Source organism: Tenrec ecaudatus, chromosome 11 (assembly GCF_050624435.1).
Source record: "Tenrec ecaudatus isolate mTenEca1 chromosome 11, mTenEca1.hap1, whole genome shotgun sequence".
Classification (NCBI taxonomy): Eukaryota; Metazoa; Chordata; class Mammalia; order Afrosoricida; family Tenrecidae; genus Tenrec; species Tenrec ecaudatus.
This window is the reverse complement of record NC_134540.1, coordinates 46,893,077-47,424,716: the sequence shown is the minus strand read 5'-3', so window position 1 is coordinate 47,424,716 and position 531,640 is coordinate 46,893,077. Positions and strand designations below refer to the sequence as shown.

The window sequence follows — 531,640 nt, the reverse complement described above, 5'->3', positions numbered from 1 at the left end:
CACCGGGCGGCCGCGGGGAGAGGAGCCGCCGCGCGGGGCGCAGCACCTACGGCCCCGCCGGCCGGACTGGCGTGGGGGTGGCGGCCGCGGCGAGGTCCGGAGCCACCTCCCTGCGCCCCTCGCCCCTTCGCCCTCCGCCCCCTTGTCCGCCGCGCGCCGGGAGCCTCGGCTCCCTCGGGGCGCAGAGTCGGCCGAAGTCGCACTTGACCGCGAGCGACTTCAGTGGGGCGGGCGGAGCAGCTCGCCCGGAGCTCCCAGGGATGGTGTAGTTGCCGGGACCTTAGGAAGCTTGCTGACGGGTCAGCGTGTGCACGAGGGGTTAATCTTGAGGGCGTGAGGAATTGTTCTTTCCTTCTCCTTTTTAAATTAACGCTTTCCAAGAAAGACGGTGAGCTAAGGAGGGGACCTGTGCCTTCGAATCCCAGCATCACACGCACTAAACGGGAAGAGGGTGGCTCACAGGGAGTGCTCGACCAATGACAAACCACCTCCTCCTCCCTTTGGCAAAAATAAAATAAAACGTTACAAATTGCGTTTGGATTCCACTTAGCATCAAAGAGGGTCTCTAACCACTTTCGATCCAAGATATTTCATCACAGGCCATCCCCTCTCCTGCACTTTCACACACTCTACCGGCCTCTTTTGAGATCTTTGATATGTTAAACTCATTCACGTGTTTAAGACTAAGAGGGGAAGAAAGAAAGAGAAAAAATAAAACAACCACTTCACTCCATCCGGTCTGTTCCCATCTCCCACCACACACCTCGTCAAAGCCAAGTTCCAGAGAAGATGTTCGCAGTTATTATCGAATCTACTTGTTAATTTACCACTCCCCCCCCCCCCAGCGTCCTGTACTATGGATGCTCTTCTGTGTGCACCACACTGTGTGCCAGAGTCTCTCTTACAAAGGTCATTTGTGGCTTTGAAAATTCCCGAGAACTTTGGGTTTTTTGGTTTTAGGGGTTTTTCCTGACGCTCATCACGTGGCATATCTTCGGCATTCGTCATTGTTGACTAGACTTGTATTCAAGACATCATCTCTTCCATCGGCTTTTGGGACACGAATGTCTCCAAAGTCTCAGCCCATTGACTGTTCAGCCCTCTGCTGAGATGTCAGGATCTTCTTCCCTGGGTGGGTGTCTCATGCACTGAGGGCACTTGGAGTGGTTAATCCGCACCCACCCTCGACTTCAACCACCAGCCATAGACTGAAACTCAGAAATCACATTCTCTGTTCCAGATCTCCATTTCTGTAAAGGCAACTCATTATCAGAAAGATCTGCCCAGTTGCTCCATGGGCCTTAAACTCACCTTGCTTAAAACTGTATTATCTAACTTCTCATTATATGCCTCTAGTCTAGAATCTACTTGAGAAACATCCAGAAACTTAAGCAGCCCTCCTTGCTTAGCCCTCCACCCCCACCCCCACCCCCAACACCACTGCCTTTGCTAGCAGTCAGTGAGTTTCCCTCCATTTCACCGCTCTTGCTTGGTTTCAGGCCCATGTTTCACACCACTGAAACACTAGATGATAACTAGTGTCTGATTTACTACAGAAATCCATTCCCCTGAATCCTTTGTAAACTGGTTCCGATGTAAGTCTAACACATAATTTTTGGAGTGTTGGTGTAAGGGGGTTCATGATGGGCTGCTAACATAATGTCAGTAATTTGCACTCATTAGCTGTTCCATGGGAGAAAGATAAGATTTTCTATTCCAGTAAAGATTTACAGTCTCTGAAACCCATGGGGGGCAGGTCGACCTTGTCCTACAGGGGGCACTATGAGTCAGAATTTGCTCCATGGGAGTGGGTTTGGTTTTGGTTTGTATCTTTATAAACCTGATCTTTATTTGCCTTTAGGCGCTGCATTATATAAACATTATATATAAACTTAGATAACATGTATATAATAAACATACATTCAAGGTGCATAAATCATTAAAATTTACTCTAGAAATGAAGAAACGTTGGGCAACATGGGCATTTTGTCCATTCCAATAATAATTCCCCTTGTGGATGATTCTGGATCATCTAGATTATTAACACTGCGGATGAGGACAGCATTTTACAACCTTTGTGAGTGTTGTCTTTATGGTCCTTTGCTCTTTATCTACGTGTGTTGTTGGGTGTCACTGAGTTGGTGCTGAGTACAGCAACCTTACGTACAACAGAATGAAACACTGGCCAGTCCTGCACCACCTTCACCATTGCTGGTTGTGTGTGGATTCCGTTGTGGCAGCCGTTGCGTCCATCCATTTCATTGAATGTCTTCCTCTTTTTCACTGACCTGCTTTACTAAGCCTGAAGTGTACCATGTTAGTCTGGGTAGACTAGAGGAACAAATTCATAGAGACTCATGTATAAGAAAGACGTTTATATACAAGAGCAATTGAATATTGAGAAAACATCTCAACCCAGTCCAGATCAATTCCTAAGTCCGATATTAGCCTATATGTCCAGTACCAATCTATAAAGTCCTCTTCAGACTCGCAAAACACACTATAATGCTGAATGCAGGAAGATCACAGACCAGTGGGTGGAAGGAGGTCTTGTGGATCCATTGACGATATAAGCATCTCATCGCTAGCAGGGGCCTCCATATGACTCTTCCCACTCCAGCGCTCTAGCATAGCTCTGTGTGTCTTGTCAACGGAAATGTTTCACAGGGAGTAAGCATGTGTCCTGCCTCCAGCAATCTATTTATCTCCTTAGCCCTCCAAATGAGGTCATCAAGCCACAACCTGATTGACAGGCTAAACTCCACCCTTTCACTTTTAAGACTCTCAAATTGACAACAGATTATGTAACTACCACATGTACTTCTCCAGGGACTGGTCTCTCCTCCAGGGACTGGTCTCTCCTAATAACTTGTCCGAAGTACGTGAGACAAAGTCTAAGGAGCTTTCTGGCTGTACTTCTTCCAAGACAATGTTTGCTCTTTTGGCAGTCCGTGGTAGATGCAATCTTCTTGCCGGCACCATAATTCACATACATCAGTTCTTCGGTTTTCAGTCTTTCTTTCACGTGCAAATGAGGGGATAGACAATCCCTCTGGCTGGATCAGGAGCACCTTGCTCTTCAACACTTTCAAGAGGTCTTGTGCAGCAGACTTTTCCAATGCAAATACATCATTTGATTTCCTGACTGCTGCTTCCTTGAGAGGAGCTCTGGACTGCTAAGAGCAAGGACCACCAGCCACTTCTCGGGAGAAAGAGAGGGCTTTCTACTCCCATGAAGAGTTACAGTCTTGGAAACCCACCGGGGCAGTTCTATCCTGTCCTACAGGGTCACTATGAGTTGGCATTGACTTGATGGCAGTGAATGAGTTTTTGAGTTAGCTTCCTTGAGCATAGACTGTGGATCCAAGCAGAAGGAAATCCTGAAAGATTCCATCTTTTCTCCATTTAGCATGATGTTGAATTTGGGTCCAGCTGTGAAGATTTGGGATTTTTTTTACATTGGGTTAAAATTCATACTGAAAGCTGCAGTCCTTGGTCCTCATCAATAAGTGCGTCAAGTCCTCCTCACTCACAGGAAGCAAGGCTGTGTCATCTGCATATTGCAGGTTGTTGAGAAGCCATCTTCTAATCCTAATGTCAAGTTCTTCTTCATATAGCATTCATATCTTCTAGGAAATGCTACATTTAGGCAATTTACAACTATATTCATTGCATGTTATGCCAGCATTAAAATTGATTATAGATATCACTGAGAGCTCTGTGTGGTCTGGTATGGGGGAGGAGGGTGTCACCTCCTCTGACTGCCACCCTGACTGCCACCAACCCCAGGAATGCCAGTCCAACTATTTGCAGTATTTGCTCGGCATAGATACTTGGGCCATGTTTTCATGCTTGGTAAAATAGAAGGGTAGTAAAAAGAGAGGAATCTACTGAGATGGGTTGACTGGTGGCTGCAACACTGGACTCAAACATGGAAATTCTGAGGATGACACAGAAGCAGGCAGCGTTTTGTTCTGTCGTCCACAGGGCTGCTAGGATTTGGAGTGGTTTCGATCATGGGTCTTGCTTCGAAACGCTGAAAGAACCCACGCAGCAGAAGCACTTTTGAAAAACCAGGTGACTTTTATGAGGAAAGGGGAAGTTTCTGGTGTTCAGAGGAAACCCGAGGGGCCAAGAGCAGGAAACCCCAAAAGCCTGGGGAGAGAGGTCTGAGAGGGAGCTCAGGCCTGGGCAGCCGTGTGGGCCCCGCCCTCTGACCTGCAAGAGTGCACATGAACAAGAGAGGCGTCAAAGAGAAGAGTAAAAAGAGACTTGGGCTTCCTGTGGCAGGCTCTAACCTTCTCCAGCTGGGGAGGCGTAATAAAGTATTGGCTGAACACATTGGCTGAGTTTAAGAGAACCTGGGTGGTGTCATGTGGCTGGGCCTAGTCTGTGCACACAGGTGCACCTCCCACCTGGGTCTAGGGAGGCTTGTATCTGAGCATGCTCAATTTGGATCTTTCCATAGGTTTCTAATGGTGCCTGATTTCTTTCCAACCCCTTTGTTGTGGCCTTAGGCAGGCACCTGGGAAGGTAATCCTCCTTAGTCCCCATTCTGGCTTCCCAACAGGGGCCCTATGAATCTTAACAGACCCAACAACACCTAATAATAATAACAAGATAATAGGCAGATTGAATAAGTATTGTTGTAGGATACAACCCTGACTCACACTTTTCCTGATTTAAACCATGTAATGTTCCAGTGTTCTGTTCTTGTTCCATGTACACAATCCACACGAGTCCAATAGAATCCCCATACTTCTCAATGCTATCCACCGTTTGTTATTACCCACTCACTAAAACGCCTTTGCATAGTCAAGAGAACGTAAGTAAAGCTCTTCCTGGTATTCTCTGCTCGGAGCCATCATCCATCTAACACCTGCAAGGATATCCCTGGTCCCAAGCCTTCTTCTGAATCCAGCTTGACTTTCTGCTGATGTGCATACTCAGTTTTCGAGAGGAAGTTTCAGTCTCCGCTAACATCGGTGTCGGTCTTTTCCTTCTTGTCGTTTCAGTGACGCACGTCATAACCCACTATGTCACCAGGCTCTTTGCCTTCTCACAGATACCGTCCATTTGATTCCTCTCTGTGCCAGTTGGTGCGTTCCATGTACAGAGTTCCTATTTGTGTTGTTGGAAAAGGGTTTTTTGCAAGGAAGACGTTGCTGCCTCAAAATTCTATCGTGCCATCTCCAGCTTTGTTTCTATCACCGCCCGATTTCCCAATTACCATTCCTTCCTCTTTGCTTCCAACTTTTGAGTTCCAATCACCAATAAATATCAATAGATCTTGAGCTCACCTTGGATCAATTTCAGACTGAAGAGATTGGTAGCATTCTTCAATCTCTTCAAACTAGCTTTAGCGGTTGGTGCATAAATTGAAGTAATCCTCATAATAACCGGTCTTCATTGTACGTGTATAGATATTGTCCTATCACCAACAGTATTGTATTCAGAGAGATCCTGAAATTTTCTTTCTGATAATGAATATGATGCCGTTCCACTTGAATTTGTCGTTCCCAGCAGAGGAAACCATGTGACTGATTCAAAATCTCAAAACCAGTCCCTTTCCGTTCAGTAGAGCGTCTGAGATAGAACCAATAGTGCTGGAGGAAGATCAAGCCACAGTGTCTTGGAAGTCCAGTCAGAATGCTCCTTAGAGGCAAGGATGGGAAGACTTCATCTCATGTGCTTTGGACACGTTATCAGGGCAGACCAGTCCCTGGAGAAGGACATCATGCTTGGTAAAACAGAGGAGCAGAGAAAAATGAGGATGCTCTGGGACAAGATGAATTGACACGGTGGCTGTAACCATGAGGTCAAATATCAGAGTACCAGTAACTGTGAAGGCGGCCCAGGACCAGGCGGTGTTCCATTCTGTTGTAATAGGGTCACTATGAGAAGGAACTGACCGGGCGGCACCTATCAACAACAGAGCCTAGGATATCAGTCTTTGTGTCTCATTCCATGTTGGATGACTCTCAGTTGTGCTGGGAGCTCTGATGGCCGGATGGTGACACATTGGGCTGCTAACTGCAAGGTCGGCAATTTGAAACCTCCAGCCCTCTTCCAGGAGCAAGACCAGGCTCTCACCAGGCTCTCTGCTCCAGTGAGAAGTCGCAGTCTGGGAAACTTGCAGAGCAGTACGGCTACGTCCTATCAGCTTGCTATGAGTTGGCATGGATTCCATGGCAGTGAATTGGTTGTGGGTCTGGGTTCAGTTTTCCTAACTTCTTTCCTAACTTTGTGCATCCCATGTTCGAATTATTAATGGGCATTTGCAGCTGTTTCATCTCATTTTGATTCATACCCCACTGGCAAATGCAGGTCCTGGAAGCTTTCTTCCATCTACACCCTACAGCCCACTCTAATTCCCCAATCACACTTTGAATGCCTTCCAATCAGAGGGGCTCATCTTCTGGAACTACATCTGACATATTTCTGTGACTTTCAGTGGCTAATCCTTTAGAAGTGAATGACCCATTAATTCTTTGTGTTCTGTTCTTAGTCTGGAAGCTCAACGGAAACCTGTTCACCTGGGGTGACCCTACTGGTATTAACAATACCAGCAACATAGCATCAGCATCGTAGCAACAGGCAACCCCCCCACTGCAAGACAAACTCACAGACAAATGGTAGTTTCATCTCTCTCACACACACAATACATCTAGATATATATTTCTATATTTCATCAATAATATCTCACTGCTTCCCAAATCTTCCTATTAACTTTCTTTCTTTTTGAAAATGGAGGCACACTTTTAATGTGTTAACAGGAAACATTAAAATAAAAACTCTTTTGGTTGGTTTGTTTTTGTTTTTTAATCATTTTATTGGGGCTCATGCAACTCTTATTACAATCCATACATGTCAATTGTGTAAAGTACCTTATACATTATTTTATCATATCTTACACTGCCCAGCATCTCCTTTCACCCACTTTTCTGTTGTCCATCCCCCAGGGGGGAGGTTATATGTAGATCCTTGTAATAGGTTCCCCCTTTCTACCTTCCCTTCCCTCCACCCTCCCGGTATTGCCACTCTCACCATTGGTTCTGAGGGGTTCATCTGTCCTGGATTCCATGTTCCCAGTTCTTTCTGCACCACTGTGCATCCTCTGGTCTAACCAGGTTTGTAAGGTAGAATTGGGATCACGATAGTGGTGGTGGTAGAGGAAAATTGTGTGTTTCATTGAAGTTACACTGCACCCTGAGTGACTCATCTCCTCCCCACTATCCCTCTGCAAGGGATGTCCAGTTGTCTACAGATGGCCATTGGGTCCCCATCCCACACTCCCCCTCTTTCATGATGATATGGTTTTTTGTTCTTTGGTACTTGATACCTGATCCCTTCAACACCTCGTGATCACACAGGCTGGTGTGCGGCTTCCATGTGGGCTCTTTTACTTCTGGACTGGATGGCCACTTGTTTACCTTCAAGCCTTTAAGATACCAGATGCTATATCTCTAGATAGCCAGGCACCATCAGCCTTCTTCACCACACTTACTTATGCACACATTTGTCTTCAGCGTTTATATATAAGTCTCTATTTTACTTATAAACAGAGTATTGTTACCTTAGAAAATATTTGTTGGTATAAAAAAATTATAAAATAATTCAAATGAATTAAATAAAATATACAATTAAAAATGCAAACTGTTATAACCTAAGTGATCAATATTTAAGTAAGAACATGCTAAAAAGAGAGAGGAAAAAATAAAACAAAATATTTGCACCAGGAGTGGTGCTATTGTAGATTACTTTTTTACAATCTGATTTAGCCCTTTCATATATTCCATTACAAGTTTGTTTCTTTTATAATTGAAAGTGGTGACTTTACTCCTACTCCTGTGCACAGTCTGAGGCTGGAGAATGACTTCTCAGGGATGGCGTTGGGGAATTTTGAGGGGTCCGGTTAGCTTTCCGTCCATATTTCCAAGCAAGCGACGCCCTGATTTAGTTCAGAAAAAAGCCTTCAGCTAATAATTCCCTGTAAAAAATGTCAGACCTTCTCTTGCTCCCTTTCCATGTTCTTTCTTTCTTCTTCGGCATTTCTTTCCTATTTAGAATCCGTAGAATCTTGATCTACCAACTCTCCCTCATTGCGATCTTTCAGCTTTTTGTACTGGCTAAACCAACTTCTAAATCCAGTGTTATTGACAAGTGGGTGATCTCCCCCACGGATCTCCTCCACCATATCATCTCTATCAAGTTCTTGCGATGTGTTCATAGAACTCAGCAAGTTTGGGCTTACATTCTCCTTTCACTTCCTCCCAGGAAGGTACAAGGTTCCAGACACACTGAAGAACACATGTAATTCTTACAGAACTCGTGCAGTGTTCCTGGACCTTTTCAGCGATTGCCCGAGCTAATGATGTATTAGCCGTGATCCGTTAGTAATGTATCACCGTTGTACATTATGTATGTGATATGCGCACACATCACGTGTGTGTATGTGCTGTATGTGATATGCCAAGGCATCAATTGCATCTTCATCCATTGGCTGAATCATCACATTCACGTCTTGATTTACATCATCTACTGTGAAGAGGAGGATGTCCTGGGGCAATTATTTTGTAACGGCTGCAGGGTATGTGGGCCATTCAATGCTGTTGGAGTTTGAACGTTGCCTGACTTGCTCTCATTGTACACCAGGCCATGGCCTGCAACATGGCAGTGTTTTCAACAGTAAAACCTAACATTGAATATCTTCAGGTGAACATCTCAGAATGAGAAGGGCAAAGTAGGAGCTGCAACATCACAAACCAACCCAACTAACCCACCGCCATGGAGTCAATTCCAACTCAGAGCAGCCTTGTCTGGTTTTCAAAGGCTGTGCGTATTTGTGGGAGCACATAGCCTCACCTTTCACCCCCTGCCTCCCCGGCAGTTGATACATTTGGCTCACTTGGTGGCTAGCAGTCCAACACAGCCCATTAGGACTCTTCCCAACATTATATGTAGCACATATTACCAACAATAAAATGTACCAAGAAAAACAAAACAAGATCATTTCAAGTGCAGTTGTTGTGACTGGAATACGTTATAAGTCGGGGTCTGCTTGCACTTTCCTTACTAAATGCCCCTGCTTCTAAACTAGTGGGAGCCTTGGTGACTAGGTGCTCAAGAGCTGGCCTGCTAAAGCCACCAGCCACTCTCTTGGAGAAATCCATGGCAGCCAGCTTCTGTAAAGATGTATAACCTTGGGAAACCTACAGGGCGGGTCTACTTTGTCCTCTAGGGTCTCGATGAATTTGAATTGCCTCAATTAGAGTAGGCTTTCTGCTTTCGTTAGTTGTCACTGTGCACTACTGCAAAGTCAGCAGTTCAAATCCACCAGTCACTCCTCAGGAGAAAGACGGGGTTTCTACTCCCATAAAGACATACAGTCTTAGAAACTCACTTGGACAGTTCTACCCTGCCCTACAGTGTCGCTATGAGTCAGTGGCAACTCAGTGGCAATGACTTTGGTTTGATGGTTTGCTTTGAATTAGCCTGGTGTGTGTATTGATACATGTAAGGTGGACTTAGGAAAAGTCATTTTGCTATCATTAACTACAGGTATGTATTTATAGTAAATAATAAATTTACACTGAAATACTGTACAATAATTTCATAGAAAGGCATTTTTATTAATCATTTTATTAGGGGGCTCTTACAGACTTTATAACAATTCATATTTCAATTGTATTAAGCACATTTATATATGTTGCCATCATCATTTCCAAAATATTTTCTTTCCACTTGAGCACTTGGTATCAGCTCCTCTTTTTCCCCCTCCCTCTCCCACCCTCCCACCTTTGTAAATCCTTGGTTAATTATATAGTATTATTGTTCTTTTATATCTTACACCATCCATTGTCTCCCTTCACCCACATTTCTATTATTCATCCTGTGTGCGTTTGTGTTATAGGCAACCTTGTGATCAGTTCTCCCTTTCTCCCCTTTCCTAACCCCTACCTTCATGGCATTGCTACTCCCACTACTGTTCCTGCGGGATTTATCTGTCCTGGTTTCCAGCTTTCAACTGTACCAATGTACATACTCCAGTCTAGCCAGATTTTTAAGGTAGAACTGGATCATGATAATGGGCCAGGGGGCAGCGGGGGAGAGGGAGGAAGCATTCAGGAGCTACAGGAATGTCGTGTGTTTTATCAGTGCTATACTGCACCCTGGTTGAATCCCTCCTTCCTTGTGACCCTTCTGTGAGGGGATGTCTAATTGTCTACAGATGGGTTTCAGGTCTCTACTCCAATACGCCTCGTTTGGATCAATATAATTGTTTGTTTTTAATTTTTTATTTAGATACCTGATACCTGATCCCATTGACACCTCATGATCACACAGGCTGGTGTGCTTCTGCCATGTGGGCTTTGTTGTTTCCCTGCTAGATGGTCACTTGTTTAACTTCAAGCTTTTAAGACCCCAGACACTATATCTTTTGATATCCAGGCACCATCAGATTTCCCATTTTGTCTTCAGTGATCACGTCAGCAAGGTGAATATCACAGAGTGTCAAGCTATTAGAACAAAGTGTTTTTGTATTTAAGGAGGCCTTGAGTAGAGCCCCAAAGGCCATCTGCCATCTTAATACTTGACATATAAATATATGTAGATTGACTTATATCCCTATCATTATGAATTAGTATATTGACATATATACATGCCTATACCTATGCCTCTTATATGTCTATCTTATATAGATAGGATTAGGGCGAAAGAAAAAAAATACCGTAATGAAAGAAAAAAAGAAGCAAAACCAAAGCCTATCAATCGTTCCAGATTTCTCTGCTGACCCTTATGAATCTTTTCCTACTGGGTCTGATGAGGTGCCAATCCCTGTCCCCAAGTCAGAAGTCTATTTTCAGGATTCCTCAGAAACTTCGTCACTTTGCTCCCCTTGCTGCCCTGTTGAGCTCCCTTCGTGTTGAGCTCCCTGCTGTGTGGGGGCAGAGCGGGCACACTTTCCATTGTGTGTCTCCAATGCTGACCCCGTAGCATTGTAGGTCAGGGAGGGGGGTGTCGTGTCTCATGGGGGGGGGGGCGGCCCTACGTTTCTCTCTCTGCCCCTCTTAGTTTGGGCCCATGTGGTATGAAGAGAGCCCCTCTCTCCCTGGACTACAGCCTTCAGTGCGGTCCTCCTAGAAAGTCATTTTGACAACCTCCCTTCTGACAGCGTTACCTGGTCCAGTCTGAGCCACTGCACCTCACTAGCGACGTGCCTAGACCCTCTGACCCCCCACCCCACACACACATGCGCACGCGCGCGCACATACACACACATGCACACCTTTATTTCTCTCTCCAGTTAGTCTCAGGGTAAGTGATCCTCATTGCTGGGGAGGCTCTTATGCTCAGCATTGTCATCCCTCTGGAGTTGCCCACGTCTGTCTGGAATTCAGGAATTCCAGCTCCTGGAGGGAAGAAGAACTGAAGGAGCGTGAGCCCAGTGTCTTGAGGCCGGGCTCCGAGACGCCATGCTTCTTATCTGCTCCCAGCCTATTGGTCGGAAGTGACCACAGCTGACAACCAAGGAGCATAGGAAATGAGGCCACTGGCTGAGCAGCCATGTCTCCACCATAACTTTTACTCCCAAAGGGGGAGAGAACCATTTTTGCATAAAACTAGCACCTCTACCAACTGAATCTCACCATAGCTGGGTGGATTACTACGCTCTTGTTTTGCTTTCATTTAACCTCCATTTCCGTTGCTTCCTTTTTCTCCTTCCCGCCTTCTACTGGATTGGCTGAATTCCAGCCCCCACCCCCACCCCTAGTTTATCCCCTTTCTCTCAACCCTTCCCCTCATTTAGACTTGTGATGTTAACTTGTACTGATGGTTTCATGGCCTTCCGCAGCATGCAGGTCCGACGTTCCTTACCCCTGCTTTATACGATGCTCCCCAAATAGTCATTATCCAAATGGTCCTGGGCCAAAAAAGAAGGCTCCCCACCCCTGTTATAGAGCACAGACCCCACCAGTCAATAGAGGAGCACCAGACAAGTCCCAGGAAGAATCCATGTGACATGAGAGAGACACAGACACACTAGGAGCACACAGCCTGTCACAGCGGTATGACTAGTGCGCTTCACACTGCTCATGCTTCTGGATAAGCAGAGGTCCCTTTGCATCTTAGATCCGATGCCTCGCAGTGTATTCTGGCCTCTGACATTGCACCTGGAGAACATGGCTGACCACACACAGCCAATCAAAGTGCAGGCCTGGTGGCTCACAACAGACTAGCCAAGAGACACAGCGTTTCTCAGTGACAGCAGTGTTTATGGAGCATATTGGAGACTAGAAAACCTTCCAACAGCAATAATCTGATAAAGACTTTATGCATCAGGATTATCCTGGAAATAAATGAACAGATTAAAGTTGAATAACAATGCATCTGACGCAAGAAATAGAGATTCCAGCCTCTATTCCACTTTATAAAAGTAATGTGGAACACGCAAAAGAGGATCCGCAGCAAACAAAACGTCCTTCAGTCGCGTTAGCTAGCGTGACCCCTCTGTCTCAGTGAGAAGGTTCTCATGATGCCCGGGTTAGTTGGGTGCTGGTGATGTCCCCTTCCAATCTTATTTGGTTCGTTTGCCTTTATCTCATGCAAGATCAATAGAAAGAAACTTCTGAATCATCAAAAATGGGCTGAGGGGGGATGGCGGGGAATGGAGGGGGCCAAGGGGAGAAGATAGCGAGGAGTTGAAGCAGAAAGAAGATGTCTGGAAGCTGACTGGGGTAACAATTGTACAGCACTGCTTGATGTGATTGAACCACGGGATGTTCTCATACCTGTAAGAGCTCTCAATAAAATGATTGAAAAATAGATAAATAAATAGGGTTGATGGTGATTCTTCACTTGTAAAGACATTAAAAATAGAATATGCAAAAATAGAGTACTGTTAGAGTGTCTAAACAATGTCACTATCACACGATACAGAGAAAGACTTTTGGCAAGATGTTCCCCAAAGTAATGAGAGAATTTTGAAGGGCAGTTATGACTAGTCACCGTTAGCACCCACGCTTGGAGATGCCGGGTATAACCAGACCAAAGTTCGCCAACTTCAAGACTTTTGACATTCTCTGGTCCCTTGCTGGGATCACTATGTATTTGGAATGCCTTCCATCTCTCAACACTGTATCTTACTGCGTACTGTTGTGATCCATTGGGCATTCGTTGACTTATTTTATGGAAGGAGATTGCCAAGCCTGTGTCCCTACCCTGTCTTAGTTTGGGAACTCTACTGAGAGTCCACCGTGGGTGATCCTGCTGGGATCTGAAATACCAGTGACACAGCTTCCCGTGTTGGTGCGGCAGCACAAGCCTCCACAGGACAAACACAGATGGGCAGGATTCCATTATTTTTTTGAGTCGGTCCTTTCTTGTTTGTGTTTGATGAGTTGCAGGATTATAAATTTTTTTACTAATTTATTGTTTTCTCACAATAAGCCTTTATAATTAGGTTGGCAACAAAAGACCAGCCAAGGGCAAAGTCGTGGAGATATAAACCCCTGACTGTGGAGAAAGGAAGTACTGAGAGTGGAGAGTGACGCAGAGGCGAGGCAGAGGAGGAAGGGGAACCAGAGTGGTGGTGGGGAGCGGGTCTGTCTCTAGGCCAGATGAGGCCAAAGAGGTGGATGCAGAGCTCAGGTGCAATGTGGCACGTTGTATTGTGGTCCAAGCAATGGGGAAGTTGCAGGGTTCCTGGCAAGTGAGCAGCACAGAGGATGGGAATATTGCTTTTCTGAGCCCGAGAACACCTTCAGCAGTCATGCTCATCTGAGAGGTGGCCAGGGCCCAGCCACTTAGGGTTCAAGGCCAGAGTTCTAGTCCCCAAGGAAAAAGCTTCTCCAGAACTGGGGAGCAGGAAATCAAGCAAAAGCCGAGACCTAGAATCTGAGTAGGAGGGAACTCTGAGCCAGGTGGCCCAGTGTCAAACTCAGTGTGCCTGAGAAATCAAGGAGCCTGGTGAACAAAGTGAGGGCCCTGGAAATCTGGGGGCGGGGGCAGAGGACCCCACTCAAACCACACTCCTTGTGTGGGAAATGGGTCCTGGAGGCGCGATGATGAAACACTTGGTTCTTCTTGATAGGTTGGAGGTTTGAGCCCACCAGGTACTCCTCAGAACAAGGATGAGGCCCTTTGCTCCCATCTGGATCTGCAGCCGCGGAAACCCCCTCTGAGGCCTGTCTGTTCTGCTCACAGTGTCCCCCTGCAGCAGCTCTGACTTGGCGCACAGCACAGCAGCGTGAGGGACTGATGCGCGTGCAGTGTTGTCTGCGAGAGGGTTAGGGGCACTGTCCTTTAGAAAACATGAAGGCAAGACCAGCGAGGTTGGGCATTTAAGGTCAGCTGACTTGACGTGAAAGAGCAGGGGTGGGCGCTCTCGCAAACCACAGCTCCTGCCTGTATTAGACGTACGACCATGGGCACCTTCTGTTACAAAATGGCCCAAGAAAACCAGCGTCTCGGCACTGTTTGAGGGCTAACATGGAGCACTGGGCTGTAGATGCCTGCCATAATGTAGACGTGCCTTGCCGACGGAAAAGCCCCAGCGGAAAGAGAAAACAAATGGGGAGGAGGAGGCTGAGGAGAGAGATTACTGCGAGGTGACACAAATTAAGTGGGGAAGAGTCCCCCTCGTTGAAGAGGGGGATCACATCACTTTTGAAATTAGTACCTTCTGGAAAGCCATACGTGTTATAAAAGTTTTGTATGTAATTTTGTATGCAAGATTATTTTTAAATATGTGAAGCTTTGAGCATGTTGTTTAGTGGGTGGTGGTGGTTTTTCCTTCCACACTTTCTGTGTTTTTTCAGATAAAGGGCACGTTCCTTGGCAGTTTCATATTGTCGAGGGTTGGGAACTGCGCTGGTGTTCTTTGTCACTATCTTTACTGTTGTCTTTAAAATTGAGAGCTCTAACTATATATTTATGTAATGTGTGTTGCTATCTCGGTGTGTCAATAAAGATATATTTATATGTAAATATTTTCCATTTCAACACTTTTGATATGCACACCTTAGTGACATAATTACATTCGTGATGCACAGCCATCAAATTTGAGTGCTGATGCTAACTGGGTGAGGTAACGTCTGTTATACGCACTTCACAGATGAGGAAACTTGGGCTCAGGGAGGCAACACTTTGCCCACAGCCACGGAACTCAGAAGAAGTCGAGCCAGTTGGCCTTTCGGACACAAATGCTGCTCTGTGTCATCATCCCTGTTAGGCTGGTAATCTCTGTATGTTGTTGTTTTCATCCTTTGCTTTTATTACCATTCTAATTTGTGTGTATGTTTATCTATCCAAGATATGCAGAATAGGTAATCTTATGGAGACAGTGGCCAGACCAGCAGTTCCTGGGGGGCAGGGGAAGGGAGTGGGGATGCCACGATGATGGAATAGTAAGTGTTCTAAAATGGACCACGAGGGGTCTATAGCTTTTCTGGTCATGTTTGATCAATCAAATTGTACCTGAGAGGAAGTACTGAGAGGTGAATGATAGACAAACTCTAAAGAGGGGGAGGAGAATAAAACACCCAATATATATACATATATGGATATATGTATATTTGTTCATATATGTATGTAAACACAACAAGGAAACAGATGGACTTTGGACCTCTACTTAAATCTTACCTCAGTACAAGAACAGTTGGTTCTACTCATGTGACACTGTATGATGCCCACCTTCCCTACACGATCGCTGAAGTCAAAGTGGGTGCATAAGCAAATGTGGTGAAGAAAGCTAATGGTGCCTGGCTATCAAAAGATATAGCATCTGGGATCTTAAAGACTTGTAGTTAAACAAGAGGCCATCTAGCAGGGAAACAGCAAAGTCCACATGGAAGAAGCACCCCAGCCTGATATGTTCATGAGATGTTGACAAGAGAGGTATCAGAAATTCAAAAAAACACACAACCAAATTGATATGAAGGGGAGTGGATGTAGTGGAAACCCAAACTCCACCAGCATGACAATTGGACAGCCGCTCTCAAAGGGCCACACAGAATGCAGGATAAATCCAGGGTGCGGTGTGGCACTGATGAACCACATAATTATCCTCCAGTTCTTTACGATGCCCTCCCCTTACTATTAAGGTCTTCATGTGATATACTTCAATAATCATGTAGGATTTGCATATGTTCATTTGTATATTAAAGATCCCTAGGCACATGGTAGTCAAGATATATGACCCCCTCAGAGACAGTGACAGGAGTAATGGTTCCCTGAAGTTATGGGAAGTGAGTGGGTCAGGGGAAAAGGGGGAGAGGGGAGGTGATAGCATTGATGTTTGTATAACCCCACCAGATGGGACTGAACAACAGAACTGTATGGGAAGGGAAGGGGTCTATTGGAATGGGTAAGATATGCAACCAAAATGGTATGAAAAAAAGAAGTAGAGATAGTCTAAGATATACAGGAAGTCATTTGGCTTTTACCCTTGGTTTCTGAGAGATAACTGCAAACCTTGGAATTGAAGGGTGCTCTCTAAGGACTGCAGACTGTAATAAGTTAGGTGGGTGGCCAGCCAGGTCAGAGACACCCATCAGGTAGCACTGTGAACACCTCATGACCTTATCGGACCTCAGGAAAGATGGGTTGGCCTTTGCCTTGCCTACCGGGACTTCTAATAAAATCTCTGAACGTGGCTTCCCCGTGGGCTTCCTGGTAGGTGACAAGCATCCATACACACCAGAGCCTAGCCCATCCCCATCCCTCTGGAAGCTTCACACTAGGACTCCATGGGGCTCTTTGTTTGTATCCTTCCCCCACCACCCACCCCTATAACAAAACTGTAACTAAGAATAGTGCTTTTCATGAGGTCTGTGAGTCGTTCCAGAAAATTATTAAAACAGAGGAAGCAGTGGGAGTTAGCAGGTCAGACGGAAGTGCAGGAGCTGGGGATGGACTCCCAAGCTTGTCACTGGTATTCTGAGAGACACCTGTCAATCCAAATTATAACGACCCCGTGCACATCAGAGCAGAGATACTTGTAGTCAGCAGGTCAGAAGTGCCTGGGGTTTCCTAGGAGACCCCCGCTTGCAGTGGCATCTAATGATTGGGCAGCCTGAAAGATGGTGCTCTTTGAACGTGTGAGAGCTGACCTAGCGGTGGGTGGCCAGGGTCAGATAAAGAAGCATTGCAGCTTGCAGCTGGAATCTGAGAAGTGAAAAGGGGTGGGTGGGGGCCCGTGTTCCGATCCGTTGCTGTTGATTATCCATGCAGCTGAGCGGTGGCGTTCCCAGGACACAGAGGAAGAATTAGAACGTGCAGGTGCAAAGGAAGGAAGGAGAGGAGCATCTATACGAAGACTCAGGGTGATGAAATAGTTGGCACAAGGTTATTGTGGTTTCGTAGCACAGGAAAACCAGCGTGCTTTCAGGCAAACGGGAAGGGGAGCATATTTATTTTAAGTATTAGTGATTCCTGGCTAGTGGGTGGGAAAAGACTCAAATGTGGAAGAGAGAGGCGATGGGGTGAGGGGAAAGATCTGGTGCCCCGGTAGGGAAAGCAGGCTTCCAGAAGTGTTTCTTCTGAGCCAGGAGGAAGAAAGCAAGACAGAGAAATGTGTGAGTTGTTGTCATGACCCGGACTGGAATCTAGGTTTGAGAGTGTTTTCTTTCCCGTTGTCCCGGGAGACAGCAGCTGCCCTCAGTACAAAGGTCTGAGACAAGCTGGGTTCAGCATGTCCCTCCCTCCACCAACCTTGACTCCTCGCCTTGACTCTCTCAGGCATTTGCTCTCCTTTCACCTCATTTCCTGCACTGCTGCCTGCTCCTCTTGGGCACTCACCTGCTAGCCCACGGGCCTGGCCAGTGGGACTAAGGTTCCAACTTCCTGGGGAAGATGTGGACGGCACACTCCAGAGGGTGTGGCCTGGTTGCCAACCTGGGCATGAGAAACGTTTGATTGCACTTTCACTTTGGGTGTCTCCAAAGAGTACCCCAGCATCTTAAATCTCTTAGTTCTTCACCACCGTGACATTATTCCACTCGACCACCTACTTGGCACAAATCACTGACTTTGGCTTGTCCAGAAGAGACCCCCTGTTTCCGGTCATCATGTGGGAAACACTACGTCACAAATCACCAAACCGAGGGTAAGGCAGTGTTTTGTTTCAGGTTTTTGTTGTTGTTGGGGTTGCCAAGTTTTATTTGCAGACTCCGAACACAACATTGCAGAGAAGCGAGTTTCAAGTCTCCTCTTCTTCCTCGTCTTTGTCCAGGTTAACCTGGAAATAAAGTAATTCGGAACTCGCTTTGCTGTCGGTGACCTTGTGCCATCAGTCATGGTGACAATTCTTCTACAAATACTTTCCAGTGAGACATTTCAAATGGGAAAAAGGTACCTTGGAGGTGACTAGAGAGCTTGTTCTTGCTTCTTCCGATGGTTCTGAGATGGCCAGCTTCCCCCCTCACCTGAATTCTTTCCTGAAGAAACTGCCCAAGATGGGCAGTAGCCATGACTCTGTCTTCTACACAGTGGGTGTAGTCAAGGTGACCTTCAGAACCCTCTTCTGGTTTTGGCCCTTTCTCCACAGGCTTTCTCACGCGTGCCACGGCGACAGTGGAGGCAGAAAGGGCCTTTGTGTGCTTACACTTATCAACAGAATTTTTTAAAGCCCATGCAATAAGGCTGGTTTTCATGATGCATTCATTCTGTGGAGGGCTTGTTAGGCCTAGCACTTAGTACTGTGGAGCTCATTTAAGAAGATAATTAGTCCAGAGTCTTCTTGTCCTTTTAACCTGGTAGTGTTATAGCTGCACCAAGCAACAGATCCATTAAAGGAGGTTATGGGAAGTACTACAGTACACGGAGTCCCTCATTGGTGTAAATACTGCCTTTGACTATCAACTCAAAGGGTGAAGGTTCAAGTCCACCCAGAGGAAGAAAGGCCCGGAAATCTACTTCTTAAAGACCAGCCATTGCAATCCCTGGGGCATGCAGCTCGACTTGTGCACACCTGGGTCAGCGGAAGAAAGGCCTGGAAATCTACTTCTTAAAGACCAGCCATTGCAAACCCTATGGCGTGCAGCTCAACTTGTGCACACCTGAGTCAGAGGAAGAAAGGCCTGGAAATCTACTTCTTAAAGACCAGCCATTGCAAACCCTGGGGTGTGCAGCTCGACTTGTGCACACCTGGGTTACCGTGAGTTGGTGTCAACTCCATGGAAACTAGTTGGGGTTGTTTTTGTTTGTCAGGGATGACTGAGTGCATAGAAAAACTCCCTAATCCAATCTCGCTCCACTAGGGAAGACTTACCGAAGGAAGCAGCACCTACAACGAGACCTCTTGTACACACTCTCATTCCTCAGCTAGCCCGAGAGGAATAGGGAGGAGAGGCGAGGAGGAAAAGGAACATGAAACGCAAAAAGCAAAACAAAATAAAACAGCACAACCTCGCCGTCTTTGAGTCAATTCCTAGCAACCCTACAGGACAGAGTAGAATTGCCCTTTTGAGTTTCCAAGCCGGCAACTCTTTACAGGAATAGAAAGCCTCGTCTTGCAAGTTAGTGGTTTCAAACTGCTGATCTTGGGTAGCGGCCCAAAGCATAACCACTAGGCCACGGGGCTCCTGAGAAAGAACATCTCCCCGCCACGGAGCCCGTGCAGACTCAGAGCAAGCCAATGAGCAGAAGCGAAGACTATTAATTCTGAATCAAGAGTTCTTTCAAAGTCTGAAAAGAGCGATGGTATGAATCAATTGCTAGCTGCCACAAGAGGGGGAGAATACAGGGTGAGACTTGATGGAATCAACCGAGAAGGGATCACAGATGGTCTAATACAGCAGCCACAGACTTTCTGACTGCCCATTATTTTAAACATGATAATAGCAAGCAGTAAGTACAGGCATTTGATTGATTAACTAATCCTTACAACTCCAAGAAGGAGAGTTAGGTTTGATTATAACAACTTATTATCTTCCATATTTAATACCCTGATATTATGTCTTCAAAATAAGAGCACACAGATACTGGTTGTTGTTGTTTTTTTTCCCCACATAGACTTGTCTTTTCTGCTTGTTTTTGTTGTTGTTCAGGAGGCCTGAAAGGCGGGTAAATCCCAGGAGGATGATTGAAGGTAGTGGTGGGGTGGAGCGGGGGAGAGGGAAGGAGAACATTTTTAACAAGCTGTAGAAACCCTCTGACTAATCAGCTTGGCATCTGGAAAGATCTAGAAATTAACAGTTTCCTCCAGGGTGAGTCAAGGATGCAAGCTGGAGCAGGCTTCGTACCCCGTGGGGGAGGGGAGGAAAGCCTGTGGCAGAGGCAGGTTCTTACAGTTCCGTTGTACTGCACCACTCTGAAAAAAAAAAACGAAATCAAATCAATAAACAATCGCAGGCTATTCTTAGAACGTGAGAGGCTTCCCTGGCTGTATAAAAAGGGCCTTATCTCTAAGCAGACATCGGATAAACGCACCTACAGAGTGAGCATTCCTAAAGAGACATTTCCTGCATTCCTCACTTGGTTAGCTTGTTTAAGCATATAATTAGCGAGATCAAAAGCTCTCCAAAGGCCATTCTGGAAGGTAAAAGGTCACTGGCTTTAGACACCTACACCCCCACCACGTAATCATAGTGGTGCTTTATAAAGTTAATATTCTAATTGCTTCTTGCCAGTATTCAAAACAGCCATAAGTTGGGTCACTCAAGGAATAGACCAGCAATAGGACTGACGAGAGCCGAGGCACGGAGGCCCCATAGTTGGCGTTCAGCTGCGGAGCCTGCCATTTGAACGCACCCAGAGGCTCTGCCAGAGAAGACTCTGCCACTGATGGAGGCCGACTCGTAGCGATGCGATAGGACAAGGTCAAAATGCCCCAGTGGGTTTCCGCGAGGGTAACTTTTTGGGTGTGGAAAGCCTGGTCTTTTCCCCCGTGGAGGGACTAGTGGTTCCGAACCACTATGTCAAGCTCGGGCAGTTGGCTTCTGTAAAGATTATAGTCACCAAACCCCTTTGGGGCATTTCTACTCTGTCCATTGGAGTTGCTGTGGGTAAGAAAAGAAAAACGAAACAAAAAAAACCCCCAAATCATCTAAGAAAGCCGTGTCTCCTTTCCATTCAGTATGTTCACCCCTGAGCAACTGCCCCCACCATGAAGCTGAAAGCACCCCTCCCCAGCCACTCTCCATCACCTCACCCCGTTTGATCGTCTTCGACACACTTGTCACTGGCATTCTCTTCTCTTTCTGTTTGTTCACCGCTTGCCAATTGCCCCCCCTTTAAAATGCGCACATCATATGAGGAGGGACGTGGGTTTATTGACTGCTTTATTCCTTGCAATCTGAGTAAATTATTGTCAAATGAATAGTTGGTCCCTGTGCTCAAAGGCTGACATTTGTACAAAACTTGCTCCAATCCAGAGACAGATACCAACGTTTTACACATATCCCTTCATTTAAACCCCGAGGCCATGCTAGAGCGACCCATGGCATTGCTCTCCAGAGACCGATGAATAGGTCCCCGTGAGCCAGGATCGACTCGATGGCAGTGCTTGTTTTCCATGGGGTTTCAAGGCTGCGGGGGCTCTGAGAGCCAAGGGCCACATCCTTCTCTTAGGGAGCAAGCTGGGAGTTTTCCACCTGGTGGGCAGTGAAGCAAGGACTACCTACAGCCCCCGCCTAGGGCTCCCCAACCAGAGACGTGAGGACGATTATTTCCCCCACTTTACAGATGAGGAAGGCCACACAGCTGGTAACAGCAGGGCTAGGACTGCACCCAGACAGCCTCACTCTCCGAAGTCCATGGTCTTCCTCACAGCAGTACACACACTCTTGGTGTAGGCTGCCCACCCTAGACATTCCCAGATCAAGCATGTTCCATCAGGCCTATCAGCCCCAATGCTGAAAAAACAGCACTCACTGCCATCGAGTCAATTTTGACTCACGGTGACCCTAAAGGACAGGGCAGAAGTGCCCTGTCAGTTTCCGGACTGAACTTTTCTGTTTTAACCATTTTATTGGCATATCATTCAAAAATCATACAATTCAATAGTTCAGCCATATGAAGAGTTGTACAGTCCTCACCTCCATCAGTTCTAGAACATCTTCTTGTTTCACCTGTCATACCCTTAAGGGACTCCGGTAACTGTCTCTATGCATTTATCTGTCTTGGATTTCAAATACAGGAAAACATTGAAACAAAACAAAACAAACAACGGAGGAAAACTGTACTAGACAAGAAAGCAGAAAATATGAAAAACTATAATAAATTTAAGTGGCTCAAAAGGGAGATCAAATAATGAAGTGTTACATTTTAACCTAACTGCATTACAGGAGTAGAAAACCCCCCCATCTTTTTCACTCAGACCGACTGGTAGTTTCAAACTGATGACCTTGTAGTTAGCAGCACAACCAGTAACCACTGGTCCATCAGGGCTCCTCCAGAGGCCAAACCCTAAGAAGAAAGTGGAGACTAGCTATTAAACATGCTGTGCACTAGTTTGTGTTGAGCAAATTATACTTGGGATTAATTGAGTTTACTGACTGTTACTCTGGGTTGAGAAACAAATTCATAGACACTCATATGTGTAAGAGAGAACTTAATATACAAGAGCAATTGAATACTGAGAAAACATCCCAGCCCAGTCCAGATCAAGTCCATAAAGTCCGATATTACCACATAAATTCTTCTTTAGACTCACACAGCCATGCAATGACACCGAGCAGGGAGATCACAGGCCAGTGGGTGGGAAGTCTTGTGGATCCAGTGGCGGTGTGAGCCTCTCAGCACTGTCAGCGGTCCCCAGGTGGCCCCTTTTGCTCCTTTGGCTCCAGGGCCCTCATGTAGCTCCACGTGTCTTGTCAACAGAAATGTCTTGCAGGGAATGTGTGTGAGTCCTGCCTCCAGTGAGCTATTTATCGCCTTAGCACCCCCAAATGAGGTCATCAAGCTGTGACCTGATTGACAGGCTAGACTCCACCCCTTCACAAGGTGACACCGATTATGTAACTACCACACTGCCTCCTATGTGGGGTCAGCAATTTCACTTCGTTTGTCCCAAAATTGGTGGGAAGGCACAACTGGACCATGCATACCTTGCTTGTTGGGGAATGAGACCTTGCTAGGGAGCAGCAGAAAGAGCCCGAGACTGTGTTAGAGAAAGTGGCCCCCTGGGAACCTTGTGGACCAGCCACCACTTGTGCTCTAATAAAATATGTGCCCCCTGCCCCGCTCATCAGCCCAGTGAGAAGAGGGAACAAAGAGGAACACAGGGGCCAACAGTCCACAGATTTCTGTTCAGACACAACAACGGTCCCTGGGAAGGGGGGGAAACAATGCGGCATCAGAAGACACCCCCCCCCTTGACTAAGCTCTACCTTCACTAAGGGACATCTCCAGGACCACTGCCATGGGTGTCCTGCTCCTACCCCACCCCCTCACCTTTTTTAAAGAGAACTTTAAAACAAATTGGGGCAAAAATCCACATAACATAAACACATAAGATTTACCAATTATCCACTTCAAAATGTAAGGTGAAATGACATTCGTTACATTCACAGTGTTGGGCTAAGTTTACCACTATTTATGTCCCAAACTTCTCGTTACCACAAACAGAAACTGTGGGTTCATGAAGCAATAGCTCCTCATTTCCGTCTTCCTCCTTGCTTTGGTAGCCTGTCCTCGACTCTCCGTCTCCCTGAATCTGCCAGTTGGAGATGGCACGGAGTGGCTGTGCAGTGGACTGCCAGCTGCAAGGTCAGCAGATCCAACTCCCAGCTGCTCGATGGGATAAAGACTGGGCTTTCCATTCCCGTGAAGAGTTATTACAGTCTCAGAAACCCGCAGGGGCAGGTCTACCCTGCCCTCTAGAGTCATTCAGAGTCAGCACTGCCTCAGTGGCAGTGAGTCTGGTGTTTGGTTTGCGTACCCTGCGCCGTTGTGCCTGAGAACCCAACAATTTCCACTCTTTCTGCATCAGCCTGACTTCCAAAGTCAAGGTCTTCACATGAGCGAGTTATTTTGTTTGCAGCAAAGAGCTCCATCCAGGAGCCTGGCCTAATGGTTTACTTTGACAATTGAAAGCATTTAGAAACAAACCGATTTCCTCTCTAAATTGATTGGCAGGCAACGTGCTAGCCTAAGATAATGCTCTTTTATTTACTAAGCACCAAATGGGAATTTTCATTCAGAAATCTAGATGCTGATGTGAGGTGAGATTCCCCCATCAGCCCAGGGAGGCCCCACTTGGCAGGCACAACAGGGCATTGCAGGTTCTCCCCACACAGGCTGGCTGCCAGTCAGCCAGGCCTCTTACTTCCTCTGCCCTGCCCTGTGGCTGGCCTCTGCATCTCACCCATCCCAACTCCGTGGCCTTGTCCCCGGAGAAAGGGCCTTGGTGATGAGCAAGAGTTGCCCTGCTCACTGTTTACATAGTCTGCTCTGGGGCAACAGGAGTGAATCAGCATCAACAGGCTCAACACTCATTAGCCCCGACTGAAAATGCCTTTTTCATTCCTGTTTCCTTCTCTGAGATCACTGTCCTAGGCATGAGAGAAAGTGCGGGGAGAGAACCTAGGGAGATCGTAAAAAGACAGAACTAGGGAAGGAAGCAAAGAAAAACATGGAGAAAAAGAAGGAAGAGGTGAATCAGAAACCTGGGGTGGGGAGTCTCTCAGCCTAAATTTCCACTTTCTCTTTGAATTAAAAAGAAACACTCCACTTTTCAGTGGAATCGATTCTGGCTCACGGTGACTCCACCTGTGTCAGATTAGAACTGGGCTCAGGAGGATTTCCAGGGGCAGGTCTCCCCCGAGGAGATGCCCAGGCATTTCCTTACATGTGCCTGTGCGTGGACTTGAACCTTTAGCTTAGAAGTGCACTATATTAATCATTTGCATCACCTAGTGACTCTTTTCTCTGAAATAAAAACATAAGTCCCTTGACTCAATTCTGATTCCTAGTGACTCTACAGAACCAAGTAGGGTTTCCGAAAGAGTATCTCTCCTTACGGGAGCAGGCAGCCTCATCTTTCTCCAGCAGAGTAGCTGGTGAATCCCAACCACCAACCACTAGGTTAGCAACCTAATGCTTAGTCCACTGTGCAGCGGGGGTCCCTCTCTTTGATTAAAAAGCAAAATCCCACTGCCCTCGAGCCAATCCCGATGCAGAGTGGCCTTGATGCATAGTGTTTCTGAGCTAGTAAATCTTGATGGCAGCCCACAGACTCACCTCTCTTTCTCCTAGTGCCTAGCTCAGCTTGGCCTCCAGGGTTTCATGAATAGACGTGCTGGCACTGAGTGGCTTTCAACTCACAGCAAGCTTATGGGGCAGAGCAGAACTGCACGGGCTTCCTGGGCTGTGTCTGGACGGGAGCAGATGCCCAGGTCCTTTCCATGCAGAGGCAAGCACTGAACCGCTGCACTCCCAGGCAGGGGTCTCCTTAGAAAGGACAATTAGCAGCAGGAAGTGCAGTGTGTATGGGGGGCAGGGGGAGGGGGAGGGAACTGAGCTGAAAGGGTTGCCTTGTCATTCCAATCATCATTCTTTGGGTTGGGAAGCAGGCTCTCACTCCACCAATCCTACCTGAAAGGAAGCCCGAGGCTTGGCCAGGTCCTCCAGGAAGCCCCCTTAGCTCCCAGGTCACAAGTAGGCCCCTCTTCAAAAGCTCACCGAGCACCTGGATGTTTCCTTACCATACCGACCCTTTCTGTCAATAAATAGCTAACGATTGGGCCGCAAGTCACTCCCCTGTCCCATCACCCGCCTTTCAGGACGTCAAAACATGTTAGACGCAGCAGCTTTCTTTGTTTCTTTTGACTTTTCATTGTGGACTAGGCGGAGGTTTACAGAGCAGATCACCAGCCTCCCCCGCCCATGGTTGACATGCGTTTTCTGTCACATGTCCATTTAACGGCTCATGTGCACCCACTTCCCAGCGCTGGTTCCATCCCTGCTTAGTTGTCCCAGCTCTCTGTCCTTGTGCTGCCCTTTGTTAGCTGCTCTGGGAAGAGAGCACTTCCCGATCTGAAGGGTGACAAGGGCGGCAGTTTTAAGGTTCCCACCAGTCTCTATCTTATCCTAAGCCTTGAGCTTGGCTCCACATTCCGCCCCCTCTATCCAGGACTTCTAATGGGATCCTTTTCAGAGCAGTTGGCCATGGTAGCCCGGCACTTCCAGCCCTTCAGGCCTCAGGTCATGAGGCTCAGGTTTGAGTGCTCCACTATCACACTGGACGACCTGTTTCCAGGTCTTTCGATTTTCATCGCTCCTCTCTCCTCTGGAGGAGAGAAACCAGTAGCTGCGTATTAGAGGGTGTTCAAGAGCTTAAGATGCCAGTCACTGTTTAACATGTAGACCATCGGGGGACGAACAACAGAAAAGCGGAGGAAGGGAGATAGCGGTCAGTGTAAGACATGAAAATAATAATTGATAAATTATCAAGGGATCACGAGGGAGGGAGAGAAGGAGGAGAAAGGGGAAAATGAGCTAATCCAAAGGGCACAAGTAGAAAGAAAATATTTTGAAAATGATGATGGCCACATATGTATAAATGTGCTTGACGCAATAGATGTATTTATGGATTGTGATAAAAATTGTAAGAGCCCCAATAAAATGATAATAATAATACAAAAAAAGATGTAGAACATTGTCTTCATGGGATCCGTGTTGCACCACGGATCTCGGTCTCCCTCAAGACGGGTCTGGAACCCCTAGGCCCAGAGCCTCATTCCCTCAAGGAGTTTGCTTCTCTCTGAGGCATTTTCCTCTCCTTGCCTCCTGTAGCTCCTCCATATTCACAGACCTATTTGCTGCGAAGACAAATACACATCTACAAACATTCTCTGTCAAATCTATACATATTCATGAGTATGCGCCACCCTCCCACCCACACTTGTTCAGGCCCTGTGTCTATTCAAACAGCTCAGAGATCACTGCGATTGCAGGATTGTGTGTTTAACAGTATTTGCCCCTGTTGCCTTTGTCCCTTGCAAGCCCCTCAGTGTCTTCCCCTGCCTCCACCACTTTTTGTCAGTCCCTCTTACTGTGTATGAGGAAGCTTTATTTTGAGATATTATAGCATATTTTAAGATATAACAAGATTATGCCATATTTTTAAGTGCCACTTTATGTCATTGATCTTTTTTTTAATTTATTTCAGTTTCTGGAAAGACTTTATTTTGGGGGTGGGGAGAGGGGGGCAGGGCACTCAGTCCTTCTTGGCAGCGGCCTTCCTCATGGCAGCCAGCACGTTGCTCAGCTCCTCTCTCTTCCTCTTGGCTCGGATATGTGTGCCCACCCGCTTCTTGATGAACTTCAGTGCCCGCTTGTCCTTGCAGAACCTTGAGCAGCTCCATGGCCCTCCGCTCTTAGGGTGCGAAGCCGCACACCTCCCGGATCATGTCCCGCAGGAACTTGGTGTGCTTGGTGAGGCGCCCGCCGCGGCAGCGGCTGTGCCTAGGCTTGCTCACATTCTCGGTCACCTTGTGGCCCTTGTGGAGGCCCACGGCCATAGGGGAGCGCACAGCCATGGCTGCGACTCTTCGATGGGTGCCGCGGCGGAAGGCGATCTTTTTATTTTATTGAGATAAAAGATGCCTGACGAAACTTAGCCAACAATTTTCAGCATCGATACGTGTACAGTTGAGCGAATTCAGTGACCTTGATTACATCCACCTTGCTGTGCAGCCTCATGACTTCTACTTTTGCGAGCTTTTCAGTTGCTCCCAATAGAAACTTGGCGTCCCTGAACCAGTAACTCCCCGTTCCTCCATCCAGCCTCACGCATTTTCCATGCAACAATGCACGCACATTTTGTTTGAACTCATGCATTGCGATCCCCTCAAAAGGCATGTTTTCTATTATTTAAAGATCGTCTTATTGGGGGCTCTGACAGTTCTTATAACATTCCATACATCAATTGTATCAAACATATCTGTACATATGTTGCCATCACTATTTTCTAGACATTTACTTTCTACTGACATTAAAGACAATGTCATGCATTATCGTTTTGGTATCAGCTCCTCTTTTTCCCCTCCCTCCCTACTTCCACCCTCCTGACCCCTTGATAATTTATAAATTATTACAACTTTCGTATCTTACACTGATCGCTGTCTCCCTCCTCCTGTGGTTTCTGTTGTTTGTCCCCATGGAAGGGTATGTGTGGGGGGATATGTGTTGACCATTGTGATTGGTTTCCCCCTCCACCCCTCCTCTCCCCATCTTCCCCCTACCATTCTGGTATCACTACTCCTGTTCCTGGATTCCGTGGGTGGTGGGCTCTTATCTCTTAGCTGTACCTATGCACATGCTCTGGTCTATCCCACAGTGAAAAGCACGACTGGGGTCATGATAGTGGGGGGATGAGGAAGCCTCAAGGAACCAGACGATTATTGTGTTTCATCAGTGCTTTACTGCACCCTGATTGACTCATCCCTTCCCTGTGACCCCTCTGTGGGGGGATGTCCCATTGTTAACAGATGGGCTTTGGGTCTCTGTCTTGCTCCCCTTCTTTCGCAACAATATGTTTTGGGGTTTTTAAAATCATTTTATTGGAGGCTTGTACAACTCTTATCACAATCCATACATCCATCCATTGGGGCAAGCACATTTGTATATTTGCTGCCATCATCATTCTCAAAACATTTGCTTTCTACTTGAGCCCTTGATATCAGCTCCTCATTTCCCCCCTCCTTCCCCACTCCCCACCCTCTTGAACAATATGTTTTTTGTTTGTTTATTTATTTGTTGGTTTTGAGTCTTCTGGTGTCTTTTACCTGGTCCCATCAACACCTCATGATCACACAGGCTGGTGCGTGTCTTCCATGTGGGCTTGTTGCTTCTCTGCTAGGCCATCTGTAGGCAACTGGATATCCCCTTACAGAGGGTCATAAGGAAGAGATGAGCCAGTCAGGGTACGGTATAGCACCGAGAAAACATACAACTTTCCTCTAGTTCTTTAATGCTTCCTCCCCTCCACTATCATGACCCCAATTCTACCTTACAAATCCGACTAGATCAGAGAATATACATGGGTAAAGATAAGAGCTGGAAACACAGAGAATCCAGGCCAAATAATCCTCTTAGGACTGTGGTTCTCAACCTTACTGATGCCACGACCCTTTAATACAGTTCCTCATGTTGTGGTGACCCCCCAACCATAACATTCTTTTTTTTTTAAGTCTTCTCCATCCTTCTTTATTCTGTAAACACCTAGTTACAAGTTGCACAAATCAAAAATAAAGGCAGAGGAGGGTGTAGGGAAGACTTTTGACCATAACATTCTTTTTGTTGCTACTTCATAACTGTAGTTTTGCTACTGTTATGAATCGGGCGACTCCTGTGAAAGGGTTGTTCAGTCCCCAAAGGGGTCACGACTCACAGGTTGAGAACCACTGCCTTAGGATCAATGATGACAGTATTGATAGCAGGAGGGGAAGGGGAAAGGGGGAATGGATCACAATGATCTACATATAAGCCCCTCCCAGGGGGATGGACAACAGAAAAAGTGGATGAAGGGAGACATCAGTCAGCGTAAGACATGGAAAAATAATAATTAAAAATTACCAAGAATTTCATGAAGGAGGAAAGGTGAAGGAGGGGAAAAATGAGGAGTTGATATCAAGAGCTCAAGTAGAAAGAAAATGATTTGAAAATGATGATGACAACGAATGTACAAATGTGCTTGACATAATGGTTGTATGTATGGATTGTGATAAGAGCTGCACAAGCCCCCAATAAAATGATTTTAAAAAAACCCTCATTGAGTTCACAGAGAGTCCCTGCTTGGTGCTAATGCTTAATGGCTTGACTGCTTAACCAAAAAGTTGGAAGCCCAAGTCTACCCATAGGTACCTCAGAAGAAAGTAACCTACTCCCAAAAATTCCATCTTGGAGAGCCTTGTGGAGCACAGTGCTACTGTGAACACATGGGGTCCCCAGCCGCTGAAATTGACTGGATGGTGACTTTGTCTTTGTCTTGATTCACACATGACTCGTTTAACTCAAGCCTGAAGTGTCTGGTGTGGTTGAGACTTGTTCACGCTGTGGCTACTATAATGTGGCTACAGCCTGAACTCTCTTTGACAGTCTCTCTGCCTCGTTTCACCCAACTCCATTCTTCAGAGAAGATTCCCCACGAGAGAGTTCGTATTCCTCTAATAACTTATCAACAGTCACCATGGCCCCCACAGGATGCCCACATGTCACTTCACCAGACGTGCCTATATTTGTCTAAAACTCTGAGAAGCCAGGTTCTCAGAAGCCTCCTCCCGGAGGCTCATCATTCCCATGCCAATCAGTGATGCAGAAAGGGGTGTGCAGAAAAAATAAGGGCTCCCCTACTTCACCTGTTCACTTACAACATAATCTCTTGCATCAATCTTGAATCTACCGTAGCCTGCCAGAGAGTGAAGAAATGCACCTTGGGAAAAGTGCAGCCAGAAAGTTCCCTAGAAGTGAGACTGGAGAGACGGTGTCACACTTTACAGTGGACATGCGCTAGAGTACATGAAGGAGTCTCAGCCACACCAGACAACGGAGGCTGTGAGTAAAGAAGGGCATCTCCAGAGGGTAAACTGGAGGGTCAGCAAACAAACAAACAAACAGGGATGGTTTGACACAGCGGCTGCTGCGATGGACTCAAACATACCTATGACCCGCGGGGTCGACCTCTTGTTACACATGGGAGTGCTAGAGCAGACTGGAGCGGAAGCGACACAACTCCATCCACTTCCTGGATTGAAATTTCAGCCATGACCTAGCTCAAAACGAGGGCACCATTTACGAAACAAGAAGCCACTCTAGGTATTTCAACAGAGGGAACGTAATATAAGGGTACGAAGCCTGTCCGAGTGCCTTTTAAATTGCAAAATACCACACACCACAGAAACCTTTCCTAATAAAGTTACCAATGAATTCCTAATTGGCAAATCATGGAGACTTTACAGTATTGGCATACTTAACCAAAAGTCAAAAAAATCCAACTACTGCCATTGAGTTGACTCAGACTCAGAGGGAGCCTATAGGACACGGTAGGGCTGCCCGTGGGGGTTTCTGAGACTGTAGCTCTTCACAGTAGTAGAAAGCCTGTCTTTCTCCCACGGAACAGCTGGTGGGCTCATCACACGGTGGACCCTTCAGATCGCAGCCCAACACAGAACCACGGTGCCTCCAGGGATCGTCCTCACCCGAGACCAGGGTGCAATATTCCAAGCTGCAGGATAGTTCCTTCCTCCTGACGCCCTTTCCTTCTTCTGCTCCAGAGACCTGGTATTGTTCCCTGATCGCGCTCAGCTCAAAGACGCTTCACAAATTCTTTACTTCCACCTGCTTTTTACTGCACAAATATTTTCCTAATAACTCAAATAAACATTGATGCTCAGGAGGGGGTTCATTTTTTATCCCTTCTTCTGTAGGCACATTGGTAGTTCTGGGGTAGAAGTCTTGCCTTCCATGTGGGAAACCTGAGTTCGATTGGACAAAGTCATGCTCCCGTCAGTGGAGGCCTGCATGTCGCTTCAAAGTTGACTATGTTTCAGTCGACTTTCCAGATGGAACAAGAGGGACTAAGAAGTGAGGCCTAGGGATCTGCTTCTAAAAAATCAGTCCATGGATGACAATGGTCCATCGCCACGCAGCCATTGAGATGGGGCAGGTCTGGGCAATGTTTGGCTCTATTGTGTGTGGAGTCTTCATGAGTCAGGGCTGACCAACAGCTGCTAATAATAAACAACTGCCCTTTTACATTGTTTTTCAAGTCACACACACACACACACACACACACACACACAACCCACCCTCTCTCACAAAAAGGTTTCAGAGAGTTAACTCAATATTCCTACTCTCTTTTTTTTTTTTTTTTTGCTGAATTGGAAACCCAGGTCTGAAAGTCAGGCTTAAAGGTACCCAGCGAGTTAAAATCAAAGATCCAGTGGCATTTATAGAAGCCTGAGTCCTGGTTCTGAGCTGTGGTCGGAGACAATAGAGCCTCTTCAAATAATAAGCAAACCGAAATTCCCAAGGAAGTGACAAAATGACAGCGGGCATTGTTCCTTGTTATTTCCTTGTTTCTTTTTAATTTGTTTGCTTATTTGTTTCATGAGAACCCTGTCAGGAGGGAAAAAGCCATATACAACGTATGCATTTCTATCTTGCCTGTATTCTTCTCTCTCATGATAATACTTTTACAGCTTTGAAACATAGTTTTCATTTAAATCTGTTTAACTTCATAAAATGATAAACCGACTCATTTTAATTTTGTCTAATTGGATTATATTCACTTGAATGATAAATTTATGGTATAACAAATGTACCCATCTGAATATGTTTAGCTTATTTAATTTGTGAAATGTGACACTGAATTATTTAGTTGGGGGGGGCAGGAATTCATTTTATTGTAAAAACTTAAAAAAATTATTGTGGTAAAAAAAATTATAATGCAATATTTGTACACACTTTTGATGCCTACAATTCAGTGGTGCTGGTTTCATTAAGCATGTCCTGTACCTCTCACCAATGCTGGTTGCCAAATTACCCATTACTAAAAGAGGTCTGGAGTGGCGTGTGTTACCCATTGGCTGCCAACTTCAAGGTCAACAGTTTAAAACCACCAACCACTGCACAGGAGCAAGATGAGGCTCTCTACTTCTGTAAAGGTTTACAGTCTCAGAAACTCAACGAGCCAGTTAGTTCTACCCAGGTCTATAAGGTCGCTATGAGACAGAAACGACTCAATGGTGGTGAGTGGAAAACATCAACTGTCAGTTTGGTTGACTTTCCATAAGTTCCTTAAATGAATGATTTAATGACATACAGAATGAGTCTTAGTATTTTGTGATGTGCACCATGAAGACAGTATCTGTCATTTCAAAGTAGGCCTTCGAGACGCTACACAACCTGCTCCCTGGCTCCACGCTGGTTCCTTCTCATTCCCCTTCCCCCACTCACGTGTCCAGCCTTGTGGTCCTCCGAGCTGGACTTGACTAGACAAGGGCCTTTACCTGGACCAATGTCTCTGCCAGAAATATTCCTTGCTGAAAAAATCCCGTGACTCACTCCCTTACCTTGATCAACTCCTAGCAAAAAGCTATAACTTTTTCAATAAAGTCTGTGTTAACAGCTTTATTTCAAATTGCAGCCTGCCACATACACAGTACCTCAGAGTGGATTTTGACCCAGAGAGACCCTGTCAGACAGAGTAGAACTTCCCCTGTAGGTTTCTGAGCCTTGAACTCAATGGGCACTCTGCCATGGGGTTGTTGCTGTTGCCAGGTGTCAGAATCAAATTCGTTCGGACTCACTGCAAGCCCATGGCCAACAGAACTCAAACTGAAGGGTCCTGCACCATCCTCACAATTGTTCTTGGGTTTGAGCCCACCCTGCCCCCATGGGAGACCCCATCTTTTTTCCTTTCTTTCTCTTTCTTAATAGTACTTCTCACCTTCAAACATTTTGTATGTGAGTATGTTTTTCATGTTTATTGTGGGGGGGGGGAGGCTGTCCGGTCCTGTAAAGATTGACTCCCGTGGAAGCCCTATCTAGGCTTGCTATGAGTTGGGATCCACTTGATGGCCGTAGGTTTGGTTTACGTATTGGGAGGAGAGGCATTGAGTTGAAATGCAGGTTCACTTTTACTCTTGAGAAATGGCCACAGAAACATCATCACCAGGGCCAGGGAGCACTAGAACTGACTGTGAAAATGTAAACACAACTCATCGTAAGAGCGATTTGACATGGAAGTGTATGTGAATACTATGTCAAGGAAACTACAGAAAGAAATAAAAGAAGAAACCAAACTGGACCAGCGGTTGCCACGGGTGAAGGGGAAGAGTTGGTGCTTAGGGGGATGGCGTCTATGTTAATGGTGGTGGAATGATTTGGAAAGGGATATCAGTAATGGTTGTACATCATGAAGAGTATGATCAATGACACTGAATTATACAAGTAGCAGTTGTGGAGATGGAGAATGTTCATTTGGATATATTTCTGCCACAATTAGAAATATATAAAATCATGTGAATAACAATGAGTACAAGGAAGACGAAAATGTTCTAGAATTGAATATGGTAATGATTGTACAACACTTCTTGATATGATCGAATTATTGAATCGTATGATGTGTGAGTGAAGTGCTACTAAAACTGTTTGTTTATTTTTTAAAAAAGGGTATACATATGGCAGCCAACTAAAAAGGAGGGGAAGAGAAAGAAAGAAAAAAAGACATGGTCCCACCACACTGAGACAAAACACTAAGGGTATGCAACAGAACAGCAAGGGCAACGGAGCAACTAAGTCCCCAGGGAATACCAAAAATAGACTTTGGGGCCAGGGCTTGGCGCTCCATCAGACTCAACCGGAAAACACCCCTAAAGGCCAACAAACAGTCCTTGAACTAACTACACGCTTTTCTATTTTGTTGGTGTTTTTTTTAATGGCTTTTTGCCATTGTTGTTGTTTTGTTTCTTTTGTTGCTTTGTTTTGCTCTGTCTTGTTTTTGTGCATGTTATTATCTCTGCAGGTCTGTCTAAGTAAGATAGGCTGGATGAACAATCTGGAGGAGAAAACAACGGGACTGACGGTTCAGGGGTCATGGGAGACGGAGAGGTGAGGGGAAAGGAAGTGGTGTTAACAAACCCAAGGACAAGGGAAAAACAAGTGATCCAAATTGGTGGTGAGGAGAGTGTAGGAAGCCTGGTGGGGCTTGATCAAGGGCAATGTAACTGAGAGGAATTACTGAAACCCGAATGAAGGCTGAACATGATAGTGAGACAAGAGGAAATTAAAAGGAAATAGAAGAAAGAAGTAGGCGGCAAAGGACATTTATACAGGTCTAAATACAAGCATGTACATACATAAATTTATTTATATATAACAAAGGGGAAATAGATCTATATACATATATTTATAGGTTTAGTATTAAAGTAGCAGATGGACATTGGGCCTCCACTCAAGTACTCCCTCAATGCTAGAATACTTGATTCTATTAAACTGGCATTCCATGATGCTCACCTTACCAACACCATAGCTGAAGACAAACGGGTGCATAAGCAAATGTGGTGAAGAAAGCTGATAGTGCCCAGCTATCAAAAGATATAGCATCTGGGGGCTTAAAGGCTTGAAGGTAAACAAGTGGCCATCTAGCTCAGAAGTAACAAAGCCCACATGGAAGAAGCACACCAGCCTGTGTGATCATGAGGTGCCTAAGGGATCAGACATCAAAGAACAAAGGATCAAATCATTTGTGAATAAGGGGAGTGCAGATTGGGGACCCCAAGACCCATCTGTAGGCAACTGGACATCCCTTACAGAAGGGTCACAGGGAGGAGACAAGCCAGCCAGGGTGCAGTGTAGCAACGATGAAACATACAACTTTCCTCTAGTTCCTAAATGCTTCCTTACCCCCACTATCATGACTCCAATTCTACCTTACAAATTGGGCTAGACCAGAGCATGTACACTGATACAGATAAGAGCTGGAAACACAGGGAATCCCGGACAGATAAGTCCTCTGGACCAATAGTGAGAGCAGAGTTATCAGGAGGGTCAGGAGAAGGTGCGAGAAGAAAGGGGGAAATGATCACAATGATCTACATATAACCCCCTCCCAGTGGGACAGCAACAGAAAAGTGGGTGAAGGGAGACAGCAGTTGTAAAACATGATATATATAAATTATCCATGTTTCATGAGGATGGAGGGTGGGAGAGACGGGGAAATGAGCTGATGCCAAGGGCTCAAGTAGAAAGAAAATACTTTGAAAATGATGATGACATATGTACAAATGTGCTTGACACAGGGGATGAACGTATGGATTGTGTGAAGAGCTGTAGAACTCCCAATAGAATGATTTAAAAAAGAAAGAAAGAAACATCAGCCCCAAAATGCTCAGCTCAAACTGTTCAGGAGGGGGAAGGGGTGCGCACTCAGCTCCTCCTGAAGGGGAAAGTATTCTGCATTTTCCCAGCAGGCATTAGGGCGGAGACTGGCTCAGCATTAGCACACCACGGAAGTCAATCACCTTCTTTTTTTTTTTTAAACAGTTTATTAGGGGCTCATACAACTCTTATCACAATCCATACATACATCAATTGTATAAAGCACGTCTGCACATTCTTCGCCCTCATCATTTTCAAAGTATTTGCTCTCCACTTAAGCCCTTTGCATCAAGATCAATCACCTTCTATTAGCATGGGTGGCCGAGTCACCGCTAGCACCAAGACCTACGTTTAGAAGAAGCCCACGCTGCTGATAGAAATGGCACCCCTTCAACAAGTTGGAAGGAACAATGCTTTCTGCTCCTTTAAAGAATTAGAGTCTCAGAGACCCAATGGGACAGCTCCACTCTGTATTATAGGGTTGCCACATGTGGTAGTTACAAATCTGCTGTCAATTTGAAACTTGAGAGTGAAGGGGTGGAGTTTAGCCTGTCAATCAGGTCACAGCTTGATGACCTCATTTGGAGGGGCTAAGGAGATAAATAGCTCTCTAGAGGCGGGACACATGTTCACTTCCTGTGAGACATTACTGATGACGAGACTGATAGAGCTATGCTGATGCAGCCAGAACTCCTGAGCTGAAGAAGTCATGTGGAGACCCCCGCCAGCACTGAGATGCTTCGACCACCACTGGATCCACAGACTTTCCACCCACTGGCCTGTGCTCTACCTGCACTCGGGATCATTGCAAGTGTTGTGTGAGTCTGAAGAGGGCTTTATAGATTGGTATCAGACATATGGGTTAATGTCGGACTTATGGACTTGATCTAGACTGGGCTGGGATGTTTTCTCAATATTCAATTACTCTTGCATATAAAGATCTTTCTTATACATATATGAGTGTCTATTAATTTGTTTCTCTTGCCTCACACCACAAGTCATAATTTATTTATAGCAATGAGTTTGGTTTTTTTGTGGTTTTTAACAAGCAATATCTGAGAACATCCATTCATGTCCAATCACCAGCGCTCCCGTCCTTCAGGAGGGTGGGGTGGTAACAGGGGCCCTTTGCTTTCGTTTCCTCTCTTCACCACATCCACCTATGGATAAACAGGTAGTTCTGTCTACTTCCTGAAGGAAACGAAGAGAAGCCTTTGTCTAGATAATCAAAATCATTAAGACTGGATGTTATAGCTAAATCTAGTCTTTTGGCTAACAAGGCCAGTGGTTCAAACACACTAGATATCTCATAGGGAGAAAGAGGACGCTGTCTGCTCCCATAGAGACTTACAGCCTCAGAAACCCTATGCAGAGGTGGGGTTTTTTTTCTGCCAAGTGCCATTTGGATATTTATAACATCATTCAAAGGCCACACAAAACTATCAACATAAAAGTTAGTTGAACCATTAGCATTTATCAAGAAGTCACAAGGGTGGGAGGGAGGGAAAAAAGAAGAGCTGATACCAAGGGCTCCAATAGAAAGTAAATGTTTAGAAAACGATGATGGAAACATGTACAAATATGCTTGATATAACTGATGTATGGGGTGTTGTAAGAGCTGTAGGAATCGCCAATAAAATTATTTAAAAAAATAATTAGCTTGAGCTCAAACCAAATCCACTGCAGGCAAGTAGATTTCAACGGAAAGCAATCCTATGCAGCCAGCCTCATCCACCTCAAAAACTCTAAGCCCACGTGATTAGCAAGACCACACATGCATATGGAATGACCACGAGCAAGTCATCGGAGAAGCTGGGCTGTGTGAAGAAGAAAGCACCATTCGGATTGGAGGCAGGCTTCTTAACAACCTGTAGTGTGCAGATGACAGGTGCAACACTGTTTGCTGATAGCGAGGAGGATTTGAAGCACTTGCTGATGCAGATCAACAATTGCAGTGTTCAGTCTGTAAAGGAAACAAAAAGCTGTCAGAATTGTCTCAATAGCCATGGGTTCAGTTTGAGTTATTGTTGGAAAAGTCTGGAAGTATCCAGATTCCCCCCGACAGCAGACTGGTTAAATAAACAGTATGAGGTATGCCAAAATCCCCAAACCCATTGTCATCAAGTTCATCCTGACTCATAGCAACCCAGTGTGTGGTGCCCTGAGGCTGTCGGCCTCAGAATGGGACCAGTTGGCCTCATCTTTCTCCCTTGGAGCTCCTGCCTGGTGGGTTTGAACTTTCAACCTTGGGGTTAGCAGTTCCCCAGTGCTACCAGACAGTGACATTGTATGCAGCTGTGAAAATGCTTGAGGTAAATTTATAAATTTTTGTTGTTTGGTGCCATGGGATTAACTTCTACTCATAACCAAGAGGAACTGCCCCTTAGGGTTTTAATGGCCCAGACTCTTTCTGGGAGGAGATCTACTTGTCTTCCTCCTGCAGGCTTGAAATGCCACCCTTTGGTTAACAGCTAGGCTAACCAGTGGCTTTGTGCCACTACATAAGATAAAATAAACTCAAATAAAAACAAAACAAAGCTAAACCCACTGCTATTGAGTGCATTCTGACCCTCCATGGTCCTGTCTGCCGAGCAGAACTGCTCCGTGGGACTTCTGAGACGGACATTTATTGAGCAGAAAGCCGTGGAGTCCTCACACAGAGCAGCTTGTGAGTTTGAATCGAAGACCTTGCAGTTAGCAGTTCAGTGTTTAACCACCGTGCCACCAACTGAAACCAAAAACAAACCACTACCGTCATAGAAAGCAAATGTTTTGAGAATGATGATGGCAACAAATGTATAAATGTGCTTGACACAATGGATGTATGTATGGATTGTGATAAGAATTGTATGAACCCCCAATAAAATGATTTTTTTTAAAGAAAACATCTTAGTAGGTATAGAATAATTGTGGGCAAAATAAGAATATTTCTTATATATATATACACACACACATACATGAGATATTTATTTATTTATATTTATACCATATATACTCGAGTGTAAGCCTACCCAAATATCAGCCCAGGCACCTAATTTTACCGGAAAAACTGCATAAAACATGTGCCGCAAAACTCAGCTTATACATAAATAGACACGATATATATGTATACATGAAGGCTATTTCTAAATAGGGCAGGATATTACTTTGAAATGTTTATGTGGGGGGGGGCTTCCACTCCCTGCTGCCATTGCTCTATGTGCCCCTCCCACCCTCTGCTGTCCCAGGGCAGCCCAGACCTCCGGGGAGCAGGGCCACAATTGAACAGAACAAAAGCGTTCTTAACTCTTGGCAGAGAAAGCAGGTTAAAAAATAGTGTTGGGAAGAATGAATGCTGATGCAAAAGCCAGTTTTCCTACTTGAGAAGAGAAAGAGAGAGAGAAGCCAGTGTTGAGGGAGGTGGTTTGTTGGGAAGGGTGTGTGTGTGTGTGTGTGTGTGTGTGTGTGTGTGTGTGTGTGTGTGTGTGTGTGTGTGTGTGTGCGCGCGCACACGCGCGCGCGCACGCCAGGGGATATCACTCCACTGCCCATGTAGGACTGAGCCCAGGTAGTGTGGGGATCCAAGAGGAGAGGGATCTGTGCCCAGTTTCTTGTCTGGGGCCCCCATAGAGTTCTGACCGTTGACCACGGCCCCAGAGAATGAAGGAGACAGAAGTGCACGGTATGCGAGGCTGAGAGTTCCTGGGGCAGCTTCCCTGGCTAGGGCTCAGGGGGAACCTCAGGTTTCATGTGAAGATTGGGCAGCCACGTGAGGCCCTTTGGCCACTAGGAGACAATACTATCAGCAGGTTATGGCAATACCCATGGGTGCCAACATGGAGTGCTGATGGGACGGCCCCTATAAAGGGTGGGTGTCTCTCAGAATCAACCTGATGATGGAGTTCTCCTGTCAGTGGAGGCTGGCGTTTTGCTGCAATGCTGAACAGAGGGGCAGTAGGCATGATGGTGGGTACTGACAGGTTCAGGGCTGACCGATGGCTGGCACAATGGTGGATACTGGCATACTCAGAGCTAACCAATGGCTGGCCATATCCTCCACCAGGATGCCATGCCAGCTCCCTGCAATGCAGAACAACCTCAGGGACACAAGATCTGGCGGGGAGCCTCCTCTGAATTGACTAACCCAGATAGTCTCCCCTTGACAGGACTGGTGTGCTCAAAATAGAGATAAAGATGTTATTTCTAAAAGCTACAGTTTTGCACTCTTGAAGGTGGGATCCTGAAATTAATCATCCCTGCTATGTATAGATACGTGCTTGTTTATAAATCAAGGGATTCAGGAAGGCATTTCAGAACTGTAACAGAGGGATGGTAGCATAGTGTTGGGCTGCTAACCCCAAGGTCAGCAGTTCAAAACCTCCAGCCACTTTGAGGGAGAAAGATGAGACTTTCTACTCCCGTAAAGAGTTAACAGTTTTGGTTAACAAATTAACAGTTTTGGAAACCCACGGGGGCAGTTTTACCCTGTCAAATAGGGTCAATATGAATCAATTGACTCAATGGCAGTGAAGGTTTTGGTTTAACCTCTGGGGGAAAGAAATGAAGGGACAGGGGTTTAGGGATTTTTCATTTCAGTACTGCTTGAATTGTTTCACAAATTTACTTGGGGTTAAGTCATCAGGCTGCTAACCAACAGGTCAGAGGTTCAAACCCCTCAGCTGCTCTGAGGGAGAAGGGTGAGGTTGTCTGCTCCTGTAAAGATTTACAGATGGCAGTGGGTTCTAAAGAGCTGTCTGTAAAGAACTCTGAGTCTATAACATAAGTCAAAGAGCATGCGGGAGCGCATGACTTCACGCTCCAATTAAACATCGGAAGACATCCACATAGAGAAGGGGCACAGGTTCCTTAGAAACAATCCTATAGGGTTCCCCGGAACCTTCGAGGACCCCAAAGAGCAGGTGCAGCGCTGGAAGAGAGCTTCATCCAATCGGATGATTTCAGATGTCCCGAAGGACCTGCTGAATCACACTCCACATGGCTGTTTTCAGGAAGAAAGCAGAAAGCTAAGAACTACATTTTTGACCTAAATACAGAAAGAGCAGAAATGGACATGTAAGTAATCTGATTGTATCAGTCCACTCACTCCTTTATAGGAATCCATGCTAAAGCCTACAAATATAACAACAAAACTCTCTTTTTGGAGCCAGCTTTGCAAATTAATGCCAAGAAATTGATGAGTAATCAACTGAAATCTTTTTTCTGTGTGTGAGATTTCCCAGACCGATAATATGAATGAATGAAAGAAATCCGTGTCCTCAGCTACTGTACTTACATGTTTATATGGAAGAACTATGTCTTTATCAGTATTCCCATTACTGTGACTGGGTCACCATGGCTCTTGTTGGTCCTTACTCCTGGCAATCCCTCCTGTGCACAGTGGAGCGGGACCATTTGTAATCCTCAAGGTCTTCGTGGGCTGATTCTTGATAGTAGGGAGCCAGGCCTTTCTTCCTCCTCTGCCTCAATCTGTATACTCTGCTAAAACCAGTTCAGCCTCATAACAAGGCACAACCCTCAACCAATGAGTGATGGCTGTCCATGAGGTCCATTGGCCCACAACCAAACCTGGGTCTTCTTCACAGAGGATCAGAATTCTGCTGAATCGCTATCAAAGCTTGTATTGTTATTGGTAGAGTTGAGGAGAGGTGAAGAAGAAGTCACTTGGGCAAAGTTCGTGCAGGTCTTAGGGAGCAAGGAATGCCAGGCAGAGGGAATAACAGGAAGCCACAATGTGGGCATTCAAGGCATCTGAGGGAAAGTAGGGGGACCCCCGAGGCAAGAGCCAGGAGGGTCGCGAGCTCACAGGGCAGTTGGTAAGAACTAAGTGTTGACCTTGAGTGAGATGGGAAACTAAGGGAGCATTTGCAGCACCTATGATGGAGCCTGTAAAAGTGCCAACTGACTGCAGATGGCAGGGGTTCCTGAGGGAGCGAACTGTGAGTGGGCTCTGCTACTCACTGAAAGGGTATAGGTTCAAGACCACCCAGAGGCACTTTGGTAGGAAGGCTGGGTGATCTACTTCCAAAAACTCATCCACTGAAAACCTGGTGAAGCACAGTTCTACCTCGACACACATGGGGCCGCCCTGAGCCCATGGGGCCTGGATGGTAACTGGTTAGGAATAGGGAGTAAAAGAGAGTCAACGTGGAGGCTAGTACTCACCCCCGTCTTCCCCCGCCCCCGACACACACACATACACACACACACACACACACACACATCACAGGCAAAGCAAGGGCATGGTCTTCCTCCGAGGCTGCACCTTGCACTGGCCTGGGGAGACTCATTTCTTTCTTTGTTATTAGGGACCATTTGGTCATTTTCAACTCCTTGTAACTCCGTGGCACAGAGCAGAGCTGCCCGCAGGGTGTCCAAGGTTATAATCTGGACCGAGATGATTCCCTGGGCATTTTGCCCCGAGGCACCGGGCAGCTTTCTAGGCGCCGCTTGGCTCTCTTGAAGGGAGGCTTTATGGCTACTTCTACGTTCTCACCAAATACAAATGGCCAGGTGGCAGTCAGTAGCTGGTGAGTCCACTCAAACCAAAAGCAAACTCACTAACCTTGGAGTTGCTGTCAAACCAGCGTATGTTATCCCTCCACTGTTCTTAACCTAACATACTTTTGGTAGAAATTACAGAAAGCGATAGGCAGCCATGCCAGCAGGGCGGTAGCTAAGGCAGCAGAGCCTGAGCTAATCAAGAAGGGGACAGACAGGCTTGAATGACATGCTGGTGACCGCAGAGTCTGGAGTTAGTAACTGAGTATGGATATGGATGCCCGGAAATTCTATAACTTAAACCCTCTTTGAACCAGTTATTGCTGTTGTATTCGGAGAACACTTGTATTCGTTTCCTTGGGCGGCTGTAACAGGAAAAATACGCTAAAGTGGTGGGTTAAAAACACAGGCATGGACTCTTGCTCTGTTCTGGGACTGGGGTTGTCAGCCTCTATGAGAGGACCACACAGGCCCCCCCCCCTGTTACAGAGAAGAGAGTTCCCCACTGCCCACCAGGACGTTCCTGACCACCATCAATTTTTTTCTTCTTTTTTTCCCATTTTATTGAGGGCTCATAGAGCTCTTATCACAATCCCTCCATCCATCTATTGCTGACCACCATCTTCATGGAAACAGCTCTTCGGGGTTCTTCTAGAAGCCCTGGGTGGAATCAAACCCCATCCTTGGCCTTAGAAGCTGCTGGCAAACTGCGTGTATCACCCAGGCCCCGGCTTCAGGCTGTGGGAAGGGCCAGCTCCCCCTTCAGGCTCTTATCTTTCTTGCCTCCTGGGAGCCCCGGGAATTCCTTGGCTTGAAACTGAAGCATCACTTTCTCCACATGTGGCCGACTTCCCTTTATCTGTCTCTCAGTCTCCTTTCTTTTATAGGACACTCATGACTCTTATCAGATGAAGAGCCACTTTACTGCAGCTGAATGTTAAACTGTGAGCCTGCACCCCATTCACAATGAAATGCTTCAAAGCAAAACCTGATAACCTCTCCCAACACCCTATATCCAAACAAGGTCATATTTGCGGGTATCAGGGGCTATGACTTCAACAATCCAATGGAGTCCTGATGTCGTAGTAGGGTACCACTAACTACAACTTGAAGCCACCAGTCACTCTGCGGGAGAAAGAGGCGGCTTCCTCCTCCCTAAAGCAGGGCTGGGGAGCCTGCTTTCTGCCAAGGGCATGTGGATCTTTATAGCATCATTTGTGGGCCCTATGAAACCACCAACATAAAAATTGCCTGCTGCTGTATTTGGTGAAACATTTCATTAGCTCGCTCCTAAGGTGATGACTAACGGGCTCTGGGGGTGTAGTGATACAGGGATAGGCTGCTCACCTCATGGTCAGCAGCTCGAAACCACCAACCACTGCACAGGAGAAAGATGAGGCTGTCCACTCCCTTGAAGAATTAGTCTCAGAAACCCACAGAGGCAACTGGACTCTGCCCCACAGGTTCGCGGTGAGTCAGAATCGACTCATGGCAGAGAGGGTGGGTAATGTCAGGGGGGGAATGGCTGCTCTTCGGCAAGGCGGGTGATGTCGGCTGGGGTGGATGATGTCAGGGGCCTTCTGCTCTAAGAAAAGAGATGCTTTTGAACTACAGTGCTGGCGAAGAATACGGAAAGTAACATGGACTTTCAAAGGAAGGAATAAATCTGTCTTGGAAGAAGTACAGCCGGAATGCTTCTTAGAGGCACGCAAACTTGGACATGTTGTTGGGAGAGACCAGTCCCTGGAAAAAAGACACCGTGCTTGGTAGAGAGGCCATGAAAAAGAGGAAGGCCATTAACAAGATGGCTGGACACAGTGGCTTCACCACAGGCTCAGCGTAACAATTGTGAGGCTGGCGCGGGACGGAGTAGTTCTTACGTCTGTCGGGCATGGGTGGCTATGAGTCGGAACCAAGTTGATGGCACAGAACCACCCCCACACTCCTAAAGAGTTCCAGCCTCAGAAACCCACAGCTGCAGTTCTGCTGCCCCTCTAGGGCGGCTGTGTGTCTCCCCCACCCCAAGGCAGTGGGTTGGGTTTTGCTTGATCCAGAGCAGCAGTGGACAGCTGTCGAGATTGGGGGTAGTCCTGGGTGCATCCTGGGGTAGCTTCCAGTAGGGCAGCGGTTCTCAACCTGTGGGGGTTGAAGGGGGGTTTAATGACCCTTTCACAGGGGTCGCCTAAGACCATCAGAAAACACATATTTCCGATGGTCTTAGGAACTGAGACACCGCTCCTCTATCCGTCTCCAGGCGTGTCTGCCCACAGGCAGATACACCCACAGACAAGTACCCTGCGTAAATTCTGTTACCCATGCTACACCATGCTTCAAGACAACATTTCATTTATTTGTCATTAGAAATAAATATTTCACAGTACATGACATCGTGTTTATGTGATTCATCACGATGCTTTAAATATGTTCAATTTGTAACAATGAAAATACATCCTGCGTATGAGATATTGACATGATGATTTATAACAGTAGCAAAATGACAGTTATGAAGTAGCAATGAAAATAATTTTACGGTTGGGGGTCACCACCACATGAAGAACTATATTAAAGGGTCGCGGCGTTAGGAAGGGTAAGAACCACAGAAGTAGGGGAACGACCACAGGGAATCCTAGTGAGCAGAACAAAGGGAGAAACTTTCCCCGGGGACCACCCCATGGGCAATGGGTGGTGGGAAGCTGTACATTCCCGACACTGATGAGCTTCAAAGACAGGTTGGAATGCCCACGTTCAAGTTAGAGAAAGACCTGATCCTGTTTATTAAGAACCACAAGCAGGCAGACGCACACATGACTTAGTCATCCAAAGGATCATTGTAAAAGGAGATTAAAGATGACATTGTAGTGTGCTCAAATACATCGAAAGGAAGAAAAGGTATTAATTTTTTTTCTCTTAGTAGAAAGCTAGCAGAAAGCAATTCCCCAAAGAGCTAAATCATTGTCAAATCATTTGCAGCCAGTGGTAAGCTGGGTATGTGTCAAATCCTTCAGCAAGATCCAGTGAGGGAGTTAACAGCCTTTATTAGCTCCAAAGAACACATTGCTCTGAACGCTATTACGTTTTAAAAGTGCATTAGAGGTTTCCAAGGAGAGTCCCTTTTGTGTAATGAGGCGAGTTAAACTGAATGGCATGCATCATCTCCAGGGTGACATTGGAGGAAAGTCAGAGGAAGGCGGTGTCCTCCGCTGAGGTCAATGGGTTTCCACGAGATGACCCGCGAGAGCCTCTTAAGATGGAGCAGCTCATCCCTGGGAAACGGCACGTTCTCCGGTCTCGAAAGGTTTCCTGCTGTTTATAGTGCGCCGGCCCAAATATAGCTGCCTTTGAAGTCTATAAAGCGTTCGTCCTGCAGGAAAATCTTTTTCTCCAAAAAAGTCTGTGGTTCAGTGAAATGGACTGGGTAAAGGGCACACATCAACTTCACAGATCTCTTTATTTTCATTTGTCTATGTTTTCTAAGTAAGGAGAGATTTAATCAAGGGGATTAGATGCTGATGAAATATCTCGAGGGCCAGAGGAATGAGTTAAGGCTTGTGACAAGGAAGCGGGGCCACGAAAGCACAATGCTACTCAAGCTGCTGCAACGTTTATCAAACTGTTCTTGACGGAGAGACACGTGGACCCTCAGTCTGTCTGCGGCCACCACACGAACCACTGTCGTCTCGATTGCCTTGCTCACCAGCAAGATGGTCGCCAGCTCACTCTTCCGCCCCAGACTCTCAAGAGTATATCTTATTTGGATTCAGAGGTACAAAGGTATGTGGGCTATGATGTTTTCCTTGTTTCTGTTTTTAATGACAACTCACTACCATCGAGTCGATTCTAACTCACAGTGACCCAACAGGTCAGAGACCTGTCCCTGCAGGTGTCCAAGATTATAAGTCTTCAGGGAAGTAGAGAGTCTCCTTCTTTCCCCTGAAGCGGCTGCTGGTTTCAAACTGTTGACTTCAAGGTTAGCAGCCTCACAGAAAACCACTCTGCAGCCAGGGCTCCTTTAAAATAAAACGGTTGGCATGAAAGATTCTTGGCTATTGGGATTTTTCTGACTATAAACAGAAGAGTGTCTGGGGCGGGGGTGGGGTGAGGAACTAGCAGAATTAAAAAAAAAATTTTTTTTAAGGAATGAAATGAAAGGAAAAAAAAGAAAGAAAGAAAATAGATCCAAAAAGAGATGTCAAGGTGCACCGGGGCGATTCTTCCTTCCCCTATGTTACCATTTCATTTCCTGGTAGGAATGCCCTTGAGCCCAGGAACTTCCAATGCACTTAGGCATGCTCTATTAGGAGCCTCTCTCCCCGGCTTGGCACGCAGGTAGCGTGAAACAATCGAACGTTTGCAAGTGCCTTGGCAGAGAGTGTGCTGTTTTGTTTTATTTTAATGTGAATCCATTAGCCTTCTGCCTTGATTGCATGTATAAAGGCGCTCTGTGTCTAACGAGGCTCTGGGTGCTTCTGGGCTGGCATCAGCTGTCCCTGAAGTGTTCGGTGCCCCTGCGATGAGAACGATGTCATAAATCATTACGTGCTAGCGCCTCCCATTATGCGAGCGCTGTTTGGGAGAAATCATCTGTGAAATTCCCTTAAAGGAGTCGTCGCTTTTTTTAAAAACAAACAACACTCCCCTGAGCTCCTCTTGGTTGGACTTCCATCCCTGATACTCCCACAAGCTTCCTGTGGGCATGAAAGCAGTCAGGGGAGCCACTGCCTCCGTCCCAGGCACTGCTTCCTAATGGACCCCTGCAAAGAACCACTGCTCGGTTGACTCACCTGTCACCCGGTCACCTCAAGGCCGAGCTAATGCATCACAGTTCCAGGGAGGGGCATGAGCAGAGTGCCTGGGTGGCGAAAACAGCTAACAGGCTCACCCGCTCTCTGCTAGGTTGGTGGTCTGAGTCTGCTTGGGGCACCTAAATAGAAAGACTGGAGATGGACTCACAATGGCACCGCTGCTGGTGGACTGAAAACCCTATGGAGACACACACGGGAAAATAGACGTGCTTCCTGAAAATCGATCCCTTTGGTGCTTATGGCTGCCTGGTTTTGAGAACAATTGGGTAGCTGTAGCCAAATACCACCAAAGGGTGGCTTAGAAAACCCCAAATGCAGTGTGACTCCGTGCATTTGAGTTTGCCACAGCCAGCTCCCCGGGGCTTTCCTGGCCACCCTCTCCATGAAAACAGCTCTCAGGGTTCTTCCACGGAGACCCCAGGAGGTGCAAACCCCAGCCTTTGGATGAGCCGCTGATGACACACTGACACACACAACGTTGACTCACAGCAACTCTCCCTGGGTCCCGAGTGAAAGAAGGAGAAGCCTGCCTGGCGGCGCCTGCCCTTACTCTTCACCCGCTGCTGGACCAGTGGTCGCATTGGCAGTGCGTGGCCGAAGGAGAAAAGCGAATGGCTTAGCAGGAAGAGGCGCGGTGGAGGAGTCAGCTAAAGCACTGAGGAGCGTGAGCTGATGAGCGCGCGTGCACATTTGGTTGGGGTCAAGGGTTTAGTTTGGCAGGGGTTTTGGAGTAATGAGAAAGGATAGAGAGGGAGGACCCCTAAGAGGCTTAGGACGCAGCCTGATGGAGAGGATAAGGATGTCACCGTGTTAGATGCCACTGAATCGGTTGGACTCACAACAGAAGGAAACGCTGCCAGTCGTACCTCCTCCTCAGAATTGTTCCTATGCTTGAGCCTCTTGTCGTAGCCCCTAAGAGATGTTTTCATGGGAGGGAGGGAGAAAGGAGCTTCCGGTTTGGGTGACATACTAGATAGATAAAAGAGGAGGGATAGAGAACCCATCTAGTCTCTGCCTTTAAGTCAATTCTGACTCATGTGACCACATAGGACAGAGTAGAACTTCTCCTTTGGGGTTTCAAGACTGTAAGTCTTTACAGGAGTAGAAAGTCTCATCTTTCTCCTGAACAATGACTGGTGGCCTTGAACTGCCCACCTTCTGGTTAACAGCCCAATTCATAACCCACTACACTACCAGAGTTCCTTCAGAGAAACCACGTATGGAGTAAGAGATAGGATGAGTTCTGCTCGGGTGAAAAATGACCACAGAATAGATGGGGAGAACAATTACATAGTTGGATTTTTAATACACGAATCCACTAGACATCTGCCTTTATTGCATTTATAAAAATACCTTGAATCCATTTAAATGTGGCATCTGCAGAAAAATGGTTGGCACAGGAGGAGATGAAATATGAGAGGCCAGTGATAAATCTGAAGTGGTGCCCAAGAAACATGTAATAGAGAGAACGCTGTGAAATGTACTCAACTGATCACTGTAAAGAAGTAATATATTGCCTCCTAAAAAGCACATGAATTATCTCTATGTAGACAATAAATCTTAAAAAGCTCAACACATTCCTCATGCAGTTTTAAATAGACTCCTTGTTTCAGATAGGTTATAATCGATATAAATTATTTGGAAACATTTATAAATTATTATTGTAAATTATCTTGACTTTAATACATTAATGTCTTTCATAATACATAAGGTTGCTCCCTGTTCTTCCATCCCCACTGCCCTAACTAACTAAGCAAAAACCAGGTCCTTCTCCTCACCACTCAACATTCATCATCTAAGAGGAGCATTATCTGGGGAAGGGGGGCCAGTGGGGAAGAGTGATAGAAAATCCATCCCTACACACAGCTTAATAACTCCATAACATGTCAGATGACATAGCCAGCAGACTGCTATTTCAGCATCCCTCTCAGACTAATGAAAAAACAAAATAAACTCACCCCCATTGAGTCAATACTGACTCATAGCAACCCTATAGGACAGGGTAGAACTGCCCTTGTGAGTGAGTGAGACTGTTTCCGGGAGTAGAAAGTCCCATCTTTGGTCCATGGAGCTGCTGATGGTTTCGAACTGCTGAACTTTTAGTGTGAGCCCCAATGAGTAGCCACTATACCTACCCTAGGGAAAGTCCCCATACAAGCCCACACAGGTCATGTGATGGTTGGAATGGAATGGAGTATTCAGGTTTATCCTGCCAGGTTTAGAATACAGTCATTGTTGCTGTCGTTGTTGCTTGCTGCTATCGAGTCGGTTCCAACTCATAGCAACCCTGTGCACAACAGAACGAAGTACAGCCCAGGCCTGTGCCACCCCCACAACTGTTATTATGCTCAAGTTCATTGTTGTTCTTAGAATACATTACAGTCTCTGGGTTCAGTCTGAACCGCGACCATGAAAATGGGCCACGGCCAGGTAACGGTTCAGCCTGTAGCGTTTTTCTCTGTTCTACGTAAAGTTGCTTTGAGCGGGAACAGATGGCACGACACCGAGCACCAGGGTTCGTACTGGACAGATCCCACTCTTCGTCTGCTTTACCTTACTGCTGCTTGCTCTGGATGCAGGCCCCCACTTTCTCACTGCGCTTCTTCCAGAGTCAGTATCTCAGTGGGTACGTGGTTCTTCCTAGTTCCACTCCACTGCAGTCTCTTACTTTTTGATTTATCTATTTATTCTGACTTGTGGATAGGAGCCTGTGTTAGAAAGGGTTCTCTAGAGAAACAAAGCCAGAATGGTAATAATTATATATATACACAGATAGATATATAACATAAGAAATAAACAGTTAATTTAATTATAAAGCAATACAAATGGCTCAGTGCAACTCACTCCTGTGAGACACTGGCAGACCTTCAGGTCTTGAGGGCCGCCGGGTAGTCCTCTGAAGAGCAATTCAGGCTATCTGGGCACAGGCAGCAAACAGCAAGGCAGGTCACCAACAGTCAGCCAGATGACAGGGTCTGACAGTCCCCAGCTCAAGAGATGTAAATTCCAATGGTGTCGTGAAGCAGGTCTTGAAGGAACCTCAAATTACAGTGTCACAGTCCATGGGTTCGGTGTCCCACAGGTAGTGTTGCTTGAAAATTGAGGCACAGAACAAGCAAGGAATCCAAACACTGGTCTGATCATTAAAGAGCAAGAGACAAGAAAGGCGAGGCTCGCCAAGCCATTTATCTCTCTGCCCTTCAATTAAGCCCACATGTGTTTATCGGCCAGGTTGGCACAATAAACTAACTACCTCAATCCACCCCTTGCCAACTTGGCACCTGTACACAGTTCTTTAGCCATATATAATTTCTGGACATTAAGGAAATCAAACTTATACTTATCAAACATTTATCATACATATAAATGAAAACACACTGAGTCCAATTGTATCTGATATATCACACATGAACAAAGGAAATATATTCAATAAGCACATACAAAGAAAATACACTGACAATTACAAACCTTATATTTGCAATTGATCATGTGGTAATAACTGATAGGTAGAACTACCTTCTTCTACTACCCATTCTGTATTACCTTTGCCCTCGGCAAGCACCTCAGCTGGCTGTGGTTTTTTTGCCTGGTGGGGTGACCCAGACCTTCAATCCTGAGGTGTCTGGGTTATTGTACTTCCTGTCAGGATTGGGTTGCTGTAGTTTACCATTTATTTTAATCACAGGGCATGGTAGTACTAAGAGTGAGCCTATGGGATACCTGGATTCCAGACATATTCTTTACCTCCATTATGTAGCACCAGTCCAATTTCTCCTTGGTAACCAGGATCAAGCACACCACTCAGTACAGTGACACCCTTCCTGACCTGTTGATCCAAAGGCACGAGAAGCCCAAAGTGGCGAGGGGGTATTCTTAGCTTCCAGTTCAGTGGAATCCGTGCTGTATTTCTGGGTGGGAGAGTTCCTTCCTTGGGGACCAGGACCTCCAGGCCTGAGGAAGACAGGGTTGCTGGGACAGGCAGCAAAAATGCTGCAAGTGGATCACTAGGAGTGATAGTGAGTGGTGCCACACCAGCTTCCACCCCTTGGTTCCTGGACCCATAAATTCTGGCTATTGGAGACACAGCACCATATATTGGCCGCTGGTTTAGAGCTTCCTGGAGAAGCACTATATATTGGCCGCTCGTTACAGCTTCCTGGAGACATTGCCCCAGCCCCGCAGGTTGTTGCCACCTCGTTGGCGCCGTAATTGTGTCTTTAGGAGCCCATTCCATCGTTCTATCAAGCCGGCAGCTTCAGGATGATGAGGAACATGATAGAACCAGTGGATTCCATGGGAAGGGGCCCATTGCCGCACTGTATTTGCTGTAAAGTGAGTTCCTTGATCTGAAGCAATGCTATGTGGGATGCCATGCCGGTGGATGAGGCATTCTGTAAGTCCACGAATAGTAGTTTTGACAGAAGCATCACATGCAAGGAAGGCAAATCCATATCAAGAGTAGGTGTCTATTCCAGTGACAAAACGCTGTTCCCTCAATGATGGAAGTGGTCCTATGTAATCAACCTGGCACCAAGTTGCTGGTTGATCTCCCCGAGGAATGGTCCCATATCTTGGACTTAATGTTGGTTTCTGCTGCTGGCAAATGGGGCACTCAGCTGTGGCGGTGGCCAAGTCAGCCTTGGTGAGTGGAAGTCCATGTTGCTGCGCCCATGCATAACCTCCATCCCTACCACCATGCCCACTTTGTTCATGTGCCCATTGGGTGATAACAGGAGTGGCAGAGGAAAGAGGAGGACCAGTTTCCACAGTGCGTGTCATCTTATCCACTTGATTGTTAAAGTCCTCTAAAGAGGAGGTGAGCGTTCACGTGAGATACAATTATCTTTATTTTCTTGGCCCATTCAGAGAGGTCTATCCACATACCTCTTCCCCACATCTCCTTGTCACCAATTTTCCAATCATGGTCCTTCCAATTCCCTGACCATCCAGCCAAGCCATTAGCCACAGTCATGAATCAGTATACAGTCTCACATCTGGCCATTTTTCCTTGTAGGCAAACTGAACGGCCAGGTGCACTGCTCAAAGTTCTGCCCATTGGGAAGATTTCCCTTCACCACGGTCCTTTAGGGAGATCCCAGAAAGGGGCTGTAGTGCTGCTGCTGTCCGCTTACGAGTGGCACCTGCATATCTTGCAGAGCCATCTGTAAACCAAGCATGAGTTTCTTGGTCTTCAGTTAAAGTATGGTAAGGAACTCCCCAGGAGGCCATAGGTGCAGACTGAGAGAAAGGAGGCAATGTGACAGGAATGGAGACTGTGGGCATTTGGGCCACTTCTTCATGCAGTTTACTTGTCCCTTCAGGTCCTGCTGTGGCCCGATCTCGTATATACCACTTCCATTTAACAATGGAGTGTTCCTGCACACGTCCAACTTTATGATTCCATGGGTTAGACAATATCCAGTTTATGATAGGTAGTTCAGGCCTCATGGTGACTTGGTGGCCCATGGTGAGGCATTCAGTCTCCACCAAGGCCCAGTAACAGGCCAACAGCTGTTTTTCAAAGTGGGAGTAGTTGCCTGCAGAGGATGGCAGAGGATGGCACCAGTATCCCACACCCTTAGTAACCATTCCCAGGGGTATTCTCCAGGCTTTTGCTTATACGTATTTGAGAACTCGAGCATGCCTTCATGTGTGTAGCACACTGCTTCTTGGATAATCACCTCAACCTTACCTTTAGGAGCTTTCTGAGACTTAAGTTTAGTGACAGGTCTAGCGGAAATAATGGATGGTGAGGGTGTTTCCCGGGTGCTCTCAGCAGTATCTTCTAAGGCATCTCCCTCAAGCAATGCTACTGAGGCAGCCACACCTGGCATTTCAGCTTGAACAGTTTGGCTAATATGCTCAGGTGTGCATTGTTTTATTGATAGTGAATTAATACCTTCAGCTGGGAGGGGTGGATCTACTGACTAGGGTGGGTCAATTGCTTCTAGGGGCTCAATATCCTCCTCTTCTGGATCATCAGCCCATCTGTTCCCATCCCATGTTTCAGCATCCCAACTTTTTTCCTATCAATGCCCTCACTTTGGTATCAGACACTGCTCTAGATCTGCGATTAAGCCGATGTTGAAAATCAGCCACTCGCATAATGAGACTCTGGACTTGGTCCTCAGCAATATCAGCTCTCTTACTAGAGGAGAGAAGGCTCTCCTTTGTAGCACAAATGGAAGCTTTCTAATCCATTAGTCTGCACCTGAGGTGCGCTTCTGAGGCTCTGAGACCATCCCTCTCCTTAATCACACTTTCCATTGTAAGAAGGACCAGCCAACCAGCTTCCCTATACTTGTCATCCTGACACATCTCCTGGAAAATATCAAAGATACAATCACTCGGAGCCTCTCCTTTCACCAGCACCTCATCTATAGGTAGTGTTACTGTAGATATTAGCTTTGCTATTTCACACCATGGATTAGTAAGAGTAGTGGGCTTATCCATGCTTTGGGGCATAGAAGTAGCATTATTAGTGCTGTTAAGACTAATCAGGATGGAGAGCCAATTTAAGAAGCCCATATTTATGATTTTATTTCTCTAGAACACGCCTGGTACCAAATGTATTAGACAGGGTTCTCTAGAGAAACAAAACCGGAATGCTAATTATATATATAATAAGAAATAAACAGTTAATTAAATTATAAAGCAATACAAATGGCTCAGTGCAACTCACTCCCATGAGACACAGTTGTGAGACACTGGTAGTCCTTCAGGTCTTGAGGGCCGCCGGGTAGTCCTCTGCAGAGCAATTCAGGCTATCCGGGCACAGGGAGCAAACAGCAAGGCAGGTCACCAACAGTCAGTCAGATGACAGGGTCCGATAATCCCCAGCTCAAGAGATGTAAATTGAGGGAACCTCAAATTACAGTGACACAGTCCACGGGTTAGATGTCCCACAGATAGTGTAGCTTGCAAATTGAGGCACCGAACAAGCAAGTCAGAGCCACACACTGGTCTGATCATCAAAGAGCAAGAGACAAGAAAGGCAAGGCTCGCCGAGCCATTTATCTCTCTGCCCTTCAGTTAATCCCACATGTGTTTATCGGCCAGGTTGGCACAATAAACTAACTACCTCAGAGCCCAACAAGCAGCCAGCCTACTATGACACTAGAGTTCCTTTGCTCTGGGTTCAATAAAGGTAAGACTGAGATGTGAGCTGGTTGAGTGCCCATCTGGAGGTTGGCCTTGGGCAAGATTGGTTTCTTAACTCCCAGAGGTTACTTGCAGAATTTATTTCCTTGCAGATAGAGGGCTTAGGTCCCCATTGTCTTGCTACCTATTGCCCAAAGACTGTTCTAAGCAACCTGACGTCACTCTGAACTTCTCGGTACATGACCCACTTCAGTAGTAGAATCGCTCTCTCTTCTTGGCTCTCTCTGACTTCTCCTTTGCAACCAGGACAAAACTCTAGGCTGACCAGGACACAATAGATGGAGTCTTACACAATGAGAGGGAAACAAAACTAAAATTCTTAAAATGTTCAGACTGACTGGATTGGTTCAGACTAGAGGAGTCACGAGACTATTACCCTGAGACACACTTTAAACTTGAACTGAAATTGTCCCCTCTGGTGACCTTTCAGTTAAGCAAGAGATTGGCACATAGAAGTAGAATATCACCTGTGAGTAATGAGCTCCTATTAAAAAAATCATCTGCTGGAAGCCAAAAGCTCAAAAATTAGTCAAAATAAAGAAGTGAAAGCAAGGGGACAGAGAAAGTAGAGTACTGGGGATGGTGCACTGAGAATAAAGTGAATGAGAATAGGGACACATTATGGAAAATGTAAGCACACCACTTAAAATGTATATCAAAACCAAGCTCACTGCCATGGACTCAATGCTGACTCATAATCTGCAAGGAAGTAGTAAGTGGGAATCTAATTTTTGGTATAAGTTTCCACCTTAAACACCATTAAAATAGTATTAAGTCTGGTCCCCAAGTTGGAAAGCTGCCTCCCTCTTTGATTATATTGCATTTAAATAAATGTGTTTATTTTATTTGATTCTTCGGGTACAGATTATTAAATAACCTCTTGGCTAGATTGTGATAAAGAGAGGAAACAGAACAAGAGTTGCCTTCCACAGGCTGATAGTAGGTTACCAGTAATAGGGCCTCTTCTCTCCCTATAATTAATGTACAAGTAAATAAGTATCAGAGTGCCAACTTCTACCTCCCTCCAGACTTGTGTCTAGGTGCTGAGTTAGCCTTGATCTATTTATAAGCCTGGAAAAAGCTAACCATCAAACATGATCAAGACCCATATAGAAACAAATGCGATCACACTTACAATGCTATTTTATCCCACTTCTAGAAGAGATCTTCTTTTATAGTCTGTTTCTAAACTATCTAGATTGATCTTTTAAAAAAATTCTTACATATAATCATTATGGATTGAATGTGTCTTCCCAAAATATGTGTCAACTTGCCTAGGCCGTGATTATCAGTATTATGGAATTATCTTCCATTTTGTGGTGTGGTCTGATGCCATTATCCTGTGTCCTAAATCCTGACTTCTATCAAAATAATGCCATCGCTCATCTGCCAGTTTGTTATGCTGTGGTGGATTGAGTCTTGCTATCATTCCAGAAGCTGAGCTACTGGCATTTCAAATACCAGCAGGGTCACCACAGTGAATAGGTGTCAGAGGCGCTTCGAAAGTAAGGACAAAGAAGAAAGAATAGGGTGTCATTGTTACTATACTGCACCCTGGTTGAATCTTCTCTACCTTCCACAGAAAAACTCTTCTGTGGGGCCATGTGCAATTGTCTACAGATGTCCTAATTATCCATGGCTCTTTCTTCTACTCCTGTGAAGAACTACAAGTCTCAGAAACCCACTGGGACAGTTCTGTCCTGTGCTATGGGGTTGCCATGAATCAGTATTGCCTCAATGGCAGTGAAGTGTGATTCTAAGAAAATTGGAAGTTGTCAAAAATGAAATGGAACACATAAAGATTGCTATCCCAGGCATTAGTGGGCTGAAATGGACTGGTATTGATCATATGAGCTGACCAATTGTATGGTTATCCATGCTGAGAATGACAAATACAGGACGAATGGTGTCACATTCCTCATCAAAAAAGACATTTCCAACTCTATCTTGAAATACAATATTTTCTGTGATAGGATAATAGACATATGCCTATAGAAAAGTCTGATTAATACAATTATTATCTAAATGTATGCACTAACCACTAATGCTAAAAATGAATAAATTGAAGAATTCTACTATTGCTTCTATTTAAAATTGATTAACCATAGAATCAAAATGCACTGACAATCACTGGTGATTGGGATGCAATGTCTGGAGACAGGAAGGGAGAGTAGTTGGGAAATGTGGCCTTGGTAACAAAAGCAAAGCTGGAAATCTTATTGGATAATTTTGCAAGAGCAACAACTTCTTCGCTGCAAATCCATTTTTCAACAATAGAAATGGCCGCTAGACACATGGACCTCGGTATATGGAATACACAGGATTGATTCAAATCGAATACATCTGTAGACGGTAGTGTGGAAAGCTCAATATCATCAATCAAAAGAATGCTAAGGACTGACTGGAACAGATCATCAATTGCCCACGTGCAAGTTCAGGTTGCAGCAAATTTTTTTTAAACAATTTATTGGGGCTCATACAATTCTTATCACAGTTCATACATATACATACATCAATTGTATAAAGCACATCTGTACAGTCTTTGCCCTAATCATTTTTTTCTCCTCTTTTCTTTTTTTACATTTTATTAGGGACTCATACAACTCCTATCACCATCCATACATATACATACATCAATTGTATAAAGCACATCCATACATTCCCTGCCCCAATCATTCTCAAGGCATTTGCTCTCCACTTAAGCCCCTCGCATCAGGTCCTCTTTTTTTTTTCCCTCCCTCCCCTTTCCCCCCTCCCTCATGTGCCCTTGGTAATTTATACATCGTTATTTTGTCATATCTTGCCCTATCCGGAGCAAATTTTTACAAGTTCATGAAAGTCAAGACACAGGCTTGAGTAGAGTACATCTGAATTTAGAGACTATCTCAAGAACAGATTTGGTGCAATGAACACTAAGGGCAGAAGACATGATCAGCTGCGAGATGGCATCAAGAACATCATACATGCTTCTCTTTGTATGAAATCCAGGCTAGCTAAACCTATAGAGACAGCAACTAGACGGATAGTTCTTTGGAGTTTTGATAGGGAAGATTGGAAGACGGGAGATGCTGATAACAATGGCTTCAAGAATGAAGAAAATGTTCCCAAATGGATTGTGGCAATGATTGCCCAATTCTTTTTGTTGTATTTAAACCATTGATTTATCTGACATGTGAATTATACATCAATAAAATGGCTAAAAGCAATAACATCATGCATGGAGAAGCAAAAAAGATCCTTAAAAAGACAGGAAAGAAAGAAAAATGTGGATGTTGGACGAGACACTGAAACTTGCTTTTGAACTCAGCAAATATGATGACGTCAAAGAGCTGAACAGAAAATCTCAAGGACCAGCTCAAGAAGTCAATGGAGAGCATGTACTGAAATGTGCACAGCGCTGGAGTTAGACTCTCAAAAAGGAGACGTCGGTCGGCATTCCTCAAGCTGAAGAAACTCAAGGGAAAATCCGAGCCTGAAGTTGTAATATGGAACTATTCTGTGGGTAAAATATTGAACAGTGCCGGAGGCACCAAAAGACGATGGAAGGAATACACAGAGTCATATATGATCAAAACTGATGGTATTGAAAGAAGCCCAAGATGTACTGAAGGCAATAGCAAAAACACGGTCTAAGATTCGTGGAATACCAATGGAAAAGCTTCAAGAAACTGGTACAGCTCTAGAACTACTCAATAGTCTAAGCCAAAACATTCGTAAAGTAGCTACCTGGCCAACCGCCTAGAAGACATCCATATTTGTGCCCATTCCACCAGAACGCAGAAATTATCAAACAATATCATTAAGATCACACGCAAGTAAGATTTTGTTGAACATCATTCACCAGTGACGTCAGCAGTACATCGACAGGGAACTGCCAGAAATGCACACTGGATTGAGAAGAGGTCCTGGCACGAGGGATATCATTGTCAACATCAGATGGATCTTGTCTGAATGCAGAGAATACTAGAAAGCTGTTTACTTTTGTCTAATTGACTAGGTAAACATATGGAATTGTGTGGATCACCATAAACTATGGATAGAATGGAAAACAATGAGAATCCCAGAACACTTCATCGTGTTCACGCAGAACCTGTACGGAGACCCAGAGGCCATCATTAGTACAGAACCAGAGAATACTGTATCGTTTAAAACCAGGAAAGGGTTGGATCCTTTCACCACATTTAGTCACTCTGTATGCTGAGTAAATAATCCAACAAGTCAAACTCTATAAAGAATAATTTTGTATCAGGGTAGGAGGAAGATTCATGAACAACCTGTGATGTGCAGATGACACAACTTAGCTGCTGAAAGCCAAGAGGATTTGGAGCACTTACTAATGAAGATGAGAGAATACAGCTTTCAGTGTGAATTGCAATTCAGCGTAAAGAAAATAAAAATCTGCACAAGTGGGTCAACAGACCTTGTCTTTGTAAATGGAGAAAAGTTCGTGCCCACCCAGGGACGCCAAAAAAATAAAATAAATGGAGAAAAGATTGACATTGTCGAGGATTTAATTTTACTTGGGACCCACAATCAATGCTCACAGAATGAATAGTTAAGAAATCAAACCATATATTGCAGTCGGCAAAACTGGTTTACGAGGTCTCTTTAAAATGTTAAAGAGCAAAAATATCCTTTTGATGACCAAGGTGAGCCTGACCCAAGCTACGGTATTTTCAATTACTTCCTGGTGGTGTAGTTATGAGTTGGGATTTGATCTGCACGGGCGGCAGTTCGCAACCACCGGCAGATCCGTGGGAGAAAGACTGGGCTTTCTACTCTGGTAGAAACCTACAATGGGTCACGATGAGCTAGCATTGACTCAATGCAGTAAGTTTTTTTGTTTTGTTTTCATATGAACGTGAAAACTGCGCAACGAATGAGGAAAACTGCAGAAAAATCGGTACATTTGGATTATAGTGTTGACAAAGATTATTGAAAGTACCATTAAAAAATGGTACCACGACCTGAAGAAGAACAAACAAAACTGTCTTGCAGGAAAAACCAGGATGCTCCTGAGAAGGAAGGATGGTAAGACATTTTCGTCTCATGTACTTAGGATGTGTTATCAGGAGAGATCGGTCCCTAGAAAAGGACTCTGCTTGGCAAAGTGGAGCGTCAGTGAAAAAGAGGAAGGTTCTCAGAGAGATGGACATGTGGCACCTTGGCTACCATGATGGGCCCACGCATGACAACCATTGTGAGCATGACATGGGACCAGGCAGTGTTTCATTCTCTTGTTCACTGCGATAGTTTATTGTGCAGCCTGGCCGATAAACACAAGTAGGATTAATTGAAGGGTGGAGAGATAAATGGCTCGGTGAGCCTCGCCTTGCTAGTTCTGTGTCTCAATTTAAAGGGGACACTACCTGTGGGATGCCTAGCCTGTGGACTGTGTCGCTGTAAGCTAAGGTCTCTTTAAGCCCACACGATTGGAATGTTCATCTCTGGAGCTGGGGACCGACAGTTGGTGACAGTTGGTGACCTGCCTTGGTGTTTGCTTCCTGGGTATATATAGCCCAGCTCTCTCTACAGAAAAGGGACTGGCGGTTCTCAAGACTTAAAGGACTACTAGTGTCTCACTGCTTTATAATTTAATTGTTAATTTCTTGTATTATCTATCTGTATATAATTTAACAGTTCATTTCTTGTGTTATATATCTTTATAAATATATTTATATATAATTACTAGTAATCTTGTTTTATGTCTCTAGAGAACCCTGTCTAACACATTCACACAGTCGCTACGAGTCAGAATTGATTCGATGGCCCCTAACAAGAAGACCAGCACATCAATGAAGCAGGATTGGAGGCAGTTACGTTCATGAAGCAGGAGCTGAATCTTGAGTCAGTCTCTTTTCAGATATAAAAGACATCAAGTAATTGAGCAGAGGAGAGATGGAGTAAGACAGATGCCAAGGCACATAAAGATCTGCAGGGAACACTGGGTCTACAGATGAAAGGAGACCAGGACCTTCCCCAGAGCTGAAAGGGCGAGCCTTCCCTGGTTCTTCATGCTCTCAATTTGAACTTGCTTGTAGCCTCCGAAACTGAGAGCATTCGTGTGTGTATCATCCATTTGTGGTATTTGTTACAATATTGTGTTTTAAAATTTCTACTTCTGCAGCAGTTTAAAAAAATTAACTATAGCATAATAGTTGAGTTTTCCTTCCCCAGGAGTCATGAAATGATACGTACTGAAATTCCTCTTGACCCGTCGCCCATGTTTACAGCAGACAAAACAAGTTTTCACTGAAGAATTCTCCTTTTATTGAGTGACACATTTTTTTCATACTACTACTATTAATAATAAAAACAGTTGCTGTCAAATCAGTTTTGATTCATGCCGACCCCAGGTGGGCAGAGTAGAACTTCTCCCTTTGGTTTTCAAGGCTATGACTTCTCAGAAGCCGATTGCCAGACCTTTCTTCAAGATTCCTTTGGGTGGGTTCAGACTGCCCACCTTGCAATTAATATTCCTACGTTAAAACACGTGCACCCCGCCCCCCAAAGCCAAAACATCAACCCACTGTCACCAAGTTCATTCTGACTCGTAGCAACTCTACACGACAGAGCAGAATTGCCCCTGTGGGTTTTGGAGACTAACTCTTTCTAGGAGCAAAGAGCCTCCTCTTTCTCCCAAGGAGCAGCTGGTGATTTCAAACCGATGACCTTGCAGCTAGTAGCTTTGTCTAGCTACTACACCACCAGGGCTCCTTTGCATCACCCAGGGACTCTTTTATTGTTTCTCCAAATAATAACCTTTGTTTTTTTTATTATAATAAGAAAGAGCACTAGTCTTGTTGAAGTTAACAGGCAGATCTGACAAAGGGAGCAAGATTTTGCACACTATCCTGGGGAACTCGATCTAATTCCTTAAATCTATAGGAAAGAAGTGAAACATTTAGTGGCAGGAAGTTATAGCCACTTTTTTTCCTGATTAATCATTTGGATTTATATCTAACCTCGTGGCAGGGACTACTGATTTTTCATCCTCAAGTCCAAGAGGCTGCCTTCCAGGAGTTAAGTAGTATGCTTCTTGTACCTGATCAGTTGTACCCGCAGGTTCAGGCTGTGAATTTCAAGGCCAAGCCTCCCCTACTTCTTCAACCTTTTCCTAACGATGGCCATATTAGGTTGTTCTCTCTGTCCTGAGCAGCTTCACTGTGACTCTGCACGTGCACGCGTGCGTGTGTGTGTACGTCCATGATATAAAATTAGCCCAGAATGTTCTGTTCACTGACCACAAATTTCACTGGAGCGTATGATTTGAACTTGAGTCCTGCTCAACTATTTGACTACTCAAAATCATTTACCTTTATCAAAAATTGCCAGCAGTTATAATTCAATGAGGTTTCCCCTTCCCCCCCTTGGTAGTATGTCTAAATTATTTATTTAGTTTTAGTTCTCATTTGCCATTGCATATTATATTCTAGTCACTTTCTGGCTGGCTTTAGCATGCTTTTTAAAAAAGTTCTTTTTGTTTTTAATTTCTTCTTGGTTATGCTACTATATATAACTTATTTGGGGGAATAAAATTTTCTCTCCTTAAACATATACGAAGTGACCTTTTTCTTTGTCAGCAACCAAACAGTTCCTTATTGTATTCGCTCTGACATGTATTAAAACACACACCTCTTGAATTACTTTATATGAATAAGAAGTCTATTTCAGGGCTTCTTGTTAAAGGCAGCGTGTTTATATTCATTTCAAATGGAGAGAGGGAAAAGGAGGCGTCTGGAGCAGGCATGATTGCTCACCGGCGTATGTGCATTACGTCATTGACATTTCGCACTGGACAGCTCAAGCTACAGCGCTGGAGAGCATAGCTAGCTAAGGATCAGATGGACTAGGTGCTCCTAGGCAAGGTGAGGGAGCTCAACCAATCAATTGCTTCGAAGCCTGATGACATCCCGTTGGTGTCAAACCCCTTTGTGTATAAGAGAGAGAGAGAGACTGAGGGGAGTCCAACTCTTTTTGTTCCTTCTCCTCCTGCCTGAGTTGGATCTTGCATCTTGTTCTCAATCTCCTGTTGCATCCTCTGCCGGTCCAGGAGCCGTCAGGGGATTCATTCAGCTGACTTCAGACCTCTGCATTCACCAGCCTGTCAGATGCCAGTGTGTGTGGTATAGCAGCCACCCCTGTACCTGCTTGCCAGAGCATCTGCTAAGCCTGGCAGAGTTCCATGGCGGAGAAACACTGGAATACAGGGTGCCTCCTTAGCCTGGGGCAAAGGGGCATGGTGTACAGCCAGTTGAAGTTTTAAAGTTGTATGTATTTTATTGGCCTTTTAGGATCCTCACTTGGTGGGGCCACGGGACAACAAAAAACTTGAAAAGTCTTAAAGGCCAAAGCTGTCCATAGTGTGAGGTCTTGTTTAGTTGAAGGTGAGACAGCTGTGTGACCCTATTTGGAGATGTCGCACAGAGGACTGAACCACAGTCCCTTTAGCAACAGTCTACCCGGTTCCTGTGACCGCTGTAAGAAATTAGTGAAAACTTAGGAGTCCTGTGGAGTGGTGGTTACGAGCTGGGCTGCTAACCTCGCAGTCAGCAGTTCTAAGCCACCAGCTCCTCGAAGGGAGACAGATGAGATTCTCTTCCTCCGTAAGGAGCTACAGTCTTGTTACGGTCTTGTAACGCCACAGGGACTGTTCTACGCTCTCCTACAGGTTCACTCTATGTTGAAATTGATTCGATGGCAGTGAGTTAGAGACTTACGACAATAAATCTGTTTTCTTAGAGTTCTGTCGGCCAGAAGTCCAAAGTCAGCTTCACTGGGCCAAAATCAAGGTGTCAGAACTTCTACAGCTTCCAACGGTTGACAGCATTCTTTGGCTTGTGGCTGTATCTCTTCCGTCTCTGTCTCTTTTTCTGTTCTTGCCTTCTCCTCTCTGCTTGTGGCAAATCTCCCCTGCCTCTCTATGAGGATCACTTGTGACTGCCATTAGGGCCCACCCAGGCAATCCAGGATCAATTGCTCATCCTCAAATGCATTCATTTCATCACACCTGTAAAGATAACGCCCCCTCCCGCCCCCTAATAGAATAACGTTTGCAGGTGCCAGGGGTCAGGACCTGGTAGCTTTAGGAGTCCCTATTCTCCACAATTGCTGTTGAAACCACTTCAATATGGCGACCCCTCGTGTCTCAGAATAGAACCCACTCTGTAGGGTTTCCAATGGCTGATTTGCGGGGGTGGAGGGGGGTGGAGGACATTTCTTCTTCCCGTGTCTCTGCGTGAACTTGAACCTCTAAACTTTCAGTTAGCAGCCTAGAACATTGACTCCACCCTGAGACTCCGCTGCTAATATAATCCCATCCTTAGCAAGAAACTCCCAGAGCCTCAGGTCCTTCACGTTACAGAATGTGTTGAGATGTTGGCTCCACGTTAAGCCAAATGCTAGCTCTCCCATTTACTGCAGCATCCTCGGACGTCTCTCGAGGTTGAGGGCTGGGTCACTTGGCAAGAGCAGTGTGAACAGTACAAAATCCCCCTTCCCTTCGAATATGCTCCCCGCCATCTTGCAGAAGAAGGCATGGGCTGTCTGTGCCCCTTGAAGAAGCACCTGTGATTCTAGACATGTAGGAGGGAGCAGGGCAAGGTCAATGAGCATGACATGTAGAAGATGGCGATTTGGACCAGCCGTAAGCTTGGAAGGGGATGTCCTGAATCTTGACATCGACGGTGTCCTCCCTCTCGTGTAACAGCATAAGAACACAGATAGAGACACAGGAAAGACATTCTCGGAGTGTGTGCAAGGGCACTCACAACGTTTAAGGGAAAAGTGGAATTATCTCTTCATTTAATTTTCCTCGGACCTTTTGAAACCCCTTGTGTCTTATTTCTTGCAAAACATTGTGTAGAAATAAGCAGGATTCCGATTCCCCAAAGGTGAGGAAACACAGTAATAGACTCTGTATTCAAGCTTAAATTCTGAACAGGAGGTTTGCAGAAGGCTATTGCTTATGGTGGGAACCCTCGGCCCACCGTGAGTCTTCTGCTTCCACTGCGTGCTTTCAGCCCACTGCCTGGCAAGGGGAGCAGCTTTGCCCTCAGGAGTGCGTCTGCTGTGACCCCCCCGCCCAACTCAGGGAGGGCCCATCTTACCTTTAGGAATGTTCTTTGATGGAAACGGTGCCAGGGCCAAATGGTCATGAGGCAAACCCTCAGCAAGCTGGTCAGAGGAGGAACAAACACGTCAACTACTCTAATCTGCAATACCGTGCCGCAGCCCAAGCCCAGTCCCTTTCCTGCCTTCTGCAGTGACGCCGTCATCTGCTGCCAAACATGCTTTGGTGAGCGTGTCCTTTGCCTACGTGTAGGCAGCCACGTGGCGTGAATTCTTTGGACGCAATATACCCTCGTGCCGACACTCCCCCTCACCTGCATGATTTATCTTTGCCTCTGTCTGTTTAATACTTATTTAAAGATTGCCATAAGATGAATTTACATTTTGGGTCTCTTCTCTTCTCACCACATGGGGGAAATAGACCCTAAATGTAAATTCAATTTTTTAGCCAGTCCTTTATTAAATATTAAACAGGATACAGATTTTTTTTCTGCCCTAGAGGAGCCCTGGTGATGGAAGGGGGGTTACAATTTGGGGTGCTAATTGCAAAGCCTAAAGTTCAAGATCACCAGCCTCTCCATGGGTGAAAGATGAGGCTTTCGACTCCCGTAAAGATTCACAACCTTTAAAACCCACGGAGGCAGTTTTACCGGGTCCTCCAGAGTTACTGTGCGTCACAATCAACTTACTGGCGGTGAGTCTGTTTCCCTTAGAACTATACTCAGACCGTAAATAGCAGAAAAGTTGAAGCTGTTTTCTTTCTTCCTCCTTTTAACGCCACCTCTAACACACACACACACACACACACACACACACACACACACACACTCCCCATCCCTGAACATCTCCTGTCCTCTGTCATGCCTGGTATTCAGCTTCTGTAAAGGAACACACTTTGGGGGGAAGAGATAGGCATTACCTTGTCCTTCAGCAAACTCTAACTCACAGCAGCCCTGTAAGGCGGAGGAGAACCAGCCCACAGAGTTCTCCAGGCTGGAATCTTTAAGGAAGCAGGCTGTCCCATCATCTTCCCACAGAGGCCTGGTGGGTTCAAACCACTCACCTTTCAGTTAGCAGCTGAGCACTAACTCACTTTAATGTGAAAATATATAATTCTACTGAAAAGAAATCAATGATTACATTTTTATTTTCTGGGAGGTGGGTAGTAAAATATCAAAACTGCTAAATTCATTTCACGGTCCAACCTGGGGTCTCTTCACCAGCACCAATTTCCATCCGGCAGGAGAAAAGGTTTTGAAATCCAGCTTGTGTCCTCAGAGAAAGGCTCCATTGGAGGAGAGCCCTGCCTGGAAGGCAGCTGCCTGGTGGGGTTGGGACGGTCTGTCCGTGCAGGAGCACTTCCGGGGTGTGTGTTTGCTCTCGGCACTTTCAATATCCTTTGCCAGCATGGATTCTTCCTTAGTCTTCCTTATGCAATGTGTCACTTTCACAGGCTCTTCAACGTGGTTCAACTTTCCTTCTAGTCTTTAAAGAGGTCTTTTGCAGCTGATGTGTGTAATGTTTGTTTGTTTTTTTGCTTGTGCCAATAAGTCATTTAATGTCTTGACTGCTGCTTCCATGAGCATTGAAAGATGAGATCCTTGACAGCTTCAATGTTTTCTGGTTTTCATTATGTTAATATCTATTTGGCCAGTTGTGAAGAGTTTCATTTTCTTTGCAATGAGTTATAATCCAGATTGAAGACTGAAATCCTTTGTGTTAGTCTGGGTAGGCTAGAGAAACAAATTCATAGACACTCAAGTGTCTATAAGAAAGAACTTTATATAAAGGGTAATTGTACATGAAGAAAACATACCAGCCAGTCCAGATCAAGTCCATAAGTCCGATAGGAGCCCATATGTCTGATACCAATCTATAAATTCCTCTTCAGACTCATGAAACACATGCAGTGACGCTGAATGCAAGATTACAGGCCAGTGGGTGGGAAGTCTTGTGAATCCAGTAGCACTGTAAGCATCTCAGCGCTGCCAGGGATCTCTTCTGGCTCCTCCATAGCTCCATGTGTCTTCTTAGCTGGAATGTCTCACAGGAAGTGAGCATGTGTCCCATCTCCGGCTAGCTATTTATCTCCTTAGCAGCTCCAAATGAGGCCAAGCTGTGACCTGATTGACAGGCTAAACTCCATCCCTTCACTCTTAAATCTCAAATTGACAACAGATTATGTAAGTAACATTGTTCATCAGTAACTGTTTCAAATTTTCTTGGCTTTTAACAAGTACTTTTGCTTACCACAGGTTGTTGATACGCCTTGCTCCAATCCGGAGGCTCAATTCTTCTTGTATAATCCAGTTTCTTGTACAGAGTATACACATAAGCATGGTGAAAGGATACAAAAGTGACACTTATCTCTCCTGGTTTTTACCAGCATATAGTCGTACTTCGCTCTATTTGAACCTCTGCCTCTTATTTTCCAACTACTTTTCCTTCCTTTTTGTTTCCTATTTTTGCAGTCCAATAGCCAATAATTATCAATGCATATTGATCACATGCTAGATCAATGTAAGGCAGAAGTTGGCAGAATTTCTCAATTTCTTCAGTACTAACTTTAGTGATTGGTTGATAAATTCGAATCATAACCACAGTTATAGGAACTGGATTCCCTGTGGGAGTATAGATATCACCCTATCACAGACAACAGTGTTCTTCGAGATAAATCTTGAAATGTTCTTTTCGACAATGAGTACAACGCAATCTTCCAGTTTGTCACACAGGATAGGTATCCAAATGATTATCTGATTAAAACTGACTACTGCTTAATAGACCACCCACTAATGCTTCGCATATCAATCTTTATAGGTTCTATTTCATTTTTGCCACAACTAATTTTCCTAGGTTCATATTTTATACATCCGGATTATTAACAAATATTGACATCTCTTTCATCTCATTTCAAGCCATGCCTCATCCGCAAATGGCGGTCCTGAGGGCTTTACTCCATCCGCAGCACTAGGGTCGACTCTACTGTAGGAAGACAGCTCTTCCGCAGTCAGATTTGAGTGTCTTCCGACCTGGGGGCTCATTTTCTGACTCTGTATCTAACACGATTCTGCCGCTATTCAGAAAGTTTTAGTGACTAAGTCCCCAGAAGTAGACAGCCTATTTCTTCTTCATAATCTATTCTTGGCCTGAAAACGTGGCTTTAACCCATTTACCTTGAGTGATCCTGCTGATATTTGAGATAGCTTTCAGCACCACAGCACATGCAAGCCACTACAGAGTGACAAATGGACAAGAAGCCATGGTAGTTCTTCAGGAGCCCTGGTGCTGCAGTGGATGAGCATTTAGCTGCTAAATGAAAGGTCAGAGGGAAAATGAGTGACAATCTGACCCTTGAAAGATTACAGCCTTTCAAACTCTGTGGGGCAGTTCTACTCTGCTGTACAGGGTCGTTGTGAACTAGAATCCACTCCAGGACAATGGGGGGGTAATTCTTGTCCCTTTTCCCAAGGTCTGATCTCTTCTCCACTGATATAGGGGCTCAAGTACTAGGTAAGAGCAAACAAATCAGAATGCACCTGAGGAGGAAGAATGTCAAGACATACAGGTATCACATGTACTTTGGACATGTCAGGAGAGACTAGTCCCTGGAGAAGGACATTATGCTTGCTACAGTAGAAGACCAGGAAAAAGAGGAAGGCCCTTGATGGATGGATTGACCTAGTGATCGCAATAATGGCCTGAAACATATGAACAACTGTGAGATGACACAGGGTCGCTAAGAGTCGGAACTGCCTTGATAGCATCTAGACCAGTGGGTCACGACCCCTTTGGGGGTCAAACAACCCTTTCACAGGGGTCACCTGATTCATAACAGCAGCAAAATTACAGTTGTGAAGTAGCAACAAAAAAAATTTTATGGTTGGGGGCCCACCACAACATGAGGAACTGTAAGCATTAAAGGGTCGCGCGTTAGGGAGGTTGAGAACCACTGCTCCAGACACTTGGTCTTATATTTGTTAGCTACCTGAATGTGAGAAAAGTCACACCCTATGTTTAACTTTTAGTCTCTCATTTGTAAAAGGCTGTACTGTTTAGCTCATAAAGTTATTGTGAAGAGCAAAGAGAATATATACATAATAAGATATACTGTAAGCAATGAGGTGATCTATGGATGTTCATGATTTGTATTGGGTGGGAGGGATTTGGGAGCATTCAAGCAGACAGTGAAGACAGGGCAGGTCATCGAGTCTTGCTGACCTTGAGGAACTCTAGCCGGTTCCCGGCTCTGATATCCAGAGGCTGGTGCTAGAGAAATAGGACTAACTAGACTGGACAGATGAGCTGGATATTGAGAATCAGGAAGAGTATACATGGAATATAGGACCGTAATGGCCAGGTGCATTTCAAATGTCATAAGTAGTCTGGAGTCAGTCACTCTTTTAGCCCACGGACATGGTGTGATCCAGAATCTAAGAGTCCAAGGAGCTCTAACATGGAAATGCAGTGACAGCGCAGAACCTAGGAGCCAGATCTATGAGAAGATTGTGGTTTAGGTACAAACAAACTCACTGACTCTGACTCATAGCGACCTTATAGAACAGGGTAGATCCGCCCCAGTGAGTTTCTGAGACTGTCACTGTTTGCAGGGGTAGAAAGCCCATCTTTCTCCCACTAGGCTGCTTGTGGTTTCAAAGAGATTCTCTTGCGGATCGCAGCCCAACTCATAGTCCCTACATCACCAGGGCTCCTCTCAAGGTACAAAATAAGGCCCCCAAATCTCAAGTATACTTTAAAGAGAACACTGATTTGTAAGGGCAATCTTAATAGGGAGTTTTAACCTTTGGAAAATAAAACCCAATGCACTGCCACACCCCATGTGCTTCCTCATTCCAGGAACACACCCATCTCCCACTTCCACTCCCACCCCCACCCACTTACTAACCACTTAGTCTCCACTGAGGTTGCTCCTCAGGCAGGGGATTCGGGTTTCTAACAGAAAATGAGAGTTAGTCTCTTTCTCTCCTATTTCCTCCAGCCTTGCATGTTAGACATTGCGACCTGCTTTCAGGAATGAAGGGGGTGTGGAGAGGGGAAAGGCAGGAGGAAAGAAGAGTGTTCTTTCGGATGGAGATTTTTCTGTTTTATTTTGTTGTGACTGTTGAGGCTTTTTGTATACTTTTTAAAATATGAAATCAGGATAGGCAATCTACAAAGACAGTAATTAGATTCATAGTTCCTTAGGGTTACTAACGGGGAGATAATAATCATGGGCGCAAAACTGAACAAAATGTTCTAAAATTGACTGTGCTGATGATGGCACAACCTTAAAAAATATATTGAAACCACCGAATTGTATGGTACATGAATTATATGACAATTTTAAACATTTTAAAAAATAATAAAAGAAGATACAAGAAAAATTTTTCTAGAGAAGAGAGAAGGAAGGAAGGACTCATGAGCGTGTCCTAATGAGTAGCTCCCTCCTGAGGTGACTTCCTTGGCTTTCTGCCGTGGAGTCTATTTGTTGCCACCCACAGAAATCCCCGTGTTGACACAGCTCCCCAGCCCGACCAGTCAGCTCTCCTCCAGGCAAGTGGACGCTCTTCTAGTGGATCCGCGTCTCTGAGGACACAGGTTGGACTTCAAACCCTCTTTTCCTGCCAGATGGTAATTGTTGCTGATGAGGAGACCTTAGCTTGGGCAATGGAAATGAATTTAGTGGTTTTAATATTTCTTTTCTCCCACTCCCAGGAAATAAAATGAAATCATTGATTTCTTTCCAGTACGATTAATGATAAATTATACATGATCACATTATGAAAGAGAATGTTGGTCAATATGCACCAACATTAATATTTTACAAATATTCTCCTAGAATATCAACTGGTGTGAGAATTTTTAAAAATCAATGTGCTAGGCCGGGTTGACTAGAAGAACAAATCCAGTCACATACATGTGTAAGAAAGAGCTTCATATTAAGAAGTAATTATATCCAGGAAGCATCCCAGCCAGGCCAACTCAAATCCGTACGTCCAATACTAGTCCACGAGTTTCTCTTTAGATTCAGGAAGCTACTTACAATGATTGCAGAATGCAGAAAGATCAGAGGGAGGCGGGTGCAATGACGGTGGTTCTGGCAGGTCCCAGAGTGGCTCACCAGCAGGAAGGTGAAGGCAGAGAGAGAGGGCCAGTTCCTAGGGCCCACCTTATGAGAAGGCCACACCCATGAGGAGGCACCATCAGCCTGTGACCTGATGGGACAGGTTGAATGCCACCCCTACACTCTTATCTATCCTCTAGCTGGCATGAATTTATGTGATTACCACAGTCAAGTTCAAGTTATTTTAAGAAATTGTTGTTGCTAGGTGCTGTCTCGTTGAGTGCGACCCGTAGTAACCCTGTGTATAACAGCACGAAACACTGCCCTGACCTGCACCATCATCACACTATTATGTTGTAGCCCATTGTTGCAGCCACTCTCTCAGTACATCTTACCCATGCTCTTCTTTGTCTTTAACAGACTCACACAAAATGATGTCCTTTTTAACGACTCGGCTCTCCTAATAACAAGTCCAAAGGATGAAAGACGAAGTCTTGCCATTCTTGCTATGGAGCATTTTAGCTGTCCTTCTTCTCAGATAGATTTGTTTGTTCTTCTGGTGGGCCATGGTACTTTTAATATTCTTGGTGATTTCAAATAGTTATTTAAATAAATTCAGTCATTTGATGGAAACCATTCTAGAAATCATCTTTCAAACTGAAAAAGCTTTCAAGTTTTAACATCCCAGTAAAAAGAATGCTATATAACCAGTAAAGAATCATTTTATGTTATGCTTTTATATAATACAGTTTAGTAATTTCTATCAGGTGTTGCGAAATCTTACTCATTCTACTTCAGACTTCTTATTTCAGTTGAATGCAAACATCTTCATAAAACTATGTTACAAAGCCCCTCCACAAAAGTATATTACACTACTCTGCTCCTGTGGACACAAAAGGTCAAAGAAGGTTGCTAAGTCATCCTGGAGCATAACATCCAAAAAAGACTGTTATTTGGTGCCATTGAGTCAGTTTCCACTCATAGCAACCCTATGCACATCAGAAGGAAACTCTGCCCAGTCCTGCGCCATCCTCACAATTGTTCCTATGCCGGAGCGCATTGTTGTAGCCACGGTGTCAATCCATCTTGCTGAAGGTCTTCCTCTCTTTTTTTTTTTGACAGTCCTGGTACTTTAAGAAGCATAATGTCCTTCTCCAAAGACTGGTCTCCCCTGATAATATGTCCAAACTAGGCAAGACGAAGCCTTGCTCTCTTTGCCTCTAAGGAGCATTCTGGTTGTGATTCTTCTAAGACAGATTTGTTTGCTCTTTTGGCAGTCCATGGTACTTTCAGTATTCTTCGCCAGCACCTCAATTCAAATGCATCAACTCTTCTTTAGTCCCCCTTATTCAATGGCCTACTTTCACTTGCTTATGGGCCAATTGAAAATTCCATGACTTGGGTCAGGTGTGCCTTAGTCCGGAAAGTAACCTTGATTTTCCACACTTTCAAGAAGTCTGGTGCAGCAGGTTTACTAAAGCAATATGTCGTTTGCTCTCTTGACTGCTGCTTCCATGAGCACTGACTGTGCATCCAAGCAAGATGACATCTTTTGCAGCTTCGATCTCTTCTGCTTGCCAGGATGCTACCCACCGGTTCAGTTGTGAGGAATTTTGTTTGCTTTACATTGAGTTGGGATTCATACTGAAGGCTGCAGTCCTTGAGCCAAAACAAGATAGAATCTAGAAAACCCATTAAAAGATTTCCTGGCCCATAATACATAGAATAAAAGAAAAATTCCTCCAGACCCAGAGCTTAGTGTAAAGAGCTTGAAGACCGATAAAGGTCGGTACAATCACTGCTCACTTCCCTTAGAAAACATAGGAAGCCCAGGAATACATTCCAGGAGAAAATTGAGCATGAAAAATAAATCCAAGGATAATTATTCTTACTGTTATGAAGCAGACTTAGCAATAACCACTCATTCATTTGCCCAGGGCGGCTGAGAATGTGTACCAGATAAATGCATAATGTACAACTCTGGCTATGCTGTGGGAAATGTTGATGAGTTAAGATGAAATCTGAAACTGGTAAGTAGTTTACATTTGTTTTCATTTTTTTGTATAAGAAAGGTGTGGGCCAGAAAAAAAAATCTCAGTGGACCCTAATAATAAAGAGAAGTTGAGATAGCATTTAAGAAACAGAATCCAGTAAGTTACTAGAAGAGTGCTTACCCTAATGGAGGTTGTCTATTTCCGGAGCTTCCACAAACCAAACCGAACTCACTGCCATCAAGTCGTTGCTGCCTCACAGGCACCGTGTCTATAGGGAAGGGTAGAACTGCCCCTGTCCATTTCCCACACTACAACTCTTTATGGGAGTAGAAAGTCTCTCTTTTTCCCAAGGAACTGCCTGATGGTTTTGATCGGCTGACCTTGTGGTTAGGAGCCCAACACATAACCACTTTGCCACCAGGGTTCCTTTCCAGGGCTTAAAAAGAACAATGGAATTTCACCCTAGATGTTCAAATGCAACCACAAAAAAACTAGAGATATTAAAATTAGAAAGTTACCAACAAATATTGGCAGTCTTGCAAAAGTGATTAAAACCAGATAAATGTAGCAGCCCACCCAAAAATGGCCTGCGGAGGAGAGAAGTAACCCCTTGCTCATAGATAACATGTCCTACAGATGCTGGTGGGAATCCGACCATGGGAATCCGACGAGGTTGTCTGCTCCCATGAAGATTTACAGCCTTCCACAGTCCATAAAGCATCACTGTGACTCAGAACTGACTTGATGGCAGGGAGTTTTTTGTTTGTTTTTTTACTTATATACGAAAGAAAAACATTAATTATAGAAGATCTTTATTTTGAAGGGGTGATCCAGAGAATACAGACAAAGTACTGCATGGATCAAAGAAGACGACACATCACCGAGCTCTTAAGTTTCAGAGTTAGTAGGAAAAGGTCATTTGAATCTTAAATTTTTTTCTTTTCTTTAATCGTTTTATTAGGGGCTCATACAACTCTTATCACAATCCATACATCAATTGTGTAAAGCACATTTGTACACTCGTTGCCCTCATCATTCTCCAAATATTTGCTCTCCACCCAAGCCACTGGCACCAGCTCCTTCCCGCTCCCCACTCCATCATGGACCCTTGCTAATTTATAAATTATTATTTTGTCATATCTTGCCCTGTCCAACATCTCCTTTCACCCACTTCTCTGTTGTCTGTCCCCCAGGGAGAAGTCACATGTAGATCCTTGTAATCGGTTTCCCCTTTCCAACCCACCCTCCCAGTATCGCCGTTCACACCACTGGTCCTGCAGGGATCATCCGTCCGGGATTCTCTGTGTTTCCAGTTCCTTTCTGTACCAGTGTACATGCTCTGGTGTAGCCATAGCTGTAAGGTAGAATTGGGATCATGATAGTGGGGGAGGAGGAAGCTTTTATGAACTAGAGGAAAGTTGTATGTTTTATTGTTGCTACATCGCACCCTGACTGGCTCATCTCCTCCCCGAGACCCTTCTGTAAGGGGATGTCCAGTGGCCTACAAATGGGCTTTGGGGCTCCACTCCACATCCCCTGCCCCCCCGCCAACTCATTCACTATGATAAGATTTTTTGTTCTGATGATGCCTGATACTTGATCCCTGATCCCCTCGACACCTCGTGATCACACAGACTGGTGTGGTTCTTCTATGTGGGCTTTGTTGCTTCTGAGCTAGATAGCCGCTTGTTTACCTTCAAGCCTTTAAGACCCCGGACACTATATCTTTTGATAGCCGGGCACCATCAGTTTCTTCGCCGAATCTTAAATTGTTTTAAATAAGTAAGTTGTAGTAAAAATACTGAATTTGCTTCAAAGTTTAATGGAAAATTCTGTCATGTAGTGAGCAAGAAACAAATAAAATGCGGGGGGAACTGTAAGGTTTATTGGGGCGCGAAACAGAACCAAAGATCCAATTGGCAAAGTTTTAGAAGCAGGCTTTATTGAGAAGCTTGCGGGCGGGTTCAGCAACTCAGGGTATTGAGCTATTGAAACCGCACCCCATAGGTGCCGAGGCGCAATGTTTATATGCCCGAGAGAGGGCAGGGGGTGGGGGGTTTCTATTGTTAGCAGGTGCAGCTGGCGGGCTGCCTGGGATACCTGGTGTTCTGAGCACATTCCGTGCTGACCACGGTCATCCTGCCCTTTCTTTGTGGTTATTCCGAGAGGGGTGTTCCCCGAGGGAGTGGAAGGGCAGCAAGGGGTGAGTGAAAGGGCAGCAAGGGGTGAGTTTGAGAGCTAAGATGAGGTGTTGGATTCAAAATGGAGTTCCTCGTGCCAAGACCAGGCAGGAACGTGTAACTTTTTATATGAACCCAGACTCATATATCCCCCAGAAAACCTGGTGTGGTCCAATTTAAACAAACCATTGGAAACGCCACTGTCACAATGGAAATGAAGAGCCTGGCCACGTTTTTCGTGAGATTCTCTGACATTTTAGGAATATCAGCAAGGAAGTGTGGCTCTGAGAAGAACACAAAAGGACTGCACGGGTCCAGGCTCATCCTGGGTCCTTGCTGGGTGCACTCCCCAGTGCCCGCCAAACCTGCCTCCTGGCGTGGGTGTCTGGGTCCCTTGAGTCTTCTGTGAAGCAGGTGTGGAGGCGAGGTGAGGAGTGCTAGAGGTTTAAGAGCTCATAAGCCAGTTGCTTTGCGGAAATTCTGACTCATGCCAACCTGATCGTGTCAGCGTAGAGCGAGGCTTCCTAGGGCCCTCATTGTTTGGGAAGCAGCTTACCAGGACTTTCTTCCGAGTGTCTTCTTGGGGAGCTGCCCTCCAGGGAGTAGTGCCTAGGGAGAGGAAAGCAAAGAAGTGGGGTGGGGCTGAAGAGCCCTCACCTTGGGATGCAGAGTCGCCAAAGTCACTCAAGTCCAATGGGAACTCAGACAAGTCTGCCCTGAGAGTTGTCCGGCTTTGGGCAGAAAAGGCTAGACCCTGGAAGCAGTTTGAGTTGGGGATAGGGCCAGGTGGGAGGTGGGCACCAGAATTATGGCTCCAACCTGGAGGCTGACTCAGCAGACTTAACAGCCGCCAGAAACTCTACCCAGCTTGTCCCCATTCCTCACACAGCCGGGCAGCCAGCCGTTCGTTCTTGAGGCAGTTCTGACTGATGGACATTCCCAGGTCAGTCACACAACTCGGCACCTCCAGGAACGCACTCGAAGAGCCGCTGCAGCTCCATCTCGCCTCCTGCACAAACCAGCCAGACCCAGAGTTCCAGAGGGCGAGCGAGGCTTCCCGCATTCACACGATCTCTCTCCCCCACACAGCGGCCAGGGGGCTTTCCATTTCCCTCAGAGGGAACCCTATTGTCACCCAGAAGAGAAAGCCTGGCCTCCAACCCTAAGATGTCAATCACACACAACCCATTCTCCAAGTCTGGGGCAGGCCCATACCTAATCTAAAGGGCGCTCTGCCAAACTTAGATGTTTCCTTATCAACAGCTTCTCTTCAACAACAACAAGATGTTTTCTTATCAAGCAGCTTCTCTTCAACAACAACAAGATGTTTTCTTATCAACAGCTTCTCTTCAACAACAGCAAAAAAACAAACTTATTGCCATCGCGTTGAGTCTATTCATAGGGACCCTATAAGACCAGGTAGACTTGCCCCTGTGGGTTTCTGAGAGTGTAACTCTTTTTTTTTTTTTTTAATAATTTCATTGGGGGCTCTTACAGCTCTTATCACAATCCATCCATCCATCCATCCATCCATCCATCCATCCATCCATCCATCCATCCATTGTGTCAAACACATTTGTACATATGTTGTCATCATCATTTCAAAACACTTTCTTTCTACTTGAGCCCTTGGTATCAGCTCATTCCCGACCCCTCTCCCCTACCCTAGAGATTATAACACTTTATAAGAGTAGAAAGCCTCATCTTTCTCCCACTGGGTAGCTAGTGATTTCAAACTGCTGACTTTGCAGTTAGCAGGCCAATGCATAACCACTACACTCCCAGGGCTCCCCAACTGTATCAAGCAGCACCTTATTAAAAGAACAAGATATATGAAAGTGCTTTGAGATGCATTTTCTATGTAAATACAAGATATTACCTAGACAATGCCAAATATTTACAGATGCATGAAACACGCTTGACTGGATTTCTCACTTTCTTTTTAAATATGCATAACCAACAGTGAGTCATCCGTAAGAACAAGCCAGTTTCAGAACAGAACTGTTAGAGCATTTTCGGATTGACCCTGAGTAGTTTATCCTTAATATGGTTAGTACAAAGCTCAACTAGAAATACAGAACTTTAAAAAAAAATCAAGTTTATAGTTAGACATTTAGTTCTGAATATGATTAGTCTGAGGTTCAAACACAAATAGAGGGTTTATTTTAATGGAGTTTACTATAAGAACTTTCATTGAAACACAAGACACAGTTCCCATTGGAACAACAATACAGGTGGTGTTTACTGTGTTGGGTGAACTCTCAAAAGGCAAAGCACCTGGAATTATATGGAATCATTTTCGTTCCACTATAAAATATACTTAGAGTACTATGAATATCAATAAATGATCCACATACAGTTCAAACCAGACTCACTGTCATTGATTGATGCCCACTCATACCCACCTTATAGGACAGAATAGAACTGTCCCTGGGAATTTCCAAAACCGTAACTTTAAAAAATCATTTTATTGGGGCTTCGTACAACTCTTAACCCAATCCATCCATCCACTGTGTCAAGCACTTGTGTACATTTGTTGCCATCATCATTCTCAAAACATTTTCTTTCTACTTGAGCCCTTGGTATCAGCTCCTCATTTTTCCTCTTCCCTTCCCCACTTTCCCTCCCTCACAAACCCTTCATAAATTATTATTTTTTCACGTCTTAAACTGTCTGATGTCTCCCTTCACCCACTTTCTCTGTTGTCCATCCCCCTGGGAGGGGGTTATATATAAATCATTGTAATCGATTCGCCTTTTCTCCCTCTACCATCCCCTTACCCTCCTGGTGTGGCTACTCTCAATATTGGTCCTAAGGGGTTTATCTGTTCTGGATTCCCTGTGTTTCCAGCTCTGATCTGTACCAGTGTACATCCTCTGGTCTAGCCAGATTTGTAAGGTAGAATTCGAATCATGATAGTCGGGAGGTGGGGGTGGGGGGAGAAGCATTAAAGAACTAGAGGAAAGTTGTACGTTTCATTGGTGCTATATTGCACCCTGACTGGCTCGTCTCCTCCCCTCGACCCTTCTGTAAGGAGATGTCCACTTGCCCTCATATGGGCTTTGGGTCTCCACTCTGCACTCCCCCTCATTCACAATGATATGATTTTTTGTTCTTGGATGCCTGATACCTGATTCTATTGACACCTCGTGATCACACAGGCTGGTGTGCTTCTTCCATGTGGGCTTTGTTGCTTCTTAGCTAGATGGCTGCTTGTTTATCTTCAAGCCTTTAGGACCCCATTTGCTTATGCACCACCTGCTTTGTCTTCAGTGATTGTGTCGGGAAGGTGAGCATCCTAGAATGCTAGCTTAATAGAACAAAGTGCTCTTGCATTGAGGGAGTACTTGAATAGAGGCCCAATGTCCATCTGCTACCTTAATACTAAACCTATAAATATATGCACATAGATCTATTTCCCCATCATCATATGTAAATATATTTACATGTATACATGTCTGTATTTAGACCTCTATAAATACCCTTTGCTTCCTAGTTCTTTCCTCTATTTCCTTTTACTTTTCTCTTGTCCCACTATCATGCTCAGCCTTCATTTGCGTTTCAGTAATTCCTCTCAGTTACATTGCCCTTGATCAAGCCCTACCAGGTCTCCTATACCCTCCTCACCATCGATTTTGGATCACTTGTTGTTCCCTTGTCCTTGGGTTTGTTATCACCCACTTCCTTTCCTCCACCTCCCCCTATCTCATGTTCCCCAGAACTGTCAGTCCTGTTGCTTTCTCCTCTAGATTGTTAATCCCCGTCTATTTTATCTAGATAGACCTGCAGAGATAATAATATACACAAAAAGCAAAACAAAGCAACAAAAGAAAACAAAACAACAAAAAGAAAAGCCTGTAAATAGTTCAAGATGTGTTTGTTGACTTTTAGGAGTGTTTTCCTGTAGAGTCTGTTGGGGTGCCAGGCCCTGGCCCCAAAGTCTATTTTTGGTATTCCCTGGGGACTTCCTTGCTCTGTTCCCCTTGCTGTTCTGTTGCACGCCCTTAGTGTTTTGCCTCTGTGTGGTAGGGTCAGATTGGGTGCAATTCCTACACTGTGTCTCTAGGGTTTCTCCCCGTAGCGCTATGGGTCAGTGAGAGACGTTGTGTCGCATAGTGGGGCCGACCCTATGATCCTCTTTGTGTTTGGCTGCTCTGAGCGGGAATATCGCCCTCGGGGCTTGGTGGGCCAGGATGTGCTCCACTCTCTCTTACTCCCCCTTCATTTGCTCCCGTGTGCTCTGATCACACATGTCCCTCTCCCTGAGCTGTAGCTTCAGTGCTGTCCTCTGCAGTGAATTCTTTTGTGGGGGGCAGGGGGGAAGGTTACTGTCCACATAGTTGGGATTGGGACCATCCCCTCAGACCTCTCTATTAGTTCCCTGCTTCATGCTGGTATGTTACATTCACATCTTGGAGCACAGGGTTAAAGTCCAGTCCCTCTTTCCCTGTGGAGATATAAACATTACTCTCCCCTTGGGTGGGTTAGTGACCCTGTTTCCCCCGCTACCCATGTCTTTTCTTTTCTTTTTTTCCCTCTTCATTTAGTTGGCTACCATAAGTATCCCTGGATTTGGTCTGGCCCCTGCCGTACTTCCTGGACCTCACCCCAGGGATGTAAAACTGTCACTTGTTATGGGAATAGAAAGCCCTGTCTTTCTCCCGAGGAGCAGGCTAATTGTTTTGACTACCGACCTTGCATATCTCAGCCCAATGAATCGCTATTATGCCACCAGGGCTCCTTCCAGATCCAATACACATCCAATTACAAAAAGAGATGCAACTTGGAAACAAAAATTTGTTGATAAATAAATAAATAGAGAAGACCAGGGACTTGGGGGTGGACTTTAGAAGGTCATGCAAATACCCCACCGCGCCCCTAGTCCTTACTAGTTTCAATAATGCTGGACTGTCACTGTTCCTGGTTTTCCCTGCTTCTTTCATTCGCCTTACAAACACAAATCCTGTCTGGTGGGGGTGTGAAAAGTGGAGCAGTAATGGACATTTCTTTCTTCCTGTCCTCTGTTGCATCTTTTCTCCATTTCTGCCCTCAGTTTTCTCCAGCCTCTGAGTCTCAAAAACATTTTTTATTCTTCGACGTGGACCCAGGTCAAAGCCCCAGCCAGCATCAGTCTGTACATCATGCTCCACCTTTAAAGTTCTCTTTCTCCACCTGACTGCCATTGCCCAGATTTGAGAGTCTCATGACTTCTCAACCACAGCCCAAATGTCCCCCTTCCCTCTAATCTCATCTCCTCCCATTGGTTCTCCCTTCTGTGGACTGATTTGATCCTGTTATTCTGCTGCGTAGATCAAGTTACCCTCAAGTCAATGCGGCGTATGGTGATCCTATAGGACAGGCTAGGCCTGCAGCATAGGGTTTGCAAGGCTGTAATCTTAATAGGCTCATCTTCTTCCCACTGAGCCGCTGGTGTGTTCAAACCACCAACCTGCTGGGTAGAAGCCAAGCACTTAACCACTGATCCACCAGGACTAAATGTTACAGAAGTCAGTCTGCTCCATTACTAGTTTCTGACAGAATGGCAAATGAAGAGCGGGCCAAAACAGGGTGAGTAGTGACCAGGAGGAATAGGTCAGAACAGCCGCCTGTGTGAGAGATGTGTCATGCTGGTGCCAGAAGATGAGGGGAAAGAGGCCCTGAGGTGGGGAAGGAAATTCTCACAGCTGATGGCAAGAGAGGGCCATTCCTAGGGCAGCCCCATTGGAGCGCACACAGGAACTTAGTGTAAATCGGGTACCAGTCAGTCAGGAACGCCCCGTACTTCTATTTTAGTATGTCACCACCTAAACAAAGGCAAATATTAAAAATCCAGACCCTCGCGCTCATGCGTTCTTGCCTTATAAGCTCCTCTGAGAACAAGTGCAAAGTAGATATTTCTCGTTTGTTTTTTAAATCATCCGGATGCAAATCTTATGAGAGAAACGTCTTACGGTGCTTAACAAAGTAGGAGTCAAAGGCGCAATGTAAAGAGCGTCTGGAACAGGCGCTGCTCAATCCTGCGAGACGAGGTGAACTAGTTCAGACTCCCTTGTGCACCGGGGCCTCTTTCAACCCACAAAGCTTTTTCCTTCCAGGCAAATCCTGCCCTTAAAAAGATAACACTTTTGGCAAAAGCTACAAAATTAGCCCTAGATTTTGTCCCAGACTTTTTTTTCTTTTCCTTTCAGAGTTGGGGGTAGAAAAAAAGGGTTGGGGGTGGCCATGTCTTGACTGAGTAGAGTCACTAGGGAATCCTAATTTACTCATTCTGGATTGGAAATTCCTTTCCCCCTTTTTTTATCCAACAACAAAATCAATTAAAGGCTATATAATTATGTAATTTAATATAGATTTCAAAAGGAGAAATAGAAAATGTTCTCTTTCATGCATTAGTACAATAAATATTTAATAAAGACAACAAGCAGAAATATCTTTGTTCTTTCTTTTGATGAGGATGGCAGAGGGCAAGGAAGAGTAGACCTGGGAATAAAATGAGAGACCAAGTTGGACCAAGGGACTGGATGTTCCAGTAGGAAGATAAAGATAGACAAAGACAGTGAGCTCCAGCACTGGTGGTGGACTTAATATGAGCCACAGAAGAGAAAGATTGAGAATGGAGCAGAAGTTTCAAACATCAGTGATTGCTTTTCAGAAAAAAAAAAACACCAAGAGAAGTACAGGGAATGAGGGAAAGGAAAATATTGAACCCTGTTTTGAGAATATTGTTTGGACACTCGCATGGAAATCTAGTGGAAGATTATGTTATGTGGGTACACTAGAGAAGCAAAACCACATATATATGTATATAAATTTATATCAAGAAAACAGCTCTTAGAGTTGTAGAGTCAGGTGAGTCCAAGTTCAAGCAGGTTCCAAGACCATGGGTCAAATGGTCGCCTGAAGGTTGATTCAAGTAGCTGTGGAGGCAGATGGAGACTATATTAGAGCAGCAGGAAGACCACAGTCTAGTGGCTGCAGAAGCAGATATATCCAAGTCTGGTCAGACTTAGGAAAAGCTCGGATGATTCTCTGGTCAAGGAGGCAATGTGGCAAAGTATTGGCTCAAGTCCAAAGAACCAGAGGTTGATGTGCTAGATGCAGGATCCAGATCCAGCAAAGGAAGCAAAGCAAGCTTTTCCACAGCACCCTTACACTGGAAGGAGGATACACACTCCTGCATACCCCTAAAGAAACTTTAAAAAAAGTATCAAGCCCCGTGTGAGGGTGTTGCATTTCACTCTAGTCTTATCTCATTGTGGAGGCTTACATCTGATAGACTTTAATTACAGTAAGTTAGAGCAGGACATGGGAAATTACTTGGTGTTAAACTACCAGTCCCCTGAGAATCCTGCCCTAGCCAAATTGACACAAAACTTTAACGATCACAAAAATTTAATCCAAGAGTTAAAAGTTTAAGATTCAAAGATAGGAACTTAACTTTCGAGGTTATCTCCTTAGTGATGACCCCCAAAACCGTCAGAGTAAAAGGAGAAGAAGTGCTAGTGAAAATAGAAGAGGTCAAAGGTGAGCACTAGGGACTGGCTTCATTCAAACACTGTGACAGCTTTCTAGTGAAGTCAGCGTGCTTGAATGTGCTCTGTTATTTGCAATTCCTTAGTCTGACTGTTGGTGATGTTTTTATTTAAGGGCCTGCTTCTAATTTGATTTAACTGATGTTTTAATAAGGAACCTCCATAATAAGGTGCTGTAAGGGGTTACATTTGGGGCTGCTAACCAAAAGGTCAGTAGTTCAAACCATCTAGCCTCTCTGCAGATGAAAGATGAGGCAATCTGCTACTGTCAAGAATTACTGTCTCGGAAACCCCAACGGAGGGACAGTTGTACTCTGTCCTATAGGAAAGTTATGAGTCAGCATTGACTCAACAGCAGTAGATTGGGCTTGGTGGTTTTGTTTCATCTTATTTCTTTTTAAAAAAATCATTTTTATTGGGGGCTCATACAACTCTTATCACAATCCATCCATCCATTGTGTCAAGCACATTTGTACATTTGTTGCAATCATCTTCTCAAAACATTTTCTTCTTATTGTGATATAGGTGACGGTTTACAAAGGAGATCATCTGCTACACATTCAATAGTTTGTATACATTTTCTTTCAACTGACGCATTTCAGTCCCCTCAATGTGGTATTGCTTTTCTACCTTCTCCCAGTGATCCTGTTTCCATCCCTCCTTTTGTTCCTCTCTCTCTCCCCTGGGGTAAATGCTGCCCTCCGGTTCCTCTGGGGGTCTTTATTCTAACACAGAGGTGAGCTCAGGTCCAGACCTGAGAAGTGACTAAGGACTATTGTCTTTGAGAAATCCCAGGTCTCTATCCCATCAATTAGTCTGGTCTCTTTAATGACTTTGAATTCTGTTACACATTTTTCTCCCACTCTATTCAGGAGCTTCTAATTGGATCCTTTTCAAAGCAGTTGCTAGGCACCTTCTAGGTCTTCTAGCCTCAAGGTTGTGGAGATTGATGCCTGTGTGGTTCATTCGTCCATTGGACCAATGGTTTCCACATACACTTTGACTTTCCTCAATCTTCTTTCCTCCACATGTGGATAGACACAAATTTGCGTGCTAGGTGACCACTGAAGACTTTCAACACCCCAGTTGCCACTCACAAAGTGCAATGCCTTGGTGAACTTTGTTACAGCAATGGACCTTGGTTTTCCCTGAGGCTGGTGGTTGGTTTAATGACTGAGATGACTTACAAGAATCCACACAATCCAATAGCAGGAGAGCATTACTGGCTGCTCTGAGCCATGAGCTTAGGAGACGGAGAGAGTGTGGTTCTTGGAAAGACAAGGAGCACAAGGAGCACAGTCTTGGTAGGAGTGCCTAGAGGGTGCAGATGGCCAGGTCTTGGCTACTAGCAGAAAGGTTAGCAGTTTGACGGCATCTGGAGGCCACTCGAACGAGTTTTGGTGATCTATTTCCCAAAGGTACCAGTGTGGAGACCGTATGCAGCAGTTCTACTCTGGAGTCACCTTGAACTCCACTTGATGGCAACTAGCAACAACAATGAAGACCTGTTGTCCCGCAAAGAGAAGGGGTGATGGGAAATGTTAACATGCAGGACGGGAAAGGTATGGAATGAGTTTGAAAATCAAGGATGCATCCAAAAGTGGAGAGCCCTTAAGCCAGCTTGAGGAATGCGCTACTTATGCTGAAAACAGGAGAAGCTATGGAAACGTTTCAAGCAAGGGATAAACTCTCACTCTCCAGTATCCTGAAGCTAAGTAGTCTGCCTGTTCATAACGACGATAAACTCGGTAGAAAGCAGCAGCTGGTAGGCAATCAAGAGAGTAAAACCAGGCAGAACCTGAAGGAGTCTGACACTTGAGATGGGGGAACTGCACACCCTGAGACCCGTGTTTATCTGCCTCCCTCACCCCCAAGGACATTTTCTAGTTCATCTTATGCCTGGTTGAGAGAGGTCAGAGTTCAAAGGTCACTGCTACTAGACTATCATGTGGAAATTCTGAAAATGCAGAGTCACACCACCCAAATCTGCAGTCACACCCTGCATATTGCTGACTGACGTCTGCACTACACATGTACAGGGGAGGCCTGAGGAGTCCAGGCAGAACCAGAGATTTCAGCTTTCCTAAGTTCTAATGTAATGGGGCAGTCTTGTTACCTTAGAGGGCTTGGTGAAACGTGCCTGTCTTTTCCACGGGAGCACAATACCAAGCACTATGCTCTAGGACTGAAAAAAAAGTGAAATTAGCTGATCGGATAAATACCTGTGACACCCAGCAATCAGTCAGAATGACGAGACCTGGGGAAAAGTCGGAAAATGGGACCCATTCTCACAAGAAAACTCATCAATAGAGTAAGCCTTTGTTGGAATCTGCAGGAAAGTTCTTTTAAAATATTCTTCTAAAAATGTTGAAGACTGTACAATGAACGGTGGGTGTAACCAGTGAAACATGGACATTTTTGGTTATGATCTGAAGACTCTGAGGAAGACTAAAAATACCAGTCTCTGGAATCCACTGGCTGGATTACCACCCAAATGGACACCTTAGGTAGAAGAGTCCAAGGTTGTAAAGCGAGGTCAGCGAAATTATCCACACAGAAAAAAAAATGAACTAAAACTGCACAAAACCCAGTGAACTATTATACGTTATCAAGCAGTCTAATATCTAAATGTAATATGTACATTTCAGCAGGATGATTGCAAAGAATTTCAAACTTAGGAACATTATGGTCAATTGGCTGAAAAACAAAGATTAAGAAATAAATTTTTTTAAATTGTGCATTTTTATTTGTAAATCAAAGATGTTATCAGATGCCATCGAACCTGTTCTGGCACATAGCAACCCTGCTTACAGCAGTTATTTCCTATAATCTTTACCAGCACCACAATTCCAGTGCATTGATTCTTCTTCTAGCTTCCTTATTCAATGTCCCACTTTCACATGCACATGACGCCATGATAAATACCACAGGGGCTTGGGTCATGTGCAACTTAGTCCTCAAAGTAATATCTCTGTTGTTCAATCCTGCAAAGAGGTCTTGTACAGAAAATTTATAGAATGTAACAAGTCTTTTGAAATCTTGATAGCTATTTCCATAAGCACTGATGATGGATCCAAGCAGGGCAAACTCTTAGACAAGTTCAACCTTTTCTCCATATATCATGATGCTATCTATTAGTCTAGTTTTGTTTTGTTTTTAAATCATTTTATTAGGGGCTTATACAACTCATATCACAATCCACACATACATCAACTGTGTAAAGCACATTTGTACATTCATTGCCCTCATCATTCTCAAAACATTTGCTCTCCACTTAAGGCCCTGGCATCAGCTTCTCATTTTTACCCTTCCCTCCTTGCTCCCACCTCCTTCAAGGACTCTTGATAAATTATATATTTTATTCTGTCATATCTTGCCCTGTCCGATGTCTCCCTTCACCCACTTTTCTGTTGTCCATTCCCCCAGGGAGGAGGTCACATGTAGATCCTTGTAATCAGTTCCCCCCTTCCAACCCACCCTCCTTCTACCCTCCCAGTATGCCACTCACACCGCTGGTCCTGAAGGGATCATCCACCCTGGATTCCCTGTGTTTCCAGTTCCTATCTGTACCAGTGTACATCCTCTGGTCTAGCCAGATTTGTAAGGTAGAATTGGGATCATGATAGTGGGGGAGGAGGAAGCATTTCGGAACTAGAGGAAAGTTGTATGTTTCATCATTGCTATATCGCATCCTAACTGGCTTGTCTCCTCCCTGAAACCCTTCTGTAAGAGGATGTCCAGTGGCCTACAAATGGGCTTTGGGTCTCCACTCCGCACTCCCCCCTCATTCACTATGATAAGATTTTTTGTTCTGATGATGTCTGATACCTGATCCCTTCGGCACCTTGTGATCGCACAAGCTGGTGTGCTTCTTCCATGTGGGTTTGTTGCATCTGAGTAAAATGGCCGCTTGTTTACCTTCAAGCCTTTAAGGCCCCAGACACTATATCTTTTGATAGCCGGGCACCATCAACTTTCTTCATCACATTTGCTTATGCACCTATTTGTCTTCAGCGATTGTATCATGGAGGTGAGCACACAATGGTAGGATTTTTGTTATTTGATGCCTGTTAATTGATCCCTTCGGCACCTCATGATCACACAGGCTGGTGTGCTTCTTCCATGTGGGCTTTGTTACTTCTGGGCTACATGGCTGCTTGTTTACCTTCAAGCCTTTAAGACCCCAGACACTATATCTTTTGATAGCAGGGCACCACCAGCTTTCTTCACCACATTGGCTTATTCACCCAAGAAATAAAAATGTAAGGGAACAATAAGTGACTGAAAATCAATGGCGAGGAGAGCATAGGAGGTCTGGCAGGGCTTGATCAAGGACAATGTAGCCGAGAGGAATTCCTGAAACCCAAATGAAGGCTGAACATTATAGTGGGACAGGAGGAAAGTAAAAAGAAATAGAGGAAAGAACTAGGAGGCAAAGGGCATTTACAGAGATCGAAATGCAAGCATTTACATATGTAAATATATTTATATACAATGAGGGGGAAATAGACCTATGTACATATGTTTATAGGTTTAGTATTGACAAAACAGATGGACAGCGGGCCCCTACTCAAGTACTCCCTCAATGCAAGAGCACTTTGTTCTAATAATTTGGCAGTCTGAGATGCTCAACTTCTCAACACAATCACTGAAGGCAAAGCGGGTACACAAGAAAATGTGGTGAAGAAAGCTAATCTAGGGTCTTAAAGGCTTGAAGATAAACAAGCAGCCATCTAACTGAAAAACAACAAAACCCACATGGAAGAATCACATTAGCCTCAGTCGACACAATTGCTGAAGACAAGAAGGGTTTATAGCAAATGTGGTGAAGAAAGCTGAAGAAGCCTGGCTATCAAAAGATATAGCATCTGGGGTCTTAAAGACTTGAAGATAAACACATGGTCATCTAGCTGAGAAACAACAAAGTTCACATGGAGGAAGCACATCCGCCTATGTGATCATGAGGTGTCGATGGGATCAGGTATCAGGCATCAAAGAACAAAAAATCATATCATTGTGAATGAGGGGGAGTGTGGAGTGGGGACCCAAAGCCCACCTTTAGGCAACTGGACATCCTCTTACAGAGGAGTCATGGGGAGGAGAAGGGCCAGTCAGGGTGCAGTGTAGCAATGATGAAACATACAGTTTTCCTCTAGTTCTTAAATGCTTCCTCTCCCCCTGCCCCCACTATCACGATCTTAATTCTACATTAAAAATCCAACTGGACCGGAGGATGTGCACTGGTACAGATAGGAGCTGGAAACACAGGGAATACAGGACAGGTGAACCCCTCAGGACCTGTGGTGAAAATCGCAAAACTGGGAGGGTGAAGAAAAGGTGGGCAAGAAGGGGAGAACAGATTACAAGGATCTACATATAGCCCCCTCCCTGGGAAACAGACAGTGGAGAAGTGGTTGAAGGGCGATGTCGGACGGTGTAAGAGATGACAAAATAATAATAATTTATAAATTATCAAGGGTTCATGGGAGAGGGAGGAGCAAGGAGGGAGGGGAAATATGAGGAGTGGATAGCAGGGACTCAAGTAGAAAGCAAATGTTTGAGAATGATGAGGGAGACAAATGTACAGGAGTGCTTGACACAATGGATGTATGTGTGGATTGTGATAAGAATTGTAAGAGCCCCCAATAAAATGATTTAAGAATAATAAAAAAGAATAAAGAACATGTTCTCTAAAAGAAAAAGAAAAATTTAAAGCAGCCAAGAAACAAAGACGTATCACACACACACACACACACACACACACACACACACACACACCCCAAAGAAAGATGCTATGAACACCAGCAGCCATCTCCTCAGAAACTATATGAGGTGCTGTCATGTTGGTTCTGACGCGGCGTGAGCCCATTCACAAAGAACAGAACACTGCCCAGTCTGGCCCCAGCCTCATGAGGACTGTGAGCTATAAGCTCCTTGTTGTAGCCAGTCCACCCCGTGAAGACCCACTCTGTCACTGCCCAAGCATGTCTCTTTACCAAGGAACTGGTCTCCCCTGACATCATGTCCAAGGTATGGGAGACAAAGTCTTGCAGTTCTTGCTGCTAAGGAGCATTCTGGCTGTACTTTTCCCAAGATAGATTCGTTGGTTCTGGCAGTTGGTGGTACTTGCAATACCTTTGCCAACACCGTACTTCAAATGTTTCCATGCTTTTTTTCTTTAAGATCATTTTACTGGGGGCTCTTACAACTCTTATTACAATCCATACATCAATTGTATCAGACATATTTGTACATATATTGCCATCATTCTTTTCTAGATATATACTTTCTATTGCGGCCTCGGTATCCCCTCTCTCCCCCCCATCCCATGACCCTTGATAGATTATAAATTATTATTATTTTTGTATTTCAAACCAACCACTGTCTCCCTTCCCCCATGGTTTCTGTTGTTCTTCCCCCTGGAGGGTGTGTGTGTGGTTGTGTGCCACTCAATGCGATCAGTTTCCCTCTTCCTCTCCTCCCCCCTCTACCCTTTTGGTACCAGTACTGCTATTCCTGTTCATGATCCTGGATTCCATGTGTCATGAGCTTTACCTGTGTCAAGTTCAGAGTGAGATGCCGAACTAGGGTCATGGCAGTGGGGGTCAGGGGTTGGGGTATATGTGAGGAAACCTCAAGGAACCAGAGGAATATTGTATGATCCATCAGTGCTCTACTGCACCCTGGTTGACTCATCCCTTTCATGAAACCTCTCTGTGTGAGAAGGTTCCATGGTCAACAGATGAGCTTGGGTCTCTGCTCTGACCCCACTCCTTCTCAATGACATGATTTTGCTTGTTTGTTGTTTGTTATGCATCATCTAATGCCTGCTACCCAGGCCCGATGCCACCTCATGATGGCACAGGCTGGTGTGCTTCTTCTGTGTGGGCTTGTTGCTTCCCTGCTAGTTGGCTGCTTATTTAACTTCAAACCTTTAAGACCCCAGACACTATATCATTTAATAGCGAGGTACCCTCAGCTTTCTTCACCACATTTGCTTATGCACATATTTTGTCTTCAGCGATTGTGCCGGGGGTAGAGTGGGCATCACAAAATGCCAGTTTGTTGGAACAAAGTGTTCTTGTATTGAGGCAGAGTATGAGCTGAGGCCTGAGGTCTGTCCACAACCCCAGTGTATTGCCTTATAAATATATGTACATAGGTCAATACCTCTATTTTTGTCGATTAATGTAATTACATAAGTACCCACCTCTGCTTATACCTCTATCTATAACTTTGCTTCCTAGAGCCTTCCTCTGTTTCCTTTTACCTCCTCCTGCCCCACCATCATGTCCCCCTTCTTCCACCTCTTAGTACTTCCTCTCAGCTAGATTGCTGTTGCTCTGATGTCCACAGAATCTCTACAACCTCCTTGCTGTTGGGTGTAATTCCCTAGTTGCTCCCCTGTCTATGGCGTTGTTTGCTCACCACACCCTTCCCCTGCCACCTTCTCCCCCCAAGACCCTCCGGGGCCATGGGCCCTGTTGTTCCCCTGAGCTTGCTTCCCATGCCTGCATCCATCCTTCTGTAGTCTTCCTTACTCGTTGTCTCTGAAACCTAGGCGACTCTGCTGGCATTCGAAACGCCAGCGACACGGTTTCCATCATCATGGCAACATGCACGCCCCCGCAGGACGACAGACAGATGGATGTGCGGTGACATTAGTAGAATCAAGGGAGTGACACTTTAAAGGAAGAAAACAAAATCAAAGCCAAACAACTATTAACCAGAACTCTAAATCCAGTGGAACTAGTTCTCAGTTATGAAGGAGATATTTAGAACGTTTTCAGAAACATAAAAAAAAAAACGGAGTTTATTGCCAGCAGACTTATACTGTAAGAAGTGCTAAATGAAGCTCCTCGGGCTGAAGGGAAGTGGTACCAGATGGACAATCCGACTGGCAGGATGGAATGGAACACAGTGAACGTGGTAAGCATGTGGGTAAACACAAATGACTATTTTTATTTCTTTCTGAAATTCTTTAAGCAAAAGGGGCTTGTGCTGGAACGTATGTGGTCCGCATGGCATCACCCCTCCTGCAGTCCCTTCCCCGTGTGGTTTTATGCTGGAGATGCACAAGAAAAGACTTCTCCGGAGACGTGGGAGGCCTAAGTGAAGCCGGCTATTCCTCTGGGACGGCTGTGGTGGTCAGACATGGTGCCATGTTGACAGACAGGTGCCCAGTTTGTCCTTCTTCTCCTCTTCTGTGTCCTGCTCACTCTCCCAACTCCTGGTCCTCCTAATGAAGCCACACACTGCTGTTGAGTTGATTCAGACTCATAGTGACCCTACATGACAGGGGAGAACTGTCCCATCAGGTTTCCCAATCATTATGAAAGCAGACTGCCTCATCTTTCTCCCAAAGACTAGCTGGTGGATTTGAACCTCCAAACACACAAGTACTGGTTATGTTAGGTAGCTAGAGGCAGAACTAGGGGGTGTCCCTCCACATGCCAAAGCTCCCCTTCCCCCTTACAGGAAGTTGGCACTGCTTAAGGCTAGAGGATATGCTCACATTCAGGTCTTTGAGACAGGAAGCCAGCACACCTGGGTGGGACCCCATCTAGGCCAGGTGGGCTTAATTCAGCCAATGGGGTTAACCAATATCATCGACCACGCCTCCCAACGGGGTGGGAGGGGGCTTGAAAAATCCAGAAACTTTGAGTCCACCAGCTCTCTCCCAGTGGCTCCTACACAGCTGAGCGCAGCCGGGCCACAGTCTCTCTCTTTGGCTTGGGTTCTGTTTACTGTAATGCCTGAAACGGCTTCTATCCCTCATTAAAAACTCACTTGGATCGAAAACCAGGCTTCGGAGTGAATGCTTTCTTGCAAGAAGCCAAGGACCGAGGTATCCCCGCCCCGGGGAAGGGGAAGCTGAACAGTTAGTCATCCATAGTTTAACTCACAGTGACACCGGAGCTCCTGGTTCACAATGACGGTCAGTCCCAACACCAAGCACTTGCCTGTAGGCTCACACAGGCATCAGCTGCCACAGGTGGTAATTCCCACAGATCTTTCCACGAGGAAGGTCTCTCTCCGTCATCTCATGATTGCAGAGTGGCCAGACATGTGCGGCTGCTCGCCTTGTTCATATATTGGCCCAGGTCCTGCGTCCACTCAGGCTTCCAGCTCCTGAACCAGGCAGCGTCTATCTTTGGGATGAAACAAGGTTCTTCAGGATTATTTAAGAGTTTTTAATAAGATGTTGAAATGCGACTCATCTCTCAGTTTTGGCCAAGGCAGCAAAGACCCAACCCAACCTAACCCATGACAAATACCAGTGTGCCCATATCCTAAAGACGACACTGCTTCCTACAGCCTGAGCAACCCAGGTGCAATACCTGCACAGCTGGCTGAGGGTGGAAGAGCAAGAGAAGAAAAGTTGCTTTGAGTACCTACTTGCTGCAACTTGGCACTTTTCTTAGTCTTCCCTGGGAGTGGGAAGGGATGTTTTCTTTCTGATTAAGTCATGAGAGGACAGTTTGGAAGAGAAGTAGATTTCATTGAGTAAGATTTCTTTGGAAAGAATTGGTATTTCCACCATCACACCACCAACAGTGAGGACGGCGGCTGTGCTGGCAGAGACTGTCATGGGTCCCAGGGAGTTTCAGCGTCAGGCAGCACGGTATGGGGAAGGTGGGGGGAGGAGGAGAAAGGAGGAACCGATCACAATGATCAACTACAGCACCCCTCCCAACACCAGGGGGATGAACAACAGAAACGTGAGTGAAAGGAGACAGTGGATGGTTTAAAATATGAAAATAAAAATGATTTATAAATGCTCATGGGTTCACAAAGGAGGGAGGGTGTGGGAGGGAGGGAAAAAAGAGGCGTTGATATCAAGGGCTCAAGTAGAAAGAAATTGCTTTGGAAATGATAATGACAACATATGTACAAATGTGCTTGATACAATTGATGAATGGATGGTTGTAAGAACTGTAAGAACCTCCAACAAAGTGATGTATTAAAAATTTAATAAATAACATCAAACACCTAAAAAAAACCCAAAAAACTAGACTCTCATCAATAAGAGGGAATGAATGAATGAGCTCCCTGTAGGTGAGGAAGGAGCCATCCCGGAGTTGTTGAAGAAGAATCATGCCCAGCCGAACTGACTCTCAAAAGATCTCACTGCCATTGAGTTGATTCTGACTCAGAGTGGTGACTCTGTAGGACAGGGTAGAACTGCCCTGTGGGTTGCTGAGGAGTAGAAAGCTTAGTCTTTCTCCCTTGGAGCTGCTGGTAGTTTTGAGCTGCTGACCTTGTGGTTAGCAGCCAAATGCTTAACCACCACGCCACCAGGACTCCAGTAGAACTTCCCAGAAGGGAAAAGAGATTCCACAGGAGCTCATGTGAGACAGAATCCAAGAAACTAGGATGAGACATTCAGTGTCCCTTCGGAGAGCGGCACTGGCACTCCCGGAGTCGGAATAGAGGATTGTAGAAAAATCCTTAGAGAACAACTCAGGAGCGCTAAAGTCAGCGTCTGCATTCATCCTGTCAGAGGGAACCAACACCCAGTTATAACCTCACTTTCCCTGTAAACCGTCCTTGCCCTCTGCCATCTCCTCCATCCTGGGCCAGCGAGTCAAGGGCGCGGCACTCCCAGGACAGACAAGGGGCGTGATCCAACCCTGCCTGAAGGAACAGAGAAGGCGACATTTACAAACTGTCTGGAGTTCGGGCTCTTCTCCATTGTGATGATCACAATGACACAGACCTTATGCCTGGAAGGGACAGGAAAACGAATAGCTGCTAGTTCATTCATGGGCAGGGAAGATATGAAGGAATAGGGTATTGGCCGGGGCTCAATCAGGAAGATACATATCATTCTACATATTTGAATCAGATGCATTCTATCAAGGGACCCACAACACCAGAGAGGACAGTCAGGCACCCGGAACTATCTTCCGCAGCCCCACCTCCTCCAGGGGGACAAACCGGACAAATGGGACCAATATAGATAAATTGGGGCAGCAATCAAACTGTGACGTGCCCTACTTCTGGAGAAGATGCCTGAGGCACGGTGAGCAGGAAGGAGCACTCTACATGAACCTTTACTTCACTGGGGACTGTCCCACTGATGCCGCCTATTGGGTCCCCCAGCCCACGTGACTGTAGCCTGGGGAATACGAACTGAAATAGCCAGGCTCCTGAGAAACGCAGCAGCTGTGGTGAAGGCGAGGATGCGTTTGCGGGTAGCAGGACCAAGGGCAGGCGCAGATGATGGGAATGGAAGTGAAGTTGTTTAGTAGCTTAACCACAGGTCGGCTAGCTCAGCACACATGTAACACACATCATTGCTCTCTGTGGCAGAGTAATTCCCCGCCTCCAAGATGTGCACGTCTTAATTGCCAGCACCTTATGCCCAAAGGGGGATTTTAGAGATGTAAAAAGGGTCGGGTCTTGAGATAAGGCATTAGCTTAGATTGTCTAGATGCATACACTAAGAAAGAAGAAAGATCTCAAATCAAGAACTTAGTGACATCTTGAACCAGAAAAACAAAGAACCAAAGGAAAGCAGGGCACCAGGAGAAACTAAGAGGTCAGGAGGAGCGCACCACTGGCGAGGATGGCCCGGGCCAGGCAGCGCTCTGCTCTGTTGGACTCAGGGTGGCCGTGAGTCAGAGCCGTCCTGAAGTCACCCAACAGCAGCAGGCATTTCCCACGGACTGGTATTGCTAAGTTGTAGATGTAAGTCAGAGAGGATAAACAACTCCCCCCTGGGTCCTAGATGAGGGGCTCTCTCTACTTTGAACCCCATTCTTCCTGAGGGGCAAACGGCCCCTCCCTCGGTTTGTCTAGGGCTTGTCTAAACACAGTAGTCTACCCACAGGTCCTCGAGGTATCTCATAGGGACCCTGTTGTTATTGTCATTGAGGCTATCAAGTTCATTCCAACTACCTGTCAAGTTCACTCCATAGCTACCACGTGCACAGCAGATGGAAGCCACGCAGGGGTCTGCAACCATCTTCATAATTGTTCTTAGAACTGAGCCCAGTGTTGCCACCACAATGCCACCCTTTACCACACATGATGTCCTTCTCCAGGTATTGGTCTCTCCTGATAGCATGCCCAACGTCTCTGAGATGAAGTTTCCCCATCCTCATCTGGCGTTCTTCCCAGACTTGTTTGTTCTTTTGGCAGTCTGCAGCGTTTTCAATGTGCTTCACCAGTTCAGATGCACTGGTTTTTCCGCAGTCTTCCTTATTCAATATGTAGCTTTCACATGTGCATGAGGTCATTGAACACACCAGAGCTTGATCAGGCACACCTTTGTCCTCCAGGTAACGTCTTTGCTTCTCAATGCTTGAAAGAGGTCTTGTGCAGTAGGTTTGCCCCAGGCAACATGCCTTTTGATCTCCTCAAGGCTGCTTCCAAGAGCATCCCTGTGGACTCAAGCGAGATGAAAGCCTTAGTAACTTCAATCCTTCCTCCATTCACTGTGGTGTTACCTAGAGGTCCAGCTGTGAGGATTGTTTTCCTGGCACTGAGCTGTAATCTGAATGGAAGGTTGCAGTCCTGGATCTTCATCAGAAAGCGCTTCAGGTCCCCTTCACTTTCAACAAGGAAGGTTGAGCCGTCTGCGTGACTGAGATGGGTAATACGCCTTCCTCCAATCCTGATGTCACAGTCTTTTCACAGAATCCAGCTTCTCGGATGATTTACTCAGCATGCAGATTGCACGGGCACAGCGAGAGCAAACCACCCTGATGCACACCTCTCCTGACTTTAAACCATGAAGTATATTCCCGTGTTCTGCTCTCACAACTGCTTCCCGATCCATAGACAGGTCCACGTGAGCACAGTAAAGTGTTCTGGACTTCCCGTTCTCTTCAAGGCTGTCCATAGGTGGTCGTGATCCAGACAGTTGACTGTCTTTTCATAGTCGATGAAACACAAGTAAACATCTTTCTGGCATTCTCTGCTTTCAGCCAAGATCCACCTGATGTCAGTAATGGTAGTTCTTGTTCCACATCCGCTTTTGAATCCAGGCGGAACTGTGTAGGGTCATCCTACTCTGTCCTGTGGGCTCACTATTGAGTTGGAATCCACTTGGGGGTACTCAAAACATCAACAACAATCTCACAGGAGCAAATCGCCATGTCGTTTTCTCCCCTGTGGGAGCTCCTGGCAGGTTGGAATCCCACCACCTTATAGTTAGCAGTCAGAGCTGAATTATTGTGACACTAGGGATCTTGACACCCTTGCTTGACCCTAAACAAAGAATAAGTCTCTGCTGTCACTTGACTCCAACTCCTGGCGACCTTATAGGACAGGGCAGTACTGTTCTAGCGTATTCCCAAGGCCGTCATCTCTACCCAAGCAGATTGTCACATCGTTCCCCCTGATTTAGCCAGCCAGCAAAATGAAAGCTCATGGGTGTTTTCCTTTCTCCATCAAATTATGATCTTAAGAAGTTCATAGGTGATGGAGCCCTGGTGGCATAGTGGGTTGCGTAGTGGGTTACACACTGGGATGCTGACCCCATCAGCCACTCCCCTGCACCAAGATGAAGCTTTTGATTCCAAAAAGATTTTGTCTTGGAAACCCTGTAAATGGTTGCCATGGGTCAGAATCGACTGGCTGGCAACGGATTTGGTTCTGGTTTGGATGAAGCTGAATTCCTTAATCATTGATGGCTTTCTTTGTTTTACTTAGAACCCCAGCGATATGTTTATTACATCATACAAGCTGACTGCCATCAAGTTGATTCTGACTCACGGAGACACTGCAGCACTGAGTCGGATTGCCCCGTGAGTTTCTGGGACGATGACTTTTTAGGGGATGGAGGCCTGCAGCCCAACACATAACCCACTTCACTACCAGGGCCCCTTATATCACACGGCACCCAACAAATCCTGAGGACACAAGAGAGACACTCCCTCACCCCCCCACCCCCAAACTGAAGGCTTTACAACCTAGTAGTGAGAGGCCTCTTCCCAAAACTTGAATGAAACTCAAACAATGTCAGAATACAAACCACTCGCCAATTCCAAGGCAGTGGCTCAGTAGAGTTTGTGTTACCAAGACCTGGTGAGGTAGTGAGCTATAAGTTGGGCTGTGTTGGGTTTGGTTGAAGGCGACACCCTTGCCCCTCTCCCTCCCCCACCTGCCAATCTTACTTTGAGAGCAGAAGAGCCAATGGCTAAGAAGCTAGTCCCATTCCACCTGGGGCCTCCCATAGTTCCTCTCTGTTCTCATTGGCCAAGACAGAGATTCTCCTTTTTGCCCAAAGGCAGGTGCCATGGAGATGGGGGTTAAGTGTAACAAGTATTAGCACTGGATGATAGGTCACACCAGCCTCAGTAAATCACTGCCTTGGTGGCCCCTCCCACCATAGCACCAACCTCTCCACAACCCATACGCCAATTTGGTGGCCAGATCATTTTGGTCTACACTACCCTCCACCCCACCTCCCCTGCCCTCCACCCCATCTCCCCTACTCTTTACTTTCCCTACCCTCTGCCCCAACCTTTCACTCTCTCCTGCCCTCCATCCTACTCTCCCTCCCCTTTCCCCACTTTCCTAGCCTTCTACCCCACAATCCCTGCCCCTTACTCTACCCCCCTCACCCTTCACTTCCAATTCCCCTACTCTCCATCTCAACTCCCCTCCCCTCCACCCCATCTCCCTCACCCTCCTCACTACCCCTCCTGTCTAGCTGCCCTCCACCCCTGCTCCCTCCCCCTTCACTCCTACTCTCCTTCCCAACATGCTACTCTCCACCTCTCCCCCCTACACTGCATCCACCTCCCTTGTCCACTTCAAAGGCACCTGTGGGTGGGCCTGAACTTCCAACCTTTTGGGGCATTTAACATATGCACCACCCTAGGGACTTGTCAAAACACAGAGGGCTTCCATAGCTCTGTGGGGGGGGGGGAGGGTGGTGGCAGGTGGGGTGAGCTGTCAAGCAAACCTGCCCTTTTCTGAGAGTTGTTTGTTTGGGGTGCTTCACTATTATTGTATGATTGTGGGAATGGTGATAGAAAATCTTCTTTCTTTTCTTCTCTCCCATTTCTGCCTGTCTTTTTCAAATAAAAAAAAAACAGTGCATGCTTATTATAACCGGCGTTTGTACAACAGGCCGATGTTAGTTTTTTACTATAAAATAATACAAAAGAAAATAACAAAAGTTTTCCCCTTAACCCACTGCCCACCCCTCCCGGGTTAGCACCTAGCAGGTTGGTCTGTGAGCTTTCAGGCTCCCCCCACTCCACAACCCCACCAGCAGGAACCCATGTGGGGGTTCTTTCTTCTCCTTCCAGTCTAATGAACGTTACTCTTGTCTTGTTCACTCAACAATGCACGTCAGGTCAACGCACACAGACGAACTTATTCCTCCTCCCCTTGAAAGCACACCCAGCTTCCCATTGGATTATAGTAATAGGTGCCCGAGGTACAATGTTCACAGCGAAAACGTGGGTACAGTGAGATGTTAGCTCCTCCATCTCCCAGCCTACCCCTCAGCCCTCTTCCCCTGAGGCAAGGAACTAAACATAGTTACAGGATGTTAAGAAGGAATGTTCCTCTCTGCTGGAAATTGGCTCATCGGGTCCAGAGATGGAACTCCGAGTTTTAAAGAGCCTTGCCAACCTTCGGGCTGGGCACCGTCGTGAGAGTTTTCAAGGGCTATAGATGGCGCCTTCCTCCTGGTGGCAGAGATCTCACCCAAATCAATGACTCTGAGCCAATTCTGACCCTTACAGAACCCCCAGGACAGAGTAGAACTGTCCCCCAGGGTTTTCAGGGCTGTAAAACTGCCACATCTTTGTAAAGGGGCTGGTGAATTCTGTGTTAGGGTACAAAGGAGACTCCACGTCTCAAATTTTAATCAAAGCAGAACATTTATTTAAAAAGACAAGACAGAGACAAAGATGCATCATTTAGGTAAGGGAGAAGATTAGTAGGGGTTGCGATGGTGTCGCAGAGTTTGCAGTAATTCAGTAACATTCAGTAAAAAAGACAGGAGAGGGGCCAGGAAACTGTCAAAAGCACGTCTGACAACAGATCAATAATCAGTTACAAAAGCACGTCTGACAACAGATCAATAATCAGTTACAAAAGCATGTCTGATAACAGATCAATAATCAGTTAGAGGTGGGGGTCCAGAAGTGGGAATGGACCATGATTGGCGCTTTCAAGGTTGGTGCAGGGCCTTCCACCGAGGCAGTCAGGAGGTGACTCGTGACTAGGGGACCCGGATAGGTGCCACCAGTGGGTTTTGCCTCCCAGTGGGCTATGAACCCGAACACCGCCCAGTCCTGCACCGTCGATCCTCATGATGGTGCTTCTGTCTGAGCCCACGTGGCAGCCACTGTGTGAGGCCGTCCTGTCGAGGGCCTTCTTTCCACCGCCACGTCACTCTGTCAAGCACCAGGTCCTTCTCCTGACCACACAGGGACCAGGCTCTCCTGAGCACACGTCCAATTTACTGGAGACAAGGTCTCACCATCCTTGTCTCAAAGGAGCATTCTGGCCGTACTTCTTCCAAGACAGATTTGCTTGTTCTTTTGGCACTCCGTGATACTTTGAATATTCTTAGCCAGCACCATAGTTCAAATGCACTGATTCTTCCTCGGTCTTCCTTATTCAATGCCCAGCTTTCACATGCATCTGAGGCCATTGAAACTACCATGGTGTGGGTAGGTGCAGTCCAGTCCTCAAAGTAACCTGCTGGTTTTTCAACACTTTAAAGAGGTCGTGTAGCTGCCACCCCAGGCTTCTCTGCAGCTGCCCTCTAGTTTTCTTAAGACCTAGGAGGAACTGAGTTTTAAACGAAAAATGAATACAAATCTCTGGAATCCTTCCAATAAGGAAAGGTAGAGTGATTCCACAGTTTAACAGCGTGGTCGAAAGCAACCATTGGCTAAACACACACACAACAAAAACAAAAGCAACTCTTTAAAACTACATTGAACGGATAGGAGAAAAATGTGAGACAGAGCCTAAAATTCCTAGACAAAATGAAACAAAAGCCAGACTGGCTGGACAACTCCCTGACTGTTAGCCTGAGACGTCTTCAAGCCTTGAACCTGTGGACTAGGGAAATAATGACACGTATCTTACTTTGCCTTTTATCAAGCTTTCCTACTCATAGAATATTCAGAGGAACTCTTAAGCAAAATGACTCCAGCCCCTTTCTTTCGCCAGACCCCCCCCCCTTTTTTTTTCCTTTCCGTATTTGAAGCAAGGCCTCTCAACTCTTCCAGCCACAGAGTCGTTTCTGACCCTCAGGGACCCTCTAGGACAGGGTAGAAGGGGATGTGGGTTCTGAGACTGTAACTGTACACAGGAGGAGAAAGCATCATCTCTCTCCCATGAGTGGTTGCTGGTTTCGAACTGCTGACCTTGCCGTGAATAGCCCAATGGGTAACAACTATGCTAGCCACGTTTAGTAGGTTAGATCTCAAAAGATAATGGTTTGGGCACAGGGCTAAAGACTATCTGGCTAAGTGATACCATTTTATTGTAGTTAAAGAAGGAGGGCAGGGTTCAATCAATCGTGTTAAAATTAGACATTGGTTGATGTCCTATATTTCTTCTGCCCTTTCTCTTTATAAGGAGCCCTGGTGGTGCTGTCCGCTGGTGTACAGACTTACAGTTTGGAAAACCCTATATAAGGGGGTACCCCCCAAAAAATACTCCAAGACAAAGGGGGGAAAACACCATTGGGTGGGGCTGTCATAATGCATATTCCCCCCCACACCCGGCTGGACACACACCTGCTAGGTGAGCACCCAGTGGCATCATTTGGGAAGGTTCTCTGTGGTCACAGTGAATTTTTTTTGTAAAAACAATTTCTTGCAAACCTTTCTTGGTGATGGCCCATTTAAGAGAACAGCATGTGGCTGTGAAATTGTTTCCTGCTCCGGAAAAATCCCATAGAAACTGTTGAATACAGCCCACAAGGACAGCACTATGGGAAAAACTCCAGTGTATGGAGTGGTTTTCTCATTTCAAAAGAGGTGAAATGTCGATTGATGACCTCTGGGCGTCCGACCGACTCACAGTGCATTTGGAGTTCTACCAGGTCAGACTTTCTATTTAGAGGTTCGGAAAAGATTACGTAACAGCGTGTGGCTGATGTGTGGCAGATGGGGGACTGGTTTTGCCACCAGGACAATGCACCTGCTCACGCAGCCATCTCAGTGCGCCAGTTTTTGGCAAGAAAACAAAACAAAACCCCAGCATGCCTCTCTTGCCTCATGCACCTTAGTCATCTGGCCTCACTCTGTGCGACTTCTTTTTGTTTCTGTGAATGCAGAGGGACTGAAAACATGAAAGGTCAGCCATTCGATGACATAGAAGTGAAGCAAAAACAACCAGAAGGGGTTGAAGAAGCGTTTCCCAGAATGCAATCGCAGATTTGACAAATGTATTAAGTGTAATGGAGAGTACTTTGAAGGTCGAAAGATTGTTCTATTTAAAAATATTAAATGCATAGCTTTGAAAAGCATTTTGGTTATTTTGGGGTACCTCCTCCTAGACAGGGCCAGTGGCGTGGTGGGTTGCACATGGGACTGCTTGCGGCTGAGCGAGCTGCTCGGGTGGGAGGAAGACGGAGGTTTCTGCTGGATGAGGGAGAGCGAGTGTCATTGCACCTACCTTCTTCATGTGCTTTTTCTAGAATTAAAACATGCTTCCTGTATGCATAGAAGAACTTATAGGAATACACTTTGTGTTCAAATTTTGGTAAAAAACAACTGCAAACCAAACTCGTTGCCATCATGTCAATGCTGACTCATAGCAACCCTCGGGGACAGGGCAGTCCTGCCCTACGGGTGCCAACACTGCATGTCTCTGTGGCCACAGAGAGAGCAGCTGGTCGTTTCAAACTGCTGACCTTGCAGTGAGCAGCCCAGCTTGTGCTCACTGTGCCACCAGGGCTCCGTTGTGGCAAGTTTATTAGTTTTGACAAACTGAAACCAACCCTTATGGTCACCTTGTAGCTAAATAAAAAAATGTGTTTGAAAAAATAACGAATATCACCCATAAGTACTAGACTCCTTTAAAAAATCACTTCTATGAGATTCCACAATCAATCATTTAAAACACAGAGTCTGTAACAGGGCAGGAGAAATAGATGAATGGAACTGGGCCCACAGATAAGAAACCAGGCGATTGGTCACACCTTGTGAAGCACATAGAAACTGTTGATGGGAATCTCGACCGCTGGGGAAACCTAACTGAAAATGCACTAAAAAAGCATTTTTAATATTCCCCAAACTGATGATGTTTACTAAACAGGTTTAAAATACACACCGTTCTTAGCACATTCCCACATGCACAAGAGGGAACTTGCTCTGTGCTTGCATTTCTTACTTAATGGATTTTCAGATTGTTCAGCATCATGCTGTCGTTCCTGCTGTTCGGTACTGTGGAGTTGGTTCCTGCTCACGGCGACTCTTGTACCACAAATGAAACACTGCCTAGTCCCAGGCCGTCCTCACTAATTTCCCTCTGTTTGAGTCGATTGTTGCAGCCAGTGTGTCAAGCCACCTCACCGAGGGTGTTTCTTTTTTGGTGTGTGTGCTGACCTTGTACTTTACCAAGCATGATGTCTTTTTCCAAGAACTAATCCCTCCAGATGCCCAGAGTGCATAAAATGAGGTGTCCCCATTCTTGCCTCTAAGGCATATTCTGGCTCTATTTCTTCCACAAATCTGTGCGCCCTTCTGACAGTCCATGGCATGTTTAACATGCATCAGTTCCTCTCTGGTCTTTGTGTTCCATTCCATCGTTGACAGCTTCTAATTTTCCTAGATTTATATTTCATACTTGCCACGTTTCACTTCCTAATGAACGTTCGCCGCTGTTTCTTCTCAGGGTGACTTGTGCCACACTCGCAAAGGGAGGTCCTGGAAGCTCCGCTCCGCCCTCCTCCTGAACGCCTGCGCTATGGGCAGCAGGCAGCTCCGCCCGCTGGATTTTCAGCGCCCTCTAACTTGAGGCGCTCCTCATCAGACACTGTATCGGACAAGGTTAGGTTGCTGTTCAGAGGATTTCCAGCGGCTTATTTCTCAGAAGTAGCCTCCCTCTTCCTGGTCCCTCGTCTGCCTTCGTGTGGAAGCTCTGCTGAGACAGGTCCACCAGGAGGGACCGACGTATTTGAACTAACGTGTGACCTGGTGTCTGACGTCACAGCAGCACACAAGCCGTGATCGTATGATAGACTGACAGATGAATGGGCCATATTATTACATATGGCTCTCACTTATTGCTGCAATGATGGGCAGTATCGTTTGATTTTCATTTTGTCTGCAAAGCTTTGCATGCCTCCAGGGAAAGATATTTTAGATTTCGCCATTATATACCTCAATCTGAAACACACAAGGACATCACTCAAATATTCGTTTTTCTCTCCCATTTATTATGCAATGATTACAATTCCTGGTTCAGCATGACTCATTTCCAGCAATCTCATACTTTCAGTGCAGTGGGTCTCAACCTTCCTAATGCCGTGACCTTTTAATATAGTTCCTTATGCTGTGGTGATCTTCAACCCTAAAAATTATTTTCGTTGTTGCTTCATCACTGTCATTTTGCTACTGTTATGAATCGTAATGGGAATATCTGATACGCAGGATATATTTTCATTGTTACAAATTGAATATCATTAAAGCATCGTGATTAATCACAAAACAATATGTCATATGCTGTGAAATATTTCTTTCTAATGTCAAATAAACGAAACTTTGTCTTTCGAGTGTAGCATGGCTAACAGTCTTCATGGCAGGTACTCGTATGTGGGCATCTGCATGTGGGCAGATAGAAGAGCGGTGTCTCAGTTCCTAAGACCATCGGAAATTATGTGTTTTCTGAAGGTCTTAGGCGGCCCCTCTGAAAGTGTCTTTCGCCCCCCAAAGAGGTTGCAACCGGCAGGTTGAGAACCGCTGTTTTAGTGTAGAGTTGCCCGTGTGAGAGTTCTGATTCTTGTCAACTCTGTGTGCCAACGTAGAGCTGTGCTCCCCGGAGTTTCCAGTGAGTGACTGGTTTCTTGCAAGTTGATCATTGGGCCTTTCTTCCTAGGTGACACTGTAGGGACTTGAACTCCCAACCTTTCCCTTAGCAGCCTAGGAGGCTATGGTTTGTGCCGCCCAGGGACTCCTGAGGTGTCCATGGGAGGTGAGAAACAGTAGTAATTCTGCTACACCCACAGGATTTCATTGAGTTTGCTCAAGGGGAGAGGTGTAGGTCTTGAGCAGGATGATACAGCACGTTACTTCCATATGTGGGTAAGTTACTTGTCCTTTTTAAGCCTCGGTTTTCCCATTTATAAGAAGGAGACAACAGGGAATGACCCTTGTTGTTGTTGGTTGTCATCATCTTGGCTCTCATTCATGGCAACTTTTCGCACAATGGGTCTTACACCATCTTCTTGATGATTCAGTTGAGAGTCTAGTGTCCCTGCACACAGGAGGAGGAAAGGGGATTGTTTGTTGAGAGCCTAAAATATGCCAAAGATGATGCCAAGCAAGTGACTTGGAATCCTCATGATGACTAAATGCTCTGAGCTGCATGGGAGGATTCCATTGCACTGATGAATACACTACGGCTTGACTAAGATTACAGCAAATCAGAATGCTGCCTGGTCCTGATGTGCCATCTTTCTTTCCTGAGTGCCCCTCTCGTGTATTTGCTGTTATCTCCGAAAGAGCCCTGGTGATGTAGTGGATGCTCAATGGGCTGTGATCCCCAGGGTCGGCAGTTGGAAACCACCAGCAGCTCTTCTGGTCTAGGAAATTCACAGGGATCCCTATGAGTCAGCACTGACTTGATGGCAATGAGAGAGAGAGAGAGAGATGATGTCTGAATTCTAGTTTCCTTTGGGTCGCAAATGTAACTTAACACTTGTCTCTTCTTTATTTTACAGTTAGCTACCTGATGAAGGATCCCTGGGCAAGAGTGATTAAGCTCTTGTCTGCTAGTCAACAGCTTGGCTTTGACCCTGCCCAGACACTCAAGAGAAAAAAGACCTGGCAATCGGCTGTGCCTGGAAACCCTATGGGAGAATTCTTCTCTTGCAGAAGGGCCCTGTAAGACACCTGCCACCAAGAGCAACAGCGGCCTGATCGATCTTCTAAAATGGCTCAGGCACGGAGTCTTCTCCATCACACTCCGGCCCTTCAACACTTTGCTTTCGTATGTGGGTAAATGATTTGTCCTTTTTAAGTCATGGTTTTTCCATTTATAAAACGGAGATAACAGGGAAGGACCTTGGTTGTTGGTTGCCATTTCGTTGGCTGATTCGTGACAACCTTTTGCACAACAGGTCTTACACCATCTTCTTGATCATCGCTTCAGTTGATTGTTATCGCTGTTGCGTCAATTCACCCAACTGGGTTTTCTCCCCATTTTCAATATCCTTTCTTAAAACTCTCAATGCCATTGAGTCAATTCTGACTCATGGTGACCCCGTAGGACAGGGTAGAACTGCTCCTCTGGGTTTCCAAGGCAGTAACTTATTATTATTATTAATCATTTTATGAGGGGAGCTCTTACAAATCTTGTAACAATCCATCATTCAGTTGTATTAAGCACACTTGTACATCTGTTGCCATTAACATTTCCAAAACATTTTCTTTCTGCTTGAACCCTTGGTATCAGCTCCTCTTTTTCTCCTCCCTTCCTCCTCTTCCACCCTCATGACCCCTTGATAGATTATAAATTATTGTTTTCATATCTTACACCATCCACTGTCTCCCTTCACCCACATTTCTGCTATCCATCCCCTTTGGGGGTGGAGGCTGTATATCCAACCTTGTGATTGGTTCCCCATTTCTTCCCCCGCCCCCATCCTCATATGGCTACTCCCACTACTTTTCCTCAGGGATTTATCTGTCCTGGGTTCCATGTGTTGGGAGTTCTTATCTGTATCACTGTGCATACTCGGGTCTATTCAGATTTGTAAGGTAGAACTGGGTCATGGTAGTTAGGGGCAGGAAGCATTCAGAAACTAGAGAAATGTGTGTTTCGTCAGTGATACACTGCACTCTGGTTGAATCGTCCCTTCCTTGTAACCCTTCTGTGGAGGGATGTCCAACTATCTACAGAAGGGCTCTGTGTCTCCACTCTAACCCCCCTCGTTTGCATAGATATAATTGTTTGTTTTGGATCTTTGATACCTGATTGACACCTCACGATCACACAGGTTGTTGTGCTTCTTCTATGTGGGTTTAGCTGCTTCCCTGCTAGACGGCCACTTGTTTAACTTTAGTCTTTAAGATCCCAGACACTATATTTTTTGATGGATGCATATCCCTCCCCTCTGCCTCCAAGGGGGAGGAACAACAGAAACGTGGGTGAAGGGAGGCAGCAGTCGGTGTGTAAGACATGAAAACAATGATAATTTATAATCTATCAAGGGGTCCCGAGGGTGGGAGAGGGGGAAGGTAAGGAAGAAAGAGGAGCTGAGACCAAGGGCTCAAGTAGAAAGTAAATGTTTAGAAAATGACAATGGCAACATATGTACAAATGTGCTTGATACAATTAATGTATGGAAGAGCTCCCAATAAAACGATTCATTAAAAAATTATTTTTCTAGGAATCATATTGCTGGTTCTCAGCGGTAGCTCCTAAAGCCGTCAGTAGATTTTTGTTTTGATACTAAATATAAAGCCCAAAGCAAGTCCACGCCCATCAAGTCTAGTCTGACTCATATGGACCGGCTGTAAATGCTCATGGGAGCAAAGAGCCCATCTTTGTCCCAGGCAGGAGCCTCACCTGCTGGGCTGCAGCTGCAAAGTCAGCAGTTCAAAACCACTTGGCTTTCTGCTAATTTTCTACTAAGATGTACCTTTCTGCAAAACAGTGGTAGTCTCAGAAACCAATAGAGGCAGTTCTACTCTGTCCCATAGGGTCCTATGGGGTGGCTGTGAGTCAGAATCAACTCAATGGCTGTAAGTTTTGAGGATTTTTTCCCCCTCCCATGGAGTGGCCAGTAGATTTCAACTGCTTAACTTGGTCACCAGGGATCCTAATGCCCGTCATACTTGCTAACAGCGTTCTCTTAAGTGATGAGGGATTTACATTCTTTCTTCCCTCTTGCTTCTGACTCCCAATTACAAATATAAATGAGTGTCAATTATAACCATTTGGTCCTGAGAAGACAATTGCTCCGGAGCTTGCTGTGACATCGCTGCTGAGTTCCTCTTTGCCACCTGTCCTGCATAAACCTAACCACTTCCTAGCTATTCTGTCATCTCTGGTTACAAAAAAGTCTTTAAAAAATCACCGCTTGCGATAGTTTATTGTGCCAACCTGGCCGATAAACACAAGTAGGATTAACTGAAGGGCGGTGGTATAAATGGCTTGGTTAGCCTCGCCTTGCTTGTTCTGTGCCTCAATTTAAAGGGGTACACTACCTGTGGGATGCCTAGCCTGTGGACTGTGTCGCTGTAAGGTGAGGTCCCTTTTATCCCACACGATTGGAATGTTCGTCTCTGGAGCTGGGGACCGACAGTTGATGACAGTTGGGGACCTGCCTTGCTGTTTGCTGCCTGGGTATATATAGCCCAGCTCTCTCTACAGAAAGGGACTGGCAACTGGAGGCTCTCAAGCCTTAAAGGACTGCTAGTGTCTCACTGCTTTATAATTTAGCCGTTAATTTCTTGTATTATCTATCTGTATATAATTTAATGGTTCATTTCTTGTATTATATATCTATCTTTATAATATATTTATATGTAATTACTAGCGATCTGGTTTTGTCTCTCTAGAGAACCCCATCCAACACACCGCTGTACAGTAACAACGGAGTAAACTGAAGACTCCTGAACACAGGCTGCGGTCTGAAAGAAGTGATGATGAGGAAAACAGTAAAAGTGACCATTTACAGAAAAATGACCCAAAAATCAAGTATAAAAGAAACAAATTTTAAAAATAATAAAAATTTAAAAAGAAACAAATAGTCCTAGCTATTAAACGCAGCAGTTAGCACTGATGCCAATTACCCAATGTAACACGGCAGCTGTCTTTGTATTATTTTTAATTATTATAATTGCCTCATTATCCTTGGTCTGCACTAGACTCTGGCGCTGGTGGGAGTCAAAGCAGCCATCACCAGCCGCTCCTTGGTTGTTTTTTTTTTAGACTGCAGAAACAATGTCATAAAAACAGTGCTATCACCCACTCCATAAATACTTCATAAGCATTTACTTTGCCAACCAAGGCATTTGGAATCTAGTGGTCAGTCAGAAAGGAGCCTTGGCGGGGCTGTGGGCTAAGCATTGGGCTGCTAACTGCAAGGTCGGCAGAACAAACCCATTATTGGTTCAGGCGGCAGAAAGGTGAGGTCGTCTGCTCCCTGCATAGGGCCACAGTAGGCGTGAACTGACTCTTTGGCAGCGGGGTTTTTTGTAATCAGACACTCTTTCTACAGCCCCTCACTGCCATCCATAGAGACCCTCTCGGACAGGGCAGAACTCCTCCTGTGGGTTTAGAGGCTGTCACTCTTTACAGGGGAAGACAGTCTCATCTTTCTCCCAAGTCGTGACTGGTGGTTTCAAACTGATGACCCTGTGGTTAGCAGACCAACAAGTAGCCTATTATGCCACCAGGGTTTCTTCCTGCAGCCTGGTCCAATAAGATAAAGAGGCAGAACAAAGCCTACAAGGCCCATAAGGCCCTGGGTGGTGTAAACAGTTAACAATCTTGTCTGTGACCTGAAGGATTGGAAGTGTGAGTCCACCTGCAGGTACCTCAGAAGAAAGGTCTGGTGATCTGCTTCCATTTCCAGTCCTCAGTGGGGCACAGTCTTCCTTGGTAGCAGATGGGGTTTCCTTGAGTCAGAATAACCACTCCGACAACGGGGCCATGGCATGGGGTCAACTCTGTGAGCATTGCTGCCCCCAGCAGGGTTTCAAGCTTTAGAAAACAGAAAACAGCTCCCCAGGTCTGCCCTGGACGAGGCGGCCTGACAACTGTCAGGGGAAGCCAGCCCCTAACACATCATTACAGGTCCGGTAGGTGCAATTGTACAGCGATAATAAGTAAAGATCATAGTAAAGTTATAGAGAACATGAGAGATAGAAGTATTGAAATAAATGGAGTCAGACACAATTCATGGTAGCACGCTCACCTCAGCCCCACTTGATGGCCCACGTGGAGGGACAGAGTGATCTTTAATGCTATCCCAGGCTTTTTATCTTCTCTGGGGACATGCAAGCCCCCTAATTACAGGTGAGGACATACGTCACAGGAAGGGGCTGTGCCATAGGCAATACAGTAATGAGAGGGGGGTGGTCTAGGGGTATACACGCAATAGGAAGGGGAGGGATTGGGGTTATTCATGTGACAAGATGGGCGGACCCTAGATTCAAGATGGCGGCCTAACCTTGATCATCCTTGGCGGGTCTGACCTCTCAGGGGTCTCCTACAAGGAAACAGACAACTACTATCCTTATCAGAAGGGAGTGGGCCCTATTTGTTGTGGATAAACAGTGGTGCCTGCTTGCTCTAGATGGCTGATAGCTCTCAGGGGGAATAACCCCTGACCTACTTCTGATGACCTCCAAGTACAGTCATTCTCAAGCAGCTGTCTGGTATATATTTGGGGGAGACAGCTTGGGAGAAATCCTTCTATATCCCACAGACAACCTTGCTAGTGGCCCAACCCGTAACCATTGGTGCCCCCAGGAGCTACCGATAAATGTGAAACAGGTACTATCCCAATGATGAGTATTAAGAACAGCCACATCTTCCCGGCAAGAAACTCCTGCAAGTTTTCAAGGCTGAGTGAGTGACTGTGTCACAACTCTCGCCATTTTGAGTGACAAATTCTTAAGTCGTGTCCTTCAGTAGACGATAGGGTTCCCCCAGACCCCACGGCCTGGAAGCTCAAAGCGTATGCCCAGGACACAGTGTCTCTTTCTCCATCATTGGTTCTGTTGCTCATCTTGTCTGGGGAAGGCTCTCCTCTCACAGAAGCACAGGCAGGACAGCCCCTGCCTCCCCCATGGGCCACCAGCCATGGCCAGTTTGGTATGGAGAGGTCCGGCCCCCACGCCGTCCCTGAGAAAGGTCTCCGGCTGGATCCTCCTCATATGCCAACCCCAATGGCCAGGTGGGATAAAGGCCGGGTGCTGAGGGGAAAGGGGCTCACTTCCAGTGGAAGAAGCAGAAGAGGTCTGGAAGGCAAATGTAGCCGAATGTCCAATAGCAAGAAACCTAGAAGCTGTTCCTTTGGAGAGAGAGTGATGGAGGACTGATGTACTTAAAAAAATGTTTCCTCAGATCTAACAAAATATATTTATTATAGTAATCAAGGCCTCTCAAGGACAAAACCCTGAGCTGACTTTAATACTTAATGGAGATCCTTTAAATCACCCACTTGGCTGCTTTCTGAAGACTGGCTCCTCAGACTGCGAACATTGTCCGGCTGCCTACTGAGTGCTGGGAATTTTGTGAGACATTTCACATCGAGTCCTCACAACATCCTCCCCAAACACCTGCCCAAACAAAAACAAACTCCCTGCCATCAGTCAATGCTGACTCATGGTGATCATTAGGATGGGGCAGAATGGCCTCTGTGGGTTGCTAAGACTGTAACTCCTTTTTTAAAAAAATCATTTTATTGGGGGCTTGTACAGCTCTTACCACAATCCATCCATCCATCCATCCATCCATCCATCCATCCATCCATCCATCCATCCATCCATCCATTGTGTCAAGCACATTGGTACATTTGTTGCCATCCTCATCTCAAAACATTTGCTTTCTGCTTGAGCCCTTGATATCAGCTCCTCATGAACTCTTTACAGGAGTAGAAAGTCCCATTTTTCTCCCTTGGAACACTCGAAGGTTTCAAACTACTGACCTTGCAGTTAGCAGCCCAACCCGTAACCACTACCCCACCACGAACTTTCCTAAGAGCCTATGAAGTATCATTGCTTCTGGTTTATAGGCGGATGGTGAGGAGAGGGTAATGTTTGGTCCAACGTCACCCAATTAGAAACTGTCACCTGCATTTGTACCTAGGTCTGCTTCGTTCTGAGCCCCAAGTCCTACTGCCGCATAACAAATCCGTCCATGTTAGATATTTTCATTTAGTTCAATCTAATTGCTTACTAAGGTTTGGGTTGCACAAGCCTGGGGAGTGGGAAGCATTGTAAGTGTTGGCAACCTACTGAAGACGTGTTAATGTGGGTCAGATGTGAGGAGAGAGCTAGTTGTTCCAATCAGTTAGGGAAATATTTTTATAAGTACACAAAGGACAGGATTAAGAAGTTAATGACAGCAGAAATACAAACGACCTTTCAATCGACTGAAAAAATATTCGGACTCATTGGCAGTCAAGGGGGTTAAACAAAAAAAGGGATTTTAGTTTTGGTGTATCAACTATGAAATTAATTTTTCTTTTTCTTCTCCATCCTCTTTCCTTCCCCTTCCCCACTGTCTCCCTACAACTTCCCACCTCCCTCTTCCTCCAGCATCTTTCTGATTATGACACGCAGGAGGCCAGGGATCGGGAAGCAGACACTTACCCAAACCGATGGGAGCTAACTTCAATACAATTTATGTTGAAAATTGAAAAATATTTTTAGTTAAAAATTCAGATGAAAAGCATTTGAAGTTCATGTCCTCCCTCAGACTAACCGTGTTTTAAAAAAGTCAATCCTAGAGTTTTTTTCTTCATCAACTCATTTCCCCCAACTGCTTTATTTATTTATTTATTTGTTTGTTTGTTTTATTACGGGCTCTTACAACTCCTATCACAATCCATGCAGACATCAATTGTGTAAAGCACCTTGGTACATTCATTGCCCTCATCATTCTCAAAACATTTGCTGTCTACCTAAGCCCCTGGCATCAGTTCCTCATTTTTCCCTCTCCCTCCTCTGTTCCCCCTCCCCCAACTACTTTCAACTCATCTGGCGGACTCTGTGTATCAGAAGACCTCCAAGATCGTCCTTACCTTGTGATTCTGTGGGTGGTCCCCTCTGAGGTTGTGTCTGCGACTTTACACTGTCAGAGATGCTTGCTGTCTTCTTGTCACCGGCCGCTAGCATCCTTCTTGGGAACGTGGCTGTGCCCCATTTGGCGAGTGAAGTATTGACCACATCCATGATGATCACAGACGTCCTCATGCCATGCTCTGGGTTGACTCTCCGATAGTACACCTCTGCTTCCTTGGTTTTCTGTTTTCCTTAAAACGAACAACTCTTTTTCACGTTAACTAGAACATTCTTTTCTTTTTCACATGGCTGTCGTTAAGGAATACACTCAGGTCATAGGTGCTGGGTTCTATCCTTTTGACAATCCCTAGGGGAGTTTGTCTTCTTGAGCACTCTTTCTTTAACCCCTTGGTCTGCTCTCGTGGACACTGGCGGCCCTTTGGCCTGCTGCACAGCTGTCTCCTCTAATTTCCCTGTATCTTCATGCTCAAATTCTTCTTGTCTCACCTCTATGTCAGATTTCTAGTTTCCTCCAAATTCCAAATATTTATCTTTCTTGGTTTATTCCCTCTCTTCCTGTGAAAGGGTACAGGAAGAGTCTATTGCATTTCATTATTTATTATTTATTTTTTTCAAAACCATTTTGTTGGGAGTTATTACGGATATCATAAAATTCCACCATTCAGTTACACCAAGGAACATTAAACAATTACTATTTTCAAGTCTAAAGCTATCTCTATCCTACCTTTAGCCTTAATAGTTTGGCTGGGCATATAATTGTAAGTAGTTTTTTTCCATTATTTGAAAGTACTGTTTCATTGTTTTCTGACTTCTGATAGGGTTAGATGAAAACGCTCAAGGTTATCGAGCCAATCACAACTCATATGGACCCAATTGGGTTTCTGAGGCTGTAAATCTTTATAGGAGCTGAGAGCATCATCTTTCTTCCGAGGAATGGCTGGTGGGTTTGAATCATGTGGCTTGTGGTTAGGAGTCTAGTGCTTACCCAATAGGGAGGACAAATGAGTCTTTAGGGAGAAAGATAATATGTAGCAAATATATTATATATAAGGCTTTCTACTTCTTTAAAGAGTTACTGTCCACAGGGACGGACAACAGAAATGTGGGTGAAGGGAGACAGCGGTTGATGTAAGACATGAAAAAGAAATTATAAATGTGGAGTATCAGCCCCATATTGAACGGGTCCAAGGGGCGCTTGTGTAATTGAGGGGTAAAATTAGAGAGACATCAAGTGCTCACCTAGGGACAGCCATGATCTCAGCAGCCAGGTCTGCGCAGAGAGAGAGAATATATTTTCAATCACGGCTTATATACATTTCGGGCCATACAAGCCCCACTAATTACAGGTAACCACATATGTAACAGGAAGGTAACCACATATGTAATAGGCATACATGCAATAGGAGGGGGATGAGGTAGGGGTATACACGCAATGGGCAGGGGAGGCACTAGGGGTACACATGAGACAAGATGGGCAGACCCTGGATTCAAGGTGACAGCCTAACCCTGGTCCTCCTTGAGTTGGCTTGACCTTGTCTTTGGGCTCTCCTTTAGGGAACAATCCACTATCCTTAGCAGCAGGGAGTGGGCCCTACTTAGGGTGGGACAGACTAGAGAGTCTGATAACCCCCAGGGAGATAACCTTTAAACAGCTGACCTCCAAGTGTATAGACGTTGACTATGGGGGGACAACCTGGGGAAAAACCTTTCTGCATCCCACATATAAATTATCACGGGTTCATGAGCGAGGGATGGTGGGGACTGGGGGAAAATGAACTGATACCAAGGCTCAAGTAGGAAGAAAATGTTTCGAAAATGATAGCAACAACAAAATGATAGCAACTTATGTACAAATGTGCTTGATACACTGGATGTGTGTATGGATTGTGATAAGAGCTGTAAGAGCCTCTAGTAAAGTGATTTCAGGAAAGGGGGGAGGAAAAGAGTTTCTGTTTTGGAAACCCAGAGGAGGCTGTTCTAACCTGTCCTATATGGTGGCTCCGAGTTGAAATCTTGAGAGTACGTTGGAAACTCACTTGATGACAGTGTTATAATGTACACAGATATAAATAAATACACAGCAATAAAGAGCTGTTTTTATTGATGAGATTTATTACACACTCAAGATTCAACTGATTCTAATATCATAACTAGGGGTAAAAATGAAGGAAAATATTTTATTGGCATCTTTATTGCATTCCAATAAATAGGTATCTGGGACCATAGTCTCTCCATTCTCCCCACCCCTCCTCTTACCTAGATCCTTCATCTTGTCCTTAATCTGTTATATGAAAGCCGATTTCCCCACCGGAAGCTAGTCATTTCCTTTCTTTGTCCTCAGTTTATGAAAATTTCAAAACCAGAAGCTTTGGACCAAGTCCTTTTAATTTGAACACTTGCTTACTTCAATTTACTTTCTTGAATTTTAGTGATTCCATGTCCTGTTTATTCTGTCCTCTCTCTCAGATATTCCTAGGTTTCTTACATTAGACCTTCTAGATGGATCTTCTACTTTTTTTTTTCATTTTTGTCTTTCTGCTTCCCCTTTTGGGAGATGGATTCAATGTTATTTCCCAATTCTCTCGTCATCACCATTATCATCTTCTTCTTCATCATCATAGCCATTAATTCCCTGCGATTGAGTTGATTCTGAGTCTTGGTGGCCCTAGAGGACAGGACGGAACTGCTCTTGTGGGTTTCTGAAGCAGTAACTGTTTACAGAGTAGGACACTCATTTTTCCACAGAAAAGCAGCTGGTGGTTTTGAGCTGTTGACCTTGAGGTTAGCAGCCTAAATGTAAGCCATTATGCCACCAGAGCTTATTTTTTTAGTCAGTCAGATTATTTTTAATGAATTGCTTCTTCAAAGGACACATATTTTTTGTTTTTGTTGTTTGGTCTTGTTGTTTTTCCTAACCATGTTAGCCTGTTTTTATTTCTTTTTGGTCTTTTCTGTAATCCCATCTACAACCCAATAAACTCACCAATTTCTTTCATTACTTTGGTGCTAACATTTTTATCTCTCTATCCTCGACAAATAGCTTCTCACTTTGATGATTCAGCTTGAATTTGGTTTACTATTCTTTCCTACGCTCCTTTTTGTAAAAAAATTAGTTCATTAGTTTTGACCTCTAAGCACAGTGCAATTTTACCTTCTGTAACAAGTTTTAATATTTACTTGTTGTTCAGTTTCAAGTGCTTCCTAATTTTCATGGTCTTCTTTAACATGGGATGATTTGGCAGTTTATCTACTTTGTAAAGTCAAAAAACCTGATTTTCCTTTACTTGCATTAAGGTCAAAGAATGTGCCTTATATTCTTTGATATTTATTTGTGACCTAACACTATTTTTAGTGCATTGTGTGTGCTTACAAATAATCAGTATTCTACAACTGATTTTTTCCGAGTTTTTGTTCCATATATTGATAAAAGTTTTGCTGTTCAAACGTTAAACATATCCACAGAGTTCACTTAAGATAGTAAAACTAAAGTAAAACTATTGCTTTCTGCTGTGGAACAAGAAAATAAAGTACTTTGAGGTCTCAAACCTATCTGAGTTTCAGGAAGAACCCATAGATTTTTTTATTAATAATTTTATTGGGGGCTCTTATCACAATCCAAGTAGCCACTGTATCAAACACATTTGTACATATGTTGCCATCATTATTTTCAAAACATTTGTTTCCTACTTGAGCCCTTGGTATCAGCTCCTTTTTTTCCCCTCCCTCCCCACCACCTTGTGAACCCTTGATAAATTATAAAGTGTTATTTTCCCATCTTACACCATTTGCTGTATCCCACATTTCTGTTGTTCATCCTCCAAGCCATGGATTCTTGAAATAAAAATTTTCTACCTAACATAAGCAGCTAAGAGATTTTATTTTTCTTTCCTAGTTGCAAGAACGGTGTGGTGTTGTAGCAGTTAAGCGCTGAGCCGCTAGCCACAAGGTCCACGGTTTGAAACCACCAGGTGCTTCCTGGGAGAAAGAGGGGGCTTTCTACTCCCATAAACTCACAGTGACCGTTCTACCCTGTCTTGTAGGGCCGGTGCCAGTCAATATGGACTTGATGACATCGAGTACGTTTTTGGGGAATGAGGTAGAGGCTATGTCTGACCCCTCCCCACACCCTGGGAGACATGAGAATCTAATTTGCCCCAGAATGATTCCCAGCAGGCAGAGACCAGTCACGCCTTCATCTTCCAGCCTTCGTTACTCACAAGTCTCTCCCAAGGCACGCCGCTCGATGACCTGCTGCAGTGGTCCCACAGCACTCACCACCACACTCAGGATCATGGGCTTCTTGGCAGAACTAATAGGTTATCCCAAGTCAGAAAGAGCAAACAGCAAGGATACAGTCATTGGTCTCTTCAGACGGCAGCCAAACCTCTCTCCAGTCCTTGGTCTCTCGGCCAAGTGGTCCCTTGGCCTACGGCTTCATGGGCCAGGAAGCCAGCCTGCTTGGGCCTCGGTTCATAGTCTTGAGCGAGGTAAGAAGGTAGCCGTAGTCCCTGCGTTGCTCCCGAGTCTCCGGGCCACAGTCGGTGGTGCGTTTGGTCTCTGTGGCCCCCAGCCCTTCAGACAAAGATCTTGAATGTGCTCTTCCAAGGTCCTGGGGCTTCTTTCTTCTTTGCCGCTTCAAAGAGAGTTTGTGGGGAGGGGGGGGGGGGGGGGAAGCGGTAGTAGCAAAACTGACCAATTCCCCCATGTAAGTGTTACACCCACCCTATTTGCATAGTCCTACCCGTTCATTTGGTGGGAGTTAGAGACTTGGGTAGAAGAGCTATTTTAAGAAATTACACTCCATGAGGGCAATGAATGTACAAATGTGCTTTACACAATTGATGTATGTCTGGATTGTGATAGGAGTTTTATGATCCCCTAATAAAATGATTAAAAAAAAAAGAAATTACACTCCACACTTGCTCCCTTGCCTTGTTGTTTTTTTTACCCAGTGACATGTGTACTGGGTTCCAGGAGATTACATGGGGGTTCCTTAATGAAATTAAGTCTCTTCTGGTCCCAGTTTCTTCATCCGTGAGAAGCGGAATAAATCATAACAGTACTTCAATCAAAGCTTTGCTATGTGAAATGAGATCACGCGTTAACATATGAAGCACACGGCCTTGTCTCATCCTGTTTGCAGAGTGGGAAAGCGCTTTCTGACTTGTCCCAGCCCATATGCGTGCCCCTTTTCCTTAGTGGTCTCAAAGGGTGGTTGTGCAGGGTAAGTGAGAAAATATATGTGAAAATAGGTTGTCATGCTATATGCAAATGCTTATTACCTTTATTTCCACTGTCTCCTCAACTAGGTCAGGAGCCTGGTCCAACCCTCCAGTTTCCATCGCTTCAACAAAACGACAAAGCTCTACCCAGCCAGCGTCTTTCTCTATTCCAACCTCCTCTCCTGTCACTTTCTGCTAAGCATTTATCGCAGGACCATGCCTTCCTGAGGCGGTTGACTTTAGGAGGCCTGGTGGAGTTGGAGGTTAAGAGTTGGGCTGCTAACCAGGAGTCTGAAACACCAGCCACCTCCAGGGAGAAAGATGTGGTTTCTGCTCCCAGAGGGCTCAGAAACCCACAGCGGCAGTTCTAGCCGGTCCTTGTAGGGTTATTATGAATTGACACACTCAATAGCAGTGAGTTTGTCTTTTTGTTGTTGTTGCTGTTGTTAGGTGCCCAGTTTATATTTGAAGACTGTGGTGACTCTAGAATTATCAAGGCCTCAGCTAAACACAAAATGAAGCCTTTGGTATTCTTTTTTGTTCAGTGCTTCTTTTACATAACTTGATCTTAGCCAATTCACTTCCTGATATTTGGGAGATGCATATAATGCTTCAGGATTTGTTTACTTTGTGGGTCTCCATTTTCACTTTTGGAATGTATGAATGGGAGTCAGCTTGAGAGCCCTGTTCTTCTCTTGTACCGGAGATATGAATTACGTTCAATAACTCTTGCTCAGCAGAATAACCAATTGCTTGATTTCTGTGTCGTCTCCGACACCTTGGAGATATATGAAAGGGGCTTCAAGAAGTTTTGTGGTTTTCCACGGACCTTTTTGAAACCTGCTTATCTAATATGCATACAAACTCATATACCACATACACCCACAAATAAATGTAAATGCACAGACACACAAAGTAAATGAGAAGGACAGCAAAAGTGAGGAAGGCCCCTGAGATGGGTTGATCGTCTGTGGCTGTAATAATGGACTCAAACAGGAGAACAGCAGCCAGGCTGGCCCAGGACCAGGTGAGGGTTCCTTTTGTTGTCCATAGACTTGCTAAGAGTGGAACCGACTAGCCGCTGGGGCTGCTAAACACAAGGTCGGAAGTTCAAAACCACCAGCCCGTGCGGGGGAGAAAGAGGAGGCTTTCTACTCCTATCGAGCCGCAGGGGCAATTCTCCTCCGTGCTCTAGGGTCCCTATGAGCCAGAATCGACCCCAGGACAGTGAGAAGGAACCGCACAGACACACAGACTTCTATATTCTAAGGGTGCGAGTTTTCCATTTGGACGGAAGCCCGGGGCAATGAAAGATTTAGAACGTTAAAAAGCACGAGTGGGAAAACTGCGATGCACGGGATGGAAACACTTGTGCGCATGCAGAAAGGCCCGCTCCCTGCAATCTGGATGTTTTCTCCGGCTCCGAAGAGTGTCCACGAGAGACATCCCACGCCCATGGCGCGGGTACCAGAGAGGCGCCCGGGCCAGGTTCCCGAGCGCCGCCACCAGTCCCGCGTTCCCGCGGGTGACGGGGTCGCGCGGGGACACGCGGAGGCCGGCCTGCCGGGCGGTGCGCGCGCCGGCCCAGCCCGCCCCCGGCCGCCCAGCCCCGGGCCCGCCGTCCCCGCCCGCAGCGGCCTCGCCAGGGAAGGCGTTTCCGGCGGACGGGGCCGCGGGCCGCTTCCTGTCCCCGAGCGCGCGCCGCCCGCCCGCCGGCCCCATGCAGTCCCGCGTCCTGCTGCTCCGCGCGCCCGGCGGCCCCGCGGCGCGGCGCGTGCGGCTGCTGCTGCGGCAGGTGGGCCGAGGCCGGCCGCAGCCCCAGCTCCGCCTGCTGCACGCCGGCGCGGGGCCCGACTCAGGTAACCCGCCGCCCCGCCGCGCCGGGAGCCCGCGGCCCCAGGCCAGCACGGAGCCCGCTCCTCGCTGCGCCTCCGGTGCCCGGTCGAACCCCAGGGGCCGCTCCGGGGCGGCGACCGCCTGCGGTGGTGCCAGCTTCCCCCCCGCTGCCCCTCTGCCCCTCAACCCCCGCTTGGATTATAGGAGGTGCAGCCGCTTCTGCGCCGGCAATCCGGACTTGACCTTGTTCCCAGAATCCTTTGAGTGTGGACGCAGGGCGCTGTTTGGGGGCGTCTGAGAAGCGGACACGCCCAAGAGCCCATGGTTCCCCGGGTGTCAACCGTGCGCACGGGCCCAGTTTTGCAGGCGGTTTCTTCAGGTGCACGTGTCTTTGGAGCGCTACCTCGCCGCCTCATTCAGTCAACCCCCCTGACTTGACAGTTGAGGAAGCTGTGACCCAGTGGGCGCCCAGCGCTGCTGGCGTTCCAGCGTGGGTGCTCCTTCAAAGAGGGGCTGTACGCGGTTGTTGCTCTTGGATGGCCAAGCCATTCCACGCAAGGTTTCCTCAGTTGTTACTGTTGCTTCCAGTCACAGGTTTTCACTGTAGGCTCTGGCTCCTCTGTCAGAAAGTGAGCGAGCGTGAATCACTTAACTTCCATCCATTCATTCATTTCTTGAATAACCGCTTTTTTTTTCTGGCTTAGAGTTGCAATTTCTGATTTGCCTGTGTCTTGATTATTATGACTTCCCTGGTGTTTGTTGGTTTGTTTTGATTCGTGGTGCTTTTGTTTGCTTGTTTGTTCCTCCTTTGTCCCAGCAAGGTCACCAGGATAGTGCATGTGATCTGTAACTTGAACTCTCTAGACTTGAGTCCACGTCTGCATTCGCTCTAGCTATGTGAACTTGAGGGTAGGTTACTTTACCTTTGTGCTGCAGTTACAGGAAGATAAGAAGAGCGTTCATAAGGTTACCGTGAAGACTTAGTGAACAGTCCCTGGCACAGAGAAAGGCTCATTACAAACCAAACCCATGGCCGTCAAATCCACTCTCACTCTTCAAACCCGATAGGACAGAGGAGAACTACTCAATAGAGCTTCCAAAGGAGTCTTGGTGGTGTGGTGGGTAATGGGTTAGGCTACTAACTTCAAGGCCAACCAGCTGCTCTATGGAGAAGGATTAGCTTTCTACTCCTGTAGTTACAATCTTACACAGCCATAAGGGCCGCTCTGCCGGGTCCTAGAGGGTCAGAATTGGCTGGATGGCAGTGCATTCGGTTTGGTTAATCTGTACAGGAGCCGACTGCCACATCATTCTCTTGCGGAATGGCTGGTGACCCTTTGGCCAGCAGCCTGCTGCTTTAACCACTGCAGCGCCAGGACTTCTGAATGTTCATGGATGTTTCTGTTAGTTAGTTATGTAAGTCTAGATAGTAGAAGCTTTGCCTGCACTGTGAGAGGTATCTTCACCTCTGGACAACAACATACTGCCTTCTTGGATCAGTGATTTTCTCTGGCAAGAGTACAGCACAAGGCATAAACTGTGTTAGCCCTCCTGTCTTGCTACTGCAGAAACGACAAGGTTGAAGGTATGACAGTAGTTTAAATGCAGCTGGGAACTCGCCAGCGATCTGAACTCAAATAAGAACAGAAGGCATCGATTCTAAATCTTAGTGACTTTATAAGCCAGGGTCGAGCTGGCCCTGTGCGGTTCTGAGGCTATCTATCTTTATGGGAACAGAAAGCCTCCTGTTTCTTCCTCGGCTGGGCTGATGGTTCCAATTGCTAGCTCTGCAGCCCAGTGGTAACCCACGACGCCAGCAGAGCGCTTTCCATTCAGATGTAGCGAAGGTCCAGTGATAGCCCTGAAAATATAACTCCAGTGGAATCCACGGTGGCATATTCAGCCTCAAATTGGACACCATTAGTATTAGGAGGACTCATTGTTTCTTTTCTTTATGACTTGTATATGAAATAAACTTGGGGGAAATGAGCAGATACCAAGGGCCAAGGAGAAAGGAAGCGTTTTGAAAATGATGATGGCAATGTATGTACAAATATGCTGGACACAGTGGATATGTGTATGGATGGTGATCAGAGCTGTGTGAGGCCCCAATAAAATGATTTAAAAATTCACTTAATTAGTAGGAATATGTTTAGGTAGTTTCTGCATAAGCAGAATGTGATCATTATAGAAAAGCAACAATTACAAATCCCCTAAAACATAATTCTCCCATAATGATTCATTTCTTGATTTTGACTCTATAAAATATGTATCCTTTACAAAATGGGGTCATGTGTATTGTGTTTTATTGTCAGCTGTTGTCAACAGTATTTACCATGTTGATACTGTTGCACATAATCATTTTAAGTAGATGCTAGGTTTATATATTTATCTGTATCACTTTTTTTAAACCAGTTTCCCTTCTTGGACATTCAAGTTGTCTCATATTGAATATATACAGTACAGTAAGCATCTAATATTAAATATATCAGTACAGCTCCTATACAGTGTACAGTACAGTAAATAATGACTGTTTTGCATATATGTGATTTTTAGAATATACCCTTGAGTTACAATAGAACTCAATAGTGGTAAGTGACTTCGTCTGGGGAGGAGAAATCAACACCTCCGACTTCACCGGGGAAATATGCTGTAAAGGAGAGGTGTCCTAAGTGCCCAAATGGTTCAAGTCTCAGCTCTCTGTTCACTAGGTCCTGAGCCTTTGAACTTGCCACTGGCTCTTTTGACCCTGAGGACATGCTGATCCTGTTATGTTGAAAAGAATTTGGCAGTGAGCTCTCAGGAACAGTTATGTTAAGAAGCCCTGTATGTATAAGACAGACATGGAAAGTTCCAGTACCTTCTGTATTCTGTATCACAAATCATCTTGCTGACAATGAAATTAGTGGTTCTTCACTGGGGGTGATTTTCCTCCTCTCCTCCACAACCCAAAGGGACATTTGGTAATGGCTAGAGACAGTTGTCGTTGTCACACCTGGGACAGAGGGCGTCACTTGACTTAGTCCGGGGCTGCTGCCGCAGAGCACAGCCCCGAGGAAGGTAGCGCTGCAGTTTCCGATGTCAGTGAGGCCACTCGAGAACCTCTGAATCAACCACCGATTTTGTCAAAGGTGCATGCCTTTGAATTGCGAGTACATTTCATAAGTGGGAGCATTTCACAGTATATACCTGCATCGACAGAAATGGTAGTCTGATTCGGAAGGAATTCCCCAACCCAAACCCATGGCCATCTAGTCCATTCTGATTCAGCGACACTAATAGGGTTTGGAGGCTTTGTTAGACTTTATTGGAGCAAACAGCCCCGTCTTTGTCCCTCCCTCTCAGCTGAACTCGTGTTTAGCAGTCTAATGCCGACTAGCATCTTCACCAGGGACCCACGTGGAGGGGATTAAGGGCATTACCAAATACCAAACTCACTGCTACCCAGCCGATTCTGACTCATGACAACACTCTAGGGCTGTCTCTGGGGGTTTCTGAGACTGTAGAAAGCCTCATCTCTTCTGCTGAGCAGCTGATGGTTTCGAACCGTTGGCTGTACAGTTAGCAGCTCCGTAGAGCCAAGGCTGCCACAGGCGTGCCTGAAATTGTATATAAGTGAACAAAACATTTTCCCCCAGATTGGTAAAAATAAGGCAGCTGAAAATTAAATAAAAACTGTCAGTCATTTCAAAATTTTAAAAATTCACTAGAAGTAATCAATACCAAGTGAAATGAACTGTGACAAAGCTGTGGGTTGTAAGATGTATTGATGACATGTTGAAATGCTGGTGGATGGTGTGAGGGAAAGGCTGTGAAGGAAAACGTACTCCCGTAGAAGCTGCAGCTGGTAAAATGCTCTCTGCACACAACCAGCGATGGGTGAGTCAAGTGGCCAGTATGAAATACTTTTAAGTAATATAATAAACATTTTCAGTATAAAAATTGATCAAGGAAGTCTGTGTTAGTCCAGCTTGACTAGAGAAACAAATTCATAGACACTCATGTGTATAAGAAAGAGCTTCATATAAAGAGCCTATGATTTGCCAAAAAATCAATAAAAGGGCAATTGGTGTACACAACATCAAGTGCTATGTAAAGGTCAGTAATTTTTAACTTGAATTAAGAAGTTATTTTCTTTTTAAAAATCATTTTATTGGGGGCTTAACTCATCATAATCCATACATACATCCATTGTATCAAGCATATTTGTACATTTGTTGCCATCATCATTCTCAAAACATTTGCTTTCTACTTGAGCCCTTGATATCAGCTCCTCATTTCCCCGCCTCCCTCCCTCTTTTTTAAGAAGCTATTTTCTATAAACTTTTTTGGTAATTCCATTAAGTTAGAATTATTGCCAAGTGATAAAATGGAGTGTTGTAACTGTAAATGTGGGCTAACTTTGGTCTCATTGTAAAGGCCTTCAGTATAATCAAATGGCTGGGATTTTGAACAGGTTGGTGGCTAGAATGTGCTTGCAGATTGAAGACAATGCTGAACCGTGGCTTTCTGACACGACTTCATTAAAAAAACTACCTAATCAAAATCAGTGACGGGAACTATTGTCATATTTATGTATTCATTTGGCAAATATTTATTGAATGCATGTACAGTCTGTGGTGTTGTATTTGGTGCTGGAAATACAAAGATGATTAAAACATATCCTGTCCACAAACAGCTGTGGTCCTACAGATTGAACCCACCCCAACCCACTGCCCTCAGTCGACGCTGCCTCACAGCCACACTGTGGGACAGAGGAGAGCTGCTCCCCTGGTTTCTAAACTGTAACTCTCTATGGGAGCAGATAGCCTCCTCTTCATCCTCAGTGCAACTGTAGATTTGAACTGCTAACCTGGTGGGTAACAGCCTGATGCTTAACCCAGTGTGTCACCAGGGCACCTTATAGACTGTGGTCTTCAACTGTCTTTCACACTCATCTCCTAAAGAATTTTGTAAATATACCATTTATAAATTATAAATATAAAGTTTATAAGTGATTACTATGAAATGTATATTTTGGCAAGTATACTTTTCTAAAACTGTGTATACATCCTTAAGTTGTATACTTAAATGTATACTTTTATAAAACTGTGTATTATCCTTAAGTTGGTACCCAAAGTTTTTATAATATGTACTGATAGTAGTTGTAAAGGCCACTATTTTCAATGTTATAGAAATATAAATATTGTTACAGTCATTTAAAAAATTTTAAGTGAATAAAAATATTAGATGGATTTTATCTTTAAAGTAAATAAAAAGCTCTTCAACTGTCAAAAGTTGTCATCATTCCTTTATCACCTTGACTACCGCAATTATACTGCCTCTCCTTTTATCTTAAAATATTTCTGTTCTTGAAAGCATTTTATTATATTTTTTGCAATAAAAATGTCTAGATAATAAAATGCTTTCTGTCATAATTATTAGTGAAGAGTTGTTGAAAAGATCAATATGGTAAAATTTTGTAAACCAAAATTTTAAAGCTAAAATTTTGTAAAAACATACCTATAGATGGTGTGAGTGGCAGTTCCCCCAGCTGAATAAAATATAGTTAATATGAATATTTCCCAGGAAATTACTAATTATGCATAGAATCCAGGGAATTTTGATATAGTAATATTACTCAATTCTTTGCACTTTTTAAGTTAGATACCAAAATAATGTGTTGATGTACTATCAAAAGCTTTATTTAACTTGATTCAGGCTACTTCAATATTCTCAGTAGCCAAGAACTGCAAACCACTTGTGTTGCAAAAAGATTCTGTTTAATAGACTTAAAGAGTTAGTAAAAGAAAGCTATTAATTTCCACATATATGAAGAAAAAAACATCACAGAAATCATTGAAAACCATATCAGGCCCAAAACGTGTATGAGGGCTCAACTGACAAGGTGTTCACGGTTCAGGTCAGGTTTTATCATTTTGATCTCTTATAGTCATTTCTCCAATGTATTCTGCATTTTATTGCTTTTCATTTGGAATGAGTATTAATATCCATCTAAAATGCTATGAAAACCACTAAAAATAAATTATGGGACATTTTATCAGCTAGTGTCAGAAGGACTCTGGAAAGCATCTCACCTCCTGACTACACAAGGAGGAAGAGAATCAGCATCATCAGTCTCAGCTGTTGAAGAGATTGATGACATTGGCCCCGCCCGTTGCACTCCTAACTGGACTTGCAATGGCCACATAGAACCCACAGACAATACTCACAATGATGGGCGTGTGAGGGAAGGTAAGGGGATCCGAAATGATCGATGGAGGATGGGGTGGTCAGGACAGCCTGGTTTCTGCTGCGCCCTCAGGCAGGTTGCTTTCTCGCCCCTTGGCCCAGCCTCTACTCAGTGTTGTTGCAAAGCTTTTGTTCAGTGCCTGAAGGACTCAGAACTGGTTGGCTCTAACCCTATGGGTCTGCAGACTTAGCTCCCCAATGAAGTGCCTGGAGGCAAGTCCATCACTGTCCTGTGTTTAGGGATCGTCCGCTGTTGCCCCTCTGGTAATCCCTGATGTTAGAGCTTCCTGCCCCGGGAGGGAGGAGGGTCACTGTATGGGCATCTCCTGGTCTAAAATACATGCTCCATTCCTGGCCCTTCTCTCCTGACTGACCAATCACAGCTTTAGAGTTCTAAGTGTTTGCAACTACACTTAGCCCTGTTTACAATCATTCACAACTGAAACACATAATCCTATCACTTTTTCTTACCCAAGGCCGTTAGGGAAAAATGAATCGATGGGAGTTACAAACAGTATGGTTACAAGTGCTATATTAAATAAGATTACTAAATTAGCTAGTTCATTAAATTTATACTCAAGAACAAAAGAATCTAGTTAGCTATTTTGTAAGATAAAATGCAGTTGTGTTCATTTATGAGATAATTTTTAATAAAGTAATACAATATTAATTAAAATTGTGTATTGAGAATGATGGAAGGCATGCTGTTATTGCTAACAGTAGTAACTCAGCGACCTTATATATACCAGAAGTAAACACTGCCCAGGCCATCTCACAGTGATGTTGGCGCTCATTGCTGCAGCCGCGGGGCCAGTCCATCTTTTCAAGGTTCTTTTTTTTTTTTTTTTACCCAATGGCCAATCCACTTTCACAAGCATGACTTCCACTTCCAGCGACTGGCACCCCCAGCAGCATGTCCAAAGCACATGAGATGTAGTCTTGTGGATGTAGATGCTTCTCTGACTGCACTTCTCCCAATTCAGATCTGTTTGTTTGGGATCCAGTCCACGATACTGTCAATATTCTTTGTTCATGATGCAGTCCATGGCTCTTTTAATATTCTTTGCCAGCACCGTAATTCAAATGCAACGAGACTTCTGCAGTCTTCCTTACTCAATGCCCAACGTTTAGCTGATCTCTGGCGGAGCAGAGGTCATCAGCTTCTGGGCAGGTGAGGATGGAGCTTGGCTCTAATTCTGGTTATCAGGTGGGTGTGGGGAACAAGGAAGGATTTCACCCTCTTGTCGCCTGATCTTCCCATCCTCACCATTATCGTTAGGCTGAGCCCATGTTGCAGCCCCTGTGCCGGTCAGTCTTGTTGAGAGTCTTTCTCTCCTTTCGCTAGCCCTCTTCCAAGCATAATGTCCTTTTCCCCTCCCTGGTCGCTCCTGATAATATGTCCACAGTATGCGTCATTTACATACCACAGGTGGTTAATAAGCCTTCCTCCAATCCCGAGGCCATGTTCTTCATATACTCCAGCTTCTCAGATTATTTGCGCAGCGTACCGGTTGAATAAGTACAGTGAAAGAATGCAATGCTGACTCATACCTTTCCTGATTTCAATCCATACCGTATTATCTTGTTCTGTTCCTACAATATCTCTTAGATATGTACAGGTTGTACCTGAATACAATGAAGTGTTCTGTAAATTCTCATTTTTCTTAATGTTTGTTATGAATCATACAGTTGAGTGCCTTTGCATGTCAACAAAACACAAGTAAACATCTTTCTGTTATTCTCTGCTTTCAACGGAGATCCCTCTGTCAGCATTGATATCCCTGGTTCCCTGTGCTCTTCTGAATCTGACCCGAATTTCTGCCAGCTCCCTGTTGATGTCCCGATGCCACCATTGTTCGATGATCTTCAGTAAAAGTTGACTTGCATGTGGTCTGAATGATATTGTTCAGTAATTTCTGCATTCTGTTGCATCACCTTTCTTTGGAATGGGTACAAACATTGAGCTCTTCAGGTGGTTTGCCAGGTAGCTGCCTTCCAAACTTCTTGGCATAAATGAATGCTCATTCTCAGTGCTTCACCAGCTTGTTGAAATATTTCAGTCGGTATACTGTCGATCCCTAGAACCTCATTTTTCCCTAATGCTTTCTGGGTAACTTAAGACATTTGCCTTTAATACCATTCATTGGTGCTTGATCCTTTGCTGCCTCTTGAAATGGTTGAGCATTGATCAACTTTTTGTGGAGTGTGGAAAGGTCTGAAGTTTGGTGGAAAGGTCTGAAGTTCAGTTTATATTATGTTAAATTTGAGCTTACTAGACATTTAAATATCTGTAAGATACCCACTGTGGATTTCAGAGATTGGGGCTTATGCCACATTTTAAAACAAAGTCCAATTAGATATCTTCCCAAGCCCTTGGAGCTTTGCTGAGCTGTCCTCAGTGGGAATTTCCTATTGGCCAAGGCTTGGATGTAGGCCTGAGCTTGTCTTGTGAAATCGGTTAAGACAAACCATTATCTTTGCATAGACAATAGACAAATACCGTAGCTACTGCCCTTTGTGAAGGGAAAAACAAGTTGGCAGAATGGTTTGGGCACGAACTCTTAACATGATGCCAGATGCTTTTCCGCGTCACCACTTCATTTAGGAATCCCACCTCACAGAGAAGGGCTCTTAGTTCAATGCACTATTGCTTCCTCATCGCTTCATTTCCTTTGCTTCCTTATTATCTTCTACTTTAGAATGGAAATGCACCGGAGCAAGAAGGTGTTCGCATTGCTCTTCAACGCATTCCCAACACCTGTAGGGCTGCACCCAGGAGTAGTGGTGAATAAACCTCCCCAGCCGTTGTAACAGATGGGGAAAAGGGGTCTAAGTATTTCATCAAGTATTTATAGTCAGCCTGACAACTCTCTTCCCCACCTCAGCGGGACCTCTGAAAGGGTGAAATGAAATGACGCTTGCATGTGAAGCCACGCCAGGTCCACTGACTCTCCGTCTTATGCTATTCTAAGGCCTCCATGGCTTGTAGTTTAATCTTAAAAACAAAACAAAAAAATCATGTCATCAAAAACCCAAAACAAAATGCTCTGCTGTCAAACCAATTCTAACTCATAGTGACCCTAGAGGGTGGGGTAGAACTGCCGGTGGGGGCTCCGAGACTGCAAATCTTTTTCTTTAAAAAAAAAATCATTTTATTGGGAGCTTGTACAACTGTTATCACAATCCATACATCCACCCATTATGTCAAGTACATTTGAACATTTGTTGCCCTCATCATTCTAAAAACATTTGCTTTCGACTTGAGCCCCTGGAATCAACTTCTCATTTTCCCCTCCCTCCCCGACTCCCCCTCCTCCCCCTGGTAACTTATAAATCATTATTTTTCCATGTCTTACACTGACTGATGTTTCCCCTCACCCACTTTTCTGTTGACCATTCCCCAGGGAGGAGTTTATATGTAGATCCTTGCAATCGGTTCCCCCTTTTTACCCCAGCTTCCCTCCACCCTCCCGGTATTACCACTCTCACCACAGGTCCTGAAGGGATCATCTGTCCTGGATTCCCTGTGTTTCCATTTCTTATCTGTACCAGTGTACATCCTCTGGTCTCTTCAGATTTTTAAGGTAGCATTAGGATCATCATAGTGCGGGGGAGGAAGCATTTAAGAACTAGAGGAAAGTTGTATGTTTCATTACTACTACACTGCACCCTAAGTGACTCATCTCCTCCCCAAGACACTTTCGTAAGGGGATGTCCAGTTGCCTACAGATGGGCTTTGGGTCCCCACTCTGCACCCCCCCCCACTTATTCACAATGATATTATTTTTTGTTCTTTGATGCTTGATACCTGACCCCTTTGATAACTCATGGTCACACAGGCTGGTGTGCTTCTTCCATGTGGGCTTTGTTGCTTCTGAGCTAGATGGCCGCTTGTTTATCTTCAAGCCTTTAAGACCCCAGACACTATATCTTTTGATAGCCGGGCACATCAGCTTTCTTCACCACATTTGCTTATGCACCCGTTTGTCTTCAGTGATCATGTCAGGAAGGTGAGCATCATGGAAGACTGCAAATCTTTTCTGGAGGAGAAAACCTCATCTTTTCCAAGGAGTGACTGGTGGTTTCAAACTGCTGGCCTTGACATTAGCAGGCTCAATAGGTAATCCACTATGCCATGATGGCTCCTTACATGCAATACAAGACAGAATACTTGATTACTATAAAAATTCAAACATTAAAATACAACCGTAGTCACAGTCATCACTGTCATGCTAGCCTCCTCTTTCTGGGGAATCATTGTTGGTATATAAACCACCAGAGTCCAGATCCTTTGCTTTGCTTTTTTCTTTTCTCCCTGTGTCTTAATTCTTTTTACTTATTGAGTTAGTTAATTTATGGTGCCAACCTGGCTGATAAACACATGTGGGGTTAATTGAAGGGTGGAGGGATAAATGGCTCAGTGAGCCTCACCTTTTGAGTTCTTGGGTCTCTTGTTTTTTGATGGTCAGGCCAGGGTGCAGCTGCCTTCCTCAGTTCCCTGCTTCAGCTGGCAAGGCTGACTTCCTGCAAGACATCCCTGAGGAGAAACCACATGGACCTACCCCGATGCAGACCTGGGTGCTGGAGCAGCCGTGTGGCGACCCCTGCCAGCGCTGAGATTTTTACACATTCACTGTCTCGGTTTTCCTCCTGCAGTCGGCATCATTGCATCTGTTTTGTGGATTGGTGTTGGACATATGGGCTAAAATTGGACTTGTGGGCTTGGGCAGCACTGGTTTGGGATGTATTCTTGATGTGCACTTAACCTTTATATAAAACTCTCTCTTATACATATGAGTTTCTGTGGATTTGTTTCTCTAAAGTACCCAGACTAATACACTTATTAAATACTTTTATTGGGAAATCTTAACATCTCTTATCACAATTCATATATCCTTTGTTTTGCTTTTACATATACAGGTAGGTTATGTATGTATATATGATTCATAAATGATACATTGTATAGACTATTCGGCATCTTGCTTTTTTTCCCTTTTCAATAATATATTTTGGAGATTATTTTCCTATTTCTATACATACATCTAGCTCTTCTCATTCTAATTTTTTGCTCTGTTCAAGAAGCTAATAGTATAGATAAACCATATTAGATGATTCTCCTGTTGATGAGTTCATTTTTCACTATATTAAAATATGTATTACAAGCAAAGCTGCAGAGAAGACACGGGTCTCCTAGGGCATGTGAGTGATTAGGGCAAAGAATGAGAATTGGAATTTCCCTCCAGAGCAGCTGTCCTAATTTGTACTGCCATCTGTAGTGTCTTGGAGTACCAGGTCCTCCTGCCCTCCGCCCTTGTTGTCAAGCTTGCTGTGGGTTTTGTAGATTTCACAGCTGAGGAATGGCCCCCCATTTTCGTGTGCCTTGTCCAGGTTATCGGTGAGGCTGAGTGTCTCTTCTGATGTTCATTAGCAATTTCAATTTCCTGGTGAATTGTCTTTCTCTTCCATTCAATCTCCTGTTGTTTGTAGTGTCTTTCTCGACTTGAGATCTCTTCTGCCCAACTGGTTTTGAAGATGCACACTTAGAGGGGTGATATATATTTCGTGGATGCTAGGCAAGCTCTCTCCCTCATTGCTTAGGGGACTGGGTTAGAATCCCATGCTGGGCTAAGACTCGGTGGTCCGTGTGCATGCCCTGCCGCCTTCCTCATCAGCTCTCAGCTGGCTGGACTCAGCGAGCTCTCCTCATAGCTGCTCTTTCTGCGGGTCTTGAGTTTCTTCCAGAGTTCCATTGCAGATGGCGCCAACATGCCTTATTTTGCTGTGGGGGAGAGGGAAGCATCGAAAGACTGTTCGATTTGGCGTCTCATTTTGCACTTTAGAAGATCAGCCAGAAACGAATGCTATTTGCAAAGAATTGGAAGCTTTTAGAAGTTACTGAGAACCTTTCTTCGCTGTTCTGCTGTTCCATTGAGTAATTCTTGGCCTTTCTGCCCCCGAGGGCTTGTCCTTTGTGTACTTAGAAAGATTGGCCTTCCAGGGAGTTTTCTGGAAAACATGAAATTTCACATAGGTGAAAATAAGGGCCTGTCAAGTAATTAAAAGGTTGAATGAAGATGCGGGTCAGAGATTCCACTATCTTGATGCTTTGAATAATTGTAAATAAAATGCATCTTTTTATAGTGTTGCTGACAGCGTCAGTTACATATTCCTGGAAGCGGGGGAGCTGGATAATATATTTTATTGTATTTTGGCGTTTTCACTTTTCCTGAGCAAGAATTTGAAATGTGACTTTCATTGACACTGCCTATCTCCTGGTTGAATTTACATGTTGAGCCCAGTATCAACACATGTGTGATGTAGTTGGATTACATCCCTTTGCAGTTTACAGGAACTTTACCAAAAGTTATCGATCTTTGTCCTAGGCTTCTGAAACATAACACCAAACTCTTAGAATTTCTTGAATAACTGAGGTCCCTTAGTTATCTAGGGGCCTTGGGCTGTCAACTATAACGTCAGCAGTGTGAGTCCACTAGCCCCTCTGATGGAAAGAAAGTCTTTCTACTCCCCTAAAGAGTTATAGACGTGGAAACCCATAGGGGCAGTTCTCCATTGCCCTATAGGGTCATTATGAGTCACAATTGACTTAATAGCAGCGAGTTTGGGCTTTGGCTTTGACCTATAGGCCACTGGGCTACACCTGAGATTTTATACTAATAAGGTGACTCCAAGGAACCTTGGTGGCACTGCGGGTTAGGCACTGGGCTGCTAATGACCAGGTGGGTGGTTCACACCCACCAGCTGCTCTTTCTTTCTGGGAGAAACAGGAGGCTGTGTCCACAGCTCCTGTAGAGATTACAGTCTCACAGACTCCCTGTAAGCCCCTATTAGTTGGAACCAATCCAATGACTGTGGGTTTGGTTAGTTTGGCTTGTTTTCTTTGATGTGACTTGGGAAAGAGCTGGCCAGATCAGAAAGACCACCTCTCGACACCTCCCAGTCTCAAAAGAGAGGGGAGTGTGAGTTGGTCAACACAATCAACCAGGCTACATAATGAGGGTCCAGAAAAGGCTCTGGTCACAGTCACCCACTCGGGTCCCTGTCTGGCCTAGTCAGCGACAGTCCTGGGGGTGAGGAGGGGGCAATACGCTTCTTTTAGGCACATGAAGCTCTGTGATGGGAACCCTCCCAGACCCCACCTTGTATTTCGCACCATCTATATCTTTCTTGCTATAATGCAACTGTAATGATCAAAAAGGGGATGGGGGGGGCTTACAAATGTTTGTGGACAACCTGAATGAGAAGATAATGGAATTTTCCCACTTTTTTAGTGCTTTCCATGAGTTCTGTGAGTCCTTCTAGGCAATCACTGGGCTGGCGGGAGATGTGGGAGCCATCACACCACAAGTGGGGAGGGACAATGGATGGCTGCAGGGAGGAGGGGATGCTGGAGTTTGCAGCCAGCAAGCCAGAGGCGAAGGGGTCCGAGAGTCCCCAGGCACCCAGACTCCTGGAGGACTGTACTGTTCTAGGCTGAGGACTGACTGTGCTTTGGGGGTGGGGTGCTGCCTGGGCCGCTGCTGTCCCAACACAAGGGCAGAAGGGCAAGGTGGGGATTTGATTTCCCCCTTGTACTCCCCTTTCTGTAGGTGCCCCTGGTGGCTTTGGGTCCTTAAGCCCTTGCTGGCGAGCCAGAAGGTTGGTTTGAACTGGCCCAGAGGCTCCTCAAGGGCTAGGCCTGGTGATTTGCTTTGAAAAAGTCCCAGTCGAGAAACCCTCAGGAAGCAGGGCTACTCAGCACCAGGGTGGCCGTGAGCCGGGGCCCACGGGCCTGCTGGAGGGACACGGACACCCCCAACCCCTCTGTGCAGGTCCAGGGAGTGGTGGGAGCGTTTGCAAGGTTTGGTCTTCTGATTCTTCTCTAATGGTTACATTTGTCTCGATTCACTTTCTAGGTGATACAGTTAGTATTGGAGACGTGTCCTACAAGTTGAAGACTCCCACCAGCCCGGAACTAGTGCCGCAGAACTACAGTAAGAAATACTCATGGAAACATTTCTTTTGGGGCCATTTTCCAACATACACCAAACTAGAGAGTCTCCTGTGAACCTCGACATCAACATGTATCAGCAAGACTGCCAATTTTGTTTCACCTGAGCCCATTATTGTTGATTTAAGTTGTATCTCAGCCATCTTGTCATTTTACCCATAGCTGTCTCTGCAGACACATTCATTTTGAGATTGAGAAGCATTTGGTTTTGAGATTCCTCCACATAGCTGCATCCGTCAGTCTGTGCTTCGTTGCTGAGCAGTGTCGCATTGTGTAAACGCATCACTGTTGATCTGTGCTTCTGCTCACAGGCACTTGGATGGCTTCTGATTCTCAGCTGCGCAGATTCAAGTGCCGTCACCATTCTTGTACCAGTCTTGGGTGTTAATTTTCCCCGTCTGGTGATTAAATAACTAGGAGCGCAAGTGAGGAGTCATAGGGAGATAGATACCCATTTAACGTGCTAAAACAGACCTGCCAGCAACTGTGGCCGTGTCCTCAGGAGAGACTAGTCCACGGAGAAGGACATCATGTTTGGTAAGGTCATTGAAAAAGAAGAGAGAGACTGACATGATTGCTGCCACATGGGCTTAAACACGGGAAGGATTATGAGGATGGTGTAGGACTGGGCTTGGCTACTGGGTCGGATAGCCCATGGCAGTGGCCCTACAGAACTCAGACAACACTCACAGTCAAGGGGGGTTATGAGCGAAGTTAACAGGTCACCACAGCCAGGATCAGGAAACAAGGATCCTCCAGTAACTGGTCCATAGCAACACCTCTCCTGAGCCAGCTGCCTAATCTCTCTCTGGTCCACAGCTGCTCAGCCACGTGGTCCCTAGGCCTCTTCCTCTGCGGGCCACAAGCCAGCCTGCTGCTGAGCCTCACAGTCTCATTTCTGCGCCACTTTCCCATCCCACGGCCGCCTCGCCTCCGCTTTTGCCCTCTGCGTGGCTCCTTTGCTCCAACTCCAGGTCTTTGTGCTGCAGCCTCTGGTGCTGCTGGTCTTGGCGACCCAAACTGACCAATCCCTCCATGAATGTGTCTCCTCCATTTGCATAATCCCTCCTAGACCCTGGAGTGGAGGGAGTTACAGAGACTTAGATCCACTCACTCTCATTGTCTTCAAGTCCTTTCTCACTACTGGCGTCCCAATAGAACAGAGCAGACCTGACCCCGTGGGTTTCTGGAACTGTAAGTCTCTACAGGAGCAGAAAAGCTCATCTTACTGTGAGGCTGTTGGTTTCGAACTGCGGAACCTTGCCGTTAGCTGCCCAGGGCTCACTCACTGCACCACCGGGGATCCTTGAAGGCATGGATGGAAGAGCCCTGTTGTGAAATGTCACTTCTTTACATCTTTTCTAATGTTGATATTTCTGTTTTTTGGGGTTTTTTTTTAGTTTACTCATTCTGCTAGATATCAAGGAGCCCTGGTGTCATAGTGGGTTTCACATTGGGCTCCTAACTGCAAGGGCAACAGTTTGAAACCACTGTCTGGTTCTCAGGAGAAAGATGAGGCTTTCTGCTCCTGTGAGACTCACATCCTTGGAAATCCTAGGGAGCCGTTCTGTTTAACCTCTCGGGTTGCCAGGCCGCAGAATCTGCTCAGGGGCAGAGGATCTTTTGATTGTTTGTTTGTTCTTTGTGTTAGGTTTTAATGGGAACTCATTAGGATTTTAAAAAGTATCAGCGTCATTGAGATATAATTCATACACAATAAAATTCACTTGAAAAAATTGTACTCACCGGTGCCCTCACTGGAGGCCGAGGAGCAGAATGGTTCCAAATGCCGCCGTGCCCGTCACTGCTCAGTGCTCGAACCCACCGTGGTGGCCAGGGTGCCGGGTAGCAGGTGGGCTTGTGTCTTCTTGTCCACCTTCCACCAGGGAGGATCTATTCTGCCCTCAAAAGGCTCCAGGCTCCTAGAATAGTTCGCTCACGCGTCTCTGCATCCTTGGGTGCGTGCGAGGTTTTCAGAAACGGTGACTTCCATAACCTAGCTGGCTTGTTCTCGTTGTTAGGGTGGAAATGAAGCTCGCTTGCAACTCTCTTGATCCTAACTGGAAGTGGGAGTTAGGAACATTTATTTTTAATGTTGGTTATTTAATAGCTGTGCCTAATCATATTATCATAATAGGCAGGCTTTTCTTTTCAGAGGTGAAACTCTAGTAACAAGTTCTTGTTATAATTTGCTGGAGGAAAACGGACAAAATCAGTCTATAATATCTTATGTGCTATGGGTAGCTGATAACAGAGAAAAGGAAAAAACAGTTCTCCTTATTTCTGGGCCTTTAACAAAAATTAAGATCATAGTTAACTTTTTTCCCCCTTTTTCGTAGCTAACTTTATACGATAAACCTCAGAGGTAAGGATTAATATCCAAGCTTCATAGCCAGTAGAAACGCTCTTATGTAGTTTTGAATTTTGGGGAGAAACTGCTACTTAGATGGAGATCATATTTAAAATTTGGGCTCCACTAATTTCTAGCTGTGGGACGGGGTTAGTCAATGATCCCCTGAATTGCTGGTCCAGAGGGGTCCCAGCTTCGTGGATCTCATTTAAGGATGAAGTGAAGTATCCCCACTGCCATTGAGCTGATACTGATTCATGGGGCCCCACATAGGGTTTCCGAGGCTGTAAATCTCTAAGGGAGCAGACAGCAGCCTCACTTTTCTCCTGAGGAGTAACTGGTGGGCTTGAACTGTTGGCTTTGCAGGGCAGTTTATGGGCCACTATGCCACCGGGTTCCTCTAAATGAAATGCATAGACTCATGCTGAGGCCGGGGCTGACTAACGGCTGCTAGGAGCCACCTTTAGAGAGATGCTGACAACATTGACTCTGTTTACAGGGTAATCCTTGAAATATGAAGCCTTCTGGGCAGGCCGTTCAGATGTAATCTCCAATGTTCCCTCTATTGGGTTGTACGGAGGGTCACCAACAGCAGTGGGCTCTCAGATAGGCTTACTCTTCTTTCAAGGTCAAACCGAACGTGTTTGCACAGTGGGAAGGTCAGACTTTTCCTTCTCAGCTAGTCAAGCATGGGCGCCTCTGACACAGGATTCCAAACTTCCTAAGACCCACTGCCGCCTGGTCGATCCCGCGTTACAGCGACCCAGGGAGGATTTACGACTTGTAAATCTTTGTGGGAGCAGATAGCCTCATCTTTCTCCTGCAGAGCGGATGATGGGTTCGAACCTCAGGTCTTGCAGTTAGCAGTCCAAGGCTTATCCCACAGTGCCACCAGGGCTCCTAAACAGAGGACAACATTCCCCATCTTTTTTTCCCCACTTCTAAAAATGTCAGTGGCTCCTGTCTGGGGTTAGCAGGAACTTTCTGTCACCATCACCAGTGCATAATCATTTGGGGGATTTTCGAATCAAGTGGAAGAATTCACAAGAATATCTAAATTAGCTTTAAGGGTAAAAGGAACCTTTAAACAACATCTACTGTTAAACTTCTAGGTACAAGTTTACAATGAATGTATTTTCTTTTTTTCCAATCATTTTACTGGGGCTCATGCAACTCTTTTCACAATCCATACATCCATGCATTGTGTCAAGCACATTTGTACATTTGTTGCCATCATCATTCTCAAAACATGTGCTTTCTACTTGAGCCCTTGGTATCAGCTCCTCATTTTTCCCCTTCCCTCTTTCCCATCCTGTCATGAACCCTTGATAATTTATAAGTTATTATTTTGTCATATCTTACACCCTCCCTTCACCCACTTTTCTGTTGTCCGTCCCCCATGGAGGATATTATATGTAGATCCTTGTAATATGTTCCTCCTTCCCACCCCACCCTCCCTCTACCTTCCCGGCATCACCACTCTCAGCACTGGTCCTGAAGGGATCATCTGTCCCAGATTCCCTGTGTTTCCAGTTCCTATCTGTACCGGTGAACATCCTCTGGTCTAGCCAGATTTATAGGGTAGAACTTGGGGTGGGGGGGAACGTTGAGGGGGGGACGGAAGCATTTAGGAATTAGAGGAAAGTTGTATGTTTCATCATTGCTATACTGCACCCTGACTGGCTCATCTCCTCCCCTTGACCCTTCCGTAAGGGGATGTCCAGTTGCCTACAGATGGGCTTTGGGACCTCACCCCACACTCCCCCTCCTTCACAATCATATGATTTTTTTAATCTTTGATGCCTGATATCTGATCCCCTTGACACCTCATGATCACACAGACTGTGCTTCTTCCATGTGGGCTTTGTTGCTTCTGAGGTAGATGGCCGCTTGTTTACCTTCAAGCCTTTACGACCCCAGATGCTATATGTTTTGATAGCCGGGCACCATCAGCTTCACCACATTTGCTTATGCACCCGCTTTGTCTTCAGCAATTGTGTTGGGAAGGTGAGCATCATAGAATGCCAGTTTAACAGAACAAAGTGTTCTTGCAATGAGGGAGTACTTGAGTGGAGGCCCAATGTCCATGTGCTACCTTAATACTAAACCTATAAATATAGGCACATAGATCTATTTACTCATTCTCATATATATATTTGCATATGTACATGTCTTTGTCTAGACCTCTATAAATGCTCTTTGCCGCCTAGCTCTTTCCTCTATTTTCCTTGACTTTCCTCCTGTCCCACTATCATGCTCTGTCCCCACCTGGGTTTCAGCTACACCTCTTCGTTACATTACCCTTGATCATGCCCTACCAGGCCTCTTACACCCTCCTCCCCACCGATTTGGATTGCTTGTTATTCCCTTGCCCCCGGGTTTGTTAACACCACTTCCTTTCCCCCCACCTCCCCCTGTCCCATGTCCCCCTGGAACTATCGGTCCCGTTGTGTTCTCCTTCAGATTTCCCATCCAGCCTATCTTATTTAGACAGACCTGCAGAGATAATAACATGCACAAAAACAAGACAGAGGAAAACCAAGCAACAAAAGAAAAGAAAACAATAATAACAAAAAGCCAGTGACCAAAAAAAGAACCAGTACAACAACAAAAAATAAAAGCGTGTAGTTAGTTCAAGGACTGTTTGTTGGCCTTTAGGAGTGTTTTCCGGTTGAGTCTGATGGGGTGCCAGGCCCTGGCCCCAACGTCTATTTTTGGTATCCCCTGGGGGCTCCATTGCTCTGTTTCCCTTGCTGTTCTGTTGCACGTCCTTAGTGTTTTGCCTTGGTGTGGTGGGATCAGATTGGGCACAATTCCCACACTGTGTCTTCAGTTGATGTCCCCCATAGGGCTATGGGCCAGTGAGGGATGTCGTGTCTCATAGTGGGGCCGGACATATGGTTTTCTCTCACAATGAATGTATTTTCATACTTTGCAAATTGCTGGAGGATATTACAGTGACTGGCTGAGATCAAGTTCCCAAATATAAACCGTGTGTTTTCAAATATAGCAAAACTCATTAATTGTCACCAAAACCAAACAAAAGCACCCAATCCCCCAAATAGCAATAAAACCCACTGCAACATTTTCGTGCTTACAGCAATTTTTTGTTATGGTTTTTATTATTATATTTTATTCTGGCAGCCCTTCCTTATGGAATAAAAAATGTTCATTTCCTTTGTGGTTAGCTGTTAGTAGATGTCCCTTTGTAATTGACCCGAAGAGAGTTTACATTAAGCTTACCGTCGGATGGTCTATAGACTGTTTGATATCCATTTATCAAAGTTTCTTCTGTAGTCATTCATAACACTACTGATAAAATGTCCCGATGTATTTTTATTTTATATGCAAAGATGATCGTACTGACCACCCTGTGTATAAGCCTACCAGTCTTCCTTCTTAGTGGTTGTATGCATTGCAAGAGAAAACTTGCTAGGAGTACCCTCAACTTGAAGTAGTAGAAGTGTCTAAGCTAAATCAATCCAAGCTGTAAGTACCCACATGTGCGTGATGTGGTTGGAGATTTGTACAATACTGCCTGTCTTTGTATAGACTTTTACTGTATAGTGTTCCTGTGTCAGACTTAGCTTGGTCTCTCTCAGGAACTGTTTCCAAATTGGAAAATTAAAGTTGTTTGGCTTCATAGTTCTGATTAGAGAATATGAGTTTGGGTTATTCTGGGACTTTAATGGATTCTTCCTTTCTATTTTGCTTTAAAAAAAACTTCTTTTGAAATGATGTTTGTTGAAATTGTACACCAGATTTCTTTTCTTTTTGTATTTAGGCCTTAAATTAGCGAATATAACACCATTTTTTGCTTCTTAGATACTCAATACTTTGAAATTCACACAGTTACTAGCAATTATTTTTCTCATTAGTGTTAGCAATTATAATTCACCTTAAAGCCCTCATTTTATAGCCAGGAAAGTAGGACCAAAAAGAAAGGGGCCACAATACTAATTGCTAGCAAAGCACAGGTTTTCTATTCAGGGGGCATTCCTTTTAAAGCAGCTTTGGATACCTAGTTTTTTTTTTTTTTAACAGTTGACATATAATTCACGTGTCCTACAATTCAGTGACTTAAGTGGATTTCAAAATGTGCAATCAGAAGCATAATCAGTTTTAGAACATTTTCTTCATTAAAATTAACAAAAATCATTTTATTGGGGGCTCGTACACCTTGTATCCCCATCCATACATCCATTCCTTGTGTCAAGCACATGTGTACATATGTTGCCATCGTCATTCTCAAAACATTTTCTTTCTACTTGAGCCCTTGGTATCAGCGCCTCATTTCCCCCCACTCTCCCCCCTCCCTCATGAACCCTTTATAATTTATAAATTATTATTTTGTCATGTCTTACACTGTCCGACTTCTCCCTTCACCCACTTTTCTGTTGTCCATCCCCCAGGGAGGAGGTCACATGTAGATCCTTGTAATCAATTTCCCCTTTCTACCCCACCTTGCCATCACCTCCATTAAAAAAAATCTTAAATAACATTTCTATTGTTTTTTATCAGGTGTCATTATTTATTTTAAATAATTTTATTGGGAACTCTAACAGATATTATAATAATTCAATTAGATCAAGCAAAATTGTATAATTACTGCCACCATCTTTTTAAAAACATTTTCTTTCTTCTTAAACTCTTGATAGCAGCTTCCCTTTATTCCCTCATTTCCCTACCCTATCCCCCAGGAACCCTTGTTCTTACAGCTATTGTAATTATTATTTTTCCCTATCTTGCACTGTCCACTCTATCTGTCCCCTACAATTCTGATATTTGTTCCCCTCGAGTGGGGTTATATAGTCACCTTTGCTGCTGGTTCCCTGCCTCCCTTGACCTTATTCTTAGCTCCCCATTTCTCTGCCATCGCCCCTGTGCTAACAAGAAATTATTAATCCAGTTATTAGTGCAGCAGATTTACCTATCCTAGATTTCATATAGGAGCCCTGGTGGCATAATGGTTACGCATTGGGCTATTAACCACAAGGGCAGTAGTTTGAGACCACCAGCTGTTCCATGGGAGAAAGATGAGACTTTCTGCTCCCGTAAAGGGCTACAGTCTTGGAAACCCCCAGACACAGTTCTTCCTTGTCTGATAGGGTCTTATGAACCAGAATGGACTCAATGGCAGTGAGCTTGGTTTTGGTTTGGATTTCATATAATGCAAATCATACGAACACACACACAAACAAAAACCTCCCAGACACCCCAACTAGAGTAAAATAAAACACAGAAAATCTTCACTCCTAAAGAAAGCATAATAAGCTAATAAAAACTAGAACAAATTAAATTTGGCTCAAAAGGGAAAACACGATTAGATGTTTAGCTGTATCTGCCGTAGGAGGCCTGGTGGCATAGTCCATCAAGTGCTTGGCTGCCAACTGCAGGGTCAACAGCTCAAATCCACCAACGGTTCCTTGGGAGGAAGATGAGGCCACACATTTCCACAAAGCCTCATAGAGTCATATACTTGGGGACCCGAAGGGACAGCTCAGCTCCGCCCTACAAGCCTCTGTGACTGATGGCAGTGAGTTTGAGTTTGATATCGGCAGTAACTTACTCTCCAATACACTCTGCCTGAGGGCAAAGTTATCCTATCCTGGTCAGTTCTCTGAGGGAGCTCAGTGGAGGCTTAATCTGCACGGGGGCTCTGCAAATGGATTGTGGGCTTTCACTGGTAGCCATAGCTCAGAATTTAAGTTCGAATGCAATTTCTTCCTCTGATGTGTGACATTTAAATTTATATTCCTTGGATTACCCAGGCTAATGTGCTCCTGTGTGGATTCAGCTGACGCTTCATTTGGATGGCTGTCTGTTTAATAGACGCCTTTAAGACCCCAGATGCCCTTCTTTCTAAGTTAGATGACGCCAAGAATCATCCAGTTTATTCACGACACTTTAGCCTCATATCATTAGCGATCACTTTTAGAGGGCAAGTATGGAGTAGGGCCACGTTATAAGAACTAACTGCTCTTAGATTAGAGTTTATAATCAATTATGTTCTTAGATCAGAGTTTATTTATGATCATTCATGTATTTAAGGTCTCTATATATCTCTGGTCTACTCTAGCGCATCCTGAGCATTATCAGCGTCCTGAGAAATAATATACTTAGACTTAATTTTCTATTCAGTCTTGATTTTCATTAGAATAAATTCTGGTCTAGAATGAAGAATGGTATGAAATTTATTGAGTTAGTTGCATGGAAGTGCAATTTTGCTCTCCATTTATCAAAGTGATTATTCAGAGCACTGCAAATCATTGATTTCTTGGTAACGAAGATGTAAATCATAGTGTTGCAATATGAAACCTGAGATTTATATGTAATATCTATTGTAGTTGATTTGGTAGAGATCCTGGTAACTGATAATGAAATCTTCTGCAGTGAAAGTCTATAACTAAATAAAAAACTGCACAAAAGTAGTGTCTCATCAAAGCAAACTGTCTGATGGAGTTAATGCCTACTTGTCACTTCCCATTTCTAGGACTTGGGCTTCACAGTATTGGGCACGGCACGACGACTTTCCAGCGCCTACACTCAGCCCAGCACAGGCACATTATAGATTGATCAGGGGAGGGCCCTTTAGTTTTTCTGTCATCTAGGTCTCCTCACCTCCTGCCTCAATGATGAAAACTTCCACTTACTGGCTAATGCCCTTGTCTCTGACCTACTAGTGTTGAAGTGGGTAACTTTGGACCCTTTTGTGTGAAAACCTAATCCCAAGTTTAGACAAAATCGACAGTATTTGAAAGGAGATTCTTTGATGTTTTTGGTGTTTGAAGTTAAAGCTATAGCTTTGTATCAAAGATGGCATTTCCCCCTTGGGAGGTTATGCCCGGGCTTGGCCGTCTACAGAGATGATCTCACTGATATTTTGGAGGCCTTACCTCATCCTTGTTGCAGGCAGTGGACCAATTAGATGTGAGCTTATGTAAAGTTTAGGGGATACACCAAACTCTTACCCAAGCAATTGGGGCCCACCAAGATTTTCCACAAGAATTGCAACCTTGGTGCTATGAAAATGGCTAGCTAGCTGGACCATAAAGTCAACAGAATTGAGGGTTAAAAAAATTTTTTTCCGAAGAGGAGAAATTTTGTCTTTTAAGAGTTTTAAGAAATTTGTCCAAGTCCTAGATGACAGAAGAGCATGGACAAACACTGACTTTTGTATAAATGCAGTTGATGCAGGACCATCCCTGCAGTCCTTGCTACTTTCAGTGGCCCCAGGGACCGAGGTTGTGGAAAAGGCTCTTGGGAGGCGTCACCTCCATTTCCCTGACTTAGCAGAGTTTGAAGAAAAGCTGAGAAGGAAACCTCCCGAGTCTGAAGATCTGCCTCATTGCAAAAATTGCTTTTTATTCCAAGAGATTTTATTGTGAGAAAAGGATAGCCTTTGTGGGTTTAAAAAAAATTTTTTTAAATAAGTGTTTTGAGGAATAGAACTCTCAAATGGAAAACAAAAAGCGATTTGAACCAACCTAGCAGTGACCTCCGGGAGCGATGAGACTTTCTACAGTCCTGAAGAGTGCCGTCCTCGGAAACACACAGAGGCTGCCCTTGCAGGGTCCCTGGCTCCGTTGAGTCAGAAGTGACTCGGTGGCAGCGAGTGAGAGAAGGGATCCCTAGCCCGTCTAGAGCAAGCTTTATCTGAGGCCGAATTCCTGGCTTCAGTGTAAGCGCTCAGTTGCTTAATTAAGATAGCTTACATTTCATTGTTGTCTGTTTTATTTAATTGCTCCAGCTACTTTCTGCTACTTGGAGTGCTCTTTCGTGTTATTGAAGCTTTGGAGCCATGTGCAGTAGGCGCTGGGTTGTTAAATGCAAGGGCGGGCGTGCAGGGGAGTCCTGGGAGAAAGACGTCATTGGCCACTCCTAGAATGATTGACAGTCTCGAAACTCCCCCTGGCCTAGGGAGCAGAATCAAGCCTGTGGCCACCGGTTTCTTGTTTTGCTTTAATAACATGTTTATAACCGGACAACAAAACAACCAAAACAAACCACTGAAAAAGAACAGAACAAAACAGTTCACAAGAGAAAAGCTTGTAGTTAGTTCAGGGATCTTTGCTGGCCCTTAGGAGCGTTTTCCAGTCCAGTCTGTTGGGGCACCACGCCCTGGCCCCAAAGTCCACTTTCAGCATTCCCTGGGGACCTTGCCACTCCATTCCCTTGCTGTTCCGCTGCACTCCCCCAGTGCATTGCCTCGGTGTGGTGGGATCAGGTCAGGTGCAATTCCCACACTGTGTCTCCGGTGCTGTCCCCTGTATCGCCCTTAGTCACTGAGGGGCATCATGTCTCATAGTAGGGCCAGCCATGTTGTTCTCTCTGTGGACTGGCTGCTCTACTCAGGAACATCATCATCACGGCCTGGTGGGCCAGGCTGTGCTCCACTCTCTCCTCCTGCCCCTTCATCTGCTCCCGTGTGCTCTGGTCAAATATGACCATCTCCCATAGCTGCAGGGTCAATGTCGTCCTTTGGAACAAGTTCTTTTCGGGGGAGGGGCAGGAATCCACTTAATTTATGGTGCTGGGGCCTGCCTCCCAGACCTCTCCACCGGTTCCGTCCTCCACGCCGGGATACTGCATTCACACCTTGCGACACTGGGTTGAAGTCTGGTCCCACTTTCCCTGTGGAGATATAAACAATACCCTCCCCTTGGGTGGATTAATGCCCCATTTCTGTCATGCTGATTGTACTTACCTCAGGGGACTCATGTTGTACCTGTCCCTTTGGGACTGGCTTACCTCGCTTAGCATAATTCCTTCCAGCTCTTCCCATGAAATAACGTGTTTCATGTGCTCATCGGTGCTTTTCAATGCTGCATAATACTCCATTGTGTGTATGTGCCAAAGTTTGCTAATCCACTCGTCTATCGATGGAAACTTAGGCTGTTTCCAAGTCTTTGCTATTGTGAATTGTGCCGCAATAAACATTGGAGCGCATATGACTGGTCGTGTTTTATTTGCTGCTTCAACCGGGTATATGCCCAGTAGAGGGATGGCTGGGTCGTAAGGTAGATCGATTTCCATTTTCTTTAGGTATCGCCAGATTGCTTTCCACAGTGTCTGTACAAATCTGCACGACCACCAGCAGTGGAGGAGGGTTCCTTTTCTCTTGTGAACTGTTTTGTTCTGTTCTTTTTCAGTGGTTTGTTTTGGTTGTTTTGTTTTCCGGTTATATACTGTTGCTTTGTGTTCCTCTGTCTAGTTTTCGTGCATGTTAGTGACTCCACAGGTCTGTCTGAATAGGACAGGCTGGATGAACTATCTGGAGGAAAAACAACGGGACCGACAGTTCCGGGGGGACTTGGGGTGGGGGGTAGGGGGGGTAAGGAAGTGGTGTTAACAAACCCAGGGACAAGGGAAAAACATGGGACCCCAAAGGGTAGAGAAGGGGGAGTGGCAGGCCTGGTGGGAAATGATCAAGGGTAAGGTTGCTTAGAGAAGAGGTATACTCTAGCCCAGGTGGCAATGAAGCATGGTAGTAGGGCAGGAGGAAGGTCAAGGGAGATGGAGGAAAGAGCTAGGAGTCAAAGGGCATTCATGGAGGTCTAGACAAAGACAAGTACATGCAAATATATATAGGAGGTTGGGGAAATAGATCTTTGTGTCTATATTTATAGGTCAAGTATTAAGGTGGCGGAAGGACCTTGGGCCTCTACTCAAACACCCCCTCTATGCATGAATACCTTCTTTTATTAAATTGGAACTCTATGATGCTCACTCTCCCGACACAACAGCTGGAGCCAACATGGGTGAACAAGTAAATGTGGTGAAGAAAGCTGATGGTGCCCGGCTATCAAAAGAGATAGTGACTGGGGTCTTAAAGGCTTGAAGATAAACAAGCGGCCATCTAGCTCAGAAGCAACAAAGTCCACATGGAAGAACACACCAGCCTGTGTGATCGAGTGGTCCCAAAGGGATCAGTTACCAGGCATCAAAGAACAAAAAATCATATCATTGACTGCACACCTCCATGATAGGATCGCTGAAGACAAATGGGTGCATAAGCAAATGTGGTGAAGAAAGCTGATGGTGCCCGGCTATCAAAAGAGATAGTGTCTGGGGTCTTAAAGGCTTGAAGGTGAACAAGCGGCCATCTCGCTCAGAAACAAATAAGCCCACATGGAAGAAGCACACCGGCCAGTGCGATCACGAGGTGCCCAAGGGACCAGATATAAGGCATCATGCAAAAAAAAAAAAAAAAAAAGATATAAGTGTGTGTATGTATGTGTATTTATGTGTATATGTATATATGTATGTGTATATATATATTATATTAAATGAAGGGGGAAGTGCAGAGTGGAGACCCAAGGCCCAAGTGTCAGCCAATGGAGATCCCCTCATAGAGGGGCTTAGGAGAGGAGATGGGTTAATTAGGGTGTGAGGTAGTATCGATGAAGAACACAGCTTTCCCCCAGATCCTGGATGCTTCCTCCCCCCAACTACCATGATCCGAATTCTACCTTGCAGGGCTGGATAGGACAGAGGCTGTACACTGGTACATAGGAGGGTTGGAGATACAGGGAATCCAGGGTGGATGATACCTCCAGGACCAAGGGAGTGAGGGACGATGCTGGGAGAGTAGAGGGTGAGTGGGTTGGAAAGGGGAAACTGATTACAAGGAGCCACATGTGACCTCTTCCCTGGGAGAGGGACAGCAGAGAAGGGGGGAAGGGAGACCCCGATTAGGGCAAGATATGACAAAATAACGAGGTATAAATTACCAAGGGCATATGAGGGAGGGGGGAAAAGGGAGGGAGGGGGGGAAAAAAGGAGGACCTGATGCAAGGGGCTTAGGTGAAGAGCAAATGCCTTGAGAGTGATTGGGACAGGGAGTGTATGGGTGTGCTTTGTACAATTGATGTATGTATATGTATGGATTGTGGTAAGAGTTGTTGGAGTCCCTAATAAAATGTAAAAGAAGAAAAAAAAAAAAAAGAAAATGATTAGGGCAAAATATGTACAGATGTGCTTTAAACAATTGATGTATGTCTATGTATGGATTGTGATAAGTGTTGTATGAGCCCCTAATACAATGTTTAAAAAAAAAAAATAACATGTTTAAATGGGGAAACGAGTTCAAGTAGTAAAACTTTATTTAAGAATTATATTTGTAATGTCTTCATAACAGATATGATAGGACTTTTAAAAATTTATGGGGAAAATGGAATTAAAATATGGAATTTTCCCACAAACTGTTTGAAGCTTCTCATAATAGTTAAGGATTGATATCCTTTATGTGGATAAGAAAACTCCCATGATCTAATAGAAAACTGGCGAAGGGTTTAAAAATGGCCAATAAGTATCTGAACATACGTTCTAACCGTAGTTAATAGTCGTTGCTCTGTATTGTCAAGTTGATTCTGAATCTTTCACTGCGTCGAGTCGATTCTGACTCACAGAGACTCGGTATGACCTGGTTGAATTCCCCTGTGGGCTTCCGAGTGCGGCATTTTAAGGAAGAAGAAACCGTCATCTTTCTCCCTTGGAGTGGCAGCTGGTGGTTGGAAACTGCGGACCTGTGGCTAGCAGCCCGACTCATCGCCAGTATGCCCCCAGGGCTCCTTTATGACCCAGAGCGCGCCTAAATGACAGACTAGAACGGCACCATTCGCGTTTCCTGGGCTGCAACCACTAAGGGAAGGAACCGTGGTGGTGCTGGCTGGCATTGGGCTGGTAACCACAAGGACAGTGGTTCAAACCCACCAGCCTCTCTGCAGGAGAAAAATGAGGCTGTCTGCCTCCAGAAAAAATGTACAGTTTTAGAAACTCTAGATAGGGTTGTTATGAATTGGAAAAAGAACGCCGGTAATGCTGTCGGGAAGCCTGGGCTGCTGGCCTCAAGCTCCGGGGAGCCAGCTCCGAGGGAGGAAGACGAGGCTGTCTGTTCCCATAAGTATTTACAGGCTTGGAAACCATATATGGGGTTGCAATGAGTTGGGATCAACTGGATGAAAGTGAGTTATAAATTGGGATTAACTCGATGGCATTTGGTTTGGGTTTTGTTGTTAATTATTAAGGGAGTAGAAACCCAAATCCCCTCTCCCAGGTAGCGCTCGTGGGTTCCAGCCACTGACCTTTTGGTTAGCAGCCAAGCACGTCACCACCGTGCCACCAGGGCTTCATGCTTCACCGTTAAGGAGACACGCAGTGTTCAGGAAGGTTCCATTTCTCACTCATCATCTGGGTTTGGAATGTAGCACGGGGTGAAAGTGTGAAAATGCCTTATGAGGTTGCCGGGAAATGGGCATTGCCATACATTGCTGGAAAAATCCCCCCACCCTCAGGCCATGGAGTTGATTCTGACTTATATGCCCTATAAGGCAGACTAGAATTCTCCCCTAGATTCCAAGGCAGTAGTGAATTTATGGGAGTAGACAACCAAATGATAACTATTAAAATAAAATACACATGCATTTTAGTGTAGGAATTTCTTTTGTACGTCCTAGGAGCTCTGGTGGGTTTGAGGTTGGGTTGCTACAACTGCAAGGTCAGCAGTTTGAAGACACCAGGTGCTCTGCAGGAGAACGATAGGCTTTCTGTACCCACAGAGGGTTGTAATCTTGGAAACCCACAGGGGCAGTTCTACAATGTCCCATATGATTGCTATGAGTTAGAATCGACTCAATGGCAGTGAGTTTGGTCTGGACCTATTTAAGAGAAAAAAAATCAGTATAAAAGAATAGTATATGCATACATAGTGTAACATTTTGGTGTTTTTAGTAGTATCAAAACTAGAACTAATATGAATTCATTAGAAAGAAAGGATTGGATGCCTTATAATACACCTATTTTGTGGTATCTTCAGCCATTATTCACAATTATTTCCAATGAATTCAATTTTTACCTATGAACCTTTAAGTAAAAAGATTAATAGAGTGGGGTTGAGTTGGAAGAGAATGCGAGAAGAGACCAGCCATTTATTTATTTTTACATAGTTTAGATTTTCCTTTGTTTTAGAACACATGTGTTAGACTTGTATTGTCAACAAAAACCATTAATATGTAAAACTATGTTTCAAATAAAAATTCATTAAAATAAGTAGCACATCCAATTTATACATTATTAAGGACTTGTCCTGTGATCTGACTCAAAATAATAAATGACTGAAAATAAAAAGCTCATGATTTATGTTTATAGAGTTCTGACTCATTTGGTATGATCTGAAAAATTCTCGGAAAGATGCTTTCAGTAAATTACCACCATTTAACTGCAGCCTTAAAGATAAGCTCTTTTGGAGTTTGAGTTGAAAATTGCTTCTTGCATATTAAATTATGCTCAAGTGCTCAGTCAGTCTCAAGTGCTCAGCTCAGAGTGCTTATTAATGAAAATAAGTGACTACAGCTTTCAGTTAGGATTCCACCTCAGAGAATACAAAAATTGTCACGACAGGACCAATGAGAAAGCAACATCTTTATAAATGATGAAGAAATGAAGTTGTGAATTACTTTTTCTTGGCTCCCCAATCAATGCCCATGGAAGCAGCAGTCAAGGAATCAAATGACATATCATTGCAACATGCAAATTTGCTGCAAAAGAGATCTCAAAAGTGTTGAAAAACAAGAAGATCACTTTGAGGACGAGGGTAAACCTCACCTACTGAAAAACCAAATGAGCCTGGTCTACCAAATGCACCCAAAACGACATGTACCACCCTCGAGATGATTCTGCAATTCCATGGTCTCATGCATTTTTTCTTTCTTTCTTTCTTTTTTTTTTAACAATTTATTGGGGCTCATACAATTCTTATCACAGTTCATACATATACATACATCAATTGTATAAAGCACTTCTGTACAGTCTTTGCCCTAATCATTTTTTTCTCCTCTTTTCTTTTTTTACATTTTATTAGGGACTCATACAACTCTTACCACAATCCATACATATACATACATCAATTGTATAAAGCACATCCATACATTCCCTGCCCCAATCATTCTCAAGGCATTTGCTCTCCACTTAAGCCCCTCGCATCAGGTCCTCTTTTTTTTCCCCCTCCCTCCCCTTTCCCCCCTCCCTCATGTGCCCTTGGTAATTTATACATCGTTATTTTGTCATCCGCCACTAAGTAAGGAATGTTGGAAAGGAATGATGCATTTGCACTCTGGTGCTGGTCAAGAGTATTGGAATTACAAATCTGTCTCGGGAGAAATCCAGCCAGGCTGCTCCTACAAGTGAGTATGGTGAGACTTGCTGTCACGGGGTTGGTCAGGTCTTCCGGGGGGTGTAGTGTATGGAAAAGGACACTGCTTGGGCAGGGTCGATGACAAAGCATCTCCTTCCTACAGTGGGCTCAAACATAGCAGTGATTGTGAGGATTGTACTGAATTGGTGATATTTTGTTCTTATTGCAAAAACGAAACATGATCAATGAAGAAAACTTGGAAAACATTGAAAAAGGTAAAGCTCAAATATTCCATTATCTTTATGATACACAGCACTTTTAATTATGTAACATTTTAATCTTTTAAAGAACTGTGTTACTAGCTGTAATTTACATTAACTAGCTTGCACATCTGTGGTGTATGACTTCACACCGTTGTAAAAGTCACAGTTGAAATAATGATCAAACAAATCCGGCACCCCTGCAAGTTTACCTGTGCTCCTTTATGGTGCTCTCTCTGGGCGCTTGACCCCTGGGACCAATTACCTGCATTCTGACCCCACAAACTTATTTGGAATTTTTATCATCTTATATAAATATAATCATATAATATGTAGTCTCTTTAGATGTTATAGTAATATGTAGTCTCTTTAGATGTTGTTCAACTTCTTTCAGTCCGCGTAATTGTTTTGAGATTCTTTCATGTTGCATGTGTTAATTAGTTTATTCTTTTTGTATTGTGGAGTATTCCGTTAGCAGCCCTGCTGGCCTGTTGAGAAAGCGCTTGGCTGCTGCTAACAGTGGTCGGAACTCAGCAGAGAAAGATGTGGCAGTCTGCTACCAAGAAGACTCACAAGTTTGGAAACCCTATGAGCCAGCTCTACCCAATCCCATGGGGCTGCTCTGAATTGGGAGTTGTTGCAATCTGGGTTGGTTTGGTTTCAGCAGGTCTGTGTAGGATGTGATTCAGTTTGTGTATTTATTCACTTATTCATGGGATATTTGGATTGGTACCACGTTGGGGCTGTTACAAATAAACCCCCTATGAATATTCATGTATATCTGACTTTTGGTTTCTTTTGTATAAATACCTAGGAGTGGAAGCCCTGAATCCTATGGTAGATGTATATTTAACTTTTTAAGAAACTGCTGTCCTGTTTTCCGAAGACGTTTTCTCATCTTACATTTCTGCCTTCAATACATAAGAACCTAATGCCTCCACATTCGTGCTAGCCTTTGTTGCAGTCAGTCTCTCTCATTTTGGCCACTCTACTAAGTATGTAGTGGCTTGATTTTGCATTTCCTTGTGACAAATGATGTCCAGCTTCTACTTATGTACTTTCTTACCATTTGCTTGTCTTTTTGGATGTGTCTGCTTATACCTTTTGTACCTCCTCCCCCCGAAATGTTTGTTTTCTTATGTAAGTGTTGAAATTACTTGATAGATTCCAGATATAATAATGTCACAGATATCTTCTTCCTATCTATAGCTGTCTTACTCTCTTTAAGAGTAAAATTCACTTTGTCAGTTTTTAACCTTTATGAATTTTGCTTTTGTTAAGGTCACAAAGAAGTTCTTCTTTAGTTCTGTGCTTAGAGTTTTCTTGCCTGTCAATTCATGTTTATGTTTCACGTGCATTTTAAGTTATTTTTTGTATTTAGTACAAAGTATGAATCAAAGTTACTTTGTTGCATACACTTGTGTCTAATTTTTCCAGCACAGTTTGTTGAAAAGATGATCCTTTCACGGAATTAAAAAAAATCAATGTCTATATGCTCATGGAAATGGTAGTCAAGAGATCAAATGACACATTGCATTGGGTAAATCTGGTGGACAAGGCTTCTTTAAAAAAGTTGAAAAGCAAGGAGGTTACATTGAGGACTAAGTTGTACCTGACTCAAGCCATCATATTTTCAGTCGTCTCATATGCATGTGGAAGTTGGACCTGGAATGAGGAAGATCGAAGAAGAGTCAATGCATTTGAATTATGGTGCTGGCAAAGAATATTGAAAATGCCATGGACTGCCAAAAGGACCAACAAATCTGTCTTGGAAGAAGTGCAGCCAGCGTGCTCCTTAGAAAGTAGGATGGCGAGACTTCATGTCATATACTCTGGCTGTGCTATCAGGAGACCAGTTCCTGAAGGAGGACGTCATGCTTACTGAAGTGTAAGGTCAGCACTCGAGCTGAGTGAGATGGATTGAAGCAATGGCTGCAACAACGACTCAGACCCAAGAACAGTGGTGAGGATGGTACTGCTGGACATGGGGTCGCAATTAGACGGAACCGACTCCACAGGAACCGACTCCACAGCCAGCGCGAGGTGTATCGAGCTCTATTTCTAGACTCCTTCTCTTTCATGGGTTTATCTGTTTATCCTGATGTGAACCGCTGTACTATTGAATGCTTTACAATTGGTCTTGTAAGTAGGCAATGTTAGTCCCTCATTTTGTAATTTTACAAGAGAGTTTCCCTATTCTGAACCCTTTGTATTTCTACATGAATTTCAGAGCCAACATGTCAATTTCTACAAAAAAATGTATCCTGAGATTTTGAATGAAATTCCATCGGATTTTTACAGTGAATTTGGGGCTAATTGGTATCTTACTGATACAGACACGTCTGCCCTAAAAACAATGTATCCCTGCTTCTCTGCTTATTTAGGTCTTCTTTAAATTTCTCTCAGCAATTCATTGTGTAGATATTGTATGTACTTTATCTTTCTCCTTTGAGTAGTTCTTATTTTTTGATGTTATCGTAAATGGCTGTTGAACTTCCAATATAGAAGCACAACTGATTTTTGTATATTAAAATTTTATCCTGCCATCTTACTAAACTCACTTATCAATTCTAAAGCTTGATTTTACAATATCCCAGTTTCTGTATGGACGATCATATAGGAATAAAGCAATTCTTATTTTTTCTTTATCATCTGCATGTTTCTTACTTCCTGTATGTTTTCCGTTTTTGCACTCACTAATGCTTCACGGATACTGCTGAACAGAAGTGGTGAGAGAGGGACATTCTCGTCTTCTTTCTGACCCTGGAGGCGAGCTTGTCGTCTTTCAACGTTAAGTATGCTGTTAGGTGTAAGTTTCCCTGTGCTTTGCCTCTTCGGGTTGAGGACATCTCCTTCTATTCCTAATTTGCTGGGAGTTCATAATTAGGAAAGGATGTTGGGCTTTGTCAAGTGCTTTTCCATGTGCATTGGTCTGATCATGTGGCTTTTAGTCTGCTAATGTGGTACATTGATTTTCAGATATCACACTAACTTTGCATTCTTGGCATCAGCCCCATTTGGTCATGATGCGATTTTCACAATGTATATTCGTGGTTTCTTTTGTAGAATTTTGCCATGTAGATGTATGCGAGAAGTCTGTTGTAGTGCGCGTGTAGGTTTTAGTAGCAGGGTATGCTGGCCTTGTAGAATGAATCGGGAAGGATTTTTATCCCCTTCGGTTTTCTGGTTGAGTTTCTATAAAGCTGGTCTTTCCCCTTAAATACTAGGGGACCCTAATAAAATGTAAAAAAAGAAAAGAGGAGAAAAAATGATTAGGGCAAAAACTGTACAGATGTGCTTTATACAATTGATGTATGTATATGTATGAACTGTGATAAGAATTGTATGAGCCCCAATAAATTGTTAAACAAACAAAAACCAAAACAAAACAAAAAAAATAAAATAAAGGGCAAAAAAAATAAAATTTAAAAATAATAAAAAATATTAAAAAAAATACTAGGGGAAATTCAGCAGTGACACCATCTTGGCCTGGGGGTTTTCTTTGTGAGAAGGTTTTTAACGACAAATTCCCTTTCTTTCATACGTGTAGTGTTATTCACCTTATCCCTTTTCTTTTTAGGTCAACTCAAGAAAAGCTGATTCATATGTTTAAAGGAATTTGTCAATTTCATCTAATGCAATATGGATTGGCATGAAATTGAGCAGAGTATTCTCATATTCTGTTATTATCTGTAATATCTTTAGTTAGGTCATTTCTTTCATTCCTGTTTTGGGTAATTTTTGCCTTCTCTGATTCTCCTGGCTAGAGTTTTCTCAATGATACTGTTCTTAAAAAAAAAAACACAGCTTTAAAAAAAATATTCTCCATTTCATTGATTTAAACTCTGATCTATATCATTTCTTATTTTGGGGTTTCATTAAGTCTTTTTTTCTAATTTCTTAAGACAGAAGCTTATCTACTGATCAGATCAGGTGGAATTCAGAACTGTGGCCCCTTGTTACACTTCAGGTCTGGAAATGAATTCACTCCTGTGTTAGAATAGCCAACTACTTGCGCTCACAGGGGCAGCTTTTACACAGAGTTCAGAGACTTAGGAAAGTAGGACTGAAAACAGGAAACACAGGGAGGAAGTGGGATAAGTTATGGTACATTAGGGGATTACAGTAATGAGTTAAAACAACGTATGTTATACATTGTTGAATATAAAACTGATGATCTGCTTTGTAAGCCTCCACCCAATTCACAATTAATTTTAAAAAAAGAAGCCATCCATTTGAAACCATTTTTCCCTCCCTAATATAGGTGCTTCATCAGTAGTGGGATTCCAATAATTTAACAACTGGTTTACTGTCCTAATGACTGTTTTAAGGATATATAAGTGGGCAGAATAGAAATTGGATCCATAAAACTGGGTGGATAAAAGCATGAAGTGGATGGTTTATAACATGCATAGGTGGGGAAATATGTTGATAGGATTATGGTGTGGGTGTTCACTTAACTGCAATTGTTAAGCATAGACTATTGTTTTGTTCACTTACAGAATATTATGTTTAAATAACGATGTCACATAATGAATTGTATGCTTTTTAATTTTATCCTGTTAGGTACATATATGATTTTATTATATGTGGTCTTTGGCAGTTACAGAATCTCCTGTCAACTTGAAAAGGGATGGGGTTTAGCCTGTCAATCATGTCACAGCTTGATGACCTCATTTGGAGGCGTTATGGAGATAAATAGCTCACTAGAAGCCAGACCAAGACTCTCTGCTTCGTCTTCCTGCTGACAAGACACATATAGCTACACTGATGGAACTAGAGCCCTGGAGCTGGAGGACCCACGTGGAGACCCCTGCCAGCACTGAGATGGTTCCACTGCCACTGGATCCACAAAACTTTTCACCATTGGCTGCGATCATCCTGTATTTGGCATCATTGTATGTGTTGTGTGAGTCTGCAGAGGAATTTATAGACTGGTATTGGACACATGTGCTACTATTGGACTTAAGGACTTGATCTGGACAGGGCTGGAGTGTTTTCCCAATATACAATTGCCCTTTGATATAAAGTTCAATTTTACACACATGCGTCTCCCTAGATTTGTTTCTCTAGTGTACCTGGACTAACACAGTCTATAAAAAAGATATACTGAAAGGTAGTTTATTATTTTATAAAGTTAATACTTAAATAAAAGACAATAAAAGAGCTATACACAACTAGATTGTAAGAAATAACTTTAAATTATTAATGAGAAGTATTAAATAATAACTGAAAAAGAACAATGAAGCTATTATTTATAGTATTTTCATATTGCTTTTTGATTGGCATCTTCACTTGAAATATTCTTCTCTTTTTCTTTCTTTTTCTTTTTTATTCTTCTCTTTTTCTACAAGCATGGTCCCGTCTAAGTTTTTATGCCTACAGGTGGAACGGACACACCTATGTGTGCTTAGAATGTGTTGTTGCACAGATGAGCGTTCAACAGAGAAAAGGAGGTACACTTGTGATTTCCACAGTGGGCAGCTGCCCAGACCTTAGGGAGAACCCCAATTGCATATCAGTGCCATTTTAAAAACTGGTTCTCTGAATTCAACAACCAGTAAGGTTCTGTGGAACAACCGGTTCCCACTGGCTGAGACCCAGCGCTGTGCTACAGGCTATCAAATCGCCTCCGCGTGTTGCTTCAGTGGCATGGCATGAATCCAGGGACATGTAGGAGAAGGCGTCAGAGGGCTGTGGAAAAGTTTATCCTTTACGTTTTACGTGACTTTTAACACTTTGCGGGACCTTCATATTTTCATTTTAATGCAGTTTCAAGTCTGTGTGATTTTCTTTCTGATTTCTCCTTTGATCCATGGTGATTTAGAAGTGGGTACTTCATTCCCACATAGTTGGGATTTTTGGGAAGATTTTCTGTATTAAATTTGAATTTAATTCCATTTTGGTTAGAAAACATAATTTGCATCTTTTTAAAAGTGCTTACTCACTTTAAGGGGATCCGATGTGAGAAAGCTGGGGCTTTCCACTCCTCATCCTGTAAAGAATTGCCCTCTCGGAACCCCACAGAGGCAGTTCTTTCTCCCCGGTCCTGAGTTGGAAGGGATTTCATGGCAGTGCGTTTGGTTTGGGCTGGGGTTATTGATACTAAGCATAGACTGCGTCTCCGTGGGCATAGCTGTGTGGATGACTTAATTTCTTTGCTTAGTAGATAATGTAAACAATGAAGACGTTGGATCTAAATGCAGTGCATTTGGGCCCCTCTCTCATTCCCTACCTTGATATTCAGTCTCTCCAACTGTGCGAAATACCATAGATGACAGGTGACATTCTGTAGGTAAACATGAATACGCAGTGAAATTACCTATAGTTGCCATTCTTAGGACACTGTGTTATTCTGCGTAGACAGAGGAAATACGGAAGAGTGTGGTGAACTTGGGTGCGGATCCTGCTTGAGTGATTTTGCAGGCGACTATGGTCAATAAGAGTCTTGACACAGTGGTAAAGCTCTAGGCTGCTAGTCAAAAGGTTAGTGGTTCCAATCCACCCGAGACACACTGCAAGAGGATGATGTGTCAGTCCACGTTTGTAACAGTACAGTCTTGGAAACCTTCTCCTGCAGTTGTATTCCCCTGATGCGGTTGTTTTGAGTCAGAATTCACTGGATGGCAGTGGGTTTGGTGCTGAGTAAATGAGACCTCCCGGAACGCCTTTACTGCCTTTACCAGTGAGGACTACGATTCATATTGGGTTTCTTTCACATTTATTCCTTCAAGGTGTAAACCCTGTAGCCCAACCATAACCACCAAACACATGCTGTGAGGCTGGTGTCCAGGGTGTGCGCCAGACCCAGGGCTAAGAGCAGAAGTCATCTTTGTAGGCGGGAGGGGTGGGACCCGCTAATCCTTCCGTACCTGGTTCTCATTGACCTAGGAACTGAAAAAGAAGCATAACTTTCCTCAATACGTATTACTGCCTCTCTTTGGGAAATGAAACGTATCAGAGTGACTAAATATTAGTGATAACAAGTTTTACTACTCTTTGGAAAATGAGGAAACTTCAACCCAGAAAATCTAAAAAAAGTAATTCAATCTTTACATTTCTGGCCAGTTTGATTCTATGGATGGAGAAGGATAAGTTAGATTATTTTAATGACACTATTTTATAGCCTTTGAATATGCCAGGACAAAAGTGATACGGATTACCCTAGGGATTCCAAACTTGTGGTCCGCACACATGTGGGCATATTTCTGTTCAGCGCAGCATTACTCACCAGAATGAAAAGGAGGAAGCAGCCTAGACCATCACGGTATGAGGGGGCCAACGAAATGGGGTTCATCTGAGTGACGCATACTACTACTCGGAAAGGCCATCAGGAACGATGAGTTCCGGAGAGAGGTACACCAGGGAGGAGCCTGGAGATTGTTGTGCTGAATGAAATAAGTCCATCACAAAAGGAAAATATTGTATGACCTCACTTTTAAGAAATGGCAAGAGCAGGCAGAGATGTAGAGACCAATGCTTGTTAACGGTTAGCTGGAGTGGTGGTGGGTGAGCGTGGGTGTGATTTTCGAGAACTAGATGCTGCTGAGTCGGAGCTGACTCACAGCAGCCCTATGAGCAGAACTGCCAGAGGGTTTCCCAGGCTGTGACCTCCGCAGACACCAGATACCACTTCCTTCTCCAGTGGAGCATCTGGTGGGTTTGAACTGCCAGCCTTTTGTTTAGCAGCTGAGTGCTTAACTGCTACACCACTAGGGATCCTCCCCATTTGGTGGGTAGTGGTGAGTCATTTCTTTATTTTTATGGTGATGGAAAAGGAGCATTGAACGTGGGTAAACTTCCTACAACATGACTAATATAAGTCACATCAGTAGGCTGTCCACAAGGTCAAGGGCGCATTGGCCAATGCTGTGTTCTATCAAGGAGTCCACATGGTGTGGTAAGCTAGGTGTTCGCTGCTACATGGTCAGTGGTTTAAAGCCACCAGCTTCTCCAAGGGAGACATTGAGGCTTTCTGTTTCTGTACAGATTTACAGTCTTGGCGATGCTGCAGAGGGCCACTGTGAGGCGAGGTCACCATGACCTTAGGGGGGTGGGGGGTTAGTTACAAACAGTCATTTACTGTTTGACCCGGGCGGCCCGTGACTGATGTTATAAATATCCAGGTGGCTCTTGACAGAATAGTTTTGTGGGACCCTCCAGTCAATGGGCATAATACTGCTTTTAAAGGTTCTGTTCTCTCTCCAAAGAGTCCTTGGTGGGATAAGAAGTTACCTGTTTTGGCTGCCAACGGACAGCAGTTCAAAACCACCAGGCACTCCAATGGAGAAAGAAGAGGCTTTCTACTTCCACAAAGAGTTACAGTCTTGGAAACCCTCAGAGACAGTTCTGCTCTGTCCTGGAGTGTCATTATGGGTCGAAATTGACCTACTGGCAGTGAATTTGACTTTTGGTTATAGAGTTTACCTCCTAGTTCTATGAGTAGATTCTGGGGGCTTAACCACTTGTGAGCAGCTGTCCAAGATACAACAATTGGTCCCTACTCACCTGGAAAACCCCAGCATCAGAGAACTAACTGGATTACAGAACTAATAGCCTCTGTGAACCATTCCCACCCCTGACATGAGCCCACCCTGATGCCGTCATCACCTGTTTTGATCAGGGACCAGTTGGGGTTCTGATAGGAAGGAAATACATATGGAAAACAACTTCACATTCCTAAGAATCCAGACTTCCTGCCCTGTATACTTCAAAACTTGCAGCAAAACTATTCCCTGGAGCCATCTTTAGATAAACAAGCTAACAAAAGCCACGGAGAGAACCCTGAGTGCCGCACTTACTAGAGCATTATCTAAATGTAAAGTGTAAAGGGAAAGGTGGGGGCGAAAATAGCGAGAATGTGGACCTGATGTGAAGAATATAACCAATGGGACTGAACAGTATGTGCAGAAACTGTATGACGGGAACCTGTTTCCATGTGTTCACACAGATACACAGCTAAATTAAAAAAAAGACTCATTAAAAAAATGGTACCCATTTTTTTTTTAACATTTTATTGGGGCTGATACAATTCTTTTCACAAATACCCATTTTTTTAGAACAACGACTGGCCAGGAACCGAATAAGAGGTTTCACCCCAACATGCACCAGTGTTTTATTTCTGCACAGGAAGGGAAGTCATGGACTCGAGGGTCCAGCTCCGTGGCATTATCTTGACACCAGTCTGTGGCCGCCCAGAAGGAGGTGGCATCTTGCACTGGCAGGCACCAGTCTTGGAAGTGGCTCTCAGACACGGGCCCTGTTGACGTGAGGCTGTGCATGGCGGGTTGGCAGTTTGCTTTGCAGATGTTCCTCATGTACAGTCTTAAATCTTGTTTCTATTTCTGGCATGCTTTTGAGTCTGACTCATATTTTCTCGAGGCCATCCTAAAAACACGCCAGTTTCATGTATTGATGTAAAATGCATGGCAGGCACCGCACAGCACCGTAGAGGACTTTCCGTAAGGCCACTCCTGAGACAAATGAACGATCAAGGTGGCTTTCTTGGGTGAAGTCCACTATGTCGACATTTGAATATGTGAAAACAGGATTTTTCCCCTTTTCTGATGACATGGTGTCAACAAAATGAATTTGAAATTTAAAGTGAATTTGGATTGTCGTCCAAATTCAGCTTTATTAATGAATTTGATTGTCATTCAAAAGCAGTAATATTAAATAAAAAACAAAACAAAAACCCAAAGCAGTAATATTAATGACCAGAAAAACAAACAACAAAAAAAACCCCTCACTACCACTGAGTCAATTTTGGCTCATATTAACCCTATAGGTCAAGGTAGAGCTTGCCTCTGGGTTTCTGAGGCTGTCACTCTTTACAGGAGTAGAAAGCCACGTCTTTCTCCTGTGGTGCCGCTGGCGAATTAAAACTGTTGACCTGTGGCGGGCAGTCCAGTGAGTAATGCCCTTCTAAGGAGAGTTCGGGCTTTACGTCTTCCAGGACAGATCTGTCTGTTCGTCTGTCTGTCCGTGGTGCTTTCAGTGTTGTCCACCAGCGTCGTCATTCCGAGTCCTTGATTCTGTGCTCTTCCTGATTCTCTGTGCGGCTCGCACCTGCATATGGCCGTGAGCGCGGCGTCTGCCACTCCTGCACGAGTTTGAATAGGACACTTCAAACGTTCATTTCTGAAGCAGTAATTGAGGTCCTGTAAGTCTCCTCCGGCGCTGTGTGAAGTTTGGGAAATTCTGTAAGCCACTGCCAATTTTAGTGGTCGTGTTTATTGTTCCAGTTTTGATGACTATAATATCAGTAATCATCTGAGTGATTGTCTTGTCCCCTTACCCACTTTATAGAACCAAGGGGGTGTCCTGTGAACACATGTGTGAAGAAGTAAGATACCCATTCCCCGAACTCCCCTGAAATTCACTCCCAGTACTTTGGTGACGCTTGTCTTCCGAGTGGGGGATTAAGTGATCCTTTGTGACGTTATGAATTCTGCCTTGTTTGAACCTTATTAATAATAATGGTATTGTTGTAAAGTTGTGTGAAACTCATCAGTTCTCTCTATCTTTAAAAAATAAACAACCATAGACAATGCACTGTTTGTCGATGTGTATTATAAGTGATAGTCTACATTGTATTAATTTTATTTCCCTCCCTATCCCCTTAAAGTTTCAGACTCTCTGGCTCAGTCTGTGATTCAGCATCTAAGATGGATAATGCAGAAGGATCTTCTGGGGCAAGACATCTTTCTCATCGGACCTCCTGGGCCTCTTCGACGCTCTATCGCTATGCAGTACTTGGTGAGTACTCAATTCTTAAGAATTCATAAGGATCTTTATTCTGATATGCTATGTTACAAAACATTTTTAAAATTCAGAATTTACAAAAGGATCATGATTATTCATTCTTGTTAAACGTCAAACCTATTTGTATATAAGGGGTTTGGAATCAGTCACCTGGAAAGCAAATTGGTGCTGTAACTGGGAAGCCCTCCACTCCCAGTAGAACTTGGAAAATGAGAGCAGGCAGACGCAGCCACTCGCAGATCTCAAAGCAATTCTCAGCATTATGTTACACTCCAGGAACCTTTTCTTCTCTCATTTTAAAAAGCCAACCCATCTCTTGATTGTTTCATATTGTACAGTCTATATAAAGAGAAGGTCAAGTTTACAGAGCATTCCCTGCCCCACCCCCCTGCTTTTAAAAAACGGGCAAAGTTCAGAGCCATTAAGTAGATCGCTCATAGATTCCCACGTATATTCTGCTTACCGCCACTCTTGAACAACCACCCACCTCAACCAAATGCTTCAGTGGCCCCTGGCAATGAAACTCTTTCACACTTGGACTCTTTCTCGAGGGAAAAGTGTAAATATCTGCTTTTACTATAGCCCTGGTGGGATTGTGGTTATACATCGGACAACTAACCCTAACGTCAGCACTTCAGAACCACCAGCTGCTCCATGGGAGAAAGATGAGGCTTTCTACTCCCATGCAGACTACAGTCTAGGAAACCCACAGGGGCAGTTCTTCCTTGTCTTGTATAGAGTCACTATGAATCAGAATCAACTCCTGGCAGCGAGTTTGGGTTTTCTGGTTTATGTGTTTTTACCAGCCCCACAGGAGCCCCCAGGGGGTGCTATCTCCCACTTTCAAAGGCCCCCTTCTAGCTGATCAGCGAGGTGGCTAGACTTCCTATGGCACTTTGGGTCTCCTTTCCTACATCTTATCTTTTAAAATATTTTTCTGGTAACTACTGTTAGGTAAATGACAATGTTCAAATCTCATCCCTCCAAAATTTTTTTTAAATTATTTTTCCTCAATGCCATTGAGTCTGTGTCGACTCCTGGCGACCGCTGTGTGTTTCTGACTGTAACTGTTCACGAGAGTAGAAAGCCCCATCGTACTACTTGAGATGGTTTCAAACGGCCCACCTTGCTGATTGCAGCCCCACCACTAAGCCACCAGGAGCTTGTCGTGATTGATAGTGGCTGCCCTTTGATCTGAGGAACAGCTCTGCAAGGGGACCTTGTTGTGCACCAAAGATTTCCTTTTAAGAGGAGGAGACAAACCTTACGCAGACCTTCCTTGACTTGTTCGGTGTTAAAAATAGTTGATTTCTGTGCTATTTAAATGTCCTTTACATACCCTTTTATTGCAGTGGTGAGTTTATTTTGGTATTTCAGAAATCACGGGGAGCAGAAGTGATAAAAATACAATGGAAAAATCAGAACCTAATTCTCACTAGCCCACACCTTTCCTATTCTCTACTTATTTCCAGACCCAGTTTGTGAAGTATACTACGCCATTTTTATTTTATCCTTGCTTTATTAATATGCTAAGGCACAAACGTCTTGTGTACGAATAGTTAGCCACCAGAATCCCAAACCTGAAATGTCGATCTGGAAGCTCCTCAGTTCCAAGGCGTGCACGTCCTGCCAGGATGACTTCCGAGAAGCCACTCCTCTGGGATTTTGCTCTTGACAAGGAGTTGAGCTTAGTTATGGAGCTTCGTAAGCACAGTGGGTTACACCTGGATTGTTAAACACAAAAGCCGTCATTGGAAACCACATAAAAGAAGACGGATATCATTGCTGTATCTTGGATGAAAGTAGAGAATAAAAGAAAGATGCATAGGGGAAGATATGAAATTAAGAATAATTTATAATTTATCAGTGGGAGGGTGGGGAAGGAAGGGAAAAAGGAGAAGCTGATAGCAAGGGCTCAAGCAGAAAGAAAATGTTTTGAGAATGATGGTGGTGACATATGTACAAATACATTTGATAAAATTGATGTATGGATTGTTATAAGAGCTATAAGACCCCTCCCCAATAAAATGATTTATTAATCAAATAAAAAAAAGAAATGTTGAGGTAGTTAGTTTATTGTGCCAACCTGGCCTATAAACACATGTGGGGTTAATTGAAGGGTGGAGGGATAAATGACTGAGTGAGCCTCGCCTTTCGAGTTCTCAGGTCTCTTGCTTTCTGATGGTAGGACCAGGGTGAAGCTGCTTTGGCCAGTTTCCTGCTTTAGCTGGCAAGGCTCACTTCCTGCAATACATCCCTGAGGAGAAGCCACATAGACCTACCCCAATGCAGCCCTGGGTGCTGGAGCACCCGTGTGGAGACCCCTGCCAGCACTGAGATGCTTACACATTCACTGACTTGGCTTTCCTCCGGCATCATTGCATGTGTTTTGTGAGATGGAGGAGGACTTTGTGGATTGGTGTTGGACATATGGGTTAATGGATTAATGTTGGACTTGTGGGCTTGGGATGTTTTCTTGATGCACACTTAACCTTTATATAGAACTCTCTTTCTGTGGATTTGTTTCTCTAAAGCACCCAGACTGACACGGATGTTTATTTATGTTTCACTGACTGCAAAGGCAATCGACTGTGTGGATCTTCACAAACTAGGGAGAGCCTTGAGGAGAGTGGCAATTCCAGAACATTTAATTGTGCTCACGTGAAACTTGTCTATGGATCAAGAGGCAGTTTTGTGAACAGAACCAGGGAATATGGCACGGCTTAAAATCAGGAAAGGTGTGCATCAGGCTTGTTTGCTCTCACCATACTTGTTCAATCTGTTTGCTGAGCAAATCATCAGAAAGACTGGATTATGTGTAGGAGACCATGGCATCAGGATCGGAGGTTTATTAACAACTTGCAATATGCAGATGACGTAACCTTGCTTGCTGAAAGTGAGTTGGTCTTGAAGCATTTGCTGATGAAGATCAAGTACTGCAGCCTTCAGTGCGGGTTACAACTTACTTTAAAGAAAACAGATATCCTCACAACTGGACTAACAGGTAACATCACCATAAAGGGTGAAAAGATCGGACCTGTCAAGGATTTCATCTTGCTTAGATCCACAATGAATCCTCCTGGAAGCAGCAGTCAAGAGATCAAACAGCACATTGCATTGAGTATATCACTGCACAAGACCTTTTAAAGTCTTGAAAGCAAGGCTGTTACACTGAAGGCCAAGGTATGCCTGACCCAAGCCACGGTATTGCCTTCTTTGTACAGAGGGTGGCCAGGAGACGGAACCAACTCGATGGCACCTCACAGCAATCACTTCTGTGAAGATGTCCAGTCTCAGAAACCCGAAGGGAGCGATTCACTTCAGCCCTGTCAGGTGTTGTAAGTTGGAATCAACGCAATGGGCATGGGTCTTGAAGTGTTGAGGTTTGTTGGAGTGAGAGAACTGGAACTTATATATATAAAAAAAAGGCTGTTGGTTAAAAAATGCAATGGGCCTCTACGTGTGAAGAATGGATTCTTTTAAAAACCAACCAACTTTAAACTCTCAGGAGAGGAGTGTGCAATACTCTCACTAAGCCGCCGGGCACAACTTGGCCGTGAGTACTCCTGTCACTGGTGACGATTCTGTCCCTAGCAGTGACCAGGGTAGCTAAGCAGCTAAAGGCAGTCACTTGGGGGAAGCCTTCAAAACTATGAGAAGTGAAGCAGTAACAATTTGATAGTTGTTCTTATTTTCTGTTTAATTCATACAAGGGGAGTTTTCTAGATCTTTATAAAACCAAAGGATTCCTTAACAGACCACTGCTGCCTCCTCCATCTGCTGCGCCCGGTGCTTGCTGTTGGTGTGATGTTCTCCTGTCTCTTTTGTGGTGAAGTAGCAGCCGAGGAGACTTTGGTGCTTGCCAGGCACCAAAGGAAGCTGTCTGTCCGGACGGAGGATAGTGATCTCTGTACTTGGGACGTGGCAGCTCAGGGTGTTACCATGCTTAATTGAACAATAAAAAGCTCTATGTTGCTTTATGAACCAGCGAGACTCTGCCAATCCAGGAATGAGATGTGAGGTGCGATTCATTTGTTCCGTGAGCAAGAAAGTGGGGGCTGCTAACAAGAGAACTTGCTCCTTTATCTCAAAATTTCCCTTCCACATATAATCCATTCATAATAAGAAAACTGTGGCATGGTAATACAATGATACAGTGCTGTCACTTTTTTCCAACTTTTTTTCTTTAGCATTTTCTCCTCTCCATATATATTAAAAGTTATGGGTTCATGGAAACAAGCATTTACTTAAAATTTTTTTATTGACATATAATTCACAAATTATACACTTTAATAGTTTGGTCTTATCAAAAAGAACTGTACAACCATCATCACAGGCATTTACTTTATTTTTATTTTTAATTTTTTTTCCCACCCCGCCCCCGGCATTTACTTTTTAAAAAGGAAATACCAACAATCTGTTCTGATCAGCATCAAGTGAAGATGGAGCGTAGACAAAAACAAAACAGAACTCAATCTGTGAAAATATCCCTTTTCTCTGTTAATGGCAAGCTCATCCAACTTTTATCCCTATCCACCAGTAAATTAACTTGCTTTTGTAGTCAATAAAAGCATAATATATCACATGCCTCCTTTGACTTGAGAATGTCATTGTTTTGAATTAATCATTGTAAAATGTAACTCAAGGATGTTGTTACAATTATTATGCATGTGTAGGGTAAAAACCCACCACCTTTCTGCCAGTCTGTTGTACCTTGGTGACTTGTGCTTTGCTATGGTCCTGGAAGCTTTGCCACTTACCAGCATGGCAAACAAATTTCAGCAGAGCGTTAGCATAAGGCAGATCCAGCAGGAAGACCTGGTGACCTATTCTGAAAATCAGTCAGTGGAAACCCTATGGGACACACCAAAGTATTAAGTGAGGCAATGATAGAAGATCACTCAGCCCCTTAGGTTGGAAGACACTCCAGATACCCAGTAGCCTCCCAGATGGACTCAGCGTAACAGTGATCATGACAATGATGCAGGATTCCAGTTTGTTCCATCCTCTTGTACTTGGTCACCATGAGTCAGAGCCGACCTGATGCCAGCTAGCAACAGGACAGAAATGACGTTAAGCACAGATAAGCTGTTTCAGAAGAAATGGGCTCTGGATAGTGTGCTCTCCATGTTAAATGATATTATGGTGAAATAGCCCTCTCTTTCTCTTTCACTTCTCCTTTTCTTTTTAGGAACCACTGTGAACGCAATGTGTCTGTCTCTCTATTCCCCTGGGCACTGGCTGTTGATATACACCTTTTTTGTGGTTCATATTTAGTAGAAATACTAAGGGATTATAGACCTTTGGTTGGCTAATGGAATAAATAAACTTCAGTTGCATGTCTTTAAAAAGATGAACATCACCTTACGTGCATGACAATAGTGAGTGGGAAGATAGTGATATTTCAAAAGACTACAATGGAGGCGGGGAGACATGGAGTGGAGATCCAAAGCCCATCTGTAGACAATTGGACATCACCTTACAGAAGGGTCACAAGGAAAGATGAGCAAGTCAGGGTGCAGTATAGCACTGATGAAACATACAACTTTCCTATAGGTCTTTAAAGCTTCCTCCCTCCACTATCATGACCTCAATTCTACCTTACAAATCGGACTAACAATGAGAATAGAAATACCAGGAGGATATGGATGGGGGAGTGGGGAGAAAAGGGGATTGACATATAATCCCCTCCCAGGGTGATGAACAACAGAGAAGTGGGTGAAGGGTGACAGAGTACGGTATAAGATATGAAAATAATAATCTATAATTTATCAAGGGTTCATGAAGGGAGGGAGGAGAAGGTAGGGAGGGGGGAAATGAGCTGATATCAAGGGCTCAAGTAAAAAGAAAATGCCTTTAAAATGATGATGGCAGCATATGTACAGATGTGCTTGACACAGGGATGAATGCGTAGATTGTGATAAGAGATGTAAGAGCCCCCAACAAAAGTGTTTAATGAAAAAAGATGGCAACCTAAACAAAACAAAACAAAACAGAAAAGCCTTCGGCCCGAGCTGATAAGGTCCTAAAGAGCTCCTTTTGAAGATAATTACTGTAGTAGTTTTGTTGTACAGAAGCAGAGCTCTGAGAAGATAGGCGCATGTTTTTTAACGACTGATGGCTTGCATTTGTCTCCAAGTGGAGGGGGCAACGATTCAATCCAGAGTTACATTTTGAATGCGCATGTTAGAGCAGTCACCCCGTTGGACAAGTTGGTTGGGGATTCGACTTTACTTTTGGAACGATTTATCTTCCTCCACAGGAGCTGACCAAACGGGAGGTTGAGTACATCGCCCTGTCAAGGGACACCACGGAAACAGATCTCAAGCAGCGTCGAGAGATCCGAGCTGGCACGGCGTTTTACATCGACCAGGCAAGTCCTTCTCACACTGGCACTGGGCACCAGGTCTATATGAAATTGATTCCTTAAGTAGAGAGGCATTGCTTGTGCTGCAGTGAGAGCCAGATGTACTGTACTCTCTGTAGGCAGATTGAATTTTGTCCATTTTGATTTCCCTGTTCTTGGAAACGGTGCCTTGGCTTTACACGACACAAGGAACTTGAGATGGACTGCGTGGTTCAAAAAATATTAGCTAAAGATCAATATGCTGGTTTCTTAATTTTCAATTATGTCTGTCTTTTGGCCTATAAAATTTAATCTTGTTACAAGAATTAAGAATTTGTTTTTAAATAGGGAGAAAGGGGGAACCAATTACAATGATTAATGCATACCCCTCCCCCCACCCCTGACACAAGGGAGGGGGGTGAACAGCAGAAATCATGGGGGAAGGGAGACAGCGGTCGGTATAAGATATGAAAATAATAATAATACTTTATCAAGGGGTCTAGAGGGTGGGAGCGGGAAAGGGAGGGGAGGGGAAAATGAGCTGATATCAAGGGATTAAATAGAAAAATGCTTAAAGATTGATGGCAGCATATGTACAAATATGCATTATTCAATGGATGTACAGATTATTATAAGAACTGTATGAACCCCCGATAAATTGACCTTTAAAAAAACCCCAAATTTGCTCTAGGCTAGGTTATCACAATCCTTCAATTTGTAAAACACAAAAGCAGCAACAAAGCAAAAACCAGTAACGGGGGCTCAGCACACATGATCACGGTGTGCCTGTATGTACTAGCTGCAGGGTCATCTACCTGTGCTCAACTCAGGATCGTTTTCAAGGACGACCACGGCTCTTGCCACAGCAGCCACTGCGCCGCCTCCTGCCTTGAGGATGCTGTAACCCACGGCAGCAGCGCTCAAGATGCCCTGGCACACACACACTCTTTGCGTTCCTTGGTGATTCCACTCGAATTAAGAAATTGTAACAGAGAAAATTCTCTGGTCCATTCATTAATATCTTCTTGATTCAAAGGTCATTTAGGGTCGCCAACCCCAAACTCAAACCCAGACCACCACCATTGAGTCCATTCTGACTAATAGCAATCCTAGAACAGAGTAGAACTGCCCCTTTGAGTTACTGAGGCCGCAAACCATCACAGGGGCAGAAAGCCTCATGGTTTTCCTGGGGAGCTACTGGTGGATTTGAACAGTTGACTTTGCAGTTAACAGCCCAGTATATAACCCACTACATTAACAGGGCTCCTTCATTGAGAGTAAAGGTGTGCTAAATGTATTGACACAAAACCTATGTTACCAGGAATGATAGATTTCTTGGGGTGGGTGGGACTCACATACAGACATCCAACTAAGATAATACTTGATGAAGATTTTAATGAAATTTAGTATATCTTTTTTCCCTATTCTGTTGCCTAAGTTACTGAATATTGCCTTAGTTAGAACAAAACCAATCCAAACCAAACTCATTGCCATCAAGTTGATGCCAACTCATCACAACCCTGCAGGACACAGTGGAACTGCTCCTATGAATTTCAAAGACTGTAACTCTTCACAGGAGTAGAAGGCCCTGTCTTTCTCCTTCAGAGGAAGTCTGGTTTCAAGCCAGAGACCTTGCAGATGACAGCCCAATAGTAACCACTGTGCCACCAGGTCTCTTCTTAATTAGAACAAAAACCAAACGCACTGCCAGAGAGCCCATGCTGACTCCTAGCGACAGTAGCTGTTTGTGGATTAGAAAGCCCGGGCTTTCTTCCGAGGAGCTGCTGACCAAGCCGGCTGCAGCCCTAAGCCTGCCCACTGCCCCGCCAGGGCTCCTGTACACAACTGGCAGGAAAGAGGGAGAGACTGAAAATAAGCATTCCGTAGAGAAAATGTTTAACTTCTAGTAAGTTTGTGAAAGATGCTGAACTTCTTGACTGAAAATAAAAACCCCAGCCCTGGGGAGGTGTCATTCATCTTTCCCCTCTCAGTTTGGCAAGGATGCAAAGTGCGCTCGTCTCCAGTGCTAATGACGAAGCAGGGATGAGGAAATAGCGTTGCAATGCTGTTGATGTGAGGATAAGTTAATGGAATTTTGCAGAAAGTTTTGCAATATCTATCAAAAGAAAGAAATATTAACACAAGATAGTTGGACCCAGGAATTAGGTTGTTAGCATTTTCTTTAAACAAGTATATTCATATGAACAGGTTATACATACGAGGGTATTTATAGTAGCATTTTAAATGTTAAAAAATATAAATGAAAATCAATGATTGGCATAGGAGGCTGATTAAGTACTAGCTGGAGAAAACTACTAAACAGTGAGCTACATTTGCCTGTCCTGACACGGGAAGAAGTCTAGGATATATGAAGTGGGAAAAAGTGAATTTGCAAGGGGCTATAGATAGCATGGTCTCATTTTGTGATAAAAAGAAAACAGATGCATGAAAGTTTATTTGTGTGCTGGTCATCCCGAGAAACCACAAGACGCAGTTGGGATGGTTGTCTATGCAAGGAGCTTGGAGAATTCTTTAATTCCGAAGCTGTTTTTCCTAAGAGCATGCATCTACTTTATCATTAAGAGAATGCCGTTCCGTAAAGCACTTTGTGAACTGTTGAGGGACTAGATAGTCACATGGTGTCACATATTGTTAATTACATACGGAAACGTGTTCTTAAAAGTGAGATTTGACAGTCATCACTTGAATCCAGGGTGAGCAAGTTTAGCACCAAATAGTGGGGGTATGGGAGAATCTTACATTTCCCATAATTAAGAAGTAATCATTTGCAGATGAAGCACACAAATAGGCTAACCAAAAATAAAAAAAGCCATTTTGTTCCCACAGTGCCAATCTTATACATTGCTAATAACTGCCGGGAAAGGGAAGTGGGAAGTGGGGAGAATGTCCCCTGACAATGGACAGAGCTGGCCAGCTTTTCCTTAGCCAAGTCATCCGTAGTGGGATAAACTTACATCCTGTGTCTTTTGATGCGGTTCAATAAGAGAGCCACTCATAGAAAAAAGGGTGGAGACTAAAAATAAGCATGCCATAGAGAAAATGTTTAATTTCCAGTAAATTTGTGAAAGATGCTTAACTTCTTGACTATGAAAGTAAAAACCCAAGCCCTGGGGAGCTGTCATTCATGTTTCCCCTCTCAGCTTGGCAAGGATGCAAAGTGCGCTCATATCCAGTGCTGACGACGAAGCGAGGATGAGGAAATAGCGTTGCAGTGCTGTTGATGTGAGCACAATTTAATGTAGATACATAAACTGATGCAGTGCACTGGCCAAGATGGCGGAACATCAACAGATAAGTCTAGGATGTGCGTTCTCCTAAAGACAACAACTTGGCTGCTTGAAACAATTCAGTGTCACAATGGATTGATGGATGGATTGTGATAAGAGTTGTACGAGCTCAGAAGCAACAAAGCCCACATGGAAGAAGCACACCAGCTTGTGCGATCACGAGGTGCCAAAGTCCTCCCCCCAACTACCATGAAGTGCTCAGCTGGCTATATATACACACACACCATAGTGAATGAAGGGGGAAGTGCAGAGAGGAGACCCAAAGCCCATTTGTCGGCCACTGGAGGTGCCCTCACAGAGGGGTTTAGGAGAGGAGATGGGTCAGTCAGGGTGTGATGTAGTACCCATGAAGAACACAGCTTTCCCCCAGATCCTGGATGCTTCCTCCCCCCAACTACCATGATCCGAATTCTACCTTGCAGGACTGGATAGGGCAGAGGTTGTACACTGGTGCATATGGGAGCTGGAGGCACAGGGAATCCAGGGTGGACGATACCTTCAGGACCAGGAGTGTGAGGGGCGATGCTGGGAGAGTGGAGGGTGAGTGGGTTGGAAAGGGGGAACCAATTACAAGGATCCACATGTGACCTCCTCCCTGGGAGACAGATGGCAGAGAAAGGAGGGAAGGGAGACTCCGGATAGGGCAAGATATGACAAAATAACAATCTATAAATTATCAAGGCCTCATGAGGGAGGGGGGAACAGGGAGGGAGGGGAAAAAAAAGAGGACCTGATGCAAAGGGTTTAAGTGGAGAGCAAATGCTTTGAAAATGATTAGGGCAAAGAATGTACGGATGTGCTTTATACAATTGATGTATGTATATGTATAGATTGTTATAAGAGTTGTATGAGCCCCTAATAAAATGTAAAATAAATAAAACACAAAGCAAAAAAAAAGTTGTACAAACTCCCAATAAAATGATTTTAAAAAAACAAGACAAAACAATTCAGTGTTATGGAAACCAAAACCAGACAGAGACTGTCTCAAATTAAAAGCTGGGGAGGGAGAGGAGTTGGATTTTTTGGAGTGATAGAGGGAATTAACACCAGGGATCACATGGTAGAATTTTGTAAGACCTGTGATTTACTCATCAGAAATAATTTTTTCTAATAATCCAATCAATACCTGTACATGTGGACCTTACAAGATGGAGTGCAGGAATTAAATCCAATTCCATCTGTGGAAAAAGACCATTAATATCATTAGTGAAAAACAAGCCAGGGACCAACTGTGGAGCACACAGACAGTTGCTCACATGTAAATTCAAGTTGAAGCTGAAGAAAAGCCAAAGAAGAGCCAAAATATGCACACAAACACAGTCCTGCCTGAATGTTGACATCATCTCAAAAATAGATTTGACACCCTGAACACTCCTGACTAAAGACCAGAGATGTGTGGGACGATATCGGGGACAACATACCTAACTAAAGTGAAAGATCATTGAAAAGACAGGAAGTAAAAGACCAATGGATACCAGAAGAGACTTCAACTGACTCATAACTTCAGCGCCGCCCCAGTGTGTGGGAGAAACGATGATGGGGCACAGCTGAAGGCAAGATTCCCAAGGGTGGCTCAAGAAGACGAGGTGAAATGTAAGAAAATGTACAAAGATCTGTAGTTTGAAAATCCAAACATAAACATGCGCTTGGCATTTCTCAAGCTGGAAGAATTGAAGAGAAAATACCTAGTTACAATTCTGAAGAATTCTATGAGCAAAATATTGGAAGATACAGAAAGCCTCAAAGGAGGAAGGAATGATTGCACAGTCACTGTACCAAGAAGAATTAGAGGACCTTCAGTCATCTCAAGAGGTAGCGCATATGCAAGCATTACTGGTTCTGAATGAAGGCAGAAGTTCAAACCTCATCGAAAGCATTGGCAAAACAACGAATGTCTGGGAATTGGTATAATACTTCGATAAACAGGTGCAATGCTTGAAGTGTTCAGCTGGCTAACTAAAGACTGGTACATGATCAATCCCAAAGAATTAACTATTCCAAATAAAAGTGATCCAATAGATGGTGGAAATTATCAAGCAGTATGAATGCTACCAGAGTTTTGCTTAAGACAAGGACAACTGCAACTACACATTGACTGAGAACTATTGGAAGCTCAAGGTGAGTTTGGAAGAGGATTTTTGTCGAGGAGTGTCATTGCTGATGGCAGATGCATCCTGACTAAAAGCGGAGAGTATCAGAAGAGGTTTACTGTGTTTTATTGTTTATGTAGAGGCATTCATCTGCGTGCATCACAGCATATTACAGACAGCATCATGAAGAACGGGAGTGCACTTTGCTGAACTTGTCCATGGGTCAAGAGGCAGTCGCTGAAACCCAACAAGAACTCACTGCATGACTCAATGTCTGACAAGCTGTGCAGTAAGGTTACGTCTTTTCACCGTACTTATTCAAGGCTTGCTGAACAACTCATCTGAGAAGCTGGAGTATATCAAGAAGAATGTGAAAAAGAGGGAAGAAGATTTTCACCGCCTGCCAGCTACTGGGAACACAGCCTTGCTTCCTGAAAATGAAAACAACTTGAACCTTAGAGACAAAGTTCAAAGACAACATCTTTAGAATGGATTATCCTCGAACATGAAGAAAACGAAAAGCCTCACCACTGGACTGAGAAACAACACCCACTGTAAGTGGAGAAATAATTGAAATTGTCCACGATTTTATTCTCCTTGGATCAACAAGTACTGTCCATGGAGGCCGTGCCCAGGAAAGAGAGTCACTGGGTCAGCATGCTGCAAAAGATCCCCCTTAAAATTTTCGAAGGCATTCGGACTCTGCCATCTTATGCATCAATAAAAACAATGACAACTCTCTTAAACGCCGCGAGACACGGCCCAAACCAGAGAACGTTGTGCTTCGCAAACTCAGTCAACCTTACAAAGATAATCATTTAATATCACCCACGTGATAAGGAAGAAGAAACATCGTTTATACCCCAATAGACAAGACTTGGATGAGGAGGCCCTGGCCAGTCTGGGGAAGAGGGAGAGGGAGAGGATGGACAACAAAAACAAACTAACATGTATGTATATGGAAGGTTTAATAGGATATTGTTCATTTCATTTATTGAGATGACTGTGTAAATATGCATAGTATGTTTCTTTAAAAACCAAACAAACAAAAATTGCTTTTCCTCTGCAGAGTCCTCATCCCTCAAAGCTCGAGAGTGGCTCGAATGTCTGAAGGGAAGAGGAGGAAAGGTGAAATGGAAATGAACTTGGGCTCCTCAATGACAAAACAAGAGCCTCTCAAACAAACAAACAAATTACCATTTAGAAAGCAAAACGATCTCTTTGATAACTAAGATCCTCCTGACCAAAGCGTTCGTCTTTTCCATGACCTCACATGCACACAAAAGTTGGACAAAGCAAACGTGAGACAGAAGAAGAATCCATGCATTCCAAGTGTGGTATTGGCTCGGTGGCCTAGCCAAAGAATGAACAAATTAGTCTTAGAATAAATAGAAATGCCCCTTAGAAGTAGGGATGACAAACTTAAAAACCTACATGAGTGGTCTGGAACACAAGGCATTTGTATTTGTCAATAGCTTCGCATTTGGATAATTGAACTTGCAAATATAATGAAATTAACAGCAAATTCTGACTCAGTGACCTTATACAACAGAGTAGAGCTGCCTCTGCGGGATTCCAAGGCTGTGAACCGTTATGAGAGCAAGCAGCCTCAGCTCTCTCCTGTGGAGTGACTTTAATTCAAACTCATGACCTCATGGTTAGCAGCCAGTCATTGCTAAAGAGCGCAAGGGAGAATATAAGTATTACCATTTTTCCCTCCCTCCCAAAGTATGAGTATGAATGTTTTTATATTTCTTTTGATGCTTTTAATCTATTTATCAAACATGACAGTTATTTTTTTTTACAAAGTGGTATATAAAGTTTTATAGACTGCTCTAAAAGCAAACCAGCCCCAAAGCCCCTAAACAACTTGGCATGTTATCAGGGATATTTTCCTGTGACAATTGATAGTCATCAAATAATACTATCAGTACAATATTTCATCAAATAGACATTTAACGTTTCCAGTTGGTCTACATTTCCATGTTGTGGGTCATTTGAGTTCTTCCTCAGTGTTCACGCTTATAAATAGCACTTTGATGAATACCATTTTACTTATTAGATGATCTTTTGAAGGCTTGAATCCTAGACATATAATTACGAATCAAACGGTGTAAATGCTCTCAAGAGTCTTGATACATGTTGCCAGGTTGTGTTTTCCGAAAGAGAGGTGCTTATTTCAGACTCTCGCCAGAACAGCATGAGGGATCATCTCCTGGACTCTGGCCAGGATTGAGTGTTTGCATGGACGAGAGACTCAATGTCAAATTGAAGGACGGGCCTGTCGCTTCTCAGCCGAGTTACCAGCTTTTCAAGGATTTTACAATTTATGCTCTGTGTTGTTATTGCGAGTATTGAATAGCGTTTACTTGTTGACGTTGATGAGATTCTTAGAGTTCCTTTTCTGTGTTGCCCCTCCCTCATGAACAGAAACTCAAGGCCTGCAAAGGCCCCAGTAGAATATTTTGAGTTCTCTGGTCCGTTTGATCCCATATCCCACCCACTGCCGTGAGTTTATCCTGGCTCTGTGACCCCATGGACAGGGTGGAGCTGTTGCTCCGGGTTTCTCACACGACATCTCTGCAGGAGCAGAAAGCTGGGAAGTGGCTGGAGGGTTACTGCCGACCTTGTGGTTAGCAGCCCCAGGAGTGACCCATTGTACCAGGCTCCTTCTGATCTCCATAGGGAGATCTTTAAAGAGCATCATGCTCAAGGCAGGTGCTCTCTCCTACTTCAACTAACGACTTTTTTCAAAAGGAAAACCGGGGAATGCTTTTGTTTTAAGGCTGAATGATTATTGCAGAACAATAGTTTCAGGAGTTCACCCAGCCTCCGTGGCTCCCCAAAGTCTGGATTTCACGAGAATTTTCAATTCTGTTTTGCATTTTTCTACTTTTGATAGTGACTGTTCTGTAGACTCTTTCGCCACAATATTCAGTCATGAACACCATCCACTTCTGACTCCGTGGCCAAGGCGGTAGGTGCTCACGGAGGCTTCTAACCCCACATCGGTTTCTTCTCCTACTATGGACCTCTCCTTTTTTCTTCCTTACTTCAAAGGACAGGTGCCCTGGTTTTAATTTGCATTTAAAGAGTTACTTAGATGGAATCTTTTATTTTTATTGCTTTTTTGCTTCTGCGAATTGTGAAATGAGTGAATGTAGACAAGGACAAAATATTCATGAAATAAGTAAACTTCCCTTTCAAGAGAAGTTTGAAATGTATGCCACGCTTGTCCATGTAAATGTGTACTCTAACTACAAACCACTTATTGCTATGAACATATTTTCATTCTAGTGATTTGCTTGGCAAATTACAAATTAACTTTGAAAAAGCAGAATTGATTAAAGAGGAGAAATGTTCTTAGGTTCTGTCCAGTCAGTTCTGACTAGGGACCCAACTGAACATAGAATGAAATATTGCCCGCTCCTGGATGTGACTGATTGGTAACTCCTCTAGAGAAAGGAGACCAAGATTTTTACAACCACATGAACTTTCAGAGTCTCATAACATAATCTGAAAAGAGGTGAATTCATTGATATTCCAACCTTTTAAAATCAGTCTTTGTCCTTTATATCTTAATTGATTGGTTGTCATTTGTTTCAGTAATTTTATTTAATTGTATATGGCTACAAAAAACTAAAGGAGAGTATTACGTCACTATACCATGGCTGTTGTTACTCAACTATGAGCCATACAAATTAGTTAAGCAACAAACAAATGCAGGTTAGGCTTTCTGTCTGATTGAGAGTATCTGAAATAAATCGAGCCAGTTGCTATTTTACAGTTGATTCTAACTCCTAGTGAGTCCAGGTATGTTGGAGCAGAATGTCAGCTCTCCACAGGGTCTTCAGTGACTGCCATCTTTTGGAAGTAGGTCACAACTAGATCGCCAGGACGATTGTTTCTGTAGGTGCTTCTGGGTGGATTAGAACCACAAACCTATCCTTTGATAGCCGAGCCTGGGACTGTTTCTACCACTCACAAGCATCTCTCAAGATTTGGCTGCTGTTTGTACGTTCAGTAAATCGCACACTGGAGAGATACGTGTGTTATTTCCAAGATACTGTGGGGAGTACAACGCCAAGATGAGGAAAATCCTTAGAATGATTTTCTTGAATTTTTTCTAAGCCAGGAGCCCTTTCCACACTGGGACCTTTCCACACTGGGACCATCGTTTTATACAATACTGCAGCCTTCCAATGTGATAGACATGTTTGCTGCCAACTCTAATGATATTTTCAACAATTATTTAATATCTTAATGACTTTGCTTCTGTTTTGGACCGTTCTTGATACTCCCTTGCTTTTAGTAGCAAAAAAGAAAAAAAAAGATTGAATTCTTTTTAGTTTTATAAACTTAAAAAACGTGTGGCAAAATATATAGTACGGTTTGCTATTTTTACTGTTTTCAGTGTGCAATGTGTGACATTATCATTATGCTGTGAAATATCACTATTTGTTTCTAAAACTTTTTTCGTCACCGCAAATAAACTCTACTCCTTAGACACTTACTCTCAACCACCCACCGCCTCCCACCCCCTGATAACCACTGATCTACATTCTGTTGCTGGGCTTTGGTCTATTCTCTATAGTTCATGTAAGTGGTACTCTACATTAGTTGTCCATGACTTGTTTCTATCAACAGTACTTTCAAGGTTCATCCATGTGGGAGGATGTGTCAGGGGGAAAACTGCGTTGTTGATAGTCTAATTTTTTTTTCCACATATCCATGGTTGACCTTCCAAAGTTGAATTTCAGAAGTTCAATCATAAAGTAAGTGTTTAGAATTTGGAAAGCTTTCCCTTCTAGAAACAAGGCTATAAAGACTGGTGAAATTCTTAAAGCCTAAGTCCTGGACCAGATACTTGGAAAAACAACAATATTATTAAAACGAGGGCAGTTGGAACAAGCCTCACTACATGTACTGTGGCCTCTGTGTTCGTCAGAGCCCAGGCCTTACCTTCTGACAGTGTTGACTCATACTCACACCACAGCTCCAATCTACTCTGAGTGTTCGCTACTGTCTGACAAACTTACATGATTCCTTGAAGAAATTAAGGCAGATGACGAGAAAATCAGCTTTCACTGGTGAGCCGCACATTGTTCCAAGCGTTTTAGATCACTGCCTCCCGCATCTTACCGGTGAAATAGTTACGGCATAGAGGGCTAAGGTCATATACCCAAAGGGAGCAGAGGTTGGATTCCAACCATATCTGGCCACTTCCAAAGCCAAGTACTCTATCATTTTGTTACTTTTCTAAACCACCTGTTGCTGATAGTATGTGTAATAACAACTATGGACATGTATTTAATCTCCCCCCAATCTGGTATCTACCATAATTAGCCCGGTGTTAGAGGGGAATGGGGAAGCCCAGGCAGGGGAAATGACTTACGTCACCATGGCAGGTGAGTGGGAGAGCAAAAATTAATCTGATCCTATTTTGATATTTTGAAAGAAAGAAATCAAAATGTAATTTAGTTTTTGCTTCTTCGTCATTGTTCCACTATAGCCATTTTGAATAAACTTGGAGCTTTTTGGGAGCTCTTTTCACTAAAAAAAACCAGTTGGAACAGTCATTTATATTTTATAATGTGTGATATCTTTAAAAAAAACGTTAGCAGCCCTTTGCTTCTTAAATTGTCACAGTCTACAATCTCCTTTGAGGATATTTTCGTCAAGTAAATGAGGGCAGAGGCCTACGGATTAATTGTTGCCTAAGGTCTTCTATCAAATCAGAAACAAATCTAGAACGAGCTGAGACAGGCGTTGGTTTTAGGTCATGCAGCTGCTTTTATCTTGAAATCCTTCCTGTCCACGTGCTGGGTTACTAAGACAGTGGGATGGCGTGGCTGGGTGAGGAGAATCTTGCTGTATTTTTTTATGATTTCTTTTTGAGCAAACGAGGTCTCTGGAAGATGTCGAAGTTGCTTGAAGGAAGAAAGGATTTTATGGTTGATCTGCTTTCTGCCTTGGGGAACAATCTCCACTCATGCCAAATCCTGCCTTAGTTTTGGTTTAAGAATGCAAGAGAAACCTTGCAACACAGTTCTTTTACTTAATAACCTGTATGGAGGAAATGTAGGTGAGGCAGCCCACAGCTCTCATGCTGACCATCAGACATCCTCTTGTGCCCTCCCAGGATGTCTTGGCACACATGTCTATCATCCTTTGTGCAAACGTTCTTCCTGAACTTGCGTTACAGCATCTTTTAACCGAGTGGTTGTTTTTCTATGCCGTACAAAGCAGTGAGCTTTGTGTTAGGATGTCACGGAAATCAGGCCTTTCCTCCTTGAAGATCCGACAATCCTACCGAGAGCTCAGCTCCACGAGAGAACTAGCACGCTTCCCAGGTGTGGCGCTACACTAAATGTGGGACAAACAGAAGGCCAAAGGGACATCAGTGCCAGGAAGGAAGAGGTCTGGGCCTCTGTGGGGAATAGAACTGATAACTTTTTCCTCGCTTCCTGTCTGAGATGTATAGTAGGGCATCTTGTTGATATATTAGGATGCCTGCGAGTACCGAATGGATTTGCTGTTTGCTCTATTTAACATTAAAAAAAAGTTTTCTCCGCAAATACAGGTAGATTGTTGGACTACAGTTTCTGTTTGTTTGTTTGTTTATGGGGCGGGGGCTTACCAACAGTTTTATTGGTATGGAATTCACATATCATACAAGTTAATAGTTCAAACACATCAAGAAGATGTGGATAATCATCACTGCAATCAATTTTAGAACATTTTCTTGAATCCTCTAGTCCTCATTATCAGCTCCCCCTTTTGCCCTCAATCTCCTCCACCATACTCACAAGGGACCATTAATCCAGGTACTATCTCTATAGATGTACCTATCTTGGATTTCACCTACAGAAAAAATATTAACAACAACAACAACAACAACAATAAAACTGGCCAGAATAACAAAGTGAAACAGATAAAATACCTCAGTAGAAAAGAAAGCAGAAAGTATTAACACCTAGAACTAATTTAAATTCATCTGCCACTGACAGAAGACCGACTATATTTTTATGGCCCTGATGCAAGTAGTCCCATCATTTTGCAGACAATTTTAAGGAAGACTCAAGATGTAAGGTGAAAACGAAGTAGTCATCAGCAGTCTTTCTGAAAACTTGATGGTTCAGGTTTGGTTAGTAAACAATATTCCCAGAAGGTGGTTTCCTTTTAGCCAGTACTTCTACCCACATTTTGAAAATTTAAATTTGCACCCATTCTGAGTTGATAGCTATGTAAGCAAAGAACAAGTAGGGAGGGAAATGAAAAATCTCGAGTGAATCTTCGCTTGCCAAATTTTTTTTTGCCTCTGCTTGCCAATTTTTTTTGCCTTTCATGTTTTCTAACAAGCACTATACTCTGAGTTTGCAATCTCCTTTTATAGTCTTATTTTTGGCTCTACTGATACCAGGAAGCATCCACTCTCATTGCTATTAAATTGTATAAAACACAAATAAATAAACATCTAACTAATAAGGAAAAAGTTTGACAGGATTTTTCTTTCTTTTTTTTTTTTTACACATTCTTAAAGATGTTGAGGTGAGATCCTTATTGGTGTAAGATGTTGTGATTCAAGTTCTGCCCTCTGTCAAGTAAAATATCATCTTGGAGAAAACTGAGGCAGTGCCTACCCCAGTTTGCTCTTTTAGTAAAGAAAGCTCACATCAGAGGAGCATCCATGGGAATAGAAGGTATGTGACAGGTGCATGGGATGTTTTACAGGTCACCTTTATGTCCCGTTAATGTGCAGTGTGAGGAATAAGAAGAAGTTCATCTTGAGTAGGTGGAGAATCAGTGACATAGACAGTAGGGAGAAGGCCTGGTGTAGGGATGAGGTGATGAGTTTGATTTGATTAGGCATGTTGAGTTTTGAACATCCATGTAGCCTCACAGATATTTTGAAAGGGCAGCTTGAGGAAACAAAGTAAAATATTATAATAAAATGGGAAAAAACCTGGAGTTAGAAAATAAAAAATGAAGAACACGCTCAGCGTATTTTAAGATTAAAGAACTGAAAAAATGTCGAGGCTCAAGTAACAAGTTTCCAGACTCAATAGTAACAAATTCTACGGGCAAAATATTGAACATGCAGGAAGCATCAATGGAAGATGGAAGGAATACACAGTCTCCATACCCCAATAATTAGTTGACATCAATCCTTTCAAGAGTAGCATCCAACAATGACAACAGTATATTGACCAGGAGCTGCTAGAGGTTAAAGTTGGATTTAGAAGCAGACACAGAACAAAACTAGTCCCTGGAGAAATGTATTCCCCCAAAGGTTAGGTGCACATTGTGTTGCTGTTGGTGTTAGGGTGCTGTTGAGTGTATTCCATCTCTTAGTGACCCTGCGCACAAGAGAGTCAATCATTGCCCGGTCCTGCACCATCTTCACAATTCTCCTTCAGTCTTCTGTATTCAATGCCCAACTTTCACATGCACATGAGACTGTTGAAAAGCCAATGGGTCAGGCACACCATCGTTTTCAAACTAACATCCTTACCTTGTAACACTTTAAAGAGGTCTCGTGCAGCAGATTTACCCAATGCGATGCATCATTTGATGTCCTGAGTGCCGTTTCCATGCGCATTGATTACAGAGACAAGTGAAATGAAATCCTTGACAACTTCAGTCTTTTTTTCTGTTGACCATGATGTTACCTACTGGTTAAAATGTGAGGCCGTTTGTCTTACTTAAGTTGAGTTGTAACCCATACTGAAGACCGCCGTGTTTTATCCCCATCAACAAATCCCTTAAGCCCTAACTTTCAGCAAGCAAGAGTGTGTGAGCTGCACAGGAAGCCTTTCTCCAATCCCAAGGCAGCATTCTTCCTTATAGAAGCCACATTCTTTGGTTATTTGCTCAGCATACAGATGGAATAAGTATAGTGGGAGGTTACAGCCTTTACCTGGTTTTAGACCATGCAATATTCTCTTTTGTTCTCAGAACTGCCACATGACCCATGCACAGTTTCCCTATGAGCACAATAAAATGTCCTGGAAAACTCATTCTTTTCAAGTCTACCCATAGTTTGCTATGATCCACGCAGTCGAGTGCTTTGCTTATCAGTAAAAAATAAGGAATATCTTTCTATGGTAATTCATGATGTTTCATGGTGGACCTTAAAGATATCTTGAATTCCAGACTTTCCAACATGCCCTACTACTCATTGTCACTGATTTTAAAAACCGCCCATCCCCTCAGCTTTATCCCTTACATCTTAGGGATGCATCCACAATCTTCTGCAACTCCTCACAGAACTCACGGACCGTCAGTCACATGGCATGCATTGTGAAATCCCAAGTTCAACCTCTGTCGGGAGGACTCCCCTCATCCCCATCAAATCGACTTGACTCACAGGCTGCAAAAGCTGGTGAATCAGGTCACACAATGGGTTTCAGGCTCAAGTCCTAAGAATTGAAGGTCTAGTGGAGACAAGCTACGGGATCGAGAGCAAGAGCGTGATCTTTATCTAATTACTCATGCAGGTCAAGATGACTCCCTGAGTCCTGGGCCAGCACCATACTGGCATCTGAATGGGGGTTGTCACCTGGTGCTCATGGAGGTGGGGCAGGGCGGTATGTCTTCTGATATCAAAAGGTTAGGTAGGGGACATGTTCATTTCTACACATCAGTGGCAAGCCAGGTCTAGTCTCAACGAGTTTCATGACCCTAGCTTCCTGCTTCTCTCAATTAAGCAGGTCGCTGGCAGTTTGCCTATTAAGGAAACAGTTGAGGACTAGGACTTCTCATTTTAACACAGCTAGTAAAGCTGGTGGCTAGTCTGCAGAGCATACCCCCCAGAAACAAAGGGTGGGCGATGACGGTGATGACATGCGTCACACCCTTGAGTAAGATGGGGACTCAAAATTAGACCCCGCCGTACCTCTGTTTTATATGCAAACCAGATAACTCACTCCAAAATGGGGTCGTAACCACAGGTGCAAAGTTTAGAATTTTCAATATAAGGGCCACGTTAAGGAATTAACGACATTGTTACCCCTATACAATTGAATTATGGGAACAGTTCAAATATTATAATCATGCTAAAATGTTATTGGTTACATATGAAGGATGAGAGATAGAAATGAATAAAAAAAATACCCTCCTGGTTTCTGATTTGGGTAAACCAGGTGACTCCCAGCCACTGAACTAACCAGCAGAAGATGTCCCTGGGATTGGCTGAGAGGTAGTCTTTGGTGACCTGGGCTGGAATAGTTGAGGTGTGGGAAGGAGAAGAGGGAGTAGAGGATAATTTAAATCATCCTGTCAAGCTAGAAGATGAAGTGGGGGAGGGAGAAAAGAGACTGTTCCCGGGAGACAAAAAGAAGACATAAAGATGAATCGGGGAAGGCCCGGTGCTGCGGTCAAAGACTGGGTTGGTGGCAGTGCTGATGTCAGAAGTAAACCACAGTTTATTTCTATGGTTCACAGACGAGCATATTTCATTGATGCTTGTGAACAGTAAGTAATGGCGTACAGTAAAAGGTTATCTATAAACATAAGATGGAAGGAATTGCTCTTTGATGACATCTGTTTTTCTTTGTGATGGTGTAGATCGCTTCGTCTGTATGCGTACACTGAGTCGGAAAGGAATAGGGCCTACCTGATTATGGCTGATATGTATCAGCTGCATCCATGTATGTTACTAAATTTAATTCTCAGGACATTCCTTTGTGGTGCGTGATGTTTTACCACATTCTACAAATGTAGAAAAGCTGTAGAGCTTGAAAATGTTAGAGCTAAAATTTTAACCTACATTCTTAGATTAAGAGTCACTTGCTATTACGGTTCCGTTTACTTTCAGAAACCATATGTATCAGGGTTGTCTGTGAATTTAAAGCAAACAGACTTAGTTTGGGCAGAAGTATGCCTTTGTTTAAGAGAAGCATCCGTTGTCCAGAGGACATTGCAAAGTCCATCATGAAATGCAATGCTCTCTGTGATAGGAGTCTATCCATCTACCGTCAAGGAAATCCAGTAAAACACTATTCAACTTTATGCTCCATCCACAAAAGCTGGTGATGAAGAAATCGAAGATTTCTACCAATAACCTCAGCTGGAAATCGATTGAACATGCAAACAAGATGCATAGATAATTATTGGTGATTAGAATGCAAAAGTTGGAAATCAAGAGGCAGGAACAGTAGTTGGGAAATATGGTCTTGGGAATGGTAATGAAGCTGGAGATCCCATGATAGGATTTTGCAAAACCAGTGACTTATTCAGAGCAAATATCTTTTTGTCAACAACACAAAGGTGACTGTATACATGGACTTCCCTAAATGGAACACACAGAAATAAAATGTATATCTGTGGGAAGAGACGATGGAGAAGCTCAATATTGGCAGCTACAGTCAGACCAGGAGCTGAGTGTTGAATAGATAATCAATGACTCCTACGTAAGTTCAGGATAAAGCTGGAGAAAATGAAAACAAATCCATGAGAGCCAAATACGGCCATGTGACCTTGAGTCTATCCCACCTGAATTTTGAGAACATTTCAAGAACAGATTTGATACATTCAACACTCAATACATAAGACCTGAAGAGGGAAGACATCAAGACCATCATTCATGAACAAAGCAAAACTCATCACAAAGCCAGGAAAGAATGGATCAAAGTGGATATCAGAAGAGATGCTGAAACTTGCTCTTAATCACAGACTAGCTAAAGCACAAGGAAGAAATGATGACTTCAAAGAGTTGAATAGAAAATTTCAAAGGACAGCCCAAGAAGACAGAGCCAAATATGATGATGAAAGGTGCAGAGACCTAGAATTAGAACGCCAAAAGGGAGGAACTGTCAGAACTCAAGAAAATCTTCCAGCCTGGAGTTGCAATCTTGTAAGCGTCTATAAGCAAAATATTGAATGATGCATGAAGCATCAGGAGAAGATGGAAAGAATACAGACAGTCAGTGTGCCACGAAGAGCTAACTAGTTCCAGCCCATCGTTTCGGAGGGTATCACACGAGCAAGAACCATTGGCGTGGGAGGAAGAATTGCAAGCAGCACTGAATGCGTTCGCCAAAAACAAGGCTCCAGGAATGGAAAGAATACCAAACAGAGATGTTTCACTAAACTGAAGCAGCTCTGTAAGCATTCACTCATTGACACCAAGAAATTTGGAAGACAACTACATGACCAACTGATTGGAAGAGATCTATGTTTGTGTTCACTCCAAAGAAATATGACCCCAAAGAACGCTCAAAGTACAGAACAATATCCTTGGTATCACACTCAAGTAATATTTTGCTGAAGATTATCCAACAGCGATTACTCTAGTACATTGACACGGAACTGCCAGAAATTCAGACCGCGCTCAGAAGAAGACTCGGAACGATATCCCTTGACGCCATTGCTGATGTCAGATGGCTCTTGGCTCAATGCAGAGAAGACCAGAAAGGTGTTTCCTTGTATTTCATTAGCTATGCAAAGGCAGTCGACTGTGTGGCTCATGGCACACTGTGGATAGACTTGAGAAGAATGGGAATTCAGAACACATCATTGTGCTCATGGTCTTGTACATGGGTCAAGAGACAGTTGTGTGAACAGAACAAGGGCATTCTGCATGATTTAACATCAGAAAAGGTGTGCATCAGATAGGCGATCACCATACCTGTTCAATCTGTATGCTGAGCAAATCACCAGAGAAGCTTGCTTAGATGAAGAAGAATGTGACATCAGGATTGGAGGAAGGCTTATTAACAATCTGAGCTATGCAGATGACACAACCACGTTTGCTGAAAGCGAGGAAGACTTGAAGCACTTGCTGATGAAGGTCTCAAATTACAAACTTCAGTCTGGATTATGACTCAATGTAAAGAAGGTCAAAGTCCTCACACCTGGAGGTTACATCACGATAAATGAAGAAAAGACTAAAGCTGTCAGGGATTTTGTCTTGCTTGATCTACAACCAATGCTCATGGAAGCAACAGTCAAAAGATTAAACAAAGCATTGTGTCAGGTAAGTCTGCTGCATAAGCTTGTGAAAAGCAAGCATGTTGCTTTGAGGACCAAGGTGTGCCTAGCTCAAGCCAGGGTATTTTCCATTGCATCACATGCATGTGAAAGTTGGACGTGGAACAAGGAAGACCAAATAAAAATGGGTGCATTTGAAAAAGTACTACAAGTCTGTAGTACTCACAAAATCTATCTTGCAAGAAGCAGGGCCGGAGTGCCCCTTCGAGGCAAGGTTGACAAGGCTTCATCTTACATACTTCGGACATGCTCTCAGGAGAGACCAGTCCCTGAAGAAGGACATCATACTTGGTAAGCGGAGGGGCAGCGAAGAAGAGGAAGGCCCTCAACAAGATGAATTGACCGAGCGACTGCCATATGGGTTCTGGCATAGAAACGATGGCAAGGATGGGGCAGGACTGTGCTGTGTTGGGTAAAGGGTCTCTGGGTTGGAACTGACTCAACCGTACCTAACAACACTAAGAGAAGTATTTTTCCCATAGAAAAATAGCAATAATAAAATCTTGTTACTTAATTGGGGAACGTGGGTTTGTAAGGGAAAACGTTTGATCCGTTTAATCTAGTTCTGGTTAAAAGGAAGAGACGTAAATGAAGCCATGCGCTAAAGCACCTTCCTGATGATGCTCCTCATTGTGCTCCACTGATTGCTTGGAGAGCTCTGCAGGACTTCTTCACAAGTAGCCCAGCCATATTTAGGGATATGGACCATGTCGTTGATGGAAGTTTTTTTTTTTTAAATGCGGTATAATATGTCAAATTTGTTGATTTTTCGTATGTAAGAAAATTCCAAGAATCACCACAAATATAAAAGTGTAAACATTTTATAATGTCCCACATTTCGATCATGGCACTCCTAATTTTTCTCCTCCTTTTTTTCAAGGACACCTACCCTCTCATTTTCCACCAGGCAGGGTTGTTTTCCTTCTTTCCTGTAACTCTGGTTTGGGCTTTACTCATTTTGGGTTTTTTTGTCTTTTTTTTTTTTTTACAAGGAAATGAAGTATTGAGCCCCCGTATCCAGGAGATGTAGGTGAATTTTTAAAAAATGGTTTTGTTAGGGGCTCATAAAACTTTTATCACAATCCATACGTACATCATTGTATAAAGCACATTTGTACATTCATTGCCCTCATCATTCTCAAAACATTTGCTCTCCACTTAAGCCCCTGGCATCAGGTACTCATATTTTTTTCCTCCCTCCCTGCTCCTCCCTCCCTCATGAGCCCTTGATAATTTATAAATTATTATCTTGTCATATCTTGCCTTGTCCAATGTCTCCCTTCACCCCCTTTTCTGTTGTCCATCCCCCAGGGAGGAGGTCACATGTAGATCCTTGTAATTGGTTCCCCCTTTCCAACCCACCCTCCCTCTACGCTCCCAGCATCGTCACTCACACCACTGGTCCTGAAGGGATCATCTTCCCTGGAGTTCCTGTGTTTCCAGTTCCTATCTGTACCAGTGTACATCCTCTGGTCTGGCCAAACTTTCAAGGGAGAATTTGGATTATGATGGGGGGTGGAGGGAGGAAACATCTAGGAACTAGAGGAAAGTTGCATTTTTTATCGTTGCTACATTGCACCCCAACTGGCTTGTCTCCTCCCTGAGACCCCTCTGCAAGGGGATCTCCAGTGACCCACAAATGGGCTTTGGGTCTCCACTCTGCACTCCCCGCTCATTCACTATGATAAGATTTTTTGTTCTGATGATGCCTGATACCTGATCCCTTTGACACCACATGATCACACAGACTGGTGTGCTTCTTCCATGTGGACTTCGTTGCTTCTGAGCTAGATGGCCGCTTGTTTACCTTCAAGCCTTTAAGACCCCAGATGCTATATCTTTTGATGGCCGGGCACCATCAGCCTTCTTCGCCACATTTGCTTATGCACGATATAGGTGAATTTTTATCAATTACTGATTTACTTTCTGTCACAAGAGTATATTCTGGAATGATGAAGGAGTTTTTAAAACCTCAGTTTTGATGTATAGAATTTTTTTTTAAAGAAAACCTTTTTATTTTGAAATGATTTTAGATTTACAAAAAGTTGCAAAGCTGGCTCTGTTTTCAAAGATGCTCTGTTTAACATCTGCCCACCTTCCCGTAGGGCTAACATCCTACACAGTCCTAGTCAAATGACCAAATCCGTAAATGAACAGTGATCACACTACAACAGACAAAGACTTCTTTGAGCTTTGCCATCGGCCCCACTGAGATCCATTCTCTGGTCCAGGGTCGCACTTAAGTGGTTATGTCTCCTTAGCCTCTTCCACTTTGGAATGGTCATAACTCACAGTGTGTCTTTCAAGGTTTTGATACCCTGAAGACATTATTCGGCTCTTCTGTAGAATGGTGCAGCACGTCAGTTTGTCCGATGTACTCTAAGATGGATTGGGATCGTGCATGTTCAGCAAGATCACACACAGGTGATGTGCGCTTCTCAGGGCAGCATGTGAGGAGCAATGCGAGACCAATAAGCCTTATTTGCTACTGATGTGATCTGTCTCCATGGTCTCATGACTATTTTTGCCTTTGTAGTTAATAAGCATTTTGGGTGGCGAGACCCAAGGTCTGTACAAATATCCTCAATTGCATCATGCTTTCACCCACAAATTTTAGCCTCCCTTCATGACTCTCACTCGCCATAATTATCACTATGGTGTTTGCCAAGTGGCAGAGTTCTATGTCCGTCGTTCTTTAATGGGGGAGGTTCTGACCTGAGTGCCCACACCTGGCACCGGTGCCACAGCATGGCGGTCTTGAGCAGAAGTGTGGTACTGGTCAGTGTTTCAGGAGGCCTGTGCCCAGCATGCTCTTTTCCCATCCATCACTACCTTCTCTTCTTTATGGGGACAGCAAACCCATTAGGTCAGCGCAAAGGAATCGTTTGTGTATTTGACTTCTGTGTCTCATCTTTCCCTCTTGCTTACTTTGAATCCCTCTGGACAGATTTAATGCGTGATAGGCTAAAGTGTTCCAGAGGTCGACCAACACAGATCTGCAGTGTTTCCCACAGCGTCAAGGGTGCCTTTCTCGGCCCACAGTTGGGAAACTACTACATTTTTGATCAGCCTAATTCTTGGGTTGTTTCAGAAGACGCATATTTTCATTCCTTTGAAGTATTTAAGGAGCACTTGGCTGCTAATGGAAAGGCCAGCAGTGCAAACTTATGGAGCAGCACGGCAGGAGTAAAACACGGTGGCCACTGTCTGTCACATGAGTTTGTTCAGAGTCGGAATTGACCTGATGGCAGCTACCAACAACAGCATGATGAGATATTTAAATGTCAAATACGTGAAGCTTTTAAAAAGTTTGGGTGTCAGAAAGAATAGCACCCGGGGTCTCAAAGTCTGGATTTCAAACAAGCAGTCATTCAAGTGAGACATCCACGAAGCCCACGTGGACGAAGCATACCACTATCCGTGATCCAAGGATTATAAATTATATCATCCAAATCCAAAGGAGAGAATCATATCAGAGCTTAAATTATGTGATTCTGGGGTACAGAAGGCTATGGATGACAGTGGAGGCCCCACCTACATTTTCAGCATCTACACGGGGACTAAGCCTCCCGTGATTTCCCTCTGAGCCCAGTTCAGGGATGAGAGCAATTCTCTGTCACCAGACAGCGTAGTGTAGAGCCAACTATCGTAGATTACTTGTTGAATCTGATCCGAATGGTTACGCTTTGTCATCTGTTCTTCCTTTTGGGACACTTTCTGCTTGATCTGGTTTTGAATAGTTACTGTTTCTATTTTATGAGGGGTTTGCCTCCTATGGTATTTTGCGATTGTTGGGAGCTTTCTTGACTCCGCTACACATGTTTTCTAAGTTTTGTGGTATGAAGCCCACGGTGGGTGAATCTGTGGAGACAGTAACTAGAATAAGGGTTCCTGGGGGTGTGGCGGGAGAGGGGGGGGGAGGGAGCGGTAGTGGGGGCTGATGTCAAGGAGGACAAGAAGGAAGAAAATGCTTTGAAACTGATTGTGGTAGCGATTACATAGCACTGCTTGATATGATGGAAGCATGGAATGGTATGATAGCTGGATTAGGTCCTAATAAAATAGGTTGAAAGAAAACAATAAAACATAACAAAAGTTCATGGACAATTTCCATTAGTTTTTTATTAGATTTTTCTATGAACTCTTAGAAGCCCCCCTTGTGCAGTATTTGGTTTACCTTATAGCAAAGATTGATAAAATAAATGAGCTCCTTTGGATAATTCCGTAACAAGTTATAATAGCAGAACCTGTTTCCTTTCTGCTCCACGTTAAGTTTCCCTGGAAGCAATCGGCTCTTGCAAAGGACGCTCAGTTGAGATGTTAGCCGGAACCTGAGATTTGATCAGAAGCAGTTTCTGGTTGTGACTGGCTCACTCTTCGGCACAGCTTCCCAAGTGAGGTGGGAGTTGTGCTGTGTGTTCCACAGGAGTTCCGGAAGGGCTGCAATCCGCGCATTTACAGTTTTAATTTTAATTAAACCTCTACAATAGGGTGTCCGTTTAGTAGCAGATCATCAAAGTGCATGGATTAATGGTGGAGATGAAGGATTTATGAATTGGACCTATTTTTAAACTGGAATGATGATCATGAGTGTACCATAGCTTTTCCAACATCTATTTTTATCAGCATCCAGACACCTGCAATGAACGAAGCTCCATAGCTGTGTAAGAGTCCCCCTTCCAGTAGAACGAGGCGACATGCAAGCTCGACTCAGCAGTGCCCTAACCAGCCCGCCCCGTTGTCTTTCCATTCTTGGAAATGCTTCACTTTGCTATTCAGGAGATATCTTTGAATATTAAGTCTCGAAAATATGCTAATAGCTTGTTTCCTGCTTCAGGTGCTCAAATCTTGTTTGTGATAATTGCTGTAGGAAAAAAGAAAATTTTAAGCAAGGGTTGAGTATAACCAAAAAGATTTTCTAACAAAGCAGGCAAGATTACTGTAGGAGTTTCAGGGAGAATTGCAGCCAGTTGTTCATTGTTAGAGAAATCCAGATGGGTGCTATCATTAAGTGACAGGTCTATAGGCCAAATCAGGGAGCTGGACCTGGACTCCCCAGGTCACCGAAGGGCTTGAAAGAAGAATGACACAGGCCGATTGGTGGAGGTCTGATTGGATGTTGGCTGGAGCTTGAGGATGGTATAGAAGGCTTATAAATTCACGAAGTGATGCGATCGGAGATGTCAGCATTCCAAACCACTGCCATTGAGTTGTTTCTGACACAGTAACCCTGCCGACGGCTCCTGAGGCTTGATCATTACTTAATGGCAGTGGCCAGCCTGAGCAATCACTGACCTTGCTGACAGTCCAGAGCTTACTCAACAGCACCACCAGGGGCTCCTAGTGAGAGGCCGGAGGGCCTCAACCAGAGGCACTTGTAGAAATGGATGAGTTCAAGAACTATTAAGAAAATGAATTCATTAGGATGTGGTGATAATTGAATGTAGGAAATGAGATAAGAATCACCGGTCTGGTGAAAAATACCAAGTATAAGAGGGATGCTTGATTTTGTATGGAGTGAGAAGGGGGCACTCAGTGACACTGAGGTGCTTAGGTACCAGAGTTGGCGACATCCATTGGATTGCAAGAGATGATTCTGAAATTTGCGGTGGGAAGGAGTCATTGCTCAGGGAAGACTTGGCAGGGCACAAAGACCAGTGTTTCGGGCTTTAATTCAGGGTATTACCAAATGATAGGGCAGGCAGAGAGAGGAATATTTTTCTAAGCAAATGCAGTTCCATGGCGACCAAAGAAGGAGAATTTCAAGGAGGGACTGATAAAAGATTTAGCAACATTGGAACATCCATCTTCTTCTTATTGTTGCATGCAGCAGGAGAAAGACATTGAGATTTTACTTTTAGCAAAAGTTTAAGGATTTTGACTGAGAAATCGGTTTTTTTCCCCCAGAACCTGGCATTTTAAGATAAATATGTTATTTTCTCTTTCTCTTTTTTCCAAATCTTTAGTAACTTAAAAGTATTTATAGTTTTTATTATCTCTTACCTTAAGGATATTTGTGTCTCTTAAATTTGTATTAATTTTTAAGTCTCTTTCATAATAGAAAGCAAATATTTTGAGAATGATGTGGGCTACAAATGTGCTTGACACAATGGATATATGTATGGATTGTGATAAGAATTGTCCGAGCCCCCAATAAAATGATTTTTTAAAAAAGTCTTGCATTGAGAGCTTGTTTGGAGGTCTAGCAGGGGAGCACAGCTACACATGTACCCTTGACTGAAGGACGGTCCTCCTATCAGGGAAGGTTGTCCTCAACTGCAGCTTCAGGAGGAACGCACACCGAGGGAGGAAGGCGACACAGGCCTACCCAGCCAGATCAGCCGAATTATCACTGGCTGAATGGATGTCGCAGCCAGATCGCCCTCACATCCACTCTCTTGCATTTGAAGTGTGCTTTGTATCTCTTTTTTCCGCCACTGCTGGTTTTCTTAAGGTTTAATTAGAAGATTGACAAGACTATGGCTATATTCACTGTGCTTTCACCAATATGAAACCTGAAACCTTTTCTGTTTTATAAGTATGTTTTTATGCAGTGTTGTCAGCATCAAATATCATACTTGATTCATTTTCATGGTGATTTGTCTTTACAAACCATTCAGCCTGTAAGCACTCACCTAGCTTACTTGATCCTCTTAAGAAGTTTGTGGTATAGATAGAACATGAATTATCTTCACTGATGTAGTCATCTGTGTAGAATACAGATTAAAATGACTATACCCAAAGATAGATTATAATGGCTATACCCAAAGATAGGAGTCCTGGTAGAGGAGTGGTTACGCACTGTGCTTTGATCTCCAGGGTTGGTAGTTCGAAACCACCAGCAGTTCCGAGGGAGAAAGACTGGGCTATGAGTAGCATTGATTCGATGGCAGTGAGTTTGGTTTGGGTTATATATGCAAAGATAGCTATTATCTAGCTCATTGAACTGGGGGGGGGTGCTTTATAAAGTTTATGGGAAAACTCCATTATCACGTAATTCCACTTTTCCACCAAATTTCTGAATCCTCCTCACGTACTCTAAAATGGTAAGATTTTAAATGCTTTAAATTTGAAATAGAGCATTACAGAACCTTCGAGATCATCTCTTCCAATCTTTTCAGTTGGTACATAAGGAACAGATCTGAAGAGGTAAGAAGTTCTGGTCCCTATGATAGGAACCGCAAGTTTAATTTCGTCGCAGGTGAACTGAGCCCAGCCCTGCCCTTCCATGTTTTCATTTTGCTTTGCTTCTTGGAAATAGTGTGCAGTTCGAGCCGCCACAGAGGGCCGGATCCTCGTTTTGGAAGGTTTGGAAAAGGCCGAGAGGAATGTGCTGCCTGTCTTGAACAACCTGCTGGAGAACAGGGAGATGCAGCTCGAAGATGGCCGCTTCCTCATGTCTGCCGAGCGGTACGACAAACTGCTCCAGGTAAGACGTGGACAGCCGCGCTGCGTCTTTACCGCTGAGCCTTGTGCCGGGTTGCCATTTTGTTGCAGACGTCCTGGGTCCGTCAGAGCAAGGACAAGTGGCCAGGTGCCCTTACCGTTGCTCGACTGCTGAAGTCCAGTCAGGAGTCGGCACTTTTACAGGCTTTTGTGTTCACAGACCACGTTCAAAGACCTCCCAGACTTTTGCTGTCTTTGGGGGGCAGTTACCACTATATCTCCTCCCTTTTCCCTCTTTTCCACTTCTTTCTTTGCTCCCTTTCTTAACTCTGTCCCCCTCCCTGTGTCTCCATTCTTTCTAGGCCTGTCCACGAGAAGTCCAGTGACTGCTGGCTAGCACTGGGCGTCGGGGACACAGAGCAGACTGAAGTCCAGTTCTTGCCTGTCCTAGAATGCACGTTTCACAAGGGAGAAGCTTTTCTCAGTGGCGTTATCTCAGACTCCCAGACAATGTCTAGCACCTGGTAGATCGATGGTCCGTGCCTATTTCCTGACTCTATGAAAAACTGCAATGGAGTGTGGTACAAACATGCATAAAGAGGGCAGGGATGAGGGAGGGCAGAGCTCTTCAGAGACTGCAAAGAAAGGGTCATGGGATGTCATAAATGAAAGCAAGATAGCTAGCCCTTGTTCACTCAGCTATCTCAATTGAAGCTCTCTCTGGCGTCCCAGCTGTCAGTGACTGGTTACTTTGTCTCTCATCTGTAGGAATGTCACAGCTGCCTTGAAAAGATACATACGTTCTAATTTTACTAGCCAAAGCAAATTTCCCTGGAAAAATCTGTGTCTTATGCTTCTTGGCCCCCCTTTCAGGGTGCTGATACAAGCTGAGAATGCACTATGCGCATTAAATGCTAAATGTTGGCACTAGAGAGCCCAGCTGAAGTGATGTGCTGTGCCAGGAGGGCCAGAGGGTTCCTTTCTCATTCCTGTGGTGCACATGTATTTTTTCTGTAACCCTCTTAGCAGTCTTTCTTTACTGTGTGTGTGAGTTTCTAAATGGTGTTTTCGATGTCTAGTGAAGTAGTATTCTTTGTGATCTATCTAAAGATTTTTTCTTCCTATACAGTCATCGAGTTAAATAAGGATATCCATCACTCCTTGGTTAGTTGGTTGCCCTGGGGTGGCTGAGGTGAGGTTGTCGTTACTGGAAGCTATACCATCAGCATATTTGACCTATACCAGTATTTCAAATATTGTCAACTATGGTGGACAGATTTCAGCAGGGTTCCCAGACCAAGAAGAGACTAAGAAGAAGGAATAAGTGGTCTCCCTCTGAAGGATTAGTCACTGAAGACTTTAGAATAGTAGTGAAAATTTTGAAATACTGGGTGTTAATGGAACATTGTCCAACATAATGCAGAAAGCTGAGCCCCTCGGGCTGAAAGGCAAACTCTGACCGGGAAGAAGCTGCCTCCTCACAGTTGACTTTAATGGTGCGGATGGACTCAAGCTTTCAGGACCTTCATTTGTGAGTGGTTGGGCTTTATTTCAAAATGCGAAGAACCAGCTGCAAGCATCCATTAGTAATTGGAACCTGGAGTATATGAAGTATGAACCTAGAAAATTTGGCAGTTGTCCAAAATGAAATGGTCTTTTGGATGACGCATTCAATACCATTCCTCTTGAATTTCAAGATCGATCATGAAGGACCATGCTGTCTGTGATATGATAATATCTATAGACCCATAATTAAGTCCATTTCATACATCTTTCACTCAAATTTATGCACCAACTGTTAAAGTTAATGATGAAGAGACTGAAGAATTCCCCCCTTTCTTCAGTCTGAAATTGTCCAAACATACAACCAAGATGCCTTGATGATTACTGGTGATTGGAAATCAAAACTTGGAAGCAAAGAGGCAGGATCAGTAGTTGGAAAATACAGTGTTGGTGACAGAAATTGCATGATAGAATTTTACAAGACTAGCAACACCCTAACTGGTGACTGTACGTGTGGGCCTCACCGGATGGAATATACAGGATCTTACTTGGTAAAGAGGGTCAGTGGAGAAGTTCAACATCATCACCCAAAACAAAGCCAGGAGCTGACTGTGGTTTACACTATCAATTGCTCATATAAATTCAGGTTGAAACTGAAGAAAAGTAAAAGAAGTTCAGGAGAGCCAAAATAGGAACTTGAGCAGTGCCCATTGGAATTTAGAGACCATCTGAAGAACAGATCGGATGCCTTCAGCAGAGAAGGTGCGTGTGAGATAGCATCAAGCACATCACACAGAAAGAAAACCCTGGGTCATAACAAAGACAAGGAAGAAAGAAAAGACCAAAATGGGTTTCAGGAGACTGAAATTTCCTCTTTAGTGCTGAGTACCCACAAGGAATGGAAGTAGTGCTTAGGTAAAAGAACTGAATGGAAAAAATTTAAAGAACAGTTTGAAAGGTTCCGTAATGAAATGTGTAAAGACCCAGAGTTAGACCGTTCAACAGAGAACACGTGTCCAGCGTTTGTCACGCTGAAAGAACTCAAAAGAAAGAAAAAAAAACCCTAAGCCTCGAGTTGTCATAATGAAATGTTCTATCAGCAAAAGATTGAATGATGCAGGAAGCATCAGAAGATGGAAAGGATACTAGAGGAATTACATCACAAAAGAATTGCTCAGTGTTCAGTTGTTTCAAAAGGTAGCCTATAATCAAGAATTTATAGTATCGAAGGAAATAGTACAAGCCGTGCTTGAAGCATCGGCAAGAAACAAGGCTCCTGGAATGGACAGAATACCAATGGAAATGTTCCAACAATCTGAGGCAACGCTGGAGCCATTCACTCGTCTATGCCAAGACATTTGGAAGACAACCAACTGACAGGAGGAGATCCATATAAGAACTTATCTCAAAGAAAGAGGATCCCAACCAAATTCAGAAATTATCAAAGAATATCATAAATATCACGTGCAAGTGAAATTTCGTTGAGAGTGATTTTAAAAGCTCACGGTAGCAGCACACCTCCTGGGAGCTGTCAGGAATGGAAGCTGGAAGAGGTGTGGAGTGAAGGATGCATTCCGTTAGATGGATCTTGCTGGAAGAGAACACCTGAAAAACATTTGTTTTATTGACAGTGCGAAGGCACTTGGAGCTTAATAAACTCTGATAACATGACAAAGATTAGGAATTCCATAACACTCAACTGTGCTCATTAAAAACCTGTACTTGGACCAAGAGGCAATCATTTGAGCAGAACAAGGCAACTATGGTTTAAAAATCAGGAACAATACGTCATAGGTTGTATACTTTGACCACACTTGCTCCATCTGTGTGCTGAGCAGATAACCCCAGAAGCCGGACTAGGCGAAGAAGAACGTGGCATCAGCGTCGGAGTCCAGTCATTAACAGTGGTGTGCAGATGCCACGGTCTTGCTCGCTGAACGTGAGGGCTTGACGGACTGGTTGATGGAAATCAAACACTGCAGTCTTCGGTATAGATTGCAACTCAATGTAAAGAAAACATAAAATGATTTTAAGAATCTTCACAACTGTACCAATAGACAACATCTTGTTAAGCAGAGAAAAGATGGAAATGGTCAGGGGTTCATTGGCTCTAATCAGTGTTCGTGGAAACAGCAGCCAACAAATCACAGAGCTGCACAGACCTCTTTAAAGTGTTAAAGAGCAAGAAGGTCATTTTGAGAACTAAAGGATGCCCGACCCAACCATGGTATTTTCAGATGCCTCCTCTGCATGTGAAAGTTGGACAGTGAGCAAAGACCGAAGAAGAATGGATGCACTTGGATGACGGTGTTGGTGAAGAGTACTGAAAGTGCCGTGACCCACAGAAGAACAGAGTCTGCCTTGGAAGAAATGCTGCCAGAATACTTCTTAGAATCAGGCTGTCTCACATGCTCTGGACATGTTATCAGAGAGACCCGTCCCTGGAAAGGACCTCGTGCTTGGTCAAGTAGAAGTGATGTGATAAAGAAGAAAGATCCTTTACAAGCTGGGCTGACACAGTGGCTGTAGCAACGGGTTCCACAATTGTGCGCTGCTGCAGGGCCTCTGTCTGTGTGCCCAGGGTGGCTATGTGGCAGAACTCAACGATGCTTAACAGACCCCCAAACAGTTAGGGAGGCGGAGACCCTGAGCATTACAAGTAGGTAATGGGCTCGAGGGCTCACGGAGAAATTGGAGAATCAAGTCCACCGCTGTGTTCCTGCCCATTGACTTCTGGAAAATCCATCTTTGAAAACCCCGCAGAGCACGCTGCTCCGCCGGTGCACATGGGATTACTGTGAGCTGGGAGAGATTCAGTGGCAGCTGGTAAAAGAAAAAAATTGGGGATTTAAGCAATAGGATAAAGTTAAATTATTCATGTATGTTGTTATAATTAATTTATTGAAATAACTATGATTAACTGCTTTTAGAAGTTGGTGGGTATTTTGCAGACCATTATTTTGTACATAATTTCTAATTACAAAATAACATTTTTGTATATTTACCTCAAGGAACTATACACCATTTTAAATACATCATTTGGAAAAATTAATTGTGACATGAGTCATTTTGGTATAGGAGCACTTAACAAGTCATATCTTTGTGAAGTAGAATTTTATACAGTAGAATTATTTGAATATATTAGATTGGATAGAAATTTGGAATATAGCATCAAAAGTCTTTTAGTGCACAAGGATATTTATTCTTGTTTAATTGAGAAGGATCTTTTCCCAGAGTAAATATAGGTAGAGAGACATAACTTTTATTAATAAATTTGATTTCTGTATATGTAAACTCTTACACAAAGAATATTGCCTTAAGATAATTTTTATAAAAAAGCTTAAATATGACGATTCAGTACCCACTTATGTCTAGCTAGAGTTAATCTACTATGTTTGACTATCTCAAAATAACAATGATTCCATGGGATAATTATAATAGAATTTTGGTGTTATTATTTAATGAATCTTGTAAGCATTTATATCTTTGTCATCATTTTGTGGTAAGTAGCGAATGGAGACATCCAGCTCTCTCTGAAGATTCTACTCTTGGTTTCTACATCCTTTCTGCTTTCCAGTGAATCTGACGAAAACCCTTGTCCGAGTCACCTAGTGTTAGTCCTTTTGATTAAAGGTTAAATTTGAGAAATAATTTCATTTATTCCGAGTTGTAATGAATTCATGCACTCTGCCAAGAGCCACTGTGTTTATTATGGGCTAGAATTTGGATGGAGCAGAGCACAGCCACGTGCCTCTGTGCCCGCCTATGCCCAGAGCTCCTTCCTTCCTAGACTGCTCGACTGCTTCTCCGTCCAAACTCCAGTCTGCGCATTATGAGCCGTCCCTGGAACTCCAATCCTGGCGTGGAGGGGTCCCCACGTTCAGTTAGCTTAGTGATAAGGACTTAGCCTGGGAGCACTCACAGTGTAATCTGCATCATTTACACTGTAATTTTGATGCCTTACTCTTTTAGGATCATCCCAAAACAGAGCTGGATGCCTGGAAGATTGTCCGGGTTAGTGAAAATTTCCGAGTGATTGCCTTGGGCTTGCCAGTCCCTAAGTACTCTGGGAACCCACTAGACCCGCCCCTCCGATCTCGATTTCAAGCCAGAGATATTTACTATCTACCTTTCAAGGTAAGTGTGACTAAGTAGAAATTATATATATATATATTCCATTTATAACAACAAACTCAGTTATTAGATACATTTTATTTTGCTTGTAAATATTCCCCCTTAATAATTAATTAAGGAAGAAGGACGAAGAACATCTTTGGAAACAGGATGAAGAATTATCGAGGCGTCATCAGTTCTGCCAGACTTCAAAAAGAAAGCTGACTTTCAGAAAATGACTTTTATCAAGGAATGATTTCTTTGGTATCACTTGTTCTTAGGTACTGGCCAGTTGGTTCTGGCCCATAGCACCCTGGTTGCAACAGAATGAGATCCTCCCGAGATGGTGCCGGCCTCGGAATTGCTGCCATGGGGGAGTCCATTGCTGCAGCTACTGTGTCTGTTTAATTGAAAGCATGGATTATGTCTTCATAGCATATTTTATGTTCCATATTAATTGCTATGTTTTTGTTGTTTTAGGACCAACTTAAGCTGCTATATTCAATTGGAACCAATGTTCCCGCTGAGAAGTAAGCTTATATTTTTATAAATACATGAATACTTACATCGAATTGGTTTTGCCTATTCATTTATCCAGCATCTGTTCTTTGAATAATTTGTTCCTGTCTGTCTTGTTGTAAGCCCTGGTGATAGGATTAGTAAGACATGATCTCTGATAACTAGGAACTCAAGACTGAGTAGAGTTCAAAGATCTATGGACCCCTTAGCTTAACACAATGTTGTAAGTCCCATCATTTCCAAATATTTGGTTGAGACTTTATAAGGACTTCACAAATGCATTGGTATTTGAGATGAGTGCCCCCCCCCCATTGCCCCACTGCCCCATGAGGATGTTTTAAAAGATCTGGAGGTGAGAGTATATGGCTTGTGCCTGGGGGAAAGAAAAGTCCCTGGTGGATAGAGTTGATTTTACGGATTGAGAGAGTTGAAAGTTGAGGTTGACAGAATAAACTTTGGCCAAATTGTGAAAAATTTCACCTGTTTTGGCAGATATAGGAAATATGCCCATTTACCCAACGAGCTTCTGTAATTTAAAATGTGATATTATAATATAGAACCATTAGTCCTTAAGATTCTAATGAGAGTATGCCAAGTCCATCAAATGGGGAAAGAGGAGTCTGTTCAACAAATGATGTTGGGAAGATTGGATTGCCACATGCAGAACACATCGGGAACGTGTTTCACACCACACACAAAAACCAAAGCAGCTGGATCACGGACCACCCTGTGAAAAGCAAAACCATTAAAGACTTTGGAAGAAAACGTCATGGCAGAAACATGGGACCTTGTTCTTGATGATGGATTATCAGATGTGACAACAAGTGTACGGACAGCCAAAGACAAAATAGTTTATACACATGAACTATTTGACCCACTAAAGGACTGTGTCACGCAGTTCAGACACTGTTTATTAAAAATGAGTGGGGGGTTTTCAATAAAGGCCTGATATTAAAAAAATACATGCAACTTTTAAAACTTACTAAGAGAAAGTAGAACACAAACTAGCATGAGACCCGGCAGTCCCGCTCCTAGGGGTGAACCTGCAGAGGTGAAGCGGGAGCACACACAGGATCTACGCACCACTCATTGCTGCAGCTTTTCCCAGGAGCTGAAAGGTGGAAGCAAGTGAGATGTCCACCGGCACGTGTGTTAAATACACATGTACAATGGACTATTACTTAGCCATAATGAGCATGAAGCCCTTATGGACTAACCTAGAGAACCTTCTGCTGAGTGAAAGGAGTCAGTTGTAAAAGGACAACTACTGTATGCTCTTGTTTGCACGAAACAGACAAAGATATAGAAACCAAAGATGGCTAGCGATGGCCGGCAATAGGAGGGAGGGGGGGAAGGGGGCACGGTTTGCTGTGTGGCACTGAGTGTATGTATGCCAACGGGAGCGGGAAAGGTAGTGCCAAAGGCTGCACACCAGGAAGAATGCAGTGGGTGCTACATTGAGGAAACTGTGCCAATCAGTGAAAGCTTTGTTGGGCATATTTTTACCACAATTTAAGAAACGCTATTTTTTAAAATCTCAGAATTGATGAGAATAAAAATGCCTTATTGTTTCCCCCCTAGAGTGTCTCAGCTTTTGTCCTTTGCCACAACTCTGTGTTCTCAAGAATCTTCTACTCTTGGACTTCCAGATTTTCCGTTAGATAGTTTGCCAGCTGCAGTTCAAATCCTGGTATGTATAAATCAATGGCGGGCGTACCTGAATGTAGCGCGCCTTGGTGGTGTAGTGTGTTAGGAGTTCAGCAGTTTGAAATCACTAGCCGCTTCATGGGAGGAGGATTAGAAAGGGGGTCTTCTAATCCTGTAAACATTTACAGTCTTGGAAACTTACCACTGTGAGTTGAAATTTCTGGGTTTGTCTTAATACCCAAAAGTGGTAAAGTAGAAAGGTAATCACTGGGGATTCATGGTTTCAGTTTGCTGTGCCTTTTTCTCCTGTAAGTAATGCGAAGGCTGGCATTAATTTTGTTTTCCATGTAATAAACTGTTCAGTGGTGTGGGATATATTTTAAGCCAATACCAACCCCTGGAAGGTGCTGGCATAGTCCTGGGGAGGGCTGGAATAATCCAGGGAGGCTGCAGATACACTGTCTTGGATTATGAGCTATAGTGCTGAAGGGGGCGCTGTTTGCGGTGTCTTACAAGGGGGCAATAGGCCAAATCAGATTGGTAAGTCGGGAGAGAGGACGAGGAGCCGAGATGTCGAAGCCATCATTGTAGCTGCAAAGTGAGCGGCTGAAATTACCGAGGGGAAGGGGGTGGAGCAGAAGAAGACCACCGCGGACATTTCGCTTTTGTAGACTTGTAGAAAATTTCCGAAGAAAATAATCAGTAACCATTTCAAATACATTTTCTTTGAGTATTTATCAGTTCTTGATTCCTATATGTTTTTGGTCCTACATAGGATTTCTTTCCTATGATGTCAGTCAAACATGCCATCCAGTGGCTTTACCCGTACACTATACTATTAGGACATGAGGGGAAGATGGCTGTGGAAGATGTTTTAAAAGTGAGTATCTGAAATCAGTTCCCATCTTCCCCTCTTAGTTTTCCTTTTTCCCTACTTCCCATGTTCACATCTCTCCTTTCCCTATCTTGCCTCCCCTTTCTCCTCCCTAGTTCCCTTGCCCATCTTGCCTCCCTGCCCTTGCCTTTCTTTCTTTCTCTCTATCTAGGCCTGGAGGCCTTGGTACCCAGTGACCAGGGAGCGAGCGCAGAGGTGCTTGGGGGTGATTGAGGCCATGCTTATGTTGATCAAATAAAGGAAACCATTGAATATAATGAGGTTAATGGGAGCTATGTTTCTCAGTGTTGGAAAAAGGTTATAAATATTGAGAAAAGGAAAGCAAGAAAGAACCCTGAAAATGTTGGATTGGAATTGGAGATGTTATGACTCACGTCTTCTTCAACATACGTAGCAGATACATATAGTGTCAGTGCGTCTGTGCATGTGTACATGTATGTATTTCCCAGCTGAAAGTGCCAGAAAGCAATGACACGCAGAAGCAATGGTCTTACCAAGTACTTGGACAGAGTTTGGTTTCTAAATACCAGGCTCCCTGGAAAGGAATTAAGATTCTTTGGAAGAATAAAAACAATTCTTTGGGAAAAGAGTTAATGCAGAGTTTGAGACAGGGAAGTCACAGAACTCATTTGGGACCTCTTGTTATACCAGAAAGTATGGAAATTTTCAACAAGTGGCTTGTTTGCACCCATCAAAATGACAACACTATAAATGAAAGAAGAGCTGGCATGTGAGTAAATACATGCTTCCTCTGTGTAGAATGCCTGCTCATAAATGTAAAAGAGGAAGGAAGGAAGGAGGAAGGAAGGAAGGAAGGAGGAAGGAAGGAAGGAAGGAGGAAGGAAGGAAGAAATCTCGTGAAAGTTAAGACAGGGGGGTTTATGAGGAAGGGGAAGTTGGCATAATCTCAGAATGTCTCCTACAAAATATTCAACTGGTGGAAAGCCAAGACAATGGTGTTTTCATGGCAAACACCAACTTGACCAGAAGGCGGGACCAATCCACACCGAGTGTGCACTGAGGAAAGCTCCGCCTCACATTGAGGATGCTCGTGCTCCCAGTCCAGGTGTCAGTGTGGCTACAAGGAAGAGCATATGGACCTCTACTGAGGGGCACCCCCAGAGTGAAAGGCCTGCGTTCTTTATAACTCTCCAGGCCATGGAAGATGGGCAAGCCGAGCATCTGCACAGGTTCTGAGGGAGATGGAAGAGATTTGTCAGCTAAATGCACTGTATGTTCCTGGATTGGGTTCTAGACCAAACAGGAAATGGTGATGTTCTTGTCAAATTGGCAAAACTTGAATAAAATCTGTGGCTTATCCAGTAGTACTATACCAACCTTGATTTCTTGGGGACTTAACAAATATGTTGGCAAAAGTCCTATTTGGGGCAAAGAGATAACAGGAATGGTTAGAGATGCTGGAATATGTGTTCAGCTTGCTCTCCAATAGTTCAAAAAACAAAGAATAATGTGTGTGTGTGTGTGTGTGTGTCTGTGTGTGTGTGTGATATCAAACAGGCACACAAGTGAGGGTAGGAAGAAAGGAGTGAACAAGGTACAATGTTAACGATTGGGGAATCTGTAAAGAAAAAATATTTGTTCTTTGTACTAAGGTGCCTTGAAGCTTTCCTGTACATTAAAAATTATTTCAAATTTAAAAGTGGCTCTTTAATGTAACACTGACTTATACCTATCTATAAATTAAATTACTAACTTGAAGAATAAGCATTTAATAGATAAATCTGGTAATAGCATTTAAACTAATGAATCTCTCTTTTTGTCATAAGTGACATAAAAATGGGGCATGGTTTTAAAATACGTGTGACATAATTTCCTAATTATATAATTAACCACAGAATTTTCTAAGGGCCAAGGATCCTAAATATTTAAAAGTGATGCCCCTTAGCAGAGATTTATTTACTCATTCAAATTAATTCCTTTTTAATGAGAAGTAGCCTATTTTCTCCCCTTTGTAGTTTTGCCTTTGCCCAAAGTGCAGATTTATTTCTAAGTAGTAGGCCTGATGTGAGCCCCAAATTCTTGTCACTGTATGAATTGTATCTTCATTTTCTGTAGGCCAAGGTTCTGTAGTCCAAAGCATATGAAATGGCATTTGTTTCTCCCTTACTCAGAGCCTACACAGAGCCGTTGGCTGCTAGTTCAGAAGTATCCTCTGCACAGCCAGGAAGACAAGAACTCAGAAGAGTAGAGCATTGTCATTACCTCAGTGGGTTTTTTTGGTTTGTTTCATATCGACGAGGCCAAGAACCCACAGAAATATTGTTTTCATTGATTTGGTGATGGTAATAATAAAAATAGCAGCAGCAATTCCTCAGAGGAGTGTAGCTGGAAGCGTAGTGAGGGACAGAACAGGAGAAAGGGGAGCCGTGGTCAAGGAAGGGGCTGAGGAAAGGGCGAGCGGCGTAGAAGAGAAGCAGGGCTGGGCCAGAGCACACCAGCCTCTGCTAGGAGACAAAGAAGTCAGCGAGAGCGAAGGGCACGGGGAACGCATGCGTGACGGGGAATTGGAGACAAGAGAAGGGGTGAAGGAGAAAGGATATGAAAGTGACGGGTAGTGAAGAGCCATTTGAAATGAGAAATAGAGAAATTAATTCATAGTTTCTAGGAGTCAGAAACTAACATTTTCTGATTATGTAGTGCATCTGGTTATTCCAGGTGCCACAAAAAGTAGAACTAGAACTCATTTTTAAATTTAATCAATGTCTGAGTCAAGTTACAATGGAAGTAGAGCCCCTGGTGTTTAAGATAACAGGTTGTAATTCCCTATAAGCTCCCTTGGTGCCCTGCAGACGTCTGGGAACAAGGGCAGCTATTCAGGGAGGAAACGCTGCTAGGGAAGCTGGGATAAAAACGAAGCAATGTAAAGTGTTTATCAGGACTCTCAACCACTTCCAACTGGTTTCATCATGTACGATGAGGCAAAACCACACAGATCCTGTGCTGGGGTTGACTAGAGAAACAGATCCAGGGAGACCCTCATGTGTGTAATAGAGAGCTTTATATCAAAGAGCAATTGTACATTGAGAAAACATCCCTGCTCAGTCCAGATTAAGTCCATAAGTCCAATATTGCCCCATGTGTCTATACTAGGCCATAAATTCCTCTTTAGACTCACACAGCCATTCGATGATACTGAATGCAGGAAGATCACAGGTCAGTGGGTGGAAAGTCTTTTGGATCCAGTGGCGGTGAAAGCATCTCAGTGCTGGCGTGGGTCTCCGCGTGGCTTCTCCAGCTCCAAGGCTCTGGCTGCCATCCGAGTGGCTCCATGTGTCTTGTCAACAGGAACGTCTCCCAGGGAGTGAGTGTGTCCCACCTCCAGTGAGCTGTTTATCTCCTTTGTGCCTCCAGATTAGGTCATCAAGCTGTGCCCTGATTGGCAGGCTAGACTCCACCCCTTTGTAAGTTGACAGATTATGAAACTGTCACAAACCCCACGTTTCAAAATTGGGGTGATCTGGAATGGGAAAGATTACAGGTCACAGCCTTAGAATAGTAGACTCAGTTGCCTGGTGCACGACCTGGGATCATGCCAGGACTAAGAGCAACATGCATTCAACATGGCGCCGTCTTTGAATTGGGTACCTTTTATTCTGACTCAGCTAATCAAGAGGTTTGCCTGCTGCAATGAACATGCTCTTCTTGTTTTCATAAGTTTCACTTTTTTAAATCTTACAAACCATTTTGCCGGGGACTCTTATAGCTCTTTTATCAATTCATACATCAATTGTATCAAGCACATTTGTACATATGTTGGCATCATATAAAAATATTTTCTTTCCGTTTGAGCCCTTGGTATCAGTTCCTCTTATTCCCCCTCCATCTCCACCGTTTCACCCTCATGGACCCCAGAAAAATGATAAATTATTATTTTAATATCTTGTATTGCCCACTGTCTCCCTTTGCTCATGTTAATGTTCATCCTTTGTGGGGTGGTGGGGTGTTTAATATGTCAAACATTGTAAGTCGGTTCCCCATTTCTCCCCCACCTACCCTCATGGTATCACTACTCCCATTACTGTTCCTGAGAGGTTTCTCTGTCCTAGGTTCCGTGTGTTGAGAGCTCTTATCTGTACAGTGTACATGCTCTGGTCTAGCCGGATGTGTAAGGTAGAACTAGGGTCATGATGTTGGGGGGAGGTGGGGAGAGGAAGCGTTAAAGAACTAGAGTAGTGCTTCTCAACCTTTCTAACACTGACCCTTTAATGCAGCTCGGGTGTGTTGACCCACCCAGCCATAAAATTATTTTCGTTGCTACTTCATAACTATAATTTTGCTACTGTTATGAATCAGGCAACCCTTGTGAAAGGGTCCTTCAACCCTCAAAGGGGTCATGACCCACAGGTTGAGAACCGCTGAACTAGAGGAATGTTGTGTGTTCTGTAATGCAACCTGACTGTCTCATTCTTTTTCCTGGTGACCCTTCTGTGAGGGGATGTCCAATTGTCTACAGATGGGCTTGGGTCTCCATTGCAACCCTCCTTGTTTGCATTGAAAAGGTTGTTTGTTTTGGGTCTCCTTATGCCTCACACTCTATCCCATCAACATCACGCGATCACATGGGTTGGTGTGCTTCTTCCATGTGGGCTTTTTTGCTTCCCCGCTAGATGGCCGCTTGTTTAACTTCAAGCCTTTAAGACCCCAGACGCTATATCTTCTAATAGCCAGTCACCATCAGCTTTCTTCACCACATTAGCTTATGCACCCATTTTGACTTCAGCAATTGCGTCGGAAAGGTGAGTGTCACAGAATGCTAGATTATTAAAACAGTGTTCTTGCATTGAGGGAGGACTTGAGGCCCAATGTCTGTGTGCTACCTTAATGCCAAACCTATAAATATATATTCATAGATATACCCAAATCCCTATAATTATATATTAATATATTTACATATGTACATGTCTATGTTTATACCTCTATCCGTCTTTTCCTCCTAGTTCTTTTCTCTATTTCCTTTTACTTTCCTCCTGTCCCACTATCATATTTGACCGTCATTCTGCTCTCTGTGCTTTGATTTTAGATCTCTTGTTCCCTTGTCCCTGGGTTTGTTGACTCCCTCCACCTTTTCCTCTACCTCCTCCTCACACCTGTCCCCTGGAAGCATCAGTTCCATTTTTTTCTCCTTGGTATTGTTTTTCCTACCTATATTTATTGATATACATTTGAAAAAAAAGAAAGAGAAAAAAGCCTATGAATAGTTCCCGGTCAGTCTGCTGACCCTTATGAATGTTTTCTGATCGGGTCTGATGCAGTGCCAAGCCCTTCCCCTCGAGTCCGAAGTCTGTTTTCAGAATTCCCCTGGGACTTTGTTGCTTTGCTCCCAGTGCTGCTCCATTGCAATTCCTTCGTGTTACCTCCTGGTGTGTGTTGGGAGGGTGGGTTGGGGGTGATGACATGGTAAAGAGCAAATTTCTATTGGGCTTTAATCTGTAATTTTCTCTATCCAACTAGCATCCTGATTCACTCACATTTTAAACATTTGGCTCTGTTCACATGTTGCTTCATGGGTCATGACTGAATTGGGCTGAGTTGGGTTAAAGTCCCGGTTTTAATGACATAACTGAGAAGATATTCAACATCTAGATACCAAGTGTCTGTATATTTTTCAAGAAATTCACTTTGATTAAGATATTTCTGGTCTTGAATTTTAAAACTAGTCATACAAATTACATGAAGTTATGGAATACCTGTGAAGTGTTTCATTTTCTAAAGAATGTAGCTCGTATCGCTTGATTTTGTTTGACCTTTATTTTGACATCCTAATGAAAGGGAACACAAAAATGACGGAAAGGCCCTATAATAACAGAAAGTACCTCAAATAGTTTAAGGATCTGTTTTTAAAAAAATGAGAAGGGGATTTTTATGAGTTGAGAGCAGAAAAAGGCAGATATTGTCCCTTGCCTTAACTGTGTAAAGGGCTGAAGCATAATATTTGTTCTTTTCTAGACTCTTTGTAGACAGTCAGGTTGGGGTAAATCTATTTTAGCTTAATAAAATTTTTTTAAAAAAAACCAAAAAACTTTCTTTTTTCTTAAGAACTTTACAAATGGATACAAGCATGTTTGATTGTTCGTCCACTCTAAGGATGGACCGACATATTGGCTGATTGTTCTCTTTCTTTGGTGATAGTTCTGGAGCAAACTGTGTAGTCTATTTAGTATTCTAAGGAGGATAAGGGGAAAGTGGGAGTAGAAAGGGGGAATCGATCACAAGGATCAACATAAAATCCACTCCCAGGGGGATGAATAATAGAAAAGTGGGTGAAGAGCGACAGAGGACGATCTAAGATGGGAAAATAATAATCTATAACTTATCAAGGGTTCATGAAGGAGTGAGGGGTGGGGAGGGAGGGGGGAAATGAGGAGGTGATAGGATGACTCAAGTAGAAGAAAATGCTTTGAGAATGATGATGGTAGCAAATGTACACATGTGCTTCACACAGTGGATGATTGTATGGATTTTGATAGGAGTTGTAAGAGCTCCCAATAATAGTATTTAATTAAAAATATTGTTGGCTAAAATACAGGACTCCCCCCCTTTATTAACAAGCCATAAAAAAATAGAATGATTTCCTTCCCCAATTGGTGCTCATTAAATGATGTGCATCCTCTAAAACACATGTTATACAATCACTTCTAGCTTTTAGTTAAGAATGCCTTAAAGAAAATGGACTCATTCCGACCCTGGTCCATATCTCAGAAAGGTATGCTTTACCACAATCTAGTAACAAGGACACCTGGAGTTTTAGGGCCATGTCTTGGTTTCACACTGACTCAGGTCGGCCTTTCTCATAACAATGACTAAATCAATAAATTCCCTTGGGGATTTAGAAAGAATTGTGTCTCTACTTATCCATTGATTAAGTAATCTGAACTATATCTAGTCTTTGCTAAGAAACTTGGAAGGATCTTGTATCAGTGTTTTCATTTCAATTCAACAAGCATTAATTGAGCATAATGTAGCAGCTGATTACATGCATACAGAAATCTGGGCATACAGAAATGAATCCAATCTGTTCTCATGCAAATAAATATCTACTTTGATTTAATGACTTTATAGCACTATAATATAATGAATGGAAACCCAGGAGGTGCAGTGACTCATTGCTTGGCTCCTAACCAGAAATGCGTCTGTTGGAGCCTACTAACCACTCGGTGGGAGAAAGATGTGGCCCAGTTCTCCTGTGAAGATGTACGGCCTTGAACCCTATGGGGCAGTTCTCATCTTTCCTGTGTAGTTGCTTTGAGGTGAAATTGACTCGATGCTAAGGGGTTGTGTTTGTTTTTATAGCATCATGATGACTAACTGGTGAATATCAATAAAGACCTGAAGCAGAGTAGGCATTGAGCACAGGCAACGAAGGGACGTGAGAAATGGTTCAGAGGTGGAATAATAGGCCTTATTAATGGATATAAAGTGGGACAAGGTAGGAAGCTGTAGGAGAAAGTGTGAAGTCCAGAATGTCCCTTAATCTGGGTTCACGAAAATGGAGTAAAGTGAGATATCATTCACTAAATGAGAACTTGGAAAGAGAATTTCATTTGTGCTAGGATCTAAATAAATTGACTTAGTGTGGTCTTTCTGAATCTTAGATATCATGTGACTTTGCCTCGCACACTTGAAAATTATGCACCTGTAGCTGTTTTGAGATTGAAGACCAATGCGTGGGTGTCATCAATGCCTGCTGTTCATTGAATTCATGGGGATGAACGAGCCCCCTCCCCCCCAGGAACATGTACCATTAGAAGGAAAACTGAAGCCTGAGCCTCGAAAGCACTGACACTGAAAAGAGTGGACAAGCGAGGAGAGAACCTTCCGATTAGGCAGAGGGAAGGAAAGCAGCAAAGCATCAGCAAAGAATGTTAACAGAACGTTGGAAGAGACTTTGCAGAAGAAAGAATGGCAGTAGTTCCAAGTGCTGCCAAGAGAATCTCGTTGAGTGAAGAGTTTCGGAACGATTCCTCTGAAAAACACAATGCTCTCCTTGCGCTCACCCTCCCAGCCATTCACCTGGCCAGCCCCGTGCTGGAGACACAGCAGTGGGCAAAGTAGATTCAAGTCCCTGATTTTTAGTGAAGGGTAACACAGTTATCCAATCACTCTTCGATAAAATAAGGAAGTGAATAAGGTAGGATTAGTAGGAGATGACGTGTAAGGACAGGGGAAGCCCAGTTGAAGCCGGGCTCTGTAGGCCATTGAGAGGCCTCAGCTGTCAGTGAGATGGAAAGTCATTCGACGGTTTTGAGAAGGGGAGTGACTTACGTGGCTGAACATGGTTACCAGGCTCACTCTGCTTGCTAAGTGGAGAACAGACTGTGGAGGAAAAGGAGGGAAACCAGTTAGGAGACTGCTGTAGTGATCTGATTGAGAGCTGGCCTGAACCAGCTGTGATCAGACTTGCGGTATTTTAAAACTTGAGTCAGTAGGGTTTGCTGAAGGATTGAATGTGCAGTCCAGTGTGATTTCATAGAAGAGCGTAGAAGATTTCATAGAAGAGTTGAGTATGATTTCAAGGTGTTTGGAGTGAGCAGCTGAAATGATGAAGTTAAATATGGTGTAAAAGGGGGGGGCATTAGGACAGTATTTGGACAAGTTTAGTATGAGATGATTGCAGATAATGAAGTAGAAGGGTGGAGATGGTGGTTGCATGCACAATTCAGGAGCTCAGGGGAGAGCTAGACTGGAGAGAGAGAAGGGGAAGGAATGGCATAGTAATTAAAGAAAACCTTCTTTTTTGTCATTGTTGATGGGAATATACAGAGTAGAACCAAGAGCAGTTGAACACTTGCTCCATATATAGTTCATGGACTTTGGTACATTTTTCGAATTGTACAGCCATTTCTATCTCTGTTTTCCAGGTTATTCCTCCATTCACGTGAACTCCGTTTATGCCCCCGGAGTTCACGCTCTACCCTTTGGCGTTGCTGTTGTAAGTTTGATCCCTTCCAGATAGATAGCTTTTAAAAGAGCACAAGGTTCATGGTGGATATTCCTTATCAGTTAAGCTAAATTATTGTTTGGTTTTGAGAAGATTTCAAGGAATAGTTTTGGTTTATGATTTAAAAATTATTTCAGGGCAGTAGCTTCAGGGGTTTGTTCAGCCTCCATGGTGGCTCTGGAAAATCAGAATTAAGTGAGTATTTGATACTCTGTTCTATATTTTACCCATCTGATCTCTAGCATCTTCTATGGAATCTTTGATCAAAAGGTTCATTAAGGGTACCCAGGCATCACCCAAGTCTTCTGGGCTCAATGCCAATCGGTCGGGCATTCCATATCTTCTTCCTAGTCTTCCTCTGTTGTCTAGGTGAACGGAGACCAATTATTATACCTCGAATGTTTGCTTGCAAGCTTTTAAGACCCGAGGCAGTAGATAGTGAACTAGAGCTAGACCAGAAACACTGACTGTAATATTAAGCCAAGTAATTGTCATGTGTTTGAGCTGGGATGAAAGCAAGATTCTAAACTTCCAAACTTCATTCTTTAGCCCATCGTTGCTGCCACGGTGTCAGTCTTTGACGGCCTTGTTCTTCCTGTTGCCCTTCTCTTTTACAAACTATGATGTCCAAATGACGCATTGCACTGGACAGATCTGCTGCACAAAACCTCTTTAGAGCGTTAAAAGAGCAAAGCTGTCACTTTGAGGACTAAGGGGCACCTGACCCGAGCCATGCTGTTTTCAGTTGCCTCTAAGTACAGCCAGAATACTCCTTTGAAGTAAAATTGGCCTTATTTCATCTCATGTACTTTGGTTATGTCATCAAGAGAGGCCCATCTCTGGAAAGGGGCCGCATGCTTAATAAGGTAGAAGGCGGGAGAAAAAGAGGAAAACTGTCAAGGGGATAAATGGACACAGTTTCTGCGACAATAGGTTCAGCCATAACCACCCTGTGGGGGCGGTGCAGCCCCGGGAATCATTGTTCTGTGGTACATCAGCGTGCTGTGAGTACCTAAGGAGAACTACAAATGTCCTGTGCCATCAAGTGGTAATGCACATTACAACGTGAGTCCTTTTGCTAGGCGTATTATAACCTACTGTTTTTATTCTATTGAGATATTTTAGCTTGAATTATTATTATTTTTTTATTTTAACAATTTATTGGGGCTCATACAATTCTTTTCACAGTTCATACATATACATACATCAATTGTATAAAGCACATCTGTACAGTCTTTGCCCTAATCATTTTTTCTCTTTTCTTCTTTTACATTTTATTAGGGACTCATACAACTCTTACCACAATCCATACATATACATACATCAATTGTATAAAGCACATCCATACATTCCCTGCCCCAATCATTCTCAAGGCATTTGCTCTCCACTTAAGCCCCTTGCATCAGGTCCTCTTTTTTTCCCCCCTCCCTCCCCATTCCCCCCTCCCTCATATGCCCTTGGTAATTTATACATCGTTATTTTGTCATATCTTGCTCTATCCGGAGTCTCCCTTCCCCCCTTCTCTGCTGTCCCTCTCCCAAGGAAGAGGTCACATGTGGATCCTTGTAATCAGTTCCCCCTTTCCAACCCACTCACCCTCCACTCTCCCAGCATCGTCCCTCACACCCTTGGTCCTGAAGGTATCATCCACCCTGGATTCCCTGTACCTCCAACCCTCATATGCACCAGTGTACAGCCTCTGTCCTATCCAGCCCTGCAAGGTAGAATTCGGATCATGGTAGTTGGGGGGAGGAAGCATCCAGGATCTGGGGGAAAGCTGTGTTCTTCATCGATACTACCTCACACCCTAATTAACCCATCTCCTCTCCTAAACCCCTCTATGAGGGGATCTCCATTGGTTGACACTTGGGCCTTGGGTCTCCACTCTGCACTTCCCCCTTCATTTAATATGATATATATACACATATATACACATACATATATACATATATACACATACATACACACGCTTATATCTTTTTTTTTTTGCATGATGCCTTATACCTGGTCCCTTGGGCACCTCGTGATCGCACTGGCTGGTGTGCTTCTTCCATGTGGGCTTATTTGCTTCTGAGCTAGATGGCCGCTTGTTCACCTTCAAGCCTTTAAGACCCCAGACACTATCTCTTTTGATAGCCGGGCACCATCAGCTTTCTTCACCACATTTGCTTATGCACCCATTTGTCTTCAGCGATCCTATCATGGAGGTGTGCAGTCAAGCTTGAATTATTTTTAATAATTATTTAGGTTACTTACTTAGAAGGCCATAACTAGTATAGCAAATGATTAAGGTTCATTTCTGGAATTTCAGTGAGCGATCTAACATCAATCCCATATCATAGTAGACTGACATAACTAATGTTGGAATAAAATATATATATATATATATATACCTTGAAGCTCATATATTTATTTCATTAGAATGTAATGGCTCCCATTCTGCAGTTATCACTTACTTCTCCTTATTGAACTTCCCTTAAAAATGCATAGCCTTGCCCTCCACCATGATATTAAGGGGTCAATGACTATTTGTTGCCACATGGAAGTGGTTACTAACAAACTGTGTGATAGTATGGGCATTTGCATGCATGAGTTGTATAAAGGGTAAATTTTTTTTATTTCTTATGGTTGGACAAATAAACATTTTTTTAGAAAACAAATAGACATTTTTACATTGGACTTGTCTTGAGTTCTTCTGGCACCACAGTGAAGACTTCTACCAGGTTATGTTTTAGAATGTTGAGGTTCAAGACCTTTCCCCCCAAAGAAAATGCTTTGTGACATTATGCTTCCATTAAAGAAACGAGGATCTCTTCTTTCACTGAGGTTCAACTCTTGCTATTATGAAAATATTTCACAATGTGGATTTTATACAGGGAGGGACATAATTTCTACCTATTTAATATGAAAAAAATTAATTAAGCTTTTCCTATTAAACATGGTGCTATTAGGAGGGGATCCTGGATTTCATTAATATTCCATTAGTATTTCTATTTGATATAAGTGGCTGGTGTGAAGGGTGTCGTCAGTATCAGAACATTGATAGTTGGCCCACTTTGAGACGTTATCAATGATCTTGATCTTTTACATCCAGTTTGGCAAATACTGAGAACTGCAGAAGTATGTGAGCTAAATGGTGTGAAACACGGATGGCTTAATCAGTGAAGCTAACCACAGGTTACACAGGTAAACTGCAGACTGGTGTCCAGGAAGTTCTGTTTTCTGGAATTACAGGCAAAATATGGTCCTTAGTTGGTTCAAGAAATTAACTGACATAGACTATTTTACTATCCTATTTTTAAGAATCTCACCATCCTTTTTAAGGAAACAGAAACATTTGATTCTCAAGCCATGGAGGCTGAGAACTTTCACCAGATTAGGGATTCCAATTCTGTTTGTTTAGTCAGTCTTGACCATTTTCATATCATTTTTAAGAGATGATTTTAAAAGTCTAGTTTTAGTAGAAACAGGGAGGGGGTCCTAAATTACGCAACATGTGTTGAGTATCAGTTCTAAATATGGTATAGTTTTTCTCAAAATATTACACATTAATATTAAAATGACAAGAAATTACATGATTTTCTTATAATTGACAGCGCTTTGAACTCCAGGATTCTAGAAACTCTACCCTTCCTAAAGAAGTCTTACGAGTGGAGAGGATAACTAAGAATCATGCCCCCTGGGCGTCCGTGACTATCCAGATTGCAGAAAAAGAGGTGACCATTCAGGTAACGTATCACAGGTTTTTACTTCCTACGATGTGCCCGATTTTGATGACCTCATTTTTAAAAATGATCCCTGCAAAAGTAATTGCTTTTGAAAGACAAGACTGGCTTCGATGGGGGATCCCCAGGTGTTTGACTTGTCCCAAATTGATACCGTTCCGCCATCCCTGGTATCCATCACCACTGCTCCCCTTAGACTATTCCCTCCTGTCGCGGGGTGCCAAAATTCCCTTCAATGTCTCACGGAATATGCAAAATCCTTAAGTAGGTTGGCAAGTCCCAAATTCAACGTTCATACCTGTGTCTGGAAGATCTCCCTCACGTACACCAAATCAATACTGTTGACTCCCAAGGCTGTCGAAACCAGTGAATCAGTTGAGGCAAAGTTGGCTCACTTCCCCCAAACCAAAAGCCAGGCAGAGGCGTGCCTGATGCAGGATCCAGAGCAAGAGCGCAAGCTTATGGTAACCCTAACACACAGGGTCGAACTGCCCCTGTAGGTTCTGAAACTATCGCTCTGTCTGGGAGTAGAGAGCCTCATATTTCACTTGAGTTACTGGTGGTTTTGAACTATTGACCTCAAGAGTTTCGGCTCAAGGCGTACCACTACACCAGTAGGGCTCCTTCAGTACAACTACAAAGACACAAAACATCTGAACATGAAAGATGGTCTCACTTGCTTAGCCAGGCAAAGGAGCGTGCTGGGACTCGCATCAAGAAGGCTACACAAGTCGTGGACCAGCAGGCTTTTTGTGTGGCAACTGGCATCTGATTGGTGTTTGTCACCGGTGACTTAGCACTAGTCTTCTGCACATGCTCACTTGGGAAGGGAAGGTCACAAACATGGTATCTTCCTGATACACAGGGCTCTGATGGAGGGGTAGCTTTTGCCTTGTGACGTCAAAAAGTTAGGTAGAGGACGTGCTCCTCATGGGTGGGCCGGGTCTGGCCCGGGCCGGTCTGGTGATCCCAGCATTCTGCTTTTCCTCATGGAACACATAGCTGATGGCTTGTCTCGTAAGGGAACGACGTAAAACTAGGATGCAGTTCTTGTCTCAACGTGGACTATAACAAGTATAGGGGCATGGTTTACAATGCATCACAAAATGGAGGACCACGGCTAGAGGGACCATTTTAATTAACTCACTGCATCTCAATCATCTTAAAAGTTTTCGTTAGCTCTAAAGGGCCACATCTATACATCTTTTTCTTTCAATTTGTACTTACATCTCCACGGTCAAGTGTGCATTAAGCTAGAAAAATTTGACAGAAACAGGAAACCTTTCCTCAAAAAGCAGCCACCCTCTGGGGAAATACGTTGTGCGCTGGTTAACGAAAGCCATGTCAACGATGGGCCCTGGGTAAGACACAGTGTTTTCAAACATATTTTGACTCTTAAGGAACCATCTTTTTAAAAAAAATCTTTCTCAGCTACACAAAACAGATGTTTTCCTTTTATTTTTGTTGTGTTGCTAATAGTGATCAAATAGTCACAACAATATGTGTTGGGCGGCTATGAAAGGTCCGTCAGAGGGGTGAGTAGTCACCCCTCTGGAGAACAAGGCTTTCTACCCCAGGAACACGCTCCAGTCTCAGGAGCCCACTGGGGCAGGTTTCCCTGTACTATAGGCTCACTAGGAGTTGGGAGCTACTCAAGGGTTGTGAGTTTTGGGGTTTTGGAGAATTTATAATTTAGCGGCATTAAAGATATTCATAATGTTATATAGTTATTACTACTACTTTCCAGATCTCCTTTTTCATGATAGACTTTTGTTTGGTTTTGCCTTGTATTAATATTTATGCATGTTACTGGATTTATTCATTCATTTAAATGAACACTGACTGATTATATCCACTGTGTGCCAGAAGAGTGTGTGAATGTGTATATATGTCTTGGACTCTATGATTATTTTCAAATAAGAGACGGGATTAAGATTTACTAAGTGTTATTATATGTTAATTGCTATAATTAACTCTTTGCATATATACATAGAGTAATAAAAACATAACCTAAGCTTAAGAGGTTAATTGATTCACTCAAGATCATCAGCTATGATGTCTTTCTACACAGAATCATTGTCCCTTACACTCCTGTCTCCTTTAAGGTGAATGACCTTCTAAATCTGATTGTCTAGGATGGAGACTGGTGAGGAAACAATGTATTAGGGGCTAAGGAGCATGGAGAAGGATGGGAAACTGTCATCAGGGGAGTCAGAGAAAGTTTCAGAGAGGGGATGGGCTTTGGGCTGAGTCCTCATGAATGGAGTGGGAGTTTTCCAGTGCCTGAAGAGAAGCGAGGTGACGGGAGACTTCAGATAGCGACAACCCTCTGTGTAAAGGATGGGAGTGTGAGCAAGCCCTCATTCCTCTCATCCTTTTGGTCATGGCTTCCTTCCTTTCATGCCTCCCATCCCTTCCGGGTAGTCTTCTGAAACGAGGATCTGATCCTGTCGCTTTCAAGCTCATGATTCGCACAAGTCCGGAGTCCTTACGATAGTATGGCAATCCCTTCCTGGCACAGCCCCCAAAGGAATGGGAAGTAAAAGTAGAAGTGGGTGTGAAGGGTGGGAGGAGAGATTTTTTGAGGAGCTAGTGCTTACGAGCAGCAAAATAAGAGTGGAAAGAGTTTGTGGACATGGCTTTTAGAAAGCAGGAGCCCACTGGTGACAGTGGAGGGTCTCAGTTGACTGACTTGAAATGTTATCTTTCTAACTGGAAAAAATTTCCTTCTCCGGGGTTATGCTTTTATTCCAAGTTATAAATAGTATGAACATGACCTGATTTTTATGAAAAGAGCTGGTGGTATACGGATCTAATTTTAGAGGGATGGCTGATTGAGAAATTCTTAAAAATGAGCATCAGCAAGAACATGTTCTAATAACCTGGCATTCTGTGATGCTCACCTTCCTAACACAATTACTGAAGTCAAAATGTGTGCATAAGCAAATGTGATGAAGAAAGCTGATGGCGCCTGGCTATCAAAAGATATAGCATCTGGGGTATTAAAGGCTTGGAGGTAAGCCTTTAAGCAGCCATCCAGCAGGGAAGCAACAAAGCCCACATGGAAGAAGCATATCAGCCTGTTGATCATAAGGTATCGATGGGATAAGGTATCCGGCATCAGAAGACCCCAAACAAACAAATATATTGATGTAAATGATGGGGACTGGAGTGGACACCCAAAGCCCATCTGTAGATAATTTGACATCCCCTCATAGAAGGGTCACAAGAAAATAATAAGACAGCCATGGTACAGCACAGCACCGACGGAACACACAACATTCCTCTAGTTCTTTAATGCTACCCCCACCACTATCATGACCCCAGTTTTACCTTACAAATCCGATTAGACCAGAGCATGTACACTGGTACAAATAAGAGCTCTCTTCACACGGAATCCTGGAAAAAGAATCCTTCAGAACAGTAATGGGAGTAGCAATACCATGAAGGTAGGGGAAAGTGGGGGGAGAAGGGGGTGAAACGGAGAACTGACTTACAATGATCAATGTATTCACACACACACACACACACACACATACACACACACTGGGGACTACCAGTAATGGGGCAAAGAGAGACAGTGGGTGGCATAAGATATGAAAACAATAATTATAATTTATTAGGGATCCATGAGGGTGGAAGGATGGAGAGGGAGGGGAGAAAAGAGGAGCTGATACCAAGAGCTCAAACATAAAGAAAATATTTTGAAAATGATGATGGTAAGATGTGTACAAATATGCTTGATACAATTGATATATGGATTTTAAAAATCATTTTATTGGGACTCATACAACTCTTATCACAATCCATACATACATCAAATGAGTAAAGCACCCTTATACATTCGTTGCCCTCCTCATTCTCAAAATTCGTCTTCCGCTTGGGTTCCTGGAATCAGCTCATTTTCCTTTTTTACCTCCCCTTCCCTCCCCGCTCCCCCCTACCTCATGAACCCTTAATAATTATTATAAGAGCTGTAAGAGCCCCCAATAAAATGACTTATTGAAGAAAAAATGAGCCTCAGATGTGCGAGTGAGCAGAGTTACTGCTCGATTGAAATAGCAGTAACACACAGATTTGAATTCTGCAAGGAACCAGCGGGGCCTTTTACATGGTGAGCGCTTTAAGTTCTGAGAAGGTTGAGAAATGCATATGCATATGATAGTTATCTCTGCTTAATTTTAGGTGCCAGCTGGGACCAAGCCATTAAGTCAACCTTGTGCCTCCGATCATTTCATACAGACTTTGAGCCATAAGCAACTGCTGGCGGAAATGGTGCAGTCTCATATGGTGAAGGACATGTGCTTAATTGGAGGAAAAGTAAGAATGACAGCATCACGTCTGTTTGCGGCCTTTGGTGGTTTGACACGTCCCGTGAATGACTGTACTTGTCTTTGTAGGGTTGTGGGAAAACAGTCATCGCTAAGAGCTTTGCTGATACCCTGGGATACAGCATCGAACCCATCATGCTCTATCAGGTATGCTGCTTGTTTGTAGCACATAGCACTGTAAAACCCAGGTGCGGGCCATCAGTAAAGCTTCAGGACCTTCTTCCTGTTCCGTGATGACTTCTCAGTGGCGCTGCCGGCAAATCACTGAAGCAACCATCAGGGCAGAGTGCAGCTTTGAATGCGTTCAAGGCTGTCTGATGCACGCAATACCCCGTGTCTGGATTTCAAGAACAGGGTCATAGTGTGCACTTGTTGGTGCGCACACTCACGTACTCACACAACACTGATGAGTGATTTGGAAATGTAAACAATTTTATGTTAGCTACAGCTAAAGTGTCCACCTGGAGCCCTTGTGGTATAGGGGTTATGTGGTGGGCTGAGATCCACATCGTTGAAGGGTTGAAACCAGAAGCAGCTCCTGGGGAGGACTGGGCTTTCTACTCCTGAAAACAATTCCAGTCTTGGAAACCCACAAGCGGTCGCTGTGAGCCATGAATGACTCCGTGGCAGTGAGTTAAGGTTGGATAGACTATTCGTGGATATATGCATGCTCTATACAGTATAGTAACAAGCAAGTTTGTGCTGGTCTGGAACAATGTAGAAACATGCCCATTTAGTGCTTTCAAATTATTTAAGATACCTTTGTCCTGCTAACTTTTTGTTTCTTTGTGCGCATTGACTGGTTATGATACCTTCTTCCTTCTGGACTGGTGTCTACTTTTAGTCTTGGAATGGGATTCATTTTGGAAGTGGATGCAATCCTGCTAACTTACATCCTTGCCTCTAAGGAGCATTCTAAATGCACTTCTTCCAAGACACGTTTGTTGGATCTTTTGGCAGTCCACGGTGATTTCAGTATTCTTTTGCCAGCCCTGTCCTTCAAAGTCCAGAGCTTAGACAATTGTGTTAGGCCTTTGTATTTCAGAGGACTCTGTGCAGAAGGTTCCACTTGTACTGCTTCAAGGTTCCTTGTGCCCATTCGCTCAACTGGCCAGTTTAGAAGCACTTGCAATCACATCAGCCGGCAACTTCCATTGCAAAGGGTCTTCTATTGAAGAGTCTCTGATGATTTTTTCTTTCACCTGGTAATTTAATTCTTTCAGAATGCCAAAGTACCAGTTAGGATTTTGAATTGCATAGAAGAGGGTTTGGGGAAGCAGAATCGATGACTTCGTAGAAGAGTTAATTAAACTATGGAAGGTTTTTAAAAAGTTGAAGTACTTACTGAAAAGTATTCTAAGATCCAAAGGAGATAAGAATCTCAGAAGAAGCATGTGATCCAACTTTATATAATCACAAAGCACATGAATTCGAGAGAAGAAATTTCAATTAGTAATGATAGCTGGAAAGTAAATTTCTACATAGGAAAGTCTGAGAACACACGGAAAATATCTTTTAGGTGTTTTAATAAATTGGTTCTAAGCTGATGGTGCCCGGCTATCAAAAGATACAGTGTTTGGCTGTGGTTTGTCTGTTTTGTGTATACTCTTAAAAACCAACTTTTCATCTTCTTGATTCTTTTGACTGTTTTCCTGTTTCTTATTTCTGCTCTCATCTTTAATACTCTCTTCTGGCAGCTTTACTCTTATATTTGAGTTATTGAATTGAATTATTGATTTTGGACTCCTTGTTCTTATTCTTGTCTTCTTCCTCTTAATGCTCTTGCGATCTCCCAAAGATTTTGCCATGTTGCATTTTCATTTTTTACATTTCACATTTGATTTCTTCTGTGAGCCATTGGTTTTTAAGTAGGTGTTATTCAGTTTCCATGCATTAGATTTTTGTTCTTCCTCTACCTGTCTTCTTGATTTCTGATTTTATAGCATTATAGTCAGAGGAGATGTTTCTGAATGTATTGATGTCAGTTTGTGATATAAAGTATGGCCCTTTCAGAGGATGGTCTTTTCGATGCTGTTAGAGTTTGTTACATATTTTTATTAGTGTGTAGATATTTATCACAATGATATGTTTTTCATCATTATATAAAACCCCTTCTTTATCTTTTGTGGTAGATTTTACTTTATAGCGTTTTACCTGAGATTAGTAGCACGACCCGTACTCCTTATGTTTGCAAGATATATTTTTTCTATCTTTTAATATTTGAGCTTATTTGTATCTTTGTGTCTGAGGTGTGTCTCCTGTAGACAATATATTGGTGAGTCATTTTTTCTGTCCCAATTTCATGATCATTACTCTTTAGAGACATCTCTAGGACAAAAGAGGTTTGGGAAAGTACAGACTTCACTAAGAAATAGAAGAAACATGACGGTGGTAAGGTTTTTAGATGAGTTTGTTTTGTTCTTCATTTGACTTCATTCTTGCATCAGATAAAAGCACCTACTAGACACTCTATTGACACTTAAAAAGTTGGCAAAGTGTCCATTATGTGGCTGTCGTAATGGAAGTGATGTGCCTGAGGTCCCGTGTTAAACTGTTTTGCTCAACCCTCTCTATTCCTTAGTTAAGTCTGCCGTTCTCCCTGAGCGCCCTGGTTTCAACGTGGGCTGCTAAATGAAAAATCTACATTTCCCGAAAGACTGACCACCTTGGAAACCTACAGGGGCAGCGCCACTGCGTCCTGTCCTAGAGCCGCGCTAGGCAGCACAATTGACGTGAAGGCAACCAGTTTGAGTTTTTGTTGATCTCCCTGGGCTAGAGGAACCAGTTCAATAGAATGAAATTATGAGGGTGGCTTCATCACAGTACGCCTACTCTCCTTGCAGAAGCTTGAAACTCCCTGTGTGCGGCTCCTCGGAAAAGCGGAGACTGTGCTGCTCCCATAAAACTTGCCGCCTCGGAACCCCACAGGGGCGGCTCGACTCTGTCCTTTGGGTCGCTCCGAGTCAGAATTGATTCCTCGGCCCTGAGGGACCCACATTGCTGCTAAGTCCGTTCTGACTCACAGCGATCATGCAGGACACAGTAGATGGCCCCTGGATTTTCCAAGGCTGTCTGTCTGTCAGGCTTCAAGAAGCAGACTGCTACATCTTTCTCCCATGGTGTGGCTGGAACCACCAACCTTTAAGCGCTTTCATCGCCAAGACAGACACCTAATACTAATGATAAGAGCCCCCATTAATGAGAAAATTTCAGAGGTTGACCCAGCCTAGAAAATTCAAGAGGAGCAAGCGACCGACCATCTGTTTTCCTAGAAGATATGGAAACTTTCCTATTATTTGTACATGTATAAGGCTACACTTAATCTGTGGTTTGGGACTTATTTTTAGACTCCTCTATTTTTAGAACTGGATTTCATATGAAAACAAAACAAAGCCAGAGCCTTAACTCAACACTGTGGCAGTATGTAAAACAAGTTTTATAATAGAGTCTAAAAATCTGAAATTATTTGGCTGAAGTGTCAGGTCAGATTCTTTTAACTAGTTATTTCTTTTTTTAGTGTTGAAGCCAGTGCTTTTGTAGCGTTGGAGAAATACAAGTTATTCTTTCTTTCACTACCAGATAAGGGCATGTTTCCAGCTTTCTTTCTACAGTATCATAAACAACACCAGATCTGCGTTATCTTTCTTCTTTCTGAGAACCAGTTGGATCAAAATCCAAGTAGACTCCAATCAGAAATTTAAAATCAAGTAACTTTTATGAGGTTTGCTTTTTGATGAATCACTGTGTAAACACATTACACACTGTGTAAACACATGGACTCACCTTGGCTTCCTCTCTGACGCCTTACCTTTGTTCCTGTGTCAGAACTCACACCCAGGCCTTCTCTCCGTCCCTCTCTGCCTTCAGCTAGGCAGCCGCTCATGGAATATTCTGTTATTCAAACACAGTGAAACAGTCCCCCCTCCTTTTACTCTCTACTTTGTTTTCATTGCTCTGTGTTATGGGTTCATGTTCTTGTCTTTGTCTTAACTTTGCATTTTTTTTCTTCTGAAAATGCCAACATTTCTGTGCTAAATTAAGGCCTTTTTATGTACCCTTGAAGACTGGCTTTCTGTTATCTCATCTGTTTTCATACTTTTTACTCACATGCTGCCCCGATAGCTGTCAGTTCCGTCTCTGTTTCCTTTTCTCACATAGACAAACTTCCAGTGATGATCTGTTATGCACTGAATTATGCCACCCTCAAAACAGGTGTGGCAAGTTCTAACAATATGCCCGTCGTTAAAATCTTGCTTGGGAATGGGCATTCCTCGTTGTCAGTGGAGCCAGGACGTAGGTGAGTCCATCGCTGTTGACATAGAAAGGAGATGACATTCATGAACTAAACAGAGAAGGGAAGTAGGGGAAGGTTAATGCCAAACCACACGGATGTCTCCACGGCACCGAAAACAAGCCGAGGAGCAAAGGAGCAGAGACGCAGACAGAGAGAAAGGCTTCCTCATGAGCCTGCACTCCGAACTCGGACCTGGAAACCCCTGCACAGTGACATTACAGGCTGCTGTGTATTAAGTGTCTACTTTAGTAGCCCGAGGCCACTGTGCAGAAGTTACTTCAACGCTTTCAAGTTTCCTTTATTAGAAAATGTGCTTTCACATCAGACTGGAGAGTGGCTGACGTGAGTGATCTTTTTCAAGACTCAGGCCTACCACCGGGTTTGGTCTCTTGTCACCTTCCGTTGCTTTGTCTTCTGCCTCCTTTGATCCAGTATATATTTACATTTACTCCAGTCCATCACTGTTTATAATTTAATGCCTATCCAGCTGGCACAATAAAAATTTCCTTCTAACTTGAAGGAGCATTTTCTTTTTTTTAATCATTTTACCGGGGGATTTTATAGCTCTTATAACATTCCATACATCAATTGTATCAAGCATATTATTTGTAATAAGTTGCCATCATTATTTTCTGTGCATTTACTTTTTTTTAGTTGTAGTGCTTTTTTATTAAAGACTTTTATTGGAGGCTCTTACATCTCTTATCGCAATCCATAAATTCATCCATTGTGTCAAGTACATTTGTACATATGGTACCGTCATCATTTTCTTTTTCTTTTTTAAAAAAATCATTTTATTGGGGGCTCATACAACTCTTACCACAATCCATCCACCCATCCATTGTGTCAAGCACATCTGTACATTTGTTGCCATCATCATCCTCAAAACACTTGCTTTCTGCTTGAGCCCTTGGTATCAGCTCCTTATATTTTCCCCTCTTCCCCCCACCATCTCTCCCTCCTGAACCTGTGATAATTTATAAATTATTACTTTTTTCATGTCTTACACTGTCCGATGTCTCCTTGAAGGGACATTTTCATTATATCCGATTGTAAATTTCTTCCCTAACAATGCTGTAAGAGGATCCATAACTATTTGTAATTTTCTTTGGTGTACTTTAATAAGCAAATCAAATAGTAGTGTGTGATGGTATTACTCCTAAGAGTAAAGTGTAAATATTTTGCCTAGTATGGAATAGTGATTTCAAGGAGCAGGTGTCAGTTAACCAACTAGAGAATGTAACAAATTAGAGAATAAAGCCACAAATTCACTCCACTAAGTTACCTGCTAAGTGTGTTGTATTGAAAGCACTAGTGTGTGAGTGATTCTGTGAAAGGTCAGTGTTATTGGAAACGTGTTATTCCACTTTATACCGACTAATTGTTGTCATCAGTGTAATTGTGGTCATTATGCACTTTATAACACTTCTGCATTTATTTTTAAAAACCATTTTATATGCAATGGAGAAACGTTACTTAGAGAATCAGTTTAAGGTCTTCTGCTTTCATATTTCTTAACATAGCCCATGTACATTATTTGATGTAAGAATGTCCTAAATATTGTTATCAGTATCTTCCAGCTTCAAAAGGAAGGTCAGTCATTTAATGATTTATCTTGATTACCGTATTTCATTGGCTCCATGATACCTTTGGTTATAAGACCAAACCAAACCAAATGCACTGCGATTGAGTCAATGCCAGTTGAGAGCAACCCAATCGGCCTGGGTGACTGCCACTGTGACGTCCCACAGTGTAACTCTTTAGGGGAGTAGACAGCTGCCCCGCCGGTGGTTTCGAACTGCTGTCCTTGCAGTTAGCAGCCCCATGTGCAACCACGACACCACTGGGTTTCTTATTGATGGTAAGACACACCACTATTTTTTGTCCCACTAAGAAACAAAAATTGTTCCAATTAAATTTTATTGTATGATGTTATCACGCAGAATTTTTATCCTCATTGAAAGAACTTTTAATAGATTTAATTTAGATTTTATCTCTCGTAGCTGCAGTAAAAGGGAAAAAATGAATGTAATAAATAAAGTCTCGGTGAAACTTCTTAGTCAGAATTGGACTCGTTGGTAGCGCGCAGTCACGGTGTTTCCGTGCTGTCTGTGTGGGCTGCGTGCTGTGTCACGAATGCTGCGTTCTCTGATCGTGTCAGGCTTTTGTTCCTCGCGGCTGGCAGTCAGTGCGGCTGGTTCAACACTGGTAACTGATTTGATGTTAGCAGAAGTTGTTGACAGAATGCTTTGGAGCAAGAGATAGGACTCACATTCTTTCCCCAAATAGCCCGTAATTTGTTGACTAAAACATGAATGGCTCATAATCATCCCTTTATCACACACACACACACACACACGTACACACATACACACGCACACAAGCGAGCTTCACAAGCAGGTGTGGGCATCGGAAACCGGCAGGCTGGCAGTAGTTGTGAGATTCGGTCTTTTGAACACGTACTCTTAATTTCATAAATAATAAAATGCAAAAAGTATTTCTTGGAGTTGATGGCATTCATAGTTTGTCTCTCTCCTCTTTATTAGTTTTCCTTTTGTGTTTCTAAAACATTGACATGGAGAAGTCAAAGTTATAGAAGAGGGGATAGACAGACTCACCCGTCTTGCTCCTCCTACACCCTTCTCTGCACTGTCACACACGTCCTCATTAGTTCTTGGCTGTTTATCCAATGTTGCATTTGGGGAAAATATGCAGACCCGTATATACATTCTTATTTCCTTAAATAAAAAGAAACATACCGTGTGTGTGTGTGTGTGTGTGTGTGTGTGTGCCCTTTACTTTCCACTTAGCGATTTCCTGGAAATCACTTTGATGAATTCATTGATTTCTTCCTCAATCTGTTTTTATTTTTTAATCATTTTGGGGGGTTCTTACAATTCTCTTTTTTTGGTAATCGTTTTATTAGGGGCTCATACAACTCTTATCACAATCCATTCATACATCAATTGTGTAAAGCACATTTGTACATTCATTGCCCTCATCATTCTCAAAACATTTGCTCTCCCCCTAAGCCCCTGGCATCAGGTCCTCATTTTCCCCTCCCTCCCCATACTCCCTTCCCTCATGAACCCTTGATAATTTATAAATTATTATTTTGTCATATCTTTCCCTGTCCAACGTCTGCTCATACAATTCTTATCACAATCCATACATCTACTCATTGTGTCAAGCACATTTGTTGTCATCATCATTCTCAAAACATTTTCTTTCCACATGAGCCCCTGATATCAGCTCCTCATTTTCTACCTCCCTCCCCTCTCCTCCTCCCTCATGAACACTTGATAATTTATAAATTATTATTTTGTCATCTTGCATTGTATGACTGGACCAGGATATATTCACCTAATCTATTTTTTGTGGACAATGGGATTATTTCCGGTGTTTTGCAATGAACCACCTTGTTTGTATAATGTATTTTCAGATTATCAGAGGTGTAGTTCCAGAACAAATTCTTAGGAGTAGAATAGCCGTGCCAACATGTAAACGTACACATAGCTGTGCTAGATATTGCTGAAGCTTCCTTTGTGAGGAGTCTGCAATTTTGCATTCCTACTCGCCAGGCTTCCACACAATGGATGCATAAGGTCTTAGTGGCTTCTGCCCCCATAGCGGGAGCCAAGTCCTTCCTTGTTGTCAGTGCTCCACCTGGAAGCTCTGCCGAAACCTCTGCTTGATGAACCTGCGGCTGTGAACTACCAGCGACACAGTGACCAGCATCGCAGCGCACAGGGAAAAGGTTGAAGTTGTCAGGACTTGGTCCCACTTGGATCCACAGTCAGTGCTCACGGGAACAGCAGTCAAGAGATCAAAAGATGTCTTGCATCAGGTAAATCTTCTACCTGAAACCTCTTTAGAGTACTGAAGAGTGAGCATGTTTCTTTGAGGACCGGGGTGCACCTGACCCAAGCCTTGGATTTCTCCCTTGCGTCATATGCCTGTGAACGTTGGATATGGAATAAGGGAGATAGCAGAAGAATGGATACATTCAATTTGTGTTGCTGGAGAAGAACATTGAAAGTACGTACCATGGACTGCTAAGAGGACAAACTGATCTCTCATGGAAGAAGTAAGTCTCCAGAGTGCTCCTTAGGGGCAAGGATGGCAAGACCTGTTTGTCTTACATACTATAAGCATTTCATCAGGAGAGGCCAGTCTAGAGAAGGACATCACGTTTGGTAAAGTAGAGGGGCAACAAAAAGAGGAAGGCCCTCAACGAGATGGACCGACACAGTGTCTGCACCCGAGGGCTCAGCCCCAGGGGCAGTTGTGGGGCCCGTGCAGGACCGCGCAGTGTTTTGTTCTGTTGTGCACAGGGTCGCTGAGGGTCAGAACTGACTCGATGGTACTAACAACAACAACTACAAGTCTCTTGAGGGGTTCCCCTAGGCTTCCTTAGTATTCATATAGTATCACTTGGTAAAATGTTGAACTTTGAGGCCGTTACAGTGAATTCTTGTGTGTGCTGTAAGATATGGATCTAACTTAATCGTTTGACGAGTGGTTCATCTAACCCAACATTATTTGTTTTAAAGTAATCTTTCTCCAAGTTACTTGAGGTGGCACCTGTGTCAGATAAATATCTACCTTGCATAGAGACTTGGCTTTAACTTTTTTTAATCCCACTGATTATCTTGTATATTCATGTCTCACTGTAATACTTTTTGAACTATATAGGCGTTATTGTATGTTTATACATCTGGTAGGACTAGTCACTCCCTAAGATGTTTTTCTGGCTATTTTTGCATGTTTATTTTTTCATATGCTTTTTAGTATCAATTTTTTTTCACATCCTCCCACCCACCCGCTTCTTCTCAGTATCAATTTGTTTGACTTCATTAAAAAAAATCTATTGATATTCTCTTGGGGTGGTGCTAAATTTTAAAAATGAACTTAGGAAGACTTCATATTTTTATAATGCTTGATAATTTTTTTCCACAACAAGAGTTGTCTGCATTTGTTCAAGTACGCTTTTATGTTATTCAAGAGTTCCAAACGTTCTATCCTACGCTCACATTTCTTGTCAACTTTGTTTCCAAGTATTTCATCTTCTTTGTATAAGTGCTCTTTTCTCTGTTAGAACTTCTAGCTGAGCATTGTGAAAAAGAAGACTGCTGATTTCTGTGTGTTAATTTTGTAATTAGATACTGGATTCCAACATTGTTTGAGTTTGTTTTATTGTTGATGCTGGCTGTAAAAAAATTTCTCTAGAGTTTCATATGCAAATAGGAATAGTTTTCGTTTTTCTCTCAAGTGTCTATTTGTGACTTATTTTGCCTAGGTGTATTGGTAGTACTTGAAGTGCAGTTTTAAATAGTGTGTCCGTAATGGGCATCCTTGGGTTGTTACTGATCTTATTGGAAATGCAGCGAGCATTCCCCATCCGGTACGAACAGCCATAGGACTGAGGTAGTGATTCTCACCGGGGGGCGTTTGTGCCCCAGGAAATACTTGGCAATGTCTGGAGAGTTCCTTGTTTACATAACCTGGAGGGAGGAGATGCTACTTGTGCCTAACTGCTGGAGGCCATGTGGTGCTTCTAATTCCCACAGAAGCCTAACTAAGGAAGAATTGTCCAGCCCCAAATGTCAACTTGTTCACATATGGCCAGTGTTGGTTTTCTATTGGTGCTATAAAAAAATCACTCCAAATTTAATGGCTTAAGACAATGCAAAAAAAAAAACTTACAATTTTGTAAGTCAGTGGTCCAAAGAGAAGGTCAATAATAGGTGTATTTTGAAGGCTCAGGGGAAGAATTTGTTTTCTGTGCCTGTCATGTGACAAGCAACCCTTTCATTCTGGAGCATTGCAGCCAATGTACTCGGGACAAAAGAGAAGTTTCAAAAAAAAAAAAAAAGAGAGAGACGTTTCTACGTAGAAGGCACACCAACGAGGAGACTGCAGCATCACACCACGGACTGTATCTGTGATGTCTTGCTTGAAACCAGCAAACAAAAGGTCCCAAAGTGTCCCTGCATCCATGTCATTAAACGGACTCTAGCACAAGGAGGCAGCCCGTCTCCTGTCATCGTTTGAGTTTCTTCCCGCCTGACGGGGCTCACCTTCCAGCATGACGTCTGATAGTGTTCCATTGCTCTCTGTTATATTGTCACCGGCCACTCTTTAGGAGGAGATCACCAGATCCTTATAAAAACATTAGAAATATTAAAGTTGGATTTGGCAAGGATTTCCGGGAACTGAGACGTTCTTACATAGAAGCTCAAGAAACCCTATTGTGAGGCAGATTCATTTTGTATCTGGAAGTGTAGTTTTTGTATTTATTTCTTATGGTTACAGAAAAATGGTTCAATGGTTATGGTTAAAAAGGAGGGGCCAGCCCCAATCCCAACTATGTGGACAGCCTCCCCTCCCTGCAGAAGAATTCACTTCAGAGGACAGCACTGAAGCTACAACTTAGGGAGAGGGACATGTCTGATCACAGCACACAGGAGCAAATGAAGGGGGAGGAAGAGAGAGTGGAGCACATCCTGGCCCACCAAGCCCCGAGGACAATATCCCCACTCAGACGAGCCAAAGCACAGGAAGAACCATAGAACCAGCCCCACTATGAGACAGGACATCCTTCACTGACCCATAGCGCTACTGGGGACATTAGAGACACACCCAATGTTGCACCCGATCTGACCCCACCACACTGAGACAAAACACTTTAAGGGTGTACAACAGAACAGCAAAGGGAACAGAGCAACAAAGTCCCCCGGGAATACCAGAAATAGACTTGGGGGCCAGGGCATGGTACCCCATTAGATTCAACGGGAAAATATTAAAGGTCACCAAACCTTGAACTATTTACAGACTTTACTTAATGTTGTTCTTGATGTTTTGTATGCTTTTGTTGCATTGTTTGGTCTGTATTTATTGTGCATATTATTATCTCTGCAGGTCTATCTAGATAAGATGGGTGGGATAGACAATCTGGAGGAAAAAAACAATGGGACCCATGGTTCCAGGGGGACCATGTGAGAGGGGGAGGTGGGGAAGGAAGTGGTGTTAAACAACACAAGGACAAGGGAACACGTGATCCAAAATCAGTGGTGAGGAGGGTGTGAGAGGCCTGCTGGGCTTGATCAAGGGCAATGTCATCGAGAGGAATTACTGAAACCGAAATGAAGGCTGACCATGATAGTAGGACACGAGGAAAGTAAAGGAAAGAACTAGGAAGCAAAGAGCATTTATAGAGGTCTAATACAGGCATGTACATATGTAAATATGTTTATATATGATGTTGGGGAAAATAGCCCCCAACAAAATGATTTTTTTAGAGTACTCAGGAGTTCCCAAACATTGAAGATCACTAAGAGAATGCATTCAGTGGAGGTGCTGGGTATGCTTGTGAGGATCCATTCTTGTCATGAATACGGTAGAAAGGAAAATAATGGCGGATATAACTTGGACTCGATTATTCAATTGAAAAGTTTCTTTGTAAACATTGTGCATTTTTTCATTGTTCAATTATTCCCTTTGAAACTGTCGAGGTGCTCAGTCATTTTAAAGTACTTACTAAAAGTTTTACCCCAATTATTCTAAAACGGGACAGTTAAGCGATGACTATGAGAGGGAGATAAGCGATCTGGATTTATGCCTCAGATTCACCAAAGCTTGTGTGGCAGGTCCTCGTTTGTTCCTTGTCAAACCTTTCCTCCTTGAGGCCTTGTCCAACACCTGCATCTTGAAAATCAGTTATCAGCAGACAGGGAGACTCATTGACGATTCAGGGCAACTCAGCTGGAGAGAGAGGAGACTTTGTACTCTCATAAAGAGTTGTAATCTCTGATACCCACCGCTCTGTCCTGTTCCATGGGGGCCGTGGGTTAGATTCATCAGGATGCCAGTGAGTTTGATTTTGATTTGGGGCTAAGAGAGACCTGGTACAAGTAAGATCGTCTGTATTTCATTTGCTTTCCTTCACATTCGCTTGATTTGCTTTAGAACATGAGTGTTGTTATCACACCCGCACTTTGCTTTTCAGTATGGGTCTGTTTATATACTTGCTAGCTTAAAAACCCAAACAAACTCTCAATAGTGTACTGCAGAATAGAATTTCAACACAAATAAAAACCCATGGTGTTTTTCATCTAATGAGGCCCATCTCAACTAGCATGCGTTTAATATTTAAATGATTTGGTAAAACATAGCTTCAGCCTTCATGTCGATAATTTCAAAAGTCGAGCTCAAAGGCTGGCTCTGGTAATCTTGTATTTTAAGCTCACAACTAGAATTACTTGGGGGAATTAATTGGTTAAGACAGCAGAGACGCTGGTCTCCAAAAGGGCAGAGCATTTGCTGACTTGACGCTATCATCTTTTAAACTTGCATGTTCTAAAAATACAAAGTGTGCTCTCTCCTGAGGGCTGTCCCTTCAAACCCACAAGTCACTCCCTGGGAGAAAGAGGAGGCTGTCTGTTCCTATAAACATTCATGGGACCAGAAGCCCTCCCCGGGGGCTAGCAGGAGTTGCACTTGATGGCTGGGCTTTGGGAACGAAGCTGGTTAGCCGTGCAGCACGTGCTAAGGGTTTACTTGGAAGCAAGGGCCCTTCGACGCGTTTACTTGCCACTTAAAAGGCAACCGAAAAGGTTTTGCATTTGCTTTTAAATGTTTCCACAGAGGGAAAGGTAACCTATTTTATCTTCAAATACTTAATGTACTTGATAACTTTTCAGGTATGTAGCTGGACTTTTTGTTTAACTGACATATAGTACTTTTTAGTGTTGGGCAACATCTTTTCTATGATCTCAACCAAGTTAGCTATCCCAAGGTTTCTCAGAGCGCTAAAATCTCACAAGGAGGCCTTTGGGTCTGTACATAGACATAAACAGCACAGTCCGGATCATCTGGTCCAAGGAAGAAGACAAAAGTAAAGAGATTCGAGAATCCTACCACATCAGGACGCGGGGCTTCCCTGTGGAGCTGCTCCCAGCTCCAGGGCCCTGTGCAGTGAAGAGCAGGTATGTCGGGAGGGCACGCCTGGTCCTTAGTGCTTTGTTTTCAAAGTGCTGGACAGTAATTCCCGGGATCCCTGGTAGGACCACCAGGGTAAAAAGTGCTCAGGATTTTCCAAACACTGAAGATCAACAAGAGTGAGGAGATGCTGTCAGTGATGCTGCTGTATTTGCTTGTAAGGATCCGTTCTGTGGGGGAGATGGTAGAAAGGAAAAGGATGGAGGATGTTACTTGGACTTGATTTTGACATTAATTTTTTTATAAATATTGTGTATTTTGTGTACATATCTTACTCTTGGGAAGAATAAAAACCTAAATGTGTATTTCTCAGCTTTGTCAGCAGTTTGCCTTTTAAAGCGTTTATTTTTTTAAGTACTCTATCTCATCGCTATAAGAAGCGCTTTGTTTTTCTCTTCTTCTGATTGCAAAACAATTGATAACTCGGGACCCAAACCACTTTCGGAAAGCATAGCATTTTATTGCTCATTTGCCAACTGAGTGCCTAATAGACACAGGGAATTGGAAGCGGATGGAAAGGAAAGCCACTTGGCAGAACCAGCGAGATGGAGAGAGCCAACAAGAAGAGAACGGGGAAAGATGCTCACAGAGTTAAACTCCTGCCACCGGGGACTAGCCTGGGCATGGAGGTAGAAGAAGTGAGCTCCGGGCTAGAGTCCTGAATTTTCACTCTATTGACTACAGTCAAGTTTAGGGCGGTGGCATTGCATCCGCAGTGATGCAAAGCTTTGTAGCACCATTCGTGTAGAACGTGATCCCGATGTTTGTACTGTTGGGGTTTAACCTGTAGCATCACGATGCTTCTACTTTCTTAGCCTTTTCTATATCTTTAATGCTCTGTGGATAGTTCCCTCATAGACTTTAATATGGCGACTGACTTCTCTAACATTGCCCTCCTTACGTGACGATTTTTGTTAAGGACGAAAGTTCGTTCTGCTTACCTACAACTGAGAGGGAGTTATTAAAGAGTGTTGAGTAATTTCTAGAATTTCTGGGAGAGCCAAGGAATGGAGCTGAAACTCTCCCCAGTCAGGCACGATAGAAAAGGGGACAGCTAACTCCACAGTAGAACTCCCGCCACCGCTGCCCTAGGAGGGCAGTGTCTCACCATGCTGCCCTCACGCTTCTTACTCCCTTCGTGGCCCCGGCTCACACGGAGGAGAATGGTCTGTAGAACCTGGCGCATCCACACGACTCTAGCTGCGCAGGCAATAAAGAAAGGATTCTCTAATTTTCTGGTCTCTGTGGTATAGAAAGATGTAGCAAAAGGAGTTTGACCGAGAGTGTACGTTAAAGGCATCTAGTACATTATTTGTACAGACACTGGCATATTTAATTTTTCAACTTCGGTAAGATATCCTTTTAATCGGATCAGCTGGTAAAGTTAGTTGTAAACGATATGGTGGATTTGTCTTCTAGTTAGTCAGCTTCAACCAGAAGCATTGTGCTGTGTGGTCACAGGATAAGATAGATCTCTGTTAACTAGCGTGGATCATCTTGGCACAGAGCCCAGTGATCCCGGCGAACAGAAGGATGCAGGATTCAAAATCACGAGCCAGCACTGTCGCTATACGGCGAGCTTTCATTACGGGCGCAGCAGGTTTAAGAGAAGAACTCGAGGGAGGCCGAGGAAGGATTTCCAACCAGCTTTGCAATAGGAGCGGACTTCAAAAAGTGTGGAAACACGGAATGAAAAGAAAATGGAGTTTTCCACAAACTGTTTGAAGTCCTCTTGTGTATACAGAATGAGAGGCCTTTTGTGTACTGCCTTTACCCGATTTTGGTTTCCCTTTCCCTTGCTTAATTTTCTTTATGTACTTGTTTTAATTCAATATAGGATAAGCATACTTTCTTTTCAAGACAGCTCTTCTGGGTTTGAATGTGCAGTGCAAATGTGTGTGGCTTTGTCTTGTTTAGACAACACCGCGGATACTTTGACATCTTGCTTTGGTTGTGACCATTTTCCTTCTTTGCCAGAAATATTATATTCACATTCGAAGTCTTATTTTCTTCTCCAGATTCATATTTTAAGAGAGGTAGCTCAAATTTCTTTACACACTGAAAAATTAATGTGTTCTGTCTCTTCTGAGTGGTGCTGTACTTTGAAAACAGTTGCAATGCTAAGGTTTTCTGACACCATGCACACATCTACTTTATGGGGTTATTTTATTGAAATAGTGAATTATCTCTCAGAGTGTCTCAGGGAATCTCAAAAAATGGAACTGATCCCATTAGAAGGTCCTCGGGCCATTTATGGCATATAATTGTTTTACGTTTCAAATCTATATTTGCTTACAGATTTCATGCACTTGGAGTTTTTCTCATGTTAACAGGGCTTCTTAATTTTCAGTAGAGTTTCTCCATTGCAAATCTAAAGAGCAAAATTTCCAAATAACACAATCTTACGAGAGAGCTTTTTCAGGATCTGAGTGAAAGCAACAGTAATCGTCAAGGACTTGGGTTTCATGCGCTGTTATTTTAAGGTTTGTAGGAAGTGCAGAAAGAGGAAATGGTTTAGAGTCTATGATGTCATTGCTGCTATCTTTATCCTCTGAAGGCCAGAGGTTTCAGGGAAAGGGGAAATATATGCAAACATGGGGACGTTAATCAGTCTTACCCCTGTGCTCTTGAAATGCCCGTATGGAAGATACACACATATATCCACATACAAGCATACATACATATATCGCATACACGTGTACTTTCCCAATTGTACATGCTTAAAAACCGGTATATACTTTACCTCTTTATCCGCTACATACGGGGTGTGTATGGGAAGAGTAAATAAAGGATCGATATCATAATAATATGAAGGTACGATGCATATTAAAATAAAGATATTAAACGATGTTTTCATGGCACTAAGAACTAAGTCTGTGACCCGAAACGTGCAAATGCTGTGAAGTTACTGCATTTTAAAGAGTAACCTGGTGCTTGAAATGGCTTCATACCCATGACGAGGCATATGACGCGGCTGGAAAGGCCCCCGTCGTTAGATTTGATTAAGTTCAGGTCCACGGACCTCCAGTGCTCTGGCAGTGTCCTAGATGCTTCCCCTAGTGGAAACACACACACGCCACTGCAGAGACCTGTGGAAGCAAACTATCTCCCATGTAAACCAGCGTTGCTCTCTAGTGAAGCCCAGGGTTTTTTCCTTTCAAGAAGGTTTTTATTGGGGATATACATCAGAAATGAAGACTGGTACTTTTTAAGCGTGAGGATAGGAGAGGGATGAGGTGAAGAAATTATTTTCTAAGAAATGCCAAGTGCTTGCTATTTGGTAAGCGTCTGAAGACTGTTGCTGGTTTTTTGCAGATTACGGGGCTGGCGTTCCCAGCACTGAGCTCTGTCGACCTGTGAAGGCTTGTTTTCATTTAGTTTCACTTTAATGACTATGGTAGTTTTACTCCAATTACTAGGTTTCAAAGGGTCCGATGTGCGATTGTCTCGCTTTTCATCTGTGGTAGTAAATGCTTACTGTCTTGATTGGGAAAAGCGGTGGAGCAAGCAGCAAGATATACATGTAATTGGGAACCATGGCCAGAGGAAATCATGCTTCTTAATTGTGTACTGAAGGGTGACTCAGAATGTATTAGGATGAGAATGAGGGATTGTCTCTGTTGAAATTGAGAGAGAGAATAAAACAAAACATCCATTGGACTCCAGAAAGAGCCTTACTGGTGGACCACAGTTATGTGTTCAGCTGTTAACTAAGAGGTTAGCGTCTCAAACCCACCCATGGACTCTGCTGGAGAAAGAGTTCTTCCTACAAAGGGGCGCCTCTTCTCAGTGACTCCTGGGCACTAGGAGATGGAATGGACCTGGGATACCTGAGAGCAACAGGAACTGCAGCTGCTTCGCTGTTGCAACATTTTGTTCCACAGTCATGTTCCTCATCTCCTTTTAGTGGACCTCAAACAAAAGGCTCCAGAGCTCAATTGGACCTCACCTGTTTCCAGCTCCAAGCTGGGCCACTGTACGCCGCCGTTGTTAGGTGCTGTTGAGTGGATTCTGACGCATGGTGACCCCACGGACCACAGAACGCAGCCCGGCCCCGGCCGCGCCATCCTCACAGTGGTTCTGCTCCAGTCCTGGGGCAGCCATTGTGGCAGTCCGTCTCCTTGAAAGCCTTTCCCTTTTTTGGCTGACTCTGTTGTACCAAGCATGATGTCCTTTACCAGGGATTGATTGCTCCATCCTAGTGCGCCCAAAGTCTGTGAGATGAAGTTTGACATCTGGCTTCTAAGGAGCATTGTAGGTGTGCTTCCTCCAGGACAGATGTTTGTCCTGGCAGGCGCCCTACATTCAGGATGCATCACCAACACCATCATTGTAATGTGTCCGTTCTTCTGCAGTCTTCCGTATTCATTGTCCAGCTTTCACATGCATATGAGCTGATTAAAAATGCCCCAGGAAGGGTGTGTCAGCAACAAATGAAGGAACGATTCAAATTAACTAATGGCTAAGGTGGTGAAGCATGTAAGCATCATTATGGTATTTGTAGTAAGAGTAGAGCTGGTAAGCCCTGTTGAATGGGACTCTTCAGGACAATAGGGCTCCTGCATGTGTAGCCCCCAAATTCCGGAGCTGTTCTCGTGACTGCCTTTAATTCAGAACCACTATACTAAACCAGTTTGTCAGTTTGCTTTTGTTTTCATTTTCGAGTAGGATATCTAATATAACTCTATGAAAATATTTTTCTGGAGTAATCTTCATCAAAGATCTTATTTATATTTACCATTTTATATTAACTTAAAATATTACATATCCACTCAAATACTCATACACATCTATACATGTTTTAAAATAATTTGATGATGAAAATCACTGACTTTTGTCTGCTTAATATTTAGATTGGGTTTCAGAAAGTTTCCAAAGGACTTAAAAATTCTTGAGATTCCCCAGTGGCTCAGAATTGGACTGCTAACCACGAGGTCAGTGGTTTGAAGCCACCGGACACTCTGCCGACTTTCCATTGCAATAAAGATTGACCGCCTTGGAAACCCACAGGGACAGTCCAACTCTACCCTATAGGTCATCATGGGCCATCAACGACTTGGTGGCAAGGACCTTAGTGTTTTGTTTTTGTTTTGTTTTTTTAATCCTTGCACAAATTGCCTATGAACATCTACCTTTTCCTCACTGGGATTGTAAAGTCTTTCTGAAATTGTTAACAGCAAAGGAGCTAGCATCTTCAACATGGACACAGGAGAAAAATGTGTCTACTCTACTCTGAGCCCTCCAAGGTCTCTGATAGTTGACAGACTTTCATGGGCTCAAGTGTGCGACCACCATCGTGCAGGGCCGGCTCGGACTGGGCAGTGCGTGCTCCCTTTGCACACGCGGGTGCTGTGCATCTGAACCTGCTCTGTGGCCCCAGCCGACAACTGTTCATTGCTTGCTTAGATGCGCTACACAGCTTTGGAGCTAGCACACTGTGTCTGTGCTGTTTCAATGCCATGCCATTGGTTACCACTGCCGGCACCTCCTCTGATGCAGTTTCCTCCATTTCCTAGCCTCTTTAAAATACACTGGATCGTTGAGTTGGCCCCTGGTGGGCTTTTCAGGGGAGTTCATCAACGGCACGGATGGATAAGCACCTCCATGCCTCTGCCCTGCGTCGGTATGCCCTCAATCCTCAGGAAGCGATGTGTACACTTGGTCCCACGCATTGAAGCTGCGCGGATTGGATCCGTAGAGTCGGGTAGAAATGCCGGCCCTCGTGTGTGTGGCTGCCACGCGGTCATTTTCTATTTACAGAGAAATGGGGGAAAGGGACAAAGCAAGCAAAGCTCCCATTTAGCAGATTGTGAGGGTGAGTCATAGGAAAAGACCTCAAATGACCCCACACCTCTCTGAACACCTTTCTTTTGGGTGCCTTGGTGAAGCGGTGTCCCCGTTGGAGGGAAGGCTGGGATTAGAAAGCCGTCGTGCGACAAGCCAGGAGTGAGGGCCTTCCTGCTCACAGGGCCAGTTGGATACTGACAGCATCGTTTGCAGCCCCTACCAAGTCATCCGCTTCCAAGCTAGCCTGCTCCGTTTGCTCAGCATTTCACTGACCCCCGCCTCATGCGATGGCTGGAGCTGCTTCTCGTTGCATCACCAGCGGTGATGTCGCTGGTATTGGTCTTGAGGGCGGGTGACAGCCCTTGGGCATGAAGTTGCCCACTCTTGCTTTAAAGCCGAAGTTCCCAGCGTTACCTGGCCGACTGCACCCTTTTCAGAAAAAAAATTACTCAGCACCCCCCAAGTAATTGACCAATGTTGTCCTGTAGCCCACAATCCAGAATAAAGTGTGGGTATCAGATTTTACAGCCCCCCTCGGCCTCTCCAGCACCCCATCTCCCTCTGCATCGCCCACTTTGGGCAAAACCAACAAACAAAACAAAACCCCCAAATCACACTCGCTGCCACAGTGGTTTCTGACACATAGCGACGCTGCAGTAAAGGGGAGACCTGCTCCTATGGGCTTCCGAGACTGTCACTCTTTATAGGAGTAGAAAGCCTCATCTTTCTCTGGCTGAATGGCCGGTGGCACTGAACTGCCGACGTAGCGGTGAGCAGCTCTGGGCTAAGCCGTCATTTGACGAGCCTTCTCACGGTGGGCGCTGGGGATTGGTTTTAGGATATGACGGCCCGGGATCTACTACAGCAGAGATACACGCTCCCGAACGGAGACACGGCCTGGAGGTCGTCGCCCCTGGTGAGCGCCGCGCTGGAAGGCAAACTGGTCCTGCTGGATGGCATCCACCGCGTCAACGCGGGCACCCTGGCCGTGCTGCAAAGGTTTGGACGGGGGCCGGGTCCTGCCTCTGATTTGCGGTGACTGAAGGCTTGGTGTCCTGACTTCCCCGCTTCCCTCCGCAGGCTGATCCACGACCGAGAGCTGAGCCTCTATGACGGCTCGCGGCTGCTGCGAGAAGACCGGTATCGGCGCTTAAAAGAGGAGCTCCACGTGTCTGACGAGCAGCTGCGGAAGAGGTGATCTTGTCTTACAATTTGCTTTCCATTGTGAATTAGGTGGAGAATGAGGAAGCAGACCACAGTTGCGCATCCAAAGGTTCATACAGGTGTGCTACACTTACCTGAGCGTTAAGTCTACCTCCTTTTCTGGAGTTTCCCATACCTAGGGTCACCCCAGGAGCCCCGCTGATGTCGTGGTGTGCACTGGGCCGCTAACTGCAAGGTCAGCAGTTTGAAAGCACCGAGGTTTGAAAGCTCCAAGGGGCTTTATATTTGCAGGGCCAGAAATTCACAGGGCGCTTCTACCCTGCCCTACAGAGCCTCCATGAGTTGGCCCTGACTTGATGGCAATGAGTTTGGAAGGCCACCCCCATCGTTTTGAGTGGCTCAGTTAACTGGGTTTGCTAGACATGCTAATGAGGTGTCATGTCTTATTACTTGAGATTGCAGTCCATGACGTGTTATTGTTTGCCTTTCTTTTAAATAATTTTGTAAGCATTTATACTCTGCCATTGAGTCAATTCCAATTCATCGTGACCCTCTTCGATAGAGAAGTCCTACTGAGGGGCTTTGAGACGGAAAATCTTGTCAGGAGCAAACAGACTCATCTTTCTCCCACGGAACGCTAACTTTTGGGTTAGTGCATTTGAACGTGTATCAGAACATCCCTGTTAACAAGGTGGGCTCCTCTCTGATACCTTAGCGGTATCGTTTTGAACTCCAGCCTCTGTCTCTGTCTTAGCAAAGAGCAAGCCGCCCTCCTTGGAAGTCCTGGGTTCGTACCGGTTATGCCAAGAACTACCCTTTGTGGCCCTTTTGGAATTTTCTTCCAGAGACAGGACAGCCCAGGGAAGAAACAAAGTAAAGGATATTTTAGAGCCACTGGGAAAGCTTCTAGACTACATACGGTACATGGTGTTATTGAATCAAGATCACATTTTGTCAGGAGCACACTAGTAGTATGGCTTTGAAGGAGAATATTCCTGTTCTTAGAAAATTCACACTACGGTTTGTCAGCGACGAAGCAGGGAAACAGCGATACACCTGTGTGTCTGGATCGTGTATGCGGATGTAGGGGGTCTGAACCACCGACCGCGTGCTCAGCAGCCAAACACCTAACCCACAACACCACCTGGGCTCGCTCCATCAATGTTTCTGTGGGTTTGGAAATTTTTTAAATAAAAAATTTCAGGAAAAAAATGTTCCTTATAGCCACATACCATATATTCCCTTAGAGAAGTTTTAACACGTGAGTTGTTTTTTTCCCCCTAATTCAGTGTCATTACACTTTGGTAATTTTAACAATGTTAGATATTGGTACTTTAGGGGACACCCTCCTAGTCACTTAATCTGGCTTTATTTAATGGGTGCGTCCCCTCGTTCTACTCAAGGGTCCTGCCATATTGAAAATTTAAAGTCCTAGAAAAGATAATTACATATATTTCAGATGGTCCATGTTTTCAGCAGTTTTATTCTAATTCACTCTTGGGATTTTTACCTTGAGGTAAAAAGGGAGAGTCCCAAGTCTCCGTGTGTAAAGTATTGAACAACTCGGGTGAAAACAGCTGTTTATGCTTCTGGGGTGCACAGGATGGACCACCTGGAGCCCAGGGAATGGCCTGGCTGAGTGTAAAACAAAAACTCAAAAATCCCCTCGCTACCTGTGAGTTGATTCCGACTCGTGGCAAACTCTGACTGATAGGACATGGTAGAGCTGTCCCTGGGTGTATCCGAGACTGTGTAACTCCCTACAGGAGTAGAAAGCCTCATCTCTCTCTCGGTGGCTGAGTAATAGAAGGATCTTTCTCATACCTTTACTCTCCAGTGCCTTCTTTGCATGTTCATAGGCCTTAGTGAACAGCTTACATTCTCCGGGGGATGAATCACAGCAGTTGGGCAATAGGTCTGAGCTAGCCTCCCTGTCCATTTCCCTGGGATATTTCGGGCATTCTACTTCTAGCTAATTGTGCAGGAAATGACTACTTTCATCTGTGTAAAGTCCCTAAGTTCTCCCGAATGGTCACAGACAGTTTTATAAATGAGAGCATTTTCAGGAAGCAAGTAGCTCTGAGCTTCATGTTCTGGGTTTGGGTCAGAGTGTCCAGTGGCACTTCCTTCTCAACATTTCCCATCGTCATCATCGTCGTCGTCATCAATCACCATTGATGTGCATGTCAGCCATGAGCACTAACCCGGCTCGGCTCTCTCTCCAGAGGTCACCCTGAGTGGGTAGCAGGAACTCGCAGCAAGGCTGGTTCCCCTTCCTTTATTTATTTGTTTCTTCCAGATTTTTGTTGGAGCTTTATCAGTGTTATATGTGCATGGCATTTCTGGAGCCAGAAAAATCCCAGTCCCTTGTCATCAGTTCTGTGTCGTTCACATTTCCCACTCCCTAAGGGACCGCCACTTTCTATTCTTAGCCCATGCTTCTGGCCTTTATCTCTGGGCCGTGAAGCAGTCTACTTTCATTGGTGCTTCTTTATGTGAGGGTTTGCAGCATTCTCTGTTGGCTTCTTATTATAGAAAATGAAGATCTCACCCTCTTCCCCTATGTCACTTCCCACTACCTGTGCCCACTTGCCACCTCTCAGCCTTCCTGAGTAGTTCCACACAGCACGCCCGAGAGACCTTGCGCTTCCTTTCCAATGGATGCCGCGGGTGTTTCGCTTTCATGCCTCTGCTATCCAGCAGGACTGGGAACAGGGAATCTGCGAGTGAGCGTCTGGGAATGGTAATAGGAGCAGGTGGCATGCGACAACATTGTATGCAGCACAGAATACCAGCGATGCCATCGAGTCAATGCCAACTCCTAGTGACCCTGTTTCTGAGATGTTAAATCTTCACGGGAGCGCACAGCTGCATCTTCCTCCTGAGGAGCAGCTAGTATGTTTGAACTCCCACCCTCGCAGTTTGCAGCCAAATGCCTAACCCACAGTGCCCCCTGGGATCCCTTACTAACTGTAGGACGTACACAAACAAACACAAACACCCACAAACTGACATTTGAAAGTTCAATTTCTCATAACTTGACTGCGTCATAAACCGGAGAATATGTAGACTCGTTTTGCTCAGAATTCCAATCCATGGTTGCATTCTGATGGAGTATCAAGGCTGTCCATAGCTCGGGCAATTACTATGGCTCCACGTCTTTTCCTTGCTTTCATGTGTTGTTCTTCCTCAAGGCAATAATTGCCTGCATAGAGATAGATAACATTTGTAATATTGTTTTAAATATTAGAATATAAAACCAACAGCACACGTGTTGCAGTCAAGTGGATTCTAACTCATGGCCACGCCCGGTTGTTACAGAGGAGAGCTGAGTGTTTTGGGTTTTGTCTTTTCTTGGCTGACAGGTCTTCCTTTCGTGGTGTTAGTGTGTACGTCCAATCTGCAGTTTAGCTAGTCAGCAGCCACAAACCCAAGGACTTAGGTGAGAACAGAAGCCTGTGAAACGTGCTACGGAAACAAAGGAAAGGAAATGGCTGTTTTCTCTATGTTGACCGTTCATTTGTTCTAAACCCTTCCCTCTGTTGTCATTCTCCTGTCCTACACCAGCAGCTCAGGTAGACCAGCAGTGCCGTCTTTTCCCAGGGTGCATCCTGGGACGACCTAACCTCCACTGGCTACTCTTTGTAACTACAGTCAGATGTCGTCTTGTAGATCTCCCTCTGTTCCCCAGGTCCCTCATCTCCTTTTGTTGGACCTCCAGGCCTGAACTTCTCCTTTTGATCCGTCAGTATGTTGGGACTTCTTGGAGAGGAGCTGGTCTAGTGATTCTCCTGCCTTGTCTAAACTATTTCTACCCTTTCCTTGTCACTGTCCTGCTTTTTCCCCGGAGAATCCCATTATTTTCTTCTGATTGTAAACCATTTTCATCCTCCCTCTCCTCTTTATTTTGTTGCTTAACCTCGGGATCTTGCTTTGCTCTGATGATGCAGATGACTGTTAAACAGATTTACCTTCTTCTGGTTAATCCTTGCTTAATTTTGCAACCTCCTTCAGTCGTTCTGGGAACATGAATGTCCTCTTTCAAGACATAAAGCAGGACTAATACATTGAGTTCTTCTTTTAAGTTACTTAGAGTATCCCTTTCATGGCTCTGTTTGTTGGATGAAGAGCAGGGAGCTTACAAACCAGGACATTTATACTCATTGAGCAAGGAAATTTATTTCTTGCATTGTTCTTGTAAGTAACACAATCCAGTATCTAGCACAGGTTGATCCCGCATTGTGTCCGAATCCAAGATGCATTCCCATTTGGACTACAAATTAGAAACTCACAATCCCAGTTTTCTCTCTCTTCACTTCTGTCCCTGATCATAGAACTGACCTTCAGTGTGATGATTATTTCTGATAGTCTCTCCACAAATTCCGCTAACAATGCTGTGCTTTTGTTTTTTGTCTTCCCCTTATGGGTGTTGTGGGATAGGTTAAAAGGGTCAGAGATAGAACGGCAGGAATGCTTTAGCTTTTGTTTTAATAGGAGGAGGTTTATGAGGGGAAGTCGCTGGGGTGAAGGTTGGGAAGAGGGATATGCCGCATGTACTCGAATATAAGCCGACCCGAGTATAAGCCGAGGTACCTAATTATTACCTGGGAAACCAGAAACACAGATTGACTCGAGTATAAGCCTAGGGTGGGAAATGCAGGATGTGAATTAACACAGAGACCAGAGGAGAGAGACGGAGCGCAGCCACAGACACATCCTTACCAGTTCAGCTGCCAGCGTAAGTGAATCACTACAGGTGCTTCTGCGAATTGGAGCCGTCCACCTCATAGGACGGCTCTGATTGGTTAGATGTGAGTAAACAAACATTCAAAGCCCTGCAGTGTCAGCAGGGCTTTGAATGAACAGCAGAGGAACGGCAATCACCCACGAGATGTTACACCTCGCTGGGGTACCACTGACCCATGTATAAGCCGAACCCCAGTTTTTGAGCACTTTTTTTGTGCTGAAAAACTCGGCTTATACACGAGTATATATGGTACATCGATTGTATCTACAGAGCAGAAAGACCAGCTTCTACTTTCTTGTACACATCAACAAACTCCCTTCCTCTAGGAGATCAGAATTCCAAGACCAACTTCTACTTCTCTGTGGACTAATACATGTAACATCTTGAGAGCTGACTTTGAGCTTCTTGTTCCAGCTGCAAACAGTTGGATGCTTTTGTTGAACTCAGCACAGTGTTAATCCCTAGAGCCAGTCACTGCTGTAACAAAATGACACAAAGAGAGTAGTTGATAAACATAGAAATTCACTATATTTGAGTTCTGGAGGCCCAGAGTCTGCCGAGTGAGCAGAGTGTTGGCGTAGCCACCGTCTCCAGGAGGTTCTTTCTGTCTTGCCAGCTTTTGGCAGTCCCAGGTATCCATTGGCTTATAAATGCATCTTCACATTACCATCTTTCCTCTCTGCCTCTCTCTCTCTGGGACTTCCCCTCATCTACAAGGACACCTTCTGACAGAATTAAGGCCACTCCACTTCCATGTGACTTCATGTCAAGTGATAACATGGCAGCTAGCAGCCCAATGCAGGGAAAATCCAGTGAATACCCTGAAGGCGTCGGCAAGTGGAGATGGTAGCCGTACCACGTTCTCCTTTCCACGCTCGCCCCGTGGCTGGTCGTCACAAGGCCTATCCTCAGCACGCAAAGATATTTCACACCCGCACTCTCCCCCTCCCCACCATGCATGTGGCGCTCTCCCTCTTTCTAACCTCACCACTCACGTGGAGGCCTTTACAAAATCACTATCTGCACAGCCTCCTGAGGGCCAGCCATCCAAGGCTGAGGACTTCACCCATTACAACTCTGTCCTTCTAATCAACTGCCAGGCCCAGTTGGTGGGTTCAACAGTTCGCTAGAATGCCTCATAGAACTCCTGCGGGGGAAGGCAGTGCTCAGTATATCCCTTTACTTTAACTGCAGAAGAATATACATGAAGAAATACATAGCTCAAGTCTGGGAGGAGTTTCTGGCTGGTGGATTTAAACCCCCAACCTTGCAGTTAGCAGCTCAACACAGGGCCATCAGGAATCATAGCCCCCTCTCTTCTCTTTATGTTTCTCCTATCCACTCAGCATTTCTTTCTTTTTTTTCCTATCAAAAGATCATTCTATTGGGGACTCTTACAATTCTTGTTACAATCCACACATCGATTGCATCAGGCGTGTTTACATATGTTGCCTTCATTCTTTTCTAGACCTTTACTTTCTATTGAGCACTTGGTATCAGCTCCTCTTTTCCCCCTCCCCCCATACTCCCTTGATAAATTATAAATTATTATCATTATTTTCATGTCTTACACTGACCGCTGCCTTCCTTCCCCCATGTTTTCTTTTATTCTTCCCCCCGGAGAGGGGTGTATGACAATGTGTCAATCATTGTGATTGGTTCCCCTTTCTCCCTTACTCTCCCCTCCTTCTCCCTACCCTTCTGGTGTTGTTATTCCCACTCCTGTTCTTGGATTCTAAGTGTTGTGAGCCCCATCTCTTATCTGTACCTGCGTACATGCTCCGGTCTAGTCTAAATAGAGAAGCAGCACTGGGGCCATGATAGTGCGGGGTGAGGAAGTCTCAAGGAGCCAGAAAAATATTGTATGTTTAATTGATGCTTTACTGCACCCTGATTAACTCATCTCTTCCCTGTGGCCCCTCTGTGGGGGGGATTGAGCATCTATTTTTTTTAATCAACATTTCTTCTTCCTTTTTTAAAATTAAATGATTTTATTGGGGGCTTGTACAACTCTTATCACAATCCATAGATACATCCACTGTGTCAAGCACCTTTGTGCATTTGTTGCCATCATCATTTTCAAAACATTTGCTTTCTACTTTAATGCTTGATATCAGCTCCTCATTTTCCCCCTCCCTCCTCCTTGCCCCCTCCCTCATGAACCTTGATAATTTATAAATTATTATTTTGTCATATCTTACACTGTCCAATGTCTCCCTTCACCCTCTTTTCTGTTGTCCATCCCCCACAAAAGGAGGTTATATGTAGATCCTTGTAATCAGTTCCCCCTTTCTACCCCACCTTTGCTCTACCCTCCCGGTATCACCACTCTCACCACTGGCCCCGAGGGGTTCATTTGTCCTTGATTCCCTGTGTTTCTAGTTCCTATCTGTACCTGTGTACATTTTCTGGTCTAGCCAGATTTGTAAGGTAGAATTGGGATCATGATATTGGGGGATAAGAAGCATTTAAGAACTAGAGGAAAGTTGTATGTTTCATCATTGCTACACTGCAACCTGACTGGCTTGTCTCCTCCCCAGGACACTTCTGTAATGGGATGTCCAGTTGCCCACAAATGGGCTTTGGGTCCCCAATCCTGCAATCCTCCTCATTCACAATGATATAATTTTTTGTTTCTTGATGCCTGATACCTGATCCCTTTGACACCCATGATCACACAGGCTGGTTTTCAGCATTTCTTAAAAGCTCTTTCCAACCTCCTTTTCTGTCTAAGCTCCAAAGGTCACCAGGAGATCTTGCTCTTAGGTGTCAGCTCCCTTCCCCAAGCCTGCTGATCGGTTCAAGCTCCTGCTCTGGGTAAATGGAGCTGCCTGCCCTCCACTCACTTGTGCTAGAACTGTTGAGAGTCCGGTCCACACGTTTGCTGCCTCCTGCAGGAACCAACCGCGAGAGTGGGGGAGCGGGTTCTCCCCCTACAGGGCGCAGGGACACCATCCACTTGCCTGCTCTCTCAGGGAGTCCCTTGGGTTTCCCTGGGGAGTGGGTTACGTGTTGGGCTGCTAACTGCAGGTAGCTAAGATCAGCTACCCCACAGGAGAGAGATGGAGCTTTCTACTCCTGTGAGCAGTGACAGTTTCCGAAACCGCCGGGGACAGTTCTGCTCTGTCCTCCAGGGTCCGTATCAGTCGGAACAGCCTCAGTGGCGGTGAGCTTGGTTTGGGATACTTTTGCCTTCATTCTACTTTAAGGAGCATAGCGGCTCTGGGTTGAGTTGCAATGGTGAGCAGTGTGTAATCGCCAGCCACTCCTCTGGAAAAAGAAGGGGCTCTCTACTCATGTGAAGAGTGACAGTCTCTGAAACTCACAGAGGCAGTTCCACCGTGTCCTGTAGGTCTCTATAGGTTGGCATTGACTTGGTGGTAGTGAGCTCGGTTTCCCTTTGGAAGGAGCCTGTGGTGCTCTGGGGTTAGTGCTGGCCTGCTAAGTGCAAGGCGGTGGTTCACGCCCCTCAGCTGCTCTGTAGGAGAAAGACGTCTACTCTTAAGATTTACAATCTCAGAAACCCAAAGGAGCAACCGCTCCATCTTAGAGGGTGTCTATGAGTCAGCATCCACTCGAGGCCTTAGGGTTTGGTTTCAGTGGGTTTTTTTCTGCTTTTTGGTAAGAACTATCTTTGTATATTTATATCTGGCTGGACCATTTTAGTTTCAAGTAACAGAAAACCAATTCAAATTTTTGCAAAAGGGAATTTATTGGCATCACACATATTCAGAGGAAGAGGAAGGGGGACGGCCGGGCCTCGGAGTGGCTGGCTGGCACCTCTGACTTGAATGTTGTAAGACTGTCTTGCTTTTTCTCTGCTTCTGATGTACAGTACCTGGCACCTTGTAGACCACATAGTAAATGTCTTTGACAGAATGACTAAATGCTAACCTCGGATATATTCTAGAAGACGCAAGGCAAAGATAATGCGACCAATTAGGCAGCCTTCGAAACTTGCCGTGTTTTCTTTTGTGAACCTACCAATTAGGAATCCTTTGATGCCGGTCCAACTGGATAGCTACCTTTCAGAGACAAATCTGATAGCACAGCCTTCCCATAACCCACAGCTGCTGGCAGGTCCGTCAGTCTTTGCAACGTCAGCAGGTGCAATTCCATTTCTAAGTGTTCGTCCTATGTGAATTCTTGGCTAAGCCCATTACCACGATCATTTCCAGAGGGTGCAAGTTTCCACATGCTTCACCCGCCCCTCGAAACAGTTTAAGAAGGCTGGTTTAAGAAGCATGAGAGACTGTCCTTGCCCAGCTGCAAAGCATCGACCACACCCCGGGCGTGGTGGTTGGACACAGCTTGAGGGCCACGGACACCCCTCACCAGGCCTGCCCTTCTCACAGGAAGTAAGGCCCAGATGGAACTGCTTCTTGGGCCAGAAAAGCTTCTTTGGGAAGGGCCTTTCCAAATCTGAAGCCTGCTAGCTGTGTCCCTTGCTGCCATTGGCCCTTGCAGAGCTGGTTGGGGTGGGGGTTCCTGTGAGTCCCCAACAGTTTGTTTTGTCAAGGAAGTGCTTCTGGTTGTCCCAGGGAAGCAATAAAGAGTGGTGGCTTACTGGTAGTGATAAACGCCCAACATGTTTCTGCCTTTTGATGGGAGTATTATTACAGTTTTCACTGAGAAGAGTTTATTTATAATTTCTCAGTCTTTACGGAGCCAGAAGTGGGCGGTGAGGCGCAATCCCTGGTTGGTTGGATTCTCTGGCCCTGTTTGCTTCCACTTTAACTTAGGTTTGAAGATAATTCCCCTCGAAACCTTAGCATCTCTGTGCTAGCAAATTAAGCCATGTGAATGTTTAGCAAAATTCAAGATAGCTCCAGAATTGTACCCCCAAAGCTCTGTGGTAGTTCTCACACTGCGGAACCCACCACACAGCCCTCAGTACATGCTGCCTTCTAATGACCCTATCGGACAGGGTAGAACTGCCCCGGTGGGTTTCCACGCCCGTGCCTCTTTACTGGAGCAGAAAGCCTCGTCTTTCTCCTGCAGAGTGGCTGGTGGTTCCGAACTACTGACCTTTAGGTCAGCAGCCCCACGTGCACGCCACTACGCCACCAGGGCGCTTCACAACAAAGACCTTTAAGTAAGCTGTGATTTTCAAACGTAATGCTGAGTGTTTTCCTGGTTGAAGTGCAGTTTTAAACTGTGTGTTGTAAAGAATGAATCACTTTGCGTGTGTGCATAAGCTATGTCTTTTTGATGCCAAGACACCCACGTCTCACAAACCCATTTTACCCCAGCTTAGACTAAGGCGCGACCTTCAGGTGGTGGACCGTGCCTTTTGGTCACTTGCTTTGCTTTCTCCCGCCCACCAAAGACCTGCAAAACGTTTCTTGCTGGGGCAGTTGTTGAAAAGAGCAATGCAGATTTATTTGTTTAGCGTTTGCTCTCTTCTGACTATTGTGGTAGGCTTGTGGGACATGCAGCAATACGACTAAGGAGTATGTTTATGATGAGTACATAGAAACAGGAAATACGGGTGTGTAGAGAGCCGCTAGGATCTGAATTAGAACGTTACTGTTGGGGTGTGGAAGGAGCCTTAGGCGTTAGGCTGCTAACTTCACGGCCAGCAGTTCCAAACCACCCGGCGTTCCTCAGGAGAGAGACCAGGTCTCCAGTCCCTTAGAGAGTTTACAGTGTCCGAGCTACAGGGGCAGTTCTGCCCGGTCCTACAGGGCTGCCGTGAGTCGGCATGAACGCACCAGCGTGAGTCCGGGGATTGTGGTAGGGAAGCCAACAATAAAACCCTTTGCCACTTCATGATCGAAGGTTTTATAGAAGTCCTTCTTTTAATATGTAGCTCTCTGGAGGTTTAATCGACATACAGCAAACTGTACATAATGAAGGCATACCATTTGATTGTTTTAAAATTTTGCACATGCCTGTGAAACTGTGATCACACTCAAGGTAATTAATACATCTATAAGCTGAAGATTAAAAACCCTGGGAGTGTCGTGGGAATGTGCTGGGCTCTTAGCCCGAAAAGAGCAGTCCAGTCTACCCGCTTCTCTGCAGGAAACCCAAAACCAAAACCAAGCTCTTTACTCCACCGCGGGATCCCACCGGGGCAGTTCTACCGTATCCTGGAGGGTCACTGTGAGTCAGAATGGACTTGACGGCTTCGTGACTTTGGAGTCGAAACCCTGAGATCACTTAGCACAACCCATGTACAACCTTCTCTCCCCGTTGCCGAGACCCAGTGATCGGCTTCTGGTCATTATCCAGCCCACAGTCATGGAGTTGATTCCAACTCGTAGAGAGCCTACGCCCGTAGCGCAGCGGTTCTTCCAACTCGTAGAGAACCTATGCCCGTAGCGCAGCGGTTCTTCCAACTCGTAGAGAACCTATGCCCGTAGCCCAGCGGTTCTCAACCTCCTAATGCCACACCCTTTCGTGCAGTTCCTCATGTGGTGGTGACCCCCAGCCATAACATCATCTTCGTTGCTCCTTCGTCACTGTAATTATGCACCAGTGTACAACCTCTGCCCTATCCAGCCCTGCAAGGTAGAATTCAGATCATGGTAGTTGAGGGGAGGAAGCATCCAGGATCTGGGGGAAAGCTGTGTTCTTCATCGGTACTACCTCGCACCCTCATTGACCCATCTCCTCTCCTGAACCCCTCTGTGAGGGGATCTCCAGTGGCCGACACTTGGGCCCTGGGTCTCCACTCTGCACTTCTCCCTTCACTCACTATGGGGTGTGTGTGTGTATATATATATATATTGCATGATGTCTTATACCTGGTCCCTTTAGCACCTCGTGATCGCACAGGCTGGTGTGCTTCTTCCATGTGAGAATATGTTTATTTTTAAGATACAAAATTCTTTTGTTCTTTAAATCATTTGTTGTTCTTGCTGTTAGGTGCCATCGAGTCAGTTCAGAGCATCTTAAATAAGGTGCGGATCATTGCCAAGGACACAGGCTTCTATTTAAAGTACCTGTCACTAGCTTTCAGCTTTTCATCTCTTTATATGTAAGGAAGTCTTTTTTTAAAAAAATAACTTTATTGGGGACTCTTACAGCTCTTACAACATTCCATACCTCAGTTGTATCAAGCATATTTGTACACATGTTGCCATCATCATTTCCAAAACATTTTCTACTTGAGTCCTTGGTGCAAGCTCTTCCCCTTTCCCCTCCCTGCCATAAGGAAGCCTTTTGTAGCAAACACAAATGCCCTTCTTAACCTGTGATCAACAGTGCGGTGGTTGGTTTTCAAGTTCAGCAACTATCTCAGAAGCTATGCCTTTGAGTAGTTGGCTTGATTAAGCTGCTGGGAGATCCCCATGAGATTCTTCTAGGTGCTCGTAGTACTTGCTTGTTCCAGGACAAACATTTCTTCCCTGGCCTCCTAAATATTCGTGGTGGTCCTTTCTTTTTTACCTAATATTTGTATTTTTATCTCTCTATTATTATAACTCTATCCTTATCACTTAATTTTTTGTGTGTTTTTTACTGTTTCTGTTGGGTTTTCCAGTTTTCAAAGCCTCGAAGGAGTAGAGGTATAGGTATAAGAACTAATGCAAGGGTTTATAGGGCAGTTAGGGTTTGGGGGTGGGAGATATGGAGAGTGAGGGGGTTCAGGGAGCAAACAATGTATGTGGGAGGGGGAAGGGAGCCCTCTCGAACTGATGATGGTTACACAGCTCAATTCAAATGTGATTTAACCATGGGGGTGGGGGAGAAAATGTTCTAAAAATGATTGTGGTAACAATTGTACAACTCTTCTTGTCGTGATTGAACTGTTGAATTGTGTTATCTATGGATTAAATGCTAATAATTTTTTTTAAAGCTATGCCTTTAAATCAGTGGTTCTGGGGGGTGGTGGCGAGGGCGCCCTCTCCCCAGAAGAATTTATTTCAAAGGATGGCATTGAATCTGCAGCTCCGGGAGAGGGACATATCTCTTTCTTTCCTCTTTATTCTATTTTTTAATTTCATCTGAAATCTTCAGGGTGCTTATCCGATTCTCTCCACACAGGGTCTGCTTCTTGACGATCTAGCTGTCAACTCACTTGGTTAATGATACTGGATGGTCCATTTCTGAACCTTTTATAAATTAAAATGTTCAATTTGGTGTCGCTTATATCAATATTTGTTGTAGTAAATTAAATATTTAATTAAATTAGCATTTGTTCTAGTTAGAGCCAATCCACATATCTTGCTCGGCACCTGTTCGATTATTGATCTGTGTATTTGTTTTTCTGAAGCTCTGGGCAGGTGTTTGAGGTTTCATCCCTTTTTTCTTTGCCTATTACTTCCTAAAAGCATGTTTCTGTTCAGTGGCTGAGTAGCTGGGATTTACAGCTGATGCCACCACTCTCCTGACTGAAGAAGGAGCAGAGGGCTCCTAAACCCCCTTCAGAAATAGCTGACGCCCTTCCATTACGTGTCGGACGTCTCCCCTCATTCATCTCCACACCCAGAATATTCGCAGACTTCCTCTGCTTCCCGGTCTGCAACTTCTGAAAGAGATCATTTTAAAAATCATAACATTTCACACAAAATTGACAAAAGAATCAATTATATAAAAGTTGACTTTTCTCTACTTTTTAAAAGACTAATTCTTCTTACTGCCAATATGCATTTAAAATTTAATCTAACTTCTTCTGCTGGTCACATTTTATGTATTGGTAAAATGTCTCCTAACCCTGAATCTTAGTTGCTTTTTGTAATTACTGTAGAATGAGTTCCTCGCAACACAGGAGATTTGGGGGGTGATTTTCAAAGAGAGAAATAGAATCTATAAGAAGACTAGAACTGGAAGAGATTTTATTTGTATAGAATGTGGAGAAATGTATTATAGGTATAACACCACACTGAATAAACCGTGCGTTGTGCTAAGAGTGGAGTTTGATCAGTGAATAATGTTGTCACATATATTAGTAGGAGGTGATCTCTTTTGTTTGTTTCAGTCTTAAGTTTTAGAATGTTCTGACATTTTCCTCAAAGCTTCTTCTTTGTATGAGAGCGTGCGTTCTGTTAATAGCATGGCAATACCACTTAACCGTTGCCCAGACCTCAGCTACCTTGTCTTCATTCCAAGGTAAAAGATTATATCGTCTGATTTTTTTCTGTTCTAGATCCATTTTTCCTATCCACCCATCCTTCCGAATCATCGCGCTGGCAGAGCCCCCCGTTATTGGAAGCACCACTCAGCAGTGGCTGGGACCAGAATTCTTGACCATGTTCTTTTTCCATCATATGAAACCTCTTGTCAAAAGTGAAGAAATCCAAGTGATTAAGGAAATGGTAAGAGTGGGCCAGCGGATTGTCCTGAGCTGTTTTCTTTTCAAGGAGGTTGGATCTATGCTGAGCAGAGTGGGAAAGTTCTGGGCGTTTTCCCCCCATTATTTCTGAGCTTCCTTATAAAATGGGGTGAGCCAGTGGTTGTCACGCTATTATTTTTTTGGAACCATCTGGAGAACTTGGTAAAACCCAAATTGCCTGGTCGTATCGCCAGAGACCTTGAGTGTCGGTCTCAGACAGTTCATGAGAGCTTGCGTTTCTGACATGACTTCAGGTGCCACTGTGGTCTTGGTCTAGGACCGTATTCTCAGTACCTCTTCTGTGGGCCTCATTCTCAAGTGGAGGCTGTTTGGGAATTTCTTTTAATTTTATCTCCAGTAACTATTTTAAGTTCCTGCATTGTGAATGAATACCAGATGTATTTCCAATCTAGAGATTTTGTAGGAAAGGCCTACTACATAGTTCCCCACCCTTACCTCCCACCCCCTGCACACACATACACCCCTGGCCCCAGGACTACTGTGCATCTCATATTTACTTGACTTAGCTGTCTGGTGTCTTGTAAAAGCATGTAATTTGTTATTTCGATGCCTCCCTTAACCAGACATGGTATTTGGCACATTTAAAGTTCTAGGTGTGTGCCTTTCAATGCAAGAGCCACTGGCCACACTGAATAAAATTAAACATGAAGTCTGTCAGCCATATCTCAAAGGTTTGGTAGCCTATAGCTACCATATCAGACAGTATTGATACAGACATAGTAGCCACCATTACAGAAAGTTCTAATTGTCTGGAGCACTAATAACTAACTAACTACCCCGTTGCATTCCTGCACTTTTAATTCCCTGGAAATACCCAAATGAGCTGAATGATTTAAGATCTTGTGAGCGTGCTTGTGGACCGAGGCAGGCTACAGAGTAAAACAACTCTGAAGGCCACCTCCGCTGCTTATGCACTTCTAGATCTTGGATAAATTACTTAATGACTGTAATGCTTCTTACATCACAAAACGGATTTGAAAAGTAAACTAGCTAATTTACGTGCTAACAAGGGTTTAGAATTTAAAAGGATAAAAAGTTCCACTCACTTGAAGGACCGAAGATGCCCCGAGGTGTATACTTCCAACGTGGTCCCAGTATATGGTCCTTGTTCTTACATCTTCTTTTAAAATTCCAATTCCATTCCATTCCATTTTACATTCAAATTTTAACTTGTTATAGTTTATCTTACAGTTTCTTCCAGTTTAATTAAATCAAACATTGAACCACTGTAAAATCTGTTGGAGTTAAAACCGGTCACTGTGTGCTAGTTGGGCGGTTGTGCTCCGCAGCTCACTGATGTGGCCCCGTCACTTGGCTAAGTATTTTCAGAGCCTGTGAAAACGGACAGCTTGAGTATCTCTTCTTTCTTCAAGGGTACCTTATGTCACTTAGTGGAGAGATATATATAATTTTCGTGAAGGAAAGGCAGTTGGATTTAACAAGAAAAATGCTCAAATGAGAGTTTCGATTCATGTTGGAAGTTTTGAAGCCTTTGTATGAGATTATGTGCTGGTTGTTAATTATGTTGCTTTCTGTTATAACCTGATGGTGGAGTTTAACTTTCCTGATTCTTAATGAACGGTCGAAAGGATGGTGCAATGCGATGCAGTCTCTCACTTTGTTGTGCACAGGGTCTCTACGGGCCAGAGGCGCCTCCATGGCACCTAGCAACAACAACATGTATAAGTTTCACTATATGTATGTACCTGTATGAGGGGTACCTCAAAAACCCAGAAAAGAGCTCCGCTGGGCAGAGCTTTTGTAGTTTGCATTTCCCCGACTAGGGGAGCATCTAGCAATTCCCTCTGAGCTGGTGCATCCAGTGGTGTCCCCTGGAATGCTCTTCTCTGGGCACAGTGAAATGTTTTATAAAAGCAGTGCCACTCTAGCCTCATTTTTGTGATGGCTGATTTGAGAAAACAGTCTTCTCTGGTCACAGTGAAATGTTTTATAAAAGCAGTGCCACTCTAGCCTCATTTTTGTGATGGCTGATTTGAGAAAACAGCACGCAGCTGTGAAGTGTTGTTTCCTGCTCGACAAAAAGGCGACAGAAGCGGTTGTGATGTTGAACACAGCTTACAAGGCCAGCGCTATGGGAAAGACTCAAGTGTATAAGTGGTTTCTCCAAAAAGGTGACAGGTTGATTGAGGACAAACCAAGTCAGAGTGCTAATCAAGCTTTCTATTTAGAGGTTCTGAAAAGATTGAATAACAGTGTTTGACAAAAAAGGCCTAATCTGTGGCAGTCAGGGTACTGGTTTTGCCACCACATCGATGCACCTGCTTATGCAGCATCCCAGCGCACCAGTTTTGGGCAAAAAGCCAGCAGGTCTCTCTTGCCCGACGCCCCTGCCTCCTGTGACATCACTCCATCCTACTTCTTTTTGTTGAGGGGGTGGGGTGAGAATTCCAGATTTGGGGAGTATGCCTGTGTATATATATTCAAATATATTTATATATTTTAATACAATATGGGGCCCACCTATAGATACTGCTTAGATAAAATCACATACATCTAGGGAGTTGTTTATAATTTTGAAGAATTAGAACCATAGTCTCATGGGATGGCTTGGTCCATTGGCATATTATGTTTCATTAAGTCTAGGCTGTGCATTTTAATTTGGTGAGTAGTGTTTGGGATCTTGAAAGCTTCTCAGGAGCCATCTAAGATATGAGTGTGGGTCTCTACTCTTATGGAACAATAGAGAAAGAAGGGAAACAAAGTCTCAGAAGAGACTAATATCCCAGCCCAATAGTCTGCACCAGCCATGACCATATCTGCCAGATGGCTCCTGGCGACCACTATTGAGTATTCTGCCCCAGGCCCCAATAAGTGGATTCTGATAGAATGGGAGAAATCCAGAAGTCAGATTCTTAGAACCAGTCCAGACCTACTAGATTAGCTGAAACTAGAGGACCTCCCAAGGCGCTTGCCCAAGATACACTTTAAACTGAACCCAAACCACGAGCAGAGGTCGCCTTTCAATTGAACAATAGAATGATCATAAAATAAAGGCTATCACCTGAGAACTGTGGTCTTTTAAAAAAATCATCTCTGGGACCAGATGGTCAACATTTACATTAAGGAAAGAGGAACAGGGAAGCAAGAGCTCTGGAAAGGAAACAACTAGGAATTCTCTAGTTGACACTTTGTGGAAAATGTAGCCAATGTCACTGAACAATTTGTATAGAGATTGTTAGATGAGAACCCAAGTTGCTGTGTAAACATCCATCACACACACACACACACACACACTCACACACACTCACACACGCACTTAATGAGAACCCAAGTTGCTGTGTAAACACCAATCTTGTGCACACACACACACACACACACACACACACACACACACAGAAAACACTGGCCTCAGTGTTTCCTGAGAGTTGAAAAACAATGTTATCCATGAGTTCAGTGGGTAATTTATATGCTAGGATTTTATAAAATATTCATGCTAATATTGCTTGCTTAGTAGCCATACTTTCTGATGGATTGTTCAGATAATCCTATTTATTTTATGTTTTTTCTCCCCTTAATTCCCTCATAAAATAGGTCCCAAATGTACCCCAAGAAGCTTTGGACAAATTGCTATCATTTACACACAAACTCAGAGAGACACAGGATCCTACGGTAAGTCTGGGTCCCCACTGCCACATCCAATATGCTCTGTTGTCAATGTGCTGTTGCTTTAGAGTCTCTTCATTCTGCGGGGATTTGAGCCGGGCATTTGTTACCCCTCATCCCAGCGTTTCTCAACCTGTGGGTCGCGACCCCTTTGGGGGATCAACCGGCCCTTTCACAGATGTTGCCCGATTTATAATAGTCACAAAATTACAATGATGAAGTAGCCACGAAAATAATTTTATGGTTGGTGGGTTCACCACAACATGAGGGACGGTATTAAAGGGCAACATTAGAAGTTTGAGACCCACTGCCTTATTCTAGACTTTGTCCTGTGTTGTGATTTGACCATTTTCTCCATCCACACGTTGCTGATGCTGTAGGAAACATCTTTTTGCCCTAAAATGCTTGGTGTTCTGCTCTGATCACTGTTTCCCTTTCTTGTAGGTTCAGGCACCCCTTTCACGTGAGCACCTCCATTCTCATCTTCCCTTTCCTCAGTGACTATTACTAACTCATTTTCATTCCCTAGTGATTTGCCAGAAAGCTAACTCTTGAGTCTCAGGATTTGTTTGTTTGCTTTCCCCCCTCCTCTGTTAAATGGGAATAATGATTAACAATGAAAACGTATCATTTTAGCCATTATTTTAAAATGGCTTTCTTAAAGAATGGCTTGAATAATTCCAAGTGGACAGAGTAAATCATGAAAGGACAGTCCTCTTGATCTCACTATGTGTGAAAACAAGACGCGGCAGAGGTGTGCAGGTTTGTTAGTAGGTACCAGGCATCGGGAAAGGTGGGTCCATTGTCTGGACTGTGGGAGCTTCTCTTTATGGTGATGGAAAGTTGGCAACAATTATGGTTGGTGGTTGCACAATGTGAATAATGTCATTTATGTCACTAAATTGTACACCCAAAAAACGTAGAGTGGCAAATGGTGTTTCACATCGATATTTTTACAACAACAACCATAAAATAATGTATCTGGGAGAAGAAAATGAGAAATGTGGGAGGTAAAGGCTTTTTCTCTAACTACGGCTGTGAAGCCCACTCAGCTGTGTAAGGGACCTTTTACAGGGTCTCTGAGATGGCACGTTTCTGTAGAAGCAGACAGACTCATCTTTCTCCTGCCAGGGCTCCTTCGTAGGTACTTAATAAACATTAGTTTCTTTAACTTCTCAGCTAGAAATACCCGATATAATTTCAACATATCTTAAACAAATCAGCTGTATTTCTCCTCTGAATCTGTCTCCTCTGGTTCAGAGTACTGACATTGTTAATAATATGTCTACCCGGTGTCCGAAGCTGGAAGCATTGGCGTCATTGGTGTTCCTTGTTTTCCCACCATCTCCACTTAGTCTGAAAGCAAATTGCCTCCGTTTGGCATCTTCGTGTCCCACGTGTTTTCTTATCTATTCTCAGTGGTTATCCTACTTCATTGTCTTTTTCCTGGAATATTGTGATTTCTTCCGGATTGCCTTTCCCACTAATAACTCATCCCTTACAGAACCTTACACCAGTTCCCTGTGGTTGCTGTGGCAGATGACTACAAGCCGGTCTGTTAAAACTGGCGAACGTCCAAATCAATGTTGGAGGCCCTAGTGAATCCATTTTTTAGTGGATCCATTTTCTAGTGGATCCATTTTCTAGTGGATCCTGACATTCCTTGGCTTGAGGTCTCTTCACTCTAATCTCTGCAGTCATCTTTTATGTCCTCTTTGTTTTGTTTTAAATCGTTTTATTAGGGGCTCAGACAACTCTGATCACAATCCATCTATCCATCCATTGTGTTGAGCACATTCGTACATTTGTTGCCATCATCATTCTCAAAACACCTGCTTTCAACTTGAGCCCTTGGCATCCGCTCCTCATTTTCCCATCCCTCCCTCCCTGCTCCCGCTATATCATCTTTCTCCTCTGTGTGCCTGTGGCCGATCTCCCTGTGCCTCCCATGGGGTAAGGATAGACGACCGTATGTAGGAGCCACCCCTACAATTCAGGATGACGTCTTCACGCCCACATCGGTGACTTCCTTACATCTGTGAAGTGTGTTTTCCATCTAACAGGACATTCATAGGTTTCAGAAATTAGGCGTGAGCATTTTGGAGAGGAGGCAGTTTTTCGCCTCTGTTGTTGTTGTCGTTAAATGCTGCTGGGTCAGTTCCGACCCTTAGCCACCCTGGGTGCAACAGCACAACACATTGCTTGGTCTTACACCATCCTCACAGTCATCATTGTGTTCAAACCCTTGGTTGCAGCCACCGTGTCAGTCCATCTCGTCAAAGTATTCTTCACTGCCCCTCTCCTTTACCAAGCGTGATGTCCTTCTCAGGCCTGGTCTTACCTGACATCATGTCCAAAGGACATGAGAAAATCTCACCATCTTAACTTCTAAGGAGCATTCTGGTAGTATTTCTTCCAAAACAGATTTGTTTGTTCTTCTGGTAGCCATGGTTTTTCAGTGTCCAACATAGGAGGTGCATAGGAGGTGACTGAAAGTCCGCTGGCTTGGGTCATGTGCATCTTAGACCTCAAAGTGACATGCTTACTTTTTAACTCTTTAAAGAGGGCTGTAACAGGACTTGTGCAAGACATTGAATGTCCCATTACATTGGGTAAATCTGCTGTCTTATTCAATTCTTGACTGAATTTCATGAGCATTGGTTGTCGATCCAAGCAAGACGAAATCCTTGACAGCTTCAATTGTTTCTCCATTTATCACAATATTGTCTATTGGTCCACTTGTGAGGATTTTGGGTTTCTTTACATTGAGTTGTAATCCATACTGAAGCTGCAGTCCTTGATCTTCATCAGCAAGGGCTTCAAGTCATCACTTTCAGCAAGCAAGGTGCTGTTACCTGCATATTGAAGGTTGATGAGCCTGCCTCCAAACCTGATGTCTCACTCTTCCATATGGTCCAGCTTCCGAGTATTTGCTCAGCATACAGATTAAGTGTGGTGAGAGGATACAGTGCACATCCTTCTTGATTTTAAACCATACATTATTTCCGTGTTCTGTTCACACAATTACTTCTTGATCCATGTACAGGTTCTACTTGAGCACAATTAAGTGTTCAGGAATTTCCATTCTTCTTAAGGCTATCACAGTTTTGCATAGTCAATAACACCCAAGTAGACTTCTTTCTTGTATTCTCTATTTTCATTGAAGATCATGTGCAGTCAGCAGTGCTCTCCCTTGTCCCATGCCATCACCTAAGTCCGGCCGGGATTTCTGACAGCGACCTGTCAGTGTGCTGCTGCAACCATTGTTGAATGATCTTCAGCAAAATTATGGGTGCTATCAATGATCCTATTCTATAATTTGAGCATTCTGTGGAGTCACCTTTCTTTGGAATCTGTACAAATATCGATCTCTCCCAGTCAGTTTGTCAGGTAGCTGTCTTCCCATTTCTTGGCACAGACAAGTGAGTTTTTCCAGTGTTCACAAATCTGCTGGAACACGTCCATTGGAATTCTCACGCTTCCTCAAGCCTGTTTTCCATTAATGCTTTCAGTGAAACTCGGGCTTCGTCCTTCAGGACCATTGGGTCTTGATCGTTGAAAGTAGACCAGTTCTTTTTGAAGAGTGACTCTGTGGGTCTTTTCATCTTTTTTTGATGCTGCCTGCATTGCTTAATATTTTGCCCATAGAATTTTTTTTTTTAGAATTAGTCAGGCCAACTTTATTTAATTAGAAATCTACATTAAAAATAGAATTTTTTCTTTAGTTTTTTTTACTTTAAGATATGCTGAGTGTGTTCCTTTTTAAAAAAAAAATTTTTTTTTTACACTGTGGAAGCCTCCATTTGTTTGCCTTCCCCGTCCCTCCCCTCCCACCACCCTCACAGCCATCAACCTCTGGTCTTCTGGTGTGTGAACCACCCGACTTCACGCTGAGTGTGTTCTTTTTGGTTTTCTAACTCTAGGGTTTTGCACATTTCATAATAGTCTTTTATTTTGCCCTCTCAACCTGCCTTTTGAACTCTTCAGTTCAGCTCTATGATTTCATGATTTCTTCCATGTGCTTTAGCTATCAAGAGCAAGTTTCAGACTCTCTGACAACACCCACCTTGATCTTTCTTCCCATCCTTTTTAATGACATTTTGCTGTCTTCATGAATGATGTTTTTGATGTCCTCCCACAGTTTGTCAGGTGTTTTGTTATAAGTGTTCAACGCATAAAAATCTGTTCTTGAAATTGAGGTGGGATAGACTCTGGGGTCATATTTTGAGTCTCATGGACTCATTTTAATTTTCTTTTTTTTAAAACGTTTTATTAGGGGCTCATACAACTCTTATCACAGTCCATACATATACATACATCAATTGTATAAAGCACATCTGTACAATCTTTGCCCTAATCATTTTCTTTTTTTTCCTTTTCTTTTTTTACATTTTATTAGGGATTCATACAACTCTTATCACAATCCATACATACACATACATCAATTGTATAAAGCACATCCGCACATTCCCTGCCCCAATCATTCTCAAAGCATTTGCTCTCCACTTAAGGCCTTTGCATCAGGTCCTCTTTTTTTCCCTCCTCCCTCCCTGATTGTCATTTTAATTTTCTTCAGCTTCAATATGAACTTACATACGAGAAATTGATGGTGTTTCACAGTCAGCTATTGATATTGAGCCCCCCCGTCCTGCCCCGTAGATATAATCAACTTGATACCTGTTTGTGCCATCTGGAGAAGTCCATGTATATAGTTGCTGTTTGTGTTGTTGAAAAGATATTTATGAGGAAGAATTCCATCGACTTCAGGCCCCCATTATCTCTGGTACTTCCTGTGTTTCTTTCACACACACCCTTTTTTCAGCGATATTGTTCTCTCAGTGTTTCGTGAACACAATGGTGCCTGCATCCCAGTGTTTACCATGTGCTACTGTCCATGTCTAGGTTGCTCTTCCTCACACAGCAGCATGTCTGCCTCCTCACCTCTCCTCGCCTCTCACTTTGGTTTGGCACAGTTAGAACCGTTCAGTGAAGTCTTTCTGACACAATCTATTTAGAATCACATTTTCCCCCCACTGCATCCCTACCCCTCTCTGTGATATGGTTCTTTATCGGACTTGGCTACTCTTGACATAATTTCTTTTTTATTGTCTATCATTCCCTCCCTCATTTAGAAGCTAGCTCTGTGTTGCAGGGGTTTCCTATGTTTCTGGTACGTAGTAAGTGCTGAACAGATAGCCGTTAAATAAATGAACCTAAGTGTTTCCTCTGCACTGAAACTGGGAAGGGGTTGATGTTGTTTGCCTGGAAATGCAATGCTGACTCACTGGCCATGCCTGCTGGGCTCCAGCTGACGCCGAGCTGGTTTTCCCCTGGCATTTCCTACAGCCTCTCCTGATGCGCCCACTCACAGCTTCCTGGCTGTTTTCCATCCCTGGCATATGAAGAGACTTCCAGGAAATGTAATAAAAACATAATAATTTATCCATGCACATTCTCAAGCCCCCTCACACGCTTAAACGTCTCTGCTTTAGAGAATGCCTACAAAGTCTTTTCATCCAATCGACTTGTCAGGTCACGCTCGGCCTCTTCTGGCAGAAATCACCGTGTATCCACTTCACTTTTCAGGACACGGCACAGGCTGCTGCGGTGGACCCTCTGCAGTTCTCTTCTTTATGTTTCCCAATTAATTGTTGTGATGGTCTGTACATTTCAGGTGGGATGCATCGAGGTTGTGCTTTAGCTCCTGTGACCTGGCTTTAATTTTCTTCGGCATCAGCTTGAATTTGCATGTGAGCAATTGATGGTTTGGGCTGCTCTTTCTGTAGATGTAGTTGATATACATTTCGTTCAGTGAGAGCGACACTGTCCATGTTGTTGAAGAAGGCATTTGCAAGGAATAAGTCATTGGCCTTCCGGAGTTCTACCATGCAATCCCCAGCATGGTTTCCTTCACCAACCTGTTTTTCCAGATCCTTTCTGTCTTCAACTTTCACATTTCAATCCACCACTGGTAATTATCAATGCATCTTCATTACATGTTTGCTCCATTTCAGACCCTAGCACTTGGTCGGAATCTTCACTTTGTCCATCTTTGGCTGTCATGGTTGGTGCAGGAATGTGAACCATCCTTGTCTTACTTGTACATGTATGGGTATCGCCGTGTCAGTTGCACTGTGGTTTCCATGGTGCATGGGACACGGTTCCTCTTCAATCGTCATTCCCAGCGCAATAGACCATATTGTTGTTCAATTGGAAATAGCCAGTGCCTGTCCATTTCAACGCACCAATGCCTAGGACATAGACGTGCGTTTGTGACGACTTCCTACCTCTAGAGTCATGATCCGTGCATTCCATGTGCTGGTCAATAATGGGTATTTGCAGCTGTTACACCGCCACCACCCTACTCATTTTGAGACGTGCAAATGAAGGTCCTAAAAGTTTTCCTTCCTCCATGTCATGAATGCTTCATCCATGTCCATACTACTCTGAAGAGAGACTTCTTCCCCATTTGTATTTTGAATGCCTTCCAACTTGAAGGGCTCTCCTTTCAACACTATATCAGACAGTGTTTTACTTCCATAAGTTTTTGGGTGGCTAATTTTTTTCAGAAGTAGATTGACAGATCCTTCTCCCCAGTCTTTCTTAGGAAGCTTTTGAGATACTGGCACCTCTGAACCCTGTTGGTATTTTAAACAGTAATGCCATAGCGTCCAGCATCACGGCAACGTATAAGTAAGTCGTCAATGTATGACAGAGCATGCTAGGTGTGTTGGATCACCTTCTGTGGAATCACACATTAGAATCCGTGCTAGTGAGTTGGCCAACTACCTATCCACCGTACCCTTGCAGAGATGAGTGGGTGCTTCCAGGGGTGGAGCGTCCCGATCGGTACTCTGCCATGACTGGAACCTGGTGTGGTTTTCCCTGATGCCGTCAGCACAGCGACTTCTTCCTTCAATATCACCCGTTCTTGATTACATGCTACCTTCAAAGATGCTTACACAGCGACCAGCTCTTTTTTGGCCGAGTGAATCCGTGTAGCCCTTTTGGTGTTTCCTCTGTCATTCAGTATTTTCCCCACAGAATCTTACAGTGCTTTCCCTTCAGCTTGCAAACTGCTGAGCATGGCCGTGACTTTGGGCTTTCTAATGCCACGTCTGTTCATGTGCCATTGTAATACTCTACTGTGTCTTCTCAAGGCGCCCTTTGCAGTTTTCTGTTCAGCTCTTTCACTTCCCTCATGGCTTCCACTTACTTAACTAATTTACATTTCAGACCGAGTTTTAGTCTATTATCATCTGGTTTTCCCCTTCGTTATTTTCTGCTTTTTAATGACCTTGCTTTCTTCATGTATGATGTTCCTGATGTCAATAGGATTCTTTGAGAATCCTTTGGGTGGAGATAATTTTCAGATATTTTTCATGGAGAAAATAGAAAATGTTCTTGGACTTGGGTTTTAATTGTTCAACCTGCAGATTCTTGTTGATTTGGGGTATTTTCAGGAAAAAACAAAAATTTTATCTGTCATTTGGAGACAAAGCTCTGAGTAAGGGACGATACACAATTAAAACAGATGAGCAACATATATATTGTGCAAAAAGGGAATAACCCATGGAGAACTTTTAAGTTGAAAGTGGGATAGAAATGAAATGGGAAGGCAAACAATTCTAAATACAATGATTCTGGAAGGCCACTCTGACTCAATCAGTCTTAGGGATAATTTTTTTCCTTTTTTATCATGCCCGACCAATGGCCAAGTCCTTAAAATAAGCATTTGTTACATCCTTTCTCATCATTCTTGTTGCCACAATATTACTGTAGGGCATTTATCTTTTTAAAGAGAAATTAATGAATTAGATGCTCTACATTTTATATCCTAACTCTGTGTCCTTTCTATTCTACTTCCATCTTAATCTTTATAAAATCACATTACTACTTGGCATAAAACAAGTTGCCTATTAACCAACCCAGGGACATGGGAACAACAAGTTATCCAAAATCAGTGCCAGGGAGGGTGTAAGAGGCAGGCCTGGTAAGGATTGATCAAGGGCAATGTAACTTGAAAGGAATTACTGAAACCCAAATGAAGGCTGAGCATGATAGTGGGACAAGAGGAAAGTAAAAGGAAATAGAGGAAAGAACTAGGAGGCAAAGGGCATTTATAGATGTCTAAATACAGGCATGTACATATGTAAATATATTTATATATGATGATAGGGAAATAGATCTATGTTCATATATTTATAGGTTTTATATTAAGGTAGCAGATGGACATTGGGCCTCCACTCAAGTACTCCCTCAAAGCAAAAACACTTTGTTCTATTAAACTGGCATTCCATGATGCTCACCTTCCCAATACGATCGCTGAAGACAAATGGGTGCATAAGCAAATGTGGTGAAGAAAGCTGATGGTGCTGGCTATCAAAAGATATAGCATTTGGGGTCTAAAGGCTTGAAGGTAAACAAGCGGCATCTAGCTCAGAAGCAACAAAGCCCACATGAAAGAAGCATACCAGCGGTGTGATCACAAGATGCCAAAGGAATCAGGCATCAAAGAAAAAAAATCATATCATTGTGAATGAGGGGAAGTGCAGATTGGGGACCCCAAAGCCCATCTGTGGGCAACTGGACATCCCCTTACAGAAGGGTCGCGGGGAGGAGACAAGCCAGTCAGGGTGCAGTGTAGCAACGATGAAGCATACAACTTTCTTCTATTTCTTAAATGCTTCCTCCCTCTCACTATCATGATCCTAATCCTACCTTACAAATCCGGTTAGACCAGAGCATGTACACTGGTCCAGATGGGGACTAGAAGCACAGGGAATCCAGGACAGATAATCCCTTCAGGACCAGTGGTGAGAGTGGAGATACTGGGAGGGTAGCGGAAGGGTGGGGGGAAGAAAGGGGAAACTGCTTACAAGGATCTACATATAACCTCCTCCCTGCGGGACGGGTCACAGAAAATTGGGTAAGGGGAGATGTCAGACAGTGTAAGATATGACAAAATAATAATAATTTGTAAATTATCATGGCTTCATGAAGGAGGGGGAGGGTGGAGGGAAAAGAGAAGCTGATACCAAGGGCTCAAGTAGAAAGAAAATGTTTTGAAAATGATGATGGCAACAAATGTACAAATATGCTCGACACAATGGGTAGATGTATGGATAGTGATAAGAGTTGCATGAGCCCCAATAAAATGATTTTATATATATATATATATTTTAAGCAGAGTCATGGTGGCGTGGTCATATTTGGTGAAGCATTTGATGCTGGACACAATTTATGGATGGATTGTTATAAGAGTTGTAAGAGTTCCCCAATGAAAGAATCTTTAATAATAACAAAAAGACTGTCAATTTTTGAACATTGTCCTTTTTTTCCTTTGGAGCTTTTTTTGGGGGGCAGGTTTGCATGGTTTTTAAAAATCATTTTATTGGGGGCTTGTACAACTCTTATCACAAGCTTTTTAAAAGACTTCCCACACCCACTTCCCCAGTGAGCTAGGGAGGGGTTCATGTGAGTGGCGGAAGAACCAGTCAGAAAGGGGCACGAGAATGTTTGCAAAGTCAGAGGAGGTAATCAGTGTCACTTCTGTGAACAGGGAGAACCTGCTGCCTTGGCGTATTTTTGTACTGTGTACGTATATTGTTATTTTTTAAAAGGCGTATTGCCATTAGAAGTAAGGCCAACCCTGCTGCAAATGCCCTTGACCGCCCTTTGCCACTTGCTGATGCTCCCACTGTCTGAGTTGACTCTAGTGAAGGCGGTGGCTTTCCTTGGCTCACCTGCTATGATTGTTCCTTTGGCTGCCGGGCCTTGGTTCATAGTATTTTCCTTGCCCATTTGCCCACTTGAAGCCTCAGTAGCAGTCTCAACATTCCATTTATTTTGGCATTACTTTATATACTGTTTTGGATTATCATATACTGGTTCTTGTATTTAAATATTCCCTCCATATCTGGAATGCAAATTTATCACAAATAAGAATGGACCAAATGTTTCCTTGTAAATGAGGTTTTATTTTATTTTATTTTTTGAAGCTCTGAATGTGTATTTTAATGGAAAAAAAAGATGGGTCTTAATTGGTTTCCATGCTCCCTAGTTCCCACAGAACTGTTTAACCCACATGGCAGTGGAAATATACTAACAACAGCAGAGAAACTTCTCTTGGAGTGGGGAAAGTTAGAAGGAAGGGAAAAATCAGTAAGTTTCTTGTTTGGGGCACAGATGATTTTATGCAAGATTTTGAAATAAGTAAATGGGGGTTATGCCTACCATTTTTCCTTCATCCGTTCCAACTTTTTGTTAATTTCAGAGTCCCTTCTTGGTCCTAGTTCGCTCAAAACTCAGTGCCAACATTTCCCGGGACTGTGACTGTGTGTAGAATAGAAAACCCAGCCTGTCTCCCATGCAGATGCGGGTGGTTTTGAACTGCTCACTGTGAGGATCACTGCACAACTTGTAACCACGTTGCCTCCAGGGCTCCTCTCGCGCTGCTGTAAACAGAAATATCACAAGTGGGTGGCCATAATAAACAGAAACCTGTTCTCTCACAATTCAGGAGTCAAGAAGTCTGAACTCAGGGCACCGCTCTAGGGAAAGGATTCTTTCTGGGCCTGCTCTGGAGGGGAGGTCCTGTCTCTTTGGAGCGTCTGTTCCTCGGCTCTGGGGTGATCTCTCCATGGCTTGGCATCGCTCTTCCTCCATCTCTACCTGCTCCATTGGCTTCTTTTACACCTGTGAGAGGTTGACTTAGAGACAGCCTAAACTAATCCTTCCTCATTAACAAAACAAAGATGGCCCATCTTCTATGGGATGACAGCCTTGGACATAGGAGTTAGGATTTTTAGCACTTTTTTTCCATGGACAAATTTCAGTCCAGAACCTGAGCTGCCCTGGACTCCTAGGTGCTCAGGGCTGCGTGGATGCATCACCCCCACTGCCCCGAGCACCCAGAAAGCCAGTCACACCAAAAGTACATCTCTTCTCAGTTCATGTCCACGGCCATCTCATGCTGCTCTCCATGTTAAGGAGTTGTTGCTGTTGTCAGGTGTCATCAAGTCGGTTCTGACCCATAGCAACCAATGCACAACAGAAGGAAAACGCACGGTCCTTCACTATTTGTTCCTATGCCTGAGCCCATTCCCACAACCGCAGTGTCAGTCCTTCTTGTTGAGAGCCTTCCTCTCCTTCACTGCCCCTCCCTCCACTTTACCAAGCATGATGTCCTCCTCCAGGGACTGGTGTCTCCTGACAACGTGTCCAAAGGATGTGAGACAAGGTCTCAACATCCCTGCCTCTAAGGAGCACTCGGAACATACTTCTTCCTACACAGATCAGTTTGTCCTCCAAATAGTCCACGATACTTTCAATATTCTTACCAGCAACACTATCCGAATGCGAGTGAGGGGGTTAGGCCACTGCAATCCGATTCCTGAATCCATCCCCTTCTGTCATTTTGAAGACGCAGTTTCAGTAACAAGCCCTGGGCTTTGCGGAGGGCCCATGTGGTTGGGCCTGGGCTAAGTGCTTTTGACTCTGGATGTCCTTATCTAGCAGCCCGGGTGTGATGGTGGTTGTGTGTTGGGCTGCTAACCATAGGGTTAGCAGTTCGAAACCACTAGCCGCTCTTCAGGAGAAAGACGGCTTTGTATTCCTGTACAGAGTTACAGCCTCTGAACCCGCAGCAGCAGTTCTACCCTGTCCTGCAGGCTTGTTATGAGTCAGGATTGACTTCCATGGCCGTTTCACAACCTATCAAGTGAGGACGTCATTGTCTGTAATTTAGAGATGAGGAAGGTGAGGCGAGGAGAAATGAGCTACGTTACCAAGGCCACAGACCACTAATAAGTGTGGGTCTGACTTGTCTCATTGCGAGCGCCTCCACTCTATCATTAGCCTATGCTGCCTGTTGAAACAACTTCAAGCCAAGAAGTGTTTTAGCGCTTGCTATGTTCTCAGCTCTACACTAGCAACACTGAAAGTGGGATCGGAGAGGTGTAAGAGGAAATAAAAGTGAAATTATTCCGAGAGTAAAGAGGAAGTGTTCCAAGAAGCAAGCTGCCACCCAGTAACGAGGTGCTGGCTGGCATCTCCCTGGTGAGCACCCTAAATTGTCCACAGCCCCTTTCCCCCTTACAAAAAGCATACTTTTGCTTAAAGCACAAAGCATGTCAAGGATTATCTTAACAGGTTGGCTTTGTGTAAGCAAAAAATGAACAATTTTTAAGTTGTTTTTTTTAAATCATTTTATTGGGGGCTTTTCACAGTTCATCCATCCATCCATTGTGTCAAGCATATTTATCCATTTTTTGCCATCATCACTCTCAAAAAATTTTCTTTCTACTTGAGCCTTTGGTATCAGCGCCTCATTTTTTCTCCTCCATCCCTGCCCCTCCTCCCTCATGAACCCTTTATGCTTTATAAATTATTTTTATTTTGTCATGTGTTACACTGTCTAATGTCTCCCTTTACCCACTTTTCTGTTGTCTGTCCTCCATGGAGGGAGGTTATGTGTAGATCCTTGTGATCTGTTCCGCCTTTCTACCCCACCTTCCTCTTCCCCTCCTCATATCACTACCTCATTATTGGTCCTGAGGGGTTGAACTGTCCTGGTTTCCCCATGTGTCTAGTTCTGAGCTGTACCAGTGTACATGCTCTGGTCTAGCGGATTTGTAAGGTAAAATTGGGATCATGATAGTGGGGGGAGGGGAAGCATTAAAGAACTAGAGGAAAGTTGTATGTTTCATCCTTGCTATACTATACCCTGACTGGCTCGCCTCCTCCCCGAGACCCTTCTGTAAGGAGTTGCTTCCAGATGGGTTTGGGGTCTCCACTCCACACACTCCCTCATTCACAATGGTATGATTTTTTTGTTCCTTGATGCTTGACACCTGATCCCTTCGACAGCTCGTGATCACACAGGCTGGTGTGTTTCTTCCATGTGGGCATTGTTGCTTCTGAACTAGGTGGCCACCTGTTTATCTCCAAGCCTTTAAGACCCCAGACGCTAGATCTTTTAATATCTAGGCGCCATCAGCTTTCTTCACCACATTTGCTTGTGCATCACGCTGTGTTCAGTGATCCTGTTGGGAAGGTGAGCATCATGGAAAGCCAGTTTAATAGAACAAAGTGTTCTTGCTTTGAGGGAGCACTTGAGTAGAGACCCAATGTCCATCTGCTTACCTTAATACTAAACCTGTAAATATATGCACAAAGATCTATTTCCTCATCATCATATATAAATATATTTACAAAAAGTTCATTGTATTTAAGGGTTATGTGTATGTCAAGCATAACTGGTATTAATACAGCATCTTGTCTTACTCTCTCCAGCCACCTCCTTCCCCTATCTCCCATAATGTGTACACTTAGAACTTATCCTGATGAAAATATGTTCATTGAATTTTATCAATAAATTCTTTCCAGACCGATCTTTTACACAGCTGCCTGCAGTGCACTTGGAGTGTAAATTGGTTTCTATGTATTTTAACTCGTGCTTTATCAACAGTATATATTTAAGTTTGGCCTTATCTTTCAGGAGTAATGGATTCTGCTATGAGGAGGCCTCTAACAGGCTGTCTTTGTCTTTCAATAGGCACAGTCATTGGCAGCTTCCCTTTCAACCAGACAGCTGCTGCGCATTTCTCGACGGCTGTCCCTGTATCCTAGTGAAAGCCTTCACAGTGCTGTCCAGAAGGCCTGCCTTTCCAGGTACCCCCTTCCCCCTCCCTCCGCTCGGAGTCTCTGGGTCTTATTACAACAGTCATTTAGGTTTAATCCATAGGCTAGGTTTGCAGGCCAGCAAGAAGCATTGGTTTGTACTTAACAGTGTCAGACTCGGGTTTCATAAAGGATTGGGCCCAGCACCAGCAGCCACTGTTTATTGAGTAGTTATTTTGATCCCTGATTATTGCACCAATGTCTTTACATATATCATCTTAAATGACAACAGTTTTAAGAGGTAGTTTTTGGTTGAGAAAGCATGTGAAGTAATTTGCTCATGACACATAGTAGTAAACAGTTGAGTTGGAATTTGAATGGTGGGTCATTTGATTTCAGAGTTTATCCTCTTAAGCATTAAAGATCACTCCCCAAATTTGGAGTAGACATTTCCTTGCTTAAGTAGGAATACAAAATTCAAATGTATCCATTCCATGAAAGAAATCATGGAATTTAGTGCTTTTTAAAATTCTTTTTTTTTTTTTAATTTTAACAATTTATTGGGGCTCATACAATTCTTTTCACAGTTCACATATATACATACATCAATTGTATAAAGCACATCTGTACAGTCTTTGCCCTAATCATTTTTTTCTCTTTTCTTCTTTTACATTTTATTAGGAACTCATACAACTCTTACCACAATCCATACATATACATACATCAATTGTATAAAGCACATCTATACATTCCCTGCCCCAATCATTCTCAAGGCATTTGCTCTCCACTTAAGCCCCTTGCATCAGGTCCTCTTTTTTTTTCCCCTCCTCCCTCCCCATTCCCCCCTCCCTCATATGCCCTTGATAATTTATACTTTTTTTAAAAGCATTTTATTAGAGGCTCATACAAGTCTTGTCACAACCCATGCAGACATCAATTGTGTAAAGCATGTTTGTACATTCATTTCCCTCATCATTCTCAAAACATTTGCTCTGCATTTAAGCCCCTGGCATGAATTTAGTGATTTTAAAGTCTCACTGAACAATGGCACTCGGGGCTGGTTTTATTTAGAAGTTAACCAGTTTGTCATGGGACATATAATCTTTATCTTATATTAACTGTTACGGAGATTAACCAGTATAAACTCCAATTCATTTTGAATTTAGCATAATCTTGATACCTATAGAAAATAAGAATAATTTGTGAAGGTTTCCCAGAGGGGGGAACCATAACAGAGCCTAAATGTTAAACACCCAATTTGAGGAAGGCTATGGATGATCGTGGACACCCCAAATCCATTTCAGAGTCCCCACATGGGCTGAGTCTCAGTGAATTCCCACTGACCATAATCTAGGAATGTGAATAGGTTCCATGCCAGTCAGAGCGTTGTCAAGGCAATTTTGCCAGCTGTGGTTAGGCTAGAGTACAACACATTGTTATTAGTTCTCCCTTTTGACCCATTTTGAAATTATTCCAGCCTCAATATTCTCTGCTTCCTTTTTGATTGAGCATCCCTCCTTTGAGTTTGGATTTTAGTGTTTGCAATCCTTGACTCGCACAAGCAAGCTGGTGTGCTTCTTCTGTGTGGACTTAGCTGACGCATCACTTCAAATGGCTGCTTACCTTGAGCAAAGACTCTAAGAACCCCCAACACTATTTTTTCTGATAGCCGAGCACCATCTGAGTTCTTCTCCACATTTTGCTATCGGACCCACATCTTCATTGAATGCCCCATGATTGTGAAGATGGACCTATGCTTCCAGCCTTGGGATAAGGGATTAACAATTTTTTCAGTTTTATAGGAAATTAATCATGTCCCTTCAGTTGGAATGTTTCTGCTCACTTTTAAAATTAGTTTTCACTTACACTGTATTTTTCATGAGTTAATCCCCTGGTCATCTCATGCTAATTAGAAGATCTGGGTAACTTTAGATTTTCTTTTTGAAAGCCTGAATTTGAGACTCTCTTTAAATAATAAAAGTGATCCCGGAGCTCAGTTGGCATAATGTGTTACACGTCGGACTGCTAACTGCCAGGCCAGCATTTCACACACACACACACACACACACACACACACACACACACACACACACACACACACACACACACACCGTTTGAACCCGCCAGTCATTCCATGGGAGAAAGGCAAAGGCTGTCTGCTCCCATAAAGACTTATAGTCTCCGGTTTGGGAAATTCATTTAATTTGGTGCTTAGTGAAAAAAAATTAATATGATTTCAATTTCTTTCTTAAATTCAGAGCTTCTTCAGATACATATTAATTTTTCAATCTGTAACAAACATGGGGTGAGGAACAGTGAGGGAAAGACTGCGGGCTCAATGTTCAGGAAGCAGGTTACCGCCATCTCTTTAGAAGATGTAATGGAGGGATTCATTTATCCCTTTGATGTTAAGATGAAATGTTACACTTATAGACAGTTTTGCAACTTTGTGACTCCCTGGGTAGCAAAATCGGTTAAGCATTCAATTATCTGCTGAACGCGTGGCAGTTTGGATCCAGCCAAAGACCTTAGAGCACGCGCTTGGCTGTGTACTTCTGTAGAGAGGGAGTCGGTTTTGACTCACAGGTTGGTAGAATTGCCTCAGTGGGGCTCCCAGGCTGTACATCTTCACAGGATCAGGAAGCCTCATCTTTCTTCCAGAGTGGGGGTGGGTTCCAATCGCTGCCCCTGGGTCACCCTCTATGCAGCCAAGAAAACTCTGGGAAAGAGTTCTTGGTTGTTCCTGTGTGTTGGAATTGATTGGAAGTCACTCCAACCACCAAACCACTAAGTCACAGAGTGACAGCCAATCGAGAAAGGCCCCAGGATCGAGGCAGTATAAAGATGTGTTCACAGGGAGTGTAGTTGTCAGGAGTGGCTGGGAATATTGAGTAGAGTCTGTGAGTTAGGGAAGTGTCCTACTTCACCAGGGTCTGATAGGAAGTAATAGAAAGGATGCTCAGGCTGGCTGGTTTGTGCAATAGCAGTGAGGAGACGCAGGTGCCTGGGCAGGACCTCCAGAAACAAGGCAGAAGCATCATTTCTGGGTCTAGGCGAGAAGGGGAGGCCTTGGTCAGGGCCAACAAGGCTAGAATCTAAGAACTTCTACCAGCGGTCAGAGGTGAACAACGGTAAATCTGACCTTGATGCCGAACTCAAACTCCCAAAACCCAACTCACGTCTATCGAGTGAGTTCAATTCAGAGACCCCATAGGACAGCGTGCCACTGCCCCTGTGGGTTTCCCAGACGGAATCTTCATGGGAGTGGAAAGCCTCCTCTTTCTCCTGCAGAGCAGCTGGGGGTTCGAATCACGGGTCCTGCTTTTGTTGCCCAACTCCCCCGATCGTGCTGCGCGGCCTCCTGTGATGCAGATTTCCAACCCAAATTCACTGGCGTCAAGTTGATTCTGCCTCGCAGCGGCCCAGTAGAACACAGCAGAACTGCCTCTGTGGGATTCTGAGAGTGTAACTTTTAAAAAATCATTTTATAGGGAGCTTGTGTAACTCTTATCATAATCCATATTTCCATCCATGTGTCAAGCACATTTGTACATTTGTTGCCATCATCATTCTCAAAACATTTTCTTTCTACTTGAGGCCTTGGTATCAGCTCCTCACTTTTTTACCCCACTCTCCCTCCCTCATGAACGCTTGATAATTTATAAATTATTATTATTGTTTCATGTCCTACACTGTCCATTTTCACCCACTTGTCTGTTGTCCGTCCCCCTGGGAGGGGGTTATATGTACAACATTGTGATGTGTTCCCCCTTTCTCCCCACCTTCCCCTTCCCCTCCTGGTATGGCTGCTCTCAATATTGTTCCTGGGGGGTTACCTGTCCTGGATCCCTGTGTTTCCAGCTCTTATCTGTACCAGTGTACATGCTCTGGTACAGTCTGGTAGCCGGATTTGTGTGGTAGGATTGGGGTCTCGATGGAGGGGAGGAGCATTAAAGAACCAGAGGAAAGTTGAACGCTTCATCAGTGCTATACAGCACCCTGACTGACTCAAGACTATAACTTTATGGGAGTATCAAGCCTCATCTTTCACCAGCAGAACTGGCTGATGGTTTCGAAATGCTGACCTTGCATCCCTAGCAGTACATACATTCCCCTACACCACAGTCTAGGACCTAACAGAGACTGTAGGTGAGAGATAGATGTCAGGCATGAGGATTAAAATTTTACTGGGATAAGAACCTGCGCTTCACTGCCTCCTGCTCTATTTGCCTCTGCTTCATAACCAACTTCTCTTTTCTTTGAGCGTATGCTTAAGGCAAGGCATTGGTGAATCAGTGATGGAATTCTTTCTTTCCAAATCGGAGACCTAGGTCCAATTCCTGACTGTTGACTTTACAGTATTCAGCATTAACAATATACTCAAGGCCGTGGGAACCACCGCGAAATACTTGGAGAAGTGGGAAGCCTCAATTAGAAGGGGCGATGCTGGGAGGGTAGCGAGAGGGTGGAGTGGAAAGGGGGAACCGATTACAAGGATCCACATGTGACCTCCTCCCTGGGGGACGGACAACAGAAAAGGGGGTGAAGGGAGATGCCGGATAGGGCAAGATATGACAAAATAATAATTTGTAAATTATCAAGGGCTCATGAGGGAGGAGAGAGCGGGGAGGGAGGGGAAAAGAGAGGACTTGATGCAAAGGGCTTAAGTGGAAAGCAAGTGCTTTGAAAATGATTAGGGCAAAGAATGTACAGATGTGCTTTATACAATTGATGTATGTATATGTATGGATTGTGATAAGAGTTGTATGAGTCCCTAATAAAATGTTAAAAAAACAAGAAAAAAAGTAGTTCCTAGAACAGAGCAAGGGACGACGGCAGGACCAGGCCGTATTTTGTTCTGGTGTGAGAGGGTCGCTCTGGGTCATCGCTGACTGGATGGCACCTAACAACAGCAACAACAACAGTTCCTATTGTTTTACGTTGGAACATTGTGACTCCTAGTGGTTAGTTAGTTCCTAGTGTTTTGTCACAGATACCAATGAATTATAATTTCTGTAGGCTCTCCTGGGCTCCTGTATTCTAGGTACATCTTTATTTGTGTGAGAGACTTTGCCCAACTTCCTCTGATTGGGGGAAAGAAACTCACCCAAAGATCATTCCTGTGAGGCTGGGGTTTAGCTCCGCTGATAATGCCCAATTTGCATTCCACTCTCAGTCCCCTAGGATCCCAAGGCTCAGCTTGAAGAAACTGGGCTCCAGCTCTGTGATTTGGCAACCGTAGCTCCCCCAAGCAGGTGCTCTGAGGTAGCTCACTCTGCAAGTGAGCCTCCTGCCAAAGATGCTCAATTTTACTCATTCTTAGGGCCAACAAATCCACCACTCTGCTTTCTACTGAGACTCTACTGCTCCTGGCACTCACCTGCCATTCCTCTGCTACCTCTCTGGTGTCACAGCTTTCTGTCCGTGGATCAAGGAGGTTCAGAATGTAGGAATCTAAGGTCCAAAGGACATACTTCATTCCTGGCTCTTCTCGCATGGTGGTAGTGAGATTCTTTCTTCCTGCTTCTCAGATGATTCATTTCATATTAATGAAGGTGGCAAAATTGACCAACCCCTTGTTAGAGTTCCAGGTTGTTACAATTATAATTAACCCTATTAACATTTGCTTACAACTAAATGATATAATCCTATTGGTATCTCCTCCATTTTCTCTTCCTCAGATCCATCAGGAAGAGAGTCCTTTGGTGGAAGTTACAAAAACTCTGGCTAGAAGAGCCCTATAAAATAATCCACTGCACTGCAGTAGGAAACTCTTCCATGTCTGAAGCACACAGTAGTCAGTTTATGTGCACTTGGAGAGTGCTTCTGTTAGGCAACAGATTGGTTTTTTTGTTTGTTTGACACTGTACATTCAGAATGAATAATAAGGGATTTTTTTTCTAAATGGAGGTATTTTTAATGGTGCTTTTGCATCAGAACTTAACAAAACTACATTTGCAAAGTCAATTACAAATTCCGTCCTAAAATTACTTATGGTAGAGCTAAACAGGTTGTTTTAATCTTTCCTCTTTTAGAAAGTGTATTTTATTTTGGCAAGTTGTTTCCAGAAGAAATTATTATTCGGCTGTATTTGACAAGTAAGAAAAAAGTTGGATATTCTGAAATTCATTCAATAATTTGTGTTAAAAAGTAAAGACACCCTCCATAACTCTGCTCCACTAATTTGAATTTGTGATTAACAAAGAAGCCTGGGTGGCGTAGCGGATTGGGCAGCAGTTCAAAACCACCAGCAGCCCTGTGGTAAAAAGATGAGGCTTTTTGCTTCTGAAAAAAGATGTACAACCTTGGAAACACGCAAGACTTGGAAACCCACTCTATTCTGTAAGGTCTACTCTGCTCTACAGGGTGGCTATGAATCAGAATCAACTGACTGACAGTGACTTTGCATTTTGAGCTTGAACTTGACGCAAACTAAAGTGTTGCTTGCTCTAATAAGGAAGGAAATTTGATAAGCCAGCTCAGTGCATAATTTATGCATTTATGGATTCATGAAGTATATCAAATTTTAAAAGCAAATTATTTTGATGGTGAAATGACCCTGTGCATTATGTGTTGGCTGCCAACCTCAAAGTCAGCAGTTTGAAACCACAGCTCCTCTGTGGAAGAGAGATGAGCTTTCGACTCCCACAGACAGGTACCATCTTGGAAAGGTACAGGGGCAATTCAGTGTTGCCCTACAGGGCTACTCAAAGTTGGGATCGACTCCATGCACTGTGTTGAGTTAAAACTGTTACTTTTTGAAGCAGACTCATCAACACACTCATAGTATGTTCTTTGAGTTCATATATTTATTCTACAACCTTGTGTAATTTAAATTTCACAGATCCAGATTGATTTTCCTTAACTGGTTGACACTAGTAAGGCATATATGAATGTGTTAAAAGATTTTCAGAAATTGGAGAGCAAATGTTTTGAGAATGATGAAGGCAATGAATGTACAAATGTGCTTCACACAATTGATGTATGTATGGATTGTGATAAGAGTTGTATGAGTCCCTAATAAAACAATTAAAAAAAAGATTTTCAGAAATCACAGAAAGCTTAGACTTTACCATCCTACCCCACTCACAGGTTTTTACCAAGCCTTGCAAGGTCTGCGCTAGAAAGAAATATGGCGGATGCAGCAATAGGAAGTCTGACAGCAAACAATCTGGAGCCAGAGTTGAAGGATTATAAATGTAAGTATTGGGTTTATTTCTGGTTAAGTGAAATGGTCATTATCAAACATGTTATTTTGTTTTCTGCTGTTTGCATAATGAAATACTTTCTTTTCTATTTATTTCTCAGCCAACCCCCTTCTGGTTTTGTCTGATGTACTGGGCTAAAGAAATGCACGTGGTGTTTAAAAAGAAGTTTGACAACCACTCACAAGTTAAACCTTAGAATATTAATTTTCATGTTCCTTGGATACACTCCCACTTTCCCACCTAGAGTCATTAACACAATAAAAGTTCTGAGAATTCCTGCCATAGACAAACATGTCTGATTTTGTTTTATATAACATTTCCCAAATACTTTTATATATAACATTTTCCCAAACTGATTTTATTAAAAAAGTTCACCTTGACCTTCCCAGGCGATGCCACTTTGTGCCCTAACTCAGAGCGTGTTGCTGGATGCTCTTCTGGAGGGAAAATGTGTACGACATAAGCTCCGTTCACCCAGCACAATTCTGTGTCTTGGGAGGTACCCGGTCTTATTTTGAACCCTCCACATATTGGCTTGGTGGTTTTAAGCAAATTACCTAAATTATATTCTTCTAGTGTCCTCATCACTTTGGTCTCACAGTTTAGAAAATTTCTATATAAATGAAAAGAAGTAGAAGTATGCATTTTGGGATCTGGCCATAGGAGATCTCCTATGAAAGACAGTTCCTGTTTCTTCTGCTACTACTGTTGTTGTTATTACTGTTATTAACTTTGGAACATGCCATATAGTCACATATGTGTCCAGTTACTGTTGGAAATACAAGAGACGTATGTGCCCAGACTTAAAGGAATTCATTGTTTAGTCTCCTGGCTTCAAGAAGCTCTCAATCTGCCCTAGGTCAACCCATTTACGCAAGTCAGGAATGATCCCACCATGACGATTACAGATCGTGCAGAACCCAGTTCCCCAGTTTAGCTGGGTCTCCAATCAGTGAGGGTGCTTGTTTGAAAGGTGGCTTAACTCATCTATTTTGTTGACTAGAGTCTCATGTGGAGATTTTTATTGTAAGGGCCCAAAAACATTGTGATCAAGGTAATTCAAGAGCTTTTGAATGTATTTTTGACATATATGTATATGTTAGACTCTGACCAAGCAGGCTTGGTTTTTCTTCTCAGATTTATCGCTACGTTGTCTTTGCTATTTGTGGCGTCTATGTACTGTTTATTTATATATGTATATGTGATTTTACCTACGTGTGCATGCTTTATCTATATGTAGTTTTATCTGTATGTTGTTCTTTCTATAAATAGACTCCAACCAAGCAAGCTTATGAAGTTGATTTGACTAAGATCTGTTTTTTTCTTCTCAATTTTATCTATATGTTAAATTATCTAGATGTAGATCAAACAATATATATTACTATATGTATATATCAACCATTATATATAAACACATATCAAACACATATATGTAGTTTTAAATATATTTTCTCTATTTTGTAAAATATTAAGCTATAGATAGAGCTGAATTGTATGTGTGTGTGTGTGTGTGTGTCTTTGCTTTTAAAGTACTCTCTTGCTCTTCCATGGTTAAACCAAAGAACCCCCACCATTGGCATCCAGATTGCTGTAACCATTATCACCACCTCCACTAAGTATGCTGACGTTCTGGTCACGTAAAGCAGAGCATCTTCTCTCATTCTTGCATCAGTATCCAGGAATGACAGCATAATTCACCAAACTGCTTGATATTTGAGGAATGGTCTTAGCTTTTGTAAATGATTCCAATTTTCAATAATTATCTACAAAACTAGGGCATTCACTCACTTCCTATTTCATCTCCCTTGAGCTTGCCCTAGATTGGGTGTTCAATTTTGCTAAAAATAATATAGATTTCTATTAACTGATTCAGCTGAGACATTTCATGAGATGGTAGTGTGATGCTGTTTTTTTTCTACAAATTTAAATAAGAATACAGTTTTGCTGATAGAAACTCTGACCCTGAATCTGATTCAAAGAGCTGGAAGGCTGAGTAGAAGTATCTTACATCCATCTCAATATCCTTTGAGACACAGCAAGAATCCCATTTTCTGACCTCATTAGGGAGTTGAGAACCCCTGTTTACATTCCTGTAGATATGTGGGAGCAGCGAAATATTACCATATGATAGAAGAAAATACTCATTTCTATTTTCTATATAACTCACTCCAGTTGAGTGTCTGCCTTCATCATTATTTGAAAACTGTTCTTTTTAAGGTAACCAATGACCTCCCCTCTGCTAATTCCATTTGTCAATTATCTCTTCTCTTCTTAACAGACATCCAGCACCTTTTAACACAACTGGCTTAGTCTATTACATTATAGTTTCTTTATACTTCACACAACAGACAATTTAATTGTTGAATCGTGTTAAGAAGAGCTGTGCAATTTATGATCACCACATCAATTTCAGAACAGTTTCTTGTCATCCTCGTTGTTGTTGGCTCCCCATTTGTGCTCATCCTCCCCTGCCATGCCCCTCAGCAATTACTCGTGCACTTACTGTCTCTGTAGATTCGCCTAATCTGGATTTCGTGTACAGAAAGGTCATCCAAAACACAAACAGGAGGCAAGCAAACCAACAACAAAACACCCAACAGCAATGACTAGACAAACTCAGAACAACCGAAATCAAAAAGAAAGCAGAAAATATTAAAACCTGAAATAACTTTAAAATGGGTCAAGAGGGAAATCAAATGACAAAAAGTCTTACAGTTTTACCTAAGTATATCTCCCATAATCTACTTTACAATACTCTCTGTCTGACAGCAAGGCTGTTTCATCCCTCAGTTCTGTTCAGAAGGGATTCGCTGGAGACTTAATGCATATGGATTTGGGACTTGCTCTGTCATCCATTGCCTTCTATAACCCTGGTGTTTACTATTTAAGCTCTGATACCATTCCCTCCTTCAGATCTGGATTATATTATTTACAATCCTTGGATCACATAGGCTGGTGTGCTTCTTCCATGTGGGCTTAGTTGACACCTCACTTAAATAGCTGCTTGTTTGAAGACAAGGCTCTAAGACCCCAGGCTTCCTTTCTGATAGTTGTGCACCACATGGTTTCTTCACACATTGCTATAGCACTTGTAACTTCAGTGATCTCTTCAAGAGGGAAAGTATCAAATAGAGCCATGTCATAAGAAAAAACTAACTGTTCTTAGACTGGGACTAAAATTAAGTGTGCTCCCAAAGTTCACTCGTGTATCTCTGATGTACGAATGTCTTTGGTTCACTGTGGAGACACCCTTATCCTTTGATGACGGAGAACATTGTAAGGCATTCCCCAGGCCTCCAGTAACTCTGTTGATAGTGTCATTAATTTAGTCCATGGTATAGCGTTTTAAAAACCGTTAGAAAATGAAATTAATTGTATAGGTATAGGCTGGGTTCAGGCCAGAGTACTTGAATTGTTGACTTATACAGATTAAACGCTCAAGTCACACCACCAAGCTTATTCTTTGAGGAACTAAATCAAAAACCCCGAGAAGCCCTCTGAGTATAATCCCTTTGCACTCTGGTGCACTGCAGTCTCGGTGGACGCTGCCTGCAGTAAATCTCTGCCTTGTGTGTGATGTTTAGGTGAAGTCTCCTCTGGATGTCTGAGGATCGGAGCTGTCAGCGCGCCAATCTATAATGCCCAGGAGAAGATGAAGGTGCCTGATGTTCTATTCTATGACAACGTCCAGGTAAGACCATGCCTTTGCAGTCATAAACCAAACGCCCTTTACACTGTGGTTCTTAACCCAAGTCCAAGTGCAAACAATGGGTCTTTATTTTTGTAACTTCATAAATTTAATGACATTCTGAAGATGACGCTTTTTATTGCCCCAAATCACAGTCTTTCCAAAGGTCCTTGAAAGTTAGAGGAGTGTCAGCTAAGGGCCATCAGTTTGCACATCAGTGTACACACATCATGTATACCCATCAATGTACACACATCATGTAACGCACATCAGTGTACACGTGTCAGTGTACACCCATCATGTACACATGTCTGTGTACACACATGTACACAATCATGTACACTCGTGTACACACATCAGTACACACACATCATGTACACACACACACTATCTGGGTGTCCTTCAGCTAGATAAACAGAAACATTAAACACAAAGCGGGCCCAGTGCTCATCTTCTCTTTCATTTACCTGTGGTCTCTATGATTCCAGCACTTCAAAGAGGGATGTGTTCAATGCATCATTTTCCTTGGAAATTCTTAGTAATTTTTGTTCTTTACTGTTTCTTGCCTTTTTACAAAATTGGACTGTGGTGTGTCAGGAAGATAATTTGTGGTTTTAAACTAGCCAAGACTTATCAGCCTTCTCTTAAGACGTAGCAATCCGTCTGTGCTCAGGTGTTCACTTTACATTTTACAAAATCTAGAAAAAATTCCTGTACCCTCTGCTGGTGTGTCTATATGTTGCCACAGTCACTGCAATAAATGCCTGAGGTCAGGTCGCTGCCTGACCCGCCTCCAGCTCCCTAGTGCCTCGGCAAGGGGTCAAGCAAGCTTGTAGGGTCATCCTTCGTGGCCTCTTCTGACACCAACTGTCCTCCCACGCCACTTGGCGTGATCCCCAGTTTTTTGGTAGGAGATACGGAGACTTGGGTAGAAGAGTCAGATTTAGAAAATTCAGTCCACCACACCCACCTTATAGCCTGGGTAGAATTCCCCCTTGGTGTTTCCGAGCCTGTAAATCTTTAAGGGAGCAGAAAGCCTCTTCTTTTCCCTGCAGATTATTTATAACAGCCCATAATATGAAAGGTTTTTTTATTCTCCTCTTGGTTCTTTTCTAAAGCAGTTATAATATATGTATGTATATATTTAAATCATTAAAAGTTTTACTATGGGGCTTAATCGAGCATCTGCATGTAAATAACCGTACAGTTAAAAGAACTTGGTTGCGATTTGGAGTTTCCCCCATCCCCAAATAGGTGCCTAAATCCTAACTTCCAAGCCTCCGGTTATAAGCTCCTTTGAAAACACGGGCTGTGTCTGTCATGCCGGGGAGGTAGTATCAGTGTAGCGTTTGTCCTGAGTCAATGTCTGGTGCTGATTAAAGAGATTAACACAGTGCAAAGGGGAGAGATGGGGTCAGATTGGTGGCCAGGCACATGGAGGTCTCCTAGCAGCAACAGAAGCTGAAGAGACCAGGAGCTTCCTCCACGGCTGACAGAGAGAGCACGCCCGCCTCTCAGGCCAGCGCGCCCACCAAGCATCACATGTGTTCTTCTGATAGCAGCACTGGCTAACTGCCCGAAGTCCTCAGGGAACACTGGCTTCTTGTCCCTAATCTGCATCAGCAAAACCGAAGGGACTTAGGCAAATCCTTCTCTCCCAACAAAAGCCTTGTTTAATATTTCGAAAGCCGCCAGAACAGTAATGATTCCCTGTGGTACAGCACAGCTGATGGCCAACGTGCAGTGGCAGGCTTTGTTTTTCTTGCTAAAGCATCGATACTTCAGTTAGCACAAGCAGTGGACAAATGCACCGAAAACACAGGTGCTGAGAGCCCAAAGGAGGAAAAGAATATATCTTCTATCAAGTAAATACCGAAACTTGATTGCAAGGAAATCACAATTTCCCGGCATTGATGGCACTACAGTGTGCACATCGAGCAGAAAGGAACCCAGAGAAAGGACTTGGAAAGCCATCAGTGACTCTTTGAAAGCCTCCTTGGTGACAAGCGTGTGGGAAGCCTGCACCGCATATCAACGCTTCGGATCTGCAGCAGGAGGCCGGGCCTTTGTTCCCTGAGCACAGTGTCTGTTGCCATGGTGCTTATGACAAAGAAGTGAGGCTTCAGTGAACTTTACTCAGTGACCCCGAGGGACTTTTGTAGCCTGCCTCCAAATAGACCTTATATTCAAAAAGCAGTCAGATTTCATCATTAATAAAAAAAAAATTTTTTTAATTGGAGCTGACCCCATTCCAGGGTGGCAGTTTGATTAAGTCTGTTTTTCTGGTATGCATTACAACAGAGCCCTGGTGACACACTGGTTAAAGCTTTTGTCTGCTAACCCAAACTTTGATGGCTTAAATGCACAAAGCCCAAAGGTCTGGCTGTCCGCTCCTACACAGACGCAGCCCTGGGATCCCCCGGGGGCAGTTCTGAACTGCCCTATAAGGCCACTGTGAATCAGGCTTGATGGCAGTGGCCTTGGATACCACATGGCGATTCTTGCCCCTGGTTCACCTTACCACATTGTGCTAAGGTAATTGCTTAAATGCGTGTTTTCCCATCACTGAAGTGCAACCCTGTGTTGCTTAATTCTGAATCTCAGCAAAGACCACTGTGCCTGTCACTTGACAACTGCTGAGTAAATAAGAACCGAGTGGATTCGCTAAAGCTCAAGCAAGATTTGAAGCTGTGTAATCGGGAGTGCTATTCGTTCATTAAATCATTCGTTAAGGAGTATTAACACTGTAGCAGAAAGGAGGGGAGGTTGGAGGAAGAAGATTCATAGCCTCTTAACAAGCTCCTGGGCCTGAAAACATTTTTAAAATACCCTACAGTGTGTCAGGCCTTGAACTACGGGTTTGTGATTCAGGGGGGCAGGGTGTATGTGTGTGTGTGTGGGGAGAGAGAGAGAGAGAGAGAGAGAAATACACATGTATGCATTCTCTCTCACACCCACAAGCACACCTACACATGTGCTTGCGTCCAGCTTCGAGGCACAAGCTGCTCATGAGGGAGACATACCTGGCTATCGGAATGCAGTGAAAGTATACACTGAAGTCACAATGGTTACTCTGATGAAGTGATGGTCCAAGATCGGAATGATCATGGGACACAACAAGACAGAGGGAGAGGTTCTCAGCCAGAGAAACTGGTGATACAGAATTGGCTGGATGGAAGAATGGCACCTTTAGGGAGCTGTTGTTGTTGGGCATGGATTAGATTCCAACTCACAGAGCCCCTGTAAGACAGAGAAGAGCTGCCCCAGAGGGCCTCCTAGGCTAGACTTCGTTACATGATCCCATGACTAGATCTTTTCTCCTGTGGCTGGCTAGTGGGTTTAAACTGGCAACCTTTTAAGTCAAAGTCAAGGGTCAATCAAGGTACCACCAGGCCTCCTTTCAAAGCAAACCAAAAGCACTGCCATCAAGTCAGTCGAGATTCACAGGAGCCCTAGGGGACAAAGTGGAGTTGCTCCAGGGGGTTCCTGAGGCTGCAAGTCTTCATGGAAGCTGACGGCCCCATCTTTCTCCCAAGGTGTGGCTCGTAGGTTTTGAGCCATCTGTCTTTAGTGAACTAAAAAACTCAAAACCAAACTCAGTGCCATCGAGTCAAATCTGACTCACAGAAACCCTGGTAGCGTAGTGGGTTCTTCATCCATTGGGCTGCTAACCTCAAGGCCAGCAATTTGAAACCGCTAGCCTCTCTCTGGGAGAAATGGGAGGCTTTCTACTCCTGGAAAGAGCTACAGCCTTGGAAACCCACAGGGGCGGTTCTGCTCTGTCCTATTAGGTTGCGGTGTCCTAGAATGTTTGAGATTCCAGTCCAACTAGAGGTGCCTCGGAAACAAGGTCTACTTCCAAAACATCAGTCACTGAAAACCCTGTGGAATCCATTTATTGTAGTAAAGGCCCCATCTGACTTCTATGATCCGCCCTTCTTTACCTGTTCCGACACCGACACTTCCGCCCATGCATTCTACATCTGTGCCGGGTTCTGATTTGTGCAATGACCACACAAAATTCACAGACAATACTCACGGTTAAAGGAGTTTTATTAGGCAAGTTAATAGAGTACAATAAGTCAGGATTAGGAACAATAAGGATACAGCTATTGGCCCATGGCAGTGCCTCTTCTCAGCCAGCAACCACATCTGTCTTTCTCTGGTCCTCAGCCTCTCAGTCACGTGGTATGATTAGGCATTGCTACCCAACACATTGCTCAGCCAGCAGCCATGTCTCTCTCAGCTCTTCAGCTTCTCAACCGGAGGGTTCCCTGGCTTCTGCCTCTGTGGACCAGGAAGCCAGCCTGTCTGTCACTCTGTCACAGTTCCACAGTCTCAGGCCAGACAAGGGGAAGGTACCCCGTAGTTTGGGCTCTGCTCAGTATTTTTCATCAACACCATACCTCAAATACGTCAGTTCTTCGTTGGTCTTCCTCATTCCTTTCTCAGCTCTCACATGCACACGAGGTGACTGAAACACCATGGCGTCGGTCAGGCAGACCTCAGTCTTCAGAGGTTCATGTTTGCTTCTGGACGCATTCGAGAGGCCCATGCAGCAGCTTGGCCAGAGCAATAAGTCGCTCCATTTCTTGGCCGCCGTAGTGATCCTGGTCCTTCAGGAACTAGAGTTATTTAAGGGATCTTGGGAAAAGGGGTGGTGTGACTTTTGCATCAGAACTTTAAATAACACCGGAAGTGACTCAAGTTCCAGAAGCTTTCAGGCTGATAAAAATCTGGGCCAGAGATGAGAAGACATCCAAAACAAAACTGAAAGCTGTGGAGAGAGGAACAAAAAAATGGATACAGTTGACTTTGTTTGGTGGTGTAGTTGTTCAGCCTTGATGTTGAATGAACTGTTGACAAAGGAAGAGTGCCGTGGGCACAGGGTGCGGATGGCAGGAGTTTGGGCAGAAAAGGAAGCACCCCGGCACAAACGCTCTGCCAGATCCCGGCTCAGCCACCCCTAAGACTGCATGGAAGCGCTCCCCAGGTCTCTGCAGCCTCCCATGGTGCAGCTGGTGGGTGCGAGCTGTCGGCCTCACAGTCAGCAGCCAGACGTGTCACCTACTCGCCCACCAGGGACTTGGGCAGGGGATGGAAAAACGATGCCGTTCATGGTGACAAGAGGTTCAGAATGGCTGAATCTGTAGAGACAGTAACTGGGTTGCTGTTTCTTGGGGTTGTAGCAGGGAGTACACGAAAGAAGAATTTGTTCTAAAATTGATAGTGGTAATGATGTTTCAATTCTTCTTGACATGATTGAATTCTGATGTCCCAAACATCCAACTTCTTCAATTGCTGTTCCCCTCATCTCTGACTTCAACTCGATTGCTCCCCGCATTAGCCACTCTCTCCTCGTAACCAACCCCAAACGCACTGCTGTGGAGTTGGGTCCTGTTCACAATGACTTATGCGATAGAGTAGAAACTCTCCTTAGGGCTTGGGTTTCTGATGTGCACATTTTTACCAGAGCAAACAGCCCCTTCCTTCTCCTCAGGAGTAGCTGATGGGTTTGAGCCACTGACCTTGCTGTTAATGAAGGATGTTTAATCCAGTGCACTAACAGGACACCTCAGTTCATTGCTATGTCTTACAAAACTCCTGAGCCAGCAAGGAGACAGTTCACGTGGGTGTGGAAGCTGGCAAATCCCAAATCATGGATCGAGTGTCTAGCTGGTGGAGTCTCTTCACCCACCCGGTCGCAGCAGCACACAACCCACCTTAGCAGGCTGTGGACTCTGATGAATCAGGTCAGACTACAGACTGCTGTGTCAGGGGTGTCAGGGAAGTAGCTCACATGGAGACTGGTGTGTCCCAAGTCCTGCGTCAAGGGTCAGTCAGTGAATGTAAGCGCTTAAGAGCCCACATTGGCTGGTCAGAGCGCAGGCTCACAGCTGCGGAAGCTGGTAAATCCAATCAGAAGATAGGTCCCTGGCTCAAGTCCCAGTGACTCGAGGTCAGACGAAGATGGGCCAGATGCAGATCTTCGCCATGGAATCCCCAGATATTGGATGTGGATGTACAATCACCTCACCGAGGAATAAGGGTGGTGTCTGGAGGCCGACCTTCTAGTAAGGCAGTGGCTCAGGATACAGGTCACCCTAACGGTGCCTCAATGACAGCTCACTCCCCAACGCCATCATGACCATCGTTCGAGAGGCCAGACTTGTAATGCGTCACCAGGTGGCAGTCTGCGGCGAGAAGACCGCACTGCATTGAGGAATAATCAAATGATCTGAAAATCACTCAGAATTATAGGCACGGTGCTAGGGAGAAAACTGTCCTTGAAGATCAGTACGGAGTTGGAAAGGGGTTCGTGAGGTCCAAAGATGAAGCTTTCAGCTGCTTCCTGAAAGGAGAGGGTCAAAGATGAAGCTTTCAGCTGCTTCCTGAAAGGAGAGGGTCAATCTTCCATTGGCTTTCCGTGAGTTGACAGCTGCCTGCCAGGATCTAGCGCAGCAGCATGCAGGTAGCACGACTGCTTACCATCCATTTACACTGTGTGATTGCGCACACAAGGAGCTCATGAACACATGGGATCAGAAGGCCAGGGGCTTCCCCCCAAGCTTTTTGAAGTTCCCTCGCACATTTATGGTATCATCGGGTTTTTCTGTTTTGTTTTGTTTGGTGGTGGTTTTAAAAGGACAGCAGCTCTCTGTTTGTTTGTTATTTCCCCCTGTTGGCTTTAAAGACCCTGAGCCCAGACAGCACTGACTGATGGACGGAATTCAGGCAGGTGAGGCAGAGGACAGGACTCTGGGCAGGTGGTGGCAGTTGTGTGGCTGTGGGGTCAGGTGACTCCTGCTGTTCTGAATGCCTTCATTTTTATTTCTCAAATAGGTTAGCCCATTTGTTACCACAGCATCTTGAAATTAGCGCCAGTTTCTGCACTTACATCCTAGAAAGCACAAGGTTCTCGACTTGCATTGTCACTCAAACTCACTGCCAGCGATGCTGTTGACTTAATTGCTTGCAGAAGCTATTTGTCAGCACAGCACTGGTTTTGTTGGTTTCTTTGTTTTTCTTGTTCGTGTTGAGTATTGACCATCATGATATCGTCTCCCCGTTTATGGTCACTTCTTTATTTCTTTTCAATTGCACAGACCACAACTAACTTCTGGTTCTCTTTTCTCTAGCACATGATTGTGATGGAAGACATGTTAAAAGACTTTCTCCTTGGAGAACACATACTATTGGTTGGTAACCAGGTACGTTCCGACCGGGTCCTAGCCTCGAATGCGTATACGGTAGTAACACTTTGAAACAGAATTTCTTCTCCTTATGGAATTAATTTTGGAGAATTCTTTCTTAATATAATTGAAGCCCTTATTAAGCAGCTGGATGGAGCGTAGGCTAGCACCCAGAACCCCCTCGATCCAGAACAAACCAATTCCAGGATTTTTCTAGTTTCTGTTGTTCGTCCCCCAGGGAGGGGGTTATGGAGATCCTTGTGATCGGTTCCCTGTTCCTGTCTTTTTACTGACCTGCCTGCTTCCGTGAGGACCACGGCATGGGACATCCCCCGGGCACTTCTCCCCTTATAAGCCTTATAAGTCCTTATAAGCCGGCCCGATCCCGTGGTAACAGGGCTGGATTTTTTCTGAGGTAGGGTCTGAAGACAGGCCTGAACATTCTTATGCACCGATGGCAGCGAAGAGCAGGCTTTGTTCAAGTGCTGGTGGTGGGTTGAGCGCCAGGGCTCAAGTTCTGCCAGGGAATAGTGGGGACGCGGCATCGGCCTGGGCCTGCTGCAACTGCGTGTTGTCACGGCCCTCCGAGGGCCACGATCTCAGCAGCCAGTTCCACACAGAGAGCAGGAGGATGGGGAGGGCGGAGGAGAGAGCGTGGAGAATTCTTTTTTACCCCTAATGAAATGACTGGCTTAGTTTAAAAAGAGTCTCTGCCTTCTGAACTTAATAATGACCTCAGAGCCGAAAGCACCCTTTTCCCCCATTCAGTCACCCATTCACCGAAGACCACTTCATTCTGCCTCATGAACTAACTATGTGTGCTACCCAGCCTCACTCAGAACCACCTGTCACCTGGATTTTGGCAATCGCTTCTCACCTAGTTCTACCCTTACTCTATTCCTGCTGCCATCGGTCCACTCCGCAGCCAATTAGTGCTTCTGAACAAGCAACCTCAGACCTGCTTAGCACAGTTTTGGACTTGCCTCCCCTTTGCCATTAGAGTACAGGCATAGCGTGGGGACATTGCTGGTTCGCTCGTGTACCACTGCAATGGAATTAATCTCAATAAAGTAAGACACGTGGGTTTGGGCTTTCACTGCCTTCCATAGCATCTACAAACCAGGTGTTCAGAGTTTCAGCTCTGATACAATTTCTTGGATTTTATTATTGAAAGTTCTTGGATCATCTGGACTGGTGTGCTTCTTTCATTCATACTTAGTGACCTTCTCATTTTAAATGTTGTTTTTTAATTAAAAATGGATCATTGCCTTAGATAGTAAAAGCAACATACTACTAGTGGGCAGAGGAGCACAGCTGGTGCTGTCAGCTAAGTGTTGGATTGTTAACCCAAAGTTCAGTGGTTCAAACCCACCAGCTGCTCCTCACGAGAAGGATAGCACTCTCTGCTCCGGTAAAGAGGGGAAAAAGAGGAGCTGATACCAAGGGCTCAAGTAAATGTGTAGAAAATATTGATGGCAACATACGCACAAATATGCTTGATAGAATTGATGTATGGATTGCCATAAGATCTGTAAGAGCCACCAATAGAATGATCTTTTAATAAAATAAAAATTAAAAAACGAATGACAGCCACAGCTACCTTATACAAGGTCACTATGAATTGGAATCAACTCGATGTTATGTTGTGGTGGGGTGGTTTTTAGTTGAGTGCACTCTTGGAAGTTCAGTAGCTTGAACGCAGATAGCAATTCCTGCATGTATGTCGCTGTGACTTTTCGGATCTTTGTGAGGCTCATAACTCAATAGTAGAAATAGTATGTCCCACGCAGGCTTTGCGCCAGGTTCTCGTGGGTAAGGGGTGCCGAGCACTTCACACGGGGCCTGGCTCACAGGAGGGCTCGGTGCTGCCAGCTAGAAAGAAGGCGTGCGCCTCCGTGTGCAGTTTGAACGGTGCTTCAATATTCGCATTTCTAAAGGAGAATCAGACTTTTTCATGGCCCTCTCATCACCACTTGCAAAGTTCTGCATGCTTTTCTTTCCTGCACAATTATTTTCCTATGATCGATGGCCTGGTAGGAGGATGAAGATGAATTGGCAGTGTAGGATTTGCTCGGTACCGACGCCCAGGTACTCAAAGTCTTATATTACTTTGACGGATGAAGCTCTGTGGGCTTTCAAGTTTATATAAGCCCAGAGTGCTTCACACGCTTTTATAAGCGCCCTCCGTGTGGCTTTCTAGGACTCCTGGAATCTCGACGACAGCAGCCCGGCATGCTGAAAAAAACACGCCAAGAGTCTACATAACTGGTCATTGAATAGATTTGCCGAGGAGTGGTTTTGAAAGGAAGAGCCCCAAAAGTCATATGATCTTGTCCCAAGGTCTTGGAAGTGTCCCAGCTGGTACTTTTGTCTTAGGGGGTTAGTTGGTGGGAGGTTGTAGGAGTTTCTTTGCAAAAGTCGTCCTCATAACTGAGCAGACGATGAAGTGAGGGTTTGGGGAGGGCTGTTGAGGTTGAAGTGGAAGCCTCACTTGGATTATTTTCAAGAGATTGACTAAATTGACAGATTGACTAAATTTCCTCTTTTGTAAACTTGCAACTGAATTCGGTGGAATGAATCTGGGAGACTCTAGGGCCTGCCCATTCTAGATTATAAACTGATCTCATCAGAGGGCTGGCAGCATTGCCACACGGACACAATAGTGAAATACCAATTACCTGAGATTGCCTAATGATAATTCAGTGCTGATTCATATTTAGCTAATTAAATGAGGTAAATTTTTCCCAGGTTTACAGTTTTACCCGTGCAAGAAGTGAAAATTGGACCAGGGCAACTGGGCAAAGGTCCAAAATATTTTTCTTTAAAAAAAATCATTTTATTAGGGGCTCTTATTGCTCTTATAACAATCTATACATCCATTGTGTCAAGCACATTTGTATATATGTGATCATCATCCTTTTCAAAACATTTTCTTTCTACTTGAGCCCTTGATATCAGCTCCTCGTTTTTTTCCCTCCTTCTTTCACCCTCCCACCCTCATGAACCCTTGAGAAATTATAAATTGTTATTATTTTCATATCTTATACCGTCCACTATTCCCTTCACCCAAGTTACTCTTGTTCGTACCTCCTTTTGGGTGTGTGTGTTAATACATTGATCATTGCAATCGGTTCTCCCATTGTCCCCCACCTTCGGCCTACCCTTGTGGTATTGCTTCTCCCATTATTGTCCCTGAAGGGTTTGTATCTCCTGGAGTCTGTGTGTCGAGAGTGCTTCTCTGTACCAGTGTACATGCTCTGGTCTAGTTGGATTCCTAAGGTAGAACTGGGGTCATGATAGTGGAGGCGGGACAGCATTTAAGAACTAGAGGAATGTTGTATGTTCTGTTGGTATTATACAGCACCCTGGCTGGCTCGTCCCTTCTTTGTGACTCTTCTGTGAGGGGCTGTCCTGTTGTCTACAGATGGGCTTTGCATCCCTACTCTGCACACACATACCCTTGTCCCCATTCATATGATGATTTGTTCTGGGTCTTCTGATGCCTGATCCCTGATCCCATTGATACTCATGATCAAACAAGCTGTATGCTTCTTCTGTGTACACTTTGTTGTTTCCCAGCTAGATGGCCATTTGTTTATCTTCAAGTTTTTTTTTGTTTTGCTTTTTTTAGTGTTGACTAAGTATCTTTTTTCTTTTAATAATTTTATTGGGTTTCATAATCCATAAGTACGTCAGTTGTGTAAAGCACACTTATATATTTTGTCCTCATCATTCTCAAAACACTTGCTTTCACTTGGGCTCCTGAAATCAGCTCCTCATTTTTCTCCCCCCCCCCCATCCCTCATGAACCCTTGATAATTTATAAATTATTATTTTATCATATCTTACACTGCCTGATGTCTCTCTTCACCCACTTTTCCATTGTCCATCCCTCCAGGGAGGAGGTTATATGTAGATCCTTGTAATCAGTTCCCCCTTACCCCCCCTTCCCTCTTTCCTCCCAGTATCACTACTCTCACCCCTGGTCTTAAGGGGTTCATCTGTCCTGGATTCCCTGTGTTTCAAGTTCCTATCTACACCACTGTGCATCCTCTGGTCTAATCAGGTTTGTAAGGTAGAATTGGGATCATGATAGTGGGTGGGTGGAGGAGAAGCGTTTACGAACTAGAGGAAAGTTGTGTGTTTCATCAATGCTACACTGCACCCTAAGTGACTCATCTCCTCCCCACTACCCCTCTGCAAAGGATGTCCAGTTGTCTGTAGATGGGCATTGGGTTCCTATCTCGTACTCCCCCTCATTCACGATGATATGATTTTTTGTTCTTTGGTGCTTGATACCTGGTCCCTTCGACCCCTTGTGATCACACAGGCTGGTGTGCTTCCTCCATGTGGGCTTTGTTGCTTCTGACCTAGATGACCGCTTGTTTACCTCCAAGCTTTTGAGACCCCAGATGCTATATCTTTTAATAGGCATGCACCATCAGCTTTCTTCACCACATTTGCTTTTGCACCAATTTTTCTTCAGTGATCCCTCAGTAAGGTAGCATCACAGAGTGCCAGGTTATTAGAACAAAGTGTTCTTGCATTGAGGAAATCCTTGAGTAGAGGCCCAATGTCTGTCTGCTACCTTAAGAGGTAACATATAAGTAAATATATGTGAATAGATCTTTTCCCCTATTGTTATATCTAAATATATTTACATATGTATGTATCTGTATATATACCTCTATAAATGTCCTTTGCATCCTAGTCTTACCTCTGTTTCCTTTTACTTTCCTCCTGTCCCACTATCATGCTTGACTTTCATTCAGCTTTTAGTAATTCCTCTTGACTCCATTCGCTTGATCAATCCCCACCAGGCATTCTACCCACTTCTCACTATCAGTTTTAGATCACTTGTTGTTCCCTTGTCCTGGGTTTGTTGGCAACCCCCTTTCTTTCCCCCACTCCCCCACTCCCATGTCCCCCTGGAACCATCCCCCGCCCACACCCATCCATTGTTTTCTCCTCTGGATTGTTTATCCTGCCTATCTTATATAGATAGACATGAGAAAAACCAAAGCCTATAAATAGTTCCAGGTCTGACTTTTATGAATATTTTTCAATTGACTTGGATGAGGCCAAGGCCTGGCCCCAAAGTCTATTTTGGGGATTCCTCTGGGACTTCGTTGCTTGTTCCCCTAGCTGCTCTGTTGCATGCCCGTCCTGTTTTTCCCCAGTGTGGCGGAGTCAGATCGTGCACATCCTGCATTGTTGTCCCCCGTAGTGCCATGAGTCAGTGAGGGGATGTGGTGTCTTGTGGGTAGGGGAGGGAGGGCAGGTGGTCCTCTCTGTGCATTTGCTGCTTCAAGCAGGAATATCATCCTCGAGGTTTGGTGGGTCATGATGCGGTGTTCTCTCTCTCTCTCTCTCTCTCTCTCTCTCTCTCTCTCTCTCTCTCTCTTTTCCCTTTTAGTTTGATCCTTTGTGTTCTAAACAGACCTGCCCTCTCCCTGAGCTGTATCGTCAGTGCTGGCCTGCCTCCGCAGTACATTCTTCTGGAGAGGGAGTCCGCGTAGTTGGGATTGGGGCCGGCCCTGCAGACCTCTCAGTTGGTTTGCTGCTTCGTGCTAGTATGTTGCCTTCAAGTCTTGGCGCACCAGGTTGAGGTCTGGTCCCTCTCTCCCTTTCCTGTGGAGACATAAACAATACCCTCCCCATGGTTGGGTTAGTGCCCTGTTTCCCCCCTCCCCCATGTCCTTTGTTCCCTTTCCCCCTCCTTTTTAGTTGGCTGTCATGTGTATCCCTGGGTTGGGTCTGACCCTTGCCAGAGTGCCTGGTGACTTACTTTCTGTGCAATTTTGTCTAATATCTCAAACCAAGCATTACTACAAAATGTAGGTGATTAATTTTTCTTTGCTAAAAACAAAAGACTCCATGTCTTAAAAAGGATTTTTATGTCATGGTTCCTTGGTATTTTAGAACACCACATTATTTTAAAAAAATCCCTTGAATTATCTGATAAAATTCAACTGTTTTACAAAAACGCAAATACTCATGTCTATTTATTTTTTTGCTTAAAGAAGATTTTTAAGGACAAGCAACAAATTAAGTTCATTTCTAAGTGATTGTATTGCAACAAAACTCTTGTCTGGATTCACCAATTTTTTTTCTTTTACGCCAGCTCTCTATCATTTTACCAAATACAAACAGCGTAATGAGATATTTGTGGGATTTAAAAAAATTATTGGGGCTCGTACAAATCTTATTATAATCCATACATCCATCCATTGTATCTCAAGCACATTTATACATTTGTTGCCATCATCATTCTCAAAACCGTTGCTTTCTGCTCGAGCCCTTGGTATCACCTCCTCATTTACCCCTCCCGCCCCACTCCCCCCCTCATGAACCCTTGATAATTTATAAATTATTATTATTTTGTCATATCTTACACTGTCCGATATCTCCCTTCACCCATTTTTCTGTTGTCTATCCCCCCAGGGAGGAGGTTATATGCAGATCCTTGTAATCGGTTCCCCCTTTCCAGCCTACCCTCCCTCCACGCTCCTGGTATTGCCACTCTCACCACTGGTCCTGAAGGGATCGTCTTTCCTGGACTCCCTGTGTTTCCAGTTCCTATCTGTACCAGTGTTCATCCTCTGGTCTAGCCAGATTTGTAAGGTAGAATTGGGATCATAGTCGTGGGAGGGGAGGAAGCATTTAGGAACTAGAGGAAAGTTATATGTTTCATCATTGCTACACTGCACCCTGACTGGTTCCTCTCCTCTCCACGACCCTTCTGTAAGGGGTTGTCCAGTTGCCCATAGATGTGCCTTGGATCCCCAATCTGCACTCCCCCTCATTCACAATGATTTGGTTTTTTGTTCTTTGGTTCCTTATACCTGATCCCTTAGACACCTCGTAATCACACAGGCTGGTGTGCTTCTCCCATGTGGGCTTTGCTGCTTCTCAGCTAGATGGCCGCTTGTTCACCTTCAAGTCTTTAAGACCCTAGACGTTCTATCTTTTGATAGCTGGGCACCATCAGCTTTCTTCACCACGTTTGCTTTTGTGCCCACTTTGTCTTCAGTGATCGTATCGGGAAGGTGAGCGTCATGGAATGCCAGTTTAGTAGAACAAAGTGTTCTTGCATTGAGGGAGTACTTGAGTGGAGGCCCAGTGTCCATCTGCTACCTTTAGATATTTATGTTTAAGCTTGCTTTATATTCCTTGGACCATAGTTTTTTTCCTTTACTTAAATTCAAACATATTATTTCTTGGTTATCGAATGATCAGATAGGATTGAAACAATGGCTGCAACAGTGGACTCAAACTGAGAACAGCTGTGAGGTTGGCACAGGACCAGTGTGGTAGCTCTGTTGGACACAGGGTCACTACGAGTTGGAACTGACTTGACGTCAGCTAACAACAACAAGCAGAACTCTATGCCATATTATTCCAACTGGGTTTGTTGTTTCTCACATGGTCTATTAATTATAAACTTGTTGATACAGGACTTAGTTTTCTTCCTGGTACAGGTTCAGTAATGTGTTTTGATTGTTTAACATTGAGATTCTGTGGATATTAATATGCCTAAAAAACCTCCCACACACCCATGGAAAACCACAGAAAACCCATTGCCATGGAGTCAATTCTGACTCACAGTGACCCGCTATAGGGTTTCCAGGGTTTTACAAATCTTTACAGGAGCAGAGAGAGTCATCTTCCTTCCAAGAAGTGGATGGTGGGTTTGAACTGCCAACCTTGCTGTTAACAGTCCAAGGCTTACCTGAGAGCGCTACTAGGGCTCCTTGGCAAAATTAAAGGAAGTGCGAATTTTGCAGTTAATCTGTTGAAATGAGCCCTGGCAGATGCTTCTGTGCAACGTCAGAGCCATCCCGCGTTGCTATGCCAGCAGCATTGTCGACTCTCTGTAAAGGGACTGAACAGTTTGTCCAGAAACTTGCCTGCCTGTGTCCCCAGCTGGTGGTGGCAGCAGGGAAGCTGACAACGAAGTGTGCTTTGCTTCTCCTCACACCGGCAGCCTGGAGGTCCCGCCCAGACGGAAGCGTTTGTGAATTCCTGGTTACTTATCAAACTCTTCACTGGTGGATCGCAGGCTGGCAACTCTGCCATCCTGCCACCTTCTCTCTGTTTACCCCATAGTTCTTAGGGAACACTGGAGGAGAGTTATTCTGAGTCTTTTCTCTACCACAGACACATTGATTTCCCCCCTTGCTGTGGTCATAGCTAATGCCTGCCCAAATGACCCCAAAGCATATCTGTGCTATTTATGGGGACCCAATATTTAAAATCACAGGTGTAGGTTTTTATTATTGCTGCTAGGAAAGGAGGCCACGGCTCTGACAGGAAGTTCTATAATAAGTGTGTTTTCAAGTCCAGCAACCCATTAAGGCACTGGAAAGGCATGTCTTCTCATCGTACTTCTGGATCTTTCCTGGACTCCACAGATGCCGTCCTCCAGAGAATCCTTTGTGCAAACGTTCAGGATTATGTCATACTGCATTGTAGTAATATTTCTTCTGGCTACACAAGGTGTCCACGCACAGCGTGAGCCTTGGGAGAATAAAAAATATCCAGGGATCATGTAACAGCAGTCTCGGTGGGTCTGAGGCTAGTTCTTAGAACGTGGTGTGCTGGCCCCTCTGTCCAGATGCACCCACCTAGGCTCAGGTGGCACTAGCCATCTCTACCTGAGAGGGACTAAGAGAGGTGAGTCTAAATCTCCTAGTGGCTAGACTAGTATCCTTAGAGGCGGGTTAAACAAAGGATTAGAAGGTTCAACATTTGATGAAAAACTGAAAATGAAAAACTGCTGTAACTGATTTCCCCTGATTTACTGCAATATTGGTTTCCTTACTTGGCTCTTGTTGCTACTTGTTAACTGTATCCATAGAACAGAGTTTGCACAAGGGAACTAAGACATATCACTACCATGCATCCTGGGTATTATACAGCTCAAATCAAGTCTATTCAACTGGGAAAGGGGCCCTGAGGGAAAGATGCTTCAGCGTAGGAGGAAGCTCGATGCTGTCAGTGCAGAATCCATTTACAAATGGCTTCAGAAGCAGAAATCTTGCCTGTTCCCCTGCTGCTCTCCTCCAGACCTCTGTGGGCCAGACGTAGGCCTTAGGAGATTGGATGATCTGGGACCTACTGATCTTTGACCCCTTGGCGTCAAGATATAAACACACATGCTAATCAATTCCAGGGGGCCATTTCTTGATGTTCTAGTGTACTCACTCACTCACTCACTCACTCACTCACTCACTCACTCACTCACTCACTCACTCACTGCCACCAAGTCAATTCTGACCTGTAGCAACCCTATAGGACAGGGTAGGGCTGCTTCTGTGGGCCTCCAAGGCTGTAACTCTTTCTGGGAGCAGAAAGCCTCTTCTTTCTCCCATGGAGTGGCTGGTGATGTAGAACTGCTGACCGTGGAGTCAGCAGCCAGCTCATTGCCCACTATGCTACCCGGGCTCCTGTGGGACAGACCAGCAGTGACAAAGTAAGCTTCATTCTTCTGAGATAATATGTAGTTTTGAGGATCTTATCTGCCTTCTCCCCTTTTATCCTCAATCAGATTTGAGGCTGTCAGGCGACATCCAGTGGGTAGTGACCCATAGCGACCCTATGAGCAAAGCAAGACATTGCCGGGTCCTGCCTCTTTCTCACAACTGTTTTGTGGGGGCCCATTTGTTGCAGCCACGATGCCAACGCACCTTGCAGACTGACCCTCCACTTTACCAAGCACTGACTTCTAAGGAACATCTGGCTGTACTTCTTCCAAGACAGATTTGTTTGTTCTTCCAGCAGTCTGCAATATTATCATGAAGAGTTTATACTAATATAAAGTTTTTAAATTTTTGTGTTTGTACTAAAAGACAAATTATATGTACAGACTAATGGCTAGTAAGTAATGATAAATATACATAGACACAAAACCAAAATTTATCAGGTTTTTTTAAAAAGTATTTCTAGGGCAATGTTTTGTTTCTTAAATTTTCCAATGGGAAAAATGAGTATGTATAACTCTCATGGTGGAAAAATAAAGGACTATTTATGTATTTATTCAATTAAAGTAATCCTGAGGCTTTTCTGTTCCAGGGGAAAAAATATGACTACAAGGACACATCCCTCTGTTTCATTCTCTCAGGATAATTCAGAAATGCTCTTCTAGATTGTGCTGCTAGCATTTTCTCGGAGCCTTAAAAATGAAGTAGGAAGTGCCCTGATGAGATCTCTATTTGAGAGCAGTAGCTAGACCTATTTTGGATTGACCTGTGATGAGACTGGAGAAGGGGAGACCAAAGAGGGTCCTTGCCAGGACTTCGGGGAGGTGTTTAGTGCCTTGGAGTGGGGAAGGGAGTCAGAGAGCAAGGTGTAGATATGGGAAACAGACACTTCAGAGCAAACACGTCCACAAGGAAACTGCCTTACAAAGAAAACCAAACTCACTGTAGCCCTCCCAGCCCGACCCAGCACCTTCACTTCGTCCCCGCTTCTGGTAAATGGCACCACCTTTGATGCTGCTGTCCATCTCACACATCGCCCACGTCCAGTTCACCACCAGGCCCTGCTTGTTCTTTTTCCCAGCTGTCTCCGAAATCCCTCGCTTCCCTCAGCCACCGTCACCTCCTCTCTGGGTTGTGGAGGAATTTCCAGAAGTGCTTTACTACTTGTCCTCCCCTGACTCATGTCACCAGAGTGAGTTTCCCCAACGGAAATCCAATAGGATTCTTCCTTTACATCAATGGCTTCTCAGTGCACTTAGGAAGCAGTCCGGAACCTTGTATGGGACTTCCAAGGTTGCATGGTTGGAGCTAAGCCCTTTCCACCTTTCTAGTCTGATTTTTCCCATGCCCTCCATCACTGCTACACTCATTATTTTCCTTTTACTTCTCTCAGAAAAGCCCTTCTCCATCTTACCCTCAAATCTTTCCACATACTGTTCTCCCTGCCTTCTTCCCTTTACGTGTGTAAGTCCTTCCTATCTCCAACACCTTTATGGGTAGTGGGCCTTTCTTAACTCTTAGGCTAAGCAGCAAACATCCTGAATTGCCCCGTAGTGTAGCACTCCCCACACGTGTATCTATTGCACAGTTTAGTTCTCTGCATTTCCTACGCGATCGAAGCTAGCTTGGCCAGGGGCTGCTCGGGGGTCCGTTCCTGCTCACAGGGATCCCTGTACAGCCAAACGGAACGTTGGGTGGTCCTGCGCCACTCTCACGGTTGCTTGGCATGTCGGAGCCATCGATACGGCCACAGTGCCACTCTATGTTGGTGAAGGGTTTCCTCTTTCACTGCCCCTCTACTTTACCAACATGAAGTCTTTCTCTAGAGACCGGTCTTTCCTGACAAAGTCTCCCCGTCATTGCCACTCAGTAGCACTCTGGCTGTACTTCTTCTAAGGCAGGTGTCGTTCTTTGGGATGCCCATGGTACTGTCCCTATTCTTTATCAGGCCCATCATTCACAGGCATTGGTTCTTCTTCAGTCGGACTCTGTGTCCAGAAAAGGTGGGTGTCGGACTTCCGTTCTCTCACCGTCATTTCTCAGTCTGCACGCTGAGCAAATCATCACAAAAGTTGGATGATTTGAAGAACGTGACATCAGGATTAGAGGAACATTTATGAACAACGCCTGATAGAGATGAAGATAGCACAACTTTGCTTTCCAACAGGGAAGAGGACTTGAAACACTTGCTGATGAAGATCAACGATTGCAGCCTTTAAAATGGGCTACAACTCAATGTAAAGAAACCAAAAATCCTCACAACCGGACCAGTAGGTAACATCATGATAAATGGAGGCAAGATTGGAGTTGTCAAGGATTTCATCTTGCTTGAATTCACAGTGAATGCTCATGGAAGCAGCAGTCAAGAGATCACAGACCCATTACAGAGGACAAAATAATAATCATCATTTATAAATTATCAAAGGTCCATGAGGGAAGGGGGTGTGGGGAGGCAGGGGCAAAAATGAGCTGATACCAAGGGTTCAAGGCAGAATGCAAATGTTTTGAGAATGGTGATGGCAACAAATGTAGAAATGTGCTTGACACAATGGATGGATGTATGGATTTGAAAAGAGTTGTATGAGCCCCCAATAAAATGATTTTTTTAAGAAGACTAAAGTATAGAAAAACAAGTATGTTACTTTGAGCTAGATTAGCACCCCTAATATTGTTCTTTTTCATTGCTGTCAATCAGTTCTTACTGATGGCAATCCTATGTGTCACAGAGTGGAATTGAGTTCTGTGGCATTCTCTTAGCTGTCATACTGGTGGCAGCAGATCATCAAGCCTTTGTTCCTCAGTACCTCTGTGTGGGTTAAAGCCACACACCCTTAGTTGCTTAGTTGTCAAGAGCAAACCATGTGGTGCCACCTAGAGACTTTTTGTTAGCACTAGCTGCTAGCACAGTTGACGATTGAGACAGAGGCGAATGGGAGGGAAAGCATGGATGGAAAAATAAAAGCAAACGTTTTATAAGTAGGAACTACATAGTTCCTTTTAAATGAAGTCAAAGAGGAAAAACAGAGGAGTCTAAAACTCTTCAAGGTCCATACATTGTCTGCATCTAGAAAGAGATTTCTGTCAAGAAGTGACTCAGCCTGTTGTCGAAGTGGGTAAGACCTGTCTGTTTCAAGTCTGGGTCAACAGTAAGCTAGAGACTTCCCCTGACCCTGTAGCCAAAGGGATTGGTGGGCAGGGAAAGGGGAGACCACTGGCTAGTGGATGCCAAGCTGAATGAATGTAAGTTGCCACCCAGCTGATGGTACCTGGTATCAGCAGGCAATATAACAAGAGGTCGAAAGCCAGATGAAATAGCTTTGCACACTGTCAATTATACATAGAGCAGGCCACGACTTGAATTATTCCTTCGTCTATCATATCAACCTGTGACAAGATTAAGGAGGTCTATTCTCACATTGCATTATAACATTTGACTTTGTCTTCTCGAGCTGCCCTTTGACGTTTTCTACACACCTCCTTGACTCCATCATTTCTTCCATTTACTTTCGCTACTCTACGATTAAGAACAGGTTTCGGAGTCACTTCTGATATCCACTTTAATCTTTTCTTTTTTCCTGACTTTTGGAATGACCAATTGAAATGTTTGATGAAGCACTGGAAGCACCAATTCATCTGGGCCAGGAAATTTAGAAGACAGCTACTTGGCCAAATGACTGGAAAACATCCATGTTTGTGCCCATTCAAAGGAAAGGTAACCCAACAGAAAGCTCAAATTTAGAACACTATCATAGATACCAACATGCAAGTAAAATTCTGCTGAAGATCAACCAACCACAGTTGCAGCAGTACATTGCAGGGAGGTGCCAAAGGTTCAGGAATTCAGAAGAGGATGTGGAACAAGGAATATCATTGATGATGTCAAATGGCTCTAGGCTAAAAGGGGAAAATACCAGAAAGATGTTTGCTTGTGTTTTATTGAGTAGGCCGGAGCATTCGACTCTGTGGATCATAACAAACTCTGGATAGCCTTGGGAGAATGGGAATCCAGAGAACGTGATTGTGCTCATGTGGAACTTAGAGTTGGACCAGGAGGCAATTGTGTGAGTGGAACTAAAGAATAGTGCATGGTTTAAAACCAGGAAAGGTGTGGGTCTGGGTGTATCCTCTCGCAATACTTATTCAATGTGTATGCTGAGCAAATTATCAGAGAAGTTGGATTATGTAAAAAAAAGTGACATCACGATCGGAGGAAGGCTTATGCACAACCTGACATATGCAGAGGACACAACCTTGCTGGCTGAATGTGAGGAGGACTTGAAGCACTTGCTGATGAAGATCAAGGATGGCAGTCTTCTGTATGGATCACAACTCAATGTGAAGAAGACCCAAATCCTCACAAGTGGACCGATAGGTTACATCATAATAAATAGAGAAAAGGTTGAAATTGAGTATTTTTTCTTGCTGGCATCCATAATCAACGTTCATGGAAGCAACCATCAAAAGATCAAAAGACGCATCGCATTAAGGTAACCTGCTGCATGAGCCCATGTAATAGTATTGAGACGCGAGGATGTGGATTTGAGGACTAAGGTCCACCTGTCCCAACCCCCGGTATTTTCAATTGTTGCACAAGCGTGTGGAAGTGGGACACTGAATAAGAACCACCAAAAAGAATGGATACTTTTGAGTTGTGATGTTGGGGAAGAATCTTGAAAGGACCACAAAATGCTAAAAGGACAAATCGCCTCGTCTTGGGAGAAGTAGATCCTGAGTGCTCCTTAGAGGGAAGATGACAAGGTTTCTTCTTACATACTTTGGACATGTTGTCAAGAATGACCAGTCCCTTCAGAGGGACATCGTGCTTGGTAAAGCAGAGGGGCAGCAAAGGAGAGGAAGGTCCTTGAAAAGATGGACGGACACAGTGGCTGCAACAAGGGGCTCAAGCATGGCAACAATTGTGAGGACGGCGCAGGACCGTGCAGCGTTTCATTCTGGTGCGCATTGGGTTACTGTGAGTCCGACCCAACAACTGCTTGGCTGCTTCTCACAAGATGCGGTCATGGGTTTGGCCACACTACAGTAGATCATATCATGGGAGAATCCTGGCCCACCTATGTTGACATAAAACCGAACTCTCACACATTGGGAAACTGGGTACATGACCATTCTGTTATATTGGGGTTAAAAGAAGAGAGGAGTTGAATAGGGTGGGAGCATCATGATTCCAGTGTGAACGTCTGGTGATGCCCAGTGGACAGTTAGGAATAGGAATTCTTGATGGAACTGAGCAAAGAAGTGTGACCTACATATGACTTCTGAAGTCTTATGAGGCGATGAGAGGATATGAGAATATTGCTACAAATTCATGGACATCCTTACTAAACACAAATACCCAAATGTTTCTCCATAAATTGCATCCTAGGAGCATGCTCCTTTTCCACTGCCCTCAGTGTCACCCCCATGGAATCTAAGTCTTTAGAGTTAGCTTTGGATAGTCACACATCATGCAGTCTTCTACAATTAAAGGCCAATTTTTGGTTTTCTGTTCAGTTAGCTGGTGATAGAGAATTTCCCTATTGGGTTATAAACGTCCATTGATACAAGAGTGGGTGCATTCAAGGAGAGGCCTCTGGGACATTCAACGGTTCTTGGTTTTCATCCCACTCAAGACGTATGGGTCTGTGAAATATTTTGGGCTTGAGAATTGAGTAAAGAGCTATGGCTATCATTTTCACCAGATCAGGGGGTTGGGAATCTTTTATTTGGTTTCGGTAGTCCCTGTGTCCCCGGCTTCAGGTAACTGGAGACCTCTATGCTTATATCAAGGCCAGCCAGCATGCCTGAGCTGGCACACCGAATCGCCGTGCTGTTCTTGTTGGGCCATTTCTTGGAACTGCTCTGATAATTCGTTGCAATTACCTGTGGGAAGGCTTACCTTACAAGCGGCCATGCCATGTGAAACCAGTGAGAGTTAATTATTGGTGTCATGCATGACATAGAACTCGGCTTTTCAACCATACCTACTCAACCCACTTTTAAAACAATTTTATACACTCTGTTCATTGTATTCCACCCCGAAGTGAAACCCTTGAACCAGGACACGTAGTAGCCTGGGAGTGGATTCCACTGTCAAGTCTCTTATACAAAAGGACAGCAGCCCTCTCAGCATGGGAGCCCCCAAACCAAACCAAACCGACTCATAGCAACTCTGCAAGGAATGATAATCTGTCTCTCTCTTTTTTCTTTTTTGCCTATCAATAAGACAATGGATAATTTTCATATATTTATACAACGGTATGAAGCAGCAATTTATAAAAGTGGTGATTAACCAGTATTTATATGAATCTCACAGACATTTTGTAGCCTAAGTGCAGCCAGATACAAAAGTAAACACTATAAATTTAGGAAATTCAAGGATAGGCTAAAATATTCTATGCTGATACAAGTCCGGTTAATGGTTATCTCCTGTAACCGTGACTACAGCTGTAACGGCTACATCTGGCTACTTCGAGGCAATGTTGTTATTTGGTAGTTATAGACTAGGAGGAGCCACAAGACAGCTTTTGGAGGTGCTGCCTGTTTTGTGTTCTCTCTCTCTTTCCTGGGGTGTTGGTTACTTTTTTGGTTTTGTTTTCTTAATATTTTTATTGGCACCTAATCCACATATCATACAATTCTTTAGTTTAATTGTTTATTCCTGTCCAGAATAATTGTACAATCATTAACAATTGATTTTAGAACTCCCCCCCATGGTTACATCAAGTTTAAAATGAGTTGTATCATTACAATCAGTTCTAGTGCTTCCTCCTGCCTCCCACCTTCAATGTTTACTCCCCAAATCTTCTCACCCTCCCACCCCCACCCCTACATCCCTTATCATCCCTTATCATCCCTTGCATCAGTTATTCTCTCTAGGGAGCCACATCTCTGTGCCTCACAAACCATTGGGAACCCCAATAGAAACAAAATGGAAATAAAGTAGTAAGGATAAAATAATAATAATATAAAGATAAAAGTGCAAATAAAGAAAAGACCACCCTCAATATTTAATAAGCTAGGAAAGAAATTTTTGTCATGGAATCTGTAAGAGATACTTGCCCCTTTCAGGCTGAGTCAATAGGAGGTCAGGTGACCAAATATCAAGTTCGATCCAGCATAATCAAGATTACAATGATCTTCGTATGGTAGTAAGGCTGCTCGAGACCCTTGCCTGTGACTCCTGGGGTCTGCCAGTGGCCTCGTCTGCAGATGGGTTTGGGGCTCCCACTGCCCTCCCTAGCCTTCTACCAGTTGGGTGTTCATAATTTTAGCTCTGATTCGTTTCCTTTCACCACATCTGAGTTTTGTGTTTGTCCTCATTAGATCACACAGCTGGTGTGCTTCTTCCACGTGGACTTCCTTGACTCCTCTTAGATGGCTGCCTGGGGAATGATAATCTTAGGGTTTCTGAGACGGCAAGTCTTTATGGGAATAGATACCTCCCTGTTTCTCCCACAGAGCCACTGGTGGGTTTGCTCCATCTACCTGCTCACTGCCGAGCCCACAGCAACGCCTCCAGGGCTTCTTTAGCACAGACAAATGATGCGGCCATAAGGACATGTCTAGGGAAAACACACAGTTTACGTTTGTTAATAGTATTGGTTATAGTTTTAGGTTTCCAGAGTTTTAAAGGACTGGAAACTGGGATAAAAGAAGAGACGTTTACCTAAAAGGGGACATGAACAAGACGACATGAGGGGGACTTCAAAACACTCGTGGAAAAAAGAAATGAAAAGAGAATGTGATTTCTCCACAGCCTTTTTCGATGCATTCCCCCTCCCCCTGGATTTATTTTCCTGTTGAGAGAGTAGGTTTGGGTAGAAGTTTATTCTCATTTTCAATAAATTTCACCAAAATGAAAACCTCTTTTTATTTAATGTTCTCTGTCTACCTACAGGGCGTAGGAAAAAACAAGATTGTGGATCGATTTCTGCACCTCCTCAACAGACCCCGAGAATATATCCAACTGCACCGGTAAGAGGATACACCCCTCAGCCTTTGAAGTCTGATTTAATCTCCCCCCCCCCTCCAATTACAGTTGGAAAGTACTTTCCTCGAGGCCCATTTCATAAGCCAGTTTCATGTCTGCTTTCCTGCTCTTATCTCTCCTCTCCTTGAAAGGTAATAAAACCATCTGACATTTATTTTTGAAGTGCCTAATGCTTTACAAACATGGATTAATAGATAGATTGTGGGCAGAGAGTGATGAACATTACATTCTAGAAGCAGAGCTCATCACTAGAAAGGCTGACGTGAGAAGCCCACTCTCCGCAGAGCAACCACATAAGGCTCCAGAAGAAGCACTGAACAGAACCACGCAGGAAGTGGGTTGTTCGTAGTCTCCTTGCCTTCCATGGAAACACTTCATGGATTATTAGTTAACTCTCGATCAGAATGCTGGGTCAGGAACAGCTTTAATTAAATAGACTTTCTTGACATGGGTTATTTTAGCTTTATTGGGGAACCGCTTGTAAATCTTTCAGATGCTAAGTAGAGAACAGGGCCATAAGAAAAAAGGTAAATTGAAGCACATAGCAACCACAGCATGGTTTGTTATTGTTTAAGCCCAGGGGAGACACAATATTGCGTGATGAAGATTGGATTCATCTGTGAAGATTTATTTCTTGCATAGGTCTTTCCACTAAGTAAATAATATGTATTCTTCAGAGAAAAATCATAGGAGAAAAGCAGGCAGAGTTAGTTGGCTCAAAGAAGAAAGACAACCAAAGAAGCAGCGAGAAACACCAAACTCCCTATTGGGTCTTGTGCTTGTAATTCTGCTGTGAAAGATTAATTACAATAGAGAGTCAGGAAACTGGACAAGACTCCACAGTGCTGGGAAAGAGCAACCGCAGGGGTCCATGTGTGGGATAAGCAACACAGTCCCCACGGAGCAGGGAACCTTCACCAAACAGTGCTGGTCAGCCGAAGATGGAAAGTCTCCGCTTTAGAAATAGGGCTGCTACATCCCCGATGACAGAGCTGTTCGACACTCACACGACGAAAGGTTAAAAATAAGTCATGGGGAGTGGGGGGGGGGGAGAAGCCAAGAATGCCAGCTATCTAACATTATTTATTTTGGAGGGTGTTTCTCGTAAAAAATGACTTTTTAAAAAGGGAGGGAGGGGATGGATATGAAGCAGTAGAAAATACCTTTAAGAGATCGAGCTAATTCAAAAGTAAATTCACTGCCTACCCAGAACAAAATTCAATGCTCAACTAAGGAACACTACGAAATCCTGACCCTCATCAACATGGCATGTCACATGTCGAATTGCGAATGCTTAGATATACAAAGAAGTATGAAAATTCATCAATAAAAAGACATAACTGCACACCAGCCTGTGTGATCGCAAGGTGTCGATGGGATCAGGTATCAGGCAGCAAGGAACAAAAAATCATTTTGCGAATGAGGGGGAGAGCAGAGTGGAGACTCACAGTCCATCTGTAGGTAACTGGACATCCTTTACAGAAGGGTTGTAGGGAGGAGACGAGCCAGTCAGGGTGCAGTGTAGCAATGATGAAACATACGACTTTCCTCTAGGTCTTAAGTGCTTGCTCCCCTCCACTATCATGATCCCAGTTCTACCTTACAAATCCAGCTAGACCCGAGGATAAGATAAAGATAAGAACTGGAAACACAGGGAATCCAGGACAGATAAAAACTCCTCAGGACCAATAATGAGAGTAGCATACCAGGAGGGGAAGGGAAAATGGGATAGAAAGGGGGAACCAATCACAGTGACCTGCATATAACCCTAATCCTCACTCCCCCTCATTCACAATGATATGATTTTTTTGTTCTTTGATGCATGATACCTGATCCCATGGACACCTTGTGATCACACAGGCTGGTGTGCTTCTTCCATGTGGGCTTTGTTGCTTCTCAGCTAGATGGCCGCTTTTTTATCTTCATGCTTTTAAGACCCCAAACGTTATATCTTTTAATAGCTGGGCACCATCCGCTTTCTTCATCACAATTGCTTATGCACCTGCTTTGTCTTCAGCACAATAAGCTAACTTTCTCAGTCGGGGAGGTGAGCATCTTGGAATGCCACTTTAATAGAACAAAGTGTTCTGGCATGGAGGGAGTACTTGAGTAGAGGGCCAATGTCCATCTGCTACCTTAATACTAAACCTATAGCTATATGCACATAGATCTATTTCCCCATCATCATATATAAATATATTTACATATGTACATGCCTGTATTTAGATCTCTATTTCCTTTTACTTTCCTCTTGTCCCACTATCCTGCTCAACCTTCATTTGGGTTTCAGTAATTCTTCTTGGTTACATTGCCCTTAATCAGTCCTAGCAGGACTCTTACACCATCCTCTCCATCGATTTTGGATCACTTGTTGTTCCCTTCTCCCTGGGTTTGTTAACACAACTTCCTTTCCCCCAACTCCCCTTCTCACAAGTTCCCCCCAGAACTCTTGGTCCGTTGTTTTCTCCTCCAGATTGTTTATCTAGCCTATCTTATCTAGACAGACCTGCAGAGATAATAATATGAACTAAAACAAGACAGTGCAAAACAAAGCAACAAAAGAAAACAACAAAACAATGACAAAAAAAAGAAAAGTCTATAAATAGTTCAAGGTCTGTTTGTTCATGAAGGAAGACTTATTCAAGGTTCTTAGAAAAGTTTTTAAATTCCATACTTTATTTCCTATCTAGAATGTCTTCGATATTTTTTAACATACCAAACTATTGTCATGAAGGCGCAAATGATCTTTGAATAGTACTTAGAGTCAAATACCAATCATTAAAAACCTGTGTTAATTGAGTCAAAATTGACTTAATGGTAGTGGGTTTTGGTTTTAGGGTAAATGTATGAATGTGCTAACTATGAAAAAAGATGTAGAAAGTTCAAAATGTAATAAAATTTTAAGAATCACATATTTATATGACTTTTGTTTTCCAAGTTCTATGCATAACTTAGAACCAACCCGATGCTATATGGGTTGATGACATTACTATTCATAAAATGATAGATAGTTGAAATCCAAGGTAGGCAAATCTATAAAAATATAGTTTAATAGTTTCCTGCGGATGTGGCAGAGAAGGATGGGGAGGAAATGGGGAGCTAACAACAATAGGTTTGAGAAATGTTCTGAAATTGACTATGGTGATGATTATGCAACTCTTCTTAATGTGATTGAATGATTACATTGTATGACATGTGAAGTATATGCTAATAAAACTATTTTTTTAAAGTGATAGAAAAGTATCAATCATACTTTTTAAGAAGTGATATATATTTAAAAGGAGCTATAGGTATCTCTATTTTACATTATATGACATTTCATTTGAGTATAGTTGAAAGTAAAAATTTCTGTTTAAAATATGTACTTCAATATATATTTTAAATTAAAAGTAAACACATAATTACGTTTAAAATATATAAGATTCTGCCATTTTCCTTCATTATCCTCATCCCACAAATTTCAAAGAAGGGTTTTTTCTGTATTATATACAACTTTTCAAGTATATTTCCCATAAAATTTGAGCTCACAAAATTGCTTTAGGAGAAATATATGTTCTTAAAGTCCTAAAAATGGCAGTCTAAATAAAATTTTTAGAATTTCTATGATCTGTGTCCTACTTGAAGTTTTTACTTTGTTTAATGTATACTCCTTTTAATGGATTTGTGATGCTTCCATCTTAATAATCAGTCACTCAGTTTAGTTTACGGATGTCATCCCAATAAAATAATCTATACGACCCACTCACAACTTAATCTTGATAAGTAAAGCCATCACTAAACATAGATGAGTATAGTCTGGTCATCTTATGTTTGGATGAGCCGATCTCATAAAGCAAACTAGCTGGGCAATGTATGCCTTTGATTGAAATCGTTTAGGCAATTTAAAAAATCAATGTATCTACTCATATTTGATGGTATATATGGGGGGGGGACTTGAAAAATTCATGAGAAAAGTCCACCATCTTTTTATTCCATTTTCCGCAAACTTTTAGAAATCCCATCATCTTTTCAACAGCAGGCACCCTCTGACTGACTTTGTGAAATGCATCTCTGGACCTGTTTTTCTATAATGTTATATAATCGGTGAGCATGTTAGATGGCACCTTGGAATGTGTCTACTTCTATGCTTTTGCATGGAAATCAGAATTATCTCAAGGCTTTGCAATTCTTATGCCGCTATTTTTTCCCATGTGCCGCATTAACTTGTTGCTGACTGAAAATTCGGCACTTTGAATCTATTCAGCAACTCCACTGGAGAATTTGTTTGCACGCTGCTCCCATGGAGCTTGTAACCTAGAGATGTCTGTGGGGCAGCTGTCCTCTGTCACCCGGTGTCACGATGAGTTGATATCGACTGAACAACATCCAACACAGCAGCCTTTCCCCCAGGAGAGAGTGGCCCGGACTTCATCACTCGTATGACCTGTGCTCTGGGGTGCATTTCTGACTGTGATGTTGGTGGCACAGAGAGCGTCCCAGGCACAGCCTTAGCCTCCCCTTTTAGTGAACGTGTCCTCTTCTTTCTTCATGGGTGTTCAACTTCTTCTAGAATGATGTTCTCTGCCCTGCTCACAAGTTTGGAACATGCCTGTATTTTATCTAAAATGCATTTCATTTCTTCCCCTGTCTTTCCAGTATTGGTCCATTGCCACATGTGTATGGAATCTTTCTCGGTATTTTATGTTGATAGTTCCTCTGTAAAACGCCATAGTGCAGAATTTATACCAATGGGATAGGAAGCACATGGATTTTTGAGATGAAATGCTATCATAACCACTAACTGTGTGTGGCTTTGAGACTAGGTGGGTCCCAGCTTTCTTACCTGTCAAGTTGAAACAGTCAACCCTGTTTTCCATGTCCTACTCATCGCTACTTGCCTCTGGATCCTTCAGACGCCGTCATCGCCTCATGTTGACGGGCAACTTCCAGATGCTTAGTTTTCATCTTTGTCCTATTTAAGGTTTAATAAAGGGATTTCCTTAAATAAAATAATAATAATTAATGTATGGAGATTAAATGATAGAGACCAACACAGTGCCTGGCTATTTAAGCACCTAAATATTTAGGCAAACAGAACGTGTTTTATTCAGTATGTATTAACAAGTTTGTCAAATGAATATTTTATTACTTTTCTATTATTTGGTAATAGCTGTTTTAGGCACTGATGATAGAGATGACAGTATTGATCGTGACCCAGAGGTGCTTGCTTGCTTTCCAGTGAGTGAGACTACATCAACATGTATAGTGCTGTTATCATGTGTAAGTTTCTGTATATAAATATGCAAGCGGCATGTATGAGAGCTATGAGGGGCTTGAGGAAGGCCACTCAGCCTCTGATGGCAAGTCTGTGGTATGGTGGGCGACATCTGGAGCAGGAGACGTTCAAACGGGGGCTTCGTGGATAAGTAGCATTTTATGTGTGGAGCTAGGGGCGCTGTGGTCACTGAGAACAGACTATACGAAAGCCAGCAGGTAAGAAGAACTTGGTGAGGCATAGACTACAAATACTTAATGTACGTTTGATGCCTGTCAAAGACCGGGGGGCTTTTTGGCCCTCGTGAGATTGGGTTTCATCCTAAATGCAGCGTGACAGAGCTGCAGAAGGAAGGACCCCGGCGGGCCACGACCGGGAGTGTGAGAGGCCAATGACTGTGGGTGCTGATCGCAGCCATCCAGGTAAACTGATGAGGCTGAACGCTGCCCAGAACGGACACTGTTGGGAGAGGGCTAAATGGCTCACACTGTAGAAGCCTTAACACTTGTGTGGAGAACGGGTAGGTGAGGGTAACCGCTTGTTTGGCAGGCACTTTGGGTGGCTCCTCATCCATCGAGCATCCCTTGATGGCTGCTCCTGCCACTGCACCTCCAGCTCAGGCCTTGGCGGGAGTCACTCCCCGTTAGGAGCACCGACGGTGTTAGAGGGTTGAGACGGATACTCTGTCCACATATGTATATAACCTGTAACTCTGTGCTAAGCTCCTTAACTGCCTGAGATGTTTAAAGTACTGCTTTGTGGCTGGTTGTTGTTACGGCATTTACATCTCTCCTTGCATGTTTATAAATTGTTTGCCCTCCGTGAAGCCAAATGTAGTAAAGCGTTTAGTCACTGAAGTGCAATGCTCTAGCATTGGCCCTCTTAAAATCCTGTGTCCTTGAACGAACGGCGACATGCTTCTTGAAGCCGAGCTTAATTCTGCACACAGAGGGCTCCTCGGGCTGGAGAAAACCGACCCTGGCCGAATATATTTTGAAATTCACATAGCCCCAGAGGGCAGAGAGATATATTGGCAGAAAAAAGAAAAAGTAAATGCTTTTCTGACGTCTCATGGAAAAAACTGCTAGTGAGCCATCCAGACATTCTTGGCCCTGAGAAGAGCAGGAGCGAGCTGGGGAGATGTCGGGTGTCAGCTGCTTCTCAGAAAAGTCTCCGATGCCCTGTGGTCTCATCTTCCCTGTAATGAATTTAGAAAGGCTATTTAGAAGCATTTTTATCAGCCGTCTTCCCACTAGGAATGCCGTTTCCTTTCTCTTTTACAAAATGCATTATGCTGGTGCTTTTGACTTTTCTGAGTAAATCTAAATAACGGTTTATGACGTGTGCACATGTATGTGCAAGTACACATGTGTGTGTACACACAAACTTACTGCCACAGAGTGGGTTCCAACTCAGAGTAACACGATAGGACAGAGTAGAGCTGCCCCTGTGGGTTGCCGGGGCTGTAACTCTGTACTGGTGCAGAAAGCCTCATCTTCCTCCCGTGGAGAGATTGGTGGTTTTGAACTGCTGACCTTACAGTTAGCAGCCCAACCCCTAACTCATTATGCCACTAGGGATAAATATGTATTCTTATATATGTTCTCATGTATCCCTCTATAGATCACCCCAGAGCACTGCCATCAAGTCAATTCTGACTCATAGTTATCCTACAGGACAGAATAGAACTGCTCCTTCAGACTTCCTGGACTTTCCATCTTTCCAGGAGCAAACAGCCTCCTCTCTCTCCCACGGAGCAGCTGCTGGCTTTGAAGCCTTGGTCTTATGGTTAGCAGCCAATCCCTGTTGCCCATTGTGCCACCAAGCCTCCTGGGATCTTTCTATTGCAGTTCATTATACTTCCTAATTTGTTTGTTCGTTTCATTTTAACAAATGAAGGTTTGTAGTACCTCTTATGTCCAGCGAGTCTCTTGGCACCATTTTCCAATGACTTGTGCTCACTTTGTGTCTGGGTCTCATTTTATAAAGCCATTGGATGATAATGGACGCTGTGTGGGGCAAACCGAGGACCAGTGATTCTCTTTGTTGTGAGCCTCACTTGATTGCAGCAGCCTGAGGCACACTGTCAGTGTCTCTGAGGTGCGCCTGTATCATTCCATGCGTCCCTATTTTGCAAGTGAGGCTGGCAGGTCACAGAGAGGGGCAAGAACAAGGCCAGGGTTGCAGCTTGGCTTCAGCCCCGTGCTCTATCCCCTGTCTACTGCTTGTTGACTTGGATGCGCTGAATCTAGTAGCGTTTTTGCAAGGGTAATACTTTAATACACTCTGTTTACCTACTAGCTCATTATTCTGTGGTGGCCTGTGTGATGCTGGGGTACTGGGGAAACGATGCCACCCACGTTTCAAAGAGCAGCAGGAGCACCCATAAGAGATGGGTTTCAGTGTCATTTCTAGAATAAGACAGACTGGTAAGAAGGCCTGCTGTTCAATTTCTAAAAATAAATGGCTAGTGAAACTTTATAAATAACTGCAGGACCTTGACATGGTGCTGGAAGGCAAGCCCCTCTGTCGAAGGTCAGCCAGCTCCAATAGCTAATCTTCCAATCAGTCTCTGAAGAAGACGGGAGCTAATGGAGACAATTCACCGTCCAGAGAGCCAGGTGCATGTAAAGAAGGGGTTTCCCAAGGTGCCCCTGGGTCCATAAGGGTCAAGATAGAGAAGTCAGCTGAGAACTTATGGTGGCTGCCTTGGGGGACCCCAGAGTGGTAATCTCGCCAGATTTTCTGGAAGCACACAGGATGATTATGGGGGCTTTTTAGGAAGAAGTTTCACAAAAACAAAACAGCGCCAGCGAGGAAAAGGCCATGTAGGCGTGCCCAGGGATGTTTTCCATTGTGTAAATGGACCTGCTCTTCTTTTTTCCCTTCAGGAAAGCCAGGGCTGGTGTCTGAGAATTTTGCTGGGAAACCGTATCCCATCCACCCAACAGCCCCAATCTTATACCCTTTGGGACCTCTTTTTGTTCCCCAAACTCAAGGAACACTTAACAGGAAGCATGCTTTGAGCCCCACGAGGGTCCTATGTCTGCTATTTTCATACAGTATGCATCAAAGAGCACCGAATTCTCCAGGGAAGGATTAGAGAGATGCAAACTCTGCCTTCAGAAGCGTATAGACGTAGGTGGAGGATGTGTCGAGATTATATAGGTTCATACCTGGGCATTTTTAGTTTATTGAAGGTTATTGTGGTGTTTTGAATGGCATAGTGCATGCTAACTTACCGCAGTCTGAGATTACCAGCCACTCTGAGGCTTTCTACTCCCGTAAAAAGTTCTGCCCTCTCCGACAGGGCTGCTGCGAGTTGGCATGGAGTTGATGGCAGTGAGTCATATCATGTATAGATTGTCTTTATGAGGTGTGCTAATGATCTAGATGCCCCCTAAGACTGTGCCGTAGTCCTCAAGCCAATTGACTCGGTTTCTCAAGGTGTTTGGCAATGTCTAGGCTTGCAGAACATTGCCCCCCTGTATGTTCTACTCTATGCCTGACACAATCTTAGCAAATACTAACACGTATGTAGAAACAGCCTCTGCCACACCTCTATATGCTTGTGACTCTACCACCACTCTCCATCCCATACCGGTTCAGCTTCCATGTCTCCCTAGGCATCCACTCATAAGTTATTGTTTGTTACTCTTATTGCAGGCTTTTTACTGAGAATTGCAGTCTCAGAAACCCAAATGAGTGTCCCAGACCATCAATTGGTACTAAAACGGTGGAAATCCCCAAGCCTAATGCTAACAAGAGGGAGGCTGTGTGGCACAGTGCTTAATCACTCCGCTGTTAACCAAGAGGCTGGCAGTTTGAAGCCAGCTCCTCGGGAGAGAGCCCTGGCAGGCAGCTCTGGTAAAGACTCTAGCACCTCAGGGCAGTTCCGCTTTGCTGCGCGGGTCCTCATGAGTGCAGACCGCCTGGAGGGCACCCACACAACCTGGTCACCCACTGGAAAAAGACCTTCGTCAGATGAGCAGAGGCACGGAAAGATGCAGGCCGAGCTGTGGGAAACACTCTTGCTGCCCGTCCTCCACATGGGTTTACTTCCCTCCGAGAATTCTTACTCGGTTTTGACAGCCATTAAGATGATGTATCCAGATGAATGGGCTTCAGGACTGGGCCTCTGAATCTCACAACTAATCAAGTTTATTAGTCACATGGCTTGCACCAAAATATCCTTATTACATTTCTTAGGAGAACAAAAAGGTTTTCTGCATGGGTTTGTTTGGTTTGGGTTTTTTTGTATTATCTTCAAATAAAATCTTAAATTCTTTCGAAGGTATTGCAGTTCTTCTTTAGCTCATCCATTTTCATTTCTATTTTTGTATGTTTTAGAATGTAGCTTCTAAAAAGGAGAAAACATTGGGGGGAGGGTTAGTAAGTTTAGAGCCGCTGACCTGGAGCAAGCTCTGCTCTTGGGCATACCATTGTGTCACTGCTATTTGATCGTCCTGGGACAGTGAGCTCTTCTGAAGGGCTGGGACGTGTCTTTGAACTGCCGACCTCAGGCCTGGAGCCTGCAGGGTGGTGCTGAGTTGATAAACATTTGTTACACAGGTGGGTACATGCATCCCTCCCCTCATCTTGAGGCACTTATTTGGAAGCCTCTCTTTGAAAGGTGCAGATGACTGGCCTGCCAGTGGCTTCCCATCTTCCACGAACTGAAAGTCAAGCTTGGAAAATAAGACCCTGAACATTTGGGCTTCCCCCTAACGACTCAGCTCCATATCCCTCTACTCAGCTATGGTCTACACATACTAGATAACTTCTACATTGTGTCACTTAGGACTCCCAGTGACCCCGTGGGACAGAATAGAACTGTTCCCTAGGGTTTCTGTCAATAAATCATTAAGGGAACAAACAGCCTCATCTTTGTCTCATGGAGCAGACTCATGGTTCGAACACCAAACTTTCAGTTAGCACCCCAATGCTAAACCTATTGAGTCATCAGGGTTCTTCATGATACATTAAACCCCCACACCAAACTCACGCCTGTCGAATCAATGCCAACTCCAAGACCCTATTGGACTGGGTAGAACTGCCCCTGTGGGTTTCCAAGACTGGAACTTTTTACAGGAATAGAAAACCTAGGGGGGAGGAAGCATTGAATGAAAGAAATAAAGGAAGGCAGGAAGGAAAGAAAGAAAAAAAAGCCTCATCTTTCTCCCAAGGACTCATTGGTGGTTTCAAACTGCTGACCTTGTAGGTAGCAGCCTACTGTGTAACCACTATAGCACCAGGCTCCAAATCAATTATATAAAAGCCATTTGCCGCTGTCACTGTGGTGTCAGTGTCTGGTCGGCAGTGGCCTACTAACCAGCTTGGAAGGAAAATGAGTCTGCCTGCTCCTGTGCAGATTATAGCCCGCCTTCACATGGTCGGTCGCTAGGAACTGGCCTCGGCTTGGTGGCAGTGGGCAGGTGGGGCAGGAGGGAAGAAGAAGAAGGGGACTTTTGCCGAGAAGACATCTAATCGATGTTAACAGCAGTGGGATAATCTGGAAAATATAGTGAGCATGGTCGCTCATCTTGAAAAAGATATTCGTTGTCACTGAAGTATGCGTACAGATGTCGATGAAATATTGTACGTTTTTTATATGTCTATTGCTATAACTTTTAAATAGAAAAAAATGTATATTGAGTCAACCAAAAGAGGTACATCTAACCAGCTTCAGGAGAGCCTGCTTCTTCTCGTACCTGAGACAGCAACAGGCTATTTTAACTTTATCAGTGTTTTTGTCATTTGTTTTAAAGCATCTTTGAGTATTTAGTCTCTTGCAAGATCTAGTTTGCTCTTTGCTAAGGAGGGTGCCTTTTTGTGTAACCTCCCTCAAAAATAGCGGGGAATTTGCTTCCTCCTGGGAAGGTCTTTCTGCCCGTTTTTCTCACATAACACATGCAGCATAGTAGGCATCCTGTAAGTGTTTGTTCAGTGAAAGCTTATGGAGTGTCCTGATGTGACTGAGGTCACTTCGTAATTCTTGACTCCTTATCATACTTTAGAGATTGTAACTAGCAAAGCTTTTAAAGAATATGTAAGTTCCTCTGTCCCTATTTTCCTCTCTGGTGTCGGATTAGCCCACCTGGACACAATGTTTGGCAGCCTTGCAGCCTGGGCTCATCTGTATGAGAATCTGTCCTGTTGACAAGTCTGTTCTGAGTCATGGAAGCCCCTGTGTGCAGAGTAGAACTGGAACCGAGATTTTAAGACTGTGACCGTGGGAAGCAAATTGCAAGGCCAGGCTGCTGAGGCACCTCTGGACTGATCACACCACCAACCTGTTGGTCAGTAGTCAAGTGTTCCACCACCCAGAGACTCGCTCATCCGATTTCCTCGTTTTAACCTGATTTCCTTCTTCCATCCCTTTATATATATATTCAAAAATAGATACTTTTTTTTGATGGCAAAAGAAGAGAGAAGCCAGAGACCTGCACACTGTTTCTCTTTTTCAGTCTAGAAAAGAACTGAGGCGTCCCCAAAGAAATGAGGTCATTTTCTGAGCTCCTGAAAGTTACCAAACTAGGCAAAACTCACCCAGCTCAGCAAGCTCGTGTTCAGTCTCCGGGTAAATGGGTCTAAGTCTGGGCATACTAGACCGTTGGAGGAGATTAGCTTCTAATATCTAAAGTCTGGACAGCTTGCAGTAGTTTCCGTTTGTCACAAGACTTGATGATCAGCCTGACTTTGATTATTGGTGACACTGACATTATAGTGTTAACATGCAATGTGGTGTGCCGAGATGGGTTGGTGGGTAGCCAGGTTTTAAAAGGAAGCCTCTCTGGCAACCGTCGCCCCAGGTGATTACTGTGTGCTGTGACCAGTGTCCTTCCTGCCAGGGCCTCTGAAGAGCAGAGCTTTACCTCTTGGTGGACTTGCTCCCTACGCATTCTTCTCCTAATGCCTTCCTTCCTTCCTTCCATGAGTTGGGCGGATCTTTTTGCATCTAGGCCTAGTGGTGGTGAGTGATTGACTACTAAATAAACGATTTCTCCTCCAAAAACAACTCGTTTATACTCGAGTGTAAGCCGACCCGAATATCAGCTGAGGCACCTAACTTTACCACAAAAAACTGCATTAAAAATGTGTTGAAAAAGCTTGGCTTATACACGAGTATACACGGTATCTTAGCCTTTTCAGTCACTTTGGCAGAAATAATATTTTGCTTATCTTACTAAAAGGACCTTTCCCTCGAAGCGCGCGAAACACGGCACAATGCTTTTCAAATTCTCTCTCCCCCTCGCTCGCTTTTTCCCTGCATTAGCTGTGACTCTGTGTTCTCTTGTAATCCCCTCAATGGTTGTTGTGCTCGGGTGCTGCCAGGTTGGCTCTGACCCCTAGTGATGCTCCGTCCAACAGAACAAAGCACCGCCCCGTCCTGCACCATCCTCACAGCCCTTGTCCAGTTCGAGCCCCGCGTTGTGGCCACCAGGTCACGTCACTTTGTCAGGGGTCTTACTTGCCTTCGCTGCCCCTCCACTTTACCAAGCATGACGCCTCTTTCCAGGGACTGGTGTCTCCCAAGAGCATGTCCACAGTACGCGAGATAACGTGTCACCATCCTCGCTGCTAAGGAGCATGCTGACCGATCTTCCCAGACAGGTCTGCTTTTCTTCTGCTCCCATGGTTCCCATGCTCTCTGCCCGCATCATAATTAAGATGCATCGACTTCTTTGGCCTTCTTTATTCCACGTCCAACTTTCACAAGCACAGGAGGTGATCGAAAATACCAGGCTGGGGTCCCGTGCTTCTCATAATTCAAAGGAACTGGCTCATTAACTCGTTAAAAGGTCTTGTGCAGCAGCTTCGCCCAAGAATTCAGTAGGCTGAGTAATCTGGGGCTTCAGTAGGCTGAGTAATCTGGGGCTTCAAAGGTTCTACGGCTGGAAAAAGCCTCAGGTGAGCCCAGGGCCGCCTTGTAGCCCACGCGGTAGCCACCATGGCTCACTTGTGTTTCCTTTCTTTCTGTAGCGATGGCTGTAAAATGACTGTCCCCGTCCAAGACCTGAGGAAATGTCCCTCCCAATATGGCCCAATGCATTTCCCAGTTTCAGCAGAGACCTGGCCATGCTTGCTTCTTAAACCCGTTCTCCTGAACCTTCTCTAGATGCCACTCATTTTGCATTCATTGTAATCACGGTGGAGCGCTTTACCTTTATTTCATGACTGGCTTCAAAGTAAGTCCTGGGAGAATATTTTGCTTGGGGATGATGCCAGGGACTCTTCCTCACTTGAAAGATCGCTTTACGTAGGATTGACATCTCAAATGCCCAGTCTTTAGCTACAAGAGAAATACAAATTAAAAGAATGAGCTACCACCTCACATAGACACAAAGAGCAAAGCTTAAAAGACAAAAGCAAAAAGCGGCACAGGAAGGAACAACTGCCGGGGGCATGTGGAGCACTCGGAACCGCAGACACTACTTGGGGGGTGGCGGCATTGCACAGCCACGATGGAGAGCAGTGGGCGTTTCCTTGGCAAATGTGAATAGAAGTGCCATCCGGCTGCCGTCTCTCTACAGCACAAAATGTGACCAAACGCAGGTACACCCATGCTTATCAAAGTACAACCGGAAGTTAAAGTACTGGGCTCATAACCAAAGAGTTGATCGTTCAAATCCACCAGCCAGGCCTCTAGAGAAAGGTGTGGCTCTCTCCTCCCATGAAGGAGCCCCGTGTTGCAGTGGCTAAGCACTTCTGCTAGCCGCAAGGTCAGCATGCTGTCTACCCTGTTCAAAGAGGTCCAGCCTGGGAAGCCCACAGAGGCAGCTCTACTCCATCCTGTAGGCTGGCTCGGAGTCGGAATGGGATGGACGACACTTACATGTTCTTATTCAGTATATTCAGATGCACATCAATTGGTGACATCCACTGGGGACATTTGCAGCACTGTGTCAACAGTCTCATCTTTCTTCACTGACGTTTAAAAAACTAGTGCTGCCCTCTTAAAAGAAAGTTAGCTACAAATCAATTGAAATATCCCCCTCAAAATAAACATCGCTGATTTGAAACCTCTTACTCATTAATAAATTAAGAGATATTAGCTTAATGTACCATCGCAAACAGCATTTTAGAACAGATTGTGCTTACTCTGTAGAGGCCAATTTTCCTTCCTTATTTTGACTAAAACCTGGTCTTCACACAATCTGATCATTTGTATTGCCTTTGGGATCGCATAGAATTAACTTGAAAACATTAATGTCTTAATTTTTCAAAGAAACCAGCAAACAGACAAACGACTTTAAATCACAGAGTTTAAAGAAGAATAGTTTTGCACAGTATTTGCGTAGACCTTTTATTGGCACTGACTTTAACTGAGAGACAGCTGTAAGTTGTAAGAGAGCAAGAAGTGAGGAAGACTGATTTCAAAGAAAAAACACCTCAAAAACGCTCTGCCATCGAGTAGATACGACTCACAGCAACCCTGAAGAACAGGCTAGAGCTGCCCCTGTAGGTTTCCGAGACTGTAAGTCTTTGTCGTTAGGTGTCATTGGCCGGTTCCGACCCATAGTGACCTTACGCAGAGCAGAAGGAAGGCCTGCCATCCACACAGCTGTTCCTGTGTTGGAGCCCATTGTTGCAGCGACTGTTGTCAGTCCATCCCCGTGAGGCCCGTCCTTCTCCAGGGACTGATCTCTCCTGACAACATGTCCGAAGGATGCAAGCAGAAGTCTCGCCATCCTCTGAGCAGCACTGGAGCTGTGCTTCCAGGAGAGATCTCCGTGTCCTTTGAGCGGTCCATGGTACTTTGAATATTCTTCTCCCGCGCTAAAATTCAAATGCACGGATTCTTCTTTGGACGAGGCTGTGCATTTTGGAGGAAGTAGCGCTGAAAACCTTATGCATAACTTAAAACACTGTCAGATGCTTAACTCTTTACGGGAGTGGAAAGCCTCAACTTTCTCCCTTGGAGCACCGGGTGGTTTCCAATTGCTGCCCTTGTGGTTAGAAGCCCAGTGTGCAACCCGCGGCCAGCAGGACCGGGACAGGATAAATGTCCACCATGAGCTGACCACTCTAATCCGTCAAGTATTGGTGCCATCCACTGGAAATCCATCTCTTTTCTAAACTCAGGCTAAGGAAATGTGACTAGCGTGTGTCAGAACTGTCTTTCCCTTCGTGTTACTGAGATTCTTGCCCCTGACTGAATGTTTACTAGCTTGTGTGTCAATGCTGTTCTTTAGAGGAGCAATTGAAATTGTAGCTAATAAAATACCTTCTGGGGGACAGTGTTTATCTGTGTGGAAAATTGGTACCTTTGGGGCTAAGATGCTCATAAATGCAAGCCATGGGTTTTTATCAAGTATTTTCTGGGCGTGGGGACCATCCTTGTGTTACCTCTAAAAGGTGATACACTGCACAAATGACCACTTCTCTACATCAGAAACCATGAGTAACAGAGCCAGGGACCAGACTGGGACGACAGTCACACCCTGCACAAGTATCCTAAATAATCAGCCCCTACAGATAAATCAAAGATAAAACTACATTAAAACTAACCTCGCTGGCACTGCATCGATTCTGACTCACAGCGACCCTGCAGGACGGTGGAGCTGCCCTTATGGGTCTCTGAGACTAACTCTTTACAGGAGTAGAAAGCCTCGTCATTCTACTGCGGTGGGGGGGCGGGTGGTGATTTAGAACTATTGACATAGTAAACAGCCCGAATGTAACCCACTCCCCACCAGGTTCCAGAAAACCGACCCAGCCTTTGGTCAACTGAAGAGCTCAGGCCGTAGCCAGCCATGCAGCCCTGCGTATCTAAGGGGGCTTCCAAATCATCAGAGGAAACAGTGGAATTAGACGAGAATGGCATTTTTTCAATGTACTTTTTGAAGCCCTTTGGTGTACTCTCCACTTACTGGTCCTAACCCCCTGCTTGTCTACTATCCAGTCCGGATCTTGTAACTGTTCGTTTCTGCTCCTTCTTCAGTGTCAGCCCGGCGGCCGTTTTCACCCTGTGCACTTGGCTGTCTTCCCAGTCCACCCCATCCTTGGACTTTCAGGGAAATATGAATTTTACATTTACCGAGGGAATGTTTCCACTCTCGGCCAATGTGCATAAAGAGCCTGCTGGAAAATATTTACAGCCACAATGATTTATGAGCGCCAAAGATAGAAACACTGAAACTGTCTCTCAGGAGGAGGAGAGATGATAAAGCAATCCACGGAAACACAATAAAGCAGTGACAATGAACGAAGCGAACTACATGTACAGACGTGCACAAGTCCCAAAGCATAATGTGTGCAAGGAAAGAACATTGCAGGGTGATGTGCAATATCAAAAAGACACCACTCAAAGAATGCGTGTTGTTGTTAAGTGCCATCAAGTCAGCTCGGACCCACAGTGACCCTGTGCACAACACGACCAAATACTGCACAGTCCTCTGCCATCCTCCCCTTTGCTTCTGTGCCTGGACCCACTAAGGCCGCCACTGTGTCAACCCAGATTGTAGCGGTCCTTCCCAGTTTTTGCTGACCCACTCCATTACCAAGCATGATGTCCTTCTCCAGGGACTGGTCTCTCCTGAGCATATGTCCAAAGTATGCAAGACGTAGTCTCTCCATCCTTGCCTGTAAGAAGCACTCTGGCCTTACTTGTTACAGCGTAGAATGGTTTGTCATTTTAGTAGGCCACAGCACTGTCAATCTTCTTCTCTAGCACCACAGTTCAAGTGCATCAATTCTTCCTTCTTCAATGTCCAACGTTCACATGCACATGAGGCAGTGGAGTCCCAACCCCTGGCTTGAGTCAGACATACCTCGGTCCTAAAGTAACGTCCTTGCTCTTCGATACTCAAAAGAGGTCTTGCGCAGCAGATTTAGTGGCTGCAGTCCGTCTTTTGATCTCTTGACTGCTGATTTCATGAGCATTGGATGTGGCTCCAAGCAAGACAAAATGCTTGACAATTCCCATCTTTTCTCCATTTATCATGATGTTACCCAATTGTCCAGTTGTGAGGATTTAGATCTTCCTTATGTGGAGTTCGGGGAGCCCTGGTGGTAGAGTGGTCATGGATTGGCTGCCACCTGCAAGGTAGGCAGTTGGAAACCACCAGCAGCTTAGTGGGAGGAAGTCTGGTCTTTCCACTTGAGGCAGCATTTCAGTCTTACAAACCCACAGGGGTCACCGTGCGTCAGCATTGATGCTGCGGCAGTGAGTTTGTTTGTTTGTTTATATTGACTATTAATCCATACTGAAAGCTACAATCCTTGATCTTAATCTGCAAGTCCTTCTCACTTTCTGCTTACCACAGTCTCTTGATAAGCTTTCCTCCAATCCTGATACCACATTCGTCTTCATTCTTTGATGATCTGCTCAGCATGCAGATTGAATAAGGATGGTGAGAGGCTACAGCCCCGATGAACACCTTTCTTGATTTTTAAACCAGGCAGTATTCTCTTGTTCTGTTCCCGTACCTGTCTCTTGGTCCATATACAAGTTCTGAATGAGCACAATGAAGTGTTCTGGACTTCCCAGGTTTTTCATAATTATCCATGGTTTATGCTCACACAGTTAATGCCTTTGCATAGTCAATGAACTATAAGTACACGTCTTGCTGGTATCTTCTGCTTTCCGCCCAGATCCACCTGGCACCAGCAATGATATCCCTTGTTGCACGTCCTCTTCTGAATCCAGCCTGCACTTCTGGCAGTTCCCTGTCAATGTGTTGCTGCATCTGTGGGGTGATCTTAAGGAAAATTTGAGGGGCATGCAGTATCAATGATATAGTTCTATAGTCTGAGCATTCCGTTGTTGGTCGTCTTTCTTTGGAATGGGCACACATGTGGATCTCTTCGAGTCAGTTGGTCAACTAGCTGTCTTCCAGATTTCTTCGCAGAGATGAGTGGGTGCTTCCAGTGCTTCATCGGCTTGTTAACTGCTCAGTGGATGTTCCATCCATTCCTGGCTAGAATACCAGAATGCTTTGAATGCCAGAGATGGCTAGCTGTTTATTCTCAGCATTTTCAGATGTAGCAACAGCCTGAAGAACAGATGGCACTCAGAAGCACCAAAGTCAAGGGACAGGGAAAAAATTAATTGCAGAGGGCTTCTACCGCATCGGCCCTGTGTTAGCCCTTTATTTGTTGAGAATGTCCATTAAAAAATGAAAAGTTGGCTTACCACCTGAGACAATGAGTGTCCCCTTAGTCACTAATTTGAGGCTGACAAAATAGCAGGATACTTAGAATTTTGGAAAACGAGCTTGCTCACACACCCCACCCCTGCCCCTGATGCTTTAAGTACAAAATGGAAGGTAAAAGATGATTTCTAGTTGTAGGTCTGACCATCAGGGAAACTCACAGAAATTTTAACTCAGTGTGATGTTACGGATCTTAGGAGCTTTTCCTTATCCTTTGGCTTCTAAGATGACAGGATCACTAGGGAGAATGAGGGATCCTGCGTTTATACCCTGCATGCCTTCTTACAAGACTTCCTCACCCGAGGCCAGGGCTCCCATTTAGTATGTATCCTCATTGGCCGTCTCTTTCAGAAAACATCAGATTTATGCTTGTTTGTGCCAACCTATGGTTATTTTTAGCACAAAAGCCCTTTGAGAAATCGGAGTGGCCGAGCGGGACGTGATCAGAATGTGCACGTTTCAGGGCACGCATGTTGCTCTTAGGGAAGCTGGAGCTTAGCTGCATTCGCCTGTTCTGAAACCACCTGGAGACTTTAGAATTATGAGGGGAACAGCGGAATTACTCCTTTTTACTAATAACAATGCAAACGGTCCCTTTTCCTTTTGGGTGCTGGAAGGTGTCATATTGTTGCCCATTAAATGTGTGACAGATGAGGTGGGAAATTCATTGTGTTGCTATAAAAATCTGTGTGAACACATCCCTCACCCTTTCTCACCCACCCCCTTCCTCTATTGCTAGAGCATTAACAGTGAATCTAAGTGTGATTAATTAAACTCTGTTCTTGATTTAACACTCTAAAAACTTACCTTGAGCTCAAAAAGCATCAGCAATCTCCTAGAGCAGGGGTCCTCAAAATTTTTAAGCAGGGGGCCAGTTCACTGTCCCTCAGACCTGTTGGAGGGCTGGACTATAATTAAAAAAAACAACTATGAACAAATGCCTTTGCACACTGCACATATCTTATTTTGAAGTAAATAAACAAACGGGCAGAGACACCCAGGTGGCTGGATAAATGTCCTCGATGGGCCTTATGTGGCCCACAGGCTGCAGTTTGAGTACGCTTGTCCTACAGGAAATTTCCAAGGCCCCAGAATTCCAAAAATGGTGACATGACTCTGTGACATCATTGTGCTGAATAGGAAGCAAGTCACTGTCAATAAAAATTGATTAAAAACCAATGAACTGATTGCCATGGAATCTGTGCTGACTTCTAGTGACCGCGTGGGGCAGGGTAGCTCTGCCTGTGTGGGAGTCTGAGCCTGGACCTCTTCCTGAGAGCAGAAAGCCCGTCTCTCGCACACACAGCCGCTGAGGCTTTCCCACATGTCACCACTACACCACCAGGCCTCATCGCGGCACCTTTCCCCTTCCCTGACTGTCTCCAAGGCTTTATTTTAGATCCAATCACATGAGACTTTGGTAGAAGATGAAAGAGTGATCTCGGAGTCACTGTCAAATGTATGGCTAACTGTCGGAAGTGGGAGATCCAGGGACGAGGCCCGGGAGAGCTGGGGTGGAGGACTCTGAATGGGACGTACAAGTGGTGACTGGTCTCGTCGAAGGAAACGCTTTTGAAACTTCTCTCAGCCTTTTGAGGTACAAACAAGGCAGGCAGGAGAAGTCACCTGTGAAATCAAAACCCAGAATTCTTGTTATGGATATTTTTATCCCTCCCTCCACAAGCACACACACACTCACATGGCCTATCACAGCACCAAGGTATGACGTCTGCAGTCCAGGGAGTGTCTTACACGTGTCAGGAACTCAAAACCACATTGCCAGAGTCTAGAAACGTTCACGGTTGATGCCGGTATGGCCAACATGTGTGCTCAAGCTTTGGTGGATGGGGACCATGGTGCAGAAGATTTAAGTACAAAACAGACAGAGTTCTACTCAGTGGAGTCCATGATGGGCCCCAAGAATCTCCCCTCAGCCCCGTGACTGGTCAACCCAAGTGTAGCCTGTGGATAAAAGTGTACTTTCTTTCTTTCTTTCTTTGTAAAGTCATTTTATTTGGGGCTCTTACACCTCTTAACAATCCATACCTAACTGTGCTTTCTGACACAAATCTGTGGTAAACAGGAAGAGTCCTTACTTCTGAGAGTAGCAGCCTTAATCGAAGCCACCATTTACTAACATGGGCCCTGCAGTTCAAGATTCTCTATTTTTGTAAAAAAAAGTCCACGATCCAAAATGTTGGAGAAACTGTCATACTGTCGGCTCTACTAAGCGACAGCGTCTATTTCAAATAAATAAATGAAAAAAAACCAAACCTTTTTGAAGGAACCTAGGTGGCATAACAGGTTATGTGTTAGGGCCGCTAACCACGAGGTTAGCAGTTTGAAACCACTGGCTGCTTCACAGGAGAAAGATGAGGCATTCTACTCCCCGGGAGGTTTTCAGTCTTAGACGCTCACAGGGGCCGTTCTACCCTGTCGGTAGGGTCACTGGAGTGGCATTTACTTGGTAGCAGTGACCTTTCGGTTTATTTCCTTCCTGCCTTCAGTCATTCAACAATACGTGTTAGGTTCCTTCTGTGAGCCAGATATGTACTAGATGCTGTGGGCAGAATGAGGGACAGGGGAGATTTGAGCCACAACCTTGGATCTTCTGGTCTGTGCAGAAAGAGAGATATTAAAATAAATAGTTACAACTTCATGTGCTAAGGGCTGAAATATAAGCCACCCTGAGTTCAAAGGAAGCCTATAGCAGGGCGCCTAAGCTGGCAGAAAGGAGCCACGGGAGAGTTGCAAGAAGTGTCGTTCATGCGGGCAGTCTTGGTGGCACCGTTAGTGCTCATCGAGGCAGCCAGCCAGCCCCCCCTCGGGAGAAAGTGAGGCCTCCCCTACCATTAATATTTACGACTCGGAACCCACATGGGCAGTTCTGCCTTTCCCTGCAGGGTCACCATGAGTTAAAAAGAACTCAGCGGCAATGGTGGTTTTTGTGGGGGTTTGTGTGGTGGTGTTGATCATTTATGTTATGATCTGAGGATCAAATAGAAGTCAGTCATCAAAAACAGCACTAGTCATAGCAACAAATTGCCTAGAGTGACAGGTAATGACATTCTTCCTGTCTGCCCTGATGGTGTCGTGGTTGCCAAATGGGCTGTGATCTGCAAGGCCAGCAGTTCGAAACCACGAGGGTCTGCCTGAGGGAGAAAGACTGACCTTTCTACTCCTGTAGAATTAGTCTCGGAAACTCGCAAGAGGCAGCTCTGCAGTGTCCCAGTTCCAGTGAGTCAGTGTCAACTCGAGGGCAGTGACTGCTTTGGTTTTAACCACCAGATACTATGCTAACTACTCCTCAGAGCTTAGTGTCTTCCTGGGGGGCTTTATTCCTGGCAAGCTCAAGGGTTAATAAGTGGCAATTGCCGGCATTTGAATCTGCATTGGTCTGATTCCAAAGTCTCCTTTCCCCGATCCCACAAAGCAATCTACTGATTTGGGTTACATTTGTTTTGCTAAAATAAAAATTATTTGAGTGATCACTTTAAGTTTGCTGTGTTTGAGATTATTGTGGGAATTATTACACTCCCTTCCCCAAAATGGACATTTTCATGGATTGTAGTAAAATTTTGCATTTGAGTAGCAGTTTCGAAGGCAGATATTATGCCTTTGAGTTGGTGAATATTTTGTTGGGTATAAAATAGCCGCTCACCTGCACACCCTAAGCCTGTCCCAGTACCGGGGTCTGAAGTCCACATTGCACAGTGTCTTACACACACGCAGCTCCCAGTCCACATGACTGCAACTTCCTTTTGAGTGAATGGTAGGACAATTTGAAAGGGCAACTTTGAACTCGCCCAAAGAAAGACGCACATCACAATTGGAAAGGGATTCTAACTCTGTGTGCTCTGAACAAGCCGGACACGAGACTTTTGGGGGGAAGATGAAGATATAGACGTCTTCCCGTAAGAATATCTGAACTGAGGTAACTCCTACAACATATTCCTAAGTGATGCAAACTTCACTCTCCACATGTGAAGGGCACAAAGCGTTAGAATGTTTTACCATCAGTGCTTTTGAAGTTCCTGATCTAAAGGAGGGCAGATTAATCCGAGGAGGTAAATTTCAGACATAAAATGGCCCTGTCCAGGGGCGGCGGTGTGGTTGTCGCACCTCCTGGTAGCAGATTGAGCCTGGACGTGGGAGCCATAGGCTGGGTTTAATTGGCCACCATAGCAGCACACACAGGTGTCCCCAAACGTGCCATTAGAATTGTTTTTAAACAATATAAGTGTTTTATTTATGTGTGTTTACTTATAACTATACACACGGAGCCTGCAAAAATTCATGAAAGAACTCCATTGCATTTTTCCATGAACTTTTTGAAGCCTTCTTTGTGTGTGTACGTGTGTGTCCATCTCTCTGTCACCAGGTGATTTTCAGGGATGGACTGGTCCCCAGGGAATTTCCCAGGAGAAGGAACCAGCAGAACCTGTAAACCGGGCCTCACCCCCCGAAGTCTTGTGATTTATATTCCACATCTTCACAAATGCTCTTGCAGCTTAGACTTTCTGTTGTTATTTTCGTTCGTCTTGGGAGAAGCATAACGCCAGCCAAGAAGAAGAAAGAGGATATATATGTTAGTAAGGATTAAACATCGCTTCCTCTCATCACTAACCGTGAAACGTGTTGCTCTAACTTTAGGGACACCACGGTGCAAGCCCTGACTCTTCAGCCTTCTGTGGAAGATGGACTCATTGTCTATGAAGACTCGCCTTTGGTTAGTAGGATTAGACTCCTATTTCACCCAGTGGGGTAGGGGGTGGGGTGTAGGGACGCTTCACAGAGATTCTTTTTTACTTCAGTCTGACCGGAAAGTAATTGTCGATGTGTTGTTTGAGAAGCAGGTAGTTAAATGCAGATTGTTGCATAAAGGACATGTTTTCTTATTCTTTTTTCTTTCTAGAGGGATTCAGGGAATGACAGAAAGCTACTATTGATTTTTTTTGTATTATAATTTTTTTAATGTTTGCTGCTGTTTCCAAATACACAGCTTGAAATTAAGTAGCACTTCTAAAAGTTAAAAATGGTTTAACTGGGAAGATCTAGTTCTCAGCTTCGTTTCAAAGGAATCCTGGGCTCAGGGGTGTCCCTCTGTGTGGACAGTTCTGTCCCAACAGTGGCACAAAGCATCACAGCATCATGGGACCCTGAAGGGACCAGCCTCCAGAGCAGCGGTTCTCAACCTGTGGGTCACGACCCCTTAGGGGGTCGAACGACCCTTTCACAGGGGTTGCCCGATTCATAACAGTAGCAAAATGACAGTTACAAAGTAGCAACAAAAATAATTTCATTCTTGGGACTCACCACAACATGAGGAACTGCATGAAAGGGTTGCGGCAGGAGGAAGGTTCAGAACCACTGCTCTAGAGTCTCCTTACTTTAAAGAGAAATTAAAACCTGGGCTTAGGACAGAAGCCATACTTTGTCCTCGTTATTATTTCAGTTTACTGGTACCATAAAATAAAAAGATATTGCACAATCAGTTTTCCCCCCTCCCAGCATGTGTCATAAAGCAGTCCTGGGGAGAAAGACGGGGCTTTTTGTCCCGTAGAGTCAGGAACCCACAGGGACAGCCGGCAGCCTTCCGCGGCTCTAAGGGAGCAGGCTGAGGCGTCACCCTCCTGTGACGAGTGACCGGCTCGGAAGCCCCCGGGGGCAGTTCTGCTCTGCCCTGTAGGGTGGCCACGAACCCAAATGGACTCGGTGGCAGTACATTGAGTGAGTTATCATAAACCCAAAGCAGTAAATGATGACATGCTGAGGACGGCTACTTTCACTCTTGTTTATGCTGCATTTTCTGTCTTCCAAGGTTAAAGCCGTAAAGTTGGGCCACATTCTGGTTGTCGATGAGGCAGACAAGGCACCCACCAATGTCACCTGCATTTTAAAAACTCTAGTAGAAAATGGAGAAATGATTCTAGCAGATGGAAGACGCATTGTTGCAAGTGAGTATGAAATAAGCAACTTTTAAAAAAAATACATAAAACTTTTACAACTCTGGTCACTAATCACAGGCTTAGCTGGCTATGTGGCCATAAGCTACAAACCCATATTCAATGTAACACAAATCATCCATATGGTCCATGAAAATAATAGCAATGTACAATCTATCGGGAGTTATGAGGGTGGGGCTGGGGGAGAAAGAGCTGGTACCGAGGGCTCAATAGAAAGTAAATGTCTACAAGAGAATGAGGACAGCACATGTACAAACATGCCTGAGTCAACTGATGTGTGGATTGTGATAAGAGTTGTGTGAGCCCCCAATGAAATGATTTTTTAAATCAATACTTTTTTAATCATTTTATTGGGGGCTTGTACAGCTCTTAACACAATTCATTCATACATCCATTGTGTCAAGCACATTTGTACATTTGTTACCATTATCATTTTCTTTTTTAAATCATTTTATTGGGGGCTTGTACAACTCTTTTCACAAGCCATACATCCATCCATTGTGTCAATCTCATTTGGACACTTGTTGCCCTCATCGTTCTCAAAACATTTGCTTTCTACTTGAGCTCTTGGTATCAGCTCCTCCTTTTTTTCCCTTTCCTTCCCACTCCCTGCGCCCTCATGAACCCCTGATAATTTGTAAACTTTTTTTTTTATGTCTTACACAGTCTGATGTCTCCCTTCACCTGATTTTTCTGGTGTCTGTCCCCCAGGAAGAGGCTATATGTAGATCATTGGAATCAGTTCCCCCTTTCGATCCCACCTTCCCTCCACCCTCCTGGCATCGCTACTTTCATTGTTGGTCCTGAGGGGTTTATCTGTCCCGAATTCCCTGTGTTTCCAACTCTTATCTTTACCAGTGCACATGCTCTGGTGTAGTCGTATTTGTAAGGTAGAATTGGGGTCATGATAGGGGTGGGGAGGAAGCATGAAAGAACTAGAGGAAAGTTGTGTGTTCATCAGTGCTATACTGTACCCTGACTAGCTCTTCTCCTCCTCGTAGCCTGCTGTAAGGGGGACGTCCAGTTGCCTACAGATGGGCTTTGAGTCTCCACTCCACACTCCTTCATTCACAATGATATTAAAAAATCAATACTTTCAATAGACAGAGAACGTCTCAAAATGTCAATAGTAGGAGGACAATACAACATCATAGTTTTCTACTGAAAGAATAATAATACTTAATAATAATAATACTTAATTCGCTTTTCAGTTATCTTTATGGTTTATTTCTTTTTCTTGCTGTCTGAAAATTTTTTAAAGTTCTGATATATTTCTAGTAATATCTGCTCTTAATAATAAAATATCAGTGAATGTTATTACATTTTATTATAGATGGCATATATGTGTCTATTTCTATGTATATCGTTGTTGGGGTTTTTTTGTACACCTGTACATATAGGAAAACATTACACACACATAGCCCATAGGAAAACAGGAGGAAGTCATACTTGAATCATCCTCTGTTTGGGATTGTCTCTTTCCCTCCCTCCCTTCTTCTTTTTTTTTTCCTAATAGAGGAAATGTAAATGAATGAAGCTCATCAGTCTACTGAGCCTACAAGGAAAAATTGCTTTGTTGAATACACTGTGAGAATATTTTCTAGTTTTTGTGTCTGAAAAGATTTGAAAATCGGTAACCAGCTCTTGGTAATATACAGCCACTGAGCCCTGGGGGTGTCGTGGTTACACACTGGCTGCCAGCCACAGGGTCAGTGGTACACTACCACCAACAGCTTCAGGGGTTAAAAATCAAAGCTTTCCACTTCCCTGAAAAGTTACAGGCTCAGAAACCCCCGGGAAGTTAGACCCTGCCCTTGGGTCGCCATGAGTCAGAATGGACCTGATGGCAGTGAGCTACGTTAGTTCAGGACACCAAACGAGTTGAAACCAAGAACTAAAATCTCCAGTACCAAACGAGAGCACGCCAAGGGACCCCGTTCAGGAATTTATTTTCCTTGTGGCTACTGCCATTGCAAGGCTGCCATTTGTGAGTCTAAGAAACCCAGTGCCCAAAAAGTACTAAAATATTCCCGATGTCGGACCTGCCGTTTGAGAATCCAGTTTGTCCTTCTTAGCGGCTTCACGAGGAGCAAGGAGTGGAAAGGCAGAAAGCGTGGCTGGAACAAAGGCAGAGTTAGGGATCCTTGTCGCTGAGTCTCCCTCCACATTCTCCGACACGTTTCACGGGGCTCGCTTAGCCATCCAGGAGTCGCATACTTTCCAACATCAGGTGCCAATCGTGGTCATATTTTAAAAAACAGAATTCTCTGCCTTTCCTTTCCCCCTGACATTCTTTTGAGCAGGATCTATGAAGCACCGCTTCTATAATGGTTGTGGTTTTGCTTTTATTGTGATTTTTTGTGTGATGTCAAGCACTTATGCCGTTGGAGGCACCAGGACCTGAATGTGCGGTCTGTGGAAAGGTTGCTTTTGGTGCCATAAAAGACAGGCCTTTCCCAGCCGTCACTTGAAAAGATGGACAGGCCAAAGCTGAGATTTAAGCAGACCCAGATGGTGAGCGCTTCTGCTCAGAATCACCGTGAGATGGAGCTTTCGTTTTTTTAAACGATTGTGTAGAGAGCGATGTTACGCGTCCGCCGTGCGCAACGGCCGTCCCCTAATATAGTGAGCAGTTTGCACAGAGAAAGCGTCAGTCAATCTGAGATCACTTATTTTAAGAACTCAAGTTCATTGGAAACCCTTGAGCAAATGAGCTAAGTGGACTTTCAAGCGGCTCGCCTCGTATGGTTAGGTTGCGGGGTACACAGTCTAACCAGTGCCTCTTCCTTGCAGCACAACGGCGGGCTGTGCAAATGATCAGATCACAATGCGGGGATTGATCTTGGATGATTCCTTGTTATGGGTGGAATTTTTACTTTTTTTTAAAGGAATGGCAACATCTCAAGCCTAGTTTAGGCATTGTTTGGCAAAATTTTGCCATGTGTTTTTTAGGTGTACATTGAACTGATACGCAGCTACAAGTGGCTGTACAAAGTGGGATATGCTTTATCAGACTTTTTTTTTAAGCAGGTAATTGAATAGTGTGACTGTTTGTTGTTTTAAAGGCTGTAGCTTGATGGTCTTCAGCATTTTAACAATATCAATGTAGAATAAACAGTAAGATATTTTGTTTTTCAGATTCGGCAAATGTCAGCGGAAGAGAGAATGTTGTGGTGATTCATCCCGACTTCCGGATGATCGTTCTGGCCAACCGACCTGGGTTTCCTTTCCTAGGCAACGATTTCTTCAGCACCTTAGGTAAAAACAGTACGATAATAACAGCAATAGCAACAACGATAGCAATAATCCAAATGCTGGTCTCCTGATAGCAGTGTTCTAATGCCGCCATTGGGGATTCATCTTGTGCTCTGTTGCGTCATCGTCAGAACCATTTTGTAAGAGGATTTGTCATCTCCACTTTGGAGAAGGGAAACATCTGATATTCAGAGCGAATACCTATTTCTCTGGGGTCCACTTAGCAGATAAGTGTTACAGCTGAGAATCCTGTACCAGTCTAGCTGATTCCAGAGCCTGTGTCCTTAAATTATCACAGCCTGCTTTGTTGTTCAGAGCCCTGGAATAAAACCCAATCAACCTGCTGCCATGGAGTCCGTTTCAACTCGCAGCAGAAGAAAGCGCCACTGGTTGGCCCAGCCTGGAGGAGTTCACCCCTTCCCTGAGCAGGAGTGCGTGCCATCGGAAAGCCAGCATGGACGGGCAGTCGTGCACTTTTCCTGCCCGTGCTCACGAGTGCGCATGGACGCGTGGCATGGCACAGCCAGAGAGGCACCGACTTCACTTTTTAGGATATCGCCAATCTGTGTCCAAGGCAATGAGGCGTCTTCACACTTCCATCAGCGGTGGAAGCGTGTTCCCGCTCACGAGAAATTCACTCCTCTCTTTGAGTCCTGGTTGTAATTTTCTAGTACATTTTCTGTTGCCTAAATTACAAATGAAAGATTTTCTGTCTAATTTTCTTTTACTGTAACTTCATGTCTCTGTAGATTTACTTTACCAAAATGAACCTTAAGAAGATTCTAGCAATGTACGTCGTTTTGACAGTTATGCTACTAACTTGAAGCACTAGCTGATAAAGATCAGGGATCAATCACAGCGTTCAGATTAGGTTACAACTTAATATAAAGAAAGCAGAAATCCTCCCAAGTTGGCTAATAGGTCCGCTCAGGGTAAATGGAGACAAGATTGCCAATGTCAAGGCTTTCCCCTTGCTCGGATCCACAAGCAGCACTCATGGAAGCAGCTGGCAAGAGATCGCAGTACGCACTGCAATGGGTAAATATACTGCACACGCCTCTTCAAAGCATTGAGAAGATGTTACTTTGAGGACGATGGGGCACCTGACCCAAGCCATGGTGATTTCAATTACTTCATACACGTTTTGAAAGTTGAGCATAAAATAAGAAAAAGCACGGAAGAATCAATGCATTTGAATGTTGCTGGCAAAGAATATTGAAAGAGCTGTGGACTTCCAAAAAGGAAACAAAGTACAGCCAGACTGCTCCTTGGCCACCTGGATGGTGAGACTTCATTTCAAGAGAGACCAGTCCCTAGAAAAGGACGGCATGCTGGGTCATGTGGAGGCACAGCGAGAAAGAGGAAGACCCTTGGCAAGATGGACTGGCACAGCGGTCGTACAATGACCTCCAACAACACGATGGTGAGGACGGAGGAGGACTGGACGACGTTTCCTTCCCTGGCTCCCAGAGTCCGCGGTGCCTGGTAACAGAGGAGACTGTCCTATGAGAGAGATACATCGTTTCTAAAGTTATGCAATGTTTTTAGATCCCTATATGCTTGTATGAATGTATTTTTCCAAATATACAAGTGCATGTTTGGAAGAATAAATCCACTGAACTATGAACACCGCATGACTGTGGGAGGAAGTGGTATTGGCTGAGACATGAAGGAACCGTCCCCATTTTGTTCTTTATATTTCAATAGCTCCAATGAGTCCATGGTCCAGTATTGTGTTATTTCTTTATTAAACAGAAAACAGCACCACCATGCAGTATAAAGCACATATCACCTGGTTTTCAGAGATTACAAATGTAGTGTTCTGGCACAAATGGAGTGGGTCTTTGAACTACGATTCCGTTTCCTTTGGCGTGATAACACCTTTGGCATGATGACAACTTTGGCATGATAATGTCTTAGTTCCATGCTCAAAGGGAATCATTTTCCTCTTCCAGGTGATATATTTAGCTGCCACGCAGTTGATAATCCCAGACCCCACTCCGAGCTCGAGATGCTCCGACGATATGGACCAAACGTGCCCGAGCCAATTCTTCAGAAGCTTGTGGCTGCCTTTGGAGAGCTGAGGAGCTTGGCTGACCAAGGGATTATTAATTACCCTTACTCTACCAGGGAAGTTGTCAACATAGTCAAGCATTTAGAGGTATGTCCCTAATGTTTTCTACCAAGCCATGGTGCTCGATTTCTCAGATTATGCCATTTGTACCACGTCTCTCCATTTCTATAGATACGATAGAGGACATGAACCGTTTGGCTTCTAAATGATAAATCTAGAAGGCCAACCAACATTATCTGTCCCATCGTTAAATTGACTCTGGCAAGTCTCTGCCATGGCTGTTACCAAGGAGCCCTAGAGCTCTAGTGCACGGGGTGGTTGGTTGGGTGGTGTTTTGTTTGTTTGTTTGTTTGTTTGTTTGTAAGGGAGGGGTGGCAATATAGGAAACTTCTGTTCTGCTCTGTGATGGTTTACAACAAGCATACAGTACCCATGGGTGGGGGGGGGGGGGGGGAATCCACTTTTTCATTTTCAGGTTCAAAACTGTGAAGACATAAGGATCAAACAGCAAAGTAGAAACTCATGATATTGACTCATGAAACCTCTTGAAGGAGTTTTAAAAGATACAGTCAGTGAATGGGGAGAATAACATTCTATAAGGCCATGTACAGGGTTTAGTCTTCATTGGTAAGGGAAAAAACAGATATAAATTCTACTTAAATACCACATAACGCTCTCAAAGCTAAGGTCACTTCCGAGTGACTTTTGATGTCTGGTCCATCCACACATTTCAACTCTCCAAGAAAAACCGCAAAAGAAAAATAGAAAGCCTTGTTCTGCTTCCAAGGTGCTAGTAAATACACAGATCCCAGGTCCTAAATACAGTTGTTAAGCATAGCTCCTTAAGTAGGTAAGCAGGTAGCATGCATAGCTTCTGAGTGTATCCATCCTTATTTATTCTTTGAAGTCACCGTGAAAGCTTGTCAGAACATACACCAATACAAATCCATCACTAAAGTATCAAGAATTCCTTAAACAGTTCCTCACCAACAGTCTGTCCCGCGTCTGGAGGACACCAGCAGTAGCCACTTAGCATCCCCTCTGCTGCCCTAGTGTGCTATCTCCTGTGCTATTGATGTACTTCCCTTCAATTCTGTTCTGTCCACCCCCCTGCCATTTATTCATTCACATAGGGCTTCTCTAAGTGCCCCTTACTCTGCTTACAAAAACGAAAACTCATTGCCATTGAGTCGTGCCAATTCATGTGACCCCATAGGACAGAGGAAAACTGCCCCTGTGGGTTTCTGGGACTGTCACTCAATATGGGAGTAGAAAGCCTCATCTTTTCCCCAGGGAGCCACACGTGGTTTCGAACTGCTGCCCTGGCATCAGGAGCCCAATGCATAATGCGCATTATGCCACTCGGGCTCCTCACTCTGCTTGGACTGCGGGTTCAGACTCTTTGTGAGAAAATTCCACTGTCTTTCAAGTTCATCTCTCCACTTTTTGAAGTCACTTCACACATGTAAATGAATTTCTTACATTGTAAAGCAGAATTTCATGTACACAGACTTCTACTTTAATCAGTATGGTGTACCTTTTAAAGGTAGGGAATTCCAGAGAGCAGTGGGCTTCACTTAGTGACAGGATCTGGGTCTGCCTTCAAAATTTGACCAAAGGAAACGGTTCCCCTCAAATTCCAATATTTACTGAAAAAGGAAAATAGTATTTAGCCATCGGAACAAACATCCAAATCAAACCAAACCAAAGTCATTGCCATCAAGTCAATGCTGACTCCTAGTGACCCTACAGGAAAGGGAGAACTGCCCCCGTGAGTTTCCAAGTCTGTACTCTTATGAGAGTGGAAGTCCTGTATTTCTCCCAAGGGACAGTTTAGAACTGCAGATCTTGCAGTTCGCAGCCCAATGCATAACCACTACACCACTAGAGAAACATGTATGTATGTTCCTACTATGGTTATCTGACAAGACTACTAAATTTCTATGGCTCATTTGATATTACCATTCTATCAATTTTATAAATCTGTATTAAGTTATGTATTTTATTGCATTCCTTTGTTTTAAACACAGAAATTTCTCTCTTTTTTTTTTAAACACAGAAATTTCCCACCGAAGGCCTTTCCAGTGTGGTGAGGAATGTGTTCGACTTTGATTCCTACAACGACGACATGAGGGAGATTGTGGTTAGCACGTTACACAAATACGGCATCCCTATCGGAGCAAAACCTACCAGTGTGCAGCTGGCCAAGCAGTAAGGCAAACCCACTGCTGTTGATAAGAGTGCTCTTAAGAGCAATTGTCTTCCGATGTTTAAATGCTGATAATGCCTAGACTACTGCTAGACTCTATTACTAAGCCCAGTTGGTGGGGAAACATCTTTCTGCAAGTAAGCTATTCAAATATACACTGCCATTTGCTAGCTGGTTTTCAGTTAAGTGGCTTTGTTTATGGGCCTGTGAGTTGTGAGCGTCAATCCTCTTGACTGTGCCGTGAGTAGATGGAATGCAACCAAATAAAGGGAAATGCTTGTTTCTTTAACAGTCTCTGTCCGTTTGTTGAATAGCCACGGCCCTCACCATCTGCTGACCAAATGAGAAAGCATGCTAACCTGGGCCTTCCCTAAGGGGATAGTCTGCACTCAGTTCCTATTCCTGCATTTATCCCACCATACTGATTAGATTTCATCTGGGAGCACAAACTGGCTGAATTTTCATGGGGGCCAATTGCCTACCTTTTAATTTGCCTACTTTTAATTTGCTATTACAGGCTACCTACTTAACCTTAGTAACAAACCTTGCACGTATATGTTGATGGTAAAAACAATGTAGTGAGCAAAGTTTATCCGTAGATTGATTAAATTTCACAGTGACAACTAGAGAAACCCTTTTATATGGGCATAAGTTAATGATAATGCATCTAATACATAGGCTCCAAAATTTATTTGGCCTACTGCCTCTTTTCAGAAACAAAAATGTCACTCGGCAGCCCCCTAGCAATGAAAACATTAGTACTGTAGCCCATAATCCAGAATAAAGTTTAGATCTCTGCTTCTGCAGCCCCCTATTGGATCATTCCAGCACCCCCTGTTGGACAGTATCACCCGCTTTGGGAAACATTGATCTATGGCTAACGTTGTTTATAAAAATAGACAATTATCACAAATTCCCAAAGGATAATAATTACTTTAAAATAAATTGTCATTCAATTTTCATCTGCTATAAGAGGAACTTTCTACCTCTCCTTAGGGGGGAAGTTATTAAATATAGCACATTAATTAGTTCAGCAATTAGTTTGCATAGCTTCTGAGTGTATACGTCCTTATTTACTCTTTGAAGTCACTGTGAAAACTTGTCAGACACACTCCAATACAAAGACATTACAACAGTATTAAGCATTTCTTAAAGAGAAACAAACATTTCCCTTTTGTGGTAAAAGCACAAGGCGACGTTTTGTTAAAAAAATCAGTGTTTGGTTTATGTTACTCATCGGTAAATAGATCCTTTTCAAGAAGCGTGACTCAGTGTCAATTGCTAATGCGTCCACTTTTTTCCGTATAGTCCGGTTTTACTGGCTTGCTCGTGGTCCACTTGGGTATCTTGAAAGGTAGCTGATAATGAAACGCCTCACCTCACATGCTCTGGGCATGCTCCCAGGAAAGACCGGGCCCTGCAGAAGGGCATCGTGCTCGGCAAAGCAAGCAGAGGGCATCGAGAAAGGAACACAGTGGGCGCCACACTGGGCTCAAACCGAAGAACAGTTGTGAGTGTGGCACAGGCCCCGGGCAGCGGCTCACTCTTGTGCGTCGGGTCGCAATGAGTCAGAACGACTTGGCGGCACCTAACAACACCCTGTGATCTAAGAACTGGTCACACAAGTGGTGAAAGGCCTGGCTCATCTACTGGTAACTCTGAGGGTGAACAGTCTGGTCATCTGCTTCTGTGAAGATTCAATCCACTGCTAGGCGCTGGCTCAGCAAAGCTTGACGTCCTAGGAGAACTAACTGCTCCTTTGGGTTTTTGAGACTTTCACACTTTATGGGAGCAGACAGCCTTAGGTTTCCCCTGAGCAGCAAATGCTGGTTTAAAACTGCCCACCTTGCGGCGAGCAGCACCATGCATAACCCACCCAGCCTCCAGGGCTCCTTCGGTAAGGATTACATCCTTGGAAACCCTACGGAGTCGACTCACTCTGCCCTATGAGTAGAAATCAACTTACCAATGCACCGGCAGTGTGCTCAGTGTATCTTCCAGCCGTGGTCCGCACTGTGCAATCTCCAATAGTCCCCATGCCTTTAATTTCCCCTCTCTCAAAAAGAATTGTTACACAGCTAATTTTCATTATTAGTAACAAATTTACAAAATTGGCATTCTGACTTGATAGAAAACAGGCTTGTGGTTTTAAAATAGCTTTATTTGTATTCGCTCACAACTTGAAATAAAAATTATAATACGTGTAGTCTGTAATATCAATCATAAGAGAACTGGTCATTTCTATTTCCAAGGAAGACAGATAAGGTGGTTTAACTGCTCATCGTTGTCTTCACTTTGGAACTAGGGGGGAAATTGGCAGGGGTGAATTAAGTCTTAACACAGTGGATTAATTTCAACTCCACTCCTTACTTTTGAGTGGAAGGAAAAATACATTGGGCCTGGACACCGGGAGGTCATACTTCGGCCCAAGGTGGGGCTGGAAAGAACTAGTAATCTGCTCACCACATCCAGCTGAAAATAGTCTTACAGCAGATGTGGGTGGTGAGTGACTTGTCCCATGAAATGGTTGTCAGAGGTGACTACAATTTACACAGTCATCCAAAGCCACTTTCCCTGAGCTGTGAATTGCAGTGGTTTGGGGCAGCTTGAAAGCAGTCGCGCTGTTGAGTTGCCCTGTCGTGGAATCCACAGGCTCCCGCCACTAGTTCTATCAGGTGGCCAGCCTTGTATGCAGAGAGGGAAGCGTGGGGGAGTGAACAACACAAGGGCCGAGTATGTTAGTGGTCACAGGTCTGTCCTATATGCCTGTGGTGCTGTGCCTTTGATTGGGGGTTGGGCCTAAATTCTGTGATTTTTTTCACCCAGAGTAATGACACTCGACACTCTTTACCCAGATTGTTTTCGTTTTTACGGGTTCAGATTTTTAACCCAAGTCCTCCGAGCTTTGCCTAGAGTATAGTTGTCCAACAGAAGACTGTCCTCAAAGAGCTCACTCACAGTGTAACCTTGGTGGTACGATCTTGATGTTACTTAACTAAGTGGGTGAGCCCCAGTGGCTCTGTGCCTGGCTGCCAACTGCAGAGTCAGCGGGTGGAAACCGCCAGCCTCTGCAGGAGACACACTGGGTCTCTACTCCGGCAGAGGCACCGCCTCAGAAACGCACCGGCACAATGGTACCCCTGTCCTGTTGGGTAGACCAAGGAGTCAGCATCGACTCAATGGCAGTGAACTTGACTTGGTCTTGGTAACTTGGTGTTGGTAAAATGAGGGCAGGTTATTATAGATAGGGTAATCATGTCATTGATCACCTAAAACCAGGCTTGTCTGAGAATAAAGGGGGGGCGGGTAATCCCAGTAACTGTGACCCCCGAATGTCACCTAGGACTGTCCTAGGCTGCATGGCACCCGCATTGTAACTGTTCCCAGACTTTTTCCTCTCCAAACATCCTTTGCATTTGAAATATCATCATCATATTCCTTACATCTGCAAAGCAGAAACAAAGTAAAACAAAAGATCAGTGACATTGACCTTTTCCTCCTGGACTTGGGCTCTTCCGCCTCACTGACCACTTGCTGGGCCCCAGTTCTTGTAGGCTGTCTCCACCCACCTCTACAGATACTGTGTCAGTCGGGAAAGACCCACGCTGGATTTCAGGAAGAGGGATAAGGCTGGTTAAACTACTATTAATGCTCCCTCCACCCCCATTTTTTTAATGGAAAATTCTTTCTGCGACCGTTAATTCTCCTGTTCTCGAATCCAACCATAACACTTATTGGATGGGAGTGAAATTACCCTGAGTCTGGAGCAAGATGGTCATACGCTTAAGATGGGGATGGAAAAATAATCGACCACCCACTCCATCTAGCTAAAAAAAAAAAAAAGATAAATGGCAGAGGTGCTGGAAGGGAACTTTTCCCAGCGAGACAAAGAGAATCCCAGGCCCCTGTTAGTATGGTCCCTTGCAGCCTCCTCTTCCTCCGAGGGAGGAAGTCAGAGACACTGGAAGCTCAGTGCTTTTAAGGACATTCTCGACGACGAGAGAGGGCTGCCCCTTTCCCTTTGGTTCCGATCAGCCTATTGTTGGTCGCGCTCTCACCGTTCTCTCTTGAGTGAACTTCACTTGGCTTCTTGACCAACCCTGTGGGTTCCAGGCCGAGTCTTACTGTGTGGCTATTTTGCCTAGCTTGATCTCGACATGACTGTGCTTCTCTAACTCATCTGCAAATGTGCGCCTCGATTTTAGGACTGAGATGGGGATTGGCTAATCCGAACCTCATTTTGCTTTTGCCCCTTCCTACTTCCGGAGAAGACCTTTTAAACTTCTAATACATGGAAGGGGCATGGAGGACATGCTCAAGAGATGGTAACCATGGCCACATAAGGGGTCCAAACGGCAGCAAAATCCACCGACACCGAGTCAATTCCGATCCGTCGCGGCAACCCTAGACAGGGTTTCCGAGCTGTAAAGGGGAGCAGACTACTCACCCCCTCCCCCACCCAGGCATGGCTGATGGGTCTGAACTAGCAGTTCAATGTTCGCTTATTGTGTCTTTAAAATTGAACTCTGTGATGTTTGTCTGATAGAGAAACAACTAAAAAACATGCCCACGTGCACGCACACACGCATCTCGTTTTGTTAAGGTTATAGGCAGAGATAGGAGGACTCACTATTAGAAAATACATTTAATAACGGATTTGGGGCCAAACAGTAACCACAGGTTAGCCCATGCCACCCACTGCCATCAAGATGAGTCTGACTCATGGCAGCCTGATAGAACTCTGTCTAGCTGGAGAAAATCATTTATTTTTCTGAACCTCTGTGTTAAGTGACATGCAATAGCTTATGTTTCTCGATTACTCTCTTCTTTGCTATTCTGGAAGGTGAGAGGGTTGTCTGTTCGCAGAGCTATGCTGGAATGTAAGCATTTCTCCTCTATATCATAATCAGAACATTAATGGTGGTGATGGTCATAGAAACGAGCGTAGATGTTTTGCTCTGCTGTTTTGCCAAGAACATGTCTAAGCAAATTTCATGAGTTTGTATAATCCTTAGAGCAAGCCTATACAACAGGGAAGTCACGGCCATATTTTATCGACGAGGAAGTGGCATCACGGAGGTCACTTAGCTAGTCCCAGGTCAGCAGGCCAACTGAGGGCAGAGCCGGGGCGCCACCAGACCCATTGCAAGCCTGAAAATATATAAGCTGATCGAGAGGCGGGCGATTGGCAATGTCTGGATCACAGTTGCTATCTGGATACTGGATATTGCCAATAATTCTGGTTTAAGACGGCCTTAAGGGGTTACCTGAGCAACCTTGAGGTCATCATTGACTATGACCTCGTTCGCTACACAAATTCCTGTTCTTCAGTGAGTCACGACAGGTTCAGATTCTGGGGTTTGGACTACATTCAAAAGGAAGAGTGAATCAAAAAGGAAATTAATATAGAGCTGTGACATGACAGGGGTCATCTTAGAGACATTGTCGTGCCCAATGAAGTTCCTCTCTTGGTGGCATGCAATACACACAAGGCAACTTACCCAGGAAAGTGAAAACTCTACAAAACTCCCTGTGGCCATCACAGATGAGAAGTACGTTAGCTGCTGCCCCACCCCCACCCCACACTCCGATTTGGAGCACAAAAGGGATTTATGGAATCTTCTCAAAAGACTGCATCTCCTCTTTGAAGTTTTCTTTCCTACGTGCCTTTTTTCGCCTTGCCTTCCTTAGGAGTTATTCTTGTCTGTAAGATACCGAAATGGCCAGCCATCTTACTCCATCTTCTGTATCCTCATCTCTGTGAATCACATCTTCCATGCTGGCTAGTTTATTCTTAAGCCATCCCAGTATTTATTGCTTATTTGTCACTGCAAAATAGCTGCCGTCCAGTCAGTTCCAACTCCTAGCGACCCTGTGTGGAACAGAGCGAAACCCTGCAGGGGCCGCACCGTCCTCACCATCATTGTAGTGTGGAAGGTCCTCTCCACTGTGTCGACCTTGATGTCCTTGCTCTTCCTCGGCAAGTGCTTCAAGTCATCCTCACTGTCAGCACCCACGGTTGTGCCGTCTGCGTGTTGCAGGTTGGCCACAGTCCCCAGGCCGCATTCTTCTCCTCAGATTATTTGCTCAGCATACACATTGAATAAGTATGCTGAAAAGAGACGCCTTTCCTGATTTCAAACCATGCAGTGTTCCCTTGTTCTCTTCAATCGACTGCCTCTCGGTGCATGTGCAGGTTCTGCATGGGCACCGTTAAGTACTCTGGAAATCCCATTCTTCTCAATGTGACCCACAGTTCATGATGATCCACCCAGAATGCCTTTGCATAGCCAATTAACCACAAGTCAACAGTAACACACTAGCTACTGTCAACCAATCATCAATTTTTCAATCAAGTACAATAGATAATTTAAAGAAATTTAAACCTTCTTTGTGTAGCAACGTTCTATCTAACACAGATACATAATGAAATATAATATCTCATTTATTTTTAAAATAAATCGGCTAAAAGAAAAAGACACAGCGATGACTATTCATCCCTTTCAGACTTTCTCTATGATTATATGTGTTATTTCTCAGACTGAAAAAAGAATGGGTCCATTCTTTCTTCCCTCCTGCCCACTGGCCCCTGAGCCCTGGGTGTTCTCCCTGATTGAGAGGGGAGCCATGTCTGTGAAAGGTGCATGAAAACACTTACTTCCCAGCAGCTCTGATGACAAGGCAAGGGTGGGTAGCAATCATGACGGTGCAGCTCGCCCCGCTCCCCTGCTTCTGGAAACTTCAGGCATTCGGTATTCATCCTAAACCTGCGGAGGGGCGTCATAGGACTGGTGAGCAGTGCTCTTCCTTGGAATGGGGGCATCACGATTGGTGCTTTCTGTGACAGTCCTTGAATGGCCTTGTCTTCAGATAGAAATGCTTTCCGTAGACAGCCGGCCCTCTCAAAGGGACCACGGTGTGTTCTCTCTTGGGAACTTGGCCTCCTTAAATACACTGCACTGCCTTCTCTGGGAAACTTGACCCGAGAGGGAGGAGGTCAAGGAGTTCTCTGGCATCTCAGCTGAGTAAGTTGGTTTATGCATCGGTAGGGCCTCAGCATAAACATAGAAAAGGCATCCTGTGGTTAAAAGCGTCAATGAAAAGGTACAGGGATGTGAAGCTGCCAACATCTTTGAGGTTATAAAAATGTGGCGGCGTCCCCTTCCATAAAGATTTCAGCTTGGGGGCCCAGGGAGCATTTTCCGTTGTCATTAAGCGTCACAAAGGACTCACAGCAGCAGATTTGCTGAAGTCCTTCCCACCCATAGGCCCCTAGGATGCCCCCCTCCCCCCTTGTCTCAAGAGTCAGTCATCCTTTTATCACCTGGTCTTACAAAAATACTGTCCTCGTATCCCCCGGTGACCCCAGGTGGAGTTATTTTTTCCCTGAGGATAAGAGACAAGTGTTCAGGAGTCCTCGGCGGCGTGCATCCTCGGATCCTGTTCAGAGCGCAGAATTCTCTTTGAGCAAAGGCAGCTGTGCACGCTGTGGGCAGAAGAGCTTTGTCTGCATGCGTCTCTGAAGAGTGTCTGTCTAGGACTGGGCTTCCGCTCCCAGGGTTTCTCCTGTGTGGTCGCAATATCCACAGCAGCTGCTGCTCCTATGACAGAGACCGCTACGGAGTCTCCAAGGACCAGAAGTATCAAAAAGATCACCCCGCTGGTTTGCAGGAGTGCCTTCATTAGATTTATCTTCCAAGATAGGAAGGACTGTCAGTTTATACCATTAAAGTCAAACCCCCTGCTTGCAGTGTGGTGCCCAACCGCGATATGGTTTTCTCTCTGTAGTCTTAGCTTTGGAAATCACGTTCACAGTGTGGCTCATGGGGTTCGAGGTGTTAGAATCCCCCTCCACACCCCGACTTACTTTTACTTCATAAACCAGCTCCTGGCTTTAAATAACCACAATGTTTATGTAGTGACATCTCAAAACTATTATAAATAGAAAAGTGGTGTGGGATTTTATATGTATCCAGTCTTTGCCTTGTATTCTAGCTCTTTTATGGGGGTGCAGACAAAACACTAAAATGCATCCAAACTAGCAGGCAAATTCTGAAGCTGTATGGAACCTTTTTCAGGTAGGGGCCAGGCTGCCTCATGAACTTCCTCTGAGTCCTCTAAGCCTCTACACCTGGCCTTTTAGACAAGCCTGGCTGAATGGAATTCCCTGCCCCCCCCCCACTATAGTTAATTTTTCCAAATGTACTCATGAAGTATCAATTGCTCAGCATCTTCTGGGTGAAGAAAATGGTAGGATAGTTGTTGGGCTGTGATGGTAAGGATGTTCCCCGATGGTTTGCCATAGCAATAGGGATGAGAGAAGACTGCACGACTGTGTCCATTCTAAAACGGCACACATTCATTCCCTTGGCATTTCCAGTTAGAACCTGTTCCTACTGATTGGCTCCGACCCGGACTCTGACTCCCAGTGACCCTGTGTGCCAGGGTAGAACTGTGTTTTTGCTGAGGTGGATCTCTAAGCCTTTCTTCTGAGGTGCTTCTGGGTGGACTCAAACTGCCAACCTTTACATTATTAACCAAGGATGTTAGCCATCTGCACCAGCTAGGGACTGACTTCCCTTGGTGGTGGAGTGTATTAAACATCAGTCTGCTAACCAAAAGGTTGACATTTTGAACCCACCAGCTGCCTCCTGGGGAAAAGGTGGGCTCTTCTGCTCCTGTGAAGATTTATAGCCCCAGAATCCTTAGGGGCCCTATGCTGAAGAATCGACTTCACAGCCGTGGATTTGTCTTGTGTAGTAATTCAGAAATGGAAAGGTGAAGAAGATGCCATGCCTGCTTTCCCACTGATCAGGAAAAACATCAAGTAAAGACTGACAGACACATGATTTGTGGTGGGGAGCAATGGGAGGCTGCCACCCGCCCTGGGCCAGGGCTAGGGCCAGGGCCAAGAATTTAAAGAAGTACTGTGGCGGGACACAGGGACTGCCACACTGGGCTTCACACATAACGATCGAGGCACAGCCCAGGAGCAGGCAGGGTCACCTTCTGTTGTGCCTGCGTCGGGAATGGACTCATGAGAACAGGGCACCAAACGAGGCGGGACTGCTGTAGGCAGATTGTGCACAGAGAACATGTGCATTCGAGGAAGTCCGAGCAGCCTGAGGACAGGAAGTGGGGGTTAAGTGAGGGTGTGCTGGATGCTGAGACTGAAAAGGAGAGGAGGGGGGCCAAGGGGACAAGAGTGTGAGCCCATGATGGGCATAGATTCTGAAGGCCAGAGAGTCAGAGGGATAAGACCTAAGCCCTTGAGGAATTAGCAGTCTAGGAGAGACAACTCACAGTGCTCTGAACCTGTTCTGCACGTTTCCAGTGGGGTTAGTCAGGAACACATGTGAAATGATGGGCAGTACCATTCAATGTGATATTCAAAATGGTACGCAGAGCAGTGACACGGCTCCCATGAGTTCTTCTTGGAGGGGGAGGGAAATTCTGGAAAATGTTTCGACAGGGAGCATTTTGGAGCCAATCATCCAGAGTGTGAATGCTGAGAAAGGGAAGTACTAGGGACGTGGAAATACGTGGGGAGCAGAGAGGACGAGAGGAGGTTTCTGAGGTGAAGCTGAGGAACGATGTTGAACGGGAGCCGGGCCCCAGAAGTGCCGTTTCGTGAGCAGGAAGAAAGCAAGCTGACAGTGTCTGCTTTGGCGCCGAGTCTCTGGGGCACTGAGACTGCCCAGTGTCATCCAGGAGAGCGGGGGACATAGTTGAGGACCCAGCCAGGAACAGCATGTTTCCCCCAAATCCTTCCCATCTCATGCCCCCCAATCACTCTGCATTCCCGGGATCCCGGCAGGTCCACAGGTCTGCAGCACAAAGCGGGCGTTGTAACAGTTCAGTACAGAGCCAGGCAGGGGAGGGGGACACCCAGATCCATCCTGGTAATGAACATGTTATTGGTCGCAAAACAAAATAACTTAACTTGGGATGGATGGGAATGCCGGGAAGAAGGAATCTGAGGTTCTAGCAAGCCAGGAAGGACAACGGGCAGTTAATACTGTTGTTGTTAGGCGCTGTTAAGTCCACTTTGGACTCAGCGCCCTCCTGCAGAATAGAGTAGAGCTGCCTCTTCAAGTTTCCAAGCTATAATGTGTACAGAAAAAAGATAGCCAAGTCTTTTCTCCTCTAGAGCAGTGGGGTGGGGTTGAACCCCCCAACTCGCAGTTAGCAGCCAAGCACTTAACTGTTCATTGCACCACCAGGACACCTGAGAAGTCAGAGGACCCGCCACCTACTGCCATTGAGTCTGATTCATAGTGTTTCTTGATATATGGTATCTGAGACGCCACCCTTACCAGAGAAGACAGCCTTGTCTTTCTCCTGCTAGTGGATTTGGACCTCCAGTTTTGCAGTTAGCATCCAGCGCCTGAGTTGCAGCACCACTTAAAGTTTGGAAAGAGACTTTAGTATGTCAGTGTGCTGACTTTTTAAAAATCAGTTTATTGAGGATTCATACAACTCTTATCACAAACCTTACATCCATCCATCGTGTCAAGCACATTTGTTCATTTGTTGTCCTCATCATTCTCAAAGCATTTGCTTTCTGCTTGAGCCCTTGGTATCAGCTCCTCAATTTCCCCCCGCCCTCCCTCACTAACCCTTGATAATTCATAAATTATTATTAGTTTTTCATGTCTTACACTGTCTCATGTCTCCCTTCACCCCCTTTTCTGTTGTCTGTCCCCCAGGGAGGGGGTTATATGTAGATCATTGTAATCGATTCCCCATTTCTCCCCCACCTTCCCTTATCCTGCTGGTATGGCTACTCTCATTATTGGCCCTGAGGGGTTTATCTGTCCTGGATTTCCTGTGTTTCCAGCTCTGATCTGTACTAGTGTACATCCTCTGGTCTAGCCGGATTTGTAAGGTAGAATTGGGGTCATGATAGTGAGGGTGGGGGAGGGACGGGGGAAAGCACAAAAGAACTAGAGGAAAGTTGCCTCAGGGAGGCGATGAGCCAGTCAGGGTACAGTATAGCATTGTCCTGACTTTGTATTTTAATAAAGACATTTATTTGTTTGTTTGTTTTTATTAAAAGATTATTTTATTGGGGGCTCTTGCAGCTCTTATAACAACCCATACATCACTTATACCAAGCATATTTGTACATATGTTGCCATTATTATTTCTAGACATTTACTTGCTATTGAACCCTTGGTATCAGTTCCTCTTTTTTCCTTCCCTCCACCCACTCACCCTCGTGACCCCTTGATAAATTATAAACTATTATTATTTTCAGATCTTACACCAACTGCTATTCCCTTCCCCCATGGTTTCTGTTGTTTGTTCCCCTGGAGGTGTGTGTTGTTATGAGTCAGTCATTGCGATCGTTCCTCCATCCTCCCCTCCTCTCCCCACCTCCCCTGTCCCACAACTTTATTTCTGACCTCGTTCTCCGTAACACATTTATTCTTTCTGAGATATGATATCTTAAAATTGTGAATTTTTCTGAACTCTGTTATAAGATTTTCTGAGTAGTCCAAATGTGCCAAATTATATGGAAATCCAGAAGAGCAAGACTTTCATTCTGGCCAGAAAGGAATCTGGGAGAAGGTGCCAGGGCAGGTGGGGGGAGTCAAGTCTGACTTACAACTACTCTGTAGGACATAGGAGAACTGCTTATAGGGTTTCTTAGACTGTAAATCGTTATATTGGCAGACAGTCTCATTTTTCTCTAATAGGAAAGCAAGTGGGTTTGAACTACTGGCCTTTAGCAGCCTAAAGTCTAACTCACAGTGTCAACTGGATAATCCAAACCAAAAACCAAACCCAGTAAGTCAATTTGGGAGTAACCACCTTCCTGACATAATCTCTGAAGACAAAGCAGGTGAATAAGCAAATAAGGTGAAGAAAGCTGATGGTGCCCAGCTATCAAAAGATATAGCATCTGGGGTCTTAAAGGCTTGAAGGTAAACAAGTGGCCATCTAGCTCAGAAGCAACAAAGCCCACATGGAAGAAGCACACCAGCCTGTGTGATCACGAGGTGTTAAAGGGATCAGGTATCAGGCATCATCAGAACAAAAAATCTTACCATAGTGAATGAGGTGGGGAATGTGGAAGTAGAGACCCAAAGCCCATTTGTAGGCCACTGGACATCCCCTTACAGAAGGGTCTCGGGGAGGAGACGAACCAGTCAGGGTGTGATATAGCAATGATGAAACATACAACTTTCCTCTAGCTCCTAAATGCTTCCTCCCCGACTAACGTAATCCCAATTCTACCTTACAAATCTAGGTAGACCAGAGGATGTACACTGGTACAGATAGGAACTGGAAACAAAGGGAATCCAGGGCAGATGATCCCTTCAGGACCAGTGTTGTGAGTGGCGATACTGGGAGGGTGGAGGGAGAGTGGGTTGGAAAGGGGGAAGAACCGATTATAAGGATCTACATATAACCTCCTCCCTGGGGGACAGACAACAGAGAAGAGGGTGAAGGGAGATTTTGGACAGGGCAAGATATGACAAAATAATAATTTATGAATTATCAAGGGTTCATGAGGGAGTGGGGAGTAGCGAGGGAGAGGGAAAAATGAGGAGCTGATGCCAGGGGCTTAGGTGGAGATCAAAAGTTTTGAGGATGATGAGGGCAATGAATGTACAAATGTGCTTTACACGATTGATGTCTGTATGGATTGTGATAAGAGTTGTATGAGCCCCTGATAAAATGATATAAAAATGTATGAAATAAAATTTGGGAGTAGCTGGTGGGTTTAAACCACTGATCTGTAGTTAACCATCCAATATTTAGCAGCAGTGCCACCGGGTCAAGAGCAGAAAATAATCCTAGGCACAGGTAATGAGCTAGAACATAGATTACCTAACATGTTTGGCCTCCCATTCCCTTTTCAGGAAGAAAAAAAATTACTCAGCCCCACTGTGGCAATTAAAAACATTTGTACTATAGCCCATAATCCAGGGTAAAGTACATCTGCTTTTGCAGCCCGCCTTGAACAGTCCTGGAACCCCCGGGGGTGGTACCACCCACTTTGGGCAACCCTGGTCTAGAAGTATGGAAACACATAGCACGTGTGGGAACTTCAAGTAGCAGTTGGAGACGTCCAGGCATAGGTCGGCTGGTGAGGGAGAGTAGGAGGTTAGAGCTGAAGCTAACAATATTGGTCAGCGCTCATGTGTGAAGAGACTAGAGCACTCGCTGTTCAAAGCCAAGTTTTAGCCTTCGATGTGGATTGAAATCCAGCATAAAGAAGACAGAAATCCTCACAACTGCACCAATACATAACATGCGTGGATGCAACAATCGACACCCATGGACGCAGCAGTCAAGAGATCAAATGGCGCCTTGCACTGGGTAACTGCTGCTCAGGACAGTGTGTACAGTGTGGAAAAGCAAGGGGTTACTTTGAGGATTAAGGTGCGCCTGCTCCAAGCCAGGGCATTTTCAGTGACCTCACGTGCATATGAAAATTAGACCTTGAATAAAGAAGACGGAGGAAGAATCAATCTATTTGAATTATGTTATTGGCGAAGAATACGGAAAGCAGGTGTTTACAAGCAGGTCTGTCTTGGAAGAAACACAGCTGGAATGCTCCTCGGATGCGAGGCTGGGGAGACTTTGCCTCCTGTGCTTTGCACATGCTATCAGGAGAGATCGGCCCCTGGACAAGGCCTCCTGTTTTGTAACGGAGGTAGGCAGAGAAAACGAAGCCCCTCAACAAGGTGGGCTGACACAGTGCCGCAACGATGGGCGTAATTAGGAGGAAGGGCTCGCGGGATTGTTCCCAACAACAGACTGAAAAGCCCCAGTGGACAGCCTCGGTGGGCAGTCTGACTTGGTCTTTGCCGGAGGCTTGATTGAAAGCATTCGGAGTGAGGGCGTCCTACTGGGATTGGAGCTTTCTTTTCCTTCTCCAAGATGGTGGTAATTGGCTAATTTGAGAGTCGGAACTACCCTGAAGGGTTCCATTATTCCCATGAAAATTAGGAGATCTTGCGGTAAGGAAATGTTTTAGGAATTGTTGGTAATAGGTATGTCAACAACTTCCAATTGCATAATGGCCCTGGAAAGATCCAAATCTTTTTCATGTGTCTCCTTCACACTCCAGAAATTGTGTTGGCAGATGTTTAGAGAAGGCAGGAATTTGCCAGAACATGCTATTTAAAACCCCGGTCACCTCTTCAAGGAAACAATTTTAAACAAATCCCTCGCATGTCATCCAGACTCTCTATTTCTTGACTTTGGTGTCTATAGGAATCGCGTTATGAAGTAGATGTGTACTGCTGGGGCGGTGGAGCACCATAACATCTTTTTCTTTCCTGTAACTTGTGCAATTGCTATCATTTGACCCGAGCCATAATTTTAGTGTTCCTCTTCCTCTCAGTTGAAAAATTTATTTCCTGGTTTTTATTCTTACTTCCACAATGGATGTAAGAAACATTACAGCAGATGAATTGAAAGACTTCATTTTAAAAAATACATAAATTCTTGAAGGACATTGAAGATAAAAAGTGGAGCTATCTATAGGTCTTAAATTCACCTTCCTCTCCGTTGATATCAAATCATTCCAACTCTGACTTTAACAAAACCTTAAAAAATACTAATATTATTTCAAGTAACTCAATTGTAAAAAGTAAGTGTCAATAATAGGACATAGGACCCTTTGATAGTGGTTATTTTGGGAAGGACAATGCCATATATCTCACGTCCCATAACTTGCTAGTGTACCAAAATATCATGCTTGCTCGTCCTTGAAATCTCTGCCCCTGACCGTGAACTTCATCAAGGAGAGAGAGCTGGTTTTTTCCATAGCTCATTTCCAGGATTTGTTTGTGGAAAATAAACGAAGAGCTTTAATTTACCTCAGGTGGTCAGGCTGGAGCCCAAAGGAAAAGTCTAGAAAGAATATCTCATGTTACCAAGAAGCAGTGTGAAGTCGGTTTGCACCATTCCAGACTCCCCTGCACATGTGTGTCTGCGTTATAGTGGTTGCTGCCAAAAGCGTGGTGTTGTGTGGTTCTGGAAGAGATTCTCTGTGGCGTACCTGAAAGCCCTTCCCATACCATACCAGGCCAACCAAATAGCCAGTGTTATTTTTAGGGGAACTCTGTAATTGCCTTGACTGTTATTCAGAATGACCTGGCAAGGTCAAACCACATTTTACGACTGTGTTTAGCATTGTCAATAAAGATCAGAAAATGAGTCAAGTCACTTTTTCGTAAATGTATAAAGTATTATCATAAACCTCTATGTAATAATTCAAGGAGTTGTTCGGGTGGTTTAGTGGTTTATGCCTTGGACCTGCTAGCCACAAGGTCAGCGGTTCAAACCCACGAGCCATTCCCTGGGGAAAAGATTAGACTGTCTGCTCCCATGAATATTTACAACCTCAGAAGCCCTATGCAAGGTGGCTACGAGTCAGAATGGACTAGCAGGCAGTGGATTTGGTTGGGCTTTAGTCTATGATCTTTCTGTGAGATTATGAAAAAAAAATTAGATCTACTTTTTAAAACTAGCTGTCAACCAAGGACCATTTTTAAAAATCATTTTATTGGGGGCTCATACAACTCTTATCACAATCCATACATACATCAATTGTGGAAAGCACATTTATACATTCGTTGCCCTCATCATTCTCAAAACATTTGCTCTCCACGTAAGTCCTTGGCATCAGCTCCTCATTTGTCCCCGTCCCTCTCGGCTCCCTCCTCCCTCATGAATCCGTGGTAATTTATAAATTATTATTTTGTCATATCTTACACTGCCAAAAGCCACTTTTATTAAGCAGTTCACTACCTGCAATTAGTTTTTGAGATGTAGCTGTATTTCTGTTGTCCTGAGAGAGCCGATTTGGAATGTACTGCTATATCCCTTAATGTAGGATATCAACACATAAGAATCCCTGTTGTATTGCCAGTATAGACGTTTTTGTCTCTTCGCCCCGAGTACTGCAGCGCTGTCGAATGTACGTCCGTCTGTTGCTGCTTCCTTGCGCTCCTCTCCATGGTAATCAGACTCCTCCAGGCGTGATTTGTGAGAAGAAGGGGCTTCTTGTACAGACCCTCCATTTCCCATTACAGATGACGACATGAGCTAGAGGTAGGACTAGAACTCAAGTCTCCTGTCTTCTGTGGTGCTGTCTTCTGTGTTAGCAGGAAGCTAGGCCTGACTCCTTCCTTTGCTTTGTTTTTCGCCTTCAAGACTTTGAGGCCAGTCCTCCTTGCTTAAACTGCTCAAAGCAAGTGAAGGACAGACATACTCCACCTCTCCCTAAACAAACACAGCGGGGTCCCTCTCTGCAAGGGCTGGTACAAAACCTCCCTTTAGAAATATGAGGGGCTTCAAAAAGTTTGTGAGGAAATGCCTTTGTCTCTTAATTCTGTTTTTCCGTGATTCTTTTGAAGCCACCTTGTATAGGTTTGCTTTGTTTAATGCCCATGATGTGGTTGTTGGTAGGTGCCATCAAGTCCCTGCCAACCCACAGTGACCTCATCACTGCCTTATCACAACAGAATGAAACACTGCCCAGTCTTGCTCCATCCTCACCCTTGTTCCCACGTTTAAGCCCAGTGTTGCAGCCCCAGTGTTGTTAAGGGCCTTCTCTTCCCCACTCCAACTCTGCTTTAGCGAGCATGATGTCCTTCTCCAGGGACCAGTCTCTCCTGACAACGAAGTCTCACTCTCCGTGCCGCTAAGGAGCACGGGGCTATGCCGACTGCTTCCATGACAGATCGCTGTGTCCTGTGAGCAGTCCATGGCACTTTCAATGTTCTTCTTCAGCACTGCAATTCAAATGCAAGGGTTCTTCGTCGGGCTCCCTCTTTCAATGTCCAACTTTCACATGCATATGTGACAACTGAAAGTAGGACAATATGTGAACTGGCTATCTTATGGACACTGTGTTATGTACAGATAGTCCCCACATAATCTGTAGTTAAATCACCATAGAACTTGCTATGTCACACTGTGTGGGGGCTCTTCAGAGAGCTGGATCCACCAGACACAGGAGCCAGCCTTGAGGGGGTGCACAGCTGGGCATGCTTGGGGACCTTGCACAAGTCTGGGGGGTGGCACATGGCTAGCGAGGGTGTAAGGGGAAGTTTCCTCAAGGACCAACAGGAGGGTGCTGGCAGCAAGTAAGGTGATGATGGCCCAGGGTGCTGAGCCCAGTTGATGGGACCACTTCCTCACCTCGCAGTCACCACCAGCACCCGTGGCATGAGCGGGTGAAGGAACAGTGGCGCACAGAGCACGAGACTGTGTGCTGCTGGGCACGCAGATGAAGGGGGGGGGTCCCCTGCACCTACTTATCACTGTAGGCTGGGAGTTCTCGGAAAACATTAGGGGGAAATAATAAACAAAAGGGAGCTGCTTTCTCTTTAAAAGCAAAACAAAAAACACCTGATGGGAGTAGTGGTGGGGAGGGGGGCATTTCTTGAGCTGATGGTAAGCAAGGCATGCATGTACAATTTATTACACGCATTTTTATTGTGCATTAGATGGAGGGTTACATTTCAGACTGTCGACTCTGCTTTTAATGGTTCAAACCACTCATCAGCCCCACCCTTTGCCGGTAAACTCTTACGTTCAGAGCGAACACAGGAAGAGTAAATGCCCTGGATCTGATCTCCATTTCCAGGGAAAAGATGGAGGGACGCAGGTACCCAGCAAGGATGATGGCCCAAATTTTAGAACTGCAAACACACATAAAAAAAACTCCAAAAACTCACTGACATCGAGTTGATTCTGACTTCTAGAGATCCTACAGGACACATTAAGACTGTCCCCGTGGGTGTCCAAGACTGTAACTTTATGGGAGTCTAAGCCTCATCTTTCACCAACAGTTCAGCTGGTGGTTTTGAACAACTGACCTTGCAGTTAGCAGCCCTTTTAAATTGGGCTCATGTGATTTGAAGAATTTTCATATGCTACTTTTTAATTTATTTCCTCTTGCTAATCATTTAAGAGGACAAGCATTCTGTCAGAATGATCTCTGACTATAAATGCATGCGGTTTGCGTGATCAGCAACGTTTCAAGCGTTCATTTGATTTGTGTCCACACGTGCACTGATGAAGAACTCTAAACTCGGATCACAGTTTGTCTCAACTTACCACGAAATGAGAACTATACATTAAATAACAAATCAGTGGTTACTTTAAATGAAAAAAAAAAAAAAAGAACTGAAAGCAAAGGGAAAGGGCTGGGGGTGGGAAGAAAGCAGGGGGGAGGGGAGAAAGTTTGATTTAAAAAACTTTACGCTGCGAATTGGGCCTGTGGTTTTGTTCTTTAGCTTTGCCATATTTACTTTGACAAGTCACTTTATTTAAACGCCACTTTAAAAAGGAAGCTTGCACAAAAGGTGCCTATTAGAAGCCAGGGAGCCATTCCAACAGGGAGCCAGGGCTGGGTGTGATCCTGAGGGCTTCCGGCTACGAGTGACTCCGTTTCACTGCTGCTCACTGCCGTTGAGTCCCTTCCGGCTCTTGGTCACCTATAGATTCAGGGTTTCCAAGGCTGCAAATCCTCACAGAAGCAGACAGCCTCATCTTCCTCCCGTGGAGCAGCTGGTGGGCTTGAATCACCAATCTTGTGGTTAGCAGACCACTGCTTACCTAACAGCTCCTCCAGGGCTTCTTGTTCAAAGCTAAATGGCATGTTCATGTGGACATTTCTGTGCGTCTATTACATCTCAATTAAGATAAATGTTACGGTGACAGACTAAGCAACTTGCTCTATAAAATTTGCAAGGGTTTGATTCCTTATATTGCATACCTGGAGTCTTGGGTAGGGCAAGTGTTTAAGCCCTCTCAGCTGCCAATGGAAAAGTTGTAGGTTCTGGGCCCCCTGCGGCACCTTCTGTGAAAGGTCACAGTGGAGAATGCAGTGTGTGTCTACTTGGCCACAGCTTGGGTAGGGTTAACGTGCTGGCAACTGGTTACTATTTATTACCAAATTTAAAAGAATAAACTGGGAGGGGTGGAAATGATAGATTTTTCAAGCCCTACCTTTAAATATCCATACTATACCAGGAATTTTGATGTGAAGTTACTAAATTTTTTCTCAATTCAAGGAAAGCATTATGTAGACCTTAATTAGCTTTGCTTTTAAGGTAAAAGTAGAATGGGATCTTGCCTTCTTGTTTTCTGAAAGGTAATATATTTTTCTTCTAAAGGATATCCTTGCATTGCAGTTAAGGTTTCAGTTCACAGCAATTCAGGTTTATTCGAAACCAAATGTGTTTGACCACATCTCTGACACCACTGCATGCCTGCAGACAAGTTCTCTCAATAATACCCAGTCACAGTCTAGTTATGGCGTCTTCAGAATAAAGCTCCACTCAGAACACTGGCTTCTGATGGGATCTGCTGGGCCAGTTAGGTTCAAGGCAGAGAGGCCAGCTCAAGAGATTTTTTTTTCATTTTCAAAAACACTGGATGATCATGGAAGCTTATTAGACATAATTTGTGAGAAAACTGCATTAATGAGAACTAGTACTAGAAAGTGACACACACACACACCATTAAGACAATGCAGCTGCTCATTCTTTGAGAAGAGCCATGAGAAATGTCTTGGGAATCCAGCACCATACACCCTACAGCTCCAATTTTGCCCCTTAAGACTTCTTTCTGGTCCCCAAACTCAAAGGAAGCTAATTTGAGTCTCTTAAGGATGCCCAAGCTCCCATCGTGACGTGGAATAACTTTCCAGACGCTTCAGGAAAGGCTTAGAGAGTCAGAAGCACTGCCTTAAGAAGCGGGTAGACGCAGACAGGGCATATGTCGAGAAACATTTGGACATTTTTGTCTAATGAGATCTCTGTGACTTTTATAGCAATACTGTTTGGCTTACTCTCTTATTTTGAACATGATTGTTATAATATCCCGTTGTTTCTGTTCTTTTCTTTTTTATACGTATTGTTGTAAAATATATATGCAAGGGAGCTTCAATCCATTCATGGGAGTATAAATCCATTACCTCTTAGTTCCATTTCCCCACAAACTTTTTGAAGCTCATTTGTATAGCATTTACTGTTTCAACAATTTGGAGGCCTACGATTCACTGGCACCAGCTGTATCAATTGTGTTGTGTAAACATCACAAATATTCTTGGCCAAACTTTCCATCACCATCAACTGTGCTACCTAAATGGTGACTCATCCTTTCCACCTCCCTCCTGCCCCTGGTGGCCACAGTTGGTATTTCATGTGAGGTGGATCGTCCACTGCTAGTCCTTTGGGGATTGCCTTCCATCTGGTAGCATAGAGTTCTCCGGGTTAATCCATGTTGTCAGACTTCCCTTCTCTTTGTTGTTAGTAGAATTGCATTGTGTGTACGTACCCCGATTGGTTTGTCTAAATGTTGGCGGACTCTTCCGTTCGCACTATTTGATCCCAAGCAGTCTCTGGCTTTCGAATGAGATCTGCTCCCCGGTCCTTAAGAATTTGTCAGAACTTCTTAGAACTTGTCCATTCTGCTTGGTTCAGTCCTGGATGAGGAATCGTCACTGGAACAACCTCACACGGGAAAGATAAACCAGAATGGGGAAAAAAAATGTTGAGGCCTGATGAAAACCTCCCCTGACAGGAGGGAAGCCTGTGCATTGAATCACCATCAAGAGCCCTTGCCCTGGGATTTCGAGTTTGGTCCAAAGCATCGCTGGCACCCTGCTCGAACATGGTGGCCGACTATACCCTTTTGTGTCTCTCTCCTATCATCCTGCCAATAATTTGGTCCCCAAATCAGGTGTCCTAATGGGCTCACTATGCCTGTCCCAGGCCCTTGACCAGTACTTTTACCCATTCCAGGTAAGGTGCTGAATCTGCCAAATTGTAAACGTTGCCTCTGTACCTAGTTCACGTGGTCAGCCAAGGCAGACCTGATCGAAAAGGCGAGTAGGAGCTATCTCTCATTCAGGCGGTCATCACGCGCAGGGTCCGCCTGCCTCTACTGTGCCAGGTGCGGTAGTGAACATGAGCTCAAGTGTCGGTTCACATCGCTGCTTTCAAGCCTCCTGAGAACAGGATGCATAACTTGGTTCCAAGCAGACCATTTCTCAAAATCACTTGAATGGCTGATTACTCATTCCTCTGTCTTGTAAGCGAAATGAAACATTTGTTTTTCAAATCACCTTTAACAGGTTACCTCTGCCAGATCAGACATTCATGGGCTATTGGACAACTGGCCATTCAGGAAATGGAATGCAAAAGCTTCTGTGCCCCGTAGAAACTCATCATATAGACGCAAAGGTTGGCCTCTTTATTATTTTTCTATTAAATGTTGGGTTTTGTTTTTGTCTTCCCTGAATAAAAATCCATAGGATCTTAGAAATGACTTGTGGGGGTGCTATCTTAGAAAATATTTTGCTTCTGCTCTAAGATGCTCAAGGCCGCCTAGACTCTGAGGGACTCAGTGTGGGCAGTTCATGATGGCCAGGCTGGAATTCTCAGAGCCTATCTTTATTTCAAAAGAGCCTGGTCTGAGGCTTGTTTTCCTGATTATTCCGTGATATTTGCTTTCATTGTATGAGGCTGCTCTAAGAAAGCCAGGCCAGACATCAAATGGATTCCGACCCATAGCAACCCTATAGGGCAGAGTAGAACTGGCCCTTTCGGTTCTCAGGACTTTAAATCTTTACTTCTGGGAACACACAGCCTCATCTCTCTCCCACAGTGCGACTGGTGGGTTCAAACCACTGACCTTGTTTTCAGCAGCTCAATGTGTAACTCATTTTTCCAATAGGGCTCCTTCAGTGGCAGCTCTTTGAATTTCCAGCCCCTGTTCAGCCACGCTAGATTCTGGCTTCATTTGAAAGTTAAACAAATGGAGTACCAGTCACTAATTGCAATAGAACCCATTCTAGGTAGTTCAAGCAGGAAGGGGTGGCCTGTGGGAAATGAAGTGATTATAAAATGTTCGGAGCAGACATCAGAGGGCTCCACTTCCTGATTGAAAGTCTCTGCTGGAGGTCAGTAGAAGAGCAGGGTAGGTCAGAGGCCAGAAACGTCAGGCGTGGTGGTTAAACAGGCTCTGCTCTATAACCGTTCGACTCTGCCACCATAACGCATGCCTGAGCTCCCCAGACAAATACAAAAACCAAGGACTGGGGCCATGTTCCAGAAAACCTTAACTTACCAAAAAAAAAAAGGCAGACGGTGTGTGAATTGTGTAATGTAAAACAGCTTAGCTCTATAAAACTTCACCCAATTCACAATAAAAAGTGAATAAATGAATAAACAACCCAGAGGAGAAAACAATAGGATGGACAATTCGGGGGCCACAGGGAAGAGGAGGAGGTAGAGTCACCAAACAAGGGACAAGGGACCAAGAGATGTAAACTTGAGGGCGAGGTGGGCCTAGACTGTCTGGTGGGGTTTGATCAAGTGCAGTGTAGCCAAGAGGAAACACAGAGAGCTGAATGAAGTGGGACAGGAGGAAAGTAAACGTGGGACAGGAGGAAAGTAAAAGGCAATAGAAAAAAGAACTAGGGGGCAAAAGACATGTATAGAGGTATCAATATAGGTGCATATATGTGAATGTTTTAATATGTAATGATAGGGATATGGGTCTCTGTACACATATTTATATGTTAAGTATTAAGGTAGCAGATGGACATTGGGCTTCTACTCAAGTCTCCCTCAATGCAAAAACACTTTGTTTTAATAAGCTGCCATTCAGGGATGCTCACCTTACCGACATGATCACTGAAGACAAAATGGGTCCATAAGCAAATGTGGTGAAGCAAATGTGCCTGGCTATCAAAAGATCCAGCACCTGTGTTTTAAAGGCTTGAGGTTAAACAGGAAGCAAGGAAGCAGCAAAACCCAGATGAAAGCAGCACACTAGCCTGTGTGATCACAAGTTGTTGATGAGATCAGGTATCAGGCATCAGAAGACCCAAAATAAACAACCATTTTGATGCAAATGGGAGAAGGGGTCAGAATGTAGACCAAAGCCCATCTGTAGACGATTGGACATCCCCTCACAGAAGGTTCACAAGGAAGAGACCAGCCAGCCAGGGTGCAGTATAACATCACCACCCCACTATCATGACCCCAGTTCTAGCTTATAAATCTGGCTAGTCCAGAGCATGTACACTTGTACATATAAAAGCTCTCAACACACAGACTCCAGGACAGATAAATCCCTTAGGACCAATAATGAGAGTAGCGATACCATGAGGGGAGAGGGAAGGTGGTGTGAGAAAGGGAAGAAAGGGAGTACTGATCTCAGTGATTGACGTACAGCCCACCCACCCCAGGGGAAGAGGGGTACAAACAACAGAAACATGGGTGAAGGGAGATAGCAGATGGTGTAAAATAGGAAAATAAAAATAATTTGTAAACTATCAATTGTTCACAAGTGTGAGAGGGGGAAAAAGAGGAGGTGATACCAAAGGCTCAAGTAGATAGAAAATGTTTTAGAATGATGATGGCAATATACGTACATATGTGCTTGACACAATAGGTGTATGTATGGATTGTGATAAGAGCTGTAAGAGCTCCCAATAAAATGATTGATCAAAATTAAAATAAATTTTAAAAAATATAAGTCGATAGGTTTAAAATGAAAAGCTAGGCTGAGAGCCACACTTGGCCCAGGCACCACCGTTTGCCAACTCCCAAGTAGACATGTGTCTGACTGTTCAAATGTCCGACTTCCTTTGACCCTGCCATGGTTCTGCCCTCCAAGGCTCATGCAAATCCCCGACAGAACCTGAGTCCCATGAGGAGCCTTTGCCATAAGAGAGCTGAGGAACGTGGGGTTAGCCTGTCAGCCCGGAGGCGCACTCTGGTTAAAAATGCTGTCTTCATCCTCTAGCGCTCCCATGGCAGAAATGCCACCCATGGGAGGCTCCCACAAACAGATCCACTGTGTCACACTTTAGGAATCTCCGTTCCAGGCACCAGCTCCAGGGGAAGGCTTTCTGCCTTGGTCAACTCTGGAGGGAGGTGCTTTGTGTCCCGTCTCTATAGGCCGCACACTGGTCCCTAGGAGATCGCCGTGTCGCCTGGCATCCAGCTTTTCCGATGGTGGTTTCTCAGCTTGCCTGTGGAATTTCCTTTATATTCAAAAGAAACTAGCTCAAATATAACCTCTGCTGATCATGTCTCATTAAATGACCAAAGACAACCCATCCCCAAATGGGATTCTAGCTACAGGAATCGAGGCCAGGATTGCAACACGTGCTTTTGGAGGGCACCATACACCCCATAAAAAGAGGACTGGGTATGGATGCCGTCATAAGCACCCTGGTGATGGAGTAGCTTTTGAGTTGGCTTGGTAACCACAAAGTTGGCTGTTTGAAACCACCAGCCGCTCCATGCGAGAGAGATGGGGCTTTCTACCTCCATGAGGAGTTAGTCTTGGAAACCCACAGGAGCCGGTCTACCCTGTCCTGTGGGATCACTCTAAAGCAGTGTGCAATCCATATTTAGCTCCAGCATTCTTGAGTAATTCGGGATTGCGGAGCATGCGAGCAATAGTGGTGGTGCACTAGTAAACACTCGCTTTTGCTAACTAAAGCTCGGCCTTTAGAGCCCATCAGCTGCTCCCCCTGAGAAAGATGCGTCCATCTGTTTCAGGAAAGATGTACAGCCGTGGAAGCCCAGTGGGGCAGATCTACTCTGTCCCTAGTGTGGCGCTGCCTAGGAATCCACTCGAGGGCAATTGTGTGGGTTTAGTTTCTGGCCGAGAGTGCGCATCATTGGAACGCCAGTTGAATCTCTAGTGCTCTTCCAGGAAAGCATATCCAAGTGCCCAGCCATCATGTCCATAGCAGTATTAAATTAGCCCCTCTGCATACGTTTATATGGAGCAATTATCAATGTGGGTGCAATAATGTGCCTCTCGTAAGCACCACGGTTGTTATCCATAAATTTTAAAATGCAAATGTTACCTTTTCTACATTTCATTGCACAGATCCAGCACTAGCCATCACAATTCCATGTTATAACGTCGGGATTTTGAATCTTATTAAAGCTGGCAAGAAGTCATCGTATTTTGCGATGAAGTGCTTTTTTTACAAATTCTTCTCCTGGTTTGGATGGCTCCGGGCCCTGGTCCTCGGCACCCAGCACGGGCTCTTGATTCGGGAAGGAGGGACGTCATGGGGCTTGGCAGCTGCGAGCGTGGTGAACCGAAGCACGGAGGGTGAGGCATTAAGCAGGACTGCCCAGCCGTCCGTGGCCAGTGTTACGAGGCACCTGCCAGCAACCAAAATGAAAAGAGATTTTTAGGCTATCTATTGCTGGAACGGAAATCCTACATCCAGGGAGACCTTCCGTTTACTTCTATTTTGATGCCTGTTCACGGTTTTAAACTTTTTTGTTTTAGGGTCCGGTGACACTGAGCATACAGGAGTATCCCCTAGAGAGAAAAGAAGAGAGGTCCCTCACCTTTACCGAGGAATACGCCTCCTGGAAAATACCGCTGGAAGAAATCAACCTCGTCTGCGACATTGCTACATCGCAGGGTATGGCAGCGTATCTTTTGATTTTTTTCCTTCCTGCACAGAATTGTCTTGTTTTTAAGAGGGATTAAGATAATCTGTCGAAAAAGAGAAGTCTATGATAGACTCAGGAACTATCATTCTCGGATTGGATCGCAATTATGTGTAATTTAGAACTGATTTCCTGTAACAACCTAACAAAATGCTATTGTAGAATCCGCATAAGCAGGGCTGCAGCGTACACACATGTCTGTTTCTCATTACTATTGTAGCAAAAGTTAAACACGCACCAGGCAGTGTTAAAAATAGAAGAGGGAAAGAAAAGGCAGAAATGTTGGATTCCGTTTGGCTGGGGCTCCCGAGTGGTGATTGCGGGCTGGCGTGACTCACCGGCGCTGAGACGTCTCGTTGTAAAGAACGCAAATAGAGGGTGTGGGTTTTGGCATCGAGATCTCTGAACTGGTGCCACTACCCACTGATTCAGGCTGGGTGCCCTGGGTGCCCTTTGGCAGAAGGCCCTCGGTTAACACCAGTTACCAAGGTGATGTAAACAGAAGTGGTGGAGCAGGGCGCGGGTAGGGCGACATGACTAAGATTCGGAGTATTTAGGCAAAACTCGGTTCCTAGAAGGTCTCTGAATATTGTTCGTTCCTCCAGAGCGTGTATTTTGATGAAAGTGTATGCTTATGGACATTTTACAGGTTTCCCTCTAAAAGAATGGTCCTCCCTCTAAGATAGTTTACCTTTCCTGGTTGAAGGCATGTATGTGATTTTCGGGATAAAATCTGAAGTGGGGTCCTTGTCTTGTATTTAGGGATTGTAAATAACTGTCAAAGACATAGCCATCTTTTTCCATAAAGAGTACAGTCTGAAAACCTATGGGCAGTTCTTCTTGGCCACATGGGTCACTATGAGTCGAAAATCTGCCCCCGCCATGACGGGCATTGCTAATCAACTGCAGCATCTTTCTCATTAAAGTTGATCATCATCTCCGGATTCTTCTCCACACTCCATTCCCGGCTTTCCCAGCCACTCAGCCAGAATGAACACTTACTCATTGGCTAGCCTTGATATCTATCTCGAGATTGGCCATGTTTGGAAGTTTCTTTCTCTTTTTAAAAGTTTGTATTTGTGAGAGAAAAGAGCATTTTCTTGAGTTAGAATCTGAGTTCAATATCTAGATGGAGGCCGTATTGGTGCTTCTTCCGTTTCGAGGGCACAGCGGTCACCCACGTGGCGGAGGAACCTCGTGATGCCAACAGCTTGGAGGTCCGAATCCATCCAGGGGTGCCTCAGAAGAAAGACTTGGCGATCGGCTTCTCGCAGACTCCGTCACTGAAAACACGCGGGAGTGGCGGTCCGCTCTGAGACACCAGCGAGCTCCATGAGGATGGATCTCCTTGATACAGTGGCTTATATGTTATCAATAAATACATTTGATGTCTTTCCATAAATATAATATACTTACAAATATATTTTTAAAGATGCAGACACATAATTGTGTGCTGTGACAGCAGGTATGATATAAGAGCTGCCAGACCCCTTGCCGTAAGGTGATCACATGTAAAAATCACGGGCCACCTTGTGCAGAGCAGAGCCTTGCCCTTGCTCATGCAAGAGAAGACCTTGCCCAGCAGCGACTGCATCTCCTGGGATGGTGTTGAGCATCCCTTGGGATGGTGTGAGCCCCCCCCCCTCAGACTCCTGAACCCGAATCTGCATTTTCATCACGTGATGTCGGGGCACTCTCCAGGTGAAGAAACACTGCGACAGGAGTCAGAAACAGTGGGCCCAGGAAAATGCTCCCATTGGAAAGACAGTTTGTATAGTCAGTTCCCAGATACGAACGCAGGTGTGGAGAGCCATACCTGCAGAGGAAGATGTAGACAATGGAGCCACTTGTTTGCAGCAAGAAAGGCCTGAGATCTTTGAAGGCTAGACAGTGAAAGACCAGGGAGTCAGTGTCGTGGACCAAGTGTTGTCCATGTGGACCAACGGCATGCAGCAAGCAGGCTCTGTGACAGCAGAAAGCACTTTGTTTCCAGGGAAGTATTACCTGACCCCAAAGGCTGTGAAGTGTTTCATGGTGTGCTTGTGAAGACCTGTGGAAAACCTTGGGGAACAACTCGATCCTGGTTTCCCGGGGTTGGTTGACGGATGTGCCCCTGGCTGCATTAGCATCAGGAACTCCCTGACATCCCTGGGCTCTCTCCGCCTCATCAGCCCATCTTCCAACTGCCTTGGAGTTCCAGCACATGATTCCAGTTTCACCCAGACTCTCAACTCCTATTGCATCCCGCACCCTAATGCCTTTTTGCCATTTCAGAAAACGAGGAGAGCATGGTGTACGTAGTTACATGCAACCCTGTTACCTTGTACTTCATGGAGATGGCCGGGAAAAGCGCCTACTTTGTGGACCTTTATGACATCTTCCCAAGAACATCCAGTGGCGTTTGGCAGCCATTTGTGACCGTGGCCCCCCTGGGAAGTCCCCTAAAAGGCCAAGTGGTTCTCCATGAACAGCAGGTAATGCGCGCCAGGCCGACTCGTGGGCTGCAAGGCAAGGGCACAGGCAAGGTGGGTGCGTGCTCTGTAACTGGCAGTGTGTGCTTTCTAGAGATGGGGAGAGGAGGAGCTGTGAGGTAACAGTGCCCAGAATACCAAGATTTCTACATGACCTCTACATCTTGGAACATACCAGCCAAGGTTTCATAACCTCGACAGCTTTGACATTTTGGACCAGTAAATTTTTCCTTGTGAATCTTACTCTTTTTTTTTTTTTAAGTAAATTACAAGTCAGGCAAAACTCAGAGATGTCAGTTTTGCCTGTAGAAATGTGACTAGAAGTCCTGGGGCATGTGGGGGTAAGGTGGAAGAATGAACAGCTTTAAAAAGAGGCCTGAGAAATCTCTACTTAGGAGATGACATTTGATGGCCTCCCTGCTGTGGAATCAACCCAGGAAATCCACTGCAAGGAATACCCCGAGAGCCTTTGGTAGCTAAAGACACTTGGAGTTCCACCCATCACCAGTAGAAAGACAGCTCACGAGAATGCCACAGGTGCCAAGAATCAGGCTAAACATAACTCCAAGATAGAAAGTACAGATCAAAAGACAACCTGTGTTTCCATGCGGGATTAAAGTCTAAAGTACATAGTAATCTGTACTCTGCCACTAGAAAAGGAGCCCTGGTGGCAGAGTGGGTTGTGAGGTGGGCTGCTAAGAGCAAGGTCAGCTGTTCAAACCCACCAGCCGCTCGCTCTGAGGGAGAAGCCTAAGGCTGCCTGCTCCTGTAAAGATCCACAGCCTCAGAAGCCCTGGGGAACAGTTCTCCTCTGTCCCATAGGGTCACTGTGATTTGGAAGTCATTTGACGGCAGTGTGTTTGGTTTGGATAGCAATATAAAGGAGTCTGTGTTTATATGACCCACCTACGTAGTATCCACCTGCGGCATCACTAGGCAGGTTGTTCCTTGGGCAACTATCATGTAGACTTCGTATCAGAGATGATGCAGTCAACAAACCAACCACAGAATCCTCATCCTCAGGTGCTTATTCTGGTTGGACATGGGGCGGGGGGGGGGGGGGGAGAGGGGCGGGGAAGGGGGCAGACAGACAATAAGTAAAATAAATACTTAAATTGTCTGTGAAGTTAGAAAGTGAGAAGCAAGGGGAGTAACTCAGGGAACTGGGAGGAAGAATGTATTTTAAGTAGACTGGCCAAGAGTTGCCTCCTGGAGAACATGATGTTTCAGCAAAGGCTTGATAAGGGTGAGGTGCAGAGCAGGTTCCTGAAGAGGAGTGTTCCTGCACTGCAAAGGTAAGAGTAGGTGCAAAGGCCCCGAGGCTCAAGCATGCCTCCTCCTCTTTAAAGAGATGTGAGGAAGATGGATCGGGTGGGCTTGGAGATGAGGAGGTGAAGCTAAAGCAGTCACAAAGTGGGTTGGGTCAGGACCTGCATTGAGGCCAGGGAAGCTGTGGTGCCTCATAAGGCTAGGGATGTGTGTCTCAGGGGAGAGGTTCAGTACCCAAATCCTGACACAGCGTCAGTGGATTGGAGCACGATACATTATTTCCTCCTGTTCTTCCCACTGCCGGTCAGGTAGCTCTTAACCACATTCACACACGCAGAACCAATGGCTCAGAGAGTTGAACTGACTTGCCAAGCAAGTGCATCGTAGAACTGAGATTCAAGCCAAATTGGACTGCCACCCCTCCCACCCCAAATAAACTTCATCTACTCCCCCACTTCCTGCATAGAACTTGCACAAAAGGTTAGGGTAAAAAAATTTTTCCAATGTGTAATTCATATAGGAAAATACAAACGAAATGTAATGTTGTTCCTTGCAAGTATTTCCAGTCACTAGGACAGCAAGGAGTTATCGAGAGACACCACTTAGGATGATAATTAATCAATAGGAAGACATTGTATAAATAACATATCAGTAACTGAAAGGCCGGTGATTCGAACCATCCCGTGGCTTCCTGGGAGAAAGACCTGGAAATTTGCTCTGTAATGACGGCAGCTAAACTCTCTGCAGGGCTCCCCTCTGTCACACGGAGTCGGGTTTGACTTGTCGCACCCCAAAACAACAGCTACAGTGATTACTGCCTTTATCCACAGAGTATGGAGTTCTTGTCTAAACTGATCATAAATAAGTTTGTTGCCTGGTTTTGCTTTGACCTTTTCTCCTCACTTTTTAGCTTTCTTCTAGAAGCAGAGCTTATAAATCTCCAGATATTACCCATAAAAATCTGTGTCCAGCAGATTGATAAAAGGGTTTTACCTTTCCAGTTTCCAGCACCGTAGCAATGTCATTAAACTGAAATTTCCATCCAGAAGAATCTTCCATAAAAAGCACACGCTATCTTAGTGCCATTTAATTCTGCCAATAGCACAGAAAACGTAGATGATAGTCTAAGTTTAGAGTATTTATTCAAACAGTCCTGCCGCATCTTTAGCTGTCAAATCAACCATCACATTTCCATCTACAGATTATTTCACCACCCAATATTAGTGGTTTCTCCTCCAGTACTTTCAGTCCTCTCTAAAGAGACAGTGGGCAGCCTTGCTGAGTCCTATGCTGTTCGTGGCTGGTGATTTTCCTAAGGCAGACGCAGACGCACGCCTCTAAAGCGGGCTCCAGTTCCCCAGCCCCCCGTAACCCTGCCGGCTTTCACCACCACCACAGCCCCCTGTGAGCCTCGATTCTCCAGACAGTCCCTCTGGAGAACTCCGCTCTGCGCCTGTCCCCCAACTTGCCCCTCTTTTCCTCCGCTGCCTATTTAATACTGTGGCCCTCTGGCGACCTCAAGCACAAACAGCACTCTCCCTGCCTCCGAGCGGACCCCAGCCCAGAGGGACCCCGTCAGACAGGAAGAACTGCCCATGAGTCTCCAAGGCTGTCAGTCTGTACGGGAGCAGAAAGCCTCGTCTTCATCCCGGGGCAGGGCCGGTGGCTTCAAGCTGCTGATCCCGCAGTTAGCAGCCCCACCCACCCGTGGGCTCCTTTCAGGATCCAGGACCAGTGTGATTCCACAGGAACAGAACACCGCTGTGCAGTTTCAACATATGACAAAGCATCGTCAGCTAATTGAAAACGTTTACTTTAATGCTATGGCTTCCTTCTCTGTGTCGCCCAAATCCAAAAGACAGCTCAAGCCCTGCAGCGGGGCCCGCTCTGACTTGGTTGGTCCCTCCTTTTAAAAATGAGGCTTTAGATGCATGCATTTCTCTGATCCGCTTCAGAAGCTGTTCAAAAATTCTTTGCTCAAATAAAGTCTGAAGCGATGAAAGGGAAACATTGCCATGCCTAAAAATAAAGAATAAAATCAAACACCCCCCCAACCCCCAGGATTATTTTTTACATCTGCACAAAGTTTAGAATTCAGACTTGGGGACATTGAGGTTGTCCAGAGGTCACGTTTCTCCCAGTCAAATACAAACACGATAAAATCGCACGCTTGTTTCTCTCCCTGCCCCCCTGGGAGGCATGCCAAAGCCACGGTTGCATGTACTCAGGGTGACGCAGGAGTCTATTTTTAAACTCAGACAGAATATATCATTAGTCATGTACAGAAGGAAACCATTAACATCTAAAAGGACGGAGCAACACAACTCCCTGCTGTTGCTAAGTGCTTATAAAACTCATTCTAAATACAGCCGGAGCTGTGTGTGTGTGTGTGTGTGTGTGTGTGTGTGTGTGTGTGTGTGTGTGCGCGCACTTCTGTCACTTAGATACAGCTCTTCAGTCTATTTATGCTAAGTCGTGAGCTTGCACAAATATTAAACTTGAAAAGGAAGAAAAATTAAAAACAGCACTAACTTCTTAAATCTTTGAGGGCTTTTTCCAACAAATGTTTCTACTTCATCCTGTTGCTCAACCTGCTTGTTTTTCTGCTTAATCATCTTTTGGGATGAAGCTTAGTGTTTTCCGTATTCTCCTTGATTTAGAAAAGTTAAATCCCAAATTGTTTAGGTACTAAGACTAATGATTCAACATACTATGATATTTATCCTCCAAAAAGGGGGCTTTCTCTCTTTAAAAATGCATGCTTAATCAAAGTAAACTGAACCTCAGTTCCTCACAAAGTTGACTGTACCACAACAACCCGGCCCAGCAGTTCCCCTCAGAGGCACATCCCGCAGGAGATGGGAAGCCCGCCGTCACCAGTGCTCATCCCCTCACGGGCTCAAAAACAAAAGGGGGCAACAGCCCACGTGCCCAAGCAGGTGGATGGTGGAAGGTGCGGCCACGCGATGGACGACTGCCCATAGAGAATGGGGTTCTGGTGCATGATCCGGGTGGACGCACCTTGAAAATATACTAGGCTGAATGAAATGAGCCTGGCCCAGAAGGGCACCTGTGGTCTGGTGGCCTCATGTGAGACATCCAGCAGTTCATCAGTGCTTACCAGGGACGGGTAGGAGTTGGGAATTGGATTTGTTGCGTAAGAGCTCATGAGTTTCTCTTTGGGGGCCGGAAAGCTTTTGGGAATAGAAATTCGTCTGATTGCTCACCACAGCGAGTGCATGTCACCGATTGTACTCTTAAAATGGTTACAATGTCATGTATGCCTTTCCTCGATAGATGTTATAAAAATACTTCATCTACAAGGGAGACTTTATAAATTAACTTATTAATACACTTTCTTAAGGAATACACTGAGCTTTCAAACTTTTCAAATTCCAACAAGGAATACTACCTTTTTATTTCACTGTTAAATACTTAAAGGCTACACCTAACAAATATTTCTAAAGGCAAGATGACATACTAAACAGAACGGTGGCATTCTTCTAAGGCTAAAGATTTTTGTGGGGAAATTTAAGTGTTGTCTGAGTACTCAGTCAAATTGTTTTTAAGCATCCAGGACGCATGCTCTGTGTGAAGGAGGCTCTGTGGCCTGAGTCCAACAGTCGCTTTTGAGCATTTCAATAAACTTAATTAGATTGGAAATGCATTTGAAGCCACACTGCCGAATTCACAGATGACACACTTTACATTCACCTTTATTTCTGATTAGGTCATTGGATTGAAGACAGGGGTGCTGGCTAATTCATCTTTGTATTCTCCATTGTGCTGCCCAGGAAATAGCATGGCCTCAGTGAGCAAGCCTTTCACAGCTTACCAGTTTCCTCTGTTTTGCAAAGTATGCATATTAATTCTTGGGGTGCTTTGTGAAAGTGCTTCTTGTTGTCTTTAGAATGAAAAATACATCGTAGGATTACGAGAAGCGCCCCAGGTTAAAAACACAGACAGACTGGCATAACAATCAGCCTGGAGAACGACTGGCACGTGGTATTTTGTTAGTGGAACCTTCAAACCGCTTTACAATGTAACTAAAAAAATAAATAAATTCATGTCCTGAGTCTTCTCAAAAGGTTAAGCCTCTCCTGGATTTTAAGCTTTTGTTTCATATATATCTTTCTACCTCTCTTTCCCCTTTAAAAATGCCCCTAATTACGAACGAAGGCTAACGCCCTCAGAATTGCTGTGATCACCCATGTTGGCCAACTCTCTGCAGTCCTTCAAGCCAATGGGTTTTCAGACAGCAAACGGGGCTAGGTTCTTGGAGGCCCTAATTCATCCTTGGGTCACATACTGTTAATTAGCGTGGGTTGGTGCAAAGGATAAATGAGATCTGATTCGGCACAAGTAGAGAGCTTTCAGCTGTACATCTCTTCTTTAATATATGTTTGGCGAAAGGAAATGGACTCTTTAATGATCAACCCTCTTAATTTTATCATTCCTATTTTGTAAAAATAATAAAGCCTAATTTTGTGGCTGAACTTATGCTAAGAAGTGTAATATAGACTCATCAAAGAGATGGCCTTATGTATCATGTAATTAGAAAGTTTCATTTTAGAAGTTCCTAAGACTCCGAATTCTGTAAGAAGACAAGCTGTATACTACTGTCTTCGCAGTATTCATTTTAATCTTCTAGAGCTTCCATGACCAAGGTACCAAAATATGGTGACTTCAGGCAGAGAGATTCATGTCTCACAGTTCTGGAGGTCAGAGAAATAAAAGCCCGGTGTTAGCAGGGCATCCTTTCTGATGACTCCTGGGGACGACCCTCGCCTGCCTTTTCCTTGCTCCTGGTGGTCCCTTGGGTGGGACAGTGGATTAAGTACTGAGCTGCTGCCTGCGAGGATGATAGTTTGAACCCACGGCTCCGCAGGAGAAAGATGAGGCAGGGCGCTCCCACACAGACCTCCAGTCTCGGAAATCCTATGCAGTAGTTCTACTCTGCCCTATAGAGTTGCCGCTGACTCGGTGGCAGTGGAGCTGGGTGACCCCCTCATAATCCTTAGACTTCCCTGGTTTGTGGATACATCCTCCCAGTCTCCCTGACCCCGCCTTCACACAGCCCTGGCCCCTCTGTGTCTTCTCTTTCCATAAAGACACCACGTAGGTTGGACTCATTCATGAGGGTAACCGCTCTAGTATGACCCCATTTCCAAGGCTGGTGGTGTTCACAGGTACAAGGGAGCCACACACCTTTAGGGGTAACACAATTCAATCCGTGGTCATGGTTTTTAAGCATTTCGTTATCTTTGTCTTCTCTCTTATCACTGTAACCTCCGTATCTGTTGCCTCGAGATTGCTTCTTTTCAAAAGGGGCCACCTTGAGCTGCTGACCCTTCTCTGTTTCCAGAGCAATGTCATCCTGTTGTTAGACGTCGCCAACAGGAGCCTCCGTCGCCTCATCCTCAGTTCAGAAGAAGAGAATATGTCCAAGAGGGCTTCCTGGTGGAACAAGAACACAGTAAGGAAAGCCAGACTTGTCTGGAAATGCCTAAAGATCCTCTCTAGCTTTCTGATCCCAAAGATGCGGGCCTGACCATTCCGTTCATTGCTTTTTCCTTAGTGTGTGCTTTTAGATTTGATACTATGTAGATATCTATTTACATACCAATGGCGTCACTTCTATCATTCATCATACACACATAAAGACTTACCAGAACTAATAGAGTAATAATTTTTTTTAAAAGAGCTGTTTGAGAATAATTTCCCTAACAAATTTCTAAACTTGCAATGAATTTAGCCTGGTGTTCAGTGTAGTGTTCCTCTTTGAGTTACAGTGAACTCGTGAGTAAGATACCTAATCACACATAGTAAATCAAAACTAAATGCACTGCAGGCCAACCCTGTGATTTTGGAAAGGGGGATAGACAACAAGATAAGGCTTCCTCTCTGGCCTCAAGGGCAGCTTGCTTTCGTCTTAAAAGACCATGAAAAAATAAAAGGAGAGATTTTAACCTATCATAAGTATACTCAACTCTAAGTAACGAAATATCCCCAATGCTATCCCCGGTGGTTGAGTATTCAGGCATCAGACCCACCAGAACCCATCAGCCCTCCACAGGAGAGCAATTGCATTGGGCCCTAGTGGGACAGGGACAGTGGTTACGTGTTGGGCTGTGGTCCACAGGTTGGCAGTTTGGAACACCAGTCTCCCTGAAGGTGAATGTACCTGTAAGCCAGAGGGTTTGGCTTTGTTTCTGTTGTGATGTTCGTTCCAGTTAGTCACCGAATAACATGTTTACACCTAACCAGTGTCTGGCACTCGTTTGAAACCTTTAGCTTAAAATGCTTTCAGCACGCAGTTGGGAGTGAATTCTGAAATATACGTCATCCCAAGTTGCGTGGAGTGCACAACCCAGGGCTCCCCTGAGAATGCCATGTTTTCACAGTGAAGAACTCCGCCGCAGGAGCCACGGCTGCAGAGGCATGTCTGCACCTGATACCTTTAATGTGAATGTTTTGTTTTGTTTTGTCTTCAGGAAAACTATAAAATGTGTAAAGAATTTTCGCACAAAAATTGGCTAGTATTCTACAAAGAAAAAGGGTGAGTTTCTAATGGTAGAAGGTTTCCACTGGGCCCCCAGCTTTGCCCATCCTGTTCCCTGTTGTCACTGAACTTGTTTATTGTTAAGTTAATGACATTGGTTAGCACATTTACCTGCTCACCAGACAGTTGGCAGTTCAAGTCCACCCTGAGGTGCCTCAGAAGAAAGACTTGGGAATCTACTTACCCGCATGTCTGTGTCCCTTCACACCTACTGGGCAGCATCCACCCATTGATTCCTCCAGGGCCCTCGTGGTTGGTTGTCTGATTTCCCTGGGAAAGCAGCTCTCTGTGGGTTTATTCTTTCCCTCAAATGGTTTCAAAGACCCAAACCCAAATTCGCTCGGCCCCAGACCGCAGGTGGGACAACAGGCAGGTGAGGTAGAGGATGTGGCTCTCTGGGTGGGTCCAGTGGGCAGATGGTAGGGCTTCTGCTGTTCAGACAGGTGTCGGGCAGGACAACGGGCCTGGGGCCTGGGTGTGCTCCACACTCACCCCTGCCTCTCAGCCAGCCCCGCTGCAGGCGCCCCCTTCCCCACGTCTCCCCTAGCAACTCCAGCAACAGCAGGGGGGGATGAGGACATTGAAAAGAGGGGTCACCAGAAAGTTTGAGTATGGTGTTCACAGCACCTCCAAATCATATAACCACCTAGTTCACTTTTTCAAGATCGGAAGTCTTGAACACCGTCGGGAGAAAATAATAAGCAAAGAGAGACCCACTTGCTTTTTAAACCAAGTAAACAACAGCAATGAAAACCCGTGAGACCACATGTGAATATAATATGCGGTTGGACATTGCCTAATAGATGCTGAGCAATGCCTGCTAGCGGGCTCCAGCGGAGAGCACCTTTCTCTGGCACACACGGGGCATCAAGAGCGTGTCAGTTTGAGGGCAGATGAGTTCGTGAGGATAAAGCTAAAGTAACCAGATGACACGTGTTTTACTGTAGAATGACGTCATCCCACCTTAGAGAACGAGTTGCCAGCAGGTATAAGAAAAGAAAGCGTCACGATTCCATGATGCAGCCACCGCCGGTGTGGCAGCGACTCTGTGCCCAGGGGCCCTTCATGGTCTCAGCTCGTTTCCAGCCTTCAATGCAGTTAGCTTTTTCCTTGCTTCCAACGCGTCGTTCACTCAGGATCGCAATAAGATACTCCCTAGTGTGTGCCGTGATGCTTGCCCCAGCCACCAGCCTTTCAGACCATGTTCTCCCCTTTGCCTTTTCCAGGAACCGCCTGGCCGTGTTGGATGTTCTAGAAGGGCGAACCCACACCATCTTACTTCCCATCACCCTCAAGACCGTTTTCCTCGTGGCAGAGGACAGATGGCTTCTGGTGGAGAACACATCCAACCAGTGGGTGCATCTCCGTGGTGCTTCGGGGGTGAACTCTCTCTTCCACATGCCTGCCTGGGAGCAGTGCTGGGCTTGACAGCCTCTCGCGAGACGAGAGTTGGCAGTGGGGAGGAAAAAAGGGCACTTCTCAGAGTCACCCTGCGAGTGCCCCCGACGGAGAGGTGGAAACACACTGTTACAAATGGTGCCCTTTTTGCATAGGATCTGTCGTGATTCTCTCCACGCTGAAGATACTTCAAAATGTGCAAGACCACAGTCTCCTCTCTAGAGCTGTTAGGTTGTTTGGATAATTTTTTTTTTTTTGTGAAAAATTCACTCCATAGAAGTTGTGGTAATAATCCCCTTTAGAAGAATTAATATTAGACTAGTCACAAGGAATTGAGCATTGAGGATGCCCCCAGGGTCCAATTCTTCCCTGCTGCTACCCAGCTCCCTGTCCCCCTACTCCTCTCTTGGGCACATTCCTTCCTGTTTCTGGGTTCCACGGATTGAAGCAACATCCCACAGAAATTCGCAAGAATTTAAGGAACTTTATCACATGATGGTGGGTCCAAATTCCAAAAGGCAGGCAGAGGTAAGCCAGACACAGGGCTCAGAGGATACTCTTTACTCCTGGCTCTCAATGGTAATAACATCATCGTCCCTGCTTCTGAAGAGGGCTTATTTTATACCCAGCACCATGGCATTGCGGGGAATCCCATTCACAATTATTCCTGGACAAAGCCTGTCAGTATCTTCTCCTACCTTCATACCAGCTCCACGCATGGAACGGTAGTCTGATGGGAGTGACACTGGATGTCAATTCACCTTTTTAATGAGACCCAAACATGATAATCTTTTCTCGACTCCTGGCCTGTTTTTCGTTTATACATATATGACCTGAGACCTCTGGCAGCACGTCTCCAGGAGGTAGGGATTGGCCTCCTCCTGATCTTAATCAGCCAGACGTTTCCCCAGTGGCTCTTCCGCTCCCCGCTTTAGTGTATCACTCCTGATATCATTACAAGTACAGTAACCACGGTAACCATTCAGCAAAAAGTGTGGGCTGGTCCACACTCTTTACTAAGGTCAGCTCTTCATCTCATCCTGCGAATTACGATTCTATGACATTCATCCTATGAATTCCTGTTCATTAGCATATCATGTCCTCCAAGATGCGAGGATATCCACAGGTGTATGATGTCCAGAATTATGATATATTACCTCAGGAATTATGCCTGGAAGGGTCAAACTAATTGACTATAACTCAGAAATTTCTTCCTCCTAAAAAAAAGAGACAATTCTTCCTTCTTGTGTATGTTCTTATTAGGCTCTGTGTATGGCTGTGTGGCTTCTTCAGGAGGGACCATTGTAGAGTACTTGGCAGGTGTGGGGGTCACAGTAAAGTTTGTGTCCGCACCACCACCCCATACACTACATGGCACTCAAACCCCGACTCGCTGCCCCTGCGTCCACTCTGACTCATAGGGACCCTGCAGGTAGAATAAGACTCCCCGTCGATTTCTGAGACTGAATCTTGAGAGGAGCAGAAAGCCTCCTCTTGCTCCCATGGAGCTGCTGGTAGGTGTGGACTTGGGTGTGTGGAGAGCAGCTCAGAGTGTGACTCACTCTGCCACCAGGGCCAAGTGCATGCTGCTCCTTGTGGCCCCTCTCTGCTGACCAGCAGGGAGCCCTGGTGGTGTCGTGGTTATCAGAAGGCTGCCATCTACCATCTCAGGGGAAGAAAGGAGTGGCTTTCTACAGCCCCCACGCCCAACCCCCCCCCCCCCCAAGCAGTTAAGGGCAGGGAAAGGCAAAGGGGCCGGCTGGTGCTGCCTGGTCGGTGGGGCTGCTGTGAGTCATCAACTGGAGGGTAGTGCGTTTTGCTGTTTGGTTGGTTTTGGGTGCGGCAGATTTGCCCAGTACAGTTGATTTCTGACTTTCAGCAAACAAGGTGCTATCATGTGCATTCCATAGGTTGTGAATAAACTTTCTCAGTCCCAGTCCCATTCTTACCTCGATCCTTTAGTCTCAAATCAGAGGTTTGGTTCCCCCGTGCTTACCAGCTGACCCAACAAACAGCCACAAAAAAGAGGGTTCATTGATGTGAACGAAGTGCCCTCCATGGTTGCCTCATTTTAAGCAGCCCCCTTTCATAGAGGAGCTGTTGGATTTATTGTTCGTAGACCTGAGGTCTTCAACATGGAAAAATGGAAGTAAGAGATAATAGAATTTTCTCGTGAACTTTCTGAAGCCGCCCTCATACTTGCCTACCTTATTACTCTGCGCTATCTGTTATGGGCGGTGTTGAGCAGTCACTGGATAATCCATGAAGAAACTGAAACAGAAGATTCTATTCAAAACCTAAAAATGAGATTGGGGGGACCTGGAGGGAGAAGGATAGCTGATTCTTCTGGCCCCACAAAGAGCAGCTTTTCATTGACTCGAGGTGTTTTGTTTCTTTATAGGAAATATCTCCTAACCACGCCTGCGCACATCGAGTCCCAGCAGAGTGGCGTGTGCCAGCTGCGTATGTTGAAAGAGGAGCCGCAGAGCTCGGGGTTTGGAGTTACCCGAGGTGAGCACGGTGCTCTCCGTGCCAGTGGCCGTGCGGGTGCCTGCTGGTCCACACCCGTCCTTTAGCCCTCTGGTCACCATGGCACCAGCCCTCGCTAGTCACCACATTAGCAAGAGCCGGCAAATCGGAATCTGCCACCATCCAAATCAACCCGGGGAGGCTCTCTCCTGCAATCTCTGTCTCTGATGTCTTCAGCTGACAAATCGATGTTTATAAGTTTATAAGTACTTATGCAAATAATCTAAAGCTTGCCACGGCCAAACTTGCTGGGCAAGTCTCACATCTCTTCTGCGGGGGTCGGGGTGGGGCCTGTACAAGATAGGCCATCAACGTGTCTCATGGAATTTGGGAAATACTTGGAATCTTGGGGGGATGATGCCTCTGGTTATGAAAACCCTGGCTTCTCGGATGAAAACCCACCCATGTAATTTCGAGTGTTTTCTTGCGTTCACCTGGGGGTTTCTCCTGGAGATGGTGATCATTGAATCCTACAGAACACTAATTCATGTCGCCTTGGGGAGCAGACGGTGTCTAACGTTTGCCTGACCCTTTTCAGAGATGGAGCTCAGCACACCTCATACAGTGTCCAGCGATCAGCTGTCATCTGAAAACCTCAGCGCGGCTGTGGGACAGAAGATCGCCTCTCCCAACCGAATCCTCGCCGATGAGCACACTTACGCTACAGTCGTGGTGGGCTTCCCGGATCTCATGGCAAGTGCGGGCTTTTGAATGGAGCAAATGAGCATTTCTTCCATCGCTTTGACCTATAGTCTATAAGCCTATTTGCAGGGTAATTAAAAATGGAGTCATTTTCATAACGGTTTCAGAGCAAGTCTAACTTCCAGGCAATCATAAAAATGAATACTTCTGACCTGTATGATTTGTTACTTTTTTTAAATGTGCATTTAAAGTGCAATGCAATGATGCCCCAAAACTCAGTGCCATCAGTCGATTCCAACTCACAGAGACCCTGTCTGTCAGCATACAGCCTGTGGGTGTGTGAGGCTGGACTTCTTTGGGGCGTAGGAAGCCTCACTTCCCCCCCACCCCCAGGAGCCTATGTATTCAAACTACTGACCTTGCAGTTAATAGACCAGCGGGTGATCCACTACACCACCAGGCCTCCTCGATATTTAACTTCCCCCTGTCCTCTGGTGGATTCCGACTCATAGCGACCCCACAGGACAGGGTGGAACTGACCCTGTGGTCTGACGCTGTGACTCTTGATGGGAGAAGAAAGCCTCGTCTTCCTCCCATTACGTCATATTCACCAGGAGTTCCGGTGACTCCACTCTCCACCTTGCAGCGGTGATTCTAAGTCACGTAGCTGCCTGGGCGGGGAACCGTTTTTCTACCAAAAGCCATTTGGCCATTTATAACTTCCCTCAAAGGCCTTACTGGTCCAACATCTCATTCACTCACCCCTCATGTGACAAATGGAACCACTTCTTTTTTGACGAGGCCTGTGACGTTAGCTGGTGCTGATGACTCTGTCCACCTTCCTGGCCTCCGTCTGGACGTAGCTCATGAATGACCTCCTGCAACCTGTGAGGGACACAACATCAGCCTGAGGTCTTTAAGAATTGTTTTATGGTTTAATTTGTTGGGTTGCCATGACTGTAGAGGAAAATTTCCAGCCTCCCGAATGTCAACTCACATTCCAGCTGAGTTTTGCTCTGAGTCCGTGGATCTTTACAACACGAAGGTGACAGTACAGTGATGATGGTTGCCACTTCTTTCTCTGCTGGCTTCCATAGAAGACCAGCTCCTCAGGCCAATGTCAGCACCACCTTCCCCGGTGGAGAGAGGGGGGCGTGGCCTTTAGGGTTATTTCAGTCCAGTTTGCCGACTAATAACCATAGCTGAAGCTCCATGTGTTTTGATTAAACATTTAATTTCATAATTGCCTTTAAAGCTTTTAGATGGGATGATAGAATCATTTGAAGATAAAAATATGGCTCTGCCTCAACATCTTAATGCCATTAGCAAACTGTGAGTACTTCAGGGTATAAGACATTTGAAATCCAAGACCTCGTGGATAATGTGTGGCTTAGGACTTGGCCGTGTGCTTCGCTAGTGATCAGTAAAAGGCAGTTGTTATGAGATCATATTGCTGACAATGAAACATGTGGTTAGAATATGATCTCTGCCCAGCTCTAACTGCCTGGAATACCGCTCTCTACAATGTGTGCTCCACTCAGCAGAGAGAACGCTGGTGCGATTGGAATAATTTATGTTCTGATGAAAGGAAGTAGAATAATAATCTGTGCTGCTGTAAAAGGGTAGACAGTCGACAGTGGGTACACAGCACCGATCTGTATCATCGCCATAGAAGCCGTTGATAACCTGGAAGAATCATGGCATCCTTCCGTAACACATAGACCCTCTGTGCTCTGAGCAAATCATCCGCGAAGATGGACCATGGGATGAAGAACATAGCATTGGGACCGGGCTCGGGGTGGGAGGGAGGGCTATTAGCAACCTGAAATGTGCAAATGGCCCCTCCTCCCTTGCTGAAGGAAGGAGGACTTAGGCACTTGCTGATGAAGATCCAGGACTGCGGCTTCCAGTATGGGTTGGTGCTCCTCGCAAAGGAGTAAAAATCCTCACCACTGCAGTGGTAGAAACCCTCATGCTAAACGGGAGATTGAGCTTGTCTGGGATCTCATTTTGCCTGGATCCACAATCAACGCTCACGGAAGCGGCCGTCAAGAAATAAATGATGCGTTACGCAAATCTGCTGCCAGGACCTCTTTAAAGTGCTGTAGAGTAAGGGCGTCACTTGGAGGACTGCGGTGTATCTGACCCACGTATGGCATTTTAAATTGCCCTGGATGTATGCGAAAGGTGGACAGTGAATAAGGATTCTAAATCCACTGGAATTGAATTTTTGTGTGTGACTGAAGGACCGAGATGCAGCTTCCCCCTTGTGGCTGTTCAGTGGAGCCCGAGTCTCGTCCGTGTACATAAGGTCACCGTGAGTTGGAACCAACTTGACAGCGCCTAACCAAACGCAGCAGAAGCAATGAGATAAGCTAAAAGCGATGCCATCCTGTGGGAGATGCCCCACGAACATTTGTTAAATGACGGATTCAAGTCAGACAGGCAGCCTTTTAGCATTTCATGATGTCAGTCGTACGTTGGGGCCACAGTGCTGTATAATCAAGGCCTTTGATGCACTACTGGCAGACTCAGAGAGATGCGGGTTCAGTTCCAGACCCCGGCAATGAAGCACATCTAGCAGTAAAGAAGCTCCACCAGTTTTTCGGCTTCCAAAGACTTATCAAATTATGTGTACGCTATACTTGAGTCTACTCAGTGTGCAGCAGCAGTATGGAGAAGCCTGATATATTGTGAGGATTACCCAAATGGGACGCAGACACATGAAGCAAGTGCATACTGTTGAAAAAAATAAGGCAGCAATCGACTTGTAAAAAACACAATGTCTCTAAATTGGAGTCCAATAAAAGAGATGCTGTTAAGTGTCGTAGACTTGGTTCTCACTCACAGTCATCCTATGTACAACAGTTTAAAAACCAACTCAGGGCCATTGAGTCCGTTCCGACGCATAGCAACCCTCCAGGACAGGGCGGACTAAGCTGTAGGCAGCCCGTCCTGGTCCCGTGGCACAGCCGTGCTTCTGAAATGCTGCCCCACGGAGAGCAGCCAAGCACGTACCCACGATGCCACCAGGCCTGCGTGTACCATACTTTGTGCATAATGAAACCGAGACTCAACAGGTTATTTCCCCAAGATCACAAATAAGTACAGGATCTCGGATGTGAGCTCATTAGTGTAGTGTCTTAATAAGGCTCTTCCTTCTGTGTCTCTAACTCCCACCCAATGATGGGGTGCAGCTACGGAAGTAGGGAGACCTGTCTACTTGGTAAATTCGAGGGTTAGCGACCAAGAGGGAGCCCTTCCAGGAGATCGATGGACACCTCGGCTGAAATAACAGGCTCACACTGGGAAAGTGTGAGGATGGTGGCACAAGACTGGGCAGTGCTTCCTGCTGTCGTGCAGGCGGTCATGATGGGTCGGAACCAACTTGACGGCACCTAACAGCAAGCACAAGCACATAGGGTCTATGAAACTCTAATGGAGGGGTCAGTCCCTCTTAGTTGCCCCTGCCCTGGCTCTGGGAGGCAGGAACAGAGGGAATTCCTGGGACCATCAAGAAAGAAGAGCCACAGTTGGAGCATGTCCGAGATCCCTGCCTGAAGTGGTGGACCGCCGAGACCAGAGGCTCCGGGGCCTACTGCATGGGAGACCACGGAGCAGAGCAGATGAGCCGTGCCTAGACCGTGCAGGGTGCTGTGCCGCTGAGGCTGTGAGACAGTGAGGTGGATCAGCAGGTGAGCTTCGTGGCCCGTGGGTGCAGAGGCCAAGGCAGCACGTGGCTGAAGACCAGAGAGAGAGACTAGGAGGCTGCCGGAGGAGACACTGCCATAGGCAAAAGGCCCTATCTGCAATGGTTTCTAATCCTAGCCCGTTGACTTCTCTGATAAGCCGCCCTAATGGTGGGTCCTGTCTATGAGGTTCCTGTGGCCATTAAACCCAGCAGAGAGGTAGAGTGCTGTGGAGGCAGGCTCGAGAAGGTCGGAGAGCTTCTGAACTCTGCCTGTGGCAGTCGGACTTGGGTAGATGGAGAGAGAGTTTCTCCTCTCTGTGCAAACAGAGGAGCTCAGGTTTGAACTCTGCATTTTCTTACCGAACCCCGAATCCATAGCTTCTCTATTTTACCTTTCTGATTTTATGAGAATTCCTCTTGGTTCTTCATATGACTATCACTAAAGAACTCTGCCGAACTTATTAAGCTTTTATGGAGTTATCAGGGGCAACTTAATTATTAGAAATGTATTATGACACCACTAAGCTAAAGCCCAGCAGCTACAAACACCTAGAGCCAATATTTTCTTCACTAGTCAAATATTAACCACATTCCTTTTACTAATAAGAGTCAGGCAAGGACGCCAATTCTCATCACAGCTACTCCACCTTATACTGAGTGTCGTATATGGTACAGTAGGACAAGAACAAAGAAACTATAAGTTTAGGGTATTTCAAAAGAAGACACCAAGATGATAAGTTTTGGGTTTTGTTTATTAAGATGATAAGTTTTCATAGTGAAAACACTGGGGGGAATTCGCTAAGTTTGCAGGATATGATGTCAATATACAATAGTCTTTGGTTGACCTTACGGGTAAAAGGACTGTCCACTAAACACAGCTGTGAAACCTGAGCTGCATCCAGGGAGCAGCTCTCTGAAAAGTAAACAACAGCAGGGGACCAGGGAAGGAGACGAGAATTCAAGTTCCACCAAACGTCCCTGAGTGTCGCCTCTTTTATTTTCTCGGATGAGTCCCGGCCAAACCTGAGAGTGGGCACTGGCGAGGTACAAGGTCCTCCAGGAGATGCCTCCCAGGTGTGGCTCCAGGAACAGGAATGTGCAGAGATACATGGAAACCTTCCGTGAGGCCACCTATGCAGTGGTTCTCTCCACTCTGACACTCATGCACCCAAACAATCCCCTGGTGCTGATGGCAGAGACCGTGGTACAGGAGGAGCCAACAGGAGGCAAAACTCAAGGGAATTGTCATCCTGGAAACGTGACCCCAAGAGGGTGGAACAAATGCCCATTGCCCTCTCCCTCTCGCCACCTCTGCTGTTTAACTAGATGCAGGCACCATCGCGAGGTGCAGTAGAGGGTCCAACTCAAACTCTAGTTTTCTGGCCAGAGACCTGGAAAGAGAAGCGCAAGCAGTCTAAATGTACCCCAAAAGTAGGGAGAGGACCAGTTAAGGAACAGGACCATAACGTTGTTGATTACAAGGCCCCCGTGATTCAAGCACTGGTGCTGGTCTGGGATGGCAACAGTTCTCAGTGAACAGAGCGGAGTGACCAGAGCAAATGCCTGCATGAAGGGATACACATTCCGTGACAGCATTGCAGAGAAATGGCAAAGGGAATGTGCTGTGCTGCACATGAGAAAAGGGTAAACAGGAATCCCAGCTTCATACCATTCATAAAAATTAATTATTTTGAAAAAAATCTGATGGTCTAAAGATTTAAAAATAAAAGACAAATGCATTGAACTTTTAGGGAAAATACAGGAGAATATCAAATATCTGATGATCTTGCAGTAGGGAAGGCCTTCTTAAGTAAGATTCCCCTGAAACATTGCCAACCTTTTCAGAGAAAATCTAGTCCCTTGGACTCCATTAAAAATAGGAACTTCTGAGGGAGGGGGAAAAAAAAGAGGACCTGATGCAAAGGGCTTAAGTGGAGAGCAAATGCTTTGAGAATGATTGGGGCAGGGAATGTATGGATGTGCTTCATACAATTGATGTATGTATATGTGTGGATGGTGATAAGAGTTGTATGAGTCCCTAATAAAATGTCAAAAAAGAAAAGAGGAGGAAAAAAAGAAAATGATTAGGGCAAAGAATGTACAGATGTGCTTTATACAATTGATGTATGTATATGTATGGACTGTGATAAGAGCTGTATGAGCCCCTAATAAATTGTTTAAAAAAAATAGGAACTTCTAGATCTCAAGACACCACAAAGTGAAAAGACACACCCCAAACTAGAAATAGGTATTCACTGTCAGAAAACAAAGGATTACTACTCAGAATATAGAAACAGGTTCTATAAATCAGTACGAAGAAAACACCATCTAATTGTTTAAAAGATCAGCTGGAGCCCTGGTGGTATGGTGGGTTAAACATTGGCTGCTTACCTCAAGGTCAGCAGTTCAAAACCACCATCCGCTCTTCAGGAGAAAGACGAAGCTTTCTACTCCAAGAAAGAGTTCCTGTCTCAGAAACCCACAAGAGCAGTTCTACTGTGGTGTGTAGGGTCGCTGTGAGCCAGATGGACTCATGGCAGTGAACCCTAGAGCAAGCACAGCGAAAGATGGCCAGCCTTATTAGCCGTTATGCCCCATGACCAGGGAAGCAATTCTGACTCATAGTGACCACATAGGACAGACTAGAACTGCTTAAGTAAGGTGACAAGGAATTGGAACCCTCGTCCACTGCTGGGGACTGTGACATAGTACAATAACTGTGGAACACTCAAACTGTGTTGGTTCCTCCAACAGTTAAATATAGAATAATCACATGGTCCAGAAGTCCCACTACTAGATGTATACCCAAAAGAATGGAAAGGCAAACAGACAACTTTTCCACCAACGTTCATTGCTTCATTCACAATAGCCCAATGATATCAATGGCCTAAATGCCCATCAACAGAAGAAATGGGTTAATAAAACATGGTATATACATATAATGGAAAATTACTGGAACATAAAGAGAAATGAAGTCTTAATACATACTGCAATTGTGAGAACACTGTACTGAGTGAAGTAAGTCAGTCACAAAGGCACGACCTCTTTTCTATCAGAGCAGCCCTGTAGGACAGAGGAGATTCCCCTGGGAGATTTCCGAGACTACAAATCTTCATGGGATCAGAAAGCCTTAGGTTGCAGTTAGCAGCTCAGTTGCATAACCCATTGTGCCAAATGTTAAAGTAAAGCTAGGGAATATTTAACAAAAAATTCTAGAGGCATCAAGGGATAGAGTGTAAGTTTCTAGAGATTTGGGACTCCAGAGAAAGACATGATTGGACAGTGTCTTCAGAAAGACAAGTAATAGTCTCTTCCTTTGCCGGATGGTGGACGGATAAGTGTTTGGCTTTGTTATGTTCCACTTTGGGGGTTAAGTTGCTTATTTTACACTTGTCTGAAAATTGTGATTATTAGTGAGGCAGCTCCCTCATCTATCAAATTCAAAAAGGTTAACAAGTACTTTGATTTTTTCGATCTGTGAAATATACGTTGGCCTTTGTGAAAGTCGTGATGAATGCAGCATCTAAAACTTCAGTATTTCCACCCCCTTCTCTCTTCCTCGTTCTCGTTCAGTCACCCAATGAAGTTTATTCTTGGAAGAGACAGTCATCGTTGAGTAAACCGAGTGTGGTCGAGACGGGGTTCTACGGAGGCAGGAAGAAGACTGACCCCCCAAAGCAGACCAACTGTGTGACTCTCGTGGGTGCTAATCAGATAGTCCGGCTTTTGCCCCCAGGAGAAGTCCCTCTGAAAGAAATCTACCCAAAAGGTAAGAAACGGATGCATTTCTACCTCCCGGCAGTGGGCAAAGGTAGCTGGATTGTTGAATGTGTTCACATCATCCTCTGTTGCTAAGTGGCGCGACGGTGGCTCTGCTAGAATTCCCCCCTTCTAGGCAGGAGTCCCAGGTTTGGGACCCCTCCAGGGCGCCTCACGTGCAGCCACCACCATGGTGCCAAGCAGGTGTCGGCACAACCCCCAGATGAGGATGGCAGAGGGAGAAAGGCCTGGCCCGCTACATCCGCTGACCGCAGGGCAACGCAGGACCAGGCAGCGTTTTGTCCCTGGTTCACAGGGTCTTCATGGGTCGGGCAGGTGTGATGGTGGGTACCAACCGCACTATTTCTAAAAACGAATAATGCCAAAAAGGTAGACAAAATAAGCCAATTGCCATCCAGTTGATTATAACTCCGAGCGGCCCTCTTGGACAGAGTTGAACTTCCCCCTAAGGTTTCCAAGCCTGTAGTCACAGCAGAAGCTGACTGTGACATCTTTCCCCTGTGGAGGGGTTGGCGGATTGGAACGGCTGACCTTTCAGTTAGCATCTAACCACTGCACTGTGTGAGCTCCTTCAACAGAGTGTGCCAACTGCCAGGGGGTCCATTCTGATGCATGGCAACCCGATAGGACAGGGTAACCTCACCCCAAAATTAGTCCCCCCGCCCCATGATTTTCCAAGGCTGTAAATCCTAACAAGAGTAGAAAGCCTCATCTTTCTTTCCAGAGAAGCTGGTGTCTTCAAACTGCTGATCTCACAGTTAGCAACTCATTGCGTTGGGCAAGAGGTTATAGACGTGGCTGGATCCCTGGGCCCTAAGAAAGTGCCCCCTTTGTCCCCGTGGTGGGCGGCTGCAGTCGATGCTGTTAGAACTGATCTGTGCATTAGGACCCGTACGATAACGCGTAGACTCAGAACAAGTTTTCCCTAGAGATGTGTTTAAATGTTGGGTATTCACCATCGAAACTGAGGCGCCCAAAGTGACGATCCCGTTTTGCCTCCCTTCCTATCAACAATGAATGACGCCTCTGTATTCTTGGGACAAGGCATGGGCTTGTCAGTCTGGCTGTTCTTTTCTAATGCAGGTGCAGTTATACCACGTTTCCGTTTTAATTCACCTTCTCCCTTGTGCCTACTGATGGTGTGCATAATTTGATATTCGTGCCATTCGCTTATCTTCTTTAGTGAAACGCCTCTTCAAATCCATCGCTCAAGTTTTAATTGCCTATTTCTAAATTAAATTTTTTAATTAAATACTTGAGCATAAGCCGACCTGAATATCTGCCAAGGCATCTAATTTTAACCACAAAAATTGCATTAAAATGTGCTGAAAAACTCAACCTATAGTCGATTAGCTACGGTAGGTGATTTGGTTTGGGTTGGGTATTTGCTTTTTTATTGATGAATTTTGAGTGTTTGATATAATTCTAGCTATAAGTACAGTGTCAGACATAGGTTTCCCAAGGATTTTCGGTCTGTTTTTGTTTGTTTTTGCATGTTACCTAAGTGTCTTAAAGAGCTGAAGTTCTAAATTTGGATCAAGAGGAGACCTGTTTGGCTTTAGACGTTTTATAGTTGTATGTTTAGCTTTTTTATCCATTTTGAGTTATTTTTTAAAGTATGGTGCCAAGTATGGATTGAGGCTTCTTCCTTCCTTCCTTCCTTCCTTTCTTTGATCTGGATTTATTCCATTGTTCCAGAACCATTTACCAAAAAATTAGTATTCTTTCTCTTTGAATTGCCTTTGAACCTCTGCTTAAAGCCAATTGACTATATAAGTACACATCTATTTCTGGATTATCTATCATGTCCCATTGGTATAGGCATTGATCCCTTTGTTTAATTTATAACTGTGTACCTTATAGTAAGTCTTGAATGAGGTGCCTTAGATCCTACAACTTTGTTCTTCATTTTCAAAAGGATAGTCAGAGAGTCACACATCCAAAACACGGCTCCTGGCATGCTGTGCTCCAGTTTAGGTTCTGGATTGTTCTCTTGGCCCAGTGAAAGACCAGCCTGCTTGGTCCATCCCAAAGCCCTCGGGCTGTCACTGGAGAGCCCTCCAGTAACAAGATCACTCCCAGCGACTGCTGTGCCTTCCTCACCACCACCCAGCTTCCTCCACCCTTCCAGTCCCGGCTGCAGACTTGTCCTGCCTTGGAAGGCCTGGCCTCAATAAATCAGATCACCTGGTGGTTCTTTCTTTTAAACAAAAAAACAAACAAACAAGTTAAATGTTTGCTGTTTGGTCATTTCCAACTCACAGAGACCCTGGGGGACAGAGTGGAACTGCCCCATCGGTTCCCCCGGGTGTACTCCTTGTGAAAGCAGACTGTCCCATTGTTGTCCCGTGAGGCAGCAGGGGAATTCGAACCACAAATCCTTCACTAGGCAGCCGAACACTAGCCCACCATGCCACCAGGGCACCTGTGTCTCCTCTTTAGAGATGGAACGGGTGCGTTTGTGTGTTGTGCAAATGACTTCAGATATATCAAAGTTTTCACAAGGAGCCCTCAAGGTGGGGCTGGGGGAGTGGGGTGGGGGGATGGAGACAGTTAAGTCCTTGTTGCTAACCCAAAGGTGGACAGTTCCTATCAGCCCCACCCCCGCCCCTGCCAGCGGCTCCCGAGAGAAAGGCCTGACCGTCTGGTTTTGTAAAGAGGACAGCTGGGAACACCCTGGATGGAGGCTCTGCTCTTCATTACTGATGTGCACTCAGGTTGAGTTCACGTCTTGCTGTTATAAGTAGCAAGGTGCTATGATACTGTCACCTGTCTCCGTGTGTGTGTGTGTGTGTGTGTGTGTGTGTGTGTATGTGTTGAGAATCTCTGTGGAGCAGATGTCTGGAATTGAATTCTTCCCCAGAGTTGTATGGCAACAGCTCCTCAGAGGGCCGTGCTCCCCACCCCACCCATTTGGGAGATGTCAGACTTTTTTTTTTTAATTTTAAATAAATATTTTTATTGAGTACTCTTACAACTCTTATAACAATCCATATATCGATTGTATCAAGCACATTTGTACATATGTTGCCATCATCATTTTCAATACATGTTCTTTCTATTTGAGCCCTTGGTATCAGCTCCTCTTTTTACCGCTCCCTCCCCCTGTGAACCCGTGATAAATTATAAATTATTATTATTTTCATATCTTACACCATCTGCTGCCTCCCTTCACCCACATTTCTGATGTTTGTCCTCCTTGGGTGGTGGGGTTGGTGGGGTGTGTGTGTTACATGTCGATCATTGCAATTGGTCCCGTCCCCGCCACCCCACCCTCGTGGTGTCAATTCTCCCATAACTTCTCCTGAGGGGTTTGTCTGTCCTAGATGCCATGTATCGAGAGCTCTGATCTTCGCCAGTGTACATGCTCGGGCCTAGTCGAATTTGTAAGGTAGAACTGGGGTAGAACTGTTGTATGTCTCACCGGTGCTATACTGCACCCCAGCTGGCTCGTCCTGGCCTTGTGGAGGTCAGGCTTTCCACTGTGGCCTCATCTGACCTTGCCCCGATGAATAGTGAAGCTAAGCAACTTTTCGTCTGCTTTGCCTTTATATTTCTGAGAGTTGCCTCCTTATGTCTTCTGCCATTTTTCTCTTGGATGTTTGGTGATTTTCCCCTTTCATTTCTTCAAGTTGTGTCCCATGAATGTCCTGAATGTATACATAGTCCTTGGGACAGTGCCTGACACAAAGAAAAATATAAATCCTGTTTGTGTTTTAAGCAATCTCCCTTAGAGTGGAGATGTGAAGGAGCATGCCCACCTGCAGATATGTTTGGATATGGATATTTCTATGTCATCACTGTAGGTGTTGCAGGTATAATAATATAGACCATAGAGCACACTAGGGGCATAGTCATGGAAACTTCTGAGACATCACCAACACCTCATGGATGAAGTCCCTAGTTCCAAAGGCAAAGGACCATACAGTCACAGGGTAGTGCCCTCAATTGGCATCATATTGTTCACAAAGGCAGTGGCCTGCATCATTTTGGTGAATGACCCCCGGGATCTTAAAAGCTTATGAGTGGCCATTGAAAATGCAAGTATTGGTCTCTTCCAATCTTCCTCAAAGAAGGGGAAAAGGAATCCAAGACTCAAGGTGAGCAGTCTAAAGCACTAATGGACCACATGAACCAGAGCCTCCACAGGTCCAAGACCAGAAGAACTAGATGGTGCCCTGACATCACTATCAACTACTCTGGCATGGATCATAACAAAAGGCCCAAACATTTCTAAGGAAAAATGTAGAACAAAAAATGAAATTGATTGGGAGGGAAGAGAAGGGAAAAAGGAAAATGAGCTGATTCCAGGAACTCAAGCAGAAGGCTAATTTTGAGAATGATGAAGGCAATGAATGCATAAGTGTGCGTTACACAATTTATGTATGGATTGTGATAAGAGTTGTATGAGCCACAATAAAATGATTAACAAAAGGAAAGAAAATAAATGCGGTGGGAGGACTCACTCTAATCAATCTTAAGGTTGACTATGTAGCTATTATAATCGGGAGAAATGGCTGAAACAATGGGCTCAAACATCAGAACAATTGTGAGGAGGGCACAGGACTGGGCTCATAGGGTTGCTATGAGTTCAAACCGATCCAATGGCACCTGGTCACAGTCCAATCAAGAGAGGGTGGTACTGATGGTGGGATACGCATCAATCAACACAACAGAGTCAAGAACCCAGAAATACCAGAGTGAACGTAAATGTATCGCTACAAAAATCATTACAACTGTTATTAAACAAAAGCAGTGAAACATGAAAAAAAAATGAAATTGATTAAGTTGCGCAGGACCACCATCCCAGGGGACACTAGAGTCAATTGGCATGATGTCATGCACAGAGATGATAGCCTGCCCCACTCTGGTAACAAGTAGGGTTTTAAACACCGATGACTGGCCATCTAGGTGCAACTAGTTGTGTCTCCCTGTCCAGAAGAACGAAGCGTGGAGGAAATCAAAGGCACCTAGAAAAGTGGAGGAAATGAAGAGGCCATCACAATTACAGGCATAGCTCAAGTGTGGACAGCATTTACACAATGACATTAATAGGTCTGCATATGGATCTGATCAGTGATATTGGAGGCATAATCCCTGGGTAATACACGCAACAGCTAACTGAAAGTTGTAGGTCCAAATCCATCCAGAGGCGACTTGGAAGAAAGTCCTAATGGTCTACTTCCTCCCAAACCAGCTGTTGAAAACCCTGGGGGGCCCCTTTCTGCTCTGACATCGATGGGGTCGACACAAGATGGCGTCAGCCCAAGGGTGATGGGCTGTGTTGGTTTACCTTATTCTCACACTTTATTGTGACTTGGGGGAAGGTGTGCAGAGCAGGCCTTCGGCTGTGCATTAAACAGTCATGCACATCATGTTCTGGCTCACTCGTGGCCGCCCCTCGTGTCCCACCACTCTTCTCCCCTCCTCCCTTCGTCCTCTATCTCCATCCCTCCTTCTCTCCTGACTCTGCTCCACTGAGCCTTCGGGTCAACGCTGCCCCTTGGATCTGTTCTGAGGGGTGTCGTTCCTCTGGGAGAACTGTTATCCCACTGGAAATGGCGTTGACAGTGGTAGCCAGGCCCCGTCTCGTTCCTCATCGATGGGACTGATTATGTCCACGCGTCTTTTGCCTGTCATCACTCTTCCCTGTGTGTGGGGAGAGACCAGGACCTGCACCTCGATGACTGCTCACAGGCTTGAAAGGCCCCGTTGCCGCTCACCAAAGACCACATGGTCTTTGTGGACTATTTTACGTCAGTCGACCTCGGTGTCCCCCACAATGATGGTCTCGAGCCCCCCGGCCCAGGGACCACTCAAGGTGTTTGGTTACGTCTGAGAAGTTTTCATAACACCCCCCTCCCCACCCCCAAGCTCCATCCTATCTGTGAAGGCATTTGCAGCAAAGGGACAAATACACACATACAACGCTGTCAACGCCCTATCTATTTGTAGGTGTTTTTTGTCTTTGAGTGGAGGTGGGAGAATGCGTGTGGGTGGTGCAGATGAAAAAGAGTTAAAGCCTCATGTTCCACGGTGGAAAGTGAAGAGAAAGTGCCGCCGTGTAAAATGCCAAGAGAGCCCCGTGAGAGTGACGGCGAGAGCCAGAGATGCAGTTGCAGCCACGGCAGAGGCGTCCCTGGGAAACGGAACGAGTGAGCGGGAGCAGCGCTGACTTCTCTTCTTAGCTTCTTTGACTTGACTCTATTTGCATGCTGGTCTCTTATGAAATTTAAAGCAAAATTAATTTTTTTAAGTAAATTGAATCCAACCAGCTGGTCAGCCAGGTAAGAATGCGTATCAGCCTTTTATTAAACACATCAGCAGAAACCCAAAAGCTTACTCTCCTACTGGCTTTCCCAAGGATGGCCTAACTTGGTTTAATGTACAAGAGGAAAAAGTCACTATTTTCTTCCATCGTTGTTCCTCTGGTTAAAAGTGAGCCTCTCCTTGCTTCCCTTTCCCTTGCCTCACGCGGCGCCGCTCCCGGGCACCACGTGATGATCCTGGCTTGAAAGCAGTGCCTGTCGTCCGTGCTCCATTAGAGCGTGTGTGTCACTCTCAAGACTGGTGGGCAGAGAAGTGCACTCAGCCTAGTGGTGCGCAGGTGACCTTAACGTTCATGTCTGTATTTTCAGATACAGTTTTTAACCTCTCTGAGCATATCTGTGGAGGTTGTGCCTGAACTCACAGTGTTGCGTGCTCTCCCCCGGCACCTGCCGTTTGTGGGGATCTGAGAAACGGCAGCACTGACTTACTGCCCTTTGGTCCTTAGGGACCGAAGCCCTTAACAGCAGCTTATGCGTCCCTTTGAAGCCCACCTGGGTCCTAGCTGTAACGGACACTTGCCGAGCTCGCACTCTGGCTACAGTGCCTCCAAATGTTGAAAATGGATGGACAAAGACTTGGCTAAATACGAGGAAAACCTGGCACATTCGCCTTGCCTTCACTCAATCGCACATTCTGTCCAAGGGCGGCCATTAGGCTCTGTTCTATAAACAGTCGAGGCTATGGAGCGGATTTATTTTCCCGTTGTTGGCATCAGAGTTGCAGGTGCTCACTGCACGCACGCACACATACACACACGCACACACACCACTCCGCCGCCCTCGCTGCTCCCCGCATAGCCTCGGAGCCTTTCCTCTGACGTGCGAAGATAGATTTTTTAATTTTTTTATTATTAACACCTCAAGTGAAATGCTTCCTTTCTCCTACTTGAGGTAGTAGAAGCATTGTTGCATCTTCTCACCCTCCGTCTGCCGGCAAGTTCATCTGCACAGAGCATGGAAGAGAAGACATAGCACAGATGCCTTTGAACTACGCCGACTGGCTTTGCTCTCCCAGGCCGTCTGCAAGGGCTGCTGCAGCAGCGCTCTTAGGACAGGCAAAGGAAAGAGGGACGTTTCGGAAAGTGGCTGGAAGGTGGCTCTCGCCATCGCGACTGCTTCAGGACTGGCCATTTGGGGCAAAGGAGCCAAGTTTGTAAATAAGTCAACCTACTTCAGTTAGGTCCTAGCTGTAGGACCTATTAAAAAATATATTGTTTAAGATCGATGGTGCAAAAATGTATACAAGATTGAACTAGCCTTCCTGGCAGCACTGTCTACCGAAGGCACTGCTTGACTTCGGCGTGTTTGTTTTAAACAGATGGGCTTCTGGGGACAGCCGGTGGAGCTGGGTGGCCAGAGTGCCCATAAACTCACGGTCGAATCAGTGACCCTATAGGACAGGACAGGGAGAATTGCCCCTTGGACTTCTGAGACGTCACTCTTACAGGAGACCGCCTCATCTTGTTCCCACTGAGAGGCTGGGGGATTCGAAAAGCTGACCTGTTAAGCAGCCCAACGGTAACCACTACACTACCAGGGCTCCTATAGCAAGCCTACCATGACTCTTTTTTTGTACCCTGTGCCATCTGTGGACGTCAACTTTTTGCCCCACTGGACCACACTTTCCCAATTCCTGTAATTCACACCCAACCCCAGGGCCATGACTCCCACCATAGAATCCCTTCCAAGTCTCTCAGGGTCTACTCACTGCCATCAAGTCGATGTAGCCTCATAGTGACCCCGTAGGACAGAGTAAAACTGCCCTGGGGGCTTCCAAGACTGTGACTCTTTACGGGAGTAGAAAGTCCCATATTTCTCCTATAGGGAAGCTGGTCGTTTTGAACTACTGACTTTGAGGATCTCAGCCCAATGCATCCCCACCAGGGCCCCTCTCAGGATCCACAGCAGTTAGATAGATAGATAGATAGATAGATAGATAGATAGATAGATAGATAGATAGATAGATAGATAGATAGATAGATAGATAAGCTTTCCTGTCTAAACTATGAGCACCCCAGGGGCTGAGCCCCAAGAACAGGGGCTTTCTCCCAGCCTCCCCTCAGTGCTCAGTCCCGAGGGTGCCACAAAATTAGTTTAAATGTGTTTGTTGACTAAATAAGAGCAATTTTGAGTTTTTCAGATAGCTTATTAGAAACACTTTGACAGCAAACACACAATGAACACACTGTTTGCTGTCTTGTTTATTTTTAAACTGCATTCAGTGAATCCAGTATGGGGACCCTGAATATCTAATTCTCATCAGAGTTGTAATAGGACACATACCAAACCCACTGCCACGGAGTCAGTTCCACAGCGGCTGCAGCAGCAGCTCAAACACAACGCCCCGTGCAGATGGCACCGGACTGGGCGGGGTCTCAGTTTGCTGTGCACCAAACACCACCACAACTCCAGCAATGACTGCTTAGGCACTTTGCTTAAGGCATTGATTTTATTTAATCTTCAAGATGATTTTCCGATGTGACTATCCCGTTTTACAAATGAGGAAAACCAGTCTTGGGGAGGTGAATGAGTTGGCCCTTCCACCTCAGCTAGGAAGTCACTGAGCCAGGATTTCACACCAGGTCAGTCTGACTCAGTTCTTCCTACCACCTAAAGTGCTAAGCTCCGTTGCGACTTCTAAGAATGAAAACCAGAATTTAGATGATGAACTATTTTCAAGTAAACTGTGAGTGCTAAAACTCTTACCTCTCCTGGCAAGCTATCAAAAACAATGAGACTTAACACTCAACACTTACGGAAAAACTAAGGTGAGAAGGGATGGAGGGGCCAGGAAGCTAGATCTTTGGAGACAGGCAAAACAGAATGGAAACAGTGAGGATGCAGACACATGTGGAAATTGTAGCCCAGTCATGGAACCATCTGCATAAAAATGATGCAATGGAAACCTAAAATACCATTAAAAATTTTTTTAAACAACATGAAAATAATTTGGTTCTTCATGATAGTGTGGCAGGAAGGAGGTAAAAGGATTTACAAGGAAAGAACGAGGAGGCAAAAGCTATAGACAGAGGTTAAACATAAGCGTGTACATATGTAGATACATGGAGATATAAGACAAGGGGTACTAGTCTATGTAGGTGTATTTATATGTTAAAGTATTAAGGCAGCAAACAGGTTTGGGGTCTCTACTTAAGTCTTCCCTCAACACAGAACACTTTGTTCTAATAACCTGGCACTGTGTGATACTTACCTTCCCGACACTATCTCTGAAGACAAATGGGTGCATAAGCAAATGTACTGAAGAAGGCTGATGGTGCCTGGCTATTAAAAATATAGCGTCTGGGGTCTTAAAGGCTTGAAGTTAAACAAGTGACCATCTAGCAGGGAAACAACAAAGCCCACATGAAAGAAGCACACCAGCCTGTGTGATCATGGGGAGTCGATGGGATCAGTTATCAGAAGGTCAAAAACAATTATATCTATGTGAAAGGGAGGGGTCCGAGTGGAGACTCAAAGCCCATCTGTAGACAATTAGACATCCCCTCACAGAAGGGACGATTCAGCTAGGGTGCCGTATAGCACTGACGAAACACACAACAGTCTTCTAGTTCTCGAATGCTTCCTCCCCCCTCCCCCACTATCATGACCCAGTTCTACCTCATATATCCTGTTACACTGGAGTGTGTACATTGGTACAGATAAGAGTTTTTGACACATGGAAGCCAGGACAGATAACCCCTCAGAAACAGTAATGGGAATAGATACTGTGGGGGGCGGGGGGGAGAGAATGGTGGAACCAATAGCAATGAGGGATGTATAATTTGCCCCATCCCCAAGGGGGATGGTCAACATAAATGTGGGTGAAGGGATACAGCAGATGGTATAAGATATGAAAAAAATATATATATACATACACATGTACCATATATACTTAAGTATAAGCCAACCCGAATATCAGCCGAGGCACCTAATTTTTCCACAAAAACTGCATTTAAAATGTGCTGTAAAAATTCAGCTTCTACACAAGTATATACAGTATATATAATTTATCAAAGGTTCATGAGGGTAGGAGGGTGGAGGAGGGAGGGAACAAAGAGGAGCTGATAATAAGGTGTCAAGTAGAAAGATAATGTTTTTAAAAATGACGATGGCAACATATGTACAAGTTTGCTTGATATAATTGATTTATAGATTGTTATAATATCTGCAAGAGCCTCAGTAAAATGATTTAAAAAAATTTTTTTTAAAGAAAAGAATTTCAGTTTAATAGAACAAAGTGTTCTTGCATTGAAAACCCACATGGACGAAGCACACCAGCCTGCGTGATCACCAGGTGTCGAAGGGATCAGGTATCAGGCATCAAAGGCAAAAAAAAAAATCACATCATTGTGAATGAGGGGCAGTGGAGAGTGGGGACCCAAAGCCCATCTATAGACAACTGGACATCCCCTTACAGAAGGGTTATGGGGAGATGAGCCAGTCAGGGTGCAGGGTAGCAACAATGAAACATACAACTTTCCTCTAGTTCCTAAATGTTTCCTCCCCCTACTATCCTGATCCCAATTCTACCTTACAAACCCAGCTAGACCAGAGGATGTACACTGGTAAAAATAGGAACTGGAAACATAGGGAATCCAGGACAGATGAACCCCTCAGGACCAGTGGTGAGAGTGGCGATACGAGGAGGATGGAGGGAAGGTGGGGTATAAAAGGGGAACTGATTACAAGGGGATGGACAACAGAAAAGTGGATGAAGGGAGACGTCAGACAGTGTAAGACATGTCAAAAATAATAATAATTTATAAATTATCAAGGGTTCATGAGGGACGGGGTGGGGTGGAAGGGGGAAAATGAGGAGCTGATACCAGGGCCTCAAGTAGAAAGCAGATGTTTTGAGAATGATGATGACAACAGGTGTACAAATGTGCTTGACACAATGGGTGTATGTGTGGATGTGATAAGCATTGTATGAGCCCCCAATAAAATGTTTTTTAAAAAAAGAATTTGGTTCAAAGAATTATGATCTAATCTGTTCCCATCTGATAATTTAACAGGTATAACAATATTTTTCCTGAGGGAGAAATAACCGAGCCTGACCCAATACCCTAGCCCAGTACCTTGTCAAGTGGATCCCAAGGTTCTACCCAAGGTTACTGGAAATTTCCTCCCACCTAGGAACGCCTGTGAGGATGGCACAGGACCGGGCAGTATTTGGGTCTGTTGTCCATGGGGTTGCCACGGGTCGGGACCCACTCTAAGCCTGTTCACAACCACAGGCATCATGTGGGTGAAATGTCAGCATCCTGTGGTAACTTACGACATGGCTCATGTCGTTACTTGTCTGCAGATATTACTCCTCCACTGACAGCTGGTTTTATAGAAGTCACTGATCTTCAAGCAAAGAAACTCCGATATATCCCTATTCCCAGGTAATTCCTCTTCTCGGTTTTTCGCTTGGCATGTCAGATGGGGGGGAATAGAGTGAATTCTAGCAAGTCCTCTGGACAAACGTGTGCTGGCTGCTTCCTTCCGTAAAAAGCCCAGTTTGGGGAATGGAGTTGATGGGCGGTTTATACCTTGCTCCCCTTGCCCATCTTTCACTGGCATTTTAATCTGTATTCTGGGGAAATGTTTGACTCATGAGTTTTCTGAAGTAACTGTGTTCAGCACGCCAATGGAATTTACTGTTCATATGGTATGATGTTACTATGTTAAATGTTACCATAGTCATGAGAGATGTAGTAGCCAAAGGATTCCAGAGGTTTAGAACGGGCCCTCAGAGTAAGGAACCTCCAGACACGATGTAGCCCCAAGTAGCAACGCTGTTCTGGGTCTGCCCTTTCTCTGCGTTCCCCCCTCCCCTGGGGAAGAGAGGGGCCCTCACCTGTGGCCAGTCTTTCTGCGTGCATCCGCCCTCGGCTCCTTTTGAAAGTTCAGCGTGCACCTGAATGCATTGCCTCGAAGCCGAATCTGACTCCCGGCCCCCTGTTGTGTGGCAGAGCAGAACTTGGCTCCACTGAGCTTCCAGGGGCCGATTGCACAGAAGTAGATCCCCAGATCTCTTGTGGAGGCATGGGGAAGAACCCCAACCCTGTGCTTAGCAGCCCAGCACGACTCCTCTTTAGCCCAGGTTCTTTCTCTTTGCCCCCTTCCTCGCATCGTCCTGCCATGCTTGGGTGGTGATTGGGAGCACACCCCCAGGTCTTCATATGCTCCCTCACAAGACAATGGACCCCCAAAAGTGAGACCTGGAGAGCCGTCCAATGTCTTCGGAATGCCACCGGGGACCCCAGACTCGTCATGAGGGCACCTGTCCTCCCTCACCTCCAAGTCCCAAAAGCAAGCAGTCGACAGAACCATGCCAGATCACTCCCAAACTGTTGCCTTTCTCAGGACCCTGTCACAGTTTTAGAATGATGAAGACATGACAAAAATAGTGTAGCCGGCTCACTTGCCAGGAAGTCTGTTCTGCCTCGTGTCCGAGTGGAGTGCTCTCCACAGGGCTGTACTGGCTGCCTTTTCAGATGGACATCACCAGGCCTGGCTTCCAGGTGCACAGGCTCCGCCAGCGTCTCCCTCAGCAGCCAAGCACGTTCGCCATTCTCACACATGCACCCCCAGCAGTCTGTCATCACACCCGCCTCTTTTGGGGGGAACAACTTCATGTAAAAAAAATGACTTTCATCATTTGAGGGAAATTTCTGTCCTCTACTAAATATGTGCTCATTAAAAAGCACTATTAATTACATGTATAAAAGCAGAGGGCCTCTTTTGGCCTGACATTTCTCAAGCATGAATGGCATTTTAGCCCACTAGCTCTCTCTTCCCTCCTCATTAGCCCCAGGTTTTTATTTATGGTGTTTTCTTCTTTCTGTTTCTGTTCAACTTCCTGGCTGAGCCCGTGTCGTGCCTGCTGCAAGTCTGGGAGAGGGCGAGCTGCGGCCGGCAGGTCCCCGTGATGCGGCCGCTGTTTTTCAGCTGCGCTCGCTCCCAGGGACAGGAGGCAGGCAGCCCGCCGATGTAGCAAACTTGGCCTCTTCGGTTTTTCTTACATTTTAAAGGTGGCCCCGTGAGCACATTTCATAGTGGACAGTGAAACACGCAGCCAGCAAGCCTGTCTCTTGTCAGAATTTCAGACCTCATGCCGCCGCTGGCCCAGTCGGCTGTTCTCAAAGCAGCTTTGACTCCCCTGCACCTGCCACTTGTTTTCCTAACCCAGTGTGTCTGGGACACCGCGACGCTGCTGGGCCCTCGAGGCTGGCCGTGCCTCGCCGCGCTTTGTGGTAAAGGAGGTAAACTGGGGAGGGGACAAAAGGTCAGAATGGCCTTGACATATTTCTATGGCATATGTGGGGTGGCTGCTAGGCTCCGTGGAGTCGGTTCTGACTCAGTGACCGTGTGGACCACAGGCAGCAGCCTCACCAGCCTCACAATGCTTCCGAGGTTTGAACACCTTGGTGCAGCCCCGGATCCGTTCATCTCACTGAAGGCCTTCTGCTTTTCCACTGTCCCTCTGCGTTACCGAGCACGCTGTCCTTCTGCAGGGGCTGGTCTCTCCTAATAATGGGCCCGAAGTACGTGAAACCAAGTCCCCCAGCCTTTTGAAAGGAGCATTCTGACAGCCCGGCCCCGCAGGCTGAGGGTTGGTTCTTCAGGCATATGCACGTAGTCCATCTGGACTGCAGACTAGAGACCTTTCTAAGGGAGAAACGCAAATTTGGTGCATCGAAGCGGAGAGCAGCCCTCCCTGCCATGAGTGCCCTCCTCAGAGGGAGCCCCCGGCTGCGGGTGTGGGAGGTCCCTTTCTCCCTCCCAGCAGTGAATGCCGGTGCCCTCTGGGTTCCACAGACACAGGACAGTGGGACTAACCAGTGCATCAGCGTGGCGTCTGCCCTGCACACTCGACTCTCTTGGTAGCTGACCTTGTAACATACCATCAGAATTCATTGATAGCCAGTTTCATTAACTGGACTAGCCATAGGTTGTACACTATCAAATCGATCCTATAGACTATCCTAAAAGCATCCATTGTTCACGTCTATGATTGTCCAACTGTCTACTTGTATGCACTCGTAAATTATCATGCCACATTCTGTCACCGCGCACGGACCCCTGGGCAGTTCAGTGTCAGGCCTGCGGCCTTTGGCCTGTGACCAGTTATCAAAGAGTGGATGATGTTTGTGGCAGCTCCTTTATCCTGACAGGCGGTCGTCTTTTCCAGGTCGGAGTCTCTCTCGCCGTACACCTCCTGGCTCTCTACCATCTCGGACACAGACGCACTCCTGGCCCCATGGGGCAGTGGTGGTGTGGTGACTGTTGACATGGGAGGTCACATCCGGCTCTGGGAAATAGGACTGGACCAACTGGAGCGGTCACTCAGGGAGTGGAGAAACATGATCGGCCAGGAGGACCGAGCCGTGCAGGTACGGCGCTAGCTGGGGGAGCTTCCCTTCCAAAGGCCACGTGTAGTCCCGAGCAGCTCCACGCCAACAGCTCTCATGGAAAAGGCTGCTTGGATTGTGGGGGCTCGTGCTTCAGAAAGCAGACATCTCCCTTCCGGAGCAGGAAAGGGCCAGCGACGTGTCTTCTCTGTTTTCTTTCCTTTTCCTTCCGGTCAGCACTTCAGTGTACAGGTTCCCACCATCCGCCACATCTCAGGAGGGAAAGAAGACCAGCTCCTCTTTCCGTTTTAACCATCAGCATCATCCTGCACCACCTTGACACGTTCCCCCTTTGGAGCATCTCTCCGTGCTCCCCAGGCAGCAGGAGCACTGACAGCCCAGGATGGGGGAGCTGGCGCTAAGGCGAGTCTTTAGACTAGACGAGGGAAGGCGAGTCATGCATCTCCTGCTCTTGCTGTCAGGCGCCCCCCAGGCGATTTTTACAGGGTTTCCTGCACATCTGTCACCGTCACAGCAGCAGATGGCCAGGTGTTTTCTCCCACCGAGCCCCTGGCTGGGCTTCACGAGCGCTTCCACCATCACGCCAGCAGGGCCCTTCTGCGTCTCCTAGGGAAGTGTCCTTACCAAAGCCCTTAGTTCAGGTGATGCAGGCTTAGCCATGAGGAGAAGTAGACTCGGCCATAGATGGGTGGGACGAGGGACACAGAGCCACCAGGGGAAGGCAGCCAACAGCCCCAGACATGATTGGCTGGCTGAACTGCTCTCGGCGAGGGGTTTGGAGAACGAAGGCCGTGCCCCATCTATGCTAAGCATGTAGTCAAAGGCTTCCTTTGCAATGGATTCATGTCTTAGAACCACCCTTCCCAGTCCCTCCCACTTCTCCCCCGCACAGGGAGAGGTGGGCTCCTGCTGGCCACGAACGCCGCGAGGAGCCGGTTAGCAGGAGGAGACATGTGTGGGCGCGCACTGTTCCATTGATCCCTGATAGAGAATCGCTATCTCACAAGATTATTTTTGTGCTCCTTAAAGGAGACCTCGTTATGGAAAATACCTGTTTCTCAGGGAGGCTTGCAAGTGTATAGGAAGAGCCTGTGGTGAATTGCAGAACCTAGTGAACAAGCCATGGCAAGTCCTGCCGGAAGGCTGAGTCAACTCAAAAACTCACAGCCATCGAGTCGATTCTGACTCCGCCACCCCCAGGTAGGCCTGTGCCAGTGGACTTCCAAGACTGTGATGGGAGTAAACATATACTGATGTCATCCAGACCAAACGAATGAGGGCAGGACAATAAAATAAGCCGTCTATGGGTACAAGGTGTCCCTCACGGCACAGACGGAATGCCAGTCACCCGCCAGGACATTCACAGAATTAATCAGTGAGGGCTCCGTTTCTTTTCTTGGTCCAAGCTTCACTTCCCTCTCTCTGCCTTACCCTCCTGGGCGCTTGATCAGAGCCACAGCTCATGGGGTTGAATTGCCTCTGTGTTACTTGGACTTCCCTCTCCCACATTGCAGAGATCAAAGGTCATGGTTTTTACATCCCTAAGCCGATAGCAAGGATGTGGGGACTGAATCAAGTTTAACCAGCCCAACAGAATGTTCAAAAGGCTGTTGACTCACGATGGGGGCTGCAAGTATTTGTCCCCTCTTTGCGTTGTCACCACCTCGCTCGCCTCCCCCCACTGTGCTGTGCGTCTTTGTACACCCAGCTCCTGACCTGATGGGGGGCGATCGATAGGAAATTAGCATGTTTGTTTACACTCACGTCATAAGTACTGAATAACACTGGCAAATGGAAGCTATTTAGTAACCAGCTGGCTTCTTCTTTTCAAGCACTCGCGCCATTACCCGTTGGTTTTCATGTCGCCGAGGAAGTATTGATTGAACAACCCCTTGTCCTGTGTTCGGGATGAACAGATCACAGTGTGTACCTCCTCTCCAGCATAATGCCATAAGTACTTGGGTGTCCAACATAGGGTCCAGCTCCTTCCCAAGGAAGCTGTTGCCATGTGTCCCTGTGAGCCGTGGATGACAAGCTCTCTCCACGGCACAGTCTCCCTCACACGGGGCTGCCGTCAGAAACAGAGGCCCCGAGACAGCAGCTTCCAAGAGCTCCAGTTAATTTCCAGGCAGAGACCCCAGCTCCGAAGGTTCTAGTGACTATTTGGGAGGATTCCAAATGGGGAATCTTGATAGATTGTCTCCAAGGACCCTGGCTGATTGTGGGGGGGGGGGGTTATTGGGAAGAAGTTTTGAGAAAATGGAAAACTGCAATGATAAGGAAAAAGTCCAAGAAAATTGAGCCAAGGAACTTTTTCCATCTCGACACCGCACCAGCCCCTTCTTCCCCTGGGCCAGGTGCTGTGTGCCATGAGCAGTTCCCCGGGGAGCCTTGCCTATCCACCTTACAGGTCTGAATTTGCCTCCTCCAACTCTGTTTGATCCCAAACCTCGAAGAACAATGAAAGGGAGCGCAGTTGGAGTCCCTTGAAGGTGCCAAACGAGCGTGCTGGTGTGGTGGGGGTCAAAGAGCGCAGGCAGCCTTGGAGGTGAGTTAGAGCGGGGGAAACATCGCCTTCTGAAGCACATAGACCTAGGCGGAGGCTGTGTTGAGAACAGGGACTTCACATCTTGATAGTTATTGTTTGATAGAGGCGTCTGTGATTTTTATAGCCATACTGTTTTACTTGCCCTCGTATTATGTTACCCACTCCAAACAGGTGTTTTTGTAATGCATCATTTCTGTCTCTCCAGTGTAAAGCTTAGCCATTGCCGTCGTTGCTGCGTGCTGTCGAGCAGGTTTCCATGCGGAGCAGTCGTAGCACAGGAGGAAACGTTGTACCACCCTCCCTGTGCAATCACTGCGTCAAGCCACCTGGTGGCGTCAGCCCATTGTGTGGAGGGGCTTCCTCATTGTCACTGCCCCTCGGCTTTACCAAGCATGATGTCCCTCACAGGGGACTGGTCTCTGCGAATAGCTTGTCCAAAGTACGTGAGGCGAAGACCTGTCACTCATGATTCTGAGGAGCATTCTGGCTACCGTTCTTATAAGGCCGATTGGTTTGTTCTGCTAGCCCACGGTGGATTGAACGGTCTCCACCAGCTCCATAGTCAAGGCATCCTTTCTCCTTTGATTGTCCTTATTTATGGCCCAGTGTTCGAATACAAACCCTGACCCAGGCGCCCACTAATCCTCAGTGATATCTTTGCTTTTAAACATTTTAAAGCAGTCTTCTGCAGCAGATTTGCCCGTTTTACTACATCATTTGATTTCTTGACCGCTGCGTCGATGTATGTTGATTGTGGATCCGAGTATAATGAAATCCTTTATAATATCAAGACGTTCTGTGATAGAAATATAGATATATTTCTGTATCAGAAATAAGTTTTACTGAAGCAATAGAGCCTTGGCAATGCTGCTGGGTGTTGGACTACTAACCACAAGGTTGGTAGTTCAAACCTATCAGCTGCTCAGAAGGAGAAAAGTGAGGCTGTCTGGCTCCAAGGAGTTCAAACCTGCAGCACAACAGTGGATTTGGTTTAGGTTTGGTTTAAGCAATAAAATAACATAATTCAGAATTGAATAATAGCTTCATTTGGAAAATTGGATACCTATCATCTAACATTCTCTTTCTGTCTCTAAGATTGCTTGGCTAGTTTGTGCATATGTACTCACATACTTAAACTTATGATCAAATGTGAACATCCATCTTTATGTTTAAACGGAATTGTCCAAGTAGTCTGCCATTGTTTTAACTCTTTGTCATTCTCACGACGGGGCAAAGGGGACAGCATGGTACAGTGACACTATTTAGACTAGTTCGTGTTGTGATTTGCCGAGGGTTAGGACAACTCAATCTGAATAGGAATTATTCCCGGAGAAACAGTAATCAGCTAGCAAAAACACTTGATCCTTCAAGCGAGCCTTCAGTCAAGGACTCTTTATTCCACATAGGCGGGCGCCTCATTCGGAACATGCCTTGGAGGAGTAGAAAATAGACTGGTTCTCAGTACCACACAGAGCACTTGCGGGCTAACAGCAGAGCCCCTTCTCACAGGCAGAGTGACCCGATCGCCATCTAGTGGCTCAATGGGCTTACTGTGTCATAAAAGTCTAAGCCGCGGTGGAGTAGTGGAGTACAGAGGGCCAACCCGCCTGTAAAAGATGGAGTCAGCCCAGCAGTGCCGGACGAGAGGTTTGCAGACTCTTGCCTGGTGTGACTCTGTTGGTCATGAGATGTCCCTTTAGGTCAGCAGTGATGTGAACACCAGGCAAACCACCTGCCAAGCCTCCATCACATCCTAACCCCCATCTTTTCTTGATTCCCTTGCACCGTGGCTAAAGAGCAGTGTTTGTTTAGATCGCCAGCGTGAGCTGTCTGCATTGTCACAAACGCTGGTATCTCTGCTGCAGCTCAGCTTTCTGGCGTTGTGAACTTTGAGGCTACTGCTCATTTGAATTTTTATTTTTATTTAACTGGTGTTAGGTCTGCCTGTTGATTTGACCTGCTTGGCTAGGACCCTGGTTTTCCCACCGTGGACAACGACCACAGCTGAGAGCTGGACGATAGCTGTCGCTCACTGTTAAGAGTCAGGATGACCGTTGGGCTTCATGTTTCCAGAAGCATGGGTAATTAATTCTGAGCCAACATAGTGAGGAGCCCAGTGGTGCTATTGTCTGCTAACAGCCAGGGTGGTGGTTCAAGCCCAGCAGCCACTCAGCGGGAGAAAGAAAGTCTGCCTGCTCCCTAAACAGGGCTGCTGTGAGCCGGAAGGGACATGATGCTGGGGGTGGTGTGCTCGTGCATCCTCCTTACGATGTGTTCCATAACTTGACTTAGTTACATTCCTTCCAAGAGGTCTGTCAGGCACACCACGCGTTCCCCTTCAAAAGTCTCATCCTCTTCTTATGGGAGCAAAAAAAGGTGAAAGGTTATAGTTTTCAAGTGCCGTTTTCTAATTACTATCAAATAAACTCCCCCCATCGGGTGACTGTGAGTCAGCTCAGTGGCGGTGTTTGTTTGTTTGTTTAAATTACTGTAGAATATTTTAAGGCCTTTGGATAGTACTTCCTTAACTAAAATTTTAAAATGGATAGAATCTTCTGAAACACTGCAGAGCATCGTAATTGGGATTCAGCAGGCATGTGATACATATATGAAAATCCAATGGCAGAGGCAAAGGAGGAAATAACACGGAAATGGGAACAGCTAATTCCTATTAAGTACCATTCATTCATTCCCCCCTTTTAAAGAAAATACCCAATGGGTTAGTGTTAAAGTCTCGTGAGGTCCATATTTTATAGACGGTTTGGAATATGTACATATGCCTTTGGGAACCTCTCTTATCCCAGAAAGACAATGCCTTTTTTTGAACTCCAGTCATTTCCCATCCTATCTCTTAGCAACATCAGCAGAGCTGTCTTTCAGCAATATAGTCTACCTGTTGGCTCATGGTTTTTATTTTAAAAATAATTGTTTCCGCTTAGAGAAATTTCAGCCATAGACATGCGGTTGTCGAGAATATCTAACGAACAGACAGGCTCTCCAGCCGTGTGCTGACACAGCAGCCTTGAAGAGCGGGGCTGTGGAGCCTCTTTGCAGTGCTTTCCGGGGTCCAGCTGTAACCTCTCCCTCCGTGACTGTTTTCAAGATCGCAAACGTTACCTGCCCACTTGCCAAACTGCCAAATGTTTAGCCAGGGAGCCCTCTGGTGTAGTGGGTTATGCCTTGGGCTGCTGACAGATCATCGGCAGGAGAAAGACAAGACTTTCTACTCCTGTTGTCAGCATCGACTCAGTGCTAGTGAGTTCAGTTTGGTCTTTGAATATTTCAGCAGTCAACTCTCACAAGTGGTGCACCATGGCTCCAGCACACCCCTGGCTCAACCCTTGATCAATGATCTCCCCGTGGAGAGTTAGGACAGAGGGCGGCCTCTGGGAAACAAGACCACAGGAACGTGGCGAGGCAGAGGGAGGGAAAGCGACCTCGGAAACGCGGGTCAGATGGTACCAGGTCATTTCTGGGGTTTGCCGTGGCCTGCACATGCCCGCACGACAGATGGGCAGCGCTCTTCTTGAACCAGGAAATATTTGGAGCAGGGAAGGAGAAGTGTACACCGATAGAGAGGCCGTATGTGTTCTATTAGCATTTTCTGCACCTTCAAGACCGATATCCCTATCAAATACCAAAATCATGGGGACTCTAGAGTTTTTTAGACTGACATTAAAAATGTAAATATCATTGAGGTTCCTAATTGTAGAAAAGGTCAAACTTGAGAAGGTTGTTTTTCAGATACTCCACAGAAGTATTCCTCTCTCGCCAGGCTTTCGGACCATTGTTTTCTGTGGCACTATAGCCCCGGTGAAAACTATTTGGCAGTACGACCAGCAAGTCACACTGTTTATTAAAAGCACTGGAGAAGCAAATGTCAGTTATATAAATCAGGATGTCAAATGAGGTGAATATGCTGACAGCCAATGGCTTTAGCCAGAACTTTTATGATTTTGAGCTCAGTGTGTATTGGGTGGTGTGGGGTCAGCCTTGGACTGCTAAACACAAGGCCAGCACTTTAAACCCACCCGCAAGTTCAAGGGAGCAAGATGAGGCGATCTGTTTCTAGAAGGATTGACGCCTCAGAAACTCCATATGGGGTCGCTCTAAGTCAGCATTGACTAATGGTAATGGATGTGTAGCCAACACATCACAGTGAGGGCCGACAGGAAACCTCTCTGTTGTTAGATTCGTGGAGAAAGTGATCGTTCTAGTGCAAGCAGTTCAGCTGATTATTTACAGGCATGGAATTCGGAGTGCTGAACCCTGGGTTCAAGTTTCATTCTACCTCGTACATGATCTTTGGCAGAATACTTCATTTCTCTAAGCCTTGGATGCCTGTGCGAAGACAGGCTACGTGAAAATGAAACCATGCTCGCCAAACACCTATGCTGACCTCTGGGCTCCAAGGGTTACATAATCCGCCATCTACCCAGTGTTAAAACACGGGCTTCGTTTATGCTCCCGTTGGCCTGCCACAAAAGGAATTGAGGAATGATCTCTGCCTGAACTTGTCAGCGTGAAGAAAAGCAGGAAGTCGATGGTAGACCAGTTGTCAGCCGAGGATTAGAGTGTTTAGCCTTCGGCCAAAGACAAATGAGAACAGAACCAAAAACCCACAGCACCTTACCCACCACCGTTCGCCCGAGGCCCGGGGCAGAATCGCACAAGTTAAATTTGGAGCTGCGTCTTTTAGCTGTTCTGTTTTCACTGTTAATCTCTTTCTCTCGATAATATTCTCGGTGGCTTCCCTTTTTATTTTCTGTTTCCTTACGAAGTCTGACCTTCGTTGCTCAGGTAGTGTTAGCAACCCCCCCTGTTTAGTCAGGGGTCCAGGGAGCTCTCCCCTGCCCAGATACGGAAATCGGTTGCCTGTAGGTGGATGCTTTTATTTCTGAGTTTTCTATCCTGTTCCTTTGGTCTATGTGTGTATCATTGTACCGGCTGTTTTGACAACTGTGGCTATGTAGTAGTAGGTTTTGAAGTCAGCTGGTGCAAGGCCTCGTACTTTGTTCTTTTTGAGAACGTCTCTGCTTATCCTGAGCATCTTCCCTCTCTATATTAAATTGACAATTAGTTTCCATTTCCTTAAGAAGGAAGATAAGATTTGGGTCAGGATTGCATTATATTTGTAGCTTACTCTAGTAAAACTGACATTTTCACAATAGTAAGTCTTCCTAGCCATGAACACAGGATAGTTTTCCAGTTTGTGTGAGTCTCTTTTGGTAATAATGTTCTGTCACTTTCTTTATAAGTCTTTTGTTTTTTGCATTAGGTTTATTCCTAGCTATTTCATCTTTTGGTTGGCTATTGTAACATATACATGTATGTAACATATATGTATTGTAACATATACATATATTGTTACATGTATGTCTTTTTTGGGAGCTCTCTTTGCTATGCAAGCACATTAGACTCTGTGCTTTCAAGGCATACAATGTCCTTCATTGACCACACCAGAAGGACTCCATGTGGAAACCCCACAAACTCACAAACAGCAAACATGAGGAACTGACTACCCCTTGGACTTAAGACTCAGCTGCCCGAGGGTAAGAAGAAACAGATGCTGGCTCTCTCAAGGTTAAGAGACATGGGGAATCGATGGAATTTCATTTAGAATTCTTACATGGTGCCCAATGAATGATGGCCCTTGATGCCCAATGAATGATGGCCCGGAACTACCATATATTTACTATTTTAATGCTCTCCTTGCTTTCTTATGACATGTGTTAGTCTGGTTGGTATGGTTTTCTGCTTCTGTGAATGAGTATTATTGAAAGTTTTTCCCTATCACCACCCCCATTGTTCATGTAACTAGTGTCTAGTCACTTAAGAGTTTAATATGTACAAGTCAATAACCCACATATTTCAGCCTGAAGCTGGCCTATACTTGTATAGTATCCTTTTCTCAACAGTGTTTTAAATTTTTATCATTGACTAAATTAATGACACTATCAATAGAATTACTGTAAGCTTCAGGGGGTGATTTATAATATTCTCTATCATAAAATGATAACGATCTCTAAAGTAAACCAGAGACATAAACCATAGGTATGTGAACAGATTTTGGGCTTATCCTCTAGTTATAACCCCAATCTAAGCACAATTAGTTTTTATGACCTGGTTCTCTTGATGCTCACCCTCCTGAAGAGATCCCTGAAGATAAGAACACTATATCAAAGTGTGGTTAAGAAGTCAAGTGAGCTGGGAGAGTGGAGGGTGAGTGGGTTGGAAAGGGGGAACTGATTACAAGGATCCACATGTGACCTCTTCCCTGGGAGAGGGACAGCAGAGAAGGGGGGAAGGGAGACTCCAGATAGGGCAAGATATGACAAAATAACAATGTATAAATTACCAAGGGCACATGAGGGAGGGGGGAAAGGGGATGGAGGGGGAAAATAAAGAGGACCTGATGCAAAGGGCTTAAGTGGAGAGCAAATGCTTTGAAAATGATTGGGGCAGGGAATGTATGGATGTGCTTTATACAATTGATGTATGTATATGTATGGATTGTGATAAGAGTTGTATGAGTCCCTAATAAAATGTAAAAAAAAAGAAAAGGGAAAAAAATGATTAGGGCAAAGAATGTACAGATGTGCTTTATACAATTGATGTATGTATATATATGGATTGTGATAAGAGTTGTACGAGCCCCTAATAAAATGTTTTTTAAAAAAAAAGAAGCCAGGTGATGGTTGGCTATCAGGAAGATATTGAAAGGTTTATCTTAGAACAAGCATCCGTCTAAATGAGGGGTCAACTACATTCACATCGAAGAAGCACACCAACCTGTGTAATCCAAGGATTGTATATAATAAAACTCAAATCCCAACGAGGGAATGGTTTCAGAGCTTAGATTCTGAACACCCAGATTTCAGAATGCTATGGATGAAAGATGGTGGAAACCCAAAGTCCATTTGGATGAAGACTCCACTGAATTCTCTTTAACCACAGTCCAGGGATGTGAACAGCCTTGCGATCAGACAGAGAGCCTGATAGCAGATGTAGTTAACTCAAAATGTAGTACTTTCTCATTTGATATCCTTTTTGACCTATTTTGAGGTTGTTTCAGTACTTAATGTTTTCTACTTTCTTCTCAACTGAGGTTCTTCTCTATGTTGTCCAGTGATTGTGGTTGGGTTTTTGTTTATTTGTTTCCTGCGTGTGTTTTGTATGGTTTTCTGTATATGAAATCCAGGCAGGTAAATCTACAGAGACGATAACTGGATTAATAATTACCTGCGGCCTGGCAGGGGAGGTTGGGAGTGAATGGGGGAGCTAACGGCAGTGAGCACGAGAAGAAAGTGTTCTGAAATTGATAATGGTGATGATTGAACAATTAAATTGTATGATGAGTGAAGTCTGTGCCAACAAAACTATTCAAAAACAAGCAAACACATTGGTTGCTTATAAAGTCACCTCCTAGTTGTGGCCCCAGGTGTGTCGAGGTGGACCTGTGCTCCAGGGGGTGTTCACAGGGCTGATGTTTCTTTCCTTTTTCAATAATCACTTTACTGGGGGCTTGTACACCTTATCACAATCCATACATCCACCCATTGTGTCAAGCACATTTGTACATTTGTTGCCATCATCATTCTCAAAACATTTGCTTTCTACTTGAGCCCTTGGTATCAGCTCCTCATCTTTCCCCTCCCTCCCTCCCTCACAAACCCTTGATCATTTATAAATTATTATTATTTTTTCATGCCTTACACTGTCTGACGTCTCCCTTTACCGACTTTTCTGTTGTCCGTCCCCCAGGAGGGGTTTATATGTAGATACTTGTGATCGGTTCCCTCTTTCTCCCCTACCTTATCCTTACCGCCCTGGTATCACTACTCTGATTATTGGTCTGGAGAGGTTCATCTGTCCTGGATTCCCTGTGCTAATCTGTACCAGTGTACATCCTCTGTTTTCACCGGATTTGTAAGGTAAAATTGGGGTCATGATAGTGGTGGGAAGGAAGCATTAAATAACTAGAGGAAAGTTGTATGTTTCATCGGTGCCATACTGCACCCTGACTAACTTGTCTCCTCCCCACGACCCTTCTGTAAGGGGATGTCCAGTTGCCTACAGATGGGCTTTGGGTTTCAACTCCACACTCTCCATCATTCACAATGATATGAATTTTTTGTTCTTAGATGCCTGATACCTGATCCCATCGACACCTCATGATAAACACAGGCTGGTGTGCTTCTTCCATGTGGGCTTTGTTGCTTCTCAGCTAGCTAGCCGCTTGTTTACTTTCAAGCCTTTAAGACCCCAGATGCTATATCTTTTGATAGCCAGGCACCATCAGCATTCTTCACCACATTTGTTTGTGCACCCACTTTGTCTTGAGCAATTGTGTCAGGAAGGTGAGCATCATGGAATGCTAGTTTAATAGAACAAAGTGTTCTTGCATTGAGGGAGTACTTGAGTAGAGGCCCAGTGTCCATCTGCTACCTTAATACCAGATATATATATATAGATAGAGAGAGAAAGAGCTATTTCCCTATCATCATATATAAATATATTTACATATGTACATGCCTATATTTAGACCTGTATAAATGCCCTTTACCTCCTAGCTCTTTCCTCTATTTCCTTTTACTTTCCTCTTGTCCCACTATCATGCTCAGCCTTCATTTGGGTTTCAGGAATTCCTCTCGGTTACATTGCCCTTGATCAAGTCCTATCAGGCCACCTACACCCTTCTCACCATCAAGTGCAATCACGAGGTGTCAAAGGGATCAGGTATCATACATCATCAGAACAAAAAATCTTATCATACGAGAATGGGGGTGGGGGAGTACTGAGTGGAGACCCAAAGCCCATTTGTAGGCCACTGGACATCCCCTTACAGAAGGGTTTTGGGGAGGAGACAAGCCAATCAGGGTGCCATGTAGCAACGATGCAACATACATCCTTCCTCTAGTTCTTTAATACTTCCTCCCTTCTCCCCCCCACTATCATGATCCCAATTCTACCTTACAAACCTGCTAGACCAGAGGATGTACACTGGTACAGATAGGAACTGGAAACACAGGGAATCCAGGGCAGATGAACCCTTCAGGACCAGCGGTGTGTGTGGCGATACTGGGAGGGAAGAGAGAGGCTGGGTTGGAAAGAGGGAACCGATTATATGGATCTACATGTGACCTCCTTCCTGGGGGACGGACAACAGAAAAATGGGTGAAGGGAGATGTCAGACAGGGCAAGATATCACAAAATAATAATTTATAAATTATCAAGGGTTCATGAGGGAGTGGGAGGTAGGGGGGAAAATGAGGAGCTGATGCCAGGGGCTTAAGTGGAGAGCAAATGTTTTGAGAATGATGAGGGCAATGAATGTACAAATGTGCTTTACACGATTGATGTCTGTGTGGATTGTGATAAGAGTTGTATGAGCCCCTAATAAAAATATTTTTTTATAAGAGAGAGAGAGAGAAATGAGGAAGATGGTCGATTTGAGAAATGCCTGGAGACACAGACCTGGAGGAGCAAGATGAACATAGCGGGAATAACTCCAGTCACGAACGTGGTTTGAACGGATATTCTAATGCTGCTTGGAGAAGAAGGAAAGATGCCTCCCACTGCAGTAGTAACAGAGTGGCTGAAGCTTACGTGTTGTCCCAGACCAGCCCCACGCTGAGTGCTCCCACATTCCCACTTCTCCAAGTTGTCACGGTGAGCGTGGAGCTCAGTGCAACCACAGCACCGATGCACTGAGAGGCACCGAGAGGTTAAGTCACTTTCTTTGTAGCTCACTGATCAGCTTGTGCTGCAGCTGGCCCTGCTCGTCTTCTGCCTGCTCCTCTTGCAGAGGGGAGTAGCACCCCCTTTCTGTGCCCCCGCGGGTGCAAGGCATTGCGAGTGCACCTTGTAGCCAGATAAGAGGTCTGAGCCTAGCTCTTCTCCGTGATCTCTCCCCACACTTTAAGAAGCATGAATTTTTAAATCATACAAAAATGTCCTTTTCCTCCATTGCCCAAATAGACCTATTTTCATTAAAATCCAATACAAACGGTTGAAGAAACATAGGGCCCAGCAGAGGCCGCAGTGATTTTTCAGCATTGTGGCATTGGAGCCCCTACCCTGGGGGCAGTGATTCTGCTGCACAGCCGCCCCTGCCTGCGCGGTGTAACAGTGGTGTCTCACCGACCCCCGATTGAGGACAGGATCGTCCCTGCGGGGGGAGCAGACTAACAGCTCGGACTCTTTCCCAGAACTACCGAGAAACGTAATCATCTTTCTCCCCTGCCTCTGGGGCGACGCAGTGATCAGCCTCTGTCTAATCACTAGACAAGCAGGAACTGAGGATATTAAGCTCTTGAATGTAACTTTCCTTTGCACCAAGATCCTGATCAAGAAATATGGAGACAGGCAGGCAGAGAGATGTTTCCGGTGTGGGTGCTGCATGCATTCCACCGCAACTATAGAAAGGTGGTGTGGTTGAATTGCCTTTACCGAATCGGTCTTGATTCTTCAGTGTCTCTGTTGTTCGTGCTATCTTAGATCGGGTCCCCTTCAGTGAGTCCAAAAGCAGTGTATGCTCACCAGGGGCAGCCGCTGATTAAAAATGATAATAAAATAAAGGGCTAACCAGAAACATGAACTCCCTCTTCAGAGGCTGAGCTCCAAACTCAAGTATTTTTGTCCTCCTTTATAGTCAAATTATTTCATCTTTCTTTGCTGAATCTAATTACATTCATTTCTAGTTTATACCTTAATTTTCCTGACCCACTTGAGTACGTGTTAGACATGAGGCCCTGGGGCCGCTAATCACCCCATTGGGTTCTTCCTGAAACAGGATGCTCTGATACATACCCACAGGCCAGAGTTCACCACGAAGAAGACGCTCACAGTGAGAGAGCGCTCGGCCTCGTCAAACCTCGGCTGTCCCAGCAACCTCCTCGGGAGCAGAAGGAAGTCACCCGTGATCACAGGTTCCGTGGAGTCCTCATCCATTTCAGCTTCCTTCCACCTAGACCAGTTCTTCCCCCTTGCCTCACCTGTTGTGCCCTTGGCATTGTGGAAGAGGGCCGGCCACTTATTGTGGACCATGAATGTCCCATGATTTGGGGTGGTCTGACGTTTTCTTGTTTTCAGTGAAGTGTTTGCATCTGTGCAGGAATATCACAGAAATGACCCCATGTTTGCTCGGCGTGCCTGTTGGGGGTACAGGGTGTCAATTTTTCTCAGCGCTGGTGATGGTAACTTTAAACAGTAGGGGAAGGTGCTGTCTCTACTGTATTTCTCCTCTGACAATTTGCAGTTTTGTCCCCTTCAAATGAATGCACAAGTTCAGGGGCTGGGGTGCGGTGGGGGGTGGTATGCTTCCAGACTAATGAACCTGTTTCTCATCGAACTTTCATCCATTGATGACTCTTCGTCGAATCTATTATTACTACATTGATTGCTAAGTGGATATTTTTCTAATTACAATCTTAAAAAAAATCAAACACAGTTTTATTGGCATAGAATTCACATATCATACAATTCAATAGTTCAGTCCTCTAATGACATCATCCCGAGCCTGCATTTTTGGTGGCATTCTGCTGAAGGAAGTACTCTCCTCCCCACTGTTTGTTCTCAGTGGGTTGTGCCTTGTGGGTTTGGACCTTATTTCACAGCCTAGCATGCATTGTGGAAGGAACCGTGCTGGGGCAGCGATTGCGTATGGGGCTAATAACTGCCAGGTCAGCAGTTTCCACCCACCAGCCACGCCAAGGGGAAGGGTGATGCTTTCTGTTGCCTGTGGATTTGTACCGGGGCAGCTCTACTGTGTCCTATAGACTCACTTTGAGTGTGAATGGACTGGATGGCAGCGAGTTTGGTTTGGGGAGTGTTTGGGGTCCGTGACTGGATTGTTCATGCTCAGATCGCTCCAGATTTGCCCCCTGGGAGCCTTCTTCAAGCCAGTTTCCTTCTGACGTGCCTCGCCCTTTTCTTTTTCTTGTCTCTCCTTTTCCTCTTCCTCCTCCTCTTCCCCCTCCTCCCACTCCTCTTCTCACTCCTTGCTTTGTTGCACAGAAAGAAATCCAATGGCTTTGGGCACTGGTTTTCTGCACTAACACGAGGCGGCTCTGTCCCCTTGCGATTTCATGCCCAGCAGAAGGGACTGTGGCTTGGTCCCCAGTTATCCTCCCCAGGGCCACCCTGGGGGAGCCTGTCATTGTCCTGATTGTGTCAACCCGCCTCACCAAACTGCTCTTGCGGTAGCTGATCGCCCCTGATGGTGACCGCAGCGCGGGAGGAGACTGGGACCGTGTGCTGTGGTGACCTGCCATGTGTTCATCGGCTGCCTTTCAGAGGTAGCGAGAGCTTGCTTTTCCTTCTAGTGCGCTTCAGTCTGGAAGCTTCTCGGAAACCTGTCCACCCTGCTTCCTGGATGGCAACACTCGGCCACCACAATAGGACCAACTGATGAACCCCTGATGGGGCTTAGCACTGCTTGTTGATTTAAGTCAATCGGTCGATAACAAAACACGCATTTAGCCAACTTCCATTTAATTAGCTCACTAAATAACCTATGAGTATTTGCATTTCATCAGCATCTCTCTCCTATCCCCTCATTCTTCTGCCTCCACCGGTGGTGCTGTATGCACCTAAGACACCGTTCAGGGATTCCCAGGTTGAACTAGCGCAGCGCCAGCCCCTACACAAGCCAGTTGCACTGTGAGATTTCCAGTGCTCCATCACCCAGCGTTGTGCATCGTGGGAGAAAATCTATAATGATCTATTCAATGTGCTGAATAGTTTTCGTTGTGTTGTGATCAAGGTCTCAGAACAGCATCCAGTGCCATGTATCAGTCTCTCTGATCAGCGCCGGGCAAGCCCTCCTTCCTCAGGTCAGTGGTGAGGGCCTAAAATAATATAATTACAATGGCTTTTATTATTGTGTTATTTGACACTTATCCACCTACCTCGTTACATTTAATCATTAACTTTAATTAGCTCCAGATGTTCCTTGTGCATTTGACTGGAGCTCTGATTCCCTAATGACCGCAGGAGGGCAACAGTGAGCTTAGAACCAGAGTGGTTCCAGGACTGCTAGCATTTGCTGTCCTTTCACTGCTGTTGGGAAGCTACTAGAAACGCGTTGCTAGGTTAAGCCAGACGACTTGAATCAGTGCTCTTTCCATGAGCAGTTACTTTGACCATCAAATCAAAGGTTTTTATGGAAAGAAGTCAGAACTTTTAAGGGAGTTGCATGACACAGAGAAATTCCTGGAGGCCAAGAATGACAAGATCCAGGTCTTCTCCCTGGTTCCAGCCCTAAAGTGTGGCCTTAGCCAGTCCCTTCCCCTTTCTGGGCCTCAATTTCTTTACCCATAAAAATGAGATCATTGTAAGCTGACCCTGTAGCCTTTCACAGAATGGGAGGATGAAGACAGGCTTCAAAACAGAAGGCTGCCCATCAGAGCATCTCACCACCACAGCGAGGCTGCTCACAATGGCAGGCTTACTGTGTCTGAGCTGTGGCCGAGACATCTCCCGTAAAGCCACTGTTAGGGCATCGCTGTGACCGTTCCCATTTGGGGTTGAGAGTTAAATAGTTTTCCCAAGGTCATTCTGTTAACATTGAACAAAGCCAAGGTCAGGTCTAACCCAAAACCCCATTATTTTCTTCAGGCCCAAAGATTCGTTTTTAGTGGAGGTTCTACCCTTAGAAAACAGGTGTTTTTCTGCTCGGTTGCCTTTGAAGCAAAGGATTGCTAGTGCCTGATAGGTTATGTAGGTTTGGCCTTATCATCTGGTTTTAAAGGAAGCTCGAAATCCCGATTTTAAATGAAATCTCAGGAGACCTTGGCTACAGATTCTAAATAGTTCCAGAGCAGGGGGAGGTAAACCGCTGCAGGGGCCCGCACCTCTTTGTGCCTTCTCTGTAGTGTGTGTTGGGGGGGGGGAAGGGAAAGCCCCAGAGCAGCTCCACTCTCAAGTCCCTGGGAGCCGCTTGACTGTGTAGGTAAAGGCTCTTACTTGCGTCCTGAAACTCTGAGGTTCTAAGGCCTTTCAGACGGGTCAGTAAATTGCACCTTCTTTTCTTTGTATGGCCCACAGTTTAGAGTTGGTTGCGAGATGGAGGGTGGGGGAATCGAACAAAAACAACCTTTTGTGACATGTGAAAATTGTATTCAACGGTCAATGCCTATAACGTTTTATGGGAACACAGCCCCAAGGGGAGAGGTGAATAATCCAACAGGAGCATGATTGCCCACAACATCTCAACTCTTGACCACCTGGCTCTGAACAAGAAAAGTTTGCCAGACCCCGATTAGAAGGAAAATGCCAAAAGGAATTTTGGTCTGTCCCTCTGCTTCCTGCTCTGTAACACACCAACCCCAACACGATACAACATAGCAGAGTCTTTGTCAAGCAGCGGGTAGAGGTGGGGATGGGGCCGCAAAGGGAGAGAAATCTGTGTGCATCTATCTCTCAGACTATTGACCAGCCATCCAGCGAGCAGACTGTTTCCTCTTCCTGTGGGGTGTGTGCGCTTGCTAACAAAAAGCCACAGTGTGTCAAATGCATGGCTCTATTTGACAGCATATCAGATGCATGGCTCTATTTGACAGCATATCAGATGCACATATACTTGCATGCTGTCTAAGTCACAAGTTTGTAGTGTAAACGATCTAAGAACCAAGAAGCCAAACCTCCTGTCCTCGAGCCCGTTCTGACTCACGATGACCCATGTGTCACCCAGTACAAGTGTCCGCTGGGTTTTCTTGGCTGTCTTTTTCCCAGAGGCAGGTCTCCAGGCCTTTCCTTTGCAGCACTGCCAGGCGGGTTTGAACCCCCAGCCCAGCACAAGTACCTTCATGCATTTGATGAGTGAGTGAGTGAGTGAGTGAGTGAGTGAGTGAGTGAGTGAGTGAGTGAGTCAGTGAGTGAGTGGGTGAGTGAGTGAGTGAATGCGTGAGTAAGTGAGTCAGTGAGTGAATCAGTAAGTGAGTGAGTGAGTGAGTCAGTGAGTGAGTGAGTGAGTCAGTGAGTGAGTGAGTCAGTGTGTGAGTGAGTCAGTGAGTGAGTCAGTGAGTGAGTCATTGAGTGAGTGGGTGGGTGAGTGAATGAGTCAGTGAGTGAGTGAGTGAGTCAGTGAGTGTGTGTCAGTGAGTGAGTCAGTGAGTGACAAATAGACCAGGAACACTCTCATCACACTCTTAGCCATGGCACCCCTAAGCCCCAGGCCTTCCTCAAGTTGTCCTCAAGGCTGAGAATGCTGCCACAGACTTCTGCGTCTCATGCTTTAAGGCTGCGTACAGGTGTCTCCCTTGGTCTCCAGGAAAACTGGCTCCTGACCCTGATCACACCATGACCTTCTGCTCAGATGTGTTTCAGAGACAAACCCCCCAACCAACCACTAGGCTGGTGGGCTAGCCCCTGCCCTGGAGCCTGACACCAGGCCAGAACTCGATCAGGTCTTCGTGAGTCAGCCCCTCAGTAACTGAATGGGTAGCTAATGGTCTGTTGGTGCTTTTGAAAATACCTCAAAACATTATCCAGATTAATGGGAGAAAATTACATTTCGGCTCCCTCAGGTCCCTCCGGGCCCATCAAAGCCAGAAAGCCCTTTGGTGTTTCCTCGAAGGCTGAGTCTTTTGCTTCTGGAGAGCGGGCTGCTGGCTGGCAGATTACCCTGCCTATGCTGGCAGAGAACCAAATCGTGGTAAATCTTCCCTGGTCTCCGCCACCCTGCCGTTTATTCTGGACAGCTAGCCAAAGGCTGCAGAATGAATACCTGTGAACACTGGGTCACACTGTTTCAGCGAACGGTGGAGAATTGGCAGGTAGCCACAGCTAGGTGTGGCTGTCCTCTCCTTCCAGGGAGGATCTTGGGAGAGTCACTTCTTGTCTCTGAAACTCATTGAGCCAATCATAGCGGCTGCCTCACAAGACGGTTGTCATACCAAATGTGGTGACCTCTGTTCTACTGTGGGGGCTGTACAAGCCCCAAGCCAAACCCACTGCCCCAGATTCCATCCCGACTCACGGCAGCCCTCTAGCTGTAAAGCAGGAAGGGAGGTGAGGCAGGATTCATATGGCAACAAAGATGCCCTCCCTGCAGGAGAAGATTGTAGGGCAAAGGGAAACCAGTCCCCAAACCCTTGACTGTCAGCTCGATGCCTACTCACGGTGACCCTGTGGTGTGACAGAGTCTGGCTGCTTCAAAGGGCTTTCAGCAGTTCAAAAGCACCAGCCACTCCACCAGAGAAAGATGAGGCCTTCTACTCCCATGAAGCGTTGCCTTGGAAACTCTCCTGGCCAGTTCCACCCTGTCCTGTGTGGGTCTGAATCAACTCGATGGCAGTGAGTTTGCTTGTTTACTTTTTGTCGAAATAGATCACCAGGTCTTTCCTCCACAGCACAGCTGGGTGGGCCCAACCTCCACCTCATAGGCTAGTAGTTGAGCACATGGCAGTGTTTGCACTGCTGAGAGCGCTCGCTTCAGTTCATTAAGGGCCGTTAAACCCGCTCATCTTAGCAAATTGGTTGAATCCGTGTAGTGACACTTGGGTGGATAGCGGATGGTGTTTGTGTCATAACCTACAGCGACTGAGAGAGAAAGATGGGCTTTCTACTCCCATAACGGGCTGCAGTCTCGGAACCCACGGGGCAGTTCCACCCTGTGCCCCGGGGTCGCTATGAGCTGGCCCTGTTGAGTGATGGAGACTAAAGAGAAGCGTCTGGAGGAGCAGCTTCTCTCCTGTCTCCACCAGCTGTGTGTAGGCACAGTGCTCGCTGCAGTGGCCTGGGCGTCCTGCATCAGGGAGAGGAGATGGTCCTTTTCCTTCCTGCCCTTCTCTTCTCTGGTTGGCTGTGTCTCGTTTCTGGAGGTGAATTCAGCTTTGCTAATAATAGGCATTATAAAGTTGGGGTGCATTTTATTGCAAAACCTAAGTATTCCCTTTAGAGAATGCAGACAATGAAAGAGGAGGGAATAACCCTAAGATTAAGTAGCCCAATACTACCAGAAAATATTAACATGATTAAAAATATTACCCCCAAAGCTCTGCTCTACATGACCAAAGTAAAATATCTCACCAGAAATACAGACAGCGTCATGTTGTACATAGCAGCTCCTGCATTGCTGAGCTAGTTCAGAAATACTGATCTGCCCCTTTGCATTTTGTTACGTTCTCCTTGAGTAACCAGAGACAAAAGCAATTTCCCTTTAAACATCTAGTCCTTGCTTAACTATGGAAGTTAGCCCAGGGTCGGGGGCTTCCTGTTCTAATCCATTTTATCACTACATCTTGGACTGTAACCCAAAGTCAGCAGTTCTAAACCACCAGCTGCTCCTCAAGAGAAAGATGAGGCTCTCTGCTCCCACAAAGAGTCTTGGAAAGCCGCAGGGTAGTTCTACCCTAACCTATCGCCTTGCTATGCTCGTGTGTGGAATTGACTCAATGGCAGTGAGTTTGGTTTTTCAGTTCAGTAGTACATATCACAAAACCAAAAGAAGGAAACAGAACCACTGAATTGCATATGGCTCATTGCATCCCTACAGGACAAGTAGAACTGCCCCGTAAGGGTCTCTGACACTGTCGATCTCTGCTGGAGCTGACAGCCTCATCTTTCTTCCAGAGGGCGACCGCTGGGTTTGAACTCTCACTTTTCAGTTGCAATCCAATGCTTAACCCATAATGCCACCAGGGCTCCGCATCAACTCGATGGCCATGGGTTTGCTTATCACAACCCACCCTGAATGACTGTCTTTGAGGATCTCTGTGAGCCAGAATAGACTTCATGGAAGGGATCTAATGCCCACCAATGATTAGTGTCATAGGTTCAGACGGAGGTGTTTCTACTTAATAACCCGGTTCTTGAGATAGATTTCCATTCATGGACCAGAGTTTACCCAGCTGAAGGGTATGTGTAAGTCAGTGACTTGTAGATGCCTCACAGGTATGTCTCTTATCACCACTATCTAGTTCCAGGACACTTTCACAGTCCCCCAAAGACATCGCTGCCCATCAGCAGTCATTAGTCACCCCTCCCCACCCTGACTTATTCATGGGGAGACTGGCTGTGTGCGCCTGGAGAGACGGACAGACACCCTGTGAGGCAGTTCTACTCGCTCCTTAGGCTCCATACGGGTCGGAATCGACTCAGTGGCCGTGGGCAGAATGGTGGGATAGCTATTAATACCCCTCCCCCAATCTTTAGATAAGGGCTCATCTATTTTCTGACTCTATAGATTCACCCAAGAGTTTCATATAAATGCAATCATACTTTGTAGCTGGTTTTCTTCACTTTGTTATAGTTTCAACACTCTTCCATAGTTCGTTTCTTTTTAGTGCTGATAATATCCCCTGGTATGGATAAACCGAATTTTATTTAACCCACAGTTTGGATTGTTTTGACTTTCAGGCCAATGCTGCCATGAATATGAACCGACAGGTTTTATTCGGGCATATGTTTTCATTCTTCTGAGTATGTCTCTTAGAGTAGAAATGCTGGATCACATGGCAACCGAGTTTAGCTTTCTAAAGGACGGCTGCATTATTTCCCAAAGCAGCTGTACCATTTTACACCCCACCAGCCCTGCCGACGGGTTCCAACTTCCCCACCTCTTTTCCCATCACTGGATTGCCTACCCTTCCTACTATAGCAGTCCGGTGAGTGTGAAACGGTACCTCACATGTGGCATTTTCCTAATAAGTGTCTTGTCCTGTATTTATTGGCCATTGGAATGTCTTCTCTGAAAAAAATACTCAAATCCTTTGATTATTTTTCAAATTTAACTATTTTATTATTGTGTCTAAATTCTTTATTCTTGATTCCAATGCCTTATAAGATAGATGACTTTCAAATATTTTCTTCCATTATGTAGATTGTAGGACACTTTCTGGATGGTGTTCTTTGAAGCACAGAAAAAAATTTTAATAAATAATTTTATTAGGGCTCTTATAGCTATTATAATAATCCATGCATCAATTGTATCAAGCATAGTTGTGCATATGTTGCCATCATTTTCAAAACATTTTCTTTCTACTTAAGTCCTTGGTATCAGCTCCTCTTTTTTCCCTCCCCCCACCCCACCCCACCCCACACTTCCACTCTCGAGACCCCTTGATAAATTACAAATCATTTTCATATCTTACACAATCTGCTGTCTCCCTTCACCCATGTTTCTGTTGTTCATCCCCAGCAGGGAAGGGAGGGGACCATGTGTTTACATGTCGATCATTGTATTTGGTTCCCCTTTCTCCTTCACCATCCATCTTCCCCCTACCCTCATGGTATCATTACTCCCATTACTGTACCTGAGGGGCTTATCTGTCCTGGATTTTGTGTGTCAAGACCTCTTACCTGTACCAGTGTACATGCTCCAGTCTAGCTGAATTTGTAAGGTAGAACTGGGGTCATGAGAGCATTAAAGAACTAGAGGAATGTATGTTTCATTGATGCTATACTGCAGCCAGGCTGACTCATCCCTTCTGTGAGGAGATGTCCAGTTGTCTACAGATGGGCTTTGGGTCTCCACTCTGACCCCCACTCATTCACATTTGTTTGTTTGTTTTGGGTCTTCTGTTGCCTGATACCTGACACATTGTGGATCAACAGACTAGTGTGCTTTTTCCATGTGGGCTTTGTTGCTTTCCTGATAGATGGCTGCTTGTTTGTCTTCAAGACACCAGGAGCTATATTTTTAATAGCCGGGCACCATCAGCTTTCTTCCCCCCATTTGTTTATGCATCAATTTTTTTAAGATCATTTTATTGGGGGTTCTTACAGCACCTATAACCATCTATACATCTTTATTTTAATCACTTCATTAGGGTCTCATTCAACTCTTATCACAATCCATTCATACATCAATTGTGTAAAGCACATCTGTGTATTCATTGTCCTCATCATTCTCAAAACATTTGCCCTCCACTTAAGCCCCTGTCTATACATCTTTAGCATCAAGCATATTTGCATATGTGGCCATAATTATTTTCTAAACATTTACTTTCTGTTTGAGCCTTTGGTATCAGCTCCTCTTTTTTCCCTCCAAATCCCACTCCCACCTTCATGACTCCTTGATAAATTATAAATTATTATGATTTTCATATCATACATCAACCATTGTCTCCCTTTCCCCTTGTTTCTGTTGTTCATCCCCCTAGGGGGGAGGGAGTGATGGTGGTTATGTGTTGATCATTGCCATCAGTTCCCCCTTCCTCTCCTCTCCTCCCCGCCCTTACTCCGGCCCTCCTGGTGTCGTCACTCCCATTTCTGTTTCTGAGGGGTTTATCTTCTGACCTGGATTCTGTGTGTTATGAGTTCTTATCTATATCAGTGTACATGCTCCGGTCTGGCCCGAAGTGGAAGACAGGGTCATGATAGTGGGGGTTGTGGAAGCCTCAAGGAACCAGAGGGACATTGTGTGTTCCATCGGTGCTATCACTTCCTGTGACACTTCTCTTTTTTTAAACATTTTATTAGGGGCTCATGCAACTCTTATCACAATCCATACATATACATACATCAGTTGTATAGAGCACATCTGTACATTCTTTGCCCTCATCATTTTCAAAGCATTTGCTCACCACTTAAGCCCTTTGCATCGTCCTCTTTTTTCCCCTCCCTCTCCGCTCCCCCCTCCCTCATGAGCCCTTGATAATTTATAAATTATTATTTTGTCATATCTTGCCCTATCCGGTATCTCCCTTCACCCCCTTCTCTGTTGTCCGTCCCCCAGGGAGGAGGTCACATGTGGATCCTTGTAATTGGTTCCCCCTTTCCAACCCACTCACCCTCTACTCTCCCAGTATTGCCCCTCACACCCCTGGTCCTGAAGATATCATTCACCCTGGATTCCCTGTGCCTCCAGCTCCTATATGCACCAGTGTACAATCTCTGCCCTATCCAGTCCTGCAAGGTAGAATTCGGATCATGGTAGTTGGTGGGGGGGGGGGGGAGGAAGCATCTAGGATCTGGGGGAAAGCTGTATTCTTCATCGGTGCTACATCGCACCCTGACTGACTCATCTCCTCCCCTAGACCCCTCTATGAGGGGATCTTCAGTGGCAGACAAATGGGCTTTGGGTCTCCACTCTGCACTTCCCCCTTCATTCATTATGGTAAGATTTTTTTTTATGATGATGATGCCTTATCCTTGATCCCTTTGGCACCTCATGATCGCACAGGCTGGTGTGCTTCTTCCATGTGGGCTTTCAAGCGTTTAAGACCCCAGACACTATCTCTTTTGATAGCTGGGCACCCTTGTGACACTTCTGTGAGTGGATGTCCCATTGTTGACAGATGGGTTTTGGGTCTCTGCTCTGACCAGTCTTGTTCTCAACAATATGGTTTGTTTGTTTGTTTGTTTTGGGTCTTCTGATGGCTGTTTCCTGATCCCGTGAACTCCTCACGATTGCTGGTGTGCTCCTTCCATGTGGGCTTGTTGCTAGATGGCCATTTGTTTAATTTCAAGCCTTTAAGACCCCAGATGCTATATATTTTGATAACCAAGCACCATCAGCTTTCTTTACCACATTTGCTTGTGCACCCATTTTGTATTCAGTGATTGTGCCAGGAGGGTGATCATCATAGAATGCCAGTTTGTTAGAACAGTGTTCTTGTGTTGAGGGAGGGCTTGTGCAGAGGCCCAAAGTCTGTCCACTACCTCAATGTATTTTCATATAAATATATGTACATAGGCCAATACTTCTATTATTATGAATTAATGTATTTACATATATATATACATACCTATGTTTATACCTCTATCCATAGCTTTGCTTCCTAGATCTTTCTTCTGTGTCCTTTTACCTTCCTCCTGCCCCACCATCACCCTCGCCCTTCTTGTACCTCTCAGTAATTTCTTTCAACTCAGTTGCTGTTGCTCCAATGTCCCAGGATCTCTACGTCCTCCTTGTTGATTTTAATTCTCTAGCTGTTCCCCCTGTCTATGGTGCTGTTTGCGCACCGCTCCCTTAAGTCCTTCCAGAACCACTTGTCTGTTGCTTTCTCCTCAGGCTTGCTTCCTATGCCTATCTTGTATAGGTAGGCGAACCAACAATAGAGGCAAAACAAAAAAATTGAATAAAAAGAGAAAAGAAGGGAAAAAATAACTAGCAAAAAAACTGAACAAGCCTAAGTAATTCCAGGTGTGTCCACTGCTCTCCATAGCTATCTCCCCACCGAACCTGGCGGGTTCTAGGAACTGCCCCTCCTAGCATGAGGTCTATTTTGGGGGCTCCTCAGGGGCTTTGTGGCTTGGCTTTGCTCCCGTTGCTGCTCTGTTATGGTCTCTTCTTGGTCCCGTCCACAGTGGGGGGTTCAGCCCAGACTCATTCCCCGCCATGTGTCTCCAGTATTGTCCTCTGTCATGGTGTGCTCCAGCGAGGGCACGCCATGTCTCCAGCTGCTGCCAGCCCTGCAGTCCTCTCTGTGTCTTAGCAGCTCCATGCAGGATGTCGTCCTCTGCGCGTGGTGTGCTGACATGGGGTCTAGTCCCACACTCTCTCTTTTTCCTTCTGGCTTGCTTCCATGTGGGTGTGGCATGCGGCCCCTCTTCCCAACTTGGAGGTTTAGGGTTGTCCTCTGTAGCACATGCTTCTAGGGAGGAGGTCAGTTTGGCTGTGATTGGGGCCGGCCCTGTAGCCCACTCTGCTCACGAGTTGTTCCATGTGGTTTCGTTGCCCTCAAGGTTTGGCGCACTCTGGTGGGGCCTGCATGCACACTCCCATTTCTATGGAGACATAATATGCACCCATTTTGACTGCAGCAATTGTGTCAGGGAGGTGAGCATCACAGAATGCCAGGTTATTAGAATAAAGTGTTCTTGCATTCAGGGAGGACTTGAGTAGAGGCCCAATGTCCATCTGCTGCCTTAATACTTAACATATAAGTACACGTACATAGGCTTATAGCTCTATTGTTATATGTTAATATATTTACATATATACATGCCTATATTTATACCTCTATAAATATCTTTACCTCCTAGTTATTTCCTGTTTCCTTTTACTCTCTTCCTGTCTCACTATCATGCTTGATCTTCAGTCAGCTCAGTCATTCCTCTCGGCTACATTGCACTTGATGAAACCCCACCAGGCATTCCACACCCTGCTCACTATCGATTTTAAATCACTTGTTGTTCCCTTGTCCCTGGGTTTGTTCATTTCCCCCACCTTCCAATCTCCCATGTCCCCCCCGGAACCATCAGTCCCATTGTCTTCTCTTTGGGATTGTTCGTCGTTATATAGATAGACATCGGGATGGGGGGGGGGGTGTGGATAGAAAACAAGAGGGAAAAGAGGAGGAGAAAAAAATCCTATAAATAGTTCCAGGTCTGACCCTGATGAATGTTTTCTGATTGAGTCAGATGAGGTGCCAAGCCCTGTTCCCCAAATCCAAAGTCTATTTTTAGGATTCCTCGGGGAATTTGTTGCTTTTCTCCCCTTGCTGCTCTGTTGAGCTCCCTTCGTGGTTTTCCCGGGGTGTTGGGGAGGGGGGCGGAGGATAGACCAGGCACAATTCCCACACTGTATCTCCAGTGTTGTCTGTGTAGCACTGTGGGCCAGTACATGGTGTCTCGTGGTAGGGCCAGCCCTACGGTCCTTGCTCTGCCTTGGCTGCTTTGATCAGGAATGTCGTCCTCAGGGCTTGGTGGTCAAGTTGTGATCCACTCTCTTTCTTTCCCTCTTAATTTGTTCCCATGTGGTCTGAGCAAACCCACCCCTCACCACAGGCTGTATCTTCAGGAAGCACAGAAAATTTTAATTGGTTCACTAATAAAAGAAAAATTTTATCTACTTTTTCTATTGTTTGTGCTTTGGGTGTCTGACCGAAGGAACCATTTACCAACCTAAGGTCATGGAGATTTACCCTAGGTTTTCTTCTAGAGATTCAGCATGCTTAGCTCTTCTGTTTGGGTCTCTGATCCCCTGTGAACTATGTGTATATGGTGTGAGGAAAGAGTCAACATGCACTCTTTGGTTGTTCCAGCACAACAATGCAAACGTAGTTGTTTCAGCACATTTATGGAAGAGACTGCTCTTCCCCGTTGAGCAGGCTGGGCACCCTGTCGAATGTCAATTGATAGTCAATGTCAGGGGTTATTTCTGGACTCTTGATTCTGTTCCATTGAATCTATCTCTCTATCTTTCTACCAGTAGTATGTGCCTTTGATTACTATGGCTTTGTGGTAAGTTGTAAAGTAAAAAATCTGAATCCTCTAGCCTTATTTTGCTTTCTTAAGATACATGCTTTAATGCATGTCTCAGAGGACATCTCATTCTAAGGTTATGTTATTTGAAAATAGAAAACCAAATATCAAGTGTCTACATCCTTTCCCTGTAGCTTTCATCTTATTTCCTGGGACGATCCATTCCTCCGGTAATGACGGGACAGAGAGCTCTAAGGGCTGCCTGCACTAGGATGTGGGCAGAATGTGATGGTGTTAACTTTACATGCAGATGAATGAGATGAAACCACTGGTAGTTTCCTAATAACCATGTCATTTGGTTCATTCACATATAACACTATAAAAACATTATAAATATATTTACTAAATATATTGATATTATATATTGTGAACATAATTAACAAAACCCACAGCCTTCAAGTCAATTCCCACTCATAGCCACCCAATATAGGGTTACTGAGGCTGTAAATCTTTATGCGAGCAGATAACCTCATCTTTCCCCCTCAGAGTAGCTGGTGGGTTTGAACCACCAACCTTTCCATTAACAACCTAACACATCACCTACAGTACCACCAGAGTTCCTTATAAGCACAAGTACCAGTGTCAAACTTAACTTTCTCGGAACCTGCTGGTTTATGGGATCACTGGTTTTAAACATGGAAACCTCATTATTCAGTCAGTGAAATCCTATCACTCCTTTCCATTTAAAATAATCATATTTCATCTTCTGTGATCATAATAACATCTGTTTTCAAAAGATCTGTTGCCTTCTAGGTTTTAAATGTTCACACCAAACAGAAAGCATCGCGTTGTATTTTGAAGTATCTCATACAACATGTTTTTTGTGTTTTTTTTATTCTGGAAAACTCTCCAGTGGCATTACTTAGTGACTTGTTAGCAGTGCTCTGAGGAAGGTCATTGTCGCTGTGCATGTCCTGCAAAGATGAAAGCGTTTCTGGAGGTCTGTATGCGGAGCATTTGAAGCAAAGATGGTCTTGCGGCCCGCCCTGTGTCCCTAGCAGCCAGGACCATTGTGCAGGGCCTTTTATAGACATGGATGAAATTCCTTTTGCCCCCAGCAGTGTTTACATTCAGGAAAGTTCACTGTTGAGTCTTTGACATACTGTGAAAGGATCTTTTGTTCTCTAGAAAAAAAAACACTTCCTCATCCTTTGAGTCACCTTGTTTTTATTCCCCTGTTTACTTTTCTGGGGAAATCATGCCCACCTCCCAAGTGATGTCCCGGGAAGAACTGTTTCAGAAATCAGAGTTGCTCTCCTGAGAAAAGAGGTCAGAATTGTTGGCAGAAACATCTCACAACTATTTTTAAAATTCCGGACCAGAGAAATCATGTAATTTTGAGATTAAAAAGAAAAGGGAAAAAATGTATTTGGGTAGGACCTTTTCCAAGGTTAAAAAAGAAAAGAAAAGGCATCTTTTTATATCACCATAATGAACAATGATCTGGCTCAGGAAATGTGAGCCGCTACCTGGGGCTTCAGACCAGTGTCCGGCGGGTTTTCTTTTGCCTTAGGAAAGTCCTCCTCTGCTAGCTGCGTGGATTCTCCAACACCAGCATCGCTCTGTTCCCCCCGCCTGCGGCCCAGGGCTGGTTTGATGGTGATCCCAGCTGTGGGTCAGTCAGAGCTGTAGCTTTCCTGTTGTTGTCGTGAGATGCCACTGCCCTGTGGGCAACAGAAGCAGACAGACTCCCGCCCCACGCCAGCCTCACAATTGTCATGCTGGGGCCCATGCTCGCAGCCCCTGGGTCAGTCTATCTTGTGCACTACCCCCGCGCTGTACCAAACACGACGTCCTTCTTCAGGGACTAAGCTCACCTGAAATTGCGTCCAAAGTATGTGAGTGAGATCAAGTCTCCATACTTGCTTCTGGAAGTTCTGGATGAACTTCTTCCAAAGCAAATTTTTTTGTTCTTTCGGAAGTCTGTGGTATTTTCAGTATTCTTCTCTGGCACCATAATTTAAATCCATCCATTCTTCTCCCTGTTTTCCTTATTCAATGTCCAATTTTCACATGCATACGAGGCAATTGAAAATACCGGGACTTAAGCCAGGCCCACCTGAGTCCTCACAGTAACCACCTTGCTTTTCAACCTTCAAAGAGGTCTTGTGCAGCACGTTTACCCAATTCAATGCGCAGTTTGATCTCACGACTGCTGCTTCATTGAGCACTGATTGTGTATCCAAGCAAGACGAGACCCTTAACTTCTGTCTCTTCTCCCGTTAGCATACGTTTGTAACCTAAGTTTGGATTGTGCATGTTAGTGTGTTGTGTGCATTCAGTGTATGCATTCTGTATGTTGGTATGGTGTATGGATTGTGCATGTTAGTGTGGTGTGTGTATTCTGTGTATGTATTCCGTATGTTAGCATAGGTGTTCATGCCATGATCCACAAGAACCAGAATGTGTTGGGACTGCCTGGCTTTCCCAGTGCCCCAACTTTTCTGCTTTGAGAGGGTGCTGTGCCACTTTTCTCTGGCTCTCTATTAAGTGGAAATTATTTGAGTTTTCCTTGTCTGACTTGGAACCCTGGTGCCCAGTGGGTTATACATTGGGCTCCTCACTGCATGGTCAGCAGTTCAAAACCACCAGCCACTCCACAAGAAAAGATGTGGCTTTCTACTCCCATGAAAAGTCACAGGCTTGGAAACCCAGAAAGCCAATTCTCCTCTGCCCTGAAGGTCACCATGAGTCAGAATTGACTTGAAGGCAGGGAGTATTTTATTGTGACTGTTCTCTGACAGGTTTCTAACTCATAGCGACCTTGCATAGTGGCTCCCAACCCCCCGAGTTTGCAGTCAGCAGCCCCGCACTCGGCCACAGTGCCACCAGGAGCCTGATATCTTGCACTAAAACTTACTACCACCGAATTCATCCCAGTACATAATAACCCCGTTTTACAAGACCAGCCATCCTGCTGTTCTCCTGCCCGGTGCTGGTGGGTTTCACCACAGGCCTGGTTAGTGGCCCAGCGCCGGTCCCACAGCGGGCACTCATCAGTGTTCATTGAGTGAATGAGTGAGTGAATGAATGAATGGGCTTACTGCTCCTCAGCAACAGATTAGGTTCAACTGAAACTCTCAAGTTCACTGTCATGCCAATTCTGACTCATCAATCCTACAGGACAAAATAGAACTGCTCTGTGAGTTTGCAAAACTAGAAACCTTTACGGGAGCAGAAAGCCTCATCTTTCTCCCATGGAGCAGCTGGAGGGTTTGAACTGCTGACCTTGTGTTTGGCGGCCCAAACTCCACCATGCATGTAAAACCCAAAAAGACTCATGTGAAGCTCCAGCAAGAGAGAAACTAGTACATCCTCGTGTTTGCATTCTTGGAAATGCTGTTCTTTTTTCAGACTCACTCAAAAACATAGTCTCCTTTAGAGTAAGATTGACAGTACACAAAAAACATAATTAAGGTCTGATTAAAGTTTCTTTTAAAAAACGACCGGACAGGTGAACAAGTGAAATAACCAGAGAGCAAATCCAGTCCGGAAACTTAGCAGCAGCAGCACCGCACCGCACCGCCACCGCCCCTCGCAGCGTTTCCTGGGCACGCGGGCGTGCTTGGTTCTCGTTTTGTTGCAGAGTATCCATTTCCCCAAGTCTTCCTTGGGGCAGCCCTGTGGCTGGACTTGTTTGGCATGCCCTTTGTGACACAGCATGTGCAGGGGACAGCACGCCTCTTTCCGGAGCTCAGAAAGCATCGAGTGCCCCCTCCAGCTGCCGGTGCCCTGACCCAGGGGCCGGCCACATTCTGGGCAGAGCCAAGGTAGGAAACATCCGCTTGGTTATTTGTAAGATCTGTGGCAGCCTTGACCTTCCTGAGCGAGGTCACCGATGAAGAGCACACCGTGGGTATGACTGTGAGAATTGGTAGCATGTGCCGTTCTTCCGCACTCAGCAGAATTTCAGGAAATACCCGATTCAAGCCCTGCGCTACCCTCTGTACCACCCCCCTGCCTCCTGCCCCCCTCCCTCACAGAGTTAATATTAACATGATCTGTACCTGGCATAGTTCTGCTGGAAAAAAGGCATGTTTTGTACTTCTTCATGCCCAGAAAACAAAATACCTGTCACAGTGCTGGGACAGTAGCTAAAGTGGCCGTTCTAAGAGCTGTAAGAGCATTATTCTTTAAAAAACAAGTAAACCTCAAAACTCCCTGCCTCTGAGTCAATGCCCACTCACAGCAACCCCTGTGGGTTTCTGAGGCTGTAACTTTCCGGGAGTAGAAAGCCCAGTCTTTCTCCCACAGAGCTGCTGGTGGTTTGGAACTGCTAGCCATGAGGATCACAGCCTAACTCATAACCATGAGCCCACCAGGGCTTCTTAAGATGAGCGTGAACCCTTATGGGTCCACAGCAAAGGGGCCCTGATGGCTTAGTGTGTTACTAAGGTCAGCAGTTGAAAAACACCTGCCACAGGCATGGTGGGAAATGATCAAGGGTAAGGTTGCTTAGAGAAGAGGTATACTCTAGCCCAGGTGGCAATGAAGCATGGTAGTAGGGCAGGAGGAAAGTCAAGGGAGATGGAGGAAAGAGCTAGGAGTCAAAGGGCATCCATGGAGGTCTAGACAAAGACATGTACATGCAAATATATATAGGAAGATGGGGAAATAGATCTATGTGTCTATATTTATAGGTCAAGTATTAAGGTGGCGGAAGGACCTTGGACCTCTACTCAAACACTCCCTCAATGCATGAATACCTTCTTTTATTAAATTGGAACTCTATGATGCTCACTCTCCCGACACAACGGCTGGAGCCAAAGTGGGTGAACAAGTAAATGTGGTGAAGAAAGCTGATGGTGCCCGGCTATCAAAAGAGATAGTGACTGGGGTCTTAAAGGCTTGAAGATAAACAAGCGGCCATCTAGCTCAGAAGCAACAAAGTCCACATGGAAGAACACACCAGCCTGTGTGATCGAGTGGTCCCAAAGGGATCAGTTACCAGGCATCAAAGAACAAAAAATCATATCATTGACTGCACACCTCCATGATAGGATCGCTGAAGACAAATGGGTGCATAAGCAAATGTGGTGAAGAAAGCTGATGGTGCCCGGCTATCAAAAGAGATAGTGTCTGGGGTCTTAAAGGCTTGAAGGTGAACAAGCGGCCATCTAGCTCAGAAGCAAAAAAGCCCACATGGAAGAAGCACACCGGCCAGTGCGATCACGAGGTGCCAAGGGACCAGGTATAAGGCATCATGCAAAAAAAACGATATAAGTGTGTGTATATATGTGTATATGTATATATATACCATATTAAATGAAGGGGGAAGTGCAGAGTGGAGACCCAAGGCCCAAGTGTCGGCCAATGGAGATCCCCTCATAGAGGGGTTTAGGAGAGGAGATGGGTTAATTAGGGTGCGAGGTAGTACCGATGAAGAACACAGCTTTCCCCCAGATCCTGGATGCTTCCTCCCCCCAACTACCATGATCCGAATTCTACCTTGCAGAACTGGATAGGGCAGAGGCTGTACACTGGTACATATGAGGGCTGGAGGTACAGGGAATCCAGGGTGGATGATACCTTCAGGACCAAGGGTGTGAGGGGCGATGCTGGGAGAGTGGAGGGTGAGTGGGTTGGAAGGGGGGAACTGATTACAAGGATCCACATGTGACCTCTTCCCTGGGAGAGGGACAGCAGAGAAGGGGGGAAGGGAGACTCCGGATAGGGCAAGATATGACAAAATAACGAGGTATAAATTACCAAGGGCACATGAGGGAGGGGGGAAAGGGGAGGGAGGGGGAAAAAAAAGAGGACCTGATGCAAGGGGCTTAAGTGGAGAGCAAATGCTTTGAGAATGATTGGGGCAGGGAATGTATGGATGTGCTTTATACAATTGATGTAAGTATATGTATGGATGGTGATAAGAGTTGTATGGGTCCCTAATAAAATGTAAAAAAAGAAAAGAGGAGAAAAAAATGATTAGGGCAGGGACTGTACAGATGTGCTTTATACAATTGATGTATGTATATGTATGAACTGTGATAAGAATTGTATGAGCCCCTAATAAATTGTTAAAATTTTTAAAAAAAGAAAAACACCTGCCACTCCTCGGGAGAAGGAAGCTTTCTACTCCCATAGTCTCAGAAACCCTGCCCTAAAGGGTCTAGGCATCAGAACTGACTCGACGGCACCGAGTGGACCCCACAGTAGCCCCCCCCCCCCCGTGGGTCCGTATTGGCGGCAGTGAGTTTTCAAGGGAGCCCTGGTGACACAGTGGTTACAAGTTGAGCTGTTATGTGTTGATGATTGCATTGCGATCCGTTCCCCCTTCCTCCCCTTCGCTCCCCACCTTCCCCCTGTTCTCCTGGTATCGTGACTCCCATTCCTGTTCCTGACGGGTCTCTCGGACCTGGATTCCATATGTTGGGAGCTCCAGTGCACATGCTCCAGTCTAGCCTGCAGTGAAAGGCAGGACTGGGGTGAGGATAGTTGGGGGTGAGGAAGCTGAAGGAATCAGAGGATTATATTGAGTTTTCAGTGCTATCCTGTGCCCTGGTTGACTCATCCCTTCCTTGTGACCCTCTGTGAGGGATGTCCCTTTGTCTACAGATGGGTTTAGGGTATCTGTTCCAACCCTCCTCATTCTCAACAATGTTTGTTTGTTTGTTTGTTTGTTTGTGGTCTTCTCCGGCCTGTTACCTCATCTCATCGGTATCTCATGATCACACAGGCTGGTGTGCTTCTTCCATGTGGGCAGCATCTGTGAATTTTGAAGATGAAATGCAAAAATCTCCAAATTCCAAGAATTTCTCATGCAAAGAAACTGCCGCATGTATAGTCTTGTGATAAACATTTCTTTATGGAGAAGCGGTCTGCGTTCACACAGCCAGAATGAGAGGCGCACGTGTAACCTAGGCCCGCTCTTGGCAAGAACTGCAGAGAAGCCATTTGATTGGATGGCCAAATGAAGTGGGATGCTTGGCCAAGGTGCTGAGTTACATTTATATTACGATAGGACGATCTTATCATTCCACTGCTAGGTCTGAAAAGAGGTGAATTATGAAAAGACAGCAGGCTTTAACTGTGACTGCGGGGCTGCTAAGCCCAAGGTCAGTAATTCAAAACCACCAGCCACTCCAAGGAAGAAGGAGGACGCTTTCTACTCCTGTACAGAGTCACAGCCTCAGAAACCTGCCGGGGCAGTTCTGCTCTGCCCTCCAGGGTCGCTGTGAGTCAGGAGTCACTCCATGGCAGTGAGAAGTTCCAACACCAGAGAGAGAATCACCTGGTTGTATCGTCATTTTATATCCATTCGTTCCATTGTATTTAGGAGGTCATTTCGCACAGTCTCTGGGTACGTACTCTGATGTGTTAAAAATAGGAATCCAGAATATATGATCCATATAAATTATTTGCATAGCAAGAAAACATTAAGCTTGGTCTCTTCTTCCCACATCCTGTTTTTCAATAAGTCTAATATGCATTATAAAATGACACTGCATTCTGGTGTGCCACGCAGCGTGAATACAACTCTCCTGGCAAGCTTACCACCTGGGGTCCGTGGTTGCCATGCGAGACGGGGTTTCTGGTGGTCAGACTTCTAGAAGATTAATGGATTTTTAAAATCTTGTAATAAGTAGGAAAAGCGTGGCAGCAGCCTTTTAAAAGGAATAATCAGTACCCCCACAGCACCAGCTTCCCCTAGCAAGTAGACATCTTAGTAACTCTGCGAACAAAGGAAAGAAAGAAAAAGCTGAGCCAGAACACAGGAGGAGATTTGGAATTCCAGAGGAACTCAGACATGCGCTTGCCCCTCAGCAGGCGTGCCAGCCATTCAGTCAGCACAGAGATTTCACAGTGAGAGCTCCTCCCAAACCAGCGGGGGAAGCGGTTTCCTCTTCATGGAATCGACATGTGACTGGGTACAGTGAAATAGCTTTGTTGTCCTTGGCCATGTGTTGTAATATATATTTTTTTTTCACAAAAGAGAGGCTTGTAGTTCGTTCAAGGATCGTTTGTTGGCCCTTAGGAGTGTTTTCCAGTCCAGTCTGTTGGGGCACCACGCCCTGGCCCCAAAGCCCACTTTCAGCATTCCCTGGGGACCATGTTGTAATATTTTCAAGACTATCTGTTTTCCCTGAGGACTGCCTCCCGGGGCTGCTCACTCCCCCATGCTCCTTCCCTCAGAAATACCCTGTACCTGTATCTTGCCTCGCAAACGGAAACGCAACCCTCTTGGTGGTGCCCCGCGCCCTTTGCCTTGATTCAGAAGGGTAACTAGCTAACTCACTGCCATCAAGCCAGTCTGACTCGTGGCGACCCTGTAGGACTGGGTAGGACTGCCTCTGTGCATTTCCGAGACTGAAAATGATTACAAGGATAGAAAGCCTCATTTCCCCCCACAGAGTACCTGGTGGATTTGAACTGCTAACCTCACAGTTAGCAGCCCAACTCATAACCATTATGACACCAAGGCTCCTATCCAAAAGGAACCCTTAAAATTTTTTAAAATTATCTTTGAGGAACAAAACAAGGGTTGTTTAGAGGAGAAAGTGCTGTTGACACACCTTAGCAGATGCCTGACAGCTCTCAGAGATCAGGCTGGCAGTGGATGGCTGTGATACTGCAATCTACTTCTCTCCTGCCTGTAATCTACCTTGGCCTCTTTGGTCAGTGTCTGTGTGTGTGTGTGTGTGTGTTTAGTTTTCCTCTTTAAATTAAAAAATAAATATATTCATTGGATGATCCTTTGTGTCACTAAATCAGAAAGATGTCTTGTCCTTTCCAGACAAGCATTCAAGGCCCCGCTGTCATCAGACTGCCCAGCTGATAAAGCACCTTTTTCTAAATTGCCATCAAACAATAGATACGTTTGACATGCACTGTACCTTTTGTTTTGAACATTCTAAACAAGTCCGATCTGGGATCGAAGCCCCAGTTTCTGCATCATCCCCCAGGAGCCTCATCACTAGCTAAAGCCCTCGAGTGTGTTTAGGGCCAGGACAGATGCTAGAGGTGAAGGCCTTTAAACAAATGAGCCTGCATGTGATTTTCAAATCACTGGACCTGGGCTGCTATATGCCTCAGCAAATCTACCAACACTTAGAAGGATTGATGTCTCATGCCAGATTGACTTGTTTTTCCTTTTAGTCTAGCCATCTACCAGGTTTAAAACCTTCACGTGTATTGAGCGATGGGAACAGCCTAAAAAAATCTCTCTTGGTTTATGTAAGTCTCTCAGCAGGAAAGTGTTGTCAGTCCCTCCGGATGGCTGTGAGCCGTTCTGGCGGCTGTCTGTTCAACAATTTCACTTTATTTATGGTGTCTGCATCCTGAGGGAGAGCCCAACTTGGCTCCTGTGAGCCGTCCCTAAGGCTGGTCCTGGCCTTGCTTGTGCAAGAAACAGGGAAGTGAGGAGACGCTGTTGCGGACACAGACGTCACCTTTCAGTCTTGTTCATACTGAGAAACACTTTAGATAATTATCTGTCTTTTGTGTCTGAGAAGAATAGGAGCAGGGAGGCGGTGCAGGGGGTGTCTGGGTGGGGTGCTGTTTCATTTTCTTCAATTTTCTTGGCTCGGTTACTTGGGGCTCTTTGTGAATCATTAAAATCAAGTGGAGAGATGGGGCCCATGCCGCGTACAGAGCATAGTGCTTCGCAGTCTGGCCCACCCATTTGTGAAAAGGCTGCTGTTTCTGGAAACGCTGTGTTCTTCCGGGGATGCTCACTTTAAGCCTGGAGTCATCCTCACCGCGTAGGAAGTCAATTAGTCTAAATCAGATGACATTTCCTCTTTGGTTTATATGGCCACTCACTGAAGGACACAGTGTGCCATCGGCTGTGGTCATTGGGTGCCACAGAGTTGGTGTCCACTCTTAGGAGCCCCACGTGACAGAGCAGAGTGGGGCTGTGGGGCTCCCTGGCAGTAATCCTTAAGGAGCAGGGCACCAGGTCTTTAACCAGCAGAGCTGCATGTGGGTGCAAACCACCAGCTTCCCAGTTATCAGCCAAACACTGACCCCTGGCACCACCAGGGCTCCTTGCTTAGGGATTTGTCAGCATGGTCATTGGTGTTGCTGCCTTTGGGTGCCACGGGGTCAGTTCCAGCGCACAGCAATTCTGTGTACAAGGAATAAAACCCTGCTCGGTCCTGCACCACTCCCAATTGTTGCTATATTTGAACCCATTGTTGCCGCCGCTGTGTCCACCCATCTCATTGAACGTCATCTTGCTCACTGACCCTCCGCTTGACTAAGCTTGATGTCCTTTTCCAGGGACTGCTCTTTCCTGATAACATGTACAAAGTTCGTGAGGCGATGTCCCACCATCCTGGCTCCTAAGGAAAATTCCAGCTGTGCTTCTTCCTAGGCAGGCTTGTTTGTTCTTCTGTCAGTCCCCACGACTCTTGACATGTTTTTGTTAAAACCATAATTTAAAGGCATCGATTATTCTCGTGTTTTCCTTATGTAGTGTCAGTTTTCACATGCATTTGAGGCAATTGAAAATACTTGGGTAGGCGACATGATCGCTGAAGAAAATATGGGTGCATAAGCAAATGTGAAGAAAGCTGATGGTGCCCGGCTATCAATAGATATAGCATCTGGGGTCTTAAAGGCTCAAAGATCCACAAGCAACAAAGCCCAAGTGGAAGAAGCATACCAGACTGTGTGATCATGAGGTGTCAATGGGACCAGGTATCAGGCATCTAAGACCCAGAACAAAATCATACCCAATGTGAATTGGGGGTGGGTGAGGGGCATGGAGTCAGTCGAGACCCAAAGCCCATCTGTAGACATTCCCTCACAGAAGGGTCACAAGGAAGAGATGAGCCAGTCAGGGTGAGTATAGCACCCATGAAACACACAGCTTTCCTCTAGTTCCTTAATGCTTCCTTCCCCCAACTATCAGGACCTCAGTTCTCCCTTACAAATCAGATTAGACCAGAGCATGCACTGCACACTGCTACAGATAAGAGCCGGCAACACAGGGAATCCAGGAGAGATAAACCCCTCAGGGCCAACATTGAGAATAGAGATACCAGGAAGATAAGGGAAGGTGGAGGTGGGAGGAGGGAATGATTACAAGGATCAACATAGAGCCCCCTCCAAGGGAGACAAACAACAGAAAAGTGGGTGAAGGGTGACAGAGGATGATGTAAGATATGAAAATAATAATCTATAATTTTTCAAGGGTTCATGAGGGGAGGCAGGTTGGGGAGACGTGGGGGGGGGAATGAGGAGCTGACATCAAGGGCCCAACTAGAAAGAAAATGCTTTGAAAATGATGATGGCAGCATGTGTACAAATGTGCTTGACACAATGGATGGTTGTGTGGATTGTGATAAGAGATATAAGAGCCCCTAATAATAGTATTTGATTACATTTTTTTAAAGAAAGAAAATGCTTGGGTAGGATGTACCTTTGTCCTCAAAATGATATCTTTGATCTCCAACACTTTAGAGAGGTCTTGTGCAGCAGATTTGCCCAATGCAATGAGTAATTTAATTTCTTGATGACTGCTTCCATGTGCATTGATTGTAGATCAAAGTGAAATGAAATCCCTGACAACTCCAATCTTTTCTCCAGTTATCAGGCTGCTACTGATTGGTCCGGTGTGAGTATTTTGATTTCTTTACATTTCTTCACATACCGAAGGCTGCAGTCTTGGATCTTTATCAGCGAGTACCTCAAGTACCCCTGGCTCTCAGCAAGCAGGCTGTATTATCTGTTATTGAAGGTTTTTAATGAGCCCTCCTACAATACCGAAGCTGCATCCTTCCTGTAGTTGAGCTTCATACAGTAGTTGCTCAGCATACAGATTGAATCAGCATAAAGAAAGTATACGACCCTGATCCATACCTCTCCTGATTTAAAGCCACCCAGTATCCCCTTGTTTCACTCAAATAACTCTTGGTTCAGCATGAGTACAGTGAAGTGTTCTGGAATTCCCGTTCTTCTCCATTTTATCCGTCGTTTGTTGATTCCCAGTGTCTAAAACATCATTCTGGTACTCCGTACTTTCAACCAAGACCCATCCTGACATTAGCAATGACAGCTCGTGTTCCAGCTCCTCTCCTGAATCCCGCCTGGTCCTCTGGCCGCTCCCTGTCAGTGTACACTGCAACTGTTGTTGGATGATCTTCAGCAACATTTTACTTGCATGTCGTGTCAATGATATTGTTCTCGTTTTGAGCACTCTGTTGGGTCACCTTTCTTTGGAATGGTAAAAACACGGATCTCTTCCAGTTAATTGGCCAGGTAGCTATCTTCACATTGCTTGGCATAGACATGAGTGAGTGCTTCGAGTGCTTATCAGCTTATGGAAACATTTTGATGTGTAGTCCATCAGTTTTGGAAGCACTGTTTTTGGATAATGCCTCCAATACAGCTTGGATTTCTTCCTTCAGTACCTTTGATTCTTGAGCAAATCCTACTTCTTGAAATGATTGAATATCAATTCTTTTTGATTCAATGACTATACTGTGGATGCTTCCTGCTCTTTCAGTCTTTTGCTCATGTGATCTTTCAATATTGCACCATGGTTTGAATTTTTTCTTCAGTTCTTTCAGCTCGAAAAATGCTGTGTTTTCTTCCTTTTTGCCTTTCAAACTACAAGTCTTTGTGTATATTTTATTAAAATATTTTCTTTGTCTCCCCAAGCTTCCTTGTGAAATGGTCTGTTCAGCACTTTGATTTCAACATATTTTCCATTCGCTTCAGCTATTCTATATTTAAGGGCAAATTTCAGAGTCTCTTCTGACATCCACTTTGTCTTTTTTTTTCTCATTCCTGTCTTTTTAATGACACTTTGATTGCTTTATGTCTGACATGCTGACGCCCTCCCTCAGCTCCCCAGGTCTTCGGTCATTGATGTTCAATGCATCAAATTGGTTCATGAGATGATTTCTAAATCCAAGTAGGATATACTCAAGGTCATATTTTGGCTCTTGTGAACTTGTTTCATTTTCTTCAGCTTCAACTTGAACTTAAATATGAATAATTGGTCTGTTCCACCATCAGCTACGGCCTCATTTTGGCTAATGGTGTTCAACTTCTCCATCGTCTCTTCCCGCAAATGTAGTCAGTTTGATTCCTGTGTATTCCAACTACTCTGGTCCATGTCTGGTCTAATTAATGTTTATTCTTCTGGAAAAGACACAAAACTCTATCACGCAATCTAATCTTTAGCTTCATTTCTATCACCAAGACCATATTTGCCAACTAATGATTTTCTCCCTTTGTTTATAATTTTCTCATCCTAATTGCCAATTATTATCGATATTTTTATCACATTTTTTATCAATTTCAGATGTAAAATGTTAGTAGAATTCTTCAATTTCCTCATCATTAACTTTGGTGCATAAAGTTGAATAATAGTTACTGTATATACTCGAGTATAAGCCGACCTGAATATCAGCCGAGGCACCTAATTTTATCACCAAAAATGTGCTGAAAAACTTGGCTTATACACGCGTATATATGTTATATGAACTGGACTTTCTGGTAGGTGTACAGATATTATCCTATCACAGATAGCATTGTACTTCAAGACAGATCTTGAAAGGTTCTTTTTGACAGTGAATGGAAAGTCACTCCTCTTGCATTTGTTATTCTTGGCATAGTAAACCATATCATCATCTGGCTCAAATGGACCAATGCCGGTCCATTTCAGCTCTCTACCAAAAACCTCCAAACACACTGCCATCACATTGATTCTGACTCATCAACCCGATCACATTGCTTCAAACAGTTCAGTCGAGGACCAGGAGCAAGGAGTCTGGCCACCCTGGCACCCAGGGCACAGCAAGGGGTCCTCCCAAACTAGCTGAGTTCATGCCCTGGGTAGGGGTCAGAGTCTCACTGAGGAAGATGCAGGATCAGGATATATGATCAGCTTGAACTGGCAGGGTTGTATGTTTCCTGCCTCTATTAGATGTCAATCTGCTGCCCAATTATATGTGCCAATTATGAGCTGACCATAACAGAGCCGGGACATATCTCAGCAGACTCCCAGCTGAGAGCCTATCGTGGAGACAACTGCATGCAGAAGAGGAAGCTCTAAGAACTTTGTCCCTGAGCGTCCTCTTGTATTTCATACATAGGCACCTACCACGGCAAAGGCAACCCTGGGTGCGTCAAACTCCCTCACCTGCTGGCTGAAAGTCCGTCCAGAGGCACTTTGAAGAAAGACCCGTCCATCTACTGAAGGAAAGTCAACCATGGAAAATGTTGCCACCCATTTCTCCTGTGACATACACGGGGTTGCCATGAGTCAGAGTTGACACCCTGGCAACTGTTAGTGTGTTGTTTTCATGCCAAGGGCAGCATACTGTCAGACAGTATAAGCAAAGGTGTAAGAGAAGAACAAAGTGTCCTGATTGAAGGCAGACTCCTTAACAACCAGTAATATACACCTGGCACAACCTTGCTTGCCGAAAGTGAGAACTTGAAACGCTTGCTCATAAAGATCAATTGTGTGGCTTGTACTTGTACCTCAACACAGAGAAAACTAAACCCGCCCCCCACCCCATTCGACCAATAAGCAGCACCGTGATGAACCGAGAGAAATGGACGTTGTCGAAGATCTCCTTTTACTTGGCTCCACAATCCACGGCCACGGGAACAGCAGCCAACACTTAATGGCCATGTTGCACTGGGCACAGCCCTCTGAAAAGGGCTGAAAGGCAAAGTTGTGACTATTAAAGGCGCACCTGACCCAACCCACGGTCTCTTCAGTCATGCACGTGAAAACTGGACAGTGAAAGGATATCAAATATACCAGGGCCTGCCATATGAAAAAATACTTCTCTCTTGGAAGAAGTACAACCAGAATGCTTAGAAGTGAAGCATAACAAGACTTCGTCTCACCTACTTTGGACATATTCTCAGGCAATAAAAAAGGAGATGGACAGACAATGGCTCACTCACAGCAACAAAGGTGAGGATGCCACCGGACCTCCAGTGCTTCCTTCTGTTCAGCCACGAGGGTAGCTGAGCCACAACCAACTCCCCAGCACTGCACACCAACTACGAAGGAAGATACTAAGGCGATGGATAGTTTAAACCTGAGTCTGGGAAACCTGTCACTTTTATTTGTTCTTTTATTATTATTGTTATTGAACTAGGTGCTTTATTGCATAGTAATGCCTCTTAGTCACGAGTTATTACAGGGAGAGAGTTGTTGCCAGAATATTTATGAATTCATAGGAAAATAAAACAGGTTGCACATAGGGATTGGTTTTAAAACATCAGATAGAGAAGGGAGTACCTGTGGTTATAGTTTATAAAATGTTGTTTATATGTGCACCACGCACATCGCATGTTGGCATGAGCCTCTGGAGATATCCAATCAGAAAGGAGGAGAAGAAAGGCTTCGCAGAGCTGGACTAGGTTTGGGGAGATGGCAAAGGGGTCACCCCAAAGCAGGCTGAGAAGGGCCCAGGAGGATGTGGAGACATAGACTGATAATTGACTCGACTTGAAGAAGCTTCTAAACCGGTAGATGCCACCTACCCCATTGGAGCAAAGACCATCACAGGACAGACTTTCATCTGGTGACCACATGGCCACAAGAAGAAGGTTGGCAGAGTGAAGGGAGAAATGAGCCTGTGTCCCCAGTGACATTACTGAGCTGCTGATCCAGTCCACAAGTCCCTTAGTCCCAAATGTCTACTATCATAGACTGTGCTTTGAAAGCAAAGATGGTGAGACTTGCGTGCGGCATATTTTATCAGAAGGAACCAATCCTCGCAACCTTCTCTTTTCACCTAGAAGGAAGATCTTTCCCAGACCCTTCCTAACAGGTTTTTGGTCTTGTTATCAGGTCACGTGTGTCGCCCTGGACCAATCACTGGCCAGCGGTAATGGGATTGCCATGCTTAACGCAGACCAACCACTGGTCATCTGACGAGAGAGGAGTCAGCTGTTGGGTGGGCACTGGCAGTGTCTACTGGACCACATTTACTGGAAACTAGTACCAGCTGTGTTGTCCAGTCATCCCTCCAACAGCTAACATTTTCCCCAGCCATGTGTTCGGGCTATTTATATAGATTTATGATGACTTTTAAAACTCACAAGCTTCAGCAGGAGCCTAAAACACATGCGCTGCATCAGAATATCATTTCTCTTCAGTGAGTCATGCCCCTCCCAACCTGACTCTGGACTGCTTCACCTCATTATGACTCATGGACCATTTATAAGATCTGTGATTTTTCCATTTCGTGGATGACAGCACACTGTACCCAAGAGGGAGCGTGGCTTCGAGAAGCCCGTCCAGGGACCTGGCATGGGCATCGGGTCGTGTCAACAATGGAAAGGTCTGCAGCATTGTGCGGTTTGTGAAAGCTCCCAGTGAATGCAGTAGTGCCTGTCCCCCACTTGGAATGACAACTGAGCCAAGCCCTCCAAGGAGACACATCCCAAGTGCTCCTGGGCACGTCGGGCTTGAAAGCAGGTGGTTGATCGGCTTTGCCGAATACCGGTGGCTCTTCAGCGCGTGTCTGCGCCCAGGAAGCAAGCTTCTGCAGATGATAGGCATGCATCTCATCAGTTCGTGGAAGAGACGCCCCACATGGCTTGGAAAACTCCCCAGGCGCATGTGCTCCTCCCATTGTCTAGAGAAATCTATTCCTATGAGCCACTAAAGTGCATCCACAAAATGACTCCAATTAAGTCAACCCCCTGTCCCAGGGCTTCCATAACAAAATGCACCAAAGGGGGACTGTTGAAGAACAGGAATGTATTTTCTCACAGTTCTGGAGGCTGAGAGTGCAAATCAGGGCTCCAACCCTGCCGATTCCTCCCTGGGAGTGTGCCAGGGATCGTGGTGTCCCTTTGCTGCTTACAGACGCACTGCTTCTGCTGTCATTGGTAGAGTCTCTCCCAGTATGTCTGTCTCTCGGTGTCTGGGCTCCCCTTTGCAAGACACTTGGAACAATCATTAGCAAAGGGCTTTGGGCTTATCATGCTTAGCTTAGACTCACCATGAGCCATCCAACTTCTGTTTAAAAAGAAGTGGCTGTGGGGAGGGATTTAGGAAGACCTGGCGGCACCGTGGTTATGCATTGGGCTTTGATCTGCAAGATTAGCAGTTCAAAACAACCAGCCTCTCTGATGGATAAAGATGAGGCTTTCTACTCCCAGAAAGAGTCACAGTCTTGGAAACGCACAGGAGCAGTTCTACCTTGTCCCGTAGTCGGCATCAACTCAATGGCAATGAGTTTGGTTTTGGTATGGTTGGATGGGGTTCAATTGGGGACCCACCCTGTACCTTGAACACAGGAACACAACAAATGAAAATCCTCATGAGCACAACAAATGAAAAGCCCTGTTTCTGAACAGGAACCAAAGGAATAGACGTTAGGACTTCAACCTGTATTTTTAGGGACACAATTCAATCCACAATTCTCCCCCCAAATGCCTTCCTTTTAGTTTAGTTTCTCTAGAATTTGATGCTATGTGTTCCTCTGGACTAAGTTGGAATTTGGCTGGCGATTGTTTTCGTTAGGAATTTATTTGATTTGAAGTATCCAGAATCTCATCCAGCATTGATGTGGGTGGAGAGATGGGGGTACTGCCTTGTTAGAAATATTTCTAACAAATAAAATGAGCAACGTCATTTCCCAGACAGATGGCCTAGCACTGCGTGAGGGTGGCAGGGAGATGCCAGCTCTTTTCTACACAGAAACCTCACCGCCGACTTTGCCCCATGCCTCAGTCATCTGCCCCTAGTTTACCAGAAGTGCTGTGCGCAGGTGGCCTGCCTTATCGGCCAGAAACTTACTTTCTCTCGTTTTAGAGGTGAGGTGTCTGAATTCAGGGGATGGCTCTAGAAGACAACTCCTCTCTGGGTTGGCCCTGTCCCCCTCTCAGTTCCGCAGGGGTCTCCGTGGGGCCGGCATCTTTTGTCCCCCATCTGGGCTTTCTTAACCTGCTCTTTTATATTATTGCAGAAGAGGTTGGCTTGAAGCACATTTCATCAACATAAGAAATGGGATTTCAACCACAGGATAGCGATCTTGGCACCCTGGGGCGGGCTCTCATTCAGTCCATGCCAGCCCAGCCTAGGAGCCTGTGCCACTTCAAGGGGCCATATGCTTGAGGTAACACCGAGGGGTGATTTTTGGAGCTCTTTTATTGTCCCCTTTTATTATTAAATCTTTCCATTCATATTTTTTTTCCAAAGCATTTCTCCACCATTAATAAACCCTTCCTCCTTGAAAAGAAAGACGATACTCCAGATATGGGGGAGAATGCATCTGAGGGTCCTTGGCTGCGTCAGGCACTTGCTGAGGATGGCTCTCGTTGCTGGCCTGACCAAGGTGTGGGCAGTGGCTGGCCCGGAGTCCCCTCCTGGAGAAACAGATCAGAGAGGTTTTTCCGGTTCTTTCCTCTTGCTTCGCGCCGTCATTTCCAGGGGGGTGTTCTTCAATGTCTTTGCTCTCACAGTAGAGCACGTGGTGTGTAGGAAGCTTCAGGGAGCATAACAAGAGTTTGATGGGCGCAAAGGTGCTGGCGCTGGGCGCCCTCAGAAACTCCCAGGGACCCAGGAGAGCTGCCTCTGGGGCTTGCTCTCCAGGCTGCCATCCATATGGGAAGGCACTCTGGTGGTCATGCGCGGGGCTGCCAACCACAGGTATTGCCAAAGAACCTGCTGTGGATTCTGAAGCTCTTTCCAGAAACAGTGCAGAGCTGTTGAGCAAAGACCGCCACAATCTCTTCCTGTACTTCATGTCTTTCTGTATAGATTTCGTTATGCCTATTTTCATAGCTGTTAGATGGTAGTCTTATTTAGGGAGAATTTTTTTAATTAGCAATAAGAAAACCTCTCCCAATTTTGAAAAGATGTTTTCTTCTTGTCCGCATATCTCGTGGAGAAGCTCTCCAGGATGTGGCAAAGCCATCTCGGGGGCTCCCCGTGTTAGACTTCAACTGCGCAGTAGGCCCCAGCTCGGGGGCTCCCCATGCTGCCTGTACAGCTACTGTGTGCTGTAGCTAGTACAATCAGCCTGACTATCTTTTCTTTCCAGGTTTCCACAGCTTTTGGAAGCCCCTTTGTGTGGCTATTTTCATTTTAAACTAATTAAGTTTAAATAAAAGTTAAAATCCAGGTCCTGAGTTGCACAAAGTAGGTGCCGAGTCTCACATGGGGCCAGCGACTACCATGCTGCAGCCCACAGTTAAGAGCATTTTCAGCCTCACAGAAAGCTGGCCTTTCATTTCCTGCCTGCCTCTTCTTCTTTCACATGGGAAAGAGGTGGCAAATCCGGAAGAAGGTATTTATCTATCTATCTATCTATCTATCTATCTATCTATCTATCTATCTATCTATTTAATCATTTTATTATGGGCTCATACAACTCTTATCACATTCCATACATACATCAGCTGTGTAAAGCACGTCTATACATTCATTGCCCTCATCATTCTCAAAACATTTGCTCTCCACTTAAGCCCTTGGCATCAGGTCTTCATTTTTTCCCCTCCCTCCCCGCTCCCCCCCTCTCTCATGAGCCCTTGATAATTTATCATTTATAAATTATTATTTTGTCATATCTTGCCCTGTCCAATGTCTCCCTTTATCCACTTTTCTGTTGTCCGTCCCCCAGGGAGGAGGTCACATGTCGACCCTTGTAATCAGTTCCCTCTTTCCAACCCACTCTTTCTCTACCCTCCTAGTATCCCCACTCACACCCCTGGTCCCAAAGGTGTCATCTGCCCTGGATTCCCTGTGTTTCAAGTTCCTATCTGTACCAGTGTCCATCCTCTGGTCTAGCCAGACTTGCAAGGTAGAATTTGGATCATGATGTGGGGGAGGGAGGAAAGCATTTAGGAACTAGAGGAAAGCTGCTTTCTTAATCGGTGCTACATCGCACCCTGACTGGCTCATCTTCTCCCCTAGACCCCTCTGCAAAGGGATCTCCAGTGGCCGACAAATGGGCTTTGGGTCTCCACTCTGCACTCCCCCCTCATTCACTGTGGTAAGATTTTTTTTTTCTGATGACACCTTATACCTGATCCCTTCAACACCTCATGATTGGACAGGCTGGTGTGCTTCATCCATGTGGGCTTTGTTGCTTCTGAGCTAGATGGCCGCTTGTTTACCTTCAAGCCTTTAAGACCCCAGATGCTATACCTTTTGATAGCCGAGCACCATCAGCTTTCTTCGCCACATTTGCTTATGCACCCATTTGTCCTCAGCAGCCGTATCATGGAAGTGTGCACCCAATGATATGATTTTTTGTTCTTTGATGCCTGATCCCTTCAACACCTCATGATCACACAGGCTGGTGGTTCTTCCATGTGGACTTTGTTGCTTCTGAGCTAGATGGCCACTTGTTTACCCTCAAGCTTTTAAGACCCCAGATGCTATATCTTTTGATAGCTGGGCACCACCAGCTTTTCTTACTACATTTGGTTGTTCACCCGCTTTGTCTTCAGCAGTTGTGTCGGGAAGGTGAGCATCATAGAATGCCAATTTATTAGAACAAAGTATTCTTGCATTGAGAGAGTACTTGAGTGGAGGCCCAATGTCCTTCTGCTACCTTAATACTAAACCTATAAATATATGCACATAGATCAATTTCCCTATCCTCATATATAAATATATTTGCATATGTACATGTCTTTATCTAGACCTCTATAAATGCCCTTTGACTCCCAGCTCTTTCCTCTATTTCCAAGAAGGTATTTTAAATGTTTGTCTCTTCTCCAAATATTCCTAACTATTCTGCGTAGTTTAAGGGGGAAAGAGGGTGATTCATTTTCACCTGTGGTTTTGGAGTGATTGCATGTGTGGAATTCATTTTGGACTTCATAAGTGTTCTTGCTGCTGAGCCCTCCTGGAACGTGCTGAAGCTGTGGCCAGACCCACACTAATGCTGCCGGAGCCATTGGCAGTAAAGCCCAGTTAATTACAATCGCTTTACGATGTTGTAACAGCTAAAATGAGCTTCTCTGCGATACCAGGAGGGTAGGGGGAAGGTGGGGGGAAGAGGAGAGGAAGGAGGAACTGATGGCAATGATCGACTCATAGTCCCCCCTCCTTTAGGGAAACAACGGTCCATGTAAGATATAAAAACAATAACAATTTATAATTTATCAAGAGGTCACGAGGGTGGGAGTGGGAGTGTGTATAAAAAGAGGAGCTGATGCCAAAGGCTCCAACAGAAAGTAAATGTTTAGAAAATGGTGATGGCAACATAGGTACAAATATGCTCGATACAATTGATGCATGGAATCTTATAAGAGCTGTAAGAACCCCCAATAAAATGACTTTGTTTTTTTAATGAGCTACTCCGGCCATAAGGCCATGGGAGTTGTGCTGAATTCATTTTTAATAACCACTTCATTTTCAAGGACCTTAATCACCTAGCTCCATTGCTCTCATGAAGCCCAACATCATGGAAGAAGTGGCCTTGCACTAACAAGCGCTGTCTGCTCTGAGGCCCCCCGGCCCATCGCCAGCTCCCCGCTTCACTGTCGGGGAGTTGAAAACAGTGCTTTCCTCTGTGGCGTGCTTATGTGTGTGTTTCCCTGCCCACACAGCATTTTCTCTAAGTCTTCTTTGAACAAATAAATGACTGTATGTGATCGACTCTTCCCTGAAAAGTATCACATTTTACAAAGTCCACTGCCATTGAGTGGACCCTGACTCAGATGCCTGGAGACCCGACAGCGCGAGTGGAGCTGCTCCGGAATGGCTCCCAGGCTGCAGGTCTTCATTGGCGCAGGCAGCCTGGTCTTTCTTCCGCTGAGCAGCTGGTGGCTTTGTACAGCCACCTCATGGTTAGCATCCCAATGCTTAAATCTCTGGGCCACCAGGGACCCAACAGGCTCATGGTGTATATGAAACATGATTGTTCTTACGGTGGCATCGTGGCTACCAGATTATTGAGAGCGGAAACCCGAGGTGGTTTGCAGTCCTCTTGGGAAGTCTGCGCAGAATGAAATTGGGGCCCATGCACCCCGGGCTGAGCTGCAGGCTCTTCCACGGGAGAGCTAATGTGTAATGTACGCTGCTTGGACTACAGGAATAGTAAATCCAGTTTTAAAATAAAGATCCATTGGGAGAACTCTGAGATTCCAATAAGAGTAGCCTCAGAAAATAACTAAACCATCTGTGTGTCGCACACTGTTAATTTCTCTCTCAACAAAGAGACACTGCCCCCTGGTGCTAACATTACACTCTCCTCCTTAGCCGGCTCCAAGGAGCCAATTGTGGCAGTTTGTGCAACAGTTGTCAATCACTTAGGCACGTGTATATTTGGTTTTTCTTCTCATATATGTTTTCCTAAATGGCATTTCTCAGAGGAATGGGATTTCTTTGAAAAGGAAATGGGAACTGTGGCTCAGCTGGGGCAGCGGTGCGGTGAGGCTCCTTTCTGAAGCACTGGTCTCCCGCGAAACGCCCTCAGCTCCCTACACAAATCCTCGTGCTGCATTCAGCCCCCCCGGAAAGGATGCTGATGCTGTCACCTGAGCCAGCCCCTTCTCTTTGTTCAATTCACCTCCTTTCTGACTGAATGGAGCATAAAGCTGAAGAAATGGCCGATTGTGTCCGGTGGCCTGCAGTTACGGAATACCTTACGGAATTAGGAGAATGTGTACCTGGTAACGTCTCCATTTGTTCTTTATTTGTAGATCACGTTCAACAGAGATAGCGGGGAAGATGTCAGCTCCCCCAAACATGGGAAGGAGGATCCAGACAACATGCCCCACGTGGGTGGCAACACCTGGGCTGGCGGAACAGGTTGGTAGCTTGGATGCTCTGCTGGGCTGGGCTTCCCAGAGCTACAGGAGCAGCCCAGCGCCCTGATGGGCCCCCAGGAGCTGCTTGCCCTCTCAGCCTCGCTGTGGTCAGGAGGATGGTGCTTTCAGCTCAATGTCAAGATGTGGGAGAGCAAGCTCTGCCTTCCGCCCTCTGACCTCCCTGAGTGGTTTCTTGAACAATTCCTAAAGCCAAATCCCAACCCAAGGCCAACGAGTCGGTTCTGACTCATAGCAACTCCATATATGGGTTCCAAGCAGGCACCTTCCTCTTTCTATGGAGGATCGGCTGGTGGGCTTGAACCAGGGATGTTGTAGCTAGCAGTCCAACGCCTGTCAGTGCCACGAAGGCTCCTTGATTCCCAGAGCTCAAACAAAACTCAAACTCACTGGCCTTAAGTTCATCTCAATTGGCCCTGTGGATTTCTGAGACTATGACTGTGGATAGGAATAGAAAGCTTCATTTTTCTCTCTCGGAGTGGCTGGTGGTTTTGAACTACTGACCTTGCGGTTACTGGCCCAGCGAGTAACCCACTAGACCACTCTTTATTTCTAGAGCTGGAAATGTAAAAGAAAAGGTTCATGAGTGAGTGAATACATTCTGCACATCAGGCATTGTGTTTGGTGGATTGTAGTCATTATCTCATTTGCATCACAACCTTGTGAAGGAGCCTCGCTGGCACAGTGGGTAAGTGCCGGGCTGCTAACAACAGGCTGTGGTTTGAATGTGCCAGTTGATGCCGGGAGAAAGATGGGTAGTCCACCTCCGGAAAAATCACAGCCTCAGAAACTAATTCTATGAGGCCGTTTGACTCTGACATAGTCGGAATCGACTTGGTAGCAGTGAGTTTGGTGTTGTTTTTGTTCGTTCGTTTAGTTTGTCAGGCAGTTAATATTATCCCCCATTAACTGATGAGGAGCCCTAATGGTGTAGTGGTTATGCACTGGTTTGTTAATCACAAGGTCAGCAGTTCAAACCCACAAACTGCTCCTTGGGAGGCAGACAGCACTTTCTACTCCCATAAAGAGTTAGTGTCTTTTAAAGGCTTGAAGATAAACAAATGGTCATCTAGTGGAGAAACAACAAAGCCCACGTGAAGAAGCACACCAGCCTGTGTGATCATAGGTGTCGATGGGATCAGATATCAGGCATGAAAGACCCCAAACAAAACAAACAAACAAAAAGCATATTAATGGGAATGAGGGGAAGGACAGAGAAGAGAACAAAAGTCCATCAGTAGTCAATTGGACACCACCTGTCAGAATGGCCACAAGGAAGAGACGGGCCAGTCAGGCTGCAGTACAGCGCCGATGAAACACGCACCTTCCTCTAGTTCTTCAATGCTTCCAGCCCCCCACTACCATGACCCTAATTCTATCTTACAAATCTAGCTAGATAAGAGCTCACTACACAGGGAATCCAGAACATGTATACTGGTACAGAGAATCCAGAACAGATAAACCCCTCTGGGGAGCAGCGATACTAGGAGGGTAAGGCTGGGTAGGTGGGGGAGTAAGGGGAAACTGATCACAATGATCGATGTATGCCCCTTGATCCTAGGGGGATGGGCAGCAGAAAAGTGGGTGAAATGAGACAGCAGTTGGTGTTAGAGAGAAAAAAAAGGATAATTTATAAACCATTAAGGGGACATAGGGGAGGGAGGGAAAACAAGAGGAGCTGATGCCAGGGGATCAAGTAGAGAGAAAATGTTTTGGAAAAGATGATGACAACATATTTACAGATGTGTTTGACACAATGGACATATGTATGGATTGTGATGAGAGCTATAAGAGAGGGGAAAAAAGAGCTACAAGAGCCCCCAATAAAATAAAATAATAATAAAGGGTTTGTGTCTCGGAAACCCACAGGGGCAGGTGCACTCTGTCCTCTAGGTCGCGCTGAGTTGGAACGTCCTCCATAGCAGTGAGTGTGTATTGCAGAGAAAGAAGAAGGTGCCTGCTTGGAACCCATATATGGAGTTGCTATGAGTAAGAACCGACTCAGTGGCCTTGGGTTGGGATTTGGCTTTAGGAATTGTTCAAGAGACCTTGAACATTTTCCGCAAAAAAAAAAAAAGTTTGCAAAAAATATTCCTTGGCTCCCTTGTCTCTGGAGTCAGTGTGTGGAGGATGCAGGGTTCTGAGATAAGAGCGTGGTGATAGTTTGAACTGGTGGCCTCGGTCCGCTCCTTCCTCTTGGCCGCCTTACTAGAGCATTGTTCCCTGGCTGTCTCCTCCTCTTTCCTCTCAGCCTCAGCTGGGCAGACACATCTGCTGAGCCCCAGGAATAGGGCCAGACTGTGTGTGCTCCCTCTGATCTTATCTCCACCGGGAGCGCTCATCCATGCTCCCTCCCCACTTTGGCTTCCCTGGGTTTGCTCTGTGCCTCTTGCCCTTGACAGCCTCTGGAGGAAATGAGTTTCTGGGCTGGGACAATGCGCTTACCAAATAGACCCGTGGACCTCTTGCCCGCTCTGCTTATCCACCAAGCATCTTCTTTAAAGAAAGAGTAATTTTAGACCTGCCCTTTGATCTGGAAATCTGTTTCAAGCCAGCAAGATGTAATGCATGCGGAATGCCTGGCGGGCTAGCTGCCAGCATTGCAGCAGACTGCCTTGCAGTGGAAGCTGTGGCTCTTTAGTCAACCTGAAGCTATGAGCCAGCATCTCTTTCCAGACTCAAGACCCTGCTTTTGTTTGTCCCAGCCTGAATTTTTCCATCTACCAAGGCTATTATTACTTCCAACTCTGCTTCTCTCTGCAAGGCTCCCTCAGAGGCCTCGGCTTTGAGCGCCACTGTGCACCCCAACAAGTCAACTGAGTTGTGACACCCAAGGGCCACTTCAAGAGTCTGCTTTGCCGTCCTGGAAGCTCAAGTGCAGGCCAGGCTCTAGGAGTGGCGGCCGAGAGGAACGTTCTCCTCTTGCCCTCTCCCCCGAGACGACTTTCACCAGCCTGTGGACCCAGGGTGGGGAACCTTTCTTCTGCCAAGGGCCGGTTGGCTATTTAACATCATTCGCGGGCCATACAAGATGAACAACTTCGGAATTAGCCTGCTCTATTTGGTCAAACATTTCATCATCTCATCCACCCTCAAGTGGCAGCTGGAACTGCTCTTTGGGGGGCGAGGTGTGTCATGGTCGCTGGTGTTGAGGATTCCTGGAGCGAGTGGGTGTTCCCCGCCCTGTGGTAAGCATGGGAGTCCTTGCCTCCTTTCACCAAATGGCACCATCTCGGTGCCAAGGGAGTTTTAAAGCCGAATTCATCATCCACTCTCCTCGCAGTCCTTCTTCACTGTCCAGGGGCAGTGTGTCCGTCTCCCCACCATGCCCAGCCTCCCCCGGCTCCCCTGTAGTCTACGCAGGAGTGACAGCCAGGAGTCACCACATAGCTGAGCAGGAACTTTCCACCATCCGTCTCTAAATATGACATGAAATGATGTGCGCAAGCCACAGGGCAAAGTGCTGTCATTAACAGCCAGCTGCCATGGTATTTCCCGGAAGGAAATGACCCACCTGGACTTGCAGAAGTCCTGGCTGAGCCTAACCCTCTATGCCAATTAAGCATAGAGGAAAGAAAGATGTCACATAATCTTATCAAAGTCTCGATGGTTCTCAACCATCCTCATGCCAGGACCCTTTCATACAGTTCCTCATATTGTGGTGACCCACCCCCCACCATAACATTCTTTTTGTTGCTACTTCATCACTATAATTTTGCTACTATTGTGAATCAGGTGACCCCTGTGAAAGGGTCATTCGACCCCCAAAGGGGTGACAACCCACAGGTTGAGAAGCGCTGGTCTAGAGGCTCCCGCCATTTCTGCTTTGGGGGACTAGAAGTTGCCTCACTGTGTGTGACTGAGCCTTGCTCCAGTACAGTCCTCATAAGAGCAGCCACTCCTACTGCTCTTGCTGTGCGCCAAGTTAGCCTCGTGAAAGCTCTGTGAAGTAAATCATACCGCTAGCCCCATGTTGCAAATAAAGAAACCGAGGTACAGAGAAGCTAAGTCACTTCTTCCAGGACGCATGGCTAGTGAGTTAGAGCCAGGATTTAAGCTTGGCCAATCTCGGTTAACTACATTATTTTGCCAGTATTGGGCTCTCTTCTAAATTCCCAAATCCTGCCGTATGTAGATGAACAAAAGTCACAGATAATACTGGTGTCCTGATCAAGATAGAGCAGTGATAGAGAACCGGTAGCCCAGAGGCCATGTCCAGCCAACAAACGTGTTTTCTTTGGGACGCATTCAAACCCAAACCAAATCCACGGCCCCCTGGCTCCCAGCAGCCCCTGTAGGACACAATAGAATCACTCCATAAGCCTTCTGAGGCCAGAACTCTGCACGGACACAGACAGCTCATCTCTCTCTAGTGGAGAACCTGATGGATTCAGATCTCGATCACAGCAAAGCACTACCAGAGCTCCTTTGGTAGAGTCTCATCCCCTGCCATCGAGTCAATTTTGACTCACAGTGGCCCTCCAGTACAGGGTAGACGGGCCCTGTGGGTTCCCCAGACTGTAACCCTTCATGGGAGTAGAAAGCCTCACCTTTCTCTCCCACAGCAGCTGGTGGTTTCCACTGTTGACCTTGCGGCTAGCAGCCCACTGGGTAACTGAGTACACCACCAGGGTTCCTGGCATGCATAGTCAAATAATTTGCACTTGAATGTTAGTGTACTTACATAAGACAAGTCCTCTTCCATTAGCTAAAATCTCACCACTTCTTAATCACGGTACACCTAGCCCACTTCAATTGTTTATATTACTTATCTGGCCTTAGAGGCATTTATTTTCTATTGACAATATTAAAAGATTATATAATATATAAATAAAGGTATATGAACTTGGGGTCATTTTGGAAAGCTGTTCAGGAACTGGCAATGTTGATGGTAAATTTTCCTAAATTAAGAGTTAATGTAGACTCCAAATTATAGGACACTTGACCAAAGTAAAATGCCGGATCCGGGGCTTAGTCTCTTGCCCTTCTTGAGGCCTGCTTCTTGCTGACTGCTAACCTGGATACACAAATCCAAGGCTGTAAGGAGAAATGTTTGCCCTGGGGTTAGTCAACACTGAAGGTGCCAGCAAGTCACCAGCACATTCCCTCAGGGCTCTTTGATGCAGATTGCTATCAGAGCCCATTGTGTAAGAGGCTGCCAGGCAGTGTGTAAGGGCACCCCAGAGGTGGAGGTTTGCCATAACTAAAATGGTTTACCCAAGTTTCAGTCAAGCCCCATTTTGTCTTGGGCTCTTGTTTCTGAGACATAACCCTTGACTCTGGGTGGGTAAACAAAGGAGAGGCAGCTTGCCCTCAGGAAGAATATGGTTGAAAGTAGATTAACTAACATGCAGAAAGGTGCTTACATTAAAAAAAAAAAAAACCTGCCCAGGCAAGTCCTTAGCCAATAAGAACTTCAGGTAGTCAATCAGAATATCCTTTTTTGTTACACTCTTGAACCTGGCCTGTGTCTCAAACTCAAACTCAAAACCATTGAGTTTATTTTGACTCATAATCAGCATATAGGATAGTGTAGAACTGCCCCCGTTGGGTTTCCAACAGGAGTAGAAAGCCTCCTCTTTCTCCCACGGAGTGGCTGGTGGTTCTGAACTGCTGGCCTGAGGTTAGCAGCCCAACATGGAAACACTATGCCACCAGGGCTCCTGGCCTATGACCATCCTCATGAAAAAGCTGGCACTGGATCAATGTTCTCTATGTGCTGGCAGTCTCATTACACATCAGGCTGCTTACCACAAGGTCAGCAGTTCGAAACCACCAGCCAGTTCTGCAGGAGAAAGATGAGGCTTTCTACTCTTATAAAGGGTTACAGTCTCAGGAAGCCACTTGTGGATCACCATAAGTCAGAATGAACTCGCCATGAGTCATAATTGGCTTGATGGCAGTGAGTTTGATCAACAAAAACCAGTTACACTCTGTGGATTCCAACTCATAGTGACTGCATGTGTTTTGAAGTCCAGTTGCACCGTGTGGTTTCCAATGGCTGTGACCTTTTGGAAGCAGTTCCAGGTCTTTCTTCCAAGGCGCCTCTGGGTGGGTTTGCACTCCCCCCTTTCAGTTAGTAGCTGAGGATTTCACCATCTGTACCGGGAACCATAATGTTGACCAAGGCACTGATGTGAGGTCCTGCGTGGCTCACTTACCTTCCCTGGTGCCCTTTTCACAATTTGTCAACAGTATCTATGGCCTAGCTCTATGTCTTTATTTCATGGAAAAATAAGGAAACAGACGCCGGATGATCATTTTTGCTAGTAAAAGTATGTGCTAAGCCTCTATGATGTTCCAAGTCACCTTTATAGGTAGAGAGTGACAGCAACTTGGATTCCTTCTATCATGTAGTTGGAGCCCTGGTAGTGTAGTGGTTACGAGTTGGGCTTGGAGCGTCTTGGTCAGCAGTTTGAAACCACCAGCAGCTCCAAGGGAGAAAGCCTGTCTTTTCTACTGGCATGCACAGTGAGATTCTTGGCAACCTCCCGGGGCTGCGATGAATCAGCATCGACTTGAGTCAGAGAGTGCTACTTGGGATGTGGTGGGATTTGGATGGGTGGAAGAACGCAAACACATCCCTCCCCGACTAGGGCAACAGCCATTGTTTCCAGAAGAAAGATCATTTGGTGGCTTAATCACTAGTGAAGGGAATGGTGACGGCTCACCGTTGGGGCTTTCGTGTTTGCCTTCTAGGGGGAAGAGACACTGCAGGTCTGGGTGGCAAAGGAGGCCCGTACCGGCTAGATGCCGGCCACGCGGTGTACCAGGTGTCTGACGCTGAGAAGGATGCTGTTCCTGAGGAGGTGAAGAGAGCCGCCAGGGAGATGGGCCAGAAAGCCTTTCACCAGAGGTGAGTGTCCCTGGCCCGTCCAGAGCAGTGCTGCCGCTCAGGGGAAAGGTCTCTGGTGGGGGAGCAGGGATCGGTTCCCAGGCTTGCCTGTGTGTCTCCACCTCGCTCAGCAGCTTGGGCCCCACACCAAACTCCGCCACCACTTCAGTCCAGAGCCAGCCAAGAGAACAAGATCGCCGCTTCTCTCCTCCTCCGCCACCCTGGCAGGCTTGGGCGACAGCCGACTGGGTAGAGGAAGGAACGACTGACTGCGTGTGGGAGTAAAACCAAAGCTATTTCTCTTGTGAGAAAATGGAAAAACAATGGCCAACGGCTCGATCCTGACTCGTGGTGCCCCAAGGGTGTCGGAGCAAACTGCACAGCACAGGGCTGTCAGTAGCGGGTTCCTTTGGGGAGTAGACAGCCAGGTCTTTTCTGCCCAGGCTCTCTGAGCAGACTCAAACCCTCAACCTTTGGATTAGCAGCCTGACACATTAACTGTTTGTACCACCCAGGGATTAACTGGGCCCAGATCCCTCCATCCGCATGTGTTCCTAGGTCACAGATGGTTTGTTCCTGCCCTCAGGATGAGTATGGAGATGGCCTGGCATGAGCAAGTGCATGTGCATGCACATGCACACACACACACACACACACACACACACACACACACACATCCGAGAAGGGAAAAGCCAGTGGGCTAGGTGTTGCAGTGCAGCCAGGATCCGGAGAGGGGGACAGGCAAGATGGAATGTTCCCGAAGGGAAAACTGACTGAGCAGGGGCGCCCAGGTGGGCTGAGCCACGAGAAAGGCTGCCAGCAGAGAGTGGACTGTGAGGCTGGATATGGAGACCCTTGTCAGCAGGAGGAGGTGGCTCTGAGACCCTCCGGGGCCCTTCTGGCCACTCTGAAGGCACCCCTCTGCCCTCTGCCCTCTGCGAGACCCAGCAGTGTTGCTGTGACGCTTTCATGAGCCAGCCACCCACGGGTGCGAGACCGCCTCTGAGACGGAGGGCCTGGGGGTGGTTGGAGAACAGATTCACAGTCAGTGCTCAGCCAAGGGGCTGGGGGCAGAGAGAAAGAGGAAAACAAACAAAAACCACGCTGCAGTGTGTGTTGTGAAATTCCTCCTACGCAGGACATCTGCTGTTCTACTCCACGCTGTGCTTCCACATCCTATGAGTAAACAGAACAATGGGTTCCGAACTTGGCCCCTCCTGCTCCACCCTCAGGAAAGCCTGCCAGCCCAAGGGCCCTCTGGGCAGGCCCAGCAGATCAAGATCAAGGCCAGCCAACCTGCTCAGCAGTAGGCACCAGCGTGTCACCCTCTGTGCTGGCTCCCCTGGTGACCGTGAGCAGTGTGCTTCATCTGGCTGTGCAATTCCCGAGTCAGATGGGGTTCCTGCCCCTCCTCGTGGAGGCAGGATGGGAACCGAGACGATGTTTGGGGTACACGCGGGTAAAGCTTCGCCACAAGGAAATCAGGCCGTGGAGGATCGCTATACGGACAGGTCCTTTAGATGGGCAGCGCTGCTCTCCGTGGGATAGAAGCAATGAAGGACCCATTTACAGAAAGAGCCGGTCGTTAGATGGCGGCCCTTCTGGACTCCCCAGCGAGCAAGCACCTGTTGTTGCTGAGCTGAAACCCTGACAAGCAGCTTTCTAGTCGGAGCCCCTACTTGAGTGGACAAGCGGACCGAAGCTGTGACCTACACACAGCTCCCGCGCCGCGCCGTGGGGCCAGTCAGCAAAGCTTTCGGTAGTGCCTGGGCACGCGTGTACAGCGCCATCTCCAACCCCCTGCGTAAGGCACCTGTGCTCTTAAGGACCTTTGCCCCACACGGGAAGGGAGTCCAGGTCCCTGTATGGGGCAAACGGTGAATGTGCTGGCTACCAATTAAAAAGCTGGAGATTCTAGCCCTCTGAAGGCACTCAGAAGAAAGGTCTGGCAATCTACCTCCAAAATTTACATTGCAAATCTTTGGTGGACAGTTCCACACTGACCCACATGGGGTCACCGTGAGCCCGAGCCCACGTGACGGCAATAGGCTGCTGGTGATGATGATTTAAATTTGGTCAGCCCTCCACGCCCCCAAATATGTGTTTGGATCCTAATCCCTTTGCCTGTGGAACTGCCACTCTAGCCAGGTTTCCCCGGAGATGTTTGAATCTGATCCGATCACTGACAGCTTTGTATTTCAGGATTGATCCCAACATGTTCTTTTACTAATGAGTCTGATCCGGTCCCCCTTCAGTTGTAGACGGTAGGAACATCATCGATTCAAAATGGCAATGCCAAACTGTCCCTCCCAGCTCACTAGTGATCCTGGTCCTCAACCATTCCGTTGCTGACCTCGCCCGGTATTTTCTATTCATGCTTCATGTGTTCCACATCCCGGTTCTTCTCCTTTAAAGTCCAGCTCTATCAAGAGGAATTGGTCGCTGGAGAAGGACACCATGTTTGGTGAAGGAGAGGGTCACCCAGACAGAAGATGACCTTTGACGAGAAGGAATGACACAATCGACGCTACAATCGGCTCAAACGTAGCAATTGTGAGGATGGGGCAGGACCAGGCCCTGCTTCCTTCTGTTGTGCAGTAGCTCACTCTGGGTTGGAAGTGACTCACAGCACCTAACGGCCACCAAATCATAGAAAGAATCCTGTTTGGAAAGAGGGTTTTCTTTGTTATATTAAGTAAGCCTTACCAGAGTAGGTGGGTTCTAAATCCAATCCTTTCTTAGTTAAAGAACCGATTAGACAGAGACTGACACAAACAAGAGGAGGCCTGCTGGATGCACATCGGACTGCTAACCACAGGGTCAGCTGTTTGAAACCACCAGCTGCTTCCAGGGAAAAGATGAGATTTTCAACTCCCATGAAGAGCTGATACCAAGGGCTCAAAAAAAAGTTTTGAAAATGATAATGGCAACATATATACAAATGTGCTTGATACATGGATGTATGGATTTTTATAAAATCTGTAAGAGCCCCCAATAAAATGATTTTTAAAAGAGCCCATTTCAGAAACCTACAGTTAGTTCTACCCTGTCCTATAGGGTTGTTATGGGTCAGAATCGACTCAGTGCAGTGAGTATAGTTTTTGGTTTGGACACAAACTGAGAAATCAGATGAAGATCAGTGGGAAGCAAGCACTATGGCGCCTCCACAACTGTCCTGCTCTATAAAGTCCCCACTGCAGTGTTGGCACTGCAGCAGCAGGACAGGAAGACTGCACCAAATGCATGTGCCCGTGGGCGAGGAACGAGGGAGAACGGGAGCAAGAGGACCCTCTATCAAACCTGTGAAGACGACTTGATACCCAAGTAAAGAGGCAGCCAGAGTAGTGGAGAGACGGCAGAGGTGGGAGAAGTGGGCACGGGGCGATGACATGAAAACCCTGGAGGTTTGGGAAAGACGGGGCACACAGAGGGCAGCAACCACTTTCTACTTCCCTGTGAGAAATCTGCCTTTTGGTGAGCATCCCGTTGGGGCTTGCTACAGATGTGCCATCAACACTTCGACACCTACAAAGGAGGAGCAGTCATGAACCTCTGGGCCCATGCCCCAGCTGCAAAGAGGAATTCTTGCCCTACCATGGGCCCGCTCCTGGATCATTTAGAAGCTAATTCAAGAGGTCTGTCATTTTGCTAGGGATTTTCCAGAGCATATCCCTGATCGCTCAGGACTTGTAAAGCAAACACACACAATACTGTGAGCATGTCTTTTTTTAAAGGTAGCAACTCCTGAATGTCACCAATAAGTCACGTTAAGGCAACCGCGTAACAGCTAGGCATTTGCAGGATAAGCCCCTGGTGCCACCTGCACCTTTCTTCTGTAGTGCCTACCACTCTTTCCCAGCATGCTGTGCTTTGTGTGAGTTGTTGATGGTCTGCTGTGGAAGCTCCGGGAGGGCAGGGGTGTGCATGGGCAATGCTCGTGAACATTCATGGAATGAACTGTACACACCTGCATACGAGTGATGGTATCACTTAATCCAGAGACTGCCTGAGCCTAGACTGGCAGCCAGACCCAACCATCTACCTGAAACTCCACCAGAGTGCCCAGAAGAGCCTAGTCTTCAACCCAGCATCGAGTTCGCCTCCATGTAGATCTGGAAGAAGAACCAAGAAAACAAGCTCACTGCCATCAAGTCGTTTCGGACTCATAGAGACCTACTGTAGTTAGTTGGCCTCAAGTCTATTCTAGTGCCCAATGTCTGTGGACGGGGTGTGCAGAGCCGCCATGCTCCTTAGAATTTTCAAGAAGCAGGACGTCTGACCTGTCTTCCAAGCAGCTGTGGGTCAGCTCAAACCCCAGCCTTTGGGTGACAAACCCTGGGCTTAACCATTGGTGTCACGTGGGGCTCCTGCTCCAGCCTCGGATGAAAAAATATGCTTCAGATAAAAGTTTGGGGGTACACTAAGATTCGTAGCCCCCAGAAATGTGTGTTTCAGGTGTACACTAGGACCCATATTTTCCAACATTGCATATGCAGGTATATACATGTATTCTCAATTAGCCTTTTGAGATAAGTAATCACCAACCTCTGTCTAGTATCAGCCTCCTTTTGGTTTATAAAAAATCTGACTGGGGGAGATTGTACCAGGCCTCTTTCCTACCGCGGGCTAAGGGTATGAAACAGGCGTCCTGGTGACCTGGCAGGTTCCGTCCCAACCACTGCAGTAAAGTGAGTTGCCTGGATTTGGGGGATTTCCCAGGACACATGAGTGTTATATTTACACTTCCTATAGTCTGCTAATTGGGCGATGAAAGCATTATGTAGGATTTGAAATATTGTTGGAATGACCACGCTGTGGATCAGAGACCTGAAGTCAGCTCATGCTGCTGGGAAACGGCACCCATCTGCTTGCTGGACACAGGTGCCCCAGCACCTCAGTCTGGTGAGAAATCCCAGCTCTGCGGAGGTGTGCTGTAAAACTGCACGCTGAGCTTCAATTTCCGAATTTAATATGCTACAGTTTTGAATTTAGTCACTCATGTCTCTTTATTTTGATCCCCTGTTATATAGCAGTCCCGGTGGCAGAGTGGGTTATGTGTTGGGCTGTTAACAGCAAGGTCAGCAGTTCGAAACCACTAGCTGCTCTAAGGGAGAGCGAGAACTCCGTGCTTCCTTAAAGAGGTAGTTTAGAGGCCCTTAGGGGCAGTGCTCCTCTGCCCTGCAGGGTTGCTCTGGGTTGGAATCAGCTCCACGGCAGCGCGCTTGGTTGTCATCGTAACGATATGCCAGCTCAGGAGCCCGAGGGTGCTGCCGAGTAAGCATTGCCACCCACCAGCTGGTCTGTGGGGGGAGCATGAGACCGTCCACGATGTGAAGATGGGTAGGGACACTCTGAGTCAGACTCCGCTCCATGGCAGCGGGTTTGGGTTTTGGGTTTTGATCACCGTCTCACTGTCATCAAGGTGACGCCTATTCAAAGTGACCCTACAGGCCAGGCTAGCACTGCCCTTGCGAGTCCCTGAGACTAACTGCTAGCAGGAGGAGAACGCCCTGTCTTTTTTTCATGGAGAGGCTGGTGGTTTCACGCTGCTGACCTTGTGGTCGCAGCCCAACAGGTAACCGCTATGCCACCAGCTAGCACTCCCGTGAGCACGCAGGTCCATGTAAAGATACAAAAGACTAAGGGACACAGGTGGCCCACATGACCTGGAAGCAGCAGTAGATACCTGCAGTGCTCCACAGGGGGATCTGAGTTCGCAGGAGAAAGAGCTGGGACCCAGGACAGGCTCCCTGAAGGTGATGCCCAACTTGTGACTTGAATGTAAGTGAAGTTGGCCGGCAAAGGGCAGGGAAAAGGTATCGTAGGGGTGAGGATGGTGGGGCGCAGGGGAGTCCTGAGTGTACGGTGCGTCCCGTGGCACCGCAGCAGGAGTGAATGCTGGGAAGGGCAAATAGGAGCACTGGACTTAGGATCTCAGAGGTAGAATTTCACAGCCACAATCATATTAAAACAAAGCTATCATGTGAAAAGTGTCATCAGCAGTTTGCAGACAACTTGTCTGTTGATGCATAGCAACACATTAGATGACAGGCTCTGGGCCTGAACTGCTGTCTGGGTCAGCCGAATCGATGGCTTGGGTCCCAAGCTGCAAGCCAGTCGTGGGCCTCTCGGAGTCAGCCATGGACGCTGGCGGTGCCGTCGGTCCCTGGGAGGCCACGGGGCTGGGTCACAGAAACCGCTGACACTGGGCACAAGAGGCTGGTCCAGTGTGCATACTTCCTGCCAACTCAGTGTTGGCGGCCTCACCCACTGTGGCTCGAGATGAATCTCAGTGCAAGGTCACCTCAGGAGTCAGCAATGCTACAGCCATGACTTTGTGGGGGTCCTGTGGAGCCCTTGCTCACTGTTGAGCAGTACCCCAAACCCACTGCCATCGAGTCGATTCTGACTCATAGGTCCTGATAGGACAGGGTGGAACTGCCTCTGAGTTTCCAAGACAGTAACTCTTTGCAGGGGCAGAAAGCCTCCTCTTTCTCCCATGGGGCGGCTGGCAGGTTCTCAGTGGTGACCTTATGATTAGCAGTTCAACAAGTAACCCACTCCCCACCAGGGCCCCTATTCTGACTCATCTCTAGGGTTTCTGAGGCCATTGCTCTTTACAGGAGCAGACAGCCCCAACTTCCTTCCTCAGAGCAGCTGGTGGGTTTGAACCGCCCACCTTGTGGTTAGCAGCCCAATGCTATCCACGTTCCCTTCCTTTGAAACTCCAACCTGCAGGCGTCTTTGCTTTTCTTCATAAGTCCGTCTGAGTTACCAAGCCAGCTTGCTCCAGCTCCACTGGTGGGTGAATGGAGGTACGAGACACCCATGTCCCTGAGTTAAGCTGTGGGCTATTCCCCTCTCTGTTTCAGGCTAAAAGAGATCCAAATGAGCGAATATGATGCTGCCAGCTATGAGAGGTTTTCAGGGGCTGTTCGTCGACAGGTGCACTCCCTCCGAATCATCCTGGACAATTTACAGGTAACCTTCCACTTACAGACTAAGAAAATGGTCTCCCTTAAGGCTGGGCCCATTGCAAAACTACCCAGTCAGGAAAATATCAGCCAGTCAGAAAAAATTCATCGCAATTAGACTGTTGTCATAAAGCAGTGTAACCCCATGGCTCTTTCAATGAGGACACCAAGGTTAAATCGCCGGCTTCTCCCTCCTCCCTGTCCCGGAAAACTCACTGTCACGGGGTCAATTCGGAGTTCTGGTGACCCTACAGGAAAGAGTAGAACTGCCTCTTTGGTTTCTGAGACTATAAATTTTGGGGGAGAGTAGAAAGCCTCATCTTTCTTCCGAGGGGCACCTGGTGGTTTTGAATTACTGACCTTGCAGTTAGCAGCCTAGCTCCTAACACTGCACAGCCAGAGCTCCTGTCCTGTCCAGGAAGCAGTCATTGTACAACTCCAGCCCCACCCCTGCAGCTTCCTGATTCTTGCACAGAAGCTCCATCAGCACCCAGCTCTGTAAGAAACCCACACGCAGAATTCTCTCCTGGGGCCTCGTCCAGTACAGGGGGCACATGGGATGATTCTGAGGCTGCACTTCGCTACGTCTCCAGCTCCCCCGGTCCCCCACCTTTACCTCAGCCCCCATCAGCTGCCTCTTTGCCATCTCACACACCAGTTGGTATTGCTCCAGCCTCCACAATCGTTCTCTCACATCTTCTCCACAATGACTCGATATTGGAACGCTGACATTTTAAGCCATCCCCTGGTCACTTGCCGCAGATCCAGGAGGAAGGGCTGTCTGTGATCTGGGGTCCCTGGGTGGGGGAATGGTTCATCTGCCCATCTTCTTTCAAACAGGTCATCAATGAGGACCTTGTGGAGCACAGCCCTACCCTGAAACGGGGGTGGGGGGTGGCGGGGTGGAGGGTTATTGAGGTGTTTGTAGTATTCTCTAAAATCGCAAAGGAAGGAAGACTGTTTTACCTAAAGCGAGAAGACAGCTTTCTTTGGGGGGAAGGTAGGGGCTACACTGTGCCACCTACCCGCCTCCAGTCTGCAATCTTCTCTTTCCTGCTTTGTGAGGTGTCTGAAGCTGATTCTCTCTGTTTAACCCTTTGCCTTGGGGTATGAACTTGGTCGCATATAACCATCTTTTAGAAGGAAGTTTAGTTGCTTTTGCTAGCTCTTAGGAGTAAGCAGTTGGATATTGCTGTTTCAGTCCACATTCCTATGGAATGAAAGGTTCCCCTAAAATAGATCTTGAAATCCTTTGTTATGTTAATGAGAGGCATCGTTTGGGGGTTGCTTTATACCAAATCTCTCTCGAGATAAACAAAAAGCAGGTAAGACCCTGATGCAAGGAAGAGAGATCCTCAAGGAGATGGCCAAGGAATAGAAACAAGACACGTGTAGAACTGGTATTCAAGATTTTACAGGAGCCCTGGTGGCATAGTGGTTATGTGTTGGGTTCCTAACCACAAGGTCAGCTGTTCAAACCCACCAGCAGCAACTTGAAAGAACACAGGGCTTTCTACTCCAGTAAAGAGTTGGCAGTTCTACCTTGTCCTACAGGCTTGCAGTGAGTCAGAAACTGCTTGCTGGGTGGGAGCTTGGAGCAGATGAAGGTGCATTTTGCCCTAGGTTGAAATATACCCCAAAACCTCACCAAAGTTGATTTAGAAGATTCAGAAGAGATCTAAATTCTGGATTTGAGACTTGTTGATTTCAAACTTTTGAAATTATAGGACAGGATGACTGTGACTGGCATGTGGCAAGGATAGGACCTGGGGTGGGGGTCAAAGGACGGAATGTTATGGGATGTCTTTGCTATGTTACAGGACAAGATTAGTGTAGGGTGTGTCTTGAGTCGATCTCTTTTGAGCTATGAGAAATTAAACGTGCCCGAGAGGAGCAGAGATGAGGGAGAGAGAAGCCGAGCCACCTGAAGATCACCCAGGAGCAGGAACTCTGAGGGACAGGGCCCGCCCTCCAGAACCTACACTGAGTGAAAGCCTTCTGACACCCTCCCACCTGTGAGGGAATCCGTTCTGTTCATGAAAGGCCCCCACGCATGGTGTGTTTGTTACGGCAGCGTTGACGTACTAAGACAGCACTGTTGAGCAATGCTTAGTGACCTAACATAACAGGGTGTAAGCACCACCCCCCCACACACACACCACACCCCACACACAGGGTTGCTGGGCTGTGAGCAGACTTTCTCCCCAGGAGCAGCTGCCTGGGTTTGAACCTCTGGGCTTTAGGGTAGCAGTCCAGCAAGGAACTGTTGGCCTTAGCTTGACGGAATGGCTCTGCTATTGAATGCCACGGGGAAGATGCCCGGATTAGAAAACAGTGCCCAATGATGTGTCCACCTTTCACGGGGACACTTGAGGGGAAAACTGGGAAAGACTCAGAGAGAAACAGCAAATAAGATTCAATGAATGGACAACAAGAAATTAACACCCACAGAAAAATCCTTAAAGGGATTAGGGTTACTAACTCCCTAAAAAAAACACTTGCTGCCATCAAGTCAATGTGGACTCATACCGACCCTCGAGGACAGGGCAGAACTGCCCCCTGTGGGTTTCCGAGACTGTAACACTTTACAGGAGTAGAAAGCCCTATCTTTTGTTTGATTGTTTGTTTTAATCATTTTATTAGGGGCTCATACAACTCTTATCACAATCCATACATACATCCATTGTGTCAAGCACATTTGTTGCCCTCATTGTTCTCAAAACATTTGCTTTCTATTTGAGCCCTTGGTATCAGCTCCTCATTTTTCCCCTCCCTCCCCGTTCCTCCCTTCCCCATGAACCCTTGATAATTTATAAATTATTATTATTTTTTCATGTCTTATACTGTCTGACATCTCCCTTCACCCACTTTTCTGTTGTCCATACCCCAGGGAGGGGGTTATATGTAGATCCTTGTAATCGGTTCATCTTTTCTACCCCACCTTCTCCTTACCCTCCTGGTATTGCTTCTCTCATTATTGGTCTGGAGGGGTTGGTTCCTCTGTCCTGGATTTCCTGTTTCCTTATCTGTACCATTGTACATCCTCTGGTCTACCCGGATTTGTAATGTAGAATTGGGATCATGATAATGAGGGGGGAGGAAGTATTAAAGAACCAGAGGAAAGTTGTATGTTTCATCGTTGCTACACTGTACACTGACTGACTTGTCTCCTCCCCGCAACCCTTCTGTAAGGGGATGTCCAGGAATGTACAGATAGGCTTTGTACTCCGCACTCCCCCTCATTCACAATGATATGACCTTTTGTTCTTTGATGCCTGATACCTGAGCCCATTGACACCTCGTGATCACACAGGCTGGTGTGCTTCTTACGTGTGGACTTTGTTGCTTCTCAGTTAGATGGCCGCCTGTTTATCTCCAAGCCTTTAAGTCCCCAGACACTATATTTTTTGATAGGCGGGCACCATCAGCAGAAAACCCTATCTTAATAGCCTCAAATAAAATAATCAATCGTTCCAGAGTGTTAATTCTCTTCTTTCCCAGAATGTCCTAAACAGAGAAAGTCAGCCTACATAAAAGCAAGGCAGCATTTTAAATGGCGAGAAGGAGGACAAGCAGCTGCCCTTGAACTCACTTGACATGGACTCATGGCGTCCCCAGGGGTGTCAGGGCAAGATGGTGCTCCAGATCATTTTCAGCCATCCATTTCTCAGAAACAGATTGCCTGGTCTTTCTTCTGAGGCACTTACAGATGGAGGTGAATTCTCCACCAGTAGCTGAGAACGCAATTGTTTGTGCCAACCAGGGACTCCAAGAAAGGGGATAAAATTGTTTTAATCCTTGAACAAGTACCTCAAATGGATGGGTTGGAGCTTGGAGAATTTCTATAAATTAGATATAAATCTATAAATCTTTACAAACAGCTCAAGCATTAGGATGAAGGCAGGCAGTACTGAGTACTTGTCATGTGTCAGGCATTCTCTAAGGTGCCTTCCATCACTAACGTGATCATCTCTTCTCTGTCCTCCTCCTCCTCATTGGGTTCTGTGACATGGGAGTGCTCTGAGGTTAATCCGGAGGAACATGTAAGACATGTAAAAGAGTGCTTAGCATATCCATTCTCTACAGACGAATTCACTCTGTCGTGACCGTCACTGTACTTGCTACTATTCAACGAAGCTGGATTATGTAGGCCAGGCACTAGGTGTAACCAACTGTGTAACCACTACACACCGGGGCTCTTAACAACAGCCAATAAGAATTCCTTTCTAGATCAGGCTGACAGAAAAAACTGAGACACGTATGTCATCTCAGTCCCCACAGTGAGGGGGATACTGATACTTTACCCCATGTTATAAATGAGGAAACGGAAGATGAGATTTAACTTGTCCTAGGCCACAAGGCTAATGGCTCAAGTGTGTGAGCCCCGGGGCACAGCTCTCTAATCCCTGGACTCTATTATCTTTTTCCAACTGGACAATTGTACAAATGTTTGGGTTTTCCCTAACCAGGAATATAGTTTGCCTCGTTGTCCACATGCCAGCACAGCTGGCTCAGAGTTTGCATCACTGCATCTTTCTTTTACAGCCTGCAGAAGAGTAATTCCCAGGTGGACCTTCTCATCCTCGGTGCAGGGAGACATGGGCTAGTTACAAACAGCTCGGGCCGGGGCTTCGTACATCTGAAGGAATCTCCACATTGTAACCCAAACACGAAGGTTTTGATCTGGTCCCCATCCCGCCATCCTCCTGCCAGTCCTGTGTGGCTCCGAGTGACTAACCTCTCCAGCCGTTCCCCGCATACACCCTGTAACTATGGGAGTGGCCATGGGGAGCAGTGGAAAGTCCAGCCAGGAACTAGCGACTCGTCCATGGCGATGACCTCCCACGGCACAGCTCACATTCTAGGTGGCTGGCCAAGCCCTGGCGGGGGGGGGGATGCCACCACCCATGCTAACATCTGCTTCAGCGAGCCCCCTGCGTTACGCTGTCGCCGTCGTCTCCATCCAGCTTGCCACCCACCAGTGGCTGAGGTCTGCATGGAAGGCCCGACAGTCCGGACTATTGGCCATTTTCAGGAGTGGGGGGTGGCGGAGAGCCAGAATTTTTTTTCTCACAGCAGAAAATAGAGTCTATAAGAACTCCAATTATACTGGGTTCCGAATCTCAATCCCAGCATGCCCTAACAAAAGGAAATCTCCGTTTCCATATAGCAACCACTGATTTTAATCTTGTCTTCTCGCCAGTGTTTTTCTGAATCCAAATCAGTCATTTTCTTCCCATGACATGTCTCCACAAACCAGCAATTAGGCTCCCTTTTTCCCTTGGTGCTTCAGACGAGCCTGTGCTCAGAAACCGTGTTTTCACCCACTGACGACGTGGCACTCCCGGGCTTGGCACTGAGGGATGCGGACCTCTCGTAAGGTGCGTCCCCTGCACTGGAGAGGTTGACAGTCTCGAGGAGCGGAGGAAAGACAGAAGCGTAGACAGATCTTTTCAGGGTATTGTGGCGAATGCCTAGAACGGATTCAAGGATGGGCTTCGCAGGAAAGACTGACTGCCTGGGCTGAGTCATGAGGGCACAGAGAGGAATGGGGAGGGCACAGCGTGGACAAACCTGTAGCTGTGTGTGGTGGCAGGCAGCAGCCGGGGGCAGGCCATATGCAGGGCCTTGCACAGGTGTGATATGCCAACAAACAGATGAGGCCGAGAGGCAGTTAGGTAAATGCCAGGCAAGGACCTTAGACTTTATTCTGCCCACCCACTCTGCTCATATACATAGAGGGCAGAAAGCATTTCTCCCTTCCCTTTATTTTCTCTAAGAAGCCCTGGTGGTGCAGTGGATTAGGCATTGGGTCGCTAACTGCAAGGTCAGCAGTTCAAACTCCCCAGCCGCTCTGCTCCCATAAAGATTCACCATCTCGTAAGCCCTGGATAAAGTCCACATGAGTCAGAATCAACTCGATGGCAGTGGGTGTTATTTTCTGTCATAAAAGTATTTCATTCGTAGACATGTACTGAATACCTTCAAAGGGTTTTTGCCTCCAAAGCACTAACTTCCTAGAGAGGACGGGGCATAGGTGGTGCTAATACGAGACACGGTGTGGTCGACAACTGTGCGAGTAAGTTCTAGATTGAACTGTTCAAACTTCACAGAGGAAATGTCGCTGGGCTCAGAAGGATGGCTTAATTTTTCAGTTGGTAACTCTCTGGAGGATGCGGCCACAGGAGCCACCCTGAGCAGGGCTTCTAAAACGACCTATGGGAGGAGACCGATGCTGATTTTCACCCCAAAGTGGATGCCTCTTTTCGTACAATACCACGGAAGTGAGTTACTAGAAAACTGACCCTAAAATATGACATTCAAGACACCAGCCCAAGTGTTTTCATGCCCCGTTCCACAGACACAAGATTACTTTGAGAAGTTGCCGTACATGTTTCTAAATGCTTATTGTCCGTGTCTATCGCCCGTTACAACATGAATAGGTAACAAGTGCCCTCAGAGTGGCCACAGCTCAGGTAGCTTCAGAGGATGAAGACTTGGATCCAAGGCTGATGTGGGGACTCGCAAGCAATCTGGAGGGACTAGAGATTGGGGTGTGGGGAAGTGTTTGGGGGCAGTGAGTAATGAGAGAGCATGAATCCTTAGGGCCCTGCGCTCCAGCTAAGGAGGCTGGCTGTACTCTCAATCAGGGCAGAGCTTTGCAGCTGTCTGAGAAAAGGAGTGGCATAGGTATGTTGGCTTCAGTAAATCCCATACCTCCAAATTACCGAAATTGCCTCAAGAAGAAATAGAAAATCTCCACGAACCTGTAACAAGTGGAGGGATTGAGTTCTTCAACAAAGAAAAGTCCAAGGCCAGAGGGTGTCATCCATAAATCCTGCTAAACATTCCCAAAAGAATGAGCACAAATCCTTCTCAAATTCTTCCCAAACTGAGGACAGGAGCTGGAGCGTTCTGACTCATCCTAGGAGACCAGCAGCCAGATAAAGACAAAACAAGAGAAAGGAAACGGCAGATCACATTTCTCAGAAACATGTGCGAAAATCCTCAACGAAAATGCTAGCAAACTGAGTCTAACAGCATTCAAGAATGCAAGAATAGTTCCATTTAAGAAAGCTATTGTAATAATTCTTTACTAGGACCAATAGGGGGTTGGGGACAAATGATCCTCTCAATTGATTCAGAAAAGCCATTGATAAGATTCAGCATCCTTCCATGATGAAAGCGCTCGGCAAACTAGGACTCTCTGGCAAATGGCCATTATGATAAAGGACATGGATCACACACACAACCCCACCCCCCCACCCCGGGCCCATGTCTCCAATGATAGTGGGAAAAGACTAAAAGCTTCCCCTTCAAGGTCAACGAATAAGACAAGAATGCCTGTGGTCACCTCTGCTAGTCAGCATTGTACGAACGTCCTGGCCAGGGCAATTAGACACGTAGAAATAATAATAAAAGTCCTCCAAGTTGGAAAGGAGACGCAAACTGCCTCTATTCACAGATAGCATGATGCTGTGTGTGGCACTGGAGCCAGCAAGGTTGTCATTTGACACGGAGCCACGGTCAGTAGTGCATTGGGCAAATGTACCACACAGACCTCTTTCAAGTGTTAAAGAGCGAAGCTCTCATATAGACGTGAGAGTTGGACAATTATTCAGGATGACGGCAGAAGAATTGACACTGACCTAGAGGACCCACGAAGAATTTTGAAAGTATCACGGACCCGCAGAAAAACAAGCAAACTGTCTTGGGAGGAAGTACCGCCAGTGTTCCTCAGACGTGACGTTGGCAAGGCTCCATCTCACATCCTTTAAACGCGTTATCAGGAGGGACCAGCCCCCAGAGAAGCACACAATGCTTGATAAAATAGAAGATCGGCAAAAAAAAAGTGGGGGGGGAAGCACCACACACGATAGATAGGAGGTGCAGTGGCTGCAGCAACAGGCTCCAACATAGCAACTGTGAGGATGGTTCAGGACCAAGGAGCGTTTCGTTCTTTCTGATCGCACGTAACAGCAGCTATAGAGAAAATCCCCACGATTACACAACAAAGCAACTAGAGCAAATGAACTGAACAGAGTTGCATCTGATCATGGGCTGATCACATTGGCTTGCTCTCCTGTGGACAACAATGAAAAGTCTAAGCCAGGTCATGTCAGTGTTCCATGAAATGCCTCTGTAACCTTGTTAGGTGCCCTTGAGTCTGTGTTGACTCAGAGCGAATCACTGTGACAACCCAACAAAACCCCACCCAGTCTTGCGCCATCTTCACAAATGGTCTTATGTTTGAGTCGATTCAACCCCGGGTCTGGTAAAATGGTCATGTAATTTAGAAAAGGGGGATGATTTGGAAAGAAAGGGAACATAGAGGAGAGAGGAAGGAGCAGAGGTTCATTGCTTGTGGGATGAAGGGAATGGGGAGCTCCTAAAAAAATTTTTTTTTGAGTGAAAATATTCACAGCCAAAGTCACTGCATCCCATGGTTTCTAGGCATCCTGCCCAGTGAGACTGGTGACATTCCTCACATTGTGTCATCTAGGCGAGTTGTTTGCCTCCCATTTACTCAACTCTCCTGCCTCTTGACCTTCTCAGCTGTGCTTTGAGATAGCTGCTGCCCCTTTGGTCCTACACGACTTCTTTTCTCTCTTTCTTTTAAGAAACACAGTGCTCGGGGTCACCAACTTTACTCGTGTGTTCTTGGATTTAGCCGACGATCCGTTTAAAGGTGACTTCAGGGAATTGTTTCAGGGAAAAGGTTTAAAGAGCAACGCACGGCCTTAATCTTGGTGACGTCTCTAGCCTCCGTAGTCCCGTCGGTCTGGGGAGCTTTGGAAGCCCCGGAGGAGGACAGGAACAGGGGACACCAGACAGCAAAGGGAGAGGCTGTTCAGTGGAGGTGTTAAGGTTTGCTCACTGTTGGGACGTTTATGTAAAAAGGGCAAACATAATAACTGACGTTTTCAAAACTATGGTCTTCTGGAGTTCAGCTGGCGTTGCACTTCCTTATAGGGAAGCCTGTGTTTTGATGGTCATCTGCTTGGAGAGACAGCCCAAGACGAGACAAAGCAAATCGAGAGCACTCACGAGCATGTAGAGAGCAGTGGGTGACATCAAGAGCCACCATCTTCAAGAGGTCTGCATCCAGGGAGAGCAACAGAAGGTCAGCCACTCCCTAATGCGTGGATGGCCCAGCACTGACCATGGATGGCATCTGGCATGAAAAGACCGATCAACCAGGTGGGGCACAGACATTGAAGGCCTTCGAAGGGCTCATGGGGAAAAATGGAGTTCAAAGATAATGGAATGTTTAACCACTACCACCTTCAGTCACTGTCACTGATGACCACACACAATGACCCTCCCCCCAAAAGATAATGGAATTTTCCCACAAACCTTTTAAAACCCCCTCCTATAGCCCTGCCTTCCCAGTTGCACAAGCATGAGCATCTCATAGGATCCGCGCAAGAGGGGCAGTAAATGTCGAAAATAATGAAAAGCTGTCGATCTGAGCTCCCGATGGTGATGGTAGACATTAGGCTGGGGTGCGCAATGCCGTGCAATGGGACTCCTGTGGGCGAAGGCACCAGCGACCAACGAAGATGCACTCCAGAGACATAGCGACCCTGTTTAAATGCATGAGACCCAACAGAATCACATCAGCACCCATTAACTGGGGCCTCCTGGAAGTGCAAACAGTTGACACGTTCACTATTGAATGAGAGGTTGGGGTACACACCCATCCAGATTCACCTCTGAAGAAAGCCCAGGCGCTGCTCTGCTTTGGACACACAATCTCCATCAGAAACCCTATGAAGCATGGTTCTACAATTCCCCGGATCCACATGGCTTGGCCAAGAATTGTGATTGAGATAGTTAACGTTTATTGTGCCAACCTGGCTGATAAACATATGTGGGATTAATTGAAGGGCAGAAGGATAAATGGCTCGATGAGCCTCGCCTTTCTAGTTCTCAGGTCTCTTGCTTTGTGATGGTCGGACCAGGGTGCAGCTGCCTTAGCCAGTTCCCTGCTTCAGCTGGCAAGGCTCACTTCCTCCAAGACATCCCTGAGGAGAAGAGGCATGGACCTACCCCGAAGCAGTCCTGGGTGCTGGAGCAGCCGTGTGGAGACCCCTGCCAGCACTGAGATGCTTACGTGTTCACAAATTCAGCTTTCCTCCTGCAGTCGGCATCATTGCGTGTGCTTTGTGAGATGGAGGAGGACTTTGTAGATTGGTGTTGGACATAAGGGTAAATAGGTTAATGGGTTAATGTTGGACTTGTGGGCTTGGGCAGCACTGGGTTGGGATGTTTTCTTGATGCGCACTTAACCTTTATATAAAACTCTCTCTTATACATGAGTTTCTGTGGATTTGTTTCTCTAAAGTACCCAGACTAATACAATGATCATTGGCTTCACCTAAATGGTTAATTAGAGAGAGAGGGAGAGAGAGGGAGAGCGTGAGCGCTGGAGAGTTGGCAGGAAGGGGATCACGTGACTTCTATTTTGTCACTGCCAAGCAGCAGTAGCATTTGAAAGCAGCATCGTGGGCGGGGAGGTGGGGATTGGGATGGAGGTCTGAGCTTCATAAAGTGACTACCATGAGACAAAGACTGGACGAGAAGGAGCCCCGGGAAAGGGCCCAGGCCAGCCCCGACTCCCTCTTGCCGTGGAGACGAGATCAAACACAGCTAGACACCAACATTAGGCCATGGCTGCTCCAACCAGAACAAGAGCTGATATGGAGCGGATGTTCCAACTGTTTCCCGGCTGAATTCTTGAGTTGGTAATATAGATACCCGCTTCAACTCACAAAGCCAGGTGAGAGCCTCCACGGAGAAGTCCAGCAGCGAGGACACGGAGAGTGAGCACAGCCGAAGAGCCGCCAGCTAGTCTGTCCCCGTGTGGAGCCGCCCGGCTGCGGCAAAGGGGCTGCAGTGTGAGCGTGCCGTCACCACACAGAAGATGCTGGTGGTGCCACAAACTTCTTGTCCAGTTTATTCATCTTCATGTCTTCTGGGTCTCACAGGCACATTCAGATATCTGTCTGGTTGACCGAGTACTCCCCAGGAAATGAATGGAGCAGGATGCGTCTTCCTCTGAGTATTTCAGTTAGTCTAAATGTTTTTCGCAGGAAAGCAATAGAATGGACATCTTTTCAGTCTGCACCATAGATGTTTTACTAGGGCAAGCCAGCTTTATATATGAGTTCTCATTAGTCTGGGTTTATTGTGTAATATGAAACAGATGGGTAGATGTACAAGGCTATTTTACGTCATGCAATGGGTGTCCGCAGGCAAGAGCGCCGGTGGGCCCTTTGTGATAAAGGAAAGCGTATATATTTTTTTAAACAATTTATTTGGCTCATACAATTCTTATCACAGTTCATACATATACATACATCAATTGTACAAAGCACATCTGTACAGTCTTTGCCCTAATCATTTTTTTCTCCTCTTTTCTTTTTTTACATTTTATTAGGGACTCATACAAATCTTATCACCATCCATACATATACATACATCAATTGTATAAAGCACATCCATACATTCCCTGCCCCATTCTCAAGGCATTTGCTCTCCACTTAAGCCCCTTGCATCAGGTCCTCTTTTTTTTTTCCCTCCCTCCCCTTTCCCCCCTCCCTCATGTGCCCTTGGTAATTTATACATCGTTATTTTGTCATATCTTGCCCTATCCGGAGTCTCCCTTCCCCCCTTCTCTGCTGTCCCTCTCCCAGAGAAGAAGTCACATGTGGATCCTTGTAATCAGTTCCCCCTTTCCAACCCACTCACCCTCCACTCTCCCAGCATCGTCCCTCACACCCTTGGTCCTGAAGGTATCATCCACCCTGGATTCCCTGTACCTCCAGCCCTCATATGTACCAGTGTACAGCCTCTGTCCTATCCAGCCCTGCAAGGTAGAATTTGGATCATGGTAGTTGGGGGGAGGAAGCATCCAGGATCTGGGGGAAAGCTGTGTTCTTCATCGGTACTACCTCACACCCTAATTAACCCATCTCCTCTCCTAAACCCCTCTATGAGGGGATCTCCATTGGCAGACACTTGGGCCTTGGGTCTCCACTCTGCACTTACCCCTTCATTTAATATGGTATATATATACATATATACACATACATATATACATATACACATATATACACATACATACACACACATATTTTTTTTTTTTGCCTGATGCCTTATACCTGGTCCCTTGGCACCTCGTGATCGCACTGGCCGGTGTGCTTCTTCCATGTGGGCTTTTTTGCTTCTGAGCTAGATGGCCGCTTGTTCATCTTCAAGCCTTTAAGACCCCAGACACTATCTCTTTTGATAGCCGGGCACCATCAGCTTTCTTCACCACATTTGTTTATGCACATTTGTCTTCAGCGATCCTATCATGGAGGTGTGCAGTCAATGATATGATTTTTTGTTCTTTGATGCCTGGTAACTGATCCCTTTGGGACCACTCGATCACACAGGCTGGTATGTTCTTCCATGTGTACTTTGTTGCTTCTGAGCTAGATGGCCGCTTGTTTATCTTCAAGCCTTTAAGACCCCAGTCACTATCTCTTTTGATAGCCGGGCACCATCAGCGGAAAGCGTATATTTAAACCCAATGGTCAACTTAACTATTTCAAGAGGCAGTTCCAAAATCCCAACACTTTTAAATACACCGTCAAAGATGATTAACAAGTCCAATGAAATCACCCTTCGGTGACATTGTTTAAAATCATTGCATTGTACAACGCTTATCACAATCCATACATCCATCCACTGTGTCAAGCACATTTATACATTTGTTGCCATCATCATTCTCAAAACATTTTCTTTCTACTTGAGCCTTTAATATCAGCTCCTCATTTTCCGCCCCCCCCCCTCGGTAAAATGTTAAAGAGCTCTGTCTTCAGCTCACTGCCCCGAGAATATCCATTCTGATGGTTCTTTTCCTGTTTTGAGTTTCCAACTATTAAAGGACTAGTTGGATGAGAGAGAAAACGGTTAAGCACCAGTCAGACTGCTGGGGAGAAGGCTCGCTGTTGGAATGCACCCAGGCCTGGCTTCTGAAGGGCCCCGCTCTGGAAACCCCCGCAACGCAATCCGATTGCACACATATGGGGTTATCTGGAGTCACAATCCAGCCGAGGGTGTTTTTCAGGGTGAGTTTGGGATGTGGGGCTGTGTTGTTGTTTGGTTTGGATAGGTAGGCAAAATCTGTCTTCAGGGCTACAGCTTGGCTACTCACCAAAAGGTTAGAGGCTGTAGTCCACCTGGAGGGCTCTTGGAAGAAAGGCCTGGCAATCTACTCCTTGGGAAAAGCCTGCGAAGCACAGTTCTACTCTGACACACGGGATCACGTGAGCGGGAGTCAGCTCAGTGACAACCAGACATGGTAGAGCTCTAAGCCCTGACACCAGCACAGGCCCAGCCTCGGGCAGCAGGCGAGGCAAAGCCAGCTAGCCCAAACCAGGGGCTACACTGGGGTTACGTAGCATGCCCTCCCAGCATCTGTGTGAGCCCACCATGGCGCTGTGCAAGCCGTCAACGTCTTGTTCTGTGAATGTGATTCTAACCACTCTGGAAAACACTGCAGAGTCACAGAGGCTGTGCCGTTGGACCTGGGTCCCAAGCCCCAGCTCTGCTACCCTGTTTCCCCAAAAATAAGACAGTGTCTTATGTTAATTTTTTTTCTCCCAAAGATGCGCTAGGTCTTATTTTCATGGGATGTGTTATTTTTCCATGAAGAATACGGTACACATTTATTGTTTTATTAAAAGAGACCTCACCCTTCCTATCTGCTCCGACTGCGCTGCGGCCAACAATGAGCTGTGTGGAGGGTGCCGCGGCTATGGTCCAGAGTTGCAGTAGCTTCGGGGGGGCCTTAGATTTCAGCAAGAGGCAAAACTGTAAGTAGGTCTTATTTTCGAGGGATGCCTTACTTTCGGGGAAACAAGGTATTGACTCTCCCTGGTAGCAGGCAGGTTAAACCCCTGGCTGGAAGCGACAGCTCAGCATGGTGAGCCTACCAACTGCTCCCTGGGAGAAAGATGTGGCAGTCTGATCCGTAAAGAAGACTGCCTTGGAACATGGCTAGGGCCGTCCTAGGGGGGTTGAGAGTGGTGGGAAATCTTTAGCACATGGTGCTGTTAGAAGCCTAAACCAATCAATTCAGATAAAATCGAGCGGTGTGGCAAGCATCGGGAGAACCTTCCAACTCACCCAGACTGCATGGGATCAAGTGATCAAGTAGAACTGCTCTCTAGGCGTCCCAAGAATGTAAACCTTGACCCGAGACAGCCTCATCTTCGTCTTACGGAGTGGCTGGTGGGTTCAAACTGCAGACCTTTTCGTTAGCAGCCCAACGAGCAAACTACAACCCCACCCTGGACTCCCTGAACTTCTTCCTAGAACTGCAGTTTTCATCTCAGCTGAGGGTAGTGGAGTCCCCTCAGGTTTTTATTAAGACCGTTATAGTCGTGCTGTGCAATCAAGCGTGTGCATTCTCATAAGCCTTCAAAAGTGTCCATTCTGTGGGCATGGTAGGCTCTACGCCCAGTCCCTTCTCCTTTGCCACTTTTTCTTTTAAAAAAAAATGTTTTTAACTGTAAATGAGGTGTAGTCTCCTCCACCTCTTCAAATACTTGGGTGGAGACAGCTCAGAAAACGGCATTTGTAAATATTGACATTGTTGTTCAAATGGATGTGACCTCCCTTGGGGGTGGAGGGGAGTAGGATAGCAAGAGAAGGGACTCTGGACGAGGGTAGACCTTCTTTCTTCAACCACTGTTTCCGAGCCCCTCAGGGCGTGTGGGGCTGTGCACTGAGCCCTGGGGATGTGGCAGCCCGTGCTCGCCTCAAGCTGCAGTCTAACGAGCGTGCTAATGACGCTAGAACTGCGGGCAGCAGTGGAGGTGGAGGTTAGATGGCTTTGAGTCCATCTCATCCAGTCCCCATGACAACCAACAACGTGGGGAACGTTGCCCAGGCCTGGGCCATCCTCTCCGCCCTGGGTGCAAGCCCACTGTGGCCGCCTGTCTTCGTGAGGACCCTCCTTTCGTTTGCTGACCTTGTGCTTCTACAAGGTGATATCCTTCTCTGACGACGTGTCCAAAGTATGGGAGACAGTCTCACCATCCCCACTGCTAAGGAGCATTTCTGGCTGTACTTCTTCCAAGATGGATTTGACCAGTGTTCTGGCAGCTCCTGGTATATCCAATACTCTTCACTGACACCGTAACTGAGAGACATCCATCTTCCTTGTTCAATGTCCAGCTTTCACATGTTTCTGAGGCGCTGTAAACACCATGGCTCGGGTTGGATGCGCCTTGGTCGTCAAAGTGACATGGTTACGTTAGAGCACTTTAAAGAGGTCCTCTGGCGACAGATCTGCCCAAGGCGGTGCACCGTCTGATTGAGAGACTCGTGCTTCCATGAATGTGGGTTATGTACGACTCGGGGGTAAAATGAAATCCCTCACAATGTCAGTCTTTTCTCCCTTTAGCGTGACACTGTCTACTGGTCCGGTTGTGAGGGGTTTGTTTCTTTATGTAACAACCAAAGGTCAGCTTCTCCACCAGCAAGCGGATGCGCGGATGCGCCTGAGGCCTCCCGGAGGCTGTGATAAGCTCCCCTCCCACTGCGATGCTGTGTTCCTCTGGGTGTCCTGACACCTGCCTTTCCTGATTTTAAACCATGCAGTCTCCTCTTCTTCTGTCGGAACTGCTGCCTCTTGTTCAGTGTGTGGGCTCCACGCTGAAGTATTCGGGAATCCTTTCCTTCGCCTTCTTAGCCATAATTTGTTGTGACCACAGAGTCCTTTGCCTTTACACAGTCAACAGAATACAAGCCAGCAGCTCTCTGGCGGTCCTCCGTGGATATGTTCCTACAACCATCTTTTCAAGTTAATTTCAGAATGTTACTTGCATGTGACGCTATCGTTCTTTTGGCTTACCATTCTTTGATAAGTATGGATCCCTTCAGTTTTATAAAACCTCACTGCCATAGAGTCAATTCCAACTCATAGTGACCTTAAAGGACAGAGTGGAGCTGTCCCTGTGGGTTTATGAGAGGGTAATTCTTTATAGGAGTAGAAAACCTCATCTCTCTGCCACAGTGTAACTGGTGGTTTTGAACAACTGACCTTTCTGTTGGCAGCCTAAAATGGAACCTACTGTGCCACCAGGACTTCACCCCAGTCTTATCGGTGACTGTATTTTAAGAACATAGATTAGTGAAAGGTTTTAATCAGGGGAGCAAATGGCCAAATTCCACTTTTATTTATTTATTATTTATTTAAATTTCCACTTTTAAAATGTCTCCTCTAGCTGCAGAGAGGAGAGTGGCTTAGATCAGTGGTTCTCAACGCGTGGGTCGTGACCCCTGTGGGGGGTCAAATGACTCTTTCTCAGGGGACACCTGATTCGTAACAGTAGCAAAATTACAGTCATGAAGTAGCAACGAAAATAATTTTATGGTTGGGGGGTTACCACGACATGAGGAACTGTATGAAAGGGTCACGGCATGAGGAAAGTTGAGAACCACTGGCTCAGATGGAGAAGAGAGTGCTGTTGGGGGGCAGTAAAATCTATCAGAGATGGCCGCAGGAAGTCAGGGCTTGACCACAGGGATGAAGGCCCCTCTGGAACAAGGAGACTGATGTGTTGTGAGACGTTAGAGAGACCAGCGGGGCTTTGGTTTGATGGTGCCACTTATGGAAAGGGAGAACAGAGCAAGGGAAGGTTTGGGGATGAAAATTGTGAGTGTATTTTTTCAATTCTTGGTTTGGAATTTCACTATTTATTGAAAGGAAGCGCTGGTGGTTTAGTGGTTCCGAGTTGGGCTGTAATTCACATGGTCAGCAGTTGGAAACCACCAGCAGCTCCACGGGAGAAAGACTGGTCTTTCTACTCCCATGAACAGTTACAGTCTCAGAAACCCACAGCGGGTGCTATGAGTCAGCATCGACTTGAAGGTAGAGAGTTCTTTACTGAGGTGGTTTGGGTCCAGTTGCTTAGCTGTGCTGAACTTCAGAGCTGTCATCTGTGAATCTGCCCACTCTGGAGCCCTGGGGTACACTGGCTAGGCACGGGGCTGCTAGCCCACAGGCCAGTCACTGGAACCCCCAGGTACTCCTTCCTCCGCGGAAGACAAGCCCTGGCGATCTACCCTTCCCATCACGATGACAGCCTGAGAACCCCTTGGGGACAGACAGTTCTACTCTGTCCTATATGAGGTCCACATGTCAAAATTGATTCGATGGCACATGACAGGGACCCTGCGACTTTATACAGGATCGTTTTAACTATTAAATCACATGACCTCTATACAAGCCTAACCGTGAAAGTTCATCACATGGTAGGACTTTTAAATGATAGTGCTTTCTTAACCAACCACCCCTTGTAATTTAAAGAAAATGTACAGTTTTTTAAACTTTTATACGCAGTGCATTAATCTTGATAAGACTTTTCCCAGAATATGTTCCAATGCCTTTTACATGCTTTTGGCTTCAGTTTTGAACAATTAATCCTAGGCAAGAAGAAAGGCCCCTCTCACAAGTGACTGAGAATAAACCAACATCCAGTTTCTTTTTTTTTTCCAGCTAGTTCATAAACTTATCTTTCATCATTGAAATTCTATGGTTTCAACAGGTGGCCCACAGCTTGAGTAAAGAAAGCAAATTGATCTTTTTCCTGAGGAAAAGCTACAGTATCCCACACTTTCCTGAGCCTGCCTGAGTAATTCCGGACACAGTAGACCAACTAGGAAGACAGGGGAGGGGACTAGCCTTTTGATGGCAAATGATGTAAAAAACAAACCAATCTATCCTTCAAGTTTTGATCAGAAATCAATATCAATAAGACAGGATGTTACAAACATCTTATAAAGATTTCATAGGAAGATCAGCTTCATAATAAATTAGCTGTAAAAGTTAACAACTAGAGCTGACAAATAAAACATATTAAACTCCATTCATTCCCCTTGTAATCAGTCACTGTGCCAGGACACTTCATCCAAAATCTAACCCAAACAGTCACGATGGAGCATACCCTGTGTGTATATCAGTAGAACTGGCCTCACAGCGTTCTGTAAGGGTGCATTTTTGAAAGTAGATTTCTAGGCCTGTCTTTGGAGGCATGCCTGGTTGAACTAGAACCGTTAGCCTTTTGGGTAGCAGCCCAGGGCCTTAACCACTGAATCACCCAGTGAGGGTTCTAGTTAAATATCCAAACCAAACTCATTTCCACTGAGTCAATGCCAACTCATAGTGACCCTAGAGGGGAAGGTAGGACTGCTCCCGTGGGTTTTCCAAAATTACAATTCTTTAAGGAATAGAAATCCTCATCTTTCTCCCCCGGAAAGGTTGGTAGTTTTTGAAATGCCGACCTTGCAGCTAGCAGCCAATGGGTAACCACTATGCCACCAGGGCTCCTTAGTGAACTATAGGGAGATCTAAACTAACCAGCCACAATTACTCCAGATTGCTTTACTACAGGGGGAGGATGATTCATTAAACTCTGTATGTGCCAAGATCGCGTTCTCATCTGATCGGCATACAGTCTGTGATGCTCTGTGGTATGCGTTGTTAGTCTCTAACATCCATCCAACCAGTGTGAAACAGCAGAACATAATGCTCTCCTGGGTGTGGCGTTTAGGACATTTTTACATTGGTTATGGTCCTTAGTGTCTGTATTTTACTTTAGTTTGTTTATAAGCTTATTAGTATTCTTTATATTTTTTGGTGATGTATATTCTTAGCAGAGGCATTCACTTACTAATGTAAACAACGAACCCCATGATTTAAAAAATGCTATACATTCTAATGTTCTGAATATTTCTGGTATAATAACTCTTAGTATTTGGGAGGAATCTCTCCCTCACCCAATTTGGGGGGAAATGTGAATTGCTGAGAGTCTAGCACAACTGGGTAGTAGATATAAATATCCCCAGAACCAGAAATGAGAAGTAAGATTTTCATTAAGTTACATATCTACTGGGTCCCAGATGTTTGGTATCTTTTGCTATGTGCTGATGTTGAGTAAGAGAGAGAGTGAAGTTTGAAGACACTTGGTTTCCTGTAATAAGTTGTCCACCCAAGACTCACAATTGGTTTTAAATGAATAGCAAACTAGCTTAAACCAAATTGTATTAAGACTAACCACCAAAATAGAAACAGAATAGATGGTTTTCTTAAGAAATTAGTTTTCCTGTAATTTGTTGCGGTCATATAGTTGTTCTTCTGCTTCCTATCAAGCAAAAAGGTCTACTAGTGACAAGCACATCGTATCAAAATCACTATGTAAGTAATAGACTTATGTATGGAAGTTGGGAACAATCTCCAGTTATTTGAGAAAGTATTACTGCCCTGACCATTTATTTCATGATATAATTAGGAAGGGACAAATGTTAAAAGTGAATTAGAGGATTATTCAGGACAGGGATTTTGGTTAATCATTGCTCATAAACTGTTGCCTCAAACAGACTTTCCTAAGTCAGCATCCCCTCGTTTTGCAGGTGGAACTACAGGGGCGTAGAGCTGAGCCTGGATGGTTGTTGGCAGTCAGGGTGTCTCCCCCACCTCCTTCCCCCGAAACACTGCCAGTCCAGTGCTACCCCCATGGTTGGTTTTGGATCAGATCATCATGATCCGTAGTTTTCTCATCAGCTGTGTTTTAGAAGGAGATTCCAAGCCTTTCTTCCTCATCTGTCTTCATCTGGAAAGGCTCCTGAAACCAGTTCAGCATCACAGCAACCTACAAGCCTCCACTGACAGCTGGGCGGTGGCCATGTGCACAACTGCATGTGCACAATTGAAGTCGAGTCTTCCTCAGGGACGATGAGAATTCTACCGTTGAACCACTTTATGCTGAATTCTAACTTGAGACTTAAAAAAAAAGCTCCATTCGTTGTTTTGATAATTACATTCCTGAAGTCAGCATTGATTCGGTGTATTATAGAGCTATTATTACGCACTCCTTCCCCACTGCTCGTGTAAACAGTACTCAGTCACTTTAGCATTTAATCTGTACAAGTCAGTAATTCATGTACTGCTGTATGAAGGGCCAGTCTATACATTCACATATCTAGGTTTAAATATGTTTCTGGCTCACTTTTGAGACATCATTATCATGTGATCATTGAGAATATTATAGTGTTATTAATTTAGCCAATGGTACAGAATTTAAAATACTGTTGAGAGAAAGAAATTTTGGGTGGGTTTTTTTGTTTTGTTTTTTGTGGGTAGGAACTTGTTTTTGAGAATATGAAATGCAAGTTAGATAAATCTATGAAGACAGTAACTAGATGAATACTTTCTTAGCATTATGGCTAGAATGAGAAAAACAAAATGGAAAAATGCATTCAGCATATCTTAAACTGAAATAACTAAAGAAAAAATTCAAGCCTTGGGTTGCAATCTTGAGCAATTCTATGGGAAAATATTGAATGATGCAGAAAGTATAAACAAAAGATGGAAAGAATATACAGTCACTATACCAAAAAGAACTAGTCAACATTCAACCATTTCAAGATGTACCTATGGGAAAAAACCAAAGGTACTTGAAGGAAGAAGTTCAAGCTGCACTGAAAGCATGGGCCAAAAAGGCCAGGAATTGATGGCATACCAATTGACATGCTTCAACAACCTGATGGAGCACTTGCTGGTCTATGCCAGGAAATTTGGAAAACAGCTAATTGGCCAGCTGATTGGAAGAGATCTGTATATATACCTATTCCAAAGAAAAGTGACCCAACTGAATGCTCAGACTGTAGAACAACATAATATTATATGCAAATAAAATGTTTCCGAAGATCATCCAACATTGCAGCAACACATGGACGGGGAACTGCTCAGAGGTTCAGTCCAGATTCAGAAGAGGATGTGGAATTTGTACATGGATCAAGAGGCAGTTGTGTGAACAGAACAAGGGGATACGGCATGATTTAAATTCAGGAAAAGTTTCAGGGTCTATCTTCTCACCACACTTATTCAATCTGTGTGCTGAGCAAATCATCAGAGAAGCTGGAATAAATGAAGAACAATGTGGTATCAAGATTGGAGGAAAGCTTATTAACAACCTGTGACGTGCAGATAACACAACCTTGCTTTCTAAAAATTAGGAGGACTTAAATCACTTTCTGATGAAGATCAAGCATTGCAGCTCAATGTAAAGAAGACCAAAATCCACACAACCGGACCAATAGGTAACATCATGGTAAATAGAGAAAAGGATGAAGTTGTCAAGGGTCTTTAGTCTTCCAATCAGTCCACAATCAGTGCTCATGGAAGCAGCACTCAGAGATCAAATGATGCGTTGCATTGGGGAAATCTGCTGCACAAGACCTCTTTTAGAGTGTTGAAAAGCAAGGAGGTTACTTTGAGGACTAAAGTGTACCTGACCCAAGCCATGGTCATTTCAATCACCTCATAAGAAGGAATCAATGCATTTGAATTGTGGTGCTGGTGAAGACTATTGAAAGTGCCATGGGCCCCCAAAAGAACAAACAAAACTGTTGCAGAAGAAGAGCCAGAGTGCTCCTTAGAGGCAAGGATGGTGAGACTTCATCTCAAGTGCTTTGGACATGTTGTCAGAGAGACCAGTTCCTGGAGAAGGACGCCAAGCTCTGTAAAGTAGAGGGCAGTGAAAAACAGTAAAGCCCTCAACAAGGTGGATTGACGCTGCCTGCAACAATGGGATCGAATATAATAACACTTGGGAGGACGGGGCAGGACTGGGCAGTGTTTCATTCTGTTGTTCATAGGGTCACTATGAGTGGAAACTGACTCAATGGCACTTAACAACCGTGCTACTTCCATGTCATAGAAGAGGGGCTGACATGTGGACAGGGTTAGTAACTTGCCTGCGGTCACACCAGTGAAAGGGTGTTGGAACCAGGCTGCTTGACTCCAGCGCACCTGTTCTCCCTCATAACTCTTTTCTTTTTCACGCATAAAAAATGTTCTGCCTCACAGAAGGGTCCCAAGGGAAGAATGAGTCAGCCAGGGTGCAGCACAGCACCCACCGAACACACAACATTCCTCTAGTTCTTAATGCTTCCTCCCCGCCACGAGACAGCCAGGGTGCAGCACAGCACCCACCGAACACACCACACTCCTCTAGTTCTTAATGCTTCCTCCCCGCCACGAGACAGCCAGGGTGCAGCACAGCACCCACCGAACACACCACACTCCTCTAGTTCTTTAATGCTTCCTCCCCGCCACGAGACAGCCAGGGTGCAGCACAGCACCCACCGAACACACAACATTCCTCTAGTTCTTAATGCTTCCTCCCGCCACGAGACAGCCAGGGTGCGGCACAGCACCCACCGAACACACCACACTCCTCTAGTTCTTTAATGCTTCCTCCCCCCTGCTATCATGATCCAGTTCTACCTTACAAATCCAGCTATACCGGAGCACGTACCCTGGTACAGGTAAAAACTCTCGACACATGGAATCCAGGACAGATACACGCCTCAGGAACAGTAATGGGAGTAGCACTACCATGAGGGTGCGGGGAAGGTCGGGGGAGAAGGGGAGAAATGGGGGACCGACTACAATGACAAACAACGGCAACACGGGTGAAGGGAGACAACGACGATCAGTGTAAGATATGAATTTAATAATAATTTATAATTAATCAGGGGTCTATGAGTGGGGGAGGGTGAGGGAGGGAGAGAAAAAAGAGGAGCTGATACCAAGGGCTCAAACAGAAAGAAAATATTTTTAAAATGATGATGGGAATATAGGTGCAAATGTGATGGATACAATTGATGTCTGGGTTGTTATAAGAGCTGTAGAAGACACGTGGGGCGGAGAGACGTGTGCTCCCCACCCCCACCCCGTCCCCTGTCACTGCCAGCCGTTTGCACACGCTCTGTCAGTCATGGCAACTCGAATAGCAACTTATTTCCCCAAAGGAAGCACTCTGAAAAATCACATTATCTCTGCACGCGCAGACAGTGTGGAGAAGGTCAAGGTGGTGATTTTGCTTCTAACTTCCCCCAGAGGACTGGGACAGGACTGTGAGAAATCCATTGCCCTTGCATTTTGGCCCGGGCTCCTTAGTATCGCTCCCTGTGGGAAAGCGAGCCCCATCCGCAGCCCAGCGTTTCTGGTCAGTGGAGCAGAACCCAGTGGACTGAATGCAACGGTGGGGGCAGAACCATCACTTATGAGGGGGCTGCAAAAAGTTCATGGGAAAACGGACTGAGAAGCTAGCCGGGCGTTTTCCCATGAACGTTTGTGAACCCCCCGCATACGGAGAAACCCCGGCATGTGCTTCCGCTGAGGGGCGCTGGTGGAGCAGCGGTTCGAGCGCTCTGCTGCAAACCAGTAAGTAGGTCAGCAGCCATTCCCTCCACAGGAGGGAGATGCGGCAGTGTGCGTCCTTAAGGATTATGGCCCTGGAAGCCCCCTGGGGCAGTTCTGCTTTGCCCAGTGTGTCCCTGAGAGTTGAAATTGGCTGGACAGCAGTGGAGCTTGTTTGGTGTCTGGGGTGCATCCTCCTATTCGGGTGCTGTGCGTTAGAGACCCCACCGTAGGTACTGAAGTCAGGTGTGTGGTGTCATTGTAGGCCAAAGGCAAGGAAAGGCAGTGGCTGCGGCACCAAGCTACCGGGGAGCTAGACGACGCGAAGATCATCGACGGTCTGACCGGCGAGAAAGCCATCTACAAACGCCGCGGCGACTTGGAGCCCCAGGTAAGCCAGCCCGACCTCAGGGCGACACGGGCGCCTGCTTCACAGAAACCTGCTCTCCGGCCGCGGCTTTTCCCCAAACACCACCGCCAGCACAGGAAACAGAACGATTCCACTCGCCTAATATTTACTACAGAGTTAAATATTCTAGCTGACAGCGTCGTCAGCTCAATGACAGTGCCCCTTTTCCTTTCTGACTCTTATTGTACTAATCGGGGTTTCAACTAGGAAACGCCCAACTCACACTGGGTAATTTGCAGAATAGTTAATAAAATGACTATTTGTAGTGGTCAGTGTGGGGTCAGAAAGACCAGAGACCGCAGGCTCAGCCCCACTCCCCGGCCTAAAACGGCCCCAGGAAGAGCATCCGGAGTAACTGGAGAAAGCTTTTCACAGAGATGGCCACCGGGCTGAGGCTCTGTCCTTCAGCAGAAGGAGAGTCCATCCATGGGCACCAGACAGGGAGCTCAATCCCACCTGCACCCTGCCAGTGCCACCCACCCATAGAACCTCTGGAAGCCAGCTGCCAAGGGAATGGTAGGCCCATGGGAACACCTCAGCCTCCCAGGCCAGGAAGCCCAGCAGAGAGCAGTGGAGTCACACAGCCCCGCTCTGGCTTTAAATAATCCCAGGGGCTATTCATGACTCCATTAGTTTGAGGATTTTTTGCCTCTCATACAACTGAAGGGAAAAAACTCAGAATATAAGGATCCCCCCCCCCCGAAAGTATTGTAGTTTGTAAACTTTTAGATAATGATCATTTGAAAACATTGACAATAAAATGCCTCCCCTGCCCACCTCACCCCACCCAAAATGGAAATAAGGTTCAGTATCTAGTCTTCTAGAAAGATCTGTGATTTCTTATAACCACGGGAGAGCCAACTTTGCCACTGGGAGCTGGGGGTGCAGTGACTTGGAGGAGAGGAAGCACTGGTCCTATTTAAGTGGTTCTTCAGAGATGATCTGTTGGTCATTTGGGACGGGCTCATTCTGTGTGTCACTGGTATGAGTCAGCGACAGCTTTCTCTCCTGACTGACTCATTGTGGTCAGCAATTGTGTTTAGACACAGCCGAAATTAGGAGTCATCATGGACATGTATGTGGCACTGTTCTGAATTTAGGCAGGCTCAACACACGGATAAAAAAGGTATCGAATGTGTCTCAGAACCAGTGTCCTGTCCTATCACCAGGTTCTCTTGAAGTTACAGACTCTGCTTTATTGATCTTCATAGGTGTCAGCAAGTACATATTAACAGAACAATCTGGAATTCTCCCACCTCCCTTTAAAGAAAAACCCTACAAAGTTGTTGTTTTTTTAAAAAATTCTTTGAATTGGCATGTCTGAGTACAGAATCAAACTGGATCTTTCACATCTTACTTGTCAGTTGTTGCTAGGCAGATACCACACTTGAGTCTCTAGCTACCAGAAAAGGAAAAGAGACGTAGTCAGCCCCTGGAAGGAAGGGAGAATGGGAAGCTTCCTGAAGACAAAAGGCATTCCAAAGACTGTTTTCCTTAAGTTCTCTGCCAGACTCACTCTCCCTTGATGTTGTTTCGGGAGCCTGATATTTCGTGGGGCCCTTGTGCAAAATGACGGTCAGTTCACTGGCCCTGGACGTGCCAGGTCAGCACTCCGCTGCCAGCTGACAGGTCAGCTGTTAGAAAGGAGCCACCAGACCTGGTGACACCCTCCCATTAAAGATGACAGCCCAAGACCCTTTGGGAATGTCCTCCTCCATCACGTGGGGTCACTGTGAGTCAAAATCCCCTTAAAGGCGCTTCACAACAATTATACACAATCAACACACAACAATAATACACAAATGCAAAGGCACCGAGCCCATTCCAACCTATAGCTGCCCTTTAGGAGAGAGCAGAAGGTGCCCCGGGGGTTCTGAGACCGGAATTCTGTGGGAGTAGAAAGCCTTCTCCCTTGCAGTTTGCAGTTCAGCTCACACACAGCTCACCTCCAGGGCGCCTCCTAATACACTGCAGGTATGAGCGAAACCAATGTCGTTTCCCCTCTAAAACATAGGTTTTCCAAACTTATTTGGCCTACATCCTCCTATACCCCTCTCAAAAAATTATTCGGCTCCCCCCGGCAATTAAACTATTTTGTACTATAACCCATAATCCAGGATAACGTATAGGTAGCTCCCCCCACCCCAATCATTCAAACATACCCCCTACTTCCCCCTCCATCCCCCCCACCCCGCCCACGGGCAGGATCACCACCCTCGGGGAACACTGCATCCAGATGTCCCAACTGAATTAAGAAGCCATCAGCCTCCAAAGGGAACTGTGCTGGCCTAGGACCCCCTTGACAGGACCATGTTCCAAGGGCAAATCTCCCCCATAAGGCTCGGCTCCCTGCAGAAATCTGAGCACCTGTTTTCTGAAATAAGCTCCCCTGCTACCTCCCCACCCACTGGAGGGACCGTGTGCAGGGCTGCCGCTCTGGCTCCTGGTGGGTCCCCAGCAGAGCCCTGGAAGCTCACAGCCGCCCTCGCTTCCTCCCTCCGCGCAGCTGGGCAGCCCACAGCAGAAACCCAAGCGTCTGCGCCTGGTGGTGGATGTCTCCGGCAGCATGTACCGCTTCAACGGGGTGGATGGCCGGCTCGAGCGCACCATGGAGGCCGTGTGCATGGTCATGGAGGCCTTCGAGAACTACGAAGAGAAGTTCAAGGTAACGGCACGACCTCAGGAGGAGGAGGAGGATTGGGGCCGTTGCCCATAACGGTCCAAGAGTTAGGGGGCGAGGTGGGGGGGGGGAGTGAGCTCAGGCTGCGTCAGAGCACCTGTTCAGCCGTGTAGAGGGAGGACCCGTGCCGCTTTGTCTGCTCTCCGAAGCGGGGACAAGATGGAAGCGTAAGGATCCAAGACGTCATTTGGTTTCAAAAGAAGCCCCGCAGCGCACGGGTCGTGTATGCTTTCGCAGAGCCCCAGCCAGGACATTGAAGGTGGGGCGGGGGGGAGGGGGCGGGAGGAATGTCCATTCCCAGGTTGTGCACCCTGTCCGACCCCAGCTCACCACCCACCCCCTTGCACCCCTTCGACTGCCAGGCGGCCCCCACTCCTCTGGAGGGCTTGAGTGGGCACTCTCTGCTCTGGGCATCGCGTTACAGTTCCACAGGGCGGGGCAAGAGTCGGCAGCAGGCATCACCCTGGGAGAAAGACAGCTGCCATCTCAGAGCCTGACTGTGCAGAAGGGGGCTCCCAGCCATCGTTGTCACCACTGAGAACTATGCCGTACGGGGTTCTTGGCTGTCTTCAGAAGCACACTGCCAGGCCTTTTGTCACGGCACTGCCAGTAGGTTTGAACTGCCAACCGCTAATCACGGAGCACAAATCCAAGGACCTCACTGCCTTACCGGGGCCCTGTAAACCCACCCTTTCATGCAGCTCTTAGCAAATAGCCTTGAACCCCATCCCAAGCCATGTAATGACTGTAACGACTTCAGTTGAGACAAATGCTGCCTGTCGCCATGTGTGTAAAGGACACGCCTGATAGTCGAGACTTTATTCAGGCTCGAAGGCAGCATCAGGAACAGGCCCTCCTAGCTCGACACCCCTCCTGCATGCCAGGAGTCTTCCTAAGGGGTGCCTCTGTGTTGTGGTGATACCGCTAGAAACTGTCAAAACCTGGCGCCCGCTCACTCTAGGCCTGTCAGGTCGGACCCTGCCCCAGGGCCCCTTGCTGAAGCTCTTGGCTCTAGCTCACATATGTCAGTTGTCGCTGCCATCAGGCCCTGTGCCATCCTCGTGATCATGTGGGGCCCACTGTTGTGACCTCTGGGCCAGTGCTGGCTCTCTGGAGCCTTTGCCCTCCCCCTCACCACCCTTGGCGTCCTTCCTTCTCCAGCTGTCAGTCCCTCCTGGTGATGTGTGCAAAGGAAGCAAGTCCAATAGTCTGTGATCCGGAGGGCGTTTGTTGGCATATTTTCAGAGTAGATTGACAGCCCTTTCGCCCTGTGCTGTCTGAGTCTGGAAGCTCAGCTGAAACCTGTCCACCATGGGTGACTCTGCTGATATTTAGAATACTGTGGACATGGCTGTCGGCAGCACAGAAACATGCAAGCCACCACCACAGGACAACCAACAGGCAGGTGGTGGCTTTGAGAATTGGCTGGTAGGCCAGGAGCATTTGCAGTCCTTGAGTGCTGTGGGCTGCCAGATGCAGGTACATGGGGAGTAGCTTTGTTTCTTGAAGAAATGGAGTGTGTTTCCCATGTGATTAATGAAAACTAGGTAATTTTCCCAGGTCCCCTCCTGGCTTTGGTAGCCAGGAAGTTCAGAGTCAAAATCTAAGACCAGCCCTGAAAACTTTGTATCTGGCTATGTCCAAGACCAGTGTCCCAACTTTTTCTTTCCCTTGACCCTCCCTCTCTTCAGATGTCAGTTTTCTTGATTGTGATTTTCCACCTTCTTATGTTTTATGGATTTGTAGGAAACATTTCCAGTAAAACCCATAAAAGCCAGAATCTGTGCTAAGGCGGAACCTGTTGGAAAGGGAAACCTCAGCTATTTTCCACTGAGATGAGCAACCGAAGTTAGCAAGGTTGAACCCTGTCAAAGCCAGGAAACTAGGGAGACCCAAAAGAATGGCAATTCTGTTGAGTTCTGATTTTCATGGTTCACTCTGTTTTAAAATACATTAGATCATTCTGGTACAAGATGGAGTACAATGAATTAAGTCACTTGGCCAATCAACATATCAGTATAAATGCCCACATACCACTAATGTTGGATAATATTGGATCAGCCCATCTACCTCTCATGCAGGACTTGAAGGCCAGTGTTCCACTGCCTCCTTTGAGTTATATGGAGAATTGAATCCAGTGTAGACTGTTGAAAGCAGATAGGCAGACAACGGACAGATAGATGATTGGATGGATAGATGGATGGATGGATGGATGGATGGATGGATGGATGGATGGATGGATGACAGCTGCCATCAAGTTGGTTCTGATTCATGGTGATCTTAGGTACCACAGAATAAAAGTTGCCTTGACCTGCATCATCTCCACAATTGCCAGCATGTTCAAGTCCATTGTGTGACCATTTCACCAGTCCATCTCCCCCAGCGTCTCCCACACCCTCATTGGTACTCTACTTCACCAAGTGTGATGTCCTTCCCCAGCAATTGATCCCTCCTGATGATATCTTCAAAGGATACAAGTTGGACAGTGCTCATTGTAACCCAAAAGAATCCACTGGCTAATTTCCAAAAGTAGATCACTGGGCTTTTCTTCCCAGCCTGTGTCAGTCTGGAAGCTCCACTGAAACCTGTCCACCATGAGGTCTGAGGGACCCTGCCGGTATTTCAAATACTAGTGCAGCCCTTCCAGCATGATTGCCACGTGCAAGCTACCACAGTCTGACGAGCAGACAGACAGGTGGCGATAGCACACGCACCAGTATCAGAATTGCAGTCATTGGTATCTAGAACAAAATTTCCAGTTAGGAAGAAGACTTCTATTTCTCCAAGAACAGAGCTCCTCCACTATTGAAGCTACTTCTTCCAGGTTTAGAAAAAGAAAATTTGTTGTTAGTTAAAAGAAAATTGGTTGACACAGGTTCGCCAAGATTGAGTAAAACTTTAGACAGAAGACAGAGAGTGGCAAAGCTAATAGAGAATTCAGAGAGTCGCCCTAATGGCTGGAGGTAGAAGGTGTGATAGTCAGTGTTGAGTACCCAAGTCGTGTCTCACACAATGGGGCAGATAGAGAAATTCAGACGTGTCTAAATCTCACTGTTAAGAGTCTGTAATCTGACAAAACCATTCATCAATGGAACTGGCCTCAGCACATAAAAACAGGAACATTATCAAGGGAATTAGCATTTCCCAAGATGTGACTATACAAGGGTGTACCCTTCAAAAACAAACAAACGATGGAATTTTGCTGGGCAGAACAAAGCTTTCGTGGTACATGTTTTCCCCACTAGGCGAGCATGGAGCAAGCTTGCTCTGAATTAGTGCACCCAGTGGCTTTGCCTGGGAAGGGTCTGGTCGCAGTGATTTTTTTCATAAAAACAGTTTTGCTTGATCCTTGTTTTTTGTGATGGCTGGTTTAAGAGAAATGTGTGTGGCTGTAAAATTTTGTTTCCTGCTGGGAAAAAAATGCCACAGAAACTGTTGTGATGTTGAACACAGCTTACAAGGACAATGCTATGGGGGAAAAACTTCAGTGTACAAGTGGTTTTCTCATTTATAAAAAGGTGAAATCTTTTTAAAAAGGTGAAACCTCATTCTGGACATCTGTCTGCTTCCTGAACAGACAAAAATGTAGTGCATTTGGAGTTCATTTCATCAGGGCAGACTGTTAATCAAGCTTTCTATTTGGAGGTTCTGAGAAGATCACATAACAGTGTGCAACAATAAAGGCCTGATTTGTGGCACATGGGGGACTGGTTTTGCCACCCACTCACACAGCCATCTCAGTACACCAGGTTTTGGCAAAAACAGCATGCCTCTCTTGCCCCACGCACCTGACTCACCTGACCTCACGCTGTGCAACTTCTTTTTGTTTCTGCAAATGTAGAGGGACTTGAAAGGACAGTGATTTGATGGCATAGAAGAGGTAAACAAAAAAACAAGGGAGGTCTGTCAGCCATCCAAACAGATGAGTTTGAAAAATGTTTCCAAGAATGGAATCGCAGATCTGACAACTGTATTAAGTGTAATGGAGAGTACTTGAAGGTGATAAGATTTTTTTGTTTTAAAAAACATAGTTTTGGGGGGGAGGGGAATTCCAGGGTTTTTTTGGGGGGGGGGTCCCCCTCATATTCCCACTAATAAGATTTTAGTGGAATTGATAAATACAAACCAAATTGTTGCCATATGGCCAGCTGGGTTTCACTTCAATTCAATAGAAGTAGAAACATTAACTGAGAGCCTGAGTTTACAGTGTAGGGAGGGAGACATATGTAATGTAGCCAAGCCAAATGTAATGCAAAAATGACTAAGTTCTTTAGAACACTCAATAAAAGACTGCAGTTACAGAGGTACAAAATCTCTAATGGATCTGCCCCCACCTTTATCACCCGATAGCAGTATGTTGCTGATCTGCTCTCTGAATGCCCCAAAGGATTTCCTCAGTCTTTATCAGCAAAGCCACAGATATGCCGAGAACAACCAATGGCTGACAAAACCAGGGGACATGGTAGCAGAACACTAAACTAAAACAAGCTATTCTCAAAACTTGAAGTAGCTTGCCATGTTATGCTATTATATTATAGCAGGCCATCCTTGAAAGGTTTTGTGCATTTTCTTCTGTGTATCTACTCCTCACTTATCAACCCTCTGGTTATCTGCTGTTTTGCACATTAATGACCTACAGTCCAACGCCACAGTAATGCTGGCTGTGATGGTTGAGGTTGTATCACCTCTGCTGATCCATGATCTTCAGTGGTTTGGCTGTTGAGTAATGATAAAATTAGGCAGTTATAACTCATTATCATCAAGTTGTTTCCAAGTCAGAGTGACCTTATAGAACTGAGTGGAACTGTCTCCTATGGTTTCCAAAGCTGTAATTTTTAAAAAACAGTTTTATTAACACTTTATCCACATGCATACAATTCAATAATTAAACCTTATTAAGAAGAGTTGTAAAATTATCACCACATTTAATTCTAGAGCATTTTCTTCTTCTTTGTACTCATTGTTATTCTTGTGATTATTTTTGTCCCTAATTGTGGCAAAACTATACATAACAAGTATATTTATGTGCGTGTGTGTGTGTACATATATACATTCAGGAAAAGCGTTCTCCAATTCCACAACCTCTACTGTAATTCAGTGCAATTGATTGTACGCTTGTGTTGTGCATCCATCATGGATATTCTTCTCCAACCACTCCACTCCCCTCCACGTGAATGGAGTGCTCCCAGCTACAGCTGTCCCTCCTTCCCCCGCAGTAGCCCCTGGCAAGAAGGCCGTCATCTCTATGCAACTGGCCTGCCACGTCTCTCTCCTTTAGAGCAGCCAGTGGGTGTGAGCACTGACATTCGGGTTAGTTGTTAAGCACCTAGCCACGATGCTGCCAGGCTCCTTTTGGCAATTTTGCAATGGTGTAATTTGATAATTGTGTAGTGATGAAAATTAGCAGCTATGTACTGATGTAATTTGGCAGTTATGTAATGATGTGATCATCTTCCATTTTCACATAACAACCTAGGTTTTGGAGCCCGCCCATGTCAAGAAGTGAAGAGTGGGTGTGTATTTTATGTGCTTATAAACATATCTCCTTACATTCATTGAAATGCCTCTAACACTTTGTTTTAAGGCCACAGAAAGTCCTGAAAACGAGTGCATTGAAATCTTTCTGACAAAAAGAAATTTTATATACATATTTAAGAAATGATATTAAGACTCAGTGACACAAGCTGTCTTCACCTTCTGTTAGGAATGGTGGCACTCGAGTGAATGTCTGGGAGGAGGGATGGGTCCTTCAAGAGAGGCTCCACCGTGGAGCTGAGATTCTGAACGGAGCCAGGCAGGACCTGTTCATGTGACTTCCTCTTCGCCTCCACAGACCAGAATGGGAGTCACACCACAGGTCATGTACGCCAGCTTCCTCTTTCCACGGACAGAAAACATTCAGGACTTTTCCCCCGAGTCGGAAGGCTAGGTGGAGAGAGTGCACCGGAACACAGGACTCGCTCTCTGTTTGCTTGTTTTTCCTTTTTCTTGTTTGTTTGTTTGTTTGATTGATTGTTTTTACATCTTGACTTCCCAGCTTTTTAGTTTTGAAAATGTTCTAAGCTAGAAAACATTGAAAGAATAAATGAACCCCTTCTACCTTCACATAATGCCACCAATGTCACCATTTCACCTCATTTATCTTTTCCTTTAAAAATATACTTTTGCCTTCTGTGAATCATTTGTGACACTATTTCTAAATACTTCTCCTATAACTAAAAGCATTCCCTTCCCTCACTACCATTGTCAGGGATAAGAAAATTAGCAGTCGTTCCATAATGCCTTCCAATGTCCAATTCGAATCCAATTTTCCCAACTTGCCCCAAACTATCTGTCTAGCTGGTTCCTCCCTTTCTCTGCTCAAATCCAGGATTTAATCAAAGTCCACACTATATATTTGGTTGTTGTATTTCTTTAACCAGTAACCAGTCCGACCGATGCCAAGGCACCCTGTGTATCAGATGGAGCTGTGCCCGTGGGTTTCAGTGGTGGATGTTTCGGTATTACATCACCAGGTCTTTTTTCCTTGCTACCTCTGGGTGGACTCAACCCCCTGACTTTTCAGTGAGCCCCTGAGCGTGGGGCCCATTTACATCACTCAGCTTCCTCAGTTTTCGTTTGTCTCTTCTAATGCAGGTCGGTTCCTTCCCTTCTTTTTTTATGTTTTATTTTAGCTTTTCACGATGTTCATTCTCCTGAGAGCCCAGCTCAGTTGTGGCACAAAGTCCCTTCTTCTGCTTTGTCATGGCGCCATTTCACTTGTCCCCGTGTCCCCAGAGCTTCTGAAAGACTGTCTCCTGGCACCAGACACAGTAGAGAGCTTGTGCCTTCCCTCTTCCCCCCCGCCAACAAACAGCTCTGAGCTTCTGGGTGGGGACTAGCCACCCAGTTTAGAGGGAGGGAAAGAGACGCAATGGAGCCTGTTCACATGCAGTGTGAATTTTGTTTATGATGAACTGTTTCAGGGTATTAAATTTTAAAGATAGAGAAGGAAGGAGTGAAAGGTCTCTACCCTACTTCTCTCCAGCTCCCCGTTCTCCTGCCTGGTTCAACCAGATGGTTTTGGATTTCTTCTCAGAGACATTTAGTACATATTCATATGTGTGTATGTGATAGTTAGGCTTTGTGTCGATTCGGTTACACCCGGGGGAAGATCTGGGTGGAGTCCAGCCTCTCAATCAGGGCAGAGCCTGATGCCATCTCCTTGGGGGTGTGGTCTCTTTATAGGAGAGCTGGGCTCTCGCCTGCCACTCTTCTGACTGCTTGCTTGAATCCTGCATCTGGCTTCTGGGTCCAGCAGCCCATGGGGCTTTACCGACCCCGGGAGCTGCCAGCACCGCGCCGTCTTCCTCCGACCTTGTATCCATGCAGCTCCATCCACCGGCGTGTGATCACCAGCTTTCCTCATCGCCTCCTGCTTCATCAGCAGGCAGCGGCTTACGTCTGGAGCGCCCATCAGCTGGCATCTGCCCCTGGACTTGACTTCAACTAGACTGGGCCACTTCCTTGATACGGAGTTCTTTATTATGCATCTGGGAGTGTCCCTGGTCTTATTTCTCTAGAAAGCTCCACCCGGCACAGTATGTACCTGGATTGTGGAGCAAACGGTAGCACCGCAGGCATCCCGTTCTGTGTCTGCAGGCTGTGTTCATGCTCCACCCGTTTGTCAGCCCTCTGCCTCCGTGTTCTCGTTTGAGAACAAGGCTTGAGGACTAGAGGGGGCTAACGAGTGAAGGTTTGCCATTTCCTCGGCCGCTGTGAAATGATGCTGGCATACCGACCACAGCTTTAGGAGCTCCTAATGGAAAATGCACATGGCACAAGCCCAGGACGACATCACTGCTGTGCCCCTGGAATTCAGTAGTGCCCAGAGAACCCCAAAATTCCAGACAGTTCTTAACGTCTTCTTCTTGCCATCCCCTCTTGGTTGGAAAGACATCTAGATGTCTATTTGCTTGGAAGCATTCAAAGCCACCAGCCCGCTCTGGCGATCCGGGCCCTTCCCTGGAGCCTCTGTCTTGGCATCTGCGTAGGGTTTGGCCTGGCCTGCACTCAGCTCCTGAAACCTCAAAGGCACCGCTCCCTGGAGCAGCTCTGAGTCACTGCAGCCCGGACCGAGGCTCCCTGGGAGCACGGCCCAGCCACCCGCAGGGCCCCTTGGCAAGAGCTTCTCAGAAGGAAAGGTGATTCGGTGGTAGGGCACATTCCAAAGCCATTGGGGATCTTTGTAAGTTGCTCGTCATTGTTGTACCCGTTGGACTCAATTATTCTCAGCAGCAGCATTCACACAAGCAACTTATTTGCTTATGATCAGTGTGATCGCCTCAGATCTTCTGATCACAGCTGATGTTTTGGTGTGTATCTAGCACTGAAACATGGTGCTAACTGCCACCAGGTCAGACCCTTCTCGGGACAGCCTGGAGCAGGACAGAGCACAGCGAAGCAGCGCCAGGACGTGCTGCGGGGACTGAGCACGATGGCCATGCCTGGAGCCACACCTTGCCTTACCACGTGCCAGAGTGGGGGTTCTGTGACCGACTTCCAGGCAGGACGCCTGGTTTCCTAGATCTCCACTCAGTCCGCTCCCTGCGCTTCTCTCAGCCTTTGAGAATGTCTTCACCACCGGCTTAATGCCCTTCCTGCTCGGGAGCCCTCCGCGCTGTATCCCCCCTCCAAGTGCTCCATGCCACCAAAATGCGGTGTCCCTGTTCCCGTGAAGCACTCAGAGTGGCAACGAAAACAGACCGAGCCATGCAGTTCGTGAGCAGCTGGACCTTATAAAGAGAATCGCACCTCCAATGTGCTGTTCTTGTGAAGACGTAAGGCCACTCCCTGAACGGCACAAGCAGGTTGCCGTGGTCTGCTAACCTAAAGGTTCGTGATTTGGACCCACTCGGCGGTGCCCAGGTCACTCCCCTGGAGCTGGCACTGGGCAGGGCCCCGCCCGTGAAAAGCCAACCAGGGAGCTCTGGTGGAATCGTGGGTTTCCAGTGGAACTGCTACCACAGGCTTTCTCCACGGGAGAAAGATGGGAATTTCCTCGCCTAGAAAGATTGACAGCCTCAGAGACCCAAAGCGCCAGTTCCGCCCTGTCCTGTAGGATCCACTTGGAGATAAATCAACTAATTGGCTGTGTTTGTTTGGTTTTTAAGTATTTAAAAAAATTTTTTTTGAATGATCCCCCAGTGATGCTGGTGGGGAAGTGTTGAACTGCTAACCTCCAGGTCAGCGATTCAAACCCACCAGCTGCTCCGTGAGAGAAAAATGTACAGCTGTGTAAATGTAGATTTAAGGCCACTGGGAGTTGGGGGCAGGCTTGGGCTTTTTGGAGGCGCCACAGAAGAAAAAGCCTCTGTCACCTGCTTGCGTAGCTACCATCACTCAGAAAGCGCCGCGGAGAAGTCCGCACTGCGCCACTGAGGGTGGCCGGGTTTCGGAATGGCAAGCGGGTTCTCGAGCCCACTGCCATAGGCTAAGGCAGCGTTGTTGTTGACTTCGACAACATAACAAGAAACTCTTAAAGGAGAGGATGGGAGATGGCAGGACTTCTTACCCCCATTCTCTCAACCCCAATTCAACCAGAACAGCTGTACTTACATCGAGATTGCAGGTAGTGGAGGGTCAGACTTAATATAACACCAGGAGACGGACAGAGGGCCCCGTCGGCCACAAGCTGATTCCTGTGAAGTGGTGAACAGACACACTTCCCGAGTCTGACACCAGCCCTTCTGCCCACGATACTCCTGTTTCCCCGCTGAGCTCGACCGTTGGGTGCAGTGGCCACACAGAACTCACAGACCTTGCCCACAAGTGAGGGATTTACTGGGGAAGTAACGGGGTTCAGGGTCAGTTTGAAAGAAGGAGGAACAACCCAGGAGAGAGGTCATCGACCAGAATGATGTCCTGCCAAGACGGCGCTCATCTTTGCAGCCAGGCCTACAGTCAGACCTCCTCGTGGGCCTCTGCCCTTGGTCCCCACTCGGGCCCTAACTTGTCACTGGCCTCTACTCAGGCAAGTGTTACTGCTCTTTTGGCTCCACCAGCAAGTGTCAGGGACGGAGCCCTTCCATTAACAAGTCTCCAGCCTGAAGGCACTCACTCGCGTGATTGTGGGTCGTGGGTTGGTGATCCCCCCAAAGACCAGTCTCAAACTGGTCTGCTGATTCCATCCATCCATGCTGTCTTGCACCACTTCACTCAATTTAGCATTGCCTGGTACCACCTGCAATGTGACAGCTCTCTCTGTCTCCTGGGTCTAGGTCTAGGAGTTTCTCAGCACAGAGACCTTTCTGTTCCACAGGACACACTCCATTCCCAGCGCTTCTTCTTGATACTAATGAGATCCTTCTCCTCCTCTGTGGGATGAGCCCGTGTACACCTAGCTGGACGGCAAAACTGACCAATTCCTTTGGTAAGCCACAACCACCTTATATGCATAGTAAATGGTCTAACCCTTGCACAAGTTTCACATGCCTCATGTGCATTGTAAACTTTCCTAGCCATTTGCAAGGCTGTCAGCCTAACAAACCCTCCTGGCAAACGCAGACCCAGAGAGGCCATCGTCTAAAGCCAGCGCACTGCACTGCCGCATGCCATTTGACAAGCGGGCTTTCATGTGGAGCGTGGGTCCCCCTGCAAAAACAGAAAGAAAAAAAAAACTCTCAGAGGACAGAGCTAGGAAACAGCGATCGTGTAGGACTCAATATGTAGTCGGTTTTGTAGACTCTGAGGACTCTCTTTTTGAAAAAAAGTGTTAACTTTTTTTTTGGTTAACTTTAGATCATCTGCCCCTCCCTTCACGAGCACAGCAAGGCCCAAGGCGGCCCTTCCCCTGAGAAAGGTCGGCTTCCGTGGCCCCCGGGTTTGCGTGTTGTGATTTGACATACCACTGAATTCCATAGCACCTCCGGGACGACAATGATCTCAGAAATGGAGTCCCCCTGCCTCCTGATTTTCCAGATGAGAAGGCCAAGCTGCACAGGGGCGCGTTCTGTGCTCAAAGGTGATGAGCCAGGACTTCGGGATCCCACCGCAGGGCTCTTTCTGGGTGGGCGTCTCAGTCCGACATCTTGCAGTCATTTATTTCTGTCCAATGGCCCGCTTACATCCACCACTCCACCGTCAGCACCTCGCCGCCTAGAGGAGGAATAGCCGACTTCGTTTTCTCAGACACGGTGGTCAGAAAGACTGGGCTACCTCCTCGAAGAATGTGGGGGGAGCAGCTCCCCAACACCTGCTGGGAGAATCCCTTCTATCAAGCCCTTCGCTCACTGTCTCTAATGAACCCTTTCCGAATGCCTCAGGACTGCGTTCTAGGCGATGCGATGCGATTCCGTTGCGATCTAGCCATCCGATGCGATTCCGCTTAGTGCCACGTGGAGGTGGGGCCGGAGAGAGAGGTGTGGCTTCTCTAAGTCCGTTCAAAGTCAAAGAAGAATTCAAAGCTGATTCATTTATTGTTGTGGAACTTCGAGCCAAGGGGACCATTCAGAAAGCTCAAACTAGATGAGGGAAGGGGGCGGCAGATGGGAACTGGGGTCCTTTCCTTCTCTGGAGTGAAAGCGTTGCTTTCAGAGCGTGAACACCTGGGTTTGGCCATCACGTACGTTTCCTCTCCTGGAGCAGCACCCTCACCGCAGGTGTGGCGAGCCCCACCCCGAGAGGAGACATGGAGAAGTCCTTTGCCGAATGCTCATTCGGTGTATTGCCCTATCCTTTCCATGGCTCTGTGAGACAGTAAAGCAAATAGGGTCCCTGTTCATCAGGGAGGCTCAGTGAAGCAGAAGTGAGCCGGAGGGATGGAGCCGCCCTTTTTACAGACACAGCGGAAGTTAAGTTTGAAAGGTGTCAACTTAGCTCTGACGCCAGAGCCAAACCCCCGTCTTGGCCTTCAGACTCGTCCTGTGCCGATGTCTGTAAGATGAGGGGAGGTGCTTCTCTGGACCTGAGACGTCGTGTATTTCTCTGCTCACCCTCTGATCTTCACAGTCGGTGGGGACATCTTAGGACGGCGGGTTTGCGTGTCTAGAAGGAGGTTCTAATTTTACACCTCTGACTCTTGTCTCAAACACTTCTTCACAACCGAGGTGTGCAGTAAAGGGGGGACTCTTAGAGCTAGCAAGTCACTGTCCTTCCCCAGAGAAACTCAAAACCAATCCCATTCATCAAAACGAAGCCTCTGTGCAAACGACTCCTCTGTTCTAAGTAGAGCTGTGGCCGGGTTCTAAGTACGGTTACGCAGCCTGCGTGTCTGAGGGTCGAGCTTCCTGTCCGGGGTTGAAATTCAGCGTTTGTTTTCATGCGTCAGACCTTTCTGGAAATGAATGAGAAAGAGAAGCGCATGCAGACAAGTTCCTAAAACAAGGAGGAATTCTAGAATTAGTCTTCTCCGGTTGAGGCCTTTCTTAATATGTTATGTATGTATAATGTGTAGCCCTTGGATTGCTTTGTGTACTGTCTAGGAGAGGGAGTAAAAGTGTATGACTGCAACATCATAGAAACCTTTGTTAAAAATATATCAAAACGTGAAGCTATTATGTCTCCACATACCCCCACCCAGCTCTACCCACTCCTGAGGGTGATGTTTGCATCTCTCTGGCCCTTCCATGAGGACTTGCACGCTCCTCCATCTAGTTTGCACCACATCAAAATGGCAGTTTCCCCATCTTCAAGTCACTCAAGTCATGGCCCTCTTGAATGTTCTCTGAACTTGGGGAACAAAAACGAGTCTGATGTGGCATGATCCGCACAGACTCTAGTGCGGACGAAATCAGATTTCCCAATGAAATCCTTGCAGGGCGCCTTTGCCACCCACAAAGAATGAGCAGGTGCACTATCATGCTGGAAAGAAAAATCCCTCAGGGCAACTTCTGGCCTTTCTTCACCACTGTAACTTTCCATTTTCTTAAAGCTTCTTCATAGTAAGCCCATGCACTCTGCCCTTGTCCATGAGTACATGTGGCAAGACGACCCTTGTGGAATCCCATCTCACAGCTGTCTATGCTGTCCTCTCTCCCTGGAATGGAACAGCCCCCACACATCTACTCAGATGCATCTGTTGTGATTGGGCCTCTTTTTAAAAGCCCCCTAACCCAACTAAGACAAGTGCATTACTGAGGGAGCTTGTCTAAATCCATTCGCTGATCCCAGGGATGCGCTCCATCACGTTTTACTTGCAGTCAACACGTGCATGGGTAAATGAGACCCCAGTACCAACACCTTTTCACGTATCTTTTCATTATATAGACTAGAGACCATAAGTATGTTTGTGGTGCGTGCTACAAGGAGTTCAGGGCTGCTCGGACGAGCATGTTCCTAGCATTTGTGAGCCCTCTGAAAAGACCACATCCTCAATGTGAGGCAGCCTGATCATGACCGAGAAGTGCTTGTCTATTTAACCGGGTCTCCTGAGTGGAGGGCAGAATTTGGAGGCAGCAAATGGGAAAGATTGAGTTCATATTCTTTCTCCTTTAGACCAGCTGCATCTGAAAATGAGCAAATCGCTGTTTGTAACATGCTTAGATCCTGGGAGAGCAGACACTAGATCATTATAACATGGAAAACTTGTTTCTATGGAGCATAAAATGATCTGCAATAAAACCAAGCAGTGCTCCCCATTTGCACTCACTCTGGAGTCCTGGCCAGCACTGTACTTACTCTGGGCACAGAATAAGCTCCTAGCCTCTCTGGAAGTGAGAAGCCAGAGCTTGCAAATGGTTTTATAAGCTCTAACCTGTCCCTACGGTGCGTCTTCTCAAGCCTTGGCAATGTGAAGTAGAATCTGGAGAAAGTAGAGGAAAGGTGGGGGAAAGGAGGGCAGGGAGGAAGCAGAGAAGGCCTACAGCCCACCCCTCCTTGCTCCATTTGCTCTTTCCCTGGGCAAATGACTGTGTGATAGCTCAGTGGATGGACCGAGACGTTCCATCGGTGTTTAAATCAGCCGGCATCTTGTTCTAAGAAAGAAACACGCATTTCACTATTACTTGCTTAAAACTGTATCTCACAATGTTTTCCTTGCAGGGCCCACCAGGTCAGCCCCGTGAGCACTCCCTGTGGTCAAAAATGTGAATGCCTTAAACAGTGTCATCTGACTAGCAAGCTTTTGAGCCATCCCTTGAAAGGAACAAACTAGTCCAATGTGCTTGTAGTCTTCTTATACGCCTTACGAAGAGCCCTACTGGGCTGCCGAGACCAGCAGTCAGAGACCACCAGCCTGCTCCTCCAGAGGAAGACTAGGCTTTGTGCTCCCAAGAGTTACAGTCTCAGAAGCCCACAGACCGCTTCTACCCTGTCCTGGAGGGCACCATGAGTCAGCATTGGCATGACAGCTGCGAACGTGTTTGTTTTTTAAAGTCTGAGCCCAAGAGGAGAGACGACTTCAAGGCACTGAGCTTATTCCCTTGTGGGTACGGCCCTAGTTAAAGGATTGCCATCTGGCTGGTACCTCTCTGGAGCTGCCTTCTTGGCACCAAACAGCTCCTGCCATGACTTCTGCCCAATCCACCAGGCCAGGGCCTCGAGCACGCTGCCCCAGGGGTTAGCAGGCTGTCTCCCATCTGGGCCGCCCCAGCCCTAAGTCAGTGTAGGCAAAAGCCCAGCATCGCTGACAGCTGTTTTCAAGAGCAGCACAACTTGGAAGAGTCCCTTTTCTTTGTCAATGTTTTGATAGCAAACTCTGCTAATGAGAATTTTTTTTCATCTATTGAATTTGCTTCGTCCTTTGGCAAGCCTTTATTGCCAATCTTTTTTTTTCTTCTTTTACATTTTATTAGGGACTCATACAACTCTTACCACAATCCATACATATACATACATCAATTGTATAAAGCACATCCATACATTCCCTGCCCCAATCATTCTCAAGGCATTTGCTCTCCACTTAAGCCCCTTGCATCAGGTCCTCTTTTTTTCCCCCCTCCCTCTCTATTCCCCCCTCCCTCATATGCCCTTGGTAATTTATACATCGTTGTTTTGTCATATCTTGCCCTATCCAGAGTCTCCCTTCCCCCCTTCTCTGCTGTCCCTCTCCCAGGGAAGAGGTCACATGTGGATCCTTGTAATCAGTTCCCCCTTTCCAACCCACTCACCCTCCACTCTCCCAGCATCGTCCCTCACACCCTTGGTCCTGAAGGTATCATCCACCCTGGATTCCCTGTACCTCCAACCCTCATATGCACCAGTGTACAGCCTCTGTCCTATCCAGCCCTGCAAGGTAGAATTCGGATCATGGTAGTTGGGGGGAGGAAGCATCCAGGATCCGGGGGAAAGCTGTGTTCTTCATCAATACTACCTCACACCCTAATTAACCCATCTCCTCTCCTAAACCCCTCTATGAGGGGATCTCCATTGGTCGACACTTGGGCCTTGGGTCTCCACTCTGCACTTCCCCCTTCATTTAATATTATTGCCAATCTTTTAAAATCTCGGTACGCTTCCCTGCGAGTCTCTTTCTATCGTCCTTAGCATGTAAGTGTAGCCGTTGGTAGCTGCCAATATTTTTCTGGTGGCCACAGGCCCTCCCATGGGCAACAGAACGCAGACCTGCCCCGTCCTGTGCCAGCCCTACGCAATGGCGGATCGCGTCACTGTGATGCACGGAGTTCTCACCGGCCGATTTCCAGAAGCAGGTTATCAGCGCCCCTTTCTAGTTGATCTCTTTCTGGAATCTCCGCCACCATGACCTGGTCAGCACCATAGCCACGCTCACACAGACAGATGGAAACCGCACATGAGGTGCATTGGCTGGGACTCAAACCTGGGTCTCGGCATGGAAGGCAAGGATTCCACCACCGAACCGCCTCGCACACAAACCACCCTTAGAAACGCTCACAGAATAATCGCTCGAGCCCAAGGCCCACTCTGACCCGGTTCAGACTGCGCCCCTCCATGCAGCAGGAAGCGCCTATGGGGTCCTCAGGACATGGCCCCGTAAACCGTTTCTAGGTCAGGTTCCTGAAATCCCTGGCCAGCCTGCTCAAGCAGGCCCCATGTCCCCCGGGCCGGCCTGGGGCTCCCTGCTAGGTCCATCCTTGTGAGGCAGTCTGGCCACTGGCCCGAGCACTTCAGGTTTGAGGGGTGACCAGGGAGCAGTGTCTGGAGGACTAGAAATGGAGCATGGATGCAACCCCTGAGTGCTCAGGGGCTGTGGAACCAAGCCCAGACCAAGGCCCAGAATTCTCCACAGGGCCGAGTTCTAGGGCAGAATTCCAAGGAATTCAACATTTCTGTATGCCTGATCCTTAAGAAGGATGGGGAGTGTTCAGCCCACAGGCCATCTAAGACCCATGACATCAGTAAGACCAGCTAACAGCACATGCCTCACCCAAGAGAGAACAGGCCAGTCCTCACGTTTGGGACAAGTGAATTACCGTATATACTCGTGTATAAGCCGAGTTTTTCCAGCACATTTTTAATGCAGTTTTTGTGGTAAAATTAGCTGCCTCGGCTGATATTTGGGTCGGCTTATACTCGAGTGTATAAGTAAACGTTTGGCCAGTGTAGCCCATGAATGTTACAAATATCCAAAGGGCGCTTGACAGGAAAAAAAGGGTCCCACCCCTGTTTATCAAAGGAGGACAAACAAGTATGCTGCTCAATGGCTTGTAGCTTGACTGGTACTTTTCCAATATTTAGATGTGCTATGCATACCGATTCTCATAGCAACCATATGGGACAGACGAGAACTGCCCCTGTGGGTTTCCAACGCTGAAGATCTTACAGGATCAGAAACCCTGGCTTTTCCCAAGAAGCAGCTGGTGAGTTCAAACCGCTGATCTTGCTGTCCGCAGCCCAGCACGGAGCCCATTCGACCTCCAGAGCTCTGAACACAATGGCAGTGAGGTTTTTGTTGTTGTGATTTGTTTGATTGTTTTGAGCTATGTGCACTGAGTTGGCCGATGTGAGTTGGAATCAACTCAATGGCCGTGAGTTTGGTTTTTGTTTTTATATCATTTTATTAGGGGCTCGTACAATTCTTATCACAATCCATACATACATCCATTGTGTCAAGATCATTTGTACATTTGTTGCCATCATCATTCTCAAAACATTTTCTTTCTACTTGAGCCCTTGATGTCAGCTCATTTTCTCCCTCCCTTCCCCCTCCCCACTCCCTCATGAACCCTTGATAATTTATAAATTATTATTTTGTCATATCTTACACTGTCCAACACCATGAGTTTTTCCATTTGTCCTGGGTCCTGAAAATGCTACTTGTTCAAGGAGTCTCCATCTTGTTTAGATTCCTTCAGATTCCATCTTGTTGTCTCGCTTGAGCCCCCAGCCCCATTAAAAAAATAATAATGTGTTGGTGTTGTTGAAGATATGCACTGCAGACATGCACCATACAACAGTTTCTGCGTGTCCAGTTCAGTGACTTTGATTACATCATTCAAATTATGCACCTGTTGCAAATGATTCCTCCTCATTAGCATAAATGCTTTGCCCCCTAAGCTTCCTGTGTATCCTTTCAAGTTACTATTGTCCATGTGGCCCCGTATAGCTAGTTCTTAGGAGCACCAGGAGCATGGTGAATTAGACTTCAAACCACAAGGCCGACAGTTCGAAATCACTAACTGCTCCATGGGAGAAAGAGGAGGCTTTCTACTCCCAAGAAGAGTCGCACTAAAATTGATTAGTGGTTATGATTGTACAACTCTTCTTGATACTATTGAACTATTAAAATGTATGGTATTTGTTATGTTCCAATAAAACTTTATTTTTTTTAAAAAGAGTTAAAGTCTCCGAAACCCATAGGGGCAATTCTTGTCTGTGTCCTATAGAGTCACTGTGTGTTAGAACTGACTCTGTGGCTGTGGGACTGAATTTCTTTTTGTTTTTTCTCGTTTTGTTTTATTATTTAGGTAGTTCGTTACAAGATTAGAGTGCTCAAGCCCCAAACCCTCTACTGGACATATCATCACCTACTTTGTAAGGGCGCCCACCCCCACAGGCTTCTAGCTCTAAAGGACCGTGGTTTTGACCTCAAATACTCTCTGTCCATTCACCTTCTCTCTGCCTTCTTTACACTTGGACAGAGGAGGATCCTCCCTCTCTCCAAACTGGACCCTCACTTGCCATGCCCATCATCCCGTGGCTCTCCCCTCCCACTGCCTCCACTCTTTGGCCTCCACAGTGCACAGACACCTCTCATCCAGCACCCTCTCTCGACACTGCGCTTCGATTTCTCTCTCCCCACAGGTCTTCACCTTCTCCCATCGTCGCCCTGGCTGTAAGAGCCATGTGTTGGTGCTCATCCCCCTGAGTGCCTGTGGTTAGTGCAGTTCAACCTCCTGAAACGCTCCGTCGGTGCCAGTTCCCCACAGATGTCGGGTTCTCCTGCTCTTCCACCGCTTGCTCCCCAACTGCCTCCCTCATCTCTGGGCCTTGCATCCACCCCTCGGAGGTGAAGCACCCCTGGTTCAGCTGAGGGCCTTCTCCGATCTTCCCTCTGTGTGCGTTCACCCCTGGCACTGGGGATGACCTCATCACTTCCCCTTTTGTGATTGACGAGGACCCTTCCACCACCAGCCCTGTCTCTGACTCTCTTTCCACCTTGGCACCAGCCTCCAAACACGATTTCAGCCTGACCAAAAGGAAGCTCACTTCCCCCCAAGGAACCCCACTTGCCTTCTGATTTCCCGTTGTTGCGTAACAGTCACTTTAACAGAAAATGCCCTACTTTTCATTCTAAATATGATTGTTTCAGTTTTGTTTTTCCTTTGCTTTTACCTCAGCTAGCTCAGGCTAACCACTATTTATCACATGGTTTCTGGGAAGGGAAAACATATTCCAGACTATAGACAACTTCTTTGTAAAAGAATATAGCCAAATAGAAAGGCAAATTTCTCTTTTTAAAAAAAAAAACATTTTATGTAAAAAAAGAAAAGAGAAAAAAATGATTAGGGCAAAGACTGTACAGATGTGCTTTATACAATTGATGTATGTATATGTATGAATTGTGATAAGAATTGTATGAGCCCCAATAAATTGCTTAAAAAAACATTTTATTAGGGACTCATACAACTCTTATCACAATCCATACATACATCAATTGTGTAAAGCACATCTGTACATTCTTTACCCTCATCATTTTCAAAGCATTTGCTCTGTACTTCAGGAAAGGCACATTTCTTAATGGACTTGTTTGATTTGATTGCCCACTCTCTTAAAGCATATGTACAATAGACGTGCCACTCTCCTAACATTACACATACAAAGATGAAAGTGAGTATGGCGTTTGCCCTCAAAGCACCCACCCATCACTGAGAAAGGAACAGACAGGGAACAAGTTATGGTGTTTCCTTACACACGAGCTTGCAGTTGTCTTGGCACTGTTTGTTGAAAAGATCCCTTGGATGATCTTGAGGCGGTCTTGGTGAAAAATAGGTTGACCATGCATACACCATTTTCCTTCTGTCATCTCAATCCTATTTCAAGTCTCTGCGTCTTTCCTTGTAGCGCTCACCTGGTGCCTGGATTACTGCTGCTTTATACTAAGTTTTGAAGTGTGGAAGAAGTGTAAGTGCTCTTCCTCCCCCACCCCCAAGATTGTTTTTGGCTATTCTGGGTACTCCCTTACAATGCCATATGAATTTTAGACTGTGCTTTTCAAGTTCTGCAAAGACATCAGCTAGGATTTTGATAGGGTTACTTTGAATCTGTAGATCAAGTTGGATAGTACTGCCATCCGAACCTCCATTGGTCTATCTCTTTGCCATATTGTGGTGGCTTGTGTGTTGTGGTGGGGCTGGAAGCTGTGGTGTTTCAAATGCTAGTAGCGTCACCCAAAGGGATGGGTTTCAGCAGAGATTTCAGACTAATAACAGATTCCTTCAGAGGAACCTTATGAACAGCAGCAGAACATTGTCCGAGAGAGGCCCAGAAGATGAGCCCCTGAGGCTGCAAGGCACGTCGAATATGACCGAGGAGGAGCTGCCTTCTCAAAGGAGAGTGGACAGTGATGACATGGACGGAGGAAAGCCTTCAAGCCCTTCACTTGCTGCTGGGGCACAACTCACGATGAGAAGAAATAGCTACTGCCATCTATTAATAATTGGAACTTGGCATGTACAAAGTATGAATCTAGGAAAATTGGAAGTCATCTAAAATGAAATGGAATGTATCAGATTGCCAACCTAGGCATAGTGAGCTCAAATGGACTGGCGCTGGCCATTTTGAATCAGACAGTTACTTGGTTTCCTGTGCTGGGAATGACACCACCAAGGAATGGTGTTGCCTTCTTCATCAGAAAGGACATTTCGAGATCTGTCTTGAAGTACAGTGCTGCCTATGATAGGATAAAGAAGTCAGCAACATAAACAGCAACTGTACACACGGACTCCTCTAGATGGGACTTCATTTATAGGAAGAGATGAAAGAGGAGGTCAGGATCCGCAGCTAAAAGTAGGCCAGGGCTCTACTGTGAAACATGCCTTATGCTCCTCTGTAAGTTCAGGTTGAAGCTAAAGAAAATAAAATCAAGGCCACCAGAGCCAAAAGACAATCTTGAGTATATCCCATCTGAAATTCAAGAACAATTCATAGCCAGATTTGACTCTTAGAACACTAAGGACAGAAGACTTGATGAGCTGCAGGATGCCATCAAGGACAACAAACATAGAGAAATCAGAAGACCTGCAAGCTTTTAAGACCCCAGATGCTATATCTTTTGATAGCCGGGCACCATCAGCTTTCTTCACCACATTTGGGGATGGACAACAGAAAAGAGGGTGAAGGGAGATATCGGACAGTGTAAGATATGACAAAATAATAATAATTTACAAACCATCAAGGGTTTATAAGGGAGGGGGTAGTGGGGAGAGAGGCGGGAAAATGAGGAGCTGATATTAAGGGCTCAAGTAGAAAGCAGATGTTATGGGAATGATGAAGGAAACAAATATGCTTGACATACAATGGATGGATTGTGATAAGAGTTGTACAAGCCCCTAATAAAATGATTTTTTAAAAAAGAAATCAGAAGACCATGAAAAAGGCAGGAAAGAAAAATAAAAAGGCCAAAGTGGATGTCAGAAGAGACTCTGAAACTTGCTCTTGAATGTAGAGCAGCTGAAGCCAGTGGAAGAAATGTTGACGTGAGAAAGCTGACCAGAAATTTTCACAGGGCAGCTCAGGGAGACAGAGAAAGTATTGTAATGAAATGTGCAGAGACTTGAAATTTGAAAGACAAAAAGGAAAAACACAGTCAGCATTCCTCAAGCCGAAAGAACCGAGGGGAAAATTCAAAGCTCATTGGCAATATGGAAAGATTCTATGGGCAAAATATTGAATGATGCACAAAGCATACAAAAATTAACATAGAGGCTATGCCAAAAAGCATTGGTTGATACCCAACCATTTCAAGAAGTATCGCCTGATCAAGAATGAATGGTATTGAAGAAAGCAGCTGCGCTGAAGGCATCAGTCCCAGGAACTGATGAGGTACCAACCGAAATCTTTAGACAAGCTGAAGGACTGGAGGCCCTCACGTGTCTGTGCCAAGAAGTGAAGAGGGCCATCTCTGTACCCATGCCAAAGAGAGGTGACGCAACAGAGTGCTCAAATTATGGAACAGTATTGTCTACCGTATATACTCAGGTATAAGCCGAGTTTTCAGCACAAAAAAAATGTGCTGAAAAACTGGGGTTTGGCTTATAAACGGGTCAGTGTACCCCAGTGAGGTGTAACATCTTGCTGGGACCCCCCACCCCCAAGGTAACAGGACAAGTGCCCGTTATCTCAAGGGTGAGATTGCTGTTTCTCTGCTGTTCATTCAAAGCCCCCTGACACTGCAGAGCTTTGAATGTTTGTTTACTCACATCTAACCAATCAGAGCCGTCCTATGACATGTGTCTTTGAATAAGCCTTTTAAAGACCATGTGCGAAGGATGTGGCATGAATGGATGTCATCTGGTCAAGCCCGACTAACAAAAGGAGGAAATCTCATGAAACCTAACAATTATTAGCAAAGTGGGTTCGAGATGCATGGGAAGACATTCCAGAAGACATGGTGCGACGTGCCTCCCAGAAATGTAGTATTAGTAATGCTATGGATGGCAGTGAAGACTGCGCTTTGTATGAAAATGACAGCAGTGATGGTGATGACGGTGATCTCAGTGAGGACAGTGTCTATGATGACCTCACACCAGCTGAAGCTCTGCATTGGGATACGGATGATGAGGAGGAATCCAGTTTTGAAGGATTTTAACTCTTTCCATTTTAGCTTGGTTGCTGATTGAGCTCAGGGAATAGTACTCTTAAAGGTAGCATTGTTGATACCTTATTGTTTTTGTTGAGCCTATTTTCCACTTACTGTGCTGGTTTACGAATGTTAAATGACTTGTTGTCCTTTTGTTTTTAGTTTAAAATAAATATTAAATACATTAGCCCACTGATGTCTCAAATTTTAGTAATTTTATTTTCATTTGTTTTGATTATGGAAACTCACCAATAGCTTCTGCATTTTCCACCCTAGGCTTATACTCGAGTCGATCAGTTTTTCTGGTTTCCCAGGTAATAATTAGGTACCTCGGCTTATACTCGGGTCGGCTTATATTCGAGTGTATGCGGTATATCAGTTGCAAGTAAAATTTCTCTGAAGAGCATTCAACAACGGTTGCAGCAGCATGTGGACAGGGGGCAGATTCAGGAGAGGAGTTGGAACAAGGGGTATCAGTGCAAAGACCTAGGTTTAGAACGCCAAACGGGAAGAGCACACTCAGTTTTCTCTACAGCTGACAGGAGAATTCCAGAAAAAGGCAAGCCTTGAGTTACATTCTTGAAAGATTCCATAGGCCAAATATTGACTGGGCAGAAAGCATCGAGAAGATGGAAAAAATACACCGAGTCACCATACCAAAAAGAACTCGTCGACATTCCATCATTTCAGGAGGTATCATATGAGCAAGAACCAGTGGTTCTGAGGGAAGAAGTTCAAACTGCACTGAACATGCTCCCCAAAAACAAGGCTCTAGGAATTGATGGAATAGCTATCAAAATGCCCCGGCAAGCTGAAACAGCACTCACTTCTCTATGCCAGGAAATTTCAAAGACAGTTCTTTAGCTGACTGGAAGAGAGCCACCATTTCTGCCCTTTCCAAAGAAAGGTGACTCAGTAGAATGCTCCAACTCTAAAACAATGTTGTCAATATCACACACAAGTAAAATTTTGCTTAGCGTCATCCAACAATGGGTGCACTAAGTGTATTGACAGGGAACTGCCAGAAGTTCAGGTCGGATTCAGAAGAGGGCATGGAGCAAGGGATCATTGCTGATATCTGGTGAATCTTGGCTCAAAGCAGAAAATACCAGAAAGATGTTTACTTGTGTTTCACTGACTACGCAAAGGCTATCATAAAGTGTGAACCATGATAAACCGTGGATACCGATGAGAAGAATGGGAATCCCAGAACACTTCATTGTGCTCATGGGGAACTGACACATGGATCAAGAGGCAATTGTGGGAACAGAACAAGGGAATTCTGAATGTTTTAAAATAGCGGGTCTCAACCTGTGAGTCATGACCCCTGTGGTGGTCAAATGACCCTTTCACAGGGGTCGCCCAATTCATACAAGTAGCAAAGTTATAGCTGTGAAGTAGTAGCAAAAATAATTTGATGGTTGGGGTCACCACAACCTGAGGACCTGTATTAAAGGGTCGCGACGTTAGGAAGGTTGAGACCCACTGTTTTAAGGGTGAAAGTATGATTATAAATGTCTTTAAAGGGGCCCTTTAGAGCTGAGGAAGCTCACTTGTGCTCATAATGTGTTTGTATCCTGTAAGGCTGTTGGATTTTGTGTAATGCTTTCTCAATCTCTTCACTTACAACTCTATTCAGATGGTCTATTCTTTAATCAAAATAGTTGTGTCCTCTTAGGAATTTGTGTATTTTCATCTAAGTGTTTTATTTATTGACATACACTTGTTGATAGGATTCCTTTGTAACTCATTTATTTCTGCAAGGACGGTTGGTAGGTCCCGTGTTCATTTCTGAGTCTAATCATTTGAGGTTTCAACTCACCAGTTTGTCATTTTACTGATTTTCTTCTCGGTTTCTCTCATTTCTGCTCCAGTCTTTATAGTTCCTCATTCTGCGTGCTTGAGGCATAATATGCTCCCTTTTTTTCAGCTCCTCAAGATGGAAGTTAAGATTATTGATCTGAGAACTTTCTTCTTTCAAAAGATGGGCATTTACTATGTACTGTAGTGGTGATCTATGATAGCTTCACTTTCATTCATCTCAAAGAATTTTCTGATTCCACTCCTGATTTTGTTATAATCCATGGGCTCTTTAGGAGAGTTGTTTAATTTGTGCAGTTTCCTAATTTTTTCTATTCTATTGTGGTTTCAGGACATGTTTTGTAATATTTCTATCCTCTTACACTTATTGAAGTTTGTTTTGTGGTCTGGAGTATGGTCTACCTTGTAGAGTGCCCATGTTCACTTGAGAAGAATGTGCCTTTTGTTTTGTTTGGGTAGAATGTTCTAGAGATGACTGTGCATTTCAGTTGCTTTATGTTGTTCAAGTTTTCTATTTCCTTCTGTCTCGTTGTTCTATTCAGTGTAGGTAGTGAGGGGCTGAGGTCCCACACTATTACTGTTGAATTGTTTATTGATCCCTTCATTTCTGTCAGTTTTTGCTTCATGTGTTTTGGTGTTCTAATGTTAGGTGAATATATGTTCATAATTGTTATATATTTCTGATGAGCTGACCCCTTTGTCATTATGAAGTGTTCCTCTTTCTCTCTAATACTATTCTTTTGCTTTAAAGTCTAATTGTCTGATATTAATGTAATCACTCCAGTTTTCTCTCCAATTGCTTTATACATAATATACCTTCATCTATCAATCTATAATCTAGTTATAGTACAAATCTCTGACTCTAAAATTTTTCTTCTGTAAACAACCTTTAAGTGGAACAGTGATTCTTAGACATTTTTCTAATAATACTCCAGTCTTTTATCCCAAAGCCCACCCCCTGATTTTCCATACAGATACCCTAATTAGCCAAATATTCAGAGGGCTATGATCGTCTACCATCAGAAAAGCTCTTAAAGGGATGAGGTGGGGAAGGGGTAAGAAGGGACTTTAAACAGCAAGCCCAACAGTTGGAAGGAACCAACTTCTCATCGACCATCAAACTTCTTCCCAGCTTCTACAAAAGACCTACTCCTGGGGTCTCTCCTTGCAGCGGCGCAGCGTGAGAGGAGGACTTGCAGCGGCCACCCCAGCGTCATGGCAGGACAGGCATTTCGAAAGTTTCTTCCCCTCTTTGACCGAATATTGGTGGAAAGGAGTGCCGCTTAAACTGTAACCAAAGGAAGCATTATGCTTCCAGAAAAATCGCAAGGAAAAGTCCTTCAAGCAACAGTCGTAGCTGTTGGGTCCAGCTCGAAAGGAAAGAGTGGAGAGATTGAACCAGTGAGTGTGAAAGTTGGAGATAAAGTTCTTCTGCCTGAATATGGAGGCACCAAAGTAGTTCTAGATGATAAGGATTATTTCTTATTTCGAGATGGTGACATTCTTGGGAAGTATGTGGATTAGAGGAAGCCACTGTTGAAATGGCATCATGTGAAGCTGCCCATGCCACTGAAGTTCTGAAATCTGTCATCATGTAAATAATCTCCATGTCTCTCTTTTATAATAAACTCATGATATGCGGTGTCGCTAAAATTTTGTTTCTTTGTTTTAAAACATTTCCAAATAAAAATATGCAGACCAAAAAAAAAAAAGACCTACTCCTGCCTCTCAGATTTAACCTTTTGCAACAGGCTATTCTCCTGCACATGATGAAATAGAGATAAGTATTTCCTAAATTGGAAATGGAAAATTACATCATGCGTGCCGATTATAAAATCTCATTATCCATTTTAGTTAAATGTCTTACTGCTGTGTATTCATATTTGTGTGAATGTGCAAGCTCTTACACCTATATGCAGCTGGTCCCAGACTTAGAGCATATCCAAGTTATGACACACCCTTCTTACCAACTGTCTACTTCTGTTTGTTTCTTTGTATGTCTTATCATTAGTAAGATGTATGAATATCACCTAGTGTTGCAGTGCACCATTTCCTGATTTTCTCACTCTCAGATGTCCAGTCACAGTTGTTCAGTGTGATGACTTACTGTTCAACTCCTGTCACATGGCCCACTGTGGGCTGGTCCACGTTGAAGTCAGTGTAGGGGATTGTAATGGAAAGTTGAACAATGTTGAGCCCTAATGACAAAAGACAATTGCCTTGTAGTATTCCCCAGTGTGTCTGGAACATTGCTTCTTCCTGGGAGTAAATTACAAGAAAATGTGTTACATGGATTTGGGGGAAATTGCTGAGTTGTATGAACACACTGCAAGCATTTGCTTTGGGGAATACCATGGAAGAGGTAGGAGAGGAAATGGCCCTATGACAAGAATTCTGAATGTGGAACTTGATATGGCCATGTGAAATCACTCAGAGATCACAGAAAAGGGGAACTGACAGGTCAGGACTTAGTGGATTTGAAGAGGAAAGAAATTTTTTTTCTTTTTTAAATCATTTTATTGGGGCTCGTACAACTCTTATCACAATTCATACATACACCCACTGTGTCGAGCACATTTGTACATTTGTTGCCATCATCAGTCTTAAAGCATTTTCTTTCTACTTGAGCCCTTGGTATCAGCTCATTTTTCCCCTCCCTCCCTGCCCCCTTCCCTCATGAACTCTTGAGAATTTGTAAGTTATTATTAATTTTTCATATCTTACACTGTCTGACGTCGAGGAAGGAAATTTTAAAGAAGAAAAAATAATGCAGAAGAGGAAGGAGGGAATTTATCAAACCATTTTATAGTGAAAGGATTAGCTAGAGGTATCTTTTGTTTTTTAACTGAAATAGAGACTTCAGTTGCTTGAAAACTTGGACCCAAATGATGGTGGCTTTGCCAAAGTCAAAGTCAATCTTCAAGAAGCGATGAGATGGCACCACGATGAGCTAGAATGAAAAAGAAAGGACTGAACCTATAACTCAATCCCTGACTGGGAACACCATCCTCATTTCCAGGGATGATCCCGACGATCCAGAACCTTCTACCCATGGCGTTACCAATGCAACTGACAAAATGCCAATGTCTAACTCTTCCTCATCCAACTGAATGTGTGTGGTTTGTGTATTTTATGTATATATCAAATTTTATCCTTAAAACATGTATGAAGTACAAGCAGTCCCTGATTTACAACATATTTGAGTTGCGATAAACCACGCAGTGACCCACATGTTCAGCCTCTGACTACAAGCCAGTCAGTTTGCTCTGTGGGGAAAGCTGAGGCTTTCTCCCCCCTGCAAGGATTTGTAGCCTCAGAAACCCACAGGGCAGTTCTACTCTGGCCTACTGGGTTGCTGTGAGTTAGAATCAACTCAATAGCAATGAATGTGGTATTTGGGGTTTCATTATTTGTAATGTTTCTAACCCCAAAGGACAAATCAAGATTGAATTTGTAAAAATACTCTCTTAGGCGAGGTTCTCCAGATAAACAAAACCAGTGGCACTTATATATGCATATACCAAGAGATTTAAGGCTGGCAAGTTTCAAGTCTGTGGGCACATGACCTATGAACCCAAGAATGGAAGGGTCTGGCTACAGAGGTAAGTGGCCCCGGTTCAGCCAGTTAAAACAACATGCAGTTGATGACTCCTAATACTAACAGGCTGCTGGGTCAAGTCCAAAGATCTGAAGGTCAATTAGCAGAATGCAGACTCCAGACCCAGCAAAAAGTGAGCAAGCTTTCCCACAGTGTCCAATGACATTAGAAGCAGGCTACACCAGAAGGAACTCTCATCAGGGAGGGTTGCCTCAGTCTTACTGGCAAAACCACTGAGGATCCCGGCCCAGCCAAGTTGACACAAAATACCATCTCAGACACTGATCCTAAATGTCAACAATAATGAAAAGAAAAAGGTATTTTTGATAGTTATCAAACTAGAACTTCACTGTAAATCCGAGGACTAAGTGTATATTGAAAGGGGCTGGGGGCATGGGGGGAGACCAGAAAGCTAGATAAGACATTTACTAAATCCATTCACAGGGCATGGGGTTATGAGTACATTTTATTTTATGTTTTGCATTTTTATTTAATAATTTCTGCAATGCATATGTTTTACTTGTGTGGTCACAAATATATACACACACACACATTAGTTGGTGTAGAGGCTAAAGCACCTGGCAGCTAGCAGAGAGTCAGCAGTTCAAACCCACCAGCCGTTCCATGGAAGGAACAATTTGGGACGTCTGCTTCTGAGCAGATGACAGCCGGGGCAACCCTGTGGGGCCGCTTTACTCTGAGAACGGGGTCACCGGAAACAGTTCAAGGGCAGAGGGGTTGATTGTGGTTTATTGGTTTTCTGTTGAATAAGAGGATAGATCAGCAAGCAGTGACTGCGCCTGAAATTTGTGCCTTTGTTAAGAACCATACATCCACCCTGCATTCTCTGTGCCCATACGTTGAGCAACTTGGAGGAAAGATTGTGCCAAGAGTGGGGTATTTCTATTCCTGGGTAACAAATTAGCATAAACATAGCTCCAGGAAGCAACCCCCACTTATTAGCTCATAGCTCTGTGGGTCAAACGTCTCCATGGGCAGAGTTCTATTTTCTGCTTAAGATCTCCCCAGGCCAAAACCAGGATGTTGGCCGAGCTGAGTGCTTCCTGGAGGGCCTGGGCACAAATCTGCTTCCCGGCTTATTCAGATTGTTGGCAGCATTGAGTTCCCTGTTGTAAGCCTGAGGTCCACTTCCTTGTTGGCTCCCAACCCAGCGTCACTCTCGGCTCCTAGAAGCTGCTCTGTGGTCCTTGCCCAGAGCCCTATCCCCCCGAGACCCGGGCACCCTGACTCTCCTCCGGCTGTCTGTCTTTCCTTGTAGCAGCCTGACAAATCCTCCCTGCTTTTCAGGGGTTTCTGTGACTCAGTTAAGTCTACCTCGATAACCTCCCTTTTGAAGAACTCAAAGTCAACTGACTGTTTTTGTCGTGGGAGGCTGTCAATCATCACAGCCTCATGCTCAACAGAAGGACACACTGCGCGGTCCTGCGCCGTCCTCGCATTTGCTCTTATGTCCAGGCCATCGCAGGAGCCACGATGTGGACCCATCTTTTGTGAGGATCTGCCTCATTTCCGTTGCCCCTCGACTTCACAAAGTTGTGTCTCTTCCATGGACTGCTCGCTCCTGATAGCATGTCCAAGGTATGTGAGAAAAGTCTGGCCATCCTTGTAAGAAGTATTCTGGCTGTACTTCTCATAGATAAAGTCAACGTACTAGTAGCCTTACTGGTTTCTTCAAACTTCTTTCTGTCCCATTGTTGTTGTTGTTGTTGTTGTTGTTGTTGTTGTCACGGAGTCACTTCCCACCCACAGCGCCCAGGCACAGCGGGAAGAAGCAGTGCCCATCCTGCGCCCCCTCACCATTGTCCCTGTGCCCGGGACCCATTGTTGAAGCCACTGTGTCAGGCCATCTCCTGGAGGGCTTCCGCTAGTTCACTGCCCTCCACTGTCCCCAGCACGGTGTCCTTCTCCCGGGACTGCTCTCTCCTGACAACATGCCCAGAGTATGTAAGACCAAATCTTGGCATCCTTGCCTCTAAGGAGCACCACTTGTCTGTCAGTTTGTTTTACTTGTGGGATGCTGGAAGCTATGTCCCTGGTGTTTCAAATGCCAGCAGGGTCACCCACAGTGGACAGGTTTCAGGGGAGCTTCCAGACTAAGACCAGACAAGGAAGAAGGACTGGGCACCCCACTTTGGAGGAAGGAGCCACTGACAACCACAGGCAGAGCTTTGGGCCCAGAGGGGAGCCTACTCACACGAGTGTGTCCCACGGTATTTCCAGGACCAGCAGGCATTGAGGGGAGGGGATTTCAGAGAGCACTGTACCGCAGGACACGGGGATCTTGAGGTACACGGGGATCTTGGGGATCCCCTGGGATTCTGCGCAGCACTCCATGTGTGGCGTTTATGAAGCAGAAAGCTTCTCCTGAGAGTTAGGGATGGGACTCTCGACAGCTGGAGGCCTCCTCCCACCCCCACCTCCTTCGGGAGAGTCAGGACCACGGAAGAGGACAAAGCAGCAGTGAAGGTGTCCACACCGTGTTTGCTGTGTCCCGAGGCAAACAGCCCCCGCTCTGCTCTTCTCCGGCGCCCTATGTCTCCCCTTTCTCCTCCTTTGAGCACCTTTGAGCGAAAGCAGCCCAGCGAATGGGAGACTTCCTGGCTCAGTGGCAGTTCTCGGGTAGAACCTAACTCTCCTGCCCACTCGCTTGCAGTATGACATCGCTGGACACTCGGGAGACGGCTACAACATTAGCCTCGTTCCAGTGAACAAAATGCCCAAGGACAACAAACAGAGACTAGAAATTCTGAAGGTAAGTTCACTCACCTACCCCTGTGTTCTAAAACGTCCATCATATTACAGTGTCTCCTGAGCACTGAACCAGCAGAGGCAGGAGGGAGAAAAACGTTCTGCGTTGCAAACATTCAAGCATTAAAACTGAGAGCGACCTCATCGTGCCTCAACCCTTTCCTCCACTGCACAGAGTTCACATCTGTTGGCCAGATACGTTTAGGGTTACAGAGTGCGGCATCCAGACTCCACCACTTGGGTCCCCTCTTGTATCCTATACTGATACCTTCAGCCCAAAGATGTTTCCTCCAAATGCTGTCTAACCCCAATTTTAGGGCTCTTGATATGTTCTAATGATAAATTGAATTTCTCATATTAAGCTCTGCAATATGAACCAACAAATCATAATTTCAAAATAAATCTTCTCTATTATTATTGATGTGAATATAGTGTTTAATAATATAACCCTGTTCATTGGAAACTCCCCACATGGAAAGAGCATGCCAGCCTGTGTGATCACAAGGTGTCGACAGGACCAGTTATCAGGCATCAGAAGACCGAAAACAAATAATCAAATTGTTGAGAACAAGGAAGGTCAGAGTGGACACCCAAAACCCATCTGTAGACAATTAGACATCTCTCAGAAGGGTCACAAGGAAAGGACGAGTCAGCCAGGGTGCAGGATAGCGCTGATAGAACACACACTATTCCTCTAGTTCCTTGAGGCTTCCTCACCCCCAATATCATGACCCCCACTGACCTTACAAACCGGCTAGACCGGAGCATGTACACTGGTACAGACAAGAGCTCTCGACACATGGAAAGATAACCCCCCTCAGGAACAGAAATGAGAGTAGCGATACCAAGAGAGGAGGGGCAAGGTAGGGGGAGAAGGGGCAAACAGATGGCAATGATAGACATATCAACACCCCCCCCAAAAAAAGTGAAGAACAACAGAAATGTGGGTAAAGGGAGACAGCAGTTGGTGTACGGCATGAAAATAATAATAATTGATAATTTATCAAGGGTTCACGAGGGTGGGAGGGTGGGGGGAGGAGGGGGAAAAGAGGAGCTAATACCAAAAGCTCAAAAAGGGGAAAAATGTTTAGAAAATGATGATGGCAACATATGTACAAATGTGCCTGGTACAATTAATATATGGATTGTTATAAGAGCTGTAAGAGCCCCTAACAAAAGGATTTAAAGTAATAATCATTGGAAACTCAACTCCATGGTTTTTATTTTTCTCGTATCATCGCCTCCCTTCAGAAATGATGATACCAAGTTTTGCAAGGGTAAGTGAAAAAGTATTATCCTGGGGTTTCCAGTTCACACACACACACACACAGGTTTATTCCAGACAAAATACATTGAAACCTGTGTCTGCGATCCTTTGAGGAATGCCCTTGTCTGTGTCTTGGGAGAGTGCCTTCAACCACGGCCGCAGAAAAGGTCCAGTTCAGACAGCCGCTTCTCAGGGCATCTGTTCAAGGCAGCTCAGAGGTGATGGCAACTGCTTCGCAACTGATTAAGCATAATCTTAATAGGTTTTCTCAAAGACCACAGGCTCATAAGGTCTTGTGATAAAGGAGGGTTGTTTTGTTTTTTGTTTTTAATGGAAGATTATATTTTAGTGAGAGAAAAATAGGCCAGGAAAGTTGCCCCCCAGGCCTTTTTTCCCCACCATGACAATGCACCTGCTCATTCTTTGAGGGTGACTCAGGCTGACTCACAAGATTCATAGGGAACTCTTCCCCCATCAGCCCTGCAGCCTTGCTCTTGCCTCATCCGAATCCTTTTTGTTCCTGAGACACAAAGAACATTTAAGAGGAACTCTGTTGATCTGGGGGGGAGGGGAGACACCTGCAAGAGCAGCCGGTTGGCCACTGTATAAATGTAAAAGGAAGAGCACAGAATCCCTCTGGGAGGAGTTAGAGAAACAGAAATGTTGCCCCAGAAGTATATAGACACAGATGCAGGAGAGATTGAGAAACAGTAGCCTCAACGTTTGATATTTTTGTTCAGTAAACGTTTCTATGATTTTATAGCGATACTGTGTGAATTAGCCTCGTCTATTTTCTCCCCATTCCTCACTGTAAACGGCAGCATGAACTTTCAGGTGCCACCTGTGACAGTGCTGGAGTGCCGCCTGCCCTCACGCATGTCTGTGACAATTACAGGTCTCCTCATGCGTGTCACTCTGATTGCAAATTCAACGGAACGCACCCTGGTCCTCGCTTTGCCTGTGTGACCGCTGATATCTGTGCCTTCTCGTGGTCAACACACCCCTAAAAAGAAGGTTCTCAGCCACTTTCTGTGCCCTGTCTCTTGCCCCCAGACCATGCACGCGCATGCTCAGTTCTGCATGAGTGGAGACCACACCCTGGAGGGGACAGAGCACGCCATCAAGGAAATCGCCAAAGAAGAAGCTGATGAGTACTTTGTCATTGTCTTGAGCGATGCCAATCTGTCCCGGTATGGCATACATCCGGACAGGTTCGCCCGGATCCTGACCAGCAACCCGCAAGTCAATGCTTTCGCCATCTTCATTGGCTCCTTGGGCGACCAGGCAAACAGGTGAGGGTCGTTTCGGGATACGATGGCATACAGACTTGGGTCTGACCCCTGACATTTCATGAGCTGGGTGTGTGCTGGGCATTGGGGAAAGGGGTGGGAGGCTATGATGTGCTGGCTAGTGGTTAGACCAGCAGCAATGATTTTAAATGAATTCCTTTTCATTAGTAAGTTGGTTGGCCCACTAATTAGTTGGATAGTAATTTAGGCACTTCAGATCAAGTGCCCAAACTCAGTTCTGATCAGTTCATGTTCAAATCATACTCAAACGAGCAGATGCCCACTATTTTCCTGTAATAAGAGACTGTGTGTGAGTGCATGTGTGTTGCTTATTAAATAGAACGCTTACCCAGGTGAAACACTTAGAGGTTGAATCAGGAAAAACCAAACTCTCCATCATCGAGTCTCTGCTGAGTCACAGCGACCCTGTAGGACAGGGTAGAACTGCCCGCTGTGAGTGTCTGAGATGGAACCTCTTTCCAGCGATAGAAAGACCTGTCTTTCTTCCTAAAGACTAGTATTTATTGGAAAACTCAACACTGAAATACTCTTGTCTAGAAAGTTACACTCAAATCATAAATACCCCGTTGGGGGCCTTCGGAACGAAGAAATCTGGAACCACGTTTGTGAACTCGAACGCACTGACATTCATCTTTTGGAAGTACAGACAGAGAGAGCCCGTGGTTTTTCTCGTCTTTCTCCATAGGAGTGGCTCGTGGTTTCAAACCGCTGACCTTGAGGTTAGCAGCCAACAGCATAACCCGCTATGCCTTCAGGACCCCTCCTGGGATAGAGCCCTGGAAGTGGCGGAGGACATTTTGTCCTTCCTCAGATGCTGACCGGTCCCTTGTAGAGCAAGGTTGAGAGCAGACTCAGGTCATGTAATTTCAATAGCTTTATTGCAAACCAACGGTGCATTTTTCTTGTTCTCACGAGTTCGACTCTTTGGGAACCTCAATGTCCTTGAGAATTCACACCAAACCGGTCTCCCCCCATGTCCTTAGCACCTGCCAGCCCTGGGCGCAGAGATACCAGCTCGGTGAAGGCTGGGGGGAAGGGGGAGTCGCTGAATGGCTGTTTTGTCCCTCTAGTGAAGAGACCCTGTTGGGACATTCACAGAAAGCCCAGTGATGCCCTCATGGTTTCCTCGGGGAGAGGGCCAACACCACTGGCAGAAGACACCAAAGGGTCTACCGGGCATGCCAAATGTATGCTACGACTCGGCTGGTGGACTTTTAGTAAATGTCATTTCGAAGCAAAACTTCACTGGCGAATGAAAGGAGGCGTTCTTTGGACCAGAACTGTGTCTTGCCCTGTTCCGTTGCCTTCAGAAATGTCCCTTTGTTCCAAATGATAAGTTGGCATTTTTAAAAAAATTACCATAAGCCTCTCTAACCTCAGTGCCATGGAAGCAGCAATTGGATACTGCAGGTGGCATGTCACATTGTGTAATGCAGAGGTGGGGGCGGGGGGAGGGGACCGGCACCGGACGCCAGCAAGGGCGCCAGGGATTTGACGGGCAACATTTTTGGAAGGCTGTTTTCCTAGCAGGAAGTGTGGTGTAAGGTCAGCGTGTCCTCCGGGCCCAGGTGAGCTGTCGATTGGCCCCTGGGGCCTCCATTGGACCGGACAACACAAAACCCCAGGAAACGACCACATTAAAAAGAAGAAAAATCTTTACATATGGACTGATTTTTCTGACTAAAAAGACCCTCCTCTCGGTTCACTGCTTCTAAGGCGTCCCTGCCTCCCCATCGCTCTCCCAGGCCTTTCATTGCCTGGTGACGGCTCATTCAAAGGCAGGTTCAAGAAAGTAAACGCAGCTCCTCCCGACAAGCCTCGGCCTGGGGGGCGGGGGCGGAGGTGGGGGGCGCCCTGATTTGCAATGGTAATTTCCCCTCCCTTTCCACCCCGCAGGCTTCAGAGAATGCTCCCTGCGGGCCGGTCCTTCGTTGCCATGGACACGAAGGACATCCCTCAGATTCTACAACAGATCTTCACCTCCACCTTGCTGTCCAGCGTCTGATAAGAAGTGCCCTCCGCCAGCCCCCAACGATGCTGGCATCCCGACATCGCCCTGCCTTCGGTGTGAATAAAGAGCGCGGAGAAGGAAAGAAGCCTCTGTGTGCATGTGTGCGTGACAGCCTGGCGGTGACTTCCTCCGCCATGGGAATTCAGAAAAGCAGCGCAGGAGGGCTTGTGCGGGGAAGTCCCCAAGCACGGTTGCCTTTAGCAGTCACTTTGAGAGAGTGGGTTGACCTGCATTCCATTCAGGATCGGGGTGGAGGAAGGTGGTGGGAAAACCCCTGGGCCTGGGCCTGGGGCCAGAAACCGGTGGTGGAGAAAATCCATCGCTTTCCTGCACTAGCTGGGCATCCCACATAGCAGAAGTGGTGCCATCAAACTAAGCCTGGGTGCCCCCCCTCCCCCGCCTAATTGGGGCATGCAGAGCGTCTGTGTAAAGGCCACCCAGTCTACCCCATCATGATTCTGATTGCCCTCCCCTTTATGCTCCCAGAAAACGCTGATTATGCAGTATTTAACCACCGAAAGCCCTCCAACAGCAGTAGTTGACATAAAAGGCTGCGTTTTCTCAATTATTCCGTTTTCCTGTAAAAGCCAAAGGAATCAAAGGATCCTTAGTTGCCTCCCACTCCACAGGACTTCTTGCTAAAGACGCAACAGACGTGCTGCTCACCAGGCTGCCAGGGCAGGAGGATGGAGAGTGTGATGTCATGCCCCTCCTCCTCCTCCTCTTCCTCTTCCTCCTCCCCCTTCTCTTCCTCCCCACTCTCCCTCCTCCTCCTCTCTCCTCCTCCCTCTGTCTCTTCTTCTCCAGGTCTTCTCAAAAGTTCACTCCATCCCATTTGGATCTCCATAATGCAATACTTGCCAGAACACCGGTATTTAATAAGAGTATTCACATAAAAATTACTTAATGCAAAGTGAAAACAAGACAGCCTGCTTGAACTGAATGACAGTGGGGGTATCGGTGAGCTGTCAAGAAATACTTTCCGTTTTTCATGTCTCGTTCTTTCTTTCTTTCTTTCCTTTTTTTCTTTCTTTCTCAGAACTCTTTATTCCCAGTCACTGTTTACCAGTAGGCTCAATGTCACTTTGTTTCAAGCCAAATGCCGTAGCGGGAGTCAACCTCCATCTAACCACATAATAACAATGTTTTCCTCCCTGCCGATAATGATGCGGTGAAATGCGGTGAGAGAGGCTGGTGTCCAGTGTGCAATTTCATCAGGCATTGGGGAAACTAGACTGGTTAGTAATGATACCGCACCCCCCCCCAGTATGTGTTGAAACTGTACAGATTCATGATTTGATTTTAATTAAGTTTTAAGACAGAAGAAAGGATAGCACCCATTTGCCACCCTCCCATCACACCTCCCTGTCAAACAATAAAAGCAATAGCATCTCAGTGCAATGTTCCCAGGGAGCCTGCCCTGCTTTCTAGTTTGTCTAGCCCAACATGCTATGCACATCGACTCATCCAGTGATACAAGCCATTCCAATGCAGTAAGTACAGGTAAGAGGATAACCAGTAAGAGGTTGGATGCTCAATGGCTAACCAAAAGGTCAGCAGTTCAAACCCATCTGCTGCTCTTTGGGAGAATGAAGTAATAGTTGAGCCTCTACATGAGTAAGAATCAACTCGCCAGTGACAGGTTTAAGTACTTTTAAAAAATGAAGTACGTAATAAAGCAGTAGCTAGCCACTGTTATTGGGTGCCATCAAGTTGATTTTCAACGCATGTGACGGAACTGCACAGAATAGAACCATAACCTGTTCTTGGCTATTGGACAGTTGGCACAACATGGCCTACAAAGTCCATGTCCCACAGTCCTGCTTTGATGAATGACTGGGGCCTTAAAAGCTGGGGAGTTGCCATGAAAAGTACAACTATTGGTCTCTCCTTATCCAGAGGAAAGAACAGGAACAAAAATCAAAAGACGCAAGAAATAATGAATTCAGTGGACTCATAGACAATGCAAATAATCACTCCCCACAACCCTGAGACCGTAAGAACTGGATGGGGGCTGACCAATACCCAGCTGCTCGGAAAGAGGTGGCATTTGGAGGTCCTGGATAAAGTGGAATAGAACCCCTAATCATAAAAGAGCCAGTCTTACTGTCAGATGGATCTAGGTGGTGCCCCTGAGATTGTGGCCCTTAGTTACCCCACAGGTCTGGAACTGAACCCACCCTGGTGGCTTAATTTCCAACCAGACAATAGACAGGTCAGTCAGGACGAACCCCTCAGAATCATCAACCAGTTGAGATCCAAAGAGCAGTATTTAGCCAAGGATAAAAGGGCTCAGGAGGGTCTGGAAAGGAGGACCGCGGACGTGGGAGGCGCTGGGGCTGCAGCGATTGAGATGAAGCAGAACGCGTGTGAATTGTGCAATGTCAACCTGATGGTCTGCTCAGTAGACCTTCACTCAACTCCCAAGAATCTTTACAGGAGCGGATCACCAGGTCTTTGTCCAAGAGCTCCTGGGTGGGCTCAGACCCACTGCACTCCCAGGGCTCCTTAGCTAGGTGCCACGCTAAGCTACATCACACATTCTTGACCTCGCGCCTCACAATAACGCAAGTAGGAGAGGTATTTTTGACTTTGTTTCACAGATAAACGGAGACTCGGGAGCTTGACACGACTTATCCAAGATCTCTGATAGGAAACAAGTGACTGCCTGTGTAAGTCAGTCAGTCTGTTTCCTTGACAAATAGAGGTGGCGCCTTGGCGATGGAGAAACTGCTCTGTTCGCCAAGCCAGGCAGAGGCAGGGCTGGACTGGGCTGCTCCTAACCCCACACCTCATGCTGAAGAACCTAGATGCCAAGCTCTTGTTGCCCTTTCCCAGTGCCCTCTCTGTTCTGGTAGAAGGACCATGTGACTCACCACACTCCCTGGCCTCCCTCCCGTTCAGAGAAGCTGCCTTGCATGCTGAGCACTGGGACCAGTGAGGCTGCACAAAGCTGAAGGGGCTCCTGCCCGCCCCTTGCCCTCCAGGGACGCTGGGCCCCCAAATCCTAGGGTGACTGAAGAAAGGGACAACCTTTCATCAACTCCTCACCACATGTAACCACCTCCCTGAGTAAGCAGAAACCTGATGGTGCTGAAGGCTAGGCTTTGGGCTGATAACCGCAACGTGGGCAGTTCAAACCCACCACGAGGTGCTCTGCAGAAGAAAGATGTGGCTGCCTGAGGAATGCTATACGGGGTCCCTGTGAGTCAGAGTCGAATCGATGGGGTGGGTTTGGATTGTTTTGTTTGAATAAATGGTAGTCTTTTTCCCATTCCCCCCAATATAGAAAGAATGTTCTCCAGCAATTTAATTTCCCCTTTCCCCCACACCCCACACTGACCAGACATTCTTTACAATTTAAAACAAAAAACCCAACATACAGCCCCTGACTTTTCTTATGTAAAAGAAAGGGCTCGTGGGGGTATGGCTGAGAGTGAGAAGATGAAGGGGTTGTCTCCACGTCTCGCAATACCAACGAAGTCTGTGCGTTTATTATTAAATGTACTTAATTACAGGCCTCCCTGGCCTGTTCCCAGCCCTCCTTTGGTCCGGGGTTATAATAAATGCATTGTGTGCCTCAGGGGGGAATCCATTGAAAGAACCTAAACTCTGTCTCCGCGGCCCTGCGAGCACAAGGAACGCTGAGAAGGCTCAGTGTGCCCCTTGAGGGGCCAGTTGGGGTGAATGTGATGAATAGCCGCGGTAGAAGATGCACGTTCCCAACCCTTTGTGCGCCCCAACACGATGACGTCATCCCAGATGGGGAAGCTCTATCGGCTCTGAGCGGGAGGCCTGGAGCCCGTCAGATGCTGAGGTGAATCATGGAATTCTTTACACTGTACCATACCTTCCTGTGAACCGTCAGAGGAGAAACCGGGGTTCCAGCAAGGTCCCTCTCCACGCTCCACGCCATTTCGAAGTGGAGTTGGTCTGCAGACAACATTGTGAGCGTTCCCTGTGGCTCCTTCCTGTGCCTGAGGGTCAGACCCAACTCAGCTGCTCTGGAATACAGCAGACGCTGCTGATGGAGCAGCAGGAAGGGCCACTGATCAGTTGCCCTTCTCTGCCATCTTTCTAGCAATGACCTTTGAAAGAAATCCTCCACCAATATTCAGCTGGCTTCTCCTGCCTGGACAGCATTTTTGTTTGTTTTGTTGGCTTGTGTGTTGGTGTTTTTTTCTGGAGCAGCATCTCAGGAATAGCTAAATATCTACTTGTCTTTAGCAAATTTTATATAACGTCTCCACTTTATTATTAACTAAAATCCTCACTTTTTTTTTAAACCTACTCTACCCAAGAGGTCTGAGGTGTTGGGCCCAATCCAAACTAGTGGACAGCCGCCCTTCCCCACAGAAGAATGTACTTCAGAGGACGGCACTGAAGCTACAGCTCAGGGAGGGGGACATGTCTGATCAGAGCACGCAGGAGCAAATGAAGGGGGAGGAAGAGCGTGGAGCACATCCTGACCCAGCAATCCTTGAGGACAATATCCCTGCTCAGAGTAGCCAATGAACAGAAAGGACCATATGGCCGGCCCTACAATGAGACACAACATCCCTCACTGACCCATAGGCCTACAGGGGACAACACTGGAGACACACTGTGGGAATTGTGCCTGACCTGACCCCACCACACCAAGGCAAAACACCAAGGGTATGCAACAGAATAGCAAGGGGAGCAGAGCGAGAAAGTCCTGAGGGAGTACCAAAAATAGACTTTGGGGCCAGGGCGAGGCACCCCATCAGACTCGACCAGAAAACACTCCTAAAGGTCAACAAACAGACCTTGAACTATTTACAGACTATTTTTGTCAATGGTTTTTTTGTTTGTTTCTTTTCTTTTGCTGCTTTGTTTCACTCTGTCTTGTTTTTGTGCATATTATTATTTCTGCAGGTCTATCTAGATAATATAGGCTGGATAAACAATCTGGAAGAGAAAACAAGGGAACCAATGGTTCCAGGTGGGGCAGGGTGGTGGAGGTGGGTGGGTGGGAACATGGAAAAGGTGGGGGAAAGGAGGTGGTGTTGACAAACCAGGGACAAGGGAACAACAAGTGATCCAAAATCAGTGGAGAGAAGGGCATAAGAGGCCTGATAGGAAAAAAAATAAAATAAAATAAAATTTAAAAAAAGAGGCCTGATAGGGCTTTATCAAGGGCAATGTAACCTAGAGGAATTACTGAAACCTAAATGAAGGCTGAGCATGATAGTGGGACAAGAAGAAAGTCAAAGGAAATAGAGGAAAGAACTAGGAGGTAAAGGGCATTTATAGAGGTCTAAATAAAGGCACGTACATATGTAAATATATTAATGTATGAGGATGGGGAAATAGATCTATGTGCACATATTTATAGGTTTGTGAGTTAGGGTTCTCTAGAGTGACAAAACCAGATTGCTAATAATTATATATATATATATATATATATATTTATACAGATAGATAAGAAATGAACAGTTAAATTGTATAGAGATAGATATATAACACAAGAAATGAACAGTTAAATTATAAAGCAGTACAAATGGCTCAGTGCAACTCACTCCCGTGACAGAATTGTGAGACACTGACAGTCCTTCAAGGCTTGAGGGTCACCAGATAGTCCTCTGTAGAGAGATTCAGGCTATCCCAGCACAGGCAGCAAACAGCAAGTCAGGTCACCAACTGCCAGCCAGCCCACCAACAGTCAGTCCCTAGCTCAAGAAATGTAAATTCCAATCGTGTGGTCTTAAAGGGACCTTAACTTACAGCAACACAGTCCTCAGGCTAGGCACCCCACAGGTAGTGTAGTCTGTAAATTGAGGCACAGAATAAGCAAGGCAGCCGCACACTGGTCCGATGATCAAAGAGGGAGAAACAAGAAAGGCGAGGCTCATCGAGTCATTTATCTCTCCGCCCTTCAATTAATCCCACTTGTGTTTATCAGCCAGGCTGGCACAATAAGCTACCTCGATCCATCCTTTGCCAACCTGTCACCTGTACACAATTCTTTAGCCATATATAATTATAGACTTTCCGGATATTGATGAAATCACACTTACACTTATCATCAATCATCTATCACACATATAAATGAAAACACGCTGAGTCCAATTGTATTGGATATATTATACCTGAACAAAGGAGAGATATGCAACAAGCACATAAAAAGAAAATACGTTTTCGGTGGCAGGTCTGGGGAAGGGGCGGCAGGCGCCATGTCGGGCCGCGAAGGTGGCAAGAAGCAGCCCCTGAAACAACCCCAGAAGCAGAACAAGGAGATGGACGAGGAAGAGAAGGCTTTCAAGCAGAAACAGAAGGAAGAACAAAAGAAACTGGAGGAGCTAAAGGCGAAGGCCGCGGGAAGGGGCCCCTGGCCACAGGTGGAATTAAGAAATCTGGCAAAAAGTGAGCTGTGCTTGGTGGCTGAGGCAATGATGGCCCTTGATCCCGTTCCTGTGTAGACATCTGGATTCCCTACTAGAACTTTTGTTGCCACTTATAGTTAGAATGAAGTGTTGTCTTGGAGCCTGCTGTACATTTAAGAATAAACTTTTGTAAAAAAGAAAAAAAGAAAATACACTGACAATTACAAACCTTGCTTTTGCTATTGATCACATGGTCGTAACTGATAGGTACCCATTCTGTATTACCTTTGCCCTCAGCAAGCACCTCAGCTGGCTGTGGTTTTTTGCCTTCATTCCTGAGGGCTCTGGGTCATTAGACGTCCTGTCAGGATTGGGTTGCTGTAGTTTACCTTTTACTTTAATCACAGGGCATGGTAGCACTAAGAGTCGGCCTATGGGATCTCCTGGATTCCAGACACATTCTTCTTTACCTGCATTATGTTACACCAGTCCAATTTCTCCTTGGTAATCAGGATCAATCACACCACTTAGTACAGTGACACACTTCCTGGCCTGTTGATCCAAAGGCACGAGAAGCCCAAAGTGCCCAGGGGCCATTCTCAGCTGCCAGTCCAGTGGAATCCGTGCTGTGTTTCCAGGTGGGAGAGTTCCTTCCTTGGGGACCAGGACCTCCAGGCCTGAGGAACGCAGGGTTGCTGGGACAGGAAGCAAAAAAGCTGCAAGTGGATCACTAGGAGTAATAATGAGTGGTGCCACTCCAGCTTCCACCCCTTGGTTCCTGGACCCATGAATGCTGGCTATTGGAGGCACAGCACCATATATTGGCCGCTGGTTTAGAGTGTATACAGCTTCCTGGAGAACATTGCTCCAGCCCCGCAAGTTGTTGCCACCTAGTTGGCGCCGTAATTGTGTCTTTAGGAGCCCATTCCATCGCTCTATCAAGCCAGCAGCTTCAGGATGATGAGGAACATGATACAACCAGTGGATTCCATGGGAAGGGGCCCATTGCCGCACTGTATTTGCTGTGAAGTGAGTTCCTTGATCTGAAGCAATGCTATGTGGGATGCCATGACAGTGGATAAGGCATTCTGTAAGTCCACGAATAGTAGTTTTGGCAGAAGCATTGCGTGCAAGGAAGGCAAATCCATATCCAGAGTAGGTGTCTATTCCAGTGACAAAACGCTGTCCCCTCAATGATGGAAGTGGTCCTATGTCATCAACCTGGCACCAAGTTGCTGGTTGATCTCCCCGAGGAATGGTCCCATATCTTGGACTTAATGTTGGTTTCTGCTGCTGGCAAATGGGGCACTCAGCAGTGGCAGAGGCCAAGTCAGCCTTGGTGAGTGGAAGTCCATCTTGCTGTGCCCATGCATAACCTCCATCCCTGCCGCCATGTCCACTTTGTTCATGTGCCCATTGGGCAATAAACAGGAGTAGCAGAGGAAAGAGGAGGACCAATCTCCATACTGCATGTCATCTTATCCACTTGATTATTAAAGTCCTCCTTTCCAGAGGTAATCCTTTGGTGAGCGTTCCCATGAGA

At 45.2% G+C, this 531,640-nt stretch overlaps 1 protein-coding gene and 2 pseudogenes across 1 annotated transcript; 2 read left to right on the top strand and 1 right to left on the bottom strand.

Moving 5' to 3' along the window:
• Nucleotides 1-27,163: 27,163 nt before the first annotated feature.
• Nucleotides 27,164-27,485, bottom strand: LOC142461620 (large ribosomal subunit protein eL36 pseudogene; annotated as a pseudogene).
• Nucleotides 27,486-117,956: 90,471 nt separating this feature from the next.
• VWA8 (von Willebrand factor A domain containing 8) lies at nt 117,957-523,844 on the top strand. Its single transcript, XM_075563021.1, has 45 exons — nt 117,957-118,128; nt 132,250-132,327; nt 159,716-159,846; nt 166,115-166,225; nt 191,851-192,018; nt 197,451-197,615; nt 198,072-198,121; nt 199,692-199,800; nt 200,533-200,637; nt 213,208-213,339; nt 217,522-217,656; nt 217,737-217,814; nt 237,587-237,747; nt 237,829-237,942; nt 251,754-251,922; nt 255,513-255,590; nt 269,143-269,258; nt 276,300-276,406; nt 280,000-280,106; nt 287,243-287,314; nt 304,676-304,752; nt 327,833-327,908; nt 329,001-329,136; nt 332,284-332,403; nt 334,356-334,561; nt 336,534-336,685; nt 357,799-357,907; nt 361,995-362,133; nt 364,436-364,635; nt 371,267-371,377; nt 372,396-372,460; nt 373,690-373,815; nt 376,263-376,372; nt 376,929-377,083; nt 384,297-384,492; nt 396,141-396,222; nt 399,015-399,216; nt 448,490-448,598; nt 455,315-455,471; nt 462,323-462,431; nt 485,959-486,084; nt 488,609-488,767; nt 519,071-519,169; nt 521,486-521,724; nt 523,639-523,844. Exons 1-45 carry the CDS (start codon nt 117,990-117,992, stop codon nt 523,745-523,747), a joined length of 5,694 nt encoding a protein of 1,897 aa, XP_075419136.1. The 5' UTR covers nt 117,957-117,989; the 3' UTR covers nt 523,748-523,844.
• Nucleotides 513,955-514,495, top strand: LOC142461699 (10 kDa heat shock protein, mitochondrial pseudogene; annotated as a pseudogene).
• Nucleotides 523,845-531,640: the final 7,796 nt, after the last annotated feature.

What these genes read in the sequence shown, in the direction of transcription:
- VWA8 (XM_075563021.1), top strand. Translation starts at nt 117,990, where the DNA reads ATGCAGTCCCGCGTCCTGCTGCTCCGCGCGCCCGGCGGCCCCGCGGCG. An exon ending in ACATAGTCAAGCATTTAGAG is followed by an intron (nt 334,562 to 336,533) that starts GTATGTCCCTAA and finishes TTTTAAACACAG; the next exon opens with AAATTTCCCACCGAAGGCCT. An exon ending in GCGGCGACTTGGAGCCCCAG is followed by an intron (nt 486,085 to 488,608) that starts GTAAGCCAGCCC and finishes CCCTCCGCGCAG; the next exon opens with CTGGGCAGCCCACAGCAGAA.